The 570,762-nt window shown below is 45.9% G+C and overlaps 8 protein-coding genes and 1 long non-coding RNA gene across 19 annotated transcripts in view; 6 read left to right on the plus strand and 3 right to left on the minus strand.

The window, feature by feature from the left end:
* GPC4 (glypican 4) overlaps positions 1-18,424 on the minus strand; it is a 92,250-nt gene extending 73,826 nt beyond the window's left edge. The window contains exon 1 of the mRNA XM_083422630.1: positions 17,893-18,424. Within this exon, the coding sequence (XP_083278756.1) occupies positions 17,893-18,088 (196 nt within the window). The 5' untranslated portion in view covers positions 18,089-18,424. The remainder of the gene's footprint in view (positions 1-17,892) is intronic.
* LOC310669124 lies at positions 15,034-24,526 on the plus strand. Of its 3 annotated transcripts, none has more exons than XR_014507022.1 (5): positions 15,034-15,186; positions 19,950-20,061; positions 20,212-20,285; positions 23,854-23,951; positions 24,484-24,526. It is a non-coding gene; the product is annotated as an uncharacterized lncRNA (long non-coding RNA). The 3 variants fall into 3 exon arrangements; XR_014507023.1 differs by lacking the exon at positions 15,034-15,186 and adding an exon at positions 18,286-18,399; XR_014507024.1 differs by lacking the exon at positions 15,034-15,186 and adding an exon at positions 18,440-18,747.
* A 28,491-nt stretch (positions 24,527-53,017) lies between these two features.
* Positions 53,018-305,302, minus strand: GPC3 (glypican 3). Of its 5 annotated transcripts, XM_083422627.1 has the most exons (9): positions 304,843-305,302; positions 285,468-285,513; positions 267,358-267,552; positions 180,391-181,085; positions 144,560-144,693; positions 140,147-140,272; positions 123,278-123,398; positions 91,410-91,569; positions 53,018-54,039 (listed from the first exon to the last, which is right to left on the minus strand). In XM_083422627.1, exons 3-9 carry the CDS (start codon positions 267,497-267,499, stop codon positions 53,870-53,872), a joined length of 1,548 nt encoding a protein of 515 aa, XP_083278753.1. In that variant the 5' UTR covers positions 267,500-267,552; positions 285,468-285,513; positions 304,843-305,302; the 3' UTR covers positions 53,018-53,869. The 5 variants fall into 5 exon arrangements, with proteins under 5 accessions (XP_083278753.1, XP_083278751.1, XP_083278750.1 ...); XM_083422625.1 differs by lacking the exon at positions 304,843-305,302 and having other exon boundaries at positions 267,391-267,552; positions 285,468-285,864; XM_083422624.1 differs by lacking the exon at positions 304,843-305,302 and having other exon boundaries at positions 285,468-285,850.
* Positions 72,938-105,932, plus strand: LOC310669115 (uncharacterized protein). The gene is made up of 4 exons (XM_083422711.1): positions 72,938-73,022; positions 102,925-102,987; positions 103,036-103,993; positions 105,785-105,932. Exon 3 carries the CDS (start codon positions 103,365-103,367, stop codon positions 103,890-103,892), a length of 528 nt encoding a protein of 175 aa, XP_083278837.1. The 5' UTR covers positions 72,938-73,022; positions 102,925-102,987; positions 103,036-103,364; the 3' UTR covers positions 103,893-103,993; positions 105,785-105,932.
* Positions 305,303-310,637: 5,335 nt separating the features above from the next.
* On the minus strand, positions 310,638-349,153 carry SHROOM4 (shroom family member 4). 2 transcript variants are annotated; one of them, XM_083422556.1, is made up of 11 exons: positions 348,938-349,153; positions 333,536-333,687; positions 328,971-329,105; positions 323,929-326,047; positions 322,683-322,747; positions 320,736-321,389; positions 319,132-319,244; positions 318,769-319,015; positions 315,133-315,316; positions 314,268-314,543; positions 310,638-313,259 (listed from the first exon to the last, which is right to left on the minus strand). In XM_083422556.1, the coding sequence occupies exons 1-11, from the start codon at positions 349,097-349,099 to the stop codon at positions 312,990-312,992; spliced, it is 4,377 nt and encodes a 1,458-aa protein (XP_083278682.1). In that variant the 5' UTR covers positions 349,100-349,153; the 3' UTR covers positions 310,638-312,989. The 2 variants fall into 2 exon arrangements, with proteins under 2 accessions (XP_083278682.1, XP_083278683.1); XM_083422557.1 differs by lacking the exon at positions 328,971-329,105 and having other exon boundaries at positions 348,938-349,143.
* Positions 349,154-406,255: 57,102 nt separating this feature from the next.
* Positions 406,256-408,061, plus strand: LOC310669800 (uncharacterized protein). Its single transcript, XM_083424178.1, has 3 exons — positions 406,256-406,847; positions 407,164-407,272; positions 407,693-408,061. The coding sequence occupies exons 1-3, from the start codon at positions 406,437-406,439 to the stop codon at positions 407,785-407,787; spliced, it is 615 nt and encodes a 204-aa protein (XP_083280304.1). The 5' UTR covers positions 406,256-406,436; the 3' UTR covers positions 407,788-408,061.
* A 51,519-nt stretch (positions 408,062-459,580) lies between these two features.
* On the plus strand, positions 459,581-467,816 carry CCDC160 (coiled-coil domain containing 160; the record flags this gene model as incomplete). Its single annotated transcript, XM_083424387.1, has 3 exons — positions 459,581-459,666; positions 463,648-463,999; positions 467,200-467,816. The coding sequence occupies 3 exons, from the start codon at positions 459,581-459,583 to the stop codon at positions 467,776-467,778; spliced, it is 1,017 nt and encodes a 338-aa protein (XP_083280513.1). The 3' UTR covers positions 467,779-467,816.
* PHF6 (PHD finger protein 6) lies at positions 459,629-491,484 on the plus strand. 3 transcript variants are annotated; one of them, XM_083422681.1, is made up of 12 exons: positions 471,199-471,363; positions 471,774-471,833; positions 480,653-480,826; positions 481,225-481,326; positions 482,563-482,696; positions 482,884-482,927; positions 484,657-484,817; positions 484,955-485,098; positions 485,586-485,690; positions 486,158-486,291; positions 489,275-489,401; positions 489,725-491,484. In XM_083422681.1, the coding sequence occupies exons 3-11, from the start codon at positions 480,689-480,691 to the stop codon at positions 489,399-489,401; spliced, it is 1,089 nt and encodes a 362-aa protein (XP_083278807.1). In that variant the 5' UTR covers positions 471,199-471,363; positions 471,774-471,833; positions 480,653-480,688; the 3' UTR covers positions 489,725-491,484. The 3 variants fall into 3 exon arrangements, with proteins under 3 accessions (XP_083278808.1, XP_083278806.1, XP_083278807.1); XM_083422682.1 differs by lacking the exons at positions 471,199-471,363; positions 471,774-471,833 and adding an exon at positions 459,629-459,652; XM_083422680.1 differs by lacking the exon at positions 471,774-471,833 and having other exon boundaries at positions 471,034-471,363.
* A 20,857-nt stretch (positions 491,485-512,341) lies between these two features.
* On the plus strand, positions 512,342-533,180 carry HPRT1 (hypoxanthine phosphoribosyltransferase 1). Of its 2 annotated transcripts, XM_083422702.1 has the most exons (9): positions 512,342-512,811; positions 518,567-518,673; positions 520,350-520,533; positions 522,318-522,383; positions 525,628-525,645; positions 526,198-526,280; positions 528,202-528,248; positions 529,287-529,363; positions 532,189-533,180. In XM_083422702.1, exons 1-9 carry the CDS (start codon positions 512,764-512,766, stop codon positions 532,234-532,236), a joined length of 678 nt encoding a protein of 225 aa, XP_083278828.1. In that variant the 5' UTR covers positions 512,342-512,763; the 3' UTR covers positions 532,237-533,180. The 2 variants fall into 2 exon arrangements, with proteins under 2 accessions (XP_083278828.1, XP_083278829.1); XM_083422703.1 differs by lacking the exons at positions 525,628-525,645; positions 526,198-526,280; positions 528,202-528,248; positions 529,287-529,363; positions 532,189-533,180 and adding an exon at positions 524,441-524,859.
* Positions 533,181-570,762: the final 37,582 nt, after the last annotated feature.

The following is a 570,762-nucleotide window of genomic DNA, read 5'->3' on the forward strand; positions in this document are numbered from 1 at the left end:
CTATTACCTTTTTAAGTTTATTGTAAAATAAGCTTATTATAAAATAAACTTATATAAAAAAGGAATGGGTGGCATCCAACATGGCCAGAGAAGACCCACTGAGATAAATTTATTTCAATAGCTATACTCTTTGAGTTTGACTTGCATTCAATGTGACTCATTAAATAAACTAAACTTAATTAATTACATTAGCAACTGAAAGAGATTTTCTCGAAGAACTTGGTCTTGGTCTGAATGAGTTCGAAACAGTTCAGGAGAGTGGGATTTAGCTGTACCAGGGAGACAGAGCCCAAGGCAACTTCTGTGAATCTACACATTCCTATGCAATCCACATAGCAGCTATTCTTGAATCTATAGACAGGGGCTCCTTGCATTTTAAGAACCTTGCCCCCACCTTGAGTCTCTGTGTGATACAGGCCACAGACAGCTGACCCAACCCATCTTCTGAGTGGGCTAAAATGCCTCTCTCAGGAAAGCTTTCAACCTTGAATAAATCTTTCATGTTTCTTACAGTGAATTTCCAACACCTATATCTCACTTCTTTGTTTCAGCTCATTGCTGCCCTTCTAAATCCTTGGAAAGCAAAAGCAAACACCCACACAAAAACCAAACAAAGGGTCAGAAACTAGTCCCCAGTAATCTCCTCACTCTTATCAGTGAAGTCAAGGCACTGGCACCAGGGCAAAGTGTTAGGCCTCCCTGCCTGCTCCCCCCCCCCCCCGCCTGCATTGATCCAAACTGGTTCCTCAGGGGGCTGCTTTTAGCAAAAGGAACATATATTAGAAAAGATCCAATCTCAATTCTCCTTTGAAACAGCCATTTTGGCCCTAAACTACAATGACCCAGAGAGAGAGAGAGAGAAGGAAAGAGAAAAAGAGTTGTGGCTCCCTGGTTGTGGAAAACCCTCCCCCCCCCCCACAAGGTGTGCCTGTCTCCATCACTACTAACTTTCAGGAGGAATTTGAAAGCATTCCTTTTTACCCAGGCATTTGGAGGCAGAAGAATACTATTTCTGGAAAGCTTGAGGTTACTGGATAGAAGTGTGTTTTTAGTTGTAATTGCTTTTAAAAATGTTTTTAACTGTAACTGCTTTTAGATTTTTCAACTTTAAATTTCTCATAATGTTTTGAACCGATTTTGAATATTTTTTCTTTGTTTTTAAATTGTATATCCTTTTCCTGTCCTGAACACCTTTCTTGAGATGAAGGGCAGACTGTAAATTAAATAAATCATAACAATACATCCAAGCATGGGCTTGAAATCTCCAGCCAGAGATTAGCCTAATTTAGCCAAGGTGGGTCCAACCCTGCCTTTTATTAATACCACACCTGACCAATTCATACCAGGCTTCATACTATCTGCCAATCAAAAAGTCCAATAAAGCACCGCTCTGTTCCTCTGTGTGCATGAATAAGTGTGTGCAATATCAGCTCCTTTGATTGGCTGATAGTATGAAGCCTCCAGATTGGCCAGGCCTTGTATAAAGACAAGGTTAGACCAGAAGGGAACTGTCCGAGGGGCCAAGAGTTGTGGTCCACACAGGCTTATTCTGAGCCTGGGAAAGCACTCTCTACCTAGGCCGTACAGCCATTGGGGTCCGGCCGCTACACTAGGTGTGAGGAACCTTTAGCCCTCCAGATGTTCCTAACAGCAGCTTATATTGTCCCTGGCCATTGGTCATGCTTGTGAGGCTGATGGGAACTATAGTTCAGCTACATCCAAAAGTGCATAAATTCTGCACACCTGTACTATGGGAATATACACACCCCAAACTCTGGGAAAATTAACCCAACAAATTTCAGACAGTCAAAAGCATTTGCAACTGTCATAAGACAAAGCACTCTGGCACATCCAGACTTAGAAGTTATGGAACAGCCTCCTAATCAACAATAGGAGTGTGTGTGATTCATTTAAAAGGGAGAGACTTCCACCCACTTTCTACCCCCTTTCCCTCTCCGCCCCATGGGGGAGGGGGAGGAGAGATGAGTCAACATCAAGTCATTCATTGTATGGGACAAAAATGCAAAGCTGCTTTGCTTCAAGTCATAATCCTGCCAAATTAATTTTCAAGCAACCTAATTTAAAAAATCACATTTCCCCCTTTTCTGACTTCCTCTAACTGATTAAAAGTCATCAAACTCTTGGAAGTCTGTGAGAAGTCTAAAGGGCAGGTGTAAACATTGATCAGAGGCTCATGGAGAACATTTGCTCAGGCAAACCTGTTAAACACAAACACAGTATCATTTAGATTCGTGGCTATTCATTTTTGCTCCTGCAAAATGGCAAAATCAATGGGAGTTTTACTAGCGACTTAAAATTGAAACAGGATTACCGCAGTCCCAAACTTGCTTCTGCTCCCAGGGATCTGTAACTATGGACACAAAGAATACCAATAAAGGTCTCTTTTTTAAAAAAAATTTTTTGAAAAAAAATGAAAATAATCAAGCATTACTCTGAAGGAAATAGATATGCCTTTCGTTCTTAACCATTTACATAGTAACTGTTAACGTGCAAAGCATTCTACAAGCCTCAACTCATTAACTCTATGACAAACGGCTCAAGTGAAGCGATACAGTTATTGCTGGGATCAAAGATTTTGCCCAGAGGCTAGTAACAGGTGTGTTAAAGCTGGCTGCACACACTCTTAAGCGATGCACACCCAGAAACATAATTTGTTTGCCTCAAGCCAGGGATGTAGCCCGCAAACGAAGCACAGCCTTTTCTACTGACTCAGCAGGCTACAAAAGCATTACTCTGCAGTCTAGTCACCAGCAGCCTATCTGAACACACTACCAGCCACTAGCAATGTGCCTCATTGGCTCAGAAGACAGGTGCCCATCTCAGCTCCAAAACACAAAATCGCACCGTCATTATGATATGGAATAGTCAATGTCCCTGGTTCCCCCTAAAATTAGAGCCAATTTATGCAATCTTAAAAACAACGAAATACACAAAGAAACCCTCCTGGTGATGTACCACACCTTGTTCAGTAGTTATAATCAAATCCATACTCTCAGGTTCCAAAGAATCCTAACATGCAGTCCTCTGGTTTCTCCCATGCTGCTTGGATCATGGATTTGCCACTTCAGTGAGAGCTAAGCCTCAATTGTGGAGCTGAGTCAAAAGGCCTCAGGTGGAAGACTTGCCACTCCTGCCAAACACATGTACTAGAAAGCTGAGACATTCATTTCATTATCCTCCCTGCACCATAATTAAATGTGAGAGTGCGTGTGTGTGAAAACTGACAGAAGTGCACACAAAGTGAAGAACAAAATATCACTGGCTATGTGTGGCGGTGCTTTCTAGCATACAACTGTTTTGTTGTTGTTGTTTTAACTGCTTTGCACTGAGCTGAAAATTCTTCTACTTCCCCCACAATCATAAAAGTGTTACCGTATTTTAAATAAGTCTACCGCAAAGACCGCACCATGCGCTTAAAGAATCTGAATATATAAACTTCAGGGAAGGAGGGAGAGCTCCATTTTTCCATTAATCAAATGGCTTTGCATTTGTGGTTGTGTTTAATCCTTTTTAACAAAGCATTCTCTCCCCAACCCCAAAGAAAGACTACGCAAGAGTTAATCTTGCAATATAAAGTTTTGGGGAAGGAAGGGGGGATAAGAGAATACAGCTTTCTAACACACATACACACACACACACACACAAACATTTTCAGGCAACTAGTTCTACAGATTCAAATTAGATTTTCATGCTTTTAATTGAAATCGCATTCCAATCTTGCATTTTTTCCTTCAGATGACATTACTGTATAGTATATATAACCCTATACAGCAGTACAGGAATGCTGACTTTCACAGAACCCCCACTATTTTGAAAAGGCACATATAAATTATTGTTATTATTCCTTGGCGATCACTCGTAGCTGAGTAAGACTGTCTTCCATAAACACGGTTTAAACAATGAGTCCATAAGTGACTGTGGAGGCCAATTCTGGATCCACACGTCCTTCCACAGTGGGGACATTATAGTGAGAAGTTCACAGGGTAAATCCCCATGATCCCTTTGAATGCTGTTATTAGAATCTGCAAGATGAACCCAAGTTTCATTTACAGTTCCAGGCATTACTGCCCACAGTGAAACAATGGAATATAGAAACAGAGTCAATTCATAAAGGAGTCAGCTGGCAATTTCTGACTGGCACCCCCCCCCCCCCAATTACTTTTGTGCAGGTCTCAGAATTCGTGTACAGTTCAGCTAGAATCAACTGCCACAGAGAAAAGAGTTGCAAGTTGGAACCCTGGGTTATTGCTACTTACTGGCTGAAATTAAGCATGCCATTTTAAAAACACACAAGTGCATCAGCTTTTAGGTACACTTAAAGTTCCAGGAATTGTTTTCTGCACTGTTTTTAACAGCTTGGAAATGGACCAGAAACTTCAGCCAGCTTCTAATTTGGGGGGATGGGGGCAGGATGGTGTCTTCATATTAATGACAGCGCTTAAGGATGCGTACAACGGGTAGCCAATGTGCGAAACGGGTGCCACCAAAGAAGCAAATATTGTGGGTGTTTGTGGGCCACTGCACAGAGAAAGTGGACTAAGAAACATTTTTCTCTGTATCTCATTAACACTAGAACTTGCGGGTGTGCAATGAAGCTGGACTTCTTCATGCAGTGCACAGTTATACTATGGAACTCTCTGCCCCAAGATGCAGTGATGGCCACCAACTTGGGCAGTTTTGAAAGACAAATCCATGGGAAAGGCTGTCAATGGCTGCCAGCCACAATGGCTCTCCACTGTCAGAAGCAGTAGCCCCTGAATGCCAGTTGCGGAGGATAACAAGTGGAGAGTGCGCTCAGGTCCTGCTTATGTGCTTCCCACTGGGAAATCTGTGGTTGGCCACTGTGAGAACAGGATGCCCAGCTAGATGGTCCTTGGACTAATCAGGCTCTTTACAGCCACCTTCACCAACTTGGTGGCCTCCAGATGTTTTGGACTACAACTCCCACTGACCCAGAACATCTAGAGAGCACCAGGCTGGTGAAGCTGGCTTAGAAGGCTATCAGGAAATATACCTGAAAACGTGCTGCTGTGCACACTGGAATCTCTCTCAAACATACCTGAATCAAGGTCAAACGTGCAAAAATTAACATTTCTTTATTTAACTTCCTGCAAGGAACAAAAAGCAAGCTTAGACTCAGAGGGGGGCGGGTCTGGGCTTTCTAAAGCCAGTCAGTTAGCTCAGCTGGTTCCAGAGGGTGACAAGACCAAAACAGATGGACAACGGGACCCAGCTGTCCAAAGCACCCTTGGTTTGGTCTAGGCATCTCAGCAGGCCAGAGATCAAATTGGTGCCACTTACCACTTCCAAATTAAGGGCACTCGCTCACACCTTCTCGCCAAAGGCCTTCCAAATTCTGGAGCTGCTGCTTAGGACTTTTGAATGCAGGTCTGTGTGCTCTAAAAGCATCCAGCTGTGCAGGCCTCGCTGTGAAACACATGTGTGCCCTTCAGAGTCCACACCCTTGTCTGATGTCATAAAAACAGGCCGCCAGAGAAGGTCAAAGTCAACTCCAAAGCTCTGTCCATCTGGCTTTCAGAATGTACTGAAATGGCGTAACAGACAAAGCAATGCTCCTCTCCGTACGGTGGAGTCTCACAGGAGAATCAGGAAGGAGGGTCGAGTCTTGAGGCCAGCTCTGCCCGCCTCTCAGGGAGACCTGCCTCACTTTGAGGAACACTTTTTTTTAAAAAGGATTTTAAAGGAAAGAAACAGTGTTGCAAGTATCTACATCTGTCTGTCTGTCTGTCTGTCTCTCTCTCACACACACACATTCCTTGCATTGTCCAAACATACTGGTACTTTAAAATATGACTCCTATCTGCCTTTGGGAATGACTTTAGTCTTCCACAGTGATCTGGGTGGTGAGTGGGGAGGGGAGATTGTCGTCTTCTGCATTTCTGAAGGCAGCCATCTGATAATTGAGGCAATTTCAACAATAGATAATAATTTGACTGTAAATGACGTGGAATGTAATGACTGCTTATTCTGGCACATCAAGCAGGGCTCTGTGTGAAGTGGATGCCAAGCAAAACGGTCCTCCCACTCACACTGGCCCATCGCTAAGCAGCTCTGGCTAACCGCACGCTTAACGCTGCAGATTGCCCAGACCCAGCATCCCAGCTGCTGCCAAACAAAACCCTAATCTTGGAGCTTTCAAGGCAGCAAGGCAAAGACAAGCAGCTGGGAGGGCAAAGAGGGAGGCTCACACTCCTGTTCAAGGAAATCTGGGCAGGGCTGTGGGGAAGAGGAGATACCAACTTCAACATGTCTTGCTGCCCCTTCTCTTCAAAAATGAGCCAATCCCTTTCAACCTCTGAAAAAGCAGCTCAAGGAAGGCACATGCACAGGACCCTGGAGAGCTGCTGCCAGTCAGTGCAGCCACTGCTGAACTAGATGGATCAGTGGTTGAACTAAGGCAGTTTCCTTTGCTCCCACAGGGGAAGAAGGGCCACAGCTCAGTGGGAAGTGTCTGCCTTGCAGGGAGAAGATCCCAGGTTCAATCCCAGCATTGCCAAATGGCGCTGAGAATGTTCCCCTGCTGGAAATCAGTGTGGACCAGAGGTTTCCAAACACGTTGGTGTGTTGGCTGCAGTGTGTAGGTGTGTCACATGAACGCTCCCCAGGCTCCTCCTGGGGCTGGAAAGGGGTTAGTTTAACCTCCTGGTTGCTAGTGAAACTGAGTTACTATGTCGCAAAATGATGCATGTCCAAAAAGTGTGTCACCAACAGGGAAAGTTTGGAAAGCTCTGGTGTAGCCAATGCAGTGGCAGATTTCTCTTAGCCTTAAGGCCCCAAGGGCAAGAGAATGGAAAAGCCAGAGCTCCCAGTCCAGTGGGTCTGGTGGCTCTGCAGGCAGAGCTGCCTTCCTGCTTCACTCTGGACAATACTTGCCACTGCAACTGAAAGCAGGAAGGCTCCCAGTGTATAGGAAAGAGGCGCAGGGCACCCCTGCCCTTTCTCTGCTACTGACAGACCCTTAAAGAACTGCAGCAGGCTCCAAATAAGCCAGCTGCTGTTTCCTGAATCTGGCACTTTTGAGGAACAGGTTGCTGGTTATCTTATTTATTTATGCCCAATGGCACTGCAAAGTTATATTGTGTCATGCCAGGCCTGTACATTTCAACACAAGTAAGATCAATGGATATGTGTCTTAATGACTGAAATTTCATAATAAATTTAAAGGGCTATGGTGTTAGTACTATCAAAAGACATTGTTTCATTTATCATGTTATGCTTTGAAATGAAATAGTGTTCACTGTTTCATGTAGTGATCATAGAAGAACAGTGGAAGACTCTTCAACTATCAAACAGCTTTTACTATCATGAAGTTCTTCCTAATGTTTAGTTGGAATCTCCTTTCTTGAAGCCATTGGTCTGAGACCTACCCTGCAGAGCAGGAGAAAACAAGTTTCCTCCATCCTGTGTGTAATAATCCTTTAGATATTTGGCTCTCATATCTCCTTCTCAGTCTCCTCATTTCCAGGCTAAACATGCCCAGCTCCCTCAACCATTTCTCATCAGGCCTGGTTTCCAGACCACTGATCATATTGATCGCCCTCCTCTGCACACGTTCCAGTTTGCCAATACCCTTTTTGAACTGTGGTGCCCAAAAATGGACACAGGACTCCAGGTGTGATTAACTTCAGTTAATGCAGCCTTTAATTGCATTAGGCTTCTTTGCTTCCGTGTCACAAGGATCTAAGGCACAAGGATCTAAGCCGCCCTCAGCCCGGCTGGGCGGGATATAAATAAAATTTATTATTATTATTATTATTATTATTATTATTATTATTATTATTATTATTTTATCCTTTTCACATGTACTGATATACACTTGGGGGTGGGGGGAACAAGTGTCACCTATGTTATTTCCTTATTTGGACCATTTCCATACTGCTTAACATGTAAAAGGTAAAGGTAAAGGTACCCCTCCCCGTACGGGCCAGTCGTGTCCGACTCTAGGGTTGTGCGCTCATCTCACTCTAAAGGCTGGGAGCCAGCGCTGTCCGCAGACACTTCCGGGTCACGTGGCCAGCGTGACGAAGCTGCATCTGGCGAGCCAGCGCAGCACACAGAAATGCCGTTTACCTTCCCGCTGGTAAGCGGTCCCTATTTATCTACTTGCACCCGGAGGTGCTTTCGAACTGCTAGGTTGGCAGGCGCTGGGACCGAATGACGGGAGCGCACCCTGCCGCGGGGATTCGAACCGCTGACCATGCGATTGGCAAGTCCTAGGTGCTGAGGTTTTACCCACAGCGCCACCTGCGTCCCTAGGCTTAACATGTAAAAGTATCTAAAACAATAATAACATAAGGGAATGTTACAGAAATACAGAGTGTTGCAGGCATGGATGCTACAGTAATATAAATTGTTAATAAATATATAGCAACATCAATTCCTTCTCCTTCTAACATACCTCCCTTCTCAGACCCCAGAACTCCATGCATCTACTCCGACCCTCACACAGGGCCCAAGCAGACACACAGTTCACCCTGCAAAATTTGACAACGAAGAGACGTCCTGGAAACACCACCAAGTCTGAATGCCAGTTTCAAATCTACGCTCATGGCATCTTGTGACCAGCCAAGAACAAGGCTCTTGGGTCCTAATGGACAGCTCAATGAAGATGCTGACCCATGGTGCAGCAGATGTGGGGAGGAAATGCCATCTTGGGGATAGTTAGGAAAGGGGCCAGAAATCACGCTGCACTGACAAGTATTTTGAAACTGTACTTGGAATACTGTTTACAGCTCCAATCACCTCAGGACAATGTAGGGCTGGGAAAAGTTCAGAGAAGAACATCCGAAATGATTAAGGGGCTGGAACAACTTCCCTGAGAGAAAGGGATACTTTGATTGCATGGCGAGTACAGTTTGTGTGTTACGGAGGTGTATAAAATTACACACAGAAAGCAGATAGCGATAAGCTTTTCTTTCTCCCAGTATTAGAACTCTGGACCATCCAATAAAGCTGAATGTTGGAAGGGGGAGGACAAAGGTGCCTAGAAAGAAGGACTTCTACGCACAGGGCATGCAACTTGCTCTCAGGGGATGTAGCAATAGCCATCAACTTAGATGGCTTTAAAAGAGGATTGGACAAATTCCTGGAGGACAACACTATCAACAGCTACTACTATGCATCTGAGCACTCAATGAAGGAATCACAAGTCAGGGGAGGCTACCGTTTTGCTCAGTTCCTGCTTGCAGGCTTCCCACAATGCAAAAGAAAACCAAAACGTGCACAAAAAGGCTGATTTGAAAATTCATTTTATGTGAATAGCCATGTGTTCAGCATCAGATGCTGATGAGAAAAAATAAATGGAGTAGCTAGCATAAATCATCTGTTTCCAAATACATTCATCATCAGTGTCTATGTACCGTATTTTTCGCCCTATAGGACGCACCGTCCCATAAGGCGCACCTAGTTTTTTGGGGGGGAAATAAAGGGGGGGAATTATTTCCCCCCAGGCGCGGGGCTGGGGCGGGGGAAGCCCGAGCTTCCCCAGACCCCAGAACAGGCAACTCTCCGCAAGCCGTGGGAGCCCGGCGCTGGGCTCCCGCACCTTGCGGAGAGCTGCGTGAAGCCTGGGCACGCTAAGCTCAGTGCGCCCAGCCTTCGGCATGCAGGCAACTCTCCGCAAGCCACAGGAGCCTGGCGCGGGCTCCCACGGCTTGTGGAGATCTGCGCGAGGCCTGGAGAGCGAGAGGGTTCGGTGCGCACCGACCCCTCTCGCTCTCCAGGCTTCAGCGAAAGCCTGCATTTGCCCCATAGGACGCACACACATTTCCCCTTCATTTTTTGAGGGGAAAAAGTGCGTCCTATGGGGCGAAAAATACAGTATATTGCTTGTAATGCCAAACACATGAAGCAATAATTAATATCTGTTCAATATAATTATATAGATATGTTAAAAGCTTTCTGTGCATTGTGCGATTCCCATAATGAGCATCAGGTTAACCACTGTAAGAACAGGATGGTGCACTATGAGCCATTGGTCTGATCCCTCAGTGCTCTTCATATAAATTGGGGAACAAGAGTGGGAGAGGAAGAGAGAGCGCCATTGCTCACATGCCCTGCTCATGAGCTCCTAAAGCCGGCTGGATACTGTGGGCAATGCAATCATGGGACAAATAGGATTTTGGTCTGATCCACTAGAACTCTCCTTATTTTATGCTCTTGCACCAGGATTGAGCCACCTCTGCAGAAACGCCAGTGGCGCTAGTGGAAGATTAGTGCACGGCTGCAGCCCTGACTTCAGAGGAACAAGGACAATCAAATGCATTTCAAATGCAAGGATAATCAAAAGCTGGATTCCCCAGACAACATTCTCTGGTGTTTGCTTCATTTCCTTTCAGGAAAGATTCTGAGCTTCATATTGGCTGACCTGACCCACCACCAAGCATCTCCAAAATGAAGGAAAACAAGGAGGACTGATTTGGACGCCCAGCAATGGAACAGAAAGGGTTGAAGTTTTGCCCAACAGGCCTGGAAGCAAACGGCAAGGAGCCAAGGCTGCAATGACAAATGTGTAAATCAACAAGCAACAAAGATGCAATGGCTGGTATTACCACTGAATGACAACTGCAGGAAGGAGCATTAGACACAGTGCACAGTGGAACTCACTCCCACAAGAGGCAGTGATGTCCACCAGCTTGGATGGTTTTCAGAAACCAATAGCTGAAAGGGTCTTGCATGTGACTTTCCTACATGGATTTGGTTGGACATAATGAGAGCAAGATACTGGACTGGACAGATCATTGGCCTGACTGAGATGGGCGCTTCTTATGTTCTGATTAGGAAGAGAGGCAAGGAGATCCCAAGGAACAGAGAGAAGCAGCATCAGGGTGAAGAAAAAAGATACCGAGGCGGGGGGGGGCGGAATGCCAGCTGGGAAGGACCATAGCTCTGTGGCAGAGAACCTGCTTGGCATTCAGAAGGTTCTAGGTTCACTTATGCCACCAGGGCAGACAATATCTAGTTTTCAAAATCATGATATATCAGCAGCTAAACATCACGATTTAATGATACAGTGGTACCTCAGGTTAAGTACTTAATTCATTCCAGAGGTCCGTTCTTAACCTGAATCTGTTCTTAACCTGAAGCACCACTTTAGCTAATAGGGCCTCCTGCAGCTGCCGCACCGCTGGAGCGCGATTTCTGTTCTTATCCTGAATCAAATTTCTTAACCTGAAGCACTATTTCTGGGTTAGTGGAGTGTGTAACCTGAAGCGTATGTAACCCGAGGTACCACTGTATATCACAAAGTCTGCTTCTCCAAGGCAGTTTGGCCCCTCTGCCATCTGTTAGCGATGTTGTGTGCACTGGATCTGCCACTCCATGGTAAGGCCAGGTGGAACCCAGGGTTGAGAAAGGCTGGTTTACTGGGACCCTCCCCTGAATCTGTTTCCTCACCTGCCACATCCTCTGTAGACAACTCTGATGTTTCCCAGGCCCCAGCATGGTTCATCCCACCCCACTGGGACCCTCCACAGGATCATCAGCCTCAAGGTCTTCCAAGACGTCTCCACAGCACGCACCACAGGGAGGATTTATCTAAAGCTCTTCGAAAGCCATCCACGTTGTAGCAGTCACTGCTTCCTGAGGCACATAGTTCCAGAGTTGAACTATGCTCATCTACTTCTTAACTATATTGATCTGCAACCCCACCAGCAGCAGGAGAGGAGGAGCAGCAGTTACTATTTTCCTGCTTTGCAGACCATTCCTGGAGGACACTGGACCCACCCACCACCGATGTGTAACACCAGACTTCTGGGTGGGGAGATTAAATGGGGGCAGGATATTGGTTCAATGTGAATGATTTTTGGACTAGGAAGAGGTTGAAGTTTTGTTTATTTGCTAATTTGTGGTCAGAAAACTGCTTTGATTATTATTTGAACATTGTTATTGTTGTTCACCACTACCTATACGGCTGGTACATTTATTTCCATGTTATTTTATATTCATGTATTATAGGATTCCCCCCGCCTGCCCCCCCCCATGGCTTTATGTATTGTATATTCCTTTTGCTTTAAGTTGCTTGAATACCTTTGGGTGATAAGTTTAATAATTGAATGAAATAAATGAACCTTGTTCAGTTACTGTCTGTCTGGCGCTCTGTGCACCTTGCCTCTCTCCACCTACTTGGTGATGCCAGGCCTTGGATGTTGCAGCCTTTGTCACACAAAGCTTGGGCTCCATCACTGATCTATGGCCCTTCCTTTAAGACACAGAAAGATAGGAAGCCTCCCTATACTGTTGACCCTGCAGTGGTCACCTTCCAACATTCCATGCTGCTGAATAAATGAGACAGAGCCTATGTGTGCAGCGCTTTAAAGCATTGAACCAGGGCCTAGGAGGCCAGGGTTCAAATCCCCACTTGTCCATGAAACTCACTGGGTGACCTTGAGCCAGTTGCTGCCTCTCAGCCTACCCTACAGGGCCGTCGTGGGGATTAAATGAGGGGGAGAACCACATAGGTCACCTTGAGCTCCTTGAGGGGGGGTGGGAAGTCAGATTGAAATTATTATTATCATAAATAAATATAGATAAATAAATAAATAAATGGCATAGCCTCTTCTCATTCTGTATTGTCTGCAGAGTCTGGCATTCCAGGGTTTCATGCAGGCCTCCCTCCCAGCTTACCTGGAAATGCAGGGGGGTGGAGTTTGAACCTCAGGTCTTCCTGCAAATGCTCTACCTCTGAACTCTGGCACCTCCCCAAGACACAAAAAATAACTAACACTGTCTTTGTTCATGGCAAGGAAAGAAGATATGCCACAGCTACCTGGAGGGCACCTGCAGCAGTGAAGATTTACTCCCACTCCCTACTTCCTGCTGTGTCAAGGTATTTACTTAGGGGCTGTCTGTGTTGTGACAGTGTCCTAGACTCAGATGAATGCCTTAACCCTCCACATTTTTGAGTCATTCAGTCATGCATTTTTGTTACTGTGGGGGTAGTGTGAAATGGCACCGCCAGGGTGAGAGTCCTTGGTGGTCTCTCAAAGGCCCCGGCTAAAAAGGCACATCCTTTGTTCCTTGGGAGAATGCAGTCCAGTAGGTCATTCAGAAGGGAAAATAAAGGCAGCAGTCTCTCTCTTTTTGGAGGGGGGGGGGGGAACCTTGAAACAAGCAACTGTGAAAAAGAGGCTTGTTGTGGGGAGAAATAAAACGTTTTGGTGCAAGCGCAGTGACGACGGTTTTGCTTGCTTAAAGTGTGCAAGGTACCTTCGTCACACAAATGCATCAAGGCAAAGCTGCAAAGGGGGTGTTCTGCAGTTCTGAAACAGCAACGAGAAGCTTGCTCTTGGATAATGGGAGACTGATACATGGCTCAGCCAACTGCACCATGGCAGCAGACGAGTCCCTGGCTAGAAAAGCTCCACTGGCTGCCGGTCTGTTTCCAAGCTCAATTCAAACTGTGCTGGCTATGACCTATGAAGCACTATACAGCCTAGGTCCAGGCTATCTGATAGAGCATATTCACTCATGTGAATGTGCCCAGGTTCTGAGATTTTTGGGAGGCTTTTGCCCTACTCTCAGTCCCACCACCCTCACAGGTCTACCTGGTGGGGATGTGGGACAGGGCCTTCTTGGTGTCTGCTCCCAGACTTTTTATTGTAATGGTGGGTGGTTGGGTGTGGGTGGATGTAGAATCATAGAACTGTAGAGCTGTAAGAAATCCCTGAGGATCATCTAGTCCAACCGCCTGCAATGCAGTAATCTCAGCTAAAGCATCCATATTCTACTGATGTTTAAATGTGTGCGTTTCTTTTAAAAAATGATTGCTTTTGCCTGTATTTTTAGCTGCTTCTATTTTAGCAGTAAGTCGCCTGTCAGGGAAAGAGGCAGGATATAAATAAATATAACAACAGCAGCAACAGGAGCAGCCTGTTCAAAGTCACCTGCGAGCATATGATTTGCACAAATGCTATCCATGAACATTCCCAGTGGTGCATTTTGGTGGCACAAAGTGGCCTCCTTGGTTTTGGCACCATCTCTAAGGCTGTGGTGGAGAAGAGCATCAGTGGCCCTCCAAAGGCCACAGGCAATGGGAACTGTCTTTGAGCAACATCTGGAAGGGCACAGCAGTTCTGAACTCTAGAAAAAGAAAACACCCTTCTTTGCCAGTAGTGCCTCATATTGAATCAGCAGCCATTTGTTCATCTACCGCAGTGCTGTCTACACGGACTGGCAGCAGCTCTCCAGGGTTTCAAGCAGCAGATCCTACCTGGGGATGCTGGGACTTGAACCGGAGACCTTCTGCATGCAAAGCAAATGCTCTGCCACTCAGCTTCTGTGGCCCATTCTCAGGTAGTCTTGAGAAACATCACAGCAAGACTGAGCTGTGAATCCAGAAGGATCCATTCAAGCCTCACCTCCATTATAAACTTGAAAAAGCTGAGACCCCAGGAGCCTCGCCTGGAAGAAAGCCCTGTTTGTTGGCGGGACTTAGCCTCTATACAGAGGACTGTTCTATTTATATGTTGGGGGCAGGGATAAGAACACGGGCCTACCTCACAGGGTCGTTGTAAGGATAAGACCTCAGAGACTTGTCCTTCTTCTATAGCAGGACAGTACTGATCTTATGCAGTGCCTTACAATCCATTTTATTCTCACAGACGCCTCAGCTCAGTAGCAAAAGGCCTTGGCATCTCTATGCAGGGATGGAATAAGACTCCTTGGACGGCCATTTAGCATGCAGACAGTAATGAACTAGATGGACAAAGGACCAAACTCCACAGAAATCAGCTTCTAAAACCCCTAAATAGTAGGGTTTTGCCACTGCCACCACCCATTTACTGGCAGAGAACAAGAAGGGAATGCACAGAGACCGATCCAAAGTGCTTGGCGAAGTAGGGATTCAAACCCAGTCCTCCTCAGCTTTAAAGGAACTGGGCTGTAAGTGAGGAGAGAGACGCCCTGGAGGGTCACTGCCAGTCAAAGAAGACTGGGAAGTGCGGGAGAGCTAAATAGCAGGCTGGCCCTGCGTAAGGCCTCTTCCTTCATTCTCCCTTCAGAGGGCCAGCAGCGCGTGCACATCTTCCCAGGGTCAATCTTGCAGAATATCAGCTGGGGAAGACCTCTTTCTGGCAGAGATCCTGGAGAGTTGCTGATTGGCTGCCACCAGTCAGCAAAGACCAACCAGGTGTCATCCAGATATTGGTAAGCTAAAACTCCCATCATCCTTGACCTGGGGTTGAATGGAAGTGTAATCTGGAGAGCAGGGAGGCTGGCACACAGTCCTGGGCTAGATGGGGCAGTTAAAACAGGGTCCTTTATGCAGGAGGCCATCCCCTAGGAACAGCTGGCTGGGCATACACTATAAAGCACATTCAATACACATTTTTGGCCCCTCACTGCAACCTGTTAAAAGTTGGGGGGAACTGAGGCACTGTGAGAGGTAAAACTACAGTGCCCAGAATTCTTTTTAGGAATAGGATTTGTTCTGAATGAGCTTTAAAAGTACGGAACAATGCATGCAGCCTCTCTTGATTCTTAAGGAGGGGGGGAATCAACACCTCTCTTTCCCACCCCTCCTCCCTAGGAAGTGTTGCTAATAACTCTCTTCTAAAGGGCAAGAGGCAAAAGTCAGGATGCCTATTTATAAACCCTGGTGGGGTCCAAATGTAAAACCAGAGAAAGGCCAAGAACTTCCTGCAGAGAGAGTCTCACGTTTCGGCAAGAAGTCCGCCAAAATTCATCGGCCAGTTAAAGTGATGCTCTCCCAAGGGGGTGACGGCAGCTTGGGGGGGGCTGCCTAGCTGCACAATCTGGCAAGCAGCAAACAAGTTAAATGTGGCTTTTGCAATGTGACAAAAATACAGAGGGCATGTTAATTGCTTTCATTTAAAGATAAATATATATGGTGGGCGGGGGCAGGGCATGCAGGGCTGGATGAGTAGCACCAGGTGCCATCCAATGAAGCCAAATGTCAGAAGACTCCTTCACAAAACAGTTTTACTCTAGAACTCCCTCCCACAAGATGTAGCAATGGGCACCAGGGATGCCAACTTGAATAAAATATTTGGGGGGACAGGTAAGCCCTGCCCCACATAATTGTTCACACGACGCAGCACATAAACACCATTTGAATGGCAATGCCTATTTATTGGGGGGGTCAAATATTTTACTGGGGGGGGAGAGAAGACCCTTCAACCCCTAGGAGTTGGCTCCTATGACGGCCACCAACTTGAATGGCTTTAAAAGAGGACTGGACAAGTTCTTGGAGGAGGGAGAGGAGGCAATTTGTGGCTTAGTGTCAGTGGTTAGATTCTTCACTCCACTGTTGGAGGCAGTATTGCTTCTGACTCCCAGTTGCTGGGGGCTGCTAGTGGGGAGGGGGCTGTTTCCCTTGGGTCCCACTTGCAGGCTATTTCCCGCAGGGTCATCTGCTTGGCTACTGGCAGGGCAGGGTGCTAGCCTAGTTGGGCCCCTTTGGCCTGACCATGTTGGGCGGGCTCTTCGTAAGTTTTTCTTCACCATCCTTCTTGGCATCCTGGCTATTCCAGGCCATTATCAATTTTCATCAACTGCCTGAAACGCGGGTCAAGGCAATGGCCAAGGTGACCAGCCATGTCTCCTCTTTATGGTTTGCCTCCTGAAACTACTTAGGAGTTACTGAATTCTTTCTTTTTGCTACGACAAAAAAAGCAGCAGGGGGGGTAGGAATACTGTGTGGCCTTCTCAATGGCAGAGGCTTCTCAATTGCCAAGGAAATGTAAATGCAGTCTACCTTCTTTCCCACCAATCCCGAGTTCAGCTCCCTTGCTAGAAACTCCACCCCACTGCAAGGGGGGGGGGTAGAGAAGAGAGCAACAGCCACATGGTTTGGGAGGCATCAATTGTTGCGAATTCCATCAGCAAATTCCTCCACGGTTTGCCTGAATTCATTTAGTAGATCCGAAGGGGGGCTGGGGGAGAGAGACGGGAGGTGATTTCCTCACCAAATAATCTCTCTTCACCCCTCCGCTTTTCAGCTGCTCCGAAACTGAAGTTGTTTAAAGAAAGAATGAGATGTCTGCAATCCAGGGCTCTCTTGAAAAGTGTGTTTGGGAAACTCAGGAACCCAGATTACAATTAAATTGTAATTGTGTGCGTTTCTCTCTCTCTCTCTCTCTGTGTGTGTGTGTGTGTGTTGGGAGGCTACAGCTTTTTGCCAATTTGTTCACTGGAGATTTCCCCCTCAGCTCTCCCCACACGGCTGCCGCCGCACACCCCCCAGCCTTACACAAGCAACAACTTGATAAAGAAAGAGAGAACGGGGGGCAAATTTCTCTCCTTCCCACAAATCCCCATTCCCCAATTCTTTCTTTGGGGATACACGCGCCTACCTAGAAGTAAGTCCCACTGAGCTCCAGGAGGCTTACATGCAAGTAGACGCTCCTGGGATTGAGCTCCAAATCGAACTTCCACAGAAGAACGGCGTCGGGCTTGCAAGCCTTGTCCCAAGTTTGCAAAGGGGGAGGGGGCCCGGTATCGAGGAGTTTGGGGTCCATTTCCCGCACCCTCCCCAACGAGGCCCTGCTTTCCAAGGCAGTTCAGACAGCAGGGGTTGCCAAATCAGAACTGTTTTTGACGTGGTTTTTTTGGGGGGAGCAAGTAAAGCCCCGGGGGTGTCCAAGGACACCAGTTGCCGGCTGAAAGCTCTTGGCAAAACCTCGGGGAGAAGGGAGAGAAAAGCGACAGCCCCCCTGGAAAACTCTTGGTAGAGCGAGAAAGAGTCGTGGAATATAATAAAATTAAACCCCGAGCCTACTCCAGAACTGACGACAAAGAAGGCTTCTATTTCCCCCACCCACCCCGCAGAAAGTGACCCAAAGCCGGTCCCCCACGGCTACTCCACCCCCCTAACTCCCCGCCGCCCCTCACCGTTGATTTCGTGGCTGGGCGCCTCGCTCTGGCTGAAACCTTTGGCCACGTAGAGCTTCTTGACTTCGGAACAACTTCGCGAGCGCGGCTCGGCCGACGACGCGGCGGCGGCGGCGGCGGCGGCGAGAAGCAGCCAAAGGAGCGGCCGGCCCCAGGCGGCGGTGGCCGGGGGCCGGAGCCGTGGGCGGGCCAGCATGCTGGACGAAGGCGCGCGGGCTCCGGAGAGGAGAGGGCGCCGCTGGCCACACGGCCCGGCGGAGGACGGCGAGGGCGCCCTGCCGCGCGCGGCGAGGCTCCCCACCGCGGCCGAGTCCTCGGCGGCTCCGCTGCGGAGAAGAAACTTTAGGCGCCTCGGAGGGAAAGACGCGGCGGCGGCGACGGCGGCGGCGGCGGCAGAAACACCAGCCGGGACAGGCAGCGGCGGCGGCGGCGGCCCCCAGGAAAAGCAGGAGCAGCCCGGCGGGGCGGAGTGGAGCTGGAGCCCTGCCTTCGCCTCCGCCTCTCCAAGCGCGCGCGCGCCTCCCTCTGCGCGGGGAAGCCGGCAGGCGCGCTCGGGGGCGGGATGGGAGTGCGGAGAGGGGGCAGTGAATGGGTGGGCTGGCCCCAATCGCAAATCTCCCTCCCTCCGCCCCTGCCCATAATGAAGATAAGAGAGAAGCGGCTGAGAGTTCGCAGGGGCTCTTTTTAAAAAAATAAAATAGATTGCGCGGGTCTCGCTTCCATTCCCTAGGGTGCCCCTCCCTTCCAAAAGCAGATTTTTGGCCGCCGCTACGATCCTGGCAAGCCGCACGCCCCTCCCCCTCCGTCTACGCCAGAAGTGAAACCCATTGAGTTCAATGAGAGCCTAAGGAACAGGTGAGGGGTGCATGGGTGGGTGTTTGCCGGCGCGCCGTAGGCTGCAAAAATCTTCCATGCGCTTCCTCGCGAGTAAGCCTTCCTGGGACTTGTTTCCGAAGCCACGTGCATAGAATGGCTCTGACGGAGGCGGGGAAAAGTCTGCCGTTGCTCACCTGGGGGCAAGTCCCGTTGAAAACAATTGTTCCTACTTTTGAGCAGACGTGCGAGGGGAGAATGGAGCGGGCACTGTTAAACCCTGGAAGTAGGCGGAAGGTTGGATCCGCGCAGCCTGTTCTGGTGAGGTGTTTGCAGAAGGAAGCCCGAATGAAGTCCACGCGGGGGGGGGGGGTCGTTTTCAGGTAGTAGGGTAGCCGCTCCCTACACCAAGAAGTCTTATTACAATGACAGAAAAGAAAATGAGCATTTATTGACGCCACCAGCAGCTAAATCTGTATCCTGCAACATGTTTAGGTTACAATTCTGTTTATTTCCTTTCGTGTTGGTTCCATGGCAGGCTGCCATCGAGCTTCCTTCATTACAGCTAAGTGACATTATGGAACCCGGGAGACCAGAGTTCCAATCCCTGCTCAACCAGGAAGCTCGCTGGGCGACCTTGGACCAGGGTCTGAGCCTGACCTGCCTCACAGGTTGTTGTGAGGATAGAATGAGGAGGAGGAGCTATAAATGCAATAAATAAAATTACCATTATTATTACCATCCAGCCTTCACTAGCACATCCCAGAGCAGGTTACATCATTATATTCAGAATTAAGGACAGTTAAAACAGAGTTCAGTCCCAGGAATGAGGTGGGCCCTGAAAACACACATTTCAGACTACAGGTAGCTGAAAAATAAACTATTGCATCCCTTGGGACTTACTTCTGTGGAAACACATAATGCACAGGGCTGTACACTACAGTGGTACCCCAGGTTACAGACGCTTCAGGTTACAGACACCGCTAACCCAGAAATATTACCTCAGGTTAAGAACTTTGCTTCAGGATGAGAACAGAAATTGTGCTCCGGTGGCGCGGCAGCAGCAGGAGGCCCCATTAGCTAACGTGGTGCTTCAAGTTAAGAACAGTTTCAGGTTAAGAACAGACCTCCAGAATTAATTAAGTTCTTAACCCGAGGTACCACTGTATTTGGTTCAAATTTATTAACTCACCTGTTTTTCACTCAGCTGTGTTTTGTAACAAGTTCATTTGTTTTTCAAACAGATTTGGCCTCATCTTTACCCTCTTGTGTGTGTGTGTTTTACTGGCAACTTTGACATTTTTGTGGTGCTGACACAACAGCTAAGGAACCAGATGCCTTTACAATAATAAACAGGTGTTATGCTCAGTGGTGTGTCTTGTCTGTTATTTACTAACTCCATCAGATTTGCAATTTCTACACTCCTTCTATTGGAGGCTTATTAGTTATTATTAAGAGGGAGGGGGAGATTCCTGGTACTCCCAACATTTCTTTGTTTTCCTGCAGGCCTGGGTTAAAAGTCAGTGACCCAAATGGATTTTGATGCAGATCTTTTCCGTGTGGCGATTTCTGATTGGCAGGTAAACCAATTCAAATTAATTGGTTGTCTTTGCACATGTGCATGCGTGCTTCCACAAACACACACACACACATACCCCAAGCATCAGTGGTGTTAGCATCTCCTGGAGACCCGCCTCTCTATCTTTAACCACACCCCTCCCATGATTGGCTATGCCCATTTTAAAAAAAGAAATAGATGTAAACTTGCCTATAGCAATTTTAATAGAAAATCTCCTGTCATGCCTAAACACATTTTCCTTCACTTTAAAGTTGCTATGGTTCTATGAACTATTTCCTTACATTTTTAGAATTAAGGAGTAGCGATTTTTCCAAGGCATGGGGACAAAACACACACATTTTTCCCAGGCGAAAGGCTATCTTAAGAAATGTTGCAGCCCAAATGACACCCTTTCTCTCTCTTTTGAATAAATTTTATTAGAGTTTATAGAGAAAAATGCAAAACTTAATATCAAATATATTTTCCTCATTTTTTATCCGAACTAAGACTTTGATATAAAGAGAATGGAGGGAGAAATTATTAAAAACAGAGAAAGAGAGAAATAAAGAAAAATTAAAAAGAGGTTGAGAGAGAAAAATAAAATTCAGAAGGTAAGTCCACTGTATATAAACAAAATTCACTTCACCCACTCCAATGTTATACCCAACAAAGCCACTTTCTATAAACACACCCTTTCTCCAAGTCAAGAGGCAGAGCACCCATGGCCAACTGAGCTTCTTTCGCTGAGACGGCTAGAGCGCCGGATAACTCATTCTGATTCTGACTGGACACGGGTTAGAGCTCAATGTCGAGCCTACCAAGTGGCGACAGTGACGGCAAAGAGGACTTTCTTCACCGCCTCTATTGCATCTGCAGAAAACAACAGCAGGAGACTCTTTCAGGTGGTTTGCCCCTGCTCCATCGGGGCCCAGTACAGGTCACGTGATCTCCTGCAATGATTCTGCAAAGTTTTTTGCAGATAAAGTCACTCATATTCGGAAGTAGGTAGACACCACCATGGGAGCAGGGCCGGGGTGGGAGAGTGCTAGAGCCCTGTCTGGTCAAGTTGCATGGAATCAATTTCAATCTGTTACCCCCGAGGATGTGGACAGGCTGCTTGGACGCATGAAACCAACCACCTGTCTCCTTGATCCTTGCCCATCCTGGCTTATAAAAGCTAGCCAGGAAGGGCTGGGAGATGGGCTTCGCAGGGTGGTGAATGCTTCCCTCTGTGAGGGAGCCTTCCCAGACCCGCTGAAAGAGGCGGTTATTAAACCGCTTCTTAAAAAAACATCTTTAGACCCGGCCAGTATGGCCAACTATCACCCAGTCTCAAATCTTCCATTCTTGGGCAAGGTGACTGAGCGGGTAGTTGCTGAACAACTCCAAGCACACCTGGAGGATGCGGACCATTTGGATCCCTTCCAGTCGGGATTCAGGCCTCATCATGGGACTGAAACTGCCTTGGTTGCGCTGGTCGATGATCTCCAGTGGGCTAGGGACAAAGGTGAGAGCTGTTTCCAAGTTCTGCTGGATCTCTCAGCGGCTTTTGACACCATTGACCATAATATCCTTTCCGAGCACAATTCAAAGTGTTGCTGCTGAACTTTAAACGGCCTCGGGTCCTCTACCCTAAACTGCCTCGGTGCAGTATACCCGAAGGAGCGTCTCCACCCGCCCAGTTCTGCCTGGACACTGAGGTCCAGTGCTGAGGGCCTTTTGGTGGTTCCCTCGCTGCAAGAAGCCAAGTTACAGGGAACCACACAGAGGGCCTTCTCGGTAGTGGTGCCTGCCCTGTGAAACGCCCTCCCACCAGATGTCAAAGAAATAAACAACTATTTCACATTTAGAAGACATCTGAATTTAGGGAAGCTTTTAAAGTTTGATGGACTATTGTATTTTAATATTTTGTTGGAAGCCTCCCAGAGTGACTGGGCCAGATGGGCGGGGTATAAATAAATTATTATTATTATTATTAGGCAAATGTGGCAGGAAGCCCCTCAGGCACCACCTCCTGTCACTGGCAACAATGATAGAGTTAAACAACTAACCAAGTACCTTGTCTACTTGTTGGACCAGGCCTGCCTTGCACCTCTGACCCTAGGGGAGCGAGTGACGCTGTGATCTAGGCCACTGAGCCTCTTGGGCTTGCCAATCGTAAGGTTCTGTGGTTTGAATCCACACAATGGGGTGAGCTCCCGTTGCTCTGTCCCAGCTCCTGCCAACCTAGCAGTTCGAAAGCACACCAGTGCAAGTAGATAAATAGGTATTGCTGCAGCGGGAAGGTAAATGGCATTTCTGTGTGCTCTGGTTTCCGTCACGGTGTCCGATTGTGCCAGAAGCGGCTTAATAATGCTGGTCGTGTGACCCGGAAAGCTGTCTGTGGCCAAAAATGTATAGATTGCTCTTGGAATGGCATGACCTGGAAAGCTGTCTGTGGACGCACACCAGCTCTCTCAGCCTAAAGCAAGATGAGCGCTGCACCCCTTAGTTGCCTTCGACTGGACTTAACCATCCAGGGGTCCTTTACCTTTTTACCTTTAACTGCACCTCTGACAGCCCACCCCACCCCTGCAATCCGACAAGTAAGCACTGCCCTTACATCCCTTGGCCACAGTTTGGAACGTGCAAATAAAACTCATCCATTTCCCAAACCTTTTGAAGGTTTAGGGTGTCTGGCTATGCTGGCTCACCCTTCACCACTGCCAGAGAGGAACATCATAATGGAGTGGCTCAGGAAACAGGTAGGATCTTGCAAGTCTCTCCTCCTTGACTCTTCTGCCTTTAACTCATGAGTAAAGAGACCAACTGGTTAGTAGAGGGCACTTTATCCCAGAGGAAGGACTCTGTGCTGCCTGAAAAGAGCAGTTGTTGTTATGTGGGGCAAAGCTTCAGAAATCTGCTGAAACACCTTTGTCAGAGGAGGAAAAGGTACAGAGACTCTCCATACATAGAAAACTGCCTCCTTCTAGCTAAGCATTGCCTACACTGGCTGGCAGCAGCTGTCCAGGTTTTCAGGCAGTGGGTCTCCCCCAGTCCTACTTGGAGACTTCTGCATGCTCAGCAGGTGCTCTACCATGGAGCTATAGCACCCCCCATTTCTCCCTCTCTCTTGTAAGCCAGATGTGACCCTCTAGAATAAGAGAACTGTAGAGCTGGAAGGGACCTTGAGGGTTATCCAGTACAACTCCCTGCAATGACATTGCTGAACTCCAGCTCCCGTGGTCCCTGGTCCCTGGCCATGCTGGCTGGGGCTAATGGGAGTTGGAGTCGAGAGGACCTCAGGTTCCCCACCGCTGCTCAGTCCCACTTCCCTTCCATCTCTGGCCACACTCTTTCTCAAGGAAACAGATATGAAGTCCCATTGAAGTAACATGTTTTGCAACATGCTTTGGCTGCCACTCTTCCTCCGGAAATGGAGGCTAGGTCCCCCAACTCCCTTGGCAGACTAGATGCCATGCTCAATGCAATGCATATTTCCCCCAATGACTAATTGAATTCAAAGCAGCCATGGAGCAGAAGAATGTTCAAGGAAGAAGGGGAGGAGGATGCTTGTTAGCTTCCATATCCAAACTATCCTCCCTCTCCAGCAACCTTTCACCCTGCAGGGGGAAAGAGATGCAAGCCCCAGGGGGAAAAGATGAGTGCACCTGAGCATCCTCACTGCTGCAAGGCACAAAGAACACAGGTGACATTTTTAAACTTCTGGCATTTATACCGTGCGCCATTCCTCCCACAGCATCATTAAATCGATTGCTGACCAATTACCGTTTTATCCCGGTTTGAGTATGGCCTTATGGGAAGGCCTTGGGCAAAGCACTAATTCCTGGCCTCAGTTTCTCAGCTGTGTAACCCTGGGCAGGGGGAGAGGAGCTGGCTTGCCTCACAGGGTCGTTGTGATGTTGAAACAATGACTTATGTATCTGAATTTTTTTACAAAGCGACAGAGACTTGGAAAAGCTACACGTTGTGTCTTACAGTTTATTGATCAGGTCTGCACCTGTTTTGCTTTGGAACAACTGCTATTTTTCACAGGCTGTTAATTGAGTTCTGAGTGATACAGATGTTTTTTTTAAAAAAAATATTATTTTCAGAAAAAGACAAGAATGCAAATCATAAAAGCAGTAACATGAGAGAAATTTCCAGGCCAGAACAACAAAACAAAGTAAAAGCAAACAAGATGTAAAACAAAGGTCTGGTTATTCTGCTTCTCTTCACAGGCTCCCAATGAAGCAGCAGAGAACTCCAAAGATACCGGGCACTGATCTATTTGCTGTTAAAGATGCTAGAAACTCACATACCTTGCTGGTGAATCTGCAGATTCTCTGGTTGTCGCTGCTGGTTCTCGGTATTTTCTTTTCATTGTTACAGGGAAGTGTAACACACACAAATATTCTGAACAATATGGGTGAGAGGGGGGATATCCCATTTGTCCTCCAAGTCCACTTTTAAACTCTATTCGTGAAACATAAGATGTGTGAAAGGCTTTAAAAACAAAACAATGCCTCAGATTGGATCAGAAGTTGAAATCCTCCCCATTCATCTGACTGACTTGAACTGGTGCCACAGTGCAAGCATTGTTGTTACTGGTCAGTGACTTCCTAAACGAACAAGTTACGGACCTTTCGTCTTTTCTGCCCAAGTGATCAGATGATATTAAAACCTATGTGCAATTTGGCAGGAAGCAGGGAGAAAGCGAGAGAGTAGCAGTCACTAGCAAACCTAAACTATTTACCTTATGTCAGGTTCTGCAAGGGCTGGTTTTCATGTCACCAGAACAACACTTGGTTTCTCTCTCCCCCCCCTCCCCGCTCCCCCACTCCTCCTCCCCATTTTGGAATTAACAAAGTAAACTGATCTCCCTGCAGAATGTGTCATACAATTAGGATTGGGATAAACAGGTTTCTCAGTATGGCCTCTGTATCCTGGTGGGCTGAGGAGACAAAGGGACAAGGATGGGGAAGGTGGAGAGAGCAGGTTTCATCAAACAAAGCTTGCGTCTGTTTTCAGTGCCAGAGTCTAGATGCATGTATGAAATGCGGCGCTTCTTCTGGGATCAGATAGAACTCATGGGCATCCAATGAAGCTGAATACTGAAAGTCTCAGGACAAGGAAAATAAGGTCCTTCTCAGCACAGTGCATGTTTAAACTTTGGAACTCACTGCCACTGGAGGCAGTGATAGTCACAAACTTGGATGGCTTTAAAGTGGATTGGACAAGATAATGGAGGCTGTCAATGGCTACTAGCCACAGTGATTGGAGGCGGCAATGCTTCTGAATGCCAGTTGCTGGAAACCACAGGAGGGAAGAGGGCTTTTGTCTTCGGGTGCTGCTTGCCGGTTTCCCACAAGGATCTGGGTGGCCACTGTGAGAACAGGATGCTGAAGAGAATATTCTTATAGGCAATGTATAGGAAGTATATACCAAGTTAGAACACTTGCTCATCTGGATCATTATGCTGTACTCTGACTGGCAGTGGCTGCCCAGGGTTTCAGCTGGAGTCATTTTCAGCCCCAGCTAGAGATGCTTCTGGGGAAGGAAAGCAAAAGGAGGCCCTACCACTGAGCTATGGTGCATATGCCAAATGTACCTTTCAGTGAGTCAGATGATTATCAGAGGATAGGTACTTATAGCAGCTATTACCAGGGCAGCTCAATGCCTTTATACTGAGATACACACAGAGAGAGAGAAAGAGAGAGAGAGAGACTGTCTAGCCACTGCTTGCTCCACTCACCCACCACACCTACCCCCTTGCAAACCACCCTTCCTCCACACCCAACCAAGCCCTAACAACTTGTCCAAAGTCCCATCCGTTTTTTAAAGGAGGGGGGAGCAGTTTGCTAAGCTGCCTTGTAAAGTGTGTCCTCCCCCTGCTAAGCAGCTTGCCTATGGCGCCTGCCCCGGGCTGCTTCCTTGCTTCTCTGCCTGTTTGCCTGCTGTTCATCACAGAACGTGCTGGGAACCTTACATTTCTATCTATATAGGAAGATATACTTGCGATTCAAGACAACACTTTGTGCATCTGATGAAGTGGACTATAGTCCATGGAAGTTTGTTGTCCCGTTGGTTTTTAAGGTGCAAAACAAACAAACAAAAACAGCCTGCACACCCCTCTCCGTTGTTTTTTGCTGAAAGTAGACCTACCATGGAATCCTTTCTGGAAGTTCCACCTACAGAAACACTGAACTGCTCTTGTGTACCAGGTCGTAAGAATAAACAACATGAAAGGGTGGCTGTCTTCATTCTGTTTGTGAGCTTTGCACAAGATGGGCTTTCACTTGGTATGATCCAGCGAAGCATTTGTGAAGAGGACATGCCAGTCTCTTGACCACCCTTTCATCAGATGGAGATGAAATTGGCACCAGGCTGCCTGTCCGAAAGAACAAAGGAGTGGCCTCTGTCCAGTGGACAGCACATTCTTTTTCCCTTCAGGCAACTACACAATTAGTTACAACCCAGACCTATGCATGCTTACTGAGAAGCACCCATTAAGTTGAATTGGACTTGCTCTAGGTTGTGGAATGGCTATAGCACAGGATTAGAGCACCTGGTTTGCCTGCAGAAGGTCTTGGGTACAATCCATGGGATCTCCAGGCAGGATCCCCTGTCTGCCACTGCCAGTCAGTGCAGGTAATACTGAGCTTGATGGAGCAATGGTCTGACTCTATAAGGCAGCTCCCTGCATTCTTATGTCTTAAGGGAAAGCCATCTGTTTTGCATGCAGAAGATCCCTTGCTCAACTTCTGATGTCACCAAGTCAGGCTGGGAAAGACCCATAGCTGAATCCAGTACTGAACTTAGTGAACTGATGCTCTGACTCCATATAACTGAGTATCCTCTGTTCCTAAAGGAAGGACTAAAGCTCAGTGAAAAAGCATCTGTAGGGTGGCCATATTTCAAGAAGTAAAAATCTAAACACCCACAAAGTTGTTGAGTTTTTCTTGGTTCCAGGGCAAACCGCTGCCTTCTCCCTGGATGTCACTTCCACCTTTGAAATTCTGGTAGCACCCAGACATAGGGCAGCCACAGAGATCCATGATTCAATGCCCAGGATCTCTAGGCAGGACTAGGAGTTGCCCCTGTCTGAAACCCTGGAGAGCTGTTGGCAGTCACTAAACTAGAGTTAGTCACTGAATTAGTGGACCAATGCTTTGATGCAATTTAAGGCAGTTTCTGTGCACACACACAGTTTTCATGTATGTATGGAAAACACATTTAAAAGACTTTGAGCCAGACATGCTGGTGGACACACAACCATAACCACAGCCCTGCACGGTCAGACTAAAGTAGGCCAGTTTTGCTCAGCATGCTGATACCTCAGAATGCCTCTGCAGGTATGAACAAAAATTTGTAGGGTGCTAGGATTCCCCTTCTAATTTCTGGGTGTCAGATGCTGGATTTAGCATATTAAAATCCAACCCAGGAGCCAGCTTGCTAATGGCCTGCTAAAGATGGGTGCATTAGGGTGACAAAGGGATTGACTCTGTGCCAGACAACAAAGTTAGTTACAAAGACAAAGGCCTTTGAAGAAGAGTTTTAGTGTTTCTGCTGGGATGTGAGTTCAGGGAGAAGTGGCAGTCTGTAAAATGCAGTAAGCTGGAGCACAGGGCCAGACAGATGTCAATTTGAATCCAAGGCTGCAGCAAAGGAGAAACAAGAACCTTTTGTTGTTTTGATGCTGTGAGCCCCTCCATCATAGGCTCAGGTCGCATATATGTATAAATAAACCATATATCATAAAGACTCCACAGGCTTTGCTGTCCCTCATTTCCAAACGGAAACATGACCCTGGGTGAGTGCCTGGAAGCCCCGGAATCTTGCACCACTCAGAGACTGGGGTGGTGTGCAACAGGATGCTTCAACCCCACTGATACAAACGGGTCTTAAGTGAGTTGTGATGCATTTGTTTTCAATAGGAATAAAACGCAGCTCACCTTCTTTGAACTGGAGCCTCTGGGAGTATACATGCACTGGGAGACCTCTGACCAAAGTCATCCTAGGAAGGGTTGGACTTTGATCTGGGCTGAATTTACTGCATGACCTTCGACATCTCTCTCAGTCTTAGTCCCCCACCTGCAAAATTGGGATAACTACACCAAAGGACCTTACAGAGTTGTTGCAAGGATTACTGAGATCAATGCATGCGAAGGACTCTGAACAATGAACATGTCTTATTTACTGATAATAAAATATATATGAGGCATAGTACCTGGTGTCAGAAGAGCACCTGTACAACTGTAGTGTACAACTTTTAAAGAAAAGAACAATGAATCTCAAGCAAGCAATAATTCAAAAAATGATAATTCAATACACATCTAAATCATCCCAGAGGCAAATGCCAAGGAGGAAACAGAACTTCACTATAATATGTCAAAATAGCTGTTTTGGTAAACATTCCTCATTAGCTGTTCCTTTATAGCAGAGGACCAATCTGCAGGAATCAGCAAGCAAGCCCTTTCACACCATGGGCACAAGCACGGCCACCTGATGCTTGCCACTGATCAGTTGGCTCTTAAGGCACAAGAGCAAGTTAGGCCTGATTCCCCCCCCCCCCCGTGTAAGTTGGCAACCCTGCATAGAAAAATTTCCATCCTGGACACCCAGGATACCTTGAATACCACCCAGTGCATACATATTCTGAACCCATTTGACCACTGTCTGCTCCCTGCAGCTTTCTGGGAAAGGCACTCCAGCAAATGGGTTTGAGTCCCTTGTTGGGCAAAGGATTCCTTCACTGCAGGGTATTAAACTCAATAGCCCTCATTGTCCCTTCCAACTCCACAGTTCTATGATTCTAAGAAATATTGGAAGTGACACAAATCTGCACAGCACCTCCATATTTCTCTCTGCCACCACCCCTTCGGCCAGCCTCCCCCAACTCTCCTGCCCCACAGATGGTTACAACTACAACTCCCAAGGCCACTACTGATGGGACGGCTGAAGTCCAAGCCATCCCAAGGGTACCAGTTTAGGGGAGGCTGCTGGAAGCCATCTCTTTTCAGAATGTCAGATATTTTTGCTTCTCCGTCATCTGCAGATTATGAAGATTCCCAACGCCTAACTGCCCACCCTCCTTTCAGTTAAACTGATTTAAGTTTTCAGTGAGAAGCATAGCCTGTAGCAGGGGGGTCTGAAGGTTTGATGCTTCTCGGGGGTTTTGGGGTTTGGGGGGGTTGGTGTGTGTGTGTGTTAAAAGGCCGGACTGGTGGGTGAACGGCTTATTGTTTTCCTCAGTCCTGCTCAAAAGCTCTTCTCTGCTTCATTGGCAGCTTTTACGCTCCTGTGTGGGGACAAACTGAGCTCCAAGTTCTCATGAAGTTAAGGCTGCAAAGCCCTTCAGAGAGAGAGAAAGAGCGAAGCCTTTCAGCCTCTTGGCCTGCCAACTTTGAGTGAGCCCTGCTTTCTCAGCTCCACAACCATCCCAGCCTTTCTTCCCAGGGACAATGTGAATTTTAAAGACAGCCCAGCAGGGTGTAGTACATTTTTCATTCCAAAGAGAGGAGATAAAAAGGGAGGGCGAGAGGAAGTGGGTGGGGGTGCTGACAAGCGGGGGGGGGGGAGAATCATGCAAGGCAGCTTGCTATTCGTGGCTTGATACAACCTAGGAGGGAGGGAGGGAGAGATACAGGATTACCAGAAAACCTGAATAACACAAAGGGGTTGGGGTTTGGTTTGGTTTTTGCTTGGGAGCTGAGCAGATCACCAAATCAAGGCGACAGAGAGCCAGTCTGCTGAAGCGAGATGTTGGTGGCTCCAGGAGAAATGGGATGGGTTCCCCGTGAGCCAAGCAAAGTAAATGTGGGGCTCCATCCTGGGTCTTGTGGCTGATTCAGCCCTGGGTCACCAAACAGAAAAGCCCTGGTGGATTGGAAGCTGGACATCTCTGCTTCTCAGCAGCCAACCAGATGCCTCCGAGAAGCAGAGCCCCTAGGCTGCTGACCCTCTTCCAGAGGACATTCCAGACCTGGTATTGAGAGGCCAGTTTCCACACTCCATTTTCGACCCTCCATCCTGGTTCAAAGAGACCTTACAGCTGAGCAGAAACACTCAGAAGGAGTGTGGTCAGAAAGAGAGGACTGGAGGGCTTTTGAATGGAAGCTAAACTTAAACCTTGCAAGTGTGGGGAACAAAACTGAGACCAGGGAAGTATTGCTCCTCTCCAGGCTCTGTCTTTCTCTCCCCCCCCCCCCGCCCCTGCATTTTCATCCGCTAGCTATGCTCTTGCATTCCTCCTCCACTGGCGTTCTTCAGAAAACAATGCTGGCTCATTCAGCATGAACGCTGATGGCCATTCTCAACAATCCTGCTTGTGCCATTTTGTTAGAGGATTGTGCCATGCCAAGCAGCTGCTCTCAGGCTTTTGCTGCTGCTACTGGATGGCCACAGATTGTCCCCACCCCACCCCACACCCCACTGACACAGCAAGTTGATCCAAGGCAGGCCAGCTACAGTGTTGCTGGGCAATAACCACCCTCCAATATCTAACTTTTCCTTGGGTCTTGTTGCCAGTCAGGAGTGATTCTCTCAGTTGCGCTCTCTCTCACACTCTCTGGACACCTACAGACATGCAATTTTCATGTGGAATTCAGTCAGGTTGTGCATCCACAGCAGTGGTCAGAGGAGGAGTGACTGATGGGAGGAGCAAAGAGAGAAGAAACCCCATGGTGCATTTGCAGCAGCAAAACTGGACACCTTCATCTGCCCCAGCTGCAACTACAGCCACAGCAGGCGCTGCAACTTTCCAATGGTTTGACTTTACCTCCAAAGGTGCACTCCTCCATTGTCTCCCAAGAGACAGGTGGATGCCAACTGCCTTAAATTCAGTCACATACTGGTAAATTCAGGTTAAGAACACAAGAAGAGCCTGTTGGATCAGGACAGTGGCCTACATAGTCCAACATCCTGTTCTCACAGTAGCTGATCAGATGCCCATTATGGGAAGCCTGAGAGCAGGACCCGAACACAGGAGCACTGTCTCCCCTCCTGCAGTTTCCAGCAGCTGATATTCAGAAATATTGCTGCCTCTGACCATGGAGGAAGAGCATAGCCATTGTGGCTCATAGCCACACTAACTCGCTCATCCATGAATATGTCTAATCCTCTTTTAAAGCCATCTAAGTTGGAGGCCATTGCTGTCTCCTGTTGGAGTGTGTTCCACAGTTTAAGTATGCACTGCGTGAAGAAGTTATTTCTTTTGTTATGCAATTATAGCTGATTGGAAGCTTTTGTGCAGCAAACCCACGTCCCCAAAAGATTGGACTTCTTGCAGTAATGAAAGGGATGTGAAAACAACCTAGAACGTTGCTTTGATGCAAGTTCATTTTCCTTTCTAACAAACAAATCAGAAACAATGCTCATTAAGTAGCCAACCTTCCTGCAAACAAATGAGGATGAATGCCCAATAAACAGGTCATCTGGAAACACCCTCCCCCTCTCTTCTGCTTTCCAAACCAACTTTTTTGGTACCAGTGGCAAAAGCTGCAACCCTAGTCACACAGCAGACAGTTTTGGAAACTGTATCCTACAAAGAAGCTGGTGCTTCTTGAAATTTGGAAGTGCTGGCCATTTGGGAGTGAGGTGTTGGGCAACACTATGTGTAAGGGTTCACATCAAACGGCAGAGGTCCTTGGAGGCAGGCAGGCAGGCAGAGGGATAACTAAACCTCTTTAGCTCCCACACCGAAGCCCTAGGAAGGAACTAGAGTTAGTTACTCCTAACAGCAGTCTACACACCACCCTAATGAAACTACAAGTTACAGGTTGCCATGAGTTTGGGGATGGCAGGATAGATGAAGGCAGGAATTTGGGCCTGCAGGACAGGCTCCATTGCCATCTGGATGTGTCTCCCACTATTCGTAAAAGCTCTAGGACTTCCTGGGCCTAAAAGGTGGCAGAGGGAGGGCCTGAATCTCCAGGCAAGACTGCATATATATTATATATATATATAATTAGGAAGACGGTGTATGCTTGTAAGCTTCAACATGACAGGAGCCTGCTGCATAAACTCTGGGTGGGGGTGCGGGGTGTCTGCCTCCCCCTGCCCCTCTCCTCTCCTCTCCCTCTTCTGTCTCCAGGGCTCGGCACTGGTAGGGAACACAGAAGAGCCATCACCAGGGCCCACCTCACGACACCATCAGGACCCACCCTGTCACATCGTCAGGGGTTAGCCCTAGGTCTCAGGTTTCGGCCCTGAAATCTCAGGGTCTGGGATGCTCCTGACCTGGCAACCCAACCTAAGAACAATGCAAGCTGCGTGAGGAGGGCCAGCCCCGCAATGAGTCTGAACCAGGTAACTGCATGGCAAAGTGCAGAACTGGACCATAACCTTTATCAAAGTTACAAGCCATTGCAAGCTCTTTGGTTTCTAAAATTTTGGGCCCAGTTCCCTCAATTCCCCCTGCCTCTCTTTTCCTTATCATTCTAGATTTTGCTTTTTAGGCTGAGCAAAAGGGAAGAAGGTGGGGGGAAGAAAATGACCGAAGGGCTTACAGGGCAGCAGGCAATGGAGGCAAATGCCTGGCACCTTTTAAGATCTCAGGGCCAACTAGGATGACATGGCCGAGGGGGCAGCTAGTGAATTTGGAGAGGCAGCAGCATATAGGTAAAGTGATACCCTTTACTGGGCCAACTTTTGTTGTCGGAGGATTATGGGAAGCTTTGGAGTCAAGCAGAAAGCCGCTGCAGCAGGGCATTCTTTATCGCCAACAGAAGTTGTTCCAGTGAAAGGAAGGGATCTCCTTTCCTGTCTTGCATTGCATTCTTCCTGGGCATGCACTGCAGAGTCAGCTTCCCAGTGCAAGGATGCCTCTGCAATGCAAGGCATGGAAGAAGCAACACCGATTGTCTAGCATGTTTTTTTATTCACTTGTACTTGCTTTACCCTGCATGGTTCTGAAATCTGTCTGTTGGAGAAAACAGGCAGTGTGTGCATGCCTGAGAAAGGAATCCTCTTCCAGGCAGCAGGCGCCCTCGCTAGGAAAGGGAGATCCATTCCCTGCAGAGGCCTGGTTTCACACCCGGCAGCTGCTCAGAGCGTAATCTTAGGAACTCAGCTGGGAAGATCAGCAGCCCCTGAAGCACTTCCAGGCAGTCATCACTTGTGTAGATGAATGCGGGAATCACGATGGCACACTCCAGAAGGCCCTTCGCTCTTCCTCTAGCCCCTGCCCCCACTGCAAGAGAAAGTGCCAGTTTTAAAGCACATGGAACCCTGGTGAAGCCTTTGATCTATTTTTCCACGGCAAGCAAGATCAATTTTCATCTACCTCATCCAGCCACAGATCAAAAGGAACAATGTTCAGAGGAGGAAAATGGGGGGGGGGGGGAGGTGGATTCTTCTGTACCCTGAAAGTGTAAGGGGAATGCAAAACAAGAAGAAATGGCACCGCTCTTTGTTACAGCTATGTATCCACGTCTTCTTGTCCCTGAACCTGTTGCATGTGTGACCACACTCTTGTCTTCGGACAATGCAGGGTTGGTGTAGAGAGACACTTTGGTGTTTAGAGCAGAAGTTCCCGAACATTTTCAGGGCGCTGCTCCCTTGGTCCATAAACTGATCCCCACTGCCCATTATTCTACCCTACTCTATAAAAATCATGATTCACAATAGTTCTTTGCATGACCTCTTTAAGGAAAATAACAACACAGTAAAATTCAAAACAGTAGCAGTTTATTGCACATTTATTCAAAATCCAGTTAAAGCTATTGGGTTTAATTAATTGAACAAAACTGATGAACTTCAATTATACCAACTTTTCAAAGTCTGATAGCCATTTAGAACTCCAGAGCCCCACTGCTACTCCCCTGCCTCTTAATGTCCCCCATGGTCATCCCACAGCCCCCCAGGTAGTGGTACCACCTCCTTTGGGAACCAATGGCATACAGTCTTAGACTAGACCCAAATAGATCCATGTCCCAATCCCACCCAGCCACCAAGCCCACCGTATGAACTTGGGACGGTCTATTCAATTTATTCATTTCATAAAATTTATACTTTGCTTGATTGTATAAAAAACCCTCAAAGTGGTCTACAAAAGGAGTCAAATGATGTTATAGGTAGAAACAGTTTAAAACAACTATTTAAAAGCACTGAAAAGGTTAAAATGAACAATAAATTAAAACACTAATCAAAGTTCTATCTATCTGAAATGAAATGAAAAATGGGTAGACTTGCCTACACAAGAATGTTTTTAGCAGGCGCTGAAAAGAATATAGTGAAGGCACCTGCCTGATGTCAACAGGCAGGGAGTTCCGAAGTGTAGGTGCTGCCACACTACAGGATTTATTTCTTACAAATGCTGAATGGGTATTTTGTGCAGCAGTGCCAGTTCTGCATATTGAGGTGGTAAGGTGACATTGTAGGTAAACTGGTTTTAAGTTGTTAGTAGCAACTTGAATTTGGCCCTATAGCAAATCGACAACCAGCGCAGATCTCTGAGCACAGGTGTTACATGCTGACAAGGTCTCGCTCCTGTCAGCAGTTATGCTGCAGCATTCTGCAATCACTGCAGTCTCCAAATCAAGCATGAGGGAAGCCCCACATAGAACACATTGCAGTAATCCAGTCTTGAAGTAAGAAATGCATGAACATCTGTGGCCACATATTCCCAGTCCAGGAATGGCAGTAGCTGTTGTACCAACTGCAGTTGGGAAATGGCACTTCATGCCCCTGAAGCTACCTGAGCCTCCAGTGACAGAGCTGTGTCTGGAAGTACCTCCAGACTTAGTCTAACCTACCTGCCAGGGTTGTTGAGAGGATCAAATGAGGACCTTGAGCTCCTTGGATGCAAGGGGAGTGGGGTTAAATGAAAGAAATGTTGTTAGGCTGTCTTTCTTGACGGTTCAACTCTTTCCTCACTCCCAGGGCCTCTAGTAGTCTATTCTCTGAGTGGGATGAGATTGCACACATCTCATCTCCATACACACACATGGAGATGCACCCAGGCGAGTGCCATGCAGCTCACACCTTGCCTTTTAACATGCTAGCGGGGCTCATTGACAACATATTGCTCTCTGGGCTAAAAGTTTGCTTTAAAATAAAAAGCCCCAAAAGGCAATTCCTCTCCCTTAAAAGCAAAAACAAAAAAACCCCAGGCTTCTAAATTTTTGAACCCCCCCCCCCCCGCAAAAAGCCCTAGCTATTACAGAGTGAAGACAAACAGTTCACAGTTGTGAAAGGGAGTGGGTGGCTTTGGGTCATAATCCTTTAGAGGAGAACAGGGGCATTAACAAGCCTGCCTCAATTTCCTTCAGAGATATGTTGGAGGCCCACACTCAGGAGGAGTGAGAAAGACAAGCTTATTGCGATAAAACACGCACACCCTTTGCAAATTCTGGGGAGATTGCTTTTTCTCTTGTGATATGCAACTATGTTGGAAGATCCAGGGTGCCTAAAAGGAAGTCCTTCTTCACACAGAGCATAGTTAAACAATGGAACTTGCAGGGAAGGCCACCTGCTCAGATGTCTGAATGAGAGGACTGGAGAAATTTGTGGCTTTGCTCTCTGTCTCCATGGTCAGAGGCAGTAAATGCATGAATACCAGTTGCTGGAAACCACAGTTGGAGGCCATTTGTGCTCCTGTTTGTGGATTTCCCAGAGTCTTCTGGTTGGCCACTGTGAGAACAGGATGCTGGACTAGATGGGCTGCTGGCCTGGTTTCCCAGGTTTACAGAAAACCATCCCAGTTTCTGATTTGATCTTGAATGTCCCACTTTTCCTTAAGATACCCCTTTTTTCTTTGGAGAAATTTTGGAGAGTATGGCAGGACATCACTATTTTCATTGGAGGGTTGGAGTTATGCAACACCCGAGCCAAGGGAATAAGTAACTGTACAACCTTTAGAAGACATCTGAAGGTAGCCCTATAGGAAGTGGTTTTTTATTGTTTAATGTTGTTGTTGTTTGGAAGCTGCCCAGAGTGGCTGGAGCAACCCAGTCAAATGGGTGGGGTATTATTATCATCATCAAAGAAAAGGAAATGCAAGAAAGCAAAGTGGCTGTCCAACGAGGCCTTACAAATAGCGGGGGAGAGAAGGCAAGCAAAATGCGAGGGAGATACAGGAAATTGAATGCAGATTTCCAAAAAATAGCAAGGAGAGACAAGAAGGCCTTCTTAAACGAGCAATGCAAAGAAATAGAGGGAAACAATAGAATGGGAAGAACCAGAGATCTGTTCTAGAAAATCGGAGAAATGAAAGGAACATTTCATACAAAGATTACCATAATAAAGGACAAAAGTGGTAAGGACCTAACAGAAGCAAAAGACATCAAGAAGAGGTGGCAAGAATACACAGAGGAATTATACTAGAAAGATATGGATGTCTCGTAGACCCCAGGTAGTGTGGTTGCTAACCTTGAGCCAGACATCCAGTGAAGTCCAATGGGCCTTAGAAAGCACTGCTAATAACAAGGCCAGTGGAAGTGATGGTATTCCAGCCGAACTATTTAAAATTTTAAAAGATGATGCTGTTAAGGTGCTACACTCAATATGCCAGCAAGTTTGGAAAACTCAGCAGTGGCCAGAGGATTGGAGAAGGTCAGTCTACATCCCAATCCCAAAGAAGGGCAGTGCCAAAGAATGCTCCAAATACCGCACAATTGCACTCATTTCACACGCTAGCAAGGTTATGCTTAAAATTCTACAAGGAAGGCTCAAGCAGTATGTGGACCGAGAACTCCCAGAAGTACAGGCTGGATTTCGAAGGGGCAGAGGAGCCAGAGACCAAATTGCAAACATGTGCTGGATTATGGAGAAAGCTAGAGAGTTCCAGAAAGACATCTTTTGTTGTTTAGTCGTTTAGTCGTGTCTTCCAATGCTGTGCGATAAGTATTCTTGCTGCTGTTGTGGCATACATAAAGAAAGTTCTTTTGCACCTGTTGGCCGACCATGCCCAGGAGAAAGGCCTCTGGTTTCTTCAGGAAGGTGTATTTAAACAGTGCCATTTCAGAGCTTTCAGCCTTGGAGAGGAGGTGCCTGGGCCTTCCTTAGCCCAGTGCAGTAGCTCAATGCAAACAGCTGGAGGGAAGGGGATGAGGATGGAGAAGCTGAGCCCCAGGAGGGTGAGTTGCTCCACAAGGAGGAAATCTTTCCTTCAGGCATTAATATGAGTCATGCCAGGAAGGAGGCGGGGCAGACCAGTTGCAGATGCACAAAACACACAATTTTTCAAAATGTTGTAGAATCACAGAGCTGGAAGGGACCACAAGATTCATTTGGCCCAACCCCCTGCAATGCAGGAATCTTGTGTTTTGGATGGGTACACCATTAGTTATTTATTGGCTTTGTAACCTGCCCTTCCCCCACCCTCAGGACCCAGGGCAGCAAACAGACATTCAATTTTAACAAGAAAAACTAAGCAAAAACACCCTTTAAAAGCCTAGGACTTTTTACATCAACAGAAGCACCTTAAATTGGACCCAGTATCAAACCGGCAACTCCTTCAAATATTTCACAACAGGTGTATTATGCATCCAAATCAGCAGAACCTACCAGCTATCTGTCTGCCACATTCTGCACCAGTTGCAAATTCTAGACTGTCTTCAAGGGCAACCCCATGTGGACATGTGTGGGCTTATTTCCCTTCCATCATGCTTTTTTTGAAGAGAAAAAAATGTGTTAAATTAATTAGTTAAATTTAATTAAGGGGCTCAGGTTGGCATATATTATTATTTCCACAACAATTTCATCCTCTGAGCCTGACAAAGTCACTGGCCAAAGGTCACACAGTGAGCTAACGTGGTCCCAACCAAACACTTTTAACTACTACAGCCTGCAGCACTGGCTCACAGATAAATAAGTAAACATGTGACATATGAAACAGTAACAAAAATTCTGTACTGAAAACAAGACATGAAGGCTGGCAACTTCAACCTTGCTGTGTGGAAATCCCTTGTAGATGACCACAGTGCCTGGAGACAGGTTGGGTATCCACAGCAGTGACCAGAGGAGGAATGACTGCTGGGAGGAGCGCAGAAAGAAACGCCCTGGTGCACCTGTCTCAGCACAACTGGACGCCTTCCTCTGCCCCGGCTGCAACCAAACACCTCTCTACCGCACCAGTCTCTACAGCCACACCAGTGGTTTGACTTCACCCCTGAAGACGTACTCCACCATTGTCTCCTGAGACAGACAAAATAGCTAGGGTCTAGAATTTACCAGGCTTATTTCTCTAAGGATCCTGAGCCAAGCAAACTATAATTCTGCAAATTTATTCTGTGCCCACCTCATAAACTAAAAGGCTGAACAGCAGATGCTGTGGCAGTGATATCATGACAGCAAAATTCCCCACCCCACCAATAAATTCTATTTGCTGTTCTGTGACTCAACACACTGCAACAGGAAGGAATTAAAGGAATAGAAATGCAAGCTCTAGCCACTTCCAAAGCACTTACCTGCTAATCTACAAAGGCCAGACATTTGCATACATTTCCCATTATCTCAAGGTTTGGAAAGGTTTTGTTGTTGGTTATTGCAATCTGGTGAACCTTTTGGAGATCCAAAAAAACCCCTCCGGAAGCTAATGTGTTCTCATCCTGGAAAGCAATTGAAGGGAATGGTAGTCGCCAACATGTGTCAAAGTTCCAGTTCCTGGATATTAAACGAAGATGCTCTCTGCATGTGGCCAAACCTATGGCAACACCCAGGTTCTACATTGTGTGAATGACAGTTCTGAATGCAGATGAATCCATTAAAAAAAAAAGTTGCAAGCTGCACCAGAAGTAGAGTCAACAAACACATCTCAATCTTTCTGCCATTGTTACAGATTCGTAGAATCGTAGAGTTGGAAGGGATCCCAAGGTCATCCAGTCAAACCCCTTGTAATGCAGGTATCTCAGCTAAAGCATCCATGACAGATGGCCATCCAACCTCTGCCTAAAAGCTTCCAAGGAAGGAGAGTCCAGCATCTCCTGAGGGAGACCGTTTCTGCTGTTTGGTCAGAATCTCCTTTCTCGTAGCTTGAAGCCATTGGTTGAAGTCCTACCCTTCAGAGCAGGAGAAAACCAGCTGGCTCCATCTTCCATGTGACAGCCCTTGGGATATCTGAGGAAATCTCCTCTCAGTCTCCTCTTTTACAGGCTAAACATACCCAGCTCCCTCAGACACAACTAAACGACTAAACAACAACAAATTCTAGGTGGGGTCTGAGCCATGGGCATAGCCAAGGCGGGGCAGGGCGGGGCAACTGCCCCCTAAATCAATAAAAATGCATAGCTAACTGAGATTGTGCCCCTCCCCTAACAAAAATCCTGGCTACACCCATGGGTCTGACTAAGACAGAATAGTGTGTGACTATGACTTCCCTTATCTGGACACAAGACTTCTGCTGATGCAGCCTGGAAGAGCATTTGCCTTTTTTGCTGCTGCATCACTCTGTGAACTCATGTGAAGCTTGTGGTCTACTAAGACTCATAGATCCTTTTCACATGTACTATTAGTAAGCCAGATGTCCCTTGTCTTATATTTGTGTAGCTGGTTCTTCCTGCCTAAGTGCAGAAATTTACATTTCTCCCTCTTGAAATTCATTTTGTTAGTTTTGGCCCAGTTAAGGTCTGTTAAGGTCATATAGAACCCAGATTCTGTCTTCTGAGGCTTTAGCTACTGCTCCCAATTTGGTGTCAACCCCACAGAGGTTGTCTCTAATAACTCATCTAATAACTCTCCTCACCCCCAGAGAAGCAAACAAGAAAAGCTGCTGAAACAAAATAAAAAATTCCTTCCAGTAGCACTTTAGAGACCAGCTAAGTTTGTTATTGGTATGAGCTTTTGTGTGCATGCACACTTCTTCAGATACCAAAAAATTCCTTCCAGTAGCACTTTAGAGACCAGCTAAGTTTGTTACTGTTATGAGCTTTCATGAAGAAGTGTGCATGCACACGAACGTTCATACCAATAACAAACTTAGTTGGTCTCTAAGGTGCTACTGGAAGGAATTTTTTATTTTGTTTCAACTACGGCAGACCAACACGGCTACCTACCTGTAACAAGAAAAGCTGCTGTTTCCCATCTTGTGATGCAGTCACTTAGTAGAGGGAAATGCCTGAGATAAATCACAGGTTCCCCAAACTGTGTGGGAATTCTAACCTCTGGAGCAGAAGAGCAGAACCATTTCAGGCCAGGAACCACCACAGCTCATGGGCAATCATCTGGGGCTGCATAACGCTGGTAGGCGGGGCCTGAGGCAAAAATGGTTGGAGCAATTTGTGTGACTCTTACATTTCCACAGCTGGCTGCATTCCACCCATGCAGAAGTCAAGAGGTTTCTAAATACACACACACCTCCCTCTCTCTCATCATAAACAATATTATATGCCAATTAGCACGCAAAATCCCTGAGTGGTTTACATAAGGTAAAAGGTAGGTAAATGACCCCTGGATGGTTAAGTCCAGTCAACGGTGACTCTGGGGTTGTGGCACTCATCTTGCTTTCAGGCTGAGGGAGCCAGCGTTTGTCCATAGACAGCTTTCTGGGTCATGTGGCCAGCATGACTAAATCGCTTCTGGTGCAACAGGACACCATAACAGAAATCAGAGCACATGGAAATGCTGTTTACCTTCCCGCTGCAGCGATACCTATTTATCTACTTGCATTGGCATGCTTTTGAACTGCTAGGTAGGCAGGAGCTGGGACAGAGCAATGGGAGCTCATCCCGTTGTGGGGTTTCAAACCACCAACTTTCTGATCAGCAAACCAAAGAGGCTCAGTGGGTTAGACCACAGCGCCAGCCGCATCGGTCTTGGTTTACATAAAACACAGTAAAACCATTACATTTTTATTTATTTTTTTAAGAAAAATGTATATGAAGCATTTAAAGCCAAAATTGCAAAGAAATGAGTCAACAAAACCTTAGATTAAATTTCAGCAGATAATAAAATAGTGCATAGCAATGAACCTAATGCCTACTTAAATGGAGGGATCTTCAGGAGGTGTTTAAAGTGGGCCACTGCCCATTATCAGAGTTGAAGGACACATTTCAGACAGGCAAAAAATAATGAAAGGGTTTGAAGAAGGACACAGGGATGGGTGTGGGCTCAGGAAAATCCTGAGGTCAGACAGATAGTCCTGCAAAACCACATTGGCCTGAGGTTTCTACTTCCTTCCATTTAGCATTAACAGTTAACCCAGCTCAAGCAGGAGACAGAAAAATGGAGGTGGCAGCCGGAAGATTCCTCCTCTTCCTCCTCCTCCTCCTCCTCCTCCACCTCCACCATCCCTCTCGCCTTTCAGAATCCTGCTGTTAAGGACAGTAACCTGATCTACAGCAAGAGAAGCAAAAGAAGTGATTAACTCATGCACAGCTCTGAATGGCTCTCACAAAGCAGGATTTGAAACAAGCCTCTCAGGACAATGCCTGCAGATGGAGCCAGCAGAGGCCCTGAAAGGGTTTTTCTTCTCCGCCCTTCTTTCTCTGCCCCCTGCAGCACATACACCTGTGGTGTAGCCACCTGTGGGGAAGGCAGTGGGCTGGGGCTGCAGGGAAGTCAGAGGTGAAACCCAAATTGTGCCTACTTTCCCCAGCATGCATTGCAAATGCCCCTGAGCAGGATGTCCAGTCCCACCCACGCAACAAGCATATATGCAGACCTAGTCCGTCCGTCAGTCAGTCAGTCAGTCAGTCAGTGTGCAACTGTTTTTTTGTTGGAGGAGAGTGAGAAGAGGGCAACTGGACCCTGCTACAGTGCACTGGTCTATCAAGACAGTCATCCCCTTCCTCACATTGGCCAACAGCTGCCTCTAGGAAGTGCTCAAGCTGTGCAGGAGAATATAAGGACATAAAGAAGAGCCTGTTGGATCAGGCCAGGGGCTCATCTATCCCAGCATCCTGTTCTCACAGTGGCCAACCAGATGCCCATGGGAAACCCGCAAGCAGGACCCAAGCACAAGGCCCTCTTCTCCCCTCCTGTGGCCTCCAGCAACTGCTATTCAGAAGCATTGCTGCCTCCAATTGTGGAGGCAGAACGGAGCCCTTGTGGCCAGGAGCCATCGATAGTCTGCTTCTCCTTGCTCCAAAACTCCTAATGACCATACTCAGCAGCTTCATACAGATATTAAATAGCATTGGGAGACAATAGCAGGCTGCGGAACCCCATAGCAAAAATGGCAGGGGGCTGAGGAACACTCACCCGGTGCTACTCTATGGACACATCCTTGAAGGTAAGAATGGCACCACTGGAATGCAGTGCCTCTGATGCCCATCTTACCAAGTCGGTGCAGGAGGATACAATGATCAGTGGGACCAAAAGTCACTGAGATATCAAACAGAAGTAACAGGGTCACACTCCTCCTGTCCTTCTCATGATAAAGGTAATTCATCAGGGTTGTTTAGTCGTTTAGTCGTGTCCGACTCTTCGTGACCCCATGGACCAGAGCACGCCAGGCACCCCTGTCTTCCACTGCCTCCCGCAGCTCCATCAGGGTAACCAAGTTTAATTCAGTTTTGAAACCAGGTCTGAACACAGATTGTAGTGGCTCCACCACCAGAGGCAGAGGGACCACAACCAGTTTGCTCACTGGGCAGTGAGCCTCATCTAGTTTTAAAAAGCCAGGATGGACAAGGATCTAATGAGAGCTGATCAGGTGCATTCCCTGCAATTATCCTGTCCTCATCCTCAGGACACGTTCATTTGCTTTTCACCCTACTCTTCTTCAGCCAAAAAAAGAAGAGGCACCCAGACTGACTTCAAAATGTCAGTGCTCAGATTTTAGGTTTACAACTTAACAGACATGATGCAAAAGAATGAGGGTGGGAAGGGGGAGAGGAAAAAAAGCAAACTCAAGCAATATTTCTTAAGTTTTAATTTGATTTTCTTGTCCCATTATGTTTTGTTTTTTTAAAATAATATTTATTGAATATTTTATAATTATGGGGGAAAAACAATAAAAAGAAACAATACATAAATTCAACAAACAATACATCAACAATAAAAAGAATACAATACAACAATACAACATAAAAAAAGAAAACAAAAACATTTAAACACACATCCAAATTTTATATCTATATCTTTCATTTGCTTATTTCCTCGACTTCCTCACACCTCCCTTTTTTGTATTCTAGTTCAAATTGCTGGTTCAACAAATCTTTTCCCTCTTCTTCAATTTTTGTTCTGTAATTTATCCTAATAAAATTTTGATCAGCGATCAAAAGGTCGGTGGTTCGAATCCTCGCGACGGGGTGCGCTCCCGTTGCTCTGTCCCAGCGCCTGCCAACCTAGCAGTTCGAAAGCACCTCCGGGTGCAAGTAGATAAATAGGGACCGCTTACTGGTGGGAAGGTAAACGGCGTTTCTGTGTGCTGCGCTGGCTCGCCAGATGCGGCTTTGTCACGCTGGCCACATGACCCGGAAGTGTCTCCGGACAGCGCTGGCCCCCAGCCTCTTTAGTGAGATGGGCGCACAACCCTAGAGTCTGTCAAGACTGGCCCATACGGGCAGGGGTACCTTTACCTTTACCTTTTTAATTTATCCTAACACATTTTAACTTTGAATTTTCCACTTTATCCCATTCACAATTAATATTCATATAATTCTTAATAACACTTCTGCTAAAACCTTATAATTTCATTCCAATATTCTTCTAACATTCATTAATTTTGCAATATTTCTGTAACTATACTTTAAATTTTTTCCAATCTTCCTCCATCGACTCTTCTCCCTGGTCTCGGATTCTGCCAGTCATTTCCGCCATTTCCATCAGTTTCATCTAACTGCTTAAGGGGAAGGGCTGTGGCTCAGCGGTAGAGCATATGATTTCCATGCGGAAGGTCCCTTAGGGTCAGACTCTGGCATCTCCAAGTAGGGCTGGGACAGAGACCTTTCTGAAATCGTGGAGACAACGCTGAGCTAGAGGGACCAATGGTTTGACTTGGTAAAAGGCATCTCCCTATGTTCTTAGGTTTTGACCAGAACGTTGCAAAGAAAGGAAAGCATATAAAACCCAAAAGTCAAACTCTGGATAAGATGAGATGTGGACTGCATAAACATCTACACACACACACACACACTGTGAAAATCTGCTGGTATGCACATACCCTAAAATACAATCAGTGCATCTAATCTACATTAGCAAATGCTAATCTACATTGGCAAACACAGCATGGGATTTTTTTCTTCTGTGACCCCCCCAGCCCATCAGTGAAATAAATGCCCCGTAAGATCACGACTGAATTCCTTCTAATAAAATGATGTGAGTTTTGGAGCACAGCCCGCCGGTGACAGGGGTGCTGTTTTTTCCATTTGCCTTCAATGTCCTTTAGATTATTCAATTACATCCAGCAGTACTTCAATTAGAAAAAAACAAAGTAGACCAACATTGCCAAAGTACATATATAAGCAGTTGCTCTAATCATGGCAAAAGATTAGCCTCTAAGGGCAATTTTGCTCATTGCTTGAGGGCAAACTCGGTTTTGCTATCAGGTCAGACAGTTTCAGCTCCAACAACTATACCTGTATGGTATATACCAGTGAAAACGGCCTGTGAAACATGTTATCAGCTGCATCACTTCAAATATGGATGTTGTGACTATGTCTATTTCTTGCTAGTTTAGCTGGAGAAGGTGACATTGCAGCGGATGGCTGCTCCCATACAACCCTAATGGTATAACTCAGGAAAATTTTGTTGAAAAAAATTAAAAGAGGAACGACGATTGCAAATACACGAATACTTACCAGATAGAAGGCAAGATTGGGGGTGGGGTGGGGTGGAGAGGGTGTCACAATTACGTTTAGTTGTCTAGTTGTATTTTGTTATACATCTATGAAAACCAATTTAAACTGCTTTTTTTTTTTAAGTCAATTTGCATGACGTCTCCATTTACAGACACAATGGTGACTTTCACACCGTGACTGGGTCCACCTGTCACATTAAACCATAGTTTAAAAACAAACTATGGCTTTGCAAGGGATCAGGAATCAGATTCCTCTTCATCAAGAGATGGAGCTGAAGACTCCAAACCAAAAGGGGAAGGATACACAAAGCCAGCGCCAGAAGCAAGGCTAACAGAGGAGCCTATGGGCCTCAGGTTGTGACGCTGCCCTCCCATACATGGACTCCATTGCAGAAGCTCCAGTGAGCCCAGAGGCTCCTCACTCCATTACAGCAGGAGAGTCCCTTTTAATTAAAGCAGCACCTTCCAGTGTGGGCGGGGCTAAACATTAGGATGCAGCTCCTCCTCCTATGATATTGGGCTCAGGTTGAGATTATTTTTCGGTGAAGCAACACTAGAACTCCATGTTCCTGGAGCCTTGCCCCATAACCTTCCCTTGCACCTAGCAGGGGCCTTGCCTTACCACACAACAGTGTAAAGTTTCAGGTGAGTGCAAAATACACTGCTGAATGGATCTCACTATACTCTTCCCCCCTTCCTGTTTGAACCCAGGCATGTGGTGGTTTATTTGGATAGACAGGAATGACAAGCTCAGGTTCAAGTGCCATGACATGGCAGGGGGTTGGACTCGATGGCCCTTGTGGTCTCTTCCAACTCTTTGATTCTATGATTCTATGATCTGCCATTCTTCCCGGGTGGGTAGCTCTTGTGTCTTCCAATACTTTGCGATAAGTATTCTTGCTGCTGTTGTAGCAGACATAAAAAAGGTTCTGTCTTTCTTTAACACCAATTGGCCGACCATGCCCAGGAGAAAGGCCTCTGGTTTCTTCAGAAAGGTATATTTAAATACCTTTTTCATTTCATTATATATAATATCCCAGAAGGTCTTAATCCTTGGGCACGTCCACCAAAGATGAAAGAAAGTACCTTCCACTTCTTTACATTTCCAGCATCTATTGTCGGACAAATGGTAAATTTTTGCAAGCTTGACTGGTGTTAAGTACCACCTATACATCATTTTCATTAAATTCTCCTTTAAGGCATTACATGCCGTAAATTTCATACCGGTGTTCCATAACTGTTCCCAATCAACCATCATGATGTTATGTCCGACATCCTGTGCCCATTTAATCATAACAGATTTCACCATTTCATCTTGGGTATTCCCATTTCAACAGCAAGTTATACATTCTTGACAAATTTTTAACTTTGGGTTCTAACAATTCTGTTTCCAACTTTTCCACCTGAGATTTTCTTGTCCCATTATGATGATACCACAAATCTTATATTTTAAAACAGCCATTTGCCTCCCACTGGGGGGGGGGGGGAGAGAGAGCATTTGGGAATTTTAAAGGCCATCTAAATATTGTTCCCCACTCTCCCACCTCTCAGTCTCTCTAGGGTTTTCATGTCTGCACTCAATCCTGTTTCTTTGACCATCCCAATCTATTCTTCTCGTTCGGATGCCCTGCCCCAGAAAGCTCTACTACAGGAACATTTGGAATTTGCTTAAAGATGCAGTCTAGATGAAGATACTTTATGATGGGTTTAGGGGCTAGCTAAGCAATGCCCCCCCCCCCCAGCACTAAACATTTGGGTTGGGCTGCAGAGGACCCAAGTCATTTTGCAGATAAACAACAAACTTTCATTTTGTGGGGAGAGGAAACTTGTTAATCCCTCTTTTGGGGATGGAATGTACACAACTGTCACTCTCCTTAACATTTAGAATTAAACAGCCCCTCTGGCTTGTGTTTGCTGGGTGTTTATTTTCCCCACTTGGCAACAAGCTTGATTTTTAATATGCCTGGAGGCTGAAGGAACACAGGGCTTTTAGGTGCACATTTTGCTTTCTCCAAAAAGCAAAACACAAACAGCAGTTGCCAAATCTGCAGCATTTTGGGGGGATTGGTCCTTAATCTCTGACAATCAGTTCCAATTCTTATTCGTCTAAACTAATCAATAGCCTCTTTCCTAACAAAGGGCACCTGGAGTAGTTTTAGTAATTAGCTGTGGGTGTGTAAAGACAATGAAAGCACAAGGCAGGGTGATAGTGCAAATCATTCTAAGGAAGACAAGGGAAAACTGAGAGGGGTGCTGCCTGTGTGATAGCTCTTCTTGTCTTGGAATCTGGAGACAGCCCTAGTAGCAGTGGCAGAAACAGTGGGGTGTAGTGGTTAGTGCATCAGACTAGGAGTGGGCCGGGTTCAAATCCTTGCTTGGCCATGAAACTCTTTGGACTGTCTTCCCAACCTTGAGGTCCTCTAGATGTTGCATTGCAATGCCCTCTCGCCCTAGAGCATTTGTCAGACATCTGGTGGGCTCCCAAGGCTGTCCTTGTGCATCATGGCTGTGTTATGAGCAGCAGTCCAGAGCAAGTCAAGAGTTGGGAGTTAGGACCAAAGAGCAACCAAGAACAGAGGAAGGACCTAAGACCATAACCAGAAACACAAGGAACACAACACTTCAAGTATTTACCACCTAAATCTACCACAAAGGCCTGCCAGTTTCTAGGAATTCTGAACTTCTTGGTGCAGTTTTGCCCTGCCTATCTGATGTTATTGGCCCACTCTGTCAGCTGTTAAAACTGAACAATGCATTTGTCTGGGGCCTACGTCAGGAATGCTCCTTTAAAATGACCAAAGAGTGGTGTCTATTCTTTTGACATTTGCCCCACAGAAAAAGACTTGTCTCCACCTTACATTTTAGGAGTGCCTCACCTTACATTTTAGGAGCTGTAGTGCTGATGTGTCAGGAGGATGGGCACATCCAGCCAGTTGTCTTTGCCTTGAAGACCCTATTCCGAACAGAAAAAGCCGTATGCTCAAACTAAAGAAGAGGCTTTGGCCACTATGTGAGTGTGTGAACAACTTTACTACAAGACTACATGACACGAGCCCCTGTCCCCATTCTTACAACCAAAAGCAGGCATAGGCAGACTTGGCCCTCCAGATGTTTTGGGACTACAACTCCCATCATCCCTAGCTAACAGAACCAGTGGTCAGGGATGTTGGGAATTATAGTCTCAAAACATCTGGAGGGCCAGTTTGTGTATGCCTGACCAAGAGATTAGATTAGCTGACTCCTTGGTTACAGCAGTTCTGAAAGAGGTACTCTTTTGACATCGTTCACATGCCAGAGAAGAAATTTTCTGTTGAAGATGAGCTTTACTAGACAGCCTCTAGTAGAATGGGGAAATAGGGAACTGGAACAGGGAGTTACACTCAGCTCATTGTGGTAGGCTTTCCAGCCTCTGATATAAAGTTGCAGGAGATTTGGAGAGCTCAGCAGATGAATCCCATTTTGTGTAAGAGATGACACAGCACAATGAGGGAGGATGGCCTGAGAAATGCTTGCTTGACAGCCCTAGTAGCTGGAAAGCCCTTAACCTCGAAGAAGCACTTTAACTAGCCAGAAGGCAAAAGTCAAGGTGTGAGGCCTCCAATGTGTGAGTACCCAGCCCTGTGATAAAATCAGCCTGTTGCTCCATGACCAAAGAAGGACATTTGGGCTCAGCGTGCTATCTGTGGTCCTGAACCCACATCTTGATCTCCCTCCAAGATGCTGTCTTTGCCTACTCTTGCTGTTCACCCTCTCTGGGTGACCACAGTGCTCAACCTCCCACTCCCCTGGCATCACCCCTCCTTAGTAGTGAGCATCTCCATGGATTATAACACAGGCAGTGCTTGTTTTTCTTAAAAAATGTTTAGGTGTACTCTCATTTTGACTCAAGAAAATCACCATTTTATAGTTCAAATCAGGGAAAATAATTACAGTAAATGGACAAAAGTACAAAAATTCACAAAATGATTAGGGGTATGCATACCCCTGCATCCCCACAGAAAAAAGCACTGGTCACAGGTGTCCTGATCATGTGGTGCCCCAATGCATGAGCAACCACTCAGGTTTTCAGGTGCCCATGCACCCACTCTGTGGATGTTGTGGGTGGGTCAGCAGTGTAGCCCGACTCCTCCTGCACATGAGTATGTGTGGAGAGGGCTTCTGAGCATGAGGAGAGTGGTTCGAATGCACACCCCACAGACTATAGCTAGTGTGTGTGAAAGCAACTTTCACTGCCTCTCCCCTTAGAATGTCTCTCTAGATTCAGTCTCCTTGGTCAGCAGGAGAAGCGTCTCTGGGCTTGTTACTCTGTACAAGTACCACAAGAGGCAGTTTAGTGTAGTGGTTAGAGGGTTGGACCTGGGAGAGCAGGGTTTAAATCCCCGCTCAGCCCTGAAGCTCAATGGGTGATCTTGGACCTTGGGTGGTATCCAATATCGTCGTTCTCCAATGCAAGAATTTACACTGGTGAAATGGAACTTGCCCCCCCCCCTTTGTCTCCTCCATGCCCATCTCAAATCTGCTCTGGAGGGTTGGGAGGCCACCCCCCAGCAGGTTTACAGGAATCACAGGGGGGAAAGAACGGGGCGTGTTCCATCACATAAGAAGAAATCATTGCGCTAACAGAGTGAGTGACTTAGCACTACTTTGGATGCAAGCCACACTCCCTCAACCGAGCCTTCCTCGCAGGAATGTTGATCAAACAGTAAAGGGGAAAGCATTGTGACCACTTTGAGCACTTCTGAGCAAAAACAAAACAGACTTATTTATCATCTTATGTAACATAAAAGCAGTACAGCACAGCCCCCCTCGGCCAGCATAGGGAAAGGGATGACAGAAGGTCCAAGCAGGGGTGAAGTGCAGACCCCCCCCCCCCCGAGAGCCCAAAGGCTTGTGTCTGAGGCCACGACAATTGACAGAAAGGCTTCCAGGCAAGCAGATGGTCCTCTGCCAGGACCAAAAGGACAGCAAGCTCGGGTTGTTGGGTTTTTTTGCACTGGCTGGATCACAGTCAGCAGACAGGAAGCTGTTCCAAGTCTGGATGCCCTTCATGTCTCAGTAGAGACATCCTCTCTCGTCAGGCTCCTGCTGCTTTTCTGCTCCAGTCACCGTTGGAAGACCATCACAAAATGTAGTGTGGAGGACATCCCCTTGTCAGTTGCCTCCTTGGGAACAGGGAGCATTGCCAGGGAGCACTGGACCCCCAAGCTTCCAACTGCCTACAGGAGCATGGGGGCTTTGGGGATTCTTTTTAATCACAAATCAGCCAGCTCTATGGAATCATAGTATTGTAGAGTTGGAAGGGACCACGAGGGTCATCTAGTCCAACCTCCTGCAATACAGGAATCTTTTGCCGAATGTGGGACTCGAACCTGCAACCCTCAGATTAAGATTCTCATGCTCTCCCAACTGAGCTATATCTTTTCTACTTTGAAATTCATGTGTGGATGCCAAGGAGCAAAGCAGCATCTGGTGCTAATAAGGGGTTAAATCCCCAACTGACACTGCTGTGGGTGGGGAGACATAGCAAGCCCCCAGTCGATGCTAGCAGCATTAGGGGTTAAATGCACTGGGAATTGTTAAATAAGTAAGTGCTTATCCATCACTCCAGAATTCTGTATGCATTGGCCAGCAACTCAGGAACTGCCTTAGACCACTGGTCCACCTAGCTCAGTATTGTCCACAATGACTGGCAGCAGCTCTTCGGGGTTTCAGGCAGGGGACGTTCCCAGCCCAATCTGGAAATGCCATTGGGGAACTGAAGCTGTGATCTTCTCTGTGCAAAGCAGGTAGTTTAGCTCTTCGCCGGGGGGGGGGGGATGGAAGGTGGGCAGTGTTCCTGTAGAATAGCTGTCTGCACATCACCCTTAAGTCTTTGTAAGTATGAGAACTATAGAGACATACAGTCATACTTCGGGTTAAATGTGCTTCAGGTTAAGTGTTTTCAGGTTACGCTCCACGGTGACCCGGAAGTAACGGAGTGCGTTACTTCCGGGTTTTGCTGCTCACGCATGCGCTCAAAATGATGTCACGCGCATGTGCAGAAGTGGCGAATCGCGACCTGCACACGCGCAGGTTGCATTCACTTCAGGATGTGAATAGGGCTCTGGAACGGATCCTGTTCGCATCCAGAGGTACCACGGTACTTAAAAAGAAAAAAAGTTGAAAATTCAGGGCAGCCACCTAAATTTTATTCAAAGGGGGAAGCAGCTCCTTCACTCCGGCTCTTGTTCAAGTGCAAGTGAAAGCCACACTCACTGTCCTGTCCCTTTGTTCCATATGTGCGCAGGCATGGGCTGTCATTCAGTGGTGCAGAAAATGGACTTTGGACATGCTCAGGAGCAGTTCTCTTGCTCATTAGTGCATGGGTTCCACGGCTTGTGCTAAAACCCTCAGCCTCAGTACTAATCCTGTGGTTACCAGGTGATGGATGAGAGTGATGGGAAGAGGAAATTTAGTACAAAAGAAAATGTTGGACCACACGAAAAGCTACCTTTGCACCACCTACAAGTTTTTGAAGCTCAAAATCAGCTCCTTGGGTTAAGATGGAAATAATCCTGCAGTTCTGAGAGGCAATTTGTAGTATTTCCTTCACATGATGCACCTTAATTTTGGGAACCTGAAGCTACAGGAGAAATGCCTTTAAAATTCATAGTGGAGACGTCTATCAGTTATCACTGGCCATAATATATATGATGGAGACCCCATGTTCATGGGCAGTCTATCTGTGAATACCTGCTGCTGGTGAGCAACAGCCAGAGAGGACTGTTGCCACCAAGCCCTGCTTACAGGCTTCCTGGAAGCTTCTGAATAGCCACTGTGAGTGCAAGTCTCAGCTGGGGGTGCCCTTGAGTATGATCGAGTAGGGCTCCTGTTTTATTTTAAATTTAAGACATTATTTTTGCATGCATTCAGCCACTGGGGCTTCCCAGGACAGGACTGCAATGGGTTCTTGTGTGAAATCATGAGCAAGCGTTGACAACTCAAGCTGCATTTATGGAAGGTTACTGGTTCATTTTAAAACCGGACACTCTCCTGCTCTTACCTTCCTTTATCTTTTGGGGACACCTTTTGTTTCTGGGACATTCCTGTGATCCCTTTCCACACCCTTTTATCCCTAGCTAGGAACAACAATGCAAAAAAGAAAAACACCAGAATGCTATTCCTCTCTCTTCTCTTCTCCAGTGCCTAGCAAAAAACACAAAACCTTATAGCAAAGTTGCGTTAAAACAAAGTGCATCTCATCTGTTATGAATTTCAAGAGTTATTTGCCAAAAAAGTGTGGAGGTGAGGTAAGGTGTTCCCATCACAAATGAGAATTTAATAGAAAGAGTGTCAGATATGGAACTTAAAAAAAAAAATCCCCACAAATGAGAGCCAGGGCAGATGGAAAGTTGGGACATTTGTGTTGGTGCCTGCAAATGTTTCCCACCCAAACCCCTTATTGCAGGGAGAATGCCCCCTCTGCAGATATTGTGGGACTCCCAACTCTTATCAGCCCTGGTCAGCCTGGTCAACAGTCAGGTATGCAACCCCACAATACCAGGAGGGTCACCTGTGAACTATGAAGAAGCTTTGCCTGCTGTATGCATGGGGGGGGGAGGGTTGCCTCTATTCAGAAGAGGAGTGCATCTTCTTAGACCAGAGATGGTGCAGCCTGCAGCTCTCCTGATGCTGCTGGACTCCAACTCCCAGCATGATCAACAGTCAAGGATGATGGGAGTTTTAGTCCAGCAACCCCTAGAGGTCTGCAGGTTCAAGTGTACACCTGACATGCAGCTACTCAGATGTAGGTCCCTGTGAATTCAATGGGCCTTTCCCCACATAAAACTGTGTATGGGATGGCAGCTTTAAAGGCAGACATTAAAATGTGTGTGTAGTCTTGCAGCTGCAATGAATGCAGAAACACACACATACACACCCACCACCATAGATCAACTTGCCTCATCTGGCGCTGGAATCTATTTCTCCTAAAAATACTGCCTGGCTGCCTCAACAGCAAATTATAAACCCAAAGCTGCCCAACTAGGCTGACCTCCAAAGACTCAAAATGCACAAGACCAACAGATAAACAAAACACATTTGGTTGTCGGTACTTTGTTTTTTAGAAATTTATTAAAAATGACATGCTTGCTGTTCTGCATTCTCTGCAAAGGGCTTGGTGCCTCTTCCTACAGCGTGGGGCCTCTCCAGAATGGCCTGTCTTCCCATCACCAATCAGGCCAGCTCCACAAGGGCAGGCTTTGAATTAGTTCTGCCCATTTTCTTCCCAACTCCCAGCACCCATCTTTTCCAGGAAGTGGTCTGTTTGTTTGCAATTCAGGGAGCTGTCTAGGCAGCCATGTAACACACATAAACATTTCTCCAACATTTGTATATGTAGCTCATAATTAACCACAATCCAGAGTTTCAAATCAACGAAAGCTCAGTCTGGATGCCTCCTGCCAATCTTGCTACAGATGTTGAAAATTCAGTCCAGGGGTCCAGCCCTCAGAGTAAAAACATGTCATTGCTGCTTTGGGATATTGTAGGTTTCTCAGGTGAGTGTCCACTAAAATCAGTCCAATTACTGAATATGTATATATTAAAAAACCAGTGGATGATGCTTAATACCATTTCTAAGTGACCATGCCAATTAGCTCAAGATGAAACAAGGCTGTTGTTCTAAAAAGCTATGAAAAACTTCCATCTTCATAAATCTCTTAAGGGATGCAAATGTTGAGTATATTTACCCTCTTATAATTAGGCAAGACTTCTCCAAAACACAAGAACTTTCTTTTGTTCACTACATCTACAACGAGTCCCTCCTTCGAGTCTTATTTGAATTTTTTAAAAATGAAACTTATTTGAAGCTGCTCTTTCCACATGCCTTGGGAGGAGAAAGAGAGTTTGTGAGCAAACTTCACAAAACGAAATGTCGCAAATTCAGTGAGGAGATAGTTCCACAACTATTTGGCAAGCAGAAGAAGTAGGACCGTTAGGAGAGAGCCCAAAAGATCCAGACCCGGCATCACAACGCCTGTTCCAAGGTTGTGAATCACTGACACCTCTTTGCTTTTCTGATCCCAGAGCTGCTTGTTTGAAGGGATGTTGTCTGTGTCCAGATCATACGCCAGCTCTAGAATAAAGAAAGGAAAGAATATTGAATATGGACTGGAACCTACTGCTAGTGGCTCAAATGACTTTAAGAGAGGGTTTGAGTACTCCAGGTCTATCAGTATAATATACCCACATCTTGTGTGCATCTAACCCAAATGATTTCAACCATATGCTGCTGAAGCCTGGCTAGTTGAAAATCCACAAGTTAAATGCTAATAAGGTGGGGAGCTTTTAAGCTTTCTGTATTGCTTAGAGAACAAGGCTCTCTTGGTGCTCCAGTTCTGGGATAATCTTGCTCTACCTTCTTGGAGGGGTGTCCATTTCCCATTTTTACAATCTTCAGTTCTCCACATTTGCACATCTTTTCAAGTCTTCATGAAAATTCATCAGGATTGTAGTGAAAATCTCTCCTAATACACACATTTCACTGCACAATTTTGCCAAATGCACACATTTTGTTTTGCAAACCAACAATCCCTAATGTAATGCTGACTTTCCTATGCCATTTTTCACTTATCATATGTATTTTTATGCACACTTTGCCCTACTAGATTCATTTGGCAGAAGAACTGCATTTCAGGTTTTCCCCACAACATTCCTTTCCTTTAAAGGAGCAGCCCGAGGTGTGGGAGAAGTGGGTTAAGGGCGGCGGGTGGAGAGAGAGAAGAATCCAGACACCTTACGTAGTGTTCAGAATTCTTCTCTATTCACTCCAGCAAAAGCAACCACAAAGCGGGATTCCGTTGGGGAGCACAGACCACACACCACATGGCACATTCAGAGGACAAGGGAGCCCAATCACGCTAATGGCTTCTGTATGATGCAAACATTCCTGCCATGGAGCCAGTTCTCAATTAAATCTCTTGGTCCTGCCAAGATTCTCCCCCCCCCACCCCCGCCACACAAGCTCTTCCAGGCAGCCTCCCAAAATCAGCTCCAGAGCTGAACCAGGCAGGCTACACCCAGGTGGCAATTTTGACAACCTGTGCTAATTCAGTTCCCCCAGCCTCCCTCCTCTTACGCTCCAGCCCTGTACGTTGTGCTTCTAGTTAGACAGACCTTTTGCAAGGATATTCGTTAGCTCCGCTGGCATTTTGGAGCAGGAGAAGAAGCACCTCCTCCCGCCACCAGCTCTTCTCTTGAAAGCACCAGCACACACCCACTCTCTCTGAGTGCAGTGTGTGTGTGTGTGTGTGTGTGTGTGTGTGTGTGTGTGTAACAGCTCCCTTCTAGTGGTGAGCGGCTGGCTGGGCTTGGATGTTTGATTTTTCAAACTGGTAGCACATCAAACGCAAAGATCTTCTGGACTTGCTTCAACATGCAACAGGAATGACAGCGACCAGCAGCTGTAAGCCTTCAAATATGTGCTTTCCACGTCAACAAAAATAAAAAATAAAAAATGGGGGAAGGGTTAAGGGGTGGGGGACATTCCACTGGGGAAACACAATTTGAATTATGCCTCTCATCTCCCTTGGCACAAGCTTTCCAGGTACCGAGTCATCACCAACCAGCCGCCTTTTGCTGGACGCCAACATTTCTGGAAAGCTCTGCAAGGGCAGCCAAAGTCATGCCAAAAGCCAGGAAGGGAAGGAGATTTGCTTTTGAGCTGCCATAGCCAGCCTGTGCATTGCAGCAGAGAGCACACACACAAACACACAAATGTAAAAATAAACCTAGTGGGTTTTATATATCTGTGCCGGCTACCTTCTGCTCTCCCCTCTGTTCACCATCCTCACCATCCTCACCCCATTTTCAGTCCCATAAAAGGCCAGCCTTTTTGACTCATGCCTTGCAAACAAAAGGAGAACATCAAAGGCAACGTGAGGTTGGCACCCAGCCAGGCGGCCACAGGAGAGACCGCTAGGTGCCAACGCCAGAGAATGCCTTTATGTTGCCATGCCTCCGGGCCTCTGGAGGAGATGCCAAGCACAGTCTGGTGGATGGCCTCCAGGCTGGACAGAGCATGAAGCTGAGCAACGTCTTATCCTCTCCCGTAATTGCATTGCCGCCATGAAGACTGTGCCGTGAGCAGCAAGGGGAAATAATTATTTGTTCTTTGACACCTAACACGCATCAATAATGAATTGAATCAGGGGGCTGAGAAAGGTGGGGATATTGGCCCGCAGATGAGCAAGAAGGGTGGTGCTATCAAAGACGCAAGAAAATCAAGGGTGACCTGCATGTTGCTGAAAAGACAACAGATTTTGAGCCTTGCTTGGTTTAACCAATAATGGTGATACTGAGTGTCCTCAGACTGGAAAACGGGAATATGCCTCAGAACCTACTCCCTGCCTCAGAAGGGTATTTGTGAAGCTGAATACAGAACATTAAGTCCCTTTTCACTTCCGACAAGCTAAATATTTAATTTTCAGTATTCCTTTGCTGCCTCTCCTTTGGGAAAAAGAACGTAACAACCCATTTTGAAAGCTAAATAAAAACAAGATGGGCCACCACATTGAGCCCATTTATAAAAAAAAACCAAACCAATAGTTAGGGAGGATCTGTGGAATCTGACGCACCTGGATCAGCAGCAGGGGCCCCCCCCAGGGTGATTTTGTCACTGTCACTGGTATATAAAGGAGGAGGCAGGGAATCCCCAGCGAAGTCAAGAAATTTAACATTTTACTGTACTCATTCCAGTTAACAAACTTTCTCTCTCTTGCACACACACAGACACAAGGCAGTGAACGTGAGCGCAGAGTATGAGTGCAAAGGCAACAGAAGATGGAACACTTTGGCAGACTTTGGAGCCAACTGCAAATCCCCACAATGGATTGTTGGTTTCACCAACACACGTGCAGAAGGGGGCTGCACTAGATGACCTCTGACAACCCATCCAACTCTTACGGGCTGTATCCAACCAAGTCCTACTCAAGAGTAGACCCATTAAAATAAATGAACCTAAGACCTAGCATTGGGTACAACCCTATGGTGCCTCATTGAGCAGCACACAGAGTATTGTAGGTGCGACTTATCCCTGGTGTCTCAGATGTGCAAGCCCTACCTCCCTCTGTTGTTGTTCCAGCCCCTTTCCTCTCCCTCTCCAGCTCCCCAGAAGCACATCCTTCACCAAGCTCCACTGCGTCTCAATCTGAGAGCACAATGAATATGATGCTATAAGTTTCAACACTCCTGCATTGGTGGGGGAGGGATGAAAGGGAGATCTCTATAGTGGCCCCTGTGCACCAACTCCTCTCCTCCCCCATTTATTCCCAACAATTGTAGCCCATCTTGCTGCCAAGTTCCTTTTAAAATAAAATAAAATCCACTTGCAACAGTAACACAACGAAAGTAAAAAGGTGCAAAATTACAAAACTACTGATTGAAAAAAGAGCCAATTCATCAACAAATCAATATCATAAAAAGGACACAGGAAGCTGTCACATATTACTGCGGGAGGCAGTAGAAGACAGGAGTGCCTGGCGTGCTCTGGTCACGAAGAGTCGGACACGACTAAACGACTAAGCAACAAATTTGCCCATCCTGCCCATTTGTGATCTGCTCTGTCCAGCAGCAGCAGCAGCTCCCCAGGTTTGTGGCAGAGAAGCGTCTTTGCCCATCCATCCCGTGAGACCCCACCCTCTTGAGCGGATCTTCTGCCACTGAGCTATGCCTCCCACAAGTGCAAAGCAACAGAAAAAAGGAAACAGATAAAGCAGCAAATGCAGAACAAAGCAAACCTACTGCACTCCCAGGAAGGCTCAGAGGAAAACGCAAAGGTCTTTGCACAGGTTGCTTCACAGTCAATAATCAGGGCCTGAAGGGCAGATGCTTCCAACCAGAAGGAGCCCTGGTGAATACTTTCACTTCCTGAAGACCATCTTCTAGGGGAAGCTGTTAAACAACCTATGTCCTTTTAAATGTGTTTCTATTATTGTTGTTGTTGTTATTATTTGCATTTTGTGTTTTGTAAACCGCCCTGTGAAGGGTGGTATATAAATTTAATTAATGATGATGATGATGATGATGATGATGATGCAGGCATGAGATGGAACTCTTATGTCCTCTCATTTCCATGGACTCTGCCCAGTAACCACACCCCCTTCATGCCTGGCTGCTGGAGAGCATCCAGTTCGGGAGAGCCCAACAGGCAGGCTGAGCACATGTTTAGGCCACCAGCAAAACAGAACTTGGCATTTGATGCTTCAAAAGAATTAGTCACCACAGGGAAAATAAAAACTTAGCCGGACTTCCTTATACTCCCCGTTTCCCTCTTCTCTTTTTATCACTTATCCCTGCCTAAGCCAGGCGCTCGCCTACTAACGCCGATCAAAATAATGCGAGGAAGTCAGATCTTGCCATTACAGCATAGGAAGAGCCAGCTGCTGGATCAGGCCAGGGGTCCAACTTGAGTTCAGCCTCCTGTTCTCTCAGGGGCCAGCCATGGGAAAACCACAAGGAAGAATTAAGCCCCAAACCACGCACTTCTCCTGCAGTTTCCAACAACTGATATTCAGAAACAATCATGCCACTGACAATGGAGGCAGAGCAGAGCCATTATGGCTCACAGCTGTTGATAGTTCTTTCCTCCGTGAATCTGTCTAATCCTTTTAAAAAGTCATTTAGGTTCGTGGCAATCACTGCCTCCTGTGAGAGGGAGTTCCGTAGTTTAACCATGCATTTACATTTCAGCATACATGTAAATTCTGTGCCTTTTCAAAAGTAAAATTTTATTTTCCAGTTCAGGGCTCTTATTTTGAATTGCATGTAGAACCCACCACAATCTGTTCAGTTCTTAGGGCTTCTAAAGGGCATAATCTGGCCCTGGCAGAACCCAGTTCCTTTCTCCATCTTCTTAGAATCCTGCTGCATGGCAGGGTCTCCATGCTTTGCGAACAAGTTGGCCTTTGTTACTGGAGGAAGTTGGTTTCACTTGCCTAAATCATTCACTGCCTTGTACCGCAGCGTGTCCACCTACAGCCGAGGCAGCCACCCTCTGAGCCAAATAGCAGGGTGGAAACAAAGCTGCTGGGTGCCAGTTTGCAATTATCCTGCATGTCGAGTCGCATCGTGGGCAAGTGTCGTGGCACCCAGAGAATTTGTGGTTTCTACCTCTCCCCACTCCAATTTAAAAGGGGTGTTCACTTTTAAATGCAGTGGATTATGAGAAAATGAAAAGAAGCTGCTTCTCACCCAGAGAGAGACAGAGACAGAGAGAGTGTGCTCATCAGCACCATGGGGTCTGCCCTTGGGCATTAAAGGCACAGGAGCAAAGACAGCTAGAACAGTGGCAATTCAGGTAGGCATGCAGACTTCTCCCTTGCATTTGCTCAATCATTTCTGGAGCTGTCATGGATTCCAATACACAAGCGACCATTCAGTGTCATGGACAAAACATGGACAGGATGGTGGAGACAACATGCCTCTGAATGCCAGTTGCTGGTAATCACAAGAGCTGCTGCCCTTCTGCCTTATACAAAGTCTGGTCATTGGACCCATCTAGCTCCATATTGTCTGCACTGACAGACAGGGGCTCTCCATCAATTCAGACATGAGAGAGGTTGCACAAAGTAACATGCAGTTGTGTTGTCATGGAATGAGAGGTTCTCTTTCTATGTACGACTCACTGTTACACGTGCCTGTTGGGACCCCTGTGTGCTTACCTGCCACAACCTCTGAGTACTTATTCCTCTAAACACCCAGGTCTTTTCCTACCTGTGTGTGCATGTGCCCTTTCCTTTCATCCTTGCCCTGACATCTGTGTCATCCTGCTCAAATGCCTCAGCACATCTTGCAAGACAAGGCTGCCCCTGTTCACCAGAGGCAGGGCCTTCTCCTCCTGCCTGGCATCCTCTTTGGCCAGCTTGGATCTTGTGGAGGGGAGAAGTATGGCCCTCAGCATGTTCTTACTTTAAGTGCCTTTGTTCTAATCTGGACCAGGCAAGCACCAAGGGACAAAGTCATTTCCCAACTGGGCTCAGCTGTATCTGGAACGCAGTGCACAGGGAAATGAAATCCCCTGTAAAAGTATTGCAAGGCTGTACAAACAAGTTCTTGCCATGGCCAAGGTTTTTGTAAAGGTTGAATGTGCATCAATTCAAGCATGAGATTTAGGTATGATTCCTGCATTTCAGGGGGTTGGACTAGATCAGTGTTTTTCAACCACTGTTCCGTGGCACACTAGTGTGCCGCAAGATGTTGCCTGGTGTGCCGTGGGAAAAATTGAAAAATTCGAAAGATTAAAAATAAAATAAAAATCAAATTTTCGCCCACTAGGCGGGCACCCGACTGTGTCCTGGGTATGGGGTGGGTGGGGTTTTTGACCCCACCCTCGGCCAGCAGGGGCGCCGATTGGCGCTCCTCAGGGGGACACCCTCCACTTTTCTGATGTCCAGGCTGTGATTGGTCCAGACTCCAGCCTGGACCTATCACAGAAGGACATCATCTTCTGACTGCCTTCCTGCCCGAGCACAGTGTGCGCAGCAGCGGAGAGAAGAAGACGTCGCGACTCGAGTCACCAGGAGGACCGGAGAAGTTGTCATTTTATTTCTCTTCAGACTCCACTGAATGCCTTGACTGGGTTAGGGACCCTTCTAGCTCAGCATCAGTTGGTGGAAAGGACATGACTTTACAGGAGCAGGAGGAACTAACTGAACTGAGACAAAATCGTGGTTTCAAGCTAAGATTTGCTGATCTACCTTTGGACAGTTTTTGGTTGGATACTGCCAAGGAGTTCCCCCTTCTGGCAAACAAAGCTATTTTGACATTGCTCCCATTTTCCACTACGTATCTGTGTGAGATGAGCTTTTCAAGCATGATTGCTATAAAAACTAAATACAGAGAGAGACTGAGAGCTGTTGACGAAGAGCTACGTGTGTGTCTTTCTTCGATTCCAGCCAGAATATCAGCTTTGTGTTCAGCCAAACAGGCCCAGGTTGCGCACTGAATAAAGTATTTTATAATTTTTCATATTTCTGTTTACTTACTATTTCATAATAAAGTAATTATAAAATACTTTCTTTGTGTTTATTTGATTCCTATTCAAGAGAATTACTTTATATATAGTCAATATAGGCACAGAGTTAATTTTTTTTACATTTTCTAATGGTAGTGTGCCTCGTGATTTTTTTCATGAAACAAGTGTGCCTTTGCCCAAAAAAGGTTGAAGAACACTGGACTAGATGACCATTTGGTCTCTTCCAACATTTATGATTCTATGTCTTTGTCTCTAACACACTCAGCCCTACCTGCTGCTGCTGGGGACTGATCCTGGGATCTTCTGCACACAAATGATGTGCTATATACCACTCAGCTGTGGCCTATCCCCTAAAGTTACAGTAATAATCTAGCCCTGGTGGTTTCAGAGGAAGAACTGAATTAAAGAAGAACGTGCAAAGCTGCGTTATGCTGAGTCAAACCACTATTTCGTATAGATCAGAACTGTCTGCACTGACTGGCAGTGGCTCTCTGGGTATCAGGCGAGGGAAACATTCCCAGCCCCCCCCCCCCCAGAAATGCCACTGGGGGCTGAGCCTGAGACCTTCTGTATGCCAAGTAGCTGCTCGGCCACGGAGCTACAAGGACACATCATTTTAGGGAGCGAAACTTAATTTCTTCAGTGAGTGGTCTGAAAAGTATATTTCTGGGTGTGAGGAATTCAAAACTGCTATTTTTGTGACTGGGAAACATTTAGCTTGGTAAGTCGAAGTCTGATGAAGAAAAACAGTCTGCTTTTGGAAACTGAAGAATTTTAACCTTCCTTTTGAAAACGTCAGGGAATGCTAAATACTACTGCTATTGGTAGTAATATATAATATAACTGCAAGTACTTGACAATTATTTTTAATGATTTCTACGTAATTTTGCACAGATTTTATTTACCAGTCAGAACTAAATTATATTAATTTAACCAAAATATGTTTTGAATTCCCAACTCATGTTGCAACTTTTTACCACCTCTCATTTTTGTAATTTGAAAGCTGAAAAATTCAGCACGCTCTAACAGAGCACACAATTAGTGCTGGCACCCCTTATGCCAGAGGACAGGTCCTTCCGAGAACCTTCAGACCTTCAGCAAGGGGAGGAAAAACAAACCCAGAATTCAGGCAGTGGCTGTTTTTTTCATACAAGGTGCATTGCAACAGGGGAGAGACTCAAAAGACCTCAGCTTGTTTCCAGCCCTTGTTGCTAAGTTGCTTTGAGTTACATCAGTTTTCTAATTAAAACAACTAATAGGTTTAATAAATACACAATAATTTCCACGGTGCTTCTAACTGCAGCAGCAGCTGCTGCCAACTAGAATCAAGGTGAGCCAATTCACCATTATAGCGGGGAGGATGTGGCTGTCAAGATGTTGCTGGAATCCAACTGTCCCACATTCCTCCCCACTGCTCTCTGGGGCTGGAGGGAGCTGGAGTCCAGCAGCGTCCAGGGGGCTCCATGTGCTTCTTAATCCCTGAGCTAAGAGGCGGCATCTCCCTCACTCAGGAAGGAATGCCTCTTCTAAGCAGAGGTATCCTTCCATATCTTGCATGCAGTCATGAATGCTTGGAGTGAATCTAGAGGAGAAAGACTATCAAATATCTGATGCTTTTATTGGGAAAAGAATGGAAGATGCATAAAGAGAAACAGTAATTTTTTCAAAATCAAGATGACAAACCATGGCAAATACAGCAAGTAATGGGAGCAGAAGAAACAGAACTAGGTACGAACTAATGAATACTTAATGAGTAAAGAACTATGGAATATTATTTTAATGTATGATCACAGCAGAGAGACTCTTTGTGTGGACAAAGATGGAAAGGCTAATTATTGTTTAATACGGAGGAATCGCTGAAGTTTTTGGAGACAAAGTTGATAGTAACACTAATTAGAGAACCTCTTTTGGACTTTTTGTTTAAAAAGGAAAATGAATTAATCTATTTAGGTCAGAAGACTGAGGAAATATTGCCAAACTGAAAGCAGTTCAGTTTGGTATCATTCAGTGGAACAGTCTTCCTAGGGAGGTTGTGAGCTCTCCTTCCTTGGAGGTTTTTAAGCAGAGGTTGGGTGGCCATCTGTCATGGATGCTTTAGCTGAGATTCCTGCATTGCAGGGGTTGGACTAGAGGACCCCTGGGGTCCCTTTGAATGCTAAGATTCTATGATTCTTGCTCTGTGAACTGCCCTGAGACCTCCAGGTATATGGTGGTACATAAATTCAATACATAATAAATGATTCTATTATTCTAGAGAGAACATTTTCTCCCACTCTCTGTTTCAGTTTCTTTTATTGTATTATGAAAAAGATTTAATAAAATCTAAAAGAAGAAGAAGAAGAATGCTGCTTCTTAGTTCAGGGGCGGGGGCCTGCGGCTCTCTGGGCGTTTCTGGACTCCAGCTCCCATCAGCCCTGTCCCTGGTCATGCTGCCTGAGGCTGGTGAGAGTTGGGGGTCCAATAACACCCAGAGATCCCTGGGCCCCCCACGCTTGGCTTAAGTAGATCACCATTTAGGCAGGGGCCACAACTCCCTGCTTCATACTTGAACAGTCCCAAGTTAAATCGCTGACGTCTCCAATTAAAAGGACCAGGGAACAGATGGTTTTTTTAAAACCTCTCTCTGCTCAAGACCACGGAAATTCACTGCTCCTGAGCTAGGAAGACCAACTCAGTTCTGACTCAGCATACTGTAGCGTCCTCTGTTTGAGGTGCAGGCCAAGAAGTTCATCCCTCCACATCTGGCCAGCTCCACCAGCTCAACAGTCAATTCATAGGCAAACTCGTTCTTAAAAATAAAATATCAGTTGCAAGAGCACCCAGAAGCAGGTGACTTCTTCATTTATTTGCTTCTTATTCTTATTATTTTAAAATGAAAGCCTGCAGTTTGTCAAAGGTTTTGTGAAACTGAGCTATTTATGTCAAACCATTCTGACTGTGTCAGGCTCCTGAGACTGAAACACCGTTCAGCTGTTCTCCTGCTCTCCTGAGGACAAGATGTTCTTCTCCAATTACATCAGGCCTCATGGAAGAACCCCAGTTTCAGCCTCACCATGGTGCTGGAACACTGTGGCATAAGAGAGGGTGGGGGAGATCTTTGGAAAGCAACCCTCACTTTTCACAACAGATGCTTTGAGTCCCTTCTTTGGGAACTGGCTGTGCTCTGCGCTTTGCTGACTTCTTCCTTTGCCACTCAGCACACTCTGGAAGAAACAGCCACAACACAGAATGCTGTGGGTGGGAGAGAGAGAGAAGCAGACAGACAGAGAGGGTTTCTTTCTCCACATTGCCACTTCTCAGATTAATTTGTAGCAGCAGCCTTTCTTGCAGTGGAGGCCTGATCATACATCTTCAGTTCATTATTCAACATATTGCAAGAGAGCCTGCAGAGGCTCTGTAGACCCATCCGTTTTGGAAATGTTTGGACCACAGACTGAAGCAGCCATAAATGGGATGGCTGGGACCAAGCATGGGCTATTTAATGGAGGAGAAAGCTATCCATGGCTGTGCTCTGTCTCCATAGCTGGAGACAGCGATGCTTCTGAATATCAGCTGCTGGAAGGCACAGTAGGGGAAACGACTCCTGTGCCCAGGAGCTTCTTCTGGGTTTCCCACAGGCATCAGTGAGGAAACTGGGAGGATAGGATGCTGGACTAGATGGGCCATTGGCCTGATCCTGGTCTTTTTATGTTAACAACTAAGCCCAGAGAGAGGGTGTTCTGTATCCTAGGGTAGGTTGCTGCAGTGCAAAGGCTTAGTGTGTGTGCACAGATGTGTGCAATCACAACAACTAAAAGTTGCTATATGCTAAATCTGAATGTTTGTTCATCTAGCTCAGCATTGTACACACCAGTCTGGCACCTTTCAGGTGTTGGACACAAGCGTCCATCAGCCCCTGTGGCCAGCAAGGCCAATGGCCTGAGATGATGGGTGCTAGGGGTGGTCTACAGTATTGGTCTTCAGTGGGTCATCTTGGACCCTCTAATGGGTTGCAGGCAGGCCTAACATGAGTCCCAGTAGCACCACACCAACATACAAGTATTAAGAAGCTGGTAACCCAAATGCCTGTTTGGACAAAACTTTCAATCTGAGTATGTATGTTGGTTTCTCTCAACTGCGCTGTAGGATAGTCAGGCAGCCCATGATAGAAATGGAGGCTGCATTCATACCATATATTTAAAGCACTATGATGCCACTTTAAACATATGTGGGTTCCCCTAAAGAATTATGGGAGATGGAGTTTGTTAAGGGTGCTGAGAATTGTTAGGAGACCCCCTATTCCCCTTCCAGAGATACAATTCCCAGTGTTACCTTGGAACAGGAGTTGATAGTTAAAATCATTCTGAAACTGTATGTTTGTCTTTTGTACTGAGCTACTTGGAGACAATCAAGTAGTGCATAAATTGTAAAAATTAAATAAGCAAATGAACTGGGAGGGGCATGTCTTTAATCTCAGACTGCTTAGTCAGCCTGGCAATTCTAGAAAAGCAACGGCTGCAACCAAGGTGGCTCTCCACTGACCAAGCAATAGATGAAATCTAGTCTCCCAGCATGTACTCCCAATGCAGGCAATTCCGAGGCTTCATTGCTGCCTCCCAATGTCAAGGGCAGATGCTGCTCACTCATGTTCCTTTCCAAGCCCTCAGCGCAAAGGGATTTATGGCGGCTTCAGAAACACCAGGCTCCTCAAGAGTCCTTGAGCAGGGGCTACGCTGGATCATGGCCTAATGTGGCTCAGAAAATTATACCACTGCTAAGTGGTTTGAGCAACTATTTCATGAAACATGTACACATTTGCACCTGTGCGAGTGTGTAAGCATAAACATGTTTAATTAGTCATTATTATAGAATAATAGATGGTTGTTACTACTACTACTACTACTATCACCTTCTAAACCAGTCTGAAGGCAATTTTCACATAAGATAATAAACACAATTAAAACCACAAAACCAACAGATATGTTTAAGGCAAGACTAAAAGTCCAACAAGTGGATCCTTGTAGCAAAGACCCATTCATCCAGATGGGAAAGGCCTGTTGGAACAAAAGCATCTTCAGTTGTTTCCAGAGAAGCTGTGTCTCAAGAGGGAACGGGGTAGCCACACTAAAAGCCCTGCTGCAAGTTAGCGCAGAGTGGACTTCTGAGATCTTTGGAACGTGCAGGAGAGACCCACAGCCATGTATTTTTGAAGTAGCAAAAAGTATGACCCATGGCTGTCTCACAGCCTATATTATCCCTGAATCAAGAGATTACCTGCTTGGTTATACAGCTGACTTTAAAAACTTGAGTCAGGATGCATCCCTCTCCCCAACTTAACTCTCTCTCCCTTTTTAAAAGCAGACTCACCTTAACTGAAGCAGATATTGAGACTGCAATTATGGGAACATCTCCTGGGGAAGACTTGGAAGCTCAGCCCAATGGGCTTGAATTACTGAAAATTAGCAAGGCTAATTTTAATGTCACCATTCAGCCAGGCTCATGATTTGCAATTTCTTAATGGCCTTCGCAAAAGGAGCCTTTATATATGGCACAATCTGGGCTTCATTCTTACCTAAATTCCTTCTCTTAGGTCCTGTGAATGGGCCTGTTTTGTAGCCAACACAAACTTTGTCCAGTAAAATAATGTAAGGGACTCAGAATGAAAGGAGCTTAGCTGTTCCTTTGCTCCTGTTATTTTAAAGCAGAAATAACTTTGGTTTCTCCCGAGCCTGGAGACAAAGCCCTGAAGTGCAAAGCATGCTCAGCTCCTCAGCTCCCCATGAAAAGGGCCTTCAAATATTCACTAGGACAAGTAATGGACTTATTAGAGGGATGAAAGGAGGGGCTTTTCAGAGAGAGAGCCCCTGCGCTTTAGTCCTGTCATATCAATGATCTTGCTTCAGAATTTCATTCTGTTTACATTCCTCTCCCCCCTCCCTTTTAAAATTCCCCCTCCGCCTCCAGCAGCATTAAAAGACTGACACTTGTAAAAATGCTCATTTATGTATGTTAATGCATGAGGTGCCAGGCATTGTGCAACATCAACTGGAGAGGGGGGAAGGGGGGGGGGAGAATGCCACGATAAAAAAAGAGGTGGAGCAAAGCACTCATGCAACAGTTTCAAAAAGTGTGTTCTGTTTTATGAAGGAGCCCAATACATTTGCACCCTCCTATGGGCAAGGTCACACATTTAAAGAGTGGGGGGAGAAGCCTGATCTCACAAGTGACTAGCCTGTATCTGACATCTGCATAAACACAATGGGGCCTACCACTGCTGGGGGGCTATTCCTCTGTGCAGCCCCGCATGGCAATTTCACAGAAGCAAAGTGAGCTATTGTGCACAGGATATTTCAGGTTTGGAAAAGGTTCAGAAAAGGGCAGCCAAACTGATAAAGAGGATGGGGAGACCCCCCCCCCCCCGTGCAGTGCAGGGAAGTTGTAGCACTTGGGACTTTTTAGCTTAAAGGAGAGCAAGATGTCGTGATGTAAGTTTATAAAAGTGTGCATAGCATAGAGAAGCAGACAGAGAAGGCTGATAGAGAAAGTGGATGTACCATGAAGCTGAACGCTGGGAGATTCAGTGAGGCATATGGAAGGAAAGCACATCTCCGCACAGTGGAGCAATGGACCTCGCTCCACAGGAAGCAGTGATGGGCACCATGCAAGATGGCTTTAAAAGGGCCCCTTCAGGGTTTCAGACACTGGGGGCGGGGAGAACCATTGCCAGCTATACCTGGAATTGCACCTGGAGTTTCTGCAAACAAAGCTGATGCTCTGATGCTGAGTGACAGTCCTTTCCCTTTCAAGTTCCCCAGACAATTGCATATTCCGGTGGCAAGAAGATCTTGGTACTTGGGGAAGTTTTGATCTGACCTTCCCTGTGCCTGATTTTTCTTTTCCAACCATGGCATGCTAAATGTGGCATGGAGGCCATCTGTGTGTGCCTTGGGCAACACACAAGCATTGAAACCTTGTGCATCAAAGCATGTTGCCTTAGAGGCTCCCTTTGTTTCCCAGCCTGGATGTTTGTGGAATAATAAATCTGGATTTCAAGTGGGGTTGGGAGGAGAGAGAGCAGGGCAAGAGTGGGAACGCCAGTCACCAGAATTAGCTCCCTATTCAAAAGTCACATCATCAGGGGAGTGAATGTGCGCACGCAATGTGGCATCCGCTACTGGCTATTTCCAGCATCTGGCAAGGACGTGTGCTTCTGGACCTCTGGCTGCTCAGACACTTCTTTCCATCTGCTTTTCTGGATGACACCATCTCCCCTCCGAGGCTGATGGAACCAATCGCTAAGGCACGGGTGCCAGGCAAACCCAGACCTCTCCAAACTCCTAAAAATCCCCGCTCCAGAAAACAAAAAGGTGTGCCTTTTATTCTTGTTTACAAAAATATCCTACCTTTCTTCAGGGAATGCACAGAGCTCTCGCCCCCCTCCATATTTTATTCCCACAACAACCCCTATGAGGCAGCTTAGGCTGGGAGACTGTGGTTGGTCCAAGGTCACCCAGTGAGCTTCATGGGTGAGGAGGACCTGGAACCTGGGTCTCCCAGGTCCTACTCAAACACTATTGCCACCACTCCATTCTAGCTTGGAGCAGCAGCAGATGGCATGGTCTCCAAAGTGCAATGCAGAAGGTCCCAGGTTCAATTCCTGTCAGCATCTGCAGATGGGGCTGGGAGACAGCTCTGTCTGAAAATCTGGAAAATACTTAAGTAAATGGACTGATGTTCTGGCCCAGTCTAGGGCAGCTTCCTATACAGCACAACCCTGCACTGAAATCAACTGAGGGGGGAGCTCCACCTCTCCATCAGAGTACACAGATCAAGGGAAGTGGGTGGTTTTGCTTCCTGAGTGCCACAGTGTGGTTTGTGGTTAGAGAATCAGACTAGGACCTGGGAAACCAGGGTTCAAATCTTCACTGGGTGTGACCTTGAGCACAGTCAATGTATTTCAGTCTAACCTACCTCACAGGGCTGTTGTGAGGAAAGATGGGAGAAGACAATATTATGCACACCACCTTGAGCTCCTTGAAGAAACAGGTGGGATAGAAATGGAACCAACAAACAATATGGAATTCTTCTTGTTCATGTTTCCCCCCCTCCCCCAAGGTGCTCAAGGTGGCCTACATGGTTTTCTCCCTCTCCTCATTTAATCACCACAATAACCCTGTGAGGGGGGTTAGCCTGAGAGAGGCAATGACTGGCCCCCAAGTTTGCCCATTGAGCTTCACAGTTGAGTGGGGATTCAAACCCTAGTCTCCCATGTCCTGCCCCCCCAACACCCTTCCAAAGATTGGCTTTGACAGGAGTTTTACAAAATCTCGTACAATATTCAAAGCAAAATCCTGTTTCATATGTAATAACCGTCAGCTCCAGCTACTTGAAATTAACTTTGTGCAGAAAAAAATATGACTGGTATGTTTGTGTGTGTGTTTAGCACTAGCTGCAATTTGTGCCTGAAAAGGCGACGTGAGACAAGCAGTGTTTTTTTGTTGTTGAAAATCAATTTACTGTCTTTTGTACAACAGTTGCCCTCCAGTGTGATTTAGGGAGCACGCAATAACTCCCAGGATACGTAGCTATGTTATGAGCTTTGCCTAACACAGAGGAGTTTTCTTGGGGGGGGGGGTGGAGAGCAAAAAGTAAAGAGCTGCAGTGAATTGATGGAGCTGAGAGAGAAACACAACATTGGGAGTGGGGGAAGAGGGAAGAGATATTACTGATATCCCGGTAATAAGCAAAAGTCCCACCAGGCAGCTTGAGCGGTATGGTAAATAGAAACAGGAAAAGGCTCTCCCCACTCTAACCCCCTCTTTGATAACAGCTGTTTGAAAGAGTGAGTTCCTAGAACAGGAAGCACCTTTCAGAGACCCAAAATAGCGGCAGTTGCAACCCCTCCCATGCTCAAAGTGAGGAGGAGGGTGCACTTAAGCCAAAGTAAGGAGAGGCTGAAACAAGGTGCCAGACTCACTGCTGAATGCAGGCTTTGCCATCCTAGTACCCTTTCAGATGTTTTACACTGCAACTCCCACCCCCCTGGCCACTGACTGTGCTCACAGGGTGGGATGAGTGGTTGCCAGGTTGTCAAAGGCTGCACCAAACTGCTTCAAGGCAAGGAGCAAAGGAAGTCTCCTTATACTGAACCAGACTAATGGTCCCTCCAGCTCAGTATTCTTCTTTGGCGACCCCTCGTAGCCAAGTAAGATTGTCTTCCATGAAAACGGTTTTAACCGTGAGTCCGTAAGTGACTGTGGAGGCCAATTCTGGATCCACACGTCCTTCCACAGTGGGGACATTGGTTTCAGGCAGTATCACGGTGAGGGTTTGCCAAGAACGCCTTCCTCTTAACACATTTCTCCCTTTTGTCCTGAGTTCGAGCGTCTTCAAAGCCCCTGACACCTTTGGTCAAGGCTGTTCTCCAACTGGAGTGCTTGCAGGCCAGTGTTTCCCAGTTATCAGTGCTTACACTACATTTTTATTGTCTACAATGACTGGCAGAAGCTCTCCAGGGCTTCAGGCAGGGAGTCTCTCCCAACTCTTCCTGGAGATGTCAGGGATTGAACCTGAGACCTTCTGCATTCCAAGCAGGTGCTCTACCACTGACCTCTGCCTCTTCCCCACAAGGTCAGCCTCTGTTTTGGTCATACTACCACCAATGCTTTATTGATTGTATTTTGTGATGTTGTGTTGATTTGATCCTTACATGTTGTACTCTGCCTTATGAAAGTGCAGGTTATAAATTCAAAAAAATATAAAGCCATCATTCTCCATCCCATTTTCAGCTATCTTGCCAGGAAATTGGTTCCTTGCTTCTTTTCAAGATTTATATACTTCCCAAGATTTATATACCACTTAACTATAACAAACCCTCAAATCAATTTACAAAAGTAATATAAGAATAATGTAAAACAGTAAAAACAACAGTTTAAAACATTTAAAAATTATTAAAATCAAATATTAGCTGAAAACCAAATAAATAATAAATAATAATAATAATAATAATAATAATAATAATAATAATTTTATTTATATCCTGCCCTCCCCAGCCGAAGCCGGGCTTAGGGCGGCTAACAACACTAAAATAGTGCAACATTATAAAAACATTATAAAAATTAATTAAAATCAAAATTGATGGCAACCATAAACTAAAGTTTTGTAAAGATTGCCAAAGTAGGGAGTCAGGCTGTGCCCTGACCAAAGGCCTGGTGGAAAAGCTCTGTCTTGCAGGCCCTGCGGAAAGATGTCAAGTCCCGCAGGGCCCTGGTCTCTTGTGACAGAGCGTTCCACCAGATTGGAGCCACATCTGAAAAAGCCCTGGCTCTAGTTGAGGCCAGCCTAACTTCTCTGTGTCCTGGGACCTTCAAGATGTTTTTATTTGAAGACCGTAAGTTCCTCTGTGGGGAATACCAGGAGAGGTGGTCCCGTAGGTACGAGGGTCCTAGGCCGTATAGGGCTTTAAAGGTTAAAACCAGCACCTTAAACCTGATCCTGTACCCCACCGGGAGCCAGTGCAGCTGGTATAGCACCGGGTGAATGTGATCTCGCAGCAAAGACCCCGTAAGGAGTCTCGCTGCGGCATTCTGCACCCTCTGGAGTTTCTGGGTCAGTCTCAAGGGCAGCCCCACGTAGAGCGAGTTACAATAATCCAGTCTGGAGGTGACCATCGCATGGATCACAGTGGCTAGGTCAGGGCGAGAGAGGTAAGGAGCCAACTGCTTAGCTTGGCGGAGATGGAAAAATGCCGCCTTTGTTGTAGCTGCAATCTGCGCCTCCATGGAGAGGGAGGTATCGAAGATTACACCCAAACTCTTAACGGACGGTGCTGGCACTAATTGCACCCCCCGCAAGAGATGGGAGTTGCCGCCTCAATCATATATCACATATCTGTGTGGGCTTGTGAAAGCAAAAAAGCTTTTAACAGGCACAGAAAATAGTAGAGTGAAGTCACCTGCCTGATGTCAATGGGCAGGAAGCTCCAGAGGCTGACTTCTTGCAAATGGAGGGCAAGCACTGGGCTGCCCTGCGACAGCACCAGTTCCACAGACTGAAGGGACTGAGTGGGTGCGTGTGAGGGGAAGATGATCTTGCAGGTAAATGGGTCCCAAGGTGTTAAGGAACAACCTCACCTTTAAATTGTCCAGGTAGTTTGTTCATTTATTAGACTTCTACCCCATGATTCCTCCCAAAAGGGCCCAGGATGGCAAACAACAAAAAGTTAAAACAATATTTCTTGTTCCCCAAAAAGAAAAAAGGCATTTTAACTATTTTGAAACAATTAAGAAAAATCTAAAAATACCCATAACATCTAAACACATTTAGAAGCAAGCACCTACCCTCACAGCTGCTAATTTCAAGTATCGTTAAGTCACCCGGCACCTGGGTGAACAGGAACGTTCTAAAATTTATCCTGAAAAGTCAGAATGGACTTTGGCCAAGCAAACTACCGTATTTTTCGCTCTATAAGACGCACCAGACCACAAGATGCACCTAGTTTTTGTAGGAGGAAAACAAGAAAAAAAATATTCTGAATCTCAAAAGCCAGAACAGCAAGAGAGATCGCTGCACAGTGAAAGCAGCAATCCCTCTTGCTGTTCTGGCTTCTGGGATAGCTGCGCAGCCTGCATTCGCTCCATAAGATGCACACACATTTCCCCTTACTTTTTAGGAGGGAAAAAGTGAGTCTTATAGAGCAATAAATATGGTAATCGTAAGAACCTGGTGTGTGGCTTGGTAGACTTTTGACAAAAACTCCAGGCTCAACAGGCGATAATCAAGCTCCATCTGACCACAGGACCCCATTAGGCCACATTTTTTTAGTTACTGGATTTATCTCTCACCTCGTTTCATAGTTGCCATTCTCTCCTCCCCATTTAATCCCCACAACAACCCTGTGAGGTAGGTTAGGCTGGAAGGCAGGGACTGGCCCAAGGCCACCCAGGGAGCTTCACAGCCAGGCAGGGATTTCAAACTTGGTCTCCCAGCTCCTAGCCTGACACTCTAACCTACTGAAGTTCTCACCCTGGGCCAGCAGGGGGATACTGTAGATAGCTATGCAAATAAGGGATCGAAAGTGACGCTCAGTGATTGGATAGTTTTAGAAAGTTGTTACAATTATGTGTACTGGAGCTCTATATAAGCAGGCTGACTGAACCCTTCAGTTCAGTTCTTTTCTGGCCTCTGAATAAACAAGAGCTGTTTGAAGAATCGCTGTGTTGTCTGATATGTTCACCCACAACTTAACACTGACGACGAGGATGGGATCGATGGACATCAGAGCACAGCCAGATGCGGACACCCTCTGAACTGAGCTGAATCACTGAGCGAAATCACTGAACAGAACCAATTCAGAGCTGACTGTTCTGACTAGAGCACTGTGTTCCATCCATCGCCCTCCACGCTGGCATAGGAATCATGGCTTCACTTGTGCCTCTACCGCCGTTTGCGCCAGCCTCTGAATCATGGGACTCCTACCTCGCTCAGTTAGACTGCTACCTCCAAGCCAATGAGCTGACAGAAGTATCACAGGAGCGGAAGTGAGGCCTATTCCTCAGCCTCTGTGGGCACAAGGTGTTTGAGACGGCCCGAGCATGGCTTGCACCTGAAGCAGTCCAGGCAGCACCGTGGGACACGATTCAAGAGAAGCTCTGCAACCACTACGCGCCAAAGCCGTCCAAGATTGCTGCCTGCCATGCGTTCTACCACCGGAACCAGGCAGAGGGGGAGTCAATTAACAACTACACTGCCACCCTCCGACAGGCTGCAATGCACTGCGAGTTCCGAGACTTAGACGATGCCCTGATGGATCGAATTGTCTGCGGGGTCCGGGACATCTGGCTGCAACGGTGTCTCCTTGCCAAGCTGGACCTAACGCTGCAGAAAGCCATTGAGGAGGCCGTAGCCTTGGAAGCTGCTGAACGCTTCGCCCAGGAGATCCGCAAGGCAAGCAGCCCGCGTCTTGCTGGGAAGCCAGTTCCAATCACAGTTCCATCACAAAGAGGCCAGCAGTGATGAGGCATCCTCCAGTGAAGACGATGACATGCACCAGACAAAGCGGGAGCGCAGGAAGTTCCAACAGAAGTCCAAGGGCCAATCGGAATGTGCCGGCTGCAGAAGGTACCATTTCTGTGCCAAGTGTTGATTCAAAGACGCCATCTGTCGGACGTGTTCCAGAAGGGGCCACATTGCTAAGGTCTGCCGAGCGGCTCCAACCGGCACCCCCCCTTCACCGACTCACAAGTCCAAGTCTTCAGTCCGCCAAGGAAAACTGTTTCGCTCTCACCAACTGCCACTGCCCATCTGGAACCACGATTGGCCAAACCGACTCGCCTACGCGACGCAAGCTGAATGTCACGGTTCTCATTGAAGGAGCTCCATGTGACATGGAGATCGACACCGGGTCTGCCCTGTCCATCGTGTCTTGGAGCACCATCAAAAGACTGGTACCCAGAGTGTCCAAAAGGCAACTCGACTCTCACCGCATACACCTGAGAGACTACCAGGGAAACGACATCCCCGTGGTAGGCGTCGGCCGGTTCCGGATCGCCTTCTAGGATTTTTCGTGCCTGCTCCGACTGGCCAAGCCTCCCAGGGCTAGACTGGTTTGATGCCCTCAGCCTGGAAGTCACTGGCATCAACTGCATCTCTAATGCAGAGACTGAGGGTCTGGTCAAAGACTTTGCTGAGGTTTCTGACGGCACTTTGGGGCAATATACAGGTACGCCCATCTCCTTTAGCCTTGATCCACAAGTCGCCCCCATCAAGCTAAAGCCACGCTGGGTTCCCTTTGTTCTCAAGGCTAAGGTGGATGAACAACTGGACAAGCTGATCGCCCAAGGAGTTTTGGAGCCCGTTGACCATGCCAAGTGGGAAACCCCCATCGTCACGCCTGTCAAGCCGGACGGGTCGGTGAGAATCTGCACCGACTACAAGTGCACGATCAACAAGGCCCTTCAGCAGCACGCTTACCCGGTTCCTGTTGTCCAACACCTGCTGCATTCCCTGGGTGAGGGTAAGCTCTTTGCTAAGCTGGACCTTGCCCAAGCCTATCAACAACTGCCCGTCGATGATGCCACTGCTGAAGCCCAGACGATCGTCACGCACCAGGGGCATTCCGTTGCCACCTTTTGCAGTTCAGGGTGAGTGTGGCTCCTGGCATTTTCCAAAGCCTTATGGAGCATCTCCTGCAAGGGCTTCCGGGCATGGTACCATATTTTGACGATGTCTTGGTATCCGCAGACTCACACCAGCAGCTGTTCGAGCGCCTCCGCACCGTGCTGACCAGGTTCCAGGAGGCCAGGCTCAAGGTAAAGAGGGAGAAGTGTCAGATCACCACTCCATAGGTGGAGTTCCTGGCCTATCTTATCGACGCCTCCGGCCTTCACCCGACCACATCCAAGATTCGCGCTATCCAGCAGGCCCCCATCCCAAAGAACAAGTCGAGTTGCAGGCATTCCTGGGACTGCTGAACTTTTACAACATGTTCCTGCCCCACAAAGCCACGGTGGCTGAGCCTCTTCACCGACTCCTCAGTCCTGGGGTCATCGGGAGATGGCCGCCTTCAACGCGGCCAAGGCTCTCCTTTCATTGGACAGTGTGCTGGTACAGTACAGCGAAGCCAGGCCGCTGGTCCTTGCCTACGACGCCTCACCTTTTGGCATCGCCGCTGTCCTTAGTCACCATTTTCCAGATGGAAGAGAAGCACGTCTCGCCTACTTTTCCAGGACGCTATCTCTGACTGAACGGAATTACAGCCAGTTCGACAAGGAGGCACTGGCACTTGTGGCTGGAGTGAAGAGGTTCCATTAATACCTCTACGGCAGGACTTTTTACCTCATCACCGACCACAACCCGCTCCTGGGCCTCCTCGCCGGTGATCGACCAACTCCACCGGTCCTCTCACCACGCATGCTGCGATAGACTGTTTTCTGGTTGCCTACCACTACCGGCTCGTCCATCGCCCGGGGAAATCGATGGGCTGTGCCGACGCCCTCAGCCGTTGCCCTCTTCCAGCGTTTGTGGAAGACCCGGCTCCTGCTTCATCGCTCCTCCTGATTGAGGATCTTCCAGCAGCGCCTGTATTGGCTGCCACTGTGGCCTCCGCATCTGCCCAGGATTGCACCATCAGCCGTGTGCTCAACTGGGTGTGGAGGGGGTGGCCACAAGGGCCTTTTGCATCGGAGTTCCAGCCCTTCACAACCAGACAACATGAACTCTTGGCTCATCACGGCTGTCTGCTGTGGGGAGACCGCGTCGTGATTCCCCAAAGACTCCATCAACGTGTCCTTGAGGCGCTGCATGTTGGCCACCTGGGATTGGTCAAAATGAAGGCGTTACATCTGGTGGCCTAACATGGACGATGCCATCACTGCCTGGGTTTCCGCCTGTCAAGCGTGCCAAGAATCAAGGCCTGCACCACTGGCAGCTAAGGGACACACCTGGGAGATGCCCAAGACACCCTGGTCGAGGGTGCACATCGATCTGGCCGACCCCTTTCACGGACGGACCTTTATGGTAGTGGTGGACACCTATTCCAAATGGCTAGAGGTGGCCCTAATGCCCTCTACCACTACGGAGGCAGTCATCCGGGTGCTGCGAGGACTCTTTGCGACGCATGGGTGTCCTGATGTCCTTGTCTCCAACAACGGACCGCAGTTCACCTCAGGCACTTTCGAGTGATACCTTTCAGGACTGGGTATCCGCCATGCCCTAACAGCACCATTTCATCCATCCAGCAACAAGCAAGCAGAGAGAATGGTGCGCTCGGCAAAAGAGGCACTGGCGCGCCTGGACCTGGGAGACTGGCATGAGCAGGTTTCTGAATACTTGTTTGTGCAACATATCACCCCTAATGCGGGTACAGGGAGGAGTCCTGCCGAACTGCTTATGGGCCGCCGCCTCAGGTCTCCGCTCAACCGGCTGCACCCAGACTTTGCCGTGGCCGAACCTCCAGGCTATGCCAATGACCCACGGTTATTTGTTCCAGGAAACCAGGTCTTTGCCCGGAACTTTGTGGGGGACATTCCTTGGGTGCCAGCCACAGTAGTGGGAGTCACTGGACCTCGCTCATACCACGTGGCACTCGAAGACGGACGTTTGTGGCGCCGGCACATAGACCAGCTTAGGCGCAGGGTTGGGGATTTGGACACTACCGCAGCGCCCCCAACTGCGCTCATGGCTCCAGAACAGACACTTACAGATGGCGAGGCTCCACCTACACCTCTCACAAACTGCAGGCATGGAGCCTAACCAAGCCGTTTCAGAGGGTCTGCTGAACTTCCCACAGACTCAGACCACTGCCGTGCCTGACATTCCGCCAACTCCACTCGCGGATGTTCCACCCACAACAGCGGATCCAGGGGACTTGGTTTCAACGCCACCTAGGGTCGCGCCACAGCCTCAGCAAGAATCGGGCAGCCCACCGGACCTGGGTACCGCTCCCCGGCAGTCTGGCAGAATTTCCAAGCGCCCAAGTTATTTAAAGGGCTATGTTGTTGGACTTGTAATACTGTTGGTCTAATGGAAGTATGTGAAATGTAACCGATATGCTTTTGTGCCTAATTTCGTGTAGTGCTGTATATACGGAAACCATTACGATTGTAACTGACGCCTTATCTCAGTGGGGAGGGGTGTTATGTCCTGAAGTTCTCACCCTGGGCCAGCAGGGGGATACTGTAGATAGTTATGCAAATAAGGGATCGAAAGTGACGTTCAGTGATTGGATAGTTTTAGAAAGTTGTTACGATTATATGTACTGGAGCTCTATATAAGAAGGCTGACTGAACCCTTCAGTTCAGTTCTGTTCTGGCCTCTGAATAAACAAGAGCTGTTTGAAGAATCGCTGTGTCGTCTGATATGTTCACCCACAACTTAACAACTATGCCACCACTGACTCTAAATGTCCTACTTTACAGAGAGTGCTCTGTCTGGAGGGCTGCCTGTCCAAGAGGAAGAACTTTGCTCCATCCCAGCTAGCAGCTGGACAGCACAGTAAGTACACATTCAGGCCAACTGCTCCCAGTCGTCTGCTCTTCAGTGTGATGCATTAACTCTGCCCGTACCCCTGCCCGTACGGGCCAGTCTTGACAGACTCTAGGGTTGTGCGCCCATCTCACTTAAGAGGCCGAGGGCCAGCGCTGTCCAGAGACACTTCCGGGTCACGTGGCCAGCGTGACAAAGCTGCATCTGGCGAGCCAGCGCAGCACACAGAAACGCCGTTTACCTTCCCGCCAGTAAGCGGTCCCTATTTATCTACTTGCACCCAAGGGTGCTTTCGAACTGTTAGGTTGGCAGGCGCTGGGACCGAACGACGGGAGCGCACCCCGCCGCGGGGATTCGAACCGCCGACCTTTCGATCGGCAAGCCCTAGGCGCTGAGGCTTTTACCCACAGCGCCACCCGCGTCCCACATAACTCTCTATTTAACTTACAGCAATTATTTGTAAATTTGCATCTATCCATATATGCTCTCTATGGGCATGTGCAAAATTTTATGCAATGCCCATGTCCTTTTTTCTTTTTGCAAACGCCCAAGTGGCAACCGTAGATCTTGTCTGATGTATATCAAGAGTCATTGTCATGCACTACTATTAAACATGCACCAAGATCTCTAGGTGCCAGGCCAGGTTGGCCTATGTAAAATGAACAAATCTGGCCAGACGACCAGATTCACTTCTCTCTCTCTCTCTCTCTCTCTCTCTCTCTCTCTCTCACACACACACACACACACACACACCCTCTGCTTCTCCAGATACAGCTAATCCAGAAACAGATGTAATTCCGGAAACACAGAAAGAGCCAAGATGACCTAAATCCTGAAATGGCCACCGCAAGAACATTTTGCATCTTATTTAACTGAATTAACTCATTTGTGCAGCAGCTGCTGCAAACTGAACTACTTCCATGGGTTACAAGCTTTGCATTTCTCACTGAAAAGAAATTCAATTCTCTTGGTCAAGAGAAACCTTATCAAACAAAAAAAGCAAGTACAGGTAGATGTTCCCTGGGACTTGATTAAGGAGCGCATAAATGTTAAGAATATAACAAATGCACACTGGGTGCAGCATCCTACCTCACAGAGGCCAATCAGAGGCCTTTAAGGAAGTTGCAAATAGGGACAAAGGAAACAGCCCTCTTCTGCTGTTGCTGGCCGCTCCTCCTGAGTTGGTATTCAGACTTTCTCAACCAGATCACAATCAAAGTGCCAAATTCCAGCCCAGGGCTCCTCCACCAGGATCCAAAACCCTTTCTTCTAGCACTGATCTCTGGGCTTCCAATCTAGTAACGCAGAAGATCTTATATACAGAAGACATACAACCCAGTCATGCCAAATATTCTCTTGTGCTCCATCTCATAGCTTTGTCAGCCTTCCAGGATTAAGGATTAAGGCTGCAGGTGACAGAAAGGACACTTTTCTGCTTGAGACCCTAGAAAGTTTCTGCCAGTCAGAAGAAATGGACGGACCACTATCCATAGACCACAGAACGGGGGGGGGGGGACCACTTTTGTCCACTGGGCCAGATCCAACCCACTTTTGGCCAGATTTGAGCAGTGGAACCAATCCTGCCAAAATTCATCTTTTCAGGCGAGTGTGTAGGATTTGTGCTTTTTAATACATTACTGGATGAACATTAAATATCGCATTGTTTGTTGTTTTACATTTTAAATTGCTTTTATTGTATTTTATTTTTTCAAGTTGCTTTGAAACTCTTTCTTTTGTATTGTTATAGGGTTTTTTAGGGGGTCAGTCTGGATGTCTTTGTGGTCCCCTTCTAGGCCTGTGATCCTTTATCTATGAGGTTAGGATCTATAAAAGGAAGTCAGTCAAACCAGCTATTTTGTAAAGGTAATGGCCACAGCTGCTCAGCTAAGTATCCATAATCAGCATCTTAAATAGGTTGCTCTGTTGTCATAGAAACAAATGGGTGGACCTTTCCCTAACTCACCTGTCATCCTAGGATGGAGAACAACGGACTAAGATGGGCTGGGGGTGTGGGGGAGTTTTGGCTAATGCCGCAAGCTGGGTACATAGAAGCTTGCCTTGCTCTGCGCTGAATCTCAAAGCTGGGGCTCAGGGGTCTCTCTGGGAACCTAATGGGAAGGCAAGATCTGTTGGGGTTGTGAGCCCCTCCATTCTATGCTCAGGTTGTATATATGTGTGGATAAAAACATGTATCACCACAGTCCCCACCGGCCTTCATTCCAAGGAAACCAAATCCCGGGTAAGCGCTGGAACCCTGGTGTCTCTTGCTGCTTGGAGATTGGGGCGCCCTCTCAGCTGCCGCTTTGTGTCTGGCTCTGGTTCTCCTGCCCTGTCTTTTGCACTGGGCTCTAGGTTCTAGAGGCACACAAAGCAGATCCTGTAAGTCAGAAATCTGTTCTAGTTTCTGCCACAGAGTCCTTTGCAAAGGACTGGGAGGAGGTGCTTTGGCAGCATTGCTGCTGCTGCCTTGGAAGACAAACTGGGTTCTAAAGACAACTATGATAAATGTTGGACTGAGATAAAGAAAGATTTAGAAATATGGTCAAATTTGAAGCTATCACTGTTAGGCCGTATTGCTGCGATAAAGATGAATGTATTGCCCAGAATGTTATTTCTATTTCAGACACTGCAAATTATTGACAAAATGGACTGTTTCAAGAAGTGGCAGAAAGACATGTCCAGATTTGTCTGGCAGGGCAAAAAGCCAAGAATAAAATTTAAAATATTGACTGATGCAAAAGAAAGAGGAGGCTTTGCCCTGCCAGACCTGAAACTCTATTATGAATCAGCAGCTTTCTGTTGGTTGAAAGAATGGCTGCTTCTTGACAACACAGCCATTTTGGATTTAGAAGGATTCAATAATGTTTTTGGTTGGCATGCATATTTATGGTATGAAAAGGTCAAAGTGCATAGAATGTTTAAAAATCACATTGTCAAGAAAGCATTGTTTAATGTCTGGACAAGGTATAAAGATTTACTTGAAAATAAAACCCCAAGGTGGTTGTCACCAATGGAAGCAAAAGCTCTAAAAAAGCTCAATATGGAGGCCAAATGGCCAAAATATTGGGAAATTTTAGAGCAGGAGGGAGATAAACTAAAACTGCAGAGTTTTGAAAAACTAAAAAGTAAAGTGCGAGACTGGCTTCATTATCATCAGATAATGGAGGCATACAAACTGGACAGAAAAATTGGCTTCCAGGTGGAAAAATCAAAATTGGAAACAGAATTGCTAGAACCCAAAAGTAAGATTTTGTCAAGAATGTATAACTTGCTGCTGAAATGGAATACTCAGGACGAAACAGTAAAATCTGCTATGATTAAATGGGCACAAGATGTTGGGCATAACATAATGATGGCTGACTGGGAACAGTTATGGACCACTGGTATGAAATTCACGGCATGCAATGCCTTAAGAGAGAATATTATGAAAATGATATACAGGTGGTACATGACACCAGTCAAGCTAGCAAAAATCTATCATTTGCCCGATAATAAATGTTGGAAATGTAAAGAAACCGAAGGTACATTTTTTCACCTTTGGTGGACGTGCCCAAGGATTAAGACCTTCTGGGAAATGATTTATAATGAAATGAAAAAGGTGTTTAAATACACCTTCCCGAAGAAACCAGAGGCCTTTCTCCTGGGCATGGTCGGCCAACAGGTGCAAAAGAAGGATAGAACTTTCTTTATGTATCCCACAACAGCAGCAAGAATACTCATCGCGCAGTTTTGGAAGACACAAGAACTACCCACTCTGGAAGATTGGCAGATGAAGGTGATGGACTACATGGAATTGGCAGAAATGACTGGCAGTATCAGAGACCAGGGAGAAGAGACGGTGGAAGAAGATTGGAATAAATTTAAAGACTATCTACAGAAATATTATAAAATTAATGAATGTTAGAATGACATCGGATTGAACATAAAAGGTTATTAGTAATAAAGTGGTGAAGGACTATAGAAAATTCAAAGATTAAAAGGTGTAAAATTAAAAGGCTTTAATTTGTTGAGATATTAAGGAGATTAAGATATATTAAGATATTAAGATGAAGATAAAAATTAGGTAAGACAGAGGGAAGGGATTTGCTGATCAAATATATGAATTGGAATACAGTGAAGGGAGGTGCGGGGAAGTCTGGGAAATAAGTTAATGCAAGGAATATTATGAAATGGAATTGCTTTTAACTGGTTTTTTGTGTGTCTCTTTTTCTTTTTGTGTTGCTTTCTCTGTTTTGTTTGTTTTTTGTATTTTTGTATTTTTGTACTTTGTATTTTTCTGTTATTTTTTCTTTTTATGTAAAAACCTTAATAAAAAAGATTATAAAAAAAATGGAAGACAAACTGGGTTCTTCAAGAGTGGGTAATCAGACTAACCATTATTTTCCTGCCATATTACACACAGATCAAATCCAGACAGAACTGCAAACCCATCTCCAAAAGAGGAGAGGGAACTGATAAGCAAATTCCTTTTTGATGGCTACACGCACCAGAAAACCATTGCTCTGACTTCGTATCCATTACTTTAAAATTTAAAAGTATGGTGAGCAACAACAAGCAACAGCAATAGACCAATTAGCAATTCCAGTTGCAATTAAAATGGAGTGAGAAGACTCCTCCCTCTTCCTCTAATAAATCTGCATTTTGACAAGGAATTCTTGATTTCCAATCAAGACTTCTTTGAAAACAAAACAAAAGAAGAGAAATTTCAGCTAATGTGCTCACACACTTTCAAGATAACAGTTCTGCTGCAGTGTTTTATATGCTGGCAATACGCCGGCTCTCATGGAAAGATAATCCTCTTGGAGCTTGGACGTGTCTCCCCCTTGCCTTTCTCCCATGCTAGGGTAGAATTAATGCCTTGTAAAACAGCAGGCTCTTTCCAACATTGGTTCATTCAAATAGTAAGTCATTAAGAGCCCAAAATAAATAAGGTAAGACTTCACTATAACCCTAAGTTTGGAATTTGGAAGAAAAGTTTGCTGGCTCACAAGATAGCTACAACTGGCTGCAGCCACCCTCTGATACCACAAGAGGCTCTGTTTCTAGGGTGGGAAATTCAGAGAAGAACAGACCTATTCACCTATGGCGAGTTAAGAACTTCTGCCAGGTTCCCAGGCAAAGAAGCTACCCAAACAGAGTCAGCTGAGGAGCAAGAACTGGGCAGAGGTGCAAGAACTAACCTGAGGAGCAAGAACTGACCTGCCATCTAGGATGCATAGCAGAGCACATGAATCTGTACACATATTCTGCCTTAAGAGTTGTCTACCTTCAGGAGCCTTCACACTGCTGTTTTCCAACATAAAAACAATACGCAATTGAAGCAGCTATGTACCTTCCCAGGGATGCGGGTGGCGCTGTGGGCTTGCCGATCAGAAGGCCGGTGGTTCGAATCCCTGCGACAGGGTGAGCTCCCGTTGCTCGGTCCCTGCTCCTGCCCACCTAGCAGTTTGAAAGCATGTCAAAGTGCAAGTAGATAAATAGGTACCGCTCTGGTGGGAAGGTAAACGGCGTTTCTGTGTGCTACTCTGGTTCGCCAGAAGCGGCCAGAAGCTGGCCACATGACCCGGAAGCTGTCCACCGGCTCCCTCGGCCAATAAAGCGAGATGAGCGCCACAACCCCAGAGTCATCTGCGACTGGACCTAATGGTCAGGGGTCCCTTTACCTTTATGTACCTTCCCCTGATTATGAGTTACTTCTTGAGTTCTTTTTATGAAGTGGAATAACAGCTGTGGGAAGAAGACTGTGGCAGGCAGCCTTGAGAAGGGGGAAAGCAGGGGTAAGTTAAATCTTGTTGCCACGAAACAGGATCCTTGCAAATCCAGTGGCTGTCTAGCAGTTTATAGCAAATATATCTGATGTCTGCCGGGGTCACAACAGTAAAGCCTGGAGCAAACTAATATTGGGTTGTATCCAACAATGCTTCCTCTTCTTCTCCTTTTTATGACAATTAGTAGTAGTAGTAGTAGTAGTAGCATTTCAGTTTATTCCCTGCCCTTCACCTGAAGGCCCCAGCACAATTTAAAATACAGCACTAAAAATGGTTTAAAAATACTGCCATCACAAAAATAGGGTGGGTCCCAAATATATATGTCTCATTTTACTCAGAGTAGAGCAATTAAAATTAACTTAAAATCAGTTGAAAGGTTTCATCTCTCAGGAATACTTGACATGGATGCTGACGGCTGCCAGAACCTCAATCGCCCCCAAATGGAAAACCTTGCAGGATTTGTGACTTTTGCTTTGGTATAAAAACATGTGGGTTTAGCATTGCTGGCTGGGGGGCGGGGGGCGGGGGGGAGCTTATAATTTACAAACTGCCAAAGGCTTGGAGGACCATGCAAAAAAATAATAATTTAAAAATCCATGCTAATTGTATACACAAATATAACTCTGTTGGTTAGAGTGTGGTGCTGAGAATGCAAAGGTTGCAGGTTTGAACCCCATACGGGCAGCTGCATATTCCTACATTGCCATATGCAGAAATGGACACAGGGAAACAAGTACAGTGTTAAAATGAGTAATAACATGTTTCTTATTTTATGTATATATTACCGTAATTGAACCTTAAAATATAAGGAGAGCCTGCAGGATTAGACCAATGATCGATCTGGTCCCACATCCTGCTCTCACAGTGGCCACCCAGACGCTCCAATGGGAAACCTGCAAGCGGGACCCCTGAGCACAAGAGCCACACTCTTCCATCCTGTGGCTCCCAGCAACTGGCGTTCAGAAGCCTTGCTGCCTCTGATTGTGGAGGCAGAGCAGGGGAGTTGTGTCCCATTTTGCTGCTTGAGGCAAAATGGGAAGTGGCTCTGCCACCTTCCTCAAGCTGCTGCCACTGCCACCACTGCCACGTGGCACCTCCCCCACATCACCTCTGCTGCCTGCATCGCCACTGCTTCTCTGCCAGAAGTCATAGAGCCAACTCCTAGTGGCTGAGGTCACTTCAGCACCCCAATGAAATATTTGAGGGGGCTAATAAAATAAAAAATGTGGGGCAGGGCTTACTTGCCCTCAACCCCAATATTTTATTCAAGTTGCACCCCTGCCAGTGGTGGAGGTTTCAGGGTGGGTTGTGTGAGGGAGGCTGTGAGTGTGATGCCTAGGGGACTTCTGCAGCCTGAGGCAGCTGCTTCACCCCACTTCATGGGTGGGCTGGCCCTGAGGCAGAGAAAAGCCATCATGGCTAGAATCCCCATCAAGTGCTCCCAATACATTAACTCCTTGCAAACAGAAGTCCTTATAAACACCCCTACTAGGGTAGAGTCCGTTTTGCTATTCCCATTTTCACAGCATAGAATCATACAGTTGTAGAGTTGGAAGGTACCCTGAGAGCCATCTAGTCCGCCCCCTACCATGTAGGAATCTCAGCTCAAGCATCCCTGACAAATGTTTACAGGTGGCAAGGCCGGGGAATGCCTGTTTGCCCAAGACCACCTAATGTAACCAGGGTGGAGCCAACATCTGAACTAGATGCTTTCCGGCTCACCCCTGTTAAGCCACTACTTCCCCCTAGTAGTCCTTCAATGGGCGAGGGTGGAATCAGGTCTGTTCCTTGCAGTCTGAGCGAGCGTGATAGCACAGAGTTGTGCACCTGAAGCCTGTGCCCCATTTCCACAGCAGATCATATCCTCTGGTTCTGCCCACCCCACTCCCCTCCCAGTCAGGGTCAAAACACACATGATGAAGGGGAATTGTTTTCTTGACTAATGAACAGCAGGCATGTGGGGGTGCTACAAGATACGTGCTTGACCTCATTTCCCTCATTTACCTCATTTCCCTGGTCTCCATCTCTACCTACCCAACCACCCCCTGCGGGAGAATCAGGAGAGGGGCCAATGGATGGGGGTTTTGGTTGGGGAAGCAGTGCAAGAACAAGGGTCAAACACCCCCTCCCCCTGCATAGCTTCTCAGATCCAAAACTGGCTGCATTTCATTAAAGATGAGGGCGCCAACAGGTCCAATTGCAGATCTGCCATTTTGGCCGTCAAGATGGCTTGAGCACTAGATAAGGAGAGGGAGATGCCTCCCTCTGTATATGAACCACAGAAGGCCTCTCATGGCCCAATATTCACCAGGACTGAATAGGATAGCTCAAAGGTCACTTTTGCTCTCTCTTACCCAGTATTTTACTATCTCAGTGTTTTATTTATCCATATATATATGGTGCCTGACAAGCAGCAGCTAAATACCTCAGCTTCCACTCTATTAAATAGCAGGTAATTGTCCCTGATCAAGGGGAGGGAATTTATACAAGCATCTGGCCTCATTTTAAGAGACCACACTTTCCTCTTTAAACTTGAAAGCTGGAGGGCTGAGCCTATCCAGGTTCATCTGTCTGGTCTTGGGCAAGGGAAGCAAGCAGCAATGATTGGGAAAGGATTGCTTTGCAGCGACTGAGCAAATGACATTTGCACTGTGGTCCACATAGGAGGGAGGGAGGAATGTGGGAGAGATTCCATTCAGGTCACAGATAAAGAAGAACTCAACATAACACTCACTATGCAACAGTTTGCAAAGCGAAACACACCCATCCTTCGAAATCTGCACTTCTCTGAATTTTGTGATGCAGTTCTCCAGCCAAGGAATGTGCAGAGAAATGCTAGGGTAACTGATGCACACAGATGAAAGTACTCATGAAAGCAGCAAACGCTTTGGAATGTGCTCCCCAGTGAGGTCCACCTGGCACCTTCATTCATCTTTCTAACACCAGGTAAAGACTTATATCGCCCCCCTACCAAGCTTTTGACAAACTACTGTTAGCATGCAGACAAAGCTTCCTGTGTTTGTTACATAGGGGGTTGCCTTTTGTTCTGCTTTATGGTATAAATATATTTATTTGTGTTTTTACCTGCATTATAAGTCACTTGGAAACCTTCAGGTAATAAGACTGGCTGATCTAGTACTGATAATGATAATGGTGGCGATGTAATTCTTATATTGGGAGAAATCGCTGTGCAAACACTTGTATGTTGGGATAAATCCCTATCCACATGGTGATGGGCAGACAGGCTGCTGGCGTGATGTAGCAGGATCTTCTTGCATTCTTGTATACCCAAGGCACAGTGGTTAAGGGCACCCAAAGGTACAGAGTCGCAGGACACAGCCTTCCTAGCAACACCCCAGGGAACTGTGGTTCTCACCCATCTACTGGTGCTAGTTTGATGTCTATGGCTAAAAGATGCCCTGGAATCACGAATTGTCCACTACAATTGTAATAAAGGCACAAAAATAAATGTAGTTTGGGACGCAAGCAAAGCTGTAATGAGAGGTTTCTTTATCCAACAGAATTCAATCAAGAATAAAAACAGGGAAAAAGGGAAAAAAGAAATCTTAAAACAAATAATGGACAATGAACAAAAGTTAATTAAGTACCCGAACAACCGAAAAGTAAAAGAAAATATCAAAATACTACAAAGCCAATTTGCAATGATAATAAACAAAGAGGTTGAGTGGAACATAAAAAGACTGAGACAAAACAATTTTGAACATGCGAACAAATCTGGAAAATGGTTGGCCTGGCAAATTAAAAAAAGGAAAGAGCAAAGTACAATAAATAAAATTACGGTTGAAGGTGAAGAGATAGTCAACCCGAAAGAGATAAGAAAAAGGTTCCTGGATTATTACAGAGGACTTTACAAGAAGAAAGAAAGAAACAATTTGAGAAAAATAGAGAGATATCTAAAAGAGAAAAAGGTGCAAAAGATCCCGACTGAGAAAAAACAGTGGTTAAATACCCCAATAGAAACCGAGGAAGTAAAAGAAGCTATTAAAAATCTGAAAAGGGGTCCAGATGGATTCACCGCAGGATATTATAAAGAAATGAAACCTATTGTGCTAACACCGTTGAAGGAAGTCATGAACAACATCTTAAAAGAAAGAGGCATTCCAGAAACTTGGAAAGAAGCATATATTACATTTTTACCAAAACAGGACTCTGACTTAACCCAAGTAAAGAATTATAGACCGATTTCACTGTTGAATACAGACTATAAAATATTTGCAGGGATACTTGCGAAGAGGCTGAAAAGAATACTACAAGATTATATCCATAAGGATCAGGCTGGTTTCCTTCCAGGCAGGCAGATGAAAGACAATATAAGAAATGTAATCAATATAATGGAATATCTGTCTGTCAGGATTGAGAAACAAGCCATGCTGATGTTTGTGGATGCAGAAAAGGCATTTGACAATATAGCTTGGGACTTTATGTTGAGAAACCTAGAGTATATGGAAATCGGTGAAGAGTTCTTTAATGGAATCAAGGCAATTTACACGGAACAGAGAGCTAAGCTTATAATAAACAATGTTATTACAGAAGAATTGAAAATCTCTAAAGGAACAAGACAAGGATGTCCGCTTTCGCCATTACTATTCATAACGGTGTTAGAGGTCCTTCTGAATTCAATAAGACAAAATGGAAATATAAAAGGGGTAACGATAGGACAAAATGAATATAAAATTAAAGCATTTGCAGATGACCTGGTGGTAACAACAGAGGAACCAACAGAGACGGCCAAAGAAGTGATAGAGGAAATGGAAAAATTTGGAGAAGTGGCAGGGTTCAAGTTAAACAAGAAAAAGACCAAAATGATAGTGAAAAATATGGATCAAAGTGTAATTGAAACAATGCAACAGCAAATTGAAATAGAAGCGGTCAAAAAGGTGAAATATTTGGGAGTATGGTTAACTCCGAAGAATACTGATTTATTTCAAAACAACTATGTACCAGTGTGGAATGCAATAAAGAAGGACCTGGAAGTGTGGGGAAGAATGAAATTCTCATTTTGGGGAAGAATATTTACAATTAAGATGAACGTGTTGCCAAGAATGTTATTTCTGTTCCAGACTATCCCTATAATTAAGGGGGGCAGTCTATTTAAAGAATGGCAAAGAGTGATTTCAAGATATATATGGCAGGGCAAAAAGCCGAGAATACGATTTAAACTTCTAACTGATACAAGAGAAAGAGGAGGCTTTGCCCTGCCTGATTTGAAATTATACTATGAGGCATCATGCCTTTGCTGGCTGAGAGAATGGATAAAATTAGAGAATAGGGAACTGTTAGATTTAGAAGGATACGATAACAGATTTGGTTGGCACGCGTACTTATGGAAAGAGAAAAAAAGGTACATAAAGGTTTTGGGGACCACATCTTCCGAGGTCCATTAATTGAAGTTTGGGATAGGTATAAAAACCTATTGGAACCTAAAGTACCACACTGGTTATCACCTCTAGAAGTTATGAGTGTAAAGAAAACTAATATGAGAAGTGATTGGGCAACATATGGTCAATTGTTAGAGAAGGAAGGAGGAAAATGGAAAGTGAAACCATACGAACAAGTTAAAAAGTATGTTTATGATTGGTTGCATTATTACCAGGTGAACGAAATGTTTAGGAAAGATGTGAAAGAATGGGGCTATGCCGACAAAGACTCAATTTTCCAGTCAGAGATAGTAAATAAGGAGGTTAAAAATTTGTCAAAAATGTATAATCTGTTATTAGAATGGAATTTAAAAGACGAAGAAGTAAAGTCGGTGATGATACATTGGGCCAGAGATATTGGTTATAACATACAATTTGAAGACTGGGAGAAGTTATGGAAGGAGAACTTAAAATTTACAGCATGTATGGCATTGAAGGAGAATGTGATGAAAATGTTTTATAGGTGGTATATTACACCGGTAAAACTGGCAAAAATGTATAAGACCTGTAATAAGTGTTGGAAATGTAATGAAAAAGAAGGTTCATTTTATCATATGTGGTGGGAATGCAAGAGAGTGAAAGACTTCTGGGAAATGATATATAATGAGTTGAAGAAGATTCTGAAATATACTTTTACAAAGAAGCCAGAAGTCTTTCTGTTAGGCATTATAGGAAAGGAGATTAAGAGAAAGGATAGTAAGTTTCTCCAATATGCAGTGACGGCAGCAAGAGTGTTACTGGCACAAAAATGGAAACAACAGGAAATACCGACAACAGAAGATTGGAGGTCTAAGTTGTTAGATTACGCTGAATTAGATAAGATGACTGGAAAAATTAGATACCTAAGAGACCAAAAGTTTGCAGAAAATGGGGGAAATTTGTTAAATATCTGGAGAACGTAAGTGATGGTCAAATAACGCTAGAAGGTTTCAAATGAGCACTGTGACATATGCGAGAGACATTGTTAAAAGGAAGGAGAGAGAAAAAGATATAATTAATGACAATGGTAAAAAAGGAAATGCGGAAACTAATAGTGACTACGAAAGATTTACGGAAAAGCTGAAGGAAGTCCAAAATCAAAGACTTGGAAATTGAAATGTGAAATATGAAAATAATATATGTTTTGTTTTGCTTTGTTGTAAATTAATAAAAATTATATATATATATATATATATATATATATATATATATATATATATATATATATATATATATAAAAGATGCCCTGGAATCCACATAGGCCATATAATGAGATTCACCACTTTTGGGAATGATCCTTGCAAAACACTGTGGTCACTGAGCTATCACTTGGGTGGTTTTTCCCAAGCTAATCATTTCAATTTCTGGACCCCCATCCAATTCGGAAGGATCTCCTAAGGGTGATTCCATAAAGTGCAGCATCAGTGAGTCTGTTTCCAGGATACAGCATCTGCTGGGGGGAGGAGCCACCACTCTCCCCCCAAAACAGTTTCTTTCCCATGATAGATGGGGAAACCAGAGTGGTGGTGCTGTTGGGGAGAGAAACTGCTATGCCAGCAACACCAGTTCTGAGGCCTATGTGAACATAAGTGAGGGTTTGCAAGATGATGTTGCCACGCTCCCAGATGATTGGGTCCATCTAGCACAGCATTGTCTATATGGACTGGAAGAGGCTCTCAAGGGTTTCAGAGAGGGCGAATTCACAGCCCTGTCTGGACACACCAGGCCTGAACCTGGGACCTTCTGTGTGCAAAGCAGATGTTCTTCCATTGAGCAACAACCATTCCCCATTAAGTCTGTGCATTGGGGGTGGAGGAAAACAGAAGTTAGCCTCAAAACTGCAAATTCCTACTTTAATCTAAGTCCTTCTTCACATGTATGTGTGTTCAGTTTTTGAGAAGCACAACCAGTTTGTGTGCAAGACACTGGAGCACACAGTGCTGAAAACAGGTAAAAACAACATGCCCTCACTGCTAATAATTTCAAGCTTCCCAGGAATAGCCACTGTTCAGACAGACTCCTTCACCAGGGAGGGTGTTCCACAAGAGGGGAACCACCACTGAAAAGTCCTGATCAACGGTCAGTGGCAACTCAGCAGTGGCACCACCAGTAGAGCCTCCTCTGTCAAGCATTGCGAATTGCGAGTCATCACTGATGGGTGCCCACCACTCCTCAATGAATTTGCCCAGTCCTGCTTTTAGTTCTGGAAGTGGGGGACAGCTGATGCACAGCCATATATTGGCTGCCCTGGTTGCAGACAAGCCCCCTGCCAGGAAAGGATAAAGAACTGGCTAGTTCAGCCTTGCCCACCCACCTCACCAGTTACCTGCCAAGAATCTCAACTGACTCTTCACTCTTAATTCCCCATTTCCGGATGTTGCACCACCACAGTCGTCCTCGTCATCACAGCCCCCACTTCCTGCTTCATCCTCATCTTCTGGTTTCTCCAGATTTTTCCGGCGAGAGATGGACATTCCTTTTAGGAGCTGGAAGACAATATATTGAAGGGGGAAAGCATCAGAGGGGCTTCAAATGCCAGGAGATTCATCACATCTGTTGCCTTTGATTCTTATGTAACTTTTATATTGTTGTATTCTCTGTAAGTCCTGTATTCCTCATAACACCATGTATCCCTTACACCCCCAGGAGTTCCCTGTGGTCTGTGGGAGAGTTTCTCCTACAAGTTCCAAAGATCTGCTGTTACTCGGAGCAGGGCTTTTATTGTGGCTTCCCCAGTTCTCTGGAATAGCATCCTTGTCTAGATATGACAAGTACCTACTACATGTACTTTTCAAAAACAGCTGGAGACATTTTTGTTCAACAGACTTTCCTTGCTGGATGAATGGGTCTTTGACACAAGGGCCCACTTGTCAGGGTTTTAGTCTTGTCTTAAAAGTATTTTATGATTGTCTTTCCCCCCTCTTTTTATGTATAAATTGCTTTGAGATGGTGGTTTAGAAGGCAATCAACAAATTAAATGTAGTATCATCCTCATCATTAATAAAAGTTTGGAGACTATTAAGCTGGGTGGTTTGTTTCAGGTACAATCTTGAGTCTGTGGTTTTACTGGTCAAACTTCACCCCCTGTTCCCCTTTGCTGCTGCTGAGCAACACCAAACCTTAACTGAAGGGTCAAGTGGGCATTATTGCATTCACCAGAATTTGGCCTTGATTAGATCTCTAGATTAAGAGCCAAAAGCTCAAGGAAATGTTGAGGCAGGTGATTAGCTGTGGGAGGAGCTTATCAGAGCTTGCAGGGCAGCGGCGTGCGCAGTTTGATCCATCTTTAGATTTAGGGGAGCTAGTCTCAAACGTTTGTTGGGGGAGACCTAGGTTTGGGGGGGGGAGTTATTTGTCCTGTCTTCACGCTTTTTATGATGCAGGACCGCTGTAGCCACCCCCAACGACACGTTCTCAAGATGGAGGGGGAGGGAACAGCTGCAGTCGCCTGCGGTTCCTGCGCAATGTTTGCCATCTTGCCAAAGGTTGCAGGCAGCTTTACCTGCAGCAATTGCATGTTGATTGCCCTCCTAAAAGACAAAGTCCAGCAACTGGAGGAACGTGTAGCTACGCTCCAAAGAATTAGAGAGCTGGAGCTCTTCTTGGAAGCAGCAGAGCACACCGTCTCCACCAAGGAGGAGACAGGAGACTCCCCTGGGATGGAGGCTAGTTCACCAACACAGGAGCCCGATATGTGGAGAAACGTGACTCAAAGAAGTAGGAGGCCCAGGGTTCGCTCTGATTGTTTAGAAATACACAATCGCTTTGAGGTCCTCTCCCCTAGCATGGAAGACGAAGAGAAGACTCCATTTGAGGATCTCTCCCTCATTACAGTCGATCAGGTATATGAAGATGAGCAGCAAAGTCAGTCCTCAGGGAATGTGCAGGCGACCTTGGAACGGACAGCTCATGGAAGAACCCCGACCAAACCTAAGAGGAGGCGTGTAGTGGTGATAGGGGATTCCCTACAGAGGGGAACAGAAGCAGTGATCTGTGAGCCTGACAAGATGTCTCGGGAAGTGTGCTGTCTCCCCGGGGCTAAGATCCAAGATGTAACTGAACGACTGCAAGGAATCATAAAACCCACTGACAAATACCCCTTCCTCTTGGTTCATGTGGGAACCAATGACACTGCAAGCAATAGCCTCCAGAAGATCAAAAGAGACTACGAGGCTCTGGGCAGGAAATTGAAGCAATTAAATGCACAAATCGTCATCTCATCTGTCCTCCCAGTTGAACGACGTGGCCCAGGGAGAGAGGGGGAAATAGTGGAAGTAAACAGCTGGCTTCGCAAATGGTGTAAACAGGAACGGTTTGGATTCTTAGATCACGGACTGCAGTTTCTTGAAGATGGACTTCTGGCAAGCGATGGGCTGCACCTCACAATGGTTGGGAGGAATGTTTTTGCCAAAAAACTCAGAAACCTCATCAGGAGGCCTTTAAACTGACTAATGTGGGGGAGGGAGACAGTGCTCCTGAAGATGATCATCCAAATGCCATAGACCAAATGGAGCAAACAGCAAGCAGACCTAGTGGTGGGAGGAAAAAATCCTTAAATAAGAGACACGGGGGAATGACTAATGGACTTCAATGTCTGTACACTAATGCACAAAGCATGGGAAATAAACAAGATGAGCTTGAGCTCTTGGTACAGCAAACTAAATATGACATAATAAGCATCACTGAAACCTGGTGGGATAAGTCCCACGATTGGAATGTAAAAATGGAGGGATACAATCTATTTCAGAGAAACAGACCAGACAAGAAAGGAGGAGGAGTGGCGTTATATGTCAGGGATGTGTATACCTGTGAAGAGATCCAAGATTTAGAACCTCAAAGCAAAGTGAGAGCATTTGGGTCAAAATTAAGGGAGAGAAGAATAACAGAGACCTCATTGTGGGAGTTTACTACAGATCCCCAAGCCAAACGGAGGACATAGATGATGCCTTCCTGGAACAGATGGCCAAGCATGCAAAAGGAAGGGAGATAGTAGTAATGGGGGACTTCAATTACCCGGATATTTGTTAGATGTCAAACTCAGCCAAGAGCATAAGGTCAAACAGATTCCTCACTGGCCTTGCAGACAACTTCATTGTCCAGAAAGTGGGAGAAGCAACAAGAGGAACAGCCATTTTAGATCTGGTCCTAACCAATGTTGATGACCTGGTTAATGGGGTAGAAGTGGAAGGATCATTAGGCGCAAGTGATCATGCTCTTCTGAAGTTTACTATACAGCGGAAAGGAGCAGCCAAGCATACTAGGACTCAATTTCTTGACTTTAAGAAAGCCGACTTCATAAAACTTAGGGAAGTGCTGGGTGAGATCCCATGGACAGTAATACTAGAAGGAAAGGGAGTTCATATTCTGGGAGTTTGTTAAGAGGGAGATAGTAAAAGCACAACTTCAGGCAATACCAATGAGACGGAAACATGGAAGGTGCCTAAAGAAGCCAGGGTGGCTATCTAAAGAACTTTTAACTGAGTTAAGATTAAAAAAGGATGTGTACAAAAAATGGAAAAGGGGGGAAACCACCAAAAAGGAATTCAAACAAATAGCCAGCACGTGTAGACACAAAGTCAGAAAAGCTAAAGAACAGAATGAACTCAGGCTTGCTAGAGAGGTTAAAAGCAACAAAAAAGGCTTTTATGGGTATGTCCGTAGCAAAAGGAAGAACAAAGCAACAGTGGGGTCACTCAGAGGAGAAGATGGTGAAATGCAAACAGGGGACACAGAAAGGGCTGAACTCCTCAATGCCTTCTTTGCCTCAGTCTTCTCCGATAAAGAAAACAATGCCCGACCTGAAGAATTTGGAGCAAATGATTCAGCAGAGAAAACACAGCCCAGAATAACTAAGGAGATAGTACAAGAATACTTGGCTAGTTTAGATGTATTCAAGTCTCCAGGGCCAGATGAACTGCATCCAAGAGTATTAAAAGAACTGGCAGATGTGATCTCAGAACCACTGGCAATCATCTTTGAGAATTCCTGGAGAACAGGCGAAGTCCCGGCAGACTGGAGGAGGGCAAATGTTGTCCCTATTTTCAAAAAGGGGAAAAGAGAGGACCCAAATAATTACCGCCCAGTCAGTCTGACATCAATACCAGGGAAGATTCTGGAGCAGGTCATTAAACAAAACAGTCTGTGAGCATCTAGAAAGGAATGTTGTGATCACCAATAGTCAGCATGGATTTCTGAAAAATAAGTCATGTCAGACTAACCTGATCTCGTTTTTTGACAGAATTACAAGCCTGGTAGATGAAGGGAACGCAGTGGATGTAGCCTACCTTGATTTCAGCAAGGCATTTGACAAGGTGCCCCATGATATTCTTGTAAAGAAGCTGGTAAAATGCGGTCTTGACTATGCTACCACTCAGTGGATTTGTAACTGGCTGACTGACCGGACCCAAAGGGTGCTCATCAATGGTTCCTCTTCATCCTGGAGAAGAGTGACTAGTGGGGTGCCACAGGGTTCTGTCTTGGGCCCGGTCTTATTCAACATCTTTATCAACGACTTGGATGATGGACTCAAGGGCATCCTCATCAAATTTGCAGATGACACCAAACTGGGAGGGGTGGCTAACACCCCAGAGGACAGGATCACACTTCAAAACGACCTTGACAGATTACAGAACTGGGCCAAAACAAACAAGATGAATTTTAACAGGGAGAAATGTAAAGTATTGCACTTGGGCAAAATAAATGAGAGGCACAAATACAAGATGGGTGACACCTGGCTTGAGAGCAGTACATGTGAAAAGGATCTAGGAGTCTTGGTTGACCACAAACTTAACATGAGCCAACAGTGTGACGCGGCAGCTAAAAAAGCCAATGCAATTCTGGGCTGCATCAATAGGAGTATAGCATCTAGATCAAGGGAAGTAATAGTGCCACTGTATTCTGCTCTGGTCAGACCTCACCTGGAGTACTGTGTCCAGTTCCGGGCACCACAGTTCAAGAAGGACACTGACAAACTGGAACGTGTCCAGAGGAGGGCAACCAAAATGGTCAAAGGCCTGTAAACGATGCCTTATGAGGAACGGCTAAGGGAGCTGGGCATGTTTAGCCTGGAGAAGAGGAGGTTAAGGGGGGATATGATAGCCATGTTCAAATATATAAAAGGATGTCACATAGAGGAGGGAGAAAGGTTGTTTTCTGCTGCTCCAGAGAAGCGGACACGGAGCAATGGATCCAAACTACAAGAAAGAAGATTCCACCTAAACATTAGGAAGAACTTCCTGACAGTAAGAGCTGTTTGACAGTGGAATTTGCTGCCAAGGAGTGTGGTGGAGTCTCCTTCTTTGGAGGTCTTTAAGCAGAGGCTTGACAACCATATGTCAGGAGTGCTCTGATGGTGTTTCCTGCTTGGCAGGGGGTTGGACTCGATGGCCCTTGTGGTCTCTTCCAACTCTATGATTCTATGATTCTAAATTTCAGCAAATGTGCAGCTTAGTTGTTAGAGCAGGCCGAACCAATTCAGGGGCCTGGAGGGGGGCACCATTTCTTAAATGCTTCCCTTGCAAATCAGAGTGTCAAGTATGCTATTTTCACAAACACATTAATTTTTATGCACACTTTATCCTAGCATCTGCATTTTTGTTGTCTCAGAAAAGTGTGAATGGATTTCAAAGGGTGACTACATTGCAATGTGCACATTGTTTCAAAAAGCACAAATTATTTTGGACAACAGCCATACAAGAAATATGTAAAATAACTAAGCAAGTATTAGAAATCACCCCAGAACTGGCCCTACTAAACATCTTCCAAGACAACAATGCCCATTTACACCACAAAGAACTCATAACCCACCTGTTTTCAGCAGCCAGAAACACCATAACTAGACACTGGAGAGACCTGTCAGGAGTAAGCATGGACCAATGGTACCAAATAGTATGGGAAACAGCCCTATTAGAAAAATTAACTAATAAACTGAAACGGACACGGGGACAAATAAGAAGAAGATACCTTCACCCTGGTATGGCTCCCCTTTATCACATACACAGCCCAACAAGACAATGACAAGAATCCACCAACAATATACAAATCAATATGGCTAACCTGATCCAAAACACCCACCCACCTCACTCACACACGAAAACAAAGATCACCACAGCCAACCCCAAACAAGCAACCACACCCTACGCCAACCCCAATTTCTCTCGCCACCAAAGGAACACAAGCGAATAGCAAAGAGAACCCTCACAAACAACGCTGACACAAAACTCCACACATACATTAAGCAAAATAGAAACATCACTTCCCGACACCCCCCCCCTCGCCTTTCCCCCCGCCACCTCTCCCCCCCTCTTTCTTCCTAATGTAACCCTAATGTCTCAACAAATGAAACTGACCTATGGAAAACGTAACTTGAAAAAAGAGATATGCGCATAACTTTGTAAACCAAGAAAACTTTAATAATAATAAAAAAGCACAAATTAAGTAGGTTTGCCTTTAAATGTGAACTGAACTGGATTCCTGCCCACTCCCTCTGTGGGGCAGCCTGCCTTCTATCCCGTCAGACTCTATGTCCATCTAGCCCTGGACTACTGTGATGTCTCAGTCTACCGAGATTTTACTTCAAGGAAGATGCCAGAGGTTGAATTTGGGATCTTCTGCAAGCGAAGCATGACCTCCGCCACTGAGCTAAGGCCTTCCCCAGCACTGAAACAACTGGGCAACGGGTGGGTGCTTGCCCTGGCTCTGAACCATTGATATTATAACGATGAAAAAACCAAATATGGAAGAGCAAAGATGGACCTATGAAGACCTCCTGGTTAGATCGGATAAAGGTTGGAAGATTAGAACATATGAAGATTTAAAAGATAGGTTAGTAAGTTGGTTACAATTCCATCAAATAAATGCTCTATGGAACGAACATAAAAAGATAGGAATAAATGAGAAAAAATCGAAATTTCAGGTGGAAATAGTAGAAGGAAACACCAAACTTTTATCCAAAATGTACGATCAACTATTGGAATGGGATACCAAAGATGAGGAGGTGAAGGAGGTTATGATTAAATGGGCTATAGACTTGGGATATAACCTAGAATACGACAGATGGGTACAACTTTGGAAAATAGATATGAAATTTACAGCATGTGTGGGGCTCCGAGAGAATATGGAAAAAATGATGTATCGTTGGTACATCACTCCAGTAAAATTGGAAAAAATGTATAAGACTGGGGACAAGAAATGCTGGAAGTGTAAAATAAAAGAGGGTGATTTCTACCATATGTGGTGGACTTGTGTAGAGGTGAAAAGGTTCTGGGGACTTATTTATGAGGAACTAAAAAAGATCTTGAAATACACTTTTCCCAAGAAACCTGAAGCTTTTTTGTTAGGCATGGTCGGTGAGGAAATTAAAAAAGAGGATAAGACAATGTTCCAGTATGCAATGGTAGCAGCCAGAATACTGTTGGCGCAGAACTGGAAAACCACCAATATTCCAACAATTAAAGAATGGCAGATTAAAGTATTTGAATATATAGAATTAGCTAAGATGACACAAAGAATCAGGCATCAAAAAAGTAAAAAATTTATTAATGATTGGAATAAATTCTTAACATATACAGAAACAAATTTAGGTAATATTAAAATTACAGTAGGTGATACATAAAATCTGTGAAGCTGAGATACAGAGAGAGAATGGAGACCGCTGAAAGATAGGATGGTTAAATAAGCTAGACCGAGATGAAGGGAAGTACTTTTTCTTTTTCACCTTTTTTTTTTCTTTCTTCTTTTTCTTTTTCTTTTTTGGCGCTACTTGTATGTTATGATCTCTTTTTGGATTTTTTGTGATGTATGTATGATTTGTTTGAAAACTCAATAAAAAATTTATTAAAAAAAAAAGAAAAAGAAAAAAGAGATATGCGCATAACTTTGTAAACCAAGAAAACTTTAATAATAATAAAAAAGCACAAATTAAGTAGGTTTGCCTTTAAATGTGAACTGAACTGGATTCCTGCCCACTTCCTCTGTGGGGCAGCCTGCCTTCTATCCCGTCAGACTCTATGTCCATCTAGCCCTGGACTACTGTGATGTCTCAGTCTACCGAGATTTTACTTCAAGGAAGATGCCAGAGGTTGAATTTGGGATCTTCTGCAAGCGAAGCATGACCTCCGCCACTGAGCTAAGGCCTTCCCCAGCACTGAAACAACTGGGCAACGGGTGGGTGCTTGCCCTGGCTCTGAACTGCGGCTGTCAAGTCCTTAATTAGGGGTGCCAACTGCCAAAGATTGCAGCAGTTTTCAAAATAACTGAACCAGTGCCTCCTAACCAGTGACATTCTAGGCTGCATTATTTTCAGTTAAATGATTTCAGTTAAATGAAATGTTTAAAAAAGAGTTTTTAGAGAGGGGATATTCTGAAAAATAATCTAGATTTCAACAAGAAATCTTAAACAATGAAGTGAAAATTTTATCTAAAATGTATAAAATATTGTTGGAATGGAATACTGTGGATGAAGAGGTTAAATCTGTAATGATTAGTTGGGCTAGAGATTTCGGATATAATATTGAATTTGAGAAATGGACTAAATTATGGAAGGATGGGTTAAAGTTTACAGCTTGTACAACGATTAAGGAAAATGTTATGAAGATGTTATATAGATGGTATATAACACCAATAAAACTGGGTAAAATGTATAAAGTGTGTAATAAATGTTGGAAGTGTAAGGAGACAGAAGGAACATTTTACCATATGTGGTGGGAATGTAAGAAGGTAAAAAGCTTCTGGGAGATGATCTATAACGAGTTAAAGAAAATGTTGAAATATACTTTTGTTAAAAAACCAGAAGCTCTCTTGTTGGGAATACTGGATAATGAAATTAGTAAAAAAGATGTGAAATTAGTTTTGTATGCAGTAACAGCAGCCAGAATTTTGCTGGCACAGAAATAGAAAGAGGAAGAGATGCCCACGAAAGAAGAATGGAGGATGAAACTGATGGAATACGCAGAAATGGACAGATTGACGGGGAGAATTAGGAGCCAACATGACCAGAGATTCTCCGAGGACTGGAAGAAATTTACAGAGAATATAAAAAATTTCTGTGATGAGCAAACAACGTTCGTTGGCTTTCAAGAAGCTCTGTGAAATTACTGTTAGAAATATTGTTTAAAAAATATGATGTGATTAAGAGTATTTGAGTGCAATATAATATTGGGAAATGTGAGAAAAGGTTAAAAAAATAAACGGAAAATTATCAGACAAGCTGAGGGAAGTTCTGGAAAAAAGGGTTTAAGTTAAAAATGGATGTATAATTTTGTAAAAATGTTTTTTTTTAATGGAAAATCTAATAAAAAATATTTATATATAAAAAAAAACCAATGACATTCTTGAATTGTTCAAATGTAGGTTCATGCAGGCTGAGAAGTATCTGTTACTTCCACTGTGATGCTCATAGCTCTGGAATTTACTACTCTTCTTTTTCTTCTATAAAGAGTGGCTCAAATACCAGAGTCAATATTTTAAGAATATATTCTAAAATGGGGAGTTATTGTGGACTATGCAAGGATTTAGCCAGCTTCATTCCATAGCAAAAGGCTGCTTCTTTGAGTGTTTTTGAAATACTTGGAATATGTCGAGCCAGGTTTTGAAAAATTTTGTGGAGTCTGCAGTTTGCACGGCTGGGGAGTTATACTTGTGGCATCTGACCTCATATGTCCGCAGTAATATAAAAACTTTCCCTCTTGTTTGTCTTAGAGGAGCAAACTTTCAACAAGAGTCTTTTGGTTCATTTTGGATTCTCTCTGCTGCTATAAGTTCCTTTCTTAAATATTTATAAGAGAACATCTTTTTAAAAGTTGCTTTTTAAAAAATCACAGCAAGTAATGGGTTCATTCACACTACACAATAAATATTTAAACCCTCTCCCCATTGAAACCACCGCCAGATAATTCAAGGTTTCCTGCCTCACCCTTTGTTCCCAGACTGGCAAGAAAGTCACAGAAACTTTTCCAGCATCCGTGGAGTTCGTAGGGCTCCTAGGAAGCCTTTGCCAACACGGGGTTCTTCATATACACTCGCTGATTGACAAGGAATGGATGGCTACGTAATCACAGGAAACAGTAGCCCTGTGCGGATCCTGAACCACCCATGTCAGAGATCTGATGTCAAAGCATCAGGAAATGAAACAGCCCCACGACTGCCGACCTCCCCAAGTGTCCCTATTTTCCAGGGACAGTGCAGGATTTACAGAAGCCATCTTGGTTTTAGATGTGAACCCGAATTTTCTACTTTTCCTTGGGTAAAGGAAAAGTCCAGTCTTGGCTGACTCTGGGGTTGCAGCGCTCATCTCGCTTTACTGGCCAAGGGAGCCGGCGTACAGCTTCTGGATCATGTGGCCAGCATGACTAAGCCGCTTCTGGCAAACCAGAGCAGCGCACGGAAACACCGTTTACCTTCCCGCCAGAGCAGTACCTATTTATCTATTTGCACTTTGACGTGCTTTCGAACGGCTAGGTTGACAGGAGCAGGGACCGAGCAACAGGATCTCACCCCGTCACCGGGATTCAAACCACCGAGCTTCTGATCAGCAAGTCCTAGGCTCTATGGTTTAACCCACAGTGCCACCCGCGTCCCTTTTCCTTAGGACGTCCCTATTTTAATCAGAGAAATGTTGGAGGCTGTGGCTCAGTTATGCGACCCCCCCCCCCCGAGCCAAGCAGATAAGTAACGATACGACCTTTAGAAGACATCTGAAGGCATTCCTATATCAGGAAGTTTTTTAATATTTTATGTTTTATTATGTTTTTATATATGTTGGAATCTGCCCAGAGTGGTGGGGTATAAGTATTATTATTATTATTATTATTATTATTATTATTATTATTATTGACACCCCTATTTTCATCAGAGAAATGTTGGAGGGTATGTGACTGGCTTGTAACTGGCTTGTATTATTTTAAAGAGTTCTGCCAGTAAAAGTTTGAATAATACTTTTATGGGTCTGGACAATTATTTATCCCAAAAGGAGTCAGTTATTATGCTTCCAGTTGCTTCAGACTGCACAATATCAGTATCTGCAACAGTTTTAGAGTAGGGTGCAACTGCACTGGGTGTCCCACTGCAGGGGGGGGGGGTACCAGAATAACACTGTATAATGGAGCACAGGAGGCTGGGGAAGTGAATTTTAGTGTTGCACAGGATGGGAGTAGCCAGGTTTTTTTGTTGCGGGGGGCAGGACTTCTGGGTGGGGCAGAACCGACATGATTGGTCAGTTAATTAAGGCATCTGAAGGCAGCCCTGTTTAGGGAAGCTTTTAATGTTTGATGCATTACTGTATTTTAATATTTGGTTGGAAGCCGCCCAGAGTGGCTGGGGAAGCCCAGCCAGATGGGCAGGGTATGTATGTATGTATGTATAAATTATTATTATTATTATTATTATTATTATTATTATTATTATTATTATTATTATTTTGCTTGATCTGGGGGGGGGGCAGCTGCCCCTCTGCCCTGCCTTGGCTACGCCCATGTTGCACAGGGAACAGCTGGAATTTGAGGGCCCCAAATCCACCTCTGTCCTTCAGTATTGCCTAATTACCCAAGCACTCCCTGCAACGGGTAAGGGATGCTTTAGCAAAACATGTTAGCAAAACAACAGCTGCACACCAGGACATAGAGTGTAGCTGCTATATTTGTGACTGTCCTGCCACCATCTCTAGCCAATCAGGCTTTGAGGCTTCTGCAGCAACAGAAAAAAAATTATAAACTGCTGAGACCATACAAGGATAACACAACAGCAACAATATAAAGTAGACTCAAGGTAATGATGGCTCCATTACACTGCCTTCAAATCTCGGGAGGGAGGGAGTGTTATGTATTGAAGTTCTCACCCTGGGCCAGCAGGGGAATACTGTAGATAGTTATGCAAATGAAGGATCGAAAGTGACGTTCAGTGATTGGATAGTTTGTATGCAAATGAAGGATCGAAAGTGACATTCAGTGATTGGATAGTTTTAGAAAATGGCAACAGTTACATTGTTCTGGAGCTCTATATAAGCAGGCTGACTGAGCTCCTCAGTTAGTTCTGTTCCAGCTTACAATAAAGAGCTGCTTTGGAAGAATCGCTGTGTCGTCTGATATGTTCGCCCACAACTTAACACTGGCAACGAGGATGGGATCAATGGACATCAGAGCACAGCCAGATGCGGCCATCCTCTGAACTGAGCTGAATCACTGAGCGAAATCACTGAGCGAAATCACTGAACAGAACCAATTCAGAGCTGACTGTTCTGGCTAGAGCACTGTGTTTCATCCATCGCCCTTTAGCCGGCATTGGAATCATGGCTTCACTTGTGCCTCTACCGCCGTTTGCACCAGCCTCTGAATCATGGGACTCCTACCTCGCTTGGTTCGACTGCTACCTCCAAGCCAACGAGCTGACAGCAATATCAAAGGAATGGAAGCGGGGCCTATTCCTCAGCCTCTGTGGGCCTGAGGTGTTTGAGACGGCCCGAGCATTGGCTGCGCCTGAAGCAGTCCAGGCAACACCATGGGACACGATCCAAGAGAAGCTCCACAACCACTATGCGCCAAAGCCATCCAAGATTGCTGCCCGCCATGCGTTTTACCATTGGAACCAGGCAGAGGGGGAGTCAATCAACAACTACACCACCGCCCTCCGACAGGCTGCAATGCACTGTGAGTTCCGAGACTTAGACGATGCCCTAATGGATCGAATCGTCTGTGGGGTCCGGGACATCCATCTGCAACGGCGTCTCGTCGCCAAGCCAGACCTCACGCTGCAGAAAGCCATTGAGGAGGCCGTGGCCTCGGAAGCTGCTGAACGCTCCGCCCAGGAGATCCGCTAGGCCAGCCGCCCACGTCTTGCTAGGAAGCCAGTTCCAGTGCATCACGAAGAGGCCAGCAGTGATGAGGCATCCTCCAGTGAAGACGATGACGTGCACCATAGGTCAAATTGCTGTTTTAAAGATGAATGTACTGCCAAGGATGCTGTTTTTATTCCAAACATTGCAAATTGTGGATAAAATGGATTGTTTCAAGAAGTGGCAGAGAGATATCTCTAAATTCGTCTGGCAGGGCAAGAAGCCTCGAATAAAATTTAAGATATTAACAGATGCTAAAGAAAGAGGTGGATTTGCCCTGCCAGACCTTAAACTTTATTATGAATCAGCCACTTTTTGCTGGCTGAAAGAATGGATGCTTCTTGAAAACACCGACGTTCTGGACTTGGAAGGTTTTAATAATGTATTTGGCTGGCATGCATATCTTTGGTATGATAAGGCCAAGGTCCATAGGGCATTTAAGAACCACATTGTTAGGAAAGCACTGTTTAACGTCGGATAAGGTACAAAGATTTGTTAGAAAATAAAACCGCAAGATGGTTGTCACCAATGGAAGCGAAAGCATTGAAAAAACTCAATATGGAGGCCAAGTGGCCGAAATATTGTGAAATTTTGGAGCAAGAGGGAGACAGGCTAAAACTGCAGAGCTTTGAAAAATTAAAGAATAAAGTGAGAGACTGGCTCCATTAATATCAAATAATGGAGGCATATAGATTGGACAAAAAATTAGGCTTCCAGGTGGAAAAATCAAAGTTGGAAACAGAATTGCTAGAACCCAAAGTTAAAAATTTGTCAAGAATGTATAACTTGCTGTTGAAATGAAATACCCAAGATGAAATGGTGAAATCTGTTATGATTAAATGGGCACAGGATGTCAGACATAACATTATGATGGTTGACTGGGAACAGTTATGGAACACCGGTATGAAATTTACGGCATGTAATGCCTTAAAGGAGAATTTAATGAAAATGATGTATATGTGGTACCTAACACCAGTCAAGCTTGCAAAAATTTACCACTTGTCTGACAATAAATGCTGGAAATGTAAAGAAGTGGAAGGGACTTTCTTTCACCTTTGGTGGACGTGCCCAAGGATTAAGACCTTCTGGGAAATGATATATAATGAAATGAAAAAGGTATTTAAATATACCTTTCTGAAGAAACCAGAGGCCTTTCTCCTGGGCATGGTCGGCCAATTGGTGTTAAAGAAAGATAGAACTTTTTTTATGTACGCCACAACAGCAGCAAGAATACTCATCGCAAAGTACTGGAAGACGCAAGAACTACCCACTCGGGAAGAATGGCAGATGAAACTGATGGACTACATGGAAATGGTGGAAATGACTGGCAGAATCCGAGACCAGGGAGAAGAGTCGATGGAAGAAGATTGGAAAAAATTTAAAGTATATTTACAAAAATACTGTAAAATTAATGAATGTTAGAAGTATATTGGAATGAAGTTACACGGTTTTAGCAGAAGGGTTATTAAGAATGATATGAACATTAAGTATTAATGCGTTAAATTGGGAAATTGAAAATTAAATTGTATTATGATAAATTAAAGATTAAATTGAAGAAGAGGGAAAGGATTTGTTGAATTAGATAACTTGAACTAGAATACAAAAAAGGGAGGTGCGAGGAAGTAGAGGAAATAAGCTAATGAAAGATGTGGATATAAAATTTGGATGTGTGTTTTTACTTTTGTTTCTTTTTTTCCTATGTTGTATTGTTGTATTGTTTTTATTTCAGTTTCTATTGTGGATGTATTGTTTGTTGAATTTATGTATTGCTTTTTTCCCCTTTTGTTTATTTTTTATTGTCTTTCTTGTTATAAGTATAAAATACCCAATAAAAATCTTATTAAAAAAAAGAAGAAGAAGACGATGACGTGCACCAGACAAAGCAGGAGCACAGGAAGTTCCAACAGAAGTCCAAGGGCCAACCGGAATGTGCCGGCTGCAGAGGCAACCATTCCCGTGCCAAGTGTCGATTCAAAGACGCCATCTGTCGGACGTGTTCCGGAAGGGGCCACATCGCTAAGGTCTGCCAATCGGCTCCATCTGACCGCAAGTCCAAGTCTTCACTCCAGTCTGCCAAGGAAAGCTGTTTCGTTCTCACCAACTGCCGCTGCCCGTCTGGAACCACGATTTGCCAAACCGACTCGCCTATGCGACGCAAGCTGAACGTCACGGTGCTCATTGAAGGAGCTCCATGTGACATGGAGATCGACACCGGGTCTGCCCTGTCCATCGTGTCTTGGAGCACCATCAAAAGACTGGTACCCAGAGTGTCCAAAAGGCAACTCGACTCTCACCGCGTGCACCTGAGAGACTACCAGGGAAACGACATTCCCGTGGTAGGCATTGGCCGGTTCCGGATCACCTTCAAGGATTTTTGACCTCATCACCAACCACAAGCCGCTACTGGGCCTCCTCGCCGGTGATTGTCCAACTCCACCGGTCCTCTCGCTGCACATGCTGCAATGGACTGTTTTCCTGGATGCCTACCACTACCGGCTCGTCCATCGCCCAGGGAAATCGATGGGCCATGTCGACGCCCTCAGCCGTTGCCCTCTTCCAGTGTTTGTGGAAGACCCGGTTCCTGCTTCATTGCTCCTCCTCATTGAGGATCTTCCAGCAGCGCCTGTATTGGCTGCCACTGTGGCCTCCGCATCTGCCCAGGATTGCACCATCAGCCGTGTGCTCAACTGGGTGTGGAGGGGGTGGCCACAAGGGCCTTTTGCATTGGAGTTCCAGCCCTTCACAACCAGACAACATGAACTCTTGGCTCATCACAGCTGTCTGCTGTGGGGAGACCGCGTCGTGATTCCCCAAAGACTCCGTCAACGTGTCCTGGAGGCTCTGCACGTTGGCCACCCGGGGATCGTCAAAATGAAGGCGTTGGCTCGGTGTTACGTCTGGTGGCCTAACATGGACGATGCCATCACTGCCTGGGTGTCCGCCTGTCAAGCATGCCAAGAATCGAGGCCTGCACCACCAACAGCTAAGGGACACACCTGGGAGATGCCCAAGACACCCTGGTCGAGGGTGCACATCGATCTGGCCTGCCCCTTTCACGGACGGACCTTTATGGTAGTGGTGGACACCTATTCCAAATGGCTAGAGGTGGCCCTGATGCCCTCCACCACTACCGAGGCAGTCATCCAGGTGCCGCGAGGCCTCTTTGCGACACATGGGTGTCCTGATGTCCTTGTCTCCGACAAAAAGACTGTAGTTCACGTCAGGCACTTTTGAGCGGTACCTTTTCGGACTGGGCATCCGCCATGCCCTAACGGCACCGTTTCATCCATCCAGCAACGGGCAAGCAGAGAGGATGGTGCGCTCGGCAAAAGAGTCACTGGGAAGCCTGGACCTGGGAGACTGGCATGAGCGGGTCGCCGAATACTTGTTCGTGCAACACATCACCCCTCATGCGGCCATAGGGCGGAGTCCTGTCGAACTGCTTACGGGCTGCCGCCTGAGGTCCCCGCTCGACCGGCTGCACCCGGACCTTGCCGTGGCCGAACCCCCAGGCTGTGCCAACGCGCCACGGTCATTTGTTCCAGGAAACCAGGTCTTTGCCCGGAACTATGTAGGGGACATTCCTTGGGTGCCAGCCACAGTAGTGGGAGTCACTGGACCTCGCTCGTACCAGGTGGCACTCGAAGACGGACGCTTGTGGCGCCAGCACATAGACCAGCTTAAGCGCAGGGTTGGGGACTTGGACACTACCGTGGTGCCCCCAACTGCACTCGTGGCTCCAGAAGAGACACTTACAGATGGTGAGGCTCCACCTCTCTCGCAAACTGCCAGCGTGGAGCCGAACCAAGCCACTTCAGAGGGTCTGCCAGACTTACCACAGGCTCAGATCACTCCACTTACGGAGGCTCCACCCACAGCAGCGGATCCAGGGAACTTGGTTTCAACGCCACCTAGGGTCGCACCACAGCCTCAGCAAGAATTGGGTGGCCCCCCGGACTTGGCTACCAGTCCCCGGCGGTCTGGCAGAGTTTCCAAGTGCCCAACTTATTTAAAGGACTATGTTGTTGGAAATGTATCACTATTGATCTAAGTATGTGAAATGTAACCGATATGGTTTTGTGCCTAATTGAACCATTACGTGTAGTGCTGTATATACCTATATGATTGTAACTAACGCCTTATCTCGGTGGGGAGGGGTGTTATGTACTGAAGTTCTCACCCTGGGCCAGCAGGGGAATACTGTAGATAGTTATGCAAATGAAGGATCTAAAGTGACGTTCAGTGATTGGATAGTTTGTATTCAAATGAAGGATCGAAAGTGACGTTCAGTGATTGGATAGTTTTAGAAAATGGCAACAGTTACATTGTTCTGGAGCTCTATATAAGCAGGCTGACTGAGCTCCTCAGCCAGTTCTGTTCCAGCTTACAAATAAAGAGCTGCTTTGGAAGAATCGCTGTGTCATCTGATATGTTTGCCCACAACTTAACAGGGGGGATCCTATTGTTTGCACATAGCTTAAGGCTGTTATTCAACGCACTTTTCTAATAAAGTGTTCTATTTCTGCACAGCGGCTTGAATGTTTCAGTCTTTCAGCTTCTGAAAGAGTCAGACCCACAAGCCATGACAATTTCCTATTAAGTAACAATTACAACTGTTTCCCTCCCTCTCGCCAGAAAAAAATTGCATTTGGTGGTTTCTCTGCCTTTAAATAGCTGCTCTTGCTGAGTTGCTACCCTGACATTACAGCTGATTCTCATCTTGTGGCAAGAGGCAGGAAAATATGCAACCCGATAATCACTGAGAGCAACATGTAACAATAAGCAGGTTTTAACTTAATGATAATTTATCCAGCTGCAAGAGTTTAACCATAACTTTCTCTCCCCCCCCCCCCCAAACCAGGATGGCAGAAAAAAGAAGCCACCAACCCAACCCAACACCCGCAAGGAGGACAACAAATCAATCCTGGGCATGTGCTGTAAACCTTATGGTCTCAGGGCAGTTTACAATACAGTTTAAAACAGTTTCAAAAATTACAATTAAAAGCCAGGACCTGCCTCTCCACAAGATGGCTGGTGGGTGGCAACAGGAGAATGGGCCTTTCCTGTGGTGGCTCCTCATTTGTGGAATGCTCTCCCAAGGGAGGCTCCTCTGGTGCCTTCATTAAACACCTTTCGGTAAATGTTTCTCTTCAATCAAGTTTGGGACTGATTGACATTCTATGACTTTTAAAATGTTTTTGTGGGAGGGGGTTATTTTGTATTTTTCTCATTTTGCTTTTTCCTGTTCTGAACCACCCTGGGATCTTCAGATCATAGAATCATAGAGTTGGAAGAGACCACAAGGGTCATCGAGTCCAACCCCCTGCCAAGCAGGAAACACCATCAGAGCACTCCTGACATATGGTTGTCAAGCCTCTGCTTAAAGACCTCCAAATAAGGAGACTCCACCACACTCCTTGGCAGCAAATTCCACTGTCAAACAGCTCTTACTGTCAGGAAGTTCTTCCTAATGTTTAGGTGGAATCTTCTTTCTTGTAGTTTGGATCCATTGCTCCGTGTCCGCTTCTCTGGAGCAGCAGAAAACAACCTTTCTCCCTCCTCTATGTGACATCCTTTTATATATTTGAACATGGCTATCATATCACCCCTTAACCTCCTCTTCTCCAGGCTAAACATGCCCAGCTCCCTTAGCCGTTCCTCATAAGGCATCGTTTCCAGGCCTTTGACCATTTTGGTTGCCCTCCTCTGGACACGTTCCAGTTTGTCAGTGTCCTTCTTGAACTGTGGTGCCCAGAACTGGACACAGTACTCCAGGTGAGGTCTGACCAGAGCAGAATACAGTGGCACTATTACTTCCCTTGATCTAGATGCTATACTCCTATTGATGCAGCCCAGCATTGCATTGGCTTTTTTAGCTGCCGCGTCACACTGTTGGCTCATGTCAAGATGAAGGGCAGTATACACATTTAATACACAATATTAATAAGATCCCACAATGCTCCAAAATATTAGTTCCCAAAGCAGCAAAAACTGTGCTAATTGATTCAATTATAATTAAAAACACAAAGGGGGGGAAACACAAGCAATGCAGGCCTCTGTATTTGCTAACCTCGTTCAGTACTGTCTACACTAACTGGCAGCAATGGCTCTCCAGGGTTTCATCCAGGGGACATTCCCAGCACTACAAGGAGAGGTCACCAGGGACTGAACACGGGACCTTCTTCATGAAAGAGCATGTGCTCCACCAATGAGTGACAACCCTTCCCCCAGAAGCAGTAAGAAATAGCATAAAGCCTGCTTGAATCAGCGAGTCTTTGGCACCTGTCAAAATGAGGCAAGGGAAAGGGCATGACTGCTTTCTGCATGGAGGCCACTGGGCAGCCTTAGCGCCACCACCAAAAAGGCTGTGTACATAGAGATGTAGTGCAGGGTCCCCAATGACCACCTTAAGGCATGGGTTAATTCCATATACAGGTAGAGGGGAATTCTTAACATATCCTGATCATAAACCACTGATTGCTTTATCTAGCCCTTGTTATATCAAAACAAAGGTCTACTTACAGATCAGCAAGTTGCAGTTTCTGAGCCAAATTTATTTTTCACTGCATTTACATCCCACCTTTTTCTCCAAGAAGCTCAAGGTGGGATGCAAGATGGTTCTCCCCTTCTTCATTTAATCACCACCACCAACCCTGTGAGGTAGGCTGGGCTGAGATGCAGTGCCTGTCCCAAGGTCTCCCAGTGAGCTTCATGGCCCAGTGGGGGATTTGAACCCAGGTCTCCCCAGTAAGAGTCCAACACTCTAAACACTACCCCATACTCGCTCTCATTTAATCACACACACCAGGGTGCCTGCATTTGCCAACCCCAATATATATATAACAGGAGTGTGGGACAGACAGGCAGTATCAATGGAGTCAGCAAAGGATGGGGGGGGGGACTACCATTCACCCACCCCTACACCTCCTGTGTCAAAATCTGTTATTTTCTTCCATTTTTACCCTCCCCCCTTTCCTTCACCATGGAGCCCAAGAACAGGGGGAAGCACTTCCCAGACGGCCCCCCTCCTTATTACCAGCAAACACAGCAAGAGTCTTGCCACTATTCCAAACTGAAGCTGTCCACGAATAATGCCCTTTTAAGGGTATTTTTTTAAAGCTTCTCAACACCCCCCCCCCAATTAAGCATAAACAAAACAGCAAACTGTGACCTCAATCGTTAAGATAAGTGCAGAAGGTTTATTTCAAGCAAAGGGTTCCCTTAGGAGTCTGCCAAGGCAAAAAAAGGAGAGTCTGAATTAATATTTATACTCTTCCTGGAGTGCATATTTCTCCTTTAATTTAGTCTGCATGACTGAAAAGAATTTAATAAAAAAATGTTCCAAGGGCTGTGCTGAAATTCTTGGCATATTTTTCTATAAGCCCTTGGACAATCATCAAGCGTGGAGATTGTAAAGGGTTGATAATGGGTCTGCAGCTAAAACAATAGTTTAAATGGCAAGGAAAATTGGACCATGCAGAGCTGAAGGAGAGAACAGAGAAGAGGGAGGCTGTGGGGTAGTGAGGGAGAGAGCAAGAACCCTGGACCATCGCTTTCTCACCTTTCTGTTATCCCACCTGTACATCCACAGGTGAAACTGGTGAGGTGAAACACAGAAGTCGCTTCATTTCCAGAGGCAGCAATACCTCAGAATTCCAGTTACTGAATGCTGCCTATGGAAGGAAGGCATGATGCATTTATGTCCTGCTTCAGAGCTTTCCATATGCATCTGTCCAGCCACTCAGCACCAGACTCTGCACATGATGGTCTTTGGACTGATCTGCAAGAAAATAAAGATGTGCCTGGTGGATCAGGCCCCTGGCCCACCTGGCCCAGCAACCTGTTCTCAATTTGGCCAACCAGGTGCCGCCGTGAGAGGCCCCAAGCAGCACCTGGGCCCAACAGCAACTCCTTCTCTGCCTGTGGCTTCCAGAAACTGGTATCCAAGGGTGGAGGGTGAGTAAAGCCATAAATGTATTAATAAATAGTTAAAACCAAGTTTTAGGAACAGGGTTTTCCTTCTCCTAGATGGGCTGCTTTCTCAGGTTGAGTAGCCCCTCTGATAAATAGCCTCATATGTCACGTCTTCACCCAAAGAGCCATTATCCCCTTTGAAAGAAATCCAAGGGAGATGCTGAGGTGCTGATTAAATGCAAATTTGTCGTCCCCTGGAGTGACAGGGGGCTTCAGGGCCATAAAAAAGGTAAAGGATCCCTGACAGTTAAGTCCAGTCACAGACAAGACAACTCTGGGGTTGTGGCGCTCATCTCGTTTGTCTGCAGAGTTTTTCTGGGTCATGTGGCCAGCATGACTAAGCCACTTCTGGTAAACCAGAGCAGCGCACAGAAACGCCGTTTATCTTCCCACCAGAGCGGTACCTATTTACCTACTTGCACTTTTGGGTGTGCTTTCGAACTGCAAGGTTGGTAGGAGCTGGGACCGAGCAGCGGGAGCCCAGCTTGCTTTAAACTGCACTTCTGAGGAAGACAAGTCAGGTTTATTGTTACTATAGTTTATTTTTTGTGTGTGTTTCTTATTGTAAACCACCCTGTGATCCTCAGGTGAATGGTAGTATAGAAATTTCATAAATAACTTCCATAGAGGTGAACACCAGATCCAAGGCATGTCCACGGCTATGGGTTGGGCCAGACTTATTCAGGGACAGCCCCATGGAGGCCATGCTTTCCACGAAGTCCCAAGTGACCCCTTGTAAGGTCGTGTCGGCATGGATGTTAAAATCCCCTAGGACAACCAAACTAGGTGTCTCCAGGAGAACATCCACCATGACCTGAAGCAGCTCAGGCAGGGAATCCTTGGTGCAGCGGGGAGGTTGGTACACCGAAAGGAATCCTGTACTGCCCCTATTGCCCAACTTCCAGAACATGCACTCAGAAAACTGGGTCTTCCCAATAGGACGCCGGGTGCAAACTAATGACTTCCTAATCTCTGCTGATCATTGGACATCCATAAGCAAGTCTCTATGGGTGAAGCTTTCCCCAAACTGGGTGCCACCACCAAAAAGGCCTTCCCAAGAAGCCGTCATCAGGTGGGGGAATCTGAAGAAGGCCTCCAATGAAAATCTTAAGACCCAAGCAGGAATGTGTGGGGAAACACATTCCTTTCAAATAATCTCCACACCAAAATCAGTGGGGTCTCGTTCCTCCTTTTATAGTTAAAGCTGCCACCTCTCCAGAGTGCATGACAACACTTGTGTCAGGGACTCAAAACCTCACAGTCTGGCTAATGAGCTCCTTAGGGCTCTGTGTTAGTACACAATGAAACTGTCATGCACAGAATCTGAAACATCAGTTAAAAAGGAACACACACACACACACACACACACACACATATCAACAGTGAGTGATCAGAACATCACTTCTGAATATTAATTCCCTCCCTACCAAAGCCTAGATCAAGAAATGCATCACATGCCAGACGTGCCTCAGAGAAGAGCAGGACCACACCAGAGGTTGGGAGCCTGCACAGAATATGCACTCAGGCTTCACAGCCCCTTCAGGCACAAAAGGAGAAGGGGGGGCAGGTAGCACTGGCAGGTAACTGGTGGATCCTCTGGACTCACAAGATGCAGACAAAGATGCTGGGAGCTTTATCCTGGTCAAGAGAGCAAACATTTCTCCTTGCTGATCTTCAAGATCCAGCTTTAAACCACTGAATTTGGCAACCTTAAGTGACTACCGTTAGACATGGCAGCCCTAGACCCCCTGGCTCTCAATGGCCTGGGGTGCAATTCCCTCATGGTCAGTCTTTGGGGGGGCACACGCCAGTGATGGGCGGGGCCAAAGTTTAAATGTGAACAGTCCAAAAGATGAGACTTTCAGCTTTGACCAAGAGAGTGCATTCCAGCTGCCCAGAGACCAGATGTTCAAACACACACAACAGCAGGGTCAGGGAGTGTGGCGTGGCAAAGGTCCCAAAGGACAGCCAGAGAGGTCTGGAAGGCCACATCTAGCCCCCACTCCGGTGATACAGTGTGCTTCCCTACTACACTGGCATCTCCCTTATAGAATTTTATTGGCTTCTCTCCATCACCTTGCCGGCTGTGTTCTTGGCATCTGTGTTTTGAAGGAGAAGACTGCCAGCGAGGGGAAGGGTCTCTTTCAGCAAAGCACATCCACCACACATCCTTGGGGAGCTTCCAAGCATCTCCAGAGGTCCCTCGTAACACAATTTGGAAGCCACCCATCTGTAATGCCTCCCAGAATTGTGAGGTTCTAGCCAATCAAGGGCTGTTGACTCTGAAGGGTCAGGGCCACATACCAGCCTCTTCTTATAAGCCTTCAATTTCCTGAACCACACACACTCTTCTGGCTTGTGAGTCCCGAAATATTTGCTTAGGTCACATAGCTGATCGCTTTGGGTTTGGTAAACAATATGACTCACAGGCAGTTCTCAAACTCTCTTGATATTTTAGCAGGGGAGGAGGAAGCAGCAGGACTCTTTGAATGCAGCCCCTGCTCCATGGTAGGTCTCCTAGTCAATTAAAACTTCTTTTTACTGGCCCATTTGCCAAAAAGATTATCATATCTCCTTCAAAAAGATTACCATATCTCCTTTGCCTTTTCATCCAGAAGCCTTACTTTCCTGAACAAACAAAAAGTTATTTTGACTTAGGGCACATGTAAGAAAAGCACAAGCATGCTACAGTTTCCTGAAGATTAATTATTCCAGCTGTTAATGAATTGCGGCTTCACCCTACCCCGCTCTCTCTCCATATTGCTCCACAAATGTTATTTGTGGTTTGTTTCTGTGCTCTGATCAAGATCTTTCTCTTCTAAAGGCCTATCTCAACATTTAGAAGTAGAAAGAAGCTTTGCATTCATCAACTAGACCCCAAGGAGACCAAAGGAAGTGGGTTTCTGCAAGGGTTCCTCTGGCTGGCTGCTACCCCAATGGCAGGTGGGATCACAATCCCAGAAAGAGAACAACAAGGAATCTTCCAAATAAGAGGGCACAAACTATCTCCAACTGTTGCTTATCTTGCTAGTGCCATTAGAGATCAGCACCACCAATGCATTGGATGAGGAGAGCCTACATGCCAACACAACAGCATGTTGAGCATTGTCAAACCCTCCTTGATAGCTTGTTAAAGCACATGAGGCAAAAAAGATAAAATAAACACAAAGATATGTATGGGGTGCGTGTGTGAGAAGTTATTTTTTGTAGAGAGGGACCAGGAGGAGGAGGAAAGGAAGAAGAAGAAGAAGAAGAAGAAGGAGGAGGAGGAGGAGGAGGAGGAGGAGGAGGAGAGCAGCTACCAAGCCCAAACTGCATAATTAACTTTGGACTGACCTTCCACAGAATTTAGAGATATTCTAAAGGAAGAAAGTATCAAGTGATGTGAAAAGTCACTAAATGCTATTATCACCAATGCCTGTTCACTCCTACTTTAGACATGAGCTTGATTTTTGTGAAACCACCAAAACTAAAAAGAAAGGGCACTTGCTGAATTCAATGGATTTTGTGCCAGGCTGCTTTCCTTGCATACTCCCAAAGGACGGCTCCCAGCCCTTGCTTCCTTTCTCCAAACTTCTACCACCAGTTGCCTGGGTACTTTCCCCTTCATTAATTATCTGCCCGCCCCTTTCATTATTTTTGCCCAGGCCTCAAAGCCTTCCCCCCCCCCCCGCACCTTTGCAGGCCAGAGGAAACTGTACCCGAAACCACAACTGTGAATCCCATTCCAAATTTGGCACCACACGTGCCAAGTAGAGGCCTTTTGATTTACAGCCCTTGCAAATATGCACGAGGGATGCTTGCAATCAGCTGACAATGTTGACCCCGAGGAAAGGCAGAAGCTAAGGTTTTAAAGAGCTACACAAGGAGGGTAATCTGCAGGCTTACCCGCCCTTTAGATTTTGCCCTTCTGCTGCTGAGCCAACCAAGAGCAGTTTACAAGGGAGCTCCACGGCTTCCTGTCAAAGGAATATTGCTACTACTGTTAATAATTGGATGTGCTGAGCATTTATTTAGGGCAGAGATGCCTAATCTATTTCAGCCTGAGGGCCACATTCAGCCTTAGCCAACCCTGATGGTGGGTTCAGCCAACTCACATTCTTGCATGCCCCCCCCCCCATGCAAGGACAAAACACATCCTCCCTAAGCTGATCAGTGCAGATCCACTGAGGAGGTGGGTGATCACCCATCCCCTGGCAAGGGAGCGGATGAATCTGTATCCCCCAGTGTAGTCCCTCCAGTCACTCCAGCAGCACCCCCACCCCGCTTTTTGTCAGTCCCAAATTGTTTGGGCATTGAGGTCTGAGGGGAAATGTTTATAGAGAGCCAGGTCAGTCTCTCAGTCCAGGCACTAGCTACCCCTGATTTAATTGGGTCTTCTGCAAACAATATCTCTGTGGTTCCATCTGACTTGAGTGATTGCTAATCTGCCCTTCCTCACTGTTCACACTGAACTGGTTTCATTCCACTGCAGCATCACAATGTTATGCAGCCAGGGAAACAGGATTGTAGGCTTGGAAGGGACCCCAAGAGTCATCTAGTCCAACCCCCTGCAATGCAGGAATCTCAGCTAAAGTATCTCTGACAGACGGCCATCCAACCTCTGCTTTAAAACATCAAAGGAAAGACATTCCTCCAGCTCCTGAGGGAGACCATTCCACTGTCAAACAGCTCTTACCATGAGAAAATTCTTCCCGGTGTTGAGTCAGAATCTCCTCTATTTTCACTTGAATACAGTGGCTTGAGTCCAACCCTCCAGAGCAGCAGAAAACAAGCTGGCTCCATCTTCCATGTGTCAGCCCTTGAGATATTTGAAGACGCTATTTAATCTCTTCTCAGGATCCAGGCTAAGCTTACCTAATGCCCTCATAAGCCGTTCCTCATAAGCCTTGATTTCCAGACCCAGCTTGTCAGAAATCAAGGTGCTACTAGGTAAAGGTAAAGGTACCCCTGCCCGTACGGGCCAGTCTTGCCAGACTCTAGGGTTGTGCGCTCATCTCTATAGGCCGGGAGCCAGCGCTGTCCGAAGACACTTCCGGGTCACGTGGCCAGCATGACAAGCTGCATCTGGCGAGCCAGCGCAGCACACGGAACGCCGTTTACCTTCCTGCTGGTAAGCGGTCCCTATTTATCTACTTGCACTTTGACGTGCTTTCGAACTGCTAGGTTGGCAGGCGCTGGGACCGAACGACGGGAGCGCACCCCGCCACGGGGATTCGAACCACCGACCTTTTGATCAGCAAGTCCTAGGTGCTGAGGCTTTAACCCACAGCGCCACCCGCGTCCCCCAAGGTGCTACTACTAGCATACAAAGCCCTAAATAGCTTGGTACCCAAGTACTTCAAATAGTTCCTTCCCGAATATCAGCCACTTCAAATCCCATGATTAGTAGGCCTTGTTGGTGGTGCAACCATTGGGGGCTGCCTGGGTGGCTGACCTGTGACAGAGACTTTTCAGTGGTGGTTCCTTGGTTATGGAATGCCCTCCCAAATGAGACGTGCCTGCCACTATCTTTAATTTTCAGGAGGAATGTGAAAACATTCCTCTTTACCCAGGAATTTGGTGGCTGAAGAATACTGCTCCTGGCAACCCTAGGATCATAGGATGGGGAAATGTTTCAAACTGCAATTGCCTTTAGAAAGTTTTTGACTGCAACTGCTTTCAAATGTTTTGAAATGAAATGTTTAAAACTAACTGCTTTATACAGGTAATGGTTTTTTGCTTTGTTTTTGTATTTAAATTGTGTCTGTGTTCGGTACTGTGGGCTCTTTCAGGGGGAAAGGGCAGAATAGAAATGCAATGAAGGAAGGAAAAATACTGATTAGAACATTCCCAAAGAACTAGCTGTGTTTGTTTGCTGCAGCAAAATCAACGAGGAAAGTCTTGATACATCCCTAACCATTCTGCCTAATTTCCACAGGCAACAATGCACATGGAGACACCATCTACAAATCTGACCCAGCAGCCATTGCCCTGGCTTCTGACTTTTCGGCATGCGTTGCCCACCCTGACTATCTCTGTGGTCCATACGGAGCCAGAACCTGCTTTTGGCTGTGTCCCAGGTGCATTGCCATGCCCTTCTGCCCTCACAGAAATGGGCACTTCTTACATTCTTATATTGTGTATGTCACATCTAGTCTGCCATCCTTTTCTTACAGTGGCCAACCAGATGCCCGTGGGATCCGAGCACAAGAGCAGCAACTCTCCCTTCCTGTGGTTTCCAGAAACTGGCATTCAGAAGCATTATTGGACAGAGCATAAGTCATTCTGGCTAGTAGCCTCAGATAGGTCTCTCCTCCTCCATGATTTGGTCCAATGCTCTTCTAAAGCCATCAAAGTTAGTGGCTATCACTGCCTTCGGTAGGAGGGAATTCCATCGTCTGACTTCATGCTATATGAAGAAGAACGTTCTTTTATCTCTCCCGAATTTCCCACAATCCTGGTATGTGCTGTCTCAACAGAACCCTCCCAAGAGAGGAGAGAGATCCAGGTGTTTTATAGGCATTTTGGGAGGAGAGGATATGAAGTGTACATTCTTACTGAAAATGTCAAGGGGAATGGGAAGATTTTTTAGCAATTAAAAAAGGCACTGTATGTTCAGAATTTTAATGATATGTAGCAGTCAGAGTCTGTCACACTTATTCTGATTTAACTGTCCCAGTTGCTCCTTCCATATGGAGTGGAAGTCTGGGAGGAGCCCTGCGTTATGGTGAACTGCTCCTCAGAAAGCCTTAAAATTTTTCCTGAGTCACAAAAAAATGTTGTTAGTCTTTAAATACAGGGTGTGAGTCATGCGGACTGATAGATTACACTCTGCAGCATTTTTTATTCCAACCCCCCCCCCAAAGAAAATACAGAGGCCAAAAGATTCCTGCAGTACATTCATCATGGGTTAAAAAAAAAACCCTTCAGTCTTCTTGCTTTAGTAGCAAATAATGGCAACAGCTGGGTGGATCCTAGCAGCCCTTGGATTTCAGATTTCACATTTGCCACACAAGATATAATAATTCCATCCAGAAACGACAGGCCCAAATAATTATTGGTGCACTTTCAGAAAACTTCTCCCTCCCCCTTGTCAGATGAGGCATAATGCCATCATGAAAATGAGTTCCTGAATTCAAGCAGGGTCCGGCACCCTGAGTAAAATGGATGCATATCAACATCTCCTATATGGTTGCCCCGCGAAGGTTCCTGCCATGACCCTGGAACCAGGTTTCCCCATTTTCAGGGGTGAGAGCAATAACTCCCGAGTCAGTAGGGGGATTACACATAGGAACAGGAGAAGCACTGCCTTCCTCTGACTCAGAGAAATCCCACCCCAGGGATTGCCTGGCCAATGAGTTTGAGTTCTCCAGTACCTTTTTTGGAGTGACTCCCACTGTGTTGACATCAAAGCTCCACTGTATGTAACTTGCCCACCATTTTCTTGAGACTGAAGCACGTTCTGCTTTTAGTGTTCCCAAATGCTTAGGTTTTGAGCATACAGAACAACACCGCAGAGCTCCTCCTGCATGATGTTTTCTCCAGAGTGACCCTAGGAGCCCATCCTCTGTGGCTGACTCACCTCCTTCCACTCAGATGGGTTCCAATTAGAGCAAAGGGTGAGGAGTCTCTTTCTCAGTGGCTAAAATACTCCCCAGTGTGAGCCAGTGTGGTGTAGTGGTTAAGAGTGGTAGACTCGTAATCTGGTGAACCGGGTTCGCATCTCCGCTCCTCCACATGCAGCTGCTGGGTGACCTTGGGCCAGTCACACTTCTCTGAAGTCTCTCAGCCCCACTCACCTCACAGAGTGTTTGTTGTGGGGGAGGAAGGGAAAGGAGAATGTTAGCCGCTTTGAGACTCCTTAGGGTAGTGATAAAGCGGGATATCAAATCCAAACTCTCCTTCCCCTTCTTACTGACTGGGTGGCTCTAGGTTGTTGATGGCAGGGACCCTTTTGGGACCCTGCTACAGAAATAGTCATTGGTCTTGGAACCTGGACCATTACAGCATCCAATTTCCCCCACAACTGGCAGTCAGATGCCCTAGTGAATCATAGAATCATAGAATCAAAGAGTTGGAAGAGTTGAATCATAGAATCATAGAATCAAAGAGTTGCTATTTTTTAACACCCTTGGTCATGAGCCAAGTGTGATTCTCGAACTCTGAATGCTGAATTTGCCAAATCCATACAGGCCCTTTTCATCTCTCATGCTCAGGACCCTGGGCCTCCTACTTCTTTGAGTCACGTTTCTCCATATATCTGGCTCCTGTGTTGGTGAACTAGCCTCCTTCTCAGGGGAGTCCCCTGTCTCCTCCTTGGTGGAGACGGTGTGCTCTGTTGCTTCCAAGAAGAGCTCCAGCTCTCTAATTCTTTGGAGCGTAGCTACACATTCCTCCAGTTGCTGGACTTTGTCTTCTAAGAGGGCAATCAACATGCAATTGCTGCAGGTAAAGCTGCCTGCAACCTTTGGCAAGATGGCAAACATTGCGCAGGAACTGCAGGCGACTGCAGCTGTTCCCTCCCCCTCCATCTTGAGAACGTGTCGTTGGGGGTGGCTACAGCGGTCCTGCATCATAAAAAGCGTGAAGACAGGACAAATAACTCCCCCCCCAAAAAACCTAGGTCTCCCCCAACAAACGTTTGAGACTAGCTCCCCTAAATCTAAAAGATGGATCAAACTGCGCGCGCCGCTGCCCTGCAAGCTCTGATAAGCTCCTCCCACAGCTAATCACCTGCCTCAACAGAAACCCTGCCCCCTCTGACCTTTGCACAGGGAGAGCAGCTAATCAGCCACAAAGAATCACACACACAAGAAAACCCTTTTGGCTCCTTCTTCAGCTGCTGCCCTGCAAGCTCTGATAAGCTCCTCCCACAGCTAATCACCTGCCTCAACAGAAACCCTGCCCCCTCTGACTTTTGCACAGGGAGAGCAGCTAATCAGCCACAAAGAATCACACACACAAGAAAACCCTTTTGGCTCCTTCTTCAGCTGCTGCCCTGCAAACTCACTGCCCTGCAAACTCATGCTGAGATGCCCACCAGGTGGGCTTAAAGGCAACGGCTCTTCCACCTTCGGCAACAGGTTATCTGCATCTCAGCATGGAGTTTTGTCTTTAACCATGAATGGCTGCTGACAAACCAGCCCTCCACAAATTTGCCTCATGTCATTTTATAGTAATCTTAGCACAGGATAGGAAGAAACTAGACTGGAATTCACTGACATATCTCTGGGTGGATTTGCTGTAGATCCCCTTTCTAGGTTCTGAGAAACGCACCTTCCTTCTAGCACTTATTGCCGACAAGCTCTACTACACAGCCCACCTGGTGCCTTCCAGATGCTTTAGACTACAATTCCCATCAGCCGCAGTCAGCACAGCTCATGCCCCAGGTTGAGAAAGGCTGTGTATCAGAGTGTGCAATACAGTGGTACCTCATGTTAATTACGTAATTCGTTCCGGAGGTCCGTTCTTAACCTGAAACTGTTCTTAACCTGAAGCACCACTTTAGCTAATGGGGCCCCCCGCTGCTGCCGTGCCACCGGAGCACAATTTCTGTTCTCATCCTGAAGCAAAGTTTTTAACCTGAGGTACTATTTCTGGGTTAGTGGAGTCTGTAACCTGAAGCGTATGTAACCTGAGGTACCACTGTACTTTAAAATCAAGGAAGGAATCCTTTAACTGCCCCCCCAAGCCATGCTGTTAACAAACTTTTCCCTCCGGTTTTCTGAAGAAGTAGGCAATAAGCTCATGACAGCTTATGTTCCATTAATAAAATTAATTAGTCTTGAAGGTGCTACTGGACCAGGATACACTTGCAGCTTATCAGCTTCCCAGCACTTGCACAAACTTCTTGGCAGGTTTTGGGTTCCCATTCTGTTTGTTTCCTTTATCCCTCAAGAACATTGGAGACTGATAGGCTTTCTAACCAAAGAGCAAGCCATCCCTCCGCGCGCCCCCCCCCCACTTCCTTAAGTGAAAGGCTGATTCTGCAAGCTAAGTTATAAATTGGTTCACGTGCATCCCAAAGATCTGTCAAGATATGGTAGGCCTGAAATATTTCCAACCATCGGCTGCACCGTAACCTCTGGAAGAGAAACCATTTCCCTTCTAAAAGCCTTTCAACCTGCTAATGATCTGGCCTGCCCGATGCAATTTCTTTTCCAGAGTCACAGCCTTAAGTTGACTTATGAATTACAAATTACGGGAACTGTGCATTTGATCACAGCAATAATCATTTGACTATAACTTCCTCCCTCCCTCTCTGCTCCTCCCTTTACCACCTCCAGCTTCAAGCTCAGGAACTGAATAAATACACACTCACTCTTTGATTACCCTGTGATGTTTTAATTGCTTTTTTCAAGGCTGATAATTAGGGAATGGGGTCCACATTTGGAACAAATGCTTTGCCTTTTGCAGGGAAGTAGCCTCTGGAACTTAATTGTCTAATACTATAGAGAGTATGGACATTTCTTTGGCAGAGACCTTAAGCATAACTGTTTGGAAGACCTTAAGCATAACTGTTACACCGAAAGAGCGCTTTGTTCCAGGGCTGATCCAAATGCCAAAATTTTCTGTCTTCTCTCTTCCAACCTCTGTTTTGCACCCACCACCCCTGTTTTTACCTTCCCACTATGAAATTATCAGCATATATGAGTTGAGGAAGGAGTCCTCAAGGCAGTGCTGGCCTTTCTACAAAAATGTTAACATCATGTGGAAGAAATAAGAAGAAATCTATTGGGAAGACACCTTAAAAGGAACGCGACTTAAAAATCCTAGGGCTTACATTGCTACCTTCCTCCACAGCAACAGATGGCGCTGTTGCGTTACACATTCCTATTAGGAACAACACAACCAGCTCTCTTATTCCATACATTCATATACAGTGGTACCTCGGGTTACATACGCTTCAGGTTACAGACTCCGCTAACCCAGAAATAGTACCTCGGGTTAGGATCTTTGCTTCAGGATGAGAACAGAAATCATGTGGCGGCAACAGGAGGCCCCATTAGCTAAAGTGGTGCTTCAGGTTAAGAACAGTTTCAGGGTAAGAACGGACCTCCAGAACGAATTAAGTATTTAACCCGAGGTACCGCTGTATCTCAACAGGGTCTCCCCTGACTCAAAATATCTTAAGTACTGAACAGTTCCTCAAGGAACAGCTTTTAGCCTCAGCAACTGATCTGGAAAAATACACTCTTCAGGTCTAGATTCAGGTACAGCCACAGCCAACCCTGGCCTCAGCTATGCACAGCTCTGGCTTCCAGTATGGGGTAATTTCTAAAGAGGGAACAATGTCTCTCCATGGGTTTTTGAATGCAGATTTACTATGTTGGACAACTGGGTCATTCTGAACAATACTCAGTGCTCATCAATGATTCAGCCAGAAGCATCTAAGAGAGAGTACGTGAGCTTACCTGATTAATGTGTTTCAACTTATCAATGATCTGGCTAACGACGGGTTCAGGTCCTTTCACCTTGACTTCATGGTTGCTGAGCTGGGTCTTTCCTCCGTTCCTCACTGCCTGGCGGGTGTACCTGCAGGGGCATGACAAGCATGAGTAACACATATGGTGTGCAAGAAATAAGAAGATGCTGTCTGAGGGTCCCAGAAGGAGGCACAAAGTATGGTATCCCCCCCCCCTCCAAGAGTCTAAGGCAGATGTTCCAAAAAATTCTTGAAGAGGCAGAAATTGAGCAGTGAAGTTGGGGTGTTGGGAGAACCTTCATTTTCTGAGTTACCCAAGTTCCCTCTGCCGTTTCCAAGTCTTGATAACAATTCCCTTGGTTCCATCTTGTGGAACAACAGCCACAGTGCATGACACCTGGTGCAGGTGTCTTATGCTTTGAGTAATCTGTAAGTGCTCTGTTCCTGTTCCTTTTGAAGCAGCAAAGGCAGGCAAGACAAGATCAGCTCAGAAAAACATCTATTTTAGCAAAGATCCTCATTAAATTAAAATCAATAACAGCAAAAGTGGGTGGGGGAAAGTGAGCAGAATAACAAGCAAAGCAGAATGACCAAGAGGATGGAGCAAGGAAATGTTGCAGCACCTGGGACTTCACAGTTTAGAGAAAAGCAAGGAAGAGGTGACATAATAAGAGCTTCATAACATTATGGATGGCATGGAGAAAGTGGAGAGATAAAAGTCTGAAATCAATACCAGGGAAGATTCTGGAGCAGATCATTAAGCGGACAGTCTGTGAGCACCTAGAAAGGAATGCTGTGATCACCAATAGTCAGCATGGATTTCTGAAAAATAAGTCATGTCAGACGAACCTGATCTCGTTTTTTGACAGAATTACAAGCCTGGTAGATGAAGGGAACGCAGTGGATGTAGCCTACCTTGATTTCAGCAAGGCATTTGACAAGGTGCCCCATGATATTCTTGTAAAGAAGCTGGTAAAATGCGGTCTTGACTATGCTACCACTCAGTGGATTTGTAACTGGCTGACTGACCGGACCCAAAGGGTGCTCATCAATGGTTCCTCTTCATCCTGGAGAAGAGTGACTAGTGGGGTGCCACAGGGTTCTGTCTTGGGCCCGGTCTTATTCAACATCTTTATCAACGACTTGGATGATGGACTCAAGGGCATCCTGATCAAATTTGCAGATGACACCAAACTGGGAGGGGTGGCTAACACCCCAGAGGACAGGATCACACTTCAAAACGACCTTGACAGATTAGAGAACTGGGCCAAAACAAACAAGATGAATTTTAACAGGGAGAAATGTAAAGTATTGCACTTGGGCAAAAAAAATGAGAGGCACAAATACAAGATGGGTGACACCTGGCTTGAGAGCAGTACATGTGAAAAGGATCTAGGAGTCTTGGTTGACCACAAACTTAACATGAGCCAACAGTGTGACGCGGCAGCTAAAAAAGCCAATGCAATTCTGGGCTGCATCAATAGGAGTATAGCATCTAGATCAAGGGAAGTAATAGTGCCACTGTATTCTGCTCTGGTCAGACCTTACCTGGAGTACTGTGTCCAGTTCTGGGCACCACAGTTCAAGAAGGACACTGACAAACTGGAACGTGTCCAGAGGAGGGCAACCAAAATGGTCAAAGACCTGGAAACGATGCCTTATGAGGAACGGCTAAGGGAGCTGGGCATGTTTAGCCTGGAGAAGAGGAGGTTAAGGGGGGATATGATAGCCATGTTCAAATATATAAAAGGATGTCACATAGAGGAGGGAGAAAGGTTGTTTTCTGCTGCTCCAGAGAAGCGGACACGGAGCAATGGATCCAAACTACAAGAAAGAAGATTCCACCTAAACATTAGGAAGAACTTCCTGACAGTAAGAGCTGTTCGACAGTGGAATTTGCTGCCAAGGAGTGTGGTGGAGTCTCCTTCTTTGGAGGTCTTTAAGCAGAGGCTTGACAACCATATGTCAGGAGTGCTCTGATGGTGTTTTCCGCTTGGCAGGGGGTTGGACTCGATGGCCCTTGTGGTATCTTCCAACTCTATGATTCTATGATTCTGGAATTCTATGATTCTAAGTTTCTCTCTCTCCAATGAAGAGGACTGCATGTTGGAAGATTCAAGGCAGTTAAAAAGAAGACCTTCTTCACACAGCTCATAGTTAAACTGGAACATGGGCTCCCTCAGAAGGCAGTGATGGCCACCATCTGGGATGGCTTGAAAAGAGGATGAGACACATTCATGGAGAACCCTATTGATGGCTACTAGCCAGGATGGCTATGCTTGGCCTCCATGGCCAGAGGCAGAAATGCTGCTGAACATCAGTTGCTGGAGGTGAGGAGGGTGCTCTTGTGGGAGTCCACCATGAGAGCAGGTGGTGGGCTAGGGGGGCCCTTGGCATGATGCAGCAGGCTTCTCTTATGTCCTTATGTAAGTGTTTTGGTCATTTGCAAAGGATCACTTTAAAGCTATTTCATCACATAAATGTATATATAGTATTTCAGATCTTCCATTTATCGCGTAAGACTGGGGGCAGCACCCACATTCACAAATAGCTGGCACCAGGTGGACTTCTTATCTGGTCATAAACAGTTGGCAAAGCTGACAAAGCGCGTTCTCCTTCATAGAGGGGTGGGGTCTGACAGGCCCCCCCTCTGTTGCTGGGTGGGATCATATAGATGGCCATAGCTGTTTGAGCTGCTGAGGAAATTTTGATGTTGCCAATTTGTGGGATGGACCAAGGGTTTTATATACTGAGCACACGGCATTGAGCGTTCTCTTTCGCTGCGTGCACCGGGTCACCTGGAGCGATTGGACCGTCTGGAGGACAGTGGAGCGATCTTCTCATTGTCTGGCTACATTTCTTTATTTCTCCCTTCTTTTTAATCCTCTCTAGCCCCTTAATTCATTTAATTCCCATTTTTTCCTGTTTGATTTCCCACCCCTTGCCCTGCCCGTGGGAAGGTTCTCCCTGTATCTGTGAGCACTGCCTGTGCGCAATCCTCCTTGGCTTGCCTTTCCCAATAGGGAGAGAGCCCCCTTTCTTTCGCAAAAAGGTTTCCCCCATTTCGCCTGTTGGTTAATTGTGGGGCTAGTCAGGGCTGTTCCCAGCTTAGCTGGAATCACCTTCGTTTATAGTATTCCCGAAGGCTGGGCCTCGTCCTTAGTCAGAGATTCTTAAGAGCAGAAGCAGTGAGACCTGCACAAATAATTCCAGCCTAAGGCCTGCTACTGTTCGCAGTGAATTGTCGAGTCTCTGTGACACGGGACTCACCCTCCCTATAGAAATGTATCTGTTTGCTCGCAGGCTCAGTAGCTCAGTGTGTGTGAATTGTTGCTCTTGTATATATCTGAGGCAGACAGAGTGGAGCCAGTGTCTCTCTGTGCCTCCAATGACTATGAGCACTCTGTGTAGGCTCTTTAACTATGCTGTTTCTGAACAAGTTTATTTTCTTCAAGTATGTTTTGCCCTAATCATGACGGTTGCCATTTAGACATCCATTTTACCTCATATTCCTTACAGGGACTATTCAGTCAGTCAGTCAGTTTTATTTCACATAGCCAAAGGCTGTCGCAATGTACACAGAATCATTCAACAATTAAAAGAAAATATACTGGATTGATTCAAAAAACTTAAAACATTTATATTATCAAGACATTACCTACTCTAAACAAAGCTATAAAAGTACCTTAATATACAAGTTAAGACCTTAAACAATAAAATTTATAAGCTACAATTATCATATGGCCACTAATATATTAAAAAATAATGTTAATTAATACAATGTGCAATTATATTCAGAGTTTGATGATAAAGATAGGATATAGCTTGAGGGTCAAATAAATTCATCTCCTTTACAGTTGGTGGCTATATAATTTGCTCTAGTTTTCCTAGCAGCAGTTGCAAAGAGTGCTACACTCCAGGCCACATACTTATCTGTTTCTGCGAGGAGATATAAAATCATATCCGGGGGACCTTGTCATTATAGTGCTATTTCCGACGGACTTCCGGTGGATCGCGAAGTGAAAGCAAGCGGGATCGCTTGGCTGCAAGTGTATCCAGCTTTAGAGAGCCTAAAGGGGGGTCTGCAAGAGCGCCGCAGCCCCCCCAAATACTCTCAGAAGGGAATCTGAGAGGCAGGGGTCCCGGCTTTGCCAGTTAAACACTCCCCCGGCCGCCAAGTAACCCTCTTTTTGGGGGCGACGAGTGTGGCGGGGTTGAGACATTGGCAGCGGGAAGCCATTTCTAGCTCTCTAAAGCGAAGCTCCAGGCTTGCGCACAAAGTGATCTGTTCTCAAAAAAAGAAGAAATCGAATTGGAACATAAAATACAAATTGAGGAATCTAATTGGAACTAATTTGAGGCAGTAAGGTGGAAAAAAGGAGGTCAGCCTTACTGGGAATTTATATTTTGACACAAGAAGAATTCGCGGAACAGGAAAAACTGTAAGTCTCGACAAACGGGGAGTTTTTATGATATACTTTGGACTTACTTTTTTTAAAAAAAAAGCTCTTCACAAAATTTCTGGATGGAAGATATTTAAGGGGTCAAAAACTGGATGAAGAGTTTTCTTTAAACAGCACTTTGGGAGGTCGTTTGGTCTCACTGGGAGAAAGCTTTGAAGTGTCGGAGTTAGTGAGGCCTTTTTACCACTAGCGAAAGGAAAGTTACAAAGTGCCATCTTGTCGTCATTTTTAGAGAGATACTTTCTCTCTCCTCTTGCTACTTTGTTATGTCTGTGTGGGGCAACAACTAGCGGAGATGCTCCTGTTTGTGGCTAACTGGATTAATTTACTTTTTGCGTATTGGTTTATTTTTCCCTCACCTTCTTTTCTGGTGGATTTACATTTTGGACCCTGCAAGATTAAAGATTTTAATAGGTGGCTCCCGTTTACTTATGATTTGAATTCGAAACTGTAAAAGTGGATTTGGCCAGACAAGAGGCGTGAAGTTTTTGGATGATTTAAAAGAAAGTTTGATATTAAACCCTGAGTGGAATTGGCCGAACAAGTGGCAAGAAATCATATTCTTCCTTTTTTCTTTGTTTAAGATCAGGGAAGCTCTCATTACATTTAAATAAATCTTTGCTACCATATTTTGCTATTATTTTTAAGGGACCAACTTTCTATATTAATATCGATATTTTGGCTGATAATTTCCTTTGTTTCTTTTTCCTCTTCTCTCTGCTTATATTTACATGCTTAAAGGTATAAATTGTTCTCAAGATTGATATTATTTTGTTATTAGACTGTTTTAAATTGTGAAGTTTTAAGATTTCTTTCTGTCTTTAATTTTTCTATACATGAGAATTTAAAGATCCCTGGTGAGTGCTCTGTTGGTTATGTTTTTTTTTTGGGGGGGGGGTTGGTTAAATTTAAAAAAGAGGTGAAAATATTTTGGAATTGCAATTTGATTTTTATGTTGAATTTAAATTTATAAAATTTTGTGTTGAATTTAAATTTGTAGAAAGTTGATTCTCCCCTCTATATTTTATAATTGAGGGAAGAATTTTAAAAGTGGTTAAAAATGACACATTTGCAGAAGAAAAGTGAGGGGGCAACACCGGGGGGAAGAAGGGGTTCAAGACAGGAACCAGACTAGAAAATAGATATAGCTAAAATGCTTGCATAATTAAGGACAGAGATAAAAACAGATATAACAAGCAGTGAGAAAAATATTGAGAACAAAATAGGCCAAATCGAGACCAAATTAGAGCAAGTGGATAAAAAAATGGATGTTACAGTGAATGAATTAAAAGACCAGATGAAAGGGATTTCTAAAAGAATGCAGAATCAGGAGGAAGGAATGAAGAGAATGAAATTGGAAATGAGAGAGTCCCGAAAGGAGGAGGAAAAAATAAGAGCGGAAGTATCTGAGGTGAATAAGACGCAAGAGGAGTTGTGGGACGCGGTTTCGATGAATGAACTTTGACAAAGAGAAATGAATTTGAGGTTGAGGTCTGTGCCAGAGGTTCAAGGCGAGGAAATCAAAGAAAAGCTGACAACAGAGATTGCTCAATGGCTAGATATGAAATTAGAGGATGTGGAAAAAACGATTCAAAATGACTTTAGGATTAAAACAAAGACAACCAGAGTGAAGAAATTCCCAGGAGACTTTAATTGTCTTCAAGGATAGAGAATTTAGAAATTTAATTTTGCAAAAAAATAGAGAAAAACGTTTAATTATAGATGGGAGTTTCATAATCATTTTTAAAGATGTGCCATTAAGACATTAAAACGAGATCAATACAAAGAGATGGTAAAAGTTTTGAGAAAGAATGATATAGAATTTAGATGGGAGTTGCCAGAAGGCGTCGCATTTACCTATAAAGGAAAGAGGCACAGACTGACAAAACCGGATGAAGTCAACAAATTTCTTAGAAGATATAAGGGGCTGACCAGAGAAGGAACAGAATTAGAAGCTGCAGGAGCAGAAGGTGTGAAGGAGAAGCCACGGACCAGGAGGAAGAAGAGCAAAGAAGCAGGAAAGATAAAAGAAAAGAAAGGAGAGGAAAAAAGGAAGAAGAAACAGAAGAAGAGCAAGAGGAAGAGGAGAAATAAAAAGTTAATAAAAAGAATATTTAATTGATTGACATTATGGCATTGAAATTATGGACTTGGAATGTTAATGGAATGAACGATATATAAAAAAGGAATAAAGTGCAACAATATCTATAGCAAAAGAATTTGGACATAATCTGTTTACAAGAGACTCATGTGAAAAAAGTACACAGGAAAATTTTGGTTAACAAAAAATTAGGAAACGAGTTTATTTCATCAGACAAAAGTAAAAAAAGAGGGGTGGTCTTATATGTTAAAAATAAATTAGAAGCACAGCAATTGTTTAAGGATGAAGAGGGTCAAATTATTGCAGTTCAAATCAATTGGCAGGGTGAAAAATTGATAATAGTTGGAATATATGCACCAAATGGAAGCAAAGCAGAATTTTTTAAGGACTTAGAAGAGAAATTATTTGAATATATGGATCAAAAAGTTATAATAATGGGTGACTTCAATGGAGTGGTGTCTATGGAAATGGACAGACTAATGTCACCCATCTTGTATTCGTGCCTCTCATTTTTTTTGCCCAAGTGCAATACTTTACATTTCTCCCTGTTAAAATTCATCTTGTTTGTTTTGGCCCAGTTTGATAAAAAAAAAAATTGATTAACAAATCCAAGGATGAAAAAGTTAAGCAAAGTATAAAATTACTTCAGACACAATTCACTATGATAATCAATAAAGACGTAGAGTGGAATATAAAAAGAATGAAACAAACGAATTTTGAATTTGCAAATAAATCTGGAAAATGGCTGGCGTGGCAACTTAAAAAAAGGAAAGAACAAAATATAATTAAAAAGATTAAAGTAGAAGACCAAGACATTGAGAAACCGAAAGGAATAAGGAAAGGATTTGTGGACTTTTATAGAGATCTATATAAAAGAAAAGAGAAATCTAAGATAAAGATGATAGAAGACTATTTAAAGAAGAAAGGGGTGTTAAAAATTCCAGTGAAAAATAAAAACCAATTGGAATACAAGAAGTTAAAACGGCAAGAATTAAAAAGTGGGAAGACTCCAGGACCGGATGGATTTGGTGCAAGATATTATAAAGAAATGAAAGACTTCTTACTTGTACCATTGGTAGAAGTTATGAACAACATTCTGAAAGACGGACAAATACCAGAGACATGGAAAGAAGCATATATAACATTAATTCCCAAGCAGGACTCAGATTTAACTCAAGTTAAAAACTATAGGCCAATTTCGCTATTGAACAATGACTATAAAATATTTGCTAACATCTTGGCAAATAGAATGAAAAAGACATTAAAGGAATTGATCCATAAGGACCAAACAGGATTCCTGCCAGGGAGGCAGATGAAAGACAATATAAGAAACATAATAAATATAATAGAATATCTGACTAATAAGAAAGATAAGCAAGCGATGTTGATATTTGTTGATGCGGAAAAGGCATTTGATAATATTTCTTGGGAATTTATGTTAAAGAATCTGGAATTTATGGAGATGGGTTATTCATTTGTGAATGGTGTAAAGGCAATATATTCTGAACAAAGAGCAAAATTAATTGTTAATAATGTACTGACAGATGATATTGCTATAACCAAGGGTACAAGACGAGGGTGTCCCTTATCACCATTGTTATTCATATCGGTCCTGGAAGTCTTGTTGAGAGCGTTAAGAAGTAATGATTTGATAAAAGGTGTGAAAGTTGGTTGTAAGGAATATAAGGTAAAAGCTTTCGCTGATGATTTGGTTATAACAATAGAAGACGCTATTAAAAATGTTAAGAAAGTGTTAGAAGAGATAGAGCAATTCGGACAAGTTGCCGGATTCAAATTAAATAAGAGAAAGACGAAAATAATGGTTAAAAATATGGACCAAGAGATAATAGAAAGAATTTAGCAACAAACAGATATGGAAGTGGTTAAGAAAGTTAAATATCTTGGGATTATATTAACTCCCAAGTGTATTGATCTTTTTCAAAATAATTATGTACCAGTCTGGAACAAGATTAGGAAGGACCTGGAAGTGTGCGGAAGAATGAAGTTGTCATTTTGGGGAAGAATTGCAACGGTAAAAATGAATGTGCTACCAAAAATGTTGTTTTTATTTCAATCAATACCAATAATTAAAGGTGTTACGATATTTAAAGAATGGCAAAGAGCATTATCAAGATATGTCTGTCAGGGCAAGAAGCCTAGAATAAAATTTAAGATTTTAACGGATGCAAAAGATAGAGGAGGTTTTGCCCTGCCAGACCTAAAGTTATATTTCGAGGATGCATGTCTTTGCTGGGTGAAAGCATGGATAAAGTTGGAAAATTCAGAACTTTTGGATTTAGAAGGATATGATAATAGATTTGGTTGGCACGCATATTTATGGTATGAGAAAAAAGAGTGCATAAAGGTTTTGAAAATCACATTTTCCGAGGTCCGCTGATTGAAGTATGGAATAGGTACAAAAATTTATTAGAGTTTAAAACTGCATTCTGGCTGTCGCCATTGGAGGTAATGAGTGTTAAGAAGATCAATATGATGGGGAGTTGGATTACATATGAGAATTTAATTATAAAAGAAGGAAATAAATGGAAACTGAAGCCATACGATGAAGTTAAAGAATATGTGTTCGACTGGTTACACTACTTCCAAGTGAATGCGATGTTTAAAAAAGAGATGCTGGAAAGAGGTTTTCAAGATGAAAAATCTAGATTTCAAAAAAAAAAAAAATGTGAATAATGATGTTAAAATTTTATCAAAAATGTATAAATTATTGCTTGAGTGGCATACTAAGGATGAAGAGGTTAAAGTTGCAATGTTTCAGTGGGCCAAAGACTTTGGTTATAATATTCAATTTGATGATTGGATAAGATTGTGGAAAGAAGGAATGAAATTTACTGCATGTACCACAATAAAAGAAAATGTTATGAAAATGTTATATAGATGGTATGTTACACCAGTAAAACTTGGAAAGATGTATAAAGTGAGTAATAAATGTTGGAAATGTAAGGAGAAAGAAGGAACATTCTATCATATGTGGTGGGAATGTAAAAAAATGAAAGGTTTCTGGGAAATGATTTATAATGAATTGAAAAAAATGTTGAAATATACCTTTGTTAAAAAACCAGAAACTTTTCTGTTAGGAATACTAAGAAATGACATAAAAAAGAAGGATGAGAAGTTGTTTTTATATGCAGTAACAGCAGCAAGAATTTTGGTGGCACAAAAATGGAAACAGGAAGAAATCCTGACGAAAGAAGAATGGAGAATGAAGTTGATGGAATACGCAGAATTAGACAAGCTGACAGGGAGAATTCGGAACCGGCAAGACCAGAGATTTACCGAGGACTGGAATAAATTTGCAGAGTATATTAAAAATATATGTGAAGGTCAATTAACGTTTATAGGTTTTCAAGAAGCTCTGTGATAATAATGGAAAGAAATATTGTTTTATAATAATTGCTAAGATTAATTTGGTTAAAAAAAACAAAACAATACAGATGCAACAAATGTGAATAAATGTGAAAACATGAAAATTTTCAGATAGACTGTCAGGAAGTTCTTCCTAATGTTTAGGTGGAATCTTCTTTCTTGTAGTTTGGATCCATTGCTCCGTGTCCGCTTCTCTGGAGCAGCAGAAAACAACCTTTCTCCCTCCTCTATGTGACATCCTTTTATATATTTGAACATGGCTATCATATCACCCCTTAACCTCCTCTTCTCCAGGCTAAACATGCCCAGCTCCCTTAGCCGTTCCTCATAAGGCATCGTTTCCAGGCCTTTGACCATTTTGGTTGCCCTCCTCTGGACACGTTCCAGTTTGTCAGTGTCCTTCTTGAACTGTGGTGCCCAGAACTGGACACAGTACTCCAGGTGAGGTCTGACCAGAGCAGAATACAGTGGCACTATTACTTCCCTTGATCTAGATGCTATACTCCTATTGATGTAGCCCAGAATTGCATTGGCTTTTTTAGCTGCCGCATCACACAGTGCAGAGGGGGATGGCGACCAAGGTGATCAAGGGTCTGGAAACAAAACCTTATGAGGAACAGTTGAAGGAGTTGGAGATGTTTAGCCTGGAGAAGAGAAGACTGGAAGTTGATATGATAGCCCTCTTCAAATACCTGAAGGGCTGTCCGTGGAAGATGGAGCAAGTTTTGTCTTGTTCCTTAGGGTAGGACCCAAAGCAATGGATTCAAATGACAAAGAAAGGAGATTCTGACTAAACATCAGGAAGAACTTTATGGTTGTGAGAGCTGTTCAACAATGGAATGGACTCCTTTGGAAGGTGTTGGACTCCCCTCCCCCAAACATATTTTTAGTGAAACTTTTGCATAAAGACAAAGTACACAGAACAAATGAAAACGTTTTAGACGCATCATTCAATAAAAGGTTATTTAAAAGCATCTGTTATTCTTCCTAGCCAGAAATGAGGTATAGGATCATGGAAAAGGGTAAGGGGAAAGGAGAGTGGAGGAGGAGGGGAAAAAAATAAGACTTATTGAGAATAAGTCCCCTCGAAAACTATGCATGAGTTGTAGGAGGATCCAGATCTTACTATTTATTTATAAAGTCATTAAAAGGTTGCCAACTCGCAAAGGATAGATCTTTTTTGTCGTGCCTTGCATAACCCGGGCATGCTGGGACAGTTTCTCCTCTAAAGCTTTGTGCCATAGTTCATCAATCTATTTGTGGTGTGGAAAATGCACAACATCCTTCCAGTGACTCCAATCTAGCTGTTGCCAAAAGGAAAGCTAGCAATGTTTTAGTGTGAATAGAAATGTAGACAATGTTTATTATTGCCAATAGTGCTGTGGTGGGACATGGCAAGATATCTTAACCAGAAATAGAACATAAGGCACCAAGCAATAGAATCATAGAAGGGGCCACAAGAGCCATCTAGTCCACCCCTGTAATGCGGAATCTTTTTCCCAACGTGGGGCTCAAACTCACCACCCTGAGACCAAGACTCATGTTCTACCAATTGAACTATCCCAGCAATCAAGTACCTTGTTCCAGAAGTGGGTGAGTGCTTAACCACTCCACCACATGTCGATAGAAGTGCCAGTTTCTGAGCAGCCTTACCAACATAAGAGGGAGTCAGATTGATGCTATGCAGGCAAGGAGGTGTCCAGTGCAAGTGGAACAGGATTCATAAAGTTGCTTCTTGAGTGTTTGTCAAAATGGATTTCAACAGTGCGTTTTTGTCCAAAGCCTGTCCGACATCGACTCCCCTATTTGAGTGGTGAGGTTGGTTTCCCACTGGGATCAAGGAGTTGTGGACAACCCCTTCTTTAGGACAAATAGGAGTTTATAAATTTAGAAGCCATCCCTTCGTAGGCCAGGGTGGATCAGGTGCAGTGGTGTTCATATGTGGCTTGAGATCGCAGAAGTTGCGCTTGGTTGTAGAGTTTGCATGCAGATGAATGTGTTTGTAAATCCTGCAGCCATGGGTAGGAGATGCCTTCTAATCTGACTGCTAGTACCTCTTTTCTGATGGGTCTGCCTCTAGGAAGAAGATTGTGAAATCTGAATACCCCTTTTGCTTCCCTGCTTCGTCTGCAGGTACTTATCCTCTTGTTGAAAGTTGAGGAAAGGAAGAGCCAAAGGAGGGAGGGGTGCAAGAGGGGCTTATCATTTCCAGATTGAGAAAGCGAGTCTTAAGAACAGATTTTTAATTTTATTGACTGCATTCCAGGACATAGGCAAGAAAGGAAGGCCTCATATCGTCAGTGGTTTTGGTGATGACTCCATTCTTACCCAGGGCATGTCCAAACTGCTGGTGGAGCATTGTTATTATTCATTTTAGTTGAAAAGCATCAAAATAAAATGGTCTATAGAGGGTATTTTTGGCAAATCTGTTGTGCTTACCTTTTGTTGGTGTAGCATTCTATGGTGTGTTGCTGCTTCTTTAGAGTCTTGGTGGGTTTGTCTATTGGCAGAACTTGGGATAGAAATGGAAAGCAAGGTAAGGTGGCCATTCTGAGGGCAGTAATACAACTGAGTCGTGAAAGGCCTGTTTGTTTCCACCTGCAAATAGGTCAGATTGCAGTTTGGAAGCAAGGCTGGTGCCATTTCTTTTTGTACAGTTGCTTTAAATCTTTAGTTAGTGTCACCCCCAGGTATCTGATTGCTGAATAACATGGCTAGAAGCCAGAGAAGGTTTGCATTTGGTTTCTTGCTTCTCCAGGGATACTGAAAGTCATTATCGTGGATTTGAAATTATTTTATTTGATTCCTGCTGCTGCTGCGTGAAACTGCTTTAAGATGGATTGGAGTGCTGGTATCGCTCAGCTAGGACTTATTGTCATTATTATTACCTCAACTGAAAACAGATTGATAGTATGTGAGTCTTTTCCTGATGGTACGCCTTGAACGTTGTGGTTTCTGATCTTGTTTGCCAGGGTTTCAATCGCTAGAGCAAACAATGGGGGGGGGGGAGGATTCAGCAGGTAAACATGTCAAATGCCTCAGTGTAGTTGGATTGCCAGTGATCTGGGTCTGTTCATTTAGGGTTTGGGCTGATTTGTATATGTGTGGTCTACAAAGTGGAGCATTTCTCCCCTCCAAATTTCATTTTGTTTCACAAAGATTTCATAAAGCTGCGTCCAACTCTGCCTAAGGCCTTGAATGGATCCAAGGAAATGAAGGCTGCCTGAATTTTGCTTGAGGAAATTTTACAAACGGCTTTCAAGGCTTGGTGTCTAGAGTAGGATATGTGTTGCTTTGGAATAAATCCTGTTTGATGGGGAGATGTCAACATGCATATCAACACATTCAACCTCTTTACCATTACTGCTGACAATATTTTTGCATTTTTGCATTTGAGAAGTAAGATCCTAAAAGAGCTGAGTCTTTATCCGGTTTGCATACAACCGCTATCTTGGAGAGTCCCCAGGATGCGAGAATAGCTCCACCTTCAAGCATATTGCTAAAAGGTTTGGTGAGCCATGGAGCAAGTTCATTTTTAATACTTTTTGTAGAATGCGGCACCCAGAGGCGTAGAAAGGTCTGGTGGTACCCGGTGCAGAAAATTTATTCTCTCTCACACACCCCCAATTAAAAGAAGGAAAAATAATATACTTACAGTTGCAAGTGTTATTTTCTGGTTTATTTACTTAACATTGTGAGCATAAGCACTTAAAACTCCCCCTGCAACTTTGTTCTCACACCCCACCTCTCCTCCTGTGTGTTCCAGGGTTTGGGTCCTGAGTTGAGGGAGCTTTTGCTTCTCTCCTTCCCTCCCTCCTCTGCTTGCTTGTTTGCTTGCCTGCCTCCTTCCCATCCTCTCCCTGCCTGCCTGCCTGCCCCCTTCAGCAGCCCAGGAGCGAGGGGAAACGGCACGCCCGTGACTCCCAAGCCTCCCCCAAGCTGTCAAAATGAAGGGGGAAGGCCATTGGCAAAGCGGCACAGCTCCCCCCTTCCCCCGATGGCTCAGGGTAGACTTGGGAGTCACAGGCAGGTGGCACACCAAATGTCACCCCCCTCAGTGATTACACCCGGGGTGGCCCGTCCCCACCACACACCCCTTCCCTACACCTCTGGTGGCACTGAATCCACCAAGAGCTGGGGATTTCCCATTTTTAGTGTTTTGCTAATGGAGAATACCTCCGATTCTTGTATTGGACTATTGAGAAATTACCCTTGATTTGGTGTAAGCCTGCCTATCAAAGATGATGTTATAAAGTTCTCCATTATTTGCATGTCAGAATTACTTGGGAAGTATAAGCCAGAAGAGAAAGTGATGAAGTCCTTATTAATGTCCTATAGTGTATTTCACCTGCTTCTGTCCATATTGAGGCAACTGAGTTCAAAGGCTGGTAACTTGAGGCCCTTATCTCCAAATTCATAGTATTTGCCTTACATTTAGGCTTTGTCGCATTAATGTTGCTTTTCCCCAGCAATTGCCATTCATGTTTTTTAGACTGAAGAAGGTGGTATGCTTTACCCCCCTGCCTGTTCATTTATATTCTCTTTCAAGATGTCTGATCTGTTGTTCCCGTTGCCATGTTAGGGATATCCTGGTTTTCCAGATCTTGCTGGTTTCCACAATGCAATGGCTTCTCAGTACCACCTTCACAGCATCCCAGAGGGTTCATGGCTCCCTGCCTGAAGTGTTATTGCTTTCTTAATATTGTTCTATTGTTCCTTTCAGGTTTGATGCAGCCAGCACTTGGGTGAAAGTTTCATTGGCGAGTAATTCAGAAAGCTTTTGTCCATGCAATGTCTGTACTGACTGGTGCGTGGTCTGAGACAGTTGCTATTCCATTTTCCTGCCGCTCTGACTTTTTGCATGAGTCCTGAAGAAATCAATATATAATCATAATGGGAATAAATAAAGCAGTGTGGGAAAAAGCTGAAGTCCCTCGTGCAGGTGTCACCATAATCCCACCAGATCATGAGCCTCCATTATTCACACTCTTTAGTGCCTGGGCTATTGTTTGAGTTTGCACTGTGGCTCTTGTCCATAGAGTTATTGAGGCAGATGCCCCCCCCCCCCCAATATTATGGAGGCTTTTGCAAAATCCTTGAGATTGTTCAGTGTGAATTTTAAGAATGTTGATTGATTGGTGCATACAAAGCTCCCCGAGTGTATAGTTCTCTGTGAAGCGTCCCCTTTACAAAACATCCATTTTACAAAGGCGAATCTGCCATTAAGATCTGTGATGGTATACTGCATTACAAAGGGACTTTTCTGGGTAATAATAACTGCTACCCCTCTTGCTTTTGATGTGCCAGTTCCACCTATTTGTGATTCTAGCCGCCTTCCCTTGAGATTCTATACCCAGAATTTTTCTTTTGCTCAGTTTCCTGAAGAAACATGGTTTCCGGTTATTATTATTTTGAGAACACTTAACCAGGCTTCCAAGCTCTTTTACATTCAATGTCTGTACCTTAATTGAGCCACTAGATGGAGCTCTTGTGCTTGAAATACTCATTTAGCCAGAAAAATGTGTGATGCAATAGGTGGAAAGATAGAAAAAAAGGAGTTTGAAAAGCGTAGAAACTTGAAACAGTAACTACAAATTGAACAGAACATTAAACTGCCCCCTTCAGTCAGGAAGTTCCTCCATTACTGAAGGAGTTTGGAGCAATTCTGCTTTTCAGGGGAAAATTTGGGGGGCCAGTGGGGAGCCTGTTTCTGAGCAGAGCCTGCTCTCTCCCCACGGCTTGTAGTTGTGATTGCAACCATCCACCTTGCTGAGAAAAACTCCACTTAAGATTTAATAGTAATGGTAATGAGAAACACTTACATTTTGCTTTCAATCTGTTTCACTTGAAGACATTTCAGGGCTTGGGTCGCTTGTTTCTCACTGTGCATCAAGCAGCACCTTGCCCCGTGAGCTGAGCATCCAAGTATGGATTAAGTGGTTTGTGGGGGGGGGGGGGGATTCTAAGCTTTTGGAAGTGTTGCTCCATTTGTGTTGTATCTGCTGCAGAAAACATCTTTCCATTATGCTGGAATAGCGGTCCAAAGGGGAATCCCCAGCAATACAGCACTCCCTTTTCTTGCTGAGCCTGATTCCCCTTCATTCCTGAGGACTGATCATGCTGCCTGGGGGCTGATGGGAGTTAGAGGCCAAAAACAGCAGCATGGTCACAACTCTGAGTCATCCAATGAACCTGAGTGTTGGAGGGTTCAGAACAGACAAAAGTAATTCTTCATACAGCACAACATTAAATATGACACCCCCCCAAAACTTGGATGGCTTTAAAAGACAAATTCATGGAGGATGAAGACTTATCAATGGCTACGAGCCACAATGACTACGTATCTTGTGCCTCCACTGTCAGGGGCAGCCATGCTTCTGAGCACCAGTTGCTGGAAATGCAGGAGGGGAGAGTTCTGCTGCTCTCGGGTCCTGCTTGCAGGCTTCCCATCTGCTTGGCCATTTGGAGAACAGGATGCTGGACAAAGTGGGCCTTCAGCCTAATCCAGCATCCAAGCTCTTCTCAGGATGGGATTTGGAGTCCAAAGACACACGGAAGAACTGCTGCAGATGGACAGCATAATACTACTACAGTGGTACCTCAGGTTACAGACGCTTCAGGTTACAGACTCCGCTAACCCAGAAATAGTACCCCGGGTTAAGAACTTTGCTTCAGGATGAGAACAGAAATTGTGTGGCAGCGGGAGGCCCCATTATCTAAAGTGGTACCTCAGGTTAAGAACAGTTTCAGGATAAGAACAGACCTCCGGAAAGAATAAAGTTCTTAACCTGAGGTACCACTGTACGAAGAATTTCAAGCTGGGGCCAAGCATAACAACAACAACAACAACAACAACAACTCAGCATCACTAAAGGGGAAGGAAAGAAAAGAAATGAATTCATTTTACCTTTCTACAACTTCTTGGCCATTCCAGCAATGGGTATTATTCTGTGCAGTGGAGCTGTGGCTGCAGATGTATTCTGGCAAACTGCTGTAGAAACCACTGTGGGCTCTCAGTTTTGTGATAAGTTCCCTGAAACAAAGTAGAGATGCCAAAAATTAAACTAAAGGCTTAAACAAGTAATGCTATTGTTTTAAACTAGTTCGCAAACCAGTCTTGAATCATAACAGAAAGCATTTAGCAGACACAAACATAGAATGAGTTAATATGCTTGTCCTCCAGTGGTTGGTTCCTTGGGTTAGCATGGTGATTTAAGTGGTGTCCAGTCTCTGTGTGGCTTACTGGGCTGAAATCCTACAGAGATGCTTTGGGGATTCCTCCTGCAACAACTTTGACCAATATTTAAACATGACATTGTAATGTTTTCCTCTGCCGCTAGGTGCTGCTGGAGGATTGCAACAGTTTTGGCTTCTGCAATAGGCAGAATACGCAGAAAAGCAGCATTAAGCACATGTTGTTGTTGTTTAGTCGTGTCCGACTCTTCGCGACCCCATGGACCAGAGCACGCCAGGCACTCCTGTCTTCCACTGCCTCCCGCAGTTTGGTCAAACTCATGTTAGTAGCTTCGAGAACACTGTCCAACCATCTCGTCCTCTGTCATCCCCTTCTCCTTGTGCCCTCCATCTTTCCCAACATCAGGGTCTTTCCCAGGGAGTCTTCTCTTCTCATGAGGTGGCCAAAGTCTTGGAGGCTCAGCTTCACAATCTGTCCTTCCAGTGAGCACTCAGTGCTGATTTCCTTAAGAATGGATGCGTTTGATCTTCTTGCAGTTCATGGGACTCTCAAGAGTCTCCTCCAGCACCATAATTCAAAAGCATCCATTCTTTGGCGATCAGCCTTCTTTATGGTCCAGCTCTCACTTCCATACATCACTACTAGGAAAACCATAGCTTTTGCTATACGGACCTTTGTTGGCAAGGTGATGTCTCTACTTTTTAAGATGCTGTCTAGGTTTGCCATCGCCTTTCTCCCAAGGAGCAGGCGTCTTTTAATTTTGTGACTGCTGTCACCATCTGCAGTGATCATGGAGCCCAAGAAAGTAAAATCTCTCACTGCCTCCATTTCTTCCCCTTCTATTTGCCAGGAGGTGATGGGACCAGTGGCCATGATCTTCGTTTTTCTGATGTTGAGCTTCAGACCATATTTTGCGCTCTCCTCTTTCACCCTCATTAAAAGGTTCTTTTTTTATGGTGCTGGAAGAGACTCTTGAGAGTCCCATGGACTGCAAGAAGATCAAACGCATCCATTCTTAAGTAAATCAGCCCTGAGTGCTCACTGGAAGGACAGATCTTGAAGCTGAGGCTCCAATACTTTGGCCACCTCATGAGAAGAGAAGGCTCCCTGGAAAAGACCCTGATGTTGGGAAAGATGGCGGGCACAAGGAGAAGGGGACGACAGAGGACGAGATGGTTGGACAGTGTTCTCGAAGCTACAAACATGAGTCTGACCAAACTGTGGGTGGCAGTGGAAGACAGGAGTGCCTGGCGTGCTCTCGTCCATGGGCTCACGAAGAGTCGGGCACGACTGAACGACTAAACAACAACAACAACAAAAGGTTCTTTAATTCCTCCTCACTTTCTGCCATCAAGGTTGCGTTATCTGCATATCGGAGGTTGTTGATATTTCTTCCGTCAATCTTAATTCCGGTTTGGGATTCATCCAGCCCAGCCTTTCGCATGATGAAATCAACTACAGAAAAAGTAGCTAAGCTTCCCTGTTGCAGCAGAACCCACACAGTGCCCCACAGCCCAACACATTTGTGGTGGTGCACACAGCCTGCTCATAAAGCTGCTCCCTTATCCCAGATGGTGCTATTTGTGCATCCAGACCTGAACGATCTGCTTTTGGACAGAGGCTGCCCTCCCGGTTCTGGGATGAGGCTCCTTCCCTTCCCCAACACCCAGATCTATCTCAGTGCGGATGCTGCCAGGGAAGGAGCCTGCATGTGGAACGCGCTATCTGCCCCAGGGGTGGGCAGAAGATATATAACCTTCCAAGACGACCCTATAATTTTGTAACTATTCAATAATACTGATTAGGGATGCATTGAGATGATCCAATACAGATCTCTATGTGTTGCCTTTGAGCTGGACCAACTGCTTCCTCTGTGTGTTTGTGTGTGTGTGCGTGCGTGCGTGCGTGCACGCAGAGGCAAATGATTTTGCTTGCTCCAATGTCGTCTTTTGCAGTGACTTCAATTGGGTTTTCCTTGAAATTCCAGGGTTCGTAACTGAACTTGCACACCTTTCTCTGGAAACTGAAGCCCCTTCTCTTTTCAGTGTCCTGAAATCTTTAGCTGTGAAGCATATGGAAGAAACTGCTTCTAAGTGTTCTTCCCATGCGCCTTCTCCAGAGTGACCCTCAAAGCCCATCCTCCATGGCCGACTCACCTCCTTTCCCCTTGATGGGTTGCAATCTGCACAAAGGGTGAACTGTCTTCTTCTCGGGGCTGAAAAGCTCCCCTTTCCTGCTGACTAGGTGGCTCCAGGATGCTGGAGTTCAGGGACTCTGCTGCAGAAACAGTGATGGATCTTCCACCCTGGCCACCACACCAGTGTCACGATCTGCTGAAAGATCTCTAGGTGCTTTGCACTGCATCAGAAAGGGCTCCTGCCCCCCAACTATTTAATGATCAGAAATCAAGTTGCCCATTTAAACATTCTCTGCCCTGGCTGGCTGCTTATTTGTCAAAGGCTTAAGCATCCTCCCCTATGGCCACACCACCTTGAACTTGCCCAATTTTGGAAGATGGGGGAAGGATTTCCACAGAGTGCAGCTTCACCCAGCGTGGCTGAATTGTAGAGTTTAAAAAATGCACCTGCCACAATTACCTGCTTTGTAGAGTTCCCAAAAGCAAAAGAAGAGGAGGAGGACTCTCTTCACTCATGGACTTTCTGGTGACATGCATAAACTATGGCTGCTGCTTGATTCCTGGTATTTTCAGCTATTTGTTTAAAGAGACAGCTTGAGGCAGTATATACCCTTCAGGCTGAAGGAAACTCTTAGGCAGATTAGTAGTAAGCTGTGAAGCACCCAGCTGGGGGCAGCCTTAACAGACACAAACCTTTGCAATGCTACCAGGGGGAGTTCTCATCTCTCTCTCTCTCTCAATTTGTTTCCCCCTCTTTAAATAAGCCACCCAGGTCCCCCCCTATAATCAGATTCTGGCAGACTGCACACAGACTTTGCAATAAAAAAAGCCACAGAGAGAAAATGAAATATGGATCTATTATTTTTATGTTTATTTCCCCCCTCTGTACTGATGATGAGTAAAGAAACCCATTCATTGAGGATAATGCGAGGAGCTGCTACACATCTCCAGCAGTAAACAAAATTCAGTTAATGAGTGGCATTCAAGTTTTCATTAGTTTTCCTGAGTATAATGCTATCGCTTTTCTAATCTGAGTATAATGCTTGTGCCTTCATCTTCATCTGTCCCTGGGAGACTATAAACTGAAAGTGACCCAGAGGGGAATGTGGCTCTCTGCTTAAGAGCCCCTTTCAAACAGCAGAGGAAATGGTTTGCTTTTGGTCCTTGTGGGTCGTTGTAATCTGCCACTATGCAACTGACGAGATCTAAGATCACTTCAGGGTGACTTGTCCGCAACACCAACAGGAGCATTGCACAAAACCTGTAACAGGCTGGGTTTGCACCATGGCTTCTTTGGAACAGAACGCAGGAGAAGGAGCTCATCGAAAGCTTTCCCACAAGAGATGCTGCAAGGATAAGGGGAGGGGGAACTATCTCACATATTTGATGCCATTTCTAATGTTACGGAACAGTCTTTTAAGTTGGATCCAGTGTTACCACTTTTGTCATTGGACATTAATATCAATTCAGTTCTGCAGCACAGGGAGCCGGTCGGCTTCCTACGGTCTGCTGCCCACTTGGTGATAGTGCAACAACGGAACTCTAAAACCAGTTACTATTCAATGCTCAGAATGCCTTATGTGACAAGGAAGACTTGTAAGAGGCTCCTCAGAATAAGATGGTTTTGCTGGAGCCTGGCTTCTCTTTCTTTCGCACATCAATGCAAGAGGGAACACTCTGCCTCCACCTGCTACCCAAGCGTGGACGTAGACAGGACATGTTAAAAGTTAGTAAATCTAAGGATTTTGCATGTGATTGTTACAGTGTGGGCTGGACCTTAAAGGCACAGAAAATAAGACTTGTAACTGGTCCAGTGCTTTCTTGTTTACCTGGTTGTACTCATGATGAAACATTTTTTTTTCCAGCTGAAAGAACTATGCACACAGTCCAGAGCTCCTTACAGGAAGGAGGGGGGGATAAAAATATAATACGTTCATATTGAAAATAAATGGGAATCTTACGAAGATGGCTGGCATTGGCTTTCTCACCTCCTTCTAGTGGACAGAGTTTCTTCGTGTTCCACAGGAGAAACCCGTGTCATCTTCTCCTCAACGAAAAGGTCCTCAGGATACCAAGCTGACCGGGAATGCCTCTTCTGAGAAAGGCTGCATAACTTGCCAATCTGAAAAAAATAACAAAACCAAAGAACCATGAACCTCTCCCCCTCCCTGATATAGTTGCTGAAATGCTAGCAATTGTCAGGGCTGGTTCAGCTGCATAGAGACTCAGAGACAAGCAATAAAGTTGATTATTTGTTCAAGGAAACATAATACAGAAAAACCCATAGGCAATACTGTCTCCCAGTAAAGCAGTTGCCAGAACTGATGATCTGTGCCTCCCACTTCCCTCTACATCTCCTGGGCCAGATGTTTCCTCCTTGAACTCCATCAGGGAGAGGTCCCCTGTGCTCTTTGTTCTCCTAGATGCAAGGTCCTCCCTGCCCATGGAGACAAGGGAGGAGGGGAGCTGGATACATTAGGACCCACAGGCTCCTTGTGAAGCTGCTGCAGCCTCTGTCCCCTCCTGCACCTCAGCTGCCTGTCCTAGAGTGCTTTCTGCCTCATCTTCCTCTCTCTTACTCAAGCCTGTTGCTTGTTCAGCATCCAACCATTCTGCCCCCGCTTCATCCTCTGACCTGTCTTCCGCATCCCACCACCATCTCCCTGGCTCTGAGCCTTCCTGTTCTGGGGTGGCCCTTGGGGAGGCTCTCTAGCTGGAGCCTCCCACCCCTCCTCATCCTCCAGCCAGTCCCTGACAGCAATACGGTCTGCCTTATATGGTCTATTGGTCCACCTAGCTTGTTAATGTCTACAAAGGCTCTCCAGGGTTTCAGGCAAGAGTCTGCAGCTGCCATTGGGGATTGAACCAGGAATCTTCTGCATGCAGAGCAGGTGGTCCTCCACAGAGCCCCACCCCTCTTTGCACATGCCAGATCATTTTAAGCCAACACCCTTTGAAACTGCAGGCCATTTTTTCATGGTTTCCTTTTAACATGACCAAAGGAGCAGAATGTGAATTTGTCTCATGTGACCAAAGCTGCAGAACAATCTAATTAAGGATGTTTTTAGCTTAAAACATTCTCATACGTTTATATATTTAAAAATTACGATTTTGTTCAAAAATCTCATCATTTCAGAATACATAGAACCACAATTTCATTTAAAAAATAAATAAATACATGACTAATCTTTGTTGATGTGAGCACTTTATTATTCCGAGCATGAAAAGATAGCCAGCTCTCAGCAACTTTATTGCCACTTTGCCTGTTTTCTTAATTCTAAGGCAATTAACTTAATAGCACCATTATGCCTTTTATTTTCTCCTTATTCTGCTGCTGGCATCCCTCCTACTCTCCAGGATTTAGAGTAAAGGATCTTTGCATCTTACCACATACCTTTAATACTTCTCAGGATTTGTTATTGCACACACACCTACAAGAGTCAATAAAAATGTTGCACAAGTCCAGAGAGCTGCATTCAGCCTCCACATTCAATATTTGTCCAATAGTTCTTTGCTGCTGGACACATCCACCACAGGTGGTAGAAAAGTTCCCAATCCCGCCGCACATTTCCATCACATGAGATATTAAGTACCTGTCCTATTTTAAGGTTTCCTAGTGTGGTGTTTGGTGTAAGGTTGAGATGGGAGGTGGTCCAGTGTCAAGTCTAACTCCCTCCCCATGGCACCTATCCTGGCTCTGGCACCTCTGGGTGGTACTTTGCTCCTCTTTGCCCTTGCTTCCTCTTAGTATGCAATAGTCCCTCATCACATCTTGCTATTCCCGTCTCTGCAGCGCCTTCATCCAGCATGACTCACTCCATCCTCCTCTGTGCTCCAACATCCTACATCACCCCCTTGGTCTTCACAATACTCCTCTTCATGTCTACCCTGGAGAGTTGTGTTGGCATTTGGGCTTGCCTCTTCTTCCCTTAAATAGGGCACTACTGTTAGGGTGGGTTCCAATCTGAGTCAGCTACAGGTGCAGGGATCACCTGCTCTGTGCTTTCAGCCTGCTCAGGCACAGCAGGCCAGCATTTCCTCAGGCATTCCACACTTGTGTCTGGCGGGTATTCTCTCCAAGCTGCTGACCACATGCATGCAGCTGCCCACTCCTTCTCCTTGGCAAACAATGTTGTTTTTCCCTCCTTGCCTACTTACAGGCTCACGGTGACAGCAGCAGTAGGGCGGGTGAGTATGTCGGGGCTCCCTGCTTGCTTGAACAGATCCCTCTGGTAATTCTCCCACCAGTCCCATGCTCCCTCCTCAGTCCCTGTTGCTGCCCTCTTCCCGGTTCCCCATGTCTGCCCCATCCTGACAGCTCGACATCAAGCACTCTTCGCCCTGACTGTCACTTCCCCCTCCCCAGCAAGCCTCTTTCAGGTGATCCTCACCATCACTGTTAGTTTCCTCCTCCTCTGTGGTGCCCCTGCGTCCCCTGGCTTCACAGACACCCTCTCCCAGGCATGGCAAATCATGGGGAACAGGCTGATCCATGACACGTAGGTCCAATATTTTGCAACATTAAATGTGTCCTTGGATTTCAACCATTATGGGTGGAATAATGCAGCACATGAGAAGGAGGCAGTGTTTGCAGGGCAGCGGCCGAAGAAGGAGCCAAAAGGGGTTTCTTGTGTGTGTGATTCTTGTGGCTGATTAGCTGCTTTCCCTGGTCAAAGGTCAGAGGGGGCAGGGTTTCTGTTGAGGCAGGTGATTAGCTGTGGGAGGAGCTTATCAGTGTTTGCAGGGCAGCGGCTGAAGAAGGAGCCAAAAGGGGTTTCTTGTGTGTGTGATTCTTGTGGCTGATTAGCTGCTTTCCCTGGTCAAAGGTCAGAGGGGGCAGGGTTTCTGTTGAGGCAGGTGATTAGCTGTGGGAGGAGCTTATCAGTGTTTGCAGGGCAGCAGCGCGCGCCTATTGGCGCGCGCAGTTTGAACCATCTTTTAGATTTAGGGGAGCTAGTCTCAAGCCCAACGACACATTCTCAAGATGGAGGGGGAGGGAACAGCTGCAGTCGCCTGCGGTTCCTGCGCAATGTTTGCCATCTTGCCAAAGGTTGCAGGCAGCTTTACGTGCAGCAATTGCATGTTGATTGCCCTCCTAAAAGACAAAGTCCAGCAACTGGAGGAACGTGTAGCTACGCTCCAAAGAATTAGAGAGCTGGAGCTCTTCTTGGAAGCAACAGAGCACACCGTCTCCACCAAGGAGGAGACAGGGGACTCCCCTGAGAAGGAGGCTAGTTCACCAACACAGGAGCCCGATATGTGGAGAAACGTGACTCAAAGAAGTAGGAGGCCCAGGGTTCGCTCTGATTGTCTAGAAATACACAATCGCTTTGAGGTCCTCTCCCCTAGCATGGAAGACGAAGAGCAGACTCCATTTGAGGATCTCTCCCTCATTACAGTCGATCACGTGTATGAAGATGAGCAGCAAAGTCAGTCCTCAGGGAATGTGCAGACGACCTTGGAATGGACCGCTCACGGAAGAACCCTGACCAAACCTAAGAGAAGGCGTGTAGTGGTGATAGGGGATTCCCTACTGAGGGGAACAGAAGCAGTGATCTGTGGGCCTGACAAGATGTCTCGGGAAGTGTGCTGTCTCCCCGGGGCTAAGATCCAAGATGTAACTGAACGACTGCAAGGAATCATAAAACCCACTGACAAATACCCCTTCCTCTTGGTTCATGTGGGAACCAATGACACTGCAAGCAATAGCCTCCAGAAGATCAAAAGAGACTACGAGGCTCTGAGCAGGAAATTGAAGCAATTAAATGCACAAATCGTCATCTCATCTGTCCTCCCAGTTGAACGACGTGGCCCAGGGAGAGAGAGGAAAATAGTGGAAGTAAACAGCTGGCTTCGCAAATGGTGTAAACAGGAACGGTTTGGATTCTTAGATCACGGACTGCAGTTTCTTGAGGATGGACTTCTAGCAAGCGATGGGCTGCACCTCACAACGGTTGGGAGGAATGTTTTTGCCAAAAAACTAAGAAACCTCATCAGGAGGGCTTTAAACTGACTAATGTGGGGGAGGGAGACAGTGCTCCTGAAGGTAGGAGTCTATTAATTGATGAAGATGATCAGCCAAATGTCATAGACCAAATGGAGCAAACAGCAAGCAGACCTAGTGGTGGGAGGAAAAAATCCTTAAATAAGAGACACGGGGGAATGACTAATGGACTTCAATGTCTGTACACTAATGCACAAAGCATGGGAAATAAACAAGATGAGCTTGAGCTCTTGGTACAGCAAACTAAATATGACATAATAGGCATCACTGAAACCTGGTGGGATAAGTCCCACGATTGGAATGTAAAAATGGAGGGATACAATCTATTTCAGAGAAACAGACCAGACAAGAAAGGAGGAGGAGTGGCGTTATATGTCAGGGATGTGTATACCTGTGAAGAGATCCAAGGTTTAGAACCTCAAAGCCAAAGTGAGAGCATTTGGGTCAAAATTAAGGGAGGGAAGAATAACAGTGACCTCATTGTGGGAGTTTACTATAGATCCCCAAGCCAAACGGAGGACATAGATGATGCCTTCCTGGAACAGATGGCCAAGCATGCAAAAGGAAGGGAGATAGTAGTAATGGGGGACTTCAATTACCCAGATATTTGTTGGATGTCAAACTCAGCCAAGAGCATAAGGTCAAACAGATTCCTCACTGGCCTTGCAGACAACTTCATTGTCCAGAAAGTGGGAGAAGCAACAAGAGGAACAGCCATTTTAGATCTGGTCCTAACCAATGTCGATGACCTGGTTAATGGGGTAGAAGTGGAAGGATCATTAGGCGCAAGTGATCATGCTCTTCTGAAGTTTACTATACAACGGAAAGGAGCAGCCAAGCATACTAGGACTCAATTTCTTGACTTTAAGAAAGCCGACTTCATAAAACTTAGGGAAGTGCTGGGTGAGATCCCATGGACAGTAATACTAAAAGGAAAGGGAGTTCATGATGGCTGGGAGTTTGTTAAGAGGGAGATAGTAAAAGCACAACTTCAGGCAATACCAATGAGACGGAAACATGGAAGGTGCCTAAAGAAGCCAGGGTGGCTATCTAAAGAACTTTTAACTGAGTTAAGATTAAAAAAGGATGTGTACAAAAAATGGAAAAGGGGGGAAACCACCAAAGAGGAATTCAAACAAATAGCCAGCACGTGTAGACACAAAGTCAGAAAAGCTAAAGCACAGAATGAACTCAGGCTTGCTAGAGAGGTTAAAAGCAACAAAAAAGGCTTCTATGGGTATGTTCGTAGCAAAAGGAAGAACAAAGAAACAGTGGGGTCACTCAGAGGAGAAGATGGTGAAATGCAAACAGGGGACACAGAAAGGGCTGAACTCCTCAATGCCTTCTTTGCCTCAGTCTTCTCCGATAAAGAAAACAATGCCCGATCTGAAGAATTTGGAGCAAATGATTCAGCAGAGGAAACACAGCCCAGAATAACTAAGGAGATAGTACAAGAATACTTGGCTAGTTTAGATGTATTCAAGTCTCCAGGGCCAGATGAACTGCATCCAAGAGTATTAAAAGAACTGGCAGATGTGATCTCAGAACCACTGGCAGTCATCTTTGAGAATTCCTGGAGAACAGGCGAAGTCCCGGCAGACTGGAGGAGGGCAAATGTTGTCCCTATTTTCAAAAAGGGGAAAAGAGAGGACCCAAATAATTACCGCCCAGTTAGTCTAACATCAATACCAGGGAAGATTCTGGAGCAGATCATTAAGCAAACAATCTGTGAGCACCTAGAAAGGAATGCTGTGATCACCAATAGTCAGCATGGATTTCTGAAAAATAAGTCATGTCAGACTAACCTGATCTCATTTTTTGACAGAATTACAAGCCTGGTAGATGAAGGGAACGCAGTGGATGTAGTCTACCTTGATTTCAGCAAGGCATTTGACAAGGTGCCCCATGATATTCTTGTAAAGAAGCTGGTAAAATGCGGTCTTGACTATGCTACCACCCAGTGGATTTGTAACTGGCTGACTGACCGGACCCAAAGGGTGCTCATCAATGGTTCCTCTTCATCCTGGAGAAGAGTGACTAGTGGGGTGCCACAGGGTTCTGTCTTGGGCCCGGTCTTATTCAACATCTTTATCAACGACTTGGATGATGGACTCAAGGGCATCCTGATCAAATTTGCAGATGACACCAAACTGGGAGGGGTGGCTAACACCCCAGAAGACAGGATCACACTTCAAAACGACCTTGACAGATTAGAGAACTGGGCCAAAACAAACAAGATGAATTTTAACAGGGAGAAATGTAAAGTATTGCACTTGGGCAAAAAAAATGAGAGGCACAAATACAAGATGGGTGACACCTGGCTTGAGAGCAGTACATGTGAAAAGGATCTAGGAGTCTTGGTTGACCACAAACTTAACATGAGCCAACAGTGTGACGCGGCAGCTAAAAAAGCCAATGCAATTCTGGGCTGCATCAATAGGAGTATAGCATCTAGATCAAGGGAAGTTATAGTGCCACTGTATTCTGCTCTGGTCAGACCTCACCTGGAGTACTGTGTCCAGTTCTGGGCACCACAGTTCAAGAAGGACACTGACAAACTAGAACGCGTACAGAGGAGGGCAACCAAAATGGTCAAAGGCCTGGAAACAATGCCTTATGAGGATCGGCTAAGGGAGCTGGGCATGTTTAGCCTGGAGAAGAGGAGGTTAAGGGGTGATATGATAGCCATGTTCAAATATATAAAAGGATGTCACCTAGAGGAGGGAGAAAGGTTGTTTTCTGCTGCTCCAGAGAAGCGGACACGGAGCAATGGATACAAACTACAAGAAAGAAGATTCCACCTAAACATTAGGAAGAACTTCCTGACAGTAAGAGCTGTTCGACAGTGGAATTTGCTGCCAAGGAGTGTGGTGGAGTCTCCTTCTTTGGAGGTCTTTAAGCAGAGGCTTGACAACCATATGTCAGGAGTGCTCTGATGGTGTTTCCTGCTTGGCAGGGGGTTGGACTCGATGACCCTTGTGGTCTCTTCCAACTCTATGATTCTATGATTCTATGATTCTATGAGTTTAAGACATGGTAGTATTTGACAGCCCAAGTCAGTCAGAAAGAGCAGGGGCACTAGGAAGGAGGGCTCTATTTGCTATAACAATCCCAACTGACAGAGCTTTTCTTGAGAGGTGCACAACCTCTTCTGTATTAATGGTGTCCACAGCGGGTTGTATGCACTCACCGGTTAGGCTCCAGGGTCTTAAATCACAGCATGCCACTGGCTGCGCCCAAACTCTGATGGTTCATTCATCCACAAGAGCAGGGTTGTTGTTTTTTACAGATAGTAACTGGCATTATTGAATTTTTATGTTCTTGGCCCAGCCAGCCAGCTGTGTTCAGATGTTCCTGATAAGCGCTGCGGTGAACTGATGTTAAAGGGAGATGTCAATGCTATCAATCAACAGTCTCTATATATCTGAACCTTTTTCTGGGTTGCTGAGCTCAAGGAAAACAGACATACAAACAAGCAGCACACTGAAACACTTGCTAAAACCTCATTTGTGGCCTTCCTTCAGAGGCTGGAGCCCCCATTTTTTTCCAAAGAGAAGCTTATTTTGTTTCTTATTAGTTTACAAAGGAAAAAAGGGCAACAATTAAGGTTAGGCCATCGACCGTGGTTTATAAAATTATGCGTGATGTAGGGGAGAACGGGATTTCCCTTTGTGTGTGTGTGTTAATAATGGAACTCAGGGTCACCCAGCAAAATCAGTGGGCAGGAGGTTCAGAGCTGACATGAGAAAGTACTCTAGGCACCATGCGTAATTTATGAAATGCACTGCCACAAGCTGTGGCGACAGTATCTAACATAGATGGCTTCAAAGCAGGGCTGGGCATGTTAGAGTTCCACTGAGGAGATCTATCCATGCCTAATGAGCATGACAGCTGAATGGAGCCTCCACATGTTCAGAGGCCGAAAACACCTGGGAGTGACAAGAACCCGGTGTCTTTTTAAAAAAATTAGAAAAGTTTTCCAATTTTATAACATACATATCAACAAACAAGAAAAACATAACCCTATCAACAAACAAACAAATAAACAAACATTTATCCAACTGAAATAATTCCACTTTTGTTATCATTGTTAAATGGCTTCCTCGAATCCCCCTGGCTGACTTTCCATATAAATCATTGTAGCAGTTTTCCAAAACTATTTTCACATAAAGTTACTAGGTCAATTAACACCTTTCTTTCTTTTCATTTTGACTTTTATCCATAATGCTCTACAATATTACATATTTAAATATTAGGCCCACCTGTTACTCACAAGTAATTCTATTTAAGGTAAATTATCTTAGCATATTTAACTAAGTAATCTTTAAACTTCTTCCAGTCCTCTTGATACTCCTCCTCCTTCTGGTTGCGGACTCTTCCGGTCAGGTCGGCTAGCTCCAAAAAGACCATCATCCTCATCTGCCATTCTTCCACTGTTGGTACTTCTTGTAATTTCCAGTTTTTGGCCAGCAAAATTCTAGCTGCAGTTGTGGCATACAAAAGCAATCTAACATCTTTCTTGGGCAATTCCAAACCTATTATTCCAAGTAGAAAGGCTTCTGGTTTCATAATACATGTATATTTCAACATTTTTTTCAATTCATTATAATTCTTTTCCCAGAAGTCTTTCACCTTGGGACACGTCCACCGCATATGGTAAAATGTACCTTCTTTTTCTTTACATTTTCAACATAGATTATCACTCTTGTGGTAGATCTTTGCTAATTTTACAGGGGTTAAGTACCACCTATACATCATTTTCATAACATTTTCTTTTAACACCATACAGTGTGATGCGGCAGCTAAAAAAGCCAATGCAATTCTGGGCTGCATCAATAGGAGTATAGCATTTGGATCAAGGGAAGTAATAGTGCCACTGTATTCTGCTCTGGTCAGACCTCACCTGGAGTGCTGTGTCCAGTTCTGGGCACCACAGTTCAAGAAGGACACTGACAAACTGGAACGTGTCCAGAGGAGGGCAACCAAAATGGTCAAAGGCCTGGAAACGATGCCTTATGAGGAACGGCTAAGGGAGCTGGGCATGTTTAGCCTGGAGAAGAGGAGGTTAAGGGGTGATATGATAGCCATGTTCAAATATATAAAAGGATGTCACGTAGAGGAGGGAGAAAGGTTGTTTTCTGCTGCTCCAGAGAAGCGGACACGGAGCAATGGATACAAACTACAAGAAAGAAGATTCCACCTAAACATTAGGAAGAACTTCCTGACAGTAAGAGCTGTTCGACAGTGGAATTTGCTGCCAAGGAGTGTGGTGGAGTCTCCTTCTTTGGAGGTCTTTAAGCAGAGGCTTGACAACCATATGTCAGGAGTGCTCTGATGCTTGGCAGGGGGTTGGACTCGATGGCCCTTGTGGTCTCTTCCAACTCTATGATTCTATGATTCTATGATGCAGTAAACTTAACCCCTTTGTTCCATAACCTTTCCCAATCTTCAAACATTATATTGTGTCCAACATCTCTTGCCCAATCTATCATCACAGATTTAACTTGTTCATCCTCTGTGTGCCACTCCAACAGTAAATTATACATTTTAGATAGGTTTTTAACATTAGTATCTAACAACTCCATTTCCAATTTGTTTTTTTCCATTGCAAAACCATTTTTCTTGTCTAGCTTAAACAATTCATTGATCTGATAGTATTGTAACCAATTCATTTTATCTTTAATTTGATCAAATGGACTTAATTTAAATCCTTGATTATCTTCCAGCAATAGGTCAGAACATCTCAACCATTTGGTCTCCATATTTAACTTTTTCTGGGCCTTTGCCTCCATTGGCGAAAGCCACCTGGGTGTTTTCCTTTCTAAGAGATCTATGTATTTTATCCAAACATTATATAAAGATTTTCTGATTACATGATTTTTAAAACCATTATGGGCCTTTATCTTGTCGTACCATAAGTAAGCATGCCAACTAAATACATTGTCAAACTGCTCCAAATCAAGAACCTCAGCATTATCTAATTGAATTCATTCCTTAACCCAACAAAGGGCTCCGGCTTCAAAGTATATCTTCAAATCTGGCAGGGAGAATCCCTCTCTTCCTTTTGACTCCATTAATAATTTATATTTAATTATGGGTTTTTTCCCTTGCCAGATAAATTTAGACAAAGCTTTCTGCCATTCTTTAAAACATTTCGCATTATCAATAATTGGGAGGACTTGAAACAAAAACAACATATTTGGCAATACATTCATCTTAACCACAGATATTCGGCCCATTGATGACAATTTTAGATTTGACCAACTCTAAAGATCTCTTTTAATTTCATTCCATAATTTCTCGTAGTTATCTTTATATAAATTCAAGTTTTTCACTGACAAATTTACATCCAGATACTTAACTTTTTTCACTAAGACTAGGCCCATTTTTTCTTGCAATATTTTCCTTTCGTCATTATCCAGGTTTTTCTCCAATACTTTGGTTTTGCTCTTATTTAACTTAAATCCTGCCACCTGTCCGAACTCCTGTATCAGCTCCAATGCTTTTGCTGTACTGGAGGCTGGATCTTGAAGCGTTAACACCAAATCATCAGCAATCATTTATATTGTTTTGAGCCTACTATAATACCTTTAACTTGTTTATCCTTCCTTATCATGCTTAACAAGACCTTCAGGACCAATATAAAAGGCAGAAGGGAAAGTGGGCACCCTTGCCTGGTACCCTTTTCAATTCTAATTTCTTCTGAGACCACATTGTTAATTTTTGCTTTTTTTCATGGTAGATTGCATTGATACCATTTAAAAACTCCTGTCCAACCCCAATACTTTCTAGATTTTGTATCATAAATCTCCAAGACAGATTATCGAAGGCCTTCTCCGCATCAATAAACATTAACATTGCTTTACAAAAAAATTTTAGCTTCCAACTTTTCCAAGATGTCGACTATATTCCTAATATTGTCTTTCGTATGTCTTCCAGGCAGAAGTCCTACCTGGAGTGTGTTGCTTGTGGACTCCCTGGAGGAATCTGGTTGGCCACCACAGGAAGCAAAGATGGGTCAGCATCTCACTCTGCTTTCAGATGTCCTCCAGATGAAACTGGTGCTTAAGCAAACTTCAAGCAATGGCGTAAGAGCCTGTCAAACCTAGTTTCCTGGTTTGGACGCAATGAGCAACCATGGCCAACTGCACCCAGAAAGTGTTGAACTGCAGCAAGCCAATGAGAGAACAGGCAGCAAGGGTGAAAGGCTCACATAACCTTGGCTTAATAAATTGAGAAGCATACATCCAAACCAAGCCCTTCTCTTTGCAAATCTAACACTGGGCCATAGTTTAGTGTTACACATACAATTTTTTTTCAAGCATTAGGCTCAAGTGCTACCTTCCCCACACTCTCCATGTGCGGTAATCAGAAGTTTGTAACAGCAAGTAGGAGCAAAGCATCTTTTGCTGCTGCATGTGAACTTGATTTGCCAAGACCTCAAAGCATGGTCTGAGCTTGGTTTGCTGGAGAACTGTACCTGAGCAGCCCCACCATATAGCAAATTACCTATATGCCTTTCCTCTGCCCTTAGCCAGCTGCATGCTCTGTGATTAAAAGAAAACCATCCCTCCCCATTAGCAGCCTCACTGTGCAGTTCAGTAACTAAATCAGCAACACACACATAGACACTCCTTTGCCATCACTGTATTATCTGCAGCACCGTTTACACAGGCAGCTGTTCTGCTGTCAATACATTTCTATTTTAATTACTAGTTAGATCTCAGCTGGCTAGCAACAAGCTCCTTGGCACCTGAAACCATCCTCTATGAAACAGCTTCCACTCCACAGCAGCTTTTGCTTTTTCAGTTTCCCTGCAATCATTTCTTCCCCTCCTTCTTTCTTTTATCCAACTTTCTCTGTAATTCTTCTCCTCAGCATGCCATCTCACCACCACCACCACCACCACCCTGCTGCCAAGTCACAGGCAAGGAAATTGCTAAGTAAGCCCTACTGTGCTCTGGCAAAGAAGGTCAATTTCCCCCACCAATTGAATCATATCAGTGAAAACAACATATAAAAATACACTATATTAGGGGGAACAAAATGTGCATTAGTTAAAAATACGCCAAAGTGTGTTTATGGGGAGAAATTCACATTACAACTCTGAAAATATTTCAAGACAATCAATCATTTATTATATGGTCACAGACTGCAAAAACGAAGCATACAAGAATGAGCATGTAGAACACACTATCTTTTAAAATAAGAACATAAGATACAAATTGCAGTTAAAATGAGACTATCATCTTGCAAGACCTTCAAACAAAGAAGAGGAGCCTGACCACTGACTCTCCCATTAGCTTGTTTGTATCCGCTCCGGCAGGAAGGTAAACAGCGTTTCTGTGCGCTGCTCTGGTTCGCCAGAAGTGGCTTAGTCCTGCTGGCCACATGACCCGGAAGCTGTATGCCGGCTCCCTTGGCCAGTAAAGCGAGATGAGCACTGCAACCCCAGAGTCGGCCATGACTGGACCTAATGGTCAGGGGTCCCTTTACCTTTTATCAGCTGAGAAATATCTCAAGGACTATTTCAGTGTCCTGCCTGGGTTCATCCGGGGCAAAAAAACAGCTACTCCCCGCCGCTGCCTAGCTATGACTATGGCCCTTGTGTGGTATTTTCTTTCTTTCTTTCTTTCTAGCATTGCAAATTGCTGCAGAATGGTGAAGAACTTGATTTAAGAATGGAAAACTGAAAAACAGGGAAACTGAAACCAGAAGATTCGCCTGTCCCTAATTGTAAATTTATTCCCGCTTAGATTTAATCAATGTTAATCCCTACTATTGTGTTTGCATCTTTAAAAATATTTATCATAAAGTTTAGCCTTTCCCTCAACTGCTTCATCTTTGCAGTCCCCAACTTCTCCGCCCTTTGCAGCTCTGCAATAAGCAGCTCCCCCCGCCGCCGCCCCCTTCCTGCAGCAACCTGTTAGCAGAACACTCTGCAGTGCAAATAAGTGCATTTCTTCCATTTAAAGTTACCATAAGGTGACCCTCAACTCCATTAAGCGCTTACTGCTATAGAAGTCAGTTTAATTAAATTCCCCTCTCTTTTTTAAAGGGAAATGTTTAAAACATACATTGGAATGATGGGGTTTAGAGCATAAAGTTTTTTAATAGTAGTAGCCAGCTCCATTTAACATTTCTTCAGGTGTAATAAAAATGCTAATATATGTTAATGTTTAGTCTGTGGTTAATGTTTTGTCTTCTTAATTTCCCCAGGGCTTTTATTGCAGATTTAAATCTGCCAGGATTCTCAATGGATTGCATCGCTTTCTGCAAAGGCACATCTCCCGAGCGAATACTGATTAAGAACAAAGTGAATAAACTTCTCGCTGCCCCCACCTCAAATCGCCCTCTTATTGTTGCACGCCTGTAATCATTACACACATTTTGTCATAAAGAGTGGGAGCAGGAGGTATCATGCTCCCCCCCCCTTCTTCCTACCTTGGGTTGGGGGGACTTACGGGACAAGTAAGAACATTCATGCTATGCTGTTTTAAAGACACCAGAAAAAGGAAGACTTTGCCCGGACTAGTGGCCCAAATCACTTAAACAGGCCAGCTGGAAGAGCGGAAGTCTGGCAGCAGAATAACAGAGCTGGGCGGATGCTGGAGGCAGGGGCAGCAGCCTCCTGGCTGTTCCAACTGGGCATTCTCCCCCAAGGGAGGACAGAGATGGCTGCCTTCAGGTGTGCTGGAGGACACTGTCCTGCAGCCGGTACTGGAGTAAGAGCCAGCTGCCAGTCTAGTTAGCTTCTGTAAGCCATAGGATCGTAGAGCTGTAGAGCCATCTAGCGCAGCCCCCTGCAGTGCAGGAATTGCTCAGCTGAAGCATCCATGAGAGACGGGAGTCCAAGCTCTGCTTAAAAACCTCCATGGAAGGAGAGCCCACCACCTCCCGAGGGAGACCGTTCCACCTTCGAACATCAGAAAGGTTTTCTGTATGTTTAGTTGGAATCTCCTTTCTTGTAACTGTGGGAGCAGGTTCCATTGTTTAACTATAAGCTGCATGAAGGAGCCCTTTCTCTTTCCTGAATCTTCCAACAGTCAGCTTCATTGTATGTCCACAAGTTCTAGCATTATGCATGAGAAAAGCTTTCCTTCATCCACTTCCTCAGAATCATGCATAATATTATGCACCCCATCATGTACCCTCTTGCTTGCCTTTTCTCTGTTTCCCCTCAATTATTTCTCAGCCATTTCGAGCTCTGCAATATCCTTTTTAAGAGCGACTGTCCTAATTGGGCTGCATCAGTTGCAAAGACCCTCAATTTTCTATGCTCCTCCTCAAACACTGAGATCTCATGATTTGGCACCACTGGTGGTTCCTGACACCCCTGAGGTTCAACTGACCTTTCTCAGGTTCTGCCCTGTGGAACTCATTGCCAACAGGAGTCCAGCAAAAGTCAGGCTGCTTTTTTAAAATAATAATATAATAAATTTTTATTTATACCCCACCCTTCCCGGTTCAGGAAACCAGGCTCAGGGTGGTTAACAACAAATTTAAAACACTTAATTGTTGCTACAAAAAAAAGCATAAAATACGGTATAAAGTGTAAATAACAATAAAATCAAAAATAAATTTGATTTGAAGGGGGAAATCCATCCAATAAACATTAGATGATCACCAGGACTGGCTGGCTAAATTAGTCCCACTTGGGCCAGCAAGGAGACCAGGGGAGAACCAGCTGTGGGATCCCAGAGCGGGTAATCTTCACAAAAAGGGGAGGGGGAGGGAAGGAAGGGGAACAAAAGATCAGGCCAGGTTCAAATTGAAAGCCAGGCGGAACAACTCTGTCTTACAGGCCCTGCGGAAAGAAATCAGATCCTGCAGGGCCCTGGTCTAATGAGGCAGAGTGTTCCACCAGACCGGAGCCAGAGTTGAAAAGGCTCTGGCTCTGGTTGAGGCTAATCTGTCTTCCTTAGGGCCTGGGACCTCTAAGGTGTTGCTATTTATGGACCTTGAGGCTCTCCATGGGGCATACCGGGAGAGGCGGTCCCGTAGGTACGAGGGTCCTAGGCCGTGAAGGGCTTTAAAGGTCAAAAGCAGCACCTTAAATCTGACCCTGTACTCCACCGGGAGCCAGTGCAGCTGGAAAAGCACTGGGTGAATATGCTCCCATGGCAGGGACCCCATGAGGAGCCTCGCTGCAGCATTCTGCACCCGCTGGAGTTTCTGGGACAGCTTCAAGGGCAGCCCCGCGTAGAGCGAATTACAGTAGTCAAGCCTGGAGGAGACCAACGCATGGATCACTGTGGCCAGGTCGGGGCGGGAAAGGTAAGGCATCTCTTGAAAAATGTTCTGTTCAGACAGGCCTTTTGAACATTGATGTATTTAATCCAGCTATTTATTTATTTGTTTCATAAAATTTATATACCACTTGATTAGTAGAACCAAAGAAACCATAAAACAGTTTACAAAAGAATGAAGCAATGAATTATCAGTAAAAACACCTATTTAAAATATTCAAAGAATAATTAAAATCATCCGTAAGCTAAAAACCAGATTGAAACACACATAAACATTCTACATGTCTGAACAAGCTTGCCTAAACAAAAAAGTTTTAGCAGGTGCTGAAAAGCATACAGTGAAGGCACCAGTCTGATATCAATAGGCAGGGAGTTCCAAAGTGTAGGCTCTGCCACTGAAAACCAGATCGTTTGATTGACGAACTGTAGTGTTTCTTTCCCCCCAAATGTTTTTGTTGCAGTTTTGTATTTTCATGTTGCATATTGCCTTGTTACTTGTCTTTGGAAGAACAGTTTATACATATTAGAAATTAAACAAATAAAACAACCAAAAGATTCTGTAATAATTGGCTGCTACTTCAAAGGCAGTGAATCGGACAAAGTTATGTAAAAGCAACTTTTAAAATTTAAGTCCTTCTGACATGACCTCACATGCCACAGGAGAAGGAAACACACTCTGTGCCCAGCAGACAGTTCAATAATGCAAGAGCTTTCAATAATTCATTGTCAAAATGTGTAAAAGCATCAAAACATAAATGCTTAGAATAACACAGTCTTTGTCACACCAGTTAACACTCTCTCCTGAAAAACATGCTACTGACATATACATCATGGCCACAACCACGACAGATGTCAACGTCAGGTTAAGTGGGGTGGCAGTAATACAGAATGAGACACACAGAGCAGGCGGGGGGTGGCGGCAGAATATCTATTAAGTGGTTCAATTCCAGTACGGTGGTACCTCGGGTCACATACGCTTGAGGCTACAGATGCTTCAGGTTACAGACTCCACTAACCCAGAAATAGTACCTCGGGTTAAGAACTTTGCTTCAGGATGAGAACAGAAATCGGGCTCTGGCAGCGCAGCGGCAGCAGGAGGCCCCATTAGCTAAAGTGGTGCTTCAGGTTAAGAACAGTTTCAGGTTAAGAATGGACCTCCGGAACGAATTACCGTATTTTTCGCTCTATAAGACACACCAGGCCAAAGATGCACCTAGTTTGGGGAGGAGGAAAACAAGAAAAAAAAATATTCTGAATCCCAGAAGCCAGAACACCAAGAGGGACCGCTGCGCAGTGAAAGCAGCAATCCCTCTTGCTGTTCTGGCTTCTGGGATAGCTGCGCAGCCTGAATTCGCTCCATAAGATGAACACACATTTCCCCTTACTTTTTAGGAGGGAAAAAGTGAGTCTTATAGAGCAAAAAATACGGTAAGTACTTAACCCGAGGTACCACTGTACTTTAAAAAATGGGGGGGGGGGAGCCCACTGGATCAGGCCAAAAGGCCACCTAGCCCAGGATCCTGCTCTCATTGTGGACAAGCCCGCAAGCAGGAACTGAAGGCAGCAGTGACACTCTTTCCCCTTTTGAACCCCAGCAACTGGCATTCAGAGGACTGCTGCTCCCTGCAAGCTGAGGGGCAATGGAACTGCCAGAGTTTGCAGCTACTGATCTTGATTAGCAAGTTGGACTTACCATAAAGTTCTTCTGGTCAGCAGAGAGTGCGCCAGCCAGGAAAGGGTTACCGTAACTCTTCCTGAGGCAGTGTCAAACCACAGTTGAAGAGTGTGATGGCAGCAGGGGGAGGTACCCCGGACTCTGCCTCCAGAGAGACCACAGTCAAAACTGGCTGAAGGACAGGAGCCAGCCTGGCTTCTCCAGGAAGGCAGTTCCAAAGTCTGGGAGCAGCCCTCTCCTGCGCCCCCACCAAGCATGCTCAAATTGGTATGGTACTTGGGGAATCCAGGAGTCAAAGGCGCAGCAGGTATAATACATAGCTAAGCAAGCAAAGACATTGCACTCAAGGTGCCTCTTTGGGCTGGGCAAGCAAAATGGAGCTCCTTCTGGTGGGTTGGGGCTGCACCACTGTTTGCACCAGACTGCCTGTGCCCCAGGTGATGGGAGGAAAGCCAGCACTTCCTTCCAGGGAGCCAGACTTTACTCCTGACACCTCCTCTTTAGGCAGAGGTGTCTCAGCTGAAGTGGGCAGGGAGGAAGGATCTAATGGCACAGGCAGCAGAACGGGGTCTTCTGGAGAGGCTTGCATGGGCTGGCTCAGTCACCGCCCACTAGGTCTCTCCCTGGGATCTGACTCGCCACCCATCATGTCCTCCCCAGCAGTGGCGTAGCGTGGGCTGTCAGCACCCGGGGCAAGGCAAGTAATTTGCGCCCCCTAACCCATGAGCCAGGTAGGGGCAGAGAGCTGCAAGTGCGAGTGCCCCCCCCAGATGTTGTGCCCGGTGCAGCCGCCCCCCCCTGCACCCCCCACGCTACGCCACTGCTCCCCAGCCAACTTGGACCCCTGGGCTGCCAGCCTCCATCTCTTTGGGCTCCTCTCACCCCTTGTCCTGATCTGACCCTCCCCTCCAAGTCAGTTCCATAGGAATCGTGGCACCTGGGACCTTTCACTTAAAAAGGAGCTGCTCTTCCACTGAGCTACAGCCTACATTTTTCCGCTGGCTCAGATTCTGCAATGTTTCTGCCCAGCCAGACCTCTGTAACATTGGACCCTACTGGACCCTTCCTCAAACCAATGGTGCATGCAGACACGTGTGTGTGTGTGTTAATGTTCGTGCGCGTGCACACACACACACACACAAAGAGGCAGTCTCAGGTATGAGCTGCTTGAGGAGACGGGAGTCCATTCATTCTTCAGGCCTTGCAAATCTGCCTGTATAAAGGCAACAGGATTCTCTTTGCTTTCCCTGTGAGCAATTTACATTCTAGCAAGTAATTAGCAACGCTTGAAGGGGGTGGGGGTGGCTGAGGTTCAGCAGACCTGCTGTGCTGTGCCCACCCTCCTAATGCAAATCATATTCAATTGCTTATTAGCAGACTCTAAGCATTTGCATATCAGCAGACATGACATGAGGCTGCAGCAAGAGAATTAGAAAGGTTAAGTGCAGAACAGAAACAACAAATTAGGAAGCTGTCTTCAGCAGCAAGTAAAAATCACAGAAAGGTGTCAGCATTGAAGTGGGGGGGGGGGAGAAGAAGGCTGGGGTGGGTGGGTGTCTGTGCACAAGCGGCAGGATTACGGACACTCAAGTCAGCCAGTGATGTCAAATGTGCCAACAACTATGCATAGCAGAAATGGAGCCAGATGCAATTCTGACGCACATCAGAGCTGTGACTTTTACTGGATTACAACTATGGAAAAGGAGTCTAGATGGAAAAGGAGTTTGGGTTCTACTATGAGGCAGCTTCTGATATTCCTCAATGAAAATACTGATTTAGCAAAAGGAGCTGTTAACTGTGCAAGGGTTAACAGCTAATAAATATCATTTTGTTTCCTGTCTGAAATTGGTGAGAGCAAATGGCAAGATCCTAATTTTTAAGAACTTGTATTTTATATTTCGTACCACTTTGTTTGTATTTATTTATTTATTTATTTATTTATTTATTTATTGACTACATCGTACATTTGGGAAAGGCCTTTGGCTAAAAGCAATGCATACAGCTGTTCCTAAACCAGACATGAGCAGATTTCCAGCATGCAGAGTCTACCTTTTGTGCAAGGACCTCGCTCACCAGTCACAAAATGGGGGCTTACAGGGTAGGAAGAGGCAGCCTCCTCCACCCACATGCCCCCAGCGCACTCAATATGCTTTGGACAATAACTCACATCATCTCTGACCATTGGCCATGCTGCCTGGGGCTGGTGTGCATTGTTCTTCAAAAGACCTAGAGGACACCAGGTGGAGGAAGGCTGATTACATCCCATGAGTCACACTTGGGATGCCTGGGTCTGCAATTTAACTTGGCATTGCCCCTTACATCTTAGGCTGTATTAACAGAAGCACAGTGTCAAGATTGCAAGGAGCTGTGCTTCTACTGTATGCTGTGCTGGTCAGACCACATCTGGAACACATCTGGAGCACTGAATTCTGGGTGTCACATTTTAAGAATGACACTGACAAACCAGAGTGCATCCAGAGGAGTGTAACTCCAGCTGAACTATTCTAAATTGCACAGAGAGCTAGAAATAAATCTCCATCTGCCTTCTGCTCATTGCTAAATTAAGCTACCCTTGATTTACCTGAATGCATCCAGTGTTTACGGCTTGTGTTGTCCAGTTGTTGGACTACAGTGCAATGTAGTAATCAGAGTACTGGCCTGGTAGACTAGGGTTCGAATATATGCTCAGCCATCAAGCTCCCTGGGTGACCTTGGTCCACTCAGTGTCTCTCAGCCTAACAGGGATGTTGTGAAGAATGAAATGAGGAGGAAGAGAACAACACATGCCACCTTGAGCTCCCTGGAGGAAATGCAAGATATAAATGTGGCAAGTAAAATCAACAACGAATCATCCCTAACCATTTTCCATGCCTGCGGGAGTTCAACAAAACCAGGAGGGCGAGAGAGCCACCGCTCTTTGTCTTTGTCTGAGTTACAAAGATCACAGCACACTTCACATCTCAAAAGCAAAGAATGGCTATTGTAGAATTCATGGAAAGTTCAGAAAAGGCCACCCAAAGTGATCACAATGCTGGTACACCATCTGGAAGGCACAACATTGCCTGCGCTGGAAATAAATAAATTAAAACAGACTACGGGGGGGATATCATTTAAGCACCAGCAGTGACAAACCACAGACATCTTCTTCCAAACTTGGGGACAGGGAGGAACTGTTGTGAATCACTACAATGCACAAAAGAAGCACAAGAAGTTTAACAGCTTCCCTCTGAGAAAGCAAAAGATTTACAAAAGGGCGGGGGAGGGGAGTCCAGAGCTATCAAACTCTGGAAAGCAGAGGCGTTTTTGACTGTGGGTTTTCTGCAATTAGTGCCTGTGCGCCCCCCTTATGATGGTCTATCATCCTCAGAGTGAAGAGCAATATTCTAGGAAACGGAGCATTAACTTGTCCACCAATGACTTTAATAGGGCCTTTTTCAAATTACTGCTTGTGAAAAGCAGAGCGGAGAGGAGAGGGAGGAAACTGATGATGATATCCTATCTCCTTAATTAGACCTCTCTCCTTCCTTTCCTCCCTATTAGCAACTTAGTAGCAATTGTACATATTTATATAAGTGTTCCAGCATGGCATACCAACGAAAACTGGCCGTTTAATTATCAGCTGGTAGAAGGTAATCACAATTTGGGAACACATGAAGCAACCTTGTAAGACGCTCAACTAGTTTAGATTTACAATCCAATAAAAATCCCTTCCTGGAAGCATTCCAGGAACTCTTTTGCTACCCACACCTATCTACGAACAAGTAAGTACATTAGACAAGACAAACGGTCAGAAGATCAGGACAAACATTGACCTCCAGTCTTGGCTGCATTTAAAATGTACTGCAGGAGCCAACTTCAGGTGCTCAGGACATCAAGTAGGTGCCTGCATGGTTTTTAAACTTACTGGTAAGAAGAACCTCCTGTTTCTTGGGAGTGGGGAAAGAAACAGTCAGGATGGATGCATTATTTCAGGGGATCATTGGGAACCAACAGCCATAGCCCGATACCCAAGAAAAACTGTTCTGGGAGCCACAAAATACCCATTTCACAGAAGAACTGGCATTGCTCAGAACTAAAGAGGTAAAGAGATTAATCTTCTGCATACAGAAAAACCTAAACGCACCTATGAAAACCCCAATAATTATTGTTCTTTCTCTCTCTGTGGTCCTTGGGTCCCATATATGTTGTTATCCAAAGGTCCCTGCCCCTCCTGATTTTTCTTTAAAATAAAAAATGCCAGTCTTTTGAATTCTTTCCCATGAGGCTGAGACTATCTTCACAGGAAAGGAAAACTAGAGTGAGTGGTTGGGGTTGAATATGCATTTTGCTTAATCTTTGGTGGTTTGTTACTGTGGACTGGAGGAGTGTTTTGCCTGTTTTGGAGGGAGGTGTTGCCTGAATTGGGGCAGCAGTGGTTTTTTTTTGGGGGGGGGTATTTTGGCTGGGCAAGGTGGTTCTAATCACCCCATTTTTCCACAGCAATTTCTTACATTTCCAAGAAGCTGGGGCTGCTGGGAGGTGTGGCGCGAAGCATCTGGTGAAGCTTGAGCCAAGACATCCACTGATCCAGAACTCTGCCAGTTCTGACAAAGTACGATAATTCGGAGAGGAGAACTAGCTGGAATGTTCAGGAGAAAATGGCAGCTGGGTCGATGTCATGCGTATTTACAAAGGATATTCTCCAGCAAAGGGCGCCTGATCTAATCTATCCATTTAGAAGCTGAAATGCACTTGCTGCCACGTTCAGAAAGAACAAGATATACAGCAAGCGAAGAATCTTTTGTTTAGCAACATAACAAAACAAAAATCTGATCCACATCTTTATAAAAAGAACAATTCAATGATGCAGGATTTGAATTTGAAAATAACTTAATTCCTCCATGAAGAAAGAAAATCTGATGAGCATCCTTTGTACTTCCTAATCCACATTTCAGATTAAATTATCTCTGTAATAATATTTAATTGGATTATGGTTGAAAATAAAATAAAAAAACTTTATCTATCAAAAACCTTCTTACCATTGCTCCCCTGGGGGACAAGCAGCCAGAGGCTGGGAAAGAACATAGGAAGAGGCAGGATCAGGCCAATGTCCCACTGAGTCCAGCATCCTCTTCTCATAATACAGTGGTACCTTGGGTTCCGAACTTAATTCGTTCTGGAGGTCCGTTCTTAACCCGAAACTGTTCTTAACCTGAGGTACCACTTTAGCTAATGGGGCCTCCCGCTGTCACTGCATGGTTTCTGTTCTCATCTTGAAGCAAAGTTCTTAACCCGTGGTACTACTTCCAGGTTAGCAGAGTCTGTAATCTGAAGCATCTGTAACCCGAGGTACCACAGTAGCCAAGCAGGTACCCATGGGAAACCTGCAAGCAAGACCTGAGCTCAACTGCAGCACTCTTTGCGTATGTGATTCCCAGCCTCCAGCACCCAGAGGTACCCTGCTTCTGAAAGTGCTACCATGCAGGGATGTGCAAGATCCACACAGCCACAACCTAAGTGGATTTGGGAGGGCGTCACACCACAAACACTTTCAAAAGAACGAAGAGCAAAGCTGCTGAATTAGGCCAAAGGGGGCCCATCCAGTCCAGCATGCTGTGCTCAGTGACCAACCAGATGCCTGGGGAAAACTGTCAAGAAGGACTGCAGCAGCACTCTGTTAGCACCTGGAGTAAAAATGTTCAGGAGATGTTGAACTTAATACTGAATCTCTGTTGGAGGAGCTACCCTGGATATAATCACACTGAAACTCTGACTTCAGGAAAATAAAATTAAAAAGGCTATGTTTATCGCGGGAAGTACGTATGGTACTTAATAGGAAAGATCACTAGCTCTACTTAACTAAGGTGGAGGTGCCTTGAGCCATGCTTGCTCTTGCAACCTTTTTCAGCCATGGGCCGGTCCACCATCCCTCAGACCATGTGGTGGGCCGGACTATTTTTTTTGGCGGGGGGATGAATGAATTCCTATGCCCCACAAATGACCCAGAGATGCATTTTAAATAAAAGGTCACATTCTACTCATGTCAAAACACTCTGATTCCCAGACCATCCGCAGGCCAGACTGAGAAGGCGATTGGGCCGCATCCAACCTCTGGGCCTTAGGTTGCCTACCCCTGCTCTTGCCCCTCAACAGGAGAGGCATAATATTTGTCTCCTCTGCCAGGATGAAAAAGCAAGAAGCAGGAAATGAGGTCAGCAACCCTAGAGTCAATCTAGCACCCGAGTGAAGGTCAGCACAGGTTAGGAAAGAAATGATAGTCTGGGAAATCTGGAGGCTCCTCTCTCCTATCTACTTTCCCATGCAGTGCAAGATGAATTGCATCCCAACACTTCCAGCACTCTCTCCCTTCAGCTGGAGTGCTGTCTCTTGGCAGTGGAGGCAGGACACAGCAGTCAGGGTTGGTAGCCACTGGTAGCTTTCTCTTCCTCCATGAATTTGTGCAATTCTCCTTTAAAGCCATCCAAGATGGTGGCCATCTTGTGCGGCAAGGATCTCTTTCCAATTCTCACGCCAATAAAATTAGCAGAAAGGCCACACTTCTTGAAGCAGACTAAGTTGTTCACGAGAAGTGCGTTCCTATTCAAGCAGGAGATGGGGGGCGGGGACAGAAGATTAATTGCTACCACCAAAAGTAAGATTAAAACTTATCTACCGGCAAACATGGGTCAATATATCTGGAATATGCAGCCAAGGAGTAAATAAACAGGATGGCAAAACAGCCCAGTAAAAGTGAATCCTTCCACGAATTAATGTCACCAGCACTGATGCACTCCTCTCTAGGTGAGTGCCTAAAAGCCTCATTTCCACAACTGATGTTGGGAGGGACAGGGAACTAGGGGTGAAAATTGATTTAGGATAGAAAGACAGCATAAATGACTGCTGAACATCATGGCACATGGGACCCCTTTAAGTAAGCTGCAAACCAAGCAACTGCCATCTTGTTATGGGGAAGACCCATGACTCAGCTGGTATACCCCATGTTCGTGTGGAATATAAAGCTGTCAGTCAAGTCCAACATTCTGAGAGGACTGCCTGCCTCTGTGTGCAGGCAGTTTTGTCAGCTGGTCGGCTGCTGCAAGGAGTGGTAACTGGTAACTACTCGGATGCAGTCCTCTCATGACTCACTGCTATCTAGTATATAGTTTATCTGTTATGTAACCTAAGCCTGCCTTCAGGAAGAACTCTGTAAACCTGAATGAATCTGATAGTAAAGTAGTTTCTTTAAGAGGGACAGAAAGGGATTATCAACCAGGGAGGTATAATTATTGATAGGACTCAAACGAGTTAGCAGCCTGCTTGTCGCTGCATAAACTCAAACAGGGGATCGTTTAAACTCTGCTAAATTATATAAACGTTCCCACAGTTCTGCAGGCAGAAGGCCCTGGATCCAGTTAGAAGGATCAGGAAAGATTCTGGAAGGCAACGGTCAACCACCCAGCCGTCACCAACCTGGCAGCTTCCAGAAGTTGTTGGACTACAACTCCCACCAGCAGGGCTGTTGGGAGCTGTAGCTGAAGAAGACATGGAGGAGACAAGGCTGGCAAGGGCTGGTGCAACCAACAGGGCAGGCAGGTAAACCACCTCACTTGGTGGCACCATTCAGCCATAGAGTTCCAAGTACAAGCATCTGCCCAAATATTCTTCCTATGTTAACAGAGTCAAAAGCAGTCATAACAAGGCCCCATCTGCACAAAATACATTTATATCAGTATCATACCACTTTAAACAGTTGTGGCTTCCCCCAATGAATTCAGGGCACTGTGGTTTGTTGTGGGTGCTGAGAATTGTCAGGAGGCCCCTATTCCTGCCCCCTACCCCACCTCGAGCATCAATTTACAGAGTTTCCTGGAAAGAGAGGCTGGGTTGTTAAACTGCTCTGGGAATTGTAGCTCAGTGATGGGAATGGGGCCTCCAGAGAACTCTCAGCGCCTTAATGAACTACACTTCCCAGGACTCTTTGAGGAAAACTGTGGTTGTTCTAAAGTGGCATGATACAGCTTCAAATGCATAATGCAGATGGAGCTCAAGTTACCAAGGGACTCCTTGGTCTAGGGCAGGGCGAAGCATTCCCGACAGCCCACTCTCGTTGCAGGGCTTTGGGCCCAGCAAGTTTATTAATGGGTAGTAGAAAAGAAATTAAGAGATGAATAATGGAGCCCTTAAGAAGCGGGGAGTTAATTCATTTGGCTTCAATCAATACACATCATTCTGAAATCCGGTCAGCAGCCTGCATGTGATTCTGCTGCCGTGGATTACTGCAAATCCTGCTTTTATTGCTATAACTCATTTTTATTTCACTTCGATTTATTTGCGGGGAACTTTGGAGCCATTTCACTCATGGGGATGTGGGAAAAGAAAAGAATATATAAATGAATGATACCCATTCTCTAGAATCTTTTGACCAGAAAGTATGTAATGCTATGTCTTGACTACACAGAGAGAGAGAAACACACACACACTGCAAAGAGAGACAAGAGAGCTTCATTGTGCTAAGGAGGGTTACTTTTGGCTTCATTCTCTGCAGACCTGCTAACAAAGTAATTAGCCAGGTTTGTGGTTTTTTTAAATGATATGTATTCCAATTTTAACAAATTCAGAAAAAATTGAAAAAGACAAAATACAGTAAAAATAAAGAAAGAAAAATAAAGAAAAATTAAAAAGTACATAAAAACCACACCTCCACCCCACCAACAGGAGAAAAAACAAAAACATTTTAAAAAGAAACCCTTCCATTTTTCACAATTCCATCCTTCAATAACTTGTTTCCTCAACCTCCTCCCACCTCCCTTTTTGTATTCCAGTTAATAATTAAGTCAGCAAATTCTTTCCATCTTTCACTGCTTACTCACTTATTTATCTTAATCCATTTAAAAATTATCCTCCCATCAATATCTAAAAAATTATCTATACTCCAATCTAATAAAAAGAAAAAAGAAAAAACCTTAAATCTTATACCCTTAAATCCTGAAATCTCAAATCCTTATCATGTTTCCACTAAAGTCATATAAATTCATTCCACCATCTCCCAACATTCCTTAATTATACAATATTATACTAAATACTGTTTTAAAAATTCCCCATCTTTTCCCACCATCTCTTCTCCCTGGTTTCGGATTTTATCAGTCTTTTCTGCCAATTTTATCAGTCTTTTCTGCCAGTTCCATAAAATTCATCAACCTGGTGCTCTTATGTCCAAGGCTCTTAACCCTTCTCCCTGTTCTGTCTGCAGATTTTTTCCAGTACCTAAAATTAAGTCCCAAAGGGCTTTCTTCTCAGCAGCTCCTTTATCCCATTTCAACATGTTTGCCCATACTCCATATTCAAAATTGTAATCCAATTACGGAGCTCCACTTTTCCGAGCTTTCCCGCAGTGCCTCCCTCCAACAGAAAGTCCACCCATCTTGCCTTATTCAGTCCAAGCGGGGCACTGTCTCTCCAATTCTGGCTCTCGAAGTCCATCACCTCAAACTTCAATTTGTATCCATCAATTTGGTTCGCTGGGGCCAGGGCCTCCACTTGAGTTTCTTCTTGCAGAGCCGAGACAGTTTGTTCCATCTTCTTCTCCAATGCTTGCCATTTCAAAGTTGGTTCCACATCCCGAGCAGTTCCTGTTGAATTACTCACTTTTTGTTCCAAGACAAATACATGCTGTTCCAAGTCAGAAACACTTTGTTCACAAGTGTCCACTTTCTTTATCATCAAGTCTGTCGTTTCATGCAAATGCTCCAACAGAGCATTTATTTTGTCAAACATGTTCCCTAAAGCTTCTTGTTTTTCCATTCTTATCTTAAGACTCTTCAAGGCCGCTTGTTTCTCAGCCTCTGTTTTTTGGTGGAAATTTCCACCTCTCAAATGTAACAGTTGCAACAGTTTCTGAAGCCCCCTCTATCGGCAGCAGTTTCTATTTTTTGTTATTTCAAGTCAGAATCCAGTAACAAAATTACAATTCAACTCTTCTTCTTTTTAAATACCACAAAACCAATGCGAAAAAATATATATCTCTATCAACCGTCCATCAAGATGTGTTCCATTCCCCATTGTTATTTTTTTCAAATCGTAAAACTTTTTGACAGCCCGATCCCAGGCTCGAGACAGTGGTGAATTAAGTCGTCTTCCTCACTCTCCTGCAGGTTTAAATCGTCCACAAAAAAGTTATCCCTCTTCCCCTGCTTCCGAGGGGGTGTTCAATAACTTAAATGGTGAAAATTTAATACTTTGCAAAATACTTCCCCCCAGGCTTTAGCTTACAATGGCTTTGCTTTGATCTTTTTACAAAACAGAAGGGGGACTTCCTGTTTAGACCTTCACGTTCAAATGCCAAATTAAAATGTTTAGTAGTCCAATTTTCTATTTACTTACGAATATTTACTTAAAGTCCAAATGTCCACAGGAAAAATCGGCGTTTTCTGGCAACAGCTATGCGGCTTCACTCCTTGAAAGTAGCAGTTGATTCGATGTACCGCGCCGCTCACCCCACGTCGCTCCGGAGACCCGAAACCGGGTCTCCCTGCGAGTAGGGGAGGCGCAAAAGGTACCTGCTGAATCCCAAGTCCACGGGCTTCTTCCGCCCGTGGTTTTTAGCAGGTCTCCGCCTCGCCGTGGCGGTCAGACCATAATTTCCAAAGAGCGGATTCCTCCGAGACGGAGGAAATCCGCCATTGCCAGAAGCGCCAACCCGGAAGTCCCGCCAGGTTTTAACCTAGTAGTTCCCTTGGGAGCAGAGTCAGTGCAGCTCACATCAAGGATGTCCTAGGAATGACCCACTAAACAATGCACAAGTTGCAGCCTGAAGAAGGAGATTTTTACGCAATTGGCAGACAGATCTAGAGTTTGCAAAGGACTGGCAACATTTTTCTTTCTTTCTTTTTCCCAAGTAAATTTTTATTGTTTTCCTTACAAATTCTTTTCCAACAACCATATTAATGCCATACATTTTCTTTGACTCTGCCGAGTTGCGACTCCCCTCCCTCCCTACAACTGGTATTTTTTCGCGCACATCATTCTCACAATAATACTGTTATACATTGAAGGTATTATGTCAATCCTGCTAGTGTCTTGACCTCTTTACAATTCTCCTTTAAATATTCAATAAATTTACTCCAATTATTTTGGTATCTTTGATCTTCCTGGTCCCGGATCCCCCCTGACAATTTGGCAAGTTCTGCGTCTTCTGTCAACTTCACCTGCCACTCCTGGATGGTTGGTATGTCTTGTGATTTCCATCTTTGGGTCAGGAGGGTTCTTGCGGCAGCCGTAGCATACATAAACAGATTTTGGTCTCCCATTTTGATTTCCGTTCCTATTAAATCTAACAGACACGCTTCCGGTCTTTTGGGGAAAGTATACCTAAATATTTTTTTGAGTTCATTATAAATTGATTCCCAAATTTTTTTAACCTTGTCACAGGTACACCACATATGAAAATAATCCCCATATACTTTTTTACATTTCCAATATTTTCTTTCTCTTTTTCTATACATTTTAGCTAACTTTACTGGTGTCAAGTGCCATCTATACATCATTTTTAAAACGTTTTCCTTTAAAGCCATACATCCTGTAAATCTCAAACCCTCCTTCCATAGTCTTTTCCACGCTTCCAATTCAATGTTATGCCCAATATCGGTCGCCCATTTTATCATTGATTCCTTTATTTCTTCATCTTTTGTATACCATTCAAGCAATAAACTATATATTCTAGATAAGGTTTTACCTTTACACTCTATTAGCTCGATTTGGAATTTTGATTTTTTTATTTTCTAACCCATTTCTCTTTTTATCTTCATTTAATAAGTCACTAATCTGGTGATATTGCAGCCACCCTGTTAGCATCTTTCCAATTTGTTCATATGGTTTGAGCTTTATCCCCTGATCTGTTTTCCTGGTGATATCCTCATAAGTTACTCTTTCCCCTTCCATGTTTACTTTTTTCGTTGTCAGCACCTCAATTGGTGATATCCACCACGGGGGAGTTGAAAGGTGCAACTGCTGTCTCAACAGAGCCAATGGAACGGCCCTGCTACCCTTCTCTTCTCCTTTTCGACATCGGAGTGTGAAATAGCTCTAACAGAAACATAACCAGGCATAAACAGTTAGTTATCCTCCTTGCCTCCATGAATGTCAATTTAAAAATTGATTGAAAGCATTAGGGATAAAACAGGATGGAAGGCACAGTAAGAGGGTGTGAGAGAATTTCCTTTCACTCGCTTTGGCCACTTGGAGGGAACTCTGTAATGAGGCAGCCACACACCAGCCTCTGGCTCACCCCTCATATCTTCAATATAGCCCCATCTGTTACAGTGGCGGTGAGACAGTCTCAGCAGTAATTTCCTGGTTTGTCTGCTGAAGACCATTCTATGCTGTAGATGCTAGCATTCTCTTTCTTCTGCAATTGCCATAACCTGCCCTGGGACTACTAGTGAAGAGCAGATCTACACATCCAATTTATTTATGTCAAGCTCTTCCTCCCAGGGCAGCAAACAGTAAGTGATGAAGATCTTAAGAGCAATTCCAGTGCAGATGCAGCCCAGGGAAGATCTCAGCTTAAAAGACTTGTTGAAGGAGGAAGGTCTTCAGCAGACCCTGAAAACAGAATGGAGACAGGACCTGTCCAATACTCAGGGGGAGGGAACTCCAAAGGGGCAGGAGCCACAGCATCAGAGGCCCGATTCCTACCAGTATTCCACAGTATGAACCTCCTGATAATATAGTATCTGCAGGAAGCCCTCACCTGCAGAGTACAGGGGCTGATTTGAGTAGCCTGGTACAAGCTACATAGGCACCATCAACAACACCTTGAACCTATTTAGTATCCTTTCATTGTAATATAAATCTGTACTGCTAGATTGAAGGTCTCAGGTTGAAAACCTCAATCAACCACATTGCTCTAAGGCAGCCATGGGGAACCTCTGACCCTCTGGGTGAACGCAGGCCCACAAGAGTGCCTAATTTGACCCACCACACCATTTTGCCACACTCACCTGCCCCACACCTGACAACCTGTGCCTTATTCAACACCTTGAATGTGTATGATCATAACCATTCAAATGAGCAAGTAGTCAGGCCCCTCTCCGGGGAGGTTACAATCTAAGTCAATGGAGGAATGACAGGTGCGGGGGGGGGGGACACAAAAAATGGAATGGATGGGCAGCTACAAGATGCTACCAACTTCAGAGGGAATCTGGTTAGACAGGAAACCAGCTTTTCCTAAGTCCAGGTGTTTTGGACTACAACTCTCATCATCTGTAAGCAGCATGGCAGGCTGCTGATGGGAACTGCAGTCCAAAACATCTGCCAGCAAACCAAATCCTGTCAAGTCCTCAAGCCATGGTTGATGGCTGAAGGCATTTTTAAAATCTCTGCTCTTTTCCTACTATAGAGGCTGCTTTCCTCAACCAGCTCTGCCAAGTGAAATTGTCTTTAAAGGATAAAAAACAACTACCAGCGAGGAACTTGAGGGTGGGCAGGGTGTGTGGAGTGTTTGGGGGGGTGGGGGGGTTGCTGTGTGTGTGCGTGATGGAGAAGACTCATAAGAGAGGGCAAAAATGGTGGAAAATGTAAATTACTTTAAAAGCCTGCATTTGTAACCTTGAATGTCAGCTGTTGGCTTGCAAGCCTAATCATGGATAGATCAGCAGCGGAAGCTGCAGAAGCCATTTAGCATCCCATTACACCCACAGAGCAGCTCCTGAACAAAGGCACAGCAGGGAGCCTCTCCTCCGCATCCCATAGTGCTCTTGCACTAGGAGGGGTGAGAAATGATGCAAGAATGACAATGGCAGGGAAATGACCCTTAAGCAGAGTTCTTACAAGAGTAACCAACTTCTGGACTACACAGAACTCCGCTGGACGGTTCCTCAAAGATGCAATGGAGGCAGAAACATGGAATCTCTTTGCTGCCCTCACTACCATGATAGACCTGATTATGATCTTGAATCTCATTTCCTCACTTACGCTCCAACAGGGCTGTGGTCTGAGAACCACAGCTCCTCAGCACATGGAGGAACAAAACAGACCCACAGCACTGGAGGGGGCGGCACTCAGAAGCGATCTTGTCAGTGGCCCCATGAGACTCACCATTCCATGGGGAAACTAGGGCCTCCACAGCAGCAGCATGGCAAACCGCTCAGGAACCTAGGGAAGGTGCTTGCCCAGGGCATGTGTGCCACCCACGTGGGGGGGGGGGGGGAGCCACCCATAGGGCAGGGTGAGCCAGGTCAGGGCATGCTGCCAGAACTGTGTCCCATAGGGACACTGAGTGAGATGCAGTGTGCTTGGCTGGCCCAGCACTGCCCGCAAAAGCAGCACAGGGCTGGGGCCCGAGCCCCTGTGTTCCTGTGGGTCAGCCTACAGCTGAAGGGCCCCTGCGAGTGATGCAGCACAGCGGCTCCGGCACCCTCCAGTCACTCACAGGCACTCTCCTGAGTCCTGCTGGAGGGCAGCTGAGGGGAAGGCTGTGGGCGGAGGCCAGGCAGAGTGCAGTGCCTGCAGGCGCCCGAGCCACTGCGTAACTCCCAGGAGAGATGTGTGGCTCAGGCACACTGCAGGCCCCGTGGGACCAGCACAGGGTAGTTGCATCTTTCCTAGCTGCCCTCTGGTGCCTGGGGGCGGACGCAGCAGCCCAGCGCCCTGGGAGCCAAGCCCCGGGCCATGCGGATTTTGGGAGCAGTCCACCAGGCTCTTGGGCAGCGCCCTCCTCGCCTGCCCCTTAGCTATGCTACTGCTCAACAGGATCACCTGCTCTGTCATCTGGAAAATCCCACAGAACAGTCAGGAATCCATCAGTTTCCATCAGTCTCTGGGAGTGGACCATCATAACTGGTACCATGATAATGAGGTGATGGTCACCCTCTATTTCCAGACCAATGTTGGACCAATGACCACCGGAGACAGGCCCATTATTGCCGCGGAGGCCATGAACTCCTGAGCGAGAGAACTGAGGCACCCTCAGCATGGATGTTGAAGTCACCTGCAGCCTTTTCTCTCCCAGATACTTCAGTGAAATCGGTGCTGTGAGTAGCAAATGAAATGCTGAACAGCTTTATTCGCAATCAAGGTTCTCCTCCAGTTATCCATTTGAATCTTTGTTTACCTTTAATGTACCAGTAAATTGTTCACGAGTTATTAACCCCAGAACAGAAAAAGCCATTTGTTTAAAATCACCTGCCCTTCCTCCTCCCAGCACCCCTCCCCTCCCTTTGTCAGCTAGTTCCCTGCAATTAGAGAGCTTCTGTAAGGCAGAAATCCTTCATCACACTTTATGACTTCATTCCTTTCAAACTGTGAGTGCTGTTCCTTTCTCCCAGCCCCAAATAAAGGTCTCCAGGCCCTTTTTGCGTCTACAGCAGCATTCTACCAACCCAAAGCTATTTCTCTGCCAAGCCCACAATACTCTAGGCTTGACTCAGAGCAGCTGTTCCTGCCAACCAGCATGCCTAGTGGTCAGAACTGACCCTTCCTCCTAAATCCATCAGTTCCAGACTGCAAACTGAGTATTTCTTGCTTGCAAATACTCATGGGACTTCCTGGGAATGCAATGGGGAAGAAGAACAATCAGCACAGACAATTAATTCTGACAACACATTGCTCAACTGGAAGGGAGGTCATTCTAAAGCACTCAGGTTAAGTCAAATATTGTTGTAGGGATGCACAAATTTTTAAATATGGATCTGACGACCATCAATCTCATTTAGATGCCTATTTGTACATATGGACGAACTGCATTAAGATATATAATTCAGGATTGGTGTATTATTTTAATTGTTGACATGAGCTGCCAATGTTTCTTTCCATTTTCTTGTTATTATATTGATGGAATTTTTAAAAAAGAAAAGAAATCTATAGATTGTAGCCAATGGAGCAGTAAGTTAAAGTCATTTAGTGGGACAGTTGACATGCATCATGCACAGGGTTACATTCCAGGGATTGCACACAAAGTTGTGGGTATAGCCAGAACAACCTCACATAACCATCTCCACCTTTTCTGAAGCTGACATGCCAAGTGAGCTTTGTTCTGTGCCTTGCTTGCCAGGCTCTGTGAACCTCTCAGACCCCAGTAAGCAAGTCTGAGAGCTTATGTGCATTTAACACACCTTGTGTGCATTTAATTTGTGTGTTTTCAGCTGAATGGCCACCAAAAAGCTGCGTAAAGCTGCAATCACACAAGTTGCAAATCAACTGCACATTCATTCCAACGGTGAAATGTTTTGTGCCAGCAGAAAATTGCTGCACAAACGAACGAACAAGCAGATCGCTCATAACACTGTTGCATAACAGACTGCACCTCAATTGCCTGGGCAACGAGTGTCCACTAGCACAACTGTTGCACTGGATTCCTCTGTCGTGCAACATTCAAACTCACCCATCCTCTAGTGCAAAAGTCCTTGTGCCAATGAACAGAGAACACTGGATCCAGCCCCACGTTGTTGTATGAGAGTTAGCCATCATCAAGACCCCATATCCCCAGGCTGGTCAATGCAAAGTGAATTTCAAGGAGAGGAAAAGGAAGCCTCTCTCATTTTACACTGGTCATCAGCAGCATTTGCCAGAGGTGCACCTTAAACATCACTGGCAAGGCTGGTCTGCAAGCAAATCTGACATCTGTTCGCCTGAAAAAACTTGAGTGAAGGAGTGAGGAGGGACCCTCCCATTCTTCTCATGTACACTTGTGTCTGTTCCTTCCTCCAGAGCGTGAGGTTTGGTAGGGGGGCATTTTCTGAAGATATACTGGGGAGGAATCAGAATGCAGGTATTTTTGCAATACCTTTTTTGCAATCTGACGTTAACTTCATTTACAATTAGTTCTGTTAGGGAATATCCCCCACAATCAGTTGGTTTAGAAATATGGAATTATGGACAAATATATCTAGATGTAGCACTTTGCTTCTTTGCACATGTGCTGCAGTGTTATCCAGAAATCTTTTTTTGTGAAATTCTCACAAGAATCCTTGGCCATATCCAGGCACACTTGCAGGAAAGTGATTTTCTAGATCCATTTCAGTTGGGGTTTAGGCCTGGTTTTTGCATAGAAACTGCTTTGGTCAACTTGTATGATGACCTCTGTTGAGAGAGAGACAGAGGAAATGTGTCCTTGTTAATTCTCCTTGACTTCTCAGAGGCTTTCAATACCATAAACCACAGTATCCTTCCGGAACATCTGTCTGAGTTGCGGGTGGGTGGCACTGCTTTGCACTGGTTCCAGTCCTACTTGGATGGACACTGCAGAGGGAGTCACTTGGGAAGTGCTTTCAGGGTTCCTCAGGGTTCAGTTTATCCTCCAAGCTGTTCAACTTCCAAATGAAACTGCTGAGTGGGGTCATCTGGAATTTTGGAGTGCGTTGTCAGCAATATGCTGTTGACACACAGCTCTGCTTTTCTTCAGGTGTGGCACTCAGTGAATTGGACTGTTGCCTTGCCTTGGTAATGGACTGAATGAGAACCAACAAACTGAAGCTCAATTCAGGTAAGACTGAGGCCCTCTGTAGCAGAGCTACAATTGTCTATGCTCTGGTAACCTCTAAATTAGATTACTGCAACAAGAGACTGCCTCTGAAGATGGTTTGGAAACTTCAGATGCTGCAAAATTTAGCATTCAGGTTGCTCCCTGGGGCAAGATAGTCTGAGCATATAATGCGAATCCTGGCCCATCTGCACTGACTGCCAAATAGTTTCTGGACCCAGTTCAAAGTGCTGAGCCTTAAACAGCTCAGGACTACAATTCCTCAAGGACTGCCTCTCCCCATATTGACCTTCCTGGACCCGGAGATCATCTTCTGAGGCCCTTCTTCATGTGCCCTCTCCATGTGAGGTCCAGAGAGTGGCAACATGAGAACGGGCCTTTTCTGCAGTGGCTCCTTGTTTGTGCAATGCTCTCCCTAGGGAGGCTCACCTGGTGCCTTCATTACATATCTTTAGTTGTCAGGCAAAAGCATTCCTCTTCTCCCAGGGGTTATAAACTGTGGGAGGGTTGTATTGTTGTGTTTACTATGTTATGCATTTTGTGTTTTTATACTGTAAACCACCCTTTGCTCCTCACTATTTAATACATAATAGTAATAACAAAAACCACCCAGAAGGCAGTTGGTTTTTATGGGTAAATGTGACCAACATCATTACAGTTCTATAATACACCAAAGTACTTCATGTTTTAAATCCTAATTTAATATTTTTGTTTGTTTGTTTGTTTGTTTGTTTGTTTATCATTTTCCCTTCCTTCGCCCCAAGGTACTAGGGCAGGTTACAATAATTAAGACACAGTATCAGAAACAGTCCAAAGCAACTTGAAACAAGGTGGGCCCTGAAAATAGGGTAAAGAGGCGCATCTTCAGCATTCATGGTGCCAGACACACCTCTGCAGGGAGGAAGTTCCACAACTTTGGGGGTACTATGCAGGCGGCAGCGAGGAAGGGGGGAAAGGGCAGGCGAGAGTATCTGCCTGCATCTCCTTATCCCCCCTCCCACAACTGCATGTTTAATTAGGGTTTGAAACAGCCACCCACTTTGACAGTGCCAGATCTTTCCAGGTGCATCCAACCCAGGAATGCCTCAACCCATTCCAAGCAAACCCTGGATCAGCCTGATTTGGGATCCAGGATTTTCCTGAGCTGTTGCTGAGCTCTATTGCACATGTTCACATGTAGTTGCTTCTGTATGATATGTTTCGTTCCCCTCACCCCTCTTCCACTGCTCTCTCAAAGAAATAAACAATAGAAACATAAGAAGAGCCCGCTGGATCAGGCCAGTGGAATACCTGGCCCAGCATCCTGCTCTCCCAATGGCCAGCCAGCAAACTGGCCCTGAGCTCCCCTCCTGCAGCTCCTAGCCACTGGTATTCAGGAGCAGAACTGCTTCCAACTGCAGAGCAAATGGTCTGTAAAAACTGGAAGGAGAACTCACCGTCGCTGACAGCTTCCCAGCATTCTTCTGCATGTATGTGATGGCATCTTGTATCAAGGAGAAGAGACTGAGAAGCACATGCTCCATGTTGTAGATGCCCCTCATGCCTCTCGTCAGCCCTTCCAGAGAACGGAGGTACTCCTGCCAATAGCTATCTATCTCCACCAGACTGGCCAGGCACCCCTGCAGCACAGAGCCACAGAACCCAGCACATGGCTTCACCATCATAAGGTCTTGGCAATGGGCACAGTACCACATCTTCAGCAGGGCCCTCCCACAGTCCTTGCTGAACTTCAAGTGGTCGGTGGTGTTCACCACCTCAATGCCAAGGTTGAGTGCCTGGAGGAAGACTCGCGTCACCTGGAGAGACTTGGACACCTGCGTCATCATGATTTTGGGAAAGTTCCCAAACACCTTCAGGTCTCGCCGGGCAAGTCGGAGGCACTCGGTCATTTCCAGCGAAGGATCCGGTGAGCCCGGGTTCGCCAGGCGCAGGTAGACCAATGGGAACAAGCTGTCAAAGAATTCGTTTATCATGTCATTGACGTTGATGTCTGAGCCCAGGATGTACAAGGATATGTCCGTAAAAAACTCCCCCACAAATTTAAAAGCTCTGGCAGCTATATTGCGGTAATAGTTTCTGAACATGGAGTTGGTGTAGTTTCTCGCATGCCGCACTACAATTTCAAAGGCTTCTGGAAAAAAAGAAAGAAAGGAGGAGGGGTCAGTGAACCCTTTTCCAGAAAGGAGAAACAGGAGAGTGAGAGGTGGGTCTTCTTCTAAGAGGAGGGTCTTCAACTATAGAATCCATGTTGACAGCAAATCAAAAGCAACCTTGAAGAAATGTGTAACTCTCCCCAACTGGAAATAATTTCACACCCCCTGCCTACCCAACCAACTAGCAACTCTCCCTAGACAGAAGATAAATCAGAGCGTTACTGAAGCATGTTTGGAGGACAGGAGACCTTTCCTTTCCAGTCTACATTTAATGTATGCCAATGTGCTCCAACACAGATGGTTTAACAGTATGTGGCTTTGCTTTTTCCTTTCTTTTTTTGCTGACCAATAGGGTATTGTGGTCATTTTTAGAATAATAGAATCATAGAACTGTAGAGTTGGAAGGGATCCCAGGGGTCATCTAGTCCACCCCCTGCAATGCAGGAAACTCAGCTAATGCATCCATTACCTCTGCTTAAAAACCTCCAAGATAGAAGAGTCCATCACCTTCGGAGGGAGACCATTCCACTGCTGAACAGCTATTACTGTCAGAAAGTTTTTCCAAATGTTTAGTCAAAATCTCCTTTCTTGTAACTTGGAGCCATTTTAATAATGTTGCTGTTAAATACCGGTATGCTGAATCCTCTCTAGTTAACATAGAGTTTTCAAATTCTGCATTTTGTTTTTACTAAATTGAAATGCTATACTCTATCCTAGGTTAAAGCATCATTTTAATTTTTAACATGGAACCACAGACATATGCTTATGCATTTATTACACATTTAATGAAAGAGTAATATTTTAGAAAGCTGTCCCTTTATGGAAATTTAGCATTTTGCATTTTAAAAAATAGCATTTAACATCATTTTAGCAGATCAATATTAGGTAATATCACCTTTGGGGTCTCCCTGGCATCTTCACACAGATTGGAGAAAGAGTCACATGAATGCTGCCCTAGTTACATTAATGGAGCCAGATCACAACATCCAACTGCTGCCATGACCTCTTCCCTTTCTGTTGAGCCCTATTGGACCAGCAGCTCCTGCCAAGCAAGGGTCACGTGTGTGCCAAGTGGGTTGATTCAGAAGAACTGTTTCTTCTCCTTCTCCCACCTTCCCAGGTCCCATGTAAAACTGGTGCCTAGCCCAAAGGGTCTCACCCTGGGGCTCTCACTTGAGGCTGAACAGTTGGCTCATAAGATGGAGAGGACATTAAGGGTCTATTAATTCAGGCAGCCTACGCACAGAGATGAAGGAGAAGAAGAACCCAATGGCTCTGGCATGGCAGTAGCCCCTCAGTTCTAGAACACCGTCCTTCTGGATGCTTATTGGGAGTTCATTCCTCTATGGAAATTTCCTTGCTTCTTTCCAGCTTATGGTGTCCATCGTTAAGACTGTTTTCCAGCCTTGAGCCCATTTGCTTTTGTAGAACAGTTTTTGTACCTGTTGATATTGATGTTGCTGGAAGTTTTTTTGATACTGCATTCTGTGATTTGTAATTTTATGATTTATTCTATTTTTATATGTAAACTGCTTTGAGGTCCCTTGTGACATTCAGCAGGAAGTAAGCACATTAAATTGAGTCAAACTGAAGCAAGTGAAGCCTTCTGCATCCTCCCTATGGAACCCCCCACAAACCTCTGGATGGAAAAAGCACGTGCACATTTCTCATAGATTTTGGCCCAGTTGTATAATTCTGCACCCAGAGTCATGCAGAACTTCCCTGCTCAGGATACACAAAATGACAAACTCTTTCTACCCACCAGCACATAAAAGGAACACGTTGAAAGAGGGGAGGCTTATATTCTTCCTAGTGCTAAATAGCCGCACGGCTCCAGGGCTCCTCAGCTCTCGAGGGCGCCCTTAATAAAGTGATGGCAAAGTCACAAACAGCCCTTGCGGTTCACAGGTCACTAACCATGTTTGGAGTAACAGCTTTCTATTCCGCCACCCTGGGAATGAGGGGGAGGGGGAAATGGATGCAGCAGGCATGAAAATGATTCACATGAAATATTAAATATATATATCTATAGATCTATTAAAGTTTCAAAAGCATAAGGTTTTATGTCTCCTCCCTCTCCTGCCCATGGCCCCTTGCTCAAATTATGGCTGAAGAGAGAGCAAGTTACGGGAGCCTTTGCAGCAGAGCTTGCAACAGCAGCCAGAGCCTTGCATTAAGTAACTTAGGAAGCTGAAAGGAATAACTGCCTATAAATTACAGGCTAAAAAACAAAGAGTTTCTTGCTTTAATACTTTTGGCAAAGTTCCCCATGATACTCTTGCAGAGAGGCTAGGAAATGCCACAGTTAGGTGGATTTGTAGCTGGTTGACTGACCAAAACCCAAAGAGTGGTTATTTGTCGTCCTCGAGGGAAATGGCAAATGGGGTGCCAAATGGGGTGCAAATGGGGTTCTGTCCTGGACCTGTTGTTGTCCAACATCTTTATACATGACTTGAATACACGCTCACCAAATCTGTAGGCGACACCAAACTGAGGGGGATAGCTGAAGCCACAGAAGACAGAATCGATTTGGAGAACTGGGCAAAACTAACAAGCAAACCCCACCCCCCAAGGCTGGTGGCTGGGCTGCGAGGCGAGGCAGCACCAAGCATCCATCAGGTGGCTTGATTGACATGTGTAATGCTGGTGGCGAACGGGGCAGGAATTTGCAGGAATACATTGCCTAATTGGAAATTCTAAAATCGCTCTTGCAACTTTAACTTTAAACCAGTTTCAGGCAATGTATAGATACATCTCCAAGGCCTTCTGAAGGCGCATCTGCAGAACCAAACAAGGAGAAAAAGAAGTCAAAACTGGAAACTATTAAAGGGGAGTGGTGACATCACGGAGTGAAAATGGCATCTTAAACCATGACTCCCCTTCACCCTGAAGGCAATTAGAAGCACAGTCTGCTTTAATTAAATCATTTGCTTCAAACTGTGTTAGTGCCACGCCCCTCCCCCTGGGCTATGCACTGTAGAAGCCGAAAACTGCAAAATAACAACACACTGGATGATTGGTTTTTTACTCTTTCTCAGACCAGCGGAGAACCGCTGGAACAGGAATATGGCAGTCCTACTATGGCAGCACAGCCTCAAAGGGTTGGCAAAAATAATTCAGAATGAGAAGAAAAGTCACTTGATGCAACAGTGTTAGCCACTCTGGAAGGAGTTGCCCCAAGATTGTGCAAAAACCTCACATCCGAATGTATCCAAACAGTTGCAGATGTCATGATAGCAGCAAACAAAGCTATGGAGCTCAGCCTGAAAAACTGGTCTGCAATCAAATTAATCAAAATAATGCAGGCAGACATCAAATTACTGTTGAGGAATGCACAGGATAGAGACCGCTGATTTAATGTCTGTATCTGTGGAGCACTGGAGCACTTCTCAAGAATCAAATTTATGGGAAGCTTTTACAGCATTAATGAAATGCTTCGTGATATCGCTCTGGAGTTTGAATCAATTGAAAGACTCTATAGCGTGGCTGAAACCTAAAGCAGAAGAACCCCCAAGGGACATTGTTGTTATTCTTTTGTCATTCTTTTGTTATAATATTATAAAGACACCTCTTTATAATATTTTGTGGAATATATATTATTACACACACACACACACTCCCTGCATGCATGCAAAAACAGGCTCCAGCAGTTGGAGTGGACAAGACCTTGAGGGGGTCCAACAGTAAAGATGGCAGTTTCTGCACATGCTGTAGGGGGGAGTGAGGGGCAGATGGGGCTCATCCACCTGGGAAGGGAGCCCATCTAGGAGAAGGAAAACTCTGACCCTAAACCTCCATTGCCTTGTGGGACATATTTGGGAGAAGAAAAGGCTAAGGAGTAAACCCTACACAAATCCAGAGTGGAGTCCCTAAGAGGGTTGGAAGGCGCCTTGTACACCTCCTTCTGGCAACTCCTGCAGCCAAGCTGGTGCCCAACGTCTTGCTCTGATTCCCTTTGGACCACATCAGTGAGGCTGAGAGGGTGGGTTTGTCATCTGGGCAGCCCAGGACCTCCAGACACACAGCCCAAGCTTGCACCCCAAAGAGCTCACTTTGGTGCTGCTAATGCAGCAGTTTGACTTCACCCCCGAAGGCCACCCCATTGTGTCTCAAGACAGATGGATGCCAAGAGAGTAGCTAACCTTGATCTTAGGGACTGCTCAAACATGTCTGCTAGGTAAAAAGATTGTGCAAGACTAGATAATCATTTAATTTCTAATGGATGGACCTCTATGCCATAGTTATTGGGTGTTGTGGATGCGCATGAAAATTCTGTCAAGTGGTTAAGCAAATGGCACAGCAAATGACAGTGTAGCAGAGATTGTTTTACTCTGCAAACACAAGCAAACACAAGCACACAAGCACACACTATATTCACAGGGAATATAAGGACAAACTGTTCCAGTAGCAGTTTCTGCCATGACATCCCTGGGAATCTTTCTTCATTTTTATTATTAATATTACACTACAAAATTAAAGAAAATAAGATGGTGAGCTAAAAATGCATTGAGATCATCCGAAAATATCTTTTGAACATACAAGATAGTTTAGAAAGAGTTTTCAGGCAATTAAAAACCCAGACTGAATTTCTTCAAGGGGAGGACTTACCAGGATTGCAGATTCTCTAGTGATGGAGACACAGCTCATGAAAGTCTGCAGAGGCCAGGTTTCAAAGATCAAGAGAATGTCTGATTTATAAATAAATTATATCAAGGTGCTTTGGAATAAGGAAAGGGGTTGGAAGATGAAAACATGCTATCAAAAGTAGAGTAATCATCCCCGCACTATGAATACATATTTCATAATGTTTGCATGCAGAAACCAACAGAGAATATATTATTGATGACTCTTAAATCTACATCTCCATTATTAAAATGTTTAGACTCATGAATTCTGTTGCTGTGGCAGCAAAAAGATTAAAATGGGGTGAAGGGGAACAGCAGCATTGTTCTACCTGTTTGGAAATTTGAACTCAACATACAATTCTGGACGACGTAAAATCCTAGGAGTTAAACTCTTGCAAAGCTTTATGAAATTGATTGCAAACTTGTCCCTCTGCCTTCCCTCTGTCTTCTGCACTCCCAATTTCTTACTGATGCTACACAACCACTAAAAGCCATCTCTCAAAAAGAGGGAAACCAAACTAAGCAATGGCTGCTGAGAAGACTGTTCTGACATAGCCTGGAAGCTCCAGCTTGTGGAAGAAGCAGCTGCCATGCAGCCACTCTTAATTCATCTCCCTGATGGAAAGAAAGCAGCCCAGGTGGGGAGACAAGAGCCGACCAGAGAAAGTGAAGGAGAAGTCCAATGGAGGCACTGGGAACAGGCCAGCCAAGTTGAAGGCATGGAACCTGCCTCTTTTGATGAGCCCTTTCCCCAGAGATGTAGAAGAGATACCTAAAACATACAGGGGAGTAGATAAGTTAAGGCGCAGCCATTCAGAACTCTCCAGGAAAAAGCTTGTTTACTTTGGACCAAGATCTAGACTCCAATGAGTGGTTTCACTTTCAGTTTAAGCTTAATTAGCTCATAAAAATAGCTTATTCTGACAAATGATCCACTTTTAAGTAAAATAAACACCCGAAGTTAGAGATCCTGGTTTGACACTCCAGTTTGAGAGCAAAACAAGGGTTGGCAATAATAAGGCTTGTGTCAATTCAGATGCTACAAGAAACCACAGGTGTCCCTAACCAGCAAAGGGGGAGGTGAGGAGTGCCAGCATCAAACCATAGTTCAGCGGTTGCCAAACCACAGTTCACCTACTAGACTGCAATGTTTATTTACCATATCTCGAAGGGAAGGGAAGGGAAGGCACAAGAACTAGGGACTTTTGAGGAACAAGCTCAATTGCCACCTGATTTTGCTAATATCCCCTGGGGGGGGGGGGGGGAAATAACTGGTTCAGCTACAATCCACTAAAAAGTTACATGCCTCTCGCACTTAATTCCTATTAATGTGCACTAACCAAAACTGTTGGGAATTCAGAGGAAGACTCACTTTCCTACATAAAGAAAAGAGGCTTCTGCCAAGTGAAAACCAAATGCAAACAAACTGAAGTGGAACAGGAATAAATTGTCCAATGATTTGCATCAGTCATATATGAGTTGGTTAGTATACAAACCAACAATGTGGTTGGACAATGTGAGATACGGTGTATATTTTGTTAGTTATGCAGCTGACTAAGCTGTCGCCTGCAATGTATGCTTGAAGCCAGAAAAGAAACAAAGAAAGTTATCCAGCTCTAATGAAGGACAATTTTTAATTTCTTTTTATTTATTTTAAAGGAATGCATTAGTACTATGCATAATGCTTTGTATTTTACACATTTCCCTTGCTTTATGATATCTGCAGAATCTGTAAGAACGTCCCCCCTCCCCCTTTATAGGGAGTAAAACTGTCCATTTTTGTGATTAAGCATGCAATCATATCAACTCAGTTTTATCATCTCATATGTCCACCCTTTTTTACCAAGGGTTCTTTCAGCAGAAAGATGTCAGAAAATAAGAGTTTATGTAATAGACAAAAGAATTATTTTCTTTTCATCTGTATTTTATGCTACACTGTCCTGGGTTCCTTCAGGTGGAAAGGAGGGGAAGAAATAGAACAAACTGTTATTATATGGAACTGGAAAGGTAGGCCAATATCAGAAGTCGATGAATGGAGCCATCAGAGAAAAAACAGCTTAGGTTCAAAGAAACTGTCAACAGAAGTATGGGTAAAGAGGACAACCCCTTTGGCGTTTTTGTAAAATAGTGCATTAAGTTTCCACTACCTTATTTCACTCCTTCCTCTTCTTCATTTCTCCTTTTTATCTCTTCTTAATATTGGTGTGTGTTTGTATGAGGCATTTTAGAGAGGTGCTTTATCTTGTATTGAAGTATTTATACTCAGTATAAGACAACTCTTGCCTTCCACCCACAACAGGCCAGAGAGGCTTCAGGACTTCTTTTCCCTCCTTTTTTCTTTAAAAATTATTTTTCTCCTAAAGCTCAGGTAAGGCCTTTAGTACAGTGGTACCTTGGGTTACGAACGCTTCAACTTACATTTTTTTCAGGTTACGAACAATTGTAACCCGAAAGTAAGTTGTCCGAGCTCTTGGAGGCCTCGCCGCTGCCTGGAGCCAAACCCGGACATCCATGGGGCCTACGGAGCTCTCTGGGAGCCAAGCCGATTGTGATGATGGAAGAGGACCCTGAGCCCCCATCCAACCAATGACTATCATCAGCGCAGGTAAGAAAAAAATCACATTTTCATTTTGTACTGTTTTATTGATTTCATTTTATGGATCAATGGCATCATTAGTGTTAAGTTGTGGGTGAACATATCAGACGACACAGCGATTCTTCAAACAGCTCTTGTTTATTCACAGGCCAGAACAGAACTGAACTAAAGGGTTCAGCCAGCCTGCTTATATAGAGCTCAACTACAAAGCAACAGTAACCACTTTCTGTAACTATCCAATCACTGAACGTCACTTTCAATCCCTTATTTGCATATGTGGACCTGAGTGAAAACTATCTACTGTATCCCCCTGCTGGCTCAGGGTGAGAACTTCAGTACATAACAGTTAGATAGTAAAATTCATGTCAAATTGCTGTTCTAGGGGTCACTTTCCATCGTCTGGTTCCTTTTTGCATTTTGGTTTGTGTAGCTTTTTCGGTTTTTTGACTGTGACTTGTTCTTCATTTTATGGGACTGACTTGTGACTTCGCTTTTGTGACTGTGGCTTGTGACTTCATTTTTGTGACTTGTTTTTGTGACTATGTGGAACCCAGTTCAGCTACTGAAGAACTTCCTGACAGTAAGAGCTGTTCGACAGTGGAATTTGCTGCCAAGGAGTGTGGTGGAGTCTCCTTCTTTGGAGGTCTTTAAGCAGAGGCTTGACAACCATATGTCAGGAGTGCTCTGATGGTGTTTCCTGCTTGGCAGGGGGTTGGACTTGATGGCCCTTGTGGTCTCTTCCAACTCTATGATTCTATTCTATGATTCTATGGTTGATTGTGTGGCTGCAGAAATGGATAAAAGCCCCCCATCCAAACTGACTATCATCAGTGCACGTAGGAAAAGAAATAAATGTTAATTTTTTTCATCTAAAATATTGTCTTATTTATTTTATAGTACAGTACATTGATTATTGTTGTTGTTGTTTAGTCGTTTAGTCGTGTCCGACTCTTCGTGAGCCCATGGACCAGAGCACGCCAGGCACTTCTGTCTTCCACTGCCTCCCACAGTTTGGTCAGACTCGTGTTTGTAGCTTCAAGAACACTGTCCAACCATCTCGTCCTCTGTCGTCCCCTTCTCCTTGTGCCCTCCATCTTTCCCAACATCAGGGTCTTTTCCAGGGAGTCTTCTCTTCTCATGAGGTGGCCAAAGTATTGGAGCCTCAGCTTCATGATCTGTCCTTCCAGTGAGCACTCAGGGCTAATTTCCTTAAGAATGGATGCGTTTTATCTTCTTGCATTCCATGGGACTCTCAAGAGTCTCCTCCAGCACCATAATTCAAAAGCATCAATTCTTCGGCGATCAGCCTTCTTTATGGTCCAGCTCTCACTTCCATACATCACTACTGGGAAAACCATGGCTTTAACGATACGGACCTTTGTTGGCAAGGTGATGTCTCTGCTTTTTAAGATGCTGTCTAGGTTTGCCATCGCGTTTCTCCCAAGGAGCAGGCGTCTTTTAAATTTGTGACTGCTGTCACCATCTGCAGTGATCATGGAGCCCAAGAAAGTAAAATTTCTCACTGCCTCCATTTCTTCCCCTTCTATTTGCCAGGAGGTGATGGGCCCAGTGGCCATGATCTTCGTTTTTTTGATGTTGAGCTTCAGACCATATTTTGCGCTCTCCTCTTTCACCCTCATTAAAAGGTTCTTTAATTCCTCCTCACTTTCTGCATCTCCATGTGTGCTTCTGCTCTGATGCCCACAGCAAACTACAAAGCTGGAGGTTGGAACATTTGCCTAGGCAATGAAGTACATTCAGACTCCAGCTTGGCACCCCCTGCCCAAGCCAGCCTCTGTATCCTCCTGGACAGGGCTTCACTTGAGAGTTAAGCTGCACCACAGCAACAAGGTCTTCCTGAGCTCTGGCATGTTTCTGTGGCAACAGTCACACAGCATGGTAAACCACGGTGAACAGTTAATCATGAATGTGCAGTCGGATCATGCTTTACTCCTCTCCTAGCGCAAAGAGGATCGACAAACCATGGTCTTCCGCTCGGTGTTCCAAGCGAATAAGAGTTCGTGGGATTGTATGGATTGTATGCAGTTCTACTCGAAGCAGACTTGATATTAAATAGACCTGGTCTACTCTGAGTAGAACTAGCATAGGATACGAACCCTGGTTTGTTGCTTTGTACTGTGTTACATCGTTATGCAGTATGAAGCCAAGATTTGTTCTTAGTTTACATTTGAAGAGAAACAAACCACAACCTCATTTTCAGAGATAACAGTAAGCCGGGGTGAGGACATGTCACTTGTGGCAGAGGAGACCCGGAGTGGGAGCCGTCTAGCATGTTCACAATAAATCATTAACCTTGCCATAGGATCATAGAATTGTAGGGTTGGAAGGGACCCCAAGGGTCATCTAGTTCAACCCCCTGCTATGCAGGAATATGATATGGAAAATTGCCCAGCTCTGTCTCTGAGCTCCTGGCTCACCTGGGGAAGCTTCTAACAGCTCAGTCTCACCACTTTTCTACATTTCCTTTACTAAAGTCGACACATACAGACACCACACAAACTTCTCCAAAGAGCCATTTTATTGAATTAGAGACTGGAATGCAGATCTGGATAAACAGAGAAGGAACTGGTGGTTATGAAACACTGTGTGGCTTGAGGCATTGCTCCCTGTTTGCTGAAACAAACACATTTCAGCCTTTGCAATCAGAATCTGTAAGTGTATACATATAAAAAATAGGAATCAAGTAGATAAGCTAATTCCCACTATTCCCACGTGAATTATTATCTGCAACTGCTTTTTGCCACAAAACAGTTTCTGCTGGCCTAAGCACCATTAAGGCAATGCCAAGTGGGCAGAAAGGGGGGGGGCAGCATTTGCAAATGACAGAAAAACAATTTCGGGTTCGAATTTAGTCATGACAGCATCTCTGATTAGGTGCAGCAATAAAAGAAAAGTAGCTAGACTGGAAATATCTTAAGCTTAACTACAAGAAAGGTAAAGTTTGCATGTCAAGAAGAAACAAGAAGAGAGCACCAGTGTTTCTCACCTGCAGGTCATGCAGGTATATAGCGGACTTAGTTAAGCCTCCTCTGAATCACAGGACTCATTGTGTACTGCAATATTCTGGTTGTGTTGGATCCATTATGTTTTAAAGGTTGCGTTACTCTATTGTGTCGGAAACTGCTTTGGGCCAGTGCAGATGTGAAAAGCAGTCTATGTAATAATTTTGTGACTTTGGTAATTGAGTTTGATCTGTTTCACCTCTTCCTCCCCCCTCCCCCCCCCCCCATGCAATTCTGGGCTGCATCAATAGGAGTATAGCATCTAGATCAAGGGAAGTTATCGTGCCACTGTATTCTGCTCTGGTCAGACCTCACCTGGAGTACTGTGTCCAGTTCTGGGCACCACAGTTCAAGAAGGACACTGACAAACTAGAACGTGTACAGAGGAGGGCAACCAAAATGGTCAAAGGCCTGGAAACAATGCCTTATGAGGATCGGCTAAGGGAGCTGGGCATGTTTAGCCTGGAGAAAAGGAGGTTAAGGGGTGATATGATAGCCATGTTCAAAAATATAAAAGGATGTCACATAGAGGAGGGAGAAAGGTTGTTTTCTGCTGCTCCAGAGAAGCGGACACGGAGCAATGGATACAAACTACAAGAAAGAAGATTCCACCTAAACATTAGGAAGAACTTCCTGACAGTAAGAGCTGTTCGACAGTGGAATTTGCTGCCAAGGAGTGTGGTGGAGTCTCCTTCTTTGGAGGTCTTTAAGCAGAGGCTTGACAACCATATGTCAGGAGTGCTTTGATGGTGTTTCCTGCTTGCCAGGGGGTTGGACTCGATGACCCTTGTGGTCTCTTCCAACTCTATGATTCTATGATTCTATGATTCTATGATTTTCTCCTCTCTCTTTCTTCTGTATCATTTGCATACAGAAGATGCTAGGGGAGCCTTTTTGCCTGAAAGGCATGTTAAACATTATTATTTTTTAAGGGGAAAAATCAAATCAACCAACTAGAGAAAATCTAAGCAGATTTTGTAAAACTTCCAACCTTGGTCACCTAGGGGCACCTCTCCACTCGCCATGGGGTGAACAGGAAAGCAACTACTTCAAAACTCCCTTCGAAAAAGCCACCAGTGTTTATAGGTTCTTTTCAGCAAGGGTGTATAACCACTAAAAATCAAATTAACCCAACAGCAATTTGTAAAGCAAAGTAGGCCAAGTATTTTCTGGTACTTTCTTCCTTTGGTGCCTTAATAAAAGAAATGGCACACAAGTAACTTCAGTAATCTCACTCACTGTTTCATTTTGTAGCATAGTGCCAGCTCTCCCGCACTTAATGCAAAATCTTTTTTTATTGACAATTCAATCATGTCCGTTTGGAACAGTAGGACCACTGATTTGATCAGCCATCATTGGATTTACAATATATAAATGACAGGACCATATCAGACTCGATTCTAGAAGCAGATGCCTTTTATTGATTTATATTCCACTCACTGGGAAGAAAAATTGCAACCCAATCTAGTTGAGATAGGCCGAGATCGATGCCAGTTTTTTTCTTAATGACATGAAGGCTGAGATAAGGACAGCATAAGTCAAATCTAGACAGATCAAATTTGCCCCATATCCCTTTCAATTACGGTGGACATACGGTGGGACATGTAACATTAAAGCCAAGGGGAATGTAATCAAAGGGGCTTAAAATTACAGCGGGCAGACAAGGCTACTGCATACATCCCCTGGGTTCTTGGAAGTGATACAAATGGGGAGTTTTTTAAAAAGTGGCCTTGAAGATAGAGGAGGCTCAAGTTTCCCAGTTTGCAATTTAGCTTGCAAAGTGGTGTTAAGCGATAGCTGATAGAGGAGCTTGTTGGAGCAGAGGCAAAAAGATCTCTCCAGCATCCTGTTTTCAGGAGTGGCTGAGCATATGCCTCTAGCCAGTCCTCCCCCTCCCCCCACTTGCTGAATTCAGATGCAAATGCCCTGCAAAGCAGGGAGGCTTCATTCAGCCATTATGATGGCCACTGTGAGGCTGTCCGCTTTTAAACCCAAATAACCTGGTGCCTTTTCCACATCTTGCCAGCATCCTTTACATTCAATTTGTGTAGATGGTATGCAGTTCAAGGTCAACCCAACATTGTGTCATGTTTCTGCAGAATTGTTTAAAATGGGTCTTCTCAGTGGTGGCTCCACATTTATGGAATGCTCTCACCAGGAATACATACCTGACACAGTGGTTAGTTTTAGGTGCCCACAGACATTTAGCAGTCACAGACCTTTAGCAGACAAGTGAGCCTCTGCTGTGGAGCTTATTATTTAGCAGGGTGGGGAGGTGTTGTTCAATGAGCATTTTAGGAATTTTGTTCTATCTGTAGCTTTTACATTTCCTGGTTTTAGATATATTTTATCTGTTTGTAGTCTATCTTAATGAGATGCGGGTGGCGTCTCATTAAGAGCCTAGGACCTCATTAAGAGCCTAGGACTTGCCGATCAGAAGATCGGTGGTTCAAATCCCCGTGACGGGGTGAGCTCCCGTTGCTCGGTCCCTGCTCCTGCTAACCTAGCAGTTCAAAAGCACCTCAAAGTGCAAGTAGATAAATAGGTACTGCTCAAGTGGAAGGTAAATGGCATTTTCATGCGTTGCTCTGGTTCGCCAGAAGCAGCTTAGTCATGCTGGCCACTGTACACCGGCTCCCTCGGCCAGTAAAGCGAGATGAGCGCCGCAACCCCAGAGTCGGTCACGACTGGACCTAATGGTCAGGGGTCCCTTTAACTTTTAGTCTATCTTAAGTCACTTTAATACCTTTTTGTATAAAGTGACAAAAGCTGTAAGTGAGAATAGCAAATGTAGGCAAATGAGATGTCTAGTGAAAAGCCAGTGGCTTGATTCACTTAGCCAAGGACTCAGGTCTTTAAAAGGATCACACCTCCTCAAACTTACAAATAAGAACAGTATGCAGTATTGGGGAAAGTTACTACTATAAATGCTACAGTGCAAAACTAATAAAGGTATTTAGCAAAGACCAAAATGGGGGGAAAGAACATAACCCCAAGTACCATTGAGACTAATTTAAGATACAACTGGGTTAAACAAACTTAATAAAGCATACTTGGAAATCAGATCTAGAGACAGGGATTGAAGAGGTGGTTGGCAGAGCTTATGGGTGAAGAAGTCCTTAAAATCATAATCATTATTTACTTATTAAATATGTCCCACTCGCTGGATCATCACCTTGTCATGGTGAGTGGGCTTGCATGTTCCTATGACCCTTGTGAGCGAAGCCATCAGAAATCTCGCACTCCCAGCAGGATCACCCAAGGTGGTAAGGTCAAAGGAAGGAGCTAAACAAAGAATGATCCAAGAAGTCCTCAATGGCAGAACAGGCGGATGATAACAAGCGGTATGTTACAACAGCTGTGAAGGCGGATGAAGTCTGCAGCAGATAGGAATCTACCGGTATGTCATGACTACTCCATGTCATCGGAACAGAGCCCTACTGCAAAGCCTGCGTCAGTCAGCGTGGACTGATCTACACACATAAAACATAAAACAAATTCACGCACAGGCATCTTCCAAAAACCCAACCCAAACCCCCAAAGTCCCATGGCGATCAGCAAATGGTAATGGGGTAGCATCATGAAATCTGGAAGCCCCTAGTCATGAACAGGCACATGGGCAGTGGATTCAGATTCAGTCGTTCTGACTCAAGGAACGAGGCAGTTGAGCAGCTCGGCAGCTGCATCCATGACCGAGCAGCCCTTTTAAGGATCCAGTCTTCTCACCCCAAAAGGGGGGAGGGGCTGGAAACGGTGCCCTAAACATAGTTTGCCTCCCCTTTTCCCTGACTGGATTACCGCGCCCAGTGGGGTCACATGGAATATATGGACTTTGTCGGATAACACAGATAACAGGCGTCCTGAACACAGAACTTCCATCACTGCAAAGAGAGCTGCGAAGTTTTAACATCGATATTGCAGCGCTTCAAGAGACTCGAAGAGCAGGTGAGGGACAACTGAAGGAAGAAAAAAGAGGCTACACATTCTTCTGGAAAGGTCTATCTGAACAAGAACATTGAATACATGGGGTAGGCTTCACTATCAAAAACAACCTTGTGAAGCTCCTGTCAGAAGGCCCTACTGGCATTAATGAGAGACTCTCAACCCTTCGAATAAAGCTCACAAAAAACCAACAGGCTACAATTATAGCACTTATGCAACAACACTGGATGACGATGAAGACATTAAAGAAGAAATTTACTCTCAGCTGGATACCATCCTATCAGAGATGCCTAAGGAAGATAAAATTATCCTCCTGGGTGATTTTAATGCAATAGTTGGGCGAGATTTCGATCTGTGGCCTGGGACTATTGGGAAAGAAGGAGTTGGCAACAGCAACCAGAACGGAATCTTACTTTTGACAATATGTGCAGCGCACAACCTTGTTATTACCAACACACTCTTTCGACAGAAAAATAAATTTAAAACTTCATGGAGGCATCCTCGGTCAAACCACTGGCACCTCTTAGACTATGTTATTCTCCATGCTAAAGATCGCCATGATGTGCTCTTTACCAGAGCTATGATGAGCGCCGACGACTGCTGGACAGATCACTGACTAATATGTTCCACTGCTTTGATTGAATGCATGATTGACAAGAAAAAGAAGGCCTTTCAGATCTAGGAAAGAGATAGAAACTGTGACACTATGCCAACGCTAAGGCTGAGGTTCAAAGATGAACCAGAGAACTAAAAAACACCTGGTGGATAAAAAAAGCTCAAGAGATCAAGCACTTAGCTGACACTCATGGTGCACAGAGTTTATTTAAAGCCACAAAGACCATCTATGGGCCAATAAATCATGGCATATGTCCCCTATGCTCAGCAGACGGTATCACACTTCTAAAAGATAAAGAAGCTATTGCACTGCGCTGGAAAGAACATTACCAACATCTCCTTAACCGCAACTCCCCCGTTGCTGCTGAGGTCCTCTCACAAATTCCGCAAAAACAAGTTAGAGATGAGCTTGCAGTATCTCCAAACTTGGGAGAGTTGTGTACAGCTATTAACCAAATGAAAAACAACAAAGCCAGTGGATCTGATGGGATACGTGCCAAAATCTTCAAAGTAGGCGGAATTGAATTTACACAACAACTTCACAAGCTCATCCAAAAAATCTGGAAAAGAGAAGAAATCCTAGCAGACTTTAAGGATTCCAAAATTATCAATCTCTTAAAAAAGGGTGACAGAACTGATTGTGGAAACTATCAAGCTGCAGCTGGCAAAATTCTTGCAAGGATCTTAGCAAACCGTCTCGTAACAATATCTGAGGTGACCCTTCCTGAATCCCAAAACAGTTTTTGGCCTTCTAGGGGGACAGTGGACATGATTTTCACCGCTCAACAGCTTCAAGAATAATGCAGAGAGCAAAACCAACCCCTGTATTTCTTGACCTGACTAAGGCTTTCAACACTGTAAATCATAATGCCCTGTGACTGTCCTTCTGAAAAGTGGCTGCCCAGATAAATTTGAAAGCATCATTTGGATCCTCCATGATAATATGACAGCAACAATCACAGATAGCAATGCCTCTCAAAGTGAACCATTCACAGTGGGATCAGGTATTAAACAGAGTTGTGTTATTGCTGCAACTCTATTCATTATTTTCATTGCCATGATCCTACACTTTGTTTAAGGGAAACTCCCCACCGGAGTAGAAATCATATACTGAACAGGTGGAAAGCTCTTCAATCTGAGCAGGCTGAAAGCAAAGAGTAAAGTTACCGTAACTTCCGTCATAGAGCTTCAGTATGCCGATGACAACGTAGTGTGCGCACGCGCAGAGGATGACCTCCACACCATCCTAAATATCTTTGCAGAAGCTTACAAAAAGCTTGGCCTATCACTCAACATCCAAAGAACCAAAATGCTGCGCCACCAAGTACAAAATAACCCCTCTGCAGTGCCACAAATCCAACTCAATGGTGTAACATTAGAAAATGTCAATCACTTCTCCCAGCTGCACAGTTATCTTTCCACAAGGGCCAACATTGATGCCGAAATCCAGCATAGTCTGAGCTCTGCGAGTGCAGCTTTCTCCCGACTGAAGTGGAGAGTGTTTGAGGACCGGGACATTCACAGGGAAACCAAAATGCTTGTTTACAAAGCTATTGTACTACCAACCTTACTATATGCTTGTGAAACATGGACAACTTATAAACACCATCTCCAACTCCTCAAAAGATTCCATCAACAGTGGCTCCGAAAAATTTTACACATCACTTGGGAAGACATGTGAACTAATATCAGTGTACTGGAAGAAGCAAAGATCACCAGTGTTGAAGCAATGGTTCTTCAACATCATCTTTGTTGGACTGGTCATGTTGTGGGGATGCCTGATGATCGTCTTCCAAAGAAACTACTCTATTCCAAACTTAAAAATGAAAAGCTTAATGCTGGTGGTCAACAAAAGAGGTTTAAAGACTGTCTCAAGGCAAATCTAAAAAAAAATGTAATATAAACACTGACAACTGGGAAACACTGGCCTGCGAGCGCTCCAGTTGGAGAACAGCCTTTACCAAAGGTGTAATGGCCTTTGAAGACACTCAAACTCAGGACACAAGGGAGAAACGTGCTAAGAGGAAGGCACGCTTGGCAAATCCACACCGTGATCAACTCCCGCCCAGAAACCAATGTCCCCACTGTGGAAGGACGTGTGGATCCAGAATTGGCCTCCACAGCATAGCTGTCAACCATCCCTTATTTGGTGGGAAACTCCCTTATCCCAGTGCCGTTTCCCACTGCTGTCCTGGATTGATGATGTCCTGTAAATTTCCTGGGTTTCAAAGGAAGCAGCTCCTCTCCCTCCCTCCCTCCCTGAGTCCGGCTCAGCCTCTCTGACCCTTCTCCATGCCGCCGGCGGTGGCAGCAACAACTACACCTCGCAGCATCCGTCTCCCACCCAAGCCCGGGCCCACCAGGCATCAGCCCCCTGTGGCCCGAGCCCCCGTGTCTTCCTCCTTTTCCTCTTCGTCGCCTCCTTTGTCCAGCGGCAACAGAGGTGGTGGCAGCAGCAAAAGCGCTGCCGCCCCCCCCCCCCGCCCAAATACATCACCCCGCCAGTTTCCAAGATCCCCGAGTCCCTTCGCTTCAGGGAACGACAGCGGCTCAGCGAGAATCCCCTCTCTTCCTCCTCCTCCTCTCTCCTGTCAGCAACAGGAACAAACTAAGCCCGCCCTGAGTGCGCAGGGGTGTTTGCAATCTCCGCCCCCGCCCCCCTTCTCCTCCCTCCCGTCTAACGGAGCCGCGCAAGCCTTTCCCGCTGCCTCTGCACGCCCAGGGTGCTTTCACTTTCAAAGAAAAACCCCACAGGCCACGCGCCGTGGTTGTGGGGCAGGCGAAAGAAAACTGAGGCGGGAGGAGCAGCAGTCTCCACCCCGCCGGGGAGGGAGGGGGGTTAGCAGCAGCAGCCCGATGTCCTCCCTGCCCTCTTGCCTCGCCTCTCCCAGCAGGGCTGCAGCTGCCCTCGGCTCACGGTGGAGCTGGAGAGACCGTCCCCTTCCTCTCTCCCTCCCTAGGAAGTGTGGTGGGGAGAGATGAGCGAGCAGGGAAGAAGCGAGAGGCGGAGGGCATAGCGAAAGGAAGGATTGCGGGGAATGAGGGGAGCTGGGCAGTCCCACTTCATGCTGGTCACAACCACCGCTTGAGGCTTGGTTTGGCAGCTGGTTGACTAACATCCCTTATTTTGGCTGCTGATCCCTTATTTTTGAGGCTGCTGGTGCCTTATTTTCAAATCTGTAAGTTGACAGCTATGCTCCACGGTCACTTACGGACTCACTATTAAAACCGTGTTTATGGAAGACAATCTTACTCAGCTATGAGGGATCGCCAAAGAAAAAGAAGATTAAATATGTATACTGCCCTTTTTCTGTGGATCTCATGTATCTGCATGCTTAAAAGAAGACATGGATATTTTCACATGCATAAAAGTGGATGTGGCACTGAGGTGGCACAAATCTTCTCAATGGTTGATCAATGTTTTTGTTTGTTTGTTTGTTTGATTGATTGATTGATTGATTTATATACTGCCCTTCATCAAAAGATCTCAGAGTGGTTCACAAGACGAAAATAAACATTATGTGTTTCCAGTGAAGATCATGGGGCAGACAGCAACCCCGGCCTTGGGTTCTCCAGTAGCCCAATAATCACCCTTAGTAGACATACCTATGGAGGGTAAAGGAGGTCCAAAGAATGTGTATGGAAATGTGGTGGAAGTTGCACCTCAAAGGGACATTAAAGCTGAGGTGGCTTTTCCTGGGGACCCTTCACATGTGAACCACTTAGTTGCTGTTTTATTATATTTTTTCAATGTAACTTCAATCTCACTCCAGACAATCCCTTAAGCATCTTAAGTGGAGACTCCACCATCCGGACTGAATGGTCCAAAGTTGGCTCCCAGTGTCAAGTAGAAGCAGATCCTCATCTCCAGCATACAATGGCATCACCACCACAGACAGCCTATGTGCAATACTACAATTCCCAAGCCAGGAGGGTCCCATCTAGTCTTAAAACTGCTGACTCTGACCTGGGTCTCACATTTTGAGAACCTGTCACTCTGACAGAGTTGTTTCTTGGGCCACTTGACTCCTGTCTGTGGTCTCTGAGCCACCACCTCCAACAGCTTCCTTCACCCGGGATAGCTCTCCACAGCAGTCCTTTGTTTGTCCCCACTCCTCTTTTATTTTGTTTATAGATCATTATGCTCTGTACACTATGTCACTGTGCCCTTTTAGTGCAATTATACTGAAGAAATATAATGCACTAGCGGAACGTTTTATTCATCCGTGGCTGAGCTCCAAAAAGCTAAGTGACAAAGATGTTACTTCCACTCTGGAAAGCACACCGTAATTTTTACTTGCTTTTACAAAACCAGCCCGAAAGGAGAGGGAAATGCACACAGAAATTTCATACTTTCCTACAAGGAAAAGGATCAACCAGTCTCACCCTTTAAAGAAGCAGTGCACTTACATTTTATGATAAATCAATAGATTTAACTTTTTCTTTTTTAAAAAAATAGAAGCAATGCAATTATATTTTTGTGCATATCTAAAAACAAACAAAAATGCCCTTCTAGACCTATCAGGCTCTAGGATCAGGCATTATTTTGGGGGGTGGGGTGAGAGGAGCTGGAAATCAGTACAAGAAATCCAGAAGCAGGCCTGTGCCCAAAATGAGGCAGGGGTTAGGATCCTAGCCAGCAATCAAGGGAGAGGGAAATAGGACACATCTTGACACAAGAGAGGACTAAGGAGCAAGCTTTGAGGCTAAGGCTTTAGAAGACCTTGATGCAAGCTGACAATCTCAGACGGTCTGTGGGTCTACGAGACAGTCCTCCCCCACCCTGGGAGTCTGCCTGGGCTAATTATCCCCATATCAACCCTGAATTACCGGCATGGCTGGGGTCCGATCGTGTGGGAGTCAGCCATTTCTCAACACCGGAAACAGGAAGCCTGTCTGCTGATATTCTTGATCAGGTAATCCAGGAAATTAAATCTGCTCCACTTCCAATATTGATGAATCTACAGTCGTTGCAAACTGTTCACAGTTACTGGTTTACATGAGGTATCTTAATGATGGTGACTTTAAAGATGAGTTTCTTTTTGGCAAACCTCTTGAAATGACAACTACTGCACGTGATGTATTTGACACAGTTGGTTCATTTCTAAAAGAGCATAAGCTCTCTTGGGAAAAGGTTTGTGGTGTTTGCACAGATGGTGCTCCAGCTATGCTAGGATGTCGATCTGGATTTCAACGTTTGGTACTGAGTCACCAAAAGTCATCAGAACTCACTGTATGATTCATCGGCAAATATTAGCAATGAAGACGCTGCCACAAGAGTTACAAGAAGTAAAAAAAGCATTATAAGTTCTGTCAATTTTGTAAAGGCAAGCACTTTAAACAGTCAACTGTTTTCACAACTGTGCAACGAGTTGGATGCACCGAACAATGCTCTGCTATTTCACACTGAAGTGAGATGGTTGTTGAGAGGAAAAGTTTTAAAACGTGTTTTTGAGCTTCGTGATGAACTCACAACGTTTTTTAATCAGAAAGCAAGACCGCAGTTCGAAGCACTTTTCAGCAATAAAAGTGAACTGCAGAAAATAGCTTACTTGGATGACATCTTTGCCATCTTGAATGAGTAAATTTTATCACTGCAAGGACCAAATGCAACATGCCTCGATTTGTCTGAAAAGATCCAATCATTCCAAATGAAACTTCAGCTTTGGCAAAAAAAAATTTTTTAAAAATAGATGAAAATAAAATTTACCTGTTGCCTACCTTATCTGCTTTCTTTGAGGAACATGACATTGAACCAGACAATGATAATTTCTGTGAAAGAACACTTGCACATGCTTGCAGACGAAATTTCGTCATACTTTCCAAATCTACTTGACACCCCATTTGCACTTGCCAGAAGCCCATTCAAAGTCAAAGTTGAAGATGCTCCTGAGACAGCACAAGAGGAGTTCACTGAACCTATTAACAGCGATGTAGCGAGAACTGATTTCTCTACAATGCCAGTTACAAAATTCTGGATCAAGTGTTTGCAGTCATATCCTGTTCTGTCTGAGACTGTGTTGCGCCTTCTTCTTCCATTTCCAACAACATATCTTTGTGAAACAGAGTTGCTTGTTGGTTATCAAGTCTAAATACAGAAGTAGACTTCTTGTGGAAGATAATATTCGTTGTGCTCTTGCAAAGACTGCCCCGAGAATTTCTGATCTGGTGAGAAAGAAGCAATCTCAACCTTTGCACTGATGTTGGCTTTTTACGCATACTGACACAAAATGTAGTAATGTAGTTTACTGTTGTTATACTAAGACTGTTACCCATGCTACACCATGCTTCAAGACAAAATTTCATTTATTTGTAATTAGAAATAAATATTTCACAATATATAATTACATATTGTTTTTGTGATTAATCACTATGCTTTAATTATGTTCAATTTGTAACAATAAAATACATCCTGCATATCAGATATTTACATTACGATTCATAACAGTAGCAAAATTACAGTTATGAAGTAGCAGCGAAAATAGTTTTATGTTTGGGGGTCATCACAACATGAGGAACTGTATTAAAGCGTCGCAGCATTAGGAAGGTTGAGAACCACTGTCCTAATCCCTCTCACTCCCAGCATGAACGGACCATCAGTGGGTACCAGTATGGTTTGCTAAAGGCTGATCAAGCACCTGTATGAAAGTCAACATGGTCAGAGGCTAAGATGAAACACGCAACAAATGCACATATCTTTCCAACCATTGTGTTGCAATGGTCAAATATGCAAAAATGCTGCTGGAAATGCATTTTTCAAGCCTGTATCAGTTGGTGTAAGTAATACATTTTCACCTCTTGTGTTTTAATTTGCTTTTCTCAAATACTAGCTCCTTGGGAGAAACAACAGCAGCATGTTGGGGGTGGGCACAAGGGGAGAAAGTAATTTTTCTTTTTAAGAAAAAGTGTGTGTGTGTGTGTGTGTGTGTGTGTGTTTTGTAAAACAAAGAAAGGGCCGATTCCCAAACCCGCATGGAACCTGCTCCATGCCATCCCAGGCAGATGCAACCGCTGCTCATCCTGGGTTGCAGCAATGCTCATGGCTTCCTAACTACATTATCTTGACATTTAGAAATATTGCTTAAGGAAGTAAAACTGGCACTTAGAGGGTTCCCAGATATTTTCTGATATGCAGAGCATCAGTGAAAACAGTGGGGTGTAATTAATTATCAGAAGGAAGAAAACAGAGAAAGACAGACTCCTCTCTCATACATACATTTTAGCAACTAGGAAAATGCACACTTTCAATTCATGAAGATACAAGGACATCCACCACAAAGACAAGAGAATCCCATCAGACAGGTGTTAGTGTGGTGTTGTCAAGACCCACATTTTAGCAGCTAAAGGCTGAAACTGACGGCACTCCCCTGCTCTCATGCTTTGGTTCTTAGTCGAGTTGAGAAGCCAATCCTGGAACAGATACACAGTTCATGGTCTTGATTCAGCTGACCTTCTCATTCTAGAGCACCTTTGAATTTCTTTTTAATATTCTGATGTTGCCTGAAGGGAAGTGATAATCTCAAAGCTCTGGAAGGCACCAGACTGGGAAAAACCACTACGTTCTCTGACACTTTGGGGAAACCTTTTCTTTCAGGCAGGCAAAAGGAAACATTTACGGTATGTTCTTGGCTTTGTGCTTCCAAATTTATCAAAATACTGCCATTCCAAACTTTTGGGGAAACTCTGGGATTTCTCATTTGGCAAATAATGCAAATTAGACCAAGAGAAGCTATGGACTTCAAAAACTCACCTCTGCCCTTTTACATGTTAAGCACAGCAGACTATGAGAAGTTTTCCAGGAAATATTTGAAATTCAACAGAAATTCTTTCTTTAATTCTTTAACAGAAATTCCAGGAAATAAAATGCCCTTTTGATGGCAGAAAGAAGAGATATTAAAGACAGATCCCTGCAGATGGCCAGCTGTTGTGAAATGCCCTATATGCCATTTCATTTATGAGGAAATCAATTTGTGTCTATATTCTCTCGCTGTGTTTATCATTTCCCCTCCCCTAAGCAACAATGTGCTTCCCCTCCCCCTACACATCCCCCTACACAAATAAGATTTCCTCATCTTAAGAGTCTTTGCTCAGTCCGTATTAAATATACTGGCTCAGTTGAATCATTGGGAATTAGGCTAGGAAATCTGGAACAAGCAACAACATGCTCACTCCTTAAAAAAGGAGTCCTTCTGTTACGGAAAAATCTCGGTGTGAGGCTGCTCAGTCCCCCAGCTGGTCGGGCAGAGCCCGCGGGTCCCTGTGGAATAAAGGAAGGAGTCCAGCCACCAACCGGAGCAAATAGCTGTAGACCAAAGTTTATTGTGCAACAGGTTCAAAGAGGAATTTTGAACCCCGAGGATGGGGTGACAAGGACTTTTACAGGTTTCTATCTTATCCCAGCATACAGTTCATTAAGCATCATCACTACATCATTGCTACATCAGAAAAGGGGAGGGTTATATGTGATTAACACAGGAGGAATGTGTTGGGGCAACAGGATATGTGTTGGGAAGTACATTCTAAGCACCTACTACAAAAGGACAATAGAACTTTGGTTTGCATAGTCTGCCACCTGGGCAAGGCCAGAGGAGTGCCTTTGCCCAGCGATTGACACCTATGAGTACCTTCCTGTGAATACATGACCTCCCACTTGAGGGATTATGGTGGGGACCAAGTGGCTTCCAAGTCCTTGGTCAATGAAGCAAATGGGCGGTGGAATGAAGGAAACTGTCAAAGGAGTTGATTTTATATGATTTTTAAAGCTAGTTAACTTCCCTGAGCTGTCAAGTCAAAAGGATACGTTTTTTGCATAATATTTGTAACATTTAAATATGTTCCCCCGCCCCTGTAATATCCGAAACATTCCCTACCCCCACCCAGGACACCATCAGCTATAAGGCAGGGTGCTGAACTACAACTCCCATCGGCCCCAGCCAGCATGGCCAATGGCCAGAGATGATAGCAGTTCCAATCCAGCAACATCTGGAAGGTCCAAAGGTCCATATCCCCTGCTGCAAGGGGCTCAAGCAGGCCAATTCACTACCTGCTCCATTGCCCAATTTTATTTTATTTTATTTAAAATAATATTTATTGGAAATTTAAAGTTACAGGAGAAAAAGAAGAAAGAAAAACAAGAAAAGTGAAAAAAACAGAATTAACAATACAAATCAATAAAAAGAAAATAAAAAGAGAATACAATACAAAATCAAGAACAAAAACACAAGAATAAATTTAAAAACAAATCCAATGATTCCATATTCTTATCTTCGTTAACTTATTTCCTCGACCTCCTCACACCTCCCTCTTTTGTATTCTAAATATTAATTATCTCAGCAAATCCTTTCCATCTTTCACTATATTCTGTCCTTTAATTGTCTTAATTTATTTTGGCCTTATCTCACCATAAAAAGAAAAAAACCCTAGAATTAAAAAAAATATTTATACATAACTCCTTATAACATTTCTACTAAAGCCTAATAGTTTCATTCCAAGATTTTCCTAACAGTCATTAATTTTACAATACTTCTCTAAATGAATTTTTAAAAAAAAATTCTGCCAAACTTCATCCACCGTCTCTTCTTCCTGGTCCCGAGTTCTGTCAGTCCTTTCTGTCTGTCCCATCTAGTCCATCAACCAGGTGATCTTATGTCCGAGGCTCTTAACTCTTTTCCATGTCCCTTCTGCAGATCTTCTTCATAATTGTACCTACACCTTACTTTGTCTTCTGCTGGTCTTATTCTTAATTTCCTTCCTTTGTCTCTGAGGGGTAGATCTCGGAGAAGCAACCTAAGAGTATCTTTACCCCTTGTGCCCGGTCAGCCCGTTCTCCATGGTTAGCACTAAAATCCAAAAAATATTCCAGAGCATACTTCAATGCCTCTCCAAAGTTGAGGGCCTCGACCACTCCAATCTCCTCCTGGCCCAAAACCATGTCCCAAAGGTCAAAACATCCCTGCATAGGAGGATCTGACCAACTTGCCATCTCCAGTCCCGACAAGACTCCGTCTCTCCAAGTCTGACTCACTCCAGATTCAGTCATCAGAGACGACAGCTTATGTTCTTGCAGGACCGCATCTCTCTAAACTTGTATTACTTGAGGTTCAACAACAACCTCCTCCTTTATCTTCACCATGGCTTGCCCTGTCAGGGCAGATTCGTGGGTCAATTCTTGAGCAGGTCCTATATAAATGTTCACTATTTGACCAAAGTTAACAGTTGCATTAGTCATCAAATCCATCTTTGCATGAAGCTGCTCCAACAAAGCACTTGTCCTGCACAAAGCAGAGACTAAGACTTCCTGTGTCAACATTCTCAAGGTCAAAGTCTGTTTCTCACGATCTCTTATCTCTACAGCTGTAGAGTTCCCCAAGTCCACTCCAACAACAGTTCAAAAGCTCCCTCTAGAGGAAACAATTTCGGCAACAAAATTGCTTTCGCTTTCCAAGTCTTTGTTCCTTTTTAGTGTAAAAGGAAACATTGGAGTCAATATGTTTCTCTTATTTGACTTTCTACAACATACGTTATTATTCACAGTCAATGAACTTTCCCAAAACGTCTGTCTTTGACAGCTCGTTCCCAGGTTCAAGACGATAGAAATTTATCTTTCTTTACTCCCTCTCCTGCAGGCTTGAACAGTTTAAAAAATTTTCCCCTCTTCTCCTGCTTCCAAGGAGGGTTTTGCGACTTTAATCGATGGAAGTTTAGTACTTTACAAATAGCTTCCCAGACTTTAGCTTGTAATATCTTTGCTTCAAACTATTTACAAAAGCAGAAAGGCGGACTTCCTGTTTAGACCTTCCCGCTCCGGTGCCAAATTACGAAATTTAATAATCCAATTTTCCGTTCTACTCATGGGTACTTGTTTAGAGTCCAATTTGTCCACAGGAAAAAAGTTAACGCTCTCTGACAACAGCAATGCGGCTTCACTCCGTGAAAAGAGCAATCGATTCGAAGAACCACGCCCCTCACCCCACGTCGCTCCGGATCCCCAAAATCGGGTTTCCCCGCGAGTAGGGGAGGCGCAAAAGGTGCCAGCCGAATCCCAGGTCCACAGGCTTCTCCCGCCTGTGGTTTTGATGGGTCTCCACCTCGCCGTGGCGGTCCAGACCCTAATTTTCACGGAGCGGGTTCCTCCAGATCAGAGGAAGCCTGCCATTGCCGGTGGCGCTAACCCGGAAGTCTCCCATTGCCCAATTTTATTTTCCAATATTCTGTGGCTCTTGGAGGTCACTGAACATGTTCAGTTCTCATTGCAGGGGATTATCACCTTTGGGTTCCTTAATCTTATGTTCCATACTTCTGCATACTTCAGTATCCACCTAAGCCTGGCAATACCACCCTCTTGCTTCTCTTTAGCCATCCTTTGGCATGTTGTAAACAAAAATGCACCAGTCTTGTTGGTACTCTGCCACTTGAGTTTGGCATTAGGGGGAACCTGCCTTCTCCTTCTTTTTCCTGCTTTACATGAAAAAAGCCCAAGAGGGCATCCATAGTCAGAAAAAAATGAGAACATGTCTCTGTAATGTGGAGAGAGGGGAGGGAGAGGGAAGGTCCTTTACAACACTTCTAAAGTCTGGACTTTATAATAATACTGGAAGCCAGAAGCATAAAAGCCTCTGCGAACAAATCCATTATTTGTAGCAGTTCAGGACAGTTGTAATGGAATGTGCACTCTGTTGGAATAATGAATTTCTTTCCCCAACCTTTATTTATTATTTTTAAGTCCTGTGCTTTGCCTTCCAAATGGAACTCTGCAGCCTATAAAGGCTTGCAAGAACACAAGGAAGAAAAAAAAGGTGGTGGTACATTTTAGACAGGCTTGGCTCCTTCAGGCTTTAGATTTAGAACCTCAAAGCCAAAGTGAGAGCATTTGGGTCAAAATTAAGGGAGAGAAGAATAATAGTGACCTCATTGTGGGAGTTTACTATAGATCCCCAAGCCAAACGGAGGACATAGATGATGCCTTCCTGGAACAGATGGCCAAGCATGCAAAAAGAAGGGAGATAGTAGTAATGGGGGACTTCAATTACCCAGATATTTGTTGGATGTCAAACTCAGCCAAGAGCATAAGGTCAAACAGATTCCTCACTGGCCTTGCAGACAACTTCATTGTCCAGAAAGTGGGAGAAGTAACAAGAGGAACAGCCATTTTAGATCTGGTCCTAACCAATGTCGATGACCTGGTTAATGGGGTAGAAGTGGAAGGATCATTAGGCGCAAGTGATCATGCTCTTCTGAAGTTTACTATACAACGGAAAGGAGCAGCCAAGCATACTAGGACTCAATTTCTTGACTTTAAGAAAGCCGACTTCATAAAACTTAGGGAAGTGCTGGGTGAGATCCCATGGACAGTAATACTAAAAGGAAAGGGAGTTCATGATGGCTGGGAGTTTGTTAAGAGGGAGATAGTAAAAGCACAACTTCAGGCAATACCAATGAGACGGAAACATGGAAGGTGCCTAAGGAAGCCAGGGTGGCTATCTAAAGAACTTTTAAGTGAGTTAAGATTAAAAAAGGATGTGTACAAAAAATGGAAAAGGGGGGAAACCACCAAAGAGGAATTCAAACAAATAGCCAGCACGTGTAGACACAAAGTCAGAAAAGCTAAAGCACAGAATGAACTCAGGCTTGCTAGAGAGGTTAAAAGCAACAAAAAAGGCTTCTATGGGTATGTTCGTAGCAAAAGGAAGAACAAAGAAACAGTGGGGTCACTCAGAGGAGAAGATGGTGAAATGCAAACGGGGACACAGAAAGGGCTGAACTCCTCAATGCCTTCTTTGCCTCAGTCTTCTCCGATAAAGAAAACAATGCCCGACCTGAAGAATTTGGAGGAAATGATTCAGCAGAGGAAACACAGCCCAGAATAACTAAGGAGATAGTGCAAGAATACTTGGCTAGTTTAGATGTATTCAAGTCTCCAGGGCCAGATGAACTGCATCCAAGAGTATTAAAAGAACTGGCAGATGTGATCTCAGAACCACTGGCAGTCATCTTTGAGAATTCCTGGAGAACAGGCGAAGTCCCGGCAGACTGGAGGAGGGCAAATGTTGTCCCTATTTTCAAAAAGGGGAAAAGAGAGGACCCAAATAATTACCGCCCAGTCAGTCTAACATCAATACCAGGGAAGATTCTGGAGCAGATCATTAAGCAAACAATCTGTGAGCACCTAGAAAGGAATGCTGTGATCACCAATAGTCAGCATGGATTTCTGAAAAATAAGTCATGTCAGACTAACCTGATCTCATTTTTTGACAGAATTACAAGCCTGGTAGATGAAGGGAACGCAGTGGATGTAGTCTACCTTGATTTCAGCAAGGCATTTGACAAGGTGCCCCATGATATTCTTGTAAAGAAGCTGGTAAAATGCGGTCTTGACTATGCTACCACTCAGTGGATTTGTAACTGGCTGACTGACCGGACCCAAAGGGTGCTCATCAATGGTTCCTCTTCATCCTGGAGAAGAGTGACTAGTGGGGTGCCACAGGGTTCTGTCTTGGGCCCGGTCTTATTCAACATCTTTATCAACGACTTGGATGATGGACTCAAGGGCATCCTGATCAAATTTGCAGATGACACCAAACTGGGAGGGGTGGCTAACACCCCAGAAGACAGGATCACGCTTCAAAACGACCTTGACAGATTAGAGAACTGGGCCAAAACAAACAAGATGAATTTTAACAGGGAGAAATGTAAAGTATTGCACTTGGGCAAAAAAAATGAGAGGCACAAATACAAGATGGGTGACACCTGGCTTGAGAGCAGTACATGTGAAAAGGATCTAGGAGTCTTGGTTGACCACAAACTTAACATGAGCCAACAGTGTGACGCGGCAGCTAAAAAAGCCAATGCAATTCTGGGCTGCATCAATAGGAGTATAGCATCTAGATCAAGGGAAGTTATAGTGCCACTGTATTCTGCTCTGGTCAGACCTCACCTGGAGTACTGTGTCCAGTTCTGGGCACCACAGTTCAAGAAGGACACTGACAAACTAGAACGTGTACAGAGGAGGGCAACCAAAATGGTCAAAGGCCTGGAAACAATGCCTTATGAGGATCGGCTAAGGGAGCTGGGCATGTTTAGCCTGGAGAAGAGGAGGTTAAGGGGTGATATGATAGCCATGTTCAAATATATAAAAGGATGTCACCTAGAGGAGGGAGAAAGGTTGTTTTCTGCTGCTCCAGAGAAGCGGACACGGAGCAATGGATACAAACTACAAGAAAGAAGATTCCACCTAAACATTAGGAAGAACTTCCTGACAGTAAGAGCTGTTCGACAGTGGAATTTGCTGCCAAGGAGTGTGGTGGAGTCTCCTTCTTTGGAGGTCTTTAAGCAGAGGCTTGACAACCATATGTCAGGAGTGCTCTGATGGTGTTTCCTGCTTGGCAGGGGGTTGGACTCGATGACCCTTGTGGTCTCTTCCAACTCTATGATTCTATGATTCTAGGCTCCCTGGAGAAGGGGTTTAAGGCAGGTTTAAGGGGTTTACTTTGCTGGAGCAGACGAAAGATCCATCTAGACCAGGTACTCTCCCCACAACAGCAGAAAGGTGGTGATGATTTGTTAAACTTATCACTTGCCTTTATATATATACAGAAAGTAATTCAAAGAGATGTACAACAAAAAATAAAAATATGTAACACATATGTTAAAAGGAGCATAAAAGACAAGTTGGAAAGAACAATCATCTGTAATCTTGCAGCTTCTCTCTGGCTTCTCAAGGAAGTAGCTCCCTGGTATGCAGAGAAGACACATCCAAAACACAGCTTCCTTTTTTAATGTTGGGCATCACAAGCTGCCAACTGGGAGGAGAATTCACATTCTATAGCCAGATTGCTTAAATGACGCTGCAAGCTGAGGGATAACAGAGAGACTTGGTAATCTGCTTCCTCTGGCCATCCTTCTTCCTTGGACCAGGACCAGTTGATACTCCATGGCAACAATGAATTGCTTAAATGATTGCTTCCAAATTCTCCAGCTCCAGCATGCATCACAACAAAAGGGGCCTTTACCTACTGGGACAATTATCAGTTGGCTGGAGCCAAAGATCTCTTCAGAAATGGAGACCAGAATTTTCAGCTGATCAAAACAAGCCATCATGAATCAAAGAGGAGCAAGATCATTTCAGGGGTCCAATCAGCTAACCAGAGAACCAGAGGAAATGAACCCAGATGAGGAGATAGAGAATACATGTGAACATAAAGAGGATGACCCTAGAGCCGTGGAAGAAGAGAATGGTGTTATCATGCAACTCCTGCCTCTTTCACTAATAAACTCCACAAACAATGACAGCCCCCATGCTCCCAAATGTCATATCAACACCTGTGAACTCAGTCAACACTAGACTTCAAGTGCCTAGCATCTCAGATTTATAAATTTTGAAACGGCAACTTGACTTGCCAGACTAGCTCAGGTTACTTTTAGAAAAAGGGGGAGCTTGTTGGTTGCAACCTGGCATCCTTTCATGGACTTTGTCAGCAAGCACAAGGACACCTGCCCACCAACAGCACACATGTCATCTTGGACTGGCCCCAATTGTAACACAGATATAGCTTAAAGATTTCTGATATTCCATTCTGCCCTCCCCATTCCCCCCACCCTGCTCACAAAGCTCATTTACCATCCTCCTCTCCTTTCTATTTAAGCATATCAAACAGAACCACCACAGCTGACACTTTGCTGACTTAACAGTCATGATTATTTATGTTGTGTTCTAAAGTTCAATAAAAAATATGGGGGGGGGGGGAGTGGGAGGTCTTTATGGACCAGGTTGCTTGGAAAGAGAAAGAGAGTGTTGGGGCAAGGGGAGAGACCCAACCTTCGCTTGCTTATTTAGAAAGATAGAAGCAGAGAAGCACTAGCGATGTCTTTGATCAGGGTCAGCAAACTTTTTCAGCAGGGGCCGGTCCACTGTCCCTTAGACCTTGTGGGGGAACTGGACTATATTTTGGAAGGAAAAAAATGAATGAATTTCTATGCCCCTCAAATAATCCAGAGATGCGTTTTAAATAAAAGGACACAGTCTACTCATGTAAAAACACGCTGATTCACGGACAGTTCACGGGCTGGATTTAGAAGGCAATTGGGCCGCATCCGGCTCCCAGGCCTTAGTTTGCCTCCCCATGTCTTTGATATACAGCAGGTAGCCAGGTGAAAAAGCCAAATGCCACCTGGAGCAATGTCAAGTTCATTATGATATACAGTGGTACCTCGGAACGGGTACTTAATTCGTTCTGGAGGTCTGTTCTTAACCTGAAACTGTTCTTAACCTGAGGCACCACTTTAGCTAATGGGGCCTACTGCTGCTGCTGCGCCGCCGGAGCCCGATTTCTGTTCTTATCCTGAAGCAAAGTTCTTAACCTGAAGCACTATTTCTGGGTTAGCAGAGTCTGTAACCTGAAGCGTATGTAACCTGAAACGTATGTAACCCGAGGTACCACTGTAAAAGGTAACAGATAATGATTACAAGTATTGAGCCTGGCGTTGCTGTAGAAAATAAGCACAAACAGAAGTCTTGACAGTAGCAGTGATGGGATCAGCAGCAGAGGAGGAAGAAACTGGCAGTATAGTGATCACATGCAAACTATTTGGGGCTATTTAATGACGTCCTCACATCTTGTCACAGGCTGGAAGTAACAATAAAGGTAAAGGATAAAGGGACCCCTGACCATTAGGTCCAGTCATGGCCGGCTCTGGGGTTGCGGCGCTCATCTCGCTTTATTGGCTGAGGGAGCCGGCGTACAGCTTCCGGGTCATGTGGCCAGCATGACTAAGCCGCTTCCGGCAAACCACAGCAGCACACGGAAACACTGTTTACCTTCCTGCTGGAGCGGTACCTATTTATCGACTTGCACTTTGAGGTGCTTTCGAACTGCTAGGTTGGCAGGAGCTGGGACTGAGTAACGGGAGCTCACCCCGTCGCAGGGATTCGAACCGCTGACCTTCTGATCGGCAAGCCCAAGGCTCTTTGGTTTAACCCACAGCACCACCTGCGTCCCTCGGAAGTAAAAGTATTTTGTCTTAAACAATGAAGCTGGTCTCTTGGAGTAATCGGCACAAGTAATCTGGTTACCAGAAGAAAATAATTAACACCTCCTGGGAAAAAATGGCTTGGGGCCCTAATTTCACTATGGAATGGTGAAGCTCCCAGGGCCACTGGGATGATAATTCCTGAGCGCCCTCTCCAGTGCTGTGGGGTCTGTTTTGCTGATTTTTTACTGTTTTGCAGTGTGGAGCAATGATCAATGAAATGGTCTGGGAGAGGGCATAAGTGGCACAAACTTTACCCAGGAGCTGACTGAGCAGGTGTTCAGGCTCATAATCAGACCTTTGAAACAGTTAACAGTAAATAAGTAAATAAGGAGAACCCGGCCAAGAATGGCAGCCATAAGGACAGAATCTTAAAATGCCTTAGCAACAATTCCATCTTTAAAAGCAAATTCTTGAGCTCCAGCAATTAGCAGTTTCATCATGTGATTTTTCTGCACCACACTCAGCCACCAGTGGGAGGTTTGGTGCTGCCTGGCTCATTGGTTTTACTATTCCTCTCTAGTGGAGGAAAATGCTACACTAAATGTCCAGGGGGCACTGGGGGAGCAACAAAAGTTGTCTAAAATAATTGTTCCTTGTCATGCAAATTTCATCAAAGCAAAAACAAACTGGAGGTTTGTAGGAAGTGGAAGTGCCCAATAGCCCAGTCTTCCAGCTGGCTTTGCCTTCTTTTTCTCTCCCCCCTTGGGCACTGTGGCATTTGCCCATTCCTTGTGATTTTGTTTGTACAGGGGGGTGGAAATAGTTAATGTAGATTGACCAATGAGAAAGCTCAGAGGTGGAGCCTATCCGGTTTTGAGGCTCAGCCCAGGGGTTTCACCATTGGGAGATAGAGGAGACAGAGCCAGTAAGATGAACATAGCAGTTGTGACAACTAGAGTGAGAGACAGGGATAGAACTGAGAGAGAAGAGTGTGACAGTGTGAGATAGTGCCACATCTAGTTAAGGGAGTGCATCTGAGAATATATTTAAAACTTGTTTGTTCTTCAATAAACTTTAATCTTCGTTGTTTACAACCTGACTGAGACTCGGTATTTCCCCAGAAGAAACCCGGTTGGTGGCAGCGGAAGAATAAAGCAGTGGTGTACAGGTCAATAGTCTGTGAAACGACCAGGGGCTCTGTACGAACTCCACAGGCACCCTCAAGACTTTGGCTTACCATGTGGCCATTATCCGTTCCCATCCCTGCCATGAGAAGTGCTGCTCTCCTTGGGCCAGAAGAGTCGGGTCCCAGGAGGAGCTCCCCAGCCAACCTGCCCATTCATGGGTCCTGTTAACACGCATCTGTCCTCCTAAGCATTGAGAAGATTTGGCTAGTTCTGCTCTGAAAGTTAGGAGTGCTTGTGTTGCACCATTGCTGCTTGATTTTACTTGCAGAATGTTTGAAAGGTTGTGTTGGTATGGGACCTCACTGTGGTGAAAAGCAGAATATAAATTTTATAAATGTTTGGACGGTTGAAGGTAAGATGCTGAGAACATTTTCTGACATCCTACATCAGTTTGGGCTAATATAATGGGGGCTGGTGGGGCTGGGTTTTCTTTTAAGGATTTGTGCTTTCATTTCATTTTACTGCTGCTGCTCTGTAGGAATTGATTCATTTTAAATGGATTTTTATTTTTGTACTTAATCCTCCACCTCCCATTGCTGCTTTGAGCTTTGCTGAAATGGCTACTATGCTTACTGAATTGGTTAGTGAGATGCTGCCTGTGTTGTGGGAATGCTGTTATGTTTATGACCAGGGGCTGCCCCACTGCCTAGCCCTCTGCTCTCCCCCCCCCACACACACACACGCACCTGACCAACCACCCCTTATACCCCATATACATTTTAGTGGAGGGGAAACAACTCCCAAGGGGCCGGCCAGATCCACATGCTGCAGCTGCTTGGCTGCCTATCAGAAGCTATGTAAGCTGCAGAGCATGATGACACCTTACATTTTTATGCATATAGGAAGATATGAACTGTTACAGAAGTGGAAATACACTTTGTTACCTATCAGTTTCACAACAATTAATTATGGGATTTTTATGGCAAGGTATCTACTAATTAAATTAGGAGGAAACTGCTACCTCTGCATGCAAATTTTGAAAGCCAAGTCCTCCCTCCACTCCTCAAGAGCAGTCTGGCATCAACTTGCTGCTTTAATGGAGGGATCATGTTCAATAGACTGTTCTCTTAGACCTTTGCATTTATGGGAAACGCAGCCATGTGTAATGGCTGACAGTGGTAGCAGGCACCAACAAGGCAATGACGCTTATAATGTGTGGCTTCTTAGCAAATATTTAATTACCAAAGGTGAGGAGGGAGGTGGTCCTCCCTTGCAGGGCTCATCTTTCATTGCTCCGTTAATCCTTTACAATTTATGCACTACACTGGAATATAATTGCAGGAAATAACCCAAGGTATATTTTAAAGCTTAATCACAGTTACTTGTTAAATATTGCTTCACTAAGCCTTCACACTGCGCATTCAAATTACATTGTTTTCAGCAATCTTTGAGGATGAGCCTATAAGGTAGGTCAGCATTATCCACATATTGCAAGGGGGGAGGAGATGCTGAGAAATGTATTTACACTTTTATATCCAGTCTTTCTACCAAAGAAATTTCCCACTGTCCATCATCTCTCTCCCTACACCCCTTTCATCTTCACAACAAACCATGCAAGAAAGATTAGGCTGAAGGGAGTTTGTCAGCTCCTAGGATTCTTTGCAGGGAGGGGATGTGTTTTAAGTGTAAGGTTCTCTCTGTGCATAGCCAGAGAGAGAGATGGAGAGAGACTGGTACAAAATCACTCAAAGTGCTTCAGGGCCAAGTGGGTATTCAAAACTGGATCTGCTTGGTCCTAGTTTGCCATACTAACCACTGAACCATTGTAGCTTGAGAGAAAGAAAGGGAGTAGGTTGCTTAATGCTAATGGAGACAGGGCACTATGGACAAGAGAACTCTTAAAATACAACATGGCAACACCTATGAAGAGTCAGAATTAGTGGAGCGGTTACTCCTGCAGCTAAGACAAAATCTCCCATCAGGCATCCCAGTTTGACTTACATTTTGTGTTATGTAAGAAATATCCAGTATCATATAGCCAACATGCATAACTCTAATTATTGCACAAAGGAGTTAAGTCCATAGAATAAGTTGTCCAGCTAGGCTTAGCTAGGTCACTTCCCCTCACCTTCAGTGGAAGGGTTACCAAACTCTTTGTTCTCTCCCTTTCCACCATGTGAACCCTACCAGTAAGCAGAGGCGTAGGAAGGGGGGTGCAGGGGGTGCAGCCCACCCCAGGTGTCATGACTGAGGAGGTGACAAAATGGCAGGTGAGTGGGCAGCACACCTCGCACCCGGCGACAGCAGCTCTTCTGGCCCAGCAGCAGAGAGCAGCCCTCCTCAGCCGTGGCGAGGCACACCCGACTGCAGCAGCTCCATTGCTGGGTCATCTTGAAGCCAGTGCACAGAGCAGGAGAAGAGTGAGCAGCAGCTTCCCTGCTCCTCTCCTACCCTGAACTGTGGCACGTGGGAGGGCACCCTCCGCACCTCGTGCCCCTCAGGAGCATGCCCGCCCTGGGCAGCGAAGGCATATGCTCCGCCGCTGCCAGTAAGGAGGTCTAAGCTGGAACATGGGTGGTGCTGTGGTCTAACCCATTGAGCCTCTTGGGCTTGCCGATCAGAAGGTCAGCTGTTTGAATCCCTGCGATGTGAAGAGCAATGGTTGTTCTGTTACAGCTCCTGCCAGTGCAAGTAGATAAATTCAAAAGCATGCCAGTGCAAGTAGATAAATAGGTACCACTGCAGCAGGAAGGTAAACGGTGTTTCCGTGCAATCTGGTTTCTGTCACAGTGTTCTGTTGTGCCAGAAGCAGTTTCATCCTGCTGACCACATGACCTGGAAAGCTGTCTGTGGACAAACGGCGGCTCCCTTGGCCTGAAGCGAGGTGAGCGCCGCAAACCCATAGTCGCCTTTGACTGGACTTAACAGTCCAGGCAGAGCTGTCTTTCTCTTTGGGCTTACTGGCGCATTGAGCCAGGCTGCAGGCCTCTCAGGGGCGCCCAGGCGAGTCCCGCCAGCTGCACCCTGCCACCTATATGGCTGGCGGCAGTGGGGGAGGAAGGGGGCAGTGGTAAAGCATCTGAAAGCACCGGCACCCCCCGGCAGGCCAGTGGGCATGCCAATTGGCAGCCCCGGTGGGCAGGCGGATGGCACAGCTGTGCCAATCGGCAGCCCCGGTGGGGCTCCTTCCCTCCCAGCAAAGCAGCTCCTCTGTCCCCCTCCCTCCCTGGCTGACTCTCTGGCAAGCCAGCTGCTCGTGAGCAACAGCACTGGCAAAGCTGCTCCTCTCCCTCCCTCCCTGGCTCGCTGTCAAACCACAAAGCGGCTCCCCCTTCCCCACCACCCATCAGTTTGTTTCCCCTCTTGTCCTTCTCTTTCTTTGGTGTTTTGTGTGTGTGTGTGTGTGTGTCCAAGAGGCAGCAAACATGAGCGCTTCTGCCTCCCAGCCCCTCACCAGGCTCGGCTAAAAGAAGAGGACGGAGCGTCAGCCACCAAACAAAATCACGGGTTGGGAGGCACACTTTGCCTCCCTCCTCCAGGTCATTTTCACCCACGGCATAGTCAAATTCACCTCTGCAAAAGAGCATTCTTCTGCTTTAAATGTCCCGTTCAAACCTCAGTTTGCAGAAATGCATTTAGGGATCGCCCCCCCCCCTTTCTGCTTCTTTCTCTCCTCCTAGATCTCTCTGCTAGCTGGCATTTATATGTAGATCAGCTCCTCTCTCCCTCTCATGATGCAAACCCAAGATATGCATTTGTATTATTTAATATTCTTTGTTATTCTTTGTTATTGGGAACACACTACTTTGGGGGGGGGGTCAAGTTTTGTAAGAACAGGTAACAGAAGGCACCCCACCTATCAAGCCTTTGCTGGAGAGAAAATGTGTCTGAAGATCTGCATATGACCTTCTCTACCTGCCTCCCCTTTCTTCTTTTTCTTCTTCCCAGGAGGGGTGGTGGGTTAAAATGAGAAGGAGCTGGATTTGATCACTGGCAGTTTATTAATCTTTAAATCCTACCTAAGATAAAATGGATCAGCCCTATAGATGGATATAGATAGATCTCCTGGGCAGCCCTTGCCACTGTGGACCGGTCCTTCAGGTCCTTCGGCTCACCGGGTCTCGCCTGGCGAATGGGGCTACAGGGCACATGCCAAACTTTCTGTGGGATGGCCGCCCCTGGAGCCCTTTCCAGGGACTGCCACAGAGAAACCCGTTTATTTATTTCTTGGAGTATTTTAATCATAAGATCACAGAACTGGACGGTTGGAAGGGACCCTGAGGGTCCTCTAGACCAGTCCCCTCCAGCGCAGGAATCACAGCACAAGCATCTCTCACAAAACCAGTTTGCTCCATCTTCCCTGTGAACAGCCCTTCAGATACAACAGAATAACAGAACCATTCACAGGGTTGGAAGGGAACCACCAGGGTCATCTAATCCAGTCCATCTAGTCTTTTGCCCAACATGGGGCTTGAAACCACAACCCTAAGAGTAAGAGTCACATGCTTTACTGACTGAGGTTTGCTTAAGTTTCCTGTTTTCTTGGTGGTGTCAGGAAAGGGGGGGCACCGGAGGGATCTTTGCACCACAGCGCCGGATATGCTTAAGAGGGCCCTGCTTCCAGGGGTCCTTTACCTTTACCTTACCTAAACTGGATCCTCCAAGCTTGGACTGTGTAGCTTAAGGAAATCACCTTTGTGTTTCTATACAAATAATTTACACTTACCTTTTTGGAAACTAAGTTATACTGCCTGTCTTTTCTTGAAGTTGTTTGGAAAAGCACATGAATCCGACCTTTAAAGGATTTCTAAGAAAACAATTTTAAACCTACCTAATATGTGATCTCTTTCTATCCTGCAGTACGTGGAGAATTTTTGAAAAAATATAGAAGGGGATATTTTAAGGGTCTAACAACCTATATTTCCATGCTTTACTTTGCTGAATGTTTTGTGATTTTAAATCTGTGTTGGGGCTCCCCCACCAATGAGTACTTGCCCCAAATCTGGATCTAGGCATCCAGGGAAACCTCCTTTTATTTTACCATATGTGTTTTTCCTTTTAACCAAACAAAACCAACATTACATGTATAACAGGAAACCACAGCATGACAGGAGTCCTGCTGCGTCAGACCAACAGAACTTGTCCAAACTGCCACCAGGCTGATGTTTCCAGGCACCTTAAAAAAAGACAACATGCTCCCTCCCTCTCCAGGTGGCTAATATTCTGAGATGGGAAGGCTGCTGAACTTGAATGTTCCATTTTGCCATCTCTTTGCCTAATCCTTATTAGCTGCTGATTAGCAACTTGGGGGGGGGGTTTACAGTTAACCTGTTATGCAAAGGAGTATTTTGCTTTTGCCTACCTGAAATCTACTGCCACCATCACTGGGCAACCCACAAGTTCCAGCAAAGTGAGTGAGGTGCCCTCCCCACCAGTTCCTCTCCACACCTGTCACACTTGGTAGCCACCCCCCCCCCCCCGGAGACCAGCCTAGGATGTAGAATGATCAATTCAGAAAACTGCCTAGACTGCAGGTGAGTTTTCCTACACAGCTGGCAGAAAAATGTGGTCCAAGGACATGCATTTGGCAACCAGCAAAGGGCCTTGCACAAAACAAAACCTTTTTTGTTTTATTTTTTTCCCTTTTAAGCTTCCTGGTATCTCCATGCAGAGCAAGAGCCCTTTGTTTGTCTGGGTTGCCTCTTCTACAGCAAAGGGTGGGTACCCTAGTCAACTGGCCAGTGAAATATCCCTCCAGGCCCAGAATGCCACCATGCAGGAGGAAGCATCCCTTTCTAACTCTCTCCAAAAAAGTTGACAGGCAGGTGTGTGCTCTGCAAAGATCCAGTGAAGTGTTGGGTGCAGGTCCAGAAAATACTAAATACTTATTATTTTTATTTATTAAACTTGTATACTGCCCTTCATCCATAGATCTCAAAGTGGTTGATGAAAGACTAAAAATATTTGTTTTAATTTCCTTGCAATTCCTCAACTATATGCAACCAAATCTTTTTTAAGAAATCAGTCAAATGTCCAACCCACTGACATTGCGTTGACACCAGCACTGGTTCAACCACCCAGCCAGGTAGCTAAGTCAAATACTATTTACTTTCATCTTGTGTTTGGATTGGTTCCTGGCATTGCTTCCAGCTACAAAACTCAGGTTAAAACACACAAATTAATCAGCACAGTAAACAGAGAGGCCTTTATACTTCTTTAAATAAATAAAAAAGAACATTGGCTGTTTTGGAATGGCAGCCTTTTGCTAACATGGAACAACTCTACTGTATATCATTTTGAAATATGCAGCACTCTCAGACCTGTGCAAGCAGAGGGGGGCTCCTTTCTTACTGACTAGGAACATTAATTGGCCATCGCCCAGACTTTATTGAAGTTCTCAGCCTATACAGATAAAAGAGCCTATTGCAATCCACAATGAGCAAGCAAACAGAGAAACATTTAATGCTCAACAGTTCCAGTTGCTTACTGGAACTGCAGGCTCTAATTCCTGGGCTGTGTTCCATTTTTGCAAGCACAACATAATTTCCACTTTTGGATACCTGTTTCATTATAAGAATGCTATCTGTAACAGCAGTGAAGAGGAGAAATGGAACAGTACCAGGTTCCACGAACACTCAAACGCTGCAGTCCCTTAAGGCATATAAGTCGGAAACCTTTCCTCTACACACTAAGTGCTTCACTATCTCAAGTCCAAGCACCAATTAAAGGCTTAGCAGGGCTCTGGGAGTAAAGGCAACCCCAGCAATAACCAAGTCTCCCAAGCCAGATAAGAATCTCAGTTCTGCTTTCAAGATTTGAAGGGATGTTTTAATTCCACTGAATGTTTTATGTACCTGGAAATCCAAACAGGCAAGAAATATGTTATCAGGCTGATCCTCTAAGGAATTCTCTCAAACACACACACTTCTAACACATTAGCTGCCTGGGATGCAAGACCATCTTTCATTTGGAAATCTGACTGCATTTTGCAGCTAAATGGCAGCCTAATAATTTCAGTCTGCAAAAGCTTCCATACCTGAGTTCTAAAATCAGTTTCCAAAGGTGATGGGGCAGGGAATGGAAATGACAGCAAATGAAGCTTAGGGAACCAGATCATAATAACTCTTGGAGCAGCTACTTTTGTTAACAACACTGAATGCACGGTTATGAGCAAGGAGTGGGATTCACTTGCCTGTCTTTGCACCCATCAAGCTGGAGAAATGTGCTTATGAAAGGGCCACCTGTGCCATCAGCATTGGTTCCCTCTCTCCCTGTCTCCCTCCCTCCCTCCCCTCCAACTGTCCCCTGGCAAAAGCAGAGGGCGGAAAGGAAGATGTGCAGGATTCTCCTTGAACTGCTTCCATTCTAGCAGCTCCTTAAAAGTGGCAACTAAGAAACAGTGCCTAAATTTGCTCATTTCTTCTGCCATCTTTGTCTCTGTGTCTTCCTGGACTGGAAGCCTAAGCATGGGGAGACTTCCGGGTTAGCGCCTCCGGCAATGGCGGACTTCCTCTAATCTGGAGGAATCCGCTCTGCGAAAACCAGGGTCTGGACCGCCACGGCGAGGCGGAGACCCACTAAAAACCACAGGCGGGAAAAGCCTGTGGACCTGGGATTCGGCTGGCACCTTTTGCGCCTCCCCTACTCGCGGGGAAACCCGGTTTCGGGGATCTGGAGCGACGTGGGGTGAGCGGCACGGTGCTTCAAATCGACCGCTTTTTTCGTGGAGCGAAGCCACATTGCTGTTGCTGGAGAGCGCTGACTTTTTCCTGTGGACAATTGGACTCTAAACAACTACTTGTAAGTAGAACGGAAAATTGGACTTTCAAACATCGTAATTTGGCACTGAAACAGGAAGGCTCTAAACAGGAAGTCCGCCTTCCGTTTTGTAAATAGATCAAAGCAAAGACGTCGCAAGCTAAAGTCTGGGAAAAGCCTTTTGTAAAGCACTAAATTTTCATCATTCAAAATATTAAACCCCCCTTGGAAGCATGAATGCTAGCTGACTGGGAACGGTTATGGACCACTGGTATGAAATTCACGGCATGCAATGCCCTAAGAGAGAATATAATGAAAATGATATACAGATGGTACATGACACCAGTCAAGCTAGCAAAAATTTATCATATGCCCGATAATAAATGTTGGAAATGTAAAGAAACTGAAGGTACTTTTTTCCACCTTTGGTGGACGTGCCCAACGATTAAGACCTTCTGGGAGATGATTTATAATGAACTGAAAAAAGTGTTTAAATACACATTCCTGAAGAAACCAGAAGCCTTTCTCCTGGGTATGGTCAACCAACAGGTTCATGTGAAGGACAGGACATTCTTTATGTACGCTACAACAGCAGCAAGAATACTCATCGCACAGTATTGGAAGACACAAGAATTACCCACGCTGGAAGAATGGCAGATGAAAGTTATTGACTATGTGGAATTAGCAGAAATGACTGGCAGAATCAGAGACCAGGGAGAAGAGACGGTGAAGGAAGACTGGAGGAAGTTCAAAGACTATCTACAGAAACATTATAAGATAATGAATGTTTGATGACACCAGATTGAACCTAAAAGATTATTAGCATAAAAATTTAAGATTAAGAAAGACTAATGTTTTAAGATATATGGAAAATATAATTATATTAAGACACTAAGATTATGTTGAATTTAAGATATGATAGAGGGAAGGAATTTACTGTTAGAATATAAGATCTGGAATACAGAGTGGGAAGGTCTGGGGAAGTCGCAGAACCAGGTTGATGTTAAAAAATACAAGGACACAATGATTGATTTTAATTTTTTCTTTATTTTTTATATTTTCCTTTTTATGTCTGTTGTTGTATGGTATGTATGTTATTGTATTGTTTTTTCTTTGTTTTCATTTATTTGTATTGTGTGTTTATTGATTGTAAAACTTAATAAAATATCATTTAAAAAAAATGGAAGCAGGAGAAGAGGGGGAATTCTTTTTGGACTGTTTAAGCCTGCAGGAGAGAGAGTGAGGAGAGATAAATTACCACCGTTTTGAACCTGGGACCGGGCTGTCAGTAAGATTGATGGTTTGGGAAAACTCATTGACTGCGAATAGAACATATGCTGACAGATAGCTAAATAAGAGATATACATTGTTTCCATTGTCTGCCTCTGCATTTAAAAAGGAGAAAAAGTAACTGAAAATTGAAAATTAACTTTGTTACTGGATCTGTGTCTAAAAGGACAGATACAAATAGAAATTGTTTCCTCTAGAGGGAGCTTTTGAAACTGTTGCAGGAGTGAAGTGGAGCTGGGGAATTTTCCAGTTAGAATTAAGGACCGTGAGAAATAAAGTGACCTTGGACAAGAATGTCAAAACAAGAAGCCCTAGTGAATGCATTTTGCAAGATAAGTGCTTTACTGGAACAACTTCATGAGAAGACGGATGTGACGGTTAGTAAAATTGACAATTTGAGACAAAAAACAACTGATTTTGGACAAAAAGTGAACATTTATACAAAAAATACTCGGGCATTGACTCAGGAACCCATCTCGAAATGGCAAGCTGTGGAGAAGACGATGGAAAAAACTGCTCCTGAATCCCAAGCAATACAAGTGAAGGTCTCATCTTCACAGAGTCAATTTGATGGATACAAGTTGATGCCATGTGTGATTGATTTTGAAAGTCAGATTTGGAGAGATGGTGTCCTGCTTGGATCGGAGAAGGAAAGTTGGACAGACTCCCTTATGAAGGGATGCTCTGGACTTTGTGATTCGGATCTGGGCCAGGGGGAGATTGGAGTTGTGGAAGCCTTTAGCCTTGAAGGGACTTTGGAACATGTCCTGAAACATCTTTTGGACTTTAGTTCTGACCATGGAGTATGGGCTGACCTGTCGAGAAGGAATAAAGGAACTGTCAAGATGGAGTTCCCCCGGGACCTACTCCTCGGTACCAAAGGAAGGAAACTAAGAACAAGCTCAGCAGAAGATAAAGTAAAATGTACGCATAAATGTGAAGAAGACATGCAGAAGGGACATGGAGAAGAGTTAAGAGCCTCGGACAGAAGATCACGAGGTTGATGGGCTATATAGAACTGATAGAAAGGACTGACAGAATCCGAGACCAGGGAGAAGAGACGGTGGAAGAAGATTGAGGGGGGGATTTAAAATCTATTTAGAGAAATATTGTAAAATTAATGAATGTTAGGAAATGTTGGAATGAAATTACATGACTTTAGTAGAAATATTATAAGGAGTTAAGTATAAATAAATATTAAGGTTTTGATGGTAAGATAAGGTTAAAATAAATTAAGATAACTAAATGATAGAAAGCAGTGAAAGATGGAAAGGATTTGCTGATATAGTTAATAACTGGAATACAAAAAAGGGAGGTGTGAGGAGGTCGAGGAAATAAATTAATGAAAGATCAGGATAAATATTGGATGTGTTTTTTAATTGTTTTTGTGTTTTTTTGTGTTTTGATATATTGTGTTTTGGGGTTTTTTGCTCTCTTTTTATGTAATTTTTTTATATTATTATTATTATTATTCTCTTTTCTTTTCTTTTTGTTCCTTTTTTGTGCTCTTTTTCTGTAACTTCTAAACTTTCAATAAATATTATTTTTTTAAAAAGAAATGAAAGCCCAAGCGTGGGGACTGTCTTGCTTTTATTGAGCTGCAAGCCATCCTGGGTATCTTCTTTGACTGGAGAGAGGAGTGGAAAATATTTAAATAACTAGGCCTGGTTGAGCATTGTGGTTGGCCCCACAATGGCCAAGCAGATATCTCCGGGAAGCTCACAAGCAAGACATGAAGGCAAGGACCTTTCTCTGCTGTTGACTCTTCTCCCAGCACCTGCCACTTAGATGTACTGGTATATTGCCTTGGAGCACACAAGCTAATTGCTAGAGGATGATTTAGCCTCCAGGAAGGTGTCAATTCCCTCTTAAAGCCATTGGCCATCACCTCGTCCTCCACCAGTAAATTCCACAGGTTTTGTGCTGTGTGCTTCTTTCCCCTCCTCCACACCTCCTGAATTTACTGTTAATCAATTTTGTTGAACTTCCAGGCTCTAATAGGCGGGAAGAAAAATCTTCTTATCCCACCTTCACCCCACCAATCACAGATTTATCAACCTCTACTAGGTCCCCACCCTCAACAATCTTTTTACCAACCTAGACAGCCACAACAGCCTTCTCATGGGGGAGCAGCCTCCTGATCACATCAGTTACCTTTTTTCTGCACTTTTTCCAGCTTTTCTGAAGTGAAGAGAACAGAACCGGCCATTCCTGGATCAGGATAGACCACGGTTGCCTGTGCATTGATAATATCAGGGCTGGCTTACTGCTATGCACTTTATGTGAAGCTATCCTTGGGGGTGCAGAATGCAGTGGCAGGATTGCCTGTGGATGCTTATACCTTGGTCAGACCTTTGGGCCTATCTAAATCAGTGCTATCTACTAGAATTGGCAGTGGTCTTTCTCAGCCTCACCCAGAGATCCCAGGAGTTGGACCTGGAACTACTTCCCCTTCCTGTGAAATACAGAGCTGGCTCAGAAATGCTTCCCCGACAGATGAGGTCTTCACTCCTGAGCAGTGTTAGAAATTCAGTTATATAAGCTGGGCACCAAATGGCTCCTTAAACCAGGGTTACAGTCACCAAAACAGAATGTGTAGTTGCCATTTTGAGGCCAGACGACTTTTGAGTTCCAGAAATTCATTCTGATTGTGCAGATGGATAGAATTTTACAGGATGGGGTATTAGTGTGTGAAAACAGGGAAAATCCAAGGATTCCCGGGCATTGTGGAGATGGCAGGTGCCATTCTGGTGCCCAGTCATCTTCACTTGTTGCAAGTGGCCAATAGCCAGGTGTAAAAGGCACCTGGTGCCCAGCAAATTCCAAACGATGCTCCTGAGGTCTACTCAGGTGGAGGAAAAAGTTAAGCACACCCATGTGTGCTCTGGAAGTAGGAAGGGGAAGGGGTGCCCAAGATGATATAAGCCTCCAAATTTCTCTTGGGGGGGAGACTGTGGGAACCGTTATAGGCAGGCTATTCCATCTGCCTTGCCCAAGGAGGGAGGAGCTGCTGTTTAGGTACCTACTTGAATTCATACTGAATTTCCTGTGCACTGCACCAAAAGGAGTAAAGGTGATGAAACTAGGCTGCAGAGTACAGAAGTTCCACCTATTCCTGTAATTTCTTGAATCACATGGGTATTGATTTAAACTGGTTCCAAATTTACAGGATATATTAGGACCAAACCTCCAGTCTTTCCTTGGTAAAAAAATCAAACTGTCCTATTTAAAGGGTAACACATTTGATATTTTGAAATCATAAAGTGAAGACAGAATGTGATTTTAATAATGCAAATCTATTAGCAACGACCTTAACACTTCAGTTAAACTGCAGTCTATCTCTTTGTAAATGTTCCCTTGTTTGTTTGTTTTTAAAATTGCTTCAGGGTCATAATTTTCAGCATCTACTTTTGGAACACCTTGTTTTTTAAAACCATTCTTTAATGTAATAGGTGGAACTTAGAATGCTTAAATCGCACTGTCTTTTTTTTGTTAATAGTTTCACTGTATTTTTTGTTAATAGTTTGTGGCATTAACTACATTGCTCCTTGGTAATTCCTTTACAATGTTAAGCAGCCCTTCAGAGGGGCAGGCAGAGGCCAGCTGAGCATCATTCTGGCCCTTGCCTGGCCTGCTCTCCCTGCCAGCAAGTGGGTGTGTTTGCACAACAACAGTTGCTTGACCTGTGCAGCATCTGCCTGCAGGCAAGAGGTTTTCTGCTGCTTGTGGGCTATTGTGTGATGGCTGACTGAGTGGATGAAACTGGGGTGGAGGGAAAGCCCATGGCTTCTCTTCCAAGGGGAAGAAGAATGGTTACAGAATCCACATCTACTTGTATCCAATGTGATATGGGGGTGACAAAATGTTTTTGAAACATGGATCCCTCAACCCCCCCCTTTTTTAAAAAAAATAAAATATAATCATTATTTGAAGAAGATGCAATGGAAACTGTGCCACAAGATTGTGGGCTTATTGTTTTATCTTTTTGTAAACCTCTTTGAATTCTTTCTCTCTCTTTTTTACAACCCCCCCCCCCCTTGCAAAGATCTTTCTTCGCCACAACTTGCCTTTCTTCAGTTTGGGGGGCGACAGCCCTAAAGAAAAACAAAAAGCACCAGCTTCCATTTTGCCTCCAACTTGTCTTGCTTGGTTTACTTCTAAAGTTCAAAAAAATGCACCACAAGTGCCATTTAGTTGCCATGCACTATCAAGCAGGCACAGCTGGATCACAAGCAACTTAGAAGTTCACTGGCTTCCGGGGTTTCTTGCTGAGCTGCCTACAGTGAAACAGATTTCAGAGTCTAAATTCTAAGCGCGCCTGCCACTCTCATTAACTGTAATGGCAACCGGGAGAGAAAAGAAATTGCCGAAGGGGCAGTGAACTGAGGAATGTCGAAGAGGAAGGCCCCCCCCCCCACACACACACAGTGGCAGAGCAGTTATCAAACTTTGCTTTCGTGACCCCATTTTGAGAGATCTGTCTCCCACAGCAGCCATAAGATTAGCAAGCCATCCCAAAACTCTGGCACCACATATTTAATCAAGTTTACTGGAACTGGGTCTTGTGTAAACATGGTACAGTTTTCGCTTTGCAGCTGGAAAGCCACAAAAGGTTGGGCTCATTTCCTTGATCAAAGGAATGTCACACATCAAAATTCTGTTTCCCTCGCCTAGTAAGGTTGCCCTCCACACACTTCCACTCCCCCTACCTCCCTCAAATTGGGCAACTTCATTTCTTGAGTCTAATTCATCTGGTCTTCATAATCTAGCATTAAATCCAAAGCCATTCAAACAGAGCTCAAATGAGGTTAAGAAATGGTTTCTTGCATATCATTTTCACAAGAAGCCATATCCCGCTAAAAAGGAGTTATATAATTACTGCCATCCATTCTGTGTGCTTGGAAAGCTGATGTTGGATCATTTTTTGGGAGAAACAGCCTCAGATCTTGTCCCGTCTGATGCGCTAAGCCACACGAACACCCAGGCTCTTGGCTCAGGGGATGCAGTGGTGCAGTGTGGCACACAGGAAACAAACCCATGATGCTGTCAAAAAAGCCAAACATGGTGTCTGCACAACCCTGGTTGTTAGTCTTAATGCCATGTACGTAGAGGATTTACAAATACAAAATATTTGAGGCATAGTCAGGAGAGTTACACTGGTAATCTTGAAATTGCTGTCCTTCCACTAAACATTTTAGATTTCTCAATTCTGCCCACCAAGTCACCCTTGAAAAATGGTAGTACCAACAGCTCCTGTTATTCCAAGGTGAGCTGCAACAGGCAGTAGTATTGTAATATTTTTTTTATTCTTGGATTACATTATGATTTGCAATCTTGCTTCATATTAAAGTGGTCAGAAATGTAATTACGAAAACAATGCTGTTTATGGATGCACATACTTTTAAAAACATAAATACAAATTCAATCTGTGTATAAAAATAATAAATAAGTCACACAAACACTTTGACTCTCGGCACAGCAGACGCGTGAAACCAAATCCACCTCTAAACCCCAGAGGAAAAGGGGGCGTACAAAACAGGCTTGGCGATACAACACCAAGGGGGAGAGGAACATCCTGCATTTCCCTCCCGATCATCATTTCCTTTTGCTGTTCTGCGATTCCCTTCGGTATTTCCCTACTCCCAAGGCTGTGTTTCGATACTGAGAACCCATACTATTACGTGCACCCATGTTTTAAAAGTGTCTGGAATTAATTCATTTATTAAGGGTCCTTGACTACGCAGGTTGCTCTCAAAGCCTGATGGAAGGCAAAGGGGATGCTAGCTAGACTGCTTCAGCTTCTTGAACCAATTGAGGTGTTTAGGAGTGGGGGAGAGGAGAGCCTGTAACACAGGCATAGGCAAACTTGGCCCTCCAGATGTTTTGGGACTACAGCTCCCATCATCCCTGACCACTGGTCCTGTAAGCTAGGGATGATGGGAGTTGTAGTCCCAAAACATCTGGAGGGCCAAGTTTGCCTATGCCTGCTGTAACACTGCAACCAAGTAGGAGGCTGAACACTTGACTCCAATTATATTATGATTACATTACAACAGAGCCCCTATCATAACCATCCATTAACCTGTGGGCTTAAGTAATAATCAGAAACCATTTATAATGCCCATAATGTCTTAGACGTGCATTTTTAGAAGTTGATTCAGTAGCACTCTCCCCCCCGCCCTCCCGCAGTCAGAGAAATGTGGCGCTTGTGGATTAGAGTGATGCTTAACATGGCTAATAACTGTGAGCGGCTTAAAGTGGATTGTGAGTTTCCCTTCTTAAAGCATCAAAGATTAAAGAGACAATTTAAAGCACACACAGAAAGCCAAGGGGAAATACAAAACAAAATCAGCAGCAGCAGCAGCAGCATCCTGGCAGCAGGGAAAAACAGAAAACCATTCCACTCCATCATACAATGGAACGTTTCAACAGCCCATGTAACTTCGAGAAGCTCTTAGCCCATCTTGGGCCCTGCGACTGGGCAGGGGAGGCCCTGCTGCTGGTGCCACCACCAGGTGATACCCAGTTGGCATTGACCCATGGGCATCACCAGGGTTCTCTCAGTGGCACTTCCCTATTTGTGGAATACTCTCACTGGTGAGGTGTGTCTGCCTCCTTCGTTAACTTTCGGAAGGAACTTAAAATCCTTCCTCTGCACCCAGACACTTCACACCTGAAAGTCCTGGCAAACTTGAAATTAGGGGGGAGGACTCTGAGAGAGAGAGAGTTTTTGCACAGGCAGAAGGTGAGTCCCAGAGAGCAAGAGAGGTTTGCAGTGCACAGGCCTGATCCAGTGCTGGTGGAGAGATTTCTTTTTGCCCTTGCAGAGGAGGCAGGTAGTTCAGACTCGGAAAACAAGAGAGTGGGTTTGCAAACAGGCCTGCTCTGGTGGAAAGCAGAAGAGTCTGCAGTGCACAGGAAGCCAAGGAGCATGATGAGGAGAAAAAGAATTCAGTCAGTAGACTCAGCACAGCATCCAGAGTACAGTGGAGCAACTAAGACCCGAGAGCACTGAAAACCCCGTGTGCCTTTGTAATGGATTGCTTTGAAGTCATTTCTGCACCAGGTAACGTAATTTTTTTGGCCCCCCGCCACCTCCCCACGACCTGTCCTTTAGTAGCAACACCTGCCAAAGGTGGCAGCCCTAATGAGCCCTCTGGTCCATAATAAGACCCCCACAACTTGATTGTGAATGAACGCACTGATCTTCCTTGCATTATGGAGACTTGGTGAGTGAGCTGGGTGGGCCTGACCACACCCAACCAGCCCGTCTGGGTTCTCAATACTGCAGCATCTCATGGACCAGGAAACCCCTTGACCTTGGGATGTGGAGTGTGCATTTGCTGTTGGGCCAAAGACACAGATTGGGGATGCTGCTGGTCACCCGACCACATGGCTGCCTAACCCCTGGACAGTAGTTCAAAAACTTTGGGGTCGAATACAGCTTGCACTCTCTATGAAGAATTGTACTTGAAAATGCTTGTTTTTGAGGCTTTTTTCCATTTCTTTTTCTTTTTTCTTTTTCATTGCTGATATGCTCCCCCCCTTTTTTTAAATAATCTGATTTGATGTGTGTATATGTAAATTATTTTAAAAAATTAAAAACCTCTTGGGGGTCTGTCTAAAAAAAAGTTCAACAACTTCTGGGGTGTCATGTGATCATCACCTGTTCAGGGGACTAGGAGCCAAATCCTCAGGCTTTGATTGGGGAATATCATCTCAGAAGGGGTATAAAACCAACATTTACCTTCTGCCCCATAAGCATTTTTTGCCTTCAAGGCAGGAGAGAACCCTTTGCTATTTCTGTAGCAGGCAACCCCAGCTACACCCTCTGAAATCAATGGGACAGGACACCCCCAGGAATCCCACATAAGAACAAAAGAACCCAGAGACCTTTGGTATGCTTATGTGGAATATTAATTTAGGATGCAAAGGAAACTCTGAGGGAAAGGGGGGAAAGTCACTGGGTAGAGTAATTGCAAAAAATGCAACACTTTCCAGAGAGGAGTTTACCATCTCTGAAGCACCAGGCAGATAATCAATGCCTAATTAGATCCTCTTACCATGATGCAGACCTCATTAATGCTCCTGTCATCCTCTTATCAACTGGGCTGCCCCCCCCCCCATTCTTTCTTCATTCAAAAGGATCTGTCCTCTTACAAAAGCCCATCATGATTTGGTAAGTGGAGGGAGGGGGAGAAGGGGGGATGGAAAGTGGATAATTAATTTTTCAGCAAAAGCCAAGTTGTTGTTTTTCCTCAGAAACATCATACACTTCAGGAAATGTCAGAAGTGTCAGAATGCATAAGCAGGGGGGAATCGGAGATCTGTACCCCATTAATACTGCATGACCTCTTTGGCTGCCTCACTTAGTGAAAGGAAAACTGGACATTCCGGGGGGGGGGGGGCACCTGTCACACAGAGAGGAGACAAAGCACCAGAAGCTGCCATCATTTTAGAAGGGTTGCCTGAGATGGGAAACAAAAGACCAAAAAATAGTAATAAATCAGCAGACAGAATGGCATTTATTTAACACATCAAAAGGTGCTAAATTACTTTTTAATGAAATCCAGTGGAGGAAGCTTTCAGAGGTGCAAATCCTTCATAAAATAAGAAAGGAGGGAACTTGTGTACATATGGGAACCAGCACATTAGCCTAGCAACTTCCAATGTAATTTCCACCCAATCCATACTTAGGATCATAAAGTGGAATTTCTGTGGTATCCAATGGAAGTCAACAGCTCTATGAAGCAACTGACACTTCTTCTCCAAACCCCCTCATAACTGTAGCAGGAGCTGCGGGGGGGGGGGGTCTAGCCATATTCACAATGGCAGCAATGAAGTCCTCACACAGTAAAAAAGATCATTATCACAATTGCCCCTCAACTGACAGAAGGTGGGAGCCTCATCCCATCAGATGGTGCAGCCTGTGACACAACCTAAACCCTACAATTAAAGATTTTTTCATTTATTGAAAGCATTCCTTATCCCCTCCCGTTTTATATGAACATCTTCTTATATTTTCATTTTATACTGCACTTGCTTGATTATTAAACATCACTTGAAACACTGGTTACAATAGCTGCATTAGATCTGGTACAGAAGCAACTGCTATTTGTGCAAATGCAATCTAAAGTTTTTATAGATGGCACATTACAGTATGTTCTCCCCCCCCCCCTTTTTTTTTTTTTTTAAAGAGTGCATAATAATTGTTGGCTGTGTACCTGGCACCTTCATGCTGTTATAATAATTTTAAGGTCTTATATATATAAAATATATGTTCATAAATGTACCAAGCAAACACATACAAATATGTAAGCCACATGTCTGAAACCCACAGAAAGGTCCTGAAACCATTTTCTCTCTCCCAAAATGACCTCATATAATTTCTCAGCGAGGTCGAAGGAAATGAGAAATCTCCCCATTGTCTCTGTGCTCACAAATCTTGCCTTAATGGCACATTTAAGATATGAATAGGGTGTGAGCTGTGACCTGTGACCTGCATTCAGGAATTGAATAACCTGGGCCAGGATGCCCAGTTACAGGTAGGTAGCCAGGTAGCCGTGTTGGTCTGCCATAGCCAAAACAAACAAAAATCCTTCCAGTAGCACCTTAGAGACCAACTAAGTTTGTTATTGGTATGAGCTTCCATGTGCATGCACATGCCAATAACAGCTCATACCAATAACAAACCAGGATGCTCAGGTAATCCAATCAAGCAACCTAGCAGACAAGAGGGAAAAACAATGCACTCAGATTTCTGTTGTAGTCCGCCGCTCCTGTGATGCATGTATGATGGTTCTGGGGGTGGCCTGAAGTTTGAGGGTGGGCAATTTAAAAAGTCAATATAATGGCAGGCACACCTTTGTTCTGCGTCCCTCCCTGCGGGGGGGGGGGGGAGCTCCCTGTTGCAACAGTTTAATAAAGATCAGGCTTACTAGCTGCTTTGCTTCTCAATATTCTCTGGTTGGTCTCTGTTATTTTTTCCTACCGATAGAGAACCTACAAAAGGACTCTATATGGGCTCTTGGGTACCCCATAAGGGAAAAGGAGCAGTTTTTTCTCATAACAATGCATAATTAAAAAGAGAATGCATCTTTTCCCCACGAAATTTAAAAACGTATCAGTCGGGGATGCGGAACCAGTGCCCTTGCAGAGATGACGGACTTCAACTCCCATCATTCCTGACCCTTGACCCCATGCTATCCGGGGCTGACGGGATTTGGAGGCCAACATCACTACAAGGTCCACAGGTTCCCTACAGCTGCATGAATCTGCAGCCCATGAGTTTTCAGAAAATATGGCAAGACTTGTCTTTATTCCAGTTCTAGGCACTTTGGCCTAGTTTCTGCTGGGCTTGAGGGTCAAAGGAGTTGTGGCAAAGGGCGCTTGGGAGAGATGCCCTTTGGAGTAGGAGCGAGATGAAGCAAGTGCACAATTACAGTCCCTAGATCAAGGAAGCCCTTGCCATCAAGACATAAGCCACACACGTTTACTTAAAAGTATTAATGCTAAAAGCTGACTCTTGTATGTTAAAGATAATTGTATGCAGCAAAAGAAGAGGAAAATAATCGTAATGGGCAGCGTGCCTATTGGTTGTATTAAGTAGTGGGTTGACAAAGCAGACGACACAGAGATTTCTCCAAGTGGTTCTTTATAGTAAGCTGGAACAGAACTGAACAGCAAACAGCTCAGCCGGCCTGCTTTTATAGGCAGCCGGCTGTCAACACTGTAACAACAACAGCCCAGGGTTTCCTGCCTAAATTAACTGACGTGGACCTGAGTGAAAACTATATACACGATACTCCTGGTGGCCAGGGGGAGAACTTCAGTACATAACATCCCTCCCCACCAAGATAAGGCATTAGCTACAATTATAGTGGTTCCATTACATACAGCAATACCCTTATTGGTTTCAGTAAGGCACATAAGCACATTAATTGACCCTATTCACCATACAGCTTTACATGTGCAGTTTGTCCGGTGAACATAATCTGTTAAATAAGCTGGGCGCTTGGAAACCCTGCCGGACCGCCAAGGGCCAGAACCAGAGTCCGGGTGGCCGCCTGATTCTGGCTGCAACCAAATGTAGCGTTGAGCCCAAGTTCCCTGGCTCCACTGCTGTCGAAGGAACCACCGCGAGCGGACTCAGCGGACGGTCAGGCATGGCGGTGGTCCGAGTCTCTGAAGAGCCAGGCAGATCCACTGAAAAGGCTTGGTTCGGCTCCATGCCCGCAGTTTGTGAGGAAGATGTAGGTGAAGCCTCACCTTCCATTAGCAACCGCTCCAGAGCTGGGGCCACAGTTGGGGGCACAGCGGTAGTTTCCAAATCCCCAACCCTGCGCCTTAGCTGGTCTATGTGCCAGCACCACAAGTGTCCATTCTCAAGTGCCACCTGGTACGAACGGGGCCCCGTGACTCCCACTACCGTGGCCAGCACCCAAGGAATGTCCCCCACAAAGTTCTGGGCAAAAACTGATCCCCTGGAATAAAGGACCGTGGCGCATTAGTACAGCCCGGAGACTCAGCCACACCAAAGTCCGGGTGCAGCCGGTCAAGCAGAGACTGGAGGTGGCGGCCCATAAGCAGTTCAGCCAGGCTCCGCCCTGTGGCTACATGAGGGGTGATGTGCTGCACATGCAAGTATTCAGTGACCTGCTCGTGCCAGTCCCTCTGTTCCAGGCGCGCCAGTGCCTCTTTTGCTGAATGCACCATTCTCTCGGCCTGCCCATTGCTGGCCGGGTGAAATGGTGCTGTTAGGGCATGGCGGATGCCCAGCCCCAGGAGGTACCTTTCAAAGGTGCCTGATGTGAACTGAGGTCCATTGTCCAAGACAAGGACATCAGGACACCCATGAGTTGCAAACAGGTCCCACAGCACCCAGATGACAGCTTCAGTAGTGGTGGAGGGCATCAGGGCCACCTCCAACCATTTGGAATAGGCGTCCACCACTACCATAAGGTCCAGCCATGAAAGGGGCCACCATGATCAATGTGCACCCTTGACCAGGGTGCCTTGGGCATCTCCCAGGTGTTGCCCTTAGCTGCCAATGGTGCAGATCTCGACTCTTGGCATGCTTGACAGGAGGTAACCCACGAAGTGATGGCATCGTCCATGTTAGGCCACCAGATGTAACACCGAGCCAACGCCTTCATTTTGATGATTCCCGGGTGGCCGATGTGCAGAGCCTTGAGGACGCATTGGCGGAGTCTTCGGGGAACCACGACTCTGTCTCCACACAGTAGGCAGCCGCCATGAGCCAAGAGCTTGTGCTGTCTGGTTGCAAATGAATCATAGTGTCATAGAGTTGGAAGAGACCACAAGGGCCATCGAGTCCAACCCCCCTGCCAATCAGGAAACACCATCAGAGCACTCCTGACATATGGTTGTCAAGCCTCTGCTTAAAGACCTCCAAAGAAGGAGACTCCACCACACTCCTTGGCAGCAAATTCCACTGTCGAACAGCTCTTACTGTCAGGAAGTTCTTCCTAATGTTTAGGTGGAATCTTCTTTCTTGTAGTTTGGATCCATTGCTCCGTATCCGCTTCTCTGGAGCAACAGAAAACAACCTTTCTCCCTCCTCTATGTGACATCCTTTTATATATTTGGCTGGAACTCTGGTGCGAAAGACCCTTCCGGCCACCCCCTCCACATCCAATTGAGTACACGTTTGATGGTGTGGTCCTGGGCAGATGCGGAAGTTACATTGGCGGCCAATACTGGCGCTGCTGGGAGGTCCTCAAGTAGGAGGAGCGATGAAGCAGGAGCCAGGTCTTCCACAAGTGCTGGAAGAGGGCAATGACTGAAAGCGTTGGCGTGGCCCATCAATTTTCCAGGGCGATGGACGAGCTGCTAGCTGTAAGCTGCCAGAAAGACAGTCCATCACAGCATGTGTGGCGAGAGGACCGGTGGAGTTGGTCAATCACCGGCGAGGAGGCCCAGGAGTGGCTTGTGGTCAGTGATGAGGTCGAAGGTTCTTCCTTAGAGGTATTCGTGGAACCTCTTTACTCCAGCCACAAGTGCCAGTGGCTCCTGGTCAAGCTGGCTGTAATTCCGTTCAGCCGGAGACAGCATCTGGGAGAAGTAGGCGAGCGGTGCTTCCCTACCATCTGGAAACTGGTGATTGAGGATAGCTCCAGTGCCAAAGGGTGAGGCGTCACAGGCAAGGACCAGCTGCCTGGCTTCACTGTACTGTACCAGCACACTGACCGATGAGAGAAGGGCTTTGACTATATTGAAAGCTGTGTTTCCCGATGACCCCAGGACGATGGTACTTTTGTGCTGAGGAGGCAGTGTAGAGGCTTGGCTAGCGTTGCTTTGTGGGGTGGGAACATGTTATGGCAGCCCCAGGAACACCTGCAACTCCGTCTTGCTTTTTGGAATCGGGGCCTGCTGAATGGCCCGGATCTTGGATGCCATCGGGTGAAGAACGGAGGCGTCGATAAGGTAACCCAGGAACTCCACCTGCGGAACGGCGATCTGGCACTTTTCTTTTTTCACCTTGAACCCAGCCTCCTGGAACCTGGTCAGCACGATACGGATGCGATCAAACAGCTGATGATTTGAGTCTGTGGATACCAACACATAATCAAAATATGGCACCACGCCCGGAAGCCCCTGCAGGAGACGCTCCATGAGGCTTTGAAAGATGCCAGGAGCGACACTCACCCCGAACTGTAGCCAGCAGCACCGGAACGCCCCTCGGTGGGTGATGATCGTCTGAGCTTCAGGAGTGGCGTCGTCGACGGGCAGTTGTTGATAGGCTTGGGCAAGGTCCAGTTTAGCAAAGACCTTGCCATCACCCAGGGAATGCAGCTGGTGGTGGACGACGGGAACCAGATAAGCGTGCTGCTGAAGCACCTTGTTGATTGTGCACTTGTAGTCTGTGCATATTCTCACCGACTTGTCTGGCTTAACAGGCGTAACAATGGGGGTTTCCCACTTGGCGTGATCAATTGCCTCCAAAACGACTTGCGCAATCAGCTTGTCAAGTTGTTCGTCCACCTTAGCTTTGAGAGCGAACGGAACCCGGCATGGCTTTAGGTTGATGGGGGTGACTTGTGGATCAAAGCTAAAGGAGATGGGCGTACCAGTATACTGGCCCAAAGTGCTGTCGGAAACCTCAGCAAAGTCTTTGATTAGGCCATCAACCTCCGCGTCAGAGATGGAGTTGATGACGGTGACTTCCCGGCTGAGGGCATCAAACCAGTCTAGCCCTAGGAGGCTAGGCCACAGGCCTTCAACCACCACCAGTCGCAGCAGGCCTGAAAAATTCTTGAAAGCGACCCGGTACCAGCCGACAACTACCACGGGGATGTCGTTTCCCTGGTAGTCTCTCAAATGTATGCGGTGTGGGTCGAGTTGCCTCTTGGACAGCTTGGACACAAGTCTTTTGATGGTGCTGCAGGATACGATGGACAAGGCAGACCTCCATGTCAATCTCCATGTCACACAGAGCTCCTTCGATGAGCACGGTGACGTGTAGCTTGCGACATGTAGGCGAGTTCGTTTGGCCAATCGTGAATCCGGACGAGCAGTGGCAGTTGGTGAGGGCGAAACAGCTTCCGTTGGCGGACCAGGGTGAAGACCTGGACTTGCGAGACAGTGAAGGTGGCGTGTCGGATGGAGCAGATCAGCAGACCTTAGCAATGTGGCCCCTTCTGGAGCATCACTGACAGATGGCGTCTCTGAATCGACACTTGACACGGGAATGATTGCCTCCACACCCAGCACATTCTAATTTGTCCTTGTACCACTGTTTGAACTTTCCGCGCTCCCGCTTCGTCTGGTACACGTCGTCTGGTACACTGCTGGCCTCCTCATGGTGCCTTGGGATTGGCTTCTTATCAGGATGCAGGCTGCTGCTCTTGCGAATCTCCTGGGCAGAGAGTTCAGTTGCTTCTGAGGCCGCAGCCTCCTCAATGGTCTTCTGTGGTGTGAGGTCAGGCTTGGCGAGAAGACGCCGTTGCAGATGGTTGTTCCGAACACCGCAGAAAATTTGATCCATCAGGGCATCGTCTAAGTCTTGGAACTCACAGTTCAGCGCAGCTTTTCGGAGGGCGGCGATATAGTTGTTGGTCGACTCCCCCTCTGCCTGGTCCGGTGGTAGAACGCATGGTGGACAGCAATTTTGGACGGCTTTGGAGCGTAGTGGTTTTTTAGCTTCTCTTTTAGCACGTCCCACGGCGCTGCCTGGACTGCTAGTGGCACAAAACTCAGGCCGTCTCAAACACCTCGGGCCCACAAAGGCTGAGGAATAGGCCCCACTTATGCTCCTCTGACCCTTTGTCAGCTCGTTTGCTTGGAGGAAGCAGGTGAACCGAGCAGTAGAGGCAAGAGTGAAGCCATGGTTCCGATGACGGATGGGATACAGTGCTCTAGCCAGAACGGTCAGCTCTGAATTGGGTTCTGTTCAGTGATTCTGCTCAGTGTTTCAGCTCAGTGATTCCACTCAGTGAGCATCCGAATCTGGCTGTGCTCTGATGTCCATCTAATCCTACCTTCGTCACCAGTATTAAGTAGTGGGTGGACATAGCAGACGACACAGAGTGGTTCTTTATAGTAAGCTGGAACAGAACTGAACAGCAAACAGCTCAGCCGGCCTGCTTTTATAGGCAGCCGGCTGTCAACACTGTAACAACAACAGCCCAGGGTTTCCCGCCTAAATTAACTGACGTGGACCTGAGTGAAAACTATATACACGATACTCCTGGTGGCCAGGGGGAGAACTTCAATACCTAACAGGTTGGGTACTACTTTTTAACTGTGTCCTTTCAGATACATTTAAAAGACTTCTCTCCCCTCCCCATCCCCTGCCACACACATCCCTGAATGTCAAGTGCTGTGTTTGATTCTGAAGACACACAGCTATTATAAACATAGTCTTCAGATAATAGAACTGTTTACTCAGGTAGCAATTCTTCCCTAGAAAACCTTTCATATCCCAGCCACTCCACTGCAGGAGAAGCACATTACAAAATCCAAGGTACTCACTACGAAGTACGGGGGGGGGGGAGGGCTGGAAACACAACAGACACCACATTTGCAAGGTTCTGTCTTGCCACATCGGAAAAGGTGAAAAGCAGGGGGGCGGGGGGGAGAAAGCTGTTTGGGGCACCCCCTTTCATAATTGCATCAAAAGACCTGACCTACATTGTGAGTAAAGGGGGAGGGGCAAAAATCTTTAGACACCTTTCCTGTCTCAAGCGGCATAGGGAGCTTGATGGAACCCTTTTCATCCTATGCATTTGGCAGCCAATCTTTTTGAAATCAAAAGGCAGTTGGGTGGAGGAGGGGAGAGAGGGAGAGACAGGAGATGCCATTGAATTTATTTGTTCTTTTAAGATGCTCCACTTTAAAAAGGAGGGAGGGGGCCTCCTGGTTTCTTGCCAGCACTTGTCTTTGTGGAGGGGCTGTGAAGACCACACAGCGAAGATTAAAAATGTAAGTGGCCGTGGAGGGAGCTTCTTCCACCTGCCCCTTCTTCCATATCAGAGACTCCAACAATTCTCATAAGGTTTTCTTGATAACTCCCAGCCACACTCTCAGACATATGAGATGCACTCTCAGGCATGGCAGCGTTTCTCAGGGGTGTCTCTCTCCCCATATGCGAAATCCAGTCCTCTCCAACAAGGTGCTTCTGTCTCATCACTGATGCTCAGAAGAAATTTAAAAATATTCCTGTTTAGCCAAGCACTTGATTGTCGAATGATACTGGCCAGAGCAACCTTGAAGTAAGCAACTCTGGGAGGATATTACTACTTCTCTTACTTTCACACTTGCGGTTGTGGAAATCTCATCCCCACCCCCACCCCACCCCAATCTCCATTTTGGTTTGTTTCCTCTCTCACCTTGGTGCAAGAACCTCCTTGAGGGTTCACCTCCAACTGCACAAAACTCTTAATAAAATAGGTCCATTTAAAGCAAGGAATTCTTAGCTCTGGTTTCAGGAGGGCAGGAAGATGCTCCACCCTGGGAATCCAGTCTCAGTGAGAGGGGGAAAGCAAAGTTGGGTGGTTTTTAAAGTTGTTTTTAAATTACGTTTTATTTTATGTTGCATTATTTTATCCTTTTGATGTTTTCTGCTCTGGGCTACTTTGAGAAGAATGGGGCAGGAATTTAATAGATAAATATTTTCACACACACACACACACACACAGACACATCTTTCTCCCTCCCCCCTCCCCCCTCCTTCAACTACTGGGTTGAGCTAAGGACAAACTTCTCAAAACTCCAAGTCATAGTTAACAGAACGCAACACCTCCTATTCTGGAATATTGCGGAACAGGAACAGCAGACTCTGGAGGAAAAAATAGTATACCCTACTTGAAGAGTATAGTAAAATTAGCTCGCAAGAAACAGATTTTGGATGAAAGGGAAGGGTGGCTTGTTACCATAAACTACAAGCCGTCAAAAGTGGTCCTCAAGCAGACCAGCCATTCTCCTTCGGTGGAGGAGTGGAGCATGCAGGAAAAGTCTACTCCTCCTGGAGGTAGAGTCAGCACTTGATTGACGGAGCAGGTGTTGCTGGTAGAAGAAGAGGAGACCTTCCATGGAACACAAGTCTTGATTCTCCCTCCACTTACAGTGCTAAGGAAATGGGGGCGAGTGGGTGGCTTGTGAATTGAGAGCCAGTGCAGTGTAATGGTTGCAAGAGTGTTGGACTGTGACCTGGGACACCAGGGTTCAAATCCCCACTCAGCCATGAAGCTCCCTGGGTGACCTTGGAGTCAGTCACAATCTCTTAGACTAACCTACCTCACAAGGTTGCTGTGAGGATGGAATGGGGAAGAGGAGAACCATTTATGCCACCTTAAGAGGGGAGTTCCTGCCAACCTAACAGTTCGAAAGCATGTCATGTGCAAGTAGATAAATAGGTACCGCTCCGGCGGGAAGGTAAACGGCGTTTCCGTGTGCTGCTCTGGTTCGCCAGAAGCGGCTTAGTCCTGCTGGCCACATGACCCGGAAGCTGTACGCCGGCTCCCTCAGCCAGTAAAGCGAGATGAGCGCCGCAACCCCAGAGTCGGCCACGACTGGACCTAACGGTCAGGGGCCCCTTTACCTTTAAGAGGGGAGTAATCCACACAGATACTGGCCACACAGATGACAGGAGTATCACAAGGAGTAGAGTTTGTGCACAACAGACTTTGTGTAACAAAGCGTATAGATAACCTGCGGCACTCCCTCCCACAAGCAGCAGTGGTGATCATCAACCTAGACTAGGTGGGCATTTGGCCTGATGCAGCAGACTGTTCTTAGGTTCTTGAAAAGGAAACCGTGGGTAGATGTGGGGCTTGAAGGAGGAATGGCAGCAATAACCTCCCCAGGTGAGCGTTGGGGAAGTGACAGAGAGGAAACCCAGGTGACAGCTGAGATGCCACAAATGCCAAGTGTAGCCACCATCCAGCTCATGGAAGTCAGCTGAGGATTGCCTTTTGGAACCCTGACTCGCCATCCCCACCTCCAGTTCTGCACATCACCATTTTATTCCTGGGTTTGGCATAGTTCTCTCTCCTGTTTACTTGTAAGCCATTAAAATTAGGTTAGCTTATTTGCATTCTTTCCTGAAATGTTATACAGACTGATTTTTGAACTGTTATTGTTATTCCCTTGATATGCTGTGATCACAATTTTGTGGGAAAGTGGTATTCAGATAAATGGAAGATATTAATGCTGAGCTCCACATGATTAAAGGCATAGAGGAGGGAGAAAGGCCGTTTTCTGCTGCTCCAGAGAAGCGGACACGGAGCAATGGATCCAAACTACAAGAAAGAAGATTCCACCTAAACATTAGGAAGAACTTCCTGACAGTAAGAGCTGTTCGACAGTGGGATTTGCTGCCAAGGAGTGTGGTGGAGTCTCCTTCTTTGGAGGTCTTTAAGCAGAGGCTTGACAACCATATGTCAGGAGTGCTCTGATGGTGTTTCCTGCTTGGCAGGGGGTTGGACTCGATGGCCCTTGTGGTCTCTTCCAACTCTATGATTCTATGATATTCATTTTGAGCTTCTGACTCCTTGAGCCCCTATTCTTACGGGTGCTGAACTGGAGTTCTGGGTGATGTGAAGAGCTGGCCTGGGCTCCCCCTGGGGAAAGTAGTCCTTCCTGGACATTCTACCCTCTAGGTCACCTAGAATCCCATTCTGCAATCCTTAACAAAACACCTTTTCTTTTTTAAGGCTCTTTTTAGAACTAATTACAGATCCCTTTTTAAGCCAGAATTTGAAATGTAAAAATGTTATGGAGTCAAAGGCAATCGTGTGGTTTTCAGCTCTTTTTGATGCATCTAAGGATATTCAAATTGAACAAATGCTTGTTCCATTTCAAGTGACAGAAAAAGAGAATCTGGTCCCATGCTCACTGCAAACTCCCTGCAAAAATCCTGGGAACTCTAGGTTACCCACACGGAGCTACAGTTCCTGGCACCATTCACAAACTACAGTTCCCAGTATTCTTTGAGGAAAGCGAAGACACTTTGAATGTGTGGAAGGGGCATGAGCTCATTTCTGGTGTCCTTTTTTTCCTCCAGCATCTGCCCAAGCTGGTATTGAACTGATTGCACTGCTGCTCATCACCCAAATCTCTGTGTGGTGCAAGATGCCAGTGGTTCCAGGCAATCAACCAGAGATTGTGTTTCCTTCAGACTGAAGTGCAGGAGTGACTGTGGTGTCTTTATGATACATAGCTTGTTCCCTTCTCTTTCAGAGCCAAGGTGCATCACGTCCAGCATCCTGCTTGCACCAAAGACCAACCAGATTCCCACAGGATGTCCTCAAATGACCCTGAGGGGGTCAGTGCTTCAGCATATCCCTATCCTGCGTGCTTCACTCCTCCGCTGACCAAGAATAGCAAGTTTCCCATGAAGTGTTCTTTGGCTAGCTAGCAGAGAGTGCAGCCTGGAGCAGACATCAGGCTCCCCAGGGTCTCCCCTTCAGGCTAGTACAGGGCTTGCCCAGAAGCCTCCCAACACTTGGGTTTCTTCCAGAGCTCTCTGTTCCAGGGCAGGTTCCAGGCCCAATGTGGTGAAGTTTCCAGCTGAATGGCTGGACTCCCCAACACAGCTTTTCAGTGACTGTTTACAGCTAGTGAAACATAATAAAACAACTTAATAGAAACATAACAGAACACAACTTAATAGTTGTATGTGTGCTCTCCCCGAGTTGCAATCTCAAACAGCTAAATTCAGACATGTGGGGTGCATTGTGTGGCAATACAGCAAAATAGGGGGAAGGGGGGGAGAGATAAAATCATCTCAATTCCCCCCTCCCAACTACCACAAGGGCAAAAGCTATTGTACATTGTCAATGAATTGCTGCAATAAATTGAGGGATAGAGATGTAAGGGTAGGAAGGGGGCATGGAGAGGAAGAAATATATATTTAGCATAATCCATACTTTAGCAAATATTTCTTTAAAGAAGTGCTTTGTAGCGTATGATCTCTAATCCCAGAAACTGTTTCACAGCTCTCCCAGTTTTTAAATTGCTTCTTTATAAAGCACAATCTTGGTGCCCTCCGACAATGGGGGGGGGGAGCAAGCAGAACTTTTGCAGGAGAACTATTCCTGCTTTCCAAGTGGAGCCTCACTTTACTGCTTAAAGCACTTGGAAAGGCTTCTAAACACACACACACAAAAGCCACTTCCAAGTGAGAGTTGTACAAGATCGTCTTTGGCACATGAATTAGTGTGCTTGCCTCTCAGGCATGATTTCCAAGCAAGAGATGCAGGATTAGCATGGGCCATCAACCAGCCACGATTGACTATATATTTTGGATTGCAGTTTTATGTCAGTTGATCCATTGAAGAAGAATGATTCACATAATGTGTCTGGATTATCACATTTCTTTCCTTATTCATTTAGATAACCCATTTCCATTCCATCCGCTCTGCAGCCAAGAGCTAGTGCTGGAACTTGCTTTTCCTTCTCCCTTCCAAGCCCTTTTCATTTTGTGACATGTCTTGGATGGTTAAGCCTGCAGGCAGGAACCGACCTATTACTGATTTTCACAAACAACTGTGGGAGCCTTTGGGACAAAGGGGCAGGGTAAAAGATGCTTCAAATAAAATTAAGTATGTACACCTTACTTTCAGTACCTTTCGGCACATCTGTTGGCAGCTGTGTGAGCTGAGGTCACCTTACATTGGAAGGGTGCATCCCGCTTTACCCAGCAGACATGGATGGATGGATGGATGGACAGGATGTGGCATGTGGTGCTGTCAGAAAAACTCCTCATCACACAGGAGTAATCTGGGGCACAGGGGGAAAGGGCCATTTTGAACCTGACTGGCTCCCTTTAACTACCCAAATGTGTGGTCGTTTTCTATGCTAGAGGAAGTGGGGAACTTTGGATGGAACTTGGAAGGGCATGTTTTAAAGGTCTAGCAGGCTATAATTCCACACTTCACTTCCCTGCATATTTTGTGATTTTCAATCTCTGCTGGGGTTCTTTCTGAGCTGTGATGAGAGTCTGGGCATTGGGCAACCATCCTCTTTGTGTGGCAAAGAGTCTGCATTGCTAGCAGGAAAGGAAGAAAAACACTCAAGCCACACACACACCCCACTTCCTCTGTGAGGAGGGAGCTCCAGCCTTTTGACTGCCGCTGGGCTACCTCTGCTTCGCAGCCACAGACTTCCAACATTTATCTTCCTACTACCTGAAAATTAAACTCTGATAATAATTCTATTAGTTTTCAATTACAATCCAATAATAGCCTCATTATAATAATACCAATTTATAATACAATTACTAATACCAATCGTTCAAATACCAAATTATATAATTTAGATAAGGTGGCCCCCTGCATGCTAGAATTGATAGTTTGATTGTTTATTTCTGCATTCCAAAATGTGGGAGGGAGAAGAAAGCAAAACCCACCTTTGTATCCACTCTCAGATTTAACCATCAGATTGCCGATCAGATTCTTTCTTCCCGGCAGTCCTGGTCAGGATATTTCTTGGCAAAACCACATACTTCTACCATTTGCAGCAGTTTATGACAAATGCAATAGACGTGCAGCACAGACAGAGAATCAGGCGCTAGCAAGACCCTTGCCCAGTTCAAGGGACCAGGCAGTGAAGCAATTCAGCAGCCTCTGGACATAGTAAAAAATAGTGGGGGAGTGGGTGTTGTATGCATCTAGGGAAAATGCACCATCCCCTCCAGCTCTGTCTGACCAGGAGTCCATTTCCCAGGCGCCCCTAAGCTTCCTGGGGCCCCTGGCATAGCTCTCCCCTACACACAATCCTTGTTCCTTGTCAGCCAGGGAAACCATCCAGGCATTTCTGGGCAGCTCAGAGTCCTTCTGGTATGTGAGGAATCCCTTAAAGACCTCTGATTAGAGAGCAGCCTAGACAGAAAGGCAACTTGAATTCCCAGACCAGGCTAGAAACTGTTGCCGCATGCTGTGTGCCAAACGTGTGCAACTCCCAAAGCGTGTAGGTTCATGGCAGTGCAAAGCATTAAGGCAATTTCACTACATACAGGCTTCCACTAGATCCCTAACAGAAGGTGCAGGCTTCAAATGCAAAGCAAGTACAACTCAAAGCATACATACATTGCATTGTTTTTATTTTGATTATATATCTTGTGGTTTTATATTTTGATTTTGTTCTGTGGACTGTCCTGAGACCTCTGAGTAGAGGGGAGTAAATAAATTTTTATAATAAATAATAATACAGCACAGAATTCAGTACCAATCTGACAGAGCTTCCTTGCAGCGAAGCAAAGAGGCAATGTCTTCATATACCCAAGAATGATAAACACCCTTGGCCGGTTGCCAGGTCAGTGACCTTCAAACACTAATTACAAGACCTGCAGGTGCAAGATAAGGGAGGCATGTGCCCTGCCCAGCAGGCCTCCTGATCAGTCTAGCATCTCTTTGAGACTCCATGTAAGATAAACACACACTCCAGTGCCCCTGGGGCATGTGTGCTTTCACTCTCACTTGAGCTAAAGTGGCTGTCAAGGTTTGCCATTAACTCCAGGCCCCCAAAAGAGGGGGAAACAGATAGGAGTTCCTCTTGCCCAAGTGTGGAAATTGTCTTTCCCCAATGCATTAGAGGTTTAGCCAGTGCAGTCAGTTCTCCCTTTGTGTTTAAGCCACCGAGCATTAGAAAGCCAGTCCTTGCCCTCCATCTGCCCCAAATGCTTGTTGCAATATACACAATTCTAAGAACATACATATAAGCAGCCTGCTGGATCAGGCCAGTGGCCCATCCAGTCCTGTTCTCTCCACAGGCAAGTATCTTCTTTGGCGACCCCTCGTAGCCAAGTAAGATTGTCTTCCATGAACACGGTCTTAACAGTGAGTCCGTAAGTGACTGTGGAGGCCAATTCTGGATCCACACGTCCTTCCACAGTGGGGGCATTGGTTTCTGGGTGGGAGTTGATCCCAGTGTGGATTTGCCAAGCATGCCTTCCTCCTAACACGTTTCTCCCTTGCGTCCTGAGTTCAAGCGTCTTCAAAGCATATGTCGATGTTTATACTACATTTTTTAGATTTGCCTTGAGAGCGTCTTTAAACCTCTCTTGTTGACCACGAGCATTATGCTTACCATTTCTAAGTTCAGAATAGAGTAACTGCTTTGGAAGACAACAATCAGGCATCCATACAACATGACCAGTCCAACGAAGTTGATGTTGAAGAATCATTGCTTCAACACGTGAACTTTTTGCTTCTTCCAGTACACTGGCATTAGTTCGCCTGTCTTCCCAGGTGATGCGTAATTTTTTTCAGAGATACTTTACCTACCACAGCCAACAAGACACCCCAACTGGAAGCCTACAATAAGGACCTGAGCAGAGAGGACAATCTTTGCTTGTGATTCCCACCAACGAACCGACTATGGAGGATAATCACAAAATATCTATTCCAATGCATTATTTTGGGTTAGCACTACCTATGGTGCATCACCTTTTAAACCAGGCAAAGACGTCCAACACACACCAAAAACACCTGCCTGCTTTGTTGCTGGCAGAGAGAATGCATCAAAAGAAGCAAATGCCATCCATGTTCATTACTTTGCCAAGAAAAGGGTGTGGTGGTTATCATGGTCTGCATGTTGCAAACCCACATCTAACTTGCTTGTTAGCCCTGTGTTTACCATGATTTAGGAATTCAGACATAATGGCCCAATTCATATTATCTTCAAAACGAAGGGCCAGTTCAACTAGACTGGTACATTAGCGAAATCTAGCACAAGTGTTCCTTCTGGTAATGATTTCCCCTTTTCCCAATCTCCCCCCACCCCCACCTCTGGAGGAACAGAATACTACATGGAGGGGGCGAAGATTGTTCTAGCTGGTAAACAAATGCTTGAACTACTGGAACAATGATAATAAAAAAGGTAAAGGTACCCCTGCCCGTACGGGCCAGTCTTGCCAGTCTCTAGGGTTGTGCGCTCATCTCACTCTATAGGCCGGGAGCCAGCGCTGTCCGCAGACACTTCCGGGTCACGTGGCCAGCGTGACAAGCTGCATCTGGCGAGCCAGCGCAGCACACGGAACGCCATTTACCTTCCCGCTGGTAAGCGGTCCCTATTTACCTACTTGCCCCCGGGGGTGCTTTCAAATTGCTAGGTTGGCAGGCGCTGGGACCGAAGGATGGGAGCGCACCCTGCCGTGGGGATTCGAACCGCTGACCATGTGATCGGCAAGTCCTAGGCGCTGAGGTTTTACCCACAGCGCCACCCGTGTCCCTATGGAACAATGATAATACAATGCTGAATTCCTTTCATAGGTTTAGGACTTCTTCTCTTCCTGGTTTTAGCAATCCATAGTTTACCTACAAATCATCACTGGGAACCTAGTTCAAGCTTCCATTTCCAGTAGTCTGGACTTCATCAAGAGTAGACTGAAGAGTCAAGCATGGTCCCTAGCTCTCTTTAAGCCTCTTTGGGTAAACCAAGCTGACCTAACACCAAGGAAGTCATTGACACCATAGTGAAGGCCTCTGCTTGTGTTCCAAGAAACCTAACATGGCTTGAGATTCCATTTTAAAATGGTTTAGTTTCACAGTTCTATTTCTGTCACACATTAAATGATTAACACACTTGCTCAACATTTCCAGGGGAAGAGGAGAACAGTGCTTGTCCTGAAGCTGTAGATGACGGTGCTTAGCACAGACTTCTTACTTTGGATGTCTCTTCTGTCCCTAGAAAACAGTCTTATTTGAAGACTTGAATATTCCTGTCACAAAAAGTTGAGAATAGATGTGTAAATAAAGATGGATTCTGCTCAAATCTGAAATCTGCTTAAATTTATATTTTGTATTTGCTGTATTAAGTCATTATAGCATTAAATAAAATCTATGATGAGTAAAAATGTCAAGGAAAAAATTAACAGCTGCAATAAAAATCAGGGCTTGCCATGAAGCATATACCACTGCTGCAGGTTCATAGCTTTAAAAAGAAATAATTTAAAATTCTTCAGCAGCACGGTGATATGCAACTCCCTGTTAAAACATGCAGTGTAGGTTATTATAACTGATTTTCCCCCCTTAAAAGTATAATTGGAAGAGTGGAGATTTATGTTTTACATTATTAAGAAGCATTTTCTGCATATTTTTAATAATTGAGTACCGTATATACTCGAGTATAAGCCGACCCGTATATAAGCCGAGGCACCTAATTTTAGCACAAAAAACTGGGAAAACTTCCTGACTCGAGTATGAGCTGGTTCACCACACCGCAAACCTGGTGGTGCCACCGCCCACCTCACTCAGGTATAAGCCAAGGGGGGCTTTTTCAGCATAAAAAATGTGCTGAAAGGTCAGCTCTTACTCGAGGATATACGGCATCCAAGTCCATGCACAAGGGTGCTGCCGAGGAAGCCTTTCCAAAGGCAGCCCACGCCTGGTTGCTGCAAGGGTGGTGCTCCGTAGGATTTGCCATTTTTCCTCATTTGGATTTCGAGCTGTGATGCCTTTGCATTCTGCTTCTATGGCATAGCTGGGAGTTTTAAGACATATTTAATAATAATAATAATGATGATGATGATGATGTTTATTTATACCCCGCCCTCCCCAGCCAAGGCCAGGCTCAGAGCGGCTTACAAGCAATAATAAAAACAAATTGGATGATTAAAACTTAAAAACAAAATTAAAATACAACATTAAAATATTGAAACATTAAAATATTTAGCCTGAATAGCTAGAGATCAGAACAGATTTATGGGAGGTGGTGCACTGTGCTGCTACTAAAATATTGTAAAACCATATAGGATCATTGAGCTTTTTATTGTGTGTTTTATTGTCTGTCAGTTATATATTTAATTTTGACAGTTTTTTCAATTCTTGCATACGCATGAGAGAGAAATACACTGTGTTCATCTAAAAACTTTTATTTCATTCATTTATCTGCATTCAGTGATTGGTCAGGGGTTAAGTTTACTTCCCTGGTCCGGGTGTCACAGCAAACCAAGGCAGGAAGGAAGCTGCAGTTCATTCCCAATCCTCCAGGCCAAGGTTTGGAGGGTCAGCTGAGCCAACTCAATGCTTAAAAGCTGCAAAGGTGAAGTGCGCAGAGTGAATGTGCCTCACCTTATATGTAGGGCAGCCTCTCCTGCATGCGCGCTCCCTCTCTCCTTTTATTTAAAACACAGATTAATATACCGTCATAACATATCATAAGACTATAAACGGCTGGATTGATTTTGCAGCGCCTGGCAAGTGTCGCCAACATGAGTAATGGTTCCGAGGTGACCCAGTTTGTCAGAGAAGATACAAAATCAGGGCATATTGACAGCTTAATTGGCTCAGGAAGAGTTCACATCTCCGCTTTGAAATGTGTCATTGGCCTTTTTATCGCTTCATCTTGCTGTAGCTTTAAAAGCAAAGCAGATGACTATCCGGAGAAATGTTTCTTTTACATAAAACAGATGCCTGTCCTTGACTTCAGGGCTGCCCCTCCGAGCAGCCCCCCTTCCCTTCCCTGCCCTGCTTTGCAATGTTTACAGACTGCTACTTCTCTGCATTTTAAATACTCCAGCACAGTTGGGGAGAATTTATCTCCTGGCTTAATCCTTCAGACTCAGAGACCCAGCACTTTTGGCAAGTCCAGAGTTTGCACTAAGGATTTGGGGGTGGGGTGGGGAGCAGGAAGAGTGGAGGGAGGGGGGGAGAGAAGCCAAAATAGTGGCACCGGGGAACATAAATACAGCTTTGGAAGGTATCTTGACATTTATGGCTGCCTAGTGAAAATCCTGAAAACATAATTTGGCTACTTTATAGCTTTACGGAATATATCAGGACTTGAACTGGTGAAGATAACTCTTGCCTCAGTGTAATTATGGAAGACAAGAGTTACCACGTTTGAATGCTTCAGAGAGAAAAGGGCCGATGGAGGATGGAGGTTGGTGCAAGAGGCCACCGCTCTCACTGCATCCCCTCCAACATTTCTCACGCCCCACAACTAACCCTCCTCAACCCCCCACAAAGCATTTCCTCCAATGGGACACGGCACACATGCCCCCACCATCCTGAGAAAATGGCTGAGATTAAAAATCCCGGTTTTAATTCATTTTATTCTATGGTAGATTTACAAAAAGAAAAACACACCAATCATTTATTTATTTTTAGGAAGATGCAGAGGTACAAATCATTTTAAAAAAAAAACAAGTCTCCTTGCGCTCTGCTCCCCCTTTCTTATCACCCAGGGCAGCCCTGCCCTCTGCCTGCCCCTCAGAGCTGGCGTGTCACATGGGGCAGCCTCTCCTCCTCCTTGCCTGCTCTCCAGCAGCCACTCAAAGCTGCCTAAGGAAGAGGCAGCAGGATGCTGCTCCCTTGCAGCTACTGCTGCTTGGGACAAGTGCTGGCTCCTCCTTCCTGAGCTCAGCGGTGGCAGCATTGGGAGGCCAAATGGGGACATTCCAAGATCAAATCAGAAGCTGGGTGGCTTTTGCAATTCCAGGACTGTCCCTGGAAAATCAGGGCACTTGGAGGGTATGTCACTGACGTGCTCATTCGAAAACCAAAGCACCCCAACTGCAAAAGGAACAGAATCTATGCAAACTTGGCACTTTATGCAAGTATTATTTCTGATCTCCAAACAGCCAGGAACCACTCCTCAGATCTGCTCTTCAAGCATGCAATCCACCAGAGAGAAACACTTGACCTTCTCCTGATCTACAGCTTCCTACCAGATTCTGAGGGGAAAGCAGGGAACGGCCACTCCTACGCTGGTTCACCTAGTCCAGTATCCTGTTCTCACAGTGGCCAACCTGCAAGAAGCCCCAAAGCGGGACCTGAGCACAACATCCTTCTGCCCACCTGCCATATGCAGCAACAGGTGTCAAGAGGCATTTCACCTCCAGCACTGCATGTAGAACAGTAGTCATGGCTGCTATTCATTCTATGGATTTTGTGCTACTGTGTGTATTCTATTGACATAAGCCACTCTGACTTTTGAGTTGGGGGGGGGGGTGGGAAACAAGTTTCATAAACCAACTTTCCGGCTTTGGGCAACATGGGAAGGGAAGGTCCACTGGCTTCTGAGATCCAAAGGGAGCAGCTTGCCAGCCCACTTTAAAAAAAGCTGTGAAATCTGCGATCAAAGAGAATGTGCGAACACAGACACTTTCACATCCTACTTCGCTTGTAATGCAGCGCATTGTGTCACAGCTGGCTGCATTTGTTTCAGGAAAACTGCCACTTCGCAGCACTCTCTCGTCTGTTCAGGAGGGGCTTGACAGTCTGCTAAGGAAGCCCTTCCAAGCCAAGGCAGAGCTGCCCCTTCCAATAGTTCTGCTCCTGCTTAGTATTCTGCTGCCCACTCTTCCTTACCATCAACACCATGCTTTCCAGTTATTCAGATCGCTGCTTTGAATTCTGGCTTTGCATCCTGACATTAACATACCCAATCTTACTCCACCCATTCATTCACCACGGGGGGGGGGTGCATTAAAAGCACAGCTCTGGATTTTGGAACATGGGATTTTGGTTATGCAATGTGGGGAAATTGTGAGGATTTCATATGCAATAGTTATTTAAATGGACTGGGGGTGTGGTCCACTTTAGCACCACCCCTCCAAGATACCAAAAGATAAAGGTTGCAATGACACGTGTAAAGTCAAACTGAAAGGGTGGCATGGAAGCACAGACCCCAAAGCTCTGCCATGCATAGAAACCACAACCAGTGGCAGCTGATGTAGAAGGAAGATGCCAAGGGCATACAAAAAGCCCAAAGCTTCAGAACCAAGAATGAGCACTAGCAACTCAGTCCTTTGCTTTCTTTCTGCATGGGCAACACCGATTTCCAAAACATATTTTTTAAGCGGCAGCACAGGGGGCCAAGAAAAGAGCAATGCAAAACCTGTCCCTGGATTTTCCTCTCAGCAGACATGAAAAGCTGCCTTGCCCTGCATTGTCAGACCTCATTGGTTTCAAAGGAGAAGAGCATCAGAAATACTACTATAACCCATAATTACTTCAGAAAGAATACCCAACAGTTTCATTCTCCAAAATAAATACCACCCAAAGATAATCCACCTTGTTCTTCTCATGCACAAACTTTCTCTGTGGCAGCTTCTTCATGGGGGGGGGGGGAGGACATCAGGCAGCCCCATTCGCCACTCACTGCTCAGAAGGAATTCAAAGACCCTTTTATTTGCTCCTGCCTTTGGAAGGGGATAGTTATTATCAGGCAATAGACCAGGGGTTGGCAAAATTTTTAGCCATGGCCCAGTCCACTGTCCCTCAGACCTTGTGGTGGGCTGGAGAAGCGGCACTGGGGGGAGGAGCTGGAAGAAGAGGCAAAGGGGTCAAATAGTCCTCCTCCCCACCCGTGAGCTTACCTTCCCAAGGGCTGCCACCGCCACCACCGCTGCTGCTGCTGCTTCTCCTTGTGGGTAGACAGAGGGAGCTCATCCGCTCCGTTCTCTGGCCCACAGGAGCACCAGGGCGGCAATGGCGCAGGGAAGATGAGTGGCGCGAAAGGGCTGGCTCCAGAGAGGGGCTGCTTAAAATGGTGCTCAGCCAGCCCAGCCCAGCCCCCTTCCTCCTCTAGGCAGGGCAAGGAGAAGCCAGGAGGAGGGAGGGAGGAGGAGGCACCACTGCAGTGGAAGGGGTGGAATGGTGCGGGGGGGGGGGAATGGCGCAGCCCGAATGAACAGAATCCCCACGCCAATCCATGGACAGTCTGCAGGCCGGATCCTGAAGGCAACTGGGCCTGATCCAGCCCCCGGGCCTTAGTTTGCCAACCACTGCAATAGAGTTTTACGCCATCCAGAGATGTGGCCACTGTTGCATGCTGACAGCATCTAGGAGCCACAGGTGATAGCTGAGTGCACGGTGGAGACCAAAGCTGGGCAAACTTTCCCAGAAGGAGCACGATGGGTACCACCCCTCCCCTAGCACCCCATATAACCCAGCTAAACCAGGTGAAGGTCGTCAAGGGGTCTCTAAGCCCCTAGGGACTCCCCTGCATACAAAAGGCTCAGGCGGATGGTGCAGACGAGGCCACTAGTGGATCCAGCAGTCAAGAAGGCTGTTTCTGCACATGTTGCCCAGGGAAGTGAGGGGCAGGTGGGGCTCATCCACCTGGGAAGGGAGCCCATCTAGGAGAAGGAAAACTCTGACGCTAAACCTCCGCTGCCTTGTGGGACATCTTTGGGAGAAGGAAAGGCTAAGGACTGAACCCAACACAAATCCGGAGTGGAGTCCCTAAGAGGGTCGGACGGCACCTTGTACGCCCCCTTCCAGCAACTCCTGCAGCCAAGCTGGTGCCAAAAGTCTTGCTCTGCTTTCCTTTCGGCCACATCAGTGAGGCCAAGAGTCTTGTTGCCTGGGCAGCCCAGGACCTCCATACGCACTGCCCAGGTTTGTGCCCTGGGGAGGTAACTTCAGTGCTGCTAACACAGCGGTTTGACTTCACCCCCAGAGGCACACTCCATTGCAGGGTGCACTTTGAGAGCAGGCTCAGTTAGTGAAGTCATATTATTTAACATTGTTAGAGACCTTTCCCTTTTTAAAAGCAACTGGTCTCATCTCAACGTTAACATGGCAAAAACTGATTTGAGTTTGAAAGTGAAAGGACCTTAAAAGGAGACAGGTACACTCTGCTTTTTTTATGAAAGAAAGAATATTCTAGGAGATGGAACACCAATCTTTTATCTTGCAAGCTTCAAGTACGATAAAATTCTTCCAAGAAAACTCAATAAAATTCAGACATTTTCATTGTAACAAAATAAATAATTCAGCCTCTGCTTTTAGCTGGCTCCAGGATTAGGATTGGCTATCTGATATATTTGTGGCGTAGGTGCCTCTAAAGTGATTAAGATAACCTGATAGAAGTTTGCTGTGTAGAAACTGCCTATTTTCACTTGACAGATGAGAAAGAATGAGCTAAAAAACCAAAACTGGAAGCACAGCTTACAGTAGCAGAGAATCCACTGACTTTGGAGAGTGCCAAAATCTATCAGGAATGACAGCGCATTTGCTGGTGGGGCCCCAAACAGTGCAAATGAGGAGGAACAGCACCTCTAAATGAAGGCCAATAAAACAAGCTTGTGTGTTATCCCAGCCACATTTAAACCACTAGAAAAAGCTTCTGCTTGGTCAGAGCACCATGGGAGGGCCAGGGGGAGGGGGGAACAGACATGACTGTAACATGGTGTAGCATGTGACATGGTGACATGGTGACAATTACCACATGATCTACCCAAATTTCAGAGTACTTTTATGCCAGCAGAAGTGCCCACAGCTAGGAATGGGCAAATCTTTCAGTTTCTCATTTTCTCCAGTTGTAAGTTCACTTTGCCACATTGCCACACCAGTCTGTGATTACTGTTAATGAAGCAACAACCAAAAATAAGATAAACATCACAATACAGTGGTACCTCGGGTTACAGACGCTTCAGGTTACAGACTCCGCTAACCCAGAAATTGTACCTCAGGTTAAGAACTTTGCTTCAGGATGAGAACAGAAATCGTGCTCCGGTAGCGCGGCGGCAGCAGGAGGCCCCGTTAGCTAACGTGGTGCTTCAGGTTAAGAACAGATTCAGGTTAAGAACAGACCTCTGGAACGAATTAAGTTCTTAACCCGAGGTACCACTGTAAAAGGAAAAGTCATATTATATCATTAACAAATCAATACTGCATTTATAATCTGTAAAACAATTTTAGTGACACTAGCACAATAGTAGCCAAAAGATAAACTAAGCACTGTTAAGTTCATACCTACACTCTCCCAACGCCCATGACTCATAATCTTTCACGATATTCAGCTCATTAAAATGCACATCATGCCTGTGGCAGCAACTCCTTGGGCTGGAGGTGGGTCAGCAGAGGTGAAGTCAACCACCCCCTGATAGCAGGCAGAGTCTCTCTGCCCTTACATTTGTTCTTTCTTTTGTAGCTGGAGTCAGTCGAGGTCCTGCCATCAAAGGGGAGGTGGGGAAAGGCCTGCCAGGCAGGGAGAAAGCGCATACTGCAATTCGAGATTTGTGCATTTAAAGTGGGTTAAGGAGCTCTAGCCCAACAATTTTTCCTCTTTCTCTCTTTCTTTTTCAAGCAGACTTTTTGCACTTTGAATGATTAATGGGAGGATGTGTTACTCCTCACAGGCAAACCAGGGTGCTGAATAAGCAGATTATGTGGAAGCGCCCATAGAAACGAGACTTCTGTGTTACACTGTGACAACCCACCAGGTTCCCCAGACTCCCTTAAGTTACCATGGATATTCATTTCTCACAAATTAATAAAAATGCATGTTTCGCAAATGCCAGAGAATTGACACTAGTGTTTGGTATGAGATTTTAACTTGGTGGTATCTCCACCCTAGTGAATCTCTACTGAGTTGAGCTTAACACGACCACAAGTGATAAAAAGGAGAACAATGCAGGATCTTGAAAACAAAATAAATATTGTGAACACCTCTCTATGGCAAACGGACAGAGAAGCACATGTAAAGCCACCATTTCTTCCCCAGCCCTTATTTGTCTGTTTTACTCCTGTTATACATGCAAAGGCCTGAAGGTCTCAAATCTTCATAATCTAATAAATGTTGCTAAGTGAACACAGTAACAGACATGCCTGGATGAGATTTTGGTAAATGCCAGGCAATTCCCCATGATCTTTATCAGCAGTGAGGTTGATGTGATTTCAGTGGACAGAAAATTTAATTTAACACAGAACAACAACCATCGCAGAGCAGAGCTGGGTCTGTTCCTTGAGAGCCCCTTCAGATGTCACGACACAAAATGCTCAAATGAGCTCTGAAGGGGTACTTCATAAATGGCTAGGTGCCATTCCCACATCAACATATTAGACTGTCTCAGGCTAAAAAGAGAAATTATTCCAGACCAACAAGGAGATGAGACCAGCTGTGTGATGCAGTGTAGTAACAATCTCTCTCCTTCTCTTTAAACACATACACACCACCACAATCTTAGCAAACTTCTTGCATTTTTAAGAGTGCTAACATCCAACAGAGCCACTGGAACAGACTGAGCGACCATCGTGTCCAAAGCCAGCCTTCCAACAACAGAGGACCAAGCGACTCTGGATGCCCACAACAAGGACGTGAGAACACAACCTTTCTCAGGAGAACGAAGAGATGATTAACAAGAATACCTGGGGCATTTAGGTGGGTCCTAAACAGTCAAGATGGAATGGTGGAAATAGCTGTGAATGGCTGCCAGAAGGCAGCAAGCAGCATGACCAACCTCTCTCCTGTACATGAGACCCCCTTTCTTACATGGGCGCCAACTATAGGGTGCAGAAGGGGCTTCCCCCGCCTCACTCCCTGCAGTCAATAGGTGAGTGCTGGCCCACCAGGTGGGGGAGGGAGGCATGGAAGGTGAAGATCAGTCTCCACACTCCCCAGCCCCCATTGCCACCAGGAAAGTGTTAATGCACTGGGCAGGGGTGGGAAGGTTACATGACGCCGGGCCCCCTCAATGTGGTGAGCAAGTTGGCACCCCTGCTTTCTTAAGTAACTACCAGCCTGTTGTCAGTTTCCCTTTCTTGAGCAGGTGGTTGTGGAACAGATCCAGGCACTCTTGGAGGAAACTGATTTTCTAGATCCATTTCAGTCAGGGTTTAGGTCCAGCTTAGGCCGAAAAACTGTTTTGGCTGCCCTGTATGATTACTTCTATCAGGAGAGAGACAGGGGAATGTGTCCTTGTTAATTCTCCTAGACCTCTCAATGGCATTGGATACCATTGACCATGGTATCCTTCTGGATTGGCTATCTGAATTAAGGGTGGGTGGCACTGCTTTGCAGTGGTTCCTGTCCTACTTGGATGGATGTTTCCAGAGAGTGATTCTTTGGCCTTGTTGAGCCTTCAATGTGGGGTTCCTCATGGTTCAATTTTATCCCCCATGCCAGAGATTTCCAAACTTTTCAAGTAGCTGTCTTATTACAAAAGAATTTCAGAAATAGACTGGAAAGAGAAGTTGTGAATTGCAACTTATTACCAAACTTAAAACCATGGAGAGACCCGGTCTGAATAGAGACATTGGATTCTTATCTCATTATACATGATAAAGCTATTTTTAGCCATCTCACCCCTTGCTTTTTCCTGTAAGACCAATTGCAGTCATTAACAGTCGTCAACAGGTTTACCACACCTATCAGCCAATCACCCATTCCCACCACCCTTCTGAGCAATACCCCTCCCCACCCTCTCACTATATATATGGATCTGGTGACTTATGTTTCAGTATAGAGAGAGCCAGTGTGGTGTAGTGGTTAAGAGTGGTAGTCTCGCGTCTCCGCTTCCTCAACATGCAGCTGCTGGGTGACCTTGGGCCAGTCATGCTTCTTTGAAGTCTCTCAGCCCCACTCACCTCACAGAGTGTTTGTTGTGGGGGAGGAAGGGAAAGGAGAATGTTAGCCACTTTGAGACTCCTTAAAGGGAGTGAAAGGCGGGATATCAAATCCAAACTTCTTATATCTGAAGAAGTGTGCATGCACATGAAAGCTCATACCAATAACAAACTTAGTTGGTCTCTAAGGTGCTCTCTAAGGAGCCCCCTTCATGGATCAGTGCCTTGTCATGGCGAAGGGGCTTTGAATAACTCAGAGAAGCTATGAGCTATGCCATGTAGGGCCACCCAAGATGGCAAGAATAAATATTGATATCCTGGGCATCAGTGAACTAAAATGGACGGGAATGGGTAAATTCAGTTCAGCTGACCATCATATCTACTACTGTGAGCAAGAATCCCGTAAAAGAAATGGAGTGGCCCTCATAGTCAACAAGAGAGTGGTGAAAGCTGTACTGGGATGTGTTATGTACTGATGTTCTCACCCTGGGCCAGCAGGGGGTTACTGTAGATAGTTTTCACTCAGGTCCACGTCAGTTATTTTAGGCGGGAAACCCTGGGTTGTTGTTGCTACAATGTTGACAGCCGGCTCCTATAAAAGGAGGCCGGCCGAGCTGTTTGCTGTTCAGTCTGTCCAGCTTACAATAAAGAGCTGCTCTGGAGAAAGCACTGATATGTTCGCCCACAACTTAACAGGATGAAATCTCAAAAATGAAAGAATGATCTCGATACAAATCCAAGGCAGACCTTTTAACATCACAGTAATCCAAGTAATCCAAGGGACGCGGGTGGCACTGTGGGTAAAACCTCCGCACCTAGGACTTGCCGATCACATGGTCAGTGGTTCGAATCCCCGTGGCGGGGTGAGCTCCCGTCGTTCGGTCCCAGCGCCTGCCAACCTAGCAGTTCGAAAGCACCCCCGGGTAAAGCAGATAAATAGGGACCGCTTACCAGCGGGAAGGTAAACGGCGTTCCGTGTGCTGTGCTGGCTCGCCAAATGCAGCTTCGTCACGCTAGCCACGTGACCCGGAAGTGTCTGCAGACAGTGCTGGCTCCCGGCCTCTAGAGTGAGATGAGCGCACAACCCTAGAGTTTGTCAAGACTGGCCCGTACGGGCAGGGGTACATTTACCTTTTAATCCAAGTTTATGCACCAACTACTGGTGCTGAAGAAACTGAAATTGACCAATTCTATGAAGACTTACAACACCTTCTAGAAATGACACCAAAGAAGGATGTTCTTCTCATTATAGGGGATTGGAATGCTAAAGTAGAGAGTCAAGAGATAAAAGGAACAACTGGCAAGTTTGGCCTTGGAGTTCAAAACGAAGCAGGGCAAAGGCTAATAGAGTTCTGTAAAGAGAACAAGCTGGTCATCACAAACACGCTTTTCCAACAACACAAGAGACGACTCTACACATGGACATCACTAGATGGGCAGCATCGAAATCAGATTGATATATTCTCTACAACCAAAGATGGAGAAGCTCTATACAGTCAGCAAAAACAAGACCTGGAGCTGACTGTGGCTCAGATCATCAGCTTCTTATAGCAAAATTCAAGCTGAAACTGAAGAAAGTAGGAAAAGCCGCTGGGCTGGTAAGATACAATCTAAATCAAATCCCTTATGAATACACAGTGGAAGTGAGGAACAGGTTTAAGGATTTAGATTTGGTGGACAGAGTGCCTGAAGAAATATGGATGGAGGCTCGTAACATTATACAAGAGGCGGCAACGAAAACCATCCCAATGAAAAGGAAATGCAAGAAAGCAAAGTGGCTGTCCAACGAGTCCTTACAAATAGCGGGGGAGAGAAGGCAAGCAAAATGCGAGGGAGATAGTGAAAAATACAGGAAATTGAATCCAGATTTCCAAAGAATAGCAAGGAGAGACAAGAAGGCCTTTTCAAATGAGCAATGCAAAGAAATAGAGGAAAACAACAGAATGGGAAAAACCAGAGATCTGTTCAAGAAAATTGAAGATATGAAAGGAACATTTCGTACAAAGATTACCATAATAAAGGACAAAAGTGGTAAGCACCTAACAGAAGCAGAAGACATCAAGAAGAGGTGGCAAGAATACAGAGGAATTATACCAGAAAGATTTGGATGGCTCGTACACCCCAGGTAGTGTGGTTGCTGACCTTGAGCCAGACATCCTGGAGAGTGAAGTCAAATGGGCCTTAGAAAGCATTGCAAATAACAAGGCCAGTGGAAGTGATGGTATTCCAGCTGAACTATTTAAAATTTTAAAAGATGATGCTGTTAAGGTGCTACACTCAATATGCCAGCAAGTTTGGAAAACTCAGCAGTGGCCAGAGGATTGGAAAAGGTCAGTCTACATCCCAATCCCAAAGAAGGGCAGTGCTAAAGAATGCTCCAACTACCGCACAATTGCACTCATTTCACACGCTAGCAAGGTTATGCTTAAAATTCTTCAAGGAAGGCTCAAGCAGTATGTGGACCGAGAACTCCCAGAAGTGCAAGCTGGATTTAGAAGGGGCAGAGGAACCAGAGACCAAATTGCAAACATGCGCTGGATTATGGAGAAAGCTAGAGAGTTCCAGAAAGACATCTACTTCTGCTTCATTGACTATGCAAAAGCCTTTGACTGTGTCAACCACAGCAAACTATGGTAAGTTCTTAAAGAAATGGGAGTGCCTGATCACCTCATCTGTCTCCTGAGAAATCTCTATGTGGGACAAGAAGCTACAGTTAGAACTGGATATGGAACAACTGATTGGTTCAAAATTGGGAAAGGAGTACGACAAGGCTGTATATTGTCTCCCTGCTTATTTAACTTATATGCAGAATTCATCATGCGAAAGGCTGGGCTGGATGAATCCCAAGCTGGAATTAAAGTTGCCTGAAGAAATATCAACAACCTCAGATATGCAGATGACACAACCTTGTGGCAGAAAGTGAGGAGGAATTAAAGAACCTTTTAATGAGGGTGAGAGAGGAGAGCGCAAAATATGGTCTGATGCTCAATATCAAAAAAAAAAAGATCATGGCCACTGGGCCCATCACCTCCTGGCAAATAGAAGGGGAAGAAATGGAGGCAGTGAGAGATTTTACTTTGTTGGGCTCCATGATCACTGCAGCTGGTGACAACAGTCACAAAATTAAAAGATGCCTTCTTCTAGGGAGAAAAGCAATGACAAACCTAGACAGCATCTTAAAAAGCAGAGACATCACCTTGCCAACAAAGGTCACTATAGTTAAAGCTATGGTTTTCCCTGTAGTGATGTATGGAAGTGAGAGCTGGACCATAAAGAAGGCTGATTGCTCAAGAATTGATGCTTTTGAATTATGGTGCTGGAGGAGACTTGAGAGTCCCATGGACTGCAAGAAGATCCAACCTCTCCATTCTTAAGGAAATCAGCCTTGAGTGCTCACTGGAAGGACAGATCCTGAAGCTGAAGCTCCAATACTTTGGCCACCTCATGAGAAGATAAGACTCCCTGGAAAAGACCCTGATGTTGGGAAAGATGGAGGGCACAAGGAGAAGGGGACGACAGAGGACGAGATGGTGGGACAGTGTTCTCGAAGCTACAGTTTGACCAAACTGCGGAGGGCAGTGGAAGACAGGAGTGCCTAGCATGCTCTGGTCCATGGGGTCACGAAGAGTCGGGCACAACTAAACAAAAACAAGGTGCTACTGGAAGGAATTTTTTTATTTTGTTTCAGACTTTTCATGTCACCCTTTTTAGACATGCATCATTTTTTGGCGCAGTAATTCGGTTTTACTAGCAAACTGGAAGTTAAACTAAACTTTTCCAGTCCCAGCAGGAGCATGGGGAGCTTTCACACAACACACCTACACACTGCAGCCAACACACTCATGTGTCATGACACACAGTTTGGAAAGCTCTGCCCTATGCTGTTTAACATTTACATGAAGCTTCTGAGTGGGGTTATCCAGAGGTTTAGGGTACATTGTCAGCAATATGCTGATGACACACAGCTCCTTTACCTCTGCAGGTGAGGCAGTGGAAGGGCTGGACCAGTGTCTTACCTTGGGAATGGGCTGGATGAGAGCCAACAGACTGAAGCTCAATCCAGATAAGAGGAGGCACTGTTAGTGGGTGATTCCTAGACCAGATGGGTGGGAGGTGGCTTGCTCTTGATTGGGTTAGCCCCCAGCCCGCCCTGCGGTCTCAACCCTGCCGGGACTGGGAGCCCCCAACTGACAGCCCAGTGGATCTCTGAGGCCTGGGGAGCTGAACAGCTGAGAACCATTTCCCCACCATCACTGCTGCCACCACCAAGGGAGAAAGGCAGGAGGACTCGCACAGCCTATCCCAGGCCCAACCCCGAGGCAACCTCCCGGGTGGCCAGCATGAAAGGGCAGGCCAGGGCCCAGGTGTGAATCGTGCGCCAGAGACCACCGGGGGGGGGGGGGGGCAAACGCAACACGGGACCTCCCCTGCTGGAAATTTTTATTTTTATTTTATTTTTTCTATTTTTTTATTTCATTTGTTTTTTCTTTGAAGTAGTGTAATGGCATCCACGCAGGAGGCCTGAAGCACTGGGACTGCCGCCTTAGCCCTCACGCAGGGGCCCAACATCCAGGCCACGTGGGCCCCGCAGTGAAATTAAAAGTGCCTGTGAGTCAAAAATACCACCAATACATTTTTAACTATATACACAGCCTCCTTTTTCCATGAATACATTAGTTTTGATTTTTTATTCATTTTCACACATTTTCTATTACTTATTTTTTACTACTATTTTCTCATATTAAAAATCCTGCTTTCTCACTATGTCTATCATTACATCTTATTTCTACCTATTATTTTTTTTATTACAACACCTCAACATGTTTTGTTTTTTTAAAAAATAAACTTTTTAAAGTCATGGCATTTTCATTCCCCCTCCCCCCCCGCCTTTTTAAAGTAGTACTACACTTTTCTTCTTTTCTTTATCCCCTTCTGAATAAACAAACAAATAAAAACATCATATATATACATATATATACCCCTCCCTCCATTTTCAATAGTAATATATTAATATATTCACATCAATCCTGGCTAACCACCTAAAAACCTTCCTATACAAACTAATCACCCCAGATCAGGCAGACTTTGTCCCTGGCTGCAACATAGCAGATCCTATTAGGAAACTACTAAATCTGATAGAACACAGCAAAACAACCAAACTCCCACTGACAATTATGTTCCTAGACACCTTCTTTTAAGCTTTTGATTGCTTAGAATGGAAATATCTAGTAGCAGTATTAACTAACATGAGATTTAGCCCCACTTCCTAAAAACCCTCAAAGAAATTTACTCCCAACCTCAGCAAAATTAACAATATGGACTCCAATACCATAGCATCCAAAGAGGCACAAAACAAGGATGCCCACTGTCTCCCTTCCTATTCATCTTGGTCCTGGAACCTCTTGCAATCCGACTCCGAGCAGCCCCAGGTATCAAGGGTGTGGAAATAAAAGGTTAAATTCCTGCATTGCAGGGGGCTGGACTAGATGATCCTCCTGGTCCCTTCCAACTCAACAATTTGCTTGTTTGAAAAAAGAAGCCCTGAGCTATCAGGTTATTTCCTCCCAGCAGTCCTGGTCAGGATGTTTCTTAGCGAAACTGCACACTTCCTCCGCTTGCATTGCAACTGAAGTCTAGCATAGACAGAGAATCAGAAACCAGCAACCCTTGACCAGCGCAGGGGACCTGGCAGTGACATTATTCATCACTCTCTAAGCACAGTAACAAAAAGTACTGTGAGACATGAGAGAGGAGGGCCTCCTCAACGACTGCTTGCAATTTTCTTCCCTGAGAATCAAGACTGGCTTCCCTCTTTGTTGTCCTCCTGTCAGCAGGTAAAGACTGTTTTTTATTCTGGAAGGCTTCACAGAACTAGCTGTTTCTAAGGGAAAGACTTTTCATAGTGCTGTGCGGTTTCTTACTCGATTTGTCCTTATGTTGTTTAGATTCTGTTATGAAGCCCCCACAGAGATAGACTGCCAAGACCCCAAATGAATGACCCAGAAGAGTCACCCCTATCTCACCCTGCTACACACAGATGGAGAAAGAGCCACAACTTGCTATTTCCCCCTTCTGACAATCCCAGGCTTTTTCTCTGGGAGAATGATGTTGTAATACCTGCTTTAGCCCAAGTTTCCACGACTGAAAACTTGTTAACACTTCAGGCAGGAAAACGTCCAAAGGACTCCTATCATGAAAGTCCTCCACTCTTGTCATGGCCTGGGGGTTCATGGTTTGGTTTGTCTACGTTTCAACCTTTCTGCAGCAGCCTTGCATGAACACCAACACACACCTCAGTTTTCAAATAGATGTTTATAACCACCAATCTGTTGCTGTTTAAAACATAAATAATTCTTATTGAAATGTTTGTGGGTGGATGTAGATGCACAGCTCAAAGACATCTGTACAGCTGTGACAGGAGATTATGCAGGTAAGAACAGATCCCTGGTGGTGCTGTTAAGATCACTGTTCTTGAGTACAGAGTCCACAGCAGGGGTCAGCAACCTTTTCAGCTGTGGGCGGGTCCACCATTCCTCAAACCTTGTGGGGGGCCGGACTATATATTTTTTAAAAAATAACGAACAAATTCCTATGCCCCACAAATAACCCAGAGATGCATTTTAAATAAAAGGATACATTCTACTCATGTAAAAACACACTGATTCCCGGACCATCCATGGGCTGGATTGAGAAGGCGATTGAGCCAGATCCAGCCCATGGACCTTAGGTTGCCTACCCCTGGTCCACAGGGCTGATGATCATTAACTATCCAGACTCCTCCGAGCTGGAAAGCCCACCACCTGTCCTCTCGACCCGTGCCCGTCTTGGCTGATTAGAGCGTGTCCAGACGAGGTGCGGGCCCCCCTGGGGGATATCATTAATTTGTCCCTTGGCACTGGGACATTCCCAGGGGAACTGAAGGAGGCAGTGGTGCGCCCGCTCTTAAAGAAAACATCATTAGATCCCTTAGATCTATCCAATTACCGCCCGGTTTCGAATCTTCCATTCCTGGGTAAGGTGATTGAGAGAGTGGTTGCTGAACAGCTTGGTGGGTTTCTGGATGAAACATCGGCCCTGGATCCATTCCAGTCCGGCTTCCACGCTGGTCATGGGACCGAGACGGCTCTGGTCGCCCTAACAGATGATCTCCGCAGGCAGCTGGATCGAGGCAGGTCGGGGCTGCTGATTCTTCTAGACCTGTCAGCAACCTTCGACATGGTCGATCACGAACTCCTGGACCACCGCCTTGCCGACGTGGGGATCCAGGGCACAGTCCTTCAATGGCTGCGCTCGTTTCTCTCTCGTCGGGGACAGAGGGTGGCACTTGGGGGGGGAGGAACTGTCATCGCCCCACTCCTTGGTGTGTGGAGTGCCTCAGGGTGCAATCCTCTCCCCGATGCTTTTCAACATCTTTATGTGCCCCCTCGCCCAGCTTGTCTGGAGTTTTGGGTTGGGTTGCCATCAGTATGCTGATGACACCGAACTCTATCTGTTGATGATTGGCCATCCTAACTCAGCCCCAGACACACTGATCAGATGTTTGGAAGCTGTGGCTGGATGGTTACATGGGAGCTGGTTGAAGTTAAATCCTTCGAAGACAGAGGTCCTTTGGCTGGGAAGGGAGGATATGGGATTGGGGGGGGCAACTCCCATCTCTTGCGGGGGCGCAATTAGTGCCAGCACCGTACTTTAAGAGTTTGGGTGTAATCCTCGACACCTCCCTTTCCATGGAGGTGCAGATTGCAGCTACAACAAAGGCGGCATTTTTTCATCTCCGCCAAGCTAAGCAGTTGGCTCCTTAACTCTCTCGCCCTGACCTAGCCACTGTGATCCACACGACGGTCACCTCCAGACTGGATTATTGTAACTCGCTCTACGTGGGGCTGCCCTTGAGACTGACCCAGAAACTCCAGCGGGTGTAGAATGCTGCAGCGAGACTCCTTATGGGGTCTTCGCTGCGAGATCACATTCACCCGGTGCTATACCAGCTGCACTGGCTCCCAGTGGAGTACAGGATCAGGTTTAAGGTGCTGGTTTTAACCTTCAAATCCCTATACGGCCTAGGACCTTTGTACCTATGGGACCGCCTCTCCTGGTATGTCCCACAGAGAAACTTCAAATAAAAACATCCTGAAGATCCCAGGCCACAGAGAGGTTAGGCTGGCCTCAACTAGAGCAAGGGCTTTCTCGGCCGCGGCTCCAATCTGGTGGAACGCTCTGTCACAAGAGACAAGGGCCCTGCGGGACTTGACATCTTTCCGCAGGGCCTGCAAGACGGAGCTGTTCTGCCAGGCCTTGGGTCGGGGTTCAGTCTAACTCCCTTCTCCCTTTCATAAGAATTTGCATGAAAGTGGCCTCCCAATTTTTCTCACAAGCCCATGTAAGTTCAGCACAAACAGTTGGGCCTGGTGAGCATTTAAGGTCCCCAACCCTAATCTGCGGGTTGCCATCTGATTGGATTTTATTCTGATCCTGATCTGATTTGAGGATGTATTTTAATTGATTGTCTGATTTTATGTTAATGTTTTATACATTTGATGTCAGCCGCTCTGAGCCCGGCTTCGGCTGGGGAGGGCGGGATACAAATAAATTATTATTATTATTATTATTATTATTATTATTATTATTATTATCCATATCCATCCAGTGCAGTAGCCCAAACAGCCACAAGTGCTGATTTTGATTTAGATAAAATATTGTTGATGTAAATCTCTCTCTCTCTCTCTCTCTCTCTCTCTACATATACTTTTTTTTTTGCTCTATAAGACTCACTTTTTCCCTCTTAAAAAGTAAGGGGAAGTGTGTGCGTCTTATGGAGCGAATGCAGGCTGCACAGCTATCCCAGAAGCTTTCGCTGCGCAGCGACACCTCTTGCTGTTCTGGCTTCTGAGATTCAGAATATTTTTATTCTTGCTTTCCTCCTCCAAAAACTAGGTGCGTCTTGTGGTCTGGTGCGTCTTATAGAGCAAAAAATACAGTGTGTGTGTGTGTGTGTATAAAATTTTTTGGAAACAAAATAAAAAACCCCACATCCCACCCACTCTAAAAGGCCATAGATAGTTAAGATCAAGCCAAAGGCCAGGCTGAAAAGGAATTATTCATTTTACTAAGTTCTAAACATACTTTTTAAAAAAGTGATTGTTCGCTGCTTAGTAGTGTTTTCTCAACGTGTTGCCTAAGAAATTCTTACTGCGGTGAGATGATCTATTAATGGACTATGAATACTGTACGGACCAGCAGACCGCTGATTGCAACATGAGTATTATGTGAGGCAGGGGAAGTGCTGGTTTTTTGTACTACAGCAACAGATTGGATCTCCACCGGGAGATCCCAGAATGAACTGTGCCAACCTGAAGCTCAACTTCTGAGCAACTCACTGGGCACCTGCAGCAATCAGAGTTGCAGCTTAGCCATGTTTCATAAACTCAGGAAGAAAGATGGGGGACTTACTCCCTGACCCTCTGAAGATTCCCAGCCTGGCATGCCTGGCTAACCCCAGCCAGTGGCCTTCCCACCTCAGGACTTCCCAGCAGAAGCTCCACTTACCTGGAAGACCCACCACGCAACGCTGCCACCTACCTTGGAATGTTGCCGCGTTCTGGGTGATGAGGAACTTCAGCTCCATGCTGGCCGACTGCAGGAGCTGCTCCATGTTGGAACGAGCCATGGCTTGGTATTTCTCCTCCATTTTCCGGGAGCAGCATGTCAGGCCTCTAGGGATGCATACCTGCAAATCTGATCCTGCAGGCAGAACATCAGGGAGCATCTCATTAGCACACAGCAGGTCCTCAAACAGAGAGGCAGGAACCGGGATGTTCAGAGACTCTGGGTGCTTTGGTAAAGGAATACTGGAGAGCTCTGGTCTGTGATTGGAATATTTGTGCTGTTTCCTATCTTTCCACCAATCAAGCTGCACATTGCATCTGGACCCCAGAGAGGAAGGGGTGGAACAGGAACCCCTTCATAGCAGCCCTACTGTGAGGTTTTCTTTTTTCTAAAAACTCTCAGATATAATTTTGATGCATTTGCATCAACCTGGAGCCCCTCGCCCTCCATCTATTTTGGACCACATCTGCATGGGTTGTGCTGGTTGGGGCTGGCAGGAGTTGATTTATTTATATCCCAGCTTTCTCCCAATATGGGACTCCCGTCTGCCTACAAAGTGTCTTCCCCAGAGAAAATCTGGGCCAGATTGAGACCTGCTTAGCTTTGGAAAGGGAATGACCTCATGTACCCACAAGACCAGGCCCTGGAACCATCCATTTTAGCAAAGAAAGGGAAGGATTATATTTGGATCAAGCTTACTGAGCAGCAGTCGCCAGAAGCTGCAAGAGGGGAGAGTCCTGCTCTTGCTCTCAGGTCCTGCTGGGGGGCCTTTGTGGCCACTGTGAGAACAGGAGGCTGGGCTGGACAGAGCCCCTTTGGCGCTCTTGACCTGCCTTGAGCAAACAGTGCCCTGAACAAGGAGCACAAGACCCTTGCCACTTGCCCTCCAGTAAGTCACCTCTAGTGCACAAATTAAATCTTCCTCTCTTGTTTTATCCATTTTTATAAGGGCATTAGACTCCTTGGCTAACTGCAAAGGAATGCCAGGCAAGCACCGCCTGTTCTTCTCCTCAATAAAAAGCACATTAAAAACAAAAACACAAAGGGAAATATTAGTGAGGGCAGGAAGTCTTTCTGACAGCATGGTCCCTGTGCAGCATGCTAAAAGACAGTAACACAGGAGGATGGAAGACATGCCCTCAAAGCATAGCAAGAAAGAGGCAAACCTATGGGCTTTGACAGCAAGTGATATTGAGGTACACTATGCCTGGTCAGGGAGGCGGGTGGCGCTGTGGGTTAAAGCCTCAGTGCCTAGGGCTTGCCGATCGAAAGGTCGGCAGTTCGAATCCCCGCGGCAGGGTGCGCTCCCGCTGTTCGGTCCCAGCGCCTGCCAACCTAGCAGTTCGAAAGCACCCCTGGGTGCAAGTAGATAAATAGGGACCGCTTACTAGCGGGAAGGTAAACGGCGTTTCTGTGTGCGGCTCTGGCTCGCCAGAGCAGTGATGTCACGCTAGCCACATGACCCGGAAGTGTCTGCGGACAGCGCTGGCCCCCGGCCTCTTTAAGTGAGATGGGCGCACAACCCTAGAGTCTGTCAAGACTGGCCCGTACGGGCAGGGGTACCTTTACCTTTTTATGCCTGGTCATGGGGGCTCCATTTAGTCAAGGGAATTGGGAGGTGTGTGTCCGACTGTCCGCAGCCCCTCAGGCTTCATGTATTTGGCTGGTCCCTGTCAGCAGCCAGGTGCTGGCCCCGCAGGAATGCTTCACCATCCATATGACTCTTCTAGCATGATTCCCCATTGCACTGAAAAAGCAAGATTGTTTTAAGGAACTTAAATGCAGGGGAAGCAGACCAGAACAGCTGCAAAGCCAGGAAATTAGGTTTCACAGCTAGAGGGAGGGAGGTGAAGAAGTACGGGAGTGAGCTGGACTGTGTCGTTACAGGGAAACAGAACATGAAAATGACATTGTTCCTTCCTGAGCCAGGACTGTGGGAATCAGTGACTATTTATGTTATTGATTGGTTGGTTGGTTGATTGATTGATTGATTGATTGATTGATTGCCTTGGTATCCCACCTTTTCCTCCAAGGAGCTCAAGGAGGCATGCATGTGTCTCTCTACCTCCTCATTTAACCCTCCCACAACAACCCTGTGGGGCAGGCTAAGCTGAGACAGGCAGAGACTTGCCCCCAAGGTCACCCAAGCAGCTTCTGGGTTGAGTGGGAATTGAACCCTGAAGAAAGAAGAAAGGCCTGCTGGGCTGGATCCAGGGACATTTGGCTAAACCGAAACGGCTGCATCTCACTGCAAAGTGTGGCATCTCCCTCACTCTTTCTGCCCTGTTCTTTTGTGCTGGCCTTCTCAATGTCTACAGAGTTGGAAAGGATTCTCTGAATCCCCTTGTCCAGCACCCTCCACAATGCAGGCTTTCGGAAGCTGCAGCATCCCCTCCAAGATACCTGGTGTGCTGTTGAGGGATGCAGGATTTGGTGGGACTCGGGGCTGGCCTAGCAGCACTCCTCTTCCAGCTACCCAGATAGAGGAAAACTGACATATCCCGTCTTCTAAACAGCTTCTTGCCTGATGCAAGTAAAAATTGCCTCCCAAATGAAGAGTTTGCAAAACTGGTAGATTCTCTCACTCGCCCATCTCTGTTTTCCAGACCACTTGATGTGCTGCAAATGGCAAACGGCCACCCACGAGGGCAAGCCAACCAGTAAACACATTTGGGAGCCAAATGTTTGTGCTAAATCACACTAAGCTCACTTCCATGCAAGGCTGCTGCAGAAATCTGCTCACCGACAAAGAGGGCAGTTAGACATACCTGGTCACCCCTGGGGAGGTGTTCAGGTGCAACTCTTGTTCTGCTGCATAGCTGCCAAGCACTAGCCTTAGGTGGAGAGATGAATAAGCCCCGCAGAGCATCAAGTCTGCCGGAGCATGCAACACTCTCCTCCCAAACATTTTAATTCAAGTCTGAGAGCTCTCTGGAGAAAAAAATCTCTCTCTCTCTGGCAGCTAAGATAATTTATTTGCTTAATGGTCCTTAGCCTAAAGATTGCTTTATCTTCCAATCTGTTTTCAGGTGGTTGGTGGGGAGGGGAAGATGAAGGCATCTCAAAGCCACTGTATCTCACAATTGCTCTTCTCAGTCTCCCAAAACACCCCCTTATTTGCAACTATGCCATTGACAACCCCCTCTGAGAAGGAAACCCACCCTCGGTTCTAGTAATACAACACTTGGGGGAAAGTGTGCCCATTTTGATCTCTTTCTGCTGCTCAGTTTTCACAACTGCAGCCCACAGACCAAACTGCAAATAAGCCTGCCCTTATTAATTGTTATGGAAATTACAGGGGGGGGGGTCACATCTTTAAAGTTGTTAAGTGTTACAAATATTATGCATAAATGTATCCTTTCGACTTGACAGCTCAGGGAAGTTACCTAGCATTAACAATCATATAAAATCAACTCCTTTGCCAGTTTCCTCTATTTCAACACTATTTTGCCCCTGGGAAAACGACTCTTTTCCCTGCCACCTCCCCAAGCCTGGGGACATGTATACACACCTCCTACCCCAGGAGGTTCCCAGAGATGACAATTGCTGAGCTGATTGTTGGCCAAGGAAAGCCTAACTCCATCACTGGACTTGCCAAGGGGTCCAGACATGCAAAGGAAGGTCTATTGTACTTTGGGTGGTGGGACTTCAGAGGTGTTTGCCTATGCTAATCTTATACCTGGGTCTTGCCCTGACATGTCTGCTTATGCTAATCTTGTACCAAGGACTTGTCTGGACATGTTTGCCAAGGTTCTTGTTGTTTAGTCGTTTAGTCGTGTCCGACTCTTCGTGACCCCCTGGACCAGAGCACGCCAGGCACTCCTGTCTTCCACTGCCTCCCACAGTTTGGTCAAACTCATGCTGGTAGCTTCGAGAACACTGTCTAACCATCTCATCCTCTGTCGTCCCCTTCTCCTTGTGCCCTCCACCTTTCCCAACATCAGGGTCTTTTCCAGGGAGTCTTCTCTTCTCATGAGGTGGCCAAAGTATTGGAGCCTCAGCTTCAGGATCTGTCCTTCCAGTGAGCACTCAGGGCTGATTTCCTTCAGAATGGATAGGTTTGATCTTCTTGCAGTCCATGGGACTCTCAAGAGTTTCCTCCAGCACCATAATTCAAAAGCATCAATTCATCGACGATCAGCCTTCTTTATGGTCCAGCTCTCACTTCCATACATCACTACTGGGAAGACCATGGCTTTAACTATACAGACCTTTGTTGGCAAGGTGATGTCTCTGCTTTTTAAGACGCTGTCCAGGTTTGCCATCGCCTTTCTCCCAAGGAGCAGGCGTCTTTTAATTTTGTGACTGCTGTCACAATCTGCAGTGATCATGGAGCCCAAGAAAGTAAAATCTCTCACTGCCTCCATTTCTTCCCCTTCTATTTGCCAGGAGGTGATGGGACCAGTGGCCATGATCTTTGTTTTTTTGATGTTGAGCTTCAGACCATATTTTGCGCTCTCCTCTTTCACCCTCATTAAAAGGTTCTTTAATTCCTCCTCACTTTCTGCCATTAAGGTTGTGTCATCTGCATATCTGAGGTTGTTGATATTTCTTCCAGCGATCTTAATTCCGGCTTGGGATTCATCCAGCCCAGCCTTTCGCATGATGAATTCTGCATATAAGTTAAATAAGCAGGGAGACAATATACAGCCTTGCTGCACTCCTTTCCCAATTTTGAACCAATCAGTTGTTCCATATCCAGTTCTAACTGTAGCTTCTTGTCCCACATAGAGATTTCTCAGGAGACAGATGAGGTGATCAGGCACTCCCATTTCTTTAAGAACTTGCCATAGTTTGCTGTGGTCGACACAGTCGAAGGCTTTTGCATAGTCAATGAAGCAGAAGTAGATGTCTTTCTGGAACTCTCTAGCTTTCTCCATAATCCAGCGCATGTTTGCAATTTGGTCTCTGGTTCCTCTGCCCCTTCTAAATCCAGCTTGCACTTCTGGGAGTTCTCGGTCCACATACTGCTTAAGCCTGCCTTGTAGAATTTTAAGCATAACCTTGCTAGCTTGTGAAATGAGTGCAATTGTGCGGTAGTTGGAGCGTTATTTTTTATATATATAAATAATTTTTATTAATTTACAACAAAACATACATTATTTTCACATTTCACATTTCAATTTCCAAGTCTTTGTTTTTGGACTTCCTTCAGCTTTTCCGTAAATCTTTCGTAGTCACTATTAATTTCCGCATTTCCTTTTTTTACCATTGTCATTAATTATATCTTTTTTCCCCCTCTCATTCCTTTTGACAATGTCTCTCGCATATTCACAGTGCTCTTTTAAAACCTTCTAGCGTTATTTGACCATCACTTATATTCTCCAGATATTTAACAAATTTCCCCCAGTTTTCTGCAAACTTTTGGTCTCTTAGGTATCTAATCTTTCCAGTCATCTTATCCAATTCAGCATAATCTAACAACTTAGACCTCCAATCTTCTATTGTCAGTATTTCCTGTTGTTTCCATTTTTGTGCCAGTAACACTCTTGCTGCAGTCACTGCATATTGGAGAAACTTACTATCCTTTCTCTTATCTCCTTTCCTAAAATGCCTAGCGGTAGTTGGGAGCATTCTTTGGCACTGCCCTTATTTGGGATTGCGATGTAGACTGACCTTCTCCAATCCTCTGGCCACTGCTGAGTTTTCCAAATTTGCTGGCATATTGAGTGTAGCACCTTAACAGCATCATCTTTTAAAATTTTAAATAGTTCAGCTGGAATATCATCACTTCCACTGGCCTTGTTATTTGCAGTGCTTTCTAAGGCCCATTGGACTTCACTGGATGTCTGGCTCAAGGTTAGCAACCACACTACCTGGGGTATACAAGACATCCATTTCTTTCCGATATAATTCCTCTGTGTATTCTTGCCACCTCTTCTTGATGTCTTCTGCTTCTGTTAGGTCCTTTCCACTTTTGTCTTTTATTATGGTAATCTTTGTACGAAATGTTCCTTTCATATCTCCAATTTTCTTGAACAGATCTCTGGTTTTTCCCATTCTATTGTTTTCCTCTATTCCTTTGCATTTCTCATTTAAGAAGGCCTTCTTGTCTCTCCTTGCTATTTTTTGGAAATCTGCATTCAATTTCCTGTATCTTTCACTATCTCCCTCGCATTTTGCTTGCCTTCTCTCCCCCGCTATTTGTAAGGCCTCGTTGGACAGCCACTTTGCTTTCTTGCATTTCCTTTTCAGTGGGATGGTTTTTGTTGCTGCCTCCTGTATAATGTTACGAGCCTCCATCCATAGTTCTTCAGGCACTCTGTCCACCAAATCTAAATCCTTAAACCTGTTCCTCACTTCCACTGTGTATTCATAAGGGATTTGACTTAGATTGTATCTTACCGGCCCAGTGGTTTTTCCTACTTTCTTCAGTTTAAGCTTGAATTTTGCTATAAGAAGCTGATGAGGTTGCCAAGGTTAACCCCTCCCCTTTTGTGACATGTCAGTGATGTAGCAATGATGCTGTGCGAACTGTATTCTGGGATATGGTGGGAAAGTCCTTGATTCCTCTTTGATCCTGTTGCGCAATAAATTTTGGTCTACAGCTATTTGCTCCGGTTGGTGGCTGGACTCCTTCCTTTATTTCGCAGGGACCCATGGGCTCTGCCCGACCAGCTGGTGACTGAGCAGCCTCGCACCTAGATTTTTCCGTAGCATTAATAAAGGCGTAACACAGATGAGCGAAGCTGGACAGAGCAGAAGCACCACTTAGCACAACCTCTTGCCCCAAGGCAACATCCCCATGGCTTGTGACTGCCTGCCACAGCTCAAGAGATGCAACCACAACTCACGAGCCAAGCAGCTGCCTAGAGCAAATGTCCTGTTAAAAGGTGCTCATCCTGGCTAGCTACCTGACACCATACCCAGGCTGGAATTCCTCCACAGAAAGGAGCAGGCCCTGTGACAGACAAAACAGCATTAAGACAACCCTTCTGTCTGGGCAATGGAGCAGCACATCCTGCCTGTTGGGCTCTTGATTCACATTTGCCCAGAATTTCTGGCTCCCATCTCCAGCAAGGGACCTTCAAAAGTCTAGATTCAGCCACTGCATAGCCCAACCTGTTCCAGAAAAGTGTGGTACAAAGTTGAACTTTGCATCTCAGCGAGAGTTCAAAAAAGCATCCAAGAAGAGTCTGTGGCAAGAGCACCCCCAGAAAATTGGAGTGGGAGAGAAAGGCAAAGGGGGGGGGAGCATTGCATTGTGTGGAATTTGGAAGCTTCAAACCATTTCTTTACAAATCTCAAACAAGAACAGTTTCCCCCCAAAAGACCAGATGGAGCAGCAGCCTAGCAGGGATGTGTTTGGTGGCAGGCAGAGGTGTACCATGGGGATCACACTTTATATATATATATATAAGCACAAGAGAATTATTAGGCAATTAGATTTTCCTGTGCCATATTTTATTTTACTGGAAAGCTCATATATCCACAATGCAATAAATACATCGGGCGTCTGTTGCAGAAAGTTTTTCCATGCCCACAGTGGTGCAGAACAAGAAGGAGGTAATGGCTGGCGGGGAATGACAACACGCAGGTCAAGCTCTGGGCTATCTGTTTTTAAGAACCTAATTAAAAAGAGATAAATTGTATACCAACGAGGCTCAATAGGTTATAAAAACCAGAACACAAGGAGGATCTGGCTTAGGGCATCTGTTATGCCTTATCTTGTGTGACACCTCCCGCCTCCAGGCCCAGATGTAGTGTGTCTTAGTCAAGCTGTGCCGGGTTGAGGTTGCAATGGCCAGGAAAAGGATGATGCCACAGGTACCCCAGCACAAGCAAAGGAAGTCTCTTGATCTTAAGCAAATCCACCATAGCACGAGGCAGGGCCCCTGTGTGGTTGAGAGGAGAGAGTGTTAGGGCTGTGACTCAACAGGCAGAGCACTCTTTCACAGGCAGGTAGTCTCAGGATCACCACACACACACACACACATGCCCATAACTTCTAGCCAAAACTAAAGATGGAATAATTTAGAACAGGGCAGTCCAACACAGCCAAGGGCAGTCCAACTGCAGCCCTCAAGGCCTTTTTCTTTTCTATTTTGAGGCCCGTGACATTTGACACCCTCCCCCCCCCCCAGCAGTCCTCATGCTGCCTTGCCAGGCCAGTGAGGAATCCAGCATGGTGGATCACTCTGTACTTCATCTGCCTGCAGCTTTCCTCCAGGTGTTTCTCCAGGTGGAGAGGAGCCCACTCTCCCCAGATATCCCTCTGGTCACTAGTTTGGAACCTGCGGTGGGCTTCAGTCCCAACACATGTGGAAAAACAAATGGGGTAGGTGCCGCATCCAACAGGGACTGGCTCAATGTTCACCCATATGACCCAGTGTGGTATAATGTTTAGAGCATCAGACTAGGGACCCAGGAGATTAGGTTCAAATCCCCACTCAGCCATGAAACTCCCTGGGTGGCCTTGGAGTCAGTCCATGCCTCTTCGGTCTAACCTACCTCACAAGGTTGTTGTGGGGATTAATGAGGAAGTGGGGAACTGTGAACTCTACCTTAAGCTCCTTGGAGAAAAAGACAGGATATAAATGCAACAAAACCAATAAATATGGAAGCACCACATGTACCCGGCATGTGGTTCTGCCACGTGGAGTTTTGGGGACTTGACACATGCCACAGCTGGGCTAGTGTGGCACAATAATCATGATTTGGGAAGCCCTGCACCCAGATGCTGCTTCTCCTAGAAACCTGCCAGATGACCTTCTGCAAGAACACCTCCTCTTAGCTTATCACAAGAACCTAAAAACACATGAAGCACTTTGCCCTGAAGATACAAGCCTTTGTTATCCAAGTGAATAAAAACATGGAGCAGGAGACAACTGGGGGCCTCTTACAGCACTGTCATAACGGTTTCTGAGACAATGTGTGTGGAGTACTTTGAACACTCAAGAACATCCCTGGCCAACCTGATGTTTTGGATTACCATTACCATCACAGCCAGCCAGCACAAGTCATCGGTCCATCTACCTCAGTTTTAACTGCACTGACTGACAGCAGCAAACCAGGGGTTCAGAGAGCAGCTCTTCCAGAGACTGAACCTGGGAGCTTCTACATGCAGGGCAGATGTTCTATCCCTGAACAAAACAGTGAAAGATATTAATTTCTACAGTTCTCTGCCTCATGGGGAGGGGGTGGGATTAAGTTAACATTTGCTGATAAAATCATAAGATTCTCAAATAACACAAAGAGGGCCATGTAAACATCCAAGACAAATTCTGAACATTTCCAACCATAAAAAGAGCGCATTTCCAATCTGTAGGGGTCTATAGCTCCCATATATTTTAATTATGCACATAAATAAATAACACAGTTCCTAAAGCCATCAAGGGATGAGGAACACAAGGGAAGAGAGCACTTCAGGAAGTTGTTAAAATTAATCCCTTGGCAGGGGAGGAACAAGTCCTACATGGCCACAGTGTACAGTAATTGCTGCAAGCAGGTTGAGGCAGTTTGGAAGGAAGGGGGGGGAGCCTGCTCCTTGCTTCTCTGCTATCAAGAGAATAACTTACGGGCCTGAAATAATTAAGAGTGGAAAACTCAATTACGTGGCAAACTAAAAGACCTGAAAACTGCCGCACACTACTAAATGGGGAAGGAGGAAAGCGACCAAAAGCATCATTAGCACCCACTTTGAAATCACATATATATCTATAATGCATACATGCCCAGGAGAAGCCAATCACCACGACAACTCCAGGTTCTGCAGATGCTTTTCACTTAACCCCCTCTCCAAAAGTCTCATTTCTCTATACCAAAATGTTACAGGTTAATCCTTCCTATTTTTCCAGGAGGGCATCCATATCTGCCACTTTTGCAGAAATGTGCTGGGGAAGCAGCAAGCAGACACAAATGCTGTGAGCCAGGGGGAAAGTCCAAGCAGCCAACATCATCTGCTAGGAGCAAGCTATGAACTGCAGTTCTCCTCCCCTTCAGTTCAATTCAGCCTCCAAGGTCTCAGGGAACAACTGAGCACCTTCTATTTGTTTTCTCCTGCTCTGGAAGGCAGAACTTGAACCCATGGCTTCCAGCTACAAGAAAGGAGATTCCAACTATGCATTCAGAAAAACTTTCTGACAGTAAGGGCTATTTGGCAGTGGGACAGTCTCCCACAAGAGGTGGTGGGCTCTCCTTCCTTGGAGGTTTTTAAGCAGAGGTTGACTGGTCTTCTGTCAGGGATGTCCTGCCTTGCAGGGGGTTGGACTAGATTACTCTCAAGTGTACCTTCCAACGCTACAATTATTTGATTCTATTATTCTAGTTTGGTGCTTCTAGAGACTAATCAACTCAAATAGAGAATAATCAACTCAAATAGAGTGAAGGGAGAGGGAGGGAGGGGGAGAGAGAATTTTTGCCCCAGACTTTCCCTGCAAAAACCTGCTCTCTAAAACTGAATTGGAGCAAACATCAATTGAGATTTTCTAGGATTGCAATTTGCTCCTATTGAGCTTTAAAGCTCTGGAACAACAACAGGACACTTTAAATTGTGCACGATGCCTGGAAAGTGCAGAGGAAAGGGAAGTGAGGATAAGTCCTTAGTTTGTTATGCAGCTTTACTGACCTTGTTCATTTTCAGGTTTCTGTAGAGAAGCAGGAGATGCCTCTCTTAAACACAGAGGGGCCCCAGTGCTCCCCCAAATGTGTAAGTGTAACACAGTATGCATAAAGCAATGGTAGACAAAGCCCAACACAGGTGTACAATCGAAGGCGTATCTATCTACAACTAGACAATGCACTGCAGTTATCGCTTGCTTGTACCAAAGGTGGGGCAAACGCTTGGGTAGGTTAATCCCCTGCAGACTGACACCTGAAGCAGGGCTAAAGCAGCTCCTGCCCTGGGGAAAGCCTTGCACCTTGATTTTGGGCTCCATAGCTACACCCTGGAGGGCAGCAGGGAGCAAAGAGAATGAACAGGCCCCCATTTCAACATCATGAACAGGAAGACCAGACTCAAGGCATGTTTAATCTTTCTGCTACTTATTGAATGTCCAAGAGAGAATTCTATATTACTAACAAAATCCTGGCAATGTTCTTCTCCACATAATGATAGAATCATAGAGCTGGAAGGGACCCCAAGGGCCATCTAGTCCAACCCCCTGCAATGCAACCAAAAGCACACATTTTTTGTGCAAGACCTTTAGCAGTCACTAGCAGTTGAATGAAACAACCCCAGGTTGGGTGGCCAAATGGCCTGACCTGATTTAAAGCAATTTCCTCTGTTCCACTCCTGGCTTTTCTCAGTCTGTATGAGAGTCACTTGTTTACTTGCTGGCCATGTTGCATTAAATGATGGAGCCTATGCATGCCCCTTCTCCAAAAGCAGTTACTTCAGTATGCACATTTGTGGAAACTCCTCCCCTGTTGGTCTTTCTCTTTCTCTCTCTCTCTCTCTCTCTCTCTCTCCATATGTGTGTGTGTGTGTGTGTGTGTGTGTCATGAAGCTGATCTATCTATATACACTAGCCATTATCTAGTTGGCATATGAGGATGGGTTTGCAAATCCAGGAACTCTTTTGAAGTGGGCTCCTTTTGGAGCAATAAGTTGGTGGTAATACCAAGATACAGTGGGCATGCTCGTGAAGAAGGCATAGTGCGCTCTCTCTTATGCTCTCTGCAAATGTGAATGTAAGCATGTTACACCTGAACACATAAACTGTTGCTTCCTGTGAACTAGGAAGTGACACTGTGCGCTGAAGTGGGCTTGCAAACTATGGCTTTTGTGTGTCATTGTTAGGGTTGTTTCCCTGCCTCTATGCTTGCCAAATGGCAGCAAGCCAGGCTGGCTGGCACTTCCCTCTATGTGCCTTTTGGGCTTAACTGGGCAAGCTGAACTTTGGCTTCACTGTATGTCTGGTGATTCTAACCAGGGCTAAGGCCACTGTGGAGAAATTGGGACCCAGCTGTTGAGCTACATACATACATGCTTACCTCCCCCTCCTCTCTGGAGTTGTTCTTGCTTCCACAAATTCACCCATCTCTAGTCACAAATGTACCCTCAAACACTTCTCAGATGAAAATAGGGAGGTTTCTCACACACACACCAACTGACCCTCCTTTACTCCCCCACTCCACCCCCATTTTTGTTACCAGCACCCCAGCAGAGCATAGACCAAGGGAACAGAGCACCCGTACCCTCCTCCACTGTCCTGAGAAAACCCCTTAATCCCAATTTAATTTTATGTTATTCTTTGTAGATTTACAAGAGGAAAAACACAAACAAATAAATTTTTAGAAAGGGGCAAGAATAGGTGCGGATGCACAAATAATTTTTTTGTTTTTTTTTAAAAAACCAGACTCCTTGCACCCCTTTCTTCCCAGCCAGGGTGGCACTGCCCTCTGCCTGCACCTCAGAGCCAGGAAATCATACAAGGCTTTGCAGCAGCAGCCTCTCCTCCTCCCCACCCACTCTGCAGGAGCCACCCCAAGCTGCCCAAGGGAGGAGACTGGTAGCAGCAGCCATGCAGAGGCCATAGAGGGGCAATGGGGTGTTGCTGTGCAGCCACCACTGCTGCTGCTGCCATGGCCGCCACTCAGGGCAAGCACCAGCTCAGCCTCCTCCCCAAGTTCAGTGGCGGTGGCCGGGGGGGGGGCATGGGCATAGCCAGGATTTTTCTTAGGAGCGGCAGGCCTTTTGTGGTGGGGAGAGAACCTCAGTTTGCTATGTATTTTTATTGATTTGAGGGGGGAGCAGCTGCCCCCCCCCCCGGCTACACCCATGTACATCCCAGTATTGAATCAGAAGCCCGAATGGCTTTTGTAATTCCAGGACCGTCCCTGGAAAATAGATGCACAGATTTGGTGATCACAGAACTGCCACAGGTTGAGAAATCCCATGGTCACTCTGAGCCTGGCAGCTGTGTGAATAAGGTCCAGACTGGCATAGAGACAGGAGTGTTCTGCATTTCATTCTTGCTGTGGGGATGCTGGTGGGACCTCCGTTTGCTGAAGACCATAATAACATGTTGCCATAATGAACACAATGGCTGCCTCTTATCTGTCTCAGAATAGGCCATTTCTAGAAGATCTCTGAAGATTAATTACACTTAGTTGATCGTTTACTTTCCAGAACTGACTACATAAATCTCAGGAATTAGGGAAGAGTCATTCTGGAATGGTTGTTGAGCTCTGGCTCCCAGTTTATTGCTCCCTCTCTTTCTCTCCCAGTCTTCTTTCATTTCTCATTTGAGAAAAATACGGTAGTCTGATCCAAGCCCCCTTTTCGCCTCCTTCCTCCAGTTGTATGTACGTACGTCTGCTATGAACTTCAAACAAGTTTGCTTGCAAGGCTTGGCAGAAAATGAGCATTTTCTAATTGAAATAACCTGGTGCAGATACAAAGCAGTGCTAAGGAAAAGGGGGCTTGTGAATTGAGAGCCAGTGCAGTGTAATGGTTGCAAGAGTGTTGGACTGTGACCTGGGACACCAGGGTTCAAATCCCCACTCAGCCATGAAGCTCCCTGGGTGACCTTGGAGTCAGTCACAATCTCTTAGACTAACCTACCTCACAAGGTTGCTGTGAGGATGGAATGGGGAAGAGGAGAACCATTTATGCCACCTTAAGAGGGGAGTTCCTGCCAACCTAACAGTTCGAAAGCATGTCATGTGCAAGTAGATAAATAGGTACCGCTCCGGCGGGAAGGTAAACGGCGTTTCCGTGTGCTGCTCTGGTTCGCCAGAAGCGGCTTAGTCCTGCTGGCCACATGACCCGGAAGCTGTACGCCGGCTCCCTCAGCCAGTAAAGCGAGATGAGCGCCGCAACCCCAGAGTCGGCCACGACTGGACCTAACGGTCAGGGGCCCCTTTACCTTTAAGAGGGGAGTAATCCACACAGATACTGGCCACACAGATGACAGGAGTGTCACAAGGAGTAGAGTTTGTGCACAACAGACTTTGTGTAACAAAGCGTATAGATAACCTGCGGCACTCCCTCCCACAAAAATGAGAGGCACAAATACAAGATGGGTGACACCTGGCTTGAGAGCAGTACATGTGAAAAGGATCTAGGAGTCTTGGTTGACTACAAACTTGACATGAGCCAACAGTGTGACGCGGCAGCTAAAAAAGCCAATGCAATTCTGGGCTGCATCAATAGGAGTATAGCATCTAGATCAAGGGAAGTAATAGTGCCACTGTATTCTGCTCTGGTCAGACCTCACCTGGAGTACTGTGTCCAGTTCTGGGCACCACAGTTCAAGAAGGACACTGACAAACTGGAACGTGTCCAGAGGAGGGCAACCAAAATGGTCAAAGGCCTGGAAACGATGCCTTATGAGGAACGGCTAAAGGAGCTGGGCATGTTTAGCCTGGAGAAGAGGAGGTTAAGGGGTGATATGATAGCCATGTTCAAATATATAAAAGGATGTCACATAGAGGAGGGAGAAAGGTTGTTTTCTGCTGCTCCAGAGAAGCGGACACGGAGCAATGGATCCAAACTACAAGAAAGAAGATTCCACCTAAACATTAGGAAGAACTTCCTGACAGTAAGAGCTGTTCGACAGTGGAATTTGCTGCCAAGGAGTGTGGTGGAGTCTCCTTCTTTGGAGGTCTTTAAGCAGAGGCTTGACAGCCATATGTCAGGAGTGCTCTGATGGTGTTTCCTGCTTGGCAGGGGGTTGGACTCGATGGCCCTTGTGGTCTCTTCCAACTCTATGATTCTATGATATTCATTTTGAGCTTCTGACTCCTTGAGCCCCTATTCTTACGGGTGCTGAACTGGAGTTCTGGGTGATGTGAAGAGCTGGCCTGGGCTCCCCCTGGGGAAAGTAGTCCTTCCTGGACATTCTACCCTCTAGGTCACCTAGAATCCCATTCTGCAATCCTTAACAAAACACCTTTTCTTTTTTAAGGCTCTTTTTAGAACTAATTACAGATCCCTTTTTAAGCCAGAATTTGAAATGTAAAAATGTTATGGAGTCAAAGGCAATCGTGTGGTTTTCAGCTCTTTTTGATGCATCTAAGGATATTCAAATTGAACAAATGCTTGTTCCATTTCAAGTGACAGAAAAAGAGAATCTGGTCCCATGCTCACTGCAAACTCCCTGCAAAAATCCTGGGAACTCTAGGTTACCCACACGGAGCTACAGTTCCTGGCACCATTCACAAACTACAGTTCCCAGTATTCTTTGAGGAAAGCGAAGACACTTTGAATGTGTGGAAGGGGCATGAGCTCATTTCTGGTGTCCTTTTTTTCCTCCAGCATCTGCCCAAGCTGGTATTGAACTGATTGCACTGCTGCTCATCACCCAAATCTCTGTGTGGTGCAAGATGCCAGTGGTTCCAGGCAATCAACCAGAGATTGTGTTTCCTTCAGACTGAAGTGCAGGAGTGACTGTGGTGTCTTTATGATACATAGCTTGTTCCCTTCTCTTTCAGAGCCAAGGTGCATCACGTCCAGCATCCTGCTTGCACCAAAGACCAACCAGATTCCCACAGGATGTCCTCAAATGACCCTGAGGGGGTCAGTGCTTCAGCATATCCCTATCCTGCGTGCTTCACTCCTCCGCTGACCAAGAATAGCAAGTTTCCCATGAAGTGTTCTTTGGCTAGCTAGCAGAGAGTGCAGCCTGGAGCAGACATCAGGCTCCCCAGGGTCTCCCCTTCAGGCTAGTACAGGGCTTGCCCAGAAGCCTCCCAACACTTGGGTTTCTTCCAGAGCTCTCTGTTCCAGGGCAGGTTCCAGGCCCAATGTGGTGAAGTTTCTAGTGTGCTTTGTTATCTGGGGAATGGCTGATAACAGTGCACTCTTATGTATACTATTTGAAGGTTGATGAAGACAAGCACACATGGTTTCTCCAGACATTTTCACAACAACCCTGCAAGGTAGGCAGAAGTATAACCCCAGAGGGAAACTCAGAGCATATAAGTCAGCTCTGCAGAGAGATTCCAGCTGGGGGTCCCCCATCCACACTTCAGAGCCCCCCTGGAGCCAGATATTGGGAGCTGCCCCACTCTGCCCCAGGAGCACATGCCAGCTGCCATTCTGGGCACCTTTGACATGGCAGAACATCCCTCTGAGCTCTGAGGACATGCTCCCAAGTAAACACACGCAGGACATGTGTAGCAGCTGCTCTACGGAAAGTCCCTGCAGGATCAGGCCCTGAGCAGAACGAGGCTGCAGGCCAAGCAAGGCAAGGCAGGTGGAGAGGGAGAAGGAGACTCTGGAGCGCCCCCTTGTGACATGAGCAGGCAGTTCACACCTGAAGCGACCTAGAAGCCTTTCAGCCAAAGCACAGCCTCCGAGGAGGGAGGGGGGAGGACCATCTCGCCCGGCATCCTGTTCTCAAAGCCAGATGCCCTGAGTGAAATAGCCCCCTCCCTGCTACCAATCCCCAGCCACTGACATGCAGAAACAACACTGACTCCAACAGTGGAAGGGAACACTGACAATGCAGCTAGTAGCCATGGCTAGCTGAAGTTTACCCTGGAGCATCTCAACACACCTGCCCCTTCCCTGTTGAGGAAAAAATACTTCAGAAGCTGCAATCTTGCCAGAAAGGAAAGGGTGGACACACACACACACACACACACACACACACACAATGGGTATAGCCAGAGGGCAGTAGGGCAGCTGCTGCTCCCTAAATGAAGTAAATAAATAAATATTTTGTAGAAATATTTTGACAGCTTTTTCTGAGTACCTGTGGTCAAAATTAAGTATTTAAAACAACTGTTGAGACATTTCATTCTGAATCTGCCAGACAGAGGCAGACAGAGGACAATGACAGGTGGGAGTCCCCCCAACCCCAACATAAATCCTGGCTACGCCCATGACACACACCCCACCATCTCAGTCCCATAGTCACAAAAATCCGTCTTCAGGTTTCTTTTATACGACCATTTTTAAGGTTACCCAACCGTTAACAGCAACTCAAAAGGGACAGGCTGGCTCCCATTTTCAAGCAGCCAAGCTAATGCGTTGCTCCTGCCTTGCTTATTCGCACAAAGAGCCAAGGAAGGGACAATGAGCAAGAACCCCCACCCCCAAAAGAGAGAGAGAGAGGAGAGAGAAGGCGGGCGGGTGGGCGCCCAGGAGACAAGTCTGGCAGCCGGGCCCTCGGGGATTCAAAGAGACTCTTCCTCCTCACCGTTGCTAAATGAACACATTCCACGCACATTTTCCAATGGAAGTATAAAGCGCCAGAGAATCTCCCCGGTCATGTTGCGCTTTGGAAAACTTTCTACTGCGCATCCAGGCGCCGCTGTGCGCAGCCACCACACCAACTGGGCTCCCCAGAAAAAGCTGTCTGGTCCTAAACCTGACCTCGGCGTCCTCTCGGGCAGCCCTGCTATCCCGACGGCGAGGACCAGACGAGAGGCACCCCCACTTCTCCGCCCGGTGACGCCCGCGATTGAACGGAGCCTCTGCATGCAAAACGGGGTCTCCACGCCCGTACAGCACAGCGTTTCTCCCCCTCTCGGCATCGAAGCATCCAGGGCTCCCCCTGCGCCATGTACAAGTTCCCCCCTCGGAGTGCGCAGAAATGCGTTTGCAAAGGGCAAGAGCAAAACTGCAGACGGCAGTAGTAGACCGCTCTGCTTTCTTACCTGGGAGTAAACCCAGCCAGGAGAGCGGACTAAAACTCCCCCCCCCCCCGCAACTCCAGCGAAATCTGCCCGGGAACGGGACGCTGGGAGCAGGACCGGCACCCGCTGGACACGACGAGCAGCGGTGGAACGTGGGGTGCCCTGGCCGGACCAAGGAAAGGCAGCTTTGGGGGGGCGGGGGAGGGGCACCCAGGTGCCTTCCTCGAGGCTATGCCCGGGCTCAGCCCCAGCACCTACTGGCCAGAAAAGTCGCCTTTCCCACCCAGGCAGACCCCGGGTCCGTCCCCACAGACGGGCCCTTCAGTTCAACCTTCCTTGAGGACTTCCGATGTCCAGAGCCGACCAGACGTCCCCAGAAGCCCCCACCACCTGGGGCCGAGAGCCAGAAGCCAACTGGGGGGCTCTGAAGTTGCGCAAGCTTCCGGAGCTGCTCAACGCTGCAAAGTTGCCATCCCACCCCACCGGACCCGCACACCCGCCCCCCGCCAGCGGGAACTCACCTGCCCCGGGACTCTCGGGAAGCCACTTGGCGCCGGGCTGGAGCGCCTGGAAAGCGGCGCGGACGCGCTGGCAGGTGGGCTCCGCCCTGACGCTGAGCAGAGCGGCGGCTAGGATCGCGCAGAGGCGCAGTGGACAAGGAGGGGGCGCCGCGACTGGCGGAGCTGCCCCGCCGCCCTTCATCTTAGTCTCCGGGCGGCTGCCGCGCTCTACCGCTGCCCTCGGTCGTGCATTCCAGGCCCGGACGAAGAGGAAGAAAGGAGACGACAGCCAGTCGGCCAGTCAGTCAGTGGGCGATCGAACTAGAAGCGCCACAACGGTTCTCTGGACCGCAGCGCCAGGCAGACTGAAGCAGCCAAGCCGACCCCGACGCTCCAGCACGAGAAGCCGAGGTCCACGCTGATTGGTCCCAGCGGCACGCCGCCCCCTCCTCACTGGCTCCGCGCAAACTTTCCCCGTCTCTTATTGGTGCGCCCGGGCGTGGAGGGAGGGCGCGGAAAGGAGGTAGGAGGGACTAATACTTGGAACAGCTGGAGCTCTGATGGGCTGGAGCAGCCCCTCCCGCTGGGCTGGTACACTGCTTCTGACCAAGGAAGCTACACCTAGCCATCCTCAGTAACACCGGAATTTTCCAAGTCTATAGCGCGAAAGAAAATCCAACGAGTTCAAGGGGACTCTACTTCCTATGCTCGAGAAACTAGCTTGGGGGTATTCCTGTATATCTCGTTGTCACTAGAGGTCCAAGTGTCGTTGTGGCTAGGAGTGCCTGGCTCTTCAACTACAGTCATTCCTGGACAGGGATAGCCATACCCAGGTCCTTCAACCATTCATCATAAGACTTTGCTTCCAAACCTTGATCATGTTCCAGCCTGTCAACTCCCTTCTTAAATTGGACACAGTAGTCTAGAACAAAGGGGACTGCCATTACTACAACAACTACTGTGGGTCTCCCTGCTGAGCACTGTGGGGAAACCCTTTGTCCATGTAGTTCTCTACATATTATAATCATGCATTTGGGCCTCACTGCGGAGAGGATTAAGGACCTAGGCCGCTGGAAGTCTGATGCTTACAAACGTTATGTTAGAAATAATCTGTGATGGATCACATGGTTTGACTGACCATAGCGTGTTCTTTCAATTTCTTGCAGGAAACATGGGGGTACGCGTTTGGATAATCGGGCACAGTATTGTGCATTGGGCCAAGGTCCGCGCCATCAGTTCTGGTGTGGGACCATGCCTGGGTTTACCGCCCACAATTTCTATATCCTGGGTTTCCCGGAGGGGGATGCGCTGGGCTGAGATGTTGCCCGCTGTTAAGGCCAAAGCAGCAAGGGAGGGCCCCCCAGATGCTTTACTCATACAGTTGGGGGAGAATGACCTGGCATACAGAAAGGCAGTTGACCTGCAGTGGCATATAATTAGTGATTTTGAGGAGCTCAAGGCCTCCTACCCAAATATCACAATCATTTGGGCCTCGTTGATGGAAAGGCGGGTGTGGAGAGACAGCAGGTGCCCGATAGCCATGAATAGGGCCAGGAGAGCCCTGGATCGGGCGGTGGTGCGTAGAGTGGCAGCCCTGGGTGGAAAGGTGGTGGAACACCCGGGCATACGTTACAACAACGAGGCCCTCTACCGGTTTGATGGCGTGCATCTGTCTGATGCTGGGAATGATGTTTGGCTGATGGATGTAGCGAAGGGTATAGGGGATTGGTTTCAGGCATGAGAGGATTGGCGGCGAGCGTGCGCTCGTGTGGCGGTAGGCATTGGTAAGAAGGGGTTCAGAGGATGCGTGTGGGGGGGGAGGAACGCCATCACCTCCCCCAGTGAACGAAGGGTGGTCCGTTACAGGATTCCGGGGGGCGTGGCCCTGTCCGAAGCCTATGGAGGTGTGGGCCAAAGGCACGCCCCAGAGCGGTGACCGGGGGAGCTCCTAGCTGACGTGCCTCGGCAGGTGACTCCCCCACTAAGGTGTTAACCCTTCTCCGTGTCTCCAGCAAATGGGCTAGAGCCGGATAGTCGGTAGGACCAATGCCTAAGCCAATGCCTCTCATTCCTGAATTCAATAAAGTTGTGGCCTAATTCGCCCATTTAACCTTATATCATGGTGTCTCGTGTCTTTATTTATCCTGGTGGGGGGCGGGAACTCGCCACGCAAGGTCTACCCTGAGTCACAATGCAGCTTTAGAGCTCAAAGGTCAGGCGTGGAGGTGATTTTCTCACTGCACCAGCTGCATGAGAAATGGCAAGATCAGAGGAGCCCCTTGTATGTTGTCTTTATAGGCCTGACATAGGCCTTTGACTTTGTTAGCAGAAAAGGACTCTTCACACTGCTCAGCAAGATGAAATGCTCCACACTATGCTTGTGTTCTTCCATGAGAACATATGTGGCACTGTCCAATATGAGGCTCATCCTCAGATGTCTTCCCTATAAAGAGTGGTATGAAACAGGGTACTTACCCCAATTCTCTTTTGCATATTCCTCCTCCTGTTACTCCCCTATGCCTTCAGCTCAACTCAAGATAATGTACCGTATATTCAAGGAGCAACGGGCATCTGTTCAATCTGGCATATCTCACACCAAGACAAAAGTGTGACGGGTCCTTATGCAAGATATGTTTTTGTGCAGATGACACAGCCTTGACAGCACACTCAGAAACTCATCAGAAAGCTCATCAGCTGTTTTGTCCAAGCCTGCACTGAGTTTGGCCTTGCTATCAGCCTGATGAAGACCAACATCCTGGGCCAGATCTTCGCCAGCACTCCATGTATCAGCATTGGTGACCACATGCTTGGTTTTTTCTGCATGGCTCCACCATAACAAGCAGCCTCTCCACGGATGCTGAGCTGGGCAAACCTATTGGCAAGGCTGCTACAGAAATGGCTGACCTCTTCAAAAGGGTCTGGGAGAATGTGATGCTCACATCCAATACCAAGATGAAGGCCTACAAGGCTTGTGGGTTGAGCACACTGCTTCATGGTGGTGAGTTGTGGGCAACTTACAACCATCAGGAGCAACACCTCAACACCTTCCACATATACTGCATCAGGAAAATTTTGGGTATCATATGGCAGGACAGAGTTTTAAACAAAGATGTGTTCTCCCAAGCCCACATTCCATTTTTTAAAAAAAGTTTTATTAACATTTTTCACATTACAAAAAAAGACAAACTAATAACACAAAAAAGAATTTTAAAAAGAATGAAATAACAGATAAAAGATAGAAGAGATAGATAACAGAATGGTTTCACACAGACATATCTTAACTTTTGTCCCGTACAGAAAAATGTATGTCCTCCCAGCTCACATCTAGGAGCATCCTTCTTTTCTCTCAGCCTCTCACCCTGGGAGATTCCCCACCCCCACCCCGTCTCTCACACAGGGTCCTTCTGACTGCACATCACCTTCATTTGCATGCAGTTCAGACAGATAACATATTATGGACACAGTTGTCCATGGAGGCGCAGGTCAATTCTATGTCCAGGGCAACTGCCTACCAGCTCTATCTGGCACACAGGCTGAAGCCCTCCCTGCCTGCAGACTGTCTTGCCAGAGTGGTGCATGCTCTGGTTATCTCCCATTTGGACTATTGCAATGCACTCTACGTGGGGCTACCTTTGATGGTGACCCAGAAACTACAACTAATCAAGAATGCAGCAGCTAGACTGGTAACTGGGAACAGCCGGAGGAACCATATAACACCTGAAAGACCCACATTGGCTCCCAGTACGTTTCCAAGCACAATTCAAAGTGTTGGTGCCAACCCTGAAAGCCCTAAATGGCCTTGGTCCAGTATACCTGAAGGAGCGTCTCCACCCCCTTCGTTCTGCCCGGACATTGAGGTCCAGCGCTGAGGGCCTTCAGGTGGTTCCCTCGCTCTGAGAAGCCAAGTTACAGGGAACCAGGCAGAGGGCCTTCTCGGTAGTGGCACCCGCCCTGTGGAACGCCCTCCCACCAGATGTCAAAGAGAAGACATAGAATCATAGAATCATAGAGTTGGAAGAGACCACAAGGGCCATCAAGTCCAACCCCCTGCCAAGCAGGAAACACCATCAGAACACTCCTGACATATGGTTGTCAAGCCTCTGCTTAAAGACCTCCAAAGAAGGAGACTCCACCACACTCCTTGGCAGCAAATTCCACTGTCGAACAGCTCTTACTGTCAGGAAGTTCTTCCTAATGTTTAGGTGGAATCTTCTTTCTTGTAGTTTGGATCCATTGCTCCGTGTCCGCTTCTCTGGAGCAGCAGAAAACAACCTTTCTCCCTCCTCTATGTGACATCCTTTTATATATTTGAACATGGCTATCATATCACCCCTTAACCTGCTTTTCTCCAGGCTAAACATGCCCAGCTCCCTTAGCCGTTCCTCATAAGGCATCGTTTCCAGGCCTTTGACCATTTTGGTTACCCTCCTCTGGACACGTTCCAGTTTGTCAGTGTCCTTCTTGAACTGTGGTGCCCAGAACTGGACACAGTACTCCAGGTGAGGTCTGACCAGAGCAGAATACAGTGGCACTATTACTTCCCTTGATCTAGATGCTATACTCCTAGATGCAGCCCAGAATTGCATTGGCTTTTTTAGCTGCCACATCACACTGTTGGCTCTTGTCAGGTTTGTGGTCAACCAAGACTCCTAGATCCTTTTCACATGTATTGCTCTCAAGCCCGGTGTCACCCATCTTGTATTTGTGCCTCTCATTTTTTTTGCCCAAGTGCAATACTTTACATTACTCCCTGTTAAAGTTCATCTTGTTTGTTTTGGCCCAGTTCTCTAATCTGTCAAGGTCGTTTTGAAGTGTGATCCTGTCCTCTGGGGTGTTAGCCACCCCTCCCAGTTTGGTGTCATCTGCAAATTTGATCAGGATGCCCTTGAGTCCATCATCCAAGTCGTTGATAAAGATGTTGAATAAGACCGGGCCCAAGAAAAGAACCCTGTGGCACCTCACTAGTCACTCTTCTCCAGGATGAAGAGGAACCATTGATGAGCACCCTTTGGGTCCGGTCAGTCAGCCAGTTACAAATCCACTGAGTGGTAGCATAGTCAAGACCGCATTTTACCAGCTTCTTTACAAGAATATCATGGGGCACCTTGTCAAATGCCTTGCTGAAATCAAGGTAGGCTACATCCATTGCATTCCCTTCATCTACCAGGCTTGTAATTCTGTCAAAAAACGAGATCAGGTTAGTCTGACATGACTTATTTTTCAGAAATCCTTGCTGACTATTGGTGATCACAGCATTCCTTTCTAGGTGCTCACAGACTGTTTGCTTAGAATCATAGAATCATAGAGTTGGAAGAGACCACAAGGGCCATCGAGTCCAACCCCCTGCCAAGCAGGAAACACCATCAGAGCACTCCTGACATATGGTTGTCAAGCCTCCGCTTAAAGACCTCCAAAGAAGGAGACTCCACCACACTCCTTGGCAGCAAATTCCACTGTCGAACAGCTCTTACGGTCAGGAAGTTCTTCCTAATGTTTAGGTGGAATCTTCTGGGTTGCTTAATGAAGGCAGCCCTGTTTAGGGAAGTTTCTAATGTTTAATGCTGTACTGTGTTTTTAATATTTGATTGGGAGCCGCCCAGAGTGGCTGGGGAAACCCGGCCAGATGGGCAGGGTATAAATTAGTAGTAGTAGTAGTAGTAGCAGTGGTGGTGGTAGTAAAATACTGAGAAAGGAGAAAATAAGAATGATAACAAAACAGAAAGAGAGAGGTAGAAATAAGGTAAAGAGTGACTTCCAACAACAACAACAACAACAAGTTTTATTTATACCCCGCCCTCCCCAGCCAAGACCGGGCTCAGGGCAGCTAACAAGCAATAATACAAACAAGTTGAATGATTACAATTTAAAAACAACATTAAAATACAACATTAAAATATTGAAACATTAAAATATTAAAATGTAGCCTCATTGTAGGAGGAGAAGGAAAAGAAAAAAGAAAGAGAGGGAGGGAGGGAATCAAATTGGCTCCAAGCCAAAGGCCAGGCGGAACAACTCTGTGTTACAGGCCCTGCGGAAAGAGATCAGATCCCGCAGGGCCCTGGTCTCAAGAGACAGAGCGTTCCACCAGGCCAGAGCCAGTGTTGAGAAGGCCCTGGCTCTGGTTGAAGCCAATCTAACTTCCTTAGGGCCTGGGACCACTAGGGTGTTGCTATTTATGGACCTTGAGGCTCTCCGTGGGGCATACCAGGAGAGGCGGTCCCGTAGGTACGAGGGTCCTAGGCTGTGAAGGGCTTTAAAGGTCAAAAGCAGCACCTTAAATCTGACCCTGTACTCCACCGGGAGCCAGTGCAGCTGGAAAAGCACTGGGTGAATATGCTCCCATGGCAGAGACCCTGTGAGGAGCCTCGCTGCAGCATTCTGCACCCGCTGGAGTTTCTGGGACAGCTTCAAGGGCAGCCCCACGTAGAGCGGATTACAGTAGTCAAGCCTGGAGGTGACCATTGTATGGATCACAGTGGCCAGGTCGGGGCAGGAAAGGTAAGGGACCAACTGCTTGATGCGGCGAAGGTGGAAAAATGTCACCTTGGCTGTTGATGTAACCTGCGCCTCCATGGAAAGGGAGGCGTCAAGGATTACACCCAAACTCTTAACGGAAGGCAATGGCACTAATTGGGCCCCCGCAAGAGAAGGGAGTTGGTCCCTCATCCCCATGCCATCCCGACCTAGCCATAGGACCTCTGTCTTCGAAGGATTTAGTTTCAATCGGCTCCCACGAAACCATCCAGCCACAGCTTCCAAGCATTTGGTCAGTGTGTTCGGGGCCGAGTCGGTGTGGCCATCCATCAGCAGATAGATCTGAGTGTCATCAGCATATTGGTGACAACCCAGCCCAAAGCTCCGGACAATCTGGGCAAGGGGGCGCATAAAGATGTTCAAAAGCATCAGGGAGAGGATTGCGCCCTGCGGCACTCCACACACCAAGGAGTGGCGCGACGACATTTCCCTCCCTAGTGCCACCCTCTGTCCCCGACCAGAGATAAAAGAGCACAGCCAGTTACGGGCTATGCCCTGTATCCCCACGTCTGTGAGGCGGTGGTCCAGAAGATCATGATCGACCATGTCAAAGGCTGCTGACAAATCTAAAAGAATCAGTAGTCCTGACCCGCCTTGATCCAGTTGTCTACGGAGATCATCTGTTAGGGCAACGAGAGCCGTCTGGGTCCCAAAACCAGGACAGAAACCGGACTGAAATGGATCTAAACCATTTAAACTATCAATCCATCAGTTGTGCAGGCATGAAATCAAGTAAATAAATAAAAACTTAATTAAATTAACTGGCCAACTGTGTCGCAGATAACTCAGTTCAGCCCCCCCCCCCAACATAAAGCCTCTCTCCCCAATAAATCCTGGCTATGCCCACATTCACACTCCTGTCTCAGCAACCTCTATGCTGGTTTGGTCATGTCCCCAGGATGGAAGATGGCAGGATCCCCAAGGACGTGATCTATGGGGAGCTGGCTTCAGGCACCAGGCCTGTTAACAGACCAACTCTATGTTGCAAAGATGTCTGCAAACGTGACATGAAGACTGACAACACCAACTCTGCAGTGTGGGAATCCCAAACAGATGACTGCAGCGCCTGGAGACACGCAGTCAGGTCATGCATCCATAGGAGGTAGCAGACGGAACACTGAAACTCCCAGTGAGCCTGGATAGCTCAGTTGGTTAGAGTGTGGTTCTGATAATGCCAAGGTTGCAGGTTCAATCCCCATATGGGACGGCTGCATATTCCTTCATTGCAGGGGGTTGGACTAGATGATTCTCAGGGACCCTTCCAACTCCATAGTTCTATGATTCATTCTCAAGAGAATGGTATGCAAGTTACATAGTGTGGAACTTTAATGTAAACACAACTGAAGTCACTCAAAAGAAAGATAATGGAGAAATGCACAGAAAATAGTAGATCCAGCTGAAAGGCAACCCATGGAGATTTGTATCAATCATTCCAATGCATCCCTAATTATTATTATTATTGTATTATTAAATATGATAATCTAATCATAGAAGAGGGTATGGCTGTGAGGAGGCTGTCTTGACTATCACAAAGAGACTCTGAGCTTCTGAATCTGCCACCATGCTTCTGAGTCATGTTCAGTTTCTGTTTCTTCCCCACAAGAACTATTCATGCTGTCAGCTTGCCTGGCAAAATATCCTCCAAGAACTTATTGGGTTGGTTAATATATTTTCTTTTTTAAGGTGCAATGAAAGTCATGCTTCCATAATCCCTTCCTTGTTATTTCAGAGTCTACATTTCCCAGCAAGGCACCAAAACCTGTAATCGCCTATCAGTGTGTTGCAAAAAGGAATCATTCCAGGCCAAAGGATGGGGGAGCATCTGTGTTGATAGAGGTGGCTTTTCCCACAGATTCATGGGTAATCCTGCTTGGTGTTAAAAAGCCTGCTATATTTTCAGAACTGCCCTGGTGCTCCAAGGACTTCAGAGTGCACAGCAATAGCAAGGAGGAAGCCAGCTTTGCCCATTGACATCTTTCTGACTGCTGCCAGCAGCTTCCCGCATATCAGTGGGAGAGTCAACCCACACATTAAGTGCAGCAAGTGGCATGCCGAAGGCACAACAGTTCCTTTCTTCTAAGGGGAATTTGTGGGAGGAGCTGATTCTGAAAGGAGAAGTGGTGGGTGGAGAGAGGGTTAAGCCCTGCCCCCATGCTCCTCTTCTCCACTGCAAATCACTGTGGTTCTCCAGGTTTTCAGATGGGGATGGTACAACTGTGAGATGCAACAGCATTGCCATGTGGAGTGTTCCAGTTTAGGCCAGCCTAGAATACCATTCCCACTCCTTTCTATCCACACCTCCAACAGTCAGTTAGTATTCCATGGTCACAGCTGTTTTTGTTGTCTCCCACCCTCCCATACCTGCCCCCGAGTAAGGAAATTTATTTGTTTGCCCAAACTTGGACTTCCTCCAATTCCCGCTTTGTGTACAAATTGTGCCATTTTGGCTGTCTAAGTGTTGGTTTCATGTAATGAAATAGGATGCTAAGATCCTGGTTTCAGGGAAGTACCCTTCAGTGAGAGAATTCTAGCGAAGATTTAAAATCACGGGATGTGCAGCAAGGTAAAGCATGGAATTATCGGAATTATCGGAATTATAGGTTAAAAATGGTTTACTTACCAATTCTCCAAAGGTCAGGTTCATTTGCTTTATCCATACAGCATTCAGAAAAAGTTGCAAGGAAAAGTAAAATTTGACTTAGTCACAGTGGTGAAATTTCCTAAATCATTTATAAGAAGTACAAGACATAAGTACTGTTTTGGGGGGACAGGGGGCGGGCTGGTGTGGAGGACTCCCTGGTCCTGAATGGGGTAACTGTGCCCCTGAAGGACCAGGTGCGCAGCCTGGGAGTCATTTTGGACTCACAGCTGTCCATGGAGGCGCAGGTCAATTCTGTGTCCAGGGCAGCTGTTTATCAGCTCCATCTGGTATGCAGGCTGAGACTCTACCTGCCTGCAGACTGTCTCACCAGAGTGGTGCATGCTCTGGTTATCTCTCGCTTGAACTACTGCAATGCGCTCTATGTGGGACTACCTTTGAAGGTGACCCGGAAACTACAACTAATCCAGATTGTGGCAGCTAGACTGGTGACTGGGAGTGGCTGCTGAGACCACATAACACCGGTCTTGAAAGACCTACACTGGCTTCCAGTACGTTTCCAAGCACAATTCAAAGTGTTGGTGCTGACCTTTAAAGCCCTAAACAGTATACCTGAAGGTGCCGAGGGCCTTTTGGCAGTTCCCTCACTGTGAGAAGCCAAGTTACAGGGAACCAGGCAGAGGGCCATCTCAGTAGTGGCACCTGCGTTGTGGAATGCCCTCCCATCAGATGTCAAAGAGAAAAACAACTACCAGACTTTTAGAAGACATCTGAAGGCAGCCCTGTTTAGGGAAGCTTTTAATGTTTAACAGACTACTGTAATTGATTTTTTTGTTGGAAGCCACCCAGAGTGGTTGGGGAAACCACCAGAGTGGTTGGGAAAACAGATGGGCAGAGTATAAATTATTATTATTATTATTATTATTATTATTATTATTATTATTATACTCAAAAGAGGCTTGTGAGAGCCTGTGGTCTGAACTTGGAGCAACCAGCTCAGACATTCTCATACACTGAGTTTCTCAGGTAGACTGGGGAAGCAAAGGCTTCATAACTTGGTCCCTCCCAAAGTGAGCCTGACAGGACAACTTAGTCTAGGGTTATAACCCCTTCCAGCATTCATTCGACCAGTGGTTCTCAAAGGGTGTGAAGCACCACACTGGTGTGGCCGGAGAGGAAGGCAAGTGTGGCAGGAAGATCAATGAAACATTTCATCAAAATATTTTTTTTATTTGCAGAATATGGTTAGATATCTTTTCAAAAGCAAGAACTGCTAGGAGTTGTTTCTTTTTGTTTCCCAATGTATTATTTACCAGTAAAAAAATTAGTGCGGTGTGAGCAAATTTTTATTCTGAAAGTTTGGCCCAGTGAAAAAAGTTTGAGAAGCATTGATCTAGGTTACAAAGCTATTGTCTTCCATCACACATTTTGCATGGAGAAACTCACTTGCAAAAACTGCAGCATTCTCTCACAAGGCAGATCTACTTACTTTACAATTTCCAAACCAAAACAGTCACCCTTTGAAATCTCCACTTTCCTGAATTTTGTGGTGCATTTCTCCAAGCCGAAAACAGATATAAAATGGGGTATGTTTTATGATACAACATACAAAAATGCTTTTGTGTTCATGAACTTATTTGCAATAATGTGTGCATTGGCAAAATGACACATCCAATGTTACTCCAATAGCTACCTAGTTCAATGCGCAGTGACTCACACTGAGTTCTGTGGATGATGGGCAGTATACAAATTTAATAAATTACTTACTTACTTACTTACTTAACGGCCCACTGAAATTAATGGACATGGCTAATGTAGGTCTATTAATGCCAATAGGTCTACAAGAAGCAGAATTTAATTCAATGCACCCCATAGAGTCATGGTGTGTTTTGCCTATACACCACCTTCCGATTCCTACATATGTATGTTATTTAGTACATGGTGGCAGAGGCTGGGTTTGTCTGAAGCAAAGCAAGGAAAGGTTTCTGCATCCCACCTCAATATTAAGCCAAAGGCGCACCTCAAATTTATGGGCTGATTTACAGCCGTGGATAAACAAGGCCCGTTCTGGGTTGTGTTTATTTCCACGCCTGTGTGCATTTCACTTATCCTTAAATGTTACACAGATATTGTAAAGCCTATTCCAATGGGAAGGGATTCACCACAAAGGAGACCCAGCATAGAGCGCAATTGCAGTCAATTCACCTCAGATGTTCCACGTGAACTTGGGGCGTAAAACAACTGCCCTTTCGAGAGCTGTAACTGAGAGACCCTCTTAAAGGCTCCAGTGTGGAAACGGCTAGCTATTTTTAAAAAGTTGGTTTTCTCACACCTCAAAAAGCAAATGTGCAGAAAAGGACTGTTAAAATTGCCAAAGGGTTGGAAGTTCCCGCGAAGTGTGTGGCTGCACTGCGCACGTGGCACTTTTCGATTGACAGCAGCCGCAGGAAAACAAGGCTGGAGAAGACTAGTCAGGGGTCAGGAAAGCAGCCTGTGAAGGGTTTGCTTGCAGGATGAGCAGATCAGGGATGAGAAGGCGCTTGCCCTTCAGCCATCCAAACTATGCTTCAAAAACTTCCAAGGAAGGAGAGTCCACCACCTCCTGAAGGATACATTCCACTGTCAAACAGCTCTTAACACTAAGAAAATTATTCCTGATGTTCCGTTGAATTCTCCATTCTTGTAACTTGAAGCCATTGGTTAGAGTCCTACCCTCCACATCAGGGGAAAGCAAACTTGCTCCATCTTCCACATGACAGCACTTTTGTACAACAATTTTGTATGGAAAATCTAATTAAAAATATTTATAAAAAAAAAAGATATCTGATGATGGTTCTCATATATTCTTGCAGTCTCTTTTCCAGGCTAAACATAACTAGCTCACTCACTCAATCATTCTTCTTAGTTTCCAGACCCTTAATCATCCTGGTCTCCTTCCTCTGCACCCTTTCCAGCTTGTCAACATCCTTCTTAAATTGTGGCACCCAGAACTGGACACAGGACTCCAGGTTGGGGGGGGGGGTCTGACCAGGCAGAATAGAGCGGGACTACTACTTCCCTTGATCTGGACTCTAGACTTGCCCTCAAAAAGTTCTTCCTGGTGTTTAGTCAGAATCATGGGCCGAGGAAGAGTGAAGAAAGACTGGACAAAATCAGTTTTTGCTTTGTCTTCCTTTTGCTGGTTGGATGCAGCCATTTGAGGAAGAAACCATGAAGGAGGTGGTTAGAAATGTTCCCATAAGAAATAATGAAAATTGTCAACTCGTTATGCGACCACTCGCTTAATGAACCATTTCCCAAGACTGCATTGTGTTTGGAAAGTGGGAACTGCACATACAAAAGCTATTAATCTTGGGAAATTCTTTGCTGTTTGAAGAGTTCTTTACACAGTGCCAGGATTTCCCCAGTTCTTAAATCTCAAATCCTAATATGTGTTCAGATTCACATAATTTCATAAGCTTCTTAGTGGTGGTTTATTCTTGTAATTCTCTCCTGAATAAGATGACAGACACAGTTCCCTTTTCAAAACGACATTTTTCTCCAAGCACATTGTGAGAATATGCTGCTGTTACCAAACAGTAAAGAGGAGAAATGGATCCTGCACAAACATAATTCATCTTAAACTTCACCTTTCCTCAGTTTATTCCCTCGTCACTTGAAAGACTTCAACCAATTCCCTGAACTCCTTCTGCTTTGCTCCTGGAGATGAATTAGTTTCCAAGTTTTCTTTGGAGGTCCACCAGGGCCTATTTGGGCTACCAGCCTAGGACTACAAAAGCATCAAGGATCAATGCAATAAGCTATGCCTACAGAGCTTGCCTAGTGAACTGGGGCAGTAGTCCCCATTAGAGCAGGACATCTCTACTCTCCCCGCCCCATAAATACTAAGCACAGGCTCCACTAGAACTGAACAGAAGCTCTGAAATCTCCTTTCCCAATTGCATGGGGATGAGAGTGTGGTAAGAGTGTCGCCTCTCCCACTATTCCAGGGTGGACCCCAGCAGGGCCCATGTCTCCAGCATCCTAGAGCCACTCAGTCAGCATGGAAAGCGAGCTTTAAGCCCACTTTAAGAAGCCTTATCACCTTTTGTGCTGGTTCAGAGTGAAAGCAGGTGAGTCAGCCACTGAGGATGGGCTCCTAGGGTCACTCTGGAGAAGAAGGGAAGAGTTGGGAACTCTGAAAGCACATGCAGTCCATCCCTAAGGGAGTTTTAGAATATAATTAAAATGATATGAGGACAACTCTAGTAAGAAAAAGCAAACCACTATGACAATCATTTCCTTTAGAAACAGCCAGTTCCATGAAGCATGCTAGAATAATAATAATTTTTTTAAAAAACAGACTCCACCTGCTGGCAGTAAGACAATAAGGAGGAAGACAATCCATGTCATGTTTTACTTTTAAATTGAAGAAGTATGTGATTCTGCTAAGAAATGTCCTGACCAGGACCACTGGGAAGAAAAGGCTCTGGTGGCCAGAGATTTTGTTTCAATCAAATATATTTATTTATGTATAAAAAGGTATGTATGTCTACACCATCCCAGATAAACAACCCCCCTCAAAGCCTTCTTTAAAATACCCCTTCCCTGACCCCCATAGGCAGCTGTGTCTTGAGAGACTTCCAAGGGGATGGGGAGGCAGCGCGTGGCTTGACAGCAACTGCTAACGGATCACACTGAGCTGATGATGTTCCAGCCAGGAGACCTTCATAGCCACTTAGGTGGGGGTGCTGAAAGCCATTCCCTGTGAAATAAAATCATCACACACACACACACATGCTCGCTATACACAATTTGGGCAGCAACCCATCTCCTCCACCTTTTGGTGCTGAAGAGGTTCTGCAGCCCAGAAATAATACTAGTGGTAGCAGTGGTAATAATTGTCATTACTTTTTATATTCCACCCACCTGGCAGGGTTGCCCAGCCAATCTGGGCAGGTTCCAACACATAACATAATAAAATGTCAAACACTATTAATTGTTCCTATTAATAACAGTAATAATATTCTAAAATAAAAGTCATAAAAACTTTAAAATAAACAACTTATAGCAAACAAAGCAAAATTCAACAATCCTTCTGAATCTTGTAGCAAACAGTAAAATTAAAACATCAGCAAAAATTTAACAGTTCACACTTATCAACCACAATAAAGAATTACCAATCTACAATCAATAAAAATAGCAGCAAATCACAATGCGTAAAATACCACAAAACATACAAAACCATGTAAAAGGATTAAATTGAGAAACAAAGATACACAACTCAAAAAAATATTTTTAAGAAGATCTCCTGCTAGTGGCCAAATTCTCCCCACCCGACAGCAGTGTCCGGGTGGGGAATCTAAGCAAGGGAGTTCAATCCTGGTGCAGAAAAGAAGTGAAAAGTGCACAGCCACAGGGGAGGGGGGTTTCAAAAGCCCCTCCCCATGAATTAAAAGCACCCCCCTGAAGTCCTCCTGCTTTTGGGGTGGGGGTCTAAGCAAGGGAGTTCAATCCTGGTGCAGAAAAGAAGTGAAAAGTGCACAGCCACTGGGGAGGGGGGTTTCAAAAGCCCCTCCCCATGAATTAAAAGCACCCCCCTGAAGTCCTCCTGCTTTTGGGGTGGGGGTCTAAGCAAGGGAGTTCAATCCTGGTGCAGAAAAGAAGTGAAAAGTGCACAGCCACTGGGGAGGGGGGTTTCAAAAGCCCCTCCCCATGAATTAAAAGCACCCCCCCCAGAGGTTCTCCTGCTTTTGGGGTGGGGGTCTAAGCAAGGGAGTTCAATCCTGGTGCAGAAAAGAAGTGAAAAGTACAAATAGCTGAAGAAGTTGGGGCTTGTTCCGGGGGGGGGGGCGGACTTTGCGGAATCCTGTGGAAAAACCTACAAATTTTCTCTAAAAACAACAACAACAAAACAATGCTACCATCGCCATAGCAGATGTTTTGACTGACTGTAAAAGTGTCTTGTCTTGGAAATGACCAAAGACTTTCTGGGTGATGTAGTGGCTCTGAAATGAGAGGCAGAACACAGCTTGACTGCAGGGAGCCCCTTTCCTGCTGAACACACTTTGTGCAGCCACTTGTCTCCTCCTGCTTTTGGTGCTGAGGAGGCTCTGCAGCCCAGAATATGCACCCAATCGGCAACATGATTTGCTTCAGGAAGGGATGAAGATGCATCACACGTCCTTCTTCGCAAATGGTTCATGAAGTCCAGAAAACTGGTTGCAGCCTCCAGTTGTAGCTCCATGGAAGTGATGATGCTTCTGTCCCCCCCGTGTGTGGATCCAGAATTGGCCTCCACTTGGCTACAAGGGATCACAGAAGAAGAAGAAGAAGAAGAAGAAGAAGAAGAAGAAGAAGAAGAAGAAGAAGAAGAAGAAGCTTCTCCAACATGAGGCAAAGGTTCTCTCTGGAGCAAAATCTGGCATTTCCAGTATGTGGCAATGTAGGGAAGGCGGGAGCATCACACAGAGGATCCTGGAGAGGGAAGGAAAGGAGGACAGTTTAGGGGGAATGGGAGACAGGATATCCATGTGAGGCTTCCACTTGGCCTTGTGAATCCGCTTAGCAATTGCAAAACTTAGAGACATGTATGCTCTACCTGTGTGCACCCTCCCCCAAAACAATCTTTTTGTCATTGCTCTGCACCTGGGCCACTCGTCGAGACTAGTCTACCTCACAGGGCTGTGGTGACAATTAAGGGAGGAGGGAAAAACATGTATGCTATCCAGAGCTCCGTTGAGAATATAGGTGCAATTAAAAATCAATCAATCAATCAATCAATCAATCTTGAGCCAACATGCTGCCTTCAAGGAAGGGCCCCCAATGTCATTTTGTACTCCCCCCCAAGCTCCCTGTGAGCTTCTGTGGTGAAGCTGCCCTCTGAACTTGGTTTTCCCAGGTGCAAAGCCAGGAAGGGACCCTGCGCACCTTGCTGTGAAGCCACCCAGGCATTTCTGACAGCGCACAGGTGTGCATCGCATGCAGCATTTCATAGATGTGTGCAACAAGCTGGGTCAGGCATAAAGGTCACGTCAGCATTAAAGGAGACATTTGTGGCTGCGGATCTAGAGGCCTGGCGGTGTGTGCAACCTTTTTACAATAGATTGGTCTGTCTGGACTGCAGTAAAACTCTGTTGGGCGTCCCTATGACTACAAAGGACACCTTCGTGGATTTCACACACAGAAAAGGAAGAGCATTTTCTAGGAAGCGCCAGGACTTCCAGTTGCTCAGGAATATTCTTGGAGCTTGCAAATAAATGCCCCAAGAGAAGCTGCAGCCAGAACATTCATTAACGCCTGAATATTCCCTCCATCTTCCAAGGGAGAACAAGCAGGTGGATGTGGCCGGCTCCTCTCACATTCCTAACCACACAATCGCCCTGCGAGGTAGGTCTCCCAGCCCCAACAGCCTAACCACTGCATCACACTGCCTTGCTTCTGCACAACACCTTGAAGAGGGGACTTGTGGCTGCTCTGCTGCAAGGCAAGGATGGGGACTCCAGACGCTGTGGAAGTGCGGGCAAGCACCACGTCCTGTGACCAGGCCTAGAAAGATGGCCACTCACTGCACTTTCTCAGAGACAGCCGAGAGCCAGGAAGCTCTCCGTTCAAGTTTCCCCTCCGTTACACATGCAGAGGCCCATCTAGTCCAGGATTCCGAGTCCCACAGCTGGCCCGCTGGATCCCTTCCAGAAGCCCACAAACATGGCATGTAAACAACAGCTCTCTCCGCCCCAGCAGCAAGCCCTCCCTGGTAGACTGCCTCTGAACATGGGGCTTTTATTCAGCCCTGACTGCCAGCAGCCTTCACTAGATCTGCCCTGCATTAACATGCTTTGTTCTCCTTTTAAAGCCATCTAGGTTGGTGGCCAGCACCACCATCTTGCAGCAGAGAGTTCCACAGATTCAGAGATACAACTGAACCTATAATTCAGAAGGCACCACTCTGAGCCATGATTGGGGGCAATCCACACCAATGTCGGCCTACCTTACAGGAGTGTTGCCAGGATTATGGCTGGTGCACAACGGACTTTGAGTATCCAATCTTAAGAATACACCAGCTCATAATTCAACTGTGGCACTCTCTCCCAGTGCCGGATTTATGTCTAAGCTAAACAAACTATAGTATAGGGCCCCCACTCTCTTGCCCCCCCCCCAATAAAATTTAAAGGAAAAAAACAACTGGGTGTACATTTCCAAAATATAAGATAAGTTCACTTACTTTGACAAAAAACATTTTGTTATGTGCAAATGGCTTTAGATACCTATTAAGTCCATAAGTTACCATATAGCACATATTCAGGACGAAAAACAGCCACAATTTGTTGTTGACAAAGGACAGCTGGACATATAAAGAGCCCCATAACCTGCGCAGACATGATTTCTGGTGTCTGCATGTGCGTAGACATGATTTTCAGCATCTGAGCATGCGTAGACGCAATTTCCGGCACTGCAGAAGTGAGTCCCTGGACCGTACTGCGCCGGTTTAGCGCAGCGCACGGGGACTCGCCAAGCGGGCAGCTCAGTTCGGGGGCGGCTTGTGGGCTGGTTAAACGACCCTCGTGGGCTGCTTGTGGCCCATGGGCCTTAGGTTGCCGACCCTGCTATATGGTAATTTATGGACCAAATAGGTATCTAAAGCCATTTGCACATAAATAGGAGCCTACACAACATAAAACACTGGTGCTGTATGTAGGGTTTTTTTTTATCTTATATTTTGGAAATTTACATCCATTTTTTTCTTTAGTTTTTTTTTGGGGGGGGGGCAAGAGAGTGGGGCCCTAAGCTATAGCTTGTTTAGTTTATACGTAAAATCGGCACAGGCTCTACATAAAGTCCCTGCAGGATCAGGCCCTGAGCAGAACGAGGCTGCGGTCCAAGCAAGGTAAGGCAGGCGGAAAGGATGAAGGAGACCCTCGAGCGCCCCCTTGTGACACGAGCGGGCAGTTCATACCTGAAGCGACCAAGAACCCTTTCAGCCAAAGCACAGCCTCCGAGGAGGGAGGGGGGAGGACCATCTCGGCCGGCATCCTGTTCTTCCTGTGCCTTCCTCGAGGCTATGCCCGGGCTCAGCCCCAGCACCTACTGGCCAGAAAAGTCGCCTTTCCCACCCAGGCAGACCCCGGGTCCGTCCCCACAGACGGGCCCTTCAGTTCAACCTTCCTTGAGGACTTCCGATGTCCAGAGCCGACCAGACGTCCCCAGAAGCCCCCACCACCTGGGGCCGAGAGCCAGAAGCCAACTGGGGGGGCTCTGAAGTTGCGCAAGCTTCCGGAGCTGCTCAACGCTGCAAAGTTGCCATCCCACCCCACCGGACCCGCACACCCGCCCCCCGCCAGCGGGAACTCACCTGCCCCGGGACTCTCGGGAAGCCACTTGGCTGGAGCGCCTGGAAAGGAAAAGAGAAAGTTGCAGGCAACCGCAGTAGACTGCCGCGCGTTCTCACCCGGGATAAACGCGGCCAGGAGAGCGGGCTTCCTTCCGAATCCCAAATAAAAAGAAATAAATGGAAAGCGCAAGATAGGCGCCGAAGGGGAGTTGCAAAGTGGATGCCCTGCCCCGGAAAGGCACTTTGGGGGGCCGGGGGTGGGACACCCGGGTGCCTTCGTCGCCCGGGCTCAGCCCAGCACGTACTGGCCACACAAAGTCGCCCTTTCGCCCAAGGCAGACCCCGGGTCCGTCGAGCTCGGCGGCCTCCTCTCCACAGACGGGCTTCCCTTCGTCCCGCCCCGCCTGGAAATACCGGGACTTCAAGGCTGGCCAGCAGCTGTTCCACCCCGCGAAACACCCCGCCCTCCTCGGGAATCCACGGCGGTTTCCCGCTTTGGGGACCCGCGACGTCCAAGTTGGGCCGGAGAGCCAGAGGCGAGTTGGGGGGGGGGTAAGAGGGGCTCCGAACTCCAAAGCAGGTCCCCCGCCCCACCGTCAGACACTCACCTGACTCCGGTAGTCCCGGGAGGAGGAAAAGAAGCAGCGCGGCAGAGGAAGGAGCGCAGCCCGAGAAGGCGCGGTGCGAGCCCGCCGCAAAGATGAGAGGCTCCGGCTACGACCTGCGTCGCCGTGGGCGTCCAGAAGAGCGCAGCACGGGCGAGTGCCGACCTCGTCCGGAGGGGTTTTTAAGGGCAGCTGCCCCTCCCCGCTTTCACCTTACAGCACCTGCAAACCTCCTGTGGCGATTTCTGCAGCTCCGACGTCCCTTAAAGGCACCGGCGGCGCGACGGGCTGGCGGGTTTGCTCTGTGGCCGAGCTGCCTCCTCTTCTGCTGCGCTGAATATACTTTACCTGCAGCTGAAAAGGAGGATCGCAGTCTAGAGGTCAGGGGATCCCGTGGGAGAGCAGGCAGGAGCAATATAGGGCCCCTGGCTGCTGCTGCGGCTGCTGCTGAGAGGTCTCTTCAGCTGCTTCCCTTCAGCCCCGGTGTCCCCGAACGGGGATCAGCTGCCGGTGGAGGGAATTTCGCCACCTTCTCTCCCTTCAGGCTGCTGTTCAGCAGGTGAAGCTGGCTTCTGGCCCCTTGCAGTTGCTCGCTCCGAAGCTGGGTGGCAAGGGCTGGTGTGGAGTGGCAGGCTCTGTGACCCTCTGCTCCCCACCCGTGCACCCTGCTGGCACCCACAAACAACACTATGCTGCTGCTTGGTGAGCCAGACATTCCTAGCCACAGGGGACACTGGGACGTCTAGTGCCAATGTGGTATTCTCCTTCAGAGGGAGGGCAACCCCAGAGGCGGATTGAGGGCAGTGCAACCAGTTCTGCCACACTGGGCACTGAGAGAGAAAAAAGGAGCCCGAGAGCTGGGGCACATGCCCTAACAGGAAGACTGTTAAGCTTCATTTTGTCCCCTTCCTGCCACACAGGTTTAGCAGATATGTCATGATAGGGCCCCCCGTTTGTGACTATTTAGCAATCATGCATTTGTGATTTCGCTGCAGATGCTCCTACCCAAGTACCTGTATTTATGCCTGGTGCCCTGCTCTAATACGCTCACAAGAACGAGCTTCCAGCATCAAACACAGTCTCTGCATTTCAGGGGGCCAAACTCTGCCTCCTCATACTCAGAAACTAGAACCCTCCTGCCAGCCGGATGCTGGGATGCTGCTGGGTTATTACTTCTGGCAGTAATAGAAGATGTTGACATTTCACTCTGATGTTCCAGAATTAAATGTCAAGTTATTCCTGTTCAGAATGTAACATTTACACCCCCCCCCTCAAATACATCATTGCAGCCATATTTTTACATGCCTGGCTGCTCAGGGAAGGTGAGGGTAGTTGTGGCCCGGAGATGGAGAGGCAGACTTTTCAGAGGAGCCAGGCCAGCTGATGTGTGGAGGAGCAGGGCTTATATTGTGGCTGCTCCTGTTCTGTGGAACAGCATCCCTGCTGAGATACAACAGGCACCCACAAACTGCAATTTCCAGAAGCTGTTGCAGACATTTTTGTTCCAGTGAGCTTTCCACGCTGCATGGATGCGTCTTGGGTGTGCATTTATTGGTTGTCATTTTCTGTGCTGTTTTTATTATATCACCTTGAGACATTTATGTAGAAGTAATTTAGTTAACTAACAGCACAGGAAGACTTTGCCCCACTAGGTAACAGTACCCCTGCCCGTACGGGCCAGTCTTGACAGACTCTAGGGTTGTGCGTCCATCTCACTCAAGAGGCCGGAAGCCAGCGCTGTCCGCAGACACTTCCGGGTCACGTGGCCAGCGTGACTAAGCGGCATCTGGCGAGCCAGCACCAGCGCCAAACACAGAAACACCGTTTACCTTCCCGCTAGTAAGCGGTCCCTATTTATCTACTTGCCCCCGGGGGTGCTTTCAAACTGCTAGGTTGGCAGGCGCTGGGACCGAACGACGGGAGCGCACACCGCCGCGGGGATTCGAACCGCCGACCATGCGATCGGCAAGTCCACAGCGCCACCCGCGTCCCTTTTGCCCCACTAGACTAGTATCTTATTTATTTACTTTAGAATTTATAAATTGTTCTGCATTTAAAAATACTGATAAGGCAGTGAGGCATTTAGAGAAAAGTTTTGAAAGAGATGAAATAATAGAAGTTTACAAAAGTTTGCATGCAGTGGAGAAAATGGAGTAAGAAATGTTATCCCCACCCAACTCCTAATGCTAGAACATGTGGACATCCCAGGAAGCTGAATGATGGAAAATTTAGGACACATAAAAGAAAGAGGAAGTATAAAAATAAATAAAAGGACTTCACACATGGTTAGACTAAACCAGCTGGAGGCAACCCTGCTTCTGAGTGCCAGTCTCTGGAAGCCATAGGAGAGGAGAGTTGCTCTTGTGCTCTGGTGCTGCTTGTGGGCTTCCCATTGGCATCTGGTTGGCACCTGTGTGAAGAGGATCCTGGACAAGAGGAGCTCCCTTGGGACTGATCCAGCAAGCTCTGGTGGAAGAGGCCTTGCTCAGTGGCAGAGCATTTTCTTTACCTGCACATTCCACCTCCAGCATCTCCAGTTAGGGCTGGGAGTGAATCCAGTCTGATCTCCTGGAGATGCACTGTCAGTCAGTGTGGGCATTGTGGAGCTGAATGGAGCCCTGGCCTGACTCAGCAGAAGGCAGCAACCTAGATGGCTGAGCTCTTGGACTCCAGTTCCCATTGCCCACAATCAGCATTGCCCAGTGGCCAGTTGGTAGCAGGAGAAGCCCCGCAGAGCCTGAAGGGCAAGCGCCTTCTCATCCCTGATCTGCTCATCCTGCAAGCAAACCCTTCACAGGCTGCTTTCCTGACCCCTGACTAGTCTTCTCCAGCCTTGTTTTCCTGCGGCTGCTGTCAATCGAAAAGTGCCACGTGCGCAGTGCAGCCACACACTTCGCGGGAACTTCCAACCCTTTGGCAATTTTAACAGTCCTTTTCTGCACATTTGCTTTTTGAGGTGTGAGAAAACCAACTTTTTAAAAATAGCTAGCCGTTTCCACACTGGAGCCTTTAAGAGGGTCTCTCAGTTACAGCTCTCGAAAGGGCAGTTGTTTTACGCCCCAAGTTCACGTGGAACATCTGAGGTGAATTGACTGCAATTGCGCTCTATGCTGGGTCTCCTTTGTGGTGAATCCCTTCCCATTGGAATAGGCTTTACAATATCTGTGTAACATTTAAGGATAAGTGAAATGCACACAGGCGTGGAAATAAACACAACCCAGAACGGGCCTTGTTTATCCACGGCTGTAAATCAGCCCATAAATTTGAGGTGCGCCTTTGGCTTAATATTGAGGTGGGATGCAGAAACCTTTCCTTGCTTTGCTTCAGACAAACCCAGCCTCTGCCACCATGTACTAAATAACATACATATGTAGGAATCGGAAGGTGGTGTATAGGCAAAACACACCATGACTCTATGGGGTGCATTGAATTAAATTCTGCTTCTTGTAGACCTATTGGCATTAATAGACCTACATTAGCCATGTCCATTAATTTCAGTGGGCCGTTAAGTAAGTAAGTAAGTAAGTAATTTATTAAATTTGTATACTGCCCATCATCCACAGAACTCAGTGTGAGTCACTGCGCATTGAACTAGGTAGCTATTGGAGTAACATTGGATGTGTCATTTTGCCAATGCACACATTATTGCAAATAAGTTCATGAACACAAAAGCATTTTTGTATGTTGTATCATAAAACATACCCCATTTTATATCTGTTTTCGGCTTGGAGAAATGCACCACAAAATTCAGGAAAGTGGAGATTTCAAAGGGTGACTGTTTTGGTTTGGGAAGTTTATCTCGTCAATGCAGACTCCAGTGTCCCAGGCCAGTGGCAATGAAGCCTCCAGTTAAGTACCTCTGGTGATGGAGAGGCCAGCACTTCCAGAGGCAGCCTCTGTTCCACTGCTGAGCAGCTCTTTCCCTTGGGAAGGGTCTTCTGATAGTTACCGTATTTTTCGCTCTATAAGACGCACCCAATCATAAGACGCACCTAGTTTTAGAGGAGGAGAACAAGGAAAAAAAATGTTCTCTCCCTCTCTGCGCAGCGCCCCTTCAGCAAAGCAGCAGAAGTGGAGCCCCTTCCGTTTCTCCTCCCACGTCACTGAAGGGGCGCTGCGCAGAGAGGGAAAGCTGTGCAGCGCCTCTCCAGCGAAGCAAAGCCAGGAGAGCAAGAGGGATTTCAGCGAAAGCATGACACGCCTTCAGGTAACAGTCTTAAGAACATAAATCCTGGTGGATCAGGCCAGTGGGCACTTAGTCTATCATCCTGTTCTCACAGTGACCAACCAAAAGGGGTTCCCAAAAGCTGGACCTGAGCACAAGAAGACTTTCCCTCCTCCTGCGGTTTCCAGCAACCGGCATTCAGAAGCGTTGCTGCCTCCAATGATGGAAGCAAAGCCCCGACCAGCCCAAGACCTTTTGGCACCTGAGGCAGATCCCAAAATGGCATCCCTCTCCCTGCCAAGGAAGAAGGGGTGGGGGAAGATCTATACTTGGGTACAAAGGGAAATCTGCTGCCCCTGCGGATCCTGTTACCCAAGGTGGCTGCCTCACCTTGTCTCATGGATGGGCTGGCCCTAGCAAAGACCTTCATCTCCTTGACAGGTTTAGTGTAGAGATGGTGTAAAGCAGAGGTTTAAAAATCCCCCACAGCCGCTGCATTACATCATGTACCCTAAGCCTCGCTGGCTGGAGAGATGCTCTCTGGTTTAAAAGGGGAGGATTTCATGGACTGGTGGACGGAAGCCTGGGCTGTCTGTCGCACAGGTCAGCAGCAGAGGAGCTGCTCTTTGCCACTGTGACTTGCTTTTGCTTCTCACACTGCTGCCCAAAAAAGGCCAGGCTAAGAGTGCAGCCCCAAAGCAAAGGGTGGGAGGATGGAGGAGGTCTCACTAGGATGTGTCTGTCTGGGAGCAGAGAGGAGCTTATTCCCCATCTGGGGTCAGCAAATCCAGACCTCTTACAGCAGCCATGGCCAGAAGTATAGTTGTGCCAGTTGAAATTCACCCACCTATTGCCCCTTGCCCCAGTTCCCATTCCTTCCCCGGGAAAGATGCTATTGTGCTCTTTTTCTGCTCCCTGGTTTCCCACGAGCATCTGGTTGGCCACTGTGAGAACAGGAGGCTGGACTAAAAGGGCTGCTGGCCTGATCCCGCTGGCTCCACTTTGGTTTTCAAGTTCTTAACAAGTGGCTCAAGGCACTGAAGAGGTTAAACTGTGAAGCTCAGACATCCCAACATTGTTCCAGACACAATGGAGAGGAAGAGGATGTCGTCAGGGGCAGGAATATCTGTGGCAGGAGCCCAGCACATTCCTCTGGTAAATATGCGTTTTGGGTTGAGGGGGTGGGAGGAGAAAGATGCTGTAACAGTCTCCTCCAGCTCCAGGCAGTAGTGACCACAGGAGTCCTCACCCAAAAAGGAGTTTCCTTGCTGGGAAACAAGATATTTTGGCACCTGAGGTGGACCCCAAGATGGCGCATGCAAACCCAGGCAGGGAAGAAAGGATGAGGGAAGATCAGGAACAATGAGAGATTGACATTGGGAACTGCTGCCTCTGGGGACCCTGCTGCCTGAGGCAGTGGCTTCACTTTGCCTCATGGGTGGGTCGATCCTCTCTGGGAAATGCCAGCTCCAGTCTACAAGATGTCTGAGGGGCATGAAGATGGAGAATTCAGGGGCAGGCAACTCACAAAGGCCTGATTTGCAAGCCGAAGGCATGGATGTGGCAGCAGAGGAGGCAGGAAGAGACTGGCAAATGGGATACGAGCCCAATAGAACATGGGTGGCCCCTCGCTTTGTGTCTACATATAGTGAAGGCACTTTGCCCAAGAGTACGGAGATCAGGCCCGCCTGGCTGGCAGCTGCATTAGGATTCCCCAACCCAGATGGCTTGACTGTCTTCCCGACGAGGGTCTCTGAAGAAAGGAGCCACAGCAGCCACCCCCCCTCCAGCAAGGACTTGTGCAAATAAAGGCTGCACCTTCCCAGGACACATGTCTTGCTGCTGGCGCTGAGCCCAAGACATTCTGGCACCTGAGGCAGACCCCCAAATGGCGTCCTCCCTCCCCACCAGGGCAGAAGAGGTGAGAGAAGACCTACATCAGGAACAACAACAACAACAACACGTTCATATCTTTATATATATATATATTTGGGGGGGGGGGACTCAAAGCAGTTTACAACCTAAATTAAAACATCAAATAAAACAATCCAGAAGAAAACATTACAGAAGAAAGTCAAATATAAAGTATACATTCAAAGCAACATACAACTATCAGGAAGCTAAGATATCTACATTAGGAACAAGGGGGGGGGAGGAAGATCAACATTGGGATCTTCTGCTCCTGTGGATCCTGCTGCCTGAGGTGGTCACCTCACCTTGCCTCATGGGTGGGCCGGCTCTTCCTTTTACACAGGCAGGGAGCAGGGGGCACATGGTGGTAGGGGGGGCAGAGGCTGGCTGTATTGGGGGAAGCCCTTTTCAATAATAATGCAATAATTTCATTATTTATATGCCACTCATCTGACTGGGTTGCCCCAGCCACTCTGGGAAGCTCCCAACAAAATATTTAAAAGACAGTAAAATATCAAACATCAAAAACTTCCCAATACAGGGCTGCCTTCAGATGTTTTCTAAAAGTTATGTAGTTCTTTATCTCCTTGACATCTGATGGGAGGGCGTTCCACAGGGAGGGTGCTACTACCAAGAAGGCCCTCTGCCTGGTTCCCTGTAACTTCGCTTCTCGCAGTGATGGAAGCACCAGAAGGCCCTCGGAAGAGGGACCCCGGTGACTGGGGTGGAGACGCTCTTTCAGGTAAACATGGCTGAGGCTGTTTAGGGCTTTAAAGGTTCCCTCACTGTGGAACCAACACTCTGAATTGTGCTTGGAAACACACTGGGAGCCAGTGAAGACCCCATAGGACCGGTGTTATATGGCTCCAGCAGCTGCTCCCAGTCACCAGTCTGGCTGCCGCATTCTGGATTAGTTGTAGTTTCCGGGTCACCTTCAAAGGTAGTCCCACGCGCATTGCAGTAGTCCAAGCAGGAGATAACCAGAGCATGCACCACTCTGGCCAGACAGTCTGCGGGCAGGGAGGGTCTCAGCGTGCGTCCCAGATGGAGCTGGTAAACAGCTGCCTTGACAAGAATTGACCTGCACCTCCATGGACAGCTGTGAGTCCAAAATTACTCCCGGGGTGCGCACCTGGTCATTTGGGGGCACAGTTACCCTGTACAGGAACAAGGAGTCCCCCACATGTCCCCCCATCCTCCCAAAACAGTACTTCTGTCTTGTCAGGATTCACCCTCAATTTGTTAGCCACCATCCATCCTCCAACTGCCTCCAGACACTCACACAGGACCCTCACTACCCTCACTGGCTCCTCCGATTGCCTCTGGGTAGAGCTGGGAGGGTTCGGGGCCAGATCAAGGGAGCAGCGGCCAATCTGCAGTGTGCAAGGGGCTTGCTGCAGCTCCCCAGGCCATGAGGGACCCAGAGAGAGAGAGGGAGGAGGAGGATCTGCAAACAGGTCCTCAGCTCCCCCCCCACACACACACACACACGATTGTGCAGGAAATGAGCAGAGCTCGAAACAACTTGAAACAGCAACTCCCCAGCAAGAGATCTTGATATGGGGAAAGATGAGGAATTTTTTCCTGCCCTTAAACTTGGCAAGAGAAACTTTAGATTGAGGTGCTGGGAGGGGAAGGAGAGGAAGGAGGCAACGAAAGGAACTGGAAAGCATGCAGGGGTGCTGTTTCTGTGCTTGAAGCCTCCCTCCCACAAAAAGCCCCACCCTTGCAGAGAAGCCACTTCTAGAGGGCAGGGGGAGGGGCACAGACTCCTCTGCAGCCACCACAGCACATCCTAAGCTTAACCAATGAGAGCTGCAGGACATGTCGCCCTCAAGGGATGTGGCTGAGATTTGTGTTGGCCCATCCCAGTCACCCCCCCCCCCTCACAATTATCTCGGTGAAGGAAAGCTAAATTAGGAATAAATTAATTAATTGTGCAGCAGGAGGCAGGAAAGGCAAGCCAGGCCTTGAAATAAGCGGTGGGCGCCAGAGGATTATGCTGCTGTTTAGGGGAGCTTCCTTGGCTGGGGGGTTGGTGGCTCCAGAGGGGAGAAGATGGAAAGTTATCCAAGGCACTCAGGCTGCCTCCCTGGGAGTCCTCATCCCAGTGGAGCTCCAGGAATCCCTCCCTCACCTTCCCGAGCAGCTGGTGTCATTGTCTTCCCGGCAAAGCACACTTTGGTTGAGCCTCCAACCTCAGCCATGGAAGAGGAGGGGTGGGGATGCAGTGATCTGGCATAGCAATCTTTGGCAACGATTATAATTGTCCTGAGAGCAAGAAGGCACTGTGAGCACAAAGCTGGCCTGCAGTCCCCTAAGGGAGGCACCAGCTGAATATGAATTGGTACGGTTAGAGAGGACCCTGAGGGTCATGTAGCCCAGCCCCTGCGATGCAGGAAAGCCCAGCTGGCTTTGGTTAGTACTCCCTGGGCCCCCTGCGCAGGCTCTCCCGCAGGCAGCGCAGCTGCTCCTCACCCAGTTTGATCTTGTCCTCCAGCTGCCGCTGCTGAATGATGAGTGCTGACTTCATGCGCACAAAGTGCTGGTAGTCCTGCAGCTGCTCAGCAGGAAGGCAGCGTGAGACGCTGGCGAAGACCAAGCGCTCCCGGCGGGAGACATGGTCCTGCAGCTCCTTGGCATCCTCCAGCTGCGCCATCAGCTGCCGCTTCTTCTCCAGGAGGGCCAGCTTGATTTGGGGAAGGGAGAAGAGAGGGAGCTGTCAAAATCCAGAGCAGGAAGACCAGGAAGCAGGCACAGGACACCCAGGCACACATGCCCACCCTCAACAGTGTAGTGCAGCAGCAAAAAAAGCTAACGCTCTTCTAGGCTGCCTCAACAGAAGTCTTGTGTCCAGATCAAAGGAAGTCATGGTCCCACTCTATCCTGCCTTGGCCAGACCACACCTGGAATCCTGTGTCTAATTCTGGGTGCCACAATTTAAGAAGGATGTTGACAAGCTGGACCGGGTGCTGAGGAAGGCGACCAAGATGATACAGGGTCTGGAAACTGAGCCTTATAAGGAGCAGATGAGGGAGTTCAGTATGTTTAGCCTGGAAAACTGAGAGGAGATATGATAGCACTTTTCATATATCTAAAGGACTGTCACGTGGAGGGTGGAGTGAGGTTGTTTCCTCCTGCTCTAGAGGGGAGGACCCAAAACACTGGCTTCAAGAAGTTACAAGAAAGGAGATTGTGACTAAACAGCTGGAAGAACTTTCTGACAGTAAGAGCTGTTCAACAGTGGAACAGACTCCCTCAGGAGGTGGTAAACGTTCCTTCCTTGGAGGTTTTTAACATCTCATACTATCAGAAAGGTGTTCCTGGTGTTTAGTCAGAATCTACTTTCCTACAATGGGATCAGGTCCTGCCCTCCAGAGCAGGAGAAAACATGCTCGTTCCATCTTCCACAGGACAGGATATCTCCTCTCAACTCTCTCACTCTGCTCAACTTCCTCTGCTGTTCCCCATCAGGCTTGGTTTCCAGACCCTTGATCACCTTGGTTGCCACCCTCTGCACATGTTCCAGCATGTCAATATAAGGATTGTGGTGCCCAGAATTGGACTCCAGATGTGGTCTAAGGCAAAATAGAGGTGGGGATGAAGAGGAGGCAGCAAACATCTCCCAAACGGGAGAGAGAGGCCTTTCAGAGCTGCATTTCCAGAGGTCGCCCACCCCACCCCACCTGCTCTGTACCTTCTCCTCTTCCGCAGTGGCATCCAAGTCCAGGCTGCTGAGGGCATTCTCCACCCTTGCCAGCCGCCCTGAGAGGGACAACAGGAGGCTGACCACCTTCTCCAGGTCTCCGATGAAGAGGCGGAACTTCTCGTATTCATGGGGCTTGCAGACCCCCTTGACATGGTTCTCCACCTCTCTGCCCAGCACCATGTTGGCATTCATGTCATCATGCAAGCCCCGCTGAGCCTCCTGCAGCACCCCCAGCTTCCGACTGATGCTCTCAATCAGCTGCACCTGGAGGCAGGAGAGATTGCAGTTGGGGTGAGGGGTTAGTTAGGCGGGGACAAGTGCCACAGGAAGAGACTGGCTGTAGCAGAATCAGGCCAAAGGGGACCCATGTAGCCCAGCATCCTGGCCAACCAGTACCTGATAATTGGGGGTAGCCCAAAAGAAGATCAGGAGCCTAGCAGTAGCACTCTCCCCATCTGCGATTCCCAGCAACTGGGGGTCACCTCAGAGGCACACTGCTCTGGGACGTGGAGGTGCCAGAGAGCCATCATGGCCGGTAGCAACTGGTACAAGCAGATTATACCAGTGAATTCCATCCATTTGCAGGGTTCAGCTTTGGACAGCACAGGGCTTGGGCTCTGTTTGTCCATAACTGCAATTGTTTCGCAGCAAGCACACACTGTCCTAGTGATGAACAGTGATGGTCCAAGTTCCCAACTCGACTTTTCCAGCCCCCAACCCACCCCCAAAAATACAGGAGCCACTCACTGGGGCTAAGTTTGACTCAAAGAGCTAGACAAGTCTGCCCACTAATCCCCAGGCCTGTGCAGGGCCTGGAGACTGAAGTGGAAAAGCCCACCTCCCACCGGCTCACCTTCTTCCTGGCCAAGTCGTGGTCCACCTCTTCCTCCTCCGAACTGGCTCCAGCCCCCTCAGGCAACTCCTTCATCTTGTTCAGTAGCTCAGCCTTGCCGGCTGACAGGTTATAGTAGGCAGAGCAGGTGGAGGTGGGGCTGGCAGCTCCTCCACAGGTTGGGGAGACAGGTTGGCTGGGTTGCCTATACCAACAAAGAGCATTGTGGGAGGGATGGCTCCAAAAGGCAACACTGTCTGCCTTCACGTGACCATATTGGCTGTGAGTCTTGGAAAACCTGCTGCTGCCTTGCAGGTCTTTCCCACCTGGCCTGGAAAGGCAGTGTCTGGACTGACTCCAGCTACAAAAGCTGAGGCTGCCGAAAAGACTCCTGGGCTGGGGTAATGTTTGGGAGTTTTGTTGGGGTGTGTTGTTGCTGTGGTTGATACTAATTTCCTGTGTTTTTATTTTAGAGCTTGTTATGATATATGTGGATGGTGTTCAATCATTACACAACCATTTTTTGGTGTTTCATTTATTGTGGAGGTCGGCAACCTTATCGAAGGATCATAGAATCATAGAGTTGGAAGAGACCACAAGGGCCATTGAGTCCAACCCCCTGCCAAGCAGGAAACACCATCAGAGCACTCCTGACATATGGTTGTCAAGCCTCTGCTTAAAGACCTCCAAAGAAGGAGACTCCACCACACTCCTTGGCAGCAAATTCCACTGTCCAACAGCTCTTACTGTCGGAAGTTCTTCCTAATGTTTAGGTGGAATCTTCTTTCTTGTAGTTTGGATCCATTGCTCCGTGTCCGCTTCTCTGGAGCAGCAGAAAACAACCTTTCTCCCTCCTCTATGTGACATCCTTTTATATATTTAAACATGGCTATCATATCACCCCTTAACCTCCTCTTCTCCAGGCTAAACATGCCCAGCTCCCTTAGCCGTTCCTCATAAGGCATCGTTTCCAGGCCTTTGACCATTTTGGTTGCCCTCCTCTGGACACGTTCCAGTTTGTCAGTGTCCTTCTTGAACTGTGGTGCCCAGAACTGGACACAGTACTCCAGGTGAGGTCTGACCAGAGCAGAATACAGTGGCACTATTACTTCCCTTGATCTAGATGCTATACTCCTATTGATGCAGCCCAGAATTGCATTGGCTTTTTTAGCTGCCGCATCACACTGTTGGCTCATGTCAAGTCTGTGGTCAACCAAGACTCCTAGATCCTTTTCACATGTACTGCTCTCTAGCCAGGTGTCACCCATCTTGTATTTGTGCCTCTCATTTTTTTTGCCCAAGTGCAATACTTTACATTTCTCCCTGTTAAAATTCATCTTGTTTGTTTTGGCCCAGTTCTCTAATCTGTCAAGGTCGTTTTGAAGTGTGATCCTGTCCTCTGGGGTGTTAACCACCCCTCCCAGTTTGGTGTCATCTGCAAATTTGATCAGGATGCCCTTGAGTCCATCATCCAAGTCGTTGATAAAGATGTTGAATAAGACCGGGCCCAAGACAGAACCCTGTGGCACCCCACTAGTCACTCTTCTCCAGGATGAAGAGGAACCATTGATGAGCACCCTTTGGGTTCGGTCAGTCAGCCAGTTACAAATCCACTGAGTGGTAGCATGCTCCATCCATCGGAGGATGGACCAGAATGTGTGCGCATGCTCGCTCTTCCGGGTCGGAGGAGCACCCGTGCACGTGCGCACACGCTATTTCCGGCGCTCCTCTGACCCAGAAGTGCACCAGAAATAGCATGTGTCCATGCACATGGGCACTTCTCCGTCCCACCCACGGGCGCACACGCTATTTCCGGCACACATTCAGGTCGGAGGAGTGCCCGTGTGCCTGCACACAGGCACCATCAACCCGGAAGGCAATCCCTGTGCCACGCTGCACCGCACCAGTAACAGCGGGCAGCAAGGGGTGGCAGCGGCAGGGGTCGCCATGGGCTGGTTAGACAAGCCTTGTGGGCCACTACCGGCCCATGGGCCTTAGGTTGCCGACCCCTGATTTATTGTTTATGACTACCTATGTCATGTTGTAGTTATGTGTTTTTTAATGTGAGCTGCCTTGAGCGTTGTTTGGACTATGGAAAGGTGACATACAAATAAGATTATGCATCAATGTATACAGAAAACTGATGGCAAGACACTACACATGAAAAATACTGGAAGGGCAGGATGTGCCACGTTGAAGTGGGGGGCATCAAAACCTGCAAAACTGAACATCTTCCAGGGGAAGAAGACAGAAGAGGGAGGTCAGCAGAATGCTTTTGGAGCCCTTTGGGGTTCTAAACAGTAGCCCTTTGTCCAATGCATAATTTCCAGCTTTGGAAGACGTTATGAGGCCTTAGGGCTCATCCACACTTACCTTTTGCCCTGCACTTTCCATGAGAACCTGCTCTATAATGCCAAATCAGAACAAACAGCCATTTGGGTTTTCTGTGAATTGCCATTTGCTTCAATTCAGCAGGAAAGAGGGGGCTTTTGTGGGAAAAGCCCGGGGCAGAAAGGCTCAGACATGGTGCTTTAGTGTGCAAACTTGTACTTAGAAACGCGGCACAAAAGGAAGTCTGGATAGTACTGGCAGTACTGCTCATCTCCATGCATGCGTGTGTGTAAGAGAGAGAGTTTGGTCTCTTTAACTATTTTGTAACTTAAATAAATGCTTATAATGGGTAGGCGAAAGATTTTCAGGTGGTCAACAGGTGTACTTTTCGTTTCCACTTCTGAACTACTGCTGAATTGCTGTTCCCTTCTTGTTAAATCACTTTGAGCATTGTGTGTGAATGGCATACAAGCAAAGTCATGGTGACGAATTAGAACCATCTTATAAGTCATGCAGCTATTGGCTGACAGCAGTATAAAAAATAAGCTGCCCTTAAGCCCTTGTTCTATCATGCATTGATATCATTGTAAATGATACATATGCAATGTATCATTGTAAGCCCCTTCAAACTCTACAAATCCTACTACTCTATGAATTCTCAATATATTTACAATAAAACAGCAACTGTGGTGGGGGATACGTGGGAGTCACAGGCAGCAATGAGGTGTCCCGAGGGGCATCAGCAGGGGGGGCACCTCCAGGGAGACCCAGGCTCACACCCACCCAGAGGCTGAGGCTCTTCCTATACATTAGTATCCCACCCTTGGATGGTGGTTTGCACCACTTTCTTCCCCTCCCACAACTGATCCTCACGGCAATCCTGTGAGGTGGGGCAGACTGAGAAAAAGGGAGCTGCATGGCTTAGTGGGGGTGGTCTGAATGTGGGTCCCCCACACCCTGGTCTTCCTCAAGGCTCAGAGCCATCCTTCCCCCACCTGGTTGTCCTCCAGATGTTAATGGACTTCAGTTCCCATTACCCCCTCCTGACCACGGCTCAGATGGTCTTAATCTCAGGGACGTGGGTTCGAGCCCCACGTTGGGCAAAAGATTCCTCATTGGACTAGCTTGGACTAGATGACCCTGGTGGTCCCTTCCAACTCTGCCATTCTATGGTTCTATGCAGGATGAGGCTGGTGGGCCCAGGAGGGCTCCTGGCAGGGGAAGGATGCTCTGTGCCAAGGGCCCACTTGCCCCCCCCCGCCCCCAGATCTTGCTGCCCTACATACCAAGAGTTTTTGGGGATGCCATTGCAGCTGGTATGCCTACCTGGCTGAGAGTCCCACGGCACCAGCCTGAGGGGGCCACACAGCACCCTCACTGGGGGAGAAGAGGCCCCCCATCATTTCCGCTGCCGTCACCAGACCCAGGGTGGGGCTGAGCACTCCAGCCAGGGAGCGGTCCCTGCCTGCCACGTCCCTCATCAGCTCTTCCGAGTTCAGGTGGAAGGGGTGCACTGAACTCGCTGGACCTGGGCAGCAGGCATCTCCTTCAACCCCCTCTAGCTCCTTGGAGGCTGTGAAGGGGGAAGAGAGAGAGAGAGAGAGAGAGAGAGAGAGAAGCCCTTTCAGACGGCAGCATTGCTGGAGAGACAAGAGGCAGGGATACCTGCAGAGCGGAAGCAGAACTCACCAAGGCTGGAGGGGCTGGCTGACACCGGCTCAGGGGTCCTGCTGGCCGATCCACCCTTCCCCTTTTCCCACAGGGGCCTGGGTGTTGCTGCTTCCTCCGGGGAACATGCAGGCCTTTAAGCACAAAACCCACCAGACACCCGGTTAAAGACAGGTTAAATGGCTTCAAGCTCAGTGGTTTTTCTACCTTTTTCTTCCTGGCCTGGGAGGGAAGGCCCCGGACTGACTCCAGCTACAAAAGCTGAGGCTACTGAAGGAGCACAGGGCAGCAAGCAATAAAACACCTTAAAAGTAATTCCAGTGAAGAGGCTTTTTGGAATAGGAAAGTCCCAGGTGCTGGGAAGACCTCAGGGATGGCACCTGTCTCATATTTAAGGGGAGGGAGTGCCAAAGGAGATATGCCCCTAAGTCATTTTTGTTGATTTTCCAAATTTTTACCAAATCAGCCACATGAAAACAAATTTAATACAAATTTTCAGAAAATTGGTTTCCTGCACTCCGTTCATGATGTGTCCAAGGTCCTCCTTGTTGATGCATTATTTCCCTGATTATTTCTAATTCATATTCCATTCCTTACCATTAACCTTATACTACAATAGTTTTTTGTTCTTTTTAAACTTATTGCCCTTAACCACCAGCCATCCACCTGCCAATTCCTGCACCTACAGCCCTGATCCCTATATTGTATGGAACTGGACCTCCTGATAAGATGGCAAGATGATAAGAGTTGGAGCCTGGCAACATCTGGGCCCACCCTCCTCTGCTCACAGCTTCTGGGTTCAGGCAAGATTTGGGGAGAGGTCCACAAAATCTCACCTGAACACAGACACAGCTGGTGCCTCTACTTGCTTCTTTGGTGGGGCACCCTCCCGCCACGGGAGAAGTGAGGAGAAGAAGCAACTTCTCGCACATGTATCTCACACATACCACTTCTCCAGCAGCGGTCAGGTCGAGTGTCACCCACAGCAGCTTCAGAGATGTGAGAAGAAGTGGCAGCAGTGGCAGAACTTCACAAGATCTCATCAGCAGCTGACCCCCACCACATTCCCTTGCTTCTCCAGCTGCCCCTTGAGATGCTGCCACCTGAGGCAGATGTCTCAGTCCACCTCATAGTTGGGCAAGTCCTGCCGCCAGGTCCCCATCCTTGCTTTTGGAAAAACAACTCCACACTACTAGCCCACATGAAGTTACTTGCCATGAGATTCCTGCTCTTCTGCACCACAGTCTGACCCTCTTGCTGCTTTCTGCCCCCGTCCCAACAAGTCCACTCACTGTAAAGTCTCTTGCTACAGGCTGGATGGGGTTCAGGCTAAGCTTAAAAGGGGGCACAGACTCAAGGGCCATCTAGTCCAACCCCCTGCAAGGCAGGAATCTCAGCTGAAGCATCCAGGACAGATGGCTATCCAACCTCTGTGCAGAAACCTCCACCTGTCCTTTGAGTCGTCAGTATGAAGAGGCCTAGGCACTGATCCTGCTCTCTCCTGCCCAGCTAGTCCCTCCTGAAACCACCGTCCCTGCTTCCCTGCCCCTCTGTACAGACCACCACCCCCATCCCATGCCCACAACCTATGAGCCCCAAGAGGCAGAAAGCAATGCACTACTTGCCTGGATGACCCACTCTGGCTGCTCCCATCTGGCACTGCCCACTCTGGGGTTCGGAGTGGCGAACTGTTGTAGTGCTGGGGGGGGTGGGGGGCTTCCTGAGGCCTAGGGCTGAGCTGCTGGCCGGCCTCCCCCCGCAGCTGCTCCAGCGGCAGGCTCTGAGACCGCTGCCTTGCCACCTCGCTGCTGCTCTGGCCGTGGGCACAGGCTTCTTCCAGGTGAGGGTGTGGGCCAGCCTTGGGGGGAAGCAGATGGCTGTGGGAGGCACGGCCGGGGCGGTATTTCTCCCAGTTTGGTGGCGGGGGCCGTGGAGGGGGCAGGCCCTTTTGCTTGGCTGCCCGGGGAGACTCCAGCCGGGCCCCCTCCTCCAGCTTGGCCAGAGGGGCTTCTCGTCTCTCCCTCCCAGAAGCACCGGCCTGCTCTGCACAGAGGTGGCTCTCTGAGTAGGCCCTTTCGCGCAGGGGGTGTCTGTGAGGGGTGGCCGGGTCCTCTTTGTAGGCCAGGTTCTCTGCTGCTCGCCCAGGCCTCTTGCCGTCCCAGGAGAGGCTGTGAGTGGGCCCAGCGTGGCAGGAGGGCTGCCATTCTGCCTTGGAGGCCTCTGAGCAGGTCCAGAAGGGGCTGACCCTCGCAAAGCCCACCTTGTGTTGTGCGAGTTCACTGCAAGGAGAGTGAAAGAAGAGCAACCTGCAGCATACCCACCAACATTTCTCTGGCGAAAATAGGGACATCCTATTCCCCATCTTTTCCCCGTCTGATCTCCCACAGAAGTCATATACAAGTTTGTATCTATCACCTTGAGCCAAATTACAAGCTCCCCGCTGAACCTACATTGAATACAATGGGACATATTTCTGAGCCGACAGGGAAAGGCTCTCTTCACAATAAAGGAATAAATGCACCATGCCTTTCTTGAGAAATGGCTGGCTGCTGAAGAAGTGGATTGTTGATATTTTCCTTCAAAACTACAGGAAGGGCTTCGTATGACAGCTTCACCATTTCCTTCATTTGGTGCTGGAATTTTATTTTCAGGATAAACAGGATTCTGTTTTTGCCCCTACACACAGACACCACTTTTAACGGTTCTCCGAGATGTGGAGGGAAGGAAAAGGGAAAATAAGGGCATTCCAAGATCAAATCAGAAACTGGGATGGCTTCCATCATTCCAGGACTGTCCCTGGAAAATCAGGACACTTGGAAGTGAGTGGCAGCAGCCTCTGCAGACAGGACCAGCCCAAGGCATTCTGACACCTGAGGCGAACCACAGAATGGCACTAGGGAAGACAACCCCCCCCACACACACCCCATCCCTTGTGTTAACACCAGTTCTGCCTCAGCATCTCGGGAAGAAGCTTCTGACAGGAAGTGGGCTTCCAAAAGGCCAGCAAGGGTGTGTTGCTCTCTCCCACCTTCCTGAGTTGCTACAGCCATGGGGCAAACCAGTTTGCCCTCTCCACCCTGCCCCAGCTGGTTCGTGTGCCACATTCCTGGCTCTGGTTGTTTCAATGCTCAGTTCCCATTCCTCCTGAGGTTGCTGGTGGGTGGTGCTGGGCCTTCAAAGAAAGGCCCTCATTGATCTTGGTTCTGATGAATGCCAAGGGTGCCTCTCCCTAGAGCAAGACGGAAGAGGTCCAGCCCCAGCAGCAAGCACACAGGACTTAGCAGAGGTGGAAAGGAATGGCTCTTCTGTTGCTCCAGCCTACAAGAGTTCCCTATGTGGGCCTATGCCAGCCTCAGGGCCTCATGCAGTTTGGGGTGAGTGCCGATGACGGAGAAGGGCCTAGCATCTTGCGAGGAGGGGCCCCCAGCAGGAGCACCTCACAGACACCTGGGGACATCAAGTGAATCAGGAACTGATGTGCCACGTTGCCGTTTTTCCTGCTTCCCCACCCCACCCATCTGTGGGCACCCACATCTAGCGTTCCTTGCCCACCCCAGGCACCCCCTGCCTACCTCATGGACGGGCTCATCATCTTCCTGCTGGGTGTAGGAGGCTCCCACTCACCCAAGGAAAAGTCCTGGGGAAAAAGGAACAGAGGATGAGGGTGGTGGCACGAAGGGCCAGCCCACCCATGAAGCAAGGTGAGGCAACTGCCTCGGACTGCAGTATCGTCAGGAGCAACAGATCCCAAAGCCAAACTTTCTCTCCCCACACTTTCCCCCCGATGTCAATCTTCCCTCTCTTCTTCCCTGAAACAGAGGTAGGCCCAAATCTCGGGTCTGCCTCGGGTGCCAAAATGTCTTGAGCCAGCCTTTGGGGAGGTCTGGAATCCACCAGGCAATGATGAAGACTCTCCTTGGAATGGCTGACCAAGGAAATAGTCCTTTGACTGCCCTTCACCTTGATATGAGACCTCTGTTGATGCAGCCCAGACTAGCATTAGCTTGTATTTTATTTTGATTTTATTTTATTTTTTGCTGCTGCTGCTGCTGCTGCTGCACCACACTGTTGACTCACATGAAGTTTGTGGTCCTCTAAGACCCCAATATCCTTTTCACATGCACAGTGTCCATATAATAAAATCATAGAGTTGGAAGGGATCCCAAGGGTCATGTAATCCAATCCCCTGCAAATGCAGGAATCTCAACTAAGGCATACATGTAGAATCATAGGGTTAGGGTTAGGGTAAAAGTACTACTCTATTCTGCCTTGGAGGGAAACCACCAGAGACCCATGTCCAGTTCTGGGTGCCACAATTTAAGGATATTGATTAGCTGGAGAATGTGCAGAGAAGGGCAGCCAAGATGGTCAAGGGTCTGGAAACCAAGCCTGATGAGGAGCCTTTGAAGGAGCTGGGGATGTTTAGCTTGGAAAAGAGGAGGTATCTATATCTTATCTTCTCCTGCTCGAGGAGAGGGCACTAACCTATGGCTTTAAGTTACAAGAAAGGAGACTGCAACTAAACTCCAGGAAGAACTTTCTGCCAGGAAGAGCCCTTTCACAGTGGAACAGATTCCCTTGGGAGATCTTTAAAGAGATTGGAAGGCCATCTGCTATGGATGCCTGAGTGGAGATTCCTGCCTTCCCAAGGGTTGGACTAGATTACCCTCAGAGTCCCTTCCAAATCATTCTGTGATTCTATGACTTGTTCCTTGCACAGTAAGCCGTTTTGGGAGGCTGGCTAGCTCCAGGACCCTTGGATGAGCACATCCTCCCCCAGTCCTGCAACAGACCCCTCCCACACCCACACCCTCTTACCGCTAGAAAGGTCTTCCTCGCATGCCACGGTCCCCCCTCCTCCAAAAACTTGTGCTGGGCTGGGCAGCAGCAGCAGCCGCGGCAGCGATTCCAGGCGTGCGAGTGGCAGTGGTGGGCCCAGTGGCCAGATGCTGCCGGCATGTTCCTGTGATGAGCTGCGGGGCACCGATCCCCATAGCAGCAAGCACAGCCTTCCCGGGCAGCACGTGAGCAGGGAAGGGGGCGCCAGTGATCACAGTCTTCCTCACACTGGGCCAATGGCTTGCAAAAGGCAGGCACCTCTGGAAGGAAGTCTTGGTAGGTGTGGGGTGGCGGGGGCTGCAGGAGCCTGTAGGGCTGGTCCACAGAGTGGCGGCGCTGGTCTCTGCGCTCGGAGCTGGCTGGCTGAAAGGAGTCCTGGTCCACCATCCTGGGGAGGGGTGCCCCCGCTGGCCTGTTGTTCTGGCAGCTGAAGCCCCCAGAGGACAGCGGCTTGCTTGTCTCCTCAAAGAACTTCCTCCGGTCAGCAAAAGGCAGGAGGCCGGAGTCCTCAGGGGGCGGCAAGGGGCTCCCAGAATCAGCCACCTGCTGGCTCTGATGGTGGGGCTGCAGCTTGCGCTCTGGTGACCACCTCCAGCGGCCCCCTTGACTTCCTCCAGGTGGAAGAGCTCCCTGGGGCTTCCTGGGGCTGGGGAAACCACTGTCTGCTGCAAAGACACTCAGCTCAGAGCCCCAGCGCCTGGGAAGTAGCGCCCTATGCTGGGTCAAGCCAGGAGGCCGGCCCTTGGGCATGGGAGGCGGAGGAGAGTGGGGCAGGGAAGGAGGGACAGGGGGGCTGCCGGGGGGTTCCCCTGCCTCCTGGTTGGACTCCCCCTCCTCCAACAGTGGAGTGGAGCCCTTCGCCTTTTGCAGCTGTGCTTTGCGCCACTGGATCTCGTTCCGCAAGTTGGTGGCAAAGCGGTCGCTGCGCCGGCGCATATGGGCTGAGCGGTGCTGAGACGAGCCCCCCTTCCTGGTGCCCACGATGCTCCCTTCCTCCTCCTGCCCCACCTCTGCTGATGCCTCCATGCTGGGTGCCTCCTTCAGGCCTGTGCTGGCATCTCCAGTGGGCTGCAGATGCGGGGAGGATGCCATTTCGACAGAGGCACTCCTGGGTCGCTCTGGCCCCATGTGGCAGCAGCTGCTTTCAGAACGGGGGCTTTGCGCCTTTCTGGGGGAGCCCTGACTCTGCTGGGCCCCTGGGTTGCTCCTTTGCTCCACGTGCAGCGGAGACACAGTCCAGTGAGAGCCCTCCTGGGGGCAGGAGACGTGCAGAGCCTGCAGCTGAGCCGCCAGCAGGTGTTCTGGGGCACTGTGACGATGGCTCAGTGCTCCAGCCCAGCAGGCCTTCCAGTGGGGCTGGCAGGCACCCTCGGGGCTGCCTGGCTTGGTCACAGAGGGGTCCTGGCTGGCTGTGTGAGGCTTGCCCAAGGGGTGTTCCCCACTGCTCTGCTCACCCAGAAGGGAGTTGGCACTCTGGGCTTCCTTCTCCATGGGGGTGGGCTGATCGGCATGAGAACTCAGCAAGTAGTAATGCTCTGTGGGTGACTCCTTGCCCAGCTCGGGGTCCCGGCCTCGCACAGAAAGGAGCGTGTCCGAGGTCCAGCGGGCCTTGAGGCGAGGGGAGTCCTTCCGGCGGCCTTCTGTGTTGGTTGGGGGCAGGTTACAGGCTCGCAGGCTGTCCTGCCTCACCGGCGGCTGGGGAGGGGTGGACACAACAGCTCTGGTAGAGCTGGGGAAGGGACTGTCCTGAAGGCAGGGGGCTGTCCTGGCACTAGGGGCAGGCCGGCTGGGCGAGGCGTCCAGGCCCACCGCTGCCACAGCTTCGCCACTGGTCTGCAGGTAACGGGGGTCTGGTGGGGGGCCTTCGGGGACACCGCCGTCCTCGGGCCGCAGGGCAGAGTCGGAGGCGTTGGAGCTGGCCGAGAAGGAGCTGTAGGCGGAGTCCCGCTTGTTCTGGTACATGGTCTGGTCAATGGGAGAGAGGCTGCCCTCGTAGTATGTCTGGCCAGCCTGGTCCAAGCTTTCCATGCTCCCAAGGGAGCTGCCCTTGTCTGTGCTGCAGTGGCGAGCGAGGGGGTTCCAGGGCAAGGGAAGATCGCTGCGGGGAGAGGGGGATCCCTCATTAGGAGGCTGTAGACAAAAGTGCCTGTTGCCAGTAACCTTTTTTATTCATTTCTAAGAATATTTGCATACTGCTTCATTTATTTAATTATTAAATTTATTCACTTGAAGATCACAGTGTTCACAACATAAAATCACAAAATGGGAACACAAAATACATAACAAAAAACCACAACCGAAACCCTCTATTGAAATGAATCTAGAAAATTGGTTTACTCCAAAAGCACCTAGATCTGGTGTGTGACCACCCTCTCAAGAACCTTGCCCAAGAAGGGGAGAGTGGAAAGTAGCCAGTAGTTAGTTTTTTTCAACTCCAGGGAGGATTTCTTGGCTGAGTGGTTTCACCACTGCCTCCTTGAAGCGGGCAGGGACCACCTCCTCCTCTCGCAAGACCATATTAACCACTTCCCTGGCCCAGCCAGCTGTCCCTCCCCTGCTAGTTTCTATCAGCCAGGAGGAGCAAGGGTCCAGAGCGAAAGCGAGTGCCCTGGCCGATCCTAGCACCTTGTCCATGTCTTTGAGCCTTACTAACGGAAACTCATCCAACACAACAGGACAAGACTGTGCTCTGGACACCCCTCGAGATTCATCTGCTGTTAACAGTGGCGTCAAGATCCTGGCAGATGTAAGCAGTTTTATCCAATGCTTTGCAACCAAATCACAATGAATTACTATTGGATCCATCACCTCCTTTGTGTCAGACTGTAAGAGGCCCCATACTACCCAGAAAAGCTCTGCCAGACACCATAATGAGGATGCAATGGAAGCAGAAGAGTATGTCTTCTTTGCTGCCTTCACTGCCAGTAGGTAGGCTTTGTGATGAGCCCTCACCAGTGTTCGCCTGCAGTCTACTAGAGTTTTCCTCCACTCATGTTCCAGCCGTCACCCAGGGAGGAAACAAACTGAGAAGGTGCTCAGGGGTGATTGTGTCAATGGGCCAAAAGTCATCCAGATGTTCCACAAGTCAGCCAGGGCTTTGATAGGAACATCAGTCATATCAGCCAGAAAGTCCCCCAGAGCTGTCTAATAGGTAAAGAAGGTAAAGGATCCCTGGATGGTTAAATCCAGTCAAAGGCAACTATGGGGTTGCGGTACTCATCTCGCTTTCAGGCCGAGGAAGCTGGTGTTTGTCCGCAGACAGCTTTCCGGGTCATGTCGCAAACATGACTAAACTGCTTCTGGCACAATGGGACACCATGACGGAGACCAGAGCGCACAGAAATGCCGTTTACCTTCCCACTGCAGCGCTACCTATTTATCTACTTGCACTTTGACGTGCTTTTGAACTGCTAGGTTGGCAGGAGCAGGGACCGAGCAACAGGAGCTCACCCCGTTGTGGGGATTCAAACCGCCAGCCTTCTGATTGGCAAACCCCAGAGGCTCAGTGGTTTAGACCACAGTGCCACCCACTCTCTCACCAGAGCTGTCTGGAAATATATTGGATCCATCAGCTTCCGAGGGCAGACCCTTCTCATAGGTCCACCACCTCTGCAGAGGGGGGAAGGTGCTGAAAGCCTAGACTTCAAAAAGTAAGTAATCTAACTATGACATGGGATGGATGTCAATGACACCCACTTTCAGATCACCCTCTTCCCGCCCAATGACATGTTGGGGCAGCCCCATGGTCGTCATGGCAACTATGAAGTCCCAAGTGACCGCAGGGCCAACTGTTTTGGTATGGATGTTGAAGTCCCCCAACACCGGCAGTCTAGGAGTCTTCAATACCATGCCTGAAAAAACCATGGGTGTGTTTTTTTGGCAAAATGTCTTGGGCAGGCCCTGACAGCACGTCAGAAAATTCAGAAATGACAAAACCCAGCCTTTTGGCAACTTGTGCCCTCTTCCCCACTCCAGGCTGGAGGGCGTTGGCAGCCCTGCCCCCTTCACTCAGACAAGAAGCCTGCAACTCATTACCTCCTCCCTGCTAGCAGCCAGGACGGCTCCCAAGCCGCCTCCCTTCCTGAAGGGAGATGAGCTCAAACCAAACAACCATCTGAGGCACTGGGGGGTGGAAGAAGTGCCAGGCTGGAGAGCTTCAGCGCGAAGCCACTGCCATGTCCCACAGCCGAGCAAGGATGATTGTGCCACAGGGCCCAGGATAGGTCTGGGAAGAAGCCAGTCAGCCAGCAGCAACTCCAGAGCCCAACCCATGAGCAGACGGTGGGTGGGTGTGGAGGTGGCAGCAGGGCAGTGCAACTAGTAAGGAGCAGTCAAACTCACACCCTCCTCCTCCTCCTGCTCTCTGTTCCCAGACAAGGACCAGCCCCCGCCCCGCCTATTTGAGGATGATGGGAATCAGTTTTCCAGATGTTTCTGAACTACAAGTCACGGAATCATGGAATTGTAGATTTGGAATGGACTCCTGAGGGTCATCCAATCCACCCCCTGCAAAGCAAGAATCTCAGCTCAAGCATCCATGACAGGTGGCCATAGGGCCCATCGCCCTTGACCACTGGCCATCCTGGCTGAGGCTACCAGGAGTTGGGGGCCAACAACTTTATCCTGAAAACTGCCCTGTGATCTTTGGACAAAGGATAGTGCGTCACATTCCAACCCTTCAATATTATAATTCCATGGTCAGCCCCCTGAGAGAAAGAGCCCTGGGTGCCCCCACCGCCCCCTGCTGCCATGGGGAGAGAGGTGCTGCCAAACCAGACAGATGCCCAAGCCCATCCTGTGGAATGCCCTGCCATCAGACATCAAGGGAATGAGTAATTATATGTCTTTTATGAGACATCTGAAGACAGCCCTGTATAGGGAAGCTTTTTATGATCTAATGTTTTACTATGTTTTTATATATGCTGGAAGCCATCCAGTGTGGCTGAGACAACCCAATCAGATGGGTGGGGTACAAATAAATTATTATTATTATTATTATTATTAGTCAGGCAGCCACTCACCTGGGGTCGCAGCCTGAGTGCCAGGAGAGGTTGAAGGCATCGGCCGGGAAGTGCATGGTGGTGTCAGCCTCAGTCCGGACTTCGGAGAGCTTGGCCAGGTGCCATGAGTGGGGCCTGATGAGAGGCACAACCCTCCTGTGGAGCAGATCGAAGGGGGAGGAAATGAGCCAGAGGAAACAGCAAGCACACCTCCCCTCCTCCACCGCAGGAGAAGCTCCTACTGGGAAGCCTCCTTAAGGGCCATCAGAAGGCCAGGCAGGCTACACACACACACACACACACACACACACACACAGCATGAAGAACCAGCTGCATGAATGTAAGATGGGGGACAACTGGCCGGCCAGTAGTACATGTGAAAGGGATCTAGGGGTCTTGGTGGATCACAAGCTGAACATGAGTGAAACTTAACATGACTGATGCAGCAGCAATGAAAGCTAAGGCTCTTCCAGGCTGCATCTCCAGAAGTTGAGTGTCCAGGTCAAAGGAAGTCCTAGGCTCAATCTATTCTGCCTTGGTCAGACCCCACCTAGAGTCCAGTGTCCAGTTTTGGGCTCCACCACTTAAGAGGATATGGACAAGCTGGAAGGTGTGCAGAGGACAATGGCCAAGAAGATCAAGGGTCTGGAAACAAAGCCTTATAAGGAGCGGTTGAAGGAGCTGGGTATGTTTAGCCTGGAAATGAGGAGACTGGGAGGAAATATGAGAGGAGATATTGCAAGGGCTTGTTTTCTTCTGCTCTGGAGGACAGGACCCGATCCCATGGATTTAGGAAGACCTTTCTGACAGTAAGAGTTGTTTGGCAGTGGAACAGACTCCCACGAGGCGGGGGGCTCACCTTCCTTGGAGGTTTTTAAGCAGAGGCTACATGGCCATGTGTCACGGATGCTTGGCTGGAGATTCCTGGGGTCCCTTCTGACTCTACAATTCTAGGATTCTAAGATACTCTTCTCTCTCTCTCTCTCTCTCTCTCTCTCTCTCTCTCCATCTTTCCCTCTTCTCTTCTCCCCCACACCCAAAGCCATCTCAAGACACAGCCCCCCCCCCCCACTGCCAACCCACATGCAGCTTTGCAGAATTTATACAAAATGTGCTGTGAGGCGGGTCTGGAGGTTGGCCAGAATTAAGCAAGATCTCGTTCTGGCAGGCAGCATGGGGGCGGGGGAGGGGGATGCCATGCAGAGATGGGGAGCTGGGAGCCTTTCTAGCTGCCACCCCCATGTAGCCCCCTGCAGAGCTATAGGTCAGGGATGGAGAGATTCCTATAACTTTGGAAGGGCTGCTTCTCAAGAGTATAATGGGTGTGGGAGGGAGAGGATGGTTCAGAAAGATGCCTAAGTGATGTTTCCTGTCTGTTGGAAGAGCCAATTTAATCAAAGAATTGTAGAGCTGGAAGGGACCCAAGGGTCATCTAGTCTAACCCCCTGCAATGCAGGAATCTCAGATAAAGCATCCCGGACAGATGTCCATCCAAGCTCTGCTTATAAACCTCCAAGGAAGGAGAGCCCCCCCCCCCACTTCCATCCCACTCTCAAACAGCTCTTGCTGTCAGAAAGTTCCTCCTGATGTTTAGTTGGAATCTCCTTTCTTCTAAAGTGATGTAGCTCCTTTAAAAAACCCAAAAGACACAGCGGGAAGGTTGGGGAAGGAAGGAGTCGTTCAGAGGGAGGAAGTCTTCCATGCTTTCGCCCTTGTCTTATACAGCTGCAGCAGCCCCCCCCCTCCTCCCTTTTCACACATCCGACCTGGGAAGAGCTGAAGTTTGCAGCACACAAACCCTGAAGATCTCATTTTGGGGACAGGGTGGTGGTGACTCACCCTTGTTCAGCCACCAGAAAATGCCAGGATGGGAGCTTTCCCAAATGGAACATAGGTAGCCCCCATAGGCAGAGCCAGGGCTTGCCCAAGACATTTTGGCACTGGAGGCGAATAGAAAAACTGTATCCCCCGCTCCACACCAGGGAAGATCCGCGTCAGGAACAAGGTGGGAGGAAAAAAGATCAGGACCCCCCGTGGATCCTGCCGCCTGAGCCCATGGTCTCAGCTGCCTTCATGGGAGGGCCAGCCCTTTCTCCCCCCATCCAGCTCAGCACCACCCAGACTGACCAGCAGCAATGGCTCTCCAGGGTTTCAGGTAGGAGCCTCTCCCAGCGCTACCTGCAGATGCTGTGGGGAGTTGCCAGCTGAGCTGCCTCGCCAGTGGGAGCCTCCAGACCCCAGAGCAAAGCAGCACAGCAGGCCTGGCAGCGAGGGTGTCTTCACCCACCCCAGTTAGGGTAGGAGACAGTGAAGAGAGGATTCCCACCCCTTCTCCTCCAGACAAGGGACTCACCAGGCACGCCAGAAGGAGGTGGCAAATGGGATGGCCCCATGCACCCAGGCACAGAACACTCACCTGTTGGTGGGCAGTGGGGAGACCTGTGCGAGTGTCCGGCAGGACAAAGGAGCGCCCCAGGACTCCAGCCCACACGCTGCTGGGAGCTGTGGGGAATAAGCAGCTGAGGGGCCGGGACATGCAAGCCATCCCTACTCAAGAGGGAGGGGCTTCTTACTGGGCAGGCGTTTCCTGCCGCCGCCCCCCTCCTGCACTCCCCAGGCCAGACGCCATTCCCATCCCCTTCCAGCCAGGAAGTGGTGAGGAAGTGATGTCCAGGGAGATAAGGGAGCACGTGGAGCAGGCAGTGGTCATGTTGGAGGCCCCAAATGATGCAAAGGAACAGCAAAAGGGCTTCCTGGCTCTGTGGAGCAATGGGAATCTAGGAAAAAGGTCAGCTTGGGGAAGAAAACATCTGTCCGCCCATCAGGCTCTCATGCAGGTGGGCCCAACTTTGAGGCAAGGTGAGGTGGCCGCCTCAGGTGGCAAGATAGCAAGGTCAGAAGATGTGGATCTTTCTTCCCTCCTTGTTCCTGAGCTGGCTCTTCACCAACCCCTTATTCCCTGGTGGGGAGGAGGGGATCCTTTTGTCTTAGAGGTGAGGAGCTCTCCTGCCCCCCCCCCACTGTGCCCCACAAGATGAGACAGTCCACTTAGCCTGGCTGCAGGGGGAATCCCAGGACTCCTCTGGCTGAAACAGCTGCAGGCCTCCTTGTCCTGCCTTCGCCTCCACTCACCCCACGCAGGAAGCAGTAGTGACAGCGGGCAGGAAAAGTGAGGTCATCGGCCTCGGGAGGAAGATATACCGCTCTCTTCTGCCTTGGTCAGACCACACCGGGAGTCCTGTGTCCAGTTCCAGTGGCCACAATTTGAAAAGGATCTTGGCAGGCAGCCAAAAAGGTTAATGCTCTTCTAGGCTGCATCAACAGAAGTCGAGTGTCCAGATCATAAGACCACTCTATTTTCCCTTGGTCAGAGCATACCTGGGGTCCTGTGTCCAGTTTTGGCACACTAATACTGTGTCAAGGTCTGACACCAGAGTTTAAAATGGATATTGGCAGGTGTGTGGAGGAGGGCCACCAAGATTATGAATTTCTAAAGAGCTGTCACATGGAAGATGGAGTAAGCTTGCTTTCTGCGTTAAATAGGTTTTCACAGAGAAAAACATGTGCCTCTGAAACTAGTTAAGAGAGAGGGAAGATGGGGAAAAGGAAGATCTATATCAGGAACAATAGGGGAAAGAAAGATCAACATTGGGATTTGCTGTTCCAGTGGATCCTGCCGCCTGGGGCAGTTGCCTCACCTTGCCTCACGGGTGGGCCGGCCCTGGCTGGCCCCATAAAAGAAACCCAAGGGTTTAATGATTACTTAAATCATTATGTTAAAATATTACAACTCCTAAAAAAATTGTTGGTGTTTGATGGGGGATGGAGGGAATGAAATCTAGGCTGCTTTGGACCAGTCCTATGGAACTTCAGTTGCAGAAGCAGGTGTGAGAGAGAGAGGGGTGTGTGATTTTAAGGGCACATCCACACTTATTTTCATAGTCAAAGAAATGTTTTTATTGGCACAGGTCCGCATTTTCCTAGTTCATGCTGAGCTCTTTTTTCTTTTTCTGCCCCTCCACTGTCCCCCAAAAAACCTGCTCTTTAACGCAGAATTGCAATTTGGATTTTGTGCTGATTGCATTTGCTCTGATTCAGCCACAAACAGCGAGTTTTCAGGGGGAAAGCACTGTAGCAGAAAACCTCCAAGAAGTCTAAGCTCGGACAGGGAGCTTAGAAACGCTGCACAAAAGTCTGGATGAGCCCTAAGAAACAAGGCGCCCTGTCATCCACCCTGTTGTTTGTCTGTCGCTAGGCTGGCTGCAAATAAGAGGTGCAGGTCCTAATTCCTGCCACTGGAGGGCAGCAGCAAGTTGGTCAAAGGAGCCCCACATCTGACAAGGAAGCACCAAATCAGATAAGGATCCCTGTCAACTAGCCTCTTGGGGTGTGCATTTCTCAAGCCCCCCTAAGGAGCACCATCAGCACCTGCAGGTCTTCTAATGGAATCACGGTTAGAAGGGACCCCCGAGGATCATCTAGTCCAACTCCCTGCAAGGCAGGAATCTCTACTCAACTTTAACAAGGGAGGAAGGGGAGAAGGGCAACAGAATGTGAGGCCAAAGGGAGACCCACGAAGCTCTCACCTCCGGAGGATCATCTTGAGGGTGCGGTAGGAGCCCTTGATGAGGATGAGGGCCTCCTGCCGAGAACCATACAAGGGCGTCCCGTTGATGTTCACCAGCTCGTCCCCAGGACACATATTCTGCGACAAGGATGCCTTCCCGCCATCCTCTACCTGTGAAGAGACACGGCCGTAAGCATCAGTGCAGGCAGGCAGGGGCTGATTCAAAGCTGCAAGCCCAACTGGGATACAGACTCCCAGACACTTGTCCCAGGGGCTACCCAGAACGGTTCGCAGTGCAAGAAATAAGTCATAAAACCCTGGACTCCTAGACTTGGAAGGGATTGTGAGGGAAAGGAATCTCAACACAATCCTCCCTGGCAGATGCCATTCAAGCTCTGCTTAAAAACCTCCGGTTAAGGAGTGTCCACTACCTCCTGAAGGAGTCATTCCACTGTCAAACAGCTCTTGCCATCAGAACATTCTTCCCAATGTTTAGTTGGAATCTCCTTTCTTGTAGCTTGAAGCCATTGGTTGAGGACCTACCCTCCAGAGCAGGAGAAAACAAGCTAGTTCCATCTTCCATGTGACAGCCCTTAAGGTATTTGAAGATGGCTATCATATCTCCTCTCAATCTCCTCTTTCTTTCAGGCTAAACATACCCAACTGTTCCTTATAAGGCTTGGTTTCCTGACCCTTGATCATTTTGGTTGCCCTCCTCTGCACACCTTCCAGCTTGTCAACATCCTTCTTAAATTGTGTTGCCCAGAATTGGACACACAGTGTGCCAGGTGTGGTCTGGCCAAGGCAGGATAGAATGGTACTGCAACTTCCTTTGATCTGGACACAGGAATAGCATTAGCTTCTGTTGCTGCTGCATCACACTTTTGACTCACGTTAAGCATTTGGTCCACAAAGACCCCCTAGATCCTTTTCACGTGTACTACTGGCAAGCCTGGTGTCTCCCATCTTGTACAACTGCTTATTTCTGCCTAATTATTCCCACTTGGGAGCTGATTCAAATGTGCAAGCCTGCCTGGAGCGAGCCAGCAGTAAATGACACTGTGCAAGTTGGAATTAACTCTTTCCTAGCAAAAACAAGATCTGCACAGGAATGCCAGGCCTAATGAGCACAGCAACTCATCTCTAACAGGTCTTGCCTCCATGAAGCAGTTGCTGAGACTGAAGGTTCCTGCCTCCCCAAAGCTGCCTAAGTCCCCTCCTTTCCAGGGTTTCCCCCAAGCAATCTGAGACTGTGTCTGCGCCTATGTGAAGCTGACTTCTCCACCCTCTTCATGCCTTTCCTGGTTCTGGGAGACCAAGGCGAGGGGAGCTTGTCACAGCAGGAGGAGAAAACACTTGTGACTCTTCACCAGTCTGACTCACCTCTTCTTCTTGGCCTCTCTCCTCCCTCCCTCCCTCCCTCCTGCTTCACCTTCTGGACTTGTCTCTGCCAGAGACACTCCCTACTCTCTAAGCCCCCTCTTCAGCTTCCAAGGCCTCCTCCTCCTCCCAGGTTTCTCCCTCTGACTGCTCCACCAATCCCCTGGCTCTGAGCCTCCCTCCCTTGGGGGTTCCCCAGCTGGTTCCCTGCACTGTTCCTCTTCGTCCAGCCAGTCCATGATAAAGCCTAGCTGGGATCCAGCCTCCTGGGCACTTGCCACAGGGGCTGGTCAGGCAATTCACACACACCAAACTGGGCCAGCTTCCCCAAAGGGCTCACTGTGCGAGGAATAAGTCTTTCGCTTTAGCCCAAGCACTTGTGTGAAGAGCCACACAAACCTCAGAAATGAGGCTGGGGCAAATTCCAGCTGCAAAATTGTTTCACCAGGCAGAGTTAGAAGGGTTATACAGAGAGAGAACACCCCCCCCCCCAATCTTCTAACACTTCCTTTAAACAGTAATTTGAGGACAGGTTTTGAGGATTCAAAGTAACAAGGCAACCAGGGCCGGCCCACCCATGAGGCCATGTGACACAACTGCCTTGGGTGGCAAGATCCACAGAGGCAGTGGGTCCCAATGTCGATTTATAGTTCCCCTTTGTTCCTGATGCAGATCTTCGCTCACCCCTCTTCCCTGGCACAGAGGAGAGGGCACCATTTTGGGGTTTGCCTCAAGTGATAAAATCACTGGGCTGGCCCTGAGAGCAGCAACAAGCAACAAGTCACAATCCTTGCAGCTGTCTGTTCAGCCCTTTCTTCAAACAGTGCAGACAGCGGCATCTACACCCACGCAGACAGCAGCAGGGCCCCAAACCCTTCCATTTGGGGCAAAGCATTCATACAGTGTTGCCCCTCTTTGCTAAGTTCCCCACAGCCACAGGGTCCTCTTCATTCCTAAAAACAGGCCCCCACCAAGAAGCCCTGCAGCAGTCCCTACTTACAGCCAGGGAGAGCAACACGCCCATTGACCCCCACCAGCATCACCCCACCATTTGCACTTCAGCTCACCTGGACTTTGCCCTCTTCCCTCCTCTTGCCTCCCTGCTTCCACTCACCCTCAAAGCCCCAGCAAGGGAGCAGGATGCTATGTCCTGGGGAAGGTTAGCCAGCTGCAGAACTAAGAGAGACCCCCATAGCCAGCCTGTCCTCCCGCCATGGTGCGCTCTCTCACCTCCTCTGGACCAAAGACCCCCAAGCCAGGCAGCTCTGCCCAGGAGAAGCTCCAGGGCCAAGCTGGGACAGAGGGGCTGGGCTGGGCTGCCCTTCCCTGCCAGAGTCACATGAGCCCAAGAGCAACTGCAGGGAGCTCCCCCAGCTGTTTCCCTGGATGAGACAAGGGCCCTTTGTGCTGCTCAAATGCCAGCAGGACGGTCCAGAACCCACAGAGCCCTTGCACAGCGGCCGGCGAAGGGCTCTGTCCACGCCAAGGCCGTGCCTGGCAGCCTGCACCAGGGATAACGGTGGAGGGAGTGGGTGGCAGGCTGCAGGCATGCGTAAGTGGCGAGGGGGGGCTGGGATGCCATCACACCCTCCCCTAAACAAAGCACAGAGCCCACTGCACTTTGTTCTAGCGGTTCAGCTGCCAATGTGCAGGTTTGGGCAGGTGGCCTAGTCCATTGCAGGGATGGAGGCACTTTGAGGAAAGAAGAGCCAAGCTCCTCTTAGGAGAGGGGCTGCCCTGTGCTTCCAGGCTGTGGTCTCCCTCCAGCAATAAGGCGAACACGATGGCTGTTGAAAGCAGTAAATGCCTCAGAATTGCTGGGAATCACAAGTGGGGAGAGGTCTGCTGTGGAGCTCAGGTCCTCCTCGTGGCATTCCCAGAAGAGGCACCTGGTTAGCCACCATGAGAACAGGATGCTGGTTGACAGAAGTGGGCCTTTGAACCTGATCCAGCTACACAGATGAGCCTTTGGGCCTGATCCGGCTACAGGGCTGCTCCTCTCAAGCCCTGTTCTCTGTAGAGAGGGCCACTACCCAAGGCAAGCGCTTCCCTTTCTCCTTGCACAGTGCAGTGGGCCAGGCATGGGGAAGAAGCCACCGCCCTTTCTCTGCTGGCCTTCTTCTGTGCCCGCTGGGCTCCCTCAGGGATCTGGCAGAAGTGAGAGTCCCAAGGTGAGGTGGCTGCCTCAGGTGGCAGGATCCAGAAACAAACACAAGATGGAGAGTTTGTTGCAAATTGGTATGTATGTGAGGTCCCTTTTTGAGAACCCCAAATCTCAGGAGCTAGAAATGGCAGGACAGCCCCACCTCAGTTCCTAAGCAAATCAGGAAAGGATGCCAGCACAGGATGTTAATACTTAACCACTAAGGCACAGAATGGATCGACTCCCTAAGCCAGAGCTACCACTCCCATCACCTTTGACTGCTGACCACACTGGATGGGTCTGGTTGAAGATGGAGCCCCACAAAAGCTCCCCACCACCGCCTTAAGGGAAGGCATACCTTGTCCATGAACAGCTCAGAGGATGCAGCAAAAAAGCTAATGCCATTCTAGGCTGCATCAACAGAAGTGACAACCATTTAGATATCTGAATATGGCTCTCATATCTCTCCTCTTCTCCAGCCAAACATCCCAACCGCCCTCCTCATAAGGTTTGGTTGGTTTCCAGACCCTTGAACAGCTTGGTCACCTTCCTCTGCACACATTCCAGCTTGTGAATATCTCTCTTAAATTGTGGCACCCAGAACTGGACACAGTATTCCAGGTGGGGTCTGACCAAGGCAGAATAGAGTGGTACTATTGCTTCCCTTGACCTGGACACTAGACTTCTGTTGATACAGCCTAGAAGAGCATTTGCCTTTTTAGCTGCTGCATCAAAAGGTAATACTGTTCTTGGTTGCATCAAGTCTTCCTGAAGGAGCTCACAGGAGTTTTCTATTTCCACCTTCCACCAAGCAAACCAGGAGACTTCAGGTCAGGCCTGGAGGTCTCAGAACCCTAGGCCCCTGGAAGCTGTTCTACCCATCTGAATGCATTCAAATTCAGAAGATCTGGAGGGCATCTCATTCTAGAATCATCTAGAATAAAAGAAACAAACTGCTTTCAGCCAATGTGTGCTGGTCTTCTCAATTTTATTTTTAAAATAGAAACGCCAAATACTTTTAATGGCATACTCAGCTAGACACGTTGACTTTTTTTTAGGGTGGGGTCCACCACCTATCCTTTTTGCAAGAATTTAGACTGGAACTGATGACTGTTTCTTAACCAGGCGGCTTCTGCTCTTCCGAGACTGTAAGAGCTTTGTTTGAGAGGAGGAGTGGGAGGGAAAACGGATATGAAATCCCGTTTAGCTGCTGGGTTACTGTTCCACATTTTGAAGCAAGCCCCGGTAGCTGGGAAAACCAGCTCTGCAAATAAAGGCCAGAAAATGTTCCTAGCCTGCAAGGACAGGGCACACTCTCCCTACTCTGTGTCCAGTTGGCTAACAGAAGTCTCACATCTCCAAGAGGAAGGTTTCAGGACATGATGTGAAGAGGCAGGCAAGAGCCATGCAAATAGATCCCCTTCCCAGGCAAACAGCAACAGGAATCCACGCCCTCCCCGAAAAAGCTGGGGCAGCCCATCAATGAGACAAGGTGAAGCTTTGCGTGGCAGACACACCTCCCGCCACTGCATTACTGCCAGCCCTGCTGGGGCTTTTCCTGTCCCACTGCGGCAGTGCAACTGGCCTCACAGGGATCTGTTTCTCAGTGACTGGGAGCAGAGGTGCAGCAGGCTGTGGAGGGAAACAGGGAGGCATTTCCATCTGCCCTCCCGCTGCTGCCAGACTGCTCTCCCCTCCCTCAGGAGCACAATTAGGCACACAACCAGGAGTAACCAGCTGCACAAATATAAAATGGCGGGCACTTGGCTTCCAGCAGTACAGGTGAAAAGGATCTAGCACAAGTCAACAATAAGATGAAGCCGCAAAAAACAAAAGACAAAAAGCTAATGCAATTCTAGGTTGCATTAGCAGAACCCAAGAGAAGTAATAATCCCGCTCTATTCTGCCTTGGTCAGACCACACAGAGGAGGGCAACCAAGATGATCAGGGGTCTGGAAACCAAGCCTTATGAGGAACAGTTGAAGGAGCTGGGTATGTTTAGCCTGGATAAGATGAGACTGGGAGGAGATATGATAACCATCCTCAAATATCTTAAGGGCTGTCACATGGAGGAGGGAGCAATCATCTTTTCTCCTACTCTGGAGGGGAGGACCCAGTGTTAGAAATTCGTCAGGTACCAAGTGTGTTTTGTGACTGGTGTGGATCCAACTGCAAGCAGGTGGAGAATTCTGGATGCCTGGTTTGTGATTGACTTCTCCACCTGGCTGCTCCCTCCAGCTTTCTTAACCAGGTAAAAGGAAGAGCTTATTTACTGCATTCATATCCCAACTTTTTCTCCAAGGAGTACATGGAGGAGCCAAGCCCATGTCTTCAGGTTACAAGGAAGGAGATTCCACCTTTCCACATCAAGAAGAACTTTCTGAGAGTAAGAGCACTGTGACAGTGGAAAATATTCACTCAGAAGGTTGTGGACTCTCCTTCCTTGGAGGTTCTTAAGCAGAGGTTGGATGGCCATCTGTCCTGGATGCTTTAGCTGAGATTCCTGCATTGCAGGGGGTTGGGCTAGATGAGCCTTGGCGTCCCTTCCAACTCTAAGATTCTATTATTCTATGACCAGCACATTCTCCACGAAGGCCACTGGAACCGAAAAAGAAAACACAGCGCTCTCCGGATGCTGTACCTTCCTTTATTTGGGGAATAAAGTACATATGGGGAAGACAGATAGGCAGTGTGTCCTTGACACTGCACCTCCTGCGTGCCTGTGCTCTTTCCTCAGCTCCCAGCTGGAGCTCCTCAAGAGCCCAGAAGCAGCTGCAATGGAGGAGGAGGAGGAGAGGAACAGCCAGCCTGGACTGCAGAAGGCTCGGGATGTGGCAGTGGCGGCTCTTTTAAGCTCTGGCCAAGCCTGCCTCAGCCAGGCGGATCATTCCCAGCTGTGTCCCAGAGGCCCTGGAAGCTCTCCCACAATGGCTGGTTTCTGGGCTGCAACATAAACTACGGAACTCACTTCTGTAGGCGGCTTCACAAAAGGACTTGGCAAATTAATGGAGGGCTATCGGCAGCTACTAGCCATGATGGCAATGCCTCTGAGTAAGAGCTGCTGGGAATTGCAGGTGGGCAGAGTGCTGTTGCCATCTGGTCTTTCTTGCTCGCTTCCCATTGGGACACTTGGGTGGCCTCTGTGAGAACAGGATGCCAGACTAGATGGGGCCCTTGGGCCTGATTCTGCAGCAAGGCTCTTCTTCTTCTTTTTCTTCCATTCCTATGCAACTGTGGAAGGCTCACTCAAAGTTCAGGGAGCGCCTACACCCCAGAAGTGGGCACCCCACTACTTCCTATGCTGGGCAGCCCTCAGCAAATGAGAGCCAGAGTGTTATAGCAGAGTGCTGAACTAAGACCTAAGAGTCCAGGGTTTCTAGTTCCTGCTCAGCCATGAAGCTCACCAGGTGGTCTCGGACCTACTTTTGTCTTCTCTTAGCCTTGCCTACCTCACAGGGTAGTTGTGAGGATAAAACGGGAAAGAGGAGAACCACGGACACAACCTGGAGCTTTTTGTCGGAAAGAAGGTGGGACAGAAACATAATAAAAATTTAAAAGTGAGCCAAGGTGCAGATATGTTTCATGGAGGTGGAACGTTTGTGTCACACACACACACACACACACACACACACACACAGAGCCCTTTGTGCCATTCTCCAGCCTGGCATGCAACAAACATTGCCACTGTGTCTGGCACAGCTCCAGCCAAACCCAACTTCTGGCCAAAGAAAAGCCAACACCTTTCATCCTCCCCCGCAGAAACAGGCAGGTCCTTCAAAAGTCTCATGGGCAGCCTTGGGGTGGCCTTGGGGCCCGCTCTGCTCCACCGCCAATTAGAAAGAGAGAACGTGGTCCTTTGCATGGCAATTAAGGCTTCTCTCCATGGCAACAACCAAAGTGTCCCATTGCGCCAGAACATCACAAGACACTCAACATGCACAGGGACAGTGCAAGGCCCTGTGGCTAAAAGGGCTCATCCAGACTTCATTTTATGCCGTACTTCTTGGCACAGGTCTGGGCTTTAGAATTGCCTGTCCAAGCAGGCGAGAACCCACTTCACAACTGAATTGGAAAAAGCGGCAATCTGCAGAAAACCCATTTGTTCAGATTCAGTGTGAAAGAATGAGTTCTTGGAAGGAAAGTGCCTGGACATAAGAAAAACCGCTTGGAACTCAGACACAGCACTTCAAAGCATGGGCCTGTGTCTACAAAGCATGGGGTAAAAACAGGATCATAGAATCATAGAACTGTTGAGTTGGAAGAGACCCCAAGGGGCCCAACCCGCTGCAATGCAGGAATCTCAGCTAAAGCATCCCCGACGGATGGCCATCCAACCTCTGCTTAAAAACCTCCAAGGAAGGACAGTCCACAATCTCCCAAGGAAGCCCATTCCACTGTAGGGGATAGGATGGGACACTGGTAGTGCTGTGGTCTAAACTACCAAGCCTCTAGGGCTTGCTGACTGGAAGGCTGGCAGTTCAAATCCACTTAACAAAGGTGAGCCCCAGTTGCTCTGTCCCAGCTCCTGCCAGCCTAACACTTTGAAAGTCTACCAGTCTACCAGTGCAAGTAGATAAATAGTTACTGCTGTGGCAGGAAGGTAAATGGCATTTCCATGCACTCTGGCTTCCATCACAGTGTCCCATTGCGCCAGAAGCGGTTTGGTCATGCTGGCCACATGACCCGGAAAACTGTCTGTGGACAAAGGCTGGCTCCCTCAGCCTGAAATGCAAGATGAGCGTTGCACCCCAGAGTCAAGTTTGACTATGTCTACTGTCCAGGGATCCTTTACCTTTTACCTTTACCTATCTCCAGTGCCAACAGAGAAGGGGATTATTAATCAAAGAAGAACCTTCGGACAAAAGAGGGCTCCACTTCTACCAAAAGCCACAGAATACAGGCCAGGCAATAGAAAGCACAGTGCATAGTTAAATTGCGGGTTTCACTCCCAAAACAAGTAGGGATGTCCACCAACTTCACTCAGGATGCGCCTAGCAGTGGCTGCCAGCTAACCACAATGGCTCTGCTCTACACCCATTGCCAGTTTCTGTGATTTGCAAGTGTGGAGAGTTGCTGTTGCGCTCAGACCCTGGTTGGCAGCCTCCCAGGAGAAGTATTTGGCTGGCTACTGTGAGAACAGGATGTTGGGCTAGACAGGCCCACGTTGACCTGATCCATCACAGCTCTTCCTGCATTCTTATCCATGGAGGAGTGATGGATTGCAATGAGATAACGATGAGTTGGCCAGCAGCAAGTCACGTTCAAAGCCAGGCAGGAGAGACAGAGAGAGACAGAGCAACCCTCAGCAACAGTGGGAGAAGACGGCATCTGTTGACATCTCTGCCCAAAGCCAGACAAGCATCCAAGGCAGGGGGAGAAGGCAGCTCCTTTACCCATCAGGCAGCTATGCTGAGGGGAAAGGGCATGAGACACAGTGGGCTCTCAGCCAACAGATCCCTACTGGCAGACATAGATGGCTGCACCCTGTGTCCAGGACCTCCCATCCCTCAAATCTTAAATAAATTCCCCAGACATGAGCACATTTAATTCACATCATTCAACACTGGTTTCAAAGTGTTGCAGACATCAAGGGAGGCATGCCCTGGACCCCAGGGCTAGCCCCAGAGATTTTGGCACCTGAGGCAGACTCCAAAATAGCACCCCCTGCCTACCAGGCAAGAAGGGGTAAGGGAAGATTTACATCAGGAACAAGGGAGAAAGATTGACATCTTCTACCATGGTGGATCCTGCTGCCTAAGGCAGTTGCCTCACCTTGCCTCATGGGTGAGTCGGCTCTGTCTGGGCCTTTTCAGGTCACGGTGGGGAGGAAGGCCATAACCCGACCAGGGTGCTGCTAATAAGCCTCTTCCAGGAAGGCGGAAGGCAGCCACAAGCCTTAAGAACATAAGGAGAGCCTGCTGGATCAGGCCCAAGGGAACCCATCCAGTCCAGCCTCCTGTTCCCACAGCGGCCAGCCAGATGCCCCAGTGGGAAACCTGCCAGCAGGGCCTGAGCATGAGAGCAACTCTCCCCTCTGCAGCCTCCAGCAACTGGCATTTGGAAGCACCACTGCCTCTGACCATTGGGCGCCACTGTACAGCTTCTGCTGCCGCATTCCTGCTATTCCACACTTTGCTGCAAACCCAGAATATGACAACAGATGTCCCCCCTCAGGAAACAGCTGCTGGCTTGCAGCTGGATGAAGCCCACAGACACCATGCTGTGGGAGGAAAGGCTGCCTCCGCCTCCTCCCCACATTCTGGACCATGCCCCTTCTTGGCAGCTGCTGCCTTTCACTCCAGAGAGTGCCCTTGGAGGCAGTGGCACAGACCGACCCTCTTTCACAGCCTCCCCATCCAGGGGCCTTCCAGGTGTTTGGACTACAACTCCCACCAGCCCCAGCCATCGCTGGCATGTGCTGATGAGCTGCGGTCCTGGGTTGGGGAAGGCTGGTCTACTCTAGGATATTGTAGGGAAGTGACAAATCAAGGTGGATACTCAGCTCCATCCATGCTTCACGCCTCTCCCTCTGCATGCTTACCTTTTGCCCCACGCACTGCATGCACAAACCCACACTTGCCCAGTCAACGTTTGAGCACTTTTCTTTCCTTTCACCACAATGATTTCCCAACAAAAACTAGCTCCTTACTGATGAATCGGAGCAAAGAGAAATCTGCTGGAAGCTTGAATTGCTGTTTGCTGCAATTCAGCATTAAAGAGTAGGGTTTTCGTGGGGAAAGTGATAAAAAATAAGTGCCTGGACACAGTGTTTTAAAGCATGAACCTGTTCCTAGAAACACAGCAAAATAGGAAGTCTGGATGAGCCCTTTGCAACATATCCTTGAGGCTGGAGATGGGAGGGAAGAGCAGCACAGCCACAACTCCCTGCAGTGCTAGTGTTAAATGCAAAGGACTTCAAAGGATGCACAGAGCAGGCCTTTGGGTCACAGCTGGCCAAAGGTGAGAAGAGGAGGAGGAACCAGCATTTGCTAGGCAGGATAGCCAGAGTCTGGGGCTATGTCTGGATGTTTGGCTGGCATGGGGCAGACCCCAAAATGGTGTCCCCCTCCCCACCAGGGAAGAACCAATGAGGGAAGATCAGCATCAGGAAAAGGGAGGGGGGAAGAAAGATTGACCACGGGGTCCTATGGATCCTGCCACCTGAGGCAGTCACCTAACCTTGTTGTATGGCGGGCCGGTCCTAACTGGCCAGCTACAATGCCCAGAAGAGAGCAGGGAGAGGAAAAGGCAGATCCAATGCTCAGAGCATGCAGAGAGAAGGGGGTGTGCTGGCAGTTCACTATGGCACAAAGAAGCCCTTGTTCCTGTGCTTGGACTGTGGGCGACTTTGCCAGGGAGCCAAAAAGAAGGTGCTTCCCCAGCCTTGGCATCCTGGCCTGACCTGTTTTCTTCTGCTCCAGAGGGGAAGACCTGAACCAATGGATTCAAGTTACAAGACAGGAGATTCCTACTGAACATCAGGAAGAACTTTCCAATGCTAAGAGCTGTTTGACAGTGGAACAACTACCTCAGAAAGTGGTGGGCTCTCCTTCCTTGGAGGTTTCTAAGCAGAGGTTGGGTGGCCATCTGTCCTCATGGATGCTGCAGTTAGGATTCCCACATTGCAGGGAGTTTGAGTAGATGACAATCCTATGATTCTTTGATCCATCAGCTCAGGGACGGGCTCACTTTGCACCAAGGAAATAAATCGGGCAACCTGCCCCCAAAGGAAAAATAACAATCCTGGCCCATCCTCACACAGCATTTCCCAGATGCACACAGAATGCGGTTAAACTATTCACATTTGCACCAGCTTTGTGGCAAATGAAACCCTCTTCAGGAAAATGCACAACATTTGGAATGCATCAGAGGAGGTGGGGCGCTGGGAGGGAAAGGGAACATGGGTCACCGCCAGAAGACCTGAGTCTTTGCCAGATGTGAGCCGTGCCTTTTTCCAAATGCACCACAGCAGCCCTTGAGATAAGGACCTTTGCTACCACCATTTAAACAGGAAGGAAGGAACAGGGGGCTCATCCACAGCCCTGGGGGAAACTGCTCTCAAGCGCTCAGTCAGAGCAAATGACAATTTGGGTTTTCACTGGATTGATGTATGGTCCAAGCTGGTCCTAAAGAGTGGCTTTTCCCACAGAAATGAGAGGAGTGACGAAAACACCACAAGACAAGCCAGAAGTGCGGACAATCCCAGAGATATTTAGGAAATCCAGCTTTGATGCCTGGTGTTTGGTAACACCTTGGCTCAGCAATCTTACATGAGTCCTGCGTGCAAGACCTCCCAAAAGAAGCATCCAGCTGGCCACTGTGAGAACAGGATGCTGGGCTGCATGACCTCCCCTTGGCCTGATCTTGGAGCCTATCTCAACTTATGTTCTTAAGGGTCTGCTTTCATGCTCCATGGGAGAAAGAAGCTGACCTTTGAGCAAACCATTGAGGTGCCAATGGGGTGCTACCCAAGAGTCAGAATCACAGAATTGTAGAATTACAGTCATACCTAGGGTTTAATATGCTTCAGGTTGAGCGCTTTTGGGTTGTGCTCCGCGGCGACCCAGAAGTAACGGAACATGTTACTTCCAGGTTTCGCTGCTCGCGCATGTGCAGATGGTCAAAATGACATCACGCGCATGCACAGAAGCAGCGAATCGCAACCCGTGCACGCGCAAACATGCAGGCACAGGTTACATTCACTTCAGGATGTGAACAGGGATCCGGAATGGATCCCGTTCGTATCCAGAGGTACCACTGTATAGGATTCAAAGGTACCCCAAGAGTCATCTAGTCAGTGGCGTAGGAAGGGGGGTGGGACGACCTGGGTGTCATCACTGGGCAGGGTGACAAAATGGCAAAAATATGTGTTTTTAAAATAAAATTTTAAAAGTGGGCTCATGACACTTTTTGAAAAAAATAACTCCCACCCCCACTGCACCCCCCTTCCTACGCCACTGGTAGCTAGGTGAGGTGGGGGCACTGGGTGCCACACCATGGGGTCTGCAGAGTGCCTGAGCCACGCGTCTCTCCTGAGGGGGAGGCGGCGGGCGGACTGCCTGCAAGCTCTGCACCACTTTTTCGAGCAGCACAGGGCTTGCGTCTGCCCACCACCTCAGCCGTCCTACAGCTGAGGGGGAGGCTGCGGAGAGGCTCCAAGCAGCACGCCCTGCCTTCGCTTGCCCCATCCCCCTGGGCAGCTCACTCCGCCCCCGGCTGCAGGACGCATGTGCCTCATCGGGCACCCCGAGCGGCTAGCTACACCACTGCATCTAGTCCAACCCATCCAGCCTCTGCTTAAGCACCTCCAAGGTTGGAGAGTCCCCCATCTTCCAAGAGAGTCTCTTCCCCTGTCAAAGAGCTCTTACTGTCAGAAAGTTCTTCCTGGTGTTTTCTCAGAATCCCCTTTCTTGTAACTTGAAGCCAGTGGTTCGGGTTCTTCCCTCCAGAGTAGGAGAAAACAAGCTTGCCCCATCTTTCACAACCCTTGAGATATTGGAAGATGGCTATCATATCTCCTTTCAGTTTCCTCTTTTACAGGCTAAACATCCCCACCTCCTTCAACCATTCCTCATATGGCTTTGTTTCTAGACCCTTGGTCATCTTGGTGGCCTTCCTCTGCACACGTTCCAGCTGGGACATCCTTCTTAATTGTGGTGCCCAGAATTGGACACAGTATTCCCGGTGTAGTCTGACCAAGGCAGAATAGAGTGGGACTATTACTTCCCTTGATCTGGACACTATACTCCTGTTGATGCAGCCTAAAATAGTATTAGCTTTGCTTGCTGCTGCATCACCCTGCTGACTCATGTTAAACTAGTGACCTAATAAGATCCCTCAGTCCTTTCACATGTACTGCTGGCATCCCCTCAATTCCTTCATCCCAGTCACTTATAAAGATGTTGAATATCAACAGGCCCAGGACAGAACACTGTGGCACCCCACTTGTCCCTATCAGCCAGAAGCATCAACCCAGCCTCACGCAGAGCCACTTTGTGTTAAGCCACTGCATGCTACTCTCCACAGCTGAATCCTGTCGCTGGAACACACAGGGATTGGAAGCAGGCACCACATCCCGAATGGGTACTGAGGGCAGGACCAAGGCAGACTACCCCCCAACCCCAGGAGCACTTCACAGAAAAGAGAGGCCTCTTCACATCCAGCTCCGCCCCCTGGCTTCTTTCCTTGGGGACCAATCCAGCCACGGGGCATGCGGGGCATTCCACTTGGAAAAGCAGCATCTTGCTGCCACTCTGGGAGACCAAAGCCACCAGAACTGGCAGCGGTGGAGGGACAAGGGCAGTTAATCATTCACGGCCAAAGGGCCATTCCTGCTCACTGCCCAGTCCCAAGGGAGCGCAGTTAGAGACTCATCCTGGCACAGGGCCAGTCACCCCAGGCCCTCTCGCCTGGCAGACAGAGAGCAACTCGTGGAGACAGAAATGCTTTGCGGCCTGCCCTAGGCAGGAGGAAGGAGTTTCCAGCCCAAGGACTTGCTCCACCAAAGGCTCACCCTTTTGTGCCACGTTTCTAAGCACAGGTATGCCCTTCTTCTTCTTCCCTGTGCTTTCCCTGCACAAGTCCACTCTTTACTGCTTAATTGAAGCAAATGGCTGAATTTCTGTTTGTTCCAGTAAAGAGCAGATTAGTCGGGACAAAAAAACAAAACAAAATAGCACTTGGACATGGCACTTTAAAGCGCGGATCTGTGCTCAGAAATGCCAAGCAAAAGCTAAGTGTGAGTGAGCCCTAAGACACGCAAGCATCACCAAACAGGGCGCCACAAAGGAAATGGATGGGGTGGGGGCCCTTGATATGTCTGATGCGCCTCCTGCAGCTGCCTACCCAGACTAGGGCCCAAACTAACAAAATGAATTTCAATGGGGACAAATTTAAAGTTCTGCACTTAGGCAGATGAACAGACAGAAAATGGGGGGGGGGGCTGATTTACCAGTAGTATGTGTGAAAAGGATCAAGGAGTCTTAGTAGCTTAACATGAGTCAACAGTGTGACGCAGCAGCAAAAAATGCCAATGCTATTCTATACTGCATGAACAGAAGTCGAGTATCCAGATCAGGGGAAGCAACTGTCCTGTTCTGTTCTGCCTTGGTCCACACCTGGAGTCCTGCATCCAGATCTCAGCACCACAATTTAAGGGGGATATTGACTGGAAAGTGTGCAGAGGAGGGTGGCCAAGATGATAAATGGTCTAGAAACCAAGCATTATGGTGAGCAGTTGAAGGAGTTGAGTATGTTTCGCCTGGACAAGAGGAGACTGAAACAAGGCATGACAGCCATTCAAAAATCTCAAGGGCTGCCACACGGAAGAGGGTAGGACTCAGCGCATGGCTTCAAGTTACAAGAAATGAGATTCTGACTAAACATTGGGAAGAACTTTCTGAGGGTAAGAGCTCTGTGACATTGGACTGGCCTCCCTCAGAAAGTGGTGCAGCCTCTTTCATGGGAGGCTTTTAAGCAGAGGTTGGATGGCCCTCTGCCATAGATGGTTGAGCTGAGATTCTTGCCTTGTAGAGGGTTGGGCTAGATTACCCTCCAGGACCCCTTCTACCATTCTGTTATTCTTTGATATCCGTATCTAAAAAGCCTACAAGCTGGAACTTATTTTTTACGTATAAACTTCGTCCAAAGTTGTTCGTTGAGCTTATTGCTTCTGCAGTAGCGAAAGGTTTGAAGCTTTCTCTACTTTTAGGTGGTGACTTGTACCGCGAGCAAGATCCACACACTTCCGCTGCGTGGACGTTCTATCAGATTCCCTACAAAAAGCGGGCGTCGCCGGACGGGCGGGGAGAAAAGGCGGAGGACAGGGGCGCCCGGAAGCCGCGCCTCGCCCGGACGGCGACCCCAGAGCGGGGAAGGAGGAGCGCGGAAGGGGCTCACCTTGGAGACGATGAGGGGCTTGCCGTGCTCCAGCCCGCCCTCGAGGGAGAAGCCCCAGGGCGCGCCGCCGGCCAGATGCACGGGCACGTGCTGGTAGGAGACCAGCGGCAGTGGCTGTTGTTCGGGCTCCTGGCGCTGCGCGTCCCCCGACGGCCGCGCCATGGCACCATCCCGTAAGGCGCCCAGGCGGACGCAACCGGGCGTCCTCGGCCGACGTGTCTGGCGGGGCGGGGGCGGGGGCGGGCGCTCAGGGTGGGCAGGCCCTGCGCGCTGTGGCGCGCGCTCCAGCGCAGCCAGCCTATCTCTCCTTGCGGCCGGCCTCTCCTCCGATGGCTGGAGCGGCTTCCCGCGCACCACCTTAACATGCCTGCTCAGTAAGCGTGGGACGGGATGTCTCGCCGAAAGCCGAGTTGGCGAAAAGTAGTTCAGAAGCATCTCCTCTGAATCATTCTTCCTTGGTCAGACCCCACCTGGAGTCCTTTGTCCTGTTCTAGGAACCACAATTTAAGAAGGCTGTTGACAAAATGGATTATGGGTAGGGTAGAGCGACCAAGGCAGACCCTCCATGTGTCCCTATTTTCCAGAGACGCCCCTGATTTAGAGAAGCCATCCCAGTTTCTGATTTGATCCTGGAATGTCCCACTTTTCTTTAGGGTGTCTCTGTTTTCATTGGAGAAATGTTGGAAGGCATGGAGTTATCCCACCCCCAAGCCATCTGGAGGCAGTCCTGTACAGGGAAGTCTTTTTTTAATGTTTACTGTTTTGTTCTGCCAGAGTGGCAGGGGCAACCAGTAAGGTGTGTGGGGTATAAAGAGTAAAATTACCATTATGGAATGGGTCGTCCCTTTTTTCATCGAAGAAATGTTGGAGGGTATGCAAAGGTGATTAAGGGCCTAGAGACCAAGTCTTATGTAGAAGGGTTGAAAGAGTTGGGTATGTTCATCCTGAAAGAGAGGAGACTGAGAGGAGATATGAGAGCCATCTCCAAATACCTTAAGGGCTGTCCCATGGAAGTTGGAGCGAGCTTGTTTTCTCCTGCTCTGGAAGGCAGAACTCGAACCCATGGCTTCCAGCTCAAAGAAAGGAGATTCCAACTATGCATTCAGAAAAACTTTCTGACAGTAAGGGATGTTTGGCAGTGGGACGGTCTCCCACAAGAGGTGGTGGGCTCTACTTCCTTGGAGGTTTTTTAGCAGAGGTTGCATGGCCATGTGTCATGGATGCCTTAGCTGAGATTCCTGCATTGCAGAGGGTTGGACTAGATGACCCTTGAGGTCCCTTCCAACTCTACCATTCTATGAGTCTGTGATTCCCCCTCATCTGGATGTTCCAGATGCTCCATGCAGGCCCACAGCCCATGGCTGGCGCAGTAAGCACTTTGGGGCACTGCTACACTACACAAAGGTCCCCACTGTGGAAGGACGTGGGGATCCAGAATTGGCCTCCACAGTCACTTACGGACTCACGGTTAAAACCGTGTTCATGGAAGACCATCTTCCTCGGCTACGAGAGGTCGCCAAAGAAGAAGACACTACACCACTTAGACCGCAAGGGGGACAATCTCCAGCTGAACCAGCCAGTGAGCAACACCCTCTGCTGGGTCCGCCCTTCACTAAACAGGCATCTCAAAGTGTGATGGGAACTTTAGCAGTTAAGGCCAGTGCTCTGATTGGGGTCCACAAACCAAGTGAGAGCCAGGGCAGTGGGCAAAGGAGTGGGGTAATGCCAGTCTCAGCTGGCAGCAGTTTGCGCAAAGCCAAAAAGGCACCCGGCACTACTTCCCTGGATCCAGCTGATTCCTGGATTACAGCAGATGACCCTCGGGTTCCCTCCCAACTTGACAAGTCTATGTTTTGGTAAGTCTGATGACTGGATTTCAGATGTCAAGCCTTCTCTCCACACTTGAATGGGATATATGGTTCAGAGAGGAACACACCATTCTCCCGCTCCTCCCTTTCTAGGGAAATCTGAGACATCCCCAACCCACAGCAATTTTAAGTTTATGATTTCAGCTTCACTCAAATGGTATCCACCTTCCCTGTGAGGAAGAAGGGGAAGTTCTACATCAGAAACAAGCAAGGGCGGAAGTGGCGGGGGGGGGTAGATAGATCTGCATTGGGATCTGCTGCCCCAGTGGATTCTGCCACCTGAGGCACACTTTGTCTCATAGGTGGGCCAGGCCTACCTGGCTCCATTTGCCCCTAGACCTCCCCCCTCCTCTGTTGCCCTCTTCTGCCCACCCCACCTGGACTTCCCTCATTTTGAGATTTCCCGCCAGGTAGACTGAAGAATTGTCAGATAATTGCAATGTAAAGGTAAAGGTACCCCTGCCTGTATGGGTCAGTCTTGCCAGACTCTAGGGTTGTGCGCCCATCTCACTCAAAGAGGCCGGGAGACAGCGCTGTCCGCAGACACTTCCGGGTCACGTGGCCAGTGTGACATCGCTGCTCTGGTGAACCGGCTCCAGAGCAGCACACGGAAACGCCGTTTACCTTCCCGCTATAAAGCGGTACCTATTTATCTGCTTGCACTTAAGGGTGCTAGGTGGGCAGGAGCTGGGACCGAACGACGGGAGCTCACCCCGCCGCGGAGATTCGAACCGCCGACCATGCGATCGGCAAGTCCTAGGTGCTGAGGTTTTACTAAATTATAATTGCAAAAATTGCAATGTACAATACACTAAAATTGCAATGTACAATACACTAAAAGCATTGTGCTGTTCCTTTTAAAAACCCATGGCTTCCAAGCAACCAAGCACCATGGGAATTGTAGCATGCACAGGGCACTGAGAGTTGAGCTACAGTTCCCCAGAGCAGGTATAGCTGTGGATTCCTCTTTCCTCTGAGAGTTGTAGCTATGTGAGGGGAACAGGGCCTGCTGCTAACAGCGCCCCACCTCCTGTGCAAACTACGGTTCCCGGGATTCTATGGGATGGGTTTGCAAGGAGCCCAGGGCTCACGCTCATTTTAGTGTTTTGCTTTCCATTTTTAATTAGGCCTGCTAGCATCATTGCTGTTTGATATATGGAGCTGTACATGGGCGTAAGGGGGGGCAGGGGGCAGCTGCCCCCCCATAAAGTACTAACTGATCAATCACGACGGTTCTGCCCCCACCCCCGAAGTCTCCCCCTCCACAAAGTCCTGCCCCCTGACAAAAATCCTGGCTACGCCCACGGTACTCTCCATTATAAAATGCATTTTTTTTCAGGAAACGGGACCAGGAAGGCTCCGCTGCAGGAGCCTCGCCCTCCCTTTGCAACACCCTCGGAGAACTACATCTCCCGTCATGCCGCGCGTTTAGGAAGTCAGTTTGGAAACGTGCCCGGCCTGCAACAGGCTCCTAGAAGGCCGGTTCCTGGTTCTCCCAGGGCCGAGAAGGCGCCGGGTGCTTGGCGCGATGTGGCGCCCTTGCAAAGTGCCCGAGTGGGTGCGTGGCGGGGAGGGGTCGGGGGGGACAGGTGAGGCGAGCCCGCTAAGGCGCTAGTCCTCAGCGGCCTCGCAGCGCCTCCTGGGGCAAGAGGCAAGCCGTTCGGCACAGCTGTCAACTTTCCCTTTTTTGCGGGAAATTCCCTTATTCCAGCGCCGCTTCCCGCTGCTATCCCGGATATCCCGTAGACCGTTCCCGGACAGGGGAGGCTGCTGATCACTTATTTTCAAATCTGAAAGTTGACAGCTATGCCGTTCGGCGGTGGAACTGATCGCCCCAAGAGGTGGCGGCGTCCTTTCGTTCCTCGAAGGAATTTGAGCCGCGGTTGGACACGTGCCGTGTATTATCTAGTTGAGATTCCTTCCTTTTAGGGGTTGGACTAGATGACCCTTGGGTCAACTCGGCAATTCCGATTCTGTTTGAAGGAATAAAAGGACTGCATCCCAACACGCAAGCAAAATCTCCCTCCCCTTTTTCTGCACTCCCGTCACTTGTCCCCCACAGAGCCCCGTGTATCTTGCTGGCTGCGGGCGAGAAGGGTGCGCTCGCCACCCGAGGAGAGCCCCCCCCCCTCAAGCGAAGCACGCTTTCCGCACCCCACCCTCCCTGCGCCCTGTTGAGGTTGCCAAAAGATCCCTGCACTTCAGGAGGTTGGACTATATTAGGTTCCAACTCCATTCCCTTAGTCTTGGAAGTTTCTAGGCAGAAGTTAGATGGTCACCTGTCACATGCTTTACTTGATATTCCTGCATTGTAGGGGGTTGGACTAGATTACCCTGGGGGTCCCTCCCCACTCTATGATTCTGTGTGCAGGGCTAGCAGGTGCTGTTCCCATTTGGCTCGGTAGCCCCCCCCCACACACACACACACTTCCCTCCTCCCCTCTGTGGGTTCTTTGGGTAACTTTTTTGACTGCATACTGTAAGTCCATCTAATTTATGGTCCTCCATTGTATCCAAAATCTATGTAACATTACAAGAGTTATTTAAGACCTGCTAAAGAGTTCAAGTGTTTGAAGTCATTATCATCAAATCTTTATTGGTATCACTTACAAACATTCAGAATAAATGAGCCAGTGTAATCTCCTTACCATTTCAACAGTACAGTCATTTGCCAAAGGGAAGAAGAGGCGAGCATTCTGTTTCATCTCTGTGGGTCTCCAGCAAGGGCAGGATCCTGCAGCGTACTTCGGCGACAAAAAATCAAATAGAGGAACTTAGCTACTGTCTTGGTGAGCTCCTGGTCTCTTCCCTGTAATAAGAAGCGTATAACCGCCATCTCTGGTTTCCATGTTGGAATACATAGATGGTCTAGAAATTGTTGGCGGAGATCATCATACATTTTACATTCAAGGGCCATGTGAGCTAGAGTTTCCACCAGGTGGGCATCACATGGGCAGAGCCTATCCTCCTTCTGCCAAACCCGCAAACCTACCCCAAAGGAGGTTAGAAGGATTAGAATTGAACCTAGCCAGCGAAAAAGCCCTTCTTTCTTGCGGGTTAAACAGAAATTGTAAATAATTAAGGTTAAATTCCTGTGCCCAAGAGAGTCGAAAATAAAGAGGGGAGCATGTTTTTTCCGCAGCTGAGATTAGTTCCTGGCGATCTATGTCCCACAGCCTAGTTTTTAACATGGCCTTGGCGATTGGAAAAGCCACAGCGCCCAGGAGATCCTCTGAAAGCCCAAGTTGCAAAACAGTTGTAGCCCTGGGGAAGGGAAGGAGTCTGACAGAACTTCACTAAGTAAAGTATCTTTGTCTGCTGAAAAACAAATGTTTAGCCAGCATAAAAGAAAAATCATCCAGGCAACTGTCTCTAGCTTATGTTGGCCTCCCTCTAAACACAGGGCTGCGTAAGGTACACAACATGGGACAGCGAAAATCTTAAATCGAAAGGCTGCCTGCACTCGTTCCACTGACTGGGTAAACCCTGACATCCAGATTGAAATTCCATAGAGCATTATAAAGATGAACATGCTCCCCAGGTTGATCTTTTTGTTTCAAATGATTCCAATTCTGGGTGGAGAAGGCTGCCTCAAGAATTGGCAAAAAGACGGACTTCTGGGTTAGCGCCTCCGGCAATGGCGGACTTCCTCTAATCTGGAGGAATCTGCTCTGCGAAAACCAGGGTCTGGACCGCCATGGCGAGGCGGAGACCCACTAAAAACCACAGGCGGGAGAAGCCTGTGGACCTGGGATTCGGTTGGCACCTTTTGCGCCTCCCCTACTCGCGGGGAAACCCAGTTTCGGGGATCCGGAGTGACGTGGGGTGAGCGGCGCGGTGCTTCGAATTGACCGCTTTTTTCACGGAGTGAAGCCGCATTGCTGTTGCTGGAGTGCGCTGACTTTTTCCTGTGGACAATTGGACTCTAAACAACTACTTGTAAGTAGAACGGAAAATTGGGTCTTCAAATATCATAATTCGGCACTGAAACGGGAAGGTTCTAAACAGGAAGTCCGCCTTCCTTTTTGTAAATAGATCAAAGCAAAGGCGTTGCAAGCTAAAGTCTGGGAAAAGCCTTTTGTAAAGGACTAAATTTTCATCATTCAAAAATATTAAACCCCCCTTGGAAGCAGGAGAAGAGGGGAACATTTTTGGACTGTTTAAGCCTGCAGGAGAGAGAGTGAGGAGAGATAAATTACCACCATTTTGAACCTGGGACCGGGCTGTCAGTATTGGGAAAACTCATTGACTGTGAATAGAACATATGCTGACAGATGGCTAAATAAGAGATATACATTGTTTCCATTGTTTTCCTCTGCATTTAAAAAGGAGAAAAAGTAACTGAAAATTGAAAATTAACTTTGTTGCCGGATCTGTGTCTAAAAGGACAGATACAAATAGAAATTGTTTCCTCTAGAGGGAGCTTTTGAAACTGTTGCAGGAGTGAGGTGGAGTTGGGGAATTTTCCAGTTAGAATTAAGGACCGTGAGAAATAAAGTGACCTTGGACAAGAATGTCAAAACAAGAAGCCCTAGTGAATGCATTTTGCAAGATAAGTGCTTTACTGGAACAACTTCATGAGAAGGTGGATGTGATGACTATTAAAATTGACAATTTGGGACGAAAAACAACTGATTTTGGACAAAAAGTGCACATTTATACAGAAAATATTCAGGCATTGACTCAGGAACCCATCTCGAAATGGCAAGCTCTGGAGAAGACGATAGAAAAAGCGGCTTTTGAATCTAAAGCAATACAAGTGGAGGCCTCGTCTTTACAGAGACAATTTGATGGATATAAGCTGATGCCATGTGTGATTGATTTTGAAAGAGATGATGTCCTGCTTGGATCGGAGAAGGAAAGTTGGACAGACTCCCTTATGAAGGGATGCTCTGGACTTTGTGATTCGGATCTGGGCCAGGGGGAGATTGGAGTTGTGGAAGCCTTTAGCCTTGAAGGGACTTTGGAACATGTCCTGAAACATCTTTTGGACTTTAGTTCTGACCATGGAGTATGGGCTGACCTGTCGAGAAGGAATAAAGGAACTGTCAAGATGGAGTTCCCCCGGGACCTACTCCTCGGTACCAAAGGAAGGAAACTAAGAACAAGCTCAGCAGAAGATAAAGTAAAGTTTATGCATAAATATGAAGAAGATCTGCAGAAGGGACATGGAGAAGAGCTAAGAGCCTCGGATAGAAGATCACCAGGTTGATGGGCTATATAGAATTGATAGAAAGGACTGACAGAATCCGAGACCAGGGAGAAGAGACGGTGGAAGAAGATTGGGGAAAAAAATTAAAAAATCTATTTAGAGAAATATTGTAAAGTTAATGAAAGTTGGGAAATGTTGGAATGAAATCACATGACTTTAGTAGAAACATTATAAGGAGTTAAGTATAAATAAATTTTAGGATTTGGATGGTAAGATAATGTTAAAATAAATTAAGATAATTAAATGACAGAAAGCTGTGAAAGAGGGAAAGGATTTGCTGATATAGTTAATAACTGGAATACAAAAAAGGGAGGTGTGAGGAGGTCGAGGAAATAAGTTAATGAAAGATAAGGATAAATATTGGGTGTATTTTTAATTATTTTTGTTTTTCTTTGTGTTTTGATGTATTGTGTTTTTTGTTCTCTTTTTATGTTTTTTATTTTTTCCTTTTTTCCCTTTTTCCCTTTTTTCTTGTGTTTTTCTTTCTTTCTTTGTAACTTTTAAACTTCTAATAAATATTATTTTTTAAAAAAAGAATTGGCAAAAAGACTTTTCTAAATTTGTATGGCAGGGAAATAGACCTAGAGTTAATCATTGGGTTCTAATCAATATAAAAGACAGAGGAGGCTTCTCCCTGCCTGATATGAAATTGTATTATGAGGCGGCCTGCTTCACCTGGTTGAAAGAATGGTCACATTGCAAGGATTCAGACTTACTGGACCTGGAAGGGTTTGACAACCGATTGGGTTGGCATGCATATTTGGTCTATGGGAAAGCTTGGTGTAGTGGTTAAGAGCAGTAGACTCGTAATCTGGGGAACCGGGTTCGATTCCCTACTCCTCCACCTGCAGCTGCTGGGTGACCTTGGGCCAGTCACACTTCTCTGAAGTCTCTCAGCCCCACTCACCTCACAGGGTGTTTGTTGTGGGGGAGGAAGGGAAAGGAGAATGTCAGCCGCTTTGAGACTCCTTCGGGTAGTGATAAAGCGGGATATCAAATCCAAACTCTATTATTAGGAAATCATTGTTTGATGTATGGGAGAAATATAAAAGCTTGCTAGATCCCAAAATCTCCCGATGGATCTCTCCAATAGAGGCCTGTGCAGTTAAGAGGAAAAATACCCAGGGAACGTGGTTATCATATAAATTACTTCTAAAGGAAGAAGAGAATCAATTTAAGTTAAAAAGCTTTGAGGAAATAAGGGAGTACGTAACGGACTGGTTTCAATACCATCAACTATAGGAGACATTCAAAATGAATAAACAAGAAGGTTTTGCCACAGAGACTTCTAGATTCGAAGCCAATATAGTAAATTCTAAATCCAAAACACTCTCCAAAGCATACCAACTCCTGCTTGACTGGGAAGAAGGAACATCTGTGGAAAACAGGTTGGAAATTTACAGCTTGTTGTTCTTTAAGAGAGAACTTCCTTAAAATGCAAGATGTATAAAAGTATACCAAGCAATTGTTGGAGGTGTAAAGAAAAACCAAGTAATTTATATCACATGTGGTGGCAATGTAAAGAAATCAAGGTGTTCTGAGAGGATATCCATTCCGAATTGGAAAAAATGTTAAAAATATCTTTCAGCAAAAAACTAGAAGCTTACCTATTGGGAATCACAGATTCAGATATCCCTAAAAAAGTAAAAGAACTTTTTCTTTATGCTACAGTTGCAGCAAGATTACTCATTGCAACAAATTGAAAAAGCAACAAAGTCCCTTCTAGATCAGAGTGGATTCAAAAAATGATCAAATATGCAGAATTAGATCATTTATCAGAAGGAAGAAAAAATAAATCAAAGGAAGTATTTAGCACAAAATGGGAAGTCTTTAAAACCCATTTGAAAAACAGTAATGAGAGTTTGAAGTCTGTAGCAGCATTTGAATAACTTCAGTAGGAGTTTTAAGTTTGATGGAAAACCTAGGATAGAATAAATAATATTAAAGCCAAAACATGTTATAATATGGCAGTGAATAATGGATGAGAAATAATGCAGTCAGTAGACAGGCAGTCAGCTATATAGAAAAAAGTCGTTTTTATGTTAAATGTATTGTGAGCACTAATGTATTGGTGTTGCTGCTGTTGTTGTTTTTCTTTCTTTTTCTTAGTTGTTAGGACTGATGGATATTTGTTTTTTATATATTTCTTTTTTGTATGTGATGTATTGAAATAAAAATATCTAATTTTTTAAAAAAGAAATTCCATAGTTGAGCTCTAACTTTAGCATTAAAAACCTTGAGGGCAGAAGGGATGTGTTGGTGTGTTTAAAGTGGTCTTTCAAATATAATATAAACTTCTCCCATTCTTTATTGCAGTTTTCATCCTCCTAGTTTCTTATTTTCCCAGTCAACCTTGCCATTTCTGCATAATCCAATAATTTCACCTACCAATCCACCCTGGCAGGTATCTTGCCATCTTTCCAACTCTGGGCAAGCAGCATTCTTGCAGTTGTTGCAGTGTACGTAAACAGTCTTTTCATTTCGTTTGGTATCTCTGCACCTACAATTCCTAACAAAAAGGCTTCTGATTTTTTTAACAAAGGTAATAACCTTAAACAATTTTTTTCAGTTCATTATATATCATTTCCCATAATTCCTTTATTACTTTCCAGTTCCACCACATGTGGTAAATGGTGCCTTCCTTTTCTTTACATTTCCAACAAATATTTGAACTAGTCCTGTACATTTTTGCTAATTTACTCGGAGTTAAGTACAACGATACATCATTTTCATATAATTTTCCTTTAGTGTATAACACACTGTAAATTTCAAATCCTCTCTCCACAATTTTTCCCATGCTGCAAGCTGTATATTATACCCAAAATTTCTTGGCCATTGTATCATAACTGATTGGACTTCTTCATCTTTAGTAAACCATTCCAATAGCAGTTTATACATTTTGGAAAGTAATTTCACATTATTCTCCAACAATTCTTTCTCAAACCTCAATGTTTCATTGGAAAAACCCTTTGTTTTATCTGTTTTAAAAACATCTTTCAACTGGTGATACTGTAGCCAATCCGTTAAGAGATCTTTTACGTCATCAATTTTTAAAAGTTTCAACTGGTGTTCTACTAATAAATCCCTATATGTCGCCCAACCTTTTCTCATATTCAGTTTCCTCACAGAAATTGCTTCTAAATTTTTGTTCTAAGATTTTTTTATATTTGAGTATCCTGGGCTAGCAACCAGCCTGCTGTCCAGTGCCATAGAATCACAGAATCTGAGAGTTGGGAAGATGGAAAACGAGCGAGGTCCCCACCAAAGAAGAATGGCAGCTTGACAGAATATGCGCAGCTTGCAGACTTAACATATAGAATAAGAGAACAAGAAGAACATACGTTTAAACAAGATTGGACGTTTATTGAATATATGGGAGATAATTGTGTACAGCTGAAAATGCTGGCAGCTTTAAGATAAATTCAACAGAGTAAGTTTTGATGAATGCAATAATGCCCACGACAGAGGCAAGTCAGAGCAGAACCGCTCTCTTCTTCCCGGCCAGCGAGGGCTGCGCTTCATCTGCTGGCCGTTGCGCTCGGGAGAGCCGTCAGGGCGCCTGGAGCTCGCTGCTGCACCGCCTCTCCTCCTTCTCCCAAGAGTCCCAGGGCAGGTGAGTTTCTTACGGTTGGCAACTCCAGGGGCTCGCCTGACTTCAGAGTCGTCTGGCTCCTTGCCCCAGCTTGGGCGGCAGCGCTTTGGGGGCGTTTGGCCGGCTCTGGACATCGGGGGTCCTCAAGGAGGAAGACCTTCGTGGCTTCCCAAGGAAGGAAGGGCTGTTTGGCAGGACAGGAGCAGCTGCTTGGCTGGCGGGGGGGCAAGAGGGGCATCTCGCAGTCAGGACCGGCAGGACTGAAGGAGATGAATCTGAGGTGTGTGACTTGCTACAAGGCCTCTTTAGAACCTCCTCTGGCCCTCAGGGAGAAGCTTGCATTATTTTGCAGGCTGCAATTTTAATAGAAACGAATAAGCTAAAATATATTTAAGAATTGCTTGTTAGTACGCAGTTTTTAAATCCTCCTCTTCAGCTTTATTGTAAGGGGGAAAACAAAACAAGACGTCCCTGGTTCCCGGGGACAGTCCCCAAATTTGTAAATCTGTCCCCGAACAAATGCTGTCCCTGGAATGTCCTCAGATTTGCAAATCTGTCCCCAGGAAAGGTGGCAGCCACAGCCTCAGCAGCCTGGTAGCGCAGTTGGCTCTGGCTGCCTTCAGGAGCTGCTTGCTGCCGTGGCACCCACCATATTTCCTGCGCCTCTGCAGCGAGCAGCAAGCAACTCCTGAAGCCAGCCAGAGCCAACTGCACTACCAAATATACACAGCAATTTCCCCACCAAATTCCAGCTGTGAAAAGTTAAAGTGCAGCTTATATTTGGAATCAAACGTTGCACACGCACCTCCCGGCACTAGCTCCTGAATGGGGGACGGGGTGCAGGTGCCCCCGGCTTGGGGAGCTAGTGCTGGGAGGCAGTAGTACTGGAAGGTGGGTGGCACCCTCAAATAATCCTTCAATTTTAAAGGTTCTGCTTATTTGCGGGTGCGTCTCATATTCGGGCCAATACGTTATTACACTATTATGATTGTTTTCGCTCTTTGTGCCTCTTTAGAACACTACATGTTACACTTCAATGTTGTCTTCTACAAAGATTCATTGACCTTGCTAAGAATGCCACACAGAATACCTGCACTCTCATTCTTTTGCAATGGCTTTGTGAAATGATGATGGTGACGATATCATGAAATCATGATTGTGTGATACCAGATTTCGCAATATCATGATTTCATGATTTTGTGATTTCATATTCTCGTGGAATCATAGTGTGAAATCACGATATCATGATTCAATGAAAGTGCGACATCATGATTTCGTGAAATCACAGTGCGAGATCATGGCATCATGATTTCATGATTGTATGATATCACAGTTGTATGATATGATTTCGTTATATCGTATCACAAATTCATGATAGCATGAAATTGTGATATCGTGCAATCGTGATATAAAATTGGTGTATGTGGCGTTATGGGAAAGGTACCGTATTAGACCGAATATAAGATGCACCTGCAAATAAGCTGCACTTTTAAAATTGAAGGTTTATTAGCGGGTGCGGCCCGCCTCCCGGCTCTGCCTCCTCAAGCCGGCACTAGCTCCCCCCCCCCCCCCCCCCGTTCAGGGCAGTATGTTGGGAGCCAGGCAAACGGTGCTCAGTTCCGAATGTAAGCCGCACTTTAACTTTTCACCGTTGGAATTTGGGGGGAAAGTGAGGCTTTTATCCGGGCCAATACAATAATACCTCTGGTGGGGGACACGTCATGCTCCTTCTGGGGTGGTTTGCCACCTTTGGTCCCCACCCTGCACTCAGCTCTCACCTGTGGCTCCTGGAAGCTTGTCAGCATGCGACAGCGGCCACACCTGGAAATAGCTTCAACTGGCTGGCTAAGCTGGGTGAGAGCAGCCGAGGGAGAACAAAAGTCATTGTCTTTAGTTTCATTGTTCTGTGGTTTGTTTCAGTGAACTTGTCACAAAACTGAGAGCCCACAGTGGTTTCTACAACAGTTTGCCAGAATACAGCTGAAGCCATAGCTCCACCGCGTAGTTGTAGAAAAAGGAAATGAGCCCATGTCTTCCCCTTCCTTCTCCTCTAGTACTGCTGCATTTTTTGATTTATTATTATCATTACTATCATTATTATCAGCATATGACCCCAAACTTGAAGTTCTTAGTTATTCTTCGTTAATTCTTCGTTGATTATGCTGTCCATCTGCAGCAGTTCTTCCGTGTGTCTTTGGACTCCAAATCCCATCCTGAGAAGAGCTTGGATGCTGGATTAGGCTGAAGGCCCACTTTGTCCAGCATCCTGTTCTCCAAATGGCCAAGCAGATGGGAAGCCTGCAAGCAGGACCCGAGAGCAGCAGAACTCTCCCCTCCTGCATTTCCAGCAACTGGTGCTCAGAAGCATGGCTGCCTCTGACAGTGGAGGCACAAGATACGTAGTCATTGTGGCTCGGAGACATTGATAAGTCTTCATCCTCCATGAATTTGTCTTTTAAAGCCATCCAAGTTTGCAGCCAGCTGTACCTTTTATGGAAAGGAATTTCATATTTAACTTTGAGCTGTGTGAAGAAGTACTTTTGTCTCTTCTGAACCTTCCAACTCTCAGTTTCATCGGATGACCCTGAGTTCTCGTTTCATGGGAGAGATAAAAAAAGCTTTTGTCTAGCCACTTGATCCTCATTATGCTTAATATTACATACCTTATGATGTCTTCTTTTACTTACCTTTTGTAAAAATTAAAAAGACCCAAATATTTCAACCTTTCCTTGGAAGGCACAGCCACACCCTCCCTTGATCTTGTTGGTTGCTGTTTTCGGAACCTTTTCCAGATCTACAATGAGGGTGAGGCAACCAGAACAGCACACACCCTAAATTGTATAGCAATGTGATGATGTTGGCACTTCATTTTCAGTTCCTTTCCTGGTGTGGAATTTGCCCTTTTCACAGTTACCACTCAGGGTTCATTGAGCTATCAACTGCAACCCCAAGGTCTCACCACCAGTTCAGATCCATATATACATATGCATATGTGGAACTGGGGGCAAAAATCCACTCGTAATGTGCATCACTTTACATTTGCTTGCACTGAACCACATTTGTGGTTTTACTGCCCATTCACCCAGTTTGGGAGATTCCTTTGGAGCGCCTCACAATCGCCTTTCAGAACAAAAACAAAACAATAAACAACATTAATTGGCTGTATCAATAGCCATTCTTAAGCTTATGAGGATGAAGAGAAAATGGGTGCATTCAGAAGTGGGGAATATTGGGTGAGCTCTTCTAGGTTCAACACTGGCGCTGGTGCCCTGTTTTCTCATATTCCTTTCACATTGCTGCAGCCATTGAGTTATTTTATTTACTTAACAGTTTTTTTAGCCTGAGCTTCATCACAGCTTGATCCAAGTGGGCAGAGCGCAGTCAGCATTTAATACCAGAAATCACACTTGACAGAAACACAGCCACAATTAGAAGAGCAGATGAAATTCACAAAGAATCGTAGAACTCTAGATAGGTGCAGTAGGCGTGGTTGTTTTACGGCCTAATTCAGCCACGCTGGGTGAAGCTGCACTCTGTGGAAATTCCCTCCTCCCCTGCCCCACCCATTTTCATCATTGCTAGAGACACAGATGCTCCAACTGCCCCTGGTCCCTGCTAAATCTCCTTCTCTTTGTATATCTTCTGCCCACCCCTGGGGCAGATAGCACGTTCCACATGCAGGCTCCTTCCCTGGCAGCATCTGCACTGAGATAGATCTGGGTGTTGGGGAAGGGAAGGAGCCTCATCCCAGAACCGGGAGGGCAGCCTCTGTCCAAAAGCAGATCGTTCAGGTCTGGATGCACAAATAGCACCATCTGGGATAAGGGAGCAGCTTTATGAGCAGGCTGTGTGCACCACCACAAATGTGTTGGGCTGTGGGGCACTGTGTGGGTTCTGCTGCAACAGGGAAGCTTAGCTACTTTTTCTGTAGTTGACATTTGTATGTGCTTAATGTTGCTTTTCTGCATATTCTGCCCATTGCAGAAGCCAAAACGGTTGCAATCCTCCAGCAGCACCTAGTGGCAATGGAAAACAATACAATGTTGTTGCACCTCCAGGGGTGACGAGAAACCGCTGCATGAGTGAAACCCAAATGACCTCCCTGGGCACAAGCCTGGGCAGTGTGTGTGGAGGTCCTGGGCTGCCCAGGTGAGCAGACTCTGCTCTCAGCCTCACTGATGTGGTCCAAAGGAAAGCAGAGCAAGATGTTGGGCACCAGCTTGGCTGCAGGAGTTGCTGGAAGGAGGTATAAAAGGCACCATTCAACCATCTAGGGATCCACTCCGGATTTGTGTGATTTCAACACTCCCTTTTTTTGGACCTAGAAATTTATGTGGATCAAGCTAGAATTAAAGTTCGTCCTTATAAGAAAATACAGATAGATACTCCTTGTTACATTATGGTTCAAATCATCCCAAACACCTCCGTGACAATCTTCCTCTAGGTCAATTCCTAAGATTAAAACGAAATTTATTGAACCCACAGGACTTTAAAGCCCATTCAAAAATACTTTCTGCATCTTTATTAAAATGAGGCTACCCAAATTCTGTAATAACAACTGCCATTCAAAAAACTCAACTGAGAGAGAGGTTGACCCTTCTTACATCCTGCCCACATGTCAACACAAGATTCGCACTTATTTATGCCTCCTTAGAATATAACCATATGACTTTTGAAATTGAGAAAATTATCAGGCAACAATGGCATATTCTTAAGGACATCCCTGGATGTGATATGATTCCCCTTTTCACCAAACGTCGCACAAAATCTTTAAAGGATGTATTGGTGCACACAGATTTAAAACCTACACTCACACAACATACTTTATCTAATCCTCCACTTGGTTTTTTTAGGTGTGGTCATTGTACCTCCTGTAAATACACACTGCGGGTAAAAGAGTTTACCAACAAAGAAGGTTTTAAGTTCTTTTTACAGGTATTTGCCACATGTGCTACTTCACGTGTAATTTACGTGATTAGATGTCCCTGTGGATTGTTATATGTAGGTCACGCTCTTAGACCTATTAAAGTAAGAATATCAGAGCACCGATCTAGGAATAGGAACAATGTAATAAACGCTCCTTTAGTACAACGTTTTATTCAAGCGTCTCAATCGGATGAAGACATGACATTTTTTGCTATTTGGGTATATCTCAGTCCTGTAGAACGAGCTAAAAAAATTCTTATGCAGAAAGAAACTAGGTTTATTTTTCTACTTGACTCCTTGCATCCCCCAGGTTTGAATGCTGAAATTGATTAAATTTGCTTTTTATTACTTATTTCTAACGTTTGAATGCTTAACACTTGTATATGGATAAAGTTTGTTTTACATCTGTTGTGTTAAAGCGGGTCACTTTAAGAAGGAAACCTTGCCATTGCAGACTGCTGTCACCTGTCACTCAAATCAATACTGTGCCTGTCTATATAGCCTTACATTGTAACAGTTTTGTTCACTGCAGAAACCACCATGTCATAAGTTCCATTATCTTGTTATACTACATACGGTATGTACACCTATGGTACAATTGTTTATATTATTCTTATTTGTTAAAATATTTTGAAATACAATATTATATTCATTTATATTATTTAGAACATGTACAACTGATGAAGCCCAGAAGGGCGGAACAGGGCATTATTCCGGAAATCCTTGTCAAGATTCTGTGGAACTGTAGTAACTCCCATTTGGATTTTATGAACATACAAAGACGTATGTGGAACAGAAACTATCAAATATTTGGACTCTATGAATGAACTGACCTATGGGACTTCTGTTTACATTGTTGCACTTTATGTGTTGATTATGTGCAATAGAAGTATTTGAGACTGTGATAAAAATACAGAAGAGAATTGTTTATGTAAATGCACAGCCGGTTACGTTTTGTGTGTTTGTTGAATGTATTTTACGTAACGCTACGTTTGCTGTTGTTTTGGTTTTATATTGCTGCAAGTCATTGTGATCTAATTTTATGACAGAGTATTATACACGTATTTTGATAAACAAACAAGTAGCAAAGGAGCCAGGGTGTCAGCAAGACTCCCGCCAAAGGTGGGTGGACTGCGGCTCTGAAGGGATCCTCAGAGGCTGCTGCATCCTACATGGCCTGCAAATGAGGACACAGAGACAGAGAGAGACTGATAGTCCAGCTTTCCAGCAACAGGGGTTGTATTTCAAGTGCAGCAGAAGAGAAGGCAGTTCAGCCAACTGGTCAGGTCAGAGGGAAACGGACTGACTTGTGTGCCGGTGCCTTTAAAGGAAGCTGAAGCTGAAGCTGCAGAAATCACCAGGTGAGGTTTGCATCTGAGGAACGAGAAGCCAGGGAACCTGTGAGGGACATAGCTAGCAGCTGGCGGCCTGCCCAGGATGCTTCACAGAACTTGCCAAGGATGTTTCTCATAGCATAGACAAGAAGGTGCTGTTAGACTCTCAGTAAGTTAAAAAGCAGAGAAGTAAAAAATGAAAAATTTCTTCCCTGGGTGGCAGTCAATGCTAATTACAGTCCTGTTATCTGCAGAGCTCCGAAGCCTGCTTGCTAAGCCTTCGCCATCTTGGACCCGCCCCCAAAGCCCCCCTGTGAGGGAACAAAGGAACCATCTGGATGCCCACAAAGGGGGAGGGGAGCCAGGCTAGAAGCTTGGTGGCAGTCATGTAGCCTTCATTGCAGGGTTCCACAGAGTTCATTTCCCCCCTCCCATGCTGTTTATCATCCACATGAAACTGCTAAGTGCTGTCTTCTAGATCTTCCCTCACCCCTTCTTCCTTGAGGGAGAGGGACACCATTTGGGGATCTGCCTCTGGTGCCAAAGCAGCCCTGCATTCTTGTAACACTTTGAGGAGCATCCATAGGACTCCAGGGACATCGCTGCAGTAAACACCCGTGGGCTGAGAGAGGCTGGCTTCTGCATCCACAGCCGCCAAGGCAATGTTTAAAAGGGGCCTGCCCAGTTCAGAGTCTTCACCACTACAAGACACCCAAAATACACATTTCCGAGCCATCTCCAAAAGCCTTGACCCTCTTCTGAAAAATGGAAAGCATTTGCAGGAACGGGAGGCATTTAAAACAGTCTCAGCTCAATTAAGGGGATATTCATTGAAGCATCTATTTGTTTGTGAGACTGGGTCGTATATATAGTGCTTTTGTAGTTCTTTCCTTGTTTTGGATTGCAGTATTTAAAGAACTGAGTTTACCCAATGAATTCGCTATCTTCCCCTCAGCTGGCTCTGCTTGGAGTAGCCGATATGCCTATCTGAACAAGAGCTCATATGGAACTTTTAATGCAGCAGCACACCTGGAAATAGAATTATCGCGGCCACCCCCAACACATGCCACATGCACCCCCACCGCGCCGGGCGCCACGCCCCCACGAGCAGCATGCCACGCCTCCGCAGGCAACGTGCCACACCCCCTGGATGCGCACCACGCCCCCACCTGCTCTCTGCCCCCCCCCCCCCATGCAGCTTCGTCACTGTCTGGAAGTGATCCTCCAGGGCACAGCTGCATCATGGCCTCCCTGGGGCAGAAGCCTGGGCACTTTTATGTGTGATGTGAAAAATCAAGATCAATAAAAATTAATTAAAAAGAAGAAAGTGAAAAAAAGAAAAACGCTTCATTGAAACACTTTATTGGCCTTCATTGAAATGGAAGAAGCTGATTAGAACAATCTGAGGGCAAATGGATGGATTTAGGAGAGGATATTTTATTTAGTAATTATCCTTCCTCTTTTTCTTACTTGTGTGAGAAAGCAAATATCTATTTCAGCAGAGAAAGTCACCATCTGTGCATAGATTTTCTACAGAAGCTTTTGGGACAAGGTTGCATAACCTTCTGGAACAATTAGGATATCCAAGGATGCTTTAGGGCGGCAGACTTGGATTACCTTTTCCCTGTTTTATGTTTCCCTATTAACAAAGAGGCCGCTCAAGCTGAATAGGAAACAAGAAAATACAAGGGCTAATGACATCAAAAGTCTTGCCAGGATTGAACAGATACAGTAATGAAAATCAGGCAGGTAATAATCCTTAAAGGTTACAAAAATCCATAGTCCAGTTCAAAAGGGAGTCTGGAGGAGAGCCCACAGACATCCTATCCCACTGCAGGTAAGAAGAAGCATGTGCAGTGACAAGAACAAGATTAAATCACTATTGTTCCCCTTCCCACCACATCACACAGTCCCCTGTTCACAACTCTCTAGCAGTTATGCATTTGGGGTTTAGCTGCAGATCCTTCCACACAAAGAAACCTTTATAAACCCACATAAGAGAAAACAAAGTTAATTTATTGATGGCATCAAATTACCTTAAGACTTAGCAACATAGACAGAATGTCTTCACCAGCAGGCCAACGGCACTGCCAGGGGATGCTGGCCAACAGCTCAGCATTCCTTATGTAGTGGACAATGAGCTATGCAACTGTTGAGGAAAGGAATAATAATAATAATAACAATTTAATTATTTATATTCCACCCATCTGACTGGGTTTACACAGCTACTCTGGATGGCTTATAGCATATCTAAAAACTTAATAAAAACATTCACTGAAATAAGTACTATTTCTCCTGCACAGGGCGCAGGGGCCAAGAGGTCGCCATCTTGCCTCCTTCCCAAAGCCTAGTTCAGTGGTGGCAAACCTATGGCATGTGTGCCAGGGGGGCACTCAGAGCCCTCTCTGTGGGCACATGTGCTGTCGCCCCAGCACAGTTCATTACTAGAAAGCCAGGAATTGAGGCTCGCCGTCATGATGCAAACACGGGGATAGATTTGTATTGGGTGCTTCATTATTATTTTTAATTTTGTTTTTGTAGACTCCAAGTCAGGAAGACCCAAAAAGGAATACAGAGGAAAGGGGGGGGGGGACAAGAACAGAGAGTGGAAGATGGTTGAACGCAATGGGGAAGCGTTCTGTTTTTTGTGCAATGGAAGTGTTGTGTGTCACACATCAAGTGTCAGACGGCACTTTGACACCAACCACAAAAGCGTTGCCCAGCTTGGTGCAACTGAAAGAAAAGAGTTTCTCAAAGGCAAATTGAAGAAATATCATTCCTAGTATCTTAGTTTTTGCAACTCTCTTGCTAGAACAGATCATCTGACAGCTGCCAGTTTTCAAATTTCACTGTGCATAGCCAAACATGGTAAGCCCCTCTCTGGTGGGGATATTATCAAAATGGTCCTGTTGTCTGGGAGTAATTCCCTTTTTCATGATTTCCCTAATAAAGATAAAATTACTGAACAGACAACCACAAGATGTAGGGGAAACAGCAGAAAGGATGTTTTGTGATAGCAAAACCTTGCAGAGAAAACTGCAGGTTTTTGAAAGAGACCTTGGGCAGCTGAAATATTTTCCAAATCGAAAAAAAATGCATTTAGAAAATTCCACAACATTTGCAGACAATCCTACAAGCCGTCGGGAAATCTACAAGGCATTTCCTAGCATTGTAGCAGTTGTTTTTTCTAAACTAAAACCTCAGTATTCCAGTTACATTGCCACATTGGCACTTGGCAATCAAGAAGCGGGTTTTGGGCAATCAGTCTCTCAAAGGTTCTTCATCACTGGCCTAGGAGTGCTTGCCCAGTTTTGGGAAAGAAGTAGAAGGGCTCTAGGACCTGGGCAGAGCCTCATGCCTCATTCCCAAAGCCCCTCCCCTTTGCAGAGGGCCATATTAGGAAACTGCCTCCCCAATCTGTGTACCTAACTTAGGTAGATTGTTTGTTGGCTCCCATCCAGTCCACTGCCAAGCCAATACAACCGTTCAGCTGCTGCATTGTAGGTGCATTCTGTAATTGATCTCCCTTGTAATGTTTCATTTTGAAATATTTAAGACAATGTTTTAGTTTCCTGCTAATCATGTTACTTTGAATGTATACTTTAGATTTGACTTTCTTCAGTCATGCTTTCTCCTGGGTTGTTTTATTGGATTTTTAAAATGTAGATTGTAAACTGCTTCAAGATCCCCCCCCCCCAACAATAACACAACGGTATAGAAACGAAATAAATCAATAATAGTAATGCACAGCAGCGGGGTGGGCTAGACAACCCTCAGGGTCCCTCCCAGCTCTGCAATTCTTCGAATAACAGTAACACCCCAAAGCTGCTCCCCAAGTGGGAGACAGAGGGCGGGGGAAGTCCTGGCTCCAGGGTTCAAAATAAACTGGTCCTTGAGAAGCTGCCCAGGGGGTTCCGAGCTGGACTTGGAGGCCCAAGCAAGCCCAGGAGGAACAGGACCGCAAGGAGGTTTGCAATGGGAGAGGGATTCCTGCGGGATCGTAGCCACGCACCATCCCTGCGACCCCTCCGCCTTCGCCGCCTCCTTCACTCCCCTCCTCCCAGGACAGGGCCAGGGTGCCAATTTGAAGAAAACGGAGCGGGGGACATTGCACACACAGCATTTGAATGGCACTACCCATCCACTTTAGGGGGCTGCCGGGGCAGGTGCCCCCTCAAATGTTTTGTTCAGGGTGCCCAAGTGACCTCGTCCCCAAGGAGTTGGCTCGTATGTCCCGATCCCAAGGTGAGGATCGGGCGCTGCCCCTGCAGCACGTGCTCCAGGCACCAGCGAAGGCGCTCGGGGTCAAGTTGAAGGAGCACATGGGGTTGGCAGCGATGGCGTCTGCTCCCAGCTGCAGGGCGACAGCATCGTGGCTGAACGCCGCCTAGAACTCCTTCAGCACCCTGCAGGGCGAAAAAGGAAGCCCATTGCCCCGATAGCAGCCAGGCCGGGACCGCGCTCCCTGCCCCTCTGCAGTGGGGCCTGGGCAGCGACAATCCCCGGTCCAGCCTCCAACCTGCCCTTCCGCGGGGGAGAGGAGGCTCAGTATCACTCACGCCAGCCTTCCTCCATCCTCGGGGGCGCGGAGCGCCTCCCTTTGCAAGGCTACCGTGCGAGCCCCACTTTTTGCCAGGTTTGTTCCAGTATGGAAGCCAGCGAAAGCATTGCAGGGGATTGGGCTAGAATCTAGATAACCCCCAGGGTCCCGTCCAGCCCCACAGTTCTCTGATCCTGCGAGTAATAATAATAATAATTTGTTTGTACCCGAGCCCATCTGGCTGGGTTTCCCCAGGCACTCTGGGATGCTTGTAGCACAGATAAAGACAGCGTCAAACATTAAAAACGTCCCGTGCCTGCGTTTGCTCTACACTGGTTTAATACTGGATTTTAAACATTTGGAACCCACCCTGGGGCCGGCTGCCGAAGGGTAGGCAAGAAACGCGAAGCCAGCAGAAGCCAGGAGTGGTGTGTGCCCAACGTGAGAGTGTGGGAAAGGGGGCTGAGAGGCCACCGCACCCCGTGGCTGAGAGCAAGTGAAAAAGGCAATGCGGGCAGAGGAGGGGGCGCTGGCTGAAACTGGTGGCGCAGTGACCCGTTTGCCCAGTTGGGCTAGTCTCCCCTGTGGCCAAGCCTAGTTCCCCTTCGTTGCTTCTTCCAAGCCTTGCGCAGCTCCTTCTGCAGGCAGTTTCACTGACACTGCACCCCACCCCCCACCCCCCACATTTCTTCTTCCAAACTTGCAACGCACTTTGGCTTCATACACGCTTATACTTTTAGAGTACATTCGACCCACATTTCCCTGTAGCTTGTTAAGGCTTGGTGGGAATGGTACCCGTGTCAGGGCTACACTGCAGTGCCCAGAATTCCGGGAGGAAGGAAAGCAACAATATTTTTGTTATGGCTATTGATAAGAAGGGTTTCTCACGTCAGAGAGGCAGCGGAATCTGGAGGAGCAGAGAGGCGGGGCGGAGGACAGTTCATTTTCGGCTCTCATTGGCGGCCACTGGTGCGTAATTTTGGTCTTTTCCAGAAGGTTGCGCAGGTTGGGGAACGCGACCTGCGGGGCAGAGCCGGAGCGCCTGCCCGTTAGTCGCCAGGGTAGCTGTGGCCATTGCAGCCTGACAGAGGCCTCTGCGAGAACCCAGGGCGAGAGAACCATGTCTGAGGATCCGTCCCGCACCCTGGCCTTGTGGGCGACGCTCCTGCAGGGACCTTCGGAAAGTAGCGGCAGCGAATGTCCGCAGCAACCAGGTGAGTTGGCTGGGCGGATGGGCGCTGCAGGGGACCCCTCTGCTTAGGTAACACACGCAGAGGTCAGCTTCAAATCCCAGCTGCAGAGTCACGTTGAGCCGACTGCAAACTCCCAACCTCACCTACTTAGCAGGGTTGTTGTGAGCAAGAAGTTGCGGGGGGAAACGGACGATATGCAACATCTCTCCCCTTCCGCCCCCCGCCCCCAAAAAAGATAAATGGAAGGCAATCGGATTTGAAACACACACACACACCCCATTGCCTTATACAGTGGTATCTCGGGTTAAGAACTTAATTCGTTCCGGAGGTCTGTTCTTAACCTGAAACTGTTCTTAACCTGAAGCACCACTTTAGCTAATGGGGCCTCCAGCTGTTGCCGCACCGCCGGAGCGTGATTTCTGTTCTCATCCTGAAGCAAAGTTCTTAACCCGAGGTAATATTTCTGGCTTAGCGGAGTCTGTAACCTGAAGCGTCTGTAACCCGAGATACCACTGTATGTTATACAGTTCAAAACGAGCCACCCTGCACTACCACGTATTGATGGTTCCCATACAAACTGGTGGAGTGGTTTAGATAAAGTGTAACGTATCTCAGGAGTTAATAGCTGAGCTATGAAGTGGGGCTTCGGGGCTCAACTCCCAGCAGCACGCCCTTCCGCATCACATCCTAATCAAGTAAAAATGGTGATTATTATAAGGGACACTATTATAACACTGGAAAGGGCTCCCTGGGGAGGTGGCGGGCCCTCCTTCCTTGGAGGTTTCTCAGCAGAGGTTGGGCGGCCATCCCTCAGGGATGCTTAAGCGGAGAGTCCTGCACGGCTGCGGGGCTGGATGACCTTCGCGATCCCTTCCAACTCTACCATTCCGTGACTCCATGATTCCTGCACTCTAACGTGACAGGCAGTCAGGATGTGGAGGGAGTTGCGTGTCTGAATGACCCCCCTCCCGCCCCACATGAAATAAACCGGGACAGAAAATAATAGCAGGGCCGATTTCCCTCTGTGTGCGCAGTTAGGAACCTGGATCAGACAGGCTTGTGCAAAGAGCGGGGAACCTGGGGCTGTCCGGGTGTTTTCCAGACCACTGTACAATATCCATTATCCCTGGCCATTGGGCACGTTGAATGGGACTGGTGGGAGCTAGGAGACCCAAATGGAGAGGCACAGTTTGTTTAAATGCGTGATGTTTAAATGCGTGATGTTTTATTATGTTTTTATATGTGTTGGAAGCATCCCAGAGTGGCTGGGGCAACAATATGGGTTGGGTACAAATAAATTTATTATTATTATTATTATTATTTGCTCGTTGCATTTGAGGTGGAAATGTAGTATTTTTTAAAATCCATCTTTAAAGTCTCCAGCATTCAAATCCTTCGCATGTTTCCTCGGAAGTAAGTTCCATCAAGATCAACGGAACCTGCTCCCAAGGAAGTGCACAGAGCACTGCGGTCCCCATCCTGTCGCGCTTGCTCGGAAGCAAGTCTTCCTGTGATCGATGAAGGATTCCTTTGAAATATAGTTTGCACAGGGTTGCAACAGTGAAATTTTCGTTTCCTCGGAAATAAGCGTGCACAGGATTGCAAATTTAGCACCCCTACGCGTTTGCTCGGGAGTAAGCTCCGCCAAACTTAAAGCAAACAGACTTAATCACTATCAAGCTTTTATTACCTCGTATTTTCCCGTTCTCGGCTGAACTTTGTAAGATTTTATTTGTGCGGCAAGGAAACAAACGTTTTTTGTTGCTCTTAAATCATTCGCAATACGATCATTTTTCGTTTTGTGATCCCCCTCCCTCCCTTGCTCCCGGACAGTAAATAGCCCTTACACCAAAGTAAGCCTGGTGAAGATCGTGGGAGCCTGCGAATTAACTTGTTGAGCCCCGTCCAGCCTAAGAGCAGAAAAGGGTTGGCAAGCTGGGGCGCGGGAGCGACTTTAGCAAGACAAAACTGCAAAGGTGGGAAAGCCTGCATTGAAAAATGTGCATTAGCTGCAATTCCAAACCCATTCCCTGGCCCTGAGCTCGGCGGGGAGACCTCTGCACAGCCCGGACTCTTGAGAAAGCGGCAAAGGGATGGTGGGGGTTTTGTGAAGAAGTGAAGGCATAGAATAATTGTAATATGCAGCAAGAATTGGAAGTTTGGGGGAACCATGGATGGTGGCGAAATCCTATGTTGACTGAATGAATGTTTAATTTGCAATGTTGTTGAATTATTGCTTATTTTTGCAAATTTCTATAAGTGAAAAAAATAAAAAGAGAAAGCTGCAAAAACCTGTACCTACATTTGCAGCCGAATAAAGCACCGCAACACACAGACGCACAACCAAGAATTTGTCAATGACCTGCTGCAGTGTACAAGCCCAAGTAAATGATAGTAATAGCCACATATATTGATTCTTTTTAAGAGGGGAGAGGCGAGGGAAAGTTAGCATGGGGACATGGCTAGAGAAAAGGGTACCGGTAATTACGCATTCGGATGGAAATTTTTCCATTCTAGCTTTCCCTCCTCTCTTTTTACCCCTGAACAGTCAGTCGACCAATCTGTATGGGAATAACAAACACCATACTAACCTAAGCAGGGCTATCAGGATTTCTGAGCTAATGTATGCGGACGCTTTAGGAATGTACAGTATTTCATTGCGGTGGGGGCTACAGAGTGGCGTTGTGTTTAGCAGTCTGGTTTTGTACTTTCTCCCAATGAAGCAACATTTCTTCCACACCATCATCTCCGTCTCGCTAAACTGGCGGGGGCGGGGCGGGGGACACCACTGCATGGCTTGCCTCGGGGCTCTGGCTAAATGTCTCGAGCCGCTCCTGCATCTTACACATCGAACTGCTGGACTTGGAAGGAGCTTCTGCAATCTGGTCTCCTCCAGATACTGGTTTTCTTCCAGTCAGAGATTTTGCCAATGTTTTAGGGTGTCTTTTTTCTTTACAATAAAGGTATGAAAAGACGCTGACAAAAAACCCCACACATACATTAAGCAAAATAGAAACATCGCCACCCCACCCACCCTGGCCCCCTCCACCTCTTTCTCCCTTTTCTTCCTAATGTAATACTAATGTCTCAACAAATGAAACTGATCTGTAGAAAAAGTAACTTGAAAAAAGAGACATTGCACATACTTTTGTAAACCAAGAAATCTTTAATAAAAATACGAATAATAATAATAATAATAATAATGGTATGAAAAGGTCAGAATTTTGTTTCCTGGATTATTGTTTGGAGGAAACAAAATGTAGGTCTATACAGATACTGACAATAATGGTTTCTGTGAAACTTCATTATGAGTTTTTGGATTTCATCCTAAAATTTTACTAACTTGAGTAACTAGACAAACTGAGGCTAAAGGTTCCCTAGGGATTGAGGCAACTTACAATATTATAAACTTCCTGTATTAAGGATGACATCCTTCCCATGCCCCACTTAAAAGCTGCTCCCTGCTTTGAAGTGGTTGAGGTGTTCCAGGGATTCTGTAAAGGCAAAGGTAAAGGGACCCCTGACCATTAAGTCCAGTCATGGCCAACTCTGGGGTTGCGGCGCTCATCTTGCTTTATTGGCCGAGGGAGCCGGCGTACAGCTTCCGGGTCATGTGGCCAGCATGACTAAGCCGCTTCTGGAGAACCAGAGCAGCGCACAGAAATGCCATTTACCTTCCTTGACATGCTTTCGAACTGCTAGGTTGGCAGGAACAGGGACCAAGCAACGGGAGCTCACCTCGTCATGGGGATTCGAACCGCCGACCTTCTGATCGGCAAGCCCTAGGCTCTGTGGTTTAACTAATAATTTCTTGTTTGCATGTTCCACCCCTATTGCTACTTCCCATCCAGCTCATCCAGGGGGTTAATTGTGTTTTGTCTCTTGATTTGCTGGGTTCCATTCCATGCCTGCAGAGTGGAGAGGGAAGTGTCAATTACTAATTTCCTTTTGTAGGGGAGAATGACGTTCCTAAAGGTGACATGCACCACCAGGGGAGAAGTTGGCTCCTGCTGAATTGGCTCCTGTGGAATTTCCCCTAGTGGAAGAGGGTGCTCAGAAGCAGCAAGAGGCTGGTGGGTCTGCAGAAGTGCCTGCAGAGATTTTACCTCTTGGGTGCCCCAAGATGCTCTGTGGGTGAGGGGACCTGTCTCAGTGCTGGGGGCAGGACCCAGGGTCACCCAGAGTCCTGTGGGTTTGGGGGAAGAAAGTCATTTGGGAAATTGCATGTCTTTGTTTAGCCCCATAAGTAAGCAAAGAGGCAGCAATATTTTGATTTGGAGTTTGAGGACAGAGGATGAAGTAGAGGTGGGCGCGGGGGAGAGAGAGAAACGGAGAAGGGCATTTTTCATGTACCAGAGAGGAAGCAGCAGGGATCCTGAAATTGTGTCTTGGAGTGACAGGCAAGAACTGCTTCGGGAAGGGGGTGAGTTTGGAGGCCCGGACCTGCAACCCAGAAGGAATAGCAGCTGCCCAGAAAGACTGAACCTGTGAATTAACCAGAATGGACTGGAAAATGTAGACTGGACTATTTGATTTACTCAAGAGGAGGGATTCTGTTGAAACCCCAAGCAAGCTACTGCAGCAAGTGAGGGGGTTTCTGCTCTTGGGACTGTGTACTAATTTAACGTGAGGATGCTTCTGGAAAGTCTTGTCAGTTTTTTAAATGCTGTTGATCTGTGTTTTGCATGTTTATTATGATGAAAACTGTTAATGAAGGCAAAGGGCTGCTTACCAGGGTCTGGGGAGGACATGGGAGGGCATTGGAGCTTCCTAGGACCCTCCCTCAACCTTCCCAGACTCTGACAAGTGAGACGGCACTTTCCTTACCATCCTCAGAGATGCTCCCAGAACCCTCATTCCTCCTTCTCAGAGGCCGGTAAGGAAGGCAGCTCCTCGTTTCTCAGGCTTTGGGATAGCCACATGAGGGTTAGGGTTAGGGTAGGTGGGTGCATTGGAAGGCAGGGATAAGTAAATGGAGAGCAGAGAGCCATGGGTTTCCCCAGCTCTCCATTTATTTTTTAGTTTCCTCCCCACCCATGCAAGGTCTCTATTGCATAAGAGATTCAAGAGCAAGTTGTAGGCTTCCACAGCCTTCCACAGTTCTCAAGTTTTGGGTCTGCCTGAAGAGCTGACACCAGGTATTCTCACTCTGTCACATGCAGGCCTGTGGAAAGCTTGTATGAGGCCTGAGCAGGAGTCTTGTTAGAATAAAGTTATAAACTCAAACAAAAAAAGCAGTTGGTTCCTGGCTTAGCTGTCCAAGGGCTGGGGCAAGTATACCTAGCTGCCTCTTCCCTGGTCACATGCACTACTCATTATAGTATGCTGGCTCATGGTCCTTCATTAATCTCTCTGTCTCGTGGGTGCAAACCATGCCCCCCATAGGTTGGGAGACATAGCAAAAGGGCAGATCCCTGTGGTGTGTCACCCTTTGCCTCCCGCTTGGCAGTCTACTGCCTGCAGCATGGCAGGCCTCTCCACATCCACTAACAAACCCTCATGGTGTGTAGGGTCCACTTTGCCCCCTCCTGTGCAGAAGCAGCTCTGATTAGCACTTTTCCAAGCAGAAAAAAATTGCTTAAAAGAATTAAAGAGTTGTAGCAGCTGCAGCTGCAGGGAGCAAAGTTTCTAAAAGCCTCCCTTCCTTCCCTTTCCAAGATAACCTGGCTGCTGTCTCCTTTGTCCTTGATGCATTCCTGTGGTTGTTGTGGGAGGGAAGAAATGCACGCACACCAAATCCTGAGCTTCCTTCCCATCTGTGCAGAGTCCTAGCTTCTCCCTCCATAGTTGGTCAAGGAGCCCAAAGTGTTTTCATGGGCCTGATTTACTCTTGAAGTAGCCTTGAGAAGGTAGGCTGCGGAGAGGGGAGAGAAGGCAAGGTCACCAAGGAGTTCCATGGCCGAGAGGGGATTTGTTCTTTATTTGCACCTGGCACTTATTGCTGGTGCCCCTTGGGACTCGTAGCCAGCAGGAGTCGGGAATTGTGTGTGCCCAATCTGAGAGTAAGGGGGAAGGAACTGATGGGCAGTGCCACCCCATGGGTTAGTGGCAAGTGAGAAGGGAGGGCGGGTGGAGAAGGGGGCACTGGCTGATACTGGTGGGGCAGTGACCCATTTGCCCAGTTGGGCTGGTCTCCCCTGTGGCCAAGCCTAGTTCACCTTCGTTTCTTTTTGTAATCCTTGCTCAGCTTCTTAGTGCCTCTCTCCCAGCTCATTCTGCAGGCATCACAAATCACTTTGGCTGCATGCAAACGTGCACCTTTAAAGTACATTCAAAGCACATGTTCCCTCTCAGAGACTTCCAGCCACTGTGGCGCGTTAAGGGTTGCTGGGAATGGTACCTCTGTGGGACTTATACCCCACCCTACTCCCATTCTCCAACAGTGTGAGATTCCAGGGGTTCCGGATGGCTACCCAGGGTTCATGTTTCCTTTTGGAAATGAGGCACAGTGGAGACACTGGTGTCTTCATGATATATGGGTTACATATATATACAGCCTGAGCCTATGATGCAGGGCTTCACAGCATTAACACCCCCAAAAGGGTCTTGTTTCTCCTATAGCCACAGCCTTGGATTCAATGAGATATCTGGCATGGCTCTGTCTCTCTGCTTGCTGCTTTCCTCCCCGTCACAACACTGCAGACTCAGCTCTAAACTCTGACTTTTGTCCTTCTCACTATCTGCAAGTTGAGGGAGGGGCCCCACCCATTTGCTGTCTCTCGCAGTTAGTAACTTTTCTGTTAGTAACTTGTCTATTATTTCTTTTGCACATCTGTGAAAATATGTCTCTTTTTCTAAATCATTTCTAAAACACATAAATTTTTAAATGGCAATTAGTTATTAGGGTGGCTGAAGCCATCGTGGTCCAACCGAAGGCCTCTCTGAGGCTTGTGTTTGTGGAGCAGTGATGTGCCTCCTACAAGTCTGAGACGCCCCTACCTGCTTCGGAAGGTAGCAGCATCATATGACGGCAGCTGCCAGGCGAGCTGGCTGGGCAGGTGGCTGCTGCAGGGGACTGCTCTGCTTAGGCTAATAGCAGGTTGGTGTGTCTAACTTCAGGCAGGGCTGGCCCTAATATTTTTGGCACCAGAGGGGAACCACAGAACGATCCAGCTGTCCACCTGCCAGTTTAGGGAGATGGAGGTGGGGGTGTGGGGGGGGGAGTGCTTTATGTGGAAAAGTACAAAACCAGACTTCTCAACACAACTCCAGTACACACCACTCTGTAGCCCCACACAATGAAGTGGCAGTGCTTTGTACTCTCTGGGCTGTTTCAGAGGTGACCTGCTTTTAGCATGCCAATTCCAATACCAAGGGTCACTGCCTGAGCTCTGCATTGCCTTCACCCTGCCCGCCCGATGCACACGGGAACACGCTCAGATGTCAGTTTCAAATCCTAGTTTCCCCTTAGAGTCCACATGGTCACACCTTGGGCCAATTACAGCCTCCTTGAGCCATCCAGGTTCTGCTTAAAAACCTCTAAGGAGGCAGAGCCCACCCACTTCCGTTCCACCATTGAATACCTCTTACGCTCAGAAGGCTCTTCCTGACCATAGTCAGAATCTCAGCACCAGGAAGAACTTTCTGACAGCAAGAACTGTGGGTTCTGACACGTACCTTGTAGCAGTGGGGACCACTATCCTTCTCCAAGCCATGAGGTGCATATTTACAGGATCGGAATACAAAACCCATGTCCTTGGCTTTGAGGTCATAAATACAGATTCATTTGAAATGGTGAATGTTGCGTGGCCCACAGAAACTAATATTGTCTCTTTCCTTAAAAGAATTGGGCCTCGGTCCCAAAGAAGGACACGGTCCACTTCTCCAGGATTTCAAACAGGAGGAGACATCAGCAGGTAGGTGTTTTATTGTGTTGTGGGGCCCTTTTTTGTTCTGGGCAGAGAGGGAAGGGAGGGCTGTTGCCTTCATGTCCTTCTTCTGGACTCCCTATCTGCATCTAGTTGGCCCATTTGGGGTTCTTGGACAAGGCTTGCGGGGGGGGGATGTGGTCCTCAAAGCCCCTCTTGATAGCACTCAGTACTTCCCACATGACACATCTCCCTCTCCAAGTCATGACCCTTGCCTTGCCCTGCTTCATGGGACATCCTTTCCTTTGGGGAAACCCACAGCTTGGTGGAATAGCACACACTTTGCATGTGAAGCTCCCTGAGATCTTCAGATGGAGGGCGCTATACAAATTTAATAGTAATAATAATAAAATGCAGAAGGTCCTAGCTTTCTCTGGCCTCTCCAGTACCCTCACCGGAAGCCCTGCAGTCATAGTCAGAGAGTACAGGACTGAGCCTGACTCAGTACCTGGTAGATTTCCATGTTCCTATATTTATATGGACCATCACTTTGGACCACAGCCAGATCCATAAGAACCACAGAGGAGTGACCAAAGGTCACAGCCTGAGCTCTGCATTGCCTTCACCCTGCCCGCCCGATGCACACGGGAACACGCTCAGATGTCAGTTTCAAATCCTAGTTTCCCCATAGAGTCCACATGGTTACAACTTGGGCCAATTACAGCCTCCTTGAGCCATCCAAGTTCTGCTTAAAAACCTCTAAGGAGGCAGAGCCCACCCACTTCTGTTCCACCATTGAATACCTCTTACGCTCAGAAGGCTCTTCCTGACCATAGTCAGAATCTCAGCACCAGTAAGAACTTTCTGACAGCAAGAACTGTGGGTTCTGACACGTACCTTGTAGCAGTGGGGACCACCATCCTTCTCCAAGCCATGAGGTGCATATTTATAGGATCGGAATACAAAACCCATGTCCTTGGCTTTGAGGTCATAAATACAGATTCATTTGAAATGGTGAATGTTGCGTGGCCCACAGAAACTAATATTGTCTCTTTCCTTAAAAGAATTGGGCCTCGGTCCCAAAGAAGGACACGGTCCACTTCTCCAGGATTTCAAACAGGAGGAGACATCAGCAGGTAGATGTTTTATTGTGTTGTGGGGCCCTTTTTTGTTCTGGGCAGAGAGGGAAGGGAGGGCTGTTGCCTTCATGTCCTTCTTCTGGACTCCCTATCTGCATCTAGTTGGCCCATTTGGGGTTCTTGGACAAGGCTTGCGGGGGGGGATGTGGTCCTCAAAGCCCCTCTTGATAGCACTCAGTACTTCCCACATGACACATCTCCCTCTCCAAGTCATGACCCTTGCCTTGCCCTGCTTCATGGGACATCCTTTCCTTTGGGGAAACCCACAGCTTGGTGGAATAGCACACACTTTGCATGTGAAGCTCCCTGAGATCTTCAGATGGAGGGCGCTATACAAATTTAATAGTAATAATAATAAAATGCAGAAGGTCCTAGCTTTCTCTGGCCTCTCCAGTACCCTCACCGGAAGCCCTGCAGTCATAGTCAGAGAGTACAGGACTGAGCCTGACTCAGTACCTGGTAGATTTCCATGTTCCTATATTTATACTGGACCGTCTCTTTGGACCACAGCCAAATCCATAAGAACCACAGAGGAGTGATTTGTTCCCAGTTTGGTTTCTCCCCCATTCTTGCTCACATCTATCCCACCCCCAGCACAGTTGCATCCGATGAGGAGGACAAGGAAGCACAGCTGTGCTTAATGACAGAAGGTGGGAGGCAGAGCAGGAAGAAGCTTGTTTTGTTGTCTTGAAACTGCAGCATATTCAGAAGCTAACCTCAGGTTCAACTGGGCATAGAGAGAAGAAGGGGGAGATGCTAGAAAATTGTAAAATCAGAGGTGCAGGGAACCAGGCCCAATCCATAATGAGAGTCTCTTATTCTGCTTTGCAATTTGAACGACATTTTCTTTTTCTCCCTCCCTCAGACAGTGAGCAGAACAGTGAGAATTATGGGGAGCCACACTTGGTGTCATTAGAAAAGGTGAAGACTGAAGAAGAGGAAGATATGTTTGTATATCGAGAACCCCAAGAGCATTTGAAGAGTGATTCAGATACTGACAGTGCAGATTCCTCCTCTTCTGATGTACCCCTGAATATACAGGTGGTAGATTTCAAAGAAGAAAGCCCAGAAACAGATGTCATGCACAGCACACCATATCAGTATCAGCCACAGTTTAATGAACAACACAACAGCAACACAGGAGGGAAATCATTTCAATGCCATGAGTGTGGAATACTCTCAACATGCCACAGTAGCTTTGTTAAGCATCAAAGAACCCACACAGGAGAGAAACCATATGAATGTCCTTTGTGTGGAAAGTGTTTCAATCAGAGTGGATCACTTACTCAACATATAAGAACCCACACAGGGGAGAAGCCATTCAGATGTACTGAGTGTGGAAAGTGTTTCACTCAGCAGGGAAGCCTTACTCAACATCGAAGGATCCACACAGGGGAGAAACCGCATGAATGCCAGGAGTGCGGAAAGCGCTTCACTGAGCGCGGAAGTTATACTCGACATCGAAGAATCCACACAGGAGAGAAGCCATATAAATGCCAGGATTGTGGAATGTGCTTCACTCAGAGTGGAACCCTTGCTCAACATCGAAGAATCCATACAAAGGAGAAACCATACAAATGCAAGAAGTGTGAAAAGTGCTTCAGTCAGAGCGCAACTCTTAAGCAACATCAAAAAACCCACAAGTAGGCGAAACCGTTTTAATTCTTGGTGTGTGGAAAGAGCTCCAGTCAAAGTGGATCACTTAATTCAAATCACAGAAGAAACACAAGATAATCTGTTGTGATGCATGGAGTGTGGGAAGCATTTCAGTGACAGTGGAACTCTTACTTGACATCAAAGAACCCACCCAGGAAGAAACCATTTAAATTCATGGAGTGTGGAAAGAGCTCCAGTCAAAGTGGATTGCTTACTTCATGTCACAGTCTGTGATAAATTATGCTATGTTCCTCATCCCTTCCTCATTCTCCAGAAGGCCTCTAATTTAATTTAATTTAATTTTTGCCTGTCTCCGTTGGAAAGTTATTCCATTTTTATTGTAAAATTGTCTGATGTCATTTGCAGCATTTGGATATCAGATTTGTTAGTTAGTGCTAAATCCATGGCTTTATTGATGCTTTAGTTAAGTCTGCAATTTATCCCACTAGCATCTTGACTTTCTTTTTCAATGAAGCTAAAGCTCCAATCCCAAGCAAAAGTTTGCTGGGTTATATTAATATAGGCATTGGCCTTTCTGTTTTTGTGCCTTTGTGTGTGCAGGTATTTGTCGTTGACATGTCAGGTTTGGGGGCTCAGCTGAGTCTTCAGAGAAGGCACTGTTAGTTTCATCTCTTAAGTCATTTTGGCACTTTCTTTTCAGGTCCACAGTAGTCTTGAAGCATTATCTTGATGTTATTATGGTTTATTAGCAGTTGAAATGCTTTTTAGAACCACTCTGAGGGTCAGAGACACTGATTTTTGGCACCATTTAGCTCACTGGCTAACCATACAGCAGGCCTCCTTCCCCTGTGGAGAACTTATTTAAATGCCTGGAGTGTGGAAGGAGCTTCAATCAAAGTGGATCACTTAATTTGCATCAAAGAACCCACAAAGGGGAGAGACCATTGAAATGTGTGGAGTGTGGAACTGATGGCCTGATTGTGCATCTGAGAACCCACACTGAGGAGAAACCCTCAAAGTGAATGGAATATGACAAGAGCTTCAGAGGGTGCAGAAAATTTACATCACACAAAAGAGTTCACCGAGGGAGAAACGATCAAAATTCACTGAGTGTGAGCAGAACTTGATTAATAACCAAATTCTTTACTGTGCATGGAAGAACCGGAACAGGGAAGAAACTAGAGTGTTGAAACAAGTGTCTTGTGGCACCTGAAACTGTATTCTTATATAAGGTTTCATTTCCTAGAGTCTCCTTCATCAGATGATGCACAAGAGTTTACTGTATATATGTTTGGGCAGAAACAAAAACGGTCAACAGTGATGAGGACTGATGCCATGGAACTGCCAGAAGTAGCACATATGGCAACGTATGTTTAAACTTAGATTATATGCCAAGGAATCCCTGGCCATGTACAGAAGCCATGATTGACTAGAAGAAGAAACCCCTAGCACTGCCATGCTAAGTTCCTGAGGCAGCCAGGCCAGCCCTGGTTGTAATTTGGCAGTTTCACAATGGAGTTTCCTTTTGGTATTCCTTTGATAGAGAATGGCCACCTCTAGGTTGAGATGTTCTTGTGCTAGTTTCTGAATATTGCCCTTGTGTGTGTAGAGATTAAGGGACTGTTTTGTTAGACTTTGGGGGCGGGATTGCATCCCCTTCCCCTATTGGGCCTCTCCTGCACCGGGTGGATAAAAGGGTTGCTGTGACCAATGCCAGCTGCATCAGGGGCAAGAAAAGCCTTTTTTGACTTTGGTTGACATGAGTGACAGTACTGAACATAAATGGGTCCTGAGACTGAATCAGGCCAAAGGTGGTTAACCAGATGCCCCAAAGGGAAGCCAGGCAGCATCGGACCACAACTACTGGTAATCAGATGCCTAACTCCCTCCTACCATGGAAGCAGAGCAGAGCCAACCTGGCTAGCAGCCATCCATAGTCCCCTCCTCCTCCATGAATTTGTCTAATCCTCGTTTAAAGCCATCTAGGTTGGGGGCCACCCTGCCTCCTGTGGCAATGAGGCACTGCGTAAAGGACTTTTAAAAATCCATCCTGAATCTTTTGACATGCAACTTCATCAGATGCCCCCGAGTTCCATTCTCAGGAGAAAAGGATGAAAATCTTTGACCCTTTCTCCAGCCCATGCATGATTTCATTCTAGCTTAATAATTTTAGTTACAATTGAATTCTAGCATATCACCTGGTACCTCAATTTTCTAAAACTAAAAAGCCCCAGGAGCCCCACGGGACAGTTGCTACAGCCCTTGATAATTATTTTCTGAATCTTTCCCCACTTCTATAGCAATTCCCTTTTTGAGGTGTGCTGACCAGAACTGCACAGTGCGCCAAGTGCAGCTTCCCCTGTCTAGAACCAAATGGTGGGAATGTCCCAGGAGGCCTGGAAATGCCATGGGACCTATTGGTATGAGGTGCAGATTGAGACCACATGTGCTTATCTGCTTGCTTTGGAGCACTGGAGCCTTAGCTTTTGGTTTAGCTTGGTGGTTCTCAAAGGGTGTGGCAGGAGAGGATGGCAAGATTGACGGGAAGGTTCAAGGACAATCCAATAAACATTTAAACATTTCAGTGTGGTATAGTATAGTATATAGTATGGTATACAGTATAATATCAAAACAGGTGTGGGTTTTTTAAAGAAAAAATGAAACACGGCAGTATACCTGTGGCCTTTTTTCCAATACACAACCGGAAACAGTCTCCACGTCTCTCTTCAAGAGCAGTGGACAGTCTTCTGCTGTTCTCCATGACTTATTGTTGTGAACAAGGGTTTTCAACTCTAACAAATATAAAAAAAATCAGAAAAGAGAGAGGTTTCTTTGTGTTGATGAGGAGATGAGAGTTTGTCTCAAATTAGACCTAACGTAAATGAGATCACAATCATACCTTTGCTTTTGAACAGCTTAGTTCTCGAACGTTTTGGCTCCTGAATGGCACAAACCCAGAAGTGACTGTTCCGGTTTGCAAGCTATTTTTGGAAGCCAAACATCCGATGGAGCTTCCGCGGCTTTCAATTGGCTGCAGGATCTTCCTGCAGCCAATCAGAAGCCGCATTTTGGTTTCCAAACGTTTTGAAAGTCAAACGGACTTTCCAGAATGGATTTTGTTCAACTTCAGGGTACCACTATATCTGGTTCAAGGACAATCTCACGTCTCTCATTGAGTTTGTATATATACTTAACATACGTGTGTTAGAGGCTCCTTTATAATTATATTTTGAGAATGATTCATGTTCTGAAGTAGCTGCCTGGTTTTATATTTTCCGGGTGTCCCATGATCATGCTATAAAGTAGTTGTGTTCCATTCTGTATAAATCAAGCACTGCTAGGAGTGGTTCCCTTTTGCTTTCCAGTGTATTTCTTATTAATAAAAAATTCAGTGTGGTGCAAGCAAATTTTTATTCTGAAAGTGTGGCCCAAAGAAATAAGTTTGAGAACCACTGGTTTAGCTAGTTGGGAGAGGGGAGGCTTCTCACGCTGGCTTGTCAGCTACTCCCTTGTTTGAAAGATGGGTGGGAGCGGGGGATGGGCCAGGGGTGGTTAATTGGGCTGTTGTTGCCAGTTTATGTAGCTTGCTTCTTGTATAAGTAACCAATATATACTGGAGCAACCCAGCCAGATGAATGGTGTGCAATTGTTGTTGTTGTTACTGAATGCCTTTCACAGGCAAAGCCATGATGTTTGGCATCCGGGCTGAGGCGTAGTGGGCTGAGGAATCCTGCATTGTTTCTTGCTATATCTCTATAATAAAGCACTATAAGTGATCACTCTGGTGTTTTGTGCGTTTTTCTTTGGAACCTCTGCAACTGGGTCCTTCAGGGAATCAGTCAATTCTTCTCCTGGGTCTGTATGTGGAACTACAGGACAGAAGAGCACCATAGATGTGTACGTTGGCATAACAAGTTAAGCCCCTGGAGAGAGGGTTAACCCATAGCGACCCTTTTAGGGAATTTATCACATTAGCATCCTATCGGCAACACATTGTTGAGGGAAGGCTCCTTTTGTCCACCTGAAGCAGCAGCTCCCAACTGAGGCTCCATCCTCCAACCCATTTATTTCCAGAACATGGCAGTCACCATGCTCCATCGCAGGGAGTTCCAAGGGTTGTCCTGTGTGGGTGAATGAGCAGCATGTCTCAGCTTGAGTACTTTGCAGGAAAGGCAACGTATGGTCCATAACCACATCCCTTTCTACATTTTTACTGTGTTTTGTTGGGAGCAGCCCAGAGTAGCTGGGGCAACCTAATCAGATGGATGGCATATGTAAATATGTTGTTTATCTGGGTAGGCTTGCCTAAACAAATAAGTTTTTTGCAAGCCCCAAAAAGAGTGAAGTGAAGGCATCTCCCTGGTGTCAATAGGCAGGGTGTTCTGCTCAGGAGTTCATGAAGAAGACCACCTTTCAGCTGAGCCTTACAGAGAATCTCAGCTACTAAGCTTGTATGCTGAAGTGCCATTTTCTCAGACCACAGAGCCTAAGACTTGCCAGAAGGTCGGGGGTTAGAATCCCCACAACAAGGTGAGCTCCCGTTGCTCGGTCCCTTCTCCTGCCAACCTAGCAGTTCGAAAGCACATCAAAAGTGCAAGTAGATAAATAGGTACCGCTCCGGTGGGAAGGTAAACGGCGTTTCCGTGCGCTGCTCTGGTTCACCAGAAGCGGCTTAGTCATGCTGACCACATGACCCGGAAGCTGTACGCCGGCTCCCACGGCCAATAAAGCGAGATCAGCACCGCAACCCCAGAGTCGGTCACGACTGGACCTAATGGTCAGGGGTCCCTTTACCTTTTTACCCAGCCTGAACATTTTCCCTCGGATTTGGAGAACTGGGAAATAGATGGTGGCCATGGGCTGCCAGAGAAATTTGAGTCCCAAAGTCAAACCAGCTGCCACAGCAGAAAGGGTGGTCTTTACTGAACCACTTCCCCACCCCCCGAACTTTCCAGAACGATGTGCTTATTCACAGCAGCCTTGACCTGCCCCTCACTCCTTGCATTCTTATTCTTCATGGGCTTTATTAGCCATCTTTGCAGGAGGCTCGAATTGTTTTGACTAGAAGCCTTCAAAAAATATTTTTCTTTTTATTTCTACTCTGCCTTTTTATCCTGAAAGGGACTCAGTGTCCCTGACAGTCACTCTATGAATTGTGCATTTAATTATCTATATTCAATTAAATATATCAATTGTGTATATTAAACAATGTTAACTATATTGTGAACACACATTTATGATGTGGAAGTTTAATTCCAGGTGTGGCCCAAGGATTCTGTGTCCAAGTAGATCTCGTGGTCCACTTGGTCTGAGAAGCTGGACTGCCCTGAACCAGAGGTTGCAGTCAAGGTCCACCCTTGCCATGTTAGAAATAAAAGGCCACCACGCTGCATCAAATTTCACTCAACCACCCAGTTATGGTAAGCTGATCTCTCTGACGTCATCTCCCATATTTTGTCCACCCAGCCTTCCATAGGAAACCCAGTGGGTGGCCATCTCAAGTCATGGAAGGGCCACCCAGTCACCGTGGTTGAGCTGAGGGTCATCAGGAAAGCAAACCATTAAAAGAGCAGGTGCTGCATGTAACAGAATTATGGCACCAACCACGAGTTGTGAATTATTAGTAACAGCAACCCAGCTCTCACACCTTGCAGCTCTCCCTGCCTGGCCTGCCTCTGTACAAACACCACGCTTCAGCACTGCATGAGTCGGTGTGGCTGTGCTGGACCAGTTTCGAAGCTGCCTCTCTTGACATTCCAGGCAAATTGGCCCTCCATCCTCAACCCAGGATTTGATCTCCTCTAGGCAGATGTATCTTTGGGATGTTCACACCATCCTGTGTTGTTCAGCATCCAGACAATGTAAGCATTTAAGAAGACAATTTCTATCCTATTTGGGGAGGGCACCCCCCTTCTTCCTGCCCCACATACATGTCTGCATAATAAATCCCTGCTGTTTGGGAATCAGAGCACAGCTGGAATTGTATGGAATGGTTTGTTACTATCCTGTCCCCTTCTCCATAGTTCGAATTCCTCCGATGGCTGCATGCAGTTGTTCCACCTGTTGGGCTTTGGGATCTACATCTTGGACTTTTCTAGAGGTTGTGGAAAGCTTGGTCTGCAGAGAGTCTCCCACGCTACTCATTTGGAAATGGAGTTTAACTGCCATAGTCCTCATCATGTACAGAGCACATTTCAGAGCAGAAAGCACTCTGTATCCGCACATTTGGTCTCACACACCCCTGGCAGGATGAAGGACACAATTTAGACAAGAGACGGGGGAGGGGGGTGACCCAAGTAGGCAATGTTGACGCGTGTTCCCTCTCCCCAGCCCCAGCCCAGTTCCCTGCATGCTGTTTGAGGTGTAAAACTACAGTTCCCATGACTCTTTGGGGGGGAGTCATGCACTGTGATCGGGCTTTAAATGTAGGGGCGGCGGCGGCGGGGGGGGGGGGGAACCAGAGCAATAAAAAAAACCTTACTCAGACCCCTGCATGATATGGAGCAATAATACATAACTAGGCACTGCGCTATTTACAAGAGAAACTTTTCACTGAGTTGGAAGGGTCGCCGAGGACCCCTGCAATTCAGGAACAGTTATCTGTGGAATATCCCACAATCCGAAGCCTTGCAGTCGGAAAGCCCCTCTCCTGGGAAGATGGATCCTTAAGTGCCTGCAGAAGCCGGGAGTATGCCGAAAGTTTTCCGCAGGTGTTTGAAATGTGATCCCCGAAGCTGCCTGTTGAATGCCTATTGGTGGAGCCATCCTCAGATTGGGCCAATGACACGACAGGCTTTGCTTCTGCGGCTCAAAGGAGCGCCGATCAGGTCGGTCCCGCTGCTGAGCGCTAAGATTGAAGCAGGTCCTGCGGACGGTGATTCGGAGCGCAGAAAAAGGTGAGCGGTGGGCTGCGGGACCCTCCTCGGCTCTCGCGGGCTGACTCCCGTTCAAATCCTGCCCCGGGGCGTTCCAGAGGTGCATTTGGAGAGGGCAGGAAAGGGACCCCGCTGCTCTTCTGCTCCTAACGGGAAGCCTCCGAGGGGTTCAACACGTAGCTCGTCCCGGGCGGAGCATGTTGGGGGGGGTTTCCCGCACCCCGAACCCCGGTTTTGCAGCCCCCCGGGAGCCCTTGCAAAGACGCCGTGTCATCTACGGGTTTGTTCCGAGGTGTACTCGCGTGTGCGCGTGGAGCAACTGTGGCGCTCCATCCTTTGCAAAGGTTTTTGCGTGTCAGAGCTGGAAAGGATACGCGGGCATGGGAACAAAACGCTGGCGGCTTGACAGAAGACTTCTGCTGTAGCCGCGAGTCCTTGGGTGGCCATACCTGGGAGGAAAGGGTTAACTGTCCACACCTCGGCTGTCCCCCCCCCCCGAAACTGCCCCTTGAAAACGCTGCTCTCAAGCCTCATTGCAGCAGGGAAGGGGGTTGCGGGGGGCGGGTTGAGACTGGTGGAGAAATAACTCTTTCCCTCCCCCAAATGCTGTCTTTTACTTTCTTTGTTACAGGGTTCAAAGGTGTAATTGCCAGCCTGAAAATAAGTCTTTAATTATGAAACTATGCCCAAAAATTGAGGGGACTCCTATGTTATAGGTTAAGGGGTGATATGATAGCCATGTTCAAATATATAAAAGGATGTCACATAGAGGAGGGAGAAAGGTTGTTTTCTGCTGCTCCAGAGAAGCGGACACGGAGCAATGGATCCAAACTACAAGAAAGAAGATTCCACCTAAACTTTAGGAAGAACTTCCTGACAGTAAGAGCTGTTCGACAGTGGAATTTGCTGCCAAGGAGTGTGGTGGAGTCTCCTTCTTTGGAGGTCTTTAAGCAGAGGCTTGACAACCATATGTCAGGAGTGCTCTGATGGTGTTTCCTGCTTGGCAGGGGGTTGGACTCGATGGCCCTTGTGGTCTCTTCCAACTCTATGATTCTATGTTATGTACCCCATTACCTGAACCTCATTAACTTTCTCTGTTTTAAATTACGATTGTAAATTTTATAGTGATAATTTTATTGTTTATTTTTTTTGTAAACTTCTTTGGGGTTTTTTTCTATGATCAAGCAGTATACATTTTATGAAATAAATTTTTAAAATAAGCAGAAAGAAATAGTTATATCAAAAAGCATAGAAATTGCTTTGACCTCTTGCAACTTTCAGTTTGCATCATAATTTTTCTAATAGCACTGTTTGCCATATTATAGTGTATCATTGATCAATATTTAAGTAATTCAAAGTTTTCCAAGATGCCATTGTGGCTTCAGTTAACAGATGTTATATAAGTCCTTACTTCCTAAATTCATCCTCTCTCGTGTAAACACATCAGGCAGAGCCAAATAAGGGCAGAGAGGGCTACTTTGTGCTGTAATAGTGAATATATATCACACACACACACACACACACACACAGCAGTTCACCCTCTATGGATTAACCCTTAACAAGGTCTAATTGACACAATTTCCACCCATAGATATTACGTGTCCTGAATTATTCATTCTGAAGCAGGAGGTGACATTGAGGAGGACGAATTGATGACAGCCCAGGAGCTAAATATTTAGACCACTTAATCTGTTCTTTAAACATTCAAGATAAAGAACAGAACTTGTTTTTCCCCAAAGCTCATGTACTTAAGGGAACGTTGTTTTCTTCTTCCTGGTTGCAGGTGAACACTTATTTGTTCCAACAGCCTTTTGGAAACTGACTGCTTTTAATGAAAGGGGCGCTGCGCTGCCTCTTCTTTCTTTGTAATTATTTGCATTTTTTAAAAGATTATAAATGTATATAGTTGTACTTTCATTGCTTAATTGCCTTTAAATTATTTTTATAGCATTTCCTTCCTTTCTTTTATGGTTCCTTCCCTCTTAAATACACCATGCTGTATTAGTTATTGTTATCTCTGTTACTCTTATTTCACGGTGAAGAAGAGAGAAGAGTGATGGAGACTCGCCAAAGGCCATCTGAGGGGGGGGGGGACCACTGGCTTTGGTGCTGAACCTCCTGCTGAGGGGGTGCAAGTTAGGCAAAATAATTCATCCTTGGAAGAAGCAATGGCAATGGAAGCAGAATTTGAAAAACTAGATGAACAAAGAAAGAAAGAAGAAGAGAGGATATTGGCATGGTTAAAAGGCTATTATAGAGAATGTGGTAATAAACCAATATGCTTCTTTAAGTTTGTGACTGATCCAAACTCTTTGGCGAGAACCGTGGCAAACATGTATTATGTTTCATTCTTAATAAGGGATGGGCTTGCAGAGATAATAGAGGAGGACAAGATTCCTGTCATAGCGCCTTTAGATCCCAGAGTAAGCAGAAGCAAACCTTCTCAGCCACAAACCGCAGCCATCATTGACATGACTCAAGCCTTCTGGCAGGAGATTGTGAAATCTCGTGAAATCTCACAGCCCACGATTCCACAGAGGCATAATCCCCAATGCCACGGGGGGGGGGGGCAGGAGATCCACCAATTTGAATGCATTCCTCTTCACTTTCAAATTTTAGGGAAAGTTTCTACATTTTTGATATAACATGTTCATCTTTATTATATCATTGCATCTCAGAATCCATCTTCTTTTGTTGCCTACCATAAGTCTTTTCATCCAACTCAATTGTAAATGAAATAACCACTGGAAGTTATAACCTTCCACTGTTGATTGTTCCTTTCTTTTAATTTTACAATTTCATAAATCTCCATAGGCCTATATGCTTCTTTAAGTTTGTGACTGATCCAAATCCATGGAAAACATGTATTACATTTCATTCCTAATAAGGGATGGGCTTGCAGGGATAACAGAGGTGGGTGAGATTTCTGTCTGAGGGCCTTTATATGCCGAAGTAAGCAGTGGCAGATATGTTGTAGAAAATAATAGTTTCATTTTGATGATTCCATTTTCTTTTTAGTTTATGGCCTAGCTAAACCAAAAGGGTATGTAACTGCCTTTTGCAGTACAGAACTAGCTTCTTTTAAGTCCTGCAGGACACTGAAAAGAATAAACTATTAGAGTCTATGCAGGAAAAGAGAATTGGCTAGACATGGCAATGGTGATTACTCATGAGTTGTTTTGTAGACAGATGAATGAGGATCTTGGAAGACATTTAATGAACAGGAAAATTAGTCAAAGTCTTAATAAAGAAGGATGCTGAAAAATGGTTATATGTAATCACATGATATTATGATGAGGGCTGATCTGAAGAGCCAAATGATTTTCATTGGTCCAGGATGACGACATTGGGTTGCAGCTGCTAACATTGCTATGATTCTTTGAGCGGTGAATAGAAATGACATGTGTAAACTGGGAGTGCATAAAAAACATTGTTTTGGGTGTGGTTCGTTGCAGCCTCCTCCTTATTTTTGAGGCTGTCCTATGTTTGTATTTTAATAAAGGCTTGGAGTCTGCATCCTTTTTCTTTCAGGTTTCCGTGAGGGTAACCTCCAGTCTAGAAACACCCTTTTAAATTTCTCCAACAGTTTTTCTTGGCCACAGACCACAGGCCACAGCTGTCACTGAAATAAATCAAGCATTCTGGTAGGAGACTGTGGAATTTCAAGAAATTCCATAGCCCATGATTCTACCTGCTACAGAGGCTCAGGCAGGAGATGCACCAATCTGGATGCATCCTAAAGAGCACAGGGATGACCAGTTTCCTGTTGCAGGTTTGCCATGATGCACATTAGCTAATAATAATAATAATAATTTTATTATTTTGGTCACAGACCAGTTCCAGCTCACATACAATATCAGGGAAGTCATAAAACACGATAGGGATACATTTGAATTTACAATTGGGTATAACAGGGACAATGGGATGCGGGTGGCGCTGTGGGTTAAACCACTGAGCCTAGGACTTGCCGATCAGAAGGTCGGTGGTTCAAATCCCTGCAATGGGGTGAGCTCCCGTTGCTCGGTCCCAGCTCCTGCCAACCTAGCAGTTCGAAAGCACGTCAAAGTGTAAGTAGATCAATAGGTAAATTGGCGGGAAGGTAAACGGCGTTTCCGTGCACTGCTCTGGTTCGCCAGAAGCGGCTTAGTCCTGCTGACCACATGACCCGGAAGCTGTACGCCGGCTCCCTTGGCCAGTAAAGCGAGATGAGCGCCGCAACCCCAGAGTCGGCCACGACTGGACCTAAGGGTCAGGGGTACCTTTACCTTTATAACAGGGACAATACAGATACAGCAGCAGTTTAAAATATCTAATTTAAATCTTTATCACTAAAATATAACCTAAAATTGTCATTTAAGAGCTTAATCATTTTAGTAGCACAGCTTGTTCCCTAAGTTTTATGGCAGTCGCACGGAATTTGGCCACCCTGAGCGTGATCTCTGGATCCTTGTCCTCTACCAGGAGTTTTAGACATTGAAGTTCGGGCCCATTTGGAGATTTTTGTATAGCAGGGGTGATAAATGCCGAGCGTAACAAGACATGAGAGACAGTTTCTACCTCCATCAAGCCGCAGGGGCAGACTCCTTCTGTGTATTATGGATCTCTCGAATCTGCCCTGCAATAAGGCAGATGGCAGCACGTTGAACCTGGCGAGGGTAAACGACTGTCTGTATTTAGGTATTTGTAATTTGGACAGATATATTGTTGAGGTAAATCCTCTCCCATTATCTTTTATTGCTGGGTGTTTATTCATCTCGCTCACGTGGCTTTGCGGTTCCACACCCCAAATTCGTTGGCGGATTATTGCTCTAGCTTTCTCATAACCTACAACTATCAGGGCCTGTGGGGAAAACCCCAAGCCTCTTAGCTTTTCGCACTGGTGGAGGAAGAGGGGTGCAGGGGGAGCGCACCACCCCCGGCAGTGCAATCCTGGTGGGTGCCATGGTGCCAGCTCCCCCCGCCTGCACCGGGTGCCATGCCCCTGCGGACATGCGCCATGCAACTGCGGTGCATGCCTCGCCCCCACCTGCTCTCTGCCCCCTGATGCCGGCGACTGGCTTTTTGTGTAGTGTAGCTTTCCATTTGGATTGGTAGGAATCCAGTAGGGTTAAGGGAGCCAACCCGACGGGGGGGGGGGTAAGGTTTAACCAATAATGGATCTTCAGGATGCATATCCGAGCCTGACAGGGATTTGCCCAACCTCCAAGTGAACAGCTATGTTAGACACGCAAGAAGGGATCCCTAACAGTTTGAAAGGATTCTAAGAGAGCAAGATTTAGGAAGCTGCAAATCTGGGAGCCATATGTCAATTGTGTTAGTACTTTTGCAACAAAGACCTGAGAGGCGGCCAGAATATATTGGCCCCCTTTTTCATAGAAAAACCTTATACAGTGGTACCTCGGGTTAAGAACTTAATTCGTTCTGGAGGTCTGTTCTTAACCTCAAACTGTTCTTAACCTAAGATACCACTTTAGCTAATGGGGCCTCCTGCTGCCGCTGTGCTGCTGCTGCGCGATTTCTGTTCTCATCCTGAAGCAAAGTTCTTAACCTGAAGCACTATTTCTGGGTTAGCGGAGTCTGTAACCTGAAGCGTATGTAACCTGAAGCGTATGTAACCCAAGGTACCACTGTAATAGCTTTGGTAGATCTTTGGGCATTTGCAGTAGTATTTTTAACCTGGTAATGCCATGAACCCTTTTCCTAGAAGGTTATGCCCAGGTATTTAAAAGCCAATAGCTGTTCAATGGGTCGATTATCAATTCTCCATTTGACACATTAGCTAAGCTCTTCTATTTTCAGGATTGAATATTTGATATAAGGTGGGACTATTTCTTTGAATGTGAAATAAATGATGAGTCATGGAACCTCACTTTTAAGTTGGGGATTTAAGGCTACTGCAGAATACTTTGGACACAATCCCTTTACGCCATTTCCCCTGGTAATCACTGGGTTCCTTTCTCTGCTCTTTTCCATGAGGAAACCACCAGGGGGTGCAAGAGCTTCCAGAACCAAAGCCCTGGAGGGAGGAAGGAGTCTGACTGCTGGGGAGGGAGGCAAATTTGCTCAGGTGCAATCCCCAGGAAGGTGGGGGCTAAGAAACAAGAGCAGCACCTGGTGGAGCAGCTGACTGGCTAATTAAGTATAAATGTTTGCACCTGCAGCTCAAGGCTATGGGCTCAAGGACCCCTTTTGCTGACCTGAGTGAACACTCAGGTGTATTTCTTCTACATCTTATAGTGATCCACAGAGTGTACCTGCTCTGCTGGTGTTTGGTCATTTGTGAGATGCAGATAGCACAGAGGAGAGGGGGCTTTAGAGACACCTGTACAGGTGATGTTGAATGGGCACAGCCTGTTGTAAACTAGCTTAGCATCTTTTACATTTGAGGGATCGCCTTACACCATGTGTGCCTACTCAAACAATTCAATCTGCAGAAACCTCCACTGTTACAGCTGCCACATAATGCTCGTTCCACACATGCATGAAATCTTCTTTTTTTTACTGCAGTAGCTTTGAAACTCTCTGCCTATGGATACCAGACAAGCACCTTCACTGTGTTCTTTGGATTTCTAACATGAAAACTGGGTGGTCTTCTGTCATGGATGCTTTAGCTGCGACTCCTGCATTGCAGGGGCTGGGACTGCATGGCCCTTGGGTTCCTTCCAGCTCCACAATTCTAATATTCTATGAGTTTGTGATTTTCAGCACCTCCTTAAAGGATTCTTGTTTAGGCAAGCCTACCCAGAAATGCAGAATGCTTACTGTTGCTTACTGTTGCTTACTGTTGATTTTAAATATCATTTTAATGTTTTAAAATACATGTTTTTCACTGTTTTAGTAACTGTGTGTGCGTGTGTTTTGTAAACTGTTTAAAGGTTTTATGACAATCAAGTGGCATATACATTATATTGGATAAATGAAATGAAATTAAAATGAACTCAACCAAAGTTGAATTGGAAGCACTGGAGCTCTGGCTCCCGCTTGTGATTTCCGTGATTTCCGTTGTCCTTGTGTTTGTGCATATGCCATCTTGTCAGGGAGTGGGCGAGATAAAAGCCACTCAGGTTACAGCCAGGGAAATGTTCCTACCACAAGGTCAGTAACCCTTTCCTATCCAGCCTCTTTCTCTCTCCCCCCCCCCCCCCAGGCAAGGTAGCTGGTCCCCCTGTGACTGAGCTCCAAAGCATTGCTTTTCTATCTGGCCTGGTGCTGTTCAGGGCTAAATAAATGTAGAAAAGTGTCCGTCGAGATTGTCTATCCACAGGAAAACTCCCCTGTTGTGCACATGTGTTGTTCTTTCTTTTAGTTAGATGGGCATGCCAGTTTTGTGGCTATGAGGCCAGTATACAGGATACAAGGAGAAAAGTGCGGAAAAGGTTTTGGTCTAAATCTGTCTGTCTCCTGGGCAACAGCCTTGTGTCCTCTTGTGAACGTAAGCTGCTGAGAGTGGAAATAAGACTCCCACCTTCCTCAAACAAGTTGTAGATATGCTGAAAAATTAGAAATGTTTTTTTATTCAAACCAGCAACTATGGGTCTTGAAGTGTTAAGAGTGTTTAAATCACTTAAAAACACAAACCTGATGGGAAAATATTGACCATGAAAATAAACCTAAGCCGCCTTGAGTCCCTCTCAGGGAAAAAGGCAGGGTATAAGTAAATACAGTGGTACGTCGAGTTACAGACGCTTCAGGTTACAGACTCTGCCAACCCAGAAATAGTACCTCGGGTTAAGAACTTTGCTTCAGGATGAGAACAGAAATCATGCTCCAGCGGCGCAGTGGCAGCAGGAAACCCCATTAGCTAAAGTGGTGCTTCAGGTTAAGAACAGTTTCAGGTTAAGAACAGACCTCCAGAACGAATTAAATACTTAACCTGAGGTACCACTTTACATAATTATTATAATAAAAATTAGGCCCCAGATAAGCAGCCATGTGTGGGCAGATTACTCCATGCAGAATTTACAGCTAGACTTTGCTGAGATCTTACCTGTGAATGCTTTCAAATATGTGCTGCTAGTTATAAGACAGGATTTCAACATGAGTGGGAATTTTCCCTGCTGAAAGAATGATCAGAACTCCTATTTGTGCCTAGACAGTTTAGAAGGAGATCAAGGAACCCACTTAAAGTCTCTGTTGTTAAGGGACTCTTAAAGGCCCTAAATATATTCTGGGAAAGCTGAAAGGGTTAACTGATTTTTAAGGGGACGGAACATGGGCATAGACAGGATTTTTCTTGGGGGGGCAGGACTTTGGGGGTGACAAACCGACATGATTTGTCAGTTATTTCTATTGTTTTGCTTTCTCTAGGCCCTAGGGAGTCAGCGCCCCCCCCTACATCTACACGGGGGGGGGGGGACACCCCACATTAGCTAAATTATGCCAGGAGACCTCGTTAAATAGGCCTGAGGTGCTCCAACTCACCTTCTCTATCTCAGAAACATCCCCAGCACTAACTCCATTTGAGATTATTTTCGTCTTGTTTAATGTCTCTGCTTGGAGGGGTGAAGAAGACATCGTCCAATACTGCTTCCACCAACTAGAGCGCTAGTCTACCCAATGCGGGCCCTGGCACAAAATGCACAGCCACTGAAGACCCTCCCATGAAAATAGGGAACCCTATTCAACAACAACTATTTTATTATTTATACCCCGCTTGGGCTGCCGCAGCCACTCTGGGCAGCTTCCAACATACAGTGGTACCTCGGGTTACATACGCTTCAGGTTACATACGCTTCAGGTTACAGACTCCGCTAACCCAGAAATAGTACCTCGGGTTAAGAACTTTGCTTCAGGATGAGAACAGAAATCGCACAGCAGCGGCATCAGAAGGCCCCATTAGCTAAAGTGGTGCTTCAGGTTAAGAACAGTTTCAGGTTAAGAACGGACCTCCAGAACAAATTAAGTACTTAACCCAAGGTACCACTGTATATATAAAATAATGAAACATTAAACATTTTTTTAAAAAAACTTGCCTTCGTGGAGGGGAGAAGCAGAGCCTTGGCGTTCTCCTGTTTCATTCGCCCTGCACAGGCCGGTTAGTAGTGCTAAATAGGGCTTGAGTGCGTGCGCTCGTGCTCACGCCTAGGCGAGCTGCCTGGCTGGCCTCACGGGCGAGTGTCTCAGCTGCAGGAGCCTCCCTTGGATGATAGATAGATAGATAGATAGATAGATAGATAGATAGATGATAGATGATAGATAGATAGATAGATAGATAGATAGATGATAGAGTCAATTCTGTGTTGGACACGGTGGATTTTATTATTGGGGTTGCTGGAAGATGTCGCTACCCAGGAATATTTAAAACATTTGTATCTGGTTTTCTAGCATTATCAGAGTGTGTTGATGTCCTGCTTACAGGGCACCTGGTTGGCCACTGTGAGAACAGGATGCTGGACTAGATGGGACATCGGCCTGATTCAACAGGCTCTTATTGTGTTTGTGTTCTTGTTTCCCAACAGTAACATTAGATAAGAAGATTGGTTGATATAAGCCTTTTGAGTAATGAGATGTTATTAATTCCTATAAAGATAAATTGGAATGCTGTCCTTGGTTTCAGTGTGATATAGATAGTGCTTTTAGAAAACTATTTGGACTTCCCAAAAAGCCCTTGATTCAAACTTCAAGATTGGTGGCCTGTGATCTTTGGGGAGCGGGATGAAAGAAAGTAGACTTTTTCTATGTACTTTACTGAAATCAGGTTAAAGTAAATAAGATTTTATAATTTTGTTTTCTTGGTCATGCACATCAATTATAGCTGATTTGGTTTCTTGTACAGTACTGATTTCTTAGAACATTTTACGACTCTATACATATTAGAAAATACTTTACTTTGACACTATTTTTGAGTAGGCTCCATTGAACTAGGTTGGACTTCTGGTTAGACTTGCATAGGATTGGGCTACAAAGTGGGGCAGGGTACAAACTGAGTCTTTGAGCCGGGTAAAAGAAAGACTTGTTTTGCCTCTGCTTTGTCTTCTCATCCTTTCTAACTTGCAGTAGTGCGATGCCAAATTCAGAAGTGCAGGCTCCCTTTACGATAGTCACTACCACACCCCTTCTAAGATAACACAACATTATAAGATTATACAAGATTAATATATAAATAATAAATGAACACTTTCTTTTTCTTCTTCCTCTTCTTTGGTGATCACTCGTAGCCGAGTAAGACTGTCTTCCATAAACACAGTTTCCAAAAGTGAGTCCGTAAGTGACTGTGGAGGCCAATTCTGGGCCCACACATCTTTCCACAGTGGGGACATTGGTTTCTGGGCAGGAGTTGATCACGGTGTGGATTTGCAAGTGTGCCTTCCTCTTAGCATGTTTCTCCCTTGTGTCCTGAGTTTGAGTGTCATCAAAGCCTATGACACCTTTGGTAAAGGCTGTTCTCCAACTGGAGCACTCGCAGGCCAGTGTTTACCAGTTGTCGGTGTTTGTACCACATTTTTTTAGATTTGCCTTGAGACAGTCTTTAAACTGGAAATGTGATACTAAATTTACGGCATGTTATACGATCAGAGAAAATTTGATGAAAATGGTGTACCAATGGTACACGGTAAAATTGGCTAAAATTTACAAATTAAAATCAAAGCAAGAAAGAAATAGGAACAATGTTTCACATGTGGTAGGAATGCCGACCTATTAAACAATTTTGGAATGAAAAATATGAAGAAATCAAAAAGATGTTTAAAATATCTTTCAGTAAAAAACCGGAGGCATTCCTTTTAGGTTTAATCACAAACAATATTCCTGACAATCAAAGGAAAGTATTCCTTTATGCAATGACAGCTGCCAGGATGCTTAGAGCAAAAAATTGGAAAGGGAGAAAAATTTCATCAATGAAAGAAGGGCAAATTAAATTCTGTGAATATAGAAATCTGGCAAGACTCACAGCATTCATAAAGGGACAATCGAACCAGAAATTGTTAAAAGAATGGGGATGTGCTAAAGAGTATATGAAAAAGCATTGTTCTGGAGTAAGTATATCGGTATGTAATGAATGATGCTTTACAGGGTTAAAGAAAAAGAAAAATGGTGTAAAAAAGTACAATGATGGAAGTAATCTACATTAGACACAACAATTTAGTAAGAGTAAAAATTCTGAGGTCTTAGAACAAAGGAAGGAAGTCAATATGTGTATATGTATATAATGACTACATTAGAATGACGATATGGTTTTATTTGTAGATGTGCGCTTTTTTGTTGTTCTTTTTTGTTTTCCTTTTTTGTGTTCTGGTTTTTTTTTCTTGTTTGTATGGTATTATTTTGGATTCAATGTTTGTAATTTTTGTTATAATTTTGCATTGAAATAAAAAAAGAGAGAGAGACGGTCTTTAAACCTCTTTTGTTGACCACCAGCATTACACTTTCCATTTTTAAGTTCGGAATAGAGCAGTTGCTTTGGAAGACAATAATCAGGCATCCGCACAACAGGACCAGTCCAACGAAGATGATGTTGAAGAACCATTGCTTCAACACTGGTGATCTTTGCTTCTTCCAGTACACTGATATTGGTTCGCCTATCTTACCAAGTGATGTGTAAAATTTTTCGGAGACACTGTTGATGGAATCTTTTGAGAAGTTGGAGATGGTGTTTATAAATGGTCCATGTTTCACAAGCATACAGTAAGGTTGGTAGTACAAGCATTTTGGTTTCAATGCGAATGTCCCAGTCCTCAAACATTCTGCAGTACAATTGGGAGAAAGCCGCACTCACAGAGCTCAGGCTATGCTGGATTTCAGCATCAGTGTTGGCCCTTGTGGAAAGAGAACTGCCCAGGTAGAAGAAAGGATTGACATTTTCCAGCGTTACACCATTGAGTTGGATTTGTGGTGCTGGAAAGGGGTTGTTTTGTGCTTGTTGGTGCAGCACTTTGGTTTTCGGGATTTTGAGTGATAGGCCAGGCTTATTGTAAGCTTCTACAAAGATAATTAGGATGATTTGGAGGTCATCCTCTGAGCGTGCGCACACACAGCATATTGAAGCTATGACGGAAGTGGCAGTAACCTTGCTCTTTGTTTTCAGCCTACGCAGATTAAAGAGATTTCCATCTGTTGGATATTTGATTTCTACTCCGGAGGGGAGTTTCCTTTTGACAAAGTGTTGGATCATGGCAATGAAAATGAATAGAGTTGGGGAAATAACACAACTCTTTTTAACACCTGGTTCCACTGTGAATGGTTCACTTTGAGAGCCATTGCTATCTGTGATTGTTGCTGTCATATTTGATGTTCACAAATTTATCTGGGCAGCAAATTTTTAGAAGGACAGTCCACAGGGCATTATGATTTACAGTGTCAAAGGCCTTAGGTCAATAAACACCATATGTAAGGGTTGGTTTTGCTCTCTGCATTTTTCTTGAAGCTGTCGAGCGGTGAAAATCATGTCCACTATCCCCCTAGAAGGTTGAAAACCATTTTAGGATTTAGAAAGGGTAGCCTCGGATATTGTAAGGAGACTTTTTGCTAAGATCTTTGCAAGAATTTTGCCAGCCGCAGCTAATGAAAAGATGCCTCAATAGTTTCTGCAATCTGTTCTATCACCTTTTTTTAAAGAGGTTGATAATTTTGGCATCCCTAAAGTCTCCTCTCTCTCATGCACCCCTTCTAAGATGATACAACCTTCTACCATTATACAAGTTTAATATATAAATAATAAATGAACGCAAGAACCTTACAATTATACAATATCAATCATTAGGGGTGCATTGCAACAATCATTGCAGATCTCCTTGTGTTGCCTTTCGGCCAGATCTTGCACAATGCTATCTTGAAATTGAAGCACTCTGCGTTTCCAGTGTTTCTGAGAAAAGGAATTAGCAGGGCCTCTCAGGGTGACCTTGAGCCACTTGCTATCTCAGTCCCAGCCTATCTGCACCTGTGAAGGCTGAACAGCCATACACAGATTGTCCATACTTTACAACTCAGTTGAATGTAAAATATAGTAATATCAGGAGGGTCGTGGCTCAGTGAGAGAGCATCAGTTTTGCATGCACATGGTCACAAGTTCAGCCCTTGGCCTTTCCAGGTAGCATGGGACTCAGGGGAGACCAATGCCTGAAATCCTGGCGCGCTGCAGTCTTGGCCCATGAGGGTGTTTTCCCTAAACCACATCCAGGGCAGGTGAGAGAACAAAGCAGCCTGAACCAAGCAAATTTCCTTCTCCTCTTCCCCAACACTTGCTTAAAAAAGCAACCCAGAGATGCTTCAAAGAGGACTTTTGACAAGTGCTTTAAGACAGTCTCCCAGCAAAAGTCCTCTTTCAAAGGGTGTTTAGGGAGACAACAGAAATCCCTGGGTGAAAGCTGACCAAAGGTCCAGAGGTAGCACTATTATCAATTTACGATGGGATGGAAGGAAGGTTCGCAGGCTGTGAAGGACTTGCTCACAAATTTATTGACAGCTGCACACATTATTCTAGTTAGGAAGTGGAAGGGGCAAGCAGAATATAAAATGGAAGAATGGTATAAAGAGGTGTGGGATACAGCTATTAGTGATAAATTAACATGTACTATTAAAGTAAGATGGGGAATATGCCAGGGAAATGATTTTGAGGAGATAAAGAAGGTGTTTGTAGAATTTGTAGTGTTAAAATGGAAAGGGGTCAAACCATCACAAGAGGCGTTGAAATTTTGGGAGGTTGGATAGATACAATACAATGATCTCAGGGGTGGGGTGCGCATTTTATTATTATTTGTTTATTGTTTATTTGTTTATTGAGTCGCAGGGACTCAAACCGCCGGCCTTCTGATCAGCAAGCCCAAGAGGCTCAGTGGTTTAGACCACAGTGTCACCCATGTCCCTTTACTTTACCTGAACTATGGACAAATGGGCAGATCTCTGGTGCAGAAAAGGCTAATCCAGCAGAGCCTGGTTGGAAGAGAAGGCCATGTCTTATCTCTGCTGCTGGAAGCAGGATGCCTCTGAATACCAGTTGCAGGGAATGGGGAAGAGTGGGGTGCTGTTGTACTCATGTCCTGCTGGTGGGCTTCCCATCTTGGCATCTGGGTGGCCACTGGGAGAACAAAAATGCGTGCACAAGTCAAACAACCAGGTGTTAAAGAAACCTCAGGGATGGGGATGTTGTGACTCTCCAGGTGTTGTGGGGCTGATGGGAGTTCTGGTCCAACCACGCTTGGGAGGCCACAGACTAAGCACCCCTGCTCCAACACTGCATACACAGCATACATTGAAAACACATTTAAAGCACATTCATGCCCCACACAGGAATCCATGGAACTGCAGAGCTGCATTTACCAGCATCCTTAGCAAACTTCAGTTCCCAGGATTCTCTCTCTCTCTCTCTCTCTCTCTCTGTGCTTTAAATGTATGGTGTGTATGTAGCTGGAGACTACAAAATCTGTGTTGCAGTGCAACTGCCTCAAGATTACAACTGCATCTGGGATCCAGAGCAGGTCTAGAAACTGAGAAAGAAGTGAGGTATAGTTGTACAGAAAGCATCAAGTAATTTTTTATTTAAGCAGGGGGTTTTCTGCAGAAAGCTATTGCATAAATGAAATGGGAACATATTTCTTCCTTATAGGACCCACATGGGACTAGATCATACAGTTTTAATACCAATCCATCCCAACAGACATGCATAGTTGGCACTGCCAAATATGTCTCTCTTAGTCTTCACTGAGACATTTGCAATCTAAAACGTAAGAGCTAAAAGCATTCCTGGAAGGGGGGGCTGGGGAACCTGTGGCCTGCAAGGGGGTGCGGAAGAGAGGGGTATCAACCCAAGTAATAAAGTGACTGTAATCACAAAATTCTACAGTTTTCACTATTTGGGGTGAGCAGTACAAGTGTGTCTTGGAAGAGAGAAAGAACTGGTACATAAAATTCTGCATGTTTCAGGCAAGAGGTTATGGATATACACAATCCCTCCATGGGGTAACTGGATGCCTCCCTTGTTCTCTTATAATGGCAGTGGTGCTTACCTGAGATGTGCTGGAACTGAGTTCTGGTGAGTTCCAGCTGGGGGGGGCAACTATTTCATCCTCGCAACAACCCTGTGAGGTAGGTTAGGCTAGGAGATGGCGACAGGAGCTCCATGGCTGAGTGGGGATTCAAGCCCTGCTGTCCCAGGCCTAGGCAGACACTCTAGCCATGGAATCATAGAATCATAGAGTTGGAAGAGACCACAAGGGCCATCGAATCCAACTCCCTGCCATTGTGCCCCCACCTTGATATCTGTAGCAAACAAACACAGCTGAGGAAACTGTTGCACATTTTTACACTATCAAAACAACTCATTGCAATGTTTTCTCATCAATGATACATACAGTACATATTTCAAAAGAAACATTACTATCTTCTGTTGTTTAATAGAGAAGAATACACATCTTAACATTTTTCATCTTTTTCTGCTGTCTTCGTTGGGTGCAGAGGTGCCAAATTGAAAAAAAAATAGGAGGGCAGGTCCCATCCTGCATAATTGATCACAAGACATGCACATGAACACCATCTGAATGGCAATGCCCATTAAATCGGGGGGGGGGGGAGGAGCAGCCCCCTCAAATATGGGGGGGGGGGCAAATGAACCCCCAAGAGTTGGTTCCTAACATTGGGTGACTCTGCACACCTATTTTCAGGTTTGCTGCTTTTAAAAAAGAGTATCTGCCTTTCCCCACATCTTCCGCATGGTAACATCCCTTTACTATGTAAAACTGAATAGGTCCCATTTTAGTTTCCTGTTACTTTACATAAAATTACAGTCTGAACTGTAATGGGCTAGATGCATCCAGGATTTTTTAAAAATAAATAAATAAATTTGAGAAGCTGAAGGAACACGGACATAGCCAGGATTTGGGGGGGGGCAGGTCTTTTGCTAGGGGGGTGTGAACCTCAGTTTGTTGTGCATTTTTATTGATTTTTAATTGATTTTGGGGGGCAGCTGCCCCTCCCTGCCCCCCTTGCTTCGCCCGTGTAAAGGGGCAAAATAACGTTGCTGAGAATGTGTTGAAGTGCAGAGTGTTTGAGGACCGGGACATTTGCAGGGAAACCAAAATGCTTGTTTACAAAGCTATTGTACTACCAGCCTTACTGTCTGCTTGTGAAACATGGACCACTTATCAACGCCATTTCCAACTCCTCGAAAGATTCCATCAACAATGTCTCTGAAAAATTTTACACATCACTTGGGAAGACAGGCGAACTAATGCCAGTGTACTGCAAGAAGCGAAGATCAGCCGTATTGAAGCAATGATTCTTCAACATCATCTTTGTTGGACTGGTCATGTTGTGGGGATGCCTGATGATCGTCATCCAAAGCAACTACTCTATTCCGAACTTAAAAAGGGAAAGTGTAATGCTGGTGGTCAACAATAGACTCTCTCAAGGCAAATCTAAAAAAAAGTAGTATAAACGCTATCAACGGAGAAACACTGGCCTGCGAGAGCTCCAGTTGGAGAACAGCCGATACCAAAGGCGTCCTAGGCTTTGAAGACACTCGAACTCAGGGCACAAGTGAGAAACGGGCGAAGAGGAAGGCACGCTTGGCAAACCCTCACTGTGATCAACTCCCACCCGGAAACCTATGTCCCCACTGTGGAAGGACGTGTGGATCCAGTATGGCCTCCACAGTCACTTACGAACTCACTGTTAAAATCCGTGTTTATTGAAGACAATCTTACTCGGCTACGTGGGTCGCCAAAGAAGAAGTCTTCAACTAGCTTTTTCTCAGAGTAGACCCATTAAAATTAATGGACCCATTAGAGAAGGTTGGAAAACGTTTATTGAATATATGGGAAATAACTGAGTACAACTGAAAATGCTGGCATCATTAAGAGAAATTTAACAGTGTAGATAAGTTTTGATGCATGTACAGTAATAATGGAATACTGAATGGTATAGTTTTCGTAAAACATGCAGGGATTTATGATATGTAAAATGAACCATTGAAGGAGAAGGGGAGTCATTGATATTGTAAGGATGTAAAAATGAGTACTTTAAATTGTAAAACAGAAAATTTAATAAAATATATATATCCATATGTTAATAGCGCTTTATCGTGGTCCACTGCGCCTTTGTAACCAGCAGGGAAACAAAGCAAAGCTGCAGGACGCACGCCGCCCCTTTCCAGGCCTGTACTGGGAAAGTAATCATATCCATTTTCTGCCTTTTAGTAACAATAGTTTTCTTGCGATCCAGATGCGCCGAGAAGGGACGGTGGGAGGGAGGGAGGACCGCCCACTTTCTCCTCTCATTGGCGGCCGCTGCACCGCGAGCTCCACCTTTCCCCGACGGCTCCGCTGACTAAAAGAGCGGTGGGAATCTCTGCTCGCGGCAGTTGTGCGCGGACCTCAGAGCGATCCAGGAGAGCGCTTGGCTCCAGAACAGAGGCAGGTACATCAGAGAGAGGACTTGCCGCCGGGACAGCTGCCGCGCCTGCAGGATGCAACGGAGCACTTCGCCCGAGAACCCAGGCTCCGAGTCGGACGTGCCTGATTCTTCTCTGCGCCCTTGGACACCCTCGAGCCTTTCGCCCTCCGCGCCCCCATTACCCGCTCCCACTCCTGCCGTGGAAGGCGCTGCTGCCGCTGGGCCGGAAGAGTCGGGGTCCCAGGAGAAGTTTCTCGGAGGCGCGAAGCTGCCACGCTTCTCCGTCTGCCCTCAGCGTACTACAGGGTCCGGGCTGGAGACGGTTGTTGTCGCCGCGGCTGCGGCTCTGAAGATGGCTCTGCCCTCGGAGGAGAAAACATCTCCGGGCGGAGCAGCTTCGGCTCTGAAGATGACTCTGCCCTCGGAGAAGAAAACATCTCCGAGAGGAGCTGCTTCGGCTACTGGTGGCCAGTTTCCAACCAGTGTAAGTGCAGAGGGAGAGGCGGGAAAGGGGTGTTAGGCTGTAATGCCCAGCTTGAGTCTCTCCAGCTCAAGGTGGGCATTATACCTGGAGGGCACTGGGCTGGGGAAAGATGTTGTAAGGTGAAAGGCAAGAAGGCGAACTGATTTAAATAACTGAACTTTGCAGAACTTTCTGAGTGAAAACCATAGCTCTCTGTTGCTTTAGGCAACAGCTCTAAGAGTGCAAAACTGAGTCCAGCCTGTGGCTTGTGCAGACTGCCAGTCAATTTAATGTCTACTTCTGGTGTAAATGTTTCCCAATCCCCTGTCCTCTCCAGGAATATGAGGCACTGAAGAGGGCAATCAAACGACTAGAGAGGGTGCTGGACAGACTGTATAAGAAGAATGAAATACTTCTCAGAAGGAAACAGCTGATGGAGCTAGAAGGTAATTTTGAGAATCCTGTATTTGCAAATCCAGGGGATGTGGCCCTCCAAATTTTGTTGGGCTACAAGTCCCATCCTCCATAATGACTGCTGGCCATGTTGGCAGGGGCTTATGGGAGTGGGAGGGCTACAGCCCCCACCTCCCACCCCCAGTGTGGAGCACAGCTCAAGACGCCTTTGTGGGGAGGAGGCTGACCTTGCCAGGGTTGCCTTTGCCGGGCGGACGTCTTGGCAGGGGTGTTGTTCCTCCACGCAGGAGGCCAGTAGCAGACTGCGCATGTGCCTCTGAAGGGCAGCAAGGTCTGCTGCCTCCTTGTGGCCCAGAGTTCCTGTCTTCCTTGTGGGCCCATTTTTTCGCCAAAAAGAATGAACATGTATCACATACCAATTTTAACTGGTGGTTATTTGACTTTTCCCTCAGCTTTTGCTTCGGATGAAGAAGAGAAGGAAGAGAAGGAAGAGAAGGAAGAGATGGGAGAGATGGGAGAGAAGGAGCCCCCACAGAAGGAGAAATAAAGAAAACCGAAGATTGGGAGAATACTGCTGTCTATGTATTTCTCCATATTTCATTAGATCATTTAAAAAGATTAACAGCAATATATGTATTTGCTTTAAATAAAGTTTCTGAGAACATTCTGTGAATATGTCTTCTTAACAGTTTAAATTAGACATGATAGAACTAACATCAGCAGGAGTTGGCTTTAACTTCCTTCTAATAAACTACTGTATTATTATTATTATTATTATTATTATTATTCCTTCTAATAAACTACTGTTTCTTTTGCCCGTCCTACTTCACCTTTTTATTGTAATCCTTGGCATAGCTGTCCACAGTTTTCTCACGATCCTGTTGAAGTTTCTTTCCCACCCCCCAAATTTAGACTCTTAGCTTCCCAAGTATTTAACTGAGTTGGAATTCTGTATGATTCTACAAAATTGCCCATAACGCTTCCCCCTCCATCACAAAGAGGAAACATCAAATGTTCCCCTAGGTATGGAACTGTTTCTGTTTGCGATGTCTCCTACCTGTGAGATCTCCATGGCTCCCAGTCACCTGGAATTTGTTGTGGCTCTCATATTGAAAAGATTTAGCTAAATTAAGGACAAAACCCAGAATAGAGTTGTTAAGGAATCTGGCACCACAGTCCTTATCTACCCCCTCCTACATGCATATGGGGGGGGGGGTGCCCGCACGCAAAAGAAAAGTGTATTCATTGAGCTTTTGCTGAAATTCCAAGGATTTCGCAGTCCAAAGAGGAGTAACCTGCTTTGCACAAGAAAGTCTTCATATAATTCTGCAGAAAGGGGCATGACAAAATGTTAAAGCAATTTTTTGCAGTATGGTGTAGATCAGGCATGTCCAAAGTCTGTTTTGGGGGCCTAATCCAGCCTGCCGGTCGGTTAAATCCAGTCCCTGTGGCAGTTTATTTCCTGGGGTACAATCCTAAAAAAACTTCAACAACTTCAATCCTAAAAGAAACTCAACAACTCCAACCCTAAAAAAAGCTCAGTCCTAAATTTACCTAAGTTCTTAAAAAAGGTCAACAACTTTGGTTGGTGCTTTGGTCAACCCCCACAGCCCTTCACTTCATCAAATCTGGCCCTCTTTGAAAAAAGTTTGGGCACCACTGGTGTAGATAAACAGGTGCTACTCATTAGGTAAAAGGTAAAGGTAAAGGAACCCTGGATGGTTAAGTCCACTCTGGCGTCACTCATCTCGCTTTCAGGCTGAGGGAGCTGGTGTTTGTCCACAGACAGCTTTCCAGGTCATGTGGTCATCATGACTAAACTGCTTCTGGAACAACCAAACACTGTGACGGAAACCAGAGCGCACGGAAACGCCATTTACCTTTCTGCTCCAGCGGGACCTATTTATCTACTTGCACTTTGATGTGCTTTCGAACTGCTAGGTTGGCAGGAGCAGGGACAGAGCAATGGGAGCTCACTCTGTCATGGGGATTTGAACCGCCCACCTTCCGAATGGCAAGCCCAAGAGGCTCAGTGGCTGAGACCACAGCGCCACCTGCTCCTAGCGCTACTCATTAGCTCACTGCTATTACTCTGTTTGCCAAGTTGATTTTCTTTTTCTGTTTTAGTTTTTACTTAGATCAGTTTCTTTTAATGTATTATGAAAAGGTTTAATAACATCTTATGGGGGGAGGAGAAATATGTCCCTGATTTTTTTATTTGGGAGAGTTAAAAAAGTCAAGGGAAGAAGAATGGGACACAAGAAGGAGAGCACTGCCAACAAAACTAAAATAAAGCCTGAGTTTATTGCACCTTTTTAATAACCTGGGGCTAGGGGAGGAGGGGGAGCATGTTCAATGCCAGATTTAGGGTGGTGTGGGGAGTTCCACTGCACAGGGTACCAAGCAGATGTGGGGAAGAATAATAATAATAATAATAATAATAATAATAATAATAATAATAATAATGTCTATATTTATATGGGTATCCACTGAGAAGATCCATTAAAATTAACTGCACCAAAAGAAATTATAGTGAAAATAAGGATGGGGAGGCAAATTTTCTCCTCGCTCTGAATGCCATATTACCAATGTCTGCCCCTGGCATGTGCTTTCCACACAAAAAATGCACCCGCAGCTTGGAGCCAGGGGCTCTTAATTAGCTTATTTTGCAGAGTGCTTTGACAGCAGATAAAGATCTGGCATCCGTCTCACCCACGCTCTGGCCTTGCCAGCTGCTGAGCCTGTTGTTCCCTCCTCTGGCTCCACAGGCAACCCCATCATACACGCTCAAGGGCGCTCTTAGCTGGGAGCGCTCTCTGGAGTTAGCCTCTTGCTTTCTTCCCAGCAGGATAAGGCTCCCTACTCTGGAAAGCAATACAGCGAAAGCAAAAGTTCACCAGGCGTCCTGAGTAGGGACCCCCTGTTGACAAGCGTCAGTTAATAATAATAATAATAATAATAATAATAATAATAATAATAATTTTTATTTATACCCCGCCCTCCCCAGCCAAGGCCGGGCTCAGAGCGGCTTACAAGCAATAATAAAAACAAGTTGAATGATTACAACTTAAAAACAAAATTAAAAATACAACATTAAAATATTGAAACATTAAAATATTAAAATGTAGCCTCATCGCAGGAGGAGAAGGAAAAGGAAAAAAGAGAAGAGGGTTCTGCTTCTTGTCATCATCTGCCTGAGACTTCCCTCTCCATCCTAACATTGGTCAAGAACAGGGTTGTGAGCTCCCAATTTCTTTCTAGGGCAGTTCACTAGCCAAATCCAGGCCCCGTCTTAATTTCTGTTGTACTGATCTGTCTTTGCTGCACTGGGTGATATGGGACTGGGAGGAGCAGCAGCAGCAGCAGCAGCAGCAGCAGCAGCAGCAGGTGATTCCATTCACTCTCACAGGTTGTTAGGTTTTCAGTAGGGAACGGGATGCCTATTTGAATGCAAGAGGTGAAAAAAGCAGCAACCTGTTTGGCTTTTTCAGCTCCTAAGACCTAAAGGGATCAACAAATAAGCCATGGCAGGGAAACTGCATCATTTTGCAAGTCAGTGTTGCATTTTGCTACTTTTCCCTGTCAAGGATGGGTTTCTTCAGGGAAGTTTTTAATGTGTGGTGTCATATTGTGCTTTTATTATTTTTTGTTGGGAGCTGCCGAGAGTGGCTGGGGGCAACCTCGTCAGATGGGTGGCATATTATTATTATTATTATTATTATTATTATTATTAGCATCATCATCAGGCTGCATAGGGTAGAATTGAAATATTTCCCATCATAAGGAGAATTATTTTCCCCTAACCATTAAACAGTAAATTTATACAGCTTGCAAAAAATGTGAAAGTGTTAAGTAGAGTGAAGAGCAGCAGGGCCATTGTAGTAAAGATTTCAAGTATGCCTTGTTATTTGTAATGCTGTGCAATGCACCATCATTTAAAAGTGCTATAGTAGCAAGAAACTGGCCCTTGCCTCAAGCTGTAGAATGGTTGGCTTGTCCTGGGGCAAGGGAGGGTGGTTTATTCTGCCGTTAAAGCACCACCAAGTTTGCTTTACCAGTGTGGCCTCTGGCTAAGAAGCGAGCCTGGGTAAAGCAATTGAAATTTGTGAGACCCTGGGATAGGTCTCAAACAGCCCCGAACCAAACCTCTGGCAAGAGGAAAGATGTTCCTTTGCAGTGGAACAACATCCATTCAAGTGCTTCTGCCCCAGCACTGCATTGGACCACTGAATGGCCAAAGACAAGATTGCCAGAAGCCCCAGAATAATTGTGTGTTTTATGGAGGCATGTATTTTAGCTCTTCTTGAAAACAATCACCTAAAATTGCATATAGGGGAAGCTATTCTTCTAATAGGGACGCGGGTGGCACTGTGGGTAAAACCTCAGTGCCTAGGGCTTGCCAATCGCATGGTCGGCGGTTTGAATCCCCGCGGCGGGGTGCGCTCCCGTCTTTCGGTCCCAGCTCCTGCCCACCTAGCAGTTCGAAAGCACCCTTAAGTGCAAGTAGATAAATAGGTACCGCTTTATAGCGGGATGGTAAACGGCGTTTCTGTGTGCTGCGCTGGCTCGCCAGATGCCGCTTAGTCACGCTGGCCATGTGACCCAGAAGTGTCTCCGGACAGCGCTGGCCCCCGGCCTCTTAGGTGAGATGGGCACACAACCCTAGAGTCGGACACGACTGGCCCGTACGGGCAGGGGTACCTTTACCTTTATTCTCCTAATGGTGCAGCATTAAAACTGATAGCATGTTTGGCAAAGCTAAGCAAGGTCTGGTACGGGATGGGAGACTGTGTGTTGAGATTCCTGCATTACTGCAGGGTGTACTAGATGGGTCTTTCTCAACTCGATTAATAAGAAAGTCCATTTGGCATGAAGTACAGCCAATGTAACAAAAAAAACACCTTTGTTATTTTTAGGAAAAGTTTCTTTGGAGTTTTAATCATACAAACTCCAATATTTTAACAGCATTATACAAAGGAAAAGAAAGGAAAACATGCTCACAGATAGAGGGCACAGAGACCCATTCTTGGACCATAGACAACAAGACTCTGTGGACTATAGAGAAAGGCAACCTCCAGCTAATAAGGCCCAAACAGGATAAATATAGACATTCTAAAGCTAGACAGTACTGTCTTGGAATTCAAGTTGAAAGAGAAGAAAACGGTTCATTTCTTCTTAGCCAAAAGCAAAAGATTTCTGAACTGATCCAAAGCATGCAGATGCAAGAAGCGTGCCCAGTTGCCACACCCATGACTACTGACTTTTTAAAGAATCAAGATGATTCAAAGCCATTGCCAGATAACAATGAGTGCAGGTCAGTGATTGGAAAGCTTTTGTGTCTTGTTACTACATGTAGACTTGACTTAGCCAGTGCCATGGGAATTCTAAGTAGAAAAGTAAATGCTCCCACTGAATATGACTGGATGGTTCAGTGGTTTGGTACTTACGGGGTACAATAAACTGTAAATTAAGATTACCAGCTGTTAATAATCCTAAAATGATTGGTTTTACTGATGCCGATTGGGCTGGATGTAAAACTGATTATAAATCCACAGGTGGATATGTATTTATATTTGGAAATGGTCCCATTTCATGAGGCAGTTATAAACAGAATTGTATAGCCTTATCTTCCACAGAATCAGAATACATTGCAGCTACAGTAGTGTGCAGAGAGATGGCCTGGTCAACTTGGTCAACTAACCAAGGACTTTGGGTTGGTGAGAAAGGGGCCTGTTAGCCTAATGGAGGACAACCAGAGTTGCCTAAAGCCTTTTCCCCAAGAGCAGAGGAATTGGCACTCTCTTGAGTCTGCCCCACCTCTGCAGCCACTCAGTTAGAATCGTATCTCGGAAGATGAACACCTTGTGACTTGAAAGTTTTGGCTCCCAAATGCCGCAAACCCAGAAGTGACTGTTCTGGTTTGAGAATGTTCTTTGGAACACGAACGTCCGATGCGGGTTCTGCGGGTTCCGATTGGCTGCAGAAAGTCATGCCTTGGTTTCCGAACATTTTGGAAGTCAAACAGACTTCTAGAATGGATTCTGTTTGACTTCCGAGTTATGACTGTACTTCTTGACTGTACCTCTTCCTGGCCTTCTCTCTCTCTCCTCTGACCTCTCCAAACATATCATCACTCTGTCTGTTTTTCTGGCCTCAGCAATATACAAAAGTTAAGGGGGGAAAGCAGCATGCATGGCACTGGGATGTCAGAGCTGGCCCACAGATGAGGTGGGGTGAAGCAGCCACCTCAGGTGGAAAGAAGGAGACCCCCACCTGCCCTGCCACAGGCAGAACCCACCACGCGTCCTCACTGGACAAGATGAGTGGGAGCACTTTACAGAATGCCCCTCCTCTCGCTGAGTCTGGTGGCAGGATGTCAAGCAGCCCTGACACAGGAGGACACATTGCATTGCTCCTTGTCTTCCTGCCCTTGAGGTGGCGAAGGCATTTGGGAATGCTTTGCTGAATGCCTTGCTAAGTTTAGCGGAAAGGGGGGCATGTGCCAGTGAAAGTGGGGGGCCAGGTCACAGCACAGAGGCCAGAGGAGCCACATCCCTGTTTCTCCTCAGATGGTGAAAGATGCTGAAAGAAGAAGCAGAGGAGCAGACTCCAAATCACAGCACCAGCAGAGGGAAGGAGACTGATTCAGAGATGCCTGCACTGGAGGGTGATGCGGGAACTGAGAACCGGTGACTCCAGAACCCCTTACAGTCCCATGCATAAGGAGGGACAGAAATGAGGAGACAGTCCCATGCGTAAGGAGGGACAGAAATGCAGGAGGCCACCTGGCAGCTGGGTGGGATGTCACAGGTAAAGGTGCATTTGGAAATAAGAGCAGAAGCGAGAGGCAGCTCTTCAAAGCACCAGATGCAGTCTATGCCTGATGCAGAAGGCACCTGGGAGCCAGTACAGTGGTACCTCAGGTTACAAACACTTTGGGTACAGACTCCACTAACCCGGAAGTAGTACCTTGGGTTAAGTCAGAACCTTGCCTCAGGATGAGAACAGAAATCATGCATTGGCAGCAGCGGGAGGCCCCATTAGCTAAAGTGGTGCCTCAGGTTAAGAACAGTTTCAGGTTAAGAACGGACCTCTGGAATGAATTAAGTACTTAACCCGAGGTACCACTGTATAGTCATATGGTGGGAGGAATAAGAAGCTTCGGCTTTGGAAGACCGTGGCATGATCATAGCTTATTGGTAGGGAGCGTACATGTTAGCCATGTTCAAATATATAAAAGGATGTCACAGAGAGGAGGGAGAAAGGTTGTTTTCTGCTGCTCCAGAGAAGCGGACACGGAGCAATGGATCCAAACTACAAGAAAGAAGATTCCACCTAAACTTTAGGAAGAACTTCCTGACAGTAAGAGCTGTTCGTCAGTGGAATTTGCTGCCAAGGAGTGTGGTGGAGTCTCCTTCTTTGGAGGTCTTTAAGCAGAGGCTTGACAACCATATGTCAGGAGTGCTCTGATGGTGTTTCCTGCTTGGCAGGGGGTTGGACTCAATGGCCCTTGTGGTCTCTTCCAACTCTATGATTCTATGATTCTATGTCTTACAGGCAGAAGACTTACCTCTGGGCATCTTCAGTGAAAAGGGTCTTGAGTAGCAAAGTGTCTGCTCTGTGACTTGCTGCTATTGTTATATATTATAGTTTAGAAATTATTTGTTGTAATTGTTAGTGGTGAATTTCTGTTTAATTGTTATTTGCTGATATTTAATTTTATTGTGTACTATTATATTCTAATGAATTGTTGAATATCACTTTGATATAAGTTGTTTATTTTAAAGTTATGTTTTTATTATGACATTTTTGTTTTGGATCAGATTGTTATAAGGTCTTTGTTGTTATAAGGTCTTTACTGTTACTGTCAACTGTATAGTATAGTATAGTATAGTATAGTATAGTATAGTATAGTATAGTACAGTATAGTAGTGTATAGTAATATAGAAAGGTGGTATACAAATTAAAAGTGAAATGAAATACATACATTCTTTCTGTTTTCTATGAAGTTTCCTTGCCATCATGGTTGTACTTTATTTGTCCATTAATCTCACTCACCTCTGTTTACCTGAAAGAGCATCTCCACCCCCATCGTTCAGCTCAGACACTGAGGTCCAGCTCTGAGGGCCTTCTGGCGGTTCCCTCCCTGCGAGAAGTGAGCTTGCAGGGAACCAGGCAGAGGGCCTTCTCGGTGGTAGCTCCCTCCCTGTGGAACCCCCTCCCGTCAGATGTCAAGGAGAGGAGTAACTACAGTATATAATAACAACTATCTGACTTTTAGAAGACATCTGAAGGCAGCCTGCTCAGGGAAGTTTTTAATGGTTGATGTTTTATTATGTTTTATTATTTTTTTTATATGTTGGAAGCTGCCCATAGTGGCTGAGGCAGCCCAGTCAGATGGGTGGGGTACAAATAATAAAAGTATGATGGTGATGATGGTGATGATGATGATGATGACTAACTTTTAAGATGCCTTTACCTTCTAAGCCAATGTGGTTAGAGTACAGTGGATGTTTGGGTTGTGAACATATCTGTGTGGGATGCACGTTTGCAACCTGCAGTGTTCGCAACCCGCAAGAGCACGTCTGCGCACATGCGGGTTGCGATTCAGCGCTTCTGCACATGCGCAAAGCGTGATTTAGCGCTTCTGCGCATGCACGACCACCGCAACCCGGAAGTAACCCGTACTTCTGGGTTTCGGCGGTCCATAAGCCAAAAAAAGGCAACCTGAACCGTCTGTAACCCGAGGTATGACTGTACTGATAAATGAGAAGGAAACACTTGGGACCCAAAGATTATGTTGGTTTGGAGGACATAGGGGAAATTTGATTTTATTTCAGTTAGTTACCTAATTTATTTGTTATATTGGTTCTGTGAGTGTTTCCGGAGTTTGCCAAAGTATCACAGTGTAATGCAATTGCAATAGACTATTTCATTCCACTGAAGTCCAATGGGCCTTAGAAGGCACTGCAAATAACAAGGCCAATGGAAGTGATGGTATTCCAGCTGAACTATTTAAAATTTTAAAAGATGATGCTGTTAAGGTGCTACACTCAATATGCCAGCAAATTTGGAAAACTCAGCAGTGGCCAGAGGATTGGAGAAGATCAGTCTACATCCCAATCCCAAAGAAGGGCAGTGCCAAAGAATGCTCCAACTACCGCACAATTGGACTCATTTCGTACGCTAGCAAGGTTATGCTTTAAATTCTACAAGGCAGGCTTAAGCAGTATGTGGACCAAGAACTCCCAGAAGTGCAAGCTGGATTTAGAAGAGGCAGAGGAACCAGAGACCAAATTGCAAACATGCGCTGGATTATGGAGAAAGCTAGAGAGTTCCAGAAAGGCATCTACTTCTGCTTTATGGACTATGCAAAAGCCTTTGATTGTGTCGACCACAGCAAACTATGACAAGTTCTTAAAGAAATGGGAGTGCCTGATCACCTCATCTGTCTCCTGAGAAATCTCTATGTGGGACAAGAAGCTACAGTTAGAACTGGATATGGAACAACTGATTGGTTCAAAATTGGGAAAGGAGTACGACAAGGCTGTATATTGTCTCCCTGCTTATTTAACTTATATGCAGAATTCATCATGCGAAAGGCTGGGCTGGATGAATCCCTAGCCGGAATTAAGATCGCCAGAAGAAATAGCAACAACCTCCAATATGCAGATGACACAACCTTGATGGCAGAAAGTGAGGAGGAATTAAAGAACCTTTTAATGAGGGTGAAAGAGGAGAGCGCAAAATATGGTTTGAAGCTCAACATCAGAAAAACTAAGATCATGGCCACTGGTCCCATCACCTCCTGGCAAATAGAAGGAGAAGAAATGGAGGCAGTGAGAGATTTTACTTTCTTGGGCTCCATGATCACTGCAGATGGTGACAGCAGTCATGATCCTTGGGAGAAAGGCGATGGCAAACCTAGACAGCATCTTAAAAAGTAGAGACATCACCTTGCCAACAAAGGTCCGTATAGTTAAAGCCATGGTTTTCCCAGTAGTGATGTATGGAAATGAGAGCTGGACCATAAAGAAGGCTAATTGCGGAAGAATGGATGCTTTTGAATTCTGGTGCTGGAGGAGACTCTTGAGAGTCCCATGGACTGCAAGAAGATCAAACGCATCCATTCTTAAGGAAATTAGCCCTGAGTGCTCACTGGAAGGACAGATCGTCAAGCTAAAGGCTCCAATACTTTGGCCCCTCATGAGAAGAGAAGACTCCCTGGAAAAGACCCTGATGTTGGGAAAGATGGTGGGCACAAGGAGAAGGGGATGACAAAGGACGAGATGGTTGGACAGTGTTCTCGAAGCTACAAACATGAGTCTGACCAAACTGCGGGAGACAGTGGAAGACAGAAGTGCCTGGCGTGCTCTGGTCCATGGGGTCACGAAGAGTCGGACACGACTAAACGACTAAACAACAACAACATTTCATTCCACAGGCAGGCATCTGCTTCTTATGCACCTTCTTGTTCTTGAAAGCCTAATAAAAGTTATCCCCCCAAATAATGAATAAGAAGCATCTTATTATGATCCACAATGGGGAAGGAGATTTATATATTTATGTTTTTATTTCACTTGTCTGTGTAAAATGGAAAATGCAAAAATAATTTATATATATATAAAAAAGAAGCATCTTCACTTCAAAGAGAAGGCTTGAGTAGTTGCTTGTTTTGTCTGCATGTAACCTTGAGCTTCTCAGAGAAATGTGGAGCAGGCAGCTGATAAACTGTGGGTTTCTTCCCCCAAGTGCAACATTGACCTACAGTATTTTTCATCTGGTAGAGGAACACTTGCAAATATTGCACAGCATTGTGATCAAAACTACGCAATCGGCATTTAACAAACAGTGTCATAATAAAAATGTGTGCATGGGCACAACAAAGAAGCATGACCAGGGGAACTGGTGTTGTCCCACACACTTAAAGAAAAGATTCCTTGTTGCTGGTGGTTTTGTGTGCTGTTCAAGAACTGCAACAGAGAAGATCAAAGTCTCAGAGAAGAGTGACCAAGATCATGAAGTGCCTTAGGATGAATGGTTGAGGGAAGTGGGTACATTTGTTTAGCCTTGGAAAGAGAAGACAAAAGGTGATATGAGAGCCATCTTCAAAGATCTGATGGGCCATCATGTGGAAGAGGAAGCAAGCTTGTTTTCTCCTGCTCCAGAGGGGAGCACCCAAATAACAAGAAAGGAGATTCCAACAAAACATTGGGGAGAGCGTTCTGATGGCAAGATCTGTTTGACAGTGGGGTGGACTACCTTGGAAGGTGGTGGACTCTCCTTCAGTAGAGGTTTCTAAGCCGTAGTCACCTGTCAGGGATGAGATTGAGACTGAGATTCCTGCATTGCGGGGGCTGGAATAGATGACCCTTGGTGTCCCAGCTGCAATACTATAATTCTATGACCAGCTAATTCAATCTTTTGTGTTGCTTACAATGGCTTCTGTTCTGAATGGACCTGACTGCACCAGTGTACGAAACATTTAGAGATTCAAAGGTTTTTAAAGAAAGTTAAGGAATGGTTTCCAGACCTGGGTGTGGGTGTGCAAAAGAAATAACAAATAGTGGTTTCTTTGGTTCCCCCCCCCCTTTACTCCTTGTGAGCTTAGAGACATACCTCAAAAGCCAATGTTTATTAAAGTTCTCTTAATCGTGACTTGGTTTGTGTCTTCTGAGTTGCCCTTCAATGCCACCTCTGTAGGTACTTTAACATCTTTCTTCCTCTATCCCCCTCCCCTCCCAAATCAACTCTGAACACCTCCTGCGCTTGGAAGCCTAATAAGAAGCTGTTGCAGGAGGGGGACTGGGAGGAACATGAGGAAGAGAGTACAAGGGATCTTTTCACAGGTTTTGTTCTTTTTTTCATTATGAACACAACCTGGTACTCCCGGATTGCTAGTCTCCCAGCAACCAATGACGATGAAGGCAGCAGTCATCTCCCCAAGGTTTCACTGCTGATTTCCAGATTATATCGGAGCTTTCGCAGGACATAAAAGCCACTTCCACTAATGGAAATCTGATGCCCACTTCCATGATGTTTTATTCTGGGGGGAAAATCTGTTAACAGTTTCCCCCTCCCAAAAAAAATCTGGAAAATCACAGGAGTAAAGTGAGGATAGTAAGGGCAGTAGATGAGGGCAGAGTAAAGTGAGGCCAGTAGATGAGCAGACAGTTATTTCCTGCCCTTTCCTGGGGGGAGAGGGTAATGGTGAGGGGGAGACAGAATCCCACATGTGTGGAAAGGGTAGGGCTCCAATGGGGCTCATGGCTGTGTCACACCATAGCCACTGGTTGAATGAGAACGCCACATGCTGCTCTCGCAGCCAGAAAAGCCACAATTCCATAAAGTAAGAGTTGCTGTAGTGTGAAAGAAGTATCAGAAAAGTGCAAGCATTATACTCAGGAAAACTAATGAAAACTTGAATGCCACTCATTAACTGAATTTTGTTTACTGCTGGAGATGTGTAGCAGCTCCTCGCATTATCCTCAATGAATGGGTTTCTTTACTCATCATCAGTACAGAGGGGGGAAATAAACATAAAAATAATAGATCCATATTTCATTTTCTCTCTGTGCCTTTTTTTATTGCAAAGTCTGTGTGCAGTCTGCCAGAATCTGATTATAGGGGGGGACCTGGGTGGCTTATTTAAAGAGGGGGAAACAAATTGAGAGAGAGAGAGAGATGAGAACTCCCCCTGGTAGCATTGCAAAGGTTTGTGTTTGTTAAGGCTGCCCCCAGCTGGGTGCTTTACAGCTTACAACTAATCTGCCTAAGAGTTTCCTTCAGCCTGAAGGGTATATACTGCCTCAAGCTGTCTCTTTAAACAAATAGCTGAAAATACCAGGAATCAAGCAGCAGCCATAGTTTATGCATGTCACCAGAAAGTCCATGAGTGAAGAGAGTCCTCCTCCTTTTCGTTTGCTTTTGGGAACTCTACAAAGCAGGTAATTGTGGCAGGTGCATTTTTTAAACTCTACAATTCAGCCACGCTGGGTGAAGCTGCACTCTGTGGAAATTCCCTCCTCCCCTGCCCCACCCATCTTCATCATTGCTAGAGAGACAGATTCTCCACCTCCCCCATGCTTTGCTTTTGATTTTTTATTGGGTTTTATAAACAAGAATAATGTTATACAAATAAGTATACCAAGATTTATCATGTCATTTGTATATCACAAAAATAGCATAATATCAGCACTTTGCAAAATTCAGAGCATGGGAAGTCACCCAAAGATATAAAATTTGGCATTTATATTTGGATTTTTTTTATTGTATTGTAATTTGGAATATTTTAATGAGGCTTTTATTGGATTATTAAATTGGAAAACTTTTTAAAAAAATAGCACCATAAATGTGGAAAAATATCTACAACATATATTTCATTATTAGTGGTCAATGTATAAGTTCTTGGTTCATGAATTGGTTTAAACAATTAGGAAGAGGAAGAAAAAAGGGGGAAAGGGGGAGGGGAATGGCAAGGGGCGTGTGGTCGGGGGGTTATGCTTCTATTATTCAACTTGGGGGGTGTCGGCGTTACTTGTATGTGTTACTGTTCACTTGTTGTGTTTCCTTGGTGGTGAGAGAGGTTGGGGTGGCTTAAGGTGTAGTTGGTGGCTGCAATGAGTTGACTTTTGTTATGTGCTTAATGCTCCTTCTATGCATAGCAGAAGCCATGACTGCTGTGGTGCTCTAGCAGCATCTAATGGTTGAACACTTACATGATAGTGAAGTAGTTCAAGTTTTATAAGTTTATTGTTCTACCCAAGGGCCATGAGGTTTTAACAATAGTATTAAAATAATAATACAGAACATGCATATGTAATATAAGCCAACATACTTTTTCCTTATATGTTTTGCAGCTCGGGCCACTCTGTGTTACAAAGCCATCACAGGCAGCGAGGGTTGGGCAGCCATCGTGTTTCCAAACCCCCCATGCCCAGCCCTTGGTCCTGCACATGCACCCATCACCAGCCCAGAAGACCCTCCAAGCCCAGAACATCTGCTCCTCCTGCTGGCAATATTCTCCCCACCAGAAAGCAAAGTTTGGGTGAGTTTTCAAGCAAGGGATGAAATTCTGCTGTAGAAAAGAAGCTGAAGAGGTTGGGACTTGTTCCTGGGGGAACTTTGGGGAATCCTGTGGAAAAACCTACAACTTTTCTTTTTAAAAAATAGAATCCTACCATTACAGGAGCAAATGTTTTAACTGACTGTAAAAGCGTTGGGGGGGGGGGATGATCCAACCAGGAGCATAAAAAATAAAAATAAAAAAATTGTTCAGTAGAGCTGGTCATGTAACACAAATGAATTGGATAAAATTGCATTGGCTTGTATTCAACACAGCACCCCCTAAACCTGTTCTAGTGGCTCCCTCAACCACCCGGAGCAGATTTGGGGAGGGCAGGAGGAGCATCTGTAGAGAGGGGAGTGCGAAAAATTCCCATGGTGCAAACTGAAATTGCTCCACTCACACCTTCAGTTGAATACTGCCCACTGCATTGAATGACTTCTAAAAAGAAAAGATTATATGGATGTGCAAGCTTCACAATACTGGCTTTGGGAAGCACATGACTGAGGAAGTGCTACGTTTACCAATTTTCATTTTTATTTTTATTTTATTGGCAGTTGCCAGCTATACCAAGGTGAATCTTAGGGAATGCTGACCATGATAAGGGTTGTGTAAACCATCAGAAAAAAAAGAAGTTTATTTCTATACTAGGCTAAACTCATTTACCTCACAAGGAAACAAGCAGATTCCACAACTTGCATACATTTAGGCAAACATCCACATGTATTTTGCCAATGACCATCTGCACACCAAACTAAAATCTTACTTAGGCCTTGCTTCCAATTTTTATCAGTAATTTACAGTCATACATTATTATCTAGAACAGAGGTTCCCAAACTGTGGTCCATAAGCTTCATTCAGATGGTGTGCCTTAATATTCACTTAATTTTTTAATTGTAATTGTTGTTGCTTCTTTTATTTCTCATACTGTAGTGTATTTGAGTTCTATGGAATGCAAACTGTAGTACAATGAAACACAAGAAATAAAAGCAACAATAAAAATGCAATTAAAGATCATACATTGTCTCATTGCAGCATGTTACAATTGCTACAACAGGCAGAAAAGCCATTAAATGGTCCACAAAGACCATCAGCAATTTTCAAGTGATCCATGGAAGTTTGGAAACCACTGATCTAGAAACTTAAAAAAATATGCATATGTTTTGTCTATGACGGGCTTACCAGCGGGACCCTGGAAGCGAACATGTGCTGCGTAACTCACCACTTGGTAACCTTGAGTTGCCTGTCTTATCTCAGATTTAGACTTCACATATTTTTACTTCTTTAGAGGAAGGATGAACCAGTATCAGTGGAGCTGTCATTCCAGACAAACACTCAGGACAACAGCTTAACAGGTGTGTGACCATGCTGTTGACAACTACTTCCCTCAAGTTACTAAACCAGAGTCCAGAACAGAGTTGGGGAAGACCTGACGTAATGCCACCATGATGTTTTCAAGTCCTGATCTTTGGGACTTCGAAGCACAGCAAAGACCTTTCAGGCGGTCCTTTGAATGCATCACTGCATTGCTTCCTAGGTGTAGTTTCTTCAGTATTGCGTTAAGCACTCCAACTTGCAATGAAGCAACAGCAGCAGCATGAGGCTGTGTGAAAGCCCCACCAGCCCCACATTGTTCTTTAAACCTCCAGTTTTCAGAGAACAGCATTAGGAGCAAAAAGTGGTATCCCCTGAAAGTATGATGCAAGACAGGTGGGATGAGGCTTCCCAAAAAATGGCTTTGTGCACCACATGTGAAGTCCTGGTTGGCCACGTTGGGCCCACAGCCCAGAGGCTCCCAACCCCTGATCTGAAAGGTACTTCATAGGGTTGGAAGGGAGTGGGACCCCAAGAATCATCTAGTCCAACCCCCTACAATGTAGGAATATGCCGCTGTCCCTTACTGGGATCGAATCTGAAACCGTAGCACTGCCAGCACCACGTTCTAACCAACTGAGCTACCTAGCCTTGTTCATGGCAACTCAAAATATTTCTCAGAAAGCTGAGCTTTTAAAAAGAGAGGATGACCTAACAACAATACAGGTGATCAGGGGGGACACACACAATGACCCACTATTTGTACTCCCAGCCTCTAATGACATGGTAAAGAGTTCCAATTTCAAGCCAAAGAATGGATTTTAGATCTGGTCCTAACCAATGTTGATGACCTGGTTAATGGGGTAGAAGTGGAAGGATCATTAGGCGCAAGTGATCATGCTCTTCTGAAGTTTACTATACAGCGGAAAGGAGCAGCCAAGCATACTAGGACTCAATTTCTTGACTTTAAGAAAGCCGACTTCATAAAACTTAGGGAAGTGCTGGGTGAGATCCCATGGACAGTAATACTAAAAGGAAAGGGAGTTCATGATGGCTGGGAGTTTGTTAAGAGGGAGATAGTAAAAGCACAACTTCAGGCAATACCAATGAGACGGAAACATGGAAGGTGGCTAAAGAAGCCAGGGTGGCTATCTAAAGAACTTTTAACTGAGTTAAGATTAAAAAAGGATGTGTACAAAAAATGGAAAAGGGGGGAAACCACCAAAGAGGAATTCAAACAAATAGCCAGCACGTGTAGACACAAAGTCAGAAAAGCTAAAGCACAGAATGAACTCAGGCTTGCTAGAGAGGTTAAAAGCAACAAAAAAAGGCTTTTATGGGTATGTTCGTAGCAAAAGGAAGAACAAAGAAACAGTGGGGTCACTCAGAGGAGAAGATGGTGAAATGCAAACAGGGGACACAGAAAGGGCTGAACTCCTCAATGCCTTCTTTGCCTCAGTCTTCTCCGATAAAGAAAACAATGCCCGACCTGAAGAATTTGGAGCAAATGATTCAGCAGAGAAAACACAGCCCAGAATAACTAAGGAGATAGTACAAGAATACTTGGCTATTTAGATGTATTCAAGTCTCCAGGGCCAGATGAACTGCATCCAAGAGTATTAAAAGAACTGGCAGATGTGATCTCAGAACCACTGGCAATCATCTTTGAGAATTCCTGGAGAACAGGCGAAGTCCCAGCAGACTGGAGGAGGGCAAATGTTGTCCCTATTTTCAAAAAGGGGAAAAGAGAGGACCCAAATAATTACCGCCCAGTCAGTCTGACATCAATACCAGGGAAGATTCTGGAGCAGATCATCAAGCAAACAATCTGTGAGCACCTAGAAAGGAATGCTGTGATCACCAATAGTCAGCATGGATTTCTGAAAAATAAGTCATGTCAGACGAACCTGATCTCATTTTTTGACAGAATTACAAGCCTGGTAGATGAAGGGAACGCAGTGGATGTAGCCTACCTTGATTTCAGCAAGGCATTTGACAAGGTGCCCCATGATATTCTTGTAAAGAAGCTGGTAAAATGCGGTCTTGACTATGCTACCACTCAGTGGATTTGTAACTGGCTGACTGACCGGACCCAAAGGGTGCTCATCAATGGTTCCTCTTCATCCTGGAGAAGAGTGACTAGTGGGGTGCCACAGGGTTCTGTCTTGGGCCCGGTCTTATTCAACATCTTTATCAACGACTTGGATGATGGACTCAAGGGCATCCTGATCAAATTTGCAGATGACACCAAACTGGGAGGGGTGGCTAACACCCCAGAGGACAGGATCACACTTCAAAACGACCTTGACAGATTAGAGAACTGGGCCAAAACAAACAAGATGAATTTTAACAGGGAGAAATGTAAAGTATTGCACTTGGGCAAAAAAAATGAGAGGCACAAATACAAGATGGGTGACAACTGGCTTGAGAGCAGTACATGTGAAAAGGATCTAGGAGTCTTGGTTGACCACAAACTTGACATGAGCCAACAGTGTGACGCGGCAGCTAAAAAAGCCAATGCAATTCTGGGCTGCATCAATAGGAGTATAGCATCTAGATCAAGGGAAGTAATAGTGCCACTGTATTCTGCTCTGGTCAGACCTCACCTGGAGTACTGTGTCCAGTTCTGGGCACCACAGTTCAAGAAGGACACTGACAAACTGGAACGTGTCCAGAGGAGGGCAACCAAAATGGTCAAAGGCCTGGAAAGGATGCCTTATGAGGAACGGCTAAGGGAGCTGGGCATGTTTAGCCTGGAGAAAAGCAGGTTAAGGGGTGATATGATAGCCATGTTCAAATATATAAAAGGATGTCACATAGAAGAGGGAGAAAGGTTGTTTTCTGCTGCTCCAGAGAAGCGGACACGGAGCAATGGATCCAAACACGTATATATACACACTGCATCAGACCAACACGGCTACCTACCTGAATCTAGAACCTTCTGCCTCTGCTTCTCTCACACAGAGAAGCTTCTAGTAGCTTCTAGAATTAAACAGAATAAGAAAGAATAGGAAAGATATTTACACATGAGATCAGTACTTTCTGCACTAAGAAATGCAAACTGGCAGCTTATGATTCCAAATGATGACCCTTGCATTATCAGGCTATCTGGGAAAGCTTCTGCAAAAAGCCTTCTAGGTACTATTCTTGAAAAATAGTTGCCAAGAAGCCAATTGAAAGTCAAAATGTGTCCATTTGACAGAAGGGAAAGGCAGGTGAGGAAAAGTTGTGACCTTCATGCAGAACAGGTGGGCTGGCAAGACAAAATAAATAACTGTTTCTGCTGACACAAATGGGGAAGTGATAGCAACATATTAAAAGGCAACAGGTAAAATTGCAAAGGAGACACACTGAAATGTAAATAAAGGCACCTTGTAAACCAGATGTCAGGTACACCTTTGAAGGGAGGGGGCTCCAAAACTAGGTCGTCCCCATCAAGAAAGGCTGCTCCTTTGGCATATGGAATCTCAGATGACGACAAAAGGTTGCAGCATTTGAGACCTTTCATGGAAAAGGCAATAGAGACACGAGAGAAGTTTATAAAATTATGTAGTACATTGGAGTTCCATCTAGCTCACTGCTTCCCCACTTGCTCTAAGGCAGCATCTCTCAACCTGGGATTCCCAGATACAGTGGTACCTTGGGATAATAACTTGATTCATTCTGGAAGTCTGTTCTTAACCTGAAACTGTTCTTACCCTGAAGCACCACTTTAGCTAATGGGGCCTCCTGATGCCGCTGCACGATTCCTGTTCTCATCCTGAAGCAAAATTCTTAACCCGAGGTACTATTTCTGGGTTAGCGGAGTCTGTAACCTGAAGCGTCTGTAACCCGAGGTACCACTGTATTGTTGGACTACCACTGCTATCATCCCTGACTGCTGCCCCTGCTAGCTATTGATGATGGTGTTCTAAAGAGAGGGAAGGGGGGAGGGTTAACCTTTTGGAATTTTGTATGGTAATGTTCAGTTATGCCATCGGAAAAACAGTTGCACCTTGGTCCAAGGTCCTATTTTATTGCAGGGAATCAAACCCATAGATTCTAATGTGTTTGTAGCCATGCCTGTACTCCTTAACATTGTTTCTGTTAAAAGAGTCACACAAGCAAGACAAAATAACAACCAGCAGGGCAGTGATAAGGAAAAAACACACATTTTATTCACACCCCTATCAGCAAGGATGTGGGCTTAAGCCTGAGATAAATGGTTATGCAAAACACTAGGATATGCCCAGACTTGTTCCAGACAGGAAAAACAATTAGTGCCTCCAGCAGGCTTTACACACAAGAAAACCACGAGTTGCCTCATGGTGTATGCTTGTTATGAACACTTACCTGCTATTATCCTAAGGTAAGGCTGATATTAATAACTTTGTTATTACACGGCCCCCGTACATAAGAGCAGCCAGTACCACCAAATGATCACAGAAGTGCCACTGATTCAATAACGTGGGTAGACCGCTAGTGCAAAACACTGTATTCAAAATGATCTGTCAAGCTTTGGCCAATCAAAAGTTAGCAGCCAGCGCCACTTGGGGTACAAATCACTGGTACTGCAGCCTTGCATGGCACTCCTTTCCATTCTACCTGTTCTTGTCAAGGGAGAAAATCTTACCAAGCCAGCAATGCTTCACAGTAGGAACTTTTACTAATTACTTACTGTCTAGGTCAAGGCATTTTGCAGATGGTTGCAGACTAAGGTAAACGAATATAAATTCACTAAAAATCAACGTTCCAACAGATCTTCTCCATTCCACTTTTGTTCCACTCTGAAAAGGGATTGGGAAATATGACTCTAGATGCCAAGGATCCCAAGGCATGAAGTCACGTACTCAGTGAACTTCGCCCTAGAGAGAGTGTCAAGTCCAGGTGTCCACCCATCACAATCACAAAGGTGATGTGGTGAACCAGGAATGGATTCAGACCAGGACACAAAGAGACTGTGATTTACTTAGCTCAAGGGTAAATAGCTTTGTTTTCTATCATCAATGGGTGTCTGGTGACTGTCAGGAGGGAGGGGCAGGTACCTGAAACTCAGGTTACAACCCCTGGACCTCCCCTTGTGTGACAAATTAGTGATGTAGCAATGATGTATTGATGATGATGTCTGAACTGTATTCTGGGATATGGGGAAAACTTTTAAAAGTCAATGTCTTCTTTTGTTCGGGGTCTTGCCTCTCCCTGTTGGATTAGGTAGGACCCTGCTATAGTACGGTTACCAGATATTTTTCAATGAATCCGGGGACTTTTCAATCTCAATGGATTTTGTATGGGGACTGATTTGTAAATCCAGGGACTGTCCCCAGGAAACAGGGTTGTCTGGCAACCTTATGCTATAGCAGTTTGCTTTATACCAAATAAAGGTCAGGCTTCTTAAGCCACTTCGCTTCAGTTTATACTCTGATTGGTGTCCGTTTTTACTCCTCTCCGACCGCGGGAACCACACAAGGATGCACGGGAGAAACGTACTGAAAGGAAGGCACATCCACACCGTGATCAACTCCGCCCGGAAACCAATGTCCCCACTGTGGAAGGACGTGGGGATCCAGAATTGGCCTCCACAGTCACTTACGGACTCAATGTTAAAACAGTGCTTATGGAAGATAATTTTACTCAGCTACGAGGGATCGAAGAAGAAGAAGAACCGTAAAGAAGAAGAACCTTGTCCCGTAAGTGCCAGAAGCAGTTATTGCCGTGTCTTTTTCAGTGGGAAAGGTTGTCCAACATCTGGGAACCCAAGGTCAAGAAAGGCTGTTCTCAAGTTTTCATTTCAGCACTGCGATGAGTTTTCTAGGAATAGACTGCCATCGTGTGGCAGAAAGGAAAGAGACCTTGAAGGCGAAACACACTTGTAAGGCATCTTTCATTATTTTAAACAATGGTTTGACTTAAACTTTTACATCTTCCTTCCAATTCCCAGTTCAGAAGTTTGCTATTTAAAATGTAATAGATGCAGCCTTCATATTTATTTCCCTCTGTTTATTTATTTATTTATACATATACACACATATTCAAATACTGTAGGTATTATAAACAAAACACATTCTTCAACTTTAACATTACAAATTACATACAGTGGTACCTCGGGTTACATACGCTTCAGGTTACATACACTTCAGGTTACAGACTCTGCTAACCCAGAAATAGTGCTTCAGGTTAAGAACTTTGCTTCAGGATGAGAACAGAAATCGTGCAGCGGCAGCAGGAGGCCCCATTAGCTAAAGTGGTGCTTCAGGTTAAGAAGTTTCAGGTTAAGAACGGAAGAAGTTTCAGGTTAAGAACGAATTAAGTACTTAACCCGAGGTACCATTGTATTCACATTAGTCAAGTATTTATACACATTTCCCTTTCCACATATTCCCTTGTGACTTCTCCCCCCCTGTGCATGGCATCTTTAATTCTATTTTATAATATTACTATTGTGTTTATATTTATTATCTAGCACATTCAAAATTCCTTCTTTCATTTCATAAATCTTATCTTTGTGAGATTAATCTATACTTATCAATAAATTACTGTTGGAACATCTTTGTGTCATGTAGTCATCAACACATTTCCATTTCTTTCTAAGATTCTGGTTGGATTGTATTGATTATTGCTGTCATTTTTGCCAATTCATAAAATTCAAGTTGCCAATCTATCACTGAGGGTATTTCTTCACACTTCCAATTTCTAGCAACCAATAATAATCTAGCGGCAGCTGTAGCATACAAAAAGATTCTAATTTTATCTTTTTGACTGTTATTTGAGACTATCCCTAAGAGAAACACTTCTGGTTTCTTACCAAAATTTACTTTAAACATTTTGTTCAATTCCTCATATATGTTATTCCAGAATATTTTTATTTTGGTACAATCCCACCACAAGTGGTAGAGTGATTCTTCTGATACTTTACATCTCCAACACAAATTTGATGCTAATTTATAAACTTTTGCTAATTTAACAAGTCATGTACCATCTGTAATACATCTTCATATATTCTTTAATAGTGTAACAGGTGGTAAAATTGGTATGTTTTCCAAAGCTTTTCCCATTTGTCTAGCCAAATCGCGTAACCAAAATCCTGTCCCCATTTAATCATGACTTCTTTAAGCTGCTCCTCTTTTAATTCCCATTCATGTAATGTTGTACATTTTTGATAGATTCTTCTTAGAACTATTCAGAAATTCTGATTGAAATTTGGACTTTTGGCCTCATGCAGAGATGAATTTATCATTAAGTTTGTAATATTGTAACCAGCTGATACAATACTGTTTAAGTTCTTCATAAGGTTTCAGCTTTAGCTGTCCCTTGTTCTTCTTTTAGAAGGTCGTTATAAGTAACTCCAATTTCCCCCCATGTTTTTCTTTTTAACTGAAATCATTTCAAGTGGTGCTGCCCACCAAGGGGTCTTGGGTTCTAATAAACTATACTTCCTCCAAATTTTTATTAATGAGTTCCCAATTATATGATTCATAATCATTTGTCTTGTACCTTTGTCTTGTTATCTAAATGGCAGGCATGCCACCCATGTCTATTGTTGTCCCTCTAGAGCTAATATATCAGTATTGTCCAATGAAATCCATTCTTTGATCCAGGAGAGGCAAGAGGCCTTGTAGTAGATTTTCAAATCCGGGAGTCTGAATCCCCGCCCCCATTAGTAAGTTATTTATATTTGGTACGAGGTCTCTCATTTCCGTTTTAAAGTGTGTGTTTTTTATCCTATTGTTTTAAATGCCCTGGTGCTTCTTTAGGAGGAAAGTGAGAAATTAAAAATAAAAAACTTTTAAAATGTTTACTTCTATCAGTTAATGAAAGCATATCCTATTGACAGGTGGGTGCTTACACAAACAGCACACACAAGGACCAGTCATTGCAACTGCCATTCTGCTTGGGCATTTTCTTTACTGCTAGGCTGCTGTTTAAAGCAGAGCTTTCCAAAGTGTGTCGCAACGCTGTGTGCAGGTGTGTTGCACAATCGCTCCCTTCGCTTCTCCCGAAAACTGCTGGGTTGCTAGTAAAGCTGAATTACTGTGCTGCAAAATGATGTCTAAAAAGTGTGCCAACAAAATGAAAAAGGTGGCAAAGGTGCAAGCAGAGCTGTGCATCCCGTGAACCTCTTGAGAGACCTTTGGGTATCGGGGGAGCTATACAAATTAAATGATTAAATGGTTGGCAAGCAGCCAAACAATTGCAGCTGTCAGTTAACACAACAGATTTAAAGATGCAGGACATTTCAAATTCGCAGAATTTACTTGCACCTTCTCCAAAACTGGCAAACTTCTGCTAGATCAGTGAAAGGCATTGTGCCACCATTGCAAAGTCCTCTGCGAGGTTTAGCACATCTTGGCACCTTCATTTTTAATCTTCCAGTGGCTTGAGATGGCAACCTCCACAAGGAAGTCCTGAAATGGTAGAATGCCCTGTGCCACCTAGGAAGATCATCACCCTTGTCAGGAAACGAGAACCTTTATTAGGACCAATGAGAATATGTGGTAATATAGTTTATGCCCCAATAGCCTCCATGTGAAAAGATGTAAAAGAAAAAAGAATGTGTCTGCCTTCAGCAAGCCTGATAGAGGGTGGACCCCCAGTTCTCCTCTTCCAGGTCGGATTCTGGAAGCATGCTTTTCTCTGAGAACATTGGTTACTTTCTATGCATGTCTAAAGCCAAAGGAAATGTCTCTGCATAAGCCTGTGTGATTTATAGGCAAGTGGTTCCCCAGCAGCCCAAGCTGCAATGACAGAGTAAACCCATCTCAAACATCAGTGCTGTAGCTGCTAAAGAAATCCACTCGTCAAACAAGCTTTCAGATTCTGCAGAACTCTTCAGCAGCCTGCCTATGATGACTGCACTGAAAAAGAAGCATCATGCAGCAGCAAGTCTCAAGCAGCACAGGCTGACTGTTCTTTTCAACACCTCCACTTCTGCCGGACATCAATGCAGGCTCTTGTTCCAAGAACACTCCTATCAGCCCCTGCAACCAGGGCCAGCGGCCAGGAAGAACGGATACACTGGAGCCTAAAAACCTTAAGGGCACCAGGTTGCATAAAGCCGATGGAAGGTTTTCTTTCTTTCTGTGCAGCTCTCCTCTTGAGGGGGTTTTGATTTCTAAAAATATCAGCATTTCAGAACACATGCAGCCACAAACTACATGGAATCAAAGACGTCAGCAGGAGAAAGTTTCTGCTGCCTCCATCCCTCATTCAACATCACCTATTCTGGGAGAATGGAAATCTTTAGGGATGGCGCCCTTTGGTTTGGTAAGCTACCCCTGCTTCAAAGTTACTGATTTGCTAGGACTGAAGAGGCACAAGATCCCAGCTCAAATTCAACAGGCAGAAACCATTTTTTTTAAATCTCCACTTTATTTTTTGCAACAAATAACCACATGCAGCAGTCTTACAAATTCCTTTCTGATATTTCAGCAGCAGCACAGCCATTGCTGCAATTTGTTATTTTTTTATTGAATTTATATCCCACCTTTTCCTCCAAGAACCTCAAGGTGGCATACAAGGTCTTCCCCCTTCCTCACCTAATCCCCACCAACAAACCTTGCAGGTAGGGTAGAATGAGAGGTGGTGACTGGCCCTAGGATACATCTACCGGTGGGTTTCATGGTTGAAGGGATCTGAATCCAGGTCTCCCAGATCCTAGCCGGGATCCCCAACTGCTACATCCCACGGGCTGTCAAACACATTCAAGCCTCTCTCTCCAAGGACAGCCCTCAACTCCTCTTCCCCCTTCCACCCCAGAGAAGACTAGAGAACACCAAAGGTCCTGCGGTTTACAGATGGATACCGTGCAATTTTCGTCCTGCTAGTCTAATCAAAATTGCATCGTAATCCACCCGACAACAGCAGAACACGGGCTCCCAGTCCTCTCCTCCCTCTTACCCTTCTGCTCCCGAAGAATTTCTCTCCCTCTCCACAGGCCGGGACAAGTGCAATACTGTCCAGAGAACCCACAAGTAATGCAACAAATCCCAACCCAGGGAGAAGCCAGTTTTCTAAAGCTGCCTTTGAAAGCAAAGCGAGAATAAAGGGGACAGGGGAAAAAGCCTGTCCCGTCTCTTCCCTCCCAGCCCTGGGGGACGGAGCTCCTCTCTGCTCACACCACCACCGTCAGTTTTGCATGGATTTGCACAGCAATGGACACCAAGCTGGGATGCAAACCTGCAAAACGGACTGTAGATCAGCACACGGTCTTCTCAGGCGCTCCTCTGCCCCCCACCGGCCCCAACGTGGCGTTTGGTGTCCAACAGTACTGTAAGTGCCCACATTGCAGTAGATCTGGATGCAAAACTACCTGCACTATGAGCACTTTGCCACTGCTAAGACGAAGCAGAGATTGCCGGGAATCCTTCGGGAAAGCATTTTAGATAGGGAGGCTCAAGCTTAGCAAGGGCAAGAACAAAGCAAAAGTAGTCAACAGCACCCATCTGCATTAGACCAGCATGATGCCACGGGTCCCAGGTTCAAATCTCTGCCATTTGTCATTAATCACTCTTTTGGCGCCACAGAACCACCCTTTGGAACACACTGCCTCTTGACAAGAAGCAGGTGACTCCACTAGTCTTCTCAGCTAAGGCTTTGTTTAGACAAACTTACCCCAGACACGCAGACATGTATTTTAATCTGGTGTTTCACTTATCACATAATTTTTTTAGTACAGTGGTGCTGTTGTTGTTTAGTCGTGTCCGACTCTTCGTGACCCCCTGGACCAGAGCACGCCAGGCACTCCTGTCTTCCACTGCCTCCCACAGTTTGGTCAAACTCATGCTGGTAGCTTCAAGAACACTGTCCAACCATCTCGTCCTCTGCCGTCCCCTTCTCCTACAGCGGTACCTCGGGCTAAGTACTTAATTCGTTCTGGAGGTCCATTCTTAACCTGAAACTGTTCTTAACCTGAAGCACCACTTTAGCTAATGGGGCCTCCTGCTGCCGCTGCACGATTTGTTCTCATCCTGAAGCAAAGTTCTTAACCTGAGGTACTGTTTCTGGGTTAGCAGAGTCTGTAACCTGAAGCATATGTAACCCGAGGTACCACTGTAGCTGTTTTAACTGAAAATTTTATGACATTGGGTTTTTTTGTAATTCACTTCCGAGGTTTTGGGTGGTTGTTTTTTACAAGGGAGTAAATCTTATGAACAGAAAAAAATCACCAGGCAGGGCTGGGAAGGACCAGGTCTGAAACTGAGGAAAGCCTGTTACTCAATGCAGACCAGTGACCTTTTGCCTGACTTGGTAAAAAGGTCTTCCTGTGCTCCCAAGATGCCAAGGCACTTTTAAAAGCTAGCGTGGTACATGGAAGCCTATCTGCCTGAGCACTGTGGCAAACAGGATGCTAGATGAGCACTGAGCCCTAAACCTGAGAACACAAGAGTGACTTCTGGAACAGGCCAATGGCTCATCCAGTCCAGCCCATGGGAAGCCCTCCCGTGGTTTCCAGCCAAGAAGCCTTGCTGCCTCCAGGCCTCTCCTCCCTCCATAGATTTATCCAAGCCTCTTTCAAAGCCATCCAAGGGGGTGGCCACCCCTGCCTCCTGCCGGGGGGGGGGGGTAACTACGTACTGTGTGAATTAAGACTTCTATGTATCCTGAATCTTTCAACACTCAGGTTCATTGCCTACCTGTGAGTTCTACTGTCAAGAGCTCTTGTGCTTGGCAATTCGTATCAGTAAGCCTTCTAAATCAATTTTGGGGGACCTGTGGCCCTCTAAATGTTGATAGGCTCTAAGCTCCCTTATGCCTCACCCAGTGTAGACAGTAACAGGGATAATGGGAATTGTGGTACAGGAAAATCACAGGTTTCCCTATCCCTGTCCTAAATGGGCAGTGATGTGTTTTAAGTCCTCACCCTATGCATCTTGAAATGAACCAAAAGGTTTTTTTTAAGAGTGGAGAAAGCACTCTTTAGTTATTTTTGCTTTCCCCCATATGAATTATGGAAAAAGTTTTGCAGACTTGAATTTAAACACCCTAAACCATGGACCTGTTTCAGCTTTATATGGGATATGTTTGTGAATTCTGCCAGGCAATATTACTGTTTCCATTCTCATATGTCCACGTCTTTGAAGGCCACAGCTCAGCAGCAGAGCACCTGACTTGCATGCAGAAGGCCCCGGATTCGATCCCCAAGGGCATCTCCAGGTGGGGCTGGGACAGACCCCCTGCCTGAAACCCCAGAGAGCCATTGCTGCCAGTCAGTGTAGAGAATGCTGAGCTAGATGGACCAATGGACTGGGGCAGCATTAAGGCAGCGTCCTATGTTACAAGGCAAGATTTTGCAACAATTAAACGGTATATAAATTTCATTAAATAAAATATCAAGTGAAAGGGGCAAAATTGTTTCGATTCGGAGTTGGGTAACCTACACTGCAACACCAAAAATGACTTTTGCTATCCCACTGGATTATTGCAATGCACTGCATGTGCCTTCTATGTGGGGCTTCAGCTGGTGCAGACGACATGAACATGCTTCCACCAACGCTTGGCGCCAAGGTTAAAAGACCTGACACTGGTCACTGAGCCAAGCCCATTGTCCTCATGTCAATGAAGAGTCAAGCCTTTGGTGTTGTGGTTCAAAGTTATGGGATGTCCTTCCACAAGAAGTTAAGCAGGCACCACCCCTGAGTTTCACACACCTGGTCAGAACTGTTTTGTTTCAGGAGACTTTTGATCCCTAAATGGTTCTCAGATGTTTTATGTTTATTTATTTTTAAACAGATTTTAAATTCATTAAGTTTAAAATTTTGGAGGTTTAATTGGTTTTAAATTTTGTATATTGTGCAATTTATTGTTGTAAACCAATTTAAATTTAAATTGGAATATAAATCTTTAAATAAACGAAACAGCATTTGTTGTATCAGAAAGTGCAGGTGGTATCCAAATACCATTAACTTTTCATACTCCTGAGAAGCTAGGCATACCAGATTTAAAAAAGAAAAATGCACACCCAAGAGAATTTAGGCAAGCTGGTGAAGGGTCTGAGTTACTGCAAAACTCCCAAGGGGCTGAAGCAGCTCAGATATAAAAGGTCTGCAATACCAAGTTCCCAGTTTATTGCATAAAACCATGCAAAACATCACACAAAAATACAAACATAAATAAAAGAATGCTTTTTTAAAAAAATCAGCCCTCCGTACCCATTTCACAGGCGAGCAATAAAAAGGGAGAGCTCATGGTGGTGCAGTGGTTAGAGTTTTGGACTAACCTTCACTCAGCCATCAAGCTCCCTGGGTGACCCAGGGCTGGTCACGGTCACTCAGCCTAACCTCCCTCACAGAGTTCTTGTGAGGACAAAATGAAGAGAGCCACGTGCCCCACCTTCGGCTCCTAGGAGGAAAGGTGGGGTAGAAATACAGTCAATCTACAGAAGCCACAGAGAAACCAAACAGGGTCCAGGACGCAGCTTGCAAGTTAAGGTGCATTTCTACGGGAGATGTGGATAGGAGCAATTACTGCTTACAGTTTTTATTAGGCAGTTGTTGTTCTGCAAGAAAACTGAGAACGTGGTGCATATCGGGTAGGGGGCAGGTGTGGTTTCGAACCCAGCAGGTTGGAGTGCCAAAGGTTCCCCACTCCACTCTTTTCAATAACCTTTCATTCAGCATTCAGAATTCACCAGGCACATTTTCCATCTGGCTACTGGCCACTTGCAACCAAGTGAAGATGACTGGGCACCAGAATGGCACCTGCCATCTCCACAATGCCCGGGGATCCTTGGATTTTCCCTGTTTTCACACACTAATACCCCATCCTGTAAAATTCTATCCATTCTATTTTATCTGCACAATCAGCATGAATTTCAGGAACCAAACAGTTGAAAAATACGACTTTCAAGCTGACTGGCCCCAAAATGGCAACTAGGCATTCCGTTTTGGAGAGTGTAACCCTGGTTTAAGGAGCCATTTGGCACCTGGCTTATATACCTGAGTTTCTAACAGTGCTTCCACTGGTGGAGTAATGCTGCACTCCCACATTTTCTGCAAGGTTGACTTAAAGGCTTCTGGTTGTGCACAAGGCATTCTGAAAGAGGCAGCTGTCTTGCTGTCCTTGTGACTTCAGTCAAGACTCACTGCCAGCTGCGTGTGCCAGAAGGCGCATCCAGGGCAGTAGATTCTAAGCTATTCCACTCACTGCACTAGATGCACCTTAGCACAAACAGCCTTAGAGTATCCCCAGGCAGATGGAAAGGGAAAGAGGGCCAGCCTGCTCCTCCACCTGAGGAAGGGGGGGCAGCCATCACACAGACTGCCACAGTGATGCTGAAGTGCAAAAACTGCAGTAGGTGATGAAATACTACCTGCACTATAAGCACTTTTGCACCACTGACGGCTCATGCAGATTGCAGAAGACTCAGAAACTTCCTTGCTGCAAAGTTCTTCTGCAAACACTGATAAACTGGCATCCGTTGGTTGTCCGAAGGACCATTGCTGCTCTATTCCAGAGAATAACTGTTGGGGTTTTTTAATAAAAAAGGGAGGGTGAGAGAAGAGAGAAAAACAGAACTAAGTTAGCACTAACTTGCACTAAGAAAAAAATGCCCAATAAACTCTCAAAGACCCTCTCCCCCACCCAAATACAAATTTTCAGTAAAAGGGAAATTTGCAAGAAATTGGTTGCAAGCAGTTTATCAAGGGTCTGAGCTCAGTACAGTGGTACCTCAGATTACAGATGCTTCAGGTTACAGACTCTGCTAACCCAGAAATAATACCTCGGGTTAAGAACTTGCTTCAGGATGAGAACAGAAATCGTGCTCCAGCGGCACGGCAGCAGCGGGAGGCCCCATTAGCTAAAGTGGTGCTTCAGGTTAAGAACAGTTTCAGGTTAAGAACGGACCTCCGGAATGAATTAAGTACATAACCAGAGGTACCACTGTATCAACAGGCAGCTCATCACACTTTGACTGACCTTCTCCTCTCTATCAGCAACTGATTTTCGAGTGCGACTGGTCCTGCAGAAGCAGACCCCTTGCTGTTTTTTTAACAACTGTTACCAGGAGAAAAATATAGGGTGGTGGTACTCAAGGTTTCCAGTTGATTTGTTATTTATACATTTCACAGGAGATAAACCAGGTTTACAAATCATTCTGGAGTCCTGAATGTTATTTTAGGCTAGGATTCAAATCCCCACTCCTGCATGAAACTCACTGTGACCAGGTCCTATCTGCAACAATCCCATGAAACTGCCCTGTGCAACTGGGTTCCTAATCAGTCTCCTTCTCCTGACCCATTTTTTCATTGTCTATAACAGCTTCTAATGGTTAGCAACAGTTGTCAGCTTGTGCCTTCCTTAGGGGCAAATGGCAGGTACTGATATTATAATCATTGAACTGGCAATCGTGTCATTAAGCTGTGCCAAAATGCAAATACGCTTTGTCTTGGAAGATGCCCATTTATAGTTAGATGTTTCTTTGCAAAAAGAACTAGATGAAAGCTCCCACTTTCATTGTAAGTTTAGTACAAGCCAAATGTCTTTTGTTCAAGGCTTCACAGCCACCTTTTCCAGCCTTTATTCCAAGTTATGCCTGTGCTCTCCAAGGCTCAGTTTCACCATCTTCTTCAGAGAAGTGGGAGTCAAGGCAAAGAAGAAATTCAGAATTATTCTGCACTACATTTTAGCTATATAGCATCACTGCACACTTCTAATATTTTCCCTACTGCATGGAGATACGGAATTGCTTCTTCTGAAAAGATTACAAAGTGTCTTGCATACAATAATTAAAGATGATGCCAAAGACCAAGCCAGCTCTCAGATCCAAAACACCAACCTCAGGTCAATCTTGTAGGTTCTGCTTAGAGAATATGAGAGATCAATGAAGGGGAGTCGCATTTTAGGGAGATTATAAACCCAATCACAAACTCCTCTTCACCCCACAAGTAGCATTCTGCCCTCTTAATGCTGCTAAATTTGTTCTTTTTAATATTGACAAAGTGCATAATTCCAACAATAGCTGCAACACACCCCAGCAAGAGTAAGCGCAATCCTTTGAAAAGGCTGCCTGAATTAATCAAGCAAGATTCATAATTGTACACCCTACTAAGGTTAATTGAGCTGCGTTTCTGGGCTTCCTTCAAAGATTCGCATAATGAATCAACAGAAAACCTAAACGAAAAATACATAAACTCTGCCTTCTTTCCTCCCCACCACCAAATCAAACTGCAATAAAGAAATAAAAAGCTTTTGCAGCTTTCAAAAATGTTGAAGCTTCGCGATCTGAGAAGTTAAGGAAACTGTGAGGGGAAGGGAATTAAAAGGTCAGGCAACCTGCCCCTTCGCAGCCCCCTCCGCATCTGGCCAGGTCCTTAAACGAAGCGGACAGGGGCAGATTCATTATGAGGGGCTCTCACCGCTAGTTCCTGGGAGAGCTTGGAAACAGTATTTCGAGGGGTGGGGGGCATCCGTAGCCCTTTCCTCCAAGCCCACCACGTGCAAACGGGGACGGAGGGCAAGCAGAGCGCGCGCCCGGGCTTGCGCCCCTCGTGCTGCGATTAAAGAGAAAGGGGCCGCCGAGGCATTGTGGGAAAGGGAGCTCGCTATTCAAAGTGCCAAAAACGCGCCAAGCCCGGCCTCCCCCGCCCGCAGCTCACTCGCGCGAACCCACGCGGGCTAAGAGGCTGCGAAACCCACCAACCGCCCGCGCGGCTGAGCTCAGGAGAGCCCCCCTCGCACCCCCCCGCCCCTGCAATCAAACCCCGCCGATCCTCGCTGCAAACTTCCACTGCGCCTTCCTTTCCTCGGCCCCCCCAGCCGAAAAATGAAAGGCCACACCATGCACGAGCTCCCTCTGACTCTGAAGAGGTGACGGGCGCATCGCATTGCCCCCAGGAAGGCTCGATCTCGCTCCTGCCGCCCTGCAAACTCCGAAGCGCGCAATGCTAAAATAAATAATTATAAACTTCCTCGGGGACTGTCGCTGTACAGCGTTTGGTTTTCGTTATATATATATGCATATACTTTTGCAAAAGTTTCCCGGCGCCGATCCCTGCCTGCCTGCCTTCCGCAGGGCGATGCAACTCCCGCCCCTGACCCAAAGCCGGAGCGAGAGAAAGGAGGGCGCCTCCGCGGCCAGGGGCCCCTTTGTCTCCATGCCTGGGATGCAGACGCGGGCGGCAGCGTCGGTGCGCCAGCCCAGCTCTCCTCCTCCCTCCCCCCGCCTTCTCAAAAAAGTTTGCGCACCCTTTGCGCTGTTACCCCGCAGGCGAGATGCTCGGGGCGGCGGAACGACGAAGACACCGGGTGCGCGGCTGCCTCCCCTGCGTGCGCGGTGCGTTCGCGGTGGCTGCAACCTGGGCTCCTCGAGTCCCGGGCGCACCGCTTCCTTCGCCTCCAGCGCGTGGTGCTGCGAGCCTCCTGCCAGGGAACTACAAGCCCCGGCATACCTCGCGGGAAAGCACATGCGCGGCGGGGCAGACGCTCTTCTTGCTCCCCCTCCCCCCAGAGAAAGAGGGGAAACCTCCCTTCCCATCCACCCCCCGACCCCCGCCATGTGCACGAGGAACAATGCGTCTTTTAAGAGATGCAAGGAAATAACGTTTTTAAATGATTAGTTTTTGTTGGGGCGGGTGGGAACCTGCAAAAGGAAGCGATGCGCCCCTCGGACGCGTGCACGCGCAAAAACAATTTAACACCCCTCACTCTCCTCCCATCTAGCCGAGCTCCTCTTTTTTTTTTTTTAGGGAAGGATCCCAGGACAAAGGGAAGGATTTTGCAAAGGATGGAAGGGGCGCGGGGAGGATCTCGCGCCCTCACCCTGCGCAAAGAAAGGCAGCGCCTGCATTGTTGCTGCGCTTGCTGGAGATCCGGAGACGGCAGCCATGAGCGTCATGCGAGTTTTGCAAAAGTGGTATCCGCCGCCGCCGCCCCCCCCCCCGGACCTTGGGCGGCTGCACTCGTAAGAACGGACTTTGCAAAGAAAAGCACGATCCCGCGCCCCCCAAAGTCAGCAGATCCACGCGCAAAATGTGTGCACGCGCTCACTCCCACTCCTACAGGTGGCTTTTCACACGAAAGAGGCGGCCTTTGCAAAAGGCTGGATTTTGCAGCCGCTTTTGCACAGATTTGCAGGGAGGAAGCAGCAAAGTACGTGGAAGCGCCAGCGATCAAAGGAAGGAAGGCGCTTTAAAATCAAAGGTGCGCGCGCGCTTTGCACCACCTCCCCGCTTGTTCTGCTGGAAAGACCAAGAGAGGAAGATAAACACGTTACCTTTAAGTCCTGGTGCAAAAGGCTGCTATTAAAAAAGAAGAGGAGAGATTTACGAAAGTGGCGCGAAGACAATATCATGTGACCACCACCCGAGGCGTCCCCTTTTGCCAGACAGCCAAATGAAGAAGAGGGGGAGGAGCACATCCGCTCCCCACGCAATCAGCATAATTAATTGTGTCCTGCAGTTGAGCCCACTTGGCCAATAGGAGCCCAAGGAAATCCAGCCCCGTCCGCGCATCTTGGAGGAAGAACAACTTTTTTATTTGGTGGCACATCTGTGCAATAATATAAGCATTCTGCAAAGTTTTCAGCAGCTTCATTCACAACCTTGTGGCCGAAGAGAGATTTGAAACCACGTCTCCCTCGTGTATTATGATGATGATGATGATGACATTTTAAAAACTTAGTTTTTGATGCTACTTCCCAAGGTAAAAATGTAAAGCCATCTTCATTTAAAGTTCTCTAACTGGATATTTTAATAAGGCTGTAATCATAAACTTACTAAGTTGTGCCAAACATTTTGTCATCTTTATGATTACAGTACAAACTTATTAAAATCTCCAGTTAGAGGATTCTAAATGGAGATGGCTTTACATTTACTGCTTAATATGTAAATGAAAATAAATGTATATACAGCATTTAAAACCAAGAATACAAAGAAATATGTCCGAAAGAACAGAGAACCCATCAACGAGACATTCAGTTTAATATCAATAGACAATAAAACAGAAGCGTGTAGTGAACCTTGTAAGCCCGGGAATGCCTGTTTAAATAGATGGGTCTGTAGGAGTAGTTTAAAGCTTTTCAGTTTCTGCCTGGAACAGAGTGCAGGAAGGAGGGTGTTCCAGACTGGATGAGACCCCAGCAAAAGCTGTGCAGTGCCTCTGAATAAACACACTTGGGATTGAACTGTTAGTGCTTTTCGTTCCTTAGACGTCCCTCTCCTTTTATGCCAATATAATTTTAAAGTAGGGATTTATTATTATTATTATTATTATTATTATTATTATTTTGCAAACACCTCTCCTTGTCAGAAGGGATTGATACATATAGTGGACTGATCCACTCTGCAGCCCCAAGTCAGTCTGCATTTATTTTCTATTTCTATGTATTTATTTGGGAAGCTTTTCATATCAGATAATCAAACAGCTCTCTAAGTGGTGCACATGATAAAACTGTAGATGAGGCACAGCTAAAATCCACAGAATCAATTGGTGAAAAGCAAATATACATTAAATAATTGTCATTTAAATAGAACTAAAATTAGTAAAACTATATTATTATTATTATTTATTAGATTTATTTACTGCCCTTCATCTCAACATCTCACAATATAGATAGCTAAATTATATGTCCGGACAGGCTTACTGAAATAAGAAGCTTAAGCAACAGAGGGAGGGGTCAATGGGCAGAGGGAGAATGTGCATCCTCATAGCAACTTTGGGCTGCGAGAGAGTAGCTGGCGCAGGGGCTCACCCAGTGAAGCTCATGTATGAGTGGGGATTTGAACCCAGATCTCCCCACCCCATGTCCACACTTGAACCCCACAGGGACACTGGGGCTGTGCACATAATGAGGACGGCGTTTCACACACTGGATGAAGTAGGAGGCTCTTACAAATTGGTTAGCCATTAAAGTGCTACAAGACTATTTGTTGTTCTTAATAAAGGAGCAACTCAATGTCACCTCCACCTCGATTGCCTGAGTCCTCAGCACCTTTCGCCACATTTCGTGGAGTTTCACAAAGATCTAACATATTCAGAATGTACACGACTGGTGTCCAGATCGATTTTTATGCTAGACACAGATTATTCTCCTTCACATGTTTTCTGTTTTGTTTCATTTTTAATATACTGCATAGCACTCAGAAAATATTTGCATTTGAAGTCTGTAAATTATAATAAATAAATTTGTTTTGGGTTTTTAAAATTCTCTTATTTACACTGAAATAAAAAACTACAACATATTAAAAAAAAGGAGGATTAGATTATTTCAGGGAATGGAGATCTCTACAGAACAAAAGGTAGCCTCTCCCTCCACATTCTCTACCCTTCTCCCCCCCCCCCAAAGAACAATGTGTTCAAAACAGCTACAGCCCGCAAAAAGCACGTGATCCCCTCCTGTTCTTTTTTAACCAACCCTGTGGTCAAGCTGAGGCTAAAAGCTAAGAGCTTGTGACCCCTCAGTCTCTCTCCCCTCCCTCCTCCAGGCCACTACTGCCCTGAGCTCCAAAACGAAAGAAAAAACTTAGTGATGGTTGTCTTTTAAAAAAATTGTTAGGTGAACAATGCTTAGCTTTTGCTCTCTCCCTCTTCTGCAGTGCAATCCTATATACGTTTACTCAAAAATAACTCTCACCAAGTTCAGTGTGAATTCCTCCCAAGCTAGGGCATGGAGGATCACAGCCTTAGACAACCACCCACCAGAGGGAAGAAAGGGGCCTTGTTTAACCAAAATGTGTTGGAGGCTGTGGAGTCTTTGGGGTGTTGCTGGTGTTCCCCTCCAGTTTCCAGTGCTAAACTGCATGAGCATTTTCTTTCCAATCTAGTCTTTGCTTCTAATTACCCACAGTGCTTTCAATAAATGCATTTCAGGGGTTCAAATTATTTTTCTCATCTCACTGTATCAGGAATTACCTGAGAAACAGTAAATACCTAGGAAAGTGGAAGCAAGGAGGCCACAAACTACCTGTTCTCTTTAGATCAAAAGTTTTTTTAAAGATCCCATTCACCCTTTTTCCTGAGAGGGACTTCTAAACCTGATTCAGATCACAGGATCTGAAGAAGGAATGCCAGCCCAGTCAACAACATGAGAAGCATATTTATACAGAAATGTGTGTGCATAATTTGCAGCTGATCTTAAATGTGCATTGGCAGGCATTGAGAGAGGATTAGATGCAAGCAGTACATATATACACGGTGTATACAGTATTCTACAATTAACAAACCTCCCATTTGATTCTGAAATAAAATTAAGTGCCTCTTCTAACCTCAACTATTGGCAACTTAGATTCAAACAACAGCAAGGGGGGGGGAGTCAGTCCCCATGGAAACCAGCAAGCTTTGTTTGTTGCACAAGAAGAAATTAGCTTTTGTACAACTGTTATTTACTACAGTTTATTTACAGTTTGCTACTGTTATTTACTACAGTTACTTTCTCTTTTTACAGCCTAGAGGGCCAACTTAATTTATATTTTAAGGGAGAGCCTTCTGCAGTTCTATTATAGTTGTTGTTTTGGCCAGTGTGCATATCTGAGATTAAGCAAAGGGCCCTGCCTAACAGGCATCAAATACAGCAGATTCCACAGATGATGTGGGAAGAGGCTATTTTGTCACTGGATACATTTGCAAAAACGATCTGCGTCCTGAAACAATTTGAGCAGACATGTTCCTTTGTGTTGCTCAGAGTGTGGTGTTAGATTTCTCACAGCTAGATGAAATGTTTACTTGCTGCTTTATACACACACCCAAATATCTATGTGTCCTTATTAAGTGAAGTAAATCATTTAGGGAGCCCAGAGCCCCAAAATGGAGAAGAAATTTAAACACTGAAATTGAAAACTGTATTTTTAAAGTTATTTTCATTCATGGCAATTTGTCAATTTTTGAGAAAATCAGCATTGTGGTGAGCAAATGGAAACAAGCAGTATATTTGCTACAGTGGGTGTTTTAAGAATGTGCAGTAGCAAACAGAAAACTACTTTAGAAGTTAGGTGTAGTTATTTACCTGATTAAATAGTTAATTCGGTTTTTAAAAAGATAACACCCACTAAAATATTTCTCAGAAAGATGTACATCCTAGGAAAAAATATATTTGTCCCCTGTACAAACTATTTGAAGATATTTTAGAACAATGCTCTGCACGTTTCAAGAGATAAATTTTCTGGCTGCATTTAAATATATATTAAAACAGTTTATACAGTACCACTTAGGAATCAATTAAGCATTTGTTTATGTCAATTTAATAAAGACAGCATGTGTATTTCTGTAACTTTATCTGCTTCCCAGACCCTTTTGGCTTCTAGTTCAGCATATCATCCTCTGGGTTTGCAAATGAAATGGAACCTCAGTTTGAAAAGGTGTTTAATATAAGTTACCCTTTTTGTTTTTACCCAGTTAACAAGTTAGTAGAGAAAACCAAGTAACTTTACTAATCTATGCTATGTGAAGGGTTTTTCAGAATGCATAATTTGCACTCTTTGTAACCTTTCAAAGAACACGTAATGATATTAACACATTAAATTTTAAGAAGTTAAGGGATATATACACAATACACATGCAGATTTTAAGCACCTTTTCCCTACTTATTTTCTAGTTATTCTGAGTGTCCCTTTTCTAGTTTTTAATGTGCTTTTTCCTGCTGGTTTCACACTCTTTTAAGTATTGTCTTGAGTCTTCTTTTCCAGTCTCAGAATGAGAAGAATATATTGACAGCTTTTGTGCTGGGGAGAACTAGTCTGGGTGAAATCTTATTCATATTAAGGGAACGAAAGCATATAAAAAGCAGCAAAAATAAAGGCAACCTCGCCTCACTATCACAATATTGCAGGGAGGAAAGGTTTTCATATAAAAACCTATAAAGATTCCCTATTCAAAGAGGGGAGCAGAAATAACCCCCAAAGTTCTAGAACCCCGTGGGAATCTTTGCTGCCATTAAAAATAATTTAGAGGTTCAGAATACTGTATGAAGGCAATGGATGAGCAGCTACTAGAGGGTATTCAGGATTGTGTAATGTAATTCTTTTTTAAAAAGTGAGATGTCATTTTCTTCAAGCCTTTCACATTTGATGGGGGGGGGGACCTTCTGGCAGCCACCTTATGTATTGCTGACTCCAGTAAAATAGCTGGTGAAATCACTTCCCCACCCCCTGCCAATTAAATTAATTTATCACAGATCGCATAAACAGCATCTTCAATGTCAATAGCAGAATAGTGTTCTAATGTCTTGATGACCTATGCATTGTGTAAAGTTCAAACATGCAAACTGTTAGCCATTATTTCCATAGGTTTAAATATTTATCAACACATTGCTTTTGTTACGACTATATTTGCAACATGTAGAGTTTATTCTCCTTGTGTTTGCAACAGTCCTATCATTTTAATTTTTTCACTTCTGAGTCATTTTTCTTTTTTGTTTACTTATAATTTTCCCAGTAAAATCAAATTCTTTCCCTGCACAAATTTAGGAACATGATAGATGTCCTTTCCTAGAGCTCTTTCTCGCAAAGCAAAAGGAAGAATTAAGAAATATCTTCTTATGATTGCAAAACATAACCTATTCATATGTTTTGTAAATTAAACCTTCTGCAACTGTTTTGCAAATGAAAAACTGAACCAGAGGTATTTACATACATGTAAAATTGGCCACACCTGCACCAATGTAAACAAAAAACACCCCACAGACTTGTTTTCATGAACACATTGGGCAAACAGTATTATGCAATCTGATATAACAACAACAACAACAACAACAACAACAACAACAACAACAACAACAACAACAACAATTTTATTATTTATACCCCGCCCATCTGGCTGGGCCTCCCCAGCCACTCTGGGCGGCTTACAAAAATATATTAAAATATAGTAGTCTGTTAAACATTAAAAGCTTCCCTAAACAGGGCTGCCTTCAGATGTCTTCTAAAAGTCTGGTAGTTGTTGTTCTCTTTGACATCTGACCAGGGAGAGTTCCTCTTTTCCTATTCCTCATAAATTCCCATTTTGTCTTTTTCGTTGTCTTTTGGGTGATGCCTTCTTAACATTTTGTGAGTGTAAATTCCCATAGCCGTCCTCCTTCGGCGTTCAGTTCCCTTTCCCCACGGTCACTGCGGGTGGATGCCTTATGTCTCTCATGCACATGCATACAAATACTCGCACATGAACTCTTAAGTCATCACATAGTCCACAGCCTGCCAGGCCACGTACACATTAACAAGGCTTATTTGGAATGATTCATAACAGAATGTAAGGCTACCACACTCATGGCTTTATGAGAGTTTGAAGAAAACAGAAACAGCAGCAGGGTAAAGATCTTCAGCAATATTTAAGGTGGCAAGGTAGCTGTGGTATCCAGCACTGTTCCTTGCTATGCAAATAAGAGTGTTGCAAGTGTGTATCTGTGAAATTTGGAGGGGATGGTGCCCCCCACCGCCAACTGGCACTCTGTGGGAGCACCCAATATGCTCTTCCCCTAAGGCCCCTCCTGTCTCAGCCACCTCACATTTTAAGTCACAACTACCGCTCTGAAAATATTTTATATCTGTCCACTCCCACAAAATGTACCCCCCCCAAAAAAAAATCCCCTCTATGAGGACTGAATGGGGGCAGTACAGAGCACATGGTGGTTGGGAAAGAGCAGCATTAATAATCCAGTCCATCCAGATGTTCAATAGATAGCACTCACCAGCAAATAACACCTTCCCCAGGCTTTTACCTGTTTTTGGATCACAAAAAAATACCAAAGCAGTTTACAACAATATCTGTGTACAATATAAACCATACTGTATAAACATGTAAAATCAGACACTGTCAACTAGCAGTTTATTGCCTGCATAAGCCTTGCAGCATAGACAAGTTTTTGGCAGGTGTTTTAAGGCTGAAAGAGAAGGCATCCAGTGAATCTCTAGCGGCAGAGCCTTTCCCAGGACTGGGCTGATGATGCTAAAGGCTTTATTTCATGTGGTCAAATAAGCCTCATCAACTCAGGGGGGGCAACCAACAACAGTCCTGCAGTTGTTCTCAGTGGTGGGATGTAAGGGTCCAGGTTGCCCCTAAGGTACCCTGGATACAAGTTGTAGACGGATTTGTAAATTAAGGCAATTATGCAATTTTTAATCTGAACCTATGCTGGACTCAAGAACACTCTTGGGAGCAGAGGCCTGGGACATCCACTTCCCTGGCTCTTTGCTTACCTTGTTCTTAGACATTTCGCATCTTTAAGAATCTGTGCATTAGGAGGATATTCCATTTATCCTGACGGTTTTTTTCATGGAAATGCCCAAGTTTTCTTGCAAACAGGGATGCTATTGTGGAATCCTGGTGCCCCCTGCAGAAGCTCATTTGGCGGGACACTGGCCTCCCTTGGTGTCCCGTCCCCCCTTTTGATTTCCCAGTGGTCACAGGATCCAAAGGTCGCTGAAAGTGCATCCTTTTGTTACAAGGAATCAAGAATGTTGTGGCAGGGAGGGGAAGGGGAAACAGAGGTCTCAAAAATATTACAGAATTTGGGTTAGTAACCTGAAACTATGGTTAACTTGTACAAATCCTACTCTGCCTATAAATTACATGAGTACAGCTAATTATTTTAATTTTAACTTTAAAGCAGTTACTGATTTCTGCCCCCTCCTGGCCATTATAAAAGGACTGTAACACACACAAAAACCCTCAATGCCCGAAAATTTAATTTAATAATCAACTTAATAATCATCATTATTATTCATGTAGTGTCATCCATGAATATGATGCTTTTCAAAGAATGAGAGAGCCTCTTGCCCCAAGGGGCAGAAAGCAAAGAGTGCTGGGAAGACTTTGCTCTGGACGCCTCTGGGGGTCTTGGAGGGTGGAGCTGGGGGCTGCTGTTTCAGGAGTGATGCAGCTCGGACTGGGGTCTTCTGCAGGAGCTGCGGGGGTCCCTTGCTCCTGGCTCCCAACCTGAGTGAGCAAGGAGCACCAGGACGGCTTTGCCATTCCTCCCTCAGATGCATTCCATTAAGCCTGCTCCTCGCTCTCATTCCCTCTCCCTGGACCCCTGGGTCCTTCATTCACCCCTCTAGAGACTGAAATGGAGGGTTGGAAGTGGCCTTCTTGAACACCCTGCCACCCACATTCCCTGAACATTTGTAAATTTCCACCTGTTTAGTAGTGCTGTGTCTTTTTTATCCTACTGGGTGTGGTTTTTTTATTCATTTTAAATACTTTTAAAAGATGGTTGTTGGTTTTCTTAATGTTCTTGTTATTAATACCTGTGTGTATGTATTTGGGGGTTTGGGGGTGCCTGCACATGTGTGAGCCACTTCAAATGTTTTTAAGAGCAAGAGGTTATAAAATAGTAATTCTGTTTTAATGACAGTGGTTGTTATTTTCACAACTGGTTCTTATATTTTATAAACTGCTTTGAGCACTCTCTTTTTGGAGGGGACAACCAGGGTATAAATATTCCATAAACAAGCTGCCTTATACTGACTCAGAGCCTGGTCTCTCTGCCGCCCCTGCATTGTCTTCCCTGACTGGCAGCCACTGTCCAGGGTCTCGGGGGCGGGTCTTTCTTATAACCTGCAACCTACACACACACAGCTTTTTTAAAAATACTGTTGTAAAAATTGGTAAGATCAATAAAAGGAGAATAAAAGCACAACTTGTTTACAACATCTTCGATATTAAGAAATGAACATGGAATGATTGGTCAGGGTTTAATTCACTCTGAAATAATTCACTCTGAAATAAGATCAGGCACTACAGTGGTACCTCTGGTTACGTACTTAATTCGTTCTGGAGGTCCGTTCTTAACCTGAAACTGTTCTTAACCTGAAGCACCATTTTAGCTAATGGGGCCTCCTGCTGCTGCCGTGCTGCCAGAGCACGATTTCTGTTCTCATCTTGAAGCAAAGTTCTTAACCCGAGGTACTATTTCTGGGTTAGCAGAGTCTGTAACCTGAAGCATATATAACCTGAAGCGTATGTAACCTGAACCGTCTGTAACTCGAGGTAACACTGTATTAGCAAGAAAATTAATTGGCTGAGGAAGGAAGCTGTCTGCAGGAGATCTAGGCTTGGCAAAAGGAACTCCCATGAGGGAAGACAAACACCTCCTCCAGAGGGATGCATGAATCAATGGAGGTTTGTAGGATTGTAGTGGATTTTCAGCCAGAGGGATATTGCTTGCTCCCAGACTTTTAATTCCACTCTAGGCAGTCCTGCCTCTTGCCTTAAGACTGCATTAGGTGTGCATCTTGGGGTAGCAAATAGTGATCTTAAGAACTTTGATTGAACTGTTTCAAGGGTCTTAAGGTTGGCAGAGGGGCTAATTTGAGAGCCATACAGGAGTTGGGCCAGGGATTTTGCCTGAAAGACTTTTAAGGCCATCGGGAGGAAGCCAGCTCCTTTCCTTCTGAATAATCTAAGGATGGCATTTGCACTTCTTCCTGCTGATATAGCTGATGTAGTCAGGTGTGTTGACAGTTTGGCATTATAAGAGAAAGTAATGCCTAAGTATTGGAAGGTTTTAGTCTGTTCAATGGCATTTCCCTTTACAGTCCAATTATCTTTCCTGAAGGAACGGTTAAAATGTACAATTTTAGTTTTAGCGAAGTTAATTGTTAACAGTTCAGTATTACATTGATCACTAAACTTCCCTAAGGCGCGTTTCAGACCCACTTTGGTTTGAGAGAGGAGAACCGCGTCATCCGCATACATTAAAACTGGTACTTTTCTGCCGTTAGAGAACACGGGGGGGGGTTTCAATTTCACGGCAACATGTGATCAGATAGGCCCAAGCCTATCAACAATTGCCCGTCGATGATGCCACTGCTGAAGCCCAGACGATCGTCACCCACCAAGGGGCATTCCGTTGCCGCCGGTTGCAGTTCGGGGTGAGTGTGGCTCCTAGCATCTTCCAAAGCCTTATGGAGCGTCTCCTGCAAGGGCTTCCGGGCATGGTACCATATTTTGATGACGTCTTGGTGTCCGCAGACTCACACCAGCAGCTGTTCGAGCGCCTCCGTGCCGTGCTGACCAGGTTCCAAGAGGCCGGGCTCAAGGTAAAGAGGGAGAAGTGCCAGATCGCCGTCCCACAGGTAGAGTTCCTGGGCTATCTTATCGATGCCTCCGGCCTTCACCCGACCACATCCAAGATCCGCGCTATGCAGCAGGCCCCCATCCCAAAGAACAAGACGGAGTTGCAGGCGTTCCTGGGGCTGCTGAACTTTTATAACATGTTCCTGCCCCACAAAGCACGGTGGCTGAGCCTCTTCACCGACTCCTCAGCACAAAGACGCCTTGGTCCTGGGGTCATCGGGAGATGGCGGCCTTCAACGTGGTCAAGGCTCTCCTTTCATCGGACAGTGTGCTGGTACAGTACAGTGAAGCCAGGCCGCTGGTCCTTGCCTGCGATGCCTCACCTTTTGGCATCAGCGCTGTCCTTAGTCACTGTTTTCCAGACGGAAGAGAAGCACCGCTCGCCTACTTTTCCAGGACGCTATCTCAGACGGAACGGAATTACAGCCAGCTCGACAAGGAGGCACTGGCACTTGTGGCTGGAGTGAAGAGGTTCCATGAATACCTCTATGGCAGGACTTTTGACCTCATCACTGACCACAAGCCGCTCCTGGGCCTCCTCGCCGGTGATCGTCCAACTCCACCGGTCCTCTCGCCACACATGCTGCGATGGACTGTTTTCCTGGCTGCCTACCACTACCGGCTCGTCCATCGCCCGGGGAAATCGATGGGCCATGCTGACGCCCTCAGCCGTTGCCCTCTTCCAGCGTTTGTGGAAGACCCGGCTCCAGCTTCATCGCTCCTCCTGATTGAGGATCTTCCGGCAGCGCCTGTATCGGCTGCCTCTGTGGCCTCCGCATCTGCCCAGAATCGCACCATCAGCCGTGTGCTCAACTGGGTGTGGAGGGGGTGGCCACAAGGGCCTTTTGCATCGGAGTTCCAGCCCTTCACAACCAGACAACATGAACTCTCGGCTCATCGTGGCTGTCTGCTGTGGGGAGACCACGTCATGATTCCCCAAAGACTCCGTTAACGCGTCCTGGAGGCTCTGCACGTTGGCTACCCAGGAATTGTCAAAATGAAGGCGTTGGCTCGGTGTTACGTCTGGTGGCCTAACATGGACGATGCCATCACTGCCTGGGTGTCCGCCTGTCAAGCGTGCCAAGAATCAAGGCCTGCACCACTGGCAGCTAAGGGTCACACCTGGGAGATGCCCAAGACACCCTGGTCGAGGGTGCACATCGATCTGGCTGGCCCCTTTCACGGCCGGACCTTTATGGTAGTGGTAGACGCCTATTCCAAATGGCTGGAGGTGGCCCTGATGCCCTCCACCACTACCGAGGCCGTCATCCGGGTGCTGCAAGGCCTCTTTGCGACGCATGGGTGTCCTGATGTCCTTGTCTCTGACAACGGACCGCAGTTCACGTCAGGCACTTTTGAGCGGTATCTTTTTCCATCCAGCAACGGGCAAGCGGAGAGAATGGTGCGCTCGGCAAAAGAGGCACTGGCGCGCCTGGATCGGGGAGACTGGCACGAGCGGGTCGCCGAATACTTGTTCGTGCAACACATCACCACTCATGCGGCCACAGGGCAGAGTCCTGCTGAACTACTTATGGGCCGCCGCCTCAGGTCACCGCTCGACCGGCTGCACCCGGACTTTGCCGTGGCTGAACCCCCAGGCTGTGCCAACGCGCCACGGTCATTTGTTCCAGGAAACCAGGTCTTTGCCCGGAACTATGTAGGGGACATTCCTTGGGTGCCAGCCACAGTAGTGGGAGTCACTGGACCTCGCTCGTACCAGGTGGCACTCGAAGACGGACGCTTGTGGCGCCGGCACATAGACCAGCTTAAGCGCAGGGTTGGGGACTTGGACACTACCGTGGTGCCCCCAACTGCACTCGTGGCTCCAGAAGAGACACTTACAGATGGCGAGGCTCCACCTACACCTCCCTTGCAAACTGCCAGCGTGGAGTCGAACCAAGCCACTTCAGAGGGTCTGCCAGACTTACCACAGACTCAGACCACTCCACTAGTGGTGGCTCCACCCACAGCAGCGGATCCAGGGGATTTGGTTTCAACGCCACCTAGGGTCGCACCACAGCCTCAGCAAGAATTGGGTGGCCCCCCGGACTTGGCTACCAGTCCCCGGCGGTCTGGCAGAGTTTCCAAGCGCCCAACTTATTTAAAGGACTATGTTGTTGGACATGTATCACTGTTGGTCTAAGTATGGGAAATGTAACCGATATGCTTTTGTGCCTAATTGAACCATTACGAGTAGTGCTGTATATAAGGAAACCATTACGATTGTAACTAACGTCTTAGCTCGGTGGGGAGGGGTGTTATGTACTGATGTTCTCACCCTGGGCCAGCAGGGGGATACTGTAGATAGTTTTCACTCAGGTCCACATCAGTTATTGTAGGCAGGAAACCCTGGGTTGTTGTTGCTACAATGTTGACAGCCGGCTCCTATAAAAGCAGGCCGGCTGAGCTGTTTGCTGTTCAGTTCTGTCCAGCTTACAATAAAGAGCTGCTCTGGAGAAATCACTGTGTCGTCTGCTATGTTCGCCCACAACTTAACAGGAAAGACCTATCCATAAAGTTCACAGACCTATCAATAGCCTTAGCTAATGAAGCCCTGGAAAGAGGAACGTGTCACAAATCTGCCATTAAAAAACTAACCCATATGGCTTCAAATCTGCAAGTTTGCATGGAGGCCTAGGAGGCCTGAAGAACCAATTTGCGGGTAAGAGGACCTCCATAACGTGCTACAGGGTGCAACATGGCATAAACAGTTGTGAACTGGTTAAACCAGCAATTTCCCTCCAAATGTAGTTCTATATGATGCAGAAAGTGTTCACAGAGCGCTGGTACTTCCACCTCCAAGATGTCCTTGTGATATTTAACTGAAAATTGTGCATTCCTCACTAAAAGAAGGAGTTAGGAAGGCAGCCAGAGAATCAGCAGATGTAAAGGGCAAAAAGTTTAAATTCTTAAGTATTTATGTGCAGAAATACTGCAGAAAAGAAGAGATATTTAAAAATATATATCACTCTGCTATGTGATGCAGATATAGGTGGGGATTCCCATTTAATTTAAGCTGATTAGAAGCCAAATAAGCATTGGAAAAGCTGGGAATTCAAGGCACAGAGCAAGAAGACAGTCAGGAAGAGACAGGAGGAGGAGAGCAATGCCATGGCAGCACAAGTCAAAGAAAAGTAAGAAAGCCATGAAAAGCTTGGACAACATTCTCCTATATCCTGACTGTTTGGGACTATTTAGTTTGTATCGCTATAGTTTGCATTATATGCTGAAACTTTCGACTGCAGTTGCTAGAAGAGATGGGGAGGAGGACCCAGATAAGCTATCTCATTTCTTAATGTTGCTGTATAAGTTGAACTGCTTGGATGCTGTACAGGGGGGGGTGGGCAAGTAGTAAATGTGATTTTTCTCATTTCCTTTATAAACTTCATACCCATGGACACTTAATTAGGATCCACACTGAGTCTCTCCCGAGAGGCTCCATGGAGGTCTGTCTTGGTTACAGTCATATTTTGTTGCTACAGTTTTTTTGGAGGCGAGGGGAGGTAGAGAACAGAACGGAGACCAAACAATTTTTGCTTATGCCACCACAAAAATAAGTTTTTGAAACCAAGGCTAAACAGTTTTTGCACGTGCAGCAACCAAAATATTTTTTATGGAAACAAGTGTTTAATATAAAAAGCATTCGTCCAAAATGTTTGCGTTGTTAAAATGCACATGTCCTGGCCATCCCAATAAAAAGGAGAATGGTATGGAAACCCATTTTAAAAAGCACTGAGAGTCAGCCACTGATAAGCATATCCAAAGGGACCTGGCAGTCAGCTGCAGGTTTAGCGCAAGCTGCTCTCCCTCCTTTGAAAGGGAGTGGGGCTGGGGGGGGGGCGCTGTGAGAAGAGCGGAAGGGAAGGAGGGGTGAGGGTATAGAGGGCAGGGGGTGGGAGGGCTTGGTCAGGTCTGAGAGAAGGGCAGCTGGCAAAGGGGTTGGCAGGGAGAGGGGCTGGGGAGGGGGGCGGCCAGTGTGTTTGTTTTTATTCTTGCAGTAGACTCCGCAGTCAACACATTTTGAGCATGCTGCCCCCCTTGCTAAAACACAATGACAACTTTTACTGGTTTTATTTCATTTTGTTTTATTTTGTTAGTTTGTTTTTTGTATAGGTTTTAATTTGATTTTAAGGGGAGGGGTCAGGGCTGCCTGGGAGTGGGTCCCAGTCAACAAAATAGTCGGGGCATGTTCCACAGGGGGGATGCACTGGGACAATCAGTGATCACAGGTAGGAGGAGGAGTTACACTAAGACCAGACCATGTCATTACTGAGGAGGCAGGTTTAGTCGTTGTTTGAGGACTATCCCTGCCTCCAGGTCTGGTCTTGTCCGGACAGATACTGGAATCAGCAAGGGATAACCACACGACCTGAAGGTGCTGCTGTGCAATGCCAGGTCAATGATCCATAAGACCACTGCCATCCATGACTTGATCGTGGATGGAAGACTTGACCTGGCCTGTGTAACAGAGACTTGGTTGGATGATGCAGATGGGCCTGTCCTTGCTGCTGCTTGTCCACCAAGTTTCTCTTATGCACAGCAACCCAGGCGTAGTGGGCGGGGGGGGGGGTTGCAGTGATTTTTAGGAAGTCATTAGTTTGCACCAGGCGTCCTATTGGGAAGACCCACTTCTCTGAGTGCATGTTCTGGAAGCTGGGCAATAGGGGCAGTACAGGATTCCTTTCGGTGTACCGACCTCCCCGCTGCACCAAGGATTCCCTGCCTGAGCTGCTTCAGGTTGTGGCAGATGTTCTCCTGGAGACACCTAGTTTGGTTGTCCTAGAGGATTTTAACATCCATGCCGACACGACCTTACAAGGGGCCGCTCGGGACTTCGTGGAAAGCATGGCCTCCATGGGGCTGTCCCTGAATAAGTCTGGCCCAACCCATAGCCGCAGACATGCCTTAGACCTGGTGTTCACCTCTATGGATGTTGGTGATCTGACACTAACTAAAAGCGAAACAAAAGCAGTGCCATGGTCAGATCACTTCCTGGTGCAACTGGACTTTCCACAACCCTTCCCCTCTGCAGGGAGGTGGGACTGATTTGGATGGTCCGCTCCCACCACTTAATGGATCCAAATGGTTTCCAGAGAGTGGTAGGGGGATGTTTTATCCCATGTTGATGGCCTTTCAGCTGATTCCCTGGTGGCCCGCTGGAATGCGGAGTTAACCAGGGCTATTGACTATTTGGCTCCGAAGCGCCCTCTCCGATTGCATGGAGCCCGACAGCCCCGTGATTTTGCACGGATCTGAGGGCAATGAAACATTCGCTGAGACGGCTAGAGCGCCGCCGGCAGATAACTCATTCTGAATCTGACTGGACACAGGTTAGAGCTCAGTGTCGAGCCTACCAAGTGGCGACAGTGACGGCAAAGAGGACTTTCTTCACTGCCTCTATTGCATCTGCAGAAAACAACAGCAGGAGACTCTTTCAGGTGGTTTGCCCCTGCTCCATCGGGGCCCAGTACAGGTCACATGATCTCCTGCAATGATTTTGCAAAGTTTTTTTGCAGATAAAGTCACTCAGATTCAGGAAGAGGTAGACTCCACCATGGGAGCAGGGCCGGGGTGGGAGAGTGCTAGAGTCCTGTCTAGTCAAGTTGCGTGGGACCAATTCCAATCTCTTACCTCCGAGGATGTGGACAGGCTGCTTGGATGAGTGAAACAAACCACCTGTCTCCTTGATCCTTGCCCATCCTGGCTGATAAAAGGTAGCCAAGAAGGGCTGGGCGATGGGCTTCGCAGGGTGGTGAATGCTTCTCTCTGTGAGGGAGCCTTCCCAGACCCACTGAAAGAGGCGGTTATCAAACTGCTTCTTAAAAAACCACATTATTTGCGGCCAATATGGCCAACTATCGCCCAGTCTCAAATCTTCCATTCTTGGGCAAAGTGACTAAGCGAGTGGTTGCTGAACAACTCCAGGCACGCCTGGAAGAAGCGGACCATTTGGATCCTTTCCAGGCGAGATTCAGGCCTCATCATGGGACTGAAACTGCCTTGGTCGCACGGGTCGATGATCTCTGGTGAGCTAGGGACAAAGGTGAGAGCTGTTTCCTAGTTATGCTGGATCTCTCAGCGGCTTTTGATACCATCGACCATAACATCCTTCTGGAAGTCTAGAGGGGCTGGGAGCTGGGGGCACTGTTATACAATGGTTCTGCTCTTTCCTCCTGGGCCATGTTCAGAAAGTGATGGTGGGGGATGAGTGTTCAGACCCCTTGTGGGGTGCCTCAGGGTTCTGTCCTCCACCCCATGCTTTTCAACATCTACATGCAGCCGCTGGCAGAGATCATCAGGGGGTTTGGGCTGGGTGTCCATCAATATGCGGATGATACCCAACTCTACTCTTTCAAATGAGAACCAGTGAAGGTGGTGAAGGTCCTGTATGATTGTCCGGAGGCAGTTGGAGGATGGATGGCGGCTAACAGATTGAGGTTAAATCCTGACAAGACAGAAGTACTGTTTTTGAGGGACAGGAGGCGGGCAGGTGTGGAGGACTCCCTGGTCCTGAATGGGGTAACTGTGCCCCTGAAGGACCAGGTGCACAGCCTGGGAGTCATTTTGGACTTGCAGCTGTCCAAAGAGGTGCCGGTCAATTCTGTGTCCAGAGCAGCTCCATCTGGTATGCAGGTTGAGACCCTCCCTGCCCACAGACTGCCTCGCCAGAGTGATGCATGCTCTGGTTATCTCTCGTTTGGACTACTGCAATGCGCTCTATGTGGGGCTACATTTGAAGGGGACTCGGAAACTACAACTAATCCAGAATGCGGCAGCTAGACTGGTGACTGGGAGCGGCCACTGAGACCACATAACACCAGTCTTTAAAGACCTACATTGGCTCCCAGTACATTTCCGAGCACAATTCAAAGTGTTGGTGCTGACCTTTAAAACCCTTCAGGCAGCCCTGTTTAGGGAAGCTTTTAATGTTTGATGCATTACTGTATGCTAATATTTTGTTGGAAGCTGCCCAGAGTGGCTGAGAAAGCCCAGCCTGATGGGTGGGATATAAATAATACGGTAAATAAATTATTATTATTATTATTATTATTATTAATTCAATGCCGACAAAGCCTTCATCTGCAGAGAATTTGGACCATATGACCTTTACATGTGTAGAATGGACCTCTTCTCATTAGATGTTCATGAACAGTACATGAAATGTTCTGCAGATTACATATGGAAAAATTTCCATCTGCAAAAGGTTATTTTATTTCTTTCTCTCCAGAAAAAAAACACATTTCTGAATTCCTTTCAAATCTTATTGCTGACAGGAAAGTATGTGGAGGAGGCATGGTTCCACTATGATGTTCCTGGGGAACCGTAGTCATAAAATCTCTCCCTGAAGTGAGCCCAGGAGATCAAAGTTCCTCAGAGGCGCCATCTGCCACACCTGTATGCTTAGTTTCTGAAGATGCAGTGGCACCTGCAAACATTATACTTTCTTGAGGAGACTGTACGTCTTTAACTTTTGTCATAGGAGGATGCAGCAGCAGAATCCTGATGACACAAGTCACAGGCACAAACAGCTACACAAAGAGCGCTAGGTTACATTGTGAGCTTCTGGTGCTCTTTGAGGACCCTTATTGGCCTGGACAATAGCCTTCCTCCATGCCCCCACCCTTTGGGTCCCCCAATGGCCACAGAGTTCAAAGGTCAGGGAGAGTGCAACCTTTTGTTGCTTTCCCCTAAGTATCCTATATAAAAAGGCAAGCTTGAAAGGACACCAAAGGTGGGTAAGAAACAGATACCATTTTGCTCTGCAAAAGTTTGCAAGGAGAAGGACTTTAAAAGCAGTTACAAGTATTAAATAATCAGTCTATATTTGCCACAAATGCAAATTTTGGCAGAAGAGTCTGTAAATGTTTGGTGCCTTCTTTTGCTGAGAAAATTAAAGCATTTAATATAAAACAAGTTTGAACTGCATTGAACAGTATGCTTTTCTCTTAAAAAATCAACACTATGTTAACTACACAGGAGAAAAACTTATAGAAGTGCAGGTGTGCAACTAAAAACTGCCGTCAAGTTTTTGCTCATTTCAGATGTAACAACGGCAGGCAGCTAGCAGCGGGACTGCAGGGGAAGCAGAGTAAACAGGATCATTTACATGTTCTGGCCTCCAAATGACCAACTAACAAAAAATCAACAGTGTGCCCCTCCCAACACACCGAAAAGGGACAAAAATAAGGGGCAGTGATGATGGGGTCAGGAAAGAGTAAAACGGGGACAAGTCCTGTTTGCATTTGAGACACATTCATAGCCCTAACCCTGACTTTATGCAAAGCCTCGTTCACAACATACATTTAAAGCTTTCCACTTTCAAAAGCTGTTCAGGGGTCAGCAAACTTTTTCAGCAGGGGGCCGGTCTACCGTCTCTCAGACCTTGTGAGGGGCCAGACTATATTGGGGGGGGGGGGGTGATGAACGAATTCCTAGGCCCCACAAATAACCCAGAGATGCACTTTAAATAAAAGCACACATTCTACTCAAGTAAAAACACACTGATTCCCGGACTGTCCGCAGGCTGGATTGAGAAGGCGATTGGGCCGCATCTGGGGCCCCTGGGCCTTAGTTTGCCTACCCATGGTTTAAAGAGTCCTGAGAGCTTAAATTTGTTAAGGGTGCTAAGAGTTGTTGAGAGACACCATCCCCACCCCCAGCTTCCTGGAAATAGAGATTGACAGTTGGACGAGACCACTCAGAGAATTGCCATTCTGTGACGGAAATGGGCCTCCTAACAATTCCTGGCACCCTGAAGAGACTACAGTTCCCAGGATCCTTTGGGGGGAAACCCTGACTGTCAAAAGTGGTACCATAGTGCTTTAAAACCATCCCTCTGGACCAGACTTTGCAAAGGGGAGGAGGAGGCTGCTTTGCAAAGGCAGGCAAGCAGGCAGCGGGGCTTCACTTCAGAGCAGGGGGTGCTCACTCCCTGAGAGATGGGAGGCCCTTCCTCTCTCAGCAGAGCCTCAGCGCTGTTGCTATGGGAGCCCTAGCAACCATTTGCAGCCTCTGGGGCAACGGTGAGAATGGAAGCCAGCTCCAGGGGCAGCAGGTGAGTCCTTTGAGGTGGGTGGGGCAGGATGGCATTAGGGCATCTCTTTAAGTTTACACCTTTTATTTGCCATAGCATCATGTGAACCGGGATCTACCATTCTTCTCATTTCATCTTTTTACTACTCCTTAGCAGCTGCAGCGTTTTGGCTTGACACAATATCATCCCCTTCAGGACTCTCACTAGCGTTGTTAGCATGCCCTTTTATTGAATATATATATATATATATATATATATATATATATATATGACAAGATGTTATGTCGCAGCCCAGCTGCGGCCATGATGGTGCTATGACATCCATCTACTTACTTGTAAAAGGATTGATATAATGTATCAGCGTGGTGGACAGAGATAAAGCATCAATTGTTTTAAAGAAAATAAAAGTGCAAGACAATCATTAAAATGGCTGGCCAATCAAAAAAGGCTTCAGGTAGCTGCGTAGGCCTGTAAGCTTTAGAAAGTGTGTGTGTGTGTGTGTGTGTTTATCACATGCCTCCTCCAGTCACAGAAAAAGCTGGATGGGTGCAGCATTATTTTAACAGTAACAGGAGAATGTGGGAAAGAGGGGCTCAATCATCCCCCCTGCCACTGTTTTTAAAAGCGCTACATAAGAATATATGATAAGCATAAATGTCTGTAATGAACATTAACTTACTAGGTTGCCAAATACACAAGTTGGCCCTAGTGCTTCTGCTTCTTAGCATTGCCGACTTACTAAAACGTTGTTTAAAGGTACAAGATACATTTTAATTATGACACCACCCCTTAATCTCTCCTCAGTCAGGTGTAACAACCAGTCCTACTGGTTCTGAGAACCCTAATCCCTTCTCCAGCATTAAAGCAGGGGCCAAGCTAGAGAAGACATGGAGCTGCACAGTGAGAGCTCTTGTAGAAAGCTGTGGGGCGAGGGAGAATGAATCAGGACTGAGACGCTGGGGAACAAGGCTAACCATCCGGCCCCCACCCCTCTATATTCGTGATGAACACCCCAGTCCCCAAAGAGCCGCTTCCCCCATGCACCTGAAAGTTTCCCCAGACTGGGGAGGAGTGCGAGGTGACACTCCCCAAAGTGTTGCAGCCCTAAACCAAATCACCCTGTCCTGGGGCACCATCTGGGGGGTGGGGGACCAGGGTCCACCAATATTTTCAAGGAGGGGGTCACCCTCCCCAAATTCTACACTGATCCTCAAAAAGATGCGCCAGGGGGAAGCATCTTCATCCCAACACATCCCTTTCACGAAGGTAAGGTGGTGGGTGGGGGCCCAATTTGGCCTGGCCAGGTTGGGAGGAGGGGGTGGCGCACATGTGATGTCATTCATGCATGATGGCCCCTTCCATGTCTGGGGCAACTCAGCACGTCTGCCCCCATCTCAACTGCATATGCTAAAAAAAATTTTTTTAAGGGATCAGAGGTCTGACTTTGACTCTCTGTCATCTCATCTCATCTAATTTGGCCCTCAAGACCCATGCACACAGCATGAATGAGGAAGACATGTGAATGATAGCTCCATCAGGTGGTGTGTGACTCTGTGTTCGTTCATTGGCTTGTAGTGGGAGGGCCAGAGCTTTCAGCTGGCCATGCAAAGCGCTGGCTGAGGGCCTCACTGCCTTCAAAGGGTCCCTCACCAGCTCAAACCACTTAATGTGCTCATTGTTGGGCCCCAGACAGCCATTTCAGCAGTGTCTCTCTGTGTGTGCTCCCATCTGCCTACTACAGTGGTACCTCGGGTTACAGACGCTTCAGGTTACAAACTCCGCTAACCAGGAAGTGGTTGCTCCAGGTTAAGAACTTTGCCCCAGGGTAAGAACGGAAATCGTGCACCAGCAGTGCAGCAGCAGCAGGAGGCCCCATTACCAAAAGCATGCCTCAGGTTAAGAACCGTTTCAGGTTAAGAACGGACCTCTGGAACGAATTAAGTTCTTAACCCAAGGTACCACTGTATTATTGTGGCAACGTGCTCAGTGAAGCCATTTTGAGAGTTAAAATGTTAAGCAAGGAAGCCATTTTGTTGATCTAGGGCAGGCCCCCATATCCAGTACATACACTCAGACACCCACGACCCAGAGACACACAGAGATAGGCTGATAAGGATTACCAAGTCAGGACAGGGAAGGCTCATGTCCAACTCCTCAGGCCCTGTCTCTAGGTTGAACCTAATGTATCTATCTGGAACATACTCTCCAAGCACTAGGGGCCTGGAGATGAGGGCAGTTAAGTGGGGTTTCTGCCACTTCTGTCGTGATGGCAGCAGCTAAATAAAATAAGGGTGGCTGGATTGGAGCAGGGTATGGGTGGCCCCATGCCAAGGGTTCTTCTAAAAGGGTTTTTTGCAGGGCCTGCCATGTTGCTTTTCAGGCAGGACTTTTGTGCCTTTAAAAGACGCACCTTCAAAAGTTGCTCTCCAGTGCTAGAAAAAGCTCCACCTGTTGAATGTGCAACTGTCAAAATTCTTCTAGGAACAGAGAGGAAGGAAGAGAAGGAGCTGTCTTAATTTTTCTGCCTTTGTTTTATCTTGTGGCTTAGAAGAGGTGGAGGGGAGCCACAGAAAATACTTTACACATAAATTTTTAGAGGTCTTTAGCAGAAAATAGGAACAACAAGGAAATAAAACAAAAGTTTAAATTTAGCCACTGAAGAATCAGTCTGTGTCACTGGGAAGATTCACAAAACTCACAAGGTGAAGAACTGACAGATACACAGAGAAAGAGAAGAGAAACTATTGTATACAGATTTTCAGTTAAAGGACCTGGTGAGAACTTCTTGCTCTCCCCTAACCAACAGAACAAGGGACTAGTTAGTCCTGGGAAACCTCCTCTTCTGGAGCTGGAATTCATGCACAACACACACACACACACACACACACACACACACATGGAGGGATGCCCTGCATTTTAACCTCTTGAACCTGCCAAGCCAGGTGGTGCTTGAAAATCATAACCTATAGGCATCCCATACTATATGACTCAAGGCATCAAATTAATTCAAATTGCTTTCCCCCCCCCCAGCCCCTTCCAGCTGTATTTACTGCTAGAAATAAATAAATAAAGTTGTTCCTTAGACCAAGGCTCCCTGGAACATACAACTGAAATATTCCTGGCTTCCCGCAACATCTAAAGTTCAAATTTTGAGCTCCTTAATAATAGGAAAAGCACAGCTAAGCAGACAATTTTGTGAGTAAATGGCAAAGTGGCTTAATCTACAACTCTTTCCATTCCAGAGTGGAGAACGAGGGGAGCACGGGGGGTGGGGGGGTGGAGGAGGAGTTATTGTGTGCTTAATGAACATGGAGTTCTCGTCTTGCATACATAAGCCATCTCTGCCCAGTTGGGAAGCCAGTGATCAAAAGAGGATCAGGAATGGAATATGATTATTTCTGTAAGTCAGGCTGGACTACTGGCAGCATTGTGGTAAAACTCTGAATACACTGCCATTTGCTCTCACTGACTTCTACTATAAATTTTGTCTCTTTGTCTGTCCATTTGTCAGTCCGTCTGTTCTCTATGGATTTGGCTGCCTCTCGAGATATTGTTGCCAAACTCAGCACGAGAGTTCCTAAGGTGGGGGAGATGATAGGGTGCTGGGTGTCATATAGATTATGATGCCAGACCGAAATGTGACGGTGCCCATTGTTTCGACACAGGTGCAGCTGCCACTCGAGATATCACTACCAAACACAGCATAAGGGTTCCTGGGGTGGGGGCTGGTGCTCTTTGCCTAGATACCAGGTGTCATTTTGAACTGACATGGTGGACCAAAACATGACTCTGGGGTGGCTTAGCCCAAGGCCTTGCCTGCCAATGAGAAGGACCAAGTTGGTTGGTACTGGGGAATGTGAATAGCTGTGTGGTCATTTATAACCATTTTCTCCAGACCACCTAGTTCAGTATTCCACTCACTACACCATGCAAAACCTATTTTTTAAAGAATTAATTGACCCCAAAGCCTCCAATCAGTTACTGATTTAATTTTATTGCTTTTCTCTTTTATTCAGTGCAGAGGCAGCCTTTGCGATGGAGAGCTCAAACCAACTTTGGCTGGAGAGGCTGTTTCCTCCTCATGTCAGCAAGGAAGATTTCTTCAGTGGGTCCCATCAGCCAGAACCTCTGATTTGTGAAAAGTTTGCTTTGGAGAGGGCAAGAAGGATTGAGCAAATCTACAACAAAACGGCTAAGGCCAGTTTTCATGAGGATCAACAGTTCCAAAGGAAAGGATCTCCCTCCAAATTCCTTATGAGTGAGCAGGAATTGAACTTATGGGGAAGAAAGAGAGAAAATTCAAAGGAGTTTAAAGATGGGGATTCCACCTGCAGGGGATCTGCTAATTTAGATGTTGAAGCCCACGTGGTGCAATGGAGGAGACAACACCCATCAGCCATGATATTACTAGCTGGTGACCTAAATGCAAGAGTGGGCCCCAACGACAATGCTCTATACGCACATTTTCACCAATGGCCTCCAGAAATGGAAATTATCCCACCCCTAATGACAAGATCATCCTACGATAAGACATGCAACATTGGAGGACTGCACCTAGCACAGATGGCCTACAGACAGAATCTACACTTACTGAATGGGGCTATACAAGGAGATTATCCTGGTCAATATACATATTGGTCAGGACACAAACTGTCAACGATAGATTATTGCATTGTTTTCCAGGACCTTTATCCCTCGTGTGTGATTTACCCTATGATCTGTCCAAACCACAACACAGATATCAACCAGATCTAACACCCGGAACAGGCCTCAAGAAAATCAGATGGAATGGACAAGTGAGCGAGCGGATATCTAACTGGTACAAATCTGAGGAGAGCTATTGTCTCTCAAAAGCAATTATGGAAGGGTGCTTAGAAATAGAGGAGAGCGCCCCGAACATGATGACAACATATGAAATGCTTATACAAAAAGTTCAAGAGTTTGTTGTAAAACCGAATTCCAAGTCTCCCCACCATAGGAAAACTTCCAGGGAGTGGTTCGATCATGAGTGTATAGCCTCCAAGAAATCATTGATCCACTCCTTCATCTGCCATAAGGATAATCCAACAGAGGATAACAGACAAAAGATGCTTGAAGCCAAAAGAAGTTACAAAAAACTCCTGATACAAAAGAAAAGGAAAATGAAGTTATTATGGCAGCAACTGATAGAGGCCTCCAAATCTAGTAACCCATCATTATTCTGGAGAATCGTAGCTGCACAGCCTGATAGGGGCCTATCACAACTATCCTGCTGCATATCAATGAAAGCCTGGGAAACACACTTCCATAATCTTTACGAGGAATCTAGCGATGAGCCCTATGCATTAGACATACCGGAAGATCAGATACAGCCATGGCCAGCAGTCTCAATAACAGAGACCCAGCTGCTGATTGACCAACTAAAGAACGGGAAAGCCCCCGGAATTGACTGTATACCAGCGGAACTTTTTAAAACCAATGCGAACTGGTGGGCCCCCTTGCTAGCCTCTCTGTTCACATACATAGATAGAACTGCACAGATTCCTTACGACTGGGGGACTTCTATCATTATTCCCATTTATAAAAAAGGCTTGAGGGACGATCCCTCCAACTATAGACCTACAAGCCTCCTGAATATAATAAGTAAATTATACGCTAAACACCTCAGCGAGAAACTGTGCGAATGGATAGAAAGAGCGAAGATTCTTGATGATGCACAGGCAGGATTTAGACAGGGGAGATCCACAATGGATCACTGCCTGATCTTACAGCACCTAGCTGAGAAATACACGTCGCACCACAATCACCACCTATTCGCAGCATTTGTAGATTTTAAAGCAGCCTTTGACTCCATCCCAAGAACCCCGACTCTGGGACAAACTCAACAAATCATCCATAGACCGACGTCTGCTGCTACTAATATACAACCTGTACAACAACACACGACTTCGTATAAGATGCAGCCAAGAAGGTCAACTCTCTAATTTCATTAGAACAACAAAGGGAGTTAAACAAGGATGCATTTTGGCCCCCTTTTTGTTCAACATCTATATAAACTCCCTAATAGACCACCTACAAGGAGCGGATACACACGCCCCAAAATTAGCTGGGGAAAAACTACCTATCCTACTCTATGCAGACGATGTGGTTATATTGTCCCAGACTCAGATGGGCCTCAAAAGAGCTCTTAACAGCTTATCCCAATATTGTAGTGAAGAGAAACTAGCAGTGAACTACCAAAAAACAAAAATCATGGTTTTCTCTAACAAAAGGAAAATATACAGATGGAATTTAGACAACCAGGAGATTGAACAAGTGACATGCTTTAAATATCTAGGAGTTATATTCCAAGCATGAAGGAAGAAGACTGCCCACATAAATTACAGCTCCTCTGCAGCACAAAAAAGTACAACAGCAATCCTAAGATTCCATCGTACAACGGGAGGAAATTTCATTCCTGCTACAATTAAACTATTCGTTGCAAAACCAACAGCACAAATACTATACGGCGCACCACTCGTCTCCCTCTCTAATCTAGACCCATATGAAAAGATACAATCAGGTTTCCTTAGATCACTCCTGCAAACACCTAAATGCGTCCCAAACGCCGCCCTACGACTGGAAGCGGGCTTATACAGCATTAAAGCCAAAGTATGGATAAGAACCTTATGCACCTGGCTAAGACTTAACAACTCGCCGGTTGGACTACTTTCCCTGATGCTTCTTGACAAATTCCAATCTAGTTGGTTGAAGGGCACTCTCAGAAAACTGGCCACATATGGTCTCTCCCCGGAGTATTTATTAAGCTTAGAAAGGGGAAGGGCCAAGAACATAATCAAAGAAAGACTCAGGGATATTGAAGTCCAAAATGACTTTAATCAACTTCCGATAACTTATAAACCTCTATACAATTCCCAAAGGCCCCATCTAGCAAACTATCTCAAAGTGCTAGACAACGCTAAACACCGATGGGCATTTTCCAGGGCCCGCTTTAACGCTCTCCCTTCAGCTCTTCTAGAGGGAAGATACAATAAAATACCGATCGAACAAAGATTATGTCCCTGTAACAGCAACGAAATCGAAACCATTGGGCATGTCATCTTATACTGCCCATTATATCGAGACTCAAGAAAAGAGCTGATCGAACCGATTCTGAGGAAAATACCTCGTAGTACAGACGACACCTATATCAGACACCTCTTAGCTGACAAAGAGCCCGAAATTAATAGGTCCGTGGCAAAGTACTGTTACATTGCAACAAGAATAAGACGAGCAATGATGTCAACAACGGAGTTCAAATTGCAAACATCGAAGAAATGATAATAAACAGTAGTGACACCTGAATTGAATTTTAAAACCTTAAAAGTCAAAACCTGGTGATAAACATAAGCACCAATTCTGTGAATTGGCCATATTTTTACTGTTATTTGTAGCACAATACTACTTTTAATGTCATATTTTTTATAAATTGCTTTCTGGTCACTGACCGTATTAAAGATATTTGATTTGATGTTGAATCAGGAGAAAGGATAGCTGAAACAGGAGGTCATTGTACCTGGAATACAAAGGAACTGGCAGTTTTAAGATAAGAGGTGTGCAAGGAACACTTGGAAAATATCTCTTTAAAGCTTCAGGTGTCCCTTCTCAAGGCGGAGCTGGTGGAACTTAAAGCCAAATACAAAACATTAGCGGCAGGATCTGAACAAGCGACGCAAGAGCTGAGCGACTACAGAACAGAAGCTTGGTGTAAAACTGTCTGGCGGGAGCAGATTCAAAGGCAAAGGTTCGAAAGAGATTCCAAGATTGAAGTGTTTAAACAAGGCCTACTTGAGAAATCAGACAGCACCAGAAGTTTAAAGGAGGAACTGAAACAAACAAGAGGAGAAGTCACGCATTTAAAGTTGCAAAAGAAGGATTTACAAGAAGAGTTAAAGGAATTCAGAGAGTGGCAAGATTTTCAAAACAAGTTACTCACAGAAAACATGAAGCTCTGTCATGATATGGAAATGAGAAAAATACAAAAAGAGCTGGAGGATGCTAAAGGAGAGCTGGATGCAGAGAAAGCCTTGAATACAAAGAGTGCTAAAGATCTAGAGATGCTGAAAATACACTTTTCAGGCCAGCCATCACATGATTTACTTCAAAATTTGAGAATTTGTTTTATTTAATGCAAATCCAAATTAAAATATGTATTTTAGTTAACTAATCTATTATGCTCCACCTTTCCTCCCCTGAGTTCTCCCCATTTCTCCCCTTTATCCTCATAACAACCCTGTTAGGTAGTTCAGGCTGAGAGAGCATGGCTGACCCAAGGTCACCCAGTGAGCTTCCTGGCTGAGCAGAGGTTTCCATTGGGGTCTCCCCAGTCCTAGTCCAACACTCTTAACCACTACGCAAACTGCTTGCAAATCCCAAGTTTAATGCCATGGACAGTCTCTCCTCTTTTCCTCTAGCCTGGGGAATTTTTTTTAAAAGGCAATCATCTGATAAAATAGTGTATCTTTCATTTAGTGGAGTTTTGGTTTGGGGGAGATTCTGGTTTGATTCCATCTTGAGAGCCCCTGTAAGTCTTAAAGGCACAGACCTCTGTTACATCGCCCCTGTTTGCAGTACTAGGCTCTGATTTTCAACAAGAGAACAACTTTGCCAATGAACCCTCATTCTTATTGAGGGAATCATGTCTGAGATGCTGAGTTCAAATGCACCATTTTATATCTCTCATTGTCTATTATTGTGTGAATTAACAAAGGATGGATAAACTTGATTGTAACATGCTGGTATTTGCCTGTAAATGAAAGTCGCGGTAGTGGAGAAATTGCCCCAGATTAAACAGCTGCTAAATGATAATAAGGTGGTGCTGTGGTCTAAACCACAGAGCCTAGGACTTGCCGATCATAAGGTTGGTGGTTCGAATCCCTGCAATGTGATGAGCTCCCGTTGCTCGGTCCCAGCTCCTGCCCACCTAGCAGTTCGAAAGCATGCCAAAGTGCAAGTAGATAAATAGGTCCCACTCCGGCGGGAAGGTAAGCGGCGTTTCCGTGCACTGTTCTGCTTCGCCAGTAGCAGCTTAGTCATGATGGCCACATGACCCGGAAGCTGGAAGCTGGCTCCCTCGGCCAGTAAAGCGAGATGAGTGATGTCGCTTTACTAGAGTCGTTTACAACTGGACCTAATGGTCAGGGGTATCTTTACCTAAATGATAATAAAGCAGGCCACCATTATTTCTGTAACCTGACTTCAGGCCAATCTTTTTTCTTTTTGCAGTTTTTAGGGTATGTTGCTGGAGTGTGTTTGGCAGCAGCACATGCAATTTTAATCCTTACCCAGTAGGGGGCAGTCCTTGCCCAGTTGTTTTTGGTTTTCATAATGTGCTTTTAGCCTCTGGTGCAGACAAATGAAAGGAGAGCCTGTGGATACGCAGGTTTTAGACTTACACAGAACTTATCAGCCAGAAGTAAGTGGTAGGTAAAATAACTGAATCCTGTACAACTAATTCCAGTGAGCAAGTTTATTATGGCAAAATCTTTTGTAGACTTCATCATCTACATGGAGTGTTACCCTTGGATGCGGGACTTGTGGGTCTGTAATTGTTGCTGGACTGCAACTCCCATCATCCTTGATTACTGGGGCCAAGTTGGCTGGGACTGATGGGAGCTGGAGTCCAACGACCCTTGGAGAGTCAGATACCGGTAAATAGTGGGATGACATAGCAACCAAAGGCAAAGTGTGCCGTTGTCTGTGACAATTCACTTATAGCTCAGATATATGCAAAGTAGGCTTAGGGAACATTTGCACTAGCAGCAGTAATGATAAACCGTGATGATAAATCAACAACAGTGGAGCAGGAATCTATTTCATCTGTTTTCTGTCTAAGGGAGCAGCTAAGACAATGCATTATCATGTCATGTGTATGCTGCCCTTCTTCTAGAGATTTCAAGGTGGCAAGCTTGGGTTATCCCAATTTATCTTCCCAACTGCCCTGTAAGGAACACTGAAAAGGAGTGACTGTCACAAGTCACTGAGGAAGTTTCATACACGAGTGAGGAATGTGCACCCAGACCTTTTAATCCAAATCTTCACCCACTATTATCTCCTGCAATAGAGTATTTTCACCCTCTCTTGTCTTTTCTTGTTGTTTAGCACCCAGAAACTTCATCATTTTCAGGGGAGTGGGAAAACAGGCTTAATTTGCTGGCTGCATTGTCTGTGGTCAGCTTGGCTCTAATGGGAAATTGCGGGGCAGAGTGTGAGGATGTCCTTGCTTTATACAAAGACTTCTGGAGGGTGCTGGATATTCCAGCTCTCCTGTTAAGACTTGGATACAGAGCAAAAGAAAAGAAAACAACAAAACACAAAAAAGAAACAACCACCTTCCCAAACTACTGTATTTGGTCAAATGTGTATTGTTATTTATTCTAACTTGGACTAAAGAAGAATGATACATCTAAGCAAATGGTATCCAATTTGCAATTTACATACTTTTATATTCCTGATGTTTGTGGTGAAATACGAGAAAAGAAATGAGGGAGTGGGCCATGGATGTTGTTAGGGTGTTCTCCCTTGCAATGAAGAGCCATTTAAACTAATGGGCATGGTTTATTGATTTTCACAGGTCTGCTATATGACATAGTTCAAAACAACCATAAATGCTTCAGGATACAAACTTATGCACTCTTACCTGGCAGCTGAGCTGATAAACTTGAAGCTGAATGGTACTGGGGGTGAATGGCGGTCCTTGGGCCCAAGCATTGGGAAGGTGACCTGTTTTGCTAGTGGGTCAGCATGCTCCCAGAAGGAGCAGCTGCATAGCTTGGGGAGCTCCTCAATTTCAAACGATCACTGCAACCTTATGTAGCCTCTGATGCGAGGGTCACTTTATATCGCGTTTTTTGTCCCACTGACCGTGATAGGTAACACTTCTCCCCTCCCCCCCCCCCGCGCCTTCAGGGGCCATGATCCGATAGTTCACAGTCCTGGTTATTTTGTCCCTTGGAGAGTGAGATTTTGCTTTTCTTTTCTTTTCTACAAAACTTTGGCTTGGCGTATTTTTCTGAGGGGGGGTGCGCAAACACATTCCGTGCAACCAGTGCTTAAAACACTCCCACATGCCCCTATGCGCTGACGGGTCCAGCTGCGTTATTCCCACTAAATGTCCGGGGTGGAATTAAACAAATACATTTATATTCGGGAGAGGGGCGCATGCTCAAAACCGCTGAACCCTTTCAAACAGCCGGACGCGCCGCCTCCTCTTTAACAAAATCAAACGAAACAAAACCTGCAGCGGCGGCAGCAGTAGCAGCAGCGCATGCGCGGGACTCCTCCATTGGAAACGAGCGCGCGCTAGCCACTCCGCCTCTTCCCGCTCCCTTTTCTGCGCAGGCGCGAGACTGGTTAACCCCTACTACTCCTTCCATCCCGCCACCAAAGGCGAGTCCCTCGCAGTCGCCATATTAGTTGGGTTTTTTAAAAACCACCCCAATCAGGGCGCATGTGCAGTAAGCGGCCGCCGCGGCGGCCAAAAGGGCAGGCGAGCCGCTTGGTTTGGCTGAGGGCGTGGCATAAAACGCCGGTCTCGCGGGCGTCAGGCGCCGTTCGTGCGTGCTTGCGTCAAGCTTGGCGGCGGCGGCGGCGGCGTCTTTTTCCTCCTGCTGCTGCTGCTGCTGCTGCGGAGCCTCCGGAGGAAAAGGGCGGTTGACGCCGAGCGAGGAGCTGCGCCCCGGCCGAGAGGCGCTCCTTCCTGCCCAGCCGACCGGGTGAGTCCCACGCCCCACGCCCCCTCCCGGAGGGCCGGGTTGCCATGGGAACCGCTCCTCGCTGCCCTGGGGTGGGGGCCGGGACACCCGCTTCCCCCTGCCGCCCTCGCCCCTCCGGCGGCCCCTCAGAGGAGCCGGGCTGGGAGGGTCGCCCAGGGGTCATCTAGTCCAGCCATCCCGAGGGGGGGGGGTGCTGCCTTTCCCTCCCTCTCTCCTTGCCCAGGAACTAAAGGGGAGGCTGCTCCCCCTCCCTCCCTCACCCCCACCCGCAGCCCCAATGGCCATTGCGTCCCGTCGCCGGCCTTTCCAGGGGGCCCTGCAGCCCAGTTGCGGGTCAGCTGCCGCTGCTGCTGCTGCTGCTGCTTCGCTGGGTCGTTTGCTGAGGTTGACCGCGCACTTTTCTCTTCCAGGGGGCTCGACGCCAAGTACAAGGTTCCTCTCCCGCTCTTCGCAGGAGCCTTGTGAGATGGGTCTGTAAGGGGAAGGGGCTGCTGGGCGGGGGGCGGGGGAGCGGTGCAAGGTCAGCCAGCTACTAAGTCCCACCTGGGCGGAGGTGGACCCACGTGTCCTAAATCTTCGTGTCTACACCTGGGCGCTCTAGGCCTAAACTCGCGGTTTGGGGATGGGACTGACTTACAGGGAAACTGCATTGAGGTCGCTGGGGCTTCCACCCAGGCAAACCTGTACTGAATTCCACCGACACATGCACAAGCAGAATATCTGACTAGTAGAGCTGTTGCGTTAAGCACCTGTTCTTGGAAGGAAAACCCATAGCATTCAGTGAGACTTATTCCTTGATACCATGCATTGCCTTGCTGGCTTCATAAGGATGTCATCGTAAAAACGAGTTCATGTGTTTGTAATACAGCAATGCTTCAGAATTCCAGTAGATGGAAACCACAGGAGGTGGAGAGCGCTTTTATGCTAGAATCCTGGTTACAGGTTTCCCACAGGCATCTGGTTGGCCACCGTGAGAACAGGATGCTGGACTAGATGATTCATAGAATCACCAAATTGTAGAGTTGAAGGGGACTCCTGAGGGTCATCTAATGCAGCCTGCTGCAATGATTCAGCAGGCTCTTATGTTCACAATAGCTTCATTGTTAGCTGCACTAAGCTAGCACATTTTCAGATGCCCAGGGTTTTGTCTGTTATTCAGTTATCCTTGCCCTGCACGGCCAGTTGGTTTCCCCCTTGTTGCAGATCTGAGTGTTAGGGCACAATGGTTTGCTTTAAGCTGCCCACCCATGTATGTTTACCTGGGAATAAGTCCTGAGATGTTCAGTGTAGTTTACTTTCTAGTAGATACTCAGGATTGCAGCCCTAATGAGTTTGTGGCTGAGGTGAGATGAATGTGGGACTTCCAGCTCTTAAAATGTGCCTGCTGTCTCTGCTGTAGAAGGGTTGGGAAGGGCTGCAGCTTTGCAGTATAGCTTCTGCTTTGTATGCAGAAAGTTCTAGGTTCAAGTCCCAACAACTCTGGGTATGATTGGGAAACATTCCATGTCTGCAGCACTGGATGGATGCTGCCAATCATTATAGACAGCACTGAGCTGCTAGAGGCATCAAGGCTCTAACTGTGCAAGGCAGCTTTCCTATGCCTGCCATTACAAGTTATCCTATTGCCCTCTGCCAGCCAGCCACTATAGGAATGAGTGTTTAGAAACTGGTGCCTGAGTTTTTGTTGTTATTTTCCTCTTGCCTTCCCATCCTTCTTCCCTTGTATATCGCGTTTTTTAAGATTCCAAGCCTGGTACTATGGACTGCCTTGTTTTGGTTGTATGTTAGCTGCTCTTTGACTAAAGATTGGGGTACAAATTCAATAATAAATCCTCTCCTGGTTTCAGGCATAGTCTATTGGAAGTGCATTTATCTGTAAAAAAAGGTACAGCAAGGAGTTTGGTGAGATGATGTTGCTATAGTAACATTTCTATCTGGGCACATAGTGTCCCATGTTGGTTGTGGACCAGGGGAGTTCTGTTGAAATGAATTTTTCTGATCACCCTGCCTGTTTCTCTTTTCATTTCAGTATTACTTTCCTGTAGCTATGGTGTGTTTGCAGAGCAGTCAGGAGGAGAGACATTTCCTGAGATCTTGAAAAATATGTATGGATATGAATAGCTGCCCAGTAGGCAACACGCGTGGCACTGTGGGTAAAACCTCAGTGCCTAGGACTTGCCGATCGCATGGTTGGCGGTTCGAATCCCTGCGGCGGGGTGCGTTCCCGTCATTCGGTCCCAGCACCTGCCAACCTAGCAGTTCAAAAGCACCCCCGGGTGCAAGTAGATAAATAGGGACTGCTTACCAGCAGGAAGGTAAACGGCGTTCCATGTGCTGCGCTGGCTCTCCAGATGCAGCTTGTCACGCTGGCCACGTGACCCGGAAGTGTCTGCGGACAGCGCTGGCTCCCGACCTATAGAGTGAGAAGAGCGCACAACCCTAGAGTCTGGCAAGACTGGCCCATACGGGCAGGGGTACCTTTACCTTTACCTTTAGGCAACATATGAAACTTCTTAATGTTCTCTATAGCCTCTTCACATTTGGGTTTTGTTTCACTAGCCTTTGGTAGAAGACAAACACCTTTGGAGAGCTTTGACCAAGTGTCACCGATTCTCTGAACATTCTGAGTCTTGAGTAATTGTCTTGCTTCATCTTGAATAACTAAAAGCTCATTCCTTATGGGACTGACAGTAGTTGTCACTTGTATTAAATTCTCGTAATGTGTAAAACTTGAAAGGGGCTTTTTATATAGAGAGATGTTTGGTTCCCAGGCCATCTCCTAAAACTTTAAAAAAAATCAAGCTTTTGTCATCTGCCTCCACCTCCCCAAACCTCTGGGAGAAATTTCTTGGTTTGATATGCACACAGGTATTGGTGAGAGCAGTTAGAATGCTTGTACTATTCTGTCTTGTCTTAAGTTCCGTCAAAATGTGAGTATCCCATTAGAATATGCCTTACTCAAACTGCAAGGGTGTACTATGTTGTGCTCAGCTGATGATCTTAGCTGGGTGGATTTAGCAAACAAATAATGAAAGGTAGCAGTTCCCTAAAATATATTGTACCAGTGCCATTTAGGGACTTCAAGGTTGAATTGTGCCTGACTGACAATGGAGAACAAGCACATATGTTGAAGAGCTGGCACAGAGTGTGCCTGGCTAATGCCATTGTCATTGTATGTACACAGCAGAAGTGGAAAAAGCACAGGTGCTTATTTGCCTGCTTTGGATATCTGTAGCGCTCTGGCTTGTGATTTGTGGCTCCCATTGCTGATTCACCCAATAAATACACCCCAAGTGTTTGAGACCCATTGCATATAATTGTTTTGGGTGTGCAAATAAAAATTCTGCACATACTTGTGAAGAAATAAAAGCGTACCAGTGGGCAATGGGTGTCTGCCAGCTTGTCTATCAAAAGGATGAACATGTTAGCTGGGATTGACCAAAATTCCCTGTTGAGTGCACTGTAACAAAACTAGGGTTTCTGTTGCACAAATATCTTTAAGTGGCAACACAGTTTTAAAGTCTACTATTTTTACATAGGGCTGGAAGCCTAAATCAATGTGACTTCCATTTACTGCTTTGAATCTGACTATTAATCTTTTCCTACAAACACACACACACAGCAGAATCCAGGTCAAGTTAAGCACTTCTATTCTCTATTTTCTAGTATTTTGTTACAGGGCTTTAAAGGGGAATGCCATAGTATTCACAGATGGCACCATGGATGCTAACCCTATTCAGACACATTCTTGGAGCATTAATTTGCAGTCCCAAAAAGAATTTTGCCATTTGTTCTATAGTTACTTTGTTTACATTTCTGAAAGCCAAGCATAAAGATTTCCAGTGATCAATTTCAGAAATATGGTGGTGCATCGCAAGCGAAAAGAATCCGTTCCGCGAGTCTCTTCGTCTAGCGGTTTTTCGTCTTGCGAAGCAACGCCATTAGCGGATTAGCGCTATTAGCGGTTTAGCGGCTATTAGCGGCTATTAAAGGCTTAAGGGGTTAGCGGATTAGCTGCTAAAAGGCTATTAGCAGCTTAGTGCCTTAGAAAAAGGGGGTGGGGAGCGGAAAAAAATCGCAGGAACTCGCAAGACATTTTCGTCTTGCGAAGCAAGCCCATAGGAAATTCGTTTTGCGAAGCACCTCCAAAACGGAAAACCCTTTCGTCTAGCGGGTTTTCCGTCTTGCGAGGCATTCGTCTTGCGGGGCACCACTGTAATGCTAAAGGTAAAGGTACCCCTGCCCGTACGGGCCAGTCTTGACGGACTCTAGGGTTGTGCGCCCATCTCACTCAAAGAGGCCGGGGGCCAGCGCTGTCCGCAGACACTTCCGGGTCACGTGGCCAGCGTGACATCGCTGCTCTGGCGAGCCAGAGCCGCACACGGAACGCCGTTTACCTTCCCGCTAGTAAGCGGTCCCTATTTATCTACTTGCACGCGAGAGTGCTTTCGAACTTCTAGGTTGGCAGGCGCTGGGACCGAACAACGGGGGCGCACCCCGCCGCGGGGATTCGAACCGCCGACCTTTCGATCGGCAAGCCCTAGGCACTGAGGCTTTAACCCACAGCGCCACCCGCGTCCCACTGTAATGCTAGTGCCACAATTTTTTTCAGTCCGAAAGCACCTGCTCATTTGCCTACATTCCTCTTTGTATGTTGCTACTGCATTACTTCTCAGTTGCAAGATCTCTTGCAAACCCAGGAAATCCTTAGCATGTTTTTGTTATAACGTAAATGTGAAGTATACCCAATCATACTAAAATGTTTGGCTGTTTTGAGACCTCTGAAGCCCTGTCCTCTTGGAGAAATGACAGGCTAGGACTTGACTCTAGCAGCTAAATGGAGCATGAAGACCAGCTCTTGAATTTCCCTCCTTTCCATGGCTTAGGAGACATCACTGCTGCTTTTCCTCCTGTACTTAATAAATAGCCTGCTGGTTGAAGCTTTTTTTGAGCCAGCCTTTCCCCCCATGCCTTAGAAATGAGCCATTTAGAAAAGTGCAGTGGGGCCACAAGAAGGGCTTAAGACACAACAGGCATTTATAGGGGGAAATGGTCACATTTCTATCTTTGTTTGTACCCATAAAGCCATGCTATGGAGAAATAAAGCCTTGAATATTGTTTTGAAAGGAGGTGGGGTTCCCTCCCCAGTTTTATTCTGCTAAATACATCATGGTAGTTATCAAACCTTCATAAAGAATTCACTAGAACATATTGGTGATGCTTAAGGCCCTGATTCAGTAAACATACATGTTTAACTTGATTCCTGAGTAGTCTTGCAAGTAAGATGTTGGGATTCTGGGTTGGCAAATAAGTATCTTTGGAGTGCATTTATAGGCAGTGGCAATCTTTAGTCTGAAACCATTGTGCTACTGTTGATGTTTCTGGAAGAAACTTTTATGCTGTGTAAAGTGGCATGTGACTTCTGTTATTAGCTGGGAAATTGTCAGAAGAGTTTCCAGTTCAGGAATGTCTGTGCATATTCAGGTTTCTATGGTGCATTGACTTTTTAAAGTTGGTGGTTCCTGTTCAGTTGGTGGTTTTTTCAGATTATATTGCAGGAAAGCTTGAACTAAAACTGGATTTTAAAGAGAAAAAAATTGTAGGCCATAAACATAGGAAACCGCCTCATACAAAGTCATACCACTGGTCTGTTTAGCTCAGTACTATGTACACTGATCATGGCATCACTCCAAGACTTCAGAGAGCAACATATCCTAGTCCTACTTGAATATGCCAGGAGATTGAACCTGGGGCCTTTTTTGCATGTAAAGCTGATGCTCTACTTCCACTGAGCTCCAGCATCTCCCCATAAATCAAGGACAGTGTTTGAGGACAAGTAAGGCAAAGGCCAGTGAATACAGCAGCCTTCCCCAACTTGGTGTCCTCCAGATATTTGAAACTTTCTTCAGAAGGAGTGCATTGCTACTGTTGCTTTTATACAAGGGAAGGTTGAGGAGGTCACTCTGAGGGATGGGCATGAACCAGTAGTGAGGAACCTGTGGTCCTCCAGATGTTGCTGGACCATTTCTGGCAACCCCAGTTGGCATGGTCAGTAGCCAGGGATGATGATGAGGCGGAGGAGTCCAATGATGCCTGGAGGACCACAGGTTCCATGCCACTGCCTAACTGTTTACTGCCGTGGTGGTGCCACCCAGTCAGAAATGGATCTGTGTCTATCTGCATAACTGAGGCATTTATTGATTACACTAGAGTGCAACAAGGATTGTTCTCGAAGGTTCAAAGTGGTTTAGACTAATATTTAAGTTTTCATTTAAGAAAATCTCAAAAGAATGGAAAATTTTATTGCATTCTGAATAAGGGTAGTCAAACATCTCATTCTAGAAAGTTTTGCCTGATTTTTATAAATGTCAAACGGTGTTAGAATTATGATACTTTGAAGATTAAAGGCACTAACAAACTAAATTTTAAGTAAAAAGCACAAACTTAGCAACAGTTCTGTTAGTTTCATTAGATGCCTTAGAAATTGTTATGTTGGAAGCTGAAGTATTTTATTAAATTTCTTGCCTCATCTTGCATTTTGCTGTGCTTGCATTTCTGAAGTGTGAAAATACTCAGTATTCATTTTAAAATATGATACTGATTGTAAGCCTGGGGGGCATGTTTTGAAAGGCCCAATATAAACCCTTCAACAATAAATAAATAATTTTTTTTGTTCTTCTGTTAGCCTATTTTTTTGGTAGTGAGCTGAGCTCCTGTAACTGGGTCAACAAATGACCACATATATTGTGACGAAATAGGGACGCGGGTGACGCTGTGCCTAGTGCCTAGGACTTGCCGATCGTATGGTTGGCGGTTCGAATCCCCGCGGCGGGGTGAGCTCCCGTCTCTCGGTCCCAGCTCCTGCCCACCTAGCAGTTTGAAAGCACCCTTAAGTGCAAGTAGATAAATAGGTACCACTTTATAGCGGGAAGGTAAACAGCGTTTCCGTGTGCTGCACTGGTGCCGGCTTGCCACGTGACCCGGAAGTGTCTTCGGACAGCGCTGGCTCCCAGCCTCTTAAGTGAGATGAGTGCACAACCCTAGAGTCGGACATGACTGGCCCATACGGGTAGGGGTACCTTTACCTTTATTGTGACAAAATAAAAGTAGTAAGGGTGACATGTTTTGCCAGAGCTGGCAAAAAAATCACTTCAGTCATTTGCCACAAAACTAGTTATCAGTCCCTAGAAATTTAACATACTTTTTCCAGCTCCAAAATGTTCAGTTATTTTGTGGATATGTAGAGAGGTGGAGAAACATGTACACCAATGGTTCCCAATTAGCTAAGTACTGTGGACCCGTTTTTCTAAAGCCAAGCTTTTGAAAAAACCCTACTTTTGAAAATTTTGATATCTCTATGGTAGTTTTTGTTATGTGAATGGTGCTATGGACCCCCTGGGTGGGTTACAGACCCCCAGTTGGGAACCACTGATGTACACCACCTGGAGGAGTAGTGGGATATAACTGAAGAAGATGGTGGTGGTAATATGTTTGAAGTCATCCCATCTCAAAAAGGATACATTAGAGCTGAGAAAAGGCAACCAAAATTATTATGAAGCTAAACCCACTCTGCTAAAAGGAAAGGCTCCAAAATCTGATGCTTTCCAGATTTTGGGGGGGGGGGGGGCACCCGGCCATGATGCTGTGGGGAAAGTGAGTGGTGGTTGTCGTTGTTATCTGCACCTGTCATAATACTAGAATAATACTATACATAATACTAGACTGGAGCATCAAAAGAAACTGATTCAGGCTAGACAAAGAAGCACCAGTTCTTAGCATCTGTCTCGAGACAATAAAGTGTGCCTCCAGGAGTGAAGTCAATCTGCTATGTTAGTAGCACTGAAGTGACCTTCCCAGGCACAAACCTGGGCAGTGGACATGGAGATCCTGGGCTGCCCAGGCGACAAGACACACACACACACACACACCGGCCTCACTGATGTGGTCCAAAGGAAAGCGTAGCAATACATTGCACAAGCTGCCACAAGCTGTGGTGTTGATGGCCTTAAAACAGGGTTAGACAAAATAATGGAGCATTGTGTCAAAGGCTTATTAGCCCTGGTGGCTACAAGGACTGCCCATGTCCATATGCAGGATGCCACTGGACCTTGTTGCAGGGGAGCAACAATGAGAGGGCAGTTGGCTTCAAGCCCCAGCTGTAGGGTTCCTGGAATGATCTGCCCAGCCATTGTGAGAAGCAGGATGTTGGATGAGGTAGGCTCTTGGTATGATGCAACAAAGAAGTTACTTTATTTGGTGGGGGGAATAAAACGTGTGTGTGTGTGTGCGCGCACACATGCATGTGCACATACAGCTTCTGGATGTTGCTGCAAAGAATGGTTGACATTCTATGTTCTTCACATGATTACAAGTGTGATGTCAAGACCAGAACCACATGCACAGCTTCCGAAGACCAGAGTGTTACCTGCTCAGTGGCATAGTGCTGTGCTGTTAGTGTGTGTGTGGTTCATTCAGTCTTCTGGCCAAAACTCCTGTAGCTCTTTGCACATACATGAGAAAGCTATGCATGCCATAGTGCTGATCTGTATCATACTGCACAAGTTTATGAGTTTGTAGCTGCATGCGTGACTCTCTCAATGAGGCAATGGCAGATGTCCTGGTCACTTGAAGGCTTCTAATATTCTTATTTTAGAATGATTGGGAAATTTGGTTGGTACCAGATAGCCACATTTTAACTAATTGGGTGAACATTTCTACCTGACAAGCTCAGATGTTGATGCTTTCTGTAATGTGCATACCCCATGGATGAGCAAATTAAATCATTCATCAGCAGTTTGCCACAAGATACATTTTGATCCTCTGTTATTTACAAGCTGAGCCTGCAAATGAGTGCAGTGTTGAGTGCTTTCTATTACAATATTTTCTAAAAATGTGTATTAAAATACAGTTGACTTTCCTAGGGCAGCTTAAAATAAATCAATAGCAAAAGCAGGATAGGGCTCAAGACTGATTTATAGCATTCTAAGTTCAAGATGGTATGAGCATTCTTCTCAAATGGTATGAGCATTCTTCTCAAATGCTCTTTGTCTTTTTTCAACTTTCTTTATTTGGGCACTCTTCCTGTTGGGGTTTTTGTCAGTTTTCATTCCTTGCAGAAGGGCTGCTTTGGCAACATGCAGATTTACTTGGAAGCGCCATGGTCCACCACCAGGCATTTTAAATCTTGAAGATGCTTTTGATAAGGAATGCTAAATAGCTGGTGAACTAGAGAGAGGCTAACATGATTGTTTGTACCCTCTTTTTTGTTGTTCTGTGTTGCATTGGCAAGGCTTGAAGTAGCATTCTTCGAACTGCTGTAAGAATCATGTCAGCAGCAGCTGGACAGAAAAAGGGACCCGGCAGGCAGCGCAAGTGCGGCTTCTGCAGATCCAACAAAGATAACGAATGTGGGCAGCTACTGCTTTCTGAAAACCAGAAGGTGGCAGCACATCATAAGTGTATGGTAAGTGCTCCCAAACACTGCTGGAAGCTGCTCTTAGGGCAGAACACTGCTGCAGTGGGCTAAGAGGAGTTTGACAGGTGGGAGGGGGTACTTGAGGCTTCCTCCACCCTGATAATTCTCCCCTCAATTGCCTCTCATTGTTATTTTTAGTGTGATCTCCCCCCCCCCCAGGCAGGCGTCAAGATTGTTGAATTCATAGGACTGATGTCCAAGTAAGCTTATGCATAGGATCATACTGCCCATTAAAACGCTTTAGAACAGAACATTATATATTCATAACTTCCTATAGTACTGCATGTTAAGAAACCTCTCTCTAATGTAGAAGTTCTGATATTGTCTTTAATTTAATCAGTCCTGAAGTCACAATTAGCTCGTTCTCTCTTTTGGTCTCTTTTTAGCTTTTTTCATCTGCTTTGGTATCTTCACACTCTGATAATGAGAGTCTTGGAGGCTTTTCCATTGAAGACGTTGAAAAGGAAATAAAAAGAGGTACCAAACTGGTAAGATGGCATTTCTAGCTCTTGAAAGTGAAAAAGCTCAACTCGAAATGAAATTATGTTCAGTAAGTTGATAAAACTGCCAGCAGAGAAGCAGCAGTGCCAGTTTCCAGAAAGGTCTCACTGAAATCTTGTGAGCTCTTCCAGAGATTGTGAGATCTCACAAGGTTTTACTGGAAGGTGATACCACTGCCAGCGCTTTGCACCAGCATGCAGTGCAGGTAAGAGAGACATGACACGGCCAGCAGGAAGGGGGCACCACGTTTCCATTTCATCTCCAGTTGCAAAACGGGATGCAACACCCCTGGGTCATTCTGCTCCATCCTGTGAATGTATTTTCTGGCACAGCAAGGTCTAGGGAGCTTTAAAGTGAATTGCCACTGTTCTTGAAGAAACCCCCTCCTTTTTGTGTGTGTGTGTGTCTATACCACTGCACTGTAATGTATTTGTGTAGAAAGCTGCCATAGGAGAACAGCTACTGCAACAAAACAGTGTTTGGAGGAGGCAATAGGCACACTCTCTTATGCTGCTTTTGTGCTCAACAGTAGTTTTGCAGCTGTTTTCAGTAACAGAATTGTCTGCATTGCCAAACATCTGATCTTGAAAAGATTTTAATAGAAGTTGTTTTGTACACCGATAAGTTTCCTAAAGTGATTGGATTGTGTTGCAAATCATGGATTAATTTGGCAGCTACTTAAATACAGACTGTTTCACTTCTTGCCTAATATACAAAGCTAGTTGTATTTGGGGCTTCTGCATTTCCTCTTGATTTCAGTGGAGTGTCTGAAGATCATGTGTGTGCCAGATAGATATACACAGTGTAACTCAGAAGTGTAGCTTTGCTACTTATCCGAGTTAGTAGGTGATATATAAGTGTAGAATATCTCGGAGTCTAATGGCACCTGAGACCAACAATGGCATAAGCTTTCATGGACCATAGTGCTCAAAAGCTATTATACCATAATTAGCTGCTTTTTAAGGTGCCTTTAACTTGTGTTTTTGCTGTAGCAGACTTAACATGGAAACTGAAGTACAGTATAATCCCTGTTTATTCGGACTGAATACACATTTCCTCTGCCTTTAATTTGGTGCAGCTTCCTTTTCACATTCTGAAGTATCATGCAAAAGAAATAGCAGTACCAATTCAGTGCAATAAGCTTCCTTTCCCTCAGTTCTGCTCTAATCGCCTTTGCTGGTAAGAAGAAAGGTTCCAAATGTGTGTCTTTTTCCTGCTTTCAGATGTGCTCCTTATGCCACTGTCCTGGAGCAACTGTTGGTTGTGATGTAAAAACCTGCCACAAGACTTATCACTACTATTGTGCGTTGCATGATAAAGCTCAGATCCGAGAGAAACCTTCTCAAGGCATTTACATGTAAGGACCACTTGCATTTCTCCACCATTAAAGGAACCAACTTTCGTACTTAAGCAGAGATTTTCTGAGGTGGATTTCTTTCAGTGCAAAGTGCCTTGAAGTCTTGTTAGTGACGGTATAGTTCTAAGCAGATATAAAAGCTTTTCCTTTGTGGCTGACTTTGCTCTCTCCAATGTTCTATCCCTAGGATATTATGTCGAAAACACAAGAAAGCACCACACAACTCTGAAGGTAAAATTATTCATAGCTCATTGTTTTAAGTAGTTCCGCATCAAAAAGTACACGCTTTCCAGTCAAGAGAAAATAGGATGAAGGTAGAAGCATATTAATAAGAAATAAATTACTCTTTGAGTAAACCTTCCTTGATCACAAGCATAAGCATAGAAGGGTCCTTAAACAAGCCAAAAGCCAGCTCAGCTAATCAGGGTTTGAGCCAAAATTCCTGGGTCCTATGACATGGCAAGTCACTATTCTTCTAAAGTGACACTAATCTCTGCTGAAGTGGTAGAAGGAGGAGAATGGGAGGCTTGTCCACGGATCACTAAACCAGAGCTTTTCAAACTGTGTCGTGACACACTAGTGTGTCATCTACAGTGTCACATGAATGCTCCCCACACTTCTCACCAGGCTAGAAAGGGGTTAGTTTAACCTCCAGTTTGCTAGCAAAACTGAATTACTGTGTCGCAAAATGATGCATGTCCAAAAAGTGTGTCACCAACGTGAAAAGTTTGGAAAGCTCTGCACTAAACCATAGCATTGCCTCTGAAAACTGAGGTTGCACATGGGCCTATCATCCTCTTTTAATGCCATTTAAGCAATCAGCACATCTTATTCTAGCAACCAGTAGCACATTGTGTGATGGTCTAGTATTATGGGAGTAGGAGGAAAAAGTTCTCTTCACACTTTCACCACTATTTGCAAGAGTTTATAAACCTTATGATGTGTTGCTTTCTTTCGGAACTAAATCCTAACACTACAGAGACGAGTTCCTCAAAGTTTATCTGCAGGTGTGGTGTCTAGCTTTGTTTCTGATTTGAATGCATTAATTTGCACACTAATGTTGTAAAAAAAAAAAAGGAATTGGCTGTGTATAACATGTTCCATAAAGCGAGATGAGCGCCGCAACCCCAGAATCGGTCACGACTGGACCTAATGGTCAGGGGTCCCTTTACCTTTACCTAACATGTTCCATTATCTGGCCTAAATTCCACTGTGAATTCTAACCTGTCTGCACACGTGGAATTACTTTTCCCTCAAAAATACCAAAAAGGCTGTTCCCTCAGCCTTTGGTGTGTTCCCTCACTATTGGTTGTTCCCTCACTATTGGTGTGTGGCTGAAGTTGGGCTCATTGAAAAAGTGTCCACATTTTCAATCAAAACTCCATGAGCAGAGTGTGCTTTGACCTCTAGAGAAATGGGAGCCTGCATGTTTTCTTGTCTCAAAAGACTTATTAGCAAGAACAGAACAACAATCTATTCAGTGTACAGTACATTGAACAAGCAGAATAAGCAAGCCCTAATGGTTTGAGTAGACATTCTAATAACTGCACTGTTTAATTCAAGGAACACTGTAAGAAAATACTTGTTTTTGCTCTTTGGCTGCTTATTCTGGGAATCTGTTATGTATATTCAGAAGTAATGGGAGAAGTGAACATGGGAGAACGTTAGCCGTATCAGTTCCTCCCTTCCTATAACTGGAAGTGAGCTTACATAAGTTATTTGGAACTTGCTTTCCCAGGTTATTGTGATTATGGTAGTGGGGAACATTGGGGTCTTATAACACAGGTTTTCAAATAATTAAAAAGTAGCCTGGGTTTAGCCCAATAAATTGCTGCTGCCATGTCAAAGCAAGCCCTGCTTTCCTCCCCAGGCAATCTTTTGTGCCAGTGGGTGTGTACCCTACAGGAGCTTGTGAAAAACCATTCTAGCCTTTTTATGTGTGGGGGTTTTCTTCCTTCAGATTTAGGAGAAGGTTTAAATGAACTAAATGAGTTGGAAACATCCCCTCCCAAAAAGAAGGGGCGCAAAGGAAGGCCCAGAAAATTGAGTCTCAAAGGGCAGCCAGAAGATACTCGATCCACATCTTCACATGGCACAGATGATGTAGAAAGCAGTTCTTATGTAAGTGCCTTCTATGTTTGTTTATAAACCTCTCAAAGAAGTCTAGGTCTCTTTTTTATAATGAACTTACTTTGTTGCCTTGTGTTGAAACCATATTTCTTGTTCTGGCACATTTTAGAAAAGTTTTTTTCTTCCAGAGAGACAGATCGCCACACAGAAGCAGCCCCAGTGATACAAAACCTAAATGTGGATTCTGTCATGCAGGTGAAGAAGAAAATGAAGCTCGAGGGAAGCTTCATATATTCAATGCCAAAAAGGCAGCTGCACATTACAAGTGCATGGTGAGAAAAATCATTTTGTCCTTATTCTCTGGGGGTTCAAACATTTTCAGTGAAACTTTTCCCATGACATAGTATCATAAGCTGGATATCCACCTCCTCAGAGCTTCACATTAATTTGAAATATAGCCGTCTACCAGCCAGGGCTTGCACACTTCACGGTGCCACCTAGTTTAATGACATAAAAAGTGCTTCAGGGTCAAACCAAAAGTTCATCTAGTCCAGCATCCTCTTTCCCATAGTTACCAGCCAGATGTTTCCAAGATGCCTTTAAGCCAAGACTTATCCCCTCACTGTGTACTGCCTCTGAACCTATAAAGCTAGCATACTTGGTAGTCATTGACTGATCTCTTTTCCCCTCAGTGAATGTGCCCATACCCCTTTTAAAGCCTCAGCACATCGCCATCTGCCTGTCACATGTCCTTTTTTGATGTCCCACACAGCCAAGGTTTCCCACATTCCTAATATTTTGCCTCTCCTTTCTTCCTAGCTGTTCTCTTCTGGCACTGTACAATTGACAACAACTTCAAGGGCAGAGTTTGGTGATTTTGATATTAAAACTGTACTTCAAGAAATCAAACGAGGGAAAAGAATGGTATGTCCTTCTTGTCTGAGCCTGACCTATCCACCCACCTGGCTTTTACCCTGCCTCTTCTCCAAAGAGCTGAGTGCTGCAGACATGATTCCTTGCACCTTTCTTCGCACAGCAACTGTAGACTTGAGAACAGTGACTGACCCAAAGTGACAGAATAAGCTTTGTAGTAAAGCAGAGGTTTGGAGCCAAGTGTCCCCTGGTCTCTCACATTAGCCACTACTGCAAATAGAAAGTAATGCATGTTGAGTGGCTGTATCTACTTTTAAAAGTTTTAATAACATGAATTCCCCAGCAAACTGCTTGCATGCTGTTGAAAAATATTACCAGAAATGAGAACTTTAAGAATATGAAATTTATTGTGAAGCAGGAAGATATAGATTAATACCTCTCTCTCTCCCCCCTACCCCTCTCTCTCTCTCTCTGTGTGTGTGTCTCTGTCTCCTCCCTCTAATGTCTCTGTGTAACAGAAATGCACCCTTTGTAGTCAGTCTGGTGCAACTATTGGATGCGAAATCAAAGCCTGTATCAAGACTTACCATTACCACTGTGGAGTGCAAGACAAAGCAAAATACATTGAGAACATGTCACGAGGAATTTACAAGTAAATGCCATTCTCTTTTACTTTGCCACACACTTTACTGGAGCATAGGGCAGGCTGGCCATGGGGTTATCATTTCTATGTAGTTGAACTGATGTGAATAGAGAGGCATGTATGTTTCGGCCAACAGGAAACTCACATGAGGCAGTATATTTCAATTTGTTCCACTGAAGACTGTAGACTTCTTCACTATGCTTAACACAGAATAATGTTTCCAGTAAGCGTTCTGTTTTGAAATTAGCAAGGCATTCTGCCAAAGTTAAACTTGTGTGTTTTAATATTAAAAAGCATACTTTTGAAACGTTGCTCTACAACCATGTTCTTTGTGTTCCTAAATGTAGTGCAGGGGTGGGGAGTCTGCAGTCCTCAGTTGTAGGTGGCTTCTAACTTCCATCAACCCTGCTGAGCATGGCCAGTGGTCAGGGGTGGTGGGAGTTGTAGCCTAGCAACATCTGGAGAGCCACAGGTTCCCAACCTCTGATTTAGTGGGTCTGTATTAGTAGCGTTAATGTACCTGGGATGGGGAACCTGTGACCTTCCTTGTAGCTGAACTACAACTCTCATCATCTATTGGCCACGCTGGCTTGGGCTGAATTGAGTTTACTTACATCTGGAGGGCTACAAGCTCCCCACTCCTGTTTATAATTAGCTGAATAGTTCTTATGCAGTTATTTCTTCACGTGCGCCCCTCCCAAAGCAAATAGCAAATGGAAGCTGAGAAGGGATTTGCTGAAAGTGATGGCCAAAGTGAGATGACAGCACATCAGGCTGTTTGTCCAGCCCAGTGTTGTCTCTCTGGGAGCTCAGGCCATCACTTGCCTTCTGACCCTTTCTAGGTGGTTTCAGCACCAACTGCAGTTTCCTATGACAGTTCTTCTTACAGATGACTGCTCTCCAGCACCCCAGGTTCACACCCAAATTGCCTAATGGCCTTATTGCCATTGTGTCTGACCCCAAAGGCTGGTCACAAAGTGGCATTTCCTGAACAGTGTGGTGCAAGTTCTGTCTCTTCAGATTTGGTGGTTTGGCTTCATGTCGCCTTATTTGTTTTTCCTTCTTTTGAGTGTCTTAGCTTGATTTACCTGGAAAGTGCCTTCAGACGTCTTGAGCACAGTCTTGTTGGATTGCTTTGCAGTGCAGGGAGGATAGAATGATACTTAGTTCCGGCTTTTTGTGCCCAACTGATTCAGTTACTTCCTCCTAAAGAATTTGCAGTATTAAGAACCTGGAAGGAAAGCCATGGCCAATGGATTGAGTTCAACAAGTGCTTATCACACCCAAAGACAGCATCTTAACAAGCAGTGGTGTGAAGCAGAAAAGCTCCCACAAAGCTTTCAGCTGCTATGTATTTTTTGTTGGGACTTGGAAAAAACATATTCCCAATATAAAATTAATTAATAACTTTTTAGTTATTAATTTTTAGTTGTATGCTTATTGCTATTGTTAGCCATGATGGGAACAAGAATACGTACTGAAATATTCATTGGGGGTATACATTATGTATGTAAATAAATATATCTGTACATGGACAGCTTGAGAATTGTAGTGAACTTTATTCAGGTGGCTGTGAGATATATATGTATGTATGTGTTTGTGTGTGTGCTTAGGGCTTTGTGCCATGTTAGAATTAGTACTCTAATGGTTTTCGGTGCCTTCATTCTGCCCCCCCCCCCCAGCTCCTTAATTTAAGCCACATAAACTAACACATGCCATGAGTTGACATGGCTTATAATATTTACAAGTGTTTCAGTAAAATGTGTTTTATAAATAAGCTTTGAATAGGATTGAGTATAACGCAGAGTGATCATTTTTGTATCTAATTAGAAGTAAGATTCATTAGGTTGTTTCTGTACACATTTGATGAAAAATAAGTCCCATTGAGTAAAGGAGCCGTTTACTTCTGAATAGACATGCTTGTATTGGGCTATTAGTGTAGTTCAACAGTGCTTATTTTTCTCCCTAATCAAATATTCCAGTACAAATATTTTGGCTACTGGAAAATCTTGAGAGATTTTAAATAGCATATAAAATTTAAATGCTATACTTCTTTTAGTTTTGTTGATTAAATCAGTGCTAAGTAAGTGCTAAATGAGATTCCAGTAGACATAGGGCACTGGAAATTTTTCAGGGGAAAGAAAGATTTAAAATATTAATGTACATTAATTTCAGTTGGTTAACTGTGAGTAGGACTTGTCTGAATACCAAATAGATGCTAGATATTTATTGTCTCCATTTCACCCCTTATATGCTACTGAATACTGAACAGAGATGAATACTTTCCACACTCCCTTATGTAACTAGCCAAATAAATGGCAATGGTCCATTGTATTTCACAATTGCATATTAGGCTTTTAGATTAGCCTGGCTGCTCTGAAGGGGTTAGGAATTATTGTGGGATCTGCATGTGACCTTATCTCTATGTATAAGAGACCCATGAAGCACCAGCAAGAACTGGATTAGCACAGATTCGGTCAAACACTCCAAAGTCTTTTTATTCTCTGGACAGTAGTTTGGTGGAAGATATTTTGCTGCAAGGGAAGAAAGGGTTTTGGTCAAATTCAGCCTCACTATTGATACCTTCAGAGATCAGTCCCATCCTACTCTCCCCCCCCCCCTTTGCTTTACAGTGATTGAGGAACCTTAGCCCCATTTATAGATAGTTGGTGACAACAGCAAGGAAGCAATGCACAAGTGAGAGACACGATAGCCTTGCCTATCTCAAAGTTAAAGCCACTAAATCTGTTTGGCTTGCCCTAAGGCCAGAATATTTACCCATTCATTTAGGTTATTTAAAACATTTCTATCCCTGGTCTTAAATTAAACATTTTCAGGTTGGTTTTACAATAGCTCATAAAACGCAACTGGTGAAATACATTAAAATGCAAACGTAAACATAATCACAATGGCACGCACTGGACTAGATGAACACCCTGTGACATGGGTTGTTTCCCCCCCTCCCCGCCCCTACTTTGTATTGTCGTCTTAGGCTTTACTGTAAAAACCACAGTGGAAACGATGAGCGAGATGAAGAGGACGAAGAGCGAGAGAGTAAAAGCCGCGAGAGGTCAATAGCTGACCATAGTGGAGTTTCGCAGCAGCTCAATGGAAACTAGGTATGGAAGTTCTCACCTGCCAGCTCTCCAGGGGTGCCACAGTTAAAATAGTGTAGTTATTTGTGGTATATTTTAAGTTGAGCAATTGCCAATGATTAGGTTAGTTTTTGTTACTTTAAAAAAAAATCCTTTTACTTTTAACAAATCCCTGTTGCAAAAGAATCCAGGGATATTTCTCAACCTTAGCTAACTTTACGAAAAACTCTGCCTTTCTGCCAGTAAACGTAGCTGTCATGTTCAGTTAAGTAACCTGCTTTTCTCTCTTTTTTTATTCTGTACTATTTTAAAATCTGCTCTCTCCCTCCCTGTCATCTTTTAAACAGGTTCAAGTTAAACGGAATGAATAATACATCCATGATTACTAATTTTTGTTTTCGTTTTGTTTTGTTTTTTAAAAAAGGCTTTATAAAGTCTGAAAGGGGTTGGGACCCCCCCCCCCTTTTTCTTTTACTGCCTGACTGTTAGAAATGTCATTGAGCTGCCAGAAGTGTTCATGTGTGAGCCTTCGATGAGCGGCATGTCAATATTATGTAGCTAGTTAGTCTGCAGTGTTTGGAGAGAACAACACACCTACCCTGAAACACTATACAAATGAGATGTAAATGTGTACAGTGTCAAAACAACAGCAAACATTGAAATAGGAAGCATGGTTTCTGGACTAAATGAATCTTCCAAGATGCGGAATATGTTAGGTTCAATGATTTTGTGCAGCAAGGGAAAGACAGAAGGTTTAACGTGCAAAGCAAACATGACTGTGCCATAGGAAGACTGTAAAGAAGTGCATTTTGCATTTACCTTCACTTAAGAACCATGGAGGGAAACTGTTGTCCTCTCTTTTGCAAAAGCACACAGTGCATAGGAAAAAAAGAAAAGAATCCTGCAGCTCCAAGAGCATGTGCTGAACCATTTGGATCTTTATTCCTGTTAAGATGGTTTCTACTGCCTAGCATTCCTTGCTGGAGATGACTCAAGCTGCTGTTGACTATAAGCTGTGAGCTTCAGTACTCATGCCAAAGGGCTGTGGTTCATTCTTCCCACCCACTCACCACCTCTTCTAGTCTCCCTGCTTTACCCGTGGCTAATGGCAACTGAAAACCAAGTCTTCACTTCTGGAGACTGCAGGAGTGGGGGGAACACTCAACCTGTCTTAGATTTAAGAGTTCCTGCTTAACTCTCACTATGGAATTTAGCCACCTTTATTGGACATCATACCTCAATTGCTCTGTGCTGCGTGGAACACATCATGTTTTGTCCAAAAATAAAATATGTACAGATCCCTTATGCTGTAAGAAGAATGCAGAATAAGATTCTGGGTTTTGGGTTTTTTGTGTTCTTTTTTTAATATAGAAAGAGGTCAGTATTTATTTTGAGTCTTGTGACCACTATATGAGAATGTTCTAGTATTTGATTAAGGCTTCCTGGCATATCAGCAAGTTAAATGCTGTTAAAATCTTCCAAATGCTCTGCTGGAGCCTAATTTATGCCAAGTCTTAACATCCCAGTTATGATGTCATTGAATCTTGGTATTTCTATTCATTTCTTCTGTTGTCCTAGTAAAGCCTATTGTTTTCAACACAACCAAAAAATATATATATACTTGTTTGCAAGCTAGCAAGTTCACTCTAAATGTTGTTATCTCTTTTGAATTCGAGGCAAAACTGCAAAAGGAAATATACTGACCATTGGTCAGAAAACCAGAAAGGTTCACTAGCCGTGGATGTGGCAAAAAGCACTCCATGAATATGATTTATGTTTCTGACTTCCGTTTCTGAAGCCTTTTTGAGTTTCATTTTATTTTTGATCCTTTATTGTTTTTTTAAATGCATTTAATTGATGTGTTGAGGGACTTAACTATTGTGTATAAGAACAAATACTCCCTCAAATTGAAATTCAATCCAGTTGCATTTGAAAACTTCCTGGAGGAATGCAGTTTTCATAGAAAAGTTGTGTATAAAAGTTAACTGCTCTTATGCCATTGACCAATTTTTATTATTATTATTTTTTTGTATTGTAACATTTAAGATTAAAGGCGCAACTTGTACTGAAATAGATTTCCGCCAGGCTCTGCGCTCTTTCAAAAGCATGAGTTGTGTGTGTTTGTTTATTCCTGTAATCGTTTCTAAATACACTAAATTATATTAGACCAGTGTTGGGGTTATTTTACTTCTTTTGGGAAGCAGTTTCAAAGTCTAGTGTGAATCGTGATGCATTCAGAATGGATGTGAAAAATGCCAGCAAAATTCCAAACAATTCTTTTAAAAAGCCTGCAGCCACACCACTCTGAAAGCACCCAATCCCATCTGATCTTGGAAGTTAAGCAGGGTCGGGCCTGGTTAGTACTTGGATGGGAGACAAAGAAAAACACATGCTGCTGTCAACCTCCAACCTCTGTAATGACACCCAGGGACAAAGAATGTTGACCATGTCAGGGTTCAGAGTGCCTAGGAAGGCTCATCTATAGATCATTGATAAATGGGAATAAGCTTAAGTTGATACCCATGATCATACTCAGCCTTTCTGTGAAATAAAGGGAGAAGTCTCGGAAGTAAACAAGCTGTTGAAGCTTTCACTCTGCTCGGGAACAGAAGCACACTTGTTGGCAGCATCTGTTTGCTTTTCAGCCAAAATTGGCTAACAAACCAGCTTCCACTGAAGAGGTACAGCATATTTGGTGTGGGGGTGGTGGTGTCTTCTGAGCCTAAATATACCATAAAGGCACTTTCCTCTAGAGCAGGTGAAGCTGTCGTGTGGTCCCCTTGGATATTGGGACTACAGCTCCCATCATCCATTGTCATTTGCTGTGGCTGATAGGAGTTGTAGTCCAAAGCAGCTGGAGAGCCTGTGTTAGCCACTCCTGCTCCTAAAGGGAAGAAACAGAAGAATTTAGGTACTGGCTGATCAAGATATCAACTGAGAAGCAACCCATTCATTGATCTGGGCAGTTGCTGATACCATCCAGTTTCTAGAACGTGGGGACAGCTCTGTCTCGCTTGGGGAAGGTTTAAAGCTCACACAGGGTATGCCTGCCAGTTCACTTATTTCATCACTGCAGCTGAATTAAATAACTATAAAGTGCTTTCCCCACAGCATTAGCTACCCCAGGGCTATGGACACCCAGAGACATTTTTATGGTTGTTGGAAACACGAATTGCCATGTATTAAAGGTAGCCTTAAAAAGTATTTTTGCTGGATCCTTCAGTGTGTGAGAGAGATCTGGTTCCAAGTGCTTTTTGGGAATACAGTGGTACCTCGGGTTACATACGCTTCAGGTTACAGACTCCACTAACCCAGAAATAGTACCTCGGGTTAAGAACTTTGCTTCAGGATAAGAACAGCAATCGTGCTTCAGCGGTGCGGCAGCAGCAGGAGGCCCCATTAGCTAAAGTGGTGCTTCAGGTTAAGAACAGTTTCAGGTTAAGAATGGCCCTCCAGAATGAATTAACTACTTAACCCGAGGTACCACTGTACAGACAGTATATTCACACAGCACCACCCCAAGGGTGGCAGTGATAGGGTTAATATTTAGATCTTCTTGAGCAGAGTTTGTCTCATATCCAAAAAAACAGATCCATTTCATTAAAAGTATGTGTGGCTTTAGGGCTGCCTGTAAATCGTAACTCTACCCCTTGGGGTGTAGGGACGCTGTGGGTAAAACCTCAGTGCCTAGGGCTTGCCGATCGCATGGTCGGCGGTTCGAATCCCTGCGGCGGGGTGAGCTCCTGTTGTTCGGTCCCAGCTCCTGCCCACCTAGCAGTTCGAAAGCACCCCTAAGTGCAAGTAGATAAATAGGTACTGCTTACTAGCGGGAAGGTAAACGGCGTTTCCGCATGCTGCGCTGGTGCTGGCTCGCCAGAGCAGCTTTGTCACGCTGGCCACGTGACCCGGAAGTGTCTGCGGACAGCGCTGGCCCCCGCCCTCTTAAGTGAGATGGGCGCACAACCCTAGAGTCGGACACGACTGGCCCGTACGGGCAGGGGTACCTTTACCTTTTACCCCTTGGGGTACAGCTTTCTCTCTCCTGCCTCCTTTAACAAGCACGCCACACAGTTTAGCTTTAAAAACACAGCATCTAACAATTAGCACAATGTTATATGGGGTGAAATAGGCTGCTGTCATTGTAGAAATTTTATTTACGTCTATAATTCAGTAACCCCTTTATGCACAAGCTATAAGCCAAGGGTGAGAAACCTGGTGTCCCCTGTGTGGACTCTCATTTGCACAAGCACTCCAAGGTAATGGGAGTTGGAACTGGAGGGGTGTAGGTTCCCTGTCTCTAGTCGGGACCAGGAGAGCACTGACTATACCTTTTAAAAAAATAGAGGTAGGCAATAAAAGTATAGCAATCAAGATAGCATATGAAAACCAAAGTGGGAGGCTGTATCGGTGACCTTGTAGTGGGGAGTGCAAATCAAAATAAAAATGCCGTTACTGTGCAATGTGGAGTGGAAGGCAGTGCCAAGGCCTAGGTGGTACTGTGGAGAAAGCCATTTTTCATGTCAGTGTTAACTGGTCTGTGCTTATCACTATCAAATAAGGGCTAGGAGGCAGCAGTGCTTCTGAAAAACAGTTGCTGGAAGCCCGGGGAGGGGAGGGGGCCGCTTGCTGTTTTCCCAAAGGCAACTGTCCAGCCACTCTGAGAGCAGGATGTTGAACTAGATTGCCACTGACCTCATCGAGCAAGGTTCTTCTGATTTATGTTCTTAATCCTCTGTAGATTTTAATTGGTAGGCAGTTCTTTCAAGCACACTATTTTCTCAAGCCTTTAGAGCTTATAATCAGCATTTTCAGTTGGGCTTTGAAAGCAATTGGAGCCCAATTATATTCCAAGTAACTGGTACCTGATAATGCTGTCTTGCCAGCAGCATTCTGAAAAGACATTTCAGAATCCACGTTTCCCCAGCTTGGTGTCTTCCAGATGTTTTTGCTGGAGATGATGGAAGTTCTAAAGCAGGTGGGTGTCACCCAGCCAGCAAGGGTTGGTCTAAGCCAGGCTTCCTCAGCCTCTGCCCTCCAGATGTTTTGAGACTACAATTCCCATCATCCCTGACCACTGTTCCTGCTAGCTAGGGATCATGGGAGTTGTAGGACAAAAAACATCTGGAGGGGCGCGGTTGAGGAAGCCTGGTCTAAGCTGATGAAGAAATAGATGGTGCTAGGAAGTTCAAAAGTTCCTTAAAAGTTAAAATTATCAATAATGATTAACTTGGAAGTTTGGAGACTACCAGCAAACAAAAGGTGGGAACGTTTTTCTCCAAACTAGCATGCCTGGATATCAGAATATGTTCCCTATTCCCGCATAGGTGGGTTCAGAGGAGAGCTACTTCTAAGCAATTGCTCCAGGCTTTATGTAGTGTAGAGATTTTTTTACATTTTACCACATGTAATATGTAACATGTAATATGTAACATGTAATACCACCATAATATCACAGTAAAGCCATTTGTAATGGACAAGGCATTAGCAAATGTTGATATGCAGTATTTAAACTAGGATAATTGAGGTGGTTTTACTTTTTCCCTCAATCCCTACTTCTGCATTCTTCATAGTGACAAGTGATGCACTGCTGTTTTGGAAATGAGGATTGTCCAGAATTGCTGCATGTGTGGCCTTTTAAGCAAAGCAGCTCAAATGCAACTGAAAGGCACCAAGGAATGATGGTTCTAGCTGTAGCTGTTATTTAGTTGAGTCAGAGCTTTCCAAACTTTTCATGTTAGCGACACACTTTTAGACATACATCATATTACGACACAGTAATTCAGTTTCACTAGCAAACCAGAGGTTAAACTAACCCCTTTCCAGCCCCAGGAGGAGCGCAGGAAGCATTTGCACAGCATACTTACACACTGCAGCTGACACACTAACATGCTGTGAGACAGAGTTTAGAAAGTTATTTAAAATGTATTTATTTTCTGGATGAAAATCTCATCCTCCTCTTGTTCACTCCAAAAAGCTGTGTGGCCTGCCTACGTGTAGATGGCGTGTGCTGTTGCTTACAGGGACATTTCTTCCTCTGCAGAGTTGTTGTTGTTGTTGTCGTTTAGTCGTGTCCGACTCTTCATGACCCCCTGGACCAGAGCACGCCAGACACTTCTGTCTTCCACTGCCTCCCACAGTTTGGTCAAACTCATGTTTGTAGCTTCGAGAACACCGTCCAACCATCTCGTCCTCTGTCGTCCCCTTCTCCTTGTGCCCTCCATCTTTCCCAACATCAGGGTCTTTTCCAGTGAGTCTTCTCATGAGGTGGCCAAAGTATTGGAGCCTCAGCTTCACAATCTGTCCTTCCAGTGAGCACTCAGGGCTGATTTCCCTAAGAATGGAGAGGTTTGATCTTCTTGCATTCCATGGGACTCTCAAGAGTCTCCTCCAGCACCAGAATTCAAAAGCATCAATTCTTCGGCGATCAGCCTTCTTTATGGTCCAGCTCTCACTTCCGTACATCACTACTGGGAAAACCATAGCTTTTACTATACGGACCTTTGTTGGCAAGGTGATATCTCTGCTTTTTAAGATATTGTCTAGGTTTGTCATTGCTTTTCTCCAAAGAAGCAGGTGTCTTTTAATTTCGTGGCTGCTGTCACCATCTGCAGTGATCATGGAGCCCAAGAAAGTAAAATCTCTCACTGCCTCCATTTATTCCCCTTCTATTTGCCAGAAGGTGATGGGACCAGTGGCCATGATCTTCGTTTTTTTGATGTTGAGCTTCAAACCATATTTTGCGCTCTCCTCTATCACCCTCATTAAAAGGTTCTTTAATTCCTCCTCACTTTCTGCCATCAATGTTGTATAATCTGCATATCTGAGGTTGTTATTTCTTCATCCAGCCCAGCCTTTCGCATGATGAATTCTGCATATAAGTTAAATAAGTTAAATTCCTTTCCCAATTTTGAGCCAATCAGTTGTTCCATATTCAGTTCTAACTGTTGCTTCTTGTCCCACATAGAGATTTCTCAGGAGACAGATGAGGTGATCAGGCACTCCCATTTCTTTAAGAACTTGCCATAGTTTGCTGTGGTCGACACAGTCAAAGGCTTTTGCGTAGTCAATGAAGCAGAAGTAGATGTCTTTCTGGAACTCTCTAGCTTTCTCCATAATCCAGCGCATGTTTGCAATTTGGTATCTGGTTCCTCTGCCTCTTTCTAAATCCAGCTTGCACTTCTGGGAGTTCTCGGTCCACATACTGCTTAAGCCTGCCTTGTAGAATTTTAAGCATAACCTTGCTAGCGTGTGAAATGAGTGCAATTGTGCGGTATTTGGAGCATTCTTTAGCACTGCCCTTCTTTGGGATTGGGATGTAGACTGACCTTCTCCAATCCTCTGGCCACTGCTGAGTTTTCCAAATTTGCTGGCATATTTAATGTAGCACCTTAACAGCATCATCTTTTAAAATTTTAAATAGTTCAGCTGGAATACCATCACTTCCAGTGGCCTTGTTATTAGCAGTGCTTTCTAAGGCCCATTTGACTTCATTCTCCAGGATGTCTGGCTCAAGGTCAGCAACCACACTACCTGGGGTGTACGAGCCATCCATATCTTTCTGGTATAATTCCTCTTTGTATTCTTGCCACCTCTTCTTGATGTCTTCTGCTTCTGTTAGGTGCTTACCACTTTTGTCCTTTATTCTGATAATCTTTGTACGAAATGTTCCTTTCATATCTCCAATTTTCTTGAACAGATCTCTGGTTTTTCCCATTCTATTGTTTTCCTCTATTTTTTTGCATTGCTCGTTTGAAAAGGCCTTCTTGTCTCTCCTTGCTATTTTTTGGAAATCTGCATTCAATTTCCAGTATCTTTCACTGTCTCCCTCGCATTTTGCTTGCCTTCTCTCCCCCGCTATTTGTAAGGCCTCATTGGACAGCCACTTTCACAGAATCATAGAGTTGGAAGAGACCACAAGGGCCATCGAGTCCAACCCCCTGCCAAGCAGGAAACACCATCAGAGCACTCCTGACATATGGTTGTCAAGCCTCTGCTTAAAGACCTCCAAAGAAGGAGACTCCACCACACTCCTTGGCAGCAAATTCCACTGTCGAACAGCTCTTACTGTCAGGAAGTTCTTCCTAATGTTTAGGTGGAATCTTCTTTCTTGTAGTTTGGATCCATTGCTCCGTGTCCGCTTCTCTGGAGCAGCAGAAAACAACCTTTCTCCCTCCTCTATGTGACATCCTTTTATATATTTGAACATGGCTATCATATCACCCCTTAACCTCCTCTTCTCCGGGCTAAACATGCCCAGCTCCCTTAGCCGTTCCTCATAAGGCATCGTTTCCAGGCCTTTGACCATTTTGGTTGCCCTCCTCTGGACACGTTCCAGTTTGTCAGTGTCCTTCTTGAACTGTGGTGCCCAGAACTGGACACAGTACTCCAGGTGAGGTCTGACCAGAGCAGAAGACAGTGGCACTATTACTTCCCTTGATCTAGATGCTATACTCCTATTGATGCAGCCCAGAATTGCATTGGCTTTTTTAGCTGCCGCGTCACACTGTTGGCTCATGTCAAGTTTGTGGTCAACCAAGACTCCTAGCAAACCAAGACTTTGCTTTCTTGCATTTCCTTTTCATTGGGATGGTTTTCGTTGCTGCCTCCTGTATAATGTTACGAGCCTCCATCCATAGTTCTTCAGGCACTCTGTCCACCAAATCTAAATCCTTAAACCTGTTCCTCACTTCCACTGTGTGGAATTTGATTTAGATTGTATCTTACCGGCCCAGTGGTTTTTCGTACTTTCTTCGGTCTAAGCTTGAATTTTGCTATACGAAGCTGATGATCTGAGCCACAGTCAGCTCCAGGTCTTGTTTTTGTGACTGTATAGAGCTTCTCCATCTTTGGCTGCAGAGAATATAATCAATCTGATTTCGATGCTGCCCATCTGGTGATGTCCATGTGTAGAGTCGTCTCTTGTGTTGTTGGAAAAGCGTATTTGTGATGACCAGCTTGTTCTCTTGACAGAACTCTATTAGCCTTTGCCCTGCTTCATTTTGATCTCCAAGGCCAAACTTGCCAGTTGTTCCTTTTATCTCTTGATTCCCTACTTTAGCATTCCAATCCCCTATAATGAGAAGAACATCCTTCTTTTGTGTCACTTGTATGAGGTGTTGTAAGTCTTCATAGAATTGATCAGTTTCAGTTTCTTCAGCACCAGTAACTGGTACATAAACTTAGATTACTGTGATGTTAAAATGTCTGCCTTGGATTCATATCGAGATCATTCTTTCATTTTTGAGATTGCATCCCAGTACAGCTTTCGCCACTCTTTTGTTGACTATGAGGGCCACTCCATTTCTTTTACGGGATTCTTGCCCACAGTAGTAGATATGATGGTCATCCGAACTGTTAAGAGTTAAGTCCCACTGTGTTAAGTCCCACTGTGGGCAAAATTTTAAAAAATGGCATGGGGAAATGGGAAGCTGCAGCCTTTGAGGCACAGTTGGTGGGATTTGGGTCCCAAATGCACACACACCTCTAAAACCTGCCTTTCTAGCTGTAAAAGTAAGGAGAGCTCCTGGAGGTAGAAGTGGCGCCATGGCCAAGTAGTAGCATGTACAGAACAAGGGAGGCAGGGAGCCTTTGGGCATATGGGGGTCTGGTTCTCATAGGATGCGGTGCAAGCACAGGCTTCCTTGTGGTCTGTAAGGAGAAGCCCAGGAGCAGGCACTGAGGCAACAGCCAAGGGGCACACCTCCTGGTCCAGCAGGAGGACACAGCATTCTTCATGGATAGGAGAGAATGTGGAAAGAAACCTGTCCCCATTTCAAGGGATACTCTAGATCCTGGCTGGATGCACCTGCTCACCAACCTGATGTGTGAACCAGGCTAAACTCAAGTCAACAATGCTATGCCCAGACTGCCCCCACCCAACTCTGTGGGTGACGCCCACTGAGCATTTCCTGCTCAACAGTTTTTTTGTGGGGAGAGGAGGAAAGTTCAGGATGAAGCCTATATTAGCCAGACCCAAAGAAAAGGTGAGATGAAAGGGAAGATTGCAAAGCTGATAAGAACCAAGGCCTCTTGAGAATCGCTCTGCAGGACACTGGCTCAATAGCTGCTGTTTGCAATCAAAAAACAATGGGGAGGATGACATAGGCTATGAGATTAACCCCACTCAATGGACCAAAATATGGTCTAAACCCCCCTTTAAATCCATATCAACGAAAAGAACTCTCTCTAAAACTCACCTACAGGTGATACCTAACACCAAGAAAACTAGTGTTAATACGCCCAGGAACCTCACCAAAATGCTGGAGAGGGTGCACCTCCACAGGCACATACCTCCACATTTGGTGGGAGTGCCCCAAAATCCAACTATTCTGGACAACAACCATACAAGAAATAAAATAACCAAGCAAATATTATAAATCACCCCAGAATTGGCCTTACTAAGCATCTTCCAAGACAATAATGCCCACTTACACCACAAAGAACTCGTAATCCACCTACTCTCAGCAGCCAGAAGCAACATAGCCAGACACTGGAGAGACCTGTCAGGAGTAAGTATGGACCAATGGTACCAAATAGTATGGGAAACAGCCCTACTAGAAAAATTAACTAATAAACTGAAACTGACACGGGGACAAACAGAAGAAGACGCCTTCACCCCGGTATGGCTCCCCTTTATCACATACACAGCTCAACAGTACAATGACAATAATCCACCAACAGCATACAAATCAATATGGCTAACACCCACCCACCTCACTCACACACGAAAACAAAGACCACCACAGCCAACCACAAATGAACAACCACATCCTAGGCCAACCTCAACCTTTCCCCCTTTTCTTCCCAATGTCTCAACAAATGAAACTGATTTGTAAAAATGTTACATGGGGAAAAATACGAAAGAGACATTGCAAACACTTCTGTAAAACAAGAAAATCTTTAATATATATATTTTTTAAAAAGCTGCTGTTTGGGGCTTCTGGGTGTTGCAGCCCATAACATCTGGAGCCAGCCCCTAGAAGACTATACTAAGGCAAAATCCCTTTGATGTTTGAGGGGGTCACTAGAACAGTGACAGAATCCTTCCCATGAGGTCCATTTTTATTTTTGATTTGCTAGAGGCATGGGCGTAGCCAAGCGGGAGCGAGGGGGCAGCCGCTCCCCTAGATCAAGCAAAACAATATAAATACTAAACTAACTGACCAATCATGTCAGTTCTGTCCCCCACCTAACAAAACTCCTGCTCTCCCCCCAAACAAAAAACCTGGCTACGCCATGACTAGAGGCCTTCTGCAAAGCAATCTCAGTGCTACTCACAAGTGTTAAACCCAACAGGAATGAAAACAAAAAATGCAGGAGACAAAAAAAACAAGTCAAAATGCAAAACTGTCGTTTTGCTCAGAAATAAAACTCGCCACCAACTCGCCAGTTTACAAACACCGCTCCCCCCCCATTCAGAAAAATATAGTACCTGGCTGGCATCCCATCAAATGCTTTTCACCAACAGGGTAATAGTGTTGTGCTTGTTGGACCTCCACGGTCAGTCTCTGGTGGGGGGTGCAGGTCAGAGGGTCACAAACAAAAAGGTGTTTGTTGCCACCTTACAAAACTTTCTCCCGAGGGCCCTCCAGAATGTGTTTTGTTCCGTATGGAAATAGCTAATGAGAAAGGTGATAGCAATCCTAATTAGACACTGGCAATTCTGACTTCTTTTTTCAACCAGTTTGCAGAGTTTCTCTGTGACAGAAAAATAGGCAGCAGAATTGAATAAACATCAAAGTTATGCCTCCACTTAATGACTTTTACTTCAAAAAAGTTTGCAAAGAATTTCTCTGTGATAATAGAGTTGAAGAAACATCAAAGTTATGCCTGCACTTAATGACTTTTACTTCAAAAACTTTGGCATTTGTCAGTGAAAAGAAGAACTACATCAAGAGGGGGAGTGCTTCAACATTTTCTGCAAGAAGCAGGTTTTGTTCTTGTGTATTAATTGTACTGGTTCCCTTGAGTATTGTTTTCAAAAGGGGGGAATGATATGCTCAGTTTCTGTATCTCTAAAGCCACAATATTCAACAATTGATTGATGTTGTCAGCTCCCATTTTTATTAGTTTTTGAAGAAAAAGACTTGTTAGAACTCTGACATTCTAGGTCCTGTGGGCTCGAAGGCCTCACATTTTCACTGTAATTCAGCTTCCTGTTTAATTAGTGCTCATGTACGAGAGAAGCTGACAGCAATGGAAACAGCTTATTGTGGACTAGGTTAAAAATAGGGTGATGCTATACATGCAATTTCAGTAGGAAATTATCTTCCCAGCCCCGTTTCAGCCTGCAGTAACTTTCCATCATGTGAACTTAATGAAGTCTGATTTTCAAAAGGCCTGCTTTTGTTCTTTACCTGAAACTTCCCACACTGGAATCAACATATGAATATTAATCACTGATCTTTTGCCTTGAAACAAACAAACAAACAAACAAACAAACAAACAAACAAACAAACGTGCTCAATACAAAGTTTGTGAAAATCTTGGACCCTGATCCAGGAACACAACCCATAGTATGAGTTGTGGAGGTCTTCTAATAATAACAGACAGAGTGACAGGAGCGAGCCAGCAGTAAATCACACAAAGTAAGTGGAGTTAACTCTTTATTAGCAAAAAAGTGTTCTGAACAGGAGTGCCTGGCCAAATGAGCACAGCAACTCATCTCCGACAGGTCTTGCCCCCATTAAGCAGTTGCTGGGACTGCCTTCCCACAACTGCCTAAGTCCCCAGGGTTTTTCCCAAGCAATCTGAGACTGTGCTTACATGATGCTAATTTCTCCTCTGCCATATTCATGCCTCTACTGGTTCTGGGAAACCAGGCGGGGGGGGGGGGGGAGCTTGTCACAGCAGGAAGGATAGACCCCAGTGCATCTTCACCAGCCTGTCTCATCTCTGCCTCTTGGCCTTCCTCCTCCCTCTTTCCTGCTTCTGCCTCTGCTTCTGGACTTTTCTCTGCTACAGGCTCCCCCTGCTCACTAAGCCCTCTAACCTCCTCAGCTTCTGAAACCTTTTCCCAGTCTTCTCCCTCTGACCACTCATTGTCATCCCACCACCAATCCCTGGGCTCTGACCCTTCTTCCCTTGGGGCTTCCCCAGATGGTTCCTGCTGTCATTTTTATGCATCCAACCAGTCCCTGACACCCAGCAGTTTTCTTTCTTGTGCTGCGGATTCTTAGACCAAGGCTACCCCTACAGCAGAAAAACAAGGAACCTGGACTGCACTCCTTCAGACTGCAGCTGGAGCATGGATGGGGAACTTGTGACTCCCATCATCCCTGGGCATTCACTGTGCTAGCTGAGAGTGATGGGAGCTGTAGTCCAACAACATCTGGAGGGTCACCATTCTCTATTCCTGAGCTTAGTAGATGCCATTTTTTTAATGCTCACCCACATTTTTTAAAAAAAGAAATCCCTGTATGCACACTCCCTGCTGTACATGTGTTCTGTTCTGCATGTGTTTCCATAGGGCATGTTTCCATAGGGCACCTTTCAAAATTGTGCTTCCTTAAGTGCCCTCTGAAGTTATATGTTGAATGGATTGAAAGTGCAAGGAAGCAAATGCCAGCAACACAAAAGGAGAAGCTTCCTAAAGGTCACAGGGTCTGACAGAATGCCTTGGAGGAAGTGGGTTCTTCTTTGCTGGGTGGTGGTCTGCTTGGGATGCTGCACTGAGCAGGTGGCTACTGCATCGGTCAAGCCTTCAAGCAACGGTAGCTGGTGCACATTAGCACTGGTCAGGCAGAAGGCAGGGAGCCCAGCACTCAGTGGAGCCAGAGCCAAAACAGGCTTAGCCAACTAGCTCTCGTTTTGTCCGTCTCCTCCCTGCTGAGCTCTACAAGGGCAAAGCAGGCTGAATACTCACCAAACCTCTAAATCACATATGTCCCCTCAAAGAATTATGGTCACTGTGCCTTACCCCTCACAGAGTTGCAATATCCAGCAACCTTTAATACACTTCAGTAGCCCAGAATTATTTGAGGGCTATGAATATACCGGTACTTTAAAGGTACAGTGTGTACACAGTCTAAGGGGGAGGGGGGCGAAGCTGACTGCTAGGACAGTCATCCCTCAGGCTAGCTGACAGACAGCTGTGGCCTAGATGAGGGCAGACTGAGATTGGTGGAGCAGACTCCATTGCCTTCAGAGTCTCTTCCAGCTCTTCCATGACTCTCAATAATGATCAGGTTTCAGTTGGGAGCAGCTTTACCCTGTCAGACCAGCCAGCCATCTAGCTCAACAGTGACTATACTCTGACAAGGCGTGCCTCACCAGATCTTCCCTAGCCCTACCAGGAAATGCTGTGCATTCAAAATGTGTTCCACCTGCCCCAAAGTCTGCTTTTAAAAATTGTTTTATTTTTAAATGTATAGTTCTGCTGGAAGAACTATACAGGATACTCCCCCACCGCTACTCTTGCACAGGGCTTTGTATCTTTTGGAAACATGTTTTTGGTTCTTCAAAGAACCTACAGGCTTTCATGTTTTTGTTCCAGTTCAGGCCACAGAAGCATCTCATCTTAGAGAGCTGCTCCCCCTCATCCGAACACAAGAGGAATGCTCAGTTCATTACTAGATAAGCTCTTCCTCCCTCCCTCCCCACGTCCTGATTGCCTGCTTATCTAATTACTACAGTGGTTAGGCAAAAGCAGCTTTTAATTGTGTTTTGCATTCTTTAGTATTAAAAAAAAGCCCTTATCAATACCAGCGATGTCAGTGCAACCTTGTAACTAAAGATCCCCTTAGCAACCGTTCAAGAAAGGAGGAAGCCTGTGCTATTTTTTCCAGGGCAATATTGATATAGCAGCTGTACTCTACTTGCATATCAGTTGAAAACACACTCAACAGGAATCTGGAGGAGAGCAGTATAAAATTTTAAATTGCATCTGGCGTGCTGCAGAGCAGGGAGCTGAATCTACTAGCAGGAAATGGAATAAGAGGATGGGGAAAGGACAAGATGTTAAAGGTTTTCCTGTCCTTTTGCAATGTTTTAATTATAACTAAGGAATTTGTGTTCCAGTCTTCAATTTCCCCCAACCTTGAGTGGCTTTATGACATGTAATAATAAAATACAACCAGTTAGTAGCCTGAGTAGCTGGAGAGGGTGCATAGCCCTGGTTTTTAGCTGGCCCATCTATCCTCCAAGGTGACCACGAACTCCTCCTGCATGCAGTGACAATGGAACCTGTGGCTTAGGGCAGCTTTCTTCAGTTTGCTGCTCTCCACATGTTGCCTATCAGCCCCAGCTAGTACAGCTGCGCTCCCATCAGCCCCGGCATCATCCAGCTGTGCTGGTTGCAACTGTCCAGGAGAGCACCTGGCTGGGGAAGGCTGCTTTAAGGCATGCAGGAAACAGACCACTATAAGGCTTCCTTAATCTGAGTGTCTGGAACGTTTTACTTTCTGTAGAAAAACAATGTTTGCTGGTAGGGTCTGTAGATTATAATCTGGGGCAACCTCTCCTTGGGTTTAAGTGGCCACAGATACTTTCAATGCCAGGATTCCCTCCTTGATTCAGTTCTGTGACTTTGGTCATTATAGATGCAAGCGCTTGAGCAAGGAAGATGCAACACAGCGGAGACAAACTGCATGCTCTCTCCACCCAAGGAGACCTTGCAATCTATATTTGCTCTGCCAAAAGAAGTCCAAAAGAGCACATACAAAGAAAATAGTAGCATTGTGTACAACTCACGCCACTAGTTCCCATGGGACTCAAGCTACAGAAGGTTGTGCTGGCAGCAGACCAGTTTCCTCCACTCATTGGTGCACCTTCTCCTTTAAAAAATAAAATGCTGTAACACAATGTTCTCAATAGTTCAGTACAGAACGATGGCAGAAGAATGACCAGCACAGCTCAGAAGGATGATTGTTCTGATCTTTCCTGATTGCCCATACACCTTCCAGTTGACAACTACTTCTACCATCTGAATCTACCTTCTACTGCAGGACTGGGAAACAAGATCCAAGCAGCGGATTGTAGCCTTATCTTCCCTACCCACCCTACAGGCCAAGTTTGACCAGTGAGTGGGACTGCCTACCTGTCAATCACTTGACATCACAATCACCTGACAACCCTTTTCCCCCCTTCATTAACAATCCTGCTGATCACCAGGCATTTATTGCATAACACTGTACAGAGCTATGCAATTCCTGACAATAAGCTGGTAGTTGGGGCTTGCAATGCACTGCCAACCAGCTAGTTGGTGGTACCTGCCACATCTCTTTGATCCAACTGCATTTTTGCCACAGAGCCTACAGAGCTGTGTCTTGCCCGACAGTTTTGCTGGCTTCACCAACCCAGCAGAATTAGAGGTAATCTCTACATGGTATATGACTCTTCATCAAATACTAAATTGCATGCAATATGCTGATATAAATTGAAGGGGAGACCCCCACCAACCCAAGCAATTAATGAATGTCAGAATCCAGCTAATATTTGGAATAGGAAGAGAAAATGCAAGCTACAGAACTGTGCCACACAAGGAATCCCTGGGCTGGCTCATGCAAACCAGCCTAGATAGGCTAGTGAAGTACAGAGCCCTTAAGAAACAATCATAGGCCATTAAGGGCTATTGGCAATACAAAAGAACTGTCCTCCCCACTTCCAGCTATGAGGAACGGAGACAAGAGAATTGGCAGGTTACCAAGGTGATGGTGGTGTGTGTGTGTTGACAGAAAGAGCGGGAACAAGAAAGGAGAACAAAGGCCAGAAGGATCTTGGCTGCCAGACTACAGAGGCTGCAATCCAGAGACTGGACCCAAGCTGCCTCAAGCTGTGAGAAAAGCAAGTAAAAACACTCTGAATATGTAAATGCTGTGAACTCTCTTCTTCATGTAGCTCCAGGTGTATATAGGTGTAAAACAAATCATATACCTTAAAACACTACAGCTTCCACTGTGCCCTGAATTCAGAATGCCCCTGGGTGAGCACCTGCAGCCCTTGGAATTTTGCTACTGCTTAGAAGAGAATGGGACAGCATTTAACAATATATTATATAGCTGTCTCCTCAAAAGATTCCATCAACGGTGTCTCCAAAATTTTTTACACATCACTTAGGAAGACAGGCGAACTAATGCCAGTGTACTGGAAGAAGCAAAGATCACCAATGTCAAAATGATTCTTCAACATCAACTTCATTGGACTGGTAATGTTGTGCAGATGCCTGATTATCATCTTCCAACGCAACTGCTCTATTCTGAACTTAAAAATGGAAAGCGTAATTCTGGTAGTCAACAAAAGAGGTTTAAAGTCTCTCTCAAGGCAAATCTTTAAGAATGTAGTATAAACACCAACAACTGGGAAACACTGGCCTCCAATTGGAGAACAGCCTTGACCAAACGTGTCATGAGCTTTGAAGACACTCAAACTCAGGACGAAAGGGAGAAATGCGCTAAGAGGAAGGCATGCTTGGCAAACCCTCACTGTGATCAACTCTTGCCTGGAAACCTATGTCCCCACTGTGAAAGGACGTGTGGATCCGGAATTGGCCTCCAAAGTCACTTATGGACTCACTGTTAAAACCGTGTTTATGGAAGACAATCTTACTTGGCTACGAGGGATAGAAGAAGAAGAAGAAGAAGAAGAAGAAGAAGAAGAAGAAGAAGAAGAAGAAGATATAGCTGTCCATACAAGGATGCCACAAACATTTCCCTTTTGGCCCATCACAGTATGGCACCAATTAAAACATGTCTTCTTGGCAAACACAGGGGCTGAAACTACTGGTCCTGTATGCGCAGTCTGGAGTTTTCGGCATCAAAGCGCTTGCATGCATGTTTACTTCTTCCCACTCCTTTCAGCACCACTCCAAGACCTTTTGCTGCCTGAGGCAAAGGACAATGGTTAAAATTTCTTTGTGGATGGGTTACCGCCTATTGCCCGTCTAGAGTTCAGGGCAGGGTGCACTGATTATAAAATCACTGCAATCAAAAGCAAAAACAACGGGAAAAGCAATATTGGAAGTGAGCTGCCAAGAAGGAGTCAGAGTCTTGTGTTGTTTCCGGCAAGCAGAAGGCTCAAGAAAGAGACATTATACTCTCGCCTCCTAAACCACTGCTGCTGACAGCAAAGAAGAATAGGGGTTGCTTGAAAATATGCCGCTTAATACTGAATATGCTCCCTTATGTTGCAAGTAGCCCACTGACTCCAGGGTCCATAGATGCATGTGTTGCTGTCGCTCTCCAGCCAGAACTTAAAGCTTCAGGCATTGGAGCTGTTAAGGCCTGGGAGTCCACCTCCTCTTCTGACATGTTGTGTCCTGAGGTTGTTCTTTGGGTATCAGTCCAGCAAACCCCTCAAGGGGATCCTCAGCATTGGACTCAGGGGGCCCTGCCTGCTCCTCATGGTCTTCTACCTGTGGGGTATCCAGTTTGTCCTTTGACACCTACGTTTTCATTTCATTTCATTTGCTTTTCTGAAATTAACAAGTACCAGTCCTGGCACTGGCCAATTTTTCAGCTTTTCTGAGTCGCTATGTCTCACATTGAGTCTGAAATCCCAGTGATTGCTGCACTAATGTTAATAGTAAATCTCATGTTTTTAAGCCAGCTAATGAACTTCCTGTAACTTCAACAATTATTTCTGCTTTTGGAGTGCTGCCCTACCAAATGCTGCCAGAATCAAGAGGGCTTTTAAACTGCTGTGTGGCAGAATGATGATAATGTTAACCACCCACCCCAACAAAGCAATCAGTCAACCAGAAAGTGGGAAGTGGAACTGAGATTCAATTATTTTGCTGACGCAATGAAATACTGGCAACCAAATTTCATGTGTAACCGCTAAGGTGAAGTGGGAGGGTCTGTAACACATGATTTATTTGCAGACGATCCCCATGTTTCAGCATTTCCCACTAGTAGGATGAATAAACTGCAAGAAATGGCAGGACCAGTAGGTTCCCCACCTGAGTTTCTAGGGAGTCACTACCAGTTATATCAGGCAATTTTATCTCACCTTTCCTCCAAGTAGCTCAGGGTGGCATACATAGTTCTCCCCTTAAAATTTTAACCTGTGGGGCACATCAGGACAAGGGAAAGTGGCAAGCACCTGATGGACCACTGTGGATAACAGGATGCTGCTCTGAATAGGCACATGGTGTGATCTAGGAGGGCTGAGTGGGGGTTTCGTCCAGCACGTTATCCTCTGCTGCAGAAGAGCAGTATTAGCCTAGATGGGGGTTGGGGAGTTTCTTGACCTCTGACCATGCTGTCTGGGGCTTTGAAAAGCCACAGGTCCCCCTCCTACAAGCTCTGTATAAACCATCTTTGCCATCTTCTGCAAAAGTCAAAGGCATTGCCTAGTGAAAGGTCAAAGTAGAACACACACACACATGCCAGTTCTGTATAACAGCTAAAATTATTTAAGGGTGGGAAGGAAATAAGGCAAGAAGCAGCGCAGGGAGAACTCAACATGTTCAGTGGGTGTGGAATACTGACTGATAGTCAACGTGGAAGAGGAACAGGACAGGGTATCCTGGAGCACATTCCACACTACAACATTTTGCTGCAGTTCCTTTTTGTATGTTTTTTAAAAAATACCTGATTAATATATGGCTATCCTACTTAGTTCTCTGATAAACAATGCATGCCTCCTATCCCAAACATGCTGAATATAGATTTTCCCATTACCCTCATAACCACTGCAGAGGGCAAACACAAAAAATTAATATATGGATGTGCCATCTGGAAACACTGCAATCCTTTGTTTGCTTTTTGGTGGTGGGAATAGAGAGACTTGCTTTTAGCAACTTTTATGTCTGCCAAATGTTGCTGAAGCAGTTTTAAAGACGTGCATACATCTGAATCCATCACCAGGTGATGCAATTTTTTTGGGGGGGGGTTGCCCTTTCTGTTTTGTTTCTCTTAAGCATCTCAAATATAGCCAGTGGCCTTTTTAAAACAAAAACATGCATTTTGTGCTTACTTTGTGACAGCATTATTATTATTTATTAAATTTGTATACTGCACTTCATAGTTCTCAGGGCAGTTCACAACACAAAAATACAAGGATATAGGATGTTTTAGTCAGTCAAAGGCCTGGTTGAAGAGGAATGTTTTCACCTGGTACCTAAAGGTATATAATGAAGGCACCTGGTGAGCATCCCTGGGGAGAAAATCCCACAAATGGGGAGCCACTGCAGAAAAGGCCTGTTCTCCTGTTGCCACTCTGGAGGTTACCAGAGCATAGACATAACATAGACAGAGCATAGGCTGTCCATGTCCAGATTGGGGGGTGGGGGAGCTGGTCCAGCAGCCGAAGATGATGGAGGGCACTCGGCATCACTGAAGCCAACTGAGCCTCAAACAACAGCAGAGAATCCAGAAGGACCCTCCCCCCCAAGCTACCAACTACTAAGAATAGAGTAATAATAATAATAAATTTTTATTTATACCCCGCCCTCCCCAGCCAAGACCGGGCTCAGGGCGGCTAAAAACCAAAAATAAAAACAAGTTGATTAAAATATAATTTAAAAGATTAAGATACAACATTAAAACAATTAGGGAGCAATCTTATCATAGGAGGAGAAAGGAAAAAGAAAAAGGGGGAGGTAATCAAACTGATTCTAAGCCGAAGGCCAGATGGAACAACTCTGTCTTACAGGCCCTGCGGAAAGAAGTCAGATCCCGCAGGGCCCTGGTCTCTTGTGACAGAGCGTTCCACCAGGCTGGAGCCAGTGTTGAGAAGGCCCTGGCTTTGGTTGAGGCTAATCTAACTTCCTTAGGGCCCGGGACCTCTAGGCTGTTGCTGTATATGGACATTAGGGTCCTCCGTGGGGCATACCAGGAGAGGCGGTCCCGTAGGTACGAGAGTCCTAAGCCGTGAAGGGCTTTAAAGGTCAAAAGCAGCACCTTGAACCTGACCCTGTACTCCACCGGGAGCCAGTGCAGCTGGAAAAGCACTGGGTGAATATGCTCCCATGGCAGAGACCCCGTGAGGAGCCTCGCTGCAGCATTCTGTACCCGCTGGAGTTTCTGAGACAGCTTCAGGGGCAGCCCTGCGTAGAGCAAATTACAGTAGTCAAGCCTGGAGGTGACCGTCGCATGGATCACTGTGGCCAGGTCAGGGCAGGAAAGGTAAGGGACCAACTGCTTGATGCGGCGAAGGTGGAAAAATGTCGCCTTGCTGTTGCTGTAACCTGCGCCTCCATGGAAAGGGAGGCGTCAAGGATTACACCCAAACGCTTAACGGAAGGCAATGGCACTAATTGGCCCCCGCAAGAGAAGGGAGTTGGTCCCTCATCTCTATGCCATCCCGACCCAGCCAGAGGACCTCTGTCTTTGAAGGATTTAGTTTCAATCGGCTCCCATGAAACCATCCAGCCACAGCTTCTAAGCATCTGGTCAGTGTGTTCAGGGCCGAGTCGGTGTGGCCATCCATCAGCAGATAGAGCTGAGCGTCATCAGCATATTGGTGACAACCCAGCCCAAAGCTCCGGATAATCTGGGCAAGGGGGCGCATAAAGATGTTAAAAAGCATCGGGGAGAGGATTGTGCCCTGCAGTACTCCACACACCAAGGGGTGGTGCGATGACAACTCCCTCCCTAGTGCCACCCTCTGTCCCCGACCAGAGATAAAAGAGCACTGGCACCTGCTGCCATACGGGCACCTCTTTTTTGACCAAAAAATAAAGCACTGCATATAGTTATTGAGGCTCCAATGCTAAATATGTTTTCTAAGGAATAAAGAAGCCTAGTATTGGACTGGAGCAGAATCACAGAACTATAGAGCTGGAAGTGATCATCCAGTCTGACCTGCTGCAGTGCAGCAATCCTGGCCACAGCTGTCCCTGAGTGAGCTTGAACCACCAGCCTCCTGGTTAACAGCAAGACACACTGACAGCTAAAATACATATGGTGCTTCCAGAAATTGTAAATAAGTGGCTGAGATGTCACAAAGCAGTTGTTGGCAACATGTACCTTTGTTCTTTTTAGTTTATCAACTTTCCCCCAATTGTAGATTCAGGTAGGTAGCCGTGTTGGTCTGACGCAGGCAAAATAAATTAAAAAATTGTCCAGTAGCAGTTTAGAGACAGTTGGTTTGTTCTGGATATAAGCTTTAGTGTGCATGAACACTTTTTCAGATACACTGAAACATGCACACAAAAGCTTATACACAGAACTAAGGTGCTACTGGAGAATTTTTTAATTATTTTATAGCTTTCCACCAAGAAAGCGTAAATTGGGGTGGAATTGAGGGAGAGCAGGTACAGGGTGGCATTCTGATGGCAACCACACTGTGAAGTTGTTGCAGAAACAGAAGAAGAAAATAAACCAACCCCTTGCCTGCGTGAGGCATATCTGGAGCAGACCTGCCCCTTGCGCCCTTTCAGGCTTACTCATGAGCAAACTGGGAGGGTTTCTTATCAAAGCAAATAGGCGGAGCAGGGAAAGGACCGCCAGGGCTATTGTGGGGAGGAAGAGGGAGCTGCGGGTTGGGCGACCCCAGGAGCCTTCTGTGGAGGGGGGGGGGCGATGAAGAAACGCTGTCCTGGGGGGGGTGCGAAAAATAGGGGATCTTAACAAAAAACAAAACAAAAAAAACAAAAACCACTACCCCACCCCAGCCCTGTTGATCTCGGCGAGGGTTACTTTGGAGTAGCCACATACAAAATGGTCAGCTGAACTCAAAGCAAGCAGGCTGTCAATAAGGGGCAGAGTGCTGAGGTCCATCCCATTGTTATTAACGGAGGGACAAGTCTCATATTATGTATATATATATATAATAAATGAATAAATAAATCGAAAATAAGTACTCGTAAAAAAGGAGGGTGCTGAGATATACAGATAGAGAGACAGATAATCTCAGCACCGTTAAATGCATGTGCGAGTACTACTTTCGATTTATTTGATTGTTCCTTATTTGGGGTGGGGACCGCCCTCATTTTTATACGGGGGTGTTGAGTTTCCCTCGCCCTCCTCTATGAATACACACACACACACACACGTGTGTGCTTCGTCTATGGGCGCTGTTGTTCTTCTATATCTATTTATGTGTGGCGGGGAAGGGGGGCGTTGTTTCCCCTCACCTTATGTGGAGACCTATGGGGGTGACATCCCACAGGGCTTGTTTCTCGTGAGGCCTTGAGGCGACGGCGGCGACGCCCCCGCACCCCCCTCCCTTGGTGGCGGCGGCGGCGGCGGCCATGTTGCGCGCGGCGGGCGTCGCGGGAGGCGTCCTCCTCACGAGCAGCGCTGGGCTGGGCTGAGGCGGTTGCTGCCGGCCCGCCCGCCCGCCCGCGCGCCGCTCCTTCTTCCCTCTCTTCTCTCCGGGACGTCTCTCCGCACCGCCGCGCCGGCAGCCGCCCAGCAGCCCTTCCCCGCTGCCGGAGCCCCGCGACCGAGGAGGGACCGAGGAGAGCCTCGCCGGCCGGCCGGCCGCTCCCTCCCACGCCGCCATGGCCGGGCACAGCGGTCACCCCCGCGCCAGCGCCGCCTGCATCGTGGTGAGGGGCCGCGTGGGGAGGGGGCTGGGAGGGGGGCTGCGGACATAGCCCCACATGAGGCGGGGGGGCGACCCTCAAACCCCCGCCCTGCAAGGCATGGGGGCATCGGGGCTTTCTCCCCCCCCCCGCCAAGTGGGTAGCTGGGGTGGGGGACCCATAATGTGGGAAGGTGCTGGAAGGCCAAGGGCAGGGGGCCTGGAGCCTGCGATGGGGGCCCTGAGGGTGTCTGGAGATGTGGGGTCCGCTTAAAAGGAGGTAGGGGGGAGAGGCCCTTGTGGACCTCCACCTCCCCCGCAGTTATCCCCTCCACACGCCACCCCCAAAATGATTGTGATGGTTTGCATATATTATTTCATAAAATTCATACACCAATTGATGGCCCCCAAAAAGAGAAAAACACATTTAAAAGCCTCAGATCGGTTTACAAAATGTGATAAAACTCTAAAATCAGGGGAAGAGGATGATTGCAATGCATTATAATGTACAAGAAGTTTAAAACACTCAAACAGATAAAGAGGCACACCACCAGCATTTCTAAGAATCTGGCTATATACCGTAATTCCAGGTTTTGTTAAGGGGCAGTTGGTTGACATACGAAGAGTGTGCTGCCTTTGGGAGTGAAGCCTTGGAGGGTTTCAGCTGTGGCTGCAGAGCCCAAAAGGGGAGAGGCATGTTTTGTTGCAGGCAGGGCAGGCGAAGGAGCGTCCAGTTGGTTGTGCGGCTGAATTTGGGGAGGCTGATTTGGACCAGGGTCAGCCCTCCTCCCCACGTCCCTACTTTTTGAAGGGGTGCTGGGGGAGGGCAGGGTTAGCGCCTCCTCAGGAAACTCTGGAGAGGAGAATGATAACCTGGAACAGAAGGAAAAAAGATTTTGTTACATTCAGAGAGTTGGGGGAATTAATATGTACCCCCAGCTAATAGGGTTCAAAGAGGAAGGAAGGAGAAGGTGAATGGCTTTAAACTGGAGGTTAATCTGGGGAGGGTTGAAGAGTTTAAAGTGGAGGGGGAATATTCATTTGGTGTCTCAAGGAAAAAGAGGTTTTTAAAGGGGGGAAACCATGTTTTTCAGTAGTGTTACTGATAAGGGATAGAAGGCTTAACTTGTACAAGCACTCATGACCCTGACCATAATCTGTATTTCTAATATACTAGGGATGATTTTTTGAGGTATAAATAAAGAATAAGGTTTCTGGGCATATTCAGAATGCCTTCATCTCAAGTTATGCCTTTTGCATCAAACCATTACAATAATTTATCTGTTTGTATATGGATATTGCCAGAGTTAATATCTACAAAAGTATGCAACTATTTTTTGTGTTCTTAAAAAAAAATATTAGGCCTACTGAGGTCAAGCAGCTTATTTCTAGGTAAGTGGTTTAATGTTGCAGCCTTAGACACATTTGGGCTGCAATCCTAAACCCACTTGCCTGGGAGTAAGCCCCACTGAATTCAGTAGGACTTACTTCTGCATTTACATGGTTAGGATTGTGCTGTGTAACCTATTAAACTCAGTGGTGCTTACTTCCTAGTAAATGTGCATAGGACTGTACTCACCAAGCACATGTGAAGATGAGTAATTTCCTGTTCAAGGAGTCTAGTTCTGAAATATGTTTCTTGTGTGTCCTTGACTTCATAAGCTTGAACTAGCCATATTTGGGTTTGATGCAAATAAAAAGGACTCCAACTGATTTCTGTAACTGAACATGTCAGCATGTTCAGTTGGATAAGACAACACCATAAGTTTGAACATTTTTCATTAAATTAACCCAATGCCTTACTATGAAAGTGGATTTTGAAATTCAGTTTTCCTCATCTCAGGATAGTTATTCTTTCTTTCTGCAATACCTAAGTATACAGTATACAACTGTATACAATACTTATACCTATATTATATTATTATATTATATTATATTATATTAACTTGAGGGGTAGAATTAAGGTGGGGTGTCAAAAGCCAGATTTAGTAGGGAGAGAGAGAGGCATCACCACAAGTCAGGGAACCTCAAAGTTTCCTCTGGTGAAATACTTTGAAATGTCAGCAACATGGCATCTTTTATGTTATCATTTGAACCCAGGCTTTCTAAACTGATGTTCATAGAGGAACCGCTACCACTGCCTGACTCCTGCTTCTTGAATTGAAGGGGTACAAAAGTCTGGATTGATCAGTTGCTGTTTAACGCTGGTCAAGTTCTATGCAAGGAGCTTGGCTCCATGATGTACTGCAGAGCTTAGGGCATAGACAAGCTTGGAGGTGGCTTGAACGCAAATGAATGAAAACTCCAGTGGAATGCAATTGAACACTGGCGAGCGATCATCATCAAGCTTACTTAGTGGCAGTGAATGATAGTAAAGTATGCCTCCTCACTGTGCTGTCCAGTAAAGAGCTTTTCTGGGTAGTACCGGACCTTTTACAGTTGGGAGCAAAGGAGGTGGGAGAACAGACAGTAGCTCACTGTGATTTGGTTGCAAAGCATTGGATAAAACTGCTTACATCTGCCAGGATCTTGACGCCACTGTTAACAGCAGATGAATCTCGAGGGGTGTCCAGAGCACAGTCTAGTCCTGTTGTGTTGGATGAGTTTCCGTTAGTAAGGCTCAAAGACATGGACAAGGTGCTAGGATCGGCCAGGGCACTCGCTTTCGCTCTGGACCCTTGCTCCTCCTGGCTGATAGAAACTAGCAGGGGAGGGACAGCCGGCTGGGCCAGGGAAGTGGTTAATATGGTCTTGCGAGAGGAGGAGGTGGTCCCTGCCCGCTTCAAGGAAGCAGTGGTGAAACCACTCAGCCAAGAAATCCTCCCTGGATTCAGAACATTACTTCTGTTGTCTATGCTCTGGTAACCTCTAGGTTTGATTGCTGTAATGCATTATATGTGAGGCTTCCTCTGAAGACGGTTTGGAAACTTGGTGCAGAATTCAGTGGCCAGGTTTCTCACCAGAGCAAGCCAGTTTGAGCATATCACACCAATCCTGGCCCGACTGCACCAGTTGCCAATTATTTTCCAGGCTCAGTTAAAAGTGCTGCGTTTTGACTCAGAACTGCAATACCTCAAGGACCACCTCTCCCCATATCAGCCTCCCCGGACCCTGTGATCATAATCGGAGGCCCTTCTTTGTGTGCCTCCTTCATGAGAGGTCCAGAAAGCCACAACAAGAGAATGCCTTTTCTGCGGTGGCTCCTTGTTTGTGGCATTTAAGGGAGGCTCACCTGGCACCTTCATTATATATCTTTAGGTGCCAGGCAAAAACATTCCTCTTCTCCCAAGGCCTTGGCTAGTTTAGCAATCTACAGCCTTTTGAATTGTTGTTTTTGTTCTTTACTATGTTATGTATTTGGCCCTTCACCTGTGATCCTCTGCTGAAGTGCAGTATAGAAATTTTAATAAATAAATAAATTCTCTCATAGTGGGCACTGCAAGTAGGGGAACCCAATCTGGGGTCTTCCAGACACCAGTAATGCCCACTGATAGAACCTCTATCTCTGGCAGATGAACTGAAATGCTCAGTTCAGTGGAAAGATGAGAAAATGTTATTTGAGAAACCTAATAATAAATGCAGAGCCAACAGGGTTCTGCACAAGCCTTCTGATAAATCTAAACATTTGCTGTTTATGGATTTCTGTAGCATATTTTATTCTAGCCCTTCAGGTGTTTTTGACTAGAGGGTACCAGTTTGGGGGAGGCTGTTCTGTTCCAAGTGCTACAGTCTCTGTGGAACATTAAGACACATTTTCAGCATCTATTTATCACAAGCCGGGTTCAGTTTCTTTCTGCCATGTGGGTGTTAACCAATTGGTTTATGAAGAGGCAAAGGAGCATGGTGTTCCTCTCAAGGCCATTGCATAAAAGTGCGTCTGGCTTGCTGCTGCAATCAAATTAGTTGTTTCTACCTGCAGAATGTTTCTCATGAGACTATAATTCACAACGAGGGATTCTTTAGTTGTATTGCTGCTCAGTAGCATACAGGACAGCCAAGTGTGGTTGGTAGCAGAAGCAATTAAAAAACCACACACACATAATCAGTATGTTGATCTTAGCTTTGATAAGGGGAACATGCACCTCTCCATGCCTTTAAAAGTCGCCAAATGTATCTCTAGGACTAATAAGGTCTAGTCACTTACTGCTGTTTGAAACTGAGGTTTTCAGTATTCTTTAACATATTTTAAACATTCCGAACAGTGTTTTGTTTTTGATATCTTGGGGCTATATTATTTTAGGAGCTGCTTGTAGTGCAGTATCCTGGCTTTTTCTCAAACTTTTAGGTTTTTTAAATCAAATTCCACCTCCCAAAAAAAACTTCTGTTGTTGCTGTTTTCAAAAAAGCCTCAGAAATGTGGAATCTGAAAGGGTCAGCATAATGTTGTTTAGTCGTTTAGTCGTGTCCGACTCTTCATGACCCCATGGACCAGAGCACGCCAGGCACTCCTGTCTTCCACTGCCTCCCGCAGTTTGGTCATACTCATGTTTGTAGCTTCGAGAACACCGTCCAACCATCTCGTCCTCTGTCGTCCCCTTCTCCTTGTGCCCTCCATCTTTCCCAACATCAGGGTCTTTTCCAGTGAGTCTTCTCTTCTCATGAGGTGGCCAAAGTATTGGAGCCTCAGCTTCACGATCTGTCCTTCCAGTGAGCACTCAGGGCTGATTTCCTTAAGAATGGATACGTTTGATCTTCTTGCAGTCCATGGGACTCTCAAGATTCTCCTCCAGCACCATAATTCAAAAGCATCCATTCTTCGGCGATCAGCCTTCTTTATGGTCCAGCTCTCACTTCCATACATCACTACAGGGAAAACAAGGTCAGCAACCACACTACCTGGGGTGTACGGGGCATCCATTTCTTTCTGGTATAGTTCCTCTGTGTATTCTTGCCACCTAAGCATAATACCTAATCACAAATACTGTATTGTCCTCCTCAGGGTCTACTTCTTCCCCAAAGCCTCTCCCAAACTATTTCCTCCCCTGCCACTTGATTCCCCTCAACCCTTCCCCACTTTCTCTCCCTGGTCCCTAGTCAGCTGTGCGTTCTGTGCAGTGCCCAGCATTCTCTTGGTGCTAAAGTATGCCTGTAGCAGAATCACGATTCCCAGTTCAAAGATGGGAGGAGATTGTAGTTGTCTGCAGTTTTCAACTGGTGCATTCCTCCCAGAGTCAATGAGTCTCTGAGTAGGATCTGAAGGCTGTGGTGGCAGATAAACCCATGAGTAGCAGCAAATATACATTATTCAGCTTGCCTTCCTGGAGGAGCCCTCTTTGCTGGAGGGTGGGGAGGAGAAAACTGTACTTGCATGCTCTGCTATGGAGCTTTGCTGTCATGTATTTTGAGGATTCAAGTCAGAAATGGTGCGCCATTGTCCTCTATTGATCCCACTGACTCTTCCATAGCTCTGAAAGTTCTCATTGCCTTGCCTAGTCCTTAGATAATATTTTCTCAATATTATTTTTATTTAACTTTTCCCATTTTTCCATTATAAATGATAACCCACCCCAACTGCACAAACTATCTTTGCATCAAAATATTTTTCCTTCATCTCAAAGCTAATTAACAGAATAAAATCCATTCCCCGATATCTTTTTCACTGGAAATACCATAGTTGAAGCCCCCTGGAGCCTCACACAGGCAAAACATACACTCTGCCAATAGATTATAGCTTTGAATTTTTGAGTAATCCCAGATTATGAGGCTTTTATATATATATTTGTTCTCTGGGAGGATATGTAACACATTGTACCTGACCTCACCTTTTGTTTTCCTTTTAGATTGGAGATGATGAACAAGGATATGACCTAGACTTGTTTTGCATACCAAAACATTATGCAGAAGATTTGGAAAAAGTATATATTCCTCATGGGCTTATTATGGACAGGTTTGTTTTACTCTCAGCAATATTCAAAAATGATTATTTGCATGCAAGCCTCTGCATGTTTGTTCTAAGGAGGTTTTACTTTATGGTGGCTCTTGCAGCTTGCTTGGAAGCAGTGTCTGGTTTACTGGAGTGTAGATAAATTGCCTCTGTACACAGTAAAGCCAGTTGCTGTGGAAGGGAACATCTCCTATGCCAGCAACACAGTGCTCTGAGGAGCACACAGCTCCTCCTGGATTGGACTTCCTAGTTCAGTGGAACCCAAATTGTGGTCTGCGGATGACTGCTCCATTCAGCCTGTCCACAGCATTTATGTAGATTGTGGCTGAAGACAGGAGATGGCACATCCATCACATTAAATATTGATACTAATTCGTAATAGTATTTTTATTGTGTCTTTTAATTCTTATATTGGGTTTTAATTTGTAATACAAAAAGTATAATATATAAGAAGTAAAAATGCAATTGCAAATCAAATGGCTTCTAGTGGAGTACATTACCATTGCTACAGCAAACAAAAATCCTTATGTGGTCCATCAGCAATTTTGAGGTGGTCTAAGGGGGTGGTGAAGCTTGGGAACCATTGCTCTAATTTTCTGCACCTCTAGCAAATTGTTACCGGTTCCTGACCCATAAAAAGACAGGTAATTTCCCCATAATTCTTTCGTTAATGAGAAAAGGGATATAAGGACATACTGTAAATTAAGTGTGTGCATGTGTATATATTAGGTAACAAGTTTCCTCACTGACACACTGGTGTATAAATCTTGAAAGCACAGAACTTTAAAAATTTGAACAGCTTTCTGTTTCCTTTTTCTGAATTTCCGGAGTGTATTGTTGGTGCCTTACTAATCCAAGCTGCAATATGCTTTAAAAAGTGAATTAATTTACCTTCTGAAGACCTGTATGCTTCATATCTTTTGAAAGTTGTCCAGTAACTAGGCAGAGACTGAGATTTACTTTGGCACATGCTGCCCTGTAAAATCAAGGGAGTTTGGCAGTACTGCTATTAGATTAACCTTGACAAGTGAGAAAAAGCAGCAATGTCACTGACCAGTAAATAGCCCTATTTTGTCAGATGGGAGATAAATACAATATCAGGGAAAGATGCTCTGTTGGCTTTATCTTTGCATGAATGCTTACCATGGTTTGTCCAAGCCAGTGGGGGTGAATAATAACATGATATAATGAGAATAATTCTCAGTCTCAAGTCCTTGAAGGAGGGCCTCCCCTGTTACTTGTCAGTCTGGGTGTTGAAATCTTATTGGGACACCCTTCTTGCAATCCCATTGGTGATTTCTACTCAGTGGGCAGTTGTGTGGGGAAGAGTCTTAATAGTCTTAAGGCCCCATCTGCATATATTTTTTCTCCTCTCTCCAGAACTATGGCTGACTTCTTTCTTACTGAGTTTTCCATGTGGTGTGAAGACACATCTTTTTGGGCAGGCCTTAGAGTAGCAGTTTGATTTTAACTCATGTTCTGACTGTTGGTCTTTTGGAATAGTTTTATATTTTTATGTTGTAATTTATTATTCTTATGATATAGATTTGTATATGCCCTGGAATCTCCTTGGAGGAAGGCTGGTTTAGAAATGGTACAAATAAATGTGTGTGTGTGAGAGAGAGAGAGGCCTGGCACTGGGCTCGGTGTGGCAAATTAGTTTGTTTCTCTTTCCACAGAACAGAAAGACTGGCACGAGAAATCATGCAGAGTATGGGAGGGCATCACATCGTGGCTCTCTGTGTACTTAAAGGGGGCTACAAGTTCTTTGCTGACTTGCTGGATTATATCAAAGCCCTGAATCGAAACAGTGACAAGTCTATCCCTATGACCGTTGATTTCATCAGGCTGAAGAGCTATTGCGTAAGTGTGTCTGCAGTCGCTCACGCAGATGGCTATCCAACCACTGTTTAAAAGCACCAACGAAGGAGAGTCTGCCACCGTCCAAGGCTGCCTGTTCTAATGTTGAATGGCTCTTGCTGTCACAATGTTCTTCCTAATGTTGTGTCACGGTCCCCTTTCTTGTAATCTGAACCTGCTGGTTCTGGTTCTGCCTTCTGGAATAGGAGCAAACAAGCCTGCTGCATCTTCCATGTCCTATTCAAATGGCGCTGGAGCTTTTAAAGCAGAGGTTGGAAAGCCATCTGACAGGGATTCTTTGGTTGTGATTCCTCCATTGTGGGGGGTTGGGCTACATGACTCTTGGAGGTCCCTTCTGTGGGGATGTTTGAGGGGATATATTATTTTATTATATCCTTCCTAACTTGCATCAGCAAGTTCCATACTTAGCAGAGTTGTTAAACAATCTCCCTTTTAAATTACACAGCAGTTAGCTAGTTGCAGGCTTGTCTGAGCCTCACTGTTTAGGATTCCTGGTTTCCCTATTTATATCCCTCCTAAAAGAATAGACACAACCATATGATTAAAGTTAACATAAAACTAGTTTACTTACAATCATCCAGTTCACAATAAGATCCCTGAAGGCAGACTTAATTTACAGAACAGCCTATAACAATGTGAACTATGTATAGTTCACTAACTATAAGGGAAATAGTCTCAAGTGGCTGCGATTCAGCAGTCACTCCTCCTAACTCTTAGGAACACAAAAAATGGAAAACAAAAAAGGTGGAACATGGAGGCCATGTGCTCATCTGTCCAAGAACAGACCACACCCACACCAAGTCACATGCAAAGGAAGTCTGTCCCAGCTCAGGAGGAACTAGCAAGTTTTCTCCTGAGTGATACATTGCATGCGCATTGTGGGAATGTTTTATTTGACTGCAATACATTTTTACATCCTACACCTTCCAACTCTACAGTTCTGTGATTCTATGAGGAATACCATTGATGTTAACATTTAGCTGAGGCTTAGGTCCAAGGAGGATAACAACTTGCTTTTGGAAATTATGTGCTTGGTTTTATTTTTTGATTATTAAAGGTTTTTCTTTTACTTTAAGAAGGTAGGTGATTGTTCAGTGTAACATTTATCATTGAGGAAACAGAAAATACTTGGGAGTTTAAAGTCATATAAGAAAAACTTAAACTAAGAATTTGAAAAGCACATATGGAGTATATTATTTCTGTGATCAGGGCACTATACTTCTGTGATCCCATTCCCCTTAACTAAGGACCTGATTAAAGTACACAAAAAGGAGGGGAGATAAGTAGAAACAACCTAATTGGAAACATAAATTTATAATTTGCTTGAGTTGTCTGTGAAATTAGAAATTAAATTGTTTACAGAGTTTTGAGGGTTGGGAGGGGTGGGAGTGATGTTTTATGTTCATTTTTAAGAGGCTTAGTCAAGGTGGGGGAGAAGCACTCCTGTCTTTGTAAGTCGCTTTGAGTTCACATTTCTGAAAAAAACCTGATGGGAGGAGGAAGAAGAAGAAGAAGAGGAAGAAGAAGAAGAAGAAAGAGGGAGCCTTATTCTGTGCAGGATTGGGAAAATTTTCCTCTTCCTCTGTTGTATGGTGAATGTTGCCAGCCAGGATTTACAAACTTTTTAAAAGCTTCATTTTTCAAGTAGGGCTTTTGGTTTGTTTGTTTGTTTGTTTGTTTGTTTGTGTGTGTGTGTGTATAGTGAAGATTCACTTTATTATTATTCTCCTCCAAACCCTTTCTTTTTCTTTTCTCTCTAAAATCAGAATGACCAGTCCACTGGTGATATAAAGGTAATTGGTGGGGATGACCTCTCAACCTTGACTGGCAAGGTATGTAATAAATGGTGATATATAGATAGAGATAGACAGATAGATAGATAGATAGATAGATAGATAGATAGATACAGAAATTTCTGTGAAGCACTTTTGTATGCTACTAATTTTCCATCACCAATTAGTTACACTTAAAGACAGAGCACAATTGAATCCATTCTGTGAGATGCAAATAAAGGTGGGAGTGCACATGCGCCAGGTTGCAAGGTCCTCTTCTCTCGCTGGCTGTATTTTGCAACAGCAGAATTGCTGTGTATGTTTTTGTCGCCCCTTTCTTAGGGGCTTAAAAAAAATCATAGAGAAAAAACACATCAATTCCTATTAGCTGTTATAGTGAAGTAGAACTTCATTATACAGAAGCAGCAGAGCTCTCTATACCAGATGCTGGGGACACAATCTGGGGAAGGTTATTATCCTCATGCCCAATTTGTAAGTCCCCAGAGGCACCTGAGAGTCACTGCTGGAATGAGGACTAGGCAAGACTATTGTTTTGATCAAGCAGCCACTGACGGATGTGGCTTATGTTGTCTTTTGTAAGTGGTAGCACTTGCTACTAAGAAACATTATAATAGAACATGGCCATATCAACTGCATGCAACACCTTAGGAGCAATTTCCCTCATTTTTGTTCCAGTGTTCCATGCTGCAAAGTCTGTTTGTGCAAGGCAATCTAAATTTGAAAAAAGGAAACTGCAAATACTCTTCGGGAGTCTTGTTACTTTAGAAGTATAAAAGGAGACAACTGTGACCAAAGAAACATAATGCTACGGTAATCAAGACAAGGAAACAATTTTAAAAACCAAAGTATAAGACTTGAAATCTGAATCAGTGAAGTGCAACCTGTGAACAGAAAATGCCTGGCACAGATGTATGCATATTATGTTTATTTGTGGCATTTTGTTGGTTCAGGTTTCAAGTTTTTTATTTCCCCTGACACTTTTGTTTCTAGGATTAGCTTTTGCAGTCTGATACATCTTCAAAGGAACACAGGAAGCTGCAGGTCAGACTGCAGGCATGCCTCCTTTCATCGCACCTCACTTTGTTGCACTCCGCAGATACTGCTCTTTACGAGGACCAGGGTGCAGCTGCAGGCAGCCCACTCACTTCCAGTGTAAGAAAGCCCCCCCCCCTTTTCTGGCCACAGCAGTGGAGCTGGCCAGGGCTGGGGCTGGGTTTTTCTCCTCCTGCCCTTGGTTGCAGGGGCCCCTTGCCTAGACTACAGCATAGTGTAAACAAAGCTTTTTTATCCAAATGGAAACAACAACAACAAAAAGTGTGACTTGTTTTATTGCAATACTAGCTTTATTGTGGTGGTATGGAACCGAGCCTGCAATACAGTGGTACCTCAGGTTAAGTACTTAATTCGTTCCGGAGGTCCGTTCTTAACCTGAAACTGTTCTTAACCTGAAGCACCATTTTAGCTAATAGGGCCTCCAGCTGCTGCCGCACCGCCAGAGCACGATTTCTGTTCTCATCCTGAAGCAAAGTTATTAACCCGAGGTACTATTTCTGGGTTAGCGGAGTCTGTAACCTGAAGCGTATGTAAGCCAAGGTACCACTGTATCTCCAATGTGGTATGTGTATTTGTCCCCCTAACCCAGCATTGTTTGCTCCAGTTAGCAATGGTTCTGCAGGATATCTGGCAGCAAAGAGTCTCTTCCAGTCACCTGATCACCTACCAACCTGACCCTGGAGGGGCTTGGAGGGTGTTGAACTTTGGGCCTTTTGCATGCAATGCAGCTGCCCTACCACTGAGCCCTTCCCCTTATCTTTACAGCATTGAGAAGATAAGACTTCTTAAAATATAATTCTGGGGTGGGGAGCTTGTGCCCCTCCAGATGCTGCTGGATTACAACTCCTTGTGATCATCCTTGATGGTTAGCCGTGCTGGCAGTGGCTGATGTGGGTTGGATTCCAACAGTCTCTGGAGGGCCACAGGTTCCTCACTCCTGCACTCGAACATCTTCTGAAGTGCATCTTGTCTTCTTTGTAGTGCTGCTTCTGTCTAATAGCAGCATTCATCTCATCCTCTATTTTGTGCCTACTGCTGTATAGAGCAAGAAATGTCCCCCAAAGGCTGTTGCAATATTCTGTTACGTCTCCCCTCTCCTGGTTCTGCCGTACAAACAGAGCTGCTTGTCAAGACATTCAACTTTCATTTGTCATGTAAGGTGTGAAACGTTTCACTTCTAACAGTAAATATTAATGACAGTAGCAAGTAATGCTATAAAGATCATACAAAATTTTTGGAAACCTTAACCCCTCCCCTGCTATCAGTTATTCTCTAAGCTTTCACAGAAGGCTTCCGATTGTGCCTCCCAGTAGATATAGAGATGTAGGATTGCACAGGACGCCTTGAGGTTCTGTCTGCAAGTGACCATACCAATGATGCCTCTAGGGCCTTGGGTGCTCCTTACTTGCACTCTGCAACCTCTAGGCTTTGTTTATGTGGGGGTTGGGGGGTTCACCCCCTACTCAATATTCACATTTAGGTACATGATTCAGTTCTAAATCACTCTCTACTTTAAATATGAAGACAACTCATGAAAATATGAATGAGTACTCCCTGTTCTGAATTCTAATGTGGCACTAGTTATAAACTGCCTTATACATAGTCAGGCCGTTGATCCATCAAGCTCAGGATGGTCTTCCCTGACTGGCGATTTCTCGGCAGGGTTTCAGATGGAACATTTCCAGCCCCTTCTGGATAGCCAGGAATTGAAATTGGGACCTTCTGCTACTGATCCAGGGCCGTCCTAATTTTTACAAAGCTGTTCTGATGATGAATGTTCAATATTTTTGTTGTTGTTAGCTTGCCCTTGAGAAGGTGCCTAAACTAGCTAAGCAATATCAGTGCATTAGAAAGAATAGGATGTGGCACATGTTGTATTTCCTCTGGTACTAATGCTTCCCCGCCCCCTCAGTTGGTTCTGAAACTTGTTGCATTGAAATTGGTACTTTATTTCTGAACTATGATAAACTTTCGATTTTGAGTTTGTGCTAATGAGCAGTAGAAACCTGAGTTGTTTAACCACAGGGCATAATTTTGTAGCCATTTTCTGCTGGTTTGCTTCATAGTTGAAGTATTCACCTATATTTGTGTGCTGGTTAATCAGGGAAATGAAAAATGAAAAACAGGCATCCTGAAAAGGTTTGGATAAATATAAATTGGAAACCAAGTGTTGACTTAATTAAACTCATGAGCAATTACTCATGAGTTTCTATTTTTCTCTTTCTCCTAGAATGTCTTGATTGTAGAAGTAAGTACAACAGTTTACATTTTCCTTTTTTAATAGGTATGATTTGAGGTAATGCTGTGAAACCAGTACAAATAATGTAGCACCATTTTACTCCAGAACAACAACTATCCCTAAGCTAAAGTATGGATTAAAGCTCTCTCAAAAGAAAAAGCAATTTCTCTTGTACGAGCACTTAATTCGCATGCAGGTTTTTTTACTACTAAGATGGATAGCCAAGAATGCATTGTTGAACTGATTCTGCTTAATTGCATTGTGACTTAATTCAGCTGGAGCTTGTTAATATTTTACACAAAAATGCTCTTGTTCTTGTGGAGACCATGTAAAGAGCTGATCAAGTATTGGTGTGCACTTCAAATTCTGGGACCATATCCATTTGCAGATATGTTCCCTTCATCCCCCCCCCCCCCTTATAATTACTGACAGACACAAATGAGCACCAAATGACCCTGAATTTTATTCCTCCTCGTATGTATGATTTAGTTAATTATGAACCTGTAAGAGGTACTTGGCTGCAGCTTCACTTCACAAGGCACTTTTTGTTTTAAATGTCAGGATATAATTGACACTGGTAAGACAATGAAGACTCTTCTGTCTCTGCTTAAGCAGTACAACCCAAAGATGGTGAAAGTAGCCAGGTATGTTTAATTCCTGCATTTGCTACAATTTGCTTTCTCAGGAACTTTTGCAGAATGATGAAAAAAGGTGGTACAGTTACACATCTTTTTGTATCCTTTTGAGGTCAGTTACGTTTAGGAGTTAATAAGTGCAAGGTTGGGGGTGTTAATTTTTCTCCATTGCTTGTGCTGGATATTGATTATTGCCTTTGTGATGAAGGTGCCCATAGTTAAAAGCAGTGGGCTCTCAATCCACCTCTATGCTTCAGCTGCCCAAGACTGAATAACAAAGAGAACTAGTCTAAGGGAAATTGCTTTATTAAAAGGTTTTAACAGTTTAGTTTCTGGTCTAAAAATGAGTGTCATCTTGGATCACTTCTCTCTTAAACACCCACATATTATACTTACTCTTAGTAGACCTTCTGCGTTCTTAGTACAATGACTCTTGCATTTCACCCAGTAGCTAGCTTAAATACTAATTTTTAACTTTAATTATCAGAATAACTCTGCCTTCCTAAACAAACTTCTTTATTTATTCTGTATATTTTGAGGAAAGTCTCCCACTGTCCACAGTATATTTTGAGCATAGGTAAAGTCACTTTTCTGCTGCACAAGTTTCATGGCAGTGCAGGGGCCTAGGCAGGGGGGAGATGCTTCAGGCACAGAACGGTGATGTGCTGAATTTCCCCTTCTGGCACCACTGAAGGAGGAAGAGAATACTTTTCAATGCCTGCTCCTCCTCATACACAATTGGTCAAAGAGCAGCCTTTGTTGTTGTTGTTTAGTCGTGTCCGACTCTTTGTGACCCCATGGACCAGAGCACGCCAGGCACTCCTGTCTTCCACTGCCTCCCGCAGTTTGGTCAAACTCATACTGGTAGCTCTTCGAGAACACTGTCCAACCATCTCGTCCTCTGTCGTCCCCTTCTCCTTGTGCCTTCAATCTTTCCCAGCAGCAGGGTCTTTTCCAACTACCGCACAATTGCACTCATTTCACACGCTAGCAAGGTTATGCTTAAAATTCTACAAGGCAGGCCTAAGCAGTATGTGGGCCGAGAACTCCCAGAAGTGCAAGCTGGATTTCAAAGCGGCAGAGGAACCAGAGACCAAATTGCAAACATGCACTGGATTATGGAGAAAGCTAGAGAGTTCCAGAAAGACATCTACTTCTGCTTCATTGACTATGCAAAAGTCTTTGACTGTGTTGACCACAGCAAACTATGGCAAGTTCTTAAAGCAATGGGAGTGCCTGATCCCCTCATCTGTCAATATTTATTCTTGCCATCTCATTTTTGACCACATCCAACTTACCCAGGTTCATGGTTCTTACATTCCAGGTTCCTATGCAATATTTTTCTTTACAGCATTGGACTTTCCTTTCGCTTCCAGGCATATCTGCAACTGAGCATCCTTTCGGCTTTGGCCCAGCTGCTTCATCAGCTCTGGATCTACTTGTACTTGTCCTCCGCTCTTCCTCAGTAGCATGTTGGATGCCTTCCGACCTGAGGGGCTCATCTTCCAGCGTCATAACCTTTATATGCCTGTTGTCTTTGTCCATGGAGTTTTCTTGGCAGGGATACTGGAGTGGCTTGCCGGTTCGTGCTCCAGGTGGATCACGTTTGGTCAAAACTCTCCACTATAACCTGTCCATCTTGGGTGGCCCTGCACGGCATAGCTCATAGCTTCTCTGAGTTATTCAAGCCCCTTCGCCACGGCAAGGCACTGATCCATGAAGGGGAGAGCAGCCTTTATGTTCACTCAAAACTTGGCTGTAGAAAGAACCCTCTAACTGCCACTGTAATCCAGATTCAGTGTTTCCACTGTGATATAGCAGTGGGGGAGTACAGAACTTAATGGCTTGGCATGCAGGGAGCATGGAGTGCATTTCATGAGTTAATTTCTACCCACAATTTACTTTTTTTGCTTTGGGGTCTTTTTAACAGCTTGTTGGTCAAAAGAACACCTCGAAGTGTAGGATACCGTCCTGACTGTAAGTGAAGTGTTCAGTGCACCTTATATACATTTTTAAAGCAATGTAAAAATCTCTATATTCAGATTGAAAGTAGATGAAATTTGACTGCAGGGAGTCACTGGCCTAAAGAACAACTGTAATGTTACAAAATGGGGAGGGAGGGATAAATGAGGACAGAGAAGAATTATAGGAGCTGGAGCAGAATTAAGGAGAGTGACCTGGCCTCTGTGGATATGTACTGTACTTGGTTTGCAGTGTGTTTTAAGTAGAGATACCTGAAGGAATTGTGAAATGGGTAACGGTGCAATCCTGGGCACATTTACTCCAAACTGTGTTCAGTGGGGCTTTCTCCCTATTAAATGTGTTTAGGATTGCAGCTTAAATTGCAGCTTTTGCAATAATTTAACTCCTTTCAGTGGTATGTGTTTTTCCACTCATTTGGGGCCTTGTCACCTAGTCCCTACCGTGACGCGGGTGGCGCTGTGGGTTAAACCACAGAGCCTAGGACTTGCCAATCGGAAGGTCGGCGGTTTGAATCCCCGTGACAGGGTGAGCTCCCGTTGCTCGGTCCCTGCTCCTGCCAACCTAGCAGTTCGAAAGCACCTCAAAGTGCAAGTAGATAAATAGGTATTGCTCTGGCGGGAAGGTAAACGGCGTTTCCATGCGCTGCTCTGGTTTGCCAGAAGAGGCTCAGTCATGCTGGCCACATGACCCGGAAGCTGTACGCCGGCTCCCTCGGCCAGTAAAGCGAGATGAGCGCCGCAACCCCAGAGTCGGCCACAACTGGACCTAATGGTCAGGGGTCTCTTTACCCTTTACCTTTTACCACCTAGTCACTACTGTCTCACTCCTTTGGACATGGTGTAGCTTTTCCCTGTATCAAAATGTACTGCCAGTTTTATGTCTCCCTGTTTTATCCTTGTTACATTTTTTAAACAATGCCAATAGGCAGCATTATCAAATAGAAAACTGGTTATGAATAAGCCAAATAATGTAATATGATTATCTAAACATTGTCCAAATTTAACATACTGATGAATTCTGGCTCTTTTTCAGTTGTTGGGTTTGAAGTACCAGATAAGTTTGTGGTGGGATATGCTCTAGATTACAATGAATACTTCAGAGATCTAAATGTAAGTAATGAACAAAGATTGTCTTCTGTATAAATTGAGGAAGAGTATTCCCCCCCCCCCCCCGCTCCCCTTCTGCCTGATTTTTACTGCCAAGTAGGAACGTAGGAAACTGGTTTATGCAGAGTCAAACCACTGGTCCAGTATTTTCAGTGCTGACTGACAGAACTTCCCAGGGTTCAAGGCAGAAGGTCTTTTCCATTCATAACTGGGGATACTGGCCTGGGGCCTTCTGCATGCAAAACAGATGCTCTGCCACTGAGCCACAGCCCCCCTTCCCCTTGGTGCAACATTTCCTTTGCTTCTTGTAATCATTCATCTTGTTTTTATTATTGCTTGTAAGTTGTAATCATTCATCTTGTTTTTATTATTGCTTGTAAGCCGCTCTGAGCCCGGCCTTGGCTGGGGAGGGCGGGGTATAAATAAAAAATTATTATTATTATTATTATTATTATTATTATTATTATTATTCTTTTACCGGTGGGTAGAGAAATGCCAGAATGAGGTTTTCGGCAGACGCATATGCATATGTTCTCAGGGAACCCCAGGCTCTGCTGGGCATAAACTTTACAGGCACATAATGGGGTGGAAGGGGCTTACGCACACTCCCCATGCAGAAGGGCTGTTTCCTGTATTTCCCACCAAGATCCGTTGGGCTCCCAAACAACCCCATTAACCTGACAGCAGTTTAGGTTCTCCTCCAACCTCAATTCTATATCCTTAAGCCTTATTGGTCAAGTGTGACATTTCCCAGGAGAGATGGGCAGAGAGCCTGTCTCAAAGCAGTTTTTGCAAGAAAGGCTAACTAGTATTTACTGAATTTCTATTGACGTTTTTAATTATTTTCTTATATATATTTATATTTTATTATAGTTTGTATGTTGTAAGCTTCCTTGGTATACTTTATGAAAGTGGAATGTAAACATAAATAATAATATATATATATAATAATTATATATAATATATATAATAAATATATAATAAATAATAAAAATATATAATAAATAATAATATATATATAATAAATTATATATATAATAATAAATAAATGGCCATTTTAGAATCTACTGAGGTGGGCAGGTGAGACAGCTGACATAGCTTCTGTTGTTTTAAATATCCATGCAGCCAAGCTGATGCTAGTGTTACAGAATATCATAGTTTTGTGGCTTGCTGTAATTAGACTGAATAGCTACCTCTTCAGGTTCCATTCCTGATGATAATGAGGTAAAAGGAGCCCTGCAGCTTTGTCAGTGAAAGGTCCATTTCTCCATCACCCTGTTTCACACAGTGGTCTGTCTCTAGGCTTCCTTCTGCGAAGCCCACAAGGCACTAGGCCTTTTCTGCTGTGGCACCACCCCTCTTACCACCCCAGGCAGCTGTAACTCAGAGATGCGCTGCCTCTGAACCTGGTTACGATGGTGAACTGCCATGGACTTTGCCTAACCCCCTTCTAAAGCTGTTTGAGCTACTTGCCATCCCCATATCCTGTTGCTGTGTATTTGGAAAGTTAATTATGTGTTTTGTAAAGAAGTCTTTTACTTCTTTGTCTGTCCTGAATTTATTGTCAGTTTTATTAAGGGATCCGAAATTCAAGTATTATGAGCTGAGGGGAGATTTTCTGTACTCCAAGCTTAATTTTATGAACCTCTCTAACCCTAAACTAAAAATAAGAACAGAAGGGGGGGGGAGTACTGTCCTTTTCACCCCTCCTGTGTCAGCTTGTCCAGGGTTTGCAGCTGCTGTCTCTCAGACTAACAGGTTCTGTGCTTCACTCTCCACCATTTCTTTTTATCATGAGCTGTCAGGGGTCTTTTCCGTTACCTTTTTTTATTATTTTACAGAAGGGTAGTCAGTCCTTGAGGGGTAAATTTATACACATTAATTAGTCATGGATACAATTCTAAAGGAATGTGAAATGTTGCAGTTGATTTGGAAAAGAGTAATTCAGAATCAAGGACTTGTGAAGTGCCCAGTTGCTCCTAAATACAGGTTTCAAGAGTTGGAAATGTTGGATTCTTTTAAAAACTGAAGGATTAGTTGTTTGGAAATAAATTCACCAAATAATTTGTCACTGCAGGGAATAGAGCTACTTACCCTGGGAGTCATTAGTGGCTGATAAGATGGTGGTTATTCTGTGAACTCTTTCTGTCAGCAAAAGGATTACCCTAGCAAAATGGGGCTTCTCCCCTACTCCTCCCCAGATCTTATCCAGAGGGATGGGAAAACCCCTAGAACTGATTTAGGGGACTCATGGGGGAAGGGAGGAGGGGAAGTTGTGTTGCAGAAGAATAAATCTTTGTGCTGCTTGAACTTACTGTTATTCTTATTATTTATTAAATTTGTATACTGCAGGTTACATAGCCCTACGTTGAATGCATCCCAAGAATTCTAAGGCAATTCTAACATAGCAAGGAAAGTGTATGGTGACAGGGCTTTATAGTGGGAAGGATAGGCCCTTATTTGAAGGACCCCCTAGAAATGCAGAGCCAACTCTTTGGGCAGTGTTGGAGAGGAGAGAGAGGCACCCCATGCTGGGGCAGGGAAGGAGCTATGCCAGGATTGCAGTGATGCCTCCACTCACTTCCTTTTCTCCTTCCAAAAAAAGAGGGTGCTCTGCTTGGGGCATCTACTGGGGCAGTTCCTCACGCCCCCAGTGTATTTATGAAGAACGGGATGAGCTTCTCTCATGTTGAAGGCCCTAGTGGGAGATGTCCCCTGGGTCCTATTTCTTGATCACACTTAGTGGTAACAGGCTCTGCAGAGTGTTTTTTCATCTCCTAGCTGTTAAACTCCTAATCCACACAGTGCTTTTACCCTCTCTCTTTCAGCACATTTGTGTCATAAGTGAGACTGGGAAACAGAAATACAAGGCATGACAGCAGTTACTCCAGCACCACAGTTACGGGACTTTGAAATGTGCATCCACAGTGTCCATTTTCCTCTGCCTTTGGCTCTGGTCACCAGCTTAAAATTGTAGAGTTCTCCAACTTTGTTGTCATTTGCTTGCTATAACTTATTGCATGTACAGTGTAATAACCTCGTCTTGTTCATTTACATTTGAGAAACGAAAAGGGGGTGCCGTTGTGTGTTCTCTCTTTCTCTTTCCTTTTTTAAGAAAATTGCACTATGAATCTACTGATTCTAGCTCCTTTCCTAGTGGGATTTGCTGTGTGTTTGACCCCCAAACATATTCCTCCCTCCCCGCTTTTAAACTTCAGAACTGAAATAGTTTTAAGTACTGTAAATGTATAAGGCATTTTAAGATGGGAAATTATATTAGTAATATTTTTTTTTAAAAACCAAGTAATTTAAGTTTTATATAGTAATGAAAGCAGAAATTAAGGTGATTATTGGATATCCAGGGTGTGCCACCACCCTACAACAGAGGCATGATGCTCTTGAAGGAGTATGGATAATGTTATGCTAAACTGCTTTCTCTGTAGTTGCCTTACTTGCCTCTTACAGGAGCTCTGCACAAAAAATAATGCCATTTCAGCCTGAAAAGAGAGCAAGTGACATATAGAATGTTGAAGCAGCTACCAGGCTTTTCACCTCCTATAAAATTAATTGTATAGTCCACCTGGAACTTCTCTTACACAAACCCAAGGGGAGAAGAAAATGGGAATTGATTCACATCAGGATTGTCCCCTCCAAGCTCCAGGTGGATTCTGTCTTAATTTTCCTTTCCCTTCACCATCAGTTGAGCAAAACTGCCTTTCAGAACTATCTTCCTGTATTTCACCTCAATGAAAAATGATTGTAATGTTGACTGTATGCACAACCAACATACTTTTAAATAAAGGCTGTTTCTCCAAAGGTAGCACCTTGACGACTGCGCTGGCCTCTTCCATCTGCCAAAACATCTGTGGTACATATGCCTCCTCAGGGTTCACTACACCTTCCCTCTCTTTTGAAGGAAGCAAGGTCTGTGGGCCCCAGGCAGAGGGCACAGCGCTCTGCACTAGATGAAACCAGTGCAACCAGTGCCCTGGCAAAGATCAGTTGTTCACTAAGCACCCATGTGTGGGCCATCAGAGGATGCTTTGCAAGTTGTCCTTTTATTCTTTTTCCCCTTAGCTTGTTTCTTTGTGGGCTTTTTCAAATGGGTGGTTGGTTCTCTATTGCTCTTTCCAGGTAGGAATTTTATTGAGCCACATCAGAAATGCATTGAAGTGCTGGGCAACCACAACTGTCTTTTAGTTTCCTTCTCCCCTCTCACAGGTAAAGTCATGGTTCTGTGTCTTTTTAAGTCATTCAGTTACTGCTGTGCAATGAAGATTTAAAGTGCCGTGTTTTGCTCTTGCCAGGCCATTGCTTCAAAAGAGTAGAGGTGGTGCTTTGAAACTGCAGTTCAGGGTTGCCCCACCTCTGACCCCCCTGCATTTTACAGAGACCTCCGCCTTCTGTTGAACCTTGCAAAAGCAGATTTTATGGTAGCTGATATGTTGATGCATTTGAACGTTGCTCTTGCCTCAGCTGGCAGTAAAGCTTTAGTGGGAAGAGATTAAGATGATGGCTGAGCATCAAACTTCAGTGTAAACTTAGTAAATTACAGTACAGTACAATCCACATCTCATTGCAGCCAAATTGGACAGATCAGAAAGGTTAAAAATCATCACCAAAATAATTGTTTGGTTATTTTAAAGCAAAATTGCTCCTCCATTTGGCAAACTGTATGTCTTCACCATCCATTTGGTTGTCAGTTTGGGTCACTGTTTTTCAACCTAGTCACCCTGTCTTTTGGGTCATGGCCCCATTGGTCTTGTTTCTTTACACTTGCATTTTGGCCTTCAGCACTGTGGATTTCTTCAGAGGGCCCTCAGAGTCTCAGTTACTTAGCTTCTGTACTCTTTTGCTCATTCCTCTTCCAAAAGAATAAATTGCCTATTCTGCACTTTTCCTTTGAACTTCATTGTCTCTCCACAATCTGCAACTAGACTTATGAAGCTATTTCCTCAGGCCTGTATGAAGATCAAATCCCAGCCTCAGTAGAAGCTAGACTGCGAAATATACCTATGGCTTTTACCTGAGCAATTTTTAAGTTGTTGAACAATCTGTGCCCATCATAGCTGCTCATCAGGTCAGTGTTGAGACCCTTCATGTACCACGAGCACAACTTGTGGCAGTGTGGTGTGACAGAGTGTTGGACTGCGACCTGGGAAACAGGGTTCAAATCCCAATCGGCCACAAAGCACACTGGGTGACCTTGGACCTGTCTTTGTCTCTCAGCCGAACCCACCTCACAGGGTTGCTGTGGGGATTAAATGCACACTGCCTTAAGCATCTCACAGGAAAATATGTATAAATTCTAGAAATAAATAATAAATGAAGTGTTAAGGGACCAATGAAATTTTAAATGGCTGCTTCTGCCTGCCTAGACCAAATTAAGTGCCCAGAGTATTGTTGATAAATGCAGCATCCAGTTCCCTCCTCTTAACATCTGCAAAGAAGCCTAGGATGGGATAAGAGCTGGTATGAAAAAGCAAAGATGAAGAGCCATTGGGTGTAATTATTTGAACAAGAGGAGAGTTGTTAATAGTTCTCTACTTGTGCTTCTTTCAGCCCCCTCTGTGTACTCTCATTTCCATGGCATCTGTATACTGAAACTTGAGTAACCCTCCTCCCCCCCATTTTCCTGCCATATGCATTCTTTTTCTTTTAAATACAATTTTTATTGAAATTTTCAAGGTACAAAAATTCATAATAACAAGACACATTCATAATAACAAGACACATTTTTTCCATTTCATTTCTATCTCCCCATTTCCTCTGAAGAGCCCAAGGTGGTGTGCACAGTTCTTTCTCTCTCCCACTTTCATCCTCACAACCAGTGCTGCATAGAAAAATAAAAAAAACAACACAAATGAACTTGGCAAAGATGTAGATGCAGCAATCTGGAAGACAAATAAAGATGATTTACCATGTGCGTTTTGTGCTAATACAATTCCCTGGAATTAAAATGAATATGTTAATGGTAGGAAATAGAAGTTTACCCAGCTACTGATGTTCAGGGGAAATTATTAGGACTCCCACAAATGCTAGTTTTCCTGGCTTTACCTGAAACTAGAACCTTGGAGATTGTTCTGCTTTTGAACTTCCCGGAGGAATCTGGCTGACTACCATGAGAGCAGCTTGGTGGTCTAGATGAGGTGTTACTAATGGTATCAAAGACTGAACTGCTTATTTTGTTCAAGAGACACTAGTCGGGGGGGACGGACCACGAAGGCATATTTCCAAGGTTGTAACCACAAGCTTTTTTCCAGTAAGGACACTGCAGTAAGGAAAAGATTGATCCACCTGGCCATCCTAGCAAAGCACACCACAAGGTCTGAAACACATCTGATGGCTGCGCACAACTGGGCCAATGGGCATGTAAGTTGCATTTATGCATAGCAGGCCCACATATAATGGTAGAAAGAGGGGGAAGAGTGTCTTGTGCCACTTCAATCCACAAATTCAAAAACCATGTTTTTGGATGCTATGTTGTCTTTGGAATGAAAACACCCAGCAAATAAGAATTCAGCAGAGTGCAGAAGTCTCTTCAGCTTAGAACCCTTTTTTGTGGTGCTTGAGTATAATTTCCTTGCAAATGAGAAGCCCACAGCAACTTGACACAAAAGGAAGTTCCAAAGTGTGCTTCTGTGCTCCTCGATAATTGGTACAATTTACTGCTTTGAGGGTCCCCCCCCCCCCACCGCCATCAGAAATTGCTTCTTCCAACTTGGCCAAGCAGTGACTTACTCTCACTGTGTTTGCTCACCTTTGGGATGGACATATATTAAAATATGGATGTAAAGGCCAAGGGGTGCTCTGCTGTTCACAGCAACACCACCTTGGGCTCAAGGGGAGGTGCTGCCTTCCATAAGCCTTGAAAGCTGGCAGGGAGGGTTAATTGCAAGGAGCAACTGTTCACAATCCTGAAACTCTTGCTCAGAGAGAGGAGTGAGGAAGCCCACCGGTGCACCACCCAAAAGGGGAGGCTAAGAACGTGGATGGAGCCTCTCAGAGAAAGGGCGGTAGGCCAGTGGCGACTTCTTGCAACCGTCAATCGCCCTGATCCTTGCTGCTATGCCGCGAGGGGAAAGGCTGCGCTGGCGTTTCGGGTGTAGGAGGAGGGATCACGGCCAGGGAGCAGAAGCCAGGACTTCTTTCTCCTGACAGAGAAGTCTGAAAAGTTGGGCTCGCGGGACCCAGTCCCCCACCACACTGCACCAGGTACTGGCGAGCAGATGAAAGAACGAGGGGGGCAGGACTCGAGCGAACACCTGGCCTTGTCGACTGGCTCGAAAGTCCTTTCCTTCTGAGTGCAGTGGGGGCGTGGATTGAGTCCTCTGCGCCTTTCTGGGCATTCCCCAGAGACCCGACGGGATCCAAGACCTCGACGCAACTGCTGCGGTGGCTCGTCGGCGAGAATTGGGCAGCCTGCGGAGCGAAGAGAAATGCCCCCCACTTCCGCGACCCCTAAACTGGAACTGTCTCTAGCACAAAGCACATACACACACAACATCTCCAACGAAGCGACCGGCGGCAAGAGCCGCAAGACTGGAGGGCCAGTGTTGGGGAAAAGGAAGGCGTGCATTCGGTGCGCGCCCGCGGACGGCGAGGCAGGGGATATTCCTCAGTATTAATTCGGGAATATATTCCAAACTCATGTTTTGGAGAAAGGAGCGGTAAAACAGCACAAATCCCTCTGCGATTTAGCTTTGCTCCCGGCGGGCCAAGGAGATGCTTGCTGGCAGCACATTAAGGAACTGGCTCCGCGCGCGCTTTGAGCACCCGCGGTTTTTCCCACGGTAGGGGGAAAGCGCCCAAAGCCACGCGCTTTTCCAGGGTCCCCAGCCGAGGCCGCCCACCCCGGGCTTCCAAGTTAAGGCGCGGAAAGGCGCTGTGGCGGTACTTTGGATTTACGCCAGAGTAAGCACAGAAAGTACTGTATAAAACTGGGCTGGAACGCAAAGAGCCTCTGCTCCCAGAACTCTGGCTGCTAGTGCCTTGGGCTATGAGGAACAGCCGCCACCGCTTGGGTCCAGGGAGCCGACACGCGGGGCTTGCTTTGCGGGGTTTTACTGGCTAAGGCGCCAGGCGGGCAGCCGAGGCCTCTCTCCTGGGAAAGGACGGAGATACATCCCAATGGCCGCTCTGCCCATTCCCGGGCGCCCAGGCAGGCAGAGATCCTGAACCCGGCGCTGAGTCCCAGCCCGGGCTGGCAGCATGCAGTGTGCCCGGGAGCCGCAAATCAGTCTCCGAACCGGCAGGTGCCTGCGCAGTCATTCCTCTAAACCCCAGGGGAGACCCGAGAGCTGCGTCCCACCCTGGCAGGGCCCAGGACTGCACTGGCCTTAAGCCACCAGGTCGCTCTCTTGGGCGTGGGGCCGGTAGACTAACTTCACGAGGGGAAGCACCAGGAATCCTTCTCGCCCCAACCTAAACACGTGCAGATCTATTAATGCAAAGAAACATCACGCCCACGGGGATCTAGGCTAGAAGATGCGCCCCGCGAATGTGCTTCGTGCAAGCCCGTTAAGCCAGAGGATGGGCTCGTGGTTGCGGTGCGTATCTTGCGCGCAGGTAGCCCCAGGGTTAGTGTACCGGGCTTCCCAGGGAAAGCCGGGAAAGAACTTCTGGAGAGGAGGGTCTCCGAGACCAACAGCCGCCGCCGCCACTCAATGTAGTCGGCAATGCAGAGCGAAAGTGACCGAAGGTCTGCCTCTGGGAAAGACGGCTTCTACCGCGCCTAAGCACGGCTTGCAGGGGTGTGTTTGGTTCTTGCTAGCGGGTTTATAAAAAAATGTTTTAATCACTACCAAGCTCTGTAAGCCCTGGCTCAGAAGTCTGCCTTCTGCGCTTGGATTTGCACACACAGCATCCACCATGTTCATGACATAACGTTCGTTACACACCATCTAGGCGAAGTTTAAAAACGCTTATTTAAATTTGTATTTCTAAGTACTGTACAGGGGCGGGGTGAGGTGGGGCTCATTCAACTGCACAGCTGGAAATTTCTCGCTGGAAATTGCCGCGTATACTTGAGTATATATGACTTCACTCCAATTACGGAACATGGAACAGACCCAGAGAGGATGGGACCCCACAGAACAAGAAGAGGGCAGACCGAAATTAAGCTGGGGCGGAGATGAGAAGGCTTTCACCTTTTAGCCTCCGCTTAAAATGACTTATTGCCATGTGGCACTTTTAAAGCTTAAAAAAAAAAATTTTTTTTTTTTTAAGGTAACCTCAATGGACTCAATAGGGCTTATTTCTGAGTAGACAAGATCAGACTTGCACTGTAAGATGGCAAGGAGAGCCCTACTGGATCAAACCAGACATCCTCTTACAGATCCAAATACTCCAGGGCCCTTAGGCCATGCCAGATGGTGTAAAGGGATGTCATCAGGGGAATCTGGAAGTCACCAGGTTGGGGAAACGCTGTGCTGGAGATTCTACCATACTATTACTAATTTTGCAAAACTCTAATCATGTCACACCCCACCAGTTAGTTTTCTCCTGCCCACCCAAGTGAGACCCACATAGCACAGTGGGGCTTATCAGTGCATTCATGTCACTTTCGTTGAAAATGCGCTTCTGGCGCAATAGGACACTGTGACAAGTGCCAGAGTGCACGGAAATGCCATTTACCTTCCCGTCATACCAGTACCTATATATCTACTTGCACTGGTGTGCTTTTGAACTGCTAGATAACAGGAACTGGGAAAAAGCAACAGGAACTAGTCCTGTTGTGCAGATTTTAACTGCCAACCTCCCAATTGCCAAGCCCATGCGGTTCAGACCACAGCGCCACCCGTTCCCAGTCCCTCATAACAACCCCTAAAATAGAAGATGTCCTCCGCATTGCCTCTCCACATTCTTCCAGGGAGCTTGCTAGATCAGAACAATATCTAAAACCACCACTCAGAGGCAGTACATGAAATTGGTCACTTAGTCCCTGATGGGTTCAACACTCCTGGATGATAGTAGTATTCCTAGCTCTTTTGCAATCTCAGTAGCATCTATGAAAAATTGTTGAAAATCTTCACCACACCTGCTGCCTATAAGGTAATTCTTGGTCACTTGGTCTGCTGAACCAAACTGCTTCCAGATAACACTTAGCACAATCATTGACTACTTAAAGAGTGTAAATAGCAGGGCTATTTGCATGTGCTAAAATGTTATGCTTTATAGCACTGACTAGAAGATATATAATTTCATTTTGGATATCTTTTTCTAGGTAGTGAACCATCGTTTCTTGATCTTTCACTGTGCAAATAAATGTTTATTCATGATAGATCAAAAAGGGCCAGATATTCTACAAAATTCAAAAAAGTTGAATAGCTAGCACAGCACAACTTTTCAGCTGTACCACAGAATGCAAAGTTTTGCATACCATGAACTCTGAGCAAAGCAATCAAGTGGTCCAAGATTTGTCACCAATATTGTTTTTCTTGCCTAATTTTCTGCTGGTTAGTATCATCAATTATTTTTCCTTTATGTAAGTGCAATTCAAGTTCTCTCCAGATCTGATATTTTCCTCTCATGTGAAGACAGAATTACTTCAACGTTCTTACAGTCTGTGTAGGATTAATGCACCATATATTTTTTGCTGAACAATGGACAGCAAAAAAACTCATATTTTGAAGCTGAACATGTCAACCATTGATAGCACACTACTTCACCATTTGCTAGTCTCCTCATAGTGTATAGGGGAAACTTATGGTTTTTGAGTGTTTGTGGAATTCATGTGATACAACCTGCTGTGGTCCATGTTGTATTGTAAGCTGTCACAAAGTTGTGAATTTTTACTTGTTATGTGATATATATATCTCCAATCAACTCTACGGTTAGTCTATTTTATGTATATTCTAATGTATGAATTACTTCAAAAATTACTTCAAATACGATAAAAGAGATATAACAGAAACTAATTTGTGAAAAACTGTGCCCATCGAAGTTTGGTCCTGTGCCCTGCTGAGGTCTGTGCTGCAGGCAGCTGCCTAGTAGTCCTGAGCTCATCTCTGATCTCAGGATCCTGTAACAAATACTTCTGTTGTTCTACATGTATTTATAGAGGGGTTTCCCCAAACTTCTGAGTTAATTGACCCCTTGATGAGCTTATAAAGTTGTCACCAAGCCCAGCCCAAGGAGTCCAAATGAAACAAAGTAAAGGAATCTCAGTATATAACCAATATTTATTGATCAGCAGTCACCATTACAAGGAATCATAAAATGTAAAAAAAATAACAAAGTAATACAAGTGAAAATAACACCACACTTTTAATATCCTATAATGAGACAGGATGGGTTTTAACCGTTATACTGAGAAATCATTTTATTCAATACAGAGGTTCCTCATTGGCATGGGGCTGCCCTCTGCACATGCCCATTATTTTTGAGGCTTATAGTTCCTAATTAAATGATTCACAGCATACCTCATAAACTTCTTTTTCACCCCAGTCCCCTTTCAATCCCCTTTCTACACTAAGGTGTTCGTTCACCTCTTGCTCAGCTCCACTGACCCTCAGAGAGTCAATATTGAACTGATTGTTGCGGGGTGGGTTTTTTTGTGGGTTTTTTTGCCCATAATTTCTCAGATCTTGTAGCCTCAAGAGCGCATCTGATGATAATTTTGAAAAGTTGTAGCCAACAAATCTTTTTAGCACAAGCCCATCTACCCACCCAAAAAACCCCAAACTTACCATATTGGAGAGGGAATGTTCAGAACTCAATCTTTGAAACTTTCACCCGGTATCCCCAACATGCTGATACTGGCGCAACAAACAAACAACCCAAAAGAGCTTCTTTTCCTTCGTTTTGAGAGGTGTTCTCTGTGGAGCTTGTGCCAATGTCCAGCTGCGCTAAAGCAGCAAAGCAATACTGGAGGCAATTTTAAACTCCAGTATTTACGTGCTGCTAGAGCACAGCAGACAGATGTTCCCCTTCTGCAGTCATCTCTGTGAGGCTCAAGGATGGCATGATGCTCCCCATCTGTCTGAGCAGGTAGTTGTGCAAAAGAAATGTTACAGGTGGCCTCTTATTTCCTTTAGCACAGAAATAGCTGTGGGCAGTCTTCAGACTGAATTCCATGGGACAATTAAAGCAGATTTTGAAATGGCTTTCACCAATTCCAACCGCCCCTTTTTATCTGCAAAGGCTCCTCCCATTTCCTGCCCCCCACCAACATTCTAAACTTTGAAAAAGAAGGCTGGCTCTGTGTCTACGTGAGCATCCTCTAGAGGATTAGGGAATAACATGCAACAATTTCCCCAAGATTTATTCAACCTTTGTGAATGCTAGAACACTTTTAGACAAAAATAAAACCTAACATGCTTTTAGTAAAAATCATTATTTGTGGGGGAAACATGCAACTTAAAAAACAACAACTATTTCTAAACATACCTGACTGTGCAATCTACGAGTTCAGTTAGACTGGGAGCATCTTGGCTCCAGCTGTGCTGATAAATGTGTGGCTGGTTTTCTTGTCTTAGCCCTTGAGGTCATGAGGCAGCCCAGAACGGTCTGTATCTCCTTGTCCCTACAAACCATGTCGTGCTGCTACACCTCCTCAAGGAGAATTATTTGAGCAACTGTTCCAGAAGGAGACCCTGGCTGCAAAGTCAAGCTATGGAGCAGGGTTACACAAGTTACTGGTCCTCCTCTCCTCTCCTCTCCTTTCTGCCCCCCCCCCCAATCTATGGGAAGAGTGTTGGAACTATAAATAGAACTAGTAATTACAGTAGAACAGTTGCAAAAGGAACCAATACACAACACACACACATTCTTACAAATGGTTGCAATACATATTTTAGATAAAAGTGGTGAGTACAGAGGACAACCAAGGAGTGCTCCTACCCTTTAGACCGGTCTTCACAATTAAACAACAAAGGCTGTTAGAGGAAGTTGCATGTGCTAATTTCTTACTTAGGGAAAACCCCACTCTACCAGATGTAAGTGTAGTACAAAAAGCAAGAAATACAGACAGTTTATCACACCCATCCATTTGTTCTCCACTTTTATTTTATTTTAATAAAAATTAATCTGTCAAAGCACAAAAACAGGCAATTGGAACTGGGGTGTAATCCAGTGCAATTTAAGCACCATTTAAGTCCTGTTGTTGCCAATGGGAGAGTTATACTTAGGCTTAATGGTCTTCCATGAAATAAATGAAAATGATTTAGCAATGGGACCTAGAAGTGCTTAACTTTGGCTGAGATGCACCCAGCACACCTGGGGCACTGATTAGCAGTAGGACTGTGTACAGCTGCCTTTGTCAACCTGGTGCCCTCCAGATGTTTTGTACTTCAACTCCCTATGCCCCCAGCACTGATGGGAGGGTACATAGTTGGCAAAGGCTGCCATACCATTTCCCAAGCCCTGCAAAGTAACCTCCAAAGAATACTCAACATGAGATAGATCTGCCAGATGCAGGGGCATCTACCTGCCAGTTCCTTAAGAATCCAGAGAGCTCGCTCACACACAACGGGGCACAACCTTTTGCCACGCAAATAATAAACTGACTGTCCATTGTGAATTGGAGAAACATGTTTTGAAAAGGCATGGGAAGCTTCCCCTAGCAGCAACAAACATTCACCCAAGAGCCGCCCGAAGAGAGTGGAATACAGCTCACCCTGTGAATTCAGCAAGAGGCAAAAGAGAGCACACTTCAGACACGATGCTTGCTGATGCCCCCCCCCCCCCCCGCAAATTCTGCATGGTACTCTCGCTGTTGCGATGGAGATGCAGCCACTGAGTAGAACTGCTGCCTGAAAGTTTAGAAAGAGGAAGCAGACTTAATTGTTGCAGGTGGGGCTCCGTTAAAATTAAATAGGGTTAAATGCAGATTGTGTTTACAGATGTGGAACAGGAGCGGGTACCTCACTCAACCCTTTGCCCAAGGAAAGGGCAGAGAAGAGACTGTTAGTTATACGCTCTGGCTGCTGACCAGCCCCCACCAAGCAAACAAAGGCTGGTGTTTGTGGCATCTTCCAACTTTCCCTCCTCCGCAGACTCCACAGCAGAAAATACACCATAATCATATAGAAAGAGAGAAGTGTGTGCGTGGGCCCACAGAGGCTCCCTTTCCCCTCACTTCAGAAGGCACAAAAGACCTTAGAAGTTATCAGAGAAAACTAATGGCCATGGTCCTTGCAGTGTTTTAATAATTCCTTTTCAACAGACCGATACTTTAGTTTTGCAAAGTTAATGGCTTGCCTATAACTTTATTTGCATTAGTGAAAGGATGAACCACAAGGTTATATAAATCAGCTGGAAGCAACAAAGCCTGCATTTCAACACGGGATGACACAGCTGCACTTTTGACAAGGGTTTTTGTTACCAAAAATACTTTCACGATCACAGGATATTACAGGGTCAATTCACAACAGCGCTCTCCTAACTCGTGTTGAGAAGCTTGGTCCTGTGAATGGTTCAACTGGTGAGGCTGCAGGACAACCCAGACCTGATACAACTCTGATAACTTCATGCACCAAAACCACATAAATTTGAGCTTCCACTAGACTGGATCTCCAGCACAAAAAAATGGCTGTAAAGATTCATTAGTGGAAGGTAAAAAGAGTTGTATGAACCCATCTACACATGTCCAGCAGTTGAACCCTATATTTTAATGGTTTTGTCAATCTACCCATTTCTTATATAAGTGAACACACACACACACATCTATACCTTTGTATGCCAGTTATATACTAAGCTGTAGGGAACTTAAATGATTACATAACACAGAAACCACAATCTACAGAAATACAAGACACATCCTAGCTAGACTATCAACTGGGCACAATCCACCAGGAAAGTCTCCTGTGGACATTGCACAAGAACAGAGTAAGGATCTTGTGCAATTCTCCTCTAAATGGAGATTGTGCGGGAGAACTTCCCATTGACTTGCCTATCCCCAGCCTGGAGCCTCTAGAGGTTTTGGACAACAACTTTCATCATTCTCCATTACTGGCCATCTCCATACTGGAGATGATAGGTGCTGTAGACCAAATTGTCTGGCAGACACCAGGTTGAGCAACGGTGTCCTATATCCAAACATTGCAGCTATAGTTAACATTTCCCATTTATGTGTGTACATGGAATGTTCACTTTAGCACCTACCTCAATAATGCACTGCAGCAAGTCGTAATCATATTTTGAGTGGAGGGGCTAAAATACTATTGATTTGTGAAGAAATACCAAAAACATTATCCTTTTAAAAAAAACACCACCTTTTGAAATAACTTTCCTCCTTCCACTTGCAGCTGGAAAATACACTGGATGTGCCTTGCCTGATTCCTGTCCACCCCAAACTCCTCAGAATGCAACTTTAAGCAATCTCTATACTTTTATTGTTTCAATTTAGGGGAAAGCAGGATAAACATTTTTCAAAAATAAATATAAATAAATGGCAGCAAAAATTTGTTTCCACTGTAGTATTAGCTTAAACAACAGAACCAAAACACCAAATTGTCATAAATATTAAAATTGTCAGTTTATTAGCAATAGCACTCCCAATCTGATAGACAACTGACACGTTTTTCAGTTTTTCTCATCCACTCAACACAAAAGAACACACACACACACACACAAACAAAAAATGCAGAAAAGGTTATCTACAAGTCAATACTAGGTTAACATTTGCAAATAATTAAGTTTACACTTACACTTTAATGTATGGTCCTGCTACATATACACAGCTTAAAGAGGGGGCGGGGAAGTCTTATGCTACATTATTCCATGTTAAGAAGCTTTTTTCAAAGAAAAAATATTAACACAGAGAAAATAAGGGCTGAGCTCACTGGAAGTTAGAATGCTAAAGTTTTCTCTCAAAACTGCTGACGATGAACTGTATCTTACTAGGGGGAGGTGTTTCAGTTTGGGTAGTGTCGCCTCCTTCAGATTTAAAAGCTACACGGCAGACCTGAAAATGGAATTTCTAAAAAACATGAATTCATTATGTACAAGAGGCGGGGGTTGAAATCTGTCCTGTATCAGCGTTCATTCAAAGTCAGCTGCATGCCCAAGACCAGAACAGTTTTCATTAAGTTCTGCAACCAGCTTTCCGAAGGCTGTAAGAAACCCTATATCTAAAAAACAGTCTCTTTTAAAAATTGTGTACTGTATACACTTAAAATGTCAAGGGCTCTCTCCAGATTTCTCATGCCCCCCCCTTCAGACACCATTGCACAACTAAAGCAGGCAAATGCTAACTTGCACACAACTGAGCCTTCTTGCTGTAACCCCCCCGCCTGCCCCGCCAGTCATGAAAGGGAATGCCCCCCCTCTCACTTAACAGCATTTGCAGAGTTTGAAACAAGAGTGGGGGAGGAACTGTCTTCCTAGGCAACCCCCCAAGATAGTTTTAACTGCTGTTTACACATGGTAAATAGAGTGCATTATAAGACAGTATTCTCTGCTATAAAAAAGAAAAAGTACTATAGTCATGTACGGTATTCAAGACAATGCAAAAGATTGTATGTCAGTCACTCAAATTTCCTGTGCAAAACACAGCAGAAAATATATAGAAAAACATACATTGTTATTCCCGCCTCCCACCCGTAAAATATGAAAGCTTTTGGGTTTTGCTGACCTTTTATACATTTCATTCACGCACATTATTATTTCAGTGTTTGTTGTTGAAGGGATGAATATTTGAGCAAAGTGCATCAATGGAGTTCATTTAAAATGTAATATTAAAGCCATGACAATTTTAAGCAGCATTACAAAATATTAAATTCTATATGAATTTTTTTTAAAAACCATGACATATAGTATTTTACAAATAACCATCAGTACAAATAGTTTTAAATCATATTAAGTAAAGTATTTTTTTAAAGCCATAATATAGAAATTGGCTAGTAGTTTTAGTAATTAAAATTAAATTTTCTAAACATATTAAGTGTTGACTCTCCAAAGCAGAATAGCATATTTTTATATTCAAAATATAATTTAAGAACTTATTTTCACAACACCTGTAGAATTAATACATATTAAAACACATACATAATTTTAATATATATATATTAAAATAAAGTATTTCTCAAAAGGTGAGTATTTGAAGTTTTGGTGGAAAATTGTAAGAATGTTGGTAAAGGTTTCTTTTCTTGTGTATTTAGTTTTTATGTTCTTCACTGTAATTTTAAAAACATCCAGATTTTATGTTTCAATTTCAAAGTGTCTTTTGTGTTTAAAAAATGATAATGATATTAATTAAACATTGGGCCAACAAAAAGAGAACAATATGTAGTAAAAAATAGAAATAAATTTAAGATATGTTGAGAAAAAACAACGCAGCACCAGCCCCCCCCAGCCTAGGAGGGTCAGCCGTTAAGTTTATGCTTTCTTCCAAATCCTAAATATGACACAGCAGCTAAAGTGACAAGAGTGCCAAGGCAGCTCAAACTTATTTTCTTTCCAATTGACTTTTTTTGAAGGGCGGGGGGGGGGGGGGAGAGAGATGCGGGGAGATGTGTGTTTGGGAAATCTTTTTGGTACAATTGCATTTCTCTTGGGAACGAATCTTGCACCTTTTTAACCCTTTCTCTGCTGGCCAGTGTTGTAACGGTCTGTAACTCTGGAAGTATCCTCCTTTTGCAGAGGGTGGAGGAATGGCGGGGGTGGGGAGAGAAGGGGAGACAGAAGTCAACCAAAAAAGGGGGGAAGGAGCATCCCTAGGCTTTCCCCCAGATTCCAAAGTGTCCCCCTGGCCATTTCAGAACTGCGTCATTTGCGCTCTCAGAGGCAACCCCCCCTCCCGCACAGCTCCGGTGTATGTTGAGAGGGGGGCGCAAAATTGCATTGGGGGAAAAGTGGGGAAATTAAGGGAGCGGCTGAACGGGAGACTCAGAGTCAATCTAGGTTGTTGTTTTTATGAAGAAGAAGAAGAAGAAGAAGAAGAAGAAGAAGAAGACTGGGGGAAGAACAGAGGGATATGAAATACAAAAGAGGCAGAGAGCGGGGAGGGATTTTGAAGTTAAAGAAAGAAGTTTCTTTAAAGAAAAAAAAAATCCCCACGAAACTTAACTGTAGAGGAAGCTACTTGCAGATCTGAAACGAAATAAATGGTTTGCCGTCTTCTCAACAGACACACACACACACACACGGACAAAAATAAGCCATTTTTTGTAGCTTCGCTTGTATCCGTTTTTAGTTAAAAAGTAGCAGGAGGAAGAAGAAGAAAGGAAAAGAGAGCGGGTGGGAAACGGGCCAGCGCCTTTTAAATTCGCCCCCCCCCCGTTTCTCCACTTTTAAACCAAAATTATCTCCAGGCTTCAAAAGGGAGCGTCATTTAGGTTCTCAGAGCCAAATTTCCCTATGCTGGAATTGGGGGGGGGGGGGTCGCACTTCTTCCTCCTCTCCAGCTGCTGGGGGGATAAAAACCCCGTGCTACTTTCTGTTCTTTTTGCCCCCTCCCCACTTTTCCCTCTCCCCCTCCCTTAAAAATAAATTTGGAAAGGGAACCTACCTTAACCAATTGCCCTCTCCGGGGTCCCAAATTTAAAAGTTTCCCCACATGGGGGGGGGAGAGGGTACTATTTTAATGATACATCATTTGTTTTAAAAAATTATCCCACTGGTGGGTGAAGGAGAAATTATTCTGGGGGGCAGTGGCCGGTGCGCCCCCCTTCTCCTCCCCCGCGACGCCTCCTATTCTCCCGGCCCGTCCGGTCCTTTCCCGGCCCTCCGCCGGCCTCCACGGGGTCTCCCCGCCCAGAGGGGATTTTTAGGGATTTTTTGGTGATTTTTGGGGTGCCCCCCGCTTGCCCCCCCTGCCTCAGGCGCCCTCCTTTTCCCCGCCCTCCCTCCTCACCTCCGAGTCCACTCGAAAATGGCGCCGAAACCGAAAAAACTTTGCAAATTTCATTGTAGCGAGAGTGCAAAGGCTGCTGGGAGCGGGGGGAGACGGGGAGCAGGCACCGCCCAGAGCTTGGGGGGGGGGCATCGGCCAGGGCGAGGCCGGGCTTGGCTGAGCTGAGCTGAGCGGGGTGGGGGGCGCCCTCTCTCCCTCCCCATCTCCCTGCGCCCGTGGAGCCTCGCGGAGCTCCTTGCTCTTGGCGCGCGCAAGTCAGGGCGCGTGGGAAGTTTCGCGCGGAGGCTGCTCTTGTGTTTTGTTATTCGGACGGATGAACGGACTGGGGTGGGGGGCGCGTGAGAGCGAGGGAGGGAGGGGCTCTCGGGGGCACTGCCCGAACCTCCTCGCCTTGCTGCGCCCTTGGAGAGGTAATAGCTTCCCATTTATTGGGGACGCGAAAGGCTGAGTTTATTGCATTATGGATCGCGGGCGGGGAGCCGTGGAGGCAGTTCTGCGCGCGCGCCTGCGATACTCAGTGCGGTTGTTTTTGAAGAGGAAAACGTTAAAATAGCACACGCTCAACTCAACCATCCCAATAAATGGGGGGGGGTCTCCCCCCCCCGAAAAATGCGAAGTGGGGGTGAATTGCATCGCGTTCTTGTCTCAGGGAAGGGTAAGTCGAGTCCGGATGTTCCGTTTTCATTTTAAGATGTCAGGACTTGTGAGCTGAGCCCTTCAGACCAAAGCCCTTTTTACTGTGTGGCTTATTTTAAAGGAGTGCGGAGCCTTGGGCAGTGACAGCACTGCACTGTATAAATAAAAGTTAATAAAAACAAGGCGATTATGTGCGTGGCAGGGCGTGCAGGAAGGCTGACCAAAGGCTCTCTGGGGTTGGATCATTCTGGCCAGGGGGTGTTCTGCTCTGGAGGGCAGCTTTCGGGAGAGGGAGCTGGTCGGTGAATCTCTGATATTTTATTCCTTCCTTCTGCACAGAATGGACCACTCCTTTGCTGGGGGAGTCCCGGGAGAGAGCAAAGGGCCTGTGCCTTGTGGGTCCAAAGTGGGGAGCAGTCCTGATTGAGTGTTAATGCTACCTTTCTCTTTTCTGCCTCTGGGGCAGATGTGTGCCATCCATTTAAATCACGTCCAACACACAAAACATATTTTTTTTGCTCTGGTTGTATGGTGTATGTGTTGCACCAAACATTGAAATAACATTCAAAGTGCATGACTTTACCCAAATAGTCCTGGAAACTGTAGTTCGTCCTACAAAGCTACAGTTCCCACACCCTTACCAAACTACACTCTGCCATGTTCTCTGGGGAAAATAATGTGCTATAGATGTGTGCTGGATGTGCCATATGGTGTCAGGGGCAAGGGATAAAAGCCAGGACTGAATGGAAGAGGAAGGTGACTCAGAGAAGGGAAATCCTGTGGTCTTCCAGATGTTGGGCTCCTAGCAGCCAGCAGGACCAGTGGCCAGGGATGAGGGGAGCTGGGAGCTCACCAACAACTGGCTGCTCCCCCTTCCTGCTGTCAGAGATATTGTGCATTTGGAGCAACTTCGATCTGAGGCCCCCTGGCTGTCAGCTACATGGCAGGAGGGACATGGTGCCCTGTGCAAAGAATCATGGATGCAAGAAGTGACATGCATTGCAGGAATCACAACCTGCTCCTGCAGGGTGTCTAGTTGTTCCAGGCCTGCTGCCCCATCAACTTGTTGCATGTGTGGGTCATGATGGGCAGTCAAAGATGAAGCTTCCGTGGTGCCCAGAGTAAACTGAAACACATTTCATTTCTTTCAAACTTAATTAATTACTACTATTTTAACACTTGGTACAGAAAGGACACCCAGCTCTTAGAATCCAGTGCAATGTGAGGTAAAACAGAGCAGACATAGGTTATGTTGTTGTCAAACCAGTCGTCAGAAATGCTTGGAAGACAAGGGCCTTTTGCGAAATCAGAGGATGCAAGCTATCATCTTGTTTATTAATAGGAACAATTAAGGGGTACCAGGTAATTAAGAAAGATCTTTGGGTTTGGGGTCCTGTCTGTTGCGCCCTGTCACTTTCCCTGTCCCTTCCCCCACCTGATCTCCACCAACTCTGGAGAGAAAGGCTGAGCAACATCCACACATTCAGCTGAGAGTAGTCAGGCTCCGCACTGTGGTCTTGCCCCCTGGTGGGGTGGAGAGGGGAATGCAGTTACCTGTACTTTACTGGGATTGACTGGTTCCTGCTTTGCAGGGTCAGATCCGCACTGGAGGTTGGAAGGCAATTCCATTTTTTATTTGCATGTTAATTCATCACTGCTTCTGCTCAGTAAGCAGCAAGCACGCTTGTGGCCTGGGATTTGTAATTTGCAATTGCATTTTAACTGGCAGATTTACAGGTGCCACAAAGTACCCATTCTACATTTATAAGAATTCAGCCTTTTAGTGTGGCAGCACCTACACTGTGGAACTCCCTGCCTCTTGAGATCAGGCCATATGCTTTACAGTATCTGATAAAACATTTTAGTTACAAAGTTGATGTGAGTTTAAATCTATTTTTAGTCTACTGCTATTTTATCTTTTCAAAAATCTAAAATTACTGTATTGTTGTTATTTTTCTTATTGAAAGCTGATTTGAGCTTTGTTTTGTTTTGTTTCTACAGCCAAGCAGTGGAAACTTTTTAAGAAATAAGTAAATATATAACTCTGTGAACTGAGGTCACTATTGTTCCCATTTTACAAATGGCAAATCAAGGCTGACAAGAAGAGAACCATTCTAGGCAGAAAGCCTCCATGTTTGGTGATGCAGGGGCCCGGGGTAAGAAGAGAAGGTTTTATATGCCTTTACTTCTGTGGTAGGAGGGTTGCGTTGTCCTTGATTTAATTTTATGCGCTCTATTGGAGTGCATTGCCTTTTGGGGTTAGCCTTTGTGTAGGGTTCACAGAATTTAGATTCCATCAGAGGTGTGAGGAGGAGTAATTGATCTGACTTAAGGAGGGTAGACAAACAGTAATAAAATGTTATGTTTTGCATTCTGTCGTGGGGACAGGATTTCAGTTCTTATTTGAATTAAAAGCATGTATTTATATGTGTTTATGCCACTCAGAAAGGGACGAAGATGGCTCTGTGGGTTAAACCACAGAGCCTAGAACTTGCTGATCAGAAGGTCGGAAGTTTGAATCCCTGCGATGGGGTGAGCTCCCGTTGCTCGGTCCCAGCTCCTGCCAACCCAGCAGTTCGAAAGCACATCAAAGTGAAAGTAGATAAATAGGTACCGCTCCAGCGGGAAGGTAAACGGTGTTTCCGTGTGCTGCTCTTGTTCGCTAGAAGCAGCTTAGTCATGCGGGCCACATGACCCGGAAGCTGTACGCCGGCTCCCTCGGCCAATAAAGCGAGATGAGCGCCGCAACCCCAGAGTCGGTCACGACTGGACCCAATGGTCAGGGGTCCCTTTGCCTTTCCCACTCAGAAGTATGGGGGAATCCTACATTGCATCAAATAGTTCCCTCCTGAAACAAAGCCTATTTCTTTTAATTTATTTCACAGGATTAATTTTTTTTTTTACAATTGAGCAACAAAACATTTCTTATGAGTTTTAGACCACTAAACATCCAGAAATCAAAGGGATGTACAGAAACTAAATACAGCAAATAAATGATAAAAATATAATAAAGGAATGATATTCAAAATACAGTTCTGGCTGTGATCAAATTAACAATATTAAACAAGAAAAGCCTAGGTGAAGAGAGCCCACAATTTTGGGAGCCTGGAGGTGAGCCCTGGAGCCTCTGCCCCCCTCCCCCGCTGTGTCTCTGAGCTCCAGACAAGGCTGCTGCTGCTGATTCCTGCCCCCTTTTCAGGGCTTTGCTGTTGTTAGATACAGTACCTTTTTTGTCTTATATTTGCCGCAGAGATGACATTATATAAAATGTGAAATGACTTTTTAGTATGTATTTACCATGTACCATGTACCGCGCACTCTTACATATTATATAATAGTATGTATTGCTTATAATTGTGTTTGCATAACTTTTTTGTATTTGGTGCATATTATGTTATGTGATATTAGAGAGAGAGAGAGAGAGAGAGAGAGAGAGAGAGAGAGTGTTTATTGTGTTATATGTTGTAACCCACCTTGTGGTGGCATGTGAATTTGAGAAATAAATGTACTGTATATTTTGATTTTATATTGCTTAATAAATGTTTGGGTTCACTGCTTAGAGAGTTATATACTTTTATTTACTGTGAAATTCTTCAAGCTTTCTGGAGAGTAAGTGGTCTATAGATTGAAACAATAATAAAAAGACTACTACTGCTACTACTACTACTACTAATAATAATAATTCAACACTAGAATCATAGAATCATAGAGTTGGAAGAGACCACAAGGGCCATCGAGTCCAACCCCCTGCCAAGCAGGAAACACCATCAGAGCACTCCTGACATATGGTTGTCAAGCCTCTGCTTAAAGACCTCCAAAGAAGGAGACTCCACCACACTCCTTGGCAGCAAATTCCACTGTCAAACAGCTCTTACTGTCAGGAAGTTCTTCCTAATGTTTAGGTGGAATCTTCTTTCTTGTAGTTTGGATCCATTGCTCCGTGTCCGCTTCTCTGGAGCAGCAGAAAACAACCTTTCTCCCTCCTCTATGTGACATCCTTATATATATTTGAACATGGCTATCATATCCCCCCTTAACCTCCTCTTCTCCAGGCTAAACATGCCCAGCTCCCTTAGCCGTTCCTCATAAGGCATCGTTTCCAGGCCTTTGACCATTTTGGTTGCCCTCCTCTGGACATGTTCCAGTTTGTCAGTGTCCTTCTTGAATTGTGGTGCCCAGAACTGGACACAGTACTCCAGGTGAGGTCTGACCAGAGCAGAATACAGTGGCACTATAACTTCCCTTGATCTAGATGCTATACTCCTATTGATGCAGCCCAGAATTGCATTGGCTTTTTTAGCTGCCGCGTCACACTGTTGGCTCATGTCAAGTTTGTGGTCAACCAAGACTCCTAGATCCTTTTCACATGTACTGCTCTCAAGCCACTAATCACCCTTGGGAAGCTGCCAAGCATGTCCCAGTCCAGGGCATTCCTAGGTATATAAAAGGACGCAGGAAATTCACAGGAAATTAGCATATTCATATCTAGGTCTCAGCAAATTAAGATGGTGGGTGGATGAGGACTCACTGGCCCTGTGCTATGCAGCATCCCCAACCATTCCTGTAACCCAAAAATGAAATAATCTTATATGTATATGCAGGGCTTTTTTTCAGTCAGAATTTGCTAGAACTCAGTTCTGGCACCTTTCAGTTGGGCGCCATTGCAAATATAAGAGAAGAAGAGAGGTATTCATGGTGAGTTCCGCTGTTCTGGCACATCGTGTTCAAGAAAAATAGCACTTGCTATATGAAAAAATTGTAAGGATGTCATCATGGTGCAGTTCATGTGGTCACTGACAGGTGCTGCTGCAAACTACAGCATAGTGACCAACTGGGCTCTCAGAGCTGCTGGGCCATCACAGCAGTGCCAGAGATGGAGGAGGAGGATATCCCAGGCCAGTCAGCAAGCGCTTTAAACCCCTGTCCACTGGATACAAATGCCCAGCTCGCACCACTACTGACCTCCTTCCTTCTCTGTGGTTGGACATGGAATCCACCTCTGTTGCCACTGATTGGCATGAAGAGCAGAAGGAGGAAAGGGCCCAGAAATGGTAGCCACTTGGCCTTTAGATCTGCAGGGGACTGTGGAGAGGGGAAGAGCTAAGCCACCTCTTGCTGATCCTTTCAACGTCCTCTGATGTTTGAGGTTGGAAAGATGAGTGTGGGGCAAGCTTTGCAGCATGGGCATAATGGGGGGGGGCAGGCCACTCTCAGCCAAAATCAATACAAATTTGAGGTTCTCTCCCCCCCCAACAAAAGCCTGTTCCCCCCACTCAACAAAAATCCTGGCTAGGCCCATGCTTTGCCGGCTTTCCTATGCACTCCCTGCTGTTGCCCCTGGGAGGCGGTGAATAAGAGGGTGAGTGTTCCCACCCCTAATTGCTGTGGGATGCTGGGGTAGGGAGCCTGTAGCTTTTTGGGTGAGGGAGGGGATTACTCTTGCAAGGTGTAAATATATGAGGGAGGGGGGATTTGACCAGGTGTAAATGGGACAGGAGGTGGGATGGTGAGGTGTCAAGGGAGGGCTGGCGGCAAGGCAACCCCTAGTTTTTAAAAAGTGAGGAAGGAGTAAGAGGTCTGGCCTCTCCTTTTGCGCCATGGGCCGTGTGGTCCTGTAACTGGTGAACAAGGCACAGGATAATGGAAGATCTATGGACACTACCAGGAACCTTAGGATATCTCTATGCCTTGTCCAGTTATGCAGCAAAGTTGAGTGCTTGATTTTACACCTGGTTATTTCCTTCCTGTATCTGTCACACATATATCAGATGGATTGTAAATAGCATATCTATATCCATATTTGATTAAAACAGAGAGAGAAAAAGAAAGAAACTTCCACTTGTGGCTCCCCCCCCTTTTGCCTCTGGCCCCACCAACCACTGGCATGTGGCCCCCGGAACACTACACAGAAGGGAATGTGGCCCTCGGGAGGAAAATGCCTCTCTGTTGCTGTCATGTGCACTCAGCAGCAATGTGAATGGTTCTTTGCGCAATGCTTCTGCAGGAATAGTGACTTACTGCCCTATGGGAGCACAGCCCCAGTGTGCTCATAAACTCTGGAAGGAGTGACACACAACCCCACAACCCCCCCCCCCCCATGGCACTACAGTTCCTTATATCCCTGAAAAGCAAATCTGTTGTGTTGATGAAACTGCTGCTGCATTAATAAACTGCAGGCTGGCTCCCCAATTCAAGATTGTCAGGGCTTGAGCCCCTGGGCAATCGCTTAACCATGCCCCATAGCCAAGCAGGGCCCACACATGCAGACCCTTGCCCAGAGGCCCCTCAGGCTTGCCCACTGAATCCACTACCTGCCACTGAAATCCTGCCCTGTGGTGCTGCTGCTGCTGCTGCAGCAGAACTATCTGAAACATGGCAGGGAAGTCCAATGGTTGCTTCCCCGTAGAGGCATCTGCTGCTACTTGGCTAGGGCAGCCCAAGGCGGCTCCCTGAGGCAGGAAAGGGCTAGCAGGGCACTGTCTTCCCAAGGCCCTCTCAGTCCAAAGCTGGCCCAATACCAGAATGCAGAATGACCTTCCTTATTTTCAGAGGATGCGCCTTCCTGTGTTCCAAAGATGGGCTCTCACCTGCAGCTGGAAAAGGGCACCTGCCTTGCATGCAGGAGGTCCCTGGTTTCACCCTTAACATCTCCAGGTAGTCCTGCGATGCCCCCTGCTTGAAACATGGGAGATCCACTGCTGCCACTCAGTGCAGAAATTTCTGAGTTAAGATGGACTGAAACTCTGAAACCACTTAAGGCAGTTTCCTCTGTCCCAGTTTTTGTGAAGATTTGCATTAAGGATACTAGTTCTTTCCTTTAAAAGTCTGCTGCTTCCATAAGATCCATGGAGGAAGGTGAAACAAATGTAGTAAATGGCAGGCAGAAACCTATAAGTAACGGAATTGGCAAATGCAGTATTTTAAGAACATCTGCAATGCATCAGCTGAGAAATAATTCCCAATAAATTAAATGGGGCTTCCAGGTAAGTGTGCACATAATTGTGCTCGGTTTTGGTAATTTGGTTGAAGAATGAAAGGAGAATTTTGTGTATGCCTAGATCCAAGTTTGGGACAAGTACTCTTTGATGAGAGAGCCCCAGCTAAAATTTAAAATCACAAAACATGCAGAAAAGTAAAGCATGAAAATATAGGCTGTTAGGCATTTAAAAGATTCCCTTCTAAGCTATTTCCAAAGCTTCCCACTTCCCTTAGCACAGAAAGAGACCACATTTGGTAAGTTAAACATGGTTTACTCACAAACTCTTCAATGGTCAGATTCATGTGCTTTTCCAAATAGCAGCTAGCAGAGCTGTACCTATGTGCCTCCAAAGTTAGGAGAGAAGCTAACAATCAAACTGGCTATGGGGCAGTGAGATAGAGCTCCTTTGGCTTAATGACAGCTGTAGGGAAATAATGCCATGATTTGAGCAATGAAAAAAATGAGTATTTTCAGTGCTGTTTGCAAACAAATAGAGCCAGCTTTGCAAACATAGACTTAACTGGACCAAGTTGTCTCAAGTTAAAGGTAAGGTAAAGGGACCCCTGACCATTAGGTCCAGTTGTGGCCGACTCTGGGGTTGCGGCGCTCATCTCGCTTTATTGGCCAAGGGAGCCGGCGTACAGCTTCCGGGTCATGTGGCCAGCATGACTGAGCCGCTTCTGGCGAACCAGAGCAGCGCACGGAAACACCGTTTACCTTCCCGCCGGAGCGGGACCTATTTATCTACTTGTGCTTTGACGTGCTTTCGAACTGCTAGGTGGGCAGGAGCAGGGACCGAGCAACGGGAGCTCACCCCGTCGCAGGGATTCGAACCGCCGACCTTCTGATCGGCAAGTCCTAGGCTCTGTGGTTTAACCCCACAGCGCCACCTGTGTCCCCTGTCTCAAGTTAGGAAACAGTAAATTTAAAAAGAGACCCCAGTTTCCTCAAGGTGTGGAACCACATTTACAAATCTATGAGTGTTTACCCAGAAGTATGTTTCATTGAGTTCAACAGGGTTGGGTCCCTTCTGTGTTTAGGGTCACAACCTAAGGAAGTAGTATTTCAGTTTATTTGTGTATAAATAGAAACAACCATTTTAAAAGATGGAATAGGTAGATTTAAACATTTTTGTTCACTCCATAGTAAATGTGCATTGATTGCAGATTTACTTCTAGTGAGTACAGGATTGAAGAAATGCAGGAGGCGAATCCTATTCAGAATCAAGTCTTCATTTAGTGGGGCTTATACATAAGTTTGTGTAAATTAGTTTGCACAGGTCTGTCATATATGCACACAAGTAAATTTGCCTTGAACTGCCACTTGTGATGCATGCACTCAGTTATTTATTTTCTCCCTTCTCCCAACACTTCATTTATTGCAGTTTTAGCATGAAACCAGAAGGGGGAAATCCAAGACTAGCAGAACACAGCAAATCCTACATACAGGGTCAAAGGGAGGAGAAGTGATTCTGGCATTCTGCTGGGTTAATGTGTTTTTTTCTAACTCAAGCTTTGCAAGCCATTCTGGTGAGACCTGCAGGAAGTAATAAATACCAGGTGCCTGAATGATGCGGATTCACAGGGAAGGTGAGAACAGGATGCTGGATTCAGTGGACTAAGTTGCCTTGTCAAGGGAAAGGGTGGGAAATCAACCAACCAACCAACCAACCAACCAACCAACCAATCAATCAATCTGTGAGAATGACCAGGCACATACCAGGAAGTCAGTCCTATTGAACTCAGTGGGACTTACTGCTGAGTAAAAATGCTTAGGATTGCAGTGTGAGACCTCACACTCTTTACCCAGTTACCTGGGAGTAAGCTCCATGGCATTCAGTGGGACTTACTTCTGAGCAGTCCTGTGAGGCTTAACTTACATACAATAAAGGAATAAACACCCCCACAGGTTTCCTAAACAATTGTTGGCTGATGAACCTTTGCAATTAAATAATTTAAAGTTACATTTCCCTGCTGATTCTCTTAGATTTGTCAGCAGCCTTTGAAATTGTCAATCATGATCTTCTGGACCACCGCCTCACAGACGTGGGGATACAGGGCATAGCCCGTAACTGGCTGTGCTCTTTTATCTCTGGTCAGGGACAGAGGGTGGCACTAGGGAGGGAAATGTCGTCGCACCACCCCTTGGTGTGTGGAGTGCCGCAGGGCGCAATCCTCTCCCCGATGCTTTTGAACATCTTTATGCGCCCCCTTGCCCAAATTATCCGGAGCTTTGGGCTGGGCTGTCACCAATATACTGATGACACTCAGCTCTATCTGCTGATGGATGGCCACACCGACTCGGCCCTGAACACACTGACCAGATGCTTAGAAGCTGTGGCTGGATGGTTTCATGGGAGCCGATTGAAACTAAATCCTTCAAAGACAGAGGTCCTCTGGCTGGGTCGGGATGGCATAGAGATGAGGGACCAACTCCCTTCTCTTGCGGGGGCCCAATTAGTGCCATTGCCTTCCGTTAAGCGTTTGGGTGTAATCCTTGACGCCTCCCTTTCCATGGAGGCGCAGGTTACAGCAACAGCCAAGGCGACATTTTTCCACCTTCGCCGCATCAAGCAGTTGGTCCCTTACCTTTCCCGCCCCTACCTGGCCACAGTGATCCATGCGACGGTCATCTCCAGGCTTGACTACTGTAATTTGCTCTACGCAGGGCTGCCCCTGAAGCTGTCTCAGAAACTCCAGCAGGTGCAGAATGCTGCAGCGAGGCTCCTCACGGGGTCTCTGCCATGGGAGCAGAGCTGCACTTTTCCAGCTGCACTGGCTCCCGGTGGAGTACAGGGTCAGGTTCAAGGTGCTGCTTTTGACCTTTAAAGCCCTTCACGGCCTAGGACCCTTGTACCTACAGGACCGCCTCACCCGGTATGCCCCACAGAGGTCCTCAAGCTCCATATATAGCAACACCCTAGAGGTCCCAGGCCCTAAGGAAGTCAGATTAGCCTCAACCAGAGCCAGGGCCTTTTCAACACTGGCCCCGGCTGGTGGAACGCTCTTCCTCATGAGACCAGGGCCCTGCGGGATCTGACTTTTTTCCGCAGGGCCTGTAAGACAGAGTTCTTCCATCTGGCTTTTGGCTTAGAATCAGTTTGATTCCCTCCCCCTCTTTCTTTTTACTTTCTCCTCCTGAGAAGAGGCTGCACCCTAATGTTTTAATGTTGTATTTTAATCTTTTTAAAATTGTATTTTAATCAACTTGTTTTTATTATTGGTTGTTAGCCGCCCTGAGCCCAGTCTTGGCTGGGGAGGGTGGGTTATAAATAAAATAATTATTATTATTATTATTATTATTATTATTATTATTATTTATTGTAGGGAGGGATAAATACAAAGTGCTTCTTTCGTCAGCTTTACCATTTCCTTCATTTGGGGCAGGTATTTTGTCCCCAGTATAAACAGGACTTCGTTGTTGTAGTAGAGAAATACGAAAAAGTGAATGGCAGCCTTTTCTTTTTTAAAAAAAAAACATTTTATTAAGGATTTTCTTGTTTTACACAGGTAAGTGTAATGCCTCATATTCCCCCCCCCCCATGTAACATTTTTACAAATCCGTTTCATTTGTTGAGGCATTAGGGGGAGATGAAAAAAGAAAGAAAAAAAAGAAAGGGGGGTGGAGGGAGGGGAGATGGATGGGGGTGGGGTCGGGGGGCGGTGTTTCTATTATGTTTAATGTATTTAGAGTTTGGTGTCAGAGTTGCTTGTGTTGTTCACTTGTGTTCCTTTGGTGGTGAGAGAGGTTGGGGTTGGCCTAGGGTGTGATTGTTTGCTTGTGATTGGCTGTGGTGATCTTTGTTTTCATGTGTGAGTGAGGTGGGTGGGTGTTTGGGATCAGGTTAGCCATATTGATTTGTAGGCTGTTGGTGGATTATTGTCATTGTCCTGTTGGGCTGTGTATGTGATAAAGGGGAGCCATACCGGGGTGAAGGCGTCTTCTTCTGTTTGTCCCCGTGTCAGTTTCAGTTTATTAGTTAATTTTTCTAGTAGGGCTGTTTCCCATACTATTTGGTACCATTGGTCCATACTTACTCCTGACAGGTCTCTCCAGTGTCTGGCTATGTTGCTTCTGGCTGCTGAGAGTAGGTGGGTTATGAGTTCTTTGTGGTGTAAATGGGCATTGTTGTCTTGGAAGATGTTTAGTAGGGCCAATTCTGGGGTGGTGTCTAACACTTGCTTAGTTATTTTACATATTTCTTGTATGGCTGTTGTCCAGAATAGTTGGATTTTGGGACACTCCCACCACATGTGGAGGTATGTGCCTGTGGAGGTGCACCCTCTCCAGCATTTTGGTGAGGTTCCTGGGTGTATTAGCGCTAGTTTCCTTGGTGTTAGGTACCACCTGTAGGTGAGTTTCAGTGTGAGTTCTTTTCTTTTCGTTGATATGGATTTAAAGGGGGGTTTAGACCACATTCTGGTCCATTGAGTGGGGTTAATCTCATAGCCTGTCATTCTCCCATTGTTTTTTGATTGCGTCTAGGGGATTTGCGGGATTTTGGAGTAGTATTTTGTATATTGCGGATACCGTCCCTTTACCGTTTCCCTTTGTTGTTAGGCAGCCTTGAGCTTTTCCATCCCCTTTCCCAATGAAGCTGAAGAAGGCTCATTTACAAGGTGACACAGGGAGAGGGAGAGTTGGAAAATCCAGAGAGGCTGCATGTGGGTTTGCAACTGTGTGAAAAAGTAATTCTAGACTAGAGGGAGGGACTAGGGGGGCTGGAAGCTGGGAAAGAGAATCATAGAGTTGCAGAGTTGGAAGGGACCCAACCACCGGAAATATCCTTTTTCCTTTTCCCTCTCTTCCATATCTCAGAGATCAGTTAAAAGTGAGGAAGAGATCAGATCTCATCACCCTCTCCTTTTTTCTTATAAACAGGAGTCTTTGTCATGATTAAACAATTTGAATGACAAGTTCACAAAATAAGCTATTTGGAGTTTTGCTTGCTTATAATATGTGGCTTATAATATCTTTGTGGGGGGGTCTGTTTGGATGAGAGGACAGCATACATGTTTATACCATGTGAATGCTTGTAGCAAATAAAAAAAAGTGATGCTGACATACGAAGTACTTTGTATTTATCCATTCTTGTAATTTTGAAGGAAGCTGTAGCTAATCCATATACACCCAGGTAACTGGATAAAGACTCCAATTTTATACCACGATTCTAAGCACTTTTACTCAGCAGTAAGCTCCACTGCCCCTTCATGGATCACTGCCTTGCCATGGCGAAGGGGCTTGAAGAACTCAGAGAAGCTATGAACTATGCTGAGCAGGGCACCCAAGATGAACAGGTCATAGTGGAGAGTTTTGACCAAACGTGATCCACCTGGAGCAGGAACCGGCAAGCCACTCCAGTATCCCTGCCAAGAAAACTCCATGGACAAAGACAACAGGCATATAAAAGTTATGACGCTGGAAGATGAGCCCCTCAGGTCGGAAGGCGTCCAACATGCTACTGGGGAAGAGCGGAGGACAAGTACAAGTAGATCCAGAGCTGATGAAGCGGCTGGGCCAAAGCCGAAAGGACGCTCAGTTGCGGATATGCATGGAAGCGAAAGGAAAGTCCAATGCTGTAAAGAAAAATATTGCATAGGAACCTGGAATGTAAGAACCATGAACTTGGGTAAGTTGGATGTGGTCAAAAATGAGATGGCAAGAATAAATATTGACATCCTGGGCATCAGTGAACTAAAATGGACGGGAATGGGCGAATTCAGTTCGGATGACCATCATATCTACTACTGTGGGCAAGAAACCCGCAAAAGAAATGGAGTGGCCCTCATAGTCAACAAAAGAGTGGTGAAAGCTGTACTGGGATGCAATCTCAAAAATGATAGAATGATCTCTATACGAATCCAAGGCAGACCTTTTAACATAACAATAATCCAAGTTTATGCACCAACTACTGGTGCTGAAGAAACTGAAATTGACCAATTCTATGAAGACTTACAACACCTTATAGAAGTGACACCAAAGAAGGATGTTCTTCTCATTATAGGGGATTGGAATGCTAAAGTAGGGAATCAAGAGATAAAAGGAACAACTGGCAAATTTGGTCTTGGAATTCAAAACGAAGCAGGGCAAAGGCTAATAGAGTTCTGTCAAGAGAACAAGCTGGTCATCACAAACACGCTTTTCCAACAACACAAGAGACGACTCTACACATGGACATCACCAGATGGGCAGCATCGAAATCAGATTGAGTATATTCTCTGCAGCCAAAGATGGAGAAGCTCAATACAGTCAGCAAAAACAAGACCTGGAGCTGACTGTGGCTCAGATCATCAGCTTATTATAGCAAAATTCAAGCTTAAACTGAAGAAAGTAGGAAAAACCACTGGGCCGGTAAGATACAATCTAAACCAAATCCCTTATGAATACACAGTGGAAGTGAGGAACAGGTTTAAGGATTTAGATTTGCTGGACAGAGTGCCTGAAGAACTATGGATGGAGGCTCGAAACATTATACAGGAGGCAGCAACGAAAACCATCCCAATGAAAAGGAAATGCAAGAAAGCAAAGTGGCTGTCCAATGAGGCCTTACAAATAGCGAGGGAGAGAAGGCAAACAAAATGCGAGGGAGACAGAGAAAGATACAGGAAATTGAATGCAGAATTCCAAAAAATAGCAAGGAGAGACAAGAAGGCCTTCTTAAATGAGCAATGCAAAGAAATAGAGGAAAACAACAGAATGGGAAGAACCAGAGATCTGTTCAAGAAAATTGGAGACATGAAAGGAACATTTCGTTCAAAGATTACCATAATAAAGGACAAAAGTGGTAAGGACCTAACAGAAGCAGAAGACATCAAGAAGAGGTGGCAAGAATACACAGAGGAATTATACCGGAAAGATATGGATGCCTCGTACACCCCAGGTAATGTGGTTGCTGACCTTGAGCCACACATCCTGGAGAGTGAAGTCAAATGGGCCTTAGAGAGCATTGCAAATAACAAGGCCAGTGGAAGTGATGGTATTCCAGCTGAACTATTTAAAATTTTAAAAGATGATGCTGTTAAGGTGCTACACTCAATATGCCAGCAAGTTTGGAAAACTCAGCAGTGGCCAGAGGATTGGAGAAGGTCAGTCTACATCCCAATCCCAAAGAAGGGCAGTGCTAAAGAATGCTCCAACTACCGCACAATTGCACTCATTTCACACGATAGCAAGGTTATGCTTAAAATTCTTCAAGGAAGGCTCAAGCAGCATGTAGACTGAGAACTCCCAGAAGTGCAAGCTGGATTTAGAAGAGGCAGAGGAACCAGAGACCAAATTGCAAACATGCGCTGGATTATGGAGAAAGCTAGAGAGTTCCAGAAAGACATCTACTTCTGCTTCATTGGCTATGCAAAAGCCTTTGTCTGTGTCGACCACAGCAAACTATGGCAAGTTCTTAAAGAAATGGGAGTGCCTGATCACCTCATCTGTCTCCTGAGAAATCTCTATGTGGGACAAGAAGCTACAGTTAGAACTGGATATGGAACAACTGATTGGTTCAAAATTGGGAAAGGAGTACGACAAGGCTGTATTTTGTCTCCCTGCTTATTTAACTTATATGCAGAATTCATCATGTGAAAGGCTGGGCTGGATGAATCCCTAGCCGGAATTAAGATTGCTGGAAGAAATATCAACAACCTCAGATATGCAGATGACACAACCTTGATGGCAGAAAGTGAGGAGGAATTAAAGAACCTTTTATTGAGGGTGAAAGAGGAGAGCGCAAAATATGGTCTGAAGCTCAACATCAAAAAAACGAAGATCATGGTCACTGGCAAATAGAAGGGGAGGAAATGGAGGCAGTAAGAGATTTTACTTTCTTGGGCTCCATGATCACTGCAGATGGTGACAGCAGCCACGAAATTAAGAGACGCCTGCTTCTTGGGAGGAAAGCAATGACAAACCTAGCCAGCATTTTAAAAAGTAGAGACATCACCTTGCCAACAAAGGTCCGTATAGTAAAAGCTATGGTTTTCCCAGTAGTGATGTATGGAAGTGAGAGCTGGACCATAAAGAAGGCTGATCGCTGAAGAATTGACGCTTTTGGATTATGGTGCTGGAGGAAACTCTTGAGAGTCCCATGGACTGCAAGAAGATCAAACGCATCCATTCTTAAGGAAATCAGCCCTGAGTGCTCACTGGAAGGACAGATTGTGAAGCTGAGGCTCCAATACTTTGGCCACCGCATGAGAAGAGAAGACTCACTGGAAAAGACCCTGATGTTGGGAAAGATGGAGGGCACAAGGAAAAGGGGACGACAGAGGATGAGATGGTTAGACAGTGTTCTCGAAGCTACAAACATGAATCTGACCAAACTGCGGGTGGCAGTGGAAGACAGGAGTGCCTGGCGTGCTCTGGTCCAGGGGGTCACGAAGAGTCGGACACGACTGAACGACTAAACAACAACAAGCTCCACTGAGTTCAATGGGACTTACTCTCTGGTATGTGCCTAATCATTCTCACAGTTATTGTTACTATATTTAGAAGTATGTGCTGAGGAGAGCCCAGGAACATGCCTTCACCATATATTCCCCACCCCCAAGAAATAAATATTATATGCAAGGAAATAATAGCATTTCACTCCAGAACAGATACCTAATTCAATAGTTGGTTTATGAGCATTTAGAAAAGAATGCTGCGATTACTATGACCCAGCATGGGTTTCTCAAAAATAAGTCATGCCAGACCAATTTGATTGCTCTGGATCAAGGAAATGCTGTGGACAGAGTGTATCTTGATTTCAGTAAGGCTTTTTACAAAGTCCCCCATGATATTCTCATGAGGAAGCTGGTAAAATGTGGCTTGAACGAGGCAACTGTTAGGTGGATTTGTAGCTGGTTGGTGGACCGAACCCAAAGAGGACTCATTAATGGTTGCTCATCTTTCTGGAAAAAAGTGACAAGTGGGGGGCCACAGAGATCTCTCCTGGGCCCATTGTTGTTCAACATCTTTATAAACGACTTGGATGATGGAACTGACGGTATGCTCATCAAATTTGCAGATGACACCAAACTGGGAGGGGTGGCTAAAGCTGCACAAATATATGTAGCTTAACATGAGTCAACAGTGTGACGCAGGGTCACGGCCACTGCTGCTGCAGCTGTTGAGAGAGAAAGGTGGGAGGGGACTGGGAGAGGCAGGGAGGCCGCATAGAAGCGCACGGCCCAGTCCAAACCCAGCAGGACGGCCGTTGTGTGGGCCATCCCCTGCCAGCAGAGGGGTGCTATAAAAGCCCCAGACCAGGCTGGCTTCATCCCTGGTTGCAGTATAACAGACCCTATCAGGAAACTACTGAATCTGATTGAACACAGCAAGGCAACTAAACTCCCACTGACAATTACCGTATTTTTTGCACCATAACACTCATTTTTTTCCTCCTAGAAAGGGGAAATGTCTGTGCATGTTATGGAGGGAATTCCAACGGGTGGCGGCGGGGGGATCTGCTGCAGTCGTGAGCAGAGGATCGATGGTTCCCCTTCCTTCCCTCCTCCGTGGCTCGCTTTGAAACAGCAAAGCGGAAGAAGAGCCGCTGAGTGAGGAGGAGAGAGAGACAGAGAGACAGAGAGCCTGCTTGCTTTAAAGGAGCAAAGCGGGAGAGGAGAGGAGCCGCTTACATGAGTCCTGTCCGGTTGGTTCCTCCCCTCTTCTTCATTATTAGCAGCATCCTTCCCCACCCACCCCATGCGTGCTCCTTGTCCCTTGAGTGCTTTTCCTTCCCTCCCCACTTAAAACGTGGTTACAAAGCACGGATCCACATGGATCCTCAGGATTTTTGCACTGGGTCACCCCAAATTCACCATCAGATCACATAGCATGTCCATGGCTACATCTTGCACCAAACAATTCACGCACCCACTGTTGCCTGGGGTCGCAGTGGTGCAAAAACGTGGTTACAAAGCATGGATCCACATGGATCCTCAGGATTTTTGCATTGGGCTACTTCAAACTCACTGTCAGATCACATGTCTGTGGCCACAGCATGAACCACAAAAATCATACATCCACTGCTTCGTTTAGAATAATTTTTTTCTTGTTTTCCTCTTCTAAAAACTACGTGTGTGTTATGGTCGGGTGCGTGTTATAGAGCGAAAAATACGGTATGTCCCTAGACATCCTCAAAGCTTCTGATTGCTTAGAGTGGAAATATCTATTAGCAGTAGTAACTAACATGAAATTTGGCCCAATGTCTTACAAACAAATATACTCCCGAGCCATATTGTTAGTATTGCAAGACTAACAAAATGGACTCTAATACCATAGCAATCCGCTGACACAAAACCCTACACACACACTATGTGGAAGAATAGAAGCATTGTCACCTGACCCCACCCCACTCACCATTCCCTCTCTCCCTTCTTCCCCCCGCTTTTCTTCCTAACCTAACACCGTATGCAACACTAATGTCTCACAACAAATGAAACTGATCTGTAGAAAGCACAACTTGAAAAAATAGATAATGCAAGTATTTTTGTAAACTAATAAATCTTTAATAAAAACATAAAACAACAACAATGTGATGTAGCAGCAAAAAAATAAAAAAAATAATCTAATGCTATTCTAGGCTGTATCACCAGAGGTCTAGTGTCCAGACTAACGGAAGTCATAGTCCTGCTCTATTATGCCTTTGTCAGACCACACCTGGAATACTGGGTCCAGTTCTGGGCACCACAATTTAAGAAGGATGTTGATGAGATGGAACATGTGCAGAGGAGGGCAACCATGATGATCAAGGGCCTGGAACCCAAGCCATATGAGGAATGGTTGAAGGAGTTGGGTATGTTTAACCTGAAAAACAGGAGACTGAGAGGCAATATGATAGGTAAAGGTAAAGGGACCCCTGACCATTAGGTCCAGTTGTGACCAACTCCTAGGTTGTGGCGCTCATCTCGCTTTACTGGCCGAGGGAGCCGGCGTACAGCTTCCGGATCGTGTGGCCAGCATGACTAAGCTGCTTCTGGCGAACCAGAGTAGCACACGAAAATGCCATTTACCTTCCCGCCGGAGCAGCACCTATTTATCTACTTTCACTTTGATGTGCTTTCAGACTGCTAGGTTGGCAGAAGCTGGGACCGAGCAACCGGGGTTCACCCCGTCACGGGGATTCGAATCGCCGACCTTCTGATTGGCAAGCCCTAGGCACTGTGGTTTAGACCACAGCACCACCTGTGCTGTGTCGATGGTGATATGATAGCCATCTTCAAATACCTTAAGGGCTGTCACATGGAAGATGGAACTAGCTTGTTTTCTCCTGCTCTGGAGGGGAGGATTCCAACCAATGGCTTCAAGCTACAAGAAAGGAGATTCCAACTAAACATTGGGAAGAATGTTCTGATGGCAAGAGCTGTTTGACAGTGGAATGACTCCTTCAGGAGGTAGTGGACACTCCTTAACCGGAGGTTTTTAATCAGAGGTTGGATGGTCGTCTGTCATGGATACTTTAGCTGAGTTTCCTGCGTTGCAGTGGGTTGGACTAGATGACCCTTGGGGTACCTTCCAACTCTACAGTTCTATGATCCTTCAGAACTTTGAATGTGTTTAAATAGCTAAGGTTGATTCACTTTACATGATCCATACACAGGAAAGCAAGAGGTGTGTGAGCATTTTTTCTGCCAGAGGCAGTTCCCTGGCAAGCTCTGGGAGCCCAGGGCATTAGGATTGTAACAAAAGGGCACTTTCTACTTTAGACTCACAAAAAGCATTTCTTCACCTTACATGGAATCTAAGATGACTACAAAATTATCATTTCCTGAAATCAGTAATCAAACAAAAATAATATGGAAAGGAATCATTTTAAAAGGAAACCAGAGGGTCTTGACTGATCTTATGGAAATTCAGTCTTTTAATGATCCTGTAACTAAATAAATCTAATTCAAAACCTGATTTCAGATAGGCAATTGCTGCACATGAAAGTTCTGCTTTTGACAAACAATTTGCTTTTACTGTAAGGGATACCCATTACCCCTTTGGTCATACAGCCATAATACGTCTTAGGATTCTTTTGTATTCAAATGATATATTGCCTACTTTTTATGCCCCTTATGAATAGATGATGTGTGTGTGTGTGTGTGTGTGTGTGTGTGTGTACGCAAACACACATTGGGTCTGTGTGTGTGTGCCAAACTGGGTCTTTGACCCGGGTGACAGAAAGTCTAGTTTTGGCCCTGGTATATCCTATGTAAACAAGACTCTGGAGCTCCTTTGGCCCTGGCTGGCTTGCTGCACCAGGGGAGGGGAGGCGACAGGGTGGCAGGATTGAAGCCGAGGAGGAGGAGGAGGAGGAAGAGGCTGATGGGTCTGTCCCAGAGACTGGAGGGCTTCTGGAATCGTTGTTCCAAGGCAGCAGCTTGCATCAGCAGTATCTAGCCGCCCTTGACCTTTACCAAGAGAACAGGATAATAACAAGTAGCCACCAATTTAAACAGTGCATTCAATCATCATTACAAACCCTACATTTGCTTCTGGGTAAAAACCGACAGCAGAGCCCTGAAGGAAGAGGCATCCTTTTTATAAAATAAATGATTTCCTGTGGTAAAGAAGTTAAGAGTTTCAAACAGGGGTCCATAAATACATTTAGAGCCTGCCTCCCTCTGGCAAAGACTATTGGGAATGTAGTTTCTTAAGAGATGGGAGTTGCAGCTCTATGTGGGGTAAAACTATACAGTTCTGAGGATTCATTTTGTGTGTGTCTGTGAAAAGTGTTTTAAATTTTTGGTGTGTACATGTAGGCTGCAGGGAAACCCAAGTTCAAACTCCCATTGCATTCCTTTCAGATTTAAAATTGACATGGCACAACCCCTTTCTCCAAAGCCTTTTCCCTCTACCCATTCCAGGACGTGAGGGGAAGGAAAGTAAAGTGTGGATAACTTCTTTTTTTGTTGGTTTTTTTGTTTATTATCCACCCTTCACCCCAAGGCCCTAGGGCAAATTACAGCTTTAAAACACACACAAAAACAATTAAAAACAGCTTACAACCACAAACATAAGGTGGGTCCTGAAAATGTTTTTCACCTCAAGTGTCAAAGGCCAGAGTGAGGAGGAGGTGAAGAGCACCTTTGCTAATGTGGCAAGAAGATCTGAGTATTCTGTCCACCGTTGTGTTGGATCTGACACCACGTATAGCTTAAGAGGCTTCCACTGGAAATATATATACTGTATATATATAAATGCTGATTCACTTCCACCTGGAGCTGGATTGGGTGGCTCCTGCAGACCAATCAGATTGCTGCATTCTGGATCCTATTGTTCTAGGATTCAGCTCAGTACATAACACCCAGTGGCGTAGCGTGGGTTGTCAGCACCCGGGGCAAGGCAAGTAATTTGTGCCCCCTAACCCGGGGCAAGGCAAGTAATTTGCGCCCCCCCACTGCACTGTCCCCCCCCCTCCCAGATAGTCCCTCGCTCTCTCTCCGCACCACACCACACGCCTGGCACACCCCCCCCAGTGGGCAGCGACCCGGCGGCTCGGATCGGATTCGCACAGCCAGCACTGCAGTGAGAGAGAGTGAGTGAGCCAGGTAGGGGCAGAGAGCTGTGAGTGCGAGCGCCCCCACCCCAGATGTTGCGGCCGGTGCGGCCGGCCCCCCCTGCACCCCCCACGCTACGCCACTGATAACACCCCTCCCCTCTAAGTTCCAGTCCAGCCTGGGAGGTTGCATTCATAGTCCTCAAGGTACGCCAGCCGCCTACGTATGTGTTGCCCCTTTACAGGCCTTTCTACGGGCCTCACTGCTCAGCTGTCCCCTTGGGACCCCTCTGTCCTGCCCTCCTCCCGGTTTTCTCCTGGGAATCATTGCCATAGCTGGTTGCAGTGGTGGCGCCAGCATTGCCCCCCCCCCCATTAGCACCTCATACGACATGGGAGCAGTCACCCTGGTGACTATGCCAGGCCTGCCCCAAAATTATTTGCATACACTTGGTCCTGGGCCACGAAGGTCTGGGGGTTCCTGCCTTCCCCCACCACTACCTCATCCTGAGCTCTGTCGGGGTGAAGGCGGTCCACTCTGATTGCAAGGCACCGACCCATTAGTAGTTCAGCGGGGCTCCGGCCAGTCGTTGAGCTGGGGGTGCTAGAAGGAATGTAGCAAGGCGGTACTCCCAGTCCCCTTGCGTCATGCGGCGGAGAGTGTCCTTGGTGGTCCGCACCATGCGTTCTGCTTGGCCATTGGTGGCAAGCAGATGTGGAATGGTGCCGAGCAGATGCGGTGGATGGCGTTCTGCGCTGTGAAGGTTTGGAATTCTCCTGACGTAAATGCGGTCCCATTGTCTGAGACAAGAGTATCAGGGAGCCCGTGGGTTGCAAACAGCCTACGTAGTACCCGGATGGCTGCAGCCATAGAAGTGGATGTACCAGTGTGACTGCCAGCCATTTGGTGTAGGAGTCCACCACTGTGAAGAATGTTTTCCCCTGAAAGGGGCCAGCGAAATCCATGTGCAGGCGTGACCATGGTGCTTGGGCGGACTCCCAGGACTGGACTGGGGCCCTTGGGGGATCTGGGTGGGATTCTTGGCGGGTCTGGCAGTGTTTGACCCAGGCCTCTATCTCTCTGTCAATCTCTGGTGACCACACATAACTCCTGGCAAGGGCCTTCATTCTCACTACTCCTGGGTGTGTCTCGTGTAGGGCTTTGAGTACCCTTTTGCGGAGGGGCTGGGGAACAACGACTCTGCTTCTCCATAACATGCACCCCTTGTGGGCCGACAGTTCATGTTTGCGGGTTGTGTAGCCAGCGAATTCTGGCCCGGGGCTGCTACTGGGCCATCCCCACCACACCCAGTCCAGGACCCGGGAGATGACCCTATCTTTCTTGGAATGATGTGCAACTTCTTGTGCCTGAATGGGGCAGTCGGGAAGCAGCTCCAAGCTAATAACCTCTTGCACGGGCGCTGGGTCGGGGCCTGTTTCTGGTAGTGGTAGCCTGCTTAGGGTGTCCGCGTGGCCCATCGCCTTCCCAGGGCGGTGAATCAGTGCATACTGGTAGCTGGCAAGAAAAA

Source organism: Podarcis tiliguerta, assembly GCF_965153285.1.
Source record: "Podarcis tiliguerta genome assembly, chromosome: Z".
NCBI classification, from domain to species: domain Eukaryota; kingdom Metazoa; phylum Chordata; class Lepidosauria; order Squamata; family Lacertidae; genus Podarcis; species Podarcis tiliguerta.

Excerpts from the sequence above, each read along its gene's own strand:
- LOC310669115 (XM_083422711.1), top strand. The coding sequence starts at position 103,365 with ATGGCTTCACTTGTGCCTCTACCGCCGTTTGCACCAGCCTCTGAATCA.
- GPC3 (XM_083422624.1), bottom strand. The coding sequence starts at position 285,648 with ATGAAGGGCGGCGGGGCAGCTCCGCCAGTCGCGGCGCCCCCTCCTTGT. Across the intron at positions 267,553-285,467 it reads TCCCGAGAGTCCCGGGGCAG|GATCAGATTTGCAGGTATGC; the intron begins GTGAGTTCCCGC and ends TTCTGCCTGCAG. Across the intron at positions 140,273-144,559 it reads ACTCTGTCCACTAGAAGGAG|GGAACTTATCACAAAACTGA; the intron begins GTGAGAAAGCCA and ends ACTTTGTTTCAG.
- SHROOM4 (XM_083422556.1), bottom strand. The coding sequence starts at position 349,099 with ATGGCGCGGCCGTCGGGGGACGCGCAGCGCCAGGAGCCCGAACAACAG. Across the intron at positions 319,245-320,735 it reads AGCCAGAGTGGGTCATCCAG|GCCTGCATGTTCCCCGGAGG; the intron begins GCAAGTAGTGCA and ends TTGTGCTTAAAG. Across the intron at positions 319,016-319,131 it reads AGCCAGCCCCTCCAGCCTTG|CCTCCAAGGAGCTAGAGGGG; the intron begins GTGAGTTCTGCT and ends CCCCCTTCACAG.
- LOC310669800 (XM_083424178.1), top strand. The coding sequence starts at position 406,437 with ATGCAACGGAGCACTTCGCCCGAGAACCCAGGCTCCGAGTCGGACGTG. Across the intron at positions 406,848-407,163 it reads GTGGCCAGTTTCCAACCAGT|GAATATGAGGCACTGAAGAG; the intron begins GTAAGTGCAGAG and ends TGTCCTCTCCAG. Across the intron at positions 407,273-407,692 it reads ACAGCTGATGGAGCTAGAAG|CTTTTGCTTCGGATGAAGAA; the intron begins GTAATTTTGAGA and ends CTTTTCCCTCAG.
- PHF6 (XM_083422682.1), top strand. The coding sequence starts at position 480,689 with ATGTCAGCAGCAGCTGGACAGAAAAAGGGACCCGGCAGGCAGCGCAAG. Across the intron at positions 481,327-482,562 it reads TAAAAAGAGGTACCAAACTG|ATGTGCTCCTTATGCCACTG; the intron begins GTAAGATGGCAT and ends TCCTGCTTTCAG. Across the intron at positions 485,099-485,585 it reads CTGCACATTACAAGTGCATG|CTGTTCTCTTCTGGCACTGT; the intron begins GTGAGAAAAATC and ends CTTTCTTCCTAG.
- HPRT1 (XM_083422702.1), top strand. The coding sequence starts at position 512,764 with ATGGCCGGGCACAGCGGTCACCCCCGCGCCAGCGCCGCCTGCATCGTG. Across the intron at positions 518,674-520,349 it reads CATGGGCTTATTATGGACAG|AACAGAAAGACTGGCACGAG; the intron begins GTTTGTTTTACT and ends CTCTTTCCACAG. Across the intron at positions 529,364-532,188 it reads AATACTTCAGAGATCTAAAT|CACATTTGTGTCATAAGTGA; the intron begins GTAAGTAATGAA and ends TCTCTCTTTCAG.